We start from the raw sequence: 437,182 nt of genomic DNA on the forward strand, positions 1-437,182 counted from the left end.
GAAAGAGCGAAACAAACGTTGAAGTCAGCACGACTACAGCGAACATGCGTTCAGTTCATATTGATGGTGGTGATACTAGTCAGTCACGTGACGCGTTCGACGTACCACCACCACTACCACTTTCAACTCGTCAAGCAGCGGCGGCGGCGAAAGAGAGACGGAGGCGGCAAACTGGTCGAGGAGCGGCTCAGTCGCCGTCAGTACACACTGAACGTAGTTGCCGTGAGTGTCGGTGTGGTTTTCTCTCCTCGTTCGGCTCATACATTTTTTCATTGCGTGCTGTGTATACAGCGTACTTACACGTACGAACGCCACGATATCGACGAGAGTCATACAGCGGCAACTCTCGTCGACCATCGTCCATCGGCGTGGCTGTTCATCTAGGCAAGAAGGAAAATATATACGTTGGATCAAAGGAAAGAAAGGATTCTATCCGAGTCCGTGCGCGAGAGGAAGAAAGGAAGGCGCGTGCGTGGGTGGATCACCTTTACCGGAGGAGAGCAGTGTCGAGTCGTCGCGCGTACGTGTGTGTGCGTGTGCCTATAGTGTATATTACCTGGCAAGAGTGTGAGTGCGTGCAGCCGCAGGAGAGAGAAGGTAAATGAAATCTCGCGCGAGCGGAGAGGTGAGAAAGAAGTAAGAAAGGGAGAAACGACGACGACGGAGACGACGATGCTTGAGAGAGGAGTCAGCAGTAGTGTGTAAAAGCGCTCGTTAACCACACGAGAAATACGTGATATACAACGCTGGAATAATGTTGACGTCGAGGGTTTCACTGTTGTGGCTGCTGCTCAGTTTCTCGGCGCTTACACGAGGGTTCAACCTCGAGCCGAGGATACCTGTTATAAAGAGGGGAGCGAGTGGTAGCTACTTCGGCTTCTCCATTGCCGAACACCAAGAGGACCGCGGAGATGAGAACCCAAAATACGTTAGCTGGTTGGTTCTTATTTGCTTTTCTTAGATTTCGCTTGTTCTGGTATTCGCCGCAGTCACCCTGGAATTCTCGTGCGCGAGCACACACACACACACGTGTAATATAATATTTCACTTTGGCATCGAGGCAAGCGTTACTTGCACTTGTGTCAGCAGCGCCGAGGCAATTTTAGCACGATTATGCACTACGCGCTTACTCGTGCGCGACGTTGACGAATACACCGTTATTTTTAACGCTTTATTGATTCGAAAAGGTCGTTAGACTTAAGCTGAAGAATTATTATTCGCGAGAAAAAGAGGCTTACAGTTCGGGCGGCTATATTGAAAAATGAACACATTCATCAGCGATTGATGAGTAATGTTCGATGTGCAATATCGCTGAGCCTTGTCGTTAATTGATCGCCGGCCGTAGATTCTGCGATCCGTTAATTAACGTCCTCGTAAAGATTGTAGTTAATAATCGAACGCGTGTACAGCTCAATTCCCCCCCACCCTCTCCCTTCAGAGACGTTTATGTACGAACGTTGTCCGGTAACCGACCGAAAAAATGTCTCCACGGGATTAAAACCGCGCCGCATCTTCGTGGAAACAAAACAGAACGAAAATTCGATATCGCGAACAATGGCGCGACGACGCGCGGATGGCTAAAAATACGGATGATGTAGAAGTGGAGAATATTCGGCAATTTATTCATTCGACGAGCTTTATGACCGAAATACTAATGAGCGAGGAGCATCGTGGCAATTGGAATTTTTTGCTTTTCTGGCTGTTGCGACATACTTCGCCGCTCCAATTTCTAAAAGCCGTGAATCGCTTTATTTCTTTTTTGTCGCAGTCAGTCGAATTCCGCGCGAGAGCGCGACAGTATATAGACGTCATATTTTTTCTCCTCTTGTTTGTATAACATACGACTAGAGGTACATGCTAACCTAGAGATATTTTATTACATGCCTCCTTTCTCGAGGGAGAGAATTCCTTGCGCCAGCGCCGATAGCGAGATTTACTTCTCAAATACAGATGTTTCATGCGGTCGCCGTCGCTTGATTTTTTCGGGTTGACTTTTATGGCAATTTATTTGGTGTGTGGCACGTTAAAGCTTTTCTTGTCTAATGTTTTTAACGGAATTTCTCGTCGGGGAATACCGGCAACTCTGCATTGGGGGGATTTAACGACTGTTTTCGTATAAATTGTTTCTCTATGGAATTCCTTTTTTTTTTTATTGATTGTATGCGTGGGATAAAATTTCTTTTTTTCTTAGGCAATGTATTTCAAGTGAAAACATTAAAATAAACAGTTTATAAATAATGAATTTTGATGGCAAATTTGTTCAATCATAACTCATTATTTTTGTCTTCGTGATTAAATTATCTATGATGTCATATTTGGCACACTCACCTCCACGTATACTGAATGTAACGAATCAACTTACTGGCCTACATCCAACTTTGGTTATCTGTAGACGAGCCCGTGAGAAACGTATTTCGGGTTGATCTCGCGGAGAGAAATTTACGAATGGAAGCTGTTGTTACAGCCTTGCGGAAAACAACAGCGCAACCGCGCGATTACGAAATCGGCGTGTCGGTCATTCGTTACTCAAACATCTCTGCGTAATTTACAAAGTCTTATCTGATAATAAAGGCGAGGACCGCTGCAAACGACGCCGCCGCGGGAAAGTGCAGATTTCGATGAGGAAATTTGGCGCGCGGGCAGGCAGCTGCGACGCCTGAATCATTGCCGCTCTATTTTTACAATGAGCGCGCGCTCTATATTTATAAGCGTCATCGTCATCCTCGCCCGCGGAAATGGATCGCGACGAGAGAAGTGCAGCGCGCCCGTCAACGTGAACGGGCGCGATACGTTATCCTCTCGCGGGCCGATGACTCACGATGATGCTCTCGCGCATCGGGAACTTTTGCCGCGCGCGGCGCGCCTTTATAAATAAAACGGCCTCTGCTAATGTGATCTTACGTCTGTTTCTCGCGCGGGGGCTCTGCGATCCTTCTCCCTTTTATCTCGACGGGCTCTCTCTGGTTTTCATCCGCGGAGCGCTGGTCGATCGATCGCCGGCAATTACCAAATGTCCTTGCTAAGTCGTCGTTGCGCATCGGTGGTTGGCAATCGACTTTGGCCCGCTTAATCTTCGCTTTCTTATTCATCTTCTCCTCCCGCCTCTTCTCCAGTGAGCGAGTCTAAATTTGGAGTGTATATCGCTTCTTGCAGGAAGTTAAAAAAAGAAAGCTCAAAAGCGCGCGTGTATCTTATCAGAGCGTGAACCACGTGGAATCTACCGCGACCTCGAATAAATCAATTGACGCGGCGTGCAAGGCGGAAATGTAATTTTCATTAGAAAACACGGAACAGAGGAGTAGCTCGACCCGTCGCCTCGCGCTTCATGAATTGCTAACGCTGCGCTTGGTGTCGCTCGAGCACGATGAACGCGCGTCGAAATGAAATCGCCGTGGAACGTTAGTTGGCGAGCTGACGAGAGCGGCGTCTCGTTGCAGGATGCTGGTGGGCGCGCCGCTGGATCAGAACCGCCAGCCGGGCACCAATCATTCGGGCGCCTTGTGGATGTGCCCGATGACGAGCGACGAGCACGACTGCGAGCAGCTTATCACCGACGGCCGCTTCAGTGAGTATTCATCGGTAATCTCGACCACCGACGTCGCGGCTTTTTCTTTATCAGGGAGATAAGGAGTATGTAAAAAAATATATATATATAGTCTGTGGTGAGGCGTAGTGAAAGCTACCTATTGGCGAATTGACGCTGCCGGCTCTCTCGCGGAATTGAATTCATTGAGCCGCGGCTTCGCCGCGCGGGGCAGTTTCAGCTCGATGCCGTGAGAGAGCACGCGCGGCATTCATTCGACGATACGCGTAATTTACAGTAATTTTTTCCCTCGCGGGCTTCCTTCGCTAAGGTTTATCTACTCTTTCGTTCGTGGGTTATTTCTCTGCCTCTCGATCTCTACTTAATTAATTTTTTTCTTGGCGGATACTGGATTACGACGGCCAGCTAGCTCGACGTCGCTTGTTTTTCATCCGAAGTACGCGTAATTTTAGAAATGATTCTTTACACGCGGGAGATATGCAGAATTTCGTCCGTTCATTGAAAAAGAAAGAAAAAAAAAAACAAGTATCCGACTCGAGCTATCTCTCGTCGACTTTATAACATTTCTGTAACAAAAAAAAATGTATTTTAGTTGCGTAGAAAAAGGAACGATGATAATGAATTTAAAAAGAATACGAGATAAACGACGACCACTCACAAAGACAACTGACTGCATAGGAATGATGCACACATTTAAAATTTTCTTTTGTCCCTTCTCTCCCTAAAACATACATATACATTAAACACACAATACAACTTTATTAATATGCCATCTTCAAAATTGTAAAATGATGTACGAACTCACTGAGAAAACTGTTCATTGTTTATGGCGTGGGTGAAGGCGAGAGCAGTCAGTACGAGTCAAGTAAGTGAACAACTACCAGCAACGGAATTAAGCGAATGTTTAAATAAGAGTTTTCATATCTTTCTTTTTATTTCTTGCTTACATCTCTTGACATCTATCAAATCATTATTGTTTTTTACATCTCCCCCAATCTTCCTATATATTTCTTCACTCGAACGAAAACATCTACACCGAACGCAGAGACAGAGAGTGAGAGCACTCTCTGTGCAAAGCATGAGCTGCAAAAAAAAAAAAAAAAAAACTAATCTCTGAGCTTGAGTGTGCATTGAAAAAGAAGCGAGCATGATTTGCCGACTACTAATACGAATCGCGCGTTTTATCTCTGCTCGTGTGTGCGCCAGCGAGTGTTTTATGTGCCGCCGCCGCCGCTTGATTCGATTTGATCGCGGCACAGCCAAGCAAAACGCCGCCGTCGCACATCGATTCTAACCAATCTAGCTGTACTGCCAGTTGAGTAACGAGCTTGTGAGAGCTTTGATGTTGTCTAACGATTGTCATAACAGCTTCGTCGCAACACTTTTCTTTTTTTTTTATCTTCTTTTGATTGATTTTCATTAACCCGTTAGCTTTGTTCTTTTCGCATTAGTTTGTTTATTAACTTATCGTGCGAACGACTCTTAAATCGAGCGTTTCGCATGAAGAAAACGACGCGGTTTATCGCGCAGCGGCTGAATTGATGGGGCGACAAACGCGCCTCAACGATTTCCGAGCGATGGCCGTTTTTCACTGACGAGAGGGGCGGGATAGAAGAAAAGAAAAAAAAAAACGCACACGGCTAATAGAGAAAATGAGCTAATGGGACGATCGGCGCGGTCCCCTATTAACGCTGGCATTGGCAGGCCGCCCAGCCGTGGCGAGAGCGGCAGGAGCGAACGATCCGAAGCCTGTGGCGCGGTAAGACGCTCCCGGCAGTCCCGAAGCGAGCGCTCGATTCAAGAGTCGTCGGCCGCGCGAGCAAGCAATAACGCTCGCATCGGTTGGTCGAACTAACCGGACTAACAAACGAAGATAGGAGCGGCGAGCGCGACGCCTGGATGTGTGGCGAGTCGCGGGATGAATCGAGAATTCGCCTTTCGCTTCGCTCTCTGGTCCCACAGCCGGAAGAGCTATTCCCGACTCGCGGGCGCGGGCACGCTGGTCGCGGCTTTGGCGCCGGCTCGACCGTTGAGCCGATCACTCGCGGCTGGGGCAACGATCGAACCGGGGCAGCGCACGCTTTGCCGGGAACGCGTTGCTCCGGGCGAGTCGCTGCCCCGCGAAACGAGAAAAAGGGACGAGCTGGAAAGAGCCGAAGCCCCGACAGCGGGAACGCGGGGAAAGAGGAGCGCGCGGTGCTAATGCGAGTGTGCGCGCTGTCCCTGCAGCCATGGACAACGACACGCTGACGAAGCCGAGCAGCAACGAGATCGTGGACGGCCAGTGGCTGGGCGTAACGGTGCGCAGCGCCGGAGTCGGCGGCAAAGTCATGGTGAGACGGCGCGAGCCCACGCGGCGGCGCTCCCGAGCGCACTAACCGAGCGACGCCTGCCGCAGGTCTGCGCCCACCGCTACATCGTCAAGAACAAGGACTCGCAGTGGGGCCAGGGCCAGTGCTACATCTTCAGCCAAGACCTCAAGTTCCAGGAGATGAAGAAGCCCTGCTCGGGCAAGCCGACCGCGAGGGCGCACGAGCAGTACGGCTACTGCCAGGCGGGCACCTCTGGGGCGCTCGAGCCGTCGGGCGACTACGCGCTCATCGGCACGCCGGGCCCGCACACCTGGCGCGGCACGCTCTACGTCACCAGCGTCTCCGACGCCTTCTTCTCCAAGGACACCGTGGTCTACAGCTCGCCCATGCAGGACGAGTCGCCCGTCTCCAAGTACAGCTATCTCGGTGAGTGGCCCACGGGGGGACGATCCGCCTGCGGGACGCTCGCCGACCTTCCGCTCGCTTCGAATTCAAGGCATGTCCGTGACGGTGGGCGACTTCTTCAAGAGCGGCATGGCGTACGGCGCCGGCGCGCCGCGCTCCAACGGCACCGGCCAGGTCATCCTGTTCGCCCGGCACCTGCAGAGGCCCGAGATGGAGGTGAAGCTGGTCCTCAACGGCGAGCAGTTCGCCTCGAGCTTTGGCTACGAGCTGGCGTCCGCCGACGTGAACGGCGACAGGTACGCGCGCGCGCTCTCGTCCCCGCGATGCGGCCCGCGTAATCGGAGCTGGCGCTCGGTTCGCAGGCAGGCCGACCTGATCGTGGCCGCGCCCTTCTACTACGGCAGACAGGAGGGCGGCGCGGTCTACGTGTACACGAAGCTGTGCGAGAACCCGCGCGACGCCGCCCACTGCAACAGACCGACCAAGCTCGTCGGTCGCGAGGAATCGAGGTACGTGTGCCTGCCCCCCTTTCGCCGGTCGCCCCTCGCGAGCGACTCCGCTCACGCGCCTTTGGCCCTTGCAGATTCGGCTTCGCCCTGACCAACCTCAGGGACATCAACAACGACGGCTACGAGGACGTGGCCATCGGCGCGCCCTACGAGGGCATGGGCGCGGTCTACATCTATCTGGGCTCGAAGAGCGGCCTCATAAGCACGCCGTCGCAGGTAAGCCGCGACGCGACGCCGCGATCGGCCGATCGACTGATCGCGCCTGCCCCGCGTGTCGCCAGGTCGTGCACTCGGAGAGCACACCGCAGCCGTTGAGGACCTTCGGCTACTCGCTGAGCGGCGGCATCGACATGGACCTCAACGGCTATCCCGATCTGATGGTGGGCGCGTACGAGGACGACGCGGTCGCTTTGCTGCGAGCCAGAAGGATCATCGACATCGTCACCTTCGTCAGGTTCCCCAGGAAAGGCGGCGGTTATCAGGATAAAAACGAGCCGATCGATCCGAATCGCGCCGGCTGTCCCGAGGATCCCAATTCCAACCACACATGGTTAGCGAGATTCCCGTAATGAGCTTTGCGAGGCTAACGGTTACGCGGTTACAAATCTCGTTTCACTCTGCGCGCAGTTTCGCTTTCGAAGCCTGCTGCAAGGTAGCCAACAACGTCAAGGAGGATCACATAAGGTCGCTGCGACTGGCGTCGTACGTCGAGGCCGAGACTTATTCCGGCAATAAGAAGTTCTCGCGAGTGTGGTTCGCCAGCGGGAACAATCGGCCGCACTTCGTCAGCAGCATCGCCACCCTGGACGCGCGAAGTCCGATGCATTGCCAAAGAGAGATTCTTTATTTGAAAGTGCGTGCCTCGTGAATGATTACGATCGAGCCAGTGTGCATACAATTTCGCTCGCTCACGCTCTCTCTCTCTCTCTCGCGATTGCAGGAAAACACGCACGACATTCAGTCGCCAATCAAGTTCCGGCTGAATTACACCTTGATTCAGGACGAGCCAAAAATGCCAGTCAAAGGTGCGCCGCTGCCGGACATCAACAATTATCCGATTTTAAATCAACAAGAGGCTGCTCGTATCTTCGAGGCTGCCTTCCAAAAGGACTGTGGAAGCAATGACGTTTGTGAAAGCGATTTGAGATTATCAGCTAAGTTAAACTTACAACGTGAGTAGCGATCGACGGCGTTTATTTGACATGACTAATTGTCTTCGAATACACGACCAAGTAGTTGCGATAAGAAACCCAACTATATGTGCCGCGCGAAAATTAGTTTGAGCGCGGATTCAATGCGCTTTCAATAAATTGCAGCCTCGCCGACACAAAGGAACTACTACGAGTTGCTCCTGGGAGAAAGCGAGGAGTTGGCGGTAGATTTGAACGTAACTAACGTGGGTGAATCCGCCTACGAAGCGCAATTATACCTCTTCCATTCACCTAGTCTCAGCTACGTTGGTACTAAGCAAAATGATTCCGCAATTTGTACTATACACAACAGTTCCGTTATAGTCTGTGCTATCGGTAATCCATTCAAGAACAACAAGTCCGTGTCCATTCAAGTGAGATTCGATCCAAAATATTTGGAAGACGACGAAGGCAAGATTGGATTTACTGCCTTTGTCAACTCCACCTCGAAGGAAATCAGTGTCAAAAAACCGATACGCTTGCAAGCTACAGTCTTGAGACGAGCGGAGATGTCTATTAAAGGGTTCGTAATTTAATCTATTTTATATATCTTCGTTCCTGACTAAGAAAACTTCTAAAAAATCAACTAAATCTTTTTATTTCTCTTTGCACTAGGAGTGCCAAAGTTGCGTGGTCCACTTACGGTGGTCCGATTATCGGTGAATCTGCGGTTAAAAAGTTGGTCGATGTAGGTCCTAAAGTAGTTCACGTTTATCAAGTATTCAATGACGGTCCATGGAAAGTCAACTCTTTGGACGTCGTTATATCGTGGCCGTACGAAGTCGCCAATGACAAGCCCCACGGAAAATGGTTGCTATATTTAGAAGAAACGCCAATGATGCAGGGTAAATCGATCGTTTTATCAGTTATAATCGTACATCAAACAACAAAGAATTTCTAATAATCGGAGCAAATTTATCTTTTTTAAGATGGTACCGAATGTCAAGTGCCACAGGGTTATGTCAATCCGCTAAATCTACTAGGTAGTTTAGGAATGGAAGATATTGATCCATTATTTCCAGCCAAGCCAAGCTCATCTATTGAATCTAATCAAACAAATCATATGAGGAGGAGACGAGATACCGAGAAAGTTGTCACAACCAAAATTATAATCGATAAAGATGGCCACAAAAAAGCCGTCGTTTCAATGGTAAATTTGACAGAGCTTATTTTTTTATCCGTCATTCTAACGACAACTTTGTTCTTAATTCAAAATTGTTTTTACTTTGCAGAACTGTCGAGCAGGCACAGCGAAGTGTTTTAAAATGACATGTTCTATTCGCAACCTTCAAAAGAAGGAAGCAGCTACTATCATAATTAAAGCAAGGTGTGTTTATAAAAGTGAAATTCATTCACTTGATTTTTAAATTTTCAACAAATTTATAAAATAAAAATATTACGTAGATTGTGGAACTCAACATTGGCGGAAGATTATCCGAAGGTTGACAGAGTAAATATCGGTTCGAGCGCTGAAATTATTATTCCTTCGACTGTCGTCATACAGCAGACTAATTTAACAGATGATCTTGCAGAGGTAAATAAATTTTATATTGTCATGCAATAGAATGAAAGTTATTATATTGTGTTTTTTCAGGCTATCACGATAGTCAGTCCAGATTCACTTGATAAACAAGAACCCGAGAGAGTACCTATTTGGATAATAATTGTAGCCGCGGTAGCTGGTCTACTACTCCTAATTTTTCTTACATTGATCTTGTGGAAACTTGGTTTCTTCAATCGAAGAAGGCCCGATCACACGTTATCCGGTAATTTACAAAAGCATCGTGATGAAAATCCCGAAAATGAGGCTCTGGTCAAACACTCCACAAATATACACTGACATTTGGCACGAATTATATTCAAGACAGCTGAGTTGATGTTTCGTTTGTGATAAATTATGATCACTTTTGTATCACCGAAATACCGTACAAAAGTTTTCATTAAACGCCCATCAACATTTAATCAACTGTTTGATTAAACTCGATGCTCAAAAAAACAATGTCTCGAAAATTAGAACTTTGTAAAAATTCTTCCCATGGATGCGGGTATAAATCATAATATACTCAGACACTGGTGACTAAAACAGCAATTTATGGTACTTAAAATCTCATGCGGAGATCTATGCATCCAATATACGAAATGCTAATAGATGGGAATTATAATTGATACGGATGAGGGTCGTTTCGTGTGACTCTTAAAGAGATGCCAATTAAGACGTGGCGTTGTCACGACGTCCACGCTGTACTATAGTACAAAAGGTTAAAAAGCTATTAACCGTGGAAATAAATACACACGCACGAAAAGAGAAAGACAACACGACATTCGTGAATGCTTTCTTCAAACGATTGCACACACTATATTAACCGTCATGTATGAGATGTGATATTTATTTTTTATCACTTATTTTCGTCGTTATTTTTTTTCGAAACAACGATCGTTCTTAAATTTTTAATTACCGTATGAATGTATTTTTTTAAAACTTCTTTACATTTCACTATATCCTTTTTAACTTTCATTATTTTACGTAATCTGTACATTTTTAACGGGTGTTTGTTACTTTTAAAATATTTTGTTATCAAATTAATAATTATTGGTTTTTTTACACAAAGAGAAACTAAACTCATTCACGCGTATAATAGTAAAATGACTATTATGTATAGTGCTAATACATTGATTTGCATTGTAAGACTGATAAGCGTTCAATCAACTTAATGCAGACATTTTAATGTCTTCATGAAAGTCTGTGCAATATACGGTTTTTCAGAAGATTTTTTAAATAAGGACGATTAAGTCAATAAATTTAAAAATGTCAGTAAATTATTGACGAAAAAATAAGTGAAATGTAAAGAATTCCCGTCAGGAATTGACCAAACTTTCAGCTGTCTCCGTCACGCTTTTTATAAATGAGACAGTCAGTTTGCAAAAACTTCATATAAGTCATTATATAAAGTTCTTTGATTAGGATTTGAAGTGAGTGGAATTGTTAGTTACACCAAGCAGTAGCCAACCCTCTGTATATGCTGTAATTTATAAAACTAACGTAGTTTAAGTGATATTTAATGTCATTTTAATTTTATTACAAACAAATAAGCGTATTATATACTACTATTCCAAGTCGCGTTCTCTCAACGAAAACTCGTACAAATGGCAGCATTACTTTGTTTTTATTATTAAAAAAATTCTTTTTTTTCTGTTTTTTTGTTAGATCGTGCGAAAAATAAAGAGTGCTTATTATGCGTATACCCTCGATATCAAGTGATAAATTATTATAATTATTTTTTAATAGACAATAATAGTCGACAATTTCTAGGCACTTGATATGTATGCATTTACAAAAAGCATAAAAAACTTATTAGAATACCTCTTCAGGTATGCTTAGCGAAACGATTGCAGTACTTAAAACGATGTGTCAAAAAGAAGATATCTTCAAAATAATAAAATAAAATAAAATGCAACTAATGTGGAATATTGTTAACTCTTCAGAAATATCGAATTTATGTACTGTTATAAGCGTTTAAAGTCATATATTTTTACTTTCTATCGAAACATTCCCAATCGCAGCTTCCAAAATGCTTTACTAGATTTTTTTAATCCCTTGATGTTTCGTTTATTAAATTTGGCTATTTTTTTTCTACGACAATATTAACGCAGTCTTTTAACGACGAGTGCTCACTGCCTCAAAAAATGTACTCTGTCAAGTGGCACATCAACAACTCGACATAAGGTACTCCTGAAAGGTGCTACCTTTTATGCAAATGAAACTTATGTATATTATTATCATTATTATTCTTTAAAAATCAATAAAAAATAAATTTTTTTCTACGAAATTATTTGTTCAAATCTTCTTTCAAAACATTTTCATCACAGTTGATCAGACTCAAGTTTTGCATATTGTCTTCTAAGATATTGGCAATCGAGAATTATAAACCTACAACAAAGATCAGCTTATTATCTACATAAAATATTTCAAGTAATGACTAGAACTGTAATAAAATGCTGCTGTACCTATATAACAATTTCACTAATGGAACAGTGGAAGCATGCCACAAGGAATGTGCATCAAAGATCCATACAATAGGAGGAAAGTCAGCGATTTCTAATAAAGTGACTGATACTGTTAACACAGTGAACCAGCCAGCTAAATGCACATGAGGTAGGCTTTTGTGGTTTTTGTACCACCAGATCATTGTCAACAAAAAAGTGAAAAAACCTGAAAAGATTATTAAATTAGATACAATTGACTTCCTTACTTCATTTTATTTTTGATTAATTCTACTCACCAATTATTATATTGAACTTCATATTGAAGCCATAGTCTATTTTGCCAGACCAAAGATGATTTAAATGAGTGTACAATGTTGCTAAATAAATAGCAGTCACTACTATGAAAACTTTGCTTTTCACTTCATCCTTACACGATATCCTAAAATATCAATATTAACACATTAGATTTGAAGAGAATTATTCATTCTTTTATTGATTTAGAAATACCTTAACAATAGGCAATATAACAAGGTTAATACAATTACAAATGCGCAAGAATAGTCCATAACTTCTGTAAAATCTTTATCTCGTGTGTGAAATATAGCTGACCAAAACCAACCATGTAAACAGATCTGTAATGTATGAATATCATAAATAAAAAAATGGATTTAGTTGCTACCATATTCTCTAAGCAAAACTTACAACTGAGAACCAGGTCCACACAAAAAACATTGGTGAAATGGAACTAACATCTCTTCTAAATTGGAGATAGTAAGTAGCATGAGCATAGAAGTTTAAAATAGAAAATAACACCGATGCAGGCTCTTGTATTCCAAAAATACGAATAAATGGCCACTATTGCAAAATATTTAAAAAATAATTATTTTCATACGAACAAATTAGAAATGTATTAAGAAATATTTACTTTTCCATAAAATTGTGGCACTTGAAGTCCTTTAGACGTGAAAAAATTGACAGTTTCCCACATGCAATGATAACTACAGTCTTCTTTACAAGTCCAAAAAAGTAGCTTTAAAACTATACTAGGAGATTTTTTAAAATCTACGGCTGTGAAATGATAAAATAATAAGTAAATTTTGCTGGTACATATCCCTTTGCAAGATAGGTAGGTTAGCTAGATTTTTACCATTTTTACAGTTGCCGACTCGACAATTATTGACACAATTATTGTAAAAATGGGATCGGTCACCTATCGACGACCTTGCTACTGAGAGAAATTGTAAAAATGTCAGAATAATAAACCATGATTTTGACATTTTCAAAACAAAATAGAGAGCAGACGAAATCTAAAGGTGCTAGAAGACGCGCCATACTGTTTTTTTAAGTATATACGCTTGCACCGCATACACGCTGCACGATCACTAAACTGAAAAAAATGTAATTTTGAACTTTGCAACTTGCGAATTAATATTGAATGATAAGTGAGTATATATTTTTTATGGTATAATTCAGGTTTAATTGTGAATATTAATCCAATGTCTTGTTTTTCAAATATTTATTGCATAATTGTCTGCCTCACACAAAAACGTTTCATAGTAAATATTACGCACACTTAATACTGAAAATAAATCGTGATATTTCTAAAAACTGAAAAAAGTTCTGTTTGTACTAGTCCAAGCACGTTCACATTATATACAAGGTATTTTCGTTAAACATCATTATTATCAATAAGTAAAAATTCCCGTGCATATCATTTCAATATGAGCATTATTCTACATTGAAAAAACATTCTTTTTTAACAATGACATTCCAACGTTATATACACTTTAAAATTAATGAGGCAAAGAAAAGTTATATCGCTTCTCTCGATTCACAGAAGAGAGCTTCGTACAAATAAACGTAAAAAATCATCATTTTCGTTTGCTTTTTACAGCCACGGATGCCAGGACGGATCCATGCGACAGAGATTATCATGGCTGTTAGCCGCCGTCACCAGGGTGCTGACTTTGCTGTCTGTACCGTCAAAGTGAGCCAAGGAATTCAGTCTTGTTACTATAGTGTTGACAGCACGTGTCACCATTGATATTAGTAACTCAGCCTTTATCTCGGTAGATCCCTCCGATACATTCCTCGAATCCTCATGTCGTTTGCTATGATCGGCGATTACTTCGTCACGAAGAATGGCTCGCAATATTGTGTGAATCTTGAATGACGGCTGGACTAAGCAGCGTGCTATGGCGATTGCACTTGCTGTCAGTGGTCCAGACACACCTAAAGCGCAACATAACAGTTTTATAATGATAATTCATTCATCAATTCATGTCGAATGAAAGACATTTTTTAATCTTTCACCTGTAGAAGTAAGGAATTCAAAAATATTAGGAGTCAGTCTGAAGGGAACTGGGCGATTGGCATCTAACTCTCCGGTTGTATCGTCAACGTCAAACTTGAAGTAAGCAATGTTGATCAAACCCGAATCTTGATGAACATACATCATATCTGGGTTCAATCTTGTCAGATGTAGCACGTATTCAGCAAAGCAGGCCAAAGATAGTTGCAAGGTAAACTGTCGAATCAGGATATTTATTAGCCATTTAAAAAATGCAAAAGAAAGCCGTTTTTCTAGAATTGGCATACCATTTTCCTGAACGTCCAGTAATCGGTTGCTCCTGGATAAGTTTTGACGGCCCAGTCTTTTAGCAAAGTTCTCGGTACCATACTGGACTGTACTTCCGTCAGAATATCCCTGAGCACCTGATGACTAGCTTGTGAACCTCTTGCTTGAACCGTTGCTAATCTTTCGTAATATCTGGCTATTGGAGCATCGTGCTCAATTCCTAATTTAGCACATCCTTGTTTGTAGATGTCTAACAATGATATTGAAGCTGGATTGTCTTCTACTAAACGCATTTGAGGTGAAACAGCTACAACTCGCGGTATGGTGAAATGTAAGAATCGTCGAGACGTTTCTTTTCGCTTTGTGAGGTAGTGATTGAGAAAGCGGAGTAGTTGGAGTACTCGTTCTTCACGTCTTGCATCGCCCAATCCTGCATCATTAACAACAAGGTAGGGATAAATACGACCGTTGTGGCCACGAATTCTTAAGCGACGAGCTGCTGTGTTGTGCCGCTGAACTACTTCTACTCGCGGCATGAATCGCGCGATTTTCACATAGTAATGGGAATGCTAAAAAATAATACCATACAATTTATTCAAAGAAATGAAGAGAATATTTTGCATAATTCTTTTGAGATTTAGAAGGTTGGCGTTTACCTTTGGTAAAAGAAATTCACCGGGCAGTTCCACTTCGGCAGTTTTCAAAGTAAAGTTGCTGAGGAAACGACACTTTTCTTCAATCAAGAATGATCTGCAAAAATTGATTATAATATAAACATAAAGCAAATTATTATTAGGTATTGTAATTGAAAAATTCACTTTGGCAGTTGTTTAGTTTTTCCTTCCAGTATTTTGATCCATTTCTTGAATTTGTTGATTAAGTTATGTAAAAGTCGCGCTCCTGGCGTACTGAAGTCAAAGTCACTAATAAACTTGGTTTTCATTTTTTGGAAATCAGGATCTTGAACTGTAGCTTGGGCTCTACGTGCTAGCGATTCATTGCCCGCAGATCCAAAGGTGTTTGTTATATTTTGCGAAGAAGAAATATTTTCTGTAAAACACACATAGATTTGTTATTTAAATATTAAGAATGAGAATGTTCGAAAATTTGAAATAATAATTACCAAAAGTTGAAACTAGTTTTTTGACAAAGTTGAGCGTATGCGGTGTGATCGTAGCTTCACTGACAGCCATGCGATTTTCAAAGGCTATTGCGTAACATTTGGCCAGACCCTGCCGTAACTGTCTTAATATTTCTTCATACCACGTTTCCCGGAACCAGACCAGCTAATTTTTACAAAATCAGAAAGTGAATTAAGAACATTTCTTATTATTAGATCTTATTTTAAAAATAATTTTTTACCTGATCAACAATACCCTCTAAACTCGAGAGTATCGTAGGGTGTATTTCTCTCTGAATATGCATGATCTTGGAACACATCCACATAGGAAGAGTAGCCTTTGTCTTTTCTTGCTGTTGTTGATTTACTTGCTGATGGATCGGTTGAGATTGCTGGCCCAGTGTTTGTTGACTAGTTGGATTTGGAAGTTGATGCATCGATAATCTTTGTAGTTGAGTGTCTAGCCCTCTAGTCGCTGTAACAAAAAGAATTAATTGTTTAATAAAAATTCTTTGATTGAATTATAAAATAAAAAATAACTTTTGATAAGATGTACTTATCAAACTCACCTAGTTCGCTACTCTTGAATTTCTCTCTCTGCTCGATCTTCAGGGTTAAGTACAATGTTCGAATTGAGAAATACACCGCCTGAGGAAACATTCTGCCGACTTGACTGAGCAAGTTCAGTATAACATTGCCCTCATATCTAACAAGACACATCATTAACTGAGGAATCCAAGGTAACCATTGTATGGGTGGTACTCCGACCGCATATTTATCAATCACATCTAAGAGTGAAGACTTTTCGTCATCATAGGTCAATAGCCATAAAACTTTCGCCAAGTATTTTCTCGACTTGCTCTCATTTTGATGTCTACAAGAATGCAGGAAGCATGTGATTGCTGAGGCACCCATGGTAATTTGTCTTGGATCTCGCGTGAAAATGCCCTCGAGATAATCACCCCAAAGAGCCCATGCTTTGACGAGAGTATCATGCAATTGCACAGCTGCTGAGAATGCCTTGTTTGCCTCCTCAGATCTTCCAATCTGTGCAAGTAACATTCCCTTCAAAGCATAGAATTCGGCGGTCATTTCCTTGGTGAAGTATTTCAAATTCGTAGATTCAATTACTTCAAGACCTTCCTGTAATTCATTTTTGCCAGAGACAGAAGCCATTTGCAAGTAGCACTTAACTTGCTGCCTAATCTTTTGGAAACAATCGACAATTGGCACACTTGGAATAGTGTAAATCCTCGACAATGAATCGAGACATACGCCACTGAGGCCATGTTTCCTAGCAATTTTACCGAAATGAATTATAGCTTGGGCTGAAGCATGAACACCGAGCATAGAGTGATTTGGTGTATTCTGTTCACCTTGTCCCTCATAATGGGACGATATGAAAGTATAATGATGTTGGCGCCAAGTAAAAATATCCGACCAGTGACTTAAGTCATCTGCGATTACAGGAAGCCTGTTGCGCCAAGTCTTCACGATGGCTTTCATGTCGTGCAATGATGAGCTACGACCATGCAATAGGCCTTGGTGAATTTGCATCGCCTCCTGAAGTTCCATTATCTGTTGGGCTGCTTGTAACAGTGGTAAGTGAATGTGGCTGACGATATGTGGAAGGCGGCGCCATTCGCGCATGCATAGTCCAGAGGCTGTGAAAGAAACGAACAAAATATGTGAAACATCGGTCATACTATTTTGAATCGGTCTTATTATTATAAAAATAAAAATAATTAAATGTACCTAGTTCTACGTAACGTTCAACAGCACTGAGATGTTGCTCTTCGGTATGACAGATGGCCAGGAAACCTCTGTACAAATTCACTTTCCACATCATCTCTTTGGGACAATGCTGCTCGATCTGTGCCAGAGCTTCTTTCATCTGTGTCCAATTAGGAATCCTCCAGGAGCTTTCTAAAATAAGGAATGGATTCTTCTCTGACTTCTTATTGCCATATTCCAGAAGCAAGTCCCATTGGTTGAGCTCTTTCGCACATCTTATCCAGTGTTGTTCCCACAGCAAGGCTTCCCTTTGCATTTTGAATGGAGCTGGAGTGGATACGTAGTCTTGCTTGTACCTTGTCATGGCTGAATCGTAAGCAGCTTGCGCTTGCTCGAAGAAACCTTGCTGCTCTAGAGCAATCGCTTGTACTGTTTCCTTGTAGTGCGCGTGCTTCTGCCACAATCCCGACCACATGTCTTCTTCACAGAGCAGCGAGTACATATCCGATAGAGAGTCTAGGACTTCAGTATGTAGGCTGTTGTCTGGCTCGAAGTCGTAACAGTCAGTGTCACGCTTCGTTTTCGACTGATTGTTGCCATTCTCGAAAGCCATCTGCTCGAGACTCAGTGTTATCCTATGCCACAAATTGTGTGATTTTCCCAAGTACTTCATGATCGAAGGCCTCATGGGTACAGATGGATTGCAATGGGATAAGGCTTCCAGGAAAGTGGCTATCGCGCTTGGATGGCAGTCCTTTTGTATAACGTGATTACCGCTGCAGAGGAATGGAACAATCTCGGCAATTGTAACGGCTTGCTGGTGTTCGTCCAAAATACTCCAAAGTCGTGGAAATATATCGAGCCAAACCCTCTCTGCGAGGTTAGTGTCCATGTGGCAGAGTTGGGCTGCGGCGTGAAGCAGCTGCTCGGTTTTGATTTGTTTGCAGTTCTCAAGGAATTCGGCTTGATTAGCTATTAGCTGTGTGAAAGTCGTTTGCTTGTTACCTGTGACTTCTTCAGGGGTTGTTACGGGATCGATGTTCGACAAGTCTATGTCCATAATTTCATCTTTGATTTCACCTGTTTCCATCATTTCTTGTGGTTCTTCCTTAATCAATGAGTACATGAGAAAACTCTTTTGTTCCTCGCTATCTACTTGGTTTATCAATGAATTGATGCTTGGCAACAATATATCTTGATTGGACATTTGTACCTGAGCGGTGGAATTAGCCGTAACAATCACTAATTCGATGCACTGTTTAATCCAGTAGTGTGGACCCATTGCATCCCAGCTCTGACTGCATATGATGTAGAGTAGTCTATCGTGAAGTCGGCGTCGCATGGAACCGTCGAATACCTCAAAGAATTTTGCTCTGATGTGAGGCTGTATACAACGGAGTCCGCTGAGGAATGCCGACTCGAGTTTCGCAGTCAATTCCGTCGATTTAAGCGTTTCATCTCTGTAAATATAGTTGACAAGCTCGAGAAACTGTCCATTCAACTCTAGATCATCAGGGAAACGCTTCTCCACGTATTGCATCATCTTCACCATCAGAATTGTTTTTTCTCTCATGCTTGGCGCTTGATTCGCCAACACAGGATTTTTATTCTTCATCCACTCCTCGAGCATCTTCGTTATTGCTTTCATCACCTTGATGTCTTGCGTTTTCTCTATCAGTCCCACTAAAATTGACCCGATGAACGATTTCCTCATTTCGACACCCATTACGGCGACTCTGTTCTTAACTAGATCTAGACTCATTATCAACAGTTCACTGCCAACTTGATTGTTCTCCGCTTGCGTTGGATGCAAATGGTCTTTAGCCATACGAAGCAGTACGCGCATGAACGATGAAATCATGCGGTCGATGTAGCTCTGATTGTTGGTACAAGCAGCTTTCAGCATCATTAAAGTACCGAACAAAGAGCTCGGTTGAGCGGTAGCGGTTTTTTCATAAAGACTTAGACCATCGGTGATGAATTTGCCAACCGTTGCATATAGCATTTCCAGTTCATCGTGCTTCGAAGAAATTGTCGAGTTTGTTGGTTCAGTTGGGAAAATTGTCATGAGTCGAGATAATAGGCCATGCACAAGTCTGAAAATATATTTTATACAAATCTTTCATATAATTTTGCAAAGATAAAAATGTAAATATAAATTACATGCCTGATAACTTTAGTATTGGTGTTTGCAATGCAAGCTCCCAAGCCACGTTGCAGAGGTTTGAAGCTCAAAAGAATCTGCTCTTTCTTCATGACGGTTAGCAAAAAGGTAAGGAGTTCCAAAGCAGTGCAAATATTTCCGAAATTTGGCTGGGTTGTTTCCACGCTAGCGAACACCTTGTCCAACCATCCAAGCTTCAAATCACACGATTGCGGCCACACGTCAGGTTTCAACGCCATTTTCAACAAAGCCACGCATCTCCTCGACAGTTGTTCTCCAGGATTACCCTGAGTAGTTGTGGCATCGTTCACTTGGCAAGCAAGTCTCAGTAAGAAGTTAAGTATCGCATCAGCGTGTGCACGTTCAATAGGCTTGGTCGCTCCTGGTTCTAACTTGGGTATTATAGGCGCACCTGAAGAAGCTACTGATGTGGCAGCAGCTCCCTGAGCAAGTCCAGCCTGACTAGCCAGACGTTTAGCCTCGGGTTCATCCCCGCTGGGGCGTTTCAAACCACTACTTGCTAAAGCCGTGGTGATCGGATCTGTGTTTTCGGACTCATCTTTGATACGCTGCAGCTCCCACTTAATGATAACCTCTGCCAGTTCGACCGCGAGTCGACGATGATCGATCGTCGCGGTGGGACTAAAACCGAGTCGTTGGATTGAATTGACCATATGGTTAAGAAGATGATGACGCACTGGATAGTAGACTTTGTAGTGTCGGACTACTAGTTGGAGGATGTGAAATAGTTGTTGCATTGAGTGACCTTCCTCCACAATAATTTTCTTCGTCCAATGAGTGAGCATCTTGAACCCATCTTCCATACGCACAGGCATAGCAGGTGTTATTATTTCTAGTGCTTGACGTACAACGTTACGCGCTTCGACTGCATGAGCTTTTAATAAACTATGGAATACCTGTGCGTATAACGTCATTTCTTAGCAATATTTCAATAAAATGAAAAAGCGAAATAAAATTACATACCTGCAAAACTATTTTTTTGTGGATCGCAAACTTAGCAATGACATGACTTAGCAAAAGATGACCGTGATATCTAGTAACGGGGTCAACGCAATTTTTCCCCAGTAAGCAAGGCCAAGCAAACGTCATGAGGCTCCGTAGTTTACTGCTTTGCCGTTTGTTCAAACTGTCGTGAATGTATTGAGGTGCCATTTCCACGAACAGACACGAGCATTGCAACAGAGCGATTCTCACGCAATCGATCGATGTTAGTGGATTTTTTGGATCGATGATTTTGGTAATAAAAACAGACACAATATTGTCCGGACTGTCTTGATGTGGTAAAGGAATACCAATTAACTTTATGTCTTCGCCTTTCTCAAAACTCACAGCTAAACACGGAATAAGAATAAGTTGAACTATTTTAGCTTTGAGTTCTGGTGTCATATTTGTTGGAAAGTGCTCAACAAATCTGTAAAGTACAATTTAAGAATAAATGAGTGTTCGTTATTACTAAATGTCGCGAATGATGAAATGACAAAAATGGTAATTTTATTAAATGACCTGTAGAACGCGTTTCTCTTCCACTCAACTGTGTACTCTTGTGCGACTGTATGCTCCAAAAAATCTCTTAAGAATTGAAAGTCGGGGACGTATCTGCCACAAGTTGCTCTTAGCAATTGGAACAGCAAATCAATATCATTAGGGTGATGACAGAAGTAGTGCAACAGAATCTTCACTATGAGTTTCGGTTCCTTCCAGTGGCAGAAGTCAATGCTGTCGACTTTCTTATGAAGCATATGATAATCGTCATTGCACCAAATTTGCCGAAGCGCCGTCACAAGTTGAGTTTGGCTGGACAACCACTGATCATCGAATTTGATCAATACTGAGACTATCCTGATAGCTTGATGCTGCAACTCACTCTTTTCATTATGGCTTAGTGCCGAGTTGATTTGCGAGTGAGCTAGCAGCATTGTGATTATGCGTGCAGTACTCTTTTGTAAAACATCTCTGAAGGGCTTGCCTTCTTTGTGTTTTATTAAGTACTCGAGGTACCGACTCCACTGTTGTTCCTTCACGTTATTGTCATTTAAGAATAAATTCAAAGTCTCGGTTGGATATCTACAAGTACAAGCAAAATATTTCGAATGGTAATCAAACAAATGTTCATGCCATTTTTCTAATCGACACTCACCTTAACAAAAATTTCATTAACGGTATTCTGAATGGACTGGATGCTTCAACAAGCAAGGCTTTTTCCGTTTGTAAAACCAGTCGGCACAATACATCAATGAACTTAGGCGTAGCTGCTGGAATCTGATGGAATATTCCAATGATCGTAGCAATCTTTTGCTCATTTTCTCCTGTCTTTGAAACTCCTTTGTGTGCATTGATTTGATTCTCTAACAGCTTTTTCAGATGTTGTAGCAACTGTTCACACAGAGTTATACTGAATGTCCCTGGGAACAATTGTGTCAAATAGGACAAACGTTTGACGTGATTAAGGCTTAGAGATCGATGATCTCCTAAATTTAAAAGCAACGGCCGCATAATCGCATGTACGGCCTCCATGTCAATAGGGAATCCGGCTATGAACTTTTGCATGCACTCAAAGGCAGTCTCTTGTAATTCCGTGTTAGGCTTTTCGAGAGCAGCGTACAACTTTTCGAAAATAATTTGGCGTTTGTCGATCATATAGTGACATGCAGCCAGAGCTCTCAACGCAGATTTTCGGATAGGTATGAGATTAGACACAGATTTATAACACGGAAGACGGTTCAGAGTAATATCCTCAGCTTCGTTCAACATCAAAAGCTCCTCGAAGAAAACTTTGTGCTCGACAATCTTGAGGTCGATAGTGAACAATCGAGGATTCAAAGTCGTGCAAAATGTGTTGCCGTCCATCAATCCTATTTGCGCATTAGCAGGCTGATGTCTCAATAAATGTTTCTTAGGTGGAATCATGTCTGCTAATACCTCCTTATGAGGTTCCATTACTTCGGTCAGAGACTTATTTTGCATCTCGGCTAGTAGTCTTAACGATGACATAGCTTCTTCTCTGACAATGGTATGCGGAGACGTTACCTGTCTAACTAATTCATGAGTGACATCATGCAAGGCTTTATTTTGTGCCTCTATTAAATCGACATTGCCTGGCTCTTGGATTCCCGGGTTCACGCAAACTCGAAGCATTTTCTCGAGATTTGTCTTGGCCATGTCTATGGCACCATTCGATACCTCGCCCGTCAAGTCCATCATCACAAAAATTAAAGCTCTAAGGAATACGAACATATGGTTCAATACCCACTTCGTGGACATGCGCTCGAACAAAAACTTGATGGCCATGCATCCACCAAGCTTGGAATACCACGCACGCTCGTAACACAACGAGCACATCCTCTCGGCAAGATATTCCATCAGAGGTAGCTGACATGCTCGCTCCTTGGAGCCGAGAATATTGGTGGATGTTTCGAGAATGAGCACGAGAGCAAGGTTACCTGGTTTACAAAGTTCTTTCTCCTCGTGGCCCATGATTACGGTCAGTGCATCGATAAGAACTAAAGGATCTTGGCCTTGAGGGCGATTTGGCCTATTTGTAAGACAGAACGGACCAGCTTGCTCAGCGATTGCTACCATCGTGTAATGACGGACGATACTGAACATCGTTCCAAGAACAGACTGTCGAAGTTCCTTGATTGCAGCTGCCACGAACAAGCCCGTAAGTGCGGTCTGTTGAACATTTCGTGCTACGCTGTCGAGACATTTGGGATGAGGCCCTTGTTGATGAGGAATCGTGCCTTCCTTGAACGACGGATGAGAAAAGAATTTGTACAGAGTGGCTTTGTCATCGTCTAGCCGAAGAGAGGCGGCGAGATAGCAATGAATGACTTCCCAACATTGCTTGCGGTAAAAAGGATCTGTGGTGTTTGATTTAAGAGCACAGAAGGCTGTATCGATGACCCTTTCTACAGGGACATCTATACCTTTTGTTGGCTCTTGGAAGAACGCTACGATCGCTGGTGAACTGGTTTCGCGATCGTTGTACTCTAATTTTTGTGGTTCGATCATCATTTTACGATTTCCACCACCGAACTTCCCGAGAACCCGGAATGCTACGTGAGCAACCTAAAAAAAATTTACGAGTGATTTTGCTAATCAAAGAGAACAAATATGTAAAAAATCTAAATATGTATTTACCTGATCTGTAGGATTGCGTAGCGTTCTCCAAAGTGCCTGCATTAAATCTGCTCTGACGGGCTGTATATGTTCATATAAGAAATCCGGCTGCAAATTGTCAACGCACAGCTCCAGTGTTCTTAAACCTTGGCTAACCAATGTATGGCTACCATTTAATGCTGATACCAGTGGATCCATCAGCATAGGGAGATATGGAAGCAAAGAGCTCAATCTAACTGGTACAGTTAGACAAAGTTCTACGAATAAATCTTTCATGTGTTGCTTGTGTAGCCCAGATTGTAATCTATTTAAACCTTCCAAGAGATTAGGTAAAAGTGGCAGGAACTCTTGGTACAATAGGTCGTGCGAACCTCCACCGATCGATCTAAATAACGCTCTCAATAACAAAAAATAGTTGTACGGTTCTTTTGCCGACATAGCTAACTCCATTGATCTGTTGACTATTTGATGGAGATGTGGACGTAACATATGTTCATTTTCTGCCGGAAATAGAGAAACACTACCAAACACCAACTTGAACAACCTCAAGTAAAGATTACTCCGGTCGACATTTGAACCCATGTCATCCATTCTTTCTAGGAGATATTCAACAAGAACCGTCGCGAAAATCGGCGAAGTTGTCGGGTTAGCCAAAAACGAGTTACCGACAATCTGCAGTGCAGCATTCTTGAAAATTCTTTCAACCATATAGTCAATTGTAGTGGAAAATATCTCTTGAAAGGTTTGAGGATTCATCATTGAAAAAACGCCACTGAAGTGCTCGAGTACTTCTTTTTCTTCTTTACTTCTCACTGTTTGTGGTTGTACTGGTCTGCCTGGTTGAGATAGTGCACCTATCGCCGGCGGACCTATTGTATAAATATCTAAGGCTTGCAATGCCCATTTGACAAGACGTATAAAGACAAGTGTTTCCTTGGGCTGAAACTGTTTAGACTGGACGTCACCGGTTTTACAGTTGGCGCAACCCCATGTAATCGTCTTCACACCACAAACAAGTGTCTTAACGAGACTTCTATAGTCAACGACATTACAATTCTGACTTTGTTGTGAAGGAAATCCAAATTTCGACTTTATGGGTTCTTTACTATTGTCTTCTTGCATGTCAACAATGTTGGACTTCGTGTCTTCAGCGTTAGCCGGCTTCTGCTCAGTGGCTGTTACAGCGGGAAGTAGTTTTGCCTTATTCAATAGAATAGGCATCTGCAATTTTGTGATAGTCTTGAATTTGAGCACGAAAACTTCGAGCATACGCATGAGAAGCTCGCGACCTTGGTTGCTATTGTCCGCGTCGGAACGTTGTCGAATACACTCGACTAGATTCAACAGTAACTTACAAGACATTGTTTGAATAGAAGTAGGTAGACTTTGATCGTGAACATTTTTGCTGTAAGAAAATCAAGGTTTACTATCGTATCCATCATCAGCAATTGAATTTTTTAAGCTTTCGACAATTTACCTGAATAAATGCACAGCTCTAGCTAGATCGACCAAAGGCAATAGCTGTCTAACGTGATGTACCAGATCGGCCAGAGTGGAGTAAGCCAACGGTCTCAACGATTCGTAAGTCGTCCAACCATGTCCCAGTAGCACTTCTTCGTCAAACAATCTTTCCATATGTGGCACGAATTTGGTCCTCAGTTCGGTGGCCAAAATATGCCTTGCGGCAATGAGTAATTCTTTCCTTAGATTGGCTACCTCCATTGGACACAGCGTCAATAGTCCCAGCATACCTTTGACCATCATACTATTGTGCTGCGCCACGACATCCATGTAAATGCGGATGATGTAGGCGAGGAACGACAAAGTCTTGATTTGTGCACCCATAAAGTCAACGAAGACCTCCTTATTGAAACCTGGAGAGGCGCGTTGTTGCGGACTTGGTTGGAGTGTTATTGTTGTCATAATCAGCGGTATGAAGTCCGCAACATCTTGGTGCACGTTTTGCTTGTAAATCTGATACATAAGCACCACGATTATCGGCAACTCTTGCAGAACCTTCAACGACAGCACAGCTTTCGGAATGAGATTGTACTGGAAAAAAAAGAGATCCCATGTTTTTGCGTTACGACTCTCTATTTAGCGAAGAAACGAATTCCGTCACCGAAGTTATGTTTACACTTACTGTAAGTTCAGAGCCATCAATCTGTTTATCAATTTGAATCGGCGTGACAGTGAAGGTCTCTTTTAACAATGCTTCGACATTTATGTCCGACAAGTCTTTGACCCTGATCGCTGGCCGAGGCTCAAAGATCTTTGGCAAATTCTTGGGCAGTTCACTGTATATTGATTTGACGAATTGTAGAAAGTTTTGAATCTACAAGAGGAAAAACAATCCAAATAGACATCGAATCTCAAAAGTAAAATGTATGTTGTACGAACCTCCGGATTGAAAGTCGGCCGATACTGCTTATGAAGCTCGATGATAATCCTCAAGCATACCAAAATATTCTCCTCGTTCTCCGTCTCAAGCAATTTGAGCATCAAGCTGAGTATCTGCTTGACGTAAGGCCTCAAGTGATCATTGGTTGGTAGCCTGTGGATCATCTCGAGAATCAGTTTCCTGACTAGTTGGATGTTGTACTCGGAGATGAACAGCGGCTCGCCTTCTTGCAGTATCTTCAGGAAATTCTTCATCATGTGATCGAGGAAGCTCGGATATTGAGGCGAACTAAGGATGACCTGGAATCAATGGGAAGTCGAGCGAATCGATAGTGGCGTACAACAGGTGTGTTTAGCCTCTCGGCCCCGCGCGACGCACGCGAACACACACGCACCTCGAAATTTTCCGACATCTCCTGTGCCGCTTTGAGCTTCGTCTCGTCCTTGGCGTTCGGATCAGCCAGCAAGGTGACGTGCGATCGATAGGTGTTCATTTGAATGGCTGGATCTATCGGTGCCATTGCGTTTGATTATGGACTCCGCCCTGTAGTCGAAAGCGATGGATGCAACTGCTGAAATGAGAAAGCATATCGCTGTAATCTGCTTTGACCCACATGGAGTATAATCAATCTGCGAGTAAAGTCTCTTTAGTGAGGGGGGTGTGGGCGATAAACAAGGCCATGGCAACCGAGCTTTCGAGTTACGTCCTAGCTCTCCGTGACGAGAGTCAGTGTCAGTTGAGTGTCTGCACGCGACTCCAGTCCAGGGCGACGTGCGCCTCTCGAAAGACCTTTACCTGCGATTCGACGCGGCTACGATTTCAAATTGAAAAACAAGTGCGTCGCGAACGAGAGCGACAGACTGGACGCGTGGAACAATTAATGTATCCGGCGTGGAGGGAGGAGTGATCAAGTCTTGATCGCGCGATGCGCACCAAATCGCGGCGTTGTTAACGTCCGCATTGCGCTCGAAAGCTTGGCACGATGGACGAGAAGACGATCGACCGAATTTTCGCGGGCTCGCTGGAGCAGCTGCCCGCGGTCAGCTCCAAGATCGTCCGGATTTTCACTAGCTCGACATTCACGGGTACGTCGCTGCCTCGTGCTTTCGTTCGCACGTTCGACACTAGTAATACATCTTTCGTGTGCTGCAGACACAACGATGGAGAGGAATACTCTGATGGCGCAATGCTACCCGAGGTTGAAGGACTACTGTCGAGAGAAACACGGTTTGGAGTTTCAGGTGAGCACGCGAATATTCGGATTATTCCTTTGCTGTCTATTTCGAAAGGCCCGAGAATTGCACGTAGCGCCGTAACCGACGCGCGTTCCGACATTCGCGGCGCTGACCTTGAAAGTGAATCGTGGGCGAGAGTAATCGATCTGGTACCGAGCCGCCAGCGCCTCAGTGCGGTACCAGGCGGCACGCGCTGCTCGTGCCGAGCCTGGCCTGTCGCGGGGGGGGGGGGGGGGGGGGACGACAACGACTACGACGACGACGACGACGACTGTAGGTCACTGTGCGCGTGACAGGTGGTGGACATGAGATGGGGCGTGCGCGACGAGGCGACCGACGACCACATGACCACCGAGCTGTGCATGCGAGAGATCGAGAACTGCCAGCGACTGTCTATGGGGCCGAATTTCGTGGTGAGTAGAGCGAGCGCCGTCGCCGGCCGGCTGGCGGCCTCCGCTGAAGCCGTCGATCGTTCCGGTGGGGCAGGTATTCCTCGGCCAGAAGTACGGCTACAGGCCGATACCGACCTACGTGCTGAGCTCGGAGTTGGAAATGCTGAGAAGCGAGCTGGACGTCCAGGGCTGCGACGTGAGCGTGCTCGACCAGTGGTACAAGAAGGACAGCAACGCCGTGCCGCCCACCAGTATTCTTCAGCCGATATCTTCCATCCTGAAGAACTTCAACAACAAGGTGAGACGAGCACTGCGGCTGGTATTCGCTCTGCGCTGACCCGCGGCCGAGCTTCTCTCGTTGCAGAGGATACCGAAGCTGCAGCAGGAGGACCAGGCGATCTGGTGGGACACGATGGTCAAGATGCAGAAGCTCTTCCGCAAGGGCGCGCAGGCTCTGTTCAACAGCGGCAAGTTCGACAAGGACACGATGCACAATTACTTCATGTCCGGTAACGACAGCTCTCGCGCGCGATCGCTCGACGCTGCTCTTTCTCACTGGTCTGTGCTTCTCGTTGCTCTTTCTCGGCGGCGCGCAGTGACCGAGCGCGAGGTGATCAACGGCATCCTCAACGTGAAGAACACCAAGAACCACTGTCTCGCCTACATACGCATAATCAACAACATCAACCTGCAGAACCTGCGCAAGGCCAGCTTGTACCTGGACATCCTGAACAGGAGCTTGGACAACGAGGCCTCCAAGCTGCTGTCGGACCTGCGCGACACGAGGGTGCCCAACAAGATCGAGGACTCCAACTTCCAGAAGTGAGCGCAAGTGCGAGAGGGGGCGTCGGCGCCGAGTCTAACGGAAGCGAACGGTGCGTATGCAGGTACGTGATCGAGTGGATAGGCCGCGAGGGCTTGGATCCGGAGACGCACGGCGAGTACCTGCAGGAGTTCGTGACGCATTTCTACCGCAACATCGTTAAGTTGGTCGATCGAGCGATGAAGAAGGAGGACAGCTCGGCGCAGGGCCAGATAATCACGGAGATCCTGCAGCATCTGCACGCCTGCAACAACTCCGTGAAGGTAGGGGGAGGGGGGGACGGCGGCTGCCGGTCGGCCGAGCGACCCGCCACGCGAGCAACGCTTTGCTTGTAGGTCTTCTTCGGCCGAGAGGACAACCTGGTGCGCATCCGGCGCTACATGCTCGACAGCGGCGACAAGCCGCTGGTACTGTACGGCGAGGGCGGCTGCGGTAAGACGTCCCTGCTGGCCAAAAGCGCCGGACTGTCGAACCCGCGGGCCGCGAGGAAGGACAAGGACGCCGCCGCGGAGGAGGCCTGCTGGTTCGAGGGCAAGAGGCCCATCAGCGTGATCAAGTTCCTGGGCACCACGCCCGACAGCAGCGCGCTCACGCCCACCCTCGTCTCCATCTGCCAGCAGGTCGGGGGAGCCGACGCGTCTCGCGAGCGCGAGGGAGAGGCTCGCGTCGACGCCCGCTCTCACGTCGCCCGCTCTGCCCGCAGATCTCGTACAATTACATGCTACCGTTCGACGACATCCCCGACGACCTGGTGCCTCTGACGGCCCACTTCAAGCACCTGCTCACGCTGGCCACGGCGGAGCAGCCGATCTTGCTGTTCCTCGACAGCGTGGACCAGCTGACGGGCACCCAAGGCAACAAGCTGTCCTGGCTGCCCACGCGCCTGCCGGCCCACGTCAAGATGATCCTGTCGTGCGCAGCCGAGCAGTCCAATCCCGTGATCTCGCGCGACTACCACTTGCTCAGACGGATGATCGACCACGAGGACTGCTTCATCGAGGTGACGGCTCTCGGCGAGGACCTGGCCATGGAGATCGTCAAGTACGTAGGCGAGAGCCGGCGAACGAGATCGATCGATAGACTCGCGTGTGTCGCGTCGACTCGACAGGAAGTGGATGCACAAGGCGCACCGCGACCTCAACAACTATCAGTGGCGTCTGGTCGCCAACGCCATTTCCAAGTGCTCGCTACCGATCTTCGTGAAGCTCGTCTACGCGGAAATCTGCCGCTGGCGCAGCTACACGAAGCCGGCCGACACCCACCTGGCCAACACAGTCATGGACAGCATCATGATGCTGTTCGAGAGGATCGAGAAGCAGCACGGCAAGATTCTCGTGTTCCACGCGCTGGCCTACATCACCGCGGCCAAGTCCGGGCTGTCCGAATCCGAGCTCGAGGATCTGATCTCGCTCGACGACAAGGTGCTCGACGACGTCTACCAGTACCACTTGCCGCCCGTCCGGCGCATTCCGCCGCTGCTCTGGACGAGGATCAGGAACGACCTGCCCAACTACCTGAGCGAGAGAGAGGCCGACGGGGTGAGCGTGCTCAACTGGTACCACAGGCAGTTCAGAGACGCGGCCAAGGAGAGGTACTTCAAGAACTTGAACTTGGCCACCTATTTCCACTCGATGATCGCGGATTACTACCTTGGCATTTGGGGCGGCGGCACGCCCAAGCCTTTCAAGTTCACCGAGATACAGAGGCACAGGTACGCGACGCGTCTGTGGGCCGATTTGACGATCGAGTAGGTTCACAGCCGACGCCTCGAACGCGCAGGTTCAATCTACAGGACAAGGAGGGCGTGGCCGATCGCAAAGTACCGGAACAGCCGCTGGCCTTTTACTCGAAGGAGGGGAGCATCACCAGATACAACTTGCGAAAGGTATAGGGCTGCTCGGCGACGAGCGCCCGCGCGCGAGCCCCAGTCAAACGCCACCGACCGCTTTCAGTTCGGCGAGCTTCCCTACCACTTGGTGCGGGCACGCCGCTTCAACGACCTCTTCGAGAGCGTGCTCTTCAACTACGAGTGGCTGCACGCCAAGCTCAGCTCCTGCCCTCTGCAGGCGGTCCTGTCCGACTTTGAGGACGCGTGTCTCAACATCGACGATCAGAATCTGGTCAGGTATGCGCCGCGCCACGCCAGCCCCTGTGACCGGCCGCCAAATTGCCCCCTCCCCGCAGGGAGCTGATGCTGGTGGCGGACGCGCTGAGGCTCGGCGGCGCGATCCTCGGCAATCATCCCGACATGCTCGCGCCGCAGCTGGTCGGCCGACTGCTGCCGGAGATCGGCAACAACGTCAACGTCCGCATGCTGCTGCGCGCCTGCGACGCCGACGGCGCCAAGGACTGCGCCCTCCTGCCGCTCTATCACTGTCTGCACACGCCCGGGGGACCCCTCAAGTACTCCCTGGAGGGACACCAGTTCGCGGTGTTCGGATTTTGCCTGACCTCGGATTACCGCTACGTCGTGTCGATATCGAACAAGTTCATCACTTGGGACTTGAGCACCAGCGACATGACGAGGGACGTGAGTCCTGGCATCGAGGGCATAATGCAGCAATTGGTGATGAGTCCGGACAACAGATACGCTGCTGCTTATACGAATAACAACCAGGTGAAGACTTCGTTTTCTCTGTGTTCTTTATTTACAGCGATCGAGTTTTTGGGACTTTTGCTTTGCGTTAGTCGGTGGTTTTGAACACGTTGACGAGCGAATTCGTCATCATCGACAACCCCTTACCGGAAGAGGCGAAAGTCTGCGGCGTCTACCTCATGAATCAGTTTGCTTTTATCTACGGTAAGACCGGCTGGTGTCGATTCGATTTGCGAGGCAACTTGCTGAGCAATCACACTAGTCCGGAAGATACGAATCAGTGGTCCATATTGGGTAAGTAACACAATGTCGAATGTACCATTCGAGCGTCGTTGAGGAAAAATCTCCCGCAGAATTGGAATATACAACGCTGGACGACTACAGAATAATATTTTGGACGAATCATCTGGACGACCCGATGATGCTGCTGCATACTTATCGGAAGAAAATGTTTCTGGAACCGTTTCACTTTCACAGGTAGGCCGAATTATTCTTGGGCGTGGCGAACTTCAAAACTGATCCTGCGTCTATGCGCTTCAGTGCAATGGCAATGACCAAGGACAAGCAAACTCTGTACACTTGCACAACGACAGACGTATACAAAGTAACCAAATACACGATCAGCGAAGGTTCAACGCAGTGGGACGAAGTCTTGGAACTTCCGCGAACGTACAACGACGATCTCGAGTACATGTTGCAACTGAAGCTTAACAAGGAGGAGGACACATTGCTAGCCACAACGGGTAATGGTTTTGTTGTTTGGTTCTTGCTGAGCCAAACTGAGCCAATTGTGTTAATGCTTCCAAATGGAGTTCGAAACATAAGTACGAAAATGATGTGCTCAAACTCGATTATGATAGACGGCACAAAGAAATACGCAGTAGCCGGTGTCAGGTATGGCTTTTCGAATTTTTCACAAAGAGTAATTATTATCCAGTACTGATTGTCTTATGCAGGAAAAATTTGTACGTATGGAGCTTGGATAAGCCAGAGTTAGTCAAGATTTTAGATGCTCATTTTGCAAGAATCATTCAATTAGAAGCTTTAACTATTGGTAACTGGAACAGTGTTATTACATCTAGCATAGACAGAAGTGTCAAGGTGTGGAATATTAATAATATTTTCGAGCAAGTTCATGTTATCGATAGGCATGAGCTCCAAATTGATTCGCTAAGGTAACTTTACAAAATAGTCAATACAAAGTAGTTCGTCGAAAGGAATTCTTAAGTGTTGTAATTCAAGTTTGGCAGAGAATTGTAATCTCGCTGTAACTGTAACAAGAGGATGCGTTGGAGTGTGGGACATACAAGCTGGCAAGTTAATTTCAAAATTGGCAGACAGTCCCTTGGGTGCCATTGTCACTCATGCTTGTATAACTCACGATGGGAGGTAAATATTTTCTAATTGTTAAACAATCTTCTCAATTAATGAAAAAGTAAATAATAATTTAATTTTAGGTATATTATTTCAACTGAGTCAGGAAATGTATTAATTTGGAATCGTATCACAGAACAAGTTTTATTCAAAGATGAGCAAGCAGATGTTAGACAATTAATGCTTATTCAAGATGGTTCAAGATTTGCTACAGTATCTAGACCAAATAATTCTCCCGGTATTGAATCAATAAAAACTACTGCTACATTTATAATGAGAAGCATACCTGGTAATTAAAAAAAATTTAGTCAAAGTTAATTTGCTTTTTATTAACAATCATAAAAATAATCTTCATTGGTTTCAAGATGGTACCACATTATTTATTTTTGAATACCCTGTAAGGAGTAATACTGGTATTCCATTTAGAGAAGTTGTTATAACTTGCGATGGGAATCATCTTGTTGTACCAGCTGCAGAGAAAGGAAGTCGAGATTGCATAATGGTTTACAATGCAAAAACTGGAGTTAATATTAGTAAAATACCTATTAAATTACCAGGATTCAAGGTGAATCCAATAAAATATTATTGTATTCTACATCAAAAATAATAACAATAAACTTCAAATTATCTACTCCAATTACCCAATTTTATAGGATATTATTGCCATTGTACCAATGCCAAACAAAGCATCATGGGTTGGCATCATTGGCTCTGACAGAGGTAGTGTTTTAGATATAACTAAAAAGAAAATCATTCGTTCCATTCCAAAATGGAGTGGCAATATAAGTAAAGATGGAAAATACACCTTGTATGCTCCTAGCAGGTAATTTAATTAAAGCCAATTCAAACGCTGATAAAATGAAATATTATATAATCTTTGTTTGTTATAAAGAGGTGGATTAGAACTCATTGAATTGAAAAAAGGAACTACTATAAAGACCTATATACCAAAAGTAGCAGAAGGTGTTTTCACAATTATTTCAATGTTTAATAGAACAGATGAATATGTTTTGTATTACCATAGTGGTCGTAAGACCATTAGAGTATTCAGGTATGTATTTCAAATAATATAAACTTAGTATTAAATCAGTATATAACTGCCTAATCCATTATTGATATAAGATCATCAGATTGTCAAATGATAGCCAACTACAGAGTACAGGCTGAACTAAGTGCTATTGACAGTACCTATGATGGACGTGGAATAGTTTTAGGAACAGTTGATGGCTGTGTATCAGTACTAGCAATAGCAGATCCTCATAAACCAGAAATAAAAGAGTATCTTGCCAACCTCCCTTCACGGGATGAGAAGGTTTGCTTAATGTTATTTTTTACCTAATAAATATTAAATGTATATACTAAAATAGAATGAAATCAAAATAAAATTCAGGAATTGGTAGAATAGGAAGGAAAAAACATTTGTGCTACGAGCTGATTGATATAATGTTATTGCTGCTATTTACATAGGACTCGCACATGTTCTGAATTTATAATTGCAGTAGATGAAATACGTTAATGAATTGAAAACACATTCAGCGAGCGAACTAAACTTTAATTTAAAAAATATGTCATTTATATTAATAATTACTTTAAAAAAACTTTTCTAATACAAACCTTGTTATTGGTTATGCCTCGGCGTGGTAGACGCCGACTCAGTAACTTCTATAGCATGTTTCCCGACGATACTTTTATTGCTATTCTTAGCATCTTCATTTATTTAAATTTTGATCATGATGCGATTAACGATGAACACATTTTGCTTTGAAAAATTAAACTGCAGTTCCAACTTGCGCGAAAACTAACGAAGCATTAGCAAGCAAAAGTATGTTTCGACTTTCTCGATCGCTCATCGCTTATCTACAATGGCTTAATAGAATAGATCGCATTATCTTATCCTTAAACCTATATTCAATGAATATACGTGGGAGCGCTTCAATGACTTAAAACTATTGTAGCATTATACTTCCATAAGCCAAATCATAAATAATAACTGCACGTTTACAAAAAGATATTATTATTGTTAATAATAACCAGATAAAAAGGAGATAATCTAAATAACTTTATCTTACTAATCGAAAGTTCAATGAACATTCGATTGTCATGGTATTTGTGATAGAAAATAGTTAAATTATATCAAGGTATTTGCGCAATGCATTACGCAAATAATAATGTTTGATTAACGGTCAATACACGTGATTTTCTTTGTAGGACCTGCAAAAATTGAAAAAAATTGTAACCTTCAAGACATCTCGATTAGTTATACGCCCAATCAGCGTCAGATACTTTTAATATGCGCGAACTTTTAAAAATTAATTTCATTGCGAGCACGTGTTCTTAAAATGACCGACATGATGTAATAATTGACGATATAATTAATCTGGAAAGTGTCATTAAGTGTCTGTAAAGTTATAACTGATTTAGTTTCCAAGATAAATATTTTCTATGTATATTTCTTGTGTCAATTGATCATAAATACAACTGGTTTTGTAATTATTTCTTTATATTTGCAGTGGAAAAAGCGAATGGAAAAGCAAAAAGCAGCGATCAAGTTCAAGGCAGCAGTTCGTATAACTCGAGTGACACATGACCTGACAAATCTTGTACGTTCTGAAAATTCATCAAACGTGAGCAGTGATGTTGTAGAAGAGCGATTCGGGGAAAGTGACATATAATTTGCAAAATCAAAGAAATTGATGTATTGATTAATTGAATAAATTCAATTTGATAAAGAAAGGTTGTTCTATAAATAATTGAGGCAATAAATAAAATGTTTGATCGAGGTTTATGGAATTTATATTACATTTATTCTGTCTTTTTTTATGTAGTTGTTTTTTCATTAAATCTCTTTCTCACATAATTCTTCTGCTTCATTCATTCAAAGTGTTACGAGGCACGGAGCGTATCCACGTTAATCGGTAAAAGGTGGCACATTTGTGTTGTGTATGCGTCTTAGATTCTTGCATATAAAGAATAAAAAAAAGAAACTTCGACGAATGTTGCTCAGCAAACACGTGCGAGAGCCCTGTCGTTGGCCGAAATGGGTGTATGTAAATCTTGCCTGTAGATACTCTTGCGATTCTGCCGACGCGGGGGCATGACATGATGTTTACTATAAATACAAACACTCTCGACGAAATAATGAATATGCCTCGTGCCCGACAACACCCATACACTCTGATGGTGTACCAATTTTTCCTCCATTCTTTTAATCTCTCTTTCACCATTTAATTAGCTATGCTCATTTGCGCATCCATATTGTTTTTTTCTCTATCAAATTTGGTAAACGAAGCGATTCGACGAACAGCTCTCACGCGAAGCTTCGCCAAGTCATTCAGGCAGATGATGGTTTGATAACAGCTCTTCTTCACTCATAATTGATGTTTTTATTTAATTCGTACCACGCAATGTATATTTCATTTTTCCCAATTTTACCTGAATGATCTTTAAACAACTACTATACGCATTTTTTCGTAACAATGTACAACTAAAACTATCAAACACACCTGCTTCAGCACTCATACACGTATGATCGTATATCGCCGACTTGTCGAAAACCTTCAATTGATCTATTTCCGTTTTGAAGTCAAGCTCTCTCTTTTTGTCTCGCTCTCTTTGAATAGTTAAAAATTATCGTATGATTCTTGAAGTTCTCGTATTGCATAATGATGTGTCTCCGGTAAATAGATCATTCATCATGCGAAATCTACTATACAATCAAAATGCAACATAGAATAAATCACGATTCTTCGTAGGCTCATAATTATGGCTCGTTTTTTAATCCTTGTTTTCATTTTTTTTGTAGACTTGCAATTCATATTTTCTTGTTTGATCTTCAATTTATTTGCCCCTATGTTTTCTTTCCCATGTTTTTCCCGTATGTATATTGTTATTACACCGCAAAAAGTCTGTCGGCTTTTTTCTTTCTACGGCGCACCTTTCATTTTCTATTGCGTGCTGTTGCCTTTTTGTGTTTGCTGCTGAGATGGTGATCCCTGCTCTTTCTGCTGCAGTTCAGCGGTTGCTTGATCTCGCATATGTTTCTCCACCTAAAAGCACAAGTAATTAATGTAGTATGCATTGATGTTATCTATAACTATATTGGGACAAATATATTAGCTGTTGCAAAACACTTCAAGACTTATCAATTGCATAAGAAAGAAATTTGTTTGATTTTCAGACGATACCAAAGCTAGGTAAAAAAATCACTGACTAACCACTTTTTTAACGTGATTGTATGCTTTGTCATCGGAATTGCCCTGAACATTTTCAATTTTATATGGTGGTATAATGGTGACTTTATCCCAAACCACAATATTAGGTCCACTCCATGTGATTTCCTGAATAGTCTTGGCAATGGCAATAAAGAGTTTTTGTCCCTCTGGTGACACTCCGGCCTGCAGAGCCTTGACCATCCTCTTTTTCTCTTCGATCTGGTTACGTACCCTGGTATTTAGCCTTTGTAGATTGAGACTCTGTGGTGGTTCGCTAGTTGGACTCACTTCTTTCTTTACCTGAACATCTGATACCAATGACAAATTGACTATGTGTACATCGTTTAAGGACGCTCTGCCACACGACGCTGGACATTCTGTTTTTCATTATTAACGAGCCTAGTTAAGAAAAATATCGTTGCCAAATGTTCGCAAGCTAAAACTAACAGAGAGAAAAAAAACGAAAAGAGCAGACTGGAGAGCATGCAGGTCATGGGAGAAAGGAATGTAGAGTACTAACGCTCGTCCAGGATATCGTCAGTCGAGCGATACCGAAAGATTTATCCGAATACTTGCAGACTTTGAAGTGGAACAGGGTAGAAAACATTTGGGAAGGATTTATTTACATCGGGTGTCTAGTGGTAGTTATGGGGCCTGCAGCGCGTAAAGTATGTACACCAAAGAGCAAACACTCGAGATTGCGATCAAATTTTTTTCAAAAGGATACTCAGGATAAGCATCTTCGTCTGCTGATCGAATGCTAACACTTCGCCTTCAATCTCCTTGTTATGACAGGTTTTACATGCCACCGTACTCCCAATGCTGAAGTAATCGCTGACGCCGGCCATTTTTCACTACAGACAGTACTGCACACTTTCCGTCTTCCAACATCACCAAACTCCAACGACATCAAATCCAAACGCAAAAGGTGCGGTTTCACGTAGCGACTAGTTACCGGAGATGGTAAAACAGGATAATATTTTATTGATTTTATGCTTGACGCTGTCGTTGCATAAAATTGCCCCTTTAGGTCTCGTCTCCATTTTAACATATTGTAACCACTTTTAAATATCACACGATCAGCTCCAAAACTATGTAGGTGACCGATTTGCCTTGGAAATCGGTGTATCAATATTATTTATATTAGTAATGAACTTCAGATCAATTTTTCGACATTATAATGAGTAGATCAAGTTATTAAATATAAAAAAATGTGGATGAAAATTTTTCAAAAATGCATATCTTTGCAATTGTTAAATTTAGGAAATAGTTAAATTGATATCAATTTATTTAAATACACTTAAAACGACAAATTATTATATAAAATAACGATATGTAACAATTCTTTTTTATTAGTTATAATATATTAAAGAAGTTATTAGCTGTTGTATTATGAACAAGTGGCTATAACACAAAAAGTGTTTTTTTAATTTTCAAGATTCTTTTTCCGTTAGATTCTTTGTCCTGATTTCCATGAAATTGATAGAGTAGAGTGGACAGTATATATCAATATATCGCAGATATTGCGAGGGCTCCGCCTATGTGGTGCTAGCCTTTACTAAGCCGAACCGCCCTTTCCGGCCGAATAACCCTTTTAGATACCTGTCTAATTTAATGGACAATGTCAAATGGTACTTATAACATGATAAATCCAATGAAAATCAGAATGGGTTTCAAATATTGTAATAATGTCTTCAACAAACATTAAAAGATTAGCGGCAAATTCAAAGTGCTATCGAAACGTAGATGTGAGGATTTTCATTCAATTTTTTCGCAGAGGCTTCATTCATTATGCTTTTCGCATGCGAGAAGGTGTGAGTGTAAGCAAGTCGGGATTGGTAAAGCCACAGTAGTAATTTCATCTCGTTTGCTCTCACCTGTCCTCGTGTGAGCTTAAGCTTATATGTTGAATCCAGCTATAACTGGATCGTATTATAAAGTATTAGAAAGGATCACTTGAAAAATAATTCGATATTGATTAAATAAAAATTAATTTCTATTACGCGCGAACGTACACTAGATGATTAATTGCAGACAAAATTAGTAATAGCTTATAAAATTATGTAACTATAAAAATTGATTTCACCCTGACAGTGTCCTGTTTAGTATGGTGATTATTAAAAACAAACTAAAGTTGAAATTCAAATTCTGTTCTCAAGTATGCGACATTAGCCAGTGACGTCACAACTTGTCAGCAGTTAGCGATTGCGGATTGAACATTTAACTCTTGTACACAAAAACTTAACCTGTTTGACGACTACTGTCATACATGAACTTCTTGAGTCATTGTCTATCTAATTGTTTTTAGTATATACTCAAATTCTTTGATTGATTTGTTTAAATTTTCAGTAGAAAACACGGAAATGGTAATTGCTTGATATATGTGAAATGTGTAGTGACAAATGAATTTTTCATTCTTTTATCTTAAATGACAAAGTTTTTTTCTATTTTAGTTTGGTTTCAATGTTTTTCCCGAGATCCCTCGGCCCTTCAACACACAATACAAATGTTTCTCTGTGTCGATGTTTCCTGGCAATGAGCGTGAGGATGTTGAACGGGGTGGCAAAAGTAAGTGTCACAGCTATCTATACACTCTTTTATCTTTTACAGTTCTGGTATTACATAATTTTTTCATTGCAGTTATCATGCCCCCATCTGCACTTGATACTTTGACAAGATTAAACATTGTCTATCCTATGTTGTTTAAACTAAGTAATAAGAAAACTAATAGAATAACACACTGTGGTGTGTTAGAGTTTGTTGCTGATGAAGGAAAAGTGTACCTGCCTTACTGGATGGTGAGTAATATGAAAAGAAAATTCAATCATGGTATTCAAACGTTTGGTGTCTCGGCATTGTAACTTTTTCCAGATGCACAATTTACTTTTGCAAGAAGGGGATTTGATTAATATAGAATGTGTCTCACTGCCAGTAGCCAGGTATGCTCGTTTCCAACCACAATCAGAAGATTTCTTAGATATTACAAATCCTAAGGCTGTGTTAGAAAATGGTCTCAGAAGTTTTGCTTGTCTGACAACTGGTGATATTATAGCGATCAGATACAATGCACGTATTTATGAAATGTGTGTCTTGGAAACAAAACCTGGCTCAGCTGTTAGTATTATTGAATGCGATATGAATGTTGAGTTTGCACCACCTGTTGGATATAAAGAGCCCGAAAAGCCTGTTACCAATGAAGAAAATGTTGTTAACCCAGTTGATTTGATGCCAGAGCCTACTGGGTTTGTTGCTTTTAAAGGTCAAGGTAACAGATTGGATGGAAAGAAAAAGAAAGAGTCAGTTCACACTGAAGCTCCATTGGATAAACCAGTTTATATTAGAGGAATACCAGATTATAATCACAAAATAGGGACATTGAAATTTTTACGTCATGTGAAGCCAGTCAATAACGAGGTAATTCATTGATTTTACCTTCCTAAAAGTAATTCATTGATTTCACTTTGTATTTTGCCAACATAATTTTTTATAATATTTATTTTCAGCAAGCAAAAGATCAAGATGAATTCAAGGCTTTTACTGGGGAAGGATTCTCATTGAGAAAAACGAAAAAGTGATAAAAGCCATATATACAAGACTTTGATTATTTTTATTATAAAAAAAAGTTAATTTACAAAACGTTGTACACAGCACAATGCACGCTTATAACGAATATCGTGTATTGTGTTACTGGTGCATAAAAAGATAAAAAAATGTGTTTTTATAGTGTAAATATAAATATATGCCTAAGTATAAAAAGTCGTCTTAAGTATAAGATGCTAAGATACCAAGCGGCATCATAATTATAAATGGATAAATGATTCTAAATCTAAAGTATCAACTAGAATATCACTGAAAGCTATCAAGTAGTAGGTTGCATTAAGAATTAATCGACTAATGGTCCCCAAAAGTGTTTACTGGGCTTTGTTTGGTCGTCAGTGAGGAAAAAATCTCGACCTAGTTTGACAAACTCTTTCATGCTGAGCTTTCCATCTTCGTTGATGTCGATATAAGTGAAAGTAACGACTGCATCCTAAATAAGTAGACAAATATAATTAGCTTTCTTTTAGTGTTCGTTTGATAAAAGTTTTGCTCTAGCGATTAAAAAAAATGTAGCTTACGTCGTTTTCCATTCCTAAACATTTGAAGAAGAGTTTAAATTCTTCGACCGAAATTTCTCCACTGTTGTCTTTGTCTACCGCCTGTAAAAAAAAAAAGAAAAATATTTTAATAAAGCATATTTTAATTTCTAAAATTTCTACTCACTTTGAATAAGAACGGCAGGAACGAGTGAACTTTTTTTCTCAGAGATTTGTCCTCGAGAACGTGGTGCATTTCTGTGAGATACTTCTCAACGTCAATGAGATTGTACTTGTCAATTGCACCCCACTGTTCTTCCCACATTTGCTGAAAATAAAAGATAAAACCAATGTAATCGAGTTTCTTTTGTTACTTGTTAAAGAAAAAAAATTCACGTAAATGTATATTATTTCGAAAATCCGGTGGCATCGATTGAAACGTACCGAAAAGAAGTATCGCCAAACTTCAAGGGAATCGCTAAAAAGAGATCTGGCAGTGTTTTCGTTCCCGTAGCAAAATATTGTCACAAAAATTTACATTGAAATCGATCGGCAATGCGTCAACCAGATCATCGTATGCAATGATTCAACTTCCAGAATAAATAAACGCGAAAGTGAACAAAACAACCGATGACTTACTCTTAATACAGCCTGAAACTCTTCTTTTTGCTGGACAGTTAGATGTCCCAGTTTGGCGAATCTCTCGCCGAGTAGCTTGAAATCATCGTAACTAAGCCATCCGTCCTTGTTAACATCCAAGTGACTATGTAGCGTCCTCATCTTCCGTCTCCAGAAGTGTGAGCGAGCCTGCACGCCGATCAAAAGGAAAGAAATTGTTTTCCATCATTCACTTCGTTTATTAGGTCAAGGATTAACTCGAGTGTGCATGTACACAATATTGAGAGCGATAAATTTTCAAATCGGAGAAACTACTCGGGAGTCGATAACCTTCACTCGCACCGTTTTTTTGCTCTCACTAGCACGACCATACCTCTCACTCTCTGTTTGTCTCTCTCTCTTTTTCGATAGACTGTTGTAATACATGGTAAAGTGCGAACGAGATAAAAACACGCGACTTGTTATGACATTATCCGCAGCCGAAAATATTCCACGCGTGCTTCGCAATTAGCTATGCACTGGCAAAAAATTTTCGACTAAGTTAATAATGATTCATCGATTGACTCGACTCATTTGCAAATTTTCCATAAATACCATCAATAATATTCGAGCAGACAATCGGCTCGAATACTCTCTTGTGGCGTGAATTTTTTCAAAGCATTGAATCGATTAGCATTGAACTCTGAATTGACCCTTTTTCGACAGGCAATAAATAAAGGTAACGTCGTCGAAACAATACTTGTTTGACGATCGATCGGTGGAGTGAATAAAATTACATTTATTATTGCCGAAAATGTAGGCTCTCTCGCTCTCTCTCTAAATTTAATCTTCAAAATGACTCGAGCCTGTTATTCGTCTGCTTATTCGAATAGGCGTCTGAGTGGTACGAGCGTATTTATCGTGCGATGAAAAAAAAGGCGGACGAATAACAATAATAACCCAAACGGCTCTTCTCTTCAAGTGCGACGAACTGTGAAAGGAAAAATCACGAATGAGCACCTGCGCCGAACGTTCGGCCGCGAGAGCATAAGAATTAGGAGGTAAGTGGTCGTCACAAATATCACGAATCACTTACCCTAGCAGATTCGCGATTCCTTGGGCCATCGTCGTCGCTGTCGCTGCCGCTGCCGCTGTCGCTCTCGTGATCACTCTTCTCCTCGTCCAGCGCGGCCGCTTTGGACGCTTGAGCGTGATGAACTTTACGGGTACCGCTACTCATCTGACGCATGGCGTTGTATTGCCGGACCTGTCACAGAGGCCAAAGCAAATAAGTCAGTTTGTTGCTTTTGTCCACGGATAGCAGATTTCGAGCGCGAGGTTTTTCCGTCGGTTTCGCTTGTTCACTCGCATCATGGCACAGTTCGCAATGGTGCGCACTGCAGGCCTTTGCCGCAGAATGGAAATTTATGCCGAGGAAGTTCGTTATACATTCCAGCGCCCCGTCGTTTGCCGAGAAGTGCAAAAAAACAGTGCCAAATATTGCGCAGAGCAGACGATAGTTGTTTCAAGCCTTCGCGATACTTCCGATGATGGATTTGCAGAAGGTGCGACGAATTGTCAAGTGTTTAGTTTTCAAGCCCTCGAGAAGCAGATAGGCGTTATAAGAGTTATTAAGAGAAAGAGAGCGATCGGCTGTTATATACTATCACAGAGAAAACGCGCAAATGTGAAAAAGCTCTGGAACCGTCGACGCTCGATTGCGCGTGCGTTTCATTTTCGCCTACGTGATTTGGCAACTGCGTTTCTCTCTCTTTCTCTCTCTCTTTCTCGATGCACCGGCTTTTTAGCACATCCGTTGGTCGACTTATCCTTTTCGCGAGGCGAAAAAAAACGAAAGACATTGTATCCACCTCGACACGAGAGCGACATTCTCTTTATCCATTGGTCGAGAGCGAACACGAAAATACAGGAAGCCATACCGAGTAGGAAAAAAGTTTGTTCAAACTGGTTTTATCAAGAGGCGCATTAGCATTATGTAACGATCCGAAAGTGTTGGTTCTCTCCACGGTCCAAAACAGAAACAAAACCGGCGCGAGGAAAAAAGAGAAAGATGAAAGCGCGTCCGTTACCAGGCGCTCGGGGAAGGGCTTCCGCCCGAGGCCGAGAGGCCGTCCTATGCGCCGTACACTTTCCCATTTTTTTTGCGCAAAAACCTATATCGACAGCTGTAACGCGCTTTCGCGTACGGGCTGGCTTCGATGCAAGTAGAAAAAAAAAACAACGGAAGGAAAAGCACGCGGAAATTTACGACTCGTCGTGCGATCTCCAACGCTATCGATGTCATTGGCCGCCTGGCACGTGTGTGATGATTATGGTTGTTTACTTAAGGGCATCCCGCGATTAAGTATGGGTTTTGTACATCGGCTTTTGAGATTCCTTTGTTACCTTCGGTGCGAAGACGTGAATGGCGTCCTGCGAAATGGCTGCGTCGTTCTCCAGAAAGCCACTGCAGACGGCCGGCACTAACTTCCTCTCCATCAGGTTCTTACCAAGGAAGGCCTGGCGAAGGCCCATCCTCATCAGCACCGTTGCCATTCTGACTACTCCTCTTCCAAGTTCGACGAGTTTGGTTTTCGGACAATTTCGGAGCACCAATTTCGATCGCAGACGCAAAAATCAACGAATTGAAGTTTCGCTGGGTCGTCGATTGAAAAACAAATCAAGCTAGATTCGCGAGTTGCTGCCTGTCGAGTCTGTCGTGGAACACTGTAGCTGGTCGCACGTCCCCCTTTCCGTATAAAAAGCGGCGCCGGTCTCTCCCACCAACCTGGTTGCCACCATAAAGCCGCCCTTTCTCGCGATTTCCCCACCGTCGGTGCGATCGCTGGCGCGCGCGTGTGCCGACGCCGCACGGGACGTGCAGTTTCTCAGACACGACTCACTTATCCGTTGCAACCGCGGATCGGCCTTTGTTGTGACGCAGCGCGATAATGCGACGCACAGCGTGAGTTCGGCACGACAGAGCCATGCAGCCCATCGGCTGGCCATCATGGGGCAGCGGATACCGCCGTCGGCGCGCTCCCGACGCGTCCTACGCTTTTGCAATGATATATCTAGTTACGGACGCTTGGCAGTTCATAAACTCGGTGTTTTCACGTGCTCGTGACAACAGATGACGATAAGAATTTGGCACACTCGCAAATCAGACGCGTAAGTCGACGGGGAGAAAGGGGCGGTCAAACGATAACAGTATCGAGGTGAACAATGTTGTTTTTCACGAGACAGTGTTCGCGAGTGTGCGCCTCGGCACGTAACGAGGCAGTGCGCGCAACCTCGCGTTCTTTATTCATCTCTGTGCGCTGATTGACGATCGCTCAGCATCAGAGTCACACAGGTGGAAGCGATCTATTTTTAACATCCGTTTCTAATCGCTCGGCGCGACAACACTCGAAAGGACTGCCGAGGGCGACCCAACGCGAAACGCACCTTGGTGCACCTGACACTTATCGGCAGTCAGCTGATATGCACGATAATATTTACATTGTAACTGCAACTGTCTATTCGTTGTTCTGATATTATCGATGATCGTATAATTGCGACGTATTTTTAATGAAGCCACGACACCAATATCAATGACAATTGATAAAAGTATTGACTTTTTTGCCAGCGTATGAAAATATAAGAAGAAGCTTGAGATTATAATTTGGTAAACCGAGGCGTTAAATAATAAACAATTATGCAAGCAAAGAAGACGACCGACTACGACCCAGTCAACAGTAAAATATACGATAAGCACGCGCGCGCTATACTACACAGATAATGACGCGCTCGAGAAATCGAGCATACTTAAAATCTCGTCCAACAGACATTGTATCGAAAAATAAAGTTAGATGCACGTGCAAGATAGTCATTTCAGCCCCGTGTGCACGTTTGCGCCCGACTAAAGTCAGGCTGAAGAGCTATCAAATTTTACTATTATAGAACACTCTTGATAAGAGACTACTAACAAAGCAACCGCATCTACAACACACTAATTTTTATAAAACTTTCTTACTTTGCCAAGTATTCTTATGGATCTTTCTGCATTTTAAGGTTTTATCTCGTAAGATCTTTGAAGCATCTTAGCCAATATTATTCAAAAATCAAGTCCCAGATTAAAATAACTATTGGAGATCTAACGCAATCTAAGGATATGCAACGCATTGATATCAGATTTTTTTTTTTTTTTAATATCCAAATATCCCTATCCATTCAATTGTCATCGCAATTTTTGATCTATTACGATTTTCATTTTTTTTAAATGCTTGCAAATAAATTTAAGACTGAATTACGCGTATTTTTACTTTTTAAAAAGAATAATTCCCGAGGTTTCACTGAAATTGCGGTCACCCACATCTGCCGGTCTTTTTGTCAGTTAACGTAAATCTTTAGCGTTTTACGTGAGTTAGATGGAACGATAACTACATTGTAAATTATCCAAAGGATAGAAACATGACCTACACATGCTTGATTCAAGCATTTATATTTCCTGATTATATATTACAAAAAAAAAGAATTGTTGATGAAACACTAATCTTGTTCCAAAAAGTTTAGATATCAATTAAAAAATTCTCAATTCAAAATAAATTAAATGTAAATAATAAATAATTAATTACTTTTTAAATTGATTAAAATGATGCTACTTGAAAAAAATGGATTTATTGCTGGAAATAAATATATTTTAATTGTAAAATTAATCAATATTTTTTAGAAATATTTGGTGCAGTCAGTTCAATGAAAATCTTTTGGAGAGTAACCAAACCTGTATTTTTAGAATACACTATTTTCAACTGATTGAACTGTAATTAAAATATGAAAATAACAAATTAAAAAATCTCAGTGCTATCAATTAATCAATTATCAAATTTCAAGTAGTAAATATAAATTACTGTAATAATTCCATTTTTTACACCAAGACGTGAAGCATCAATTTAAAAAACAAAGAAATAATAAAATCAAATTATACAGATAATTCAAATGATCAAAGCCAAAACATGGTTTTTATGGCCAAAACATGATTTACAATCATTCAACAATAATGAGTATTCTTACTTGAAAAGGAAAATATTTGTTTAATAAAAACAAAATCAGAAAAATTATATTACAAATTATAGTAACTTATTAAAAAAAATTATTATACAAACATTGAAGAAACAGAGGATTTCAATAACGATGTCAGGACTATTATTAAGAATTTATTTTATTATAAGCAAACCTTAACTTAGATTTTCAGAGCATACTTTCTTGGTGGATACACCGACTTTTTTCTGATTTCTTTGAGGGTTTTGCGGCTAGCTTGGAAAGGAGTAAGCTTCCTTCGAATGGCTCTGGTCTTCTTCGGCCTCAGATCTAAAGGCTTGTATTTTTTGTTTTTATACAGAAGGCGCAGATTCTCCTTCTGTTTCTGGTGCATAACAATGTACACACGTGCGATAGCCTTGCGGACAACACGACTGTAATGATAAATAGCTGGTTAGTTACTTGTGTTTGGAGTTATATCAACTTTAGTATTTACATCTTGGAAAGCTTGGAAGCAGCTCCTCCTGTGACCTTCGCAACCCTCAAGTTAGTAAGCTCAGTTTTGAGCTCCTCCAGCTGCTTGAGCAGCTCCTTCTTGTCTTTTGTCCTCAAATCCGCGCATTTGACTTTACCCTGTAACATAGTTATTGTGTCAGCGTGACATAACCAAAAAAACCAATGATTAAAACTTGTTTTTTAACACTGATAAATCACTTGTTATAACTTTGCATTACAATACTTAAGAAGAATAACCTTAATAATTAGAAATCAAAAGTAAAAAAACAAAAAATCCAAGAGCTGTAGTGGTTAACCGGCATATGTTTTGTGTATGTTTATAACCAAATATCGACAATTGCCACATAACTTGCTACACATATACAAAGATTAACCACTAATATTTTGTTTTTATCTGTTTATTTAACGACTTTTTCGCGGATGACAAGAATAAAATTGGATTTTGTAAGATATTGTAACTAACCATTTTGCTAGATTTAGGGAAGAAAAAAAGAAAGAAGCAGGAGCGACAATAGTATATACTGTTCTCGATTTTTCGTCTCAAGCAGAGGAAATTTGTACCGACGAACGATCATTTCATATGATAGTATATTTGACTTGAGCATTCTTGAAGCGGTACTGTTTGAAAATGTCGTATTTGCAATTTATTAAGTTCATTTATTGAAAACGTAAGAAGTGTAATGTTTATTTATAAACAGCAATATTTTGTTAAACTATAAACAGCAGTATTTTGTTTAATTGGTAAGTCTCGCAAGTGCCTTGAAAATCTGTTATTAATAATTCAAAAACCCATGAAAGTTTATACTATTTCGAAAAGTTTAAATTCATATAACGTGTACATTTCTACGCCGAAGATTTATTCTCTACTTTTATCAATTTTAAAATAGGAGAAGGATGCCGTGTCTGACACGAATTTTTTCCTATTCTTTTAAAAGTATTCATTTATAAAACGCCATATATATAACTTTGTATAGCACTCGCTTGGTCAACGATATTTGTGAAGCTTGTGAGTCGTTTCTTTTTCGGTGGCGATTGGTGTGTGCGCGTAAAGCGGGAAATCGCACTATAGTCGGCGAAAGCGAACGAAAACAGACGAAAAAGAAAGAAACGAAAGCAACAGAGAAATGTGTATTTTGCAGAGCACGACGCGACCGGAAGCGAAGCTTGCAAGAGGAGAGCGGCAGCTACGTCGGTGATAAAAAAGCGCTATCTAAAATCGAAAAGTACGGCAGTAGGCTTAACAAATACCTTAACAAAAACTTTATCATCAACGAGCTTCCCATTCAGAGCTTCGATGAGCTGAATTTCTTTCAGTATAACCGAACAGCCAATCGTTTTCCATTTCTTCTTTTTTACATATATTTTCTTGGCTAATTTACTCTCGTCATCATTGATGATTGTCACTCTATCGCACAAGTCTTGTGTCTGTACAACGCGCTTTATTTACTGAGTTTTGCCTTAATATATTTATTTATACAAGCGATCGATCTACATACAAAAAAAATGTTAGCAAACGAAGTGTATATACGCACACGCAGTGCTATATATATTGATACGATCGATCGAGACGGTTGCATATCGCGCGAGAAGCGAACATGCATATATATTTTTCCAACGTTGTTTGGACGCTTGTGTGGCGTAGTATGTGACCATGTGTAGTGTGTAAGCAAATATTATAAGATATATGTTTATAACTGTTGGCGAACATACAAAAAAAGATGACATAATTATAACATATCGATCGCGAGCGAGCGAGACTGAAACGCGATTACTTCTTTGTTAAATGATACTCTCTTGTAAATGTGATTTTGTTTACTATTTGTCATATTCTGTTTTCCACAATAGTATTATATGCAAAATATTGCATGACTTTTACGGCCAAAACATGACTTACAATCATTCAACAATAATGAGTAATCTTACTTGAAAAGGAAAATATTTGTTTATTGTCAAAGACAAAATCAAAAAAATTATATTACAAATTATAATAACTTATTAAAAAAAGTTATTTTACAACCATTGATGAAACAGAGGATTTCAATAACGATGTCAGAACTATTATTAAGAATTTATTTTATTATATGCAAACCTTAACTTAGATTTTCAGAGCATACTTTCTTGGTGGATACACCGACTTTTTTCTGATTTCTTTGAGGGTTTTGCGGCTAGCTTGGAAAGGAGTAAGCTTCCTTCGAATGGCTCTGGTCTTCTTCGGCCTCAGATCTAAAGGCTTGTATTTTTTGTTTTTATACAGAAGGCGCAGATTCTCCTTCTGTTTCTGGTGCATAACAATGTACACACGTGCGATAGCCTTGCGGACAACACGACTGTAATGATAAATAGCTGGTTAGTTACTTGTGTTTGGAGTTATATCAACTTTAGTATTTACATCTTGGAAAGCTTGGAAGCAGCTCCTCCTGTGACCTTCGCAACCCTCAAGTTAGTAAGCTCAGTTTTGAGCTCCTCCAGCTGCTTGAGCAGCTCCTTCTTGTCTTTTGTCCTCAAATCCGCGCATTTGACTTTACCCTGTAACATAGTTATTGTGTCAGCGTGACATAACCAAAAAAACCAATGATTAAAACTTGTTTTTTAACACTGATAAATCACTTGTTATAACTTTGCATTACAATACTTAAGAAGAATAACCTTAATAATTAGAAATCAAAAGTAAAAAAACAAAAAATCCAAGAGCTGTAGTGGTTAACCGGCATATGTTTTGTGTATGTTTATAACCAAATATCGACAATTGCCACATAACTTGCTACACATATACAAAGATTAACCACTAATATTTTGTTTTTATCTGTTTATTTAACGACTTTTTCGCGGATGACAAGAATAAAATTGGATTTTGTAAGATATTGTAACTAACCATTTTGCCAGATTTAAGATAGAAAAAAAAGGAGTAGAAACGACAATGGCGTGTTTTCGAGCAACGGAAATTTGTACCGACGAACGATCATCTCATGCGATAGAATTGAACTTGACTTACATATTCTTAAAGCACTACTATTTGAAAATGCCGTACATGCAATTTATAAAAAGTTTATTTATTAAAAGCGTAGGCAGTGTAATGTTTATTCATAAACAGCAATTGGTAAGTCTTGCAATTGCCTTGAAAATCTGTTATTAATAATTAAAAACCCATGAAAACTTGTACTATTTCGAAAAGTTTAAATTCATATAAGATGTGCGTTTCTACGCCGAAGATTTATTCTCCACTTTTATCAATTTTAAAAAAGGAGACTGCGTATGACACGAATTTTTTCCTGTTCTTTTAAAAGTATTCATTTACAAAATGCTACATATATGACACAATTAATCTCTATAGCTGTTACTAGTTAAATGAAACAATTAAAAAACATGAACGATGCATTTGCATAAATATGTTTCTACAACCAATTAAAGTACAGATTAATTTTACATCATCTTCGTTTTTTTTTTATGAAAATAACAGTTTGAGAATATTTAAAGTTGGTGAATTATTGATCTATATTCTCGAGCGATTGCAACAAAAGATTATCATGGTCCTCCCACATCCATTTTCAATTTAAATATGACTGGACTGAATAGCGACAGGGTTACGATAGATCACAAAATAATAGTATTATCATTTTTATTATATGCTATATATTGCTATGAATATAATAAATTTTCCAGAGAACATATCATTTTTCACTATGTATTTGACGATATAAACCAGATTCTGTAATCGTTTTTTGAGTATTCAACATTTTTATTAAATAGTATTATTATGGTAATGTTAGATATTTACAGTGTTATGATTGCTCATGAATTAATTATCATTAACTTGATTAATTTTTTTGCAAAATAATCAATACATCAATAAAATATTTATAAGTTTTTTTATGTATTTTGCAATATTATAACATCAAAAGTTTTTAATTATTTTCCTATATTACATATTTTATAGCTGTAGTAAATTCAATTATTAATTTCAACACTAAAATTGTTTACAATTAAGATAATGGAAGAAAAAACAATATCAAAGTAGAAATCGATCACTTTAATAAAATAGGACATATATACAGCTATAAAATCATTAGCCGATTAAAGCTATCAAATTTCTACCGTGTTAGATACGCCTTTTCAGCATATACATATAAACAGCGCGGGCTAGGACATCGAAACGAGTGTTAAAAAACTCGGGACTTGAGTAACCAAAGCGGCACTGGCACTAACGACAAGACAAGCTGTAGTGTAGCTGTAGAATAGCAGTTTTATAAGGCAAATGACAATGCCACCTGGTGGTTGGGCCATGCAACTAAACCGTCGGTTACCTAGTGGCTAGTACTGTAATAGTACCCCATCCCATAAGCCGTAAGACCTGACCTTCTATATAAGCGTCTACATTCGTTGCTGTGAGCAACAGCAAATGGGTCGCTCTCCGGACGATGGTGTCAGTACTGTCAGTAGTGTCAGTACTAGGCAGTAATAACAGGGGATTGCAGCTGCCGCCGTGACATCGTGAGCCTAGTTTTTTTGATATTCTATCAGGTTCTATGCAGTATAAAGACTGAAAATCGAGAGCGTGTCCTTCATCGATCCCTTTTTATCGGTGATCATGTGAATAGTCGTCGTGCAGCTGCGCCTTACACACATATACACACACTGGCTGAAAGTAGTCTCGAAACTCAAGCTGACATCTTCGGATAGTCTGCAGCGCACTCGCCGAAGACGACAATGTGAAGGTGGAGCAGGGATATTCGGCGGCTGTCAACAATTACCATTCTGGTGACCACGACATATATACAAAGCATGCAGTTGTTCCGCCTCTTTCACACACACTTCTATACTTTTGCATTTTATGGGCCTTTTTGTTATTTTGTTTGCGTGCGCTGCACCGAACACGGATCCGCGTTGTTCCGGATGGGATGGGCGTTATTGTAGTACTGAAATTGTAAATCACGACAACTGATGCTTTTGTATGTCGTTACACTCACTCTTCTGTGCAGCTCCTACCTATGTATGCATGTATACGTGAAATACAGTAGTTAAAGACAGTTTAAGTGCTTTTTTTACTGTGTCGTTGGATCATGAGGTGGGTTTTAATCACTCTGCCTCTATTATTTAATCCGTGACGAAGAAAAAAATGAAAAAATATCTCCAAGGCATTGTTAATTATGTAATTAAGAGAGTGTTGGAATAGTATGCCATAGTGTTTTGCTTTTCTGCTTGTGTTTCCACGTCTGCTTTCCTTATCTACTTACTCGTTGTTAACCAGTTGACAACAGCAGTAGTATTGCTGTTTTATACTTTTTTTGTGTTTATTTCAGGCTCCGTAATGGAGGATAGTGTGAGTGTCAAATCTACAGAATCAGTGGCGACTAGTGATGAATATGAATTTGTAAGTGAAAAAGAAACAATCAAACAGTCACAGTCATTGTTTGAGTCACCTATGCTTAAAATTGCAAATAATGGTAATTTAGAAGATCTTCAAAATAATTTACATGAGGTATATTTTTAGCTATCTATTGAACAACTTCAAATATTGCATAGTTGCAAGAACTTTTGTAAAGAACTTGTTGTAGGTTTTAACAGAAGAATCTAAAAGGGATGAAAATATGGAATTGAAAATAGTTACAAGTGATATCTCAAACATTCAAAGAACAAAAACAATTGGTCAAAGCAAATTTTATGATATTACTCCTAGTATAGTCACACCAGAAAAACAAGATGAAATGAAGCCGGAAGATTATTTTGAGGAAGGTAGTAATCTTAGGGATTCAAAGTTTCTGCAAGTCCATTGAAGTGAAATCATAACCTTGTACATTTTATTGCAGAATTAAATATTTTATCAGATGTGCAAAAGGAGTATACTAAATTCGATGCAGTCACTTATCTTGGAGCAGCTAAGATAGATGCTCCCAAATCAGAAGCTGAAATTCAAAGAAACATGAAAATACTTCATGAAAATAATTCTGTACCAATGAAAGCATCTTTGTCTGTTCCAAGCTGTTCTCAAGGAAGTGTCATGTAAGCATTCGACAGCAGTAATTTGTTTTTAACATCAAATGATGATAATATATGTACAATTTTATTTTTTTAGTCTGTACGATTCAGCAACTCAGCAGCCTATAAAAAGTTATGAAGTCCAACGTATTCTCTTTTATGCTAGAGGGGAAGCTACTGGGCCTTGTGCAGCTTGTTTTGCTTTTACATGGTCTCATGGGGACACACAGGAATCAGCAATATTTCAATGTCATGTTTTCCGATGTGATATACCAGAGGCTGTAAGTCAAAAGAACAAAACAATTACAGAATATTTTTCAAAGTCTATAAATGAATCTTAACATTATAATCATTATAGGTAAGACAAGTGTCATCTTGTTTTGCTAAAGCCTTTCAAAGGTTTCCCAGATCAATGACTAATTCATTGACAGGCAATGACTATAATAATGGTTTCAATCCTAGCAGTGATAAAACTAATGCAAGAGTATTCATTTTTGAAGTTACTATGGAAATCAAAGAGGAGGATGGAAAGGGTGCCTACAATACCGTTCCCAAAGACAGAAATTGTTTTAAGTTACGTAGTAATGTTGCAAAGCAAGTGTATTTAAGCATACAACAAGTTAAAGAAGGTGGTATCACTTTGGAGATAGAGAGGTGCTTTGGTGTTTTAGTCAGTCCTGGTCGTAATGTTAAGCACAGTGATATGAGATTATTAGAAATGGTTTGTCATTATCTTGAATATTGAATATTTTTAATTAATATTTCTTCAAATAATACCCATTCAAAACAAATTTTTATTATTTTAGCAAATAAATTCTTCACCGTACGTATCGGATAAGCAAGTTTATAGTGTCAGTGGACGTTGGGATCCTGCAGATCCAGCTTTAGAAACTTTGAACATTGAAACACCACGAGAAGGAAAAATTTTTATGACAGTAGCTGTAGATTTAGTTATTCGTGGTATAAGAGAACCTGTGAGATTTGTTATCGAGACTTCCGCTAAAGTTTTCCCCCAAAACGAAAGATTCTGGTATTTAAATAAGAAAAATCTAGTACAACAATTCTTTCTACATTCAAAAGAGGTATTCTATATAAACAAGTTATTTGTAAGTTTAGATAAACCAATTATGTTTTTTCTTTAGATTTTTTCAAATGAAGGAAATGAAATTCATTACGAGGTTCAAAATATTGAAACGTCAGGCGAAATTGACAGAAATAGATTAAATTTAGCATTAAATTTGGCTTCATTAATCAGATCACCATCTTTAACAAGCATTGATACACTCACTCCTAAAGAAGATTTCGATTCTGGTAATTTATCAGGTATAATTTTAATTTTACTGATTTAAAAGTAAATACTTTGTTAAAAAAAATATTTAAATTATTTATCGTTATAGATGGAGACGAACCAATGCTCAGTGGAACCGGTGAAGTATCTAAGGACTGTTCAGCGGACGAGCTTGCAAGCTGGGCCGAAGTTCTAGACAGCTGGCAAGTAAACGAGCAGCGACCAAAACTTTTAGTTAAACTAGTGAGACAAGGTATTCCGGAGGCTCTTAGAGGCGAAGTATGGCAGAGACTGAGCAATTGTGATAACTCACAAGAAATGATGGATCGATATCGGATGCTAATTACTAAAGTACTGATCTTTATATTTGAACTTGTTAATTATTTTAATCATTAGCGTAGTAAGCAATGTTTTCAATGGCATGATTTAATGAAATAGGAAAGCAGTTGCGAAAGCGTGATTTTACGCGACATCAATAGGACATTTCCTGCGCATGATTTCTTCAAAGAGACGGGTGGCTTAGGTCAAGACTCTCTATATAGGATAAGCAAAGCATACGCGGTTTATGATGAAGAAGTCGGTTATTGTCAGGGTCTTAGCTTCCTAGTCGCAAGTTTGCTGTTACACGTAAGTGACGATACTTCGATACGATTCATTGAAAAATTTACTGAATTGTAAAATGTAATGTTTAATAAATTAGATGCCCGAGGAGCAAGCATTTTGTGTTCTGGTCAAATTAATGTACGATTACGGCTTACGAGACTTGTATAAAGACAGATTTGATAATCTTCATATGAGATTTTACCAGTTGAATCGTTTCATAGAGGTAAGAGTTTTCGGTTTAATTGAAGAGTATTCTATTTAATTCATTTCTCTTTTTTATTGGCCATTATTTATTATAAATATTTGTTTTTATTTTAGGATCAATTGCCCGAACTCTACAAGCATTTCTGTGATCGCGGCATAGAAACGCACATGTTTGCCGCACAATGGTTTCTCACGTTATTTACCGCGAGATTTCCGCTCTATCTTGTTTTTCACATACTAGATGTCTTTTTACTGCAAGGACTTGATACCTTATTCCAAGTCGCCCTCGGTCTCCTAACGGTAATTAAAAAATCTACTTGCTTATATCTCCCAGAGAACTCTTCGAAATTGTTTAATGTTCAAATGTATTTTAGTTTTGCAAAAAAGAGCTGTTGCAGTTAGACTTCGAAAGCACCTTAAAATACTTCCGCGTACACTTGCCCAAACGATGCCGCAACGAAGAAGTCTCCCGCTACATTATGAAACTTGCCTGCTCGATAACGTTAAAAAAATTAAAGAAGTACGAAGCCGAGTTCATGACTTTGAAAGGTAACTTTGTTTTCTACGTTTAGCTTTGCGTTTTTTGATATTGTAGCAAGGAATTGAGTTATTCAAAGTACCTTCATAACATCCTTGAACTGTTTACAATTCCTCGATTAGTACATTATTACTCTTGATTCAACGAATTTTTTGTCTCGGAAATGCACTTTTTTTCTATCTCACTCGCATTGCGTACCTTACTAATATGATTCAACCGTTTTCGTTGGTTTCCTACAATCAGTCATTGACGAGCGTTCATTACTGCGGTCGTACATATTTCCATATACTTCTGATCCTTTTTGCTTTTTAATTAAACCTTTAGGCACAATCTATTTTCGAATAATTAACATTTTAAAGGTTTATTATTTTGATAAATAATCTCATATCTCATCTGGTGCGCACTGTTCCGCATGATAAAATTTATCAAGCTATCCAAGATACTGATGTTATTATGTGTTTCAGTAGCTTAAATTGTATAATTTTAATCGTAGTCTTAATTTTTTTGTTGATAAGTGTAGTTGTTGCAAAATCCAAAAATGATACCTCACATTCCATAATTGGTGTATAATTTGTTTTCCATTATATTGGGTTCTCATTGGTGTGACGACTGTAATGCTCAGATAGGTGTCTGTGTTTGGTGTACTTACGCTAGTTGCTTGTGTACGTTCACATCCTTAGAGAAAAAAATGTCTTTAACTGAACTTCACGGCAGTCGAGATAAAAGAAATATTAGCGCGAAGTATTTCCAACAAAGACATTTTTTCACACCACTAATACCCTTTAATCCGTTCCCATCCGCAAAACTTATGTACTATATGTTTTTGTAAAAGAACGAAGAAGAAAAGGTAAAGTTGAGAATCTAGAGTAGTGCATGGTACGTGCTCACGAAGCAAGTGCAATATAACTTTGTATAGCACTCGCTTGGTCAACGATATTTGTGAAGCTTGTGAGTCGTTTCTTTTTCGGTGGCGATTGGTGTGTGCGCGTAAAGCGGGAAATCGCGCTACTCGGCGAAAGCGAGCGAAGACAGACGAAAAAGAAAGAAACGAAAGCAACAGAGAAATGTGTATTTTGCAGAGCACGACGCGGCCGGAAGCGAAGCTTGCAAGAGGAGAGCGGCAGCTACGTCGGCGTTAAAAAAGCGCTTAGCCAAAATCGAAAAGTACGGCAGTAGGCTTAACAAATACCTTAACCAAAACTTCAGCATCAACGAGCTTCCCTTTCAGAGCTTCGATGAGCTGAATTTCTTTCAGTAACCGAACAGCCAATTGTTATCCACTTCTTCTTATTTACATATATTTGCTTGGCTAATTTGCTCTCTCGTTCTCATTGATGATTGTCTCTCTATCGCACAAAAGTCTTGTGTGTGTACAACGCGCTTTATTTACTGATAGTTTTTCCTTTAATATATTTATTTATACAAGCGATCAATCTACATACAAAAAAAATGTTAGCAAACGAAGTATATATACGCACACGCAGTGCTATATATATATTGATACGATCGATCGAGAAGGTTGCATATCGCGCGAGAAGCGAGCATGCATATATATTTTTCCAATGCTTTTTTGGACACTTGTGTGGCGTAGTATGTGACCATGTTGTATAGTGTGCAGGCAAATATTATAATATGACATACGTTTATATCTGTTGGCGAGCGCACAAAAAAAGATGACACGAAGAGTTATAACATATCGATCGCGAGCGAGCGAGAGTTAAACGCGATGACTTCTTTGTTACACGATACTTTCTCTCTCTCTCTTTCTCTTGTAAATGTGGTTTTGTCTTGTATTTGCTTTATTCATTGTTTTTCACAACAGTATTACGTTAAAAAAGTTATTTCATTAATTTTTTTTATGATCTGTTGATAATAAACGAGACCACTCCTCTTGAATGCCATAGTTTTTCATTTCGTTTCCTTTTCTCCACGTCCTCTTCGTTTTCGTTCTCTCTCGTCCCATCCCACATTGAATGCTTTTGGGGAGTAACTTGTTTAAAGCCTCTAATTTTTTGTTCATTTGGTTTGGTGTCGCTACAACTCACAACAGCTTTTCTCTATCTCTCTGTCTCTGTCTCTGTCTCTCTCTCTCTCTCTCTCTCTCACTCTCTGCGTAGTCTACTAACTATATTAGCGATGTGATGTTTTTGCTGAAATTCACTTATAAACATTGTATTGGCTCTTGAAACTTGGCTATTTTCAGACTATTTTTGAAAAATGACGTTGTTTCTGTAATGTCGAACGAAGAAAGGTTAGGTTGCAACATAAATCAACTCTGTGACAATAAAGATACGAACATTCTGTCGATCGAAGCGGAAAGAAAATACTGTGTTTCGCAAAACAAAAAAGACCGTGAGCAGCATAATTGTCATGAGTACGCAGGCATTTCGGCGACGCTGAGATCATACGTGACAAAGAACGGCTTTGATAGGTCGTTACGATGCACGCTTTATCGAAGGGGGAAAAAAAGAGGAGAGACCGCGGGCAGCGGGCCATCTGTTCGATAGAAGCATCGTTCGCGCGGTTGGCTCTCGAGCGCCAGCTCGTTGGCACGCCGCGAGTCGCGACCGAAAGCGCACAGGTGATCTTGGCAGCGCGCGCGGGAGTAGTGCGGGGGAGCCAATGATCGGTCAGTAGCGCGCAAGGCGACTCAGCAGACGGTAGCGACGGTACGCATCCGACGCCATGGCCAAACGTTTGTTGCACAGTAAGGAAGCACGTGGTCTCTCGCTCGCTCTCGCTTGCGCCCCGTAGCGAGCCCGAGCGAGCGCGCCAGTGTTGTGTCGCGGTCACTCGTCATCATGTTGTCTGTTGATTTTTTGGCGCATCACCGTCTCGCGCTGACAACGTGCAGAGGCGCAAGAGAACGCCGACGAGTACAGTAACGAGGTGGAGCAGTTGAGGCTAACGGCGTCACGCGCCGAGGAGGAAAAGCAGCGCCTGGAGGCGGAGCTGGTGCAGGTGAAGGAGATGCTGCAGAGAGAGGTCGGCAGGGCCGACACAGAGAGCAGGCGCAACGCCATCATCATCGCCGAGTACAAGCAGGTAACGCGCGTTATGCAATCGCGCGCCGTCGGTTCGGCTGGCCGACCGGTTACCAACAAGCCACCTCGCTGGCGTTCGTCGGCCCTCTGGGGCTGCGCTTTCGCCGCGTTGCGCCCGTCGAACAAGAGGCCACGGCCGCGACGAGAGAAGGCGACATTCCAGCGCGAGAGATAACAGTGTCGAAAACGAGGAACAATGCGCGCCCGCTAACGTCGCTTCTCGTTATCCCGTTCGGTTTGAACTTGGCTCGTTCGAGCGGACACGCTAATGGCAGATTTCCGCATAGCCGTTAACACCTGCGCCAAGTTTATAACTGTCGGCGAGCAATGCCACCGCTCTCTTTAAATGCCGATTGTCAATTTTCGTACGCGTGCATGCATCAACTGCTTCTCGCCTGCCGCAGATCTGCCAGCGCCTCGAGGATGACTACAACACTGCCAAGTCGTCGCTCAGCGACCTACGCGTAAGATTGACTATTTTCACGCAAGTCTGCGCCTCGTATCAGATAAGCGCTAATCGACTTTTCTTTTGCCGCGCGCACAGACAAAAATCGCCAAGTGCGACAAGTGTTCCAAGTTCACATTGGATTCTCCGGCGAGCACGCCGATCAACCCGTTGGAAGCTCGAGTCGATCCGATACTCAGTCGGGCACAGGAGCGCGTGCGAGAACTGGAGCTGGAGTTGGCGCAAACCAAGCTGGCGCACGTCGAGGCCGAGTGCAGGAATCAGGTGATTATTGCCGATCGCTATCCTTGCTTTGTGTATAGGTGGGATCGTTGAGTGAAAACTTGCGAGAATCGCGCGATTGGCCAATCGCGCCTATCGCCGTTTTATCTGTTCGCCTAGGGAATCGGCGTTTATAGATGTGGCTATTGTCGAAACTACCGCCAGCTTTCACGTGATCGGTTGATCTACGATTTGGGCGTGTTTTATAAAAGTTGAAACGGAGATAGATGCCAGCTCTGTGTCGTTCAATCTTTTGTACGATATCGTATCAAGAGCTGTCGAATGCAAAATTAGCAACAAAAACAAACTTGTCAAATCATTTAAAAGCAAAGCGTCGTTACCTGATACAAAACGTGTATTTTGCAGGACCTTACCCACCAATTGCACGCGACAGCTTCCGAACTACAAGCAGCGCGCAACAGTTGGCCGTGGCTGTCGAAGACATTGTCGAGCATCAAAGAGGCAGCAAACAAACGCGAGGTGATAGGCGGCACCGCGGTTTCGGGGATCCTTCGCCGCGACAGTGCACCGGCGGCTGGCGAGGTGCGCCATGTTCACTCGCACAGTCGCGACAATTTCAAGGAGGTCGTTTGATACCAAGACATCACCGATCTACGTCACACACTAATCAGCGGCTTGGCACTGTTGCGCCAACCCTTCTGACCCTCGAGATACGACGTATACTTAATCAGGACGCGATCTACGACGTTTCGTTGAATGGCTTTTTTTTATTACCATTAGCCTCACTCACCCAATTATCTTTGTTTTTCTTTTTTACATTTTTTGATAATGACATGGGTTCGAGTTTATCGTACTGTTGTCACTTCTGCACTGCAGCATATATCTGTGCTGATGTGTAGCTGAGTTCGTTAGATTATTACTTTTACAGAGATTACAACATCGCTACCTATCATTTGGCAGCTGTAGTGTGTCATAAATTCCATTGTTTTATTGTCGGGAATCAAATACTTTGCTCTATACAAGAGCTAATAAAATGTATTCGTAAATGAGATTAGCCATGTACACTGTAAGACATTTTTTAATCTCGAGCTTTATACTTTTTTAACGACTTTCATTTTGGATTTTGCATCAGATTACATTTTTTATAAACAACTAATTGTTACCTTAATATGTGAAAACAAGAAACTGACAAAATTATTTTGTGATGCGCTGCAGAATCATTTTGTAAAGCGGTGGTATTATTTTCAAAATTTTTGTCCCAGTGCACCAATTGGATAAGAATTTTTAAACAATAATGTATTACATTTAATTTCATTGAAAAAAATACAAAAATGTTGCGGTCACGAACGTTGGAAAATGAAGAATTAAAACGACTGTAAGGTGTGAAATTCATAAGCAATCGGTGAAGTTCGTCCAGTAATCATTCCTATAAAGTTGCGTATAATAAAAGTGAGTAATTACGATTGCTTATTGAATGTTGACATTCCAAAAATATAGTACCGAGAAATGCGTATGAGTAACTATTTTTAATGTAGTAATTGAGATTGGCGTGAAAAAAATTATTATTAATCAACATTATCGAAGCCTTTACAATTTCAATGTTTTTGATAAAAAATTATTTCGACCATTTTATAAATTCGTAACATTCAGTTTACAAAAGAAATTCCAAAAATGTAATTTAGACTTAATGTTACTTAATGAAATGTATTTTTAATGATTGGATACTATAAAAAAGAGTATATATTTAGTAAAAATATGCAATTGATTACTTTGCACTTTAAAATAAGTAATAATAGTATCACTTTATTTCGATATCAGAGAAAATGTTACAAACAGTAGAGTTTATCTTCATAAACACCACGAGTACATATTATTTAACACAATATACGCAATAATTGCAATATCAGTCTATGAAAATTAGTCAATAATATTATTTTGATGTATATAATTGCATAGTCACGTGAATCAATTTCTGACCGGCAAATGTTGTAAAAAAAGAAAAAAATTGGTTTATAAATTTTTCGTTGTGCCATAGTTACAAAATTCATGCATTGAAAGTATAAAAATTAATGCATTATTAGTGTGACATAACAAGTGAGTCATGTTTATATGTTAGTTTCCGTTATAATTATAATGCTTGTAACTTATTTTGGTTTCAATAAATTTTCAAAAGTTCAACTAAACTAATTTCGTATAACTTCAAATGTTAATATTTGTGTGTCAAGTGCTGCAGGTATATAAACAGCAGATTATATATCTAAACCCGTGTAAATATACAAAATTAGTGTGTAATGGGATATATAAAATAATAAAATGAAATTTATTGGTATATTAGTAGACTACTACTTTAACAAAATGCCGCTGAAAAAATTTATTTCATGGTCCCTAGAAATTATTCCAAACGGAGTACAATAATTTCTAAAGACCCTTAGAGAAATTTGTACCCTGAACCTAGGAAATAAAATCGACTACACTGCTCTTATGTTTAAATAATGACTTCTTCAACTTTAAGTCTTTTTATCATTTTTTTACTAAAATCATTCGATTATATTTATTTAAAACTACGACTAAAAAACATTGAAAATAAATGAATCACACGACTAGATTCAAATAAAATAAAAATTTATTTATTTATTGACAATTATACTTCTGATGGGATATTTTTCGTCTACTTCTAGTAAACGATTTCAGTTCATCTGTGTTATCGTAGATTGCAGGCTCTTACAAGATTAATTTAAAAAAGCCGACTTAAAATTTTTTGCAATTACTTGCCAAAGTTTGAATCAAGCCAATAATGAAACGGAACCATCTCGGAAGCATACCCTCGTTGAATTTGGTTGATTTATCCCAGAGATTAACGTAGATGTACACAAAAAAATCACATCGAGTACAAAACCTCTTTTTGTAGTCAGCAAAAATGGAAAATAGAGCTGAAATAACTTTTCACTGTTCTTTCAATAGAGAAATCGGCAACTTGTACTCTATTGAAGAGGATAATTTCCTGGAGGAAGACAGAAAACCATGCAGCAAGGTTTCTGAATTATTTAGGCGTGTAGTGATAACGTTAAGAAAAAAACCCAATGTAACTATGTTTTTCCTTAATCTGCAAAGTTATTGTATGTACAATCGGATTGAACAAAGAATGAAATAACAATAATTGTTAAGTTAATAGGCTTTCATTTTTAATTTCTTTGTAGAGTACAATGGTTTTTTTTATAATAAAGACTAAACTTTTGAATTTTTTGAATTTTTTTAGAATCTCATAGTATGTCATTAGATAAAATTTTATCATTTTTAGGTGAAATTATATCCAATATCAGCCTCTGATAAAACACTCATGATAGCTTGACTATTGATTAAATATGACTTAATTTGTACAATGTCGAACTGTATAGAACATGACATATATATACAAGATTCAGTTTCGTTGTCAACACTGGTATAGACTATTCAGACTTTTTAGAAAAATAATTATAAATAGTTTATAACCTTACCGTTTTCTTATTTTGAAACGCGAATGTCTAAATTTATTCATACTTAAATAGATAATGTATTTATTTAATTTTTATTATTTTGACAGTATGATCGAATAACAGTGCTCTCCACAACATTTTTTTTCAATAAAAAGTGTTTTTTCATTTTCATAGAAATAATAAATATATTTTTTATTTTTAATATAAAAACCAAAACAATACATCGCTATTAGTTTTATAAAAAATGTTTTTCTCATTTTTTGTACTCTAAAAAATTATAATAAATGTACTGGTTCAAAATCAAAACTGTTGAACACATTTGTTTCAAAAACTTTTCAAATGATATAAAAAATATTTAACATGATCGTTATACTTTTCGATTATTAAAGAGAAATTTCCCAGTAAATATAAAGTGATACGTATATCATTCAAATAAACATTCGACCAAATATCACATAGATTATTGATTCTGTTAAAAAATTATTGGTCTAACAGAAGCTCACTAATTGTGTACCACAAATGCTTGTTTAGTACTGCAAATATTAAGAACAAATCCACAAAGTGAACACTTCATACTTTTATTTTTTTATAAAAAGTAACAAAACGTTAAGTGCGTCTTTCATCAGTGTTCTTGTACGTATGATTAATCTCCTGTTGAGTAACAAATAATTTATTCTAAAATAAAGGCAAATTATCACCAAAGTAAAATTTCAACACTTACCAAAATTTTCGTTAGGAGGTTGTGGTATTGGCAAGTTTATTCTAACTCCATCAGCGTCAAATCTCTGTAGCAGTCTCAATAGCCAGATAGGAAAGTCATTGTTTCGCGCTACATAAATGTCATTTTCATTTTCCAAATCATTCTCATGAACATTGATGAATGGCCGTATGTCATTAATATGCGGATTTTCTTCCTCAGGCTCCATATTATTACCTTCGTCATCCAAATTATTATTAGCTAAATCTCTATTTTCTGCCATATCAAAATATCCGATTCTTGGCGCGTCAGCTACACTAGGAGATTCTGAGTCTAATGTTCGATCATGTGCAATGCTGGAGAGATCATCCACAGGAGATAGGTCTGGAGGTGAATTGGAATTTGGATAACCAGAATCCATAATTTCTGGAGACCAACTGTTCAACAAGCTTTCCGGTGTATCTGGAGATATTCTTTCCAATTTCAGATCTTTTTGCGCACTGTCTGTAATGTTTGATAATTTATAACTTATATTTTTTGGTATTGTACCAGTACAGTTCCTTAATTTCTCTGGAGTTTCATTTCTTTGTGGTGAACACTCAATTCTATAATTTAATAACAGTATGAAAATCTGAGTTTAAACAAACACCATTAAGCAGTACAAAAAGAAATGAACTTACCTATCATTTTCACCAATTACAGGTTCATTTGAACCTGTACTTGGAGCATCATATTTATCATCGCTCTTATCTGCAACACTTTCTAATAAACATTCTTCACCCTTATCAATATTCTGTGACTCTTTATTAAAACATAATAAATCTACATCACTTATGCTTGGAGACACTCCAATATGAGTATCTGTGATTTTTATTTTTTTGAAAGTAACAGTTGATGGAATATGAGGAGAACTTGTGTATTTTGGATCTTCAAAATTACTTTCATTTATATTATTAAACAATACACTACTGTCCAGTTTCAATTTTTCACATTGCTTAGCCATCAAAGGGCTTGGCATTGGAGAATCTAAAAATTGTTCTGTACTACCCAAATGACTCATTCTTGATGGTTCTAAAAACATACTACAAATGCTGGTAGTTTTGTAAGACGAATTATTTGAATCATTTACTGGTTCATCCATTGAGTACTTTAGTGTTACATTTCCTATTGTTTCTGAAGTTGAGCTGTTTGTTTCAATTATTTTCTTGTCAATACATATTAAAGATTCTTGTGTTTGTTGGCAGGGAATGGTTGCTGTATCTGAAGTATCAGAACCCTTAGTTTCTGTAAAACTAGAAATTTCTATGGAACTATCTAAAGTAGAGTTAACTAATTCAGTAGAACGACTCTCAGTTACTATGTCCTCGAGACTCATATCATCTGGTTGAATTGATGCAGTACTATTGTTTGCTGCTGCATTATCAGCATTAGTATTTTCATTATTATCATCCACTCCATGCTGTCCAATCTGTGCACTTGATGCATTATCTTGTTGATCCCAAACTTCCCAATCTTCTTCAATATTTGTGCTACTGTTTTCATTTGCAGCTTGTCTACTTACAGTAATATATGGTTCATTGTCCCAATCTTGTTCATCTAGTAAATCGATATCTAAATTTTGATTACGATTATAATAACCAACTGGTGGTCCTGGTTCTTCATCCCAATCATTAACAGTATCTAAAAAATCATCTTCATTCCAACTCCTAGGCCCTTCTGATTCTGAACTTAGCTGAGGAACTAGAACAACTAGTCCATCATCTCTATCAACTACTGTATAACTTGCATTTTCCAAAATTTCTTTTAAATAATCTTCTGTAATGTAAAAATTTGACATGGTTTTTAATAGTTTTTTCAATGGAATCTGCTCTTCAAATTCTTCTTGGTTGATAGAAAATTTATTGATGTAATATATCGCATCATCAAGAATTTTCTGCTCATCTGAGCGATTATCAATTTCAAAAGGATATTCATACACCTCTATAGATTTATAGAGGCCTTCAATGCCAGGTACTTTTACAACTTTTAGGTCACATGTTCTATGGAAGACTGCCATTTGTGAACATGCGCCAAGATTTTCAGTTCCTTCTGGTCCATTGCATATACCCTGAAATGACACTTCATATTCTGGAAATCTTGCTATAATATTGTTTGCCCTGCAATTAGCATAATTTATTTTTTGAAACTTTTTAGCTTAATAAAAGGTAGTGTTTACAATAATCATTTACCAGTCTTGAAATTCTTTCCTTGTCCATTCGAATTTGTGGTCAGGATGTCTGAACCCTGTCATTCCATCAAAAAGCACATTGAACTCAGCATTTGGAGTTGTAAATATAGCTACTTTAGGCCTTATAAACCCAAAAACATTCTGAGGTACTTCTAGTAAAGTCTCTGAGTGGAGATGTTCAATCCTACATAAAATAAATCAGGTAAATATTTATTTTGTACATAATACTGACTATAGAGTATAAAACTCACAGTTCTATGCATATAACTGCATCAGTATCCTCTAAAAGTTGGTCGGGTTGAGTAATACTTCCTTCTAATACTCGCATAACTAAAGGGGAAGACCTTCTATGAAGATAGTCGACATGCAAAGGCCTTGCTCTATCTTTATACATGTTTATGGTATCTGTGTCAATATCAACAAACAGTACTTCTTCAACTCCTGTCATATTCTTAAGGTACACGCAAAATTGAAGCTCAGAACAACCAAAATCCACGATCTAGCATCATTGAAATAATATTAAGAAACATTCATAATTCTTTACAAACAACTTTATTCCTTACCTTTTTGAGATTACCTCCATAGCGCGGATGAGTCAAAACATTGAGTACAGCTTGATATCGCTGAATGTAAGCTGGAGGATTAAATCTGATGTTATTCTTGGATTTCTCATCCGCGTTGTCATTGGAAAAACGTCGTTTCAAGTTGATCTTCCCTCTCATGTCTTTGTCCTGACTAATATTTAGCTTGACCTCTCCACTCACAATTCGATCTCTATCGGCGCAGTTGTAGCGACGATAGACCAGTTTACCAAGAAAGTAAATCACGTGGAATAGCACGATGATCATCGTGCCACTAAAAAGTCACCCACTTGCAGTCGTGTCGTGTTACTTTTTTTGTTGGAAAGCACTTACGTGGACGTTGTTGTTATTACTGAACGCTCGTTGCATTGTATATTTACCAACACCTTTGTCTATCTACGTGCCGGTGTGATACAGAAGAGAAAAAAAGCGACTCGCACATACCACACAAAGCGCGGTTTCGCGCGCGCGTTGAGCATCAATTTCGTCTGCTTGTGCGTCTGCGCATTGGGTCTTGTTTTCCATACAACGATATGGCATTATCACAGTAAATTATGGCATATTGGCCATAATTTTAACAGCTATGTCGAAACCGAGAGCATCCAGTGCCGCAAATTTATGTACTGGTAAAACAGGCTGGCAAAAGTCAATGGCATTGTATTTTTTTCGCGTTCCTGCGATTATCAGTGAAAAAAGCAAAAAATTTTATGCGAGACAGAGAAAAGTGATTAACTTGCGTGGAAAGAGCGAGGACACATGGCTGATAGTGTTCAAACGTGAACATGCACCAGACAATCAATTTATCAAAATAGTGTTCGCTTAGCATTTCACACCAGGCAATTAAAAATGTCGATTCAGCAGTTGCTTACATTACGTATTGGAACTATTTTGAGATTTCAAAAATATGGTATATTTGTGTTACCGCAGCCTTTTTTCCAAAAATTAGTTCGAATAAAAATATAAATTAAAAAAATAGTAGGATCACAAAGCAAAACATAAAATTATTTTCCAAACAACAAATTTTGCGAATTTTTGCATTATTGGCTGAGCAGCCTAATTGGAGGACAAAAACAATCTATATATTAGGTCCTTTCCTGGAATTTGTAACACAAGCTGGATTGGTAAATGTAATACGCTCTAATTGTAAGAAAGGAACGCGTCAAAGAAATATCGCATATTGTTTTAATTCAAAAAGTAATGTTTTGTTTTTAGGAAAGAAGATTGTAGCGGTTGAATTTTACGGCTGTAGTTCGGACCCATCTGTAATTAAGAAGTTCTAATGTCAATATAAGAGATGTTGACTCTAGTTCACAGGAAAATACTATATTGTAAACTTCTAATCATCGGCCAAAACAAACGGTGACATTGGCGATGAAACTTCGACAAATGACGTTAATAGTAGTAAAGGCAATACTTCAAATTATTCAAATGAAAGTTATCAGCACTGGTGCATTTCTGTACCAAAAAAAGCCTGTCTATTTTACAAAGCAGCTGCCAAAAATTATTTTATAGAAACATTGGATGTGGAAATGAATTGGACAAGAATGCGTTTAGATATATACATATATATGTGTGTATGTATGTATGTATACATATACATGTACGTATATATACATATATATCAGAGCAACGGTATATATATTTTTCATATCAACAAATCTATTTTGTTATTGAAAAATAACCAGAATAAATATTTATCACGGTCTAACGATACATAGTTCACAGTGCGTAATCAATATTGATTTGTTTTGTTTTTATTGTTTCTTCTTCAATACTTTCTTCGTCGATTTACGTGTGCGTATATTAAACACTACATATACACTTTATTTGGTTGTTGCACGCAAGTATGTATTAACTTTTTTGCGCACGCAAGTTATTTTGTTCTGTTGTTTAGAGGACGTGATTATAAAATTATAAGAAAATGTTATCATAGTTACCAAGAGAACACATCAGCTAATTATACTCAAGCACTCGTTATATGGTACATAAAATTGTCAAGTCCTTTATAATTATTATTTAATTATCAATAAGTCAATAAATATCAGTGAATTTTCTTTCGTAGCTTATGATACATACCATCGCGAAACAATTGGCACTTCCACGTGGTATATCATGCTAAATGTATATATAATAACTGTATATTTATACATATTGTAACTACTCCTAAAGTTCACCAAATTGTCATAATTTGGACGTTAATTGCCATGTTCCGTGCGATAATACGATTTTTCTACAATCAAACGATAAAAACACATACGATAGTAGTAATATTATGTCGACTACTGAAACGTACAAACCGTTTATCTTTTCTCACGTAAACATCACAGCAAGATATATAGTGTTTTTAAAGATTTCGATGAAAAATATGACAAGGATCTAAGGTAGTTTGAAGCTCCGGTGCACAATATTGCTCGGTGACAGCGCTTACAATCACAACGATTGATTTTATTTGGACCGTAGTCAGCTAGGCGGCGGTCCAAAGAATTGTCCAGTCGTTATCATAACTACATTACGGATTGCGCTTCGATTTAAAAAAATCGTCTCTCTGCTTCGCCCCCTGCGACGAAAAACGAAAAAGAATCGAGGCGCATTCGAGCATCCGGTTGAAGCTTCGCTGCACTTTTAGAAAGCGTAGTGGACGCGCTTTCAACTGTCCCAATGTCAGCCGACCATGTGTTCAGCGTCTGCAATCAAAAAGAGAGCATCGCCGAGATGCGCCTATGTTAGATCAGCGAATCTTGTCCGTTCGCGTGCGACTGCATAGCCAGTCAGCGCCTACGGAGTCATTTGTCAAACGTTCGGGCTGAGCGAGTTTCCTTACATCTACTGTCGACGTAAATTATTTGGTCGTTGGCGCTTTAGCCAGTTATCATAAGTTGTACAATATACTCGGCAGTACATAATATTCATTGCTTACTGGTGCAATTCGATCGCGCACAAGATTCAGTACCTCATCAAGACTCCCAAATTCTACTGACCAAATGGCTCCGTTTTGACAAGACCGGCCTTTAAATCTCGTTAGTAAGTTTGTCAGGTTCGACAGCCACAATCAACGAGCAGTCATTGAAATGATGAAAATTTGGGAGCAGACTTCATGAGGCTTACACACAAGATGCACGAATAGACATTGACTAACGAGATTTAACTGCAATTACGGCGGCTCTTGTTTTCGGCAAAATCTATTTTTTCCAAATTCCAAGGCTCCTCGCACACTGCATTTTTCAAGCTAGATTTTTCGCTGTCACACGGCTTCTAAATGAAATTTAGAATGAAATTTAGATACCGAGAAGGTGTAAAGCTCGTGGTGTTACGGTAGGCCGGAGAACGTGGAAAAAATACGACGTAACAAAGTACGAAAAAGTCTTGTGCGAAAAATACGTAATAATTGTATGCGATATCCCGATATACCGATATCCGAGAATTCGCAGAGTAGACGTTTGATTCTCATTGTTATAGTTGGACCCACGACACAGCTCCAAGTACATAGCTTGGAACGATTTGCATTTGGAAAATGGTTTGCGTTGAATTACAATTCTTGACTCGTTTTGCTTGGCGCGTCTAACGCTAATAATACTGCTACTCCGACTGTCTACACACATTGCAATTACGGCGGGTGCGGCGAGTGCTGCATGCGAGCGGCAACAAAGCGATAATAGCGCAAAGTCCAAAGAGGACAGCAGCAGTCGAGCGGTCGACTGGCCGAAGGCGAAGAGAGAAAGGGGCCGGCAAGTTTGTACTCGTGTGCCCGGTCTTTACAAGTACGACTCTGAAAATTCAAAGTCAGAACCGGAAGCCCGGGACGATCTGGTGTGCACGGATATACCCCCACCGATGGCGCTGTCGGAGGTGCCTTCGCCGGTGACGAAGTCCGCCACGATGAGCGAATCCTTGGGCGCGCTGCCCGCTGGGTGGAGGCCACCGGCAGCGCCGTCGCCGAGACCGCCCTCCTTGTCCCGCTCGGCGAGCTTGGCCTTGACCTGGCGAATCCTCTCCTCCTTCTGCAAGCGAACAGCCGGGCCGTGAGACTGGGGGGGATGGGGGCTCAACCGACCACTCGCCACTCGGGCGCACCGGCGGCTCACCTGCGCGATCAGCTTCTGCAGCTCCTCGTTCTCACTGAGCAGCTTGTGATACCTCTCCTCGTCTTCCTTGGATATGCCCACGTCCTGGTTGTACTTGGACTCGGCCTTGTCCTTGGGGTGGCGTATCACCTCGATGACCTTGGGCACGAAGATGAGCGCCATGCTGAGGAAGCAGCAGAACACGATGGCCAGCGAGACGAAGACGAAGGTGGCGTCCTGCTGGCTGGCGATGACCATGGTCACGGGAGCCGTGATCAGGCACAGCACCACCACGTTGTAGATGGACATGCCCACGTAGCGCGAGTCGTTGATCTGCTTGACCTTGATGCTGCGCGTCTCGTAGGCCAGGAATAGGCCGAACACCAGCACCAGGCTCTTGTAGCTGTAGATGATGCCTGCAAGCCGAGCGGAGCGCTGAGTCACACACATCGAGGGCCGCCGGTCGACGGTCGGTCGGCGGTCGGTCGATCGGTCGCTCGCTTACCCAGCCAGACGCTGTTGTGTTCGCTCTCGCAGTGCTCGAGTTCGGGCCGTATGCGGGCATCGTCGTCGCCCTGCATGGACGCCTCCAGCGGGAAGACCTCGATGGTGCGCTGCAGCGGGTCGACCACCTGCCAGGCCGTCAGGATGACGATGTCGATGACCAGCAGGATGCTGACCATCGTGTACAGCTTCCACGGCTGCACCTTCTTCTGGATCGAGGAGACCTTCTGCTTGGACATGAACAGCTGGGTGGGCAGCGCCCGGTCAGAGTGCGCTCGGCGCCGCGGCAGCTCCTAGCCTACTACTGCTACCTTGGCGTGGTCGGCCTTGGTCTTGGTGTTGAGGCGGTGCACGCGCCAGACCTTGCTGAACATGGCGCCGAAGGCGAGCGTGAAGCCGACCGACAGCACCCAGGCGCGCGCCTGGCAGATGCGCGGGTATTGGCGGGCCTCGATGAACTGGCCGTCGACGCCCAGCAGGAACACCGAGACGAAGCAGGCGATGCAGCCCACCAGCATGATGGTGTTGCACACGGGGTGCGACGAGACGATCACCCTGCGCTGCCGGTTCCACACGTTGAAGACGATGAGCAGCAGCGCGCAGGAGATGCCGATCGACGACACGCCGCACATGGTGGCGAAAAGTGGCAGCGACACGGTCCTCAGTAGGTTGCGGATGATGGTGCGGTCCTGCGGCACTTTGCCGCCGATCCAGCGCTCCATGTTGCGCCACGTCAGGTTGGTGTTCTGCGTGTCGTAGTAGCCCAGCTTCACGTACTTGCCGTCGACCACTTGCTCGATCTGGGTCAGGGCGATGCGGTCGCCTTGCGAGCTGAAGGCCACGTAGCCCTGCGAGCAATCGATGGAGCGTCAGTGCCGCGCGCCTCGACGCCGCCGCCCGCGCCCACGCACCGAGATGCCCACGAACTGCGTCGAGTTCATCGCGGAGTAGATCTCCTCGGCCATGTCCTTGTCGTTGTAGGTGAAGTTCTTGAGGCTCTTGCCCTGCTTGCTTAGCTTGTCCATGGTCTTGTTGAAGGCTGCGGCGGCAGGTTCCGGAAAATTTGGGCACGGGGTTACTCGGGCTTCGGGCTCGCTCGAGGCGCGCGCGCTTACCCAGGGCCACCGACCAGACGGCGTCGTAGGCGAGCGGGGCCTCCTGGTAGCCCTCGGGGTAGCGGTTGTTGTCGATGTCGTAGCCCTCCTTCTTCAGCACCCCGTTCAGCCGCTGCCGGAAGTCCTCGGAGGTCATGCCGCTGATGGTCGTGTCGTTGTTCTGGTTCCACATGAGCGCCTCGGTGGTCAAGTGGCCCTCGGCCGCCTGCCGCATCTGCTCCTTGGTGCAGCCGATGCCCTCCTTGTCCAGGTTCATCTCCCACCAGTTGTCCTCGTACCAGCCGATGAAGAACCACACGTACGACTTGCCGTAGAGCCCGTTCTGGTAGATGTCGCAGAGCACGCGACGCGCCGCCACCACGTAGAACAGGCCGACGATGATCCGCGCGTCCTGGCGGCGCAGGTTGCGCACCGCGTCCGACGGGTCGGACAGGAAGCTCTGCCGGGTCACTATCTCGATGTTGGCCTCCTTGCAGCGCGCCTCCAAGTCCTCGACGGTCTGCCGCGGACAAACGGACGGTGGTGGTTTATGGTTAATGCGGTGCCGCGCCGCGCCGCGCCGCGCCGCGCCGACGCCTCTACGATCGCGGGGCTATGCTCACGGAGATGAACACTTCCTCGGTCTGCTGCAAAATGGCGATGCGGGACCAGCCGAACTTCTGCAGCAGCTTGATTCTGGTCGGGTTGTGCACCGTCGCGGACGGGTGGGTCCTGAAGAGGGTCGGGAAGCGGTTCCGGTCCGACAGCGCCGGCGACGAGGCACCGTAGCACAGCTGGAACCGAGACACACCAGGCTGATTCGCCGGCCCCTCGACTCGCGGACTCGCGGGCCGCGCGTACTCACCACCACGAGGTTCCACATCTTGGCGGCCTCGGCCACGGTGGTGCACACGGTGCTGCAGCCAGCCAGCAGCATCAGCTTCTGCGGCGGGTTGTACAGCAGGTTGTACATGACCGACGCTCCGAGTCCCGGCTCGCACTTGGTGTTGGCGGCGGCGGCGGCGGCGACGGCGACGGCGGCGGAAAAAACCATCGAGTCTCAGGTGAGTAAACGAGAGCCAACTGGCCGTTTGGCGAGCGGCCAACTACGCGCCTACCTCGCTGTCGTTCGAGTGCAGCTTGAGCGTGAAGCCTGGCAGTAGATTGTTCCGCTTGTTGACGTCCTCCAAGGCGAGCTTGGCGGCCGGCATGCACGCCTGCGACACAGACATTCGATTGCGCTCGCCTTCCCACGCCAGCGACCCGCCACGAGGGCAACTCACCTGTCCGCCCTGCCAGCCGCCCTCGCCAGCGATGGGGAAGATGCCGCCGATGTGCAGCACATTGTCCTCGCGAGCCGCCGCCGCCGCCGCCGCCGACGAGGCGCGCTCCCCGAGCGCGCAGAGGACCAGCAAGCCGAGGCTGGCCCGCAGCATGCTTTGCCGCTTCACGGGCTGGCCAGCAGCACCTCGACGAGCCTCCCGCTCGCGTCGAGCCTCTCTCTGCCCTCTCGTGTCGCGCGCAACTGTGGCGAGCTTTGCGCGCGCGCAAGCTCCGCTGGTGCTTTGCCGCCGCGATCAATATCGCGCCTGGAAAACACTTATTGATTCAGCTGGCGAATCGCTGTAATATTTCGCTCGAACGTTTCGCTATTTCGCTGTAACGTCGTGTGGCTTACCACCTGTGCGTTGGTGCGCGACCGAACCTCGATAAACGAACGGACCTGGCAATCCCTGAACGATGCTTTCCCTCGATAACTGCACGTTTTCGTATTCTTCTTTTCTCCTTTTAGAAGACACTTAATCGCGTTTTCTGCTCAACATAGCGAGCGCATACACGTTACTTTCCGAACAATTGATCGACGCAAAAATCTTAAAGGAAACAAGTAAAATCAAACGTTTATTAATATCTAGGGGAAATGGTTATTTATTTGACTGAATTTACGTTGGGATTTGCGAATACATGAATAAACTCGTCAACACAAGTGGCTTGGTAAAGTGATTCGCTTCACGATGGACAGCCTCTGGCTAATTATTAGGCTATTGTTTGAGCAGTGGAATAGCATTGATCTCCATCCTTAGTCATGGCGCTCGGACCAAAATCCACGTACATTTGGCTTTTTTAAGCTGGACAGAGACAATTGCTTTTACCGTTGTTTTCAGTCGTCCGCGATAGGACGATAAGAGCGTGCCATTTTTCTATTTGATTTTTTACTGCGGCGGTTCGGAAACGCGACAGGACAAACACACATGCTACCGAATTGCTCTACCAATAATGGTAACATAGTCATTGTTTGTTTTGCACCCCGGGGTGCAAAACAAACGATGACTTTCACCTCCATATGTGCCCATTGTCTCCTTATGTAGAAAGCTCTTTGGCCCGAGTGGCGTATGGATAAAAGGATTTAATCGTTTACTCCAGTTCAGCTTGTTTTGTTTAAATTTATTAAAATTTCTCAAAATAGCTACAATAATGTGTACTACACGAAAAAAATTATTTCATGCTTATATATATAAATCTACGCAATGGCTTTGAATTCGGCTATTTTTCTTCTGCAGGAAAAAAAGGTCCTACTATTTGAGATTCATTTACACGAAACCAAAATTAGAATATATCACATTCTATATATAATCCATTATAGCGCATACCAAAACGGGGTGAGATATAGCATCAAGCTAACTACACTTATTCATGTAGCATACGGTAAAGATGACCATGTTTTTATTTCATTCGTCATTTCTAATTATTTATAAAAAATTATTTTAAAAACAATCTAGCGTTTTTTCGTCAGACTCCGTTTTGTTAGTATCAATATTTATAAACATTTTCAATCAATAGCAGTAATTCTTGAGCAGTGAGTATTTTACCGTTGATATTACACCAACTCTCCTTGGAGTAGTGCAATTAGTTCAGCAGAAAAATATTCTATAAATTTTTGTGAAATTTTTGACAATGTAAAATGTATCTTATTTGGAAAATAACTGAAACATCAAAAATAATAGTAACACACGCAAAGAAACGTGAAATAATTAGAGTTTAAACTTAATCGTGATGACGGTCAAGGACAGTTTGAAAATTACGTCCGACTTATATTTTGCACCATTGTCGGCCGAACGAAGAGGAGGATTTCTCGCGAGGAGGAAGCTAGCTCGCACGGTCGCCCATATATCACACCAACGGTCGCAGATCAATTACGGCGACTGCCACTCATCTACGAATGACTCACCCCCTAAAAAGGACAGAAGCACGCGGAAGAAATACGAGCGTTTATACACCAGCGCGAAACCGGATCGCTGGGTAACTTGCGCTTATGAACCTAATCAAGGAATGATCACTTTACGCCGACGGCCGAATTGGCGCATTTGTCGAAGATCAATTCGGATGGAATTTCTTTTCATGATCGCGTTTGTTAGACTTTACTGAATACTAAAACCCAATTTGCCGACGGCTAACCTACTCAGTATTTGCTTAATCGAAATTTCTTTCCAGCCTCGAAAAAAATATTTTTTGAATATTTTTAAAAAATATCAGCGTGAAAAACAACTAATTTTGAATGGCAAATGACCTATATCTCAACGATCAACCTTCCTCTATAATATCTGAAGAAAAAATTTGAAAACTCAACGGCAAACTCTATTTTTCACAATAAACATTTAGCGCGCGAGCGCGTCATCCGTGGCAGTGCAGATTAGGTGCTCAACCGATCACCTCTCGCACTGTGAGGAGTGAAATCAGTTCATTTATAAGAAATATTATACTTGATTTTTTTTAACTGAACCGAAAATAAATATAAATGTAATTAATTACTATTATGCATATAATAACAAATAAGTAGATTCCATTGACTATAATTCAATTTTATTAGAAAAAAACAATATTAAATTACATAAACAATGAAAATCATATATTTTTACATTCATCCGTATTACATTTACATACAAGATTTTGTATACAAGATTTTGTATAAACAATTAGAAATAACGAAAGGAGAAACATATAGGTATTTTTGTCCCGTATGTGTTATAAATGGCATATAGTTATATGCGTAATTATAGTTTTCTGCCAATTTACAATTACTGGTGTCATTTTGGATAAACCTGGTTAATAGGGCCAAGATCATAGTTCAAACTCTTGACTGCATGCTTCGGTAGTCCTTCGCTCTAATAATTTTGAATGAATTAATAAATAATTGCACTAGCTAGTGTATGTACATTTGCCGTTGCCTCGCTCCGTTAACGCTTTATTCTCAGCTTTGTGCTTCGTTTCCTTAACAAACTCATATAGCTATTTACTTTTACCTTCGCAGCTAAAAGTACATTCAGAAACTTGATAAATATAAATGTTAAACACAGTTAACAAGGTTGTATTTACGTAATCATAAGTGCTTTGCGTCTTATTTCGTTGAAAAATTTCCTGCATGCGTACACACGCATATATACTTATCTGTGAAATTTCGAAGCAGAACATACACAAAGAGAATAATCTATCCGTGCACTTCAAAATTGTGCTGAAGCCATGTAGAAGCAGTAGGGGGCCTATGTAGGGTGTAGATTGTAGCCTTATAGCTATAGGCTACGCGTAGCGAATAGAATAGTGATGCTCAGCTTTAGTTTCAGTTTTAGTTTACTAGATGGCGATGGGTCTCTTAGCTGAGACTCCGGTATGCCAAATAAAAACACATGCGTTGACAGTGATACGCAGCGAAACGCGCAGACTTGTTCTACTTAAAAAAAAAGTAACAACAATAGGTTACTTTTGATTGATTCTAATTTATAGAATATGGCTCAACAACGTGCTCTGCCTCAAAGCAAAGAAGCTCTTCTCAAATCTTACACTACTAGACTAAAGGACGATGTAAAATCAATGCTTGAGAATTTTGAAGGTGAGGATCCTAACCTACAAGCTTGTTGATTTTGTCTTTTTCGATTGTTGTTTTATTTTGTTAGTAGTCAATGTTTTTCAATTGCATCTTAATATATTGCACAATTAATTATTTTCTCAAAATATCTTTCTAGCATGGAAATTCATTGTTACATTTACTGACGTTTTGTAAACGTAGTCTTTGCATTAACGTAAATATTGACTTGTACATATTTATTTTTATAGAGATTTTGAAACTAGCTAAAGGAGAGGGTGATACACAGTTGAATCGAATGACACAATGTGAAATGGATACATACGAAATGCACGTTCGTGCAGCAAACATGGTCAGAGCAGGAGAATCTCTAATGAAACTTGTGTCGGATATCAAGCAGTACCTGATTTTGAATGATTTTCCATCAGTGAACGAAGCTATTACACAGAATAGTAAAATCTTCAGGGCAAAGCAAGCAGAATGCGATCAGAAATTGGCTTCACTGCGAGATGACATGGCTGCTGATCTCTACGAGTTGGAAGAAGAATATTACACTTCCATATACAAATGACTGAATTAGGCTTTATCCACTTGTGTATATAAGAGTGTATATAAAAATGAATTATAGCATTGTACAGTGATCTTTACGAATTTTTTACTGAATTTTAAACATGTCCAAACAATATTTTCATGGATACTTTTTTTAATTGTAATTATTTTTTATTGTACTTTCACAATTTATTTTTCAAATTTTTATATATTTTGATTGCAATATACTTATTTTTAATTAATATTGATACTTCTAAATAAATTTTTAAACTATCTCTTCAAACTGCGTGTTGCAATGATTTCACATATTTTGAAAAATTTATCAAACACTGATATTTATTGATTTATTATTTATTTTTTTTAAATATTGGCATGATTACAACTTACAATAATTATAATAGTACATAGTAGAGTAATACTAATTTGTTTTATATTTAAATAAATGGTATGATAATGACAATAACGAGTACGACTACAACCACAACGATGATGAATGATATTGTTAAATGATAATGATTTGACAATTTACAAGGAAATTCTTAAGTCTTCTTTTAGGAAGTAATAAATCAGTATTGTTGAATTTGCCTAGATTTTTACCCTTTCATAGAGAAACCATTAATTGATTATCAATTTTATACACCATAAGAACTGTATTATAATAGTTCTTTAAAATCTTTATACAAATTGTATTGTTTGATTCTGCACTCTGAGTGTTCAGATTTACAAAATGGATATAATCAGAACACACATGTTCCAGTCATCTTTGATAAAATGTATTCATTTTAATAAAGTTTAAAACGTGTTTTTTGGCAATCGAGATTGAATTTCAATTCATTTTTTTCGTAAAATCAATCTTCATAATTTATATTTTGGAGTGAATCTCTATGAATAAGTTGCGTGGCAAGCATTGGGCAGTATTTTAAATCTGCTTTAATATATTTTCCAGCTTTCTTAGTACGATTTAAAATCCTCTCGCATGCTTTTAACCACAAAGAACAAAATTAACAAGTTTATCACAACACGAGACACTAATGCCATGACACAAACTATCACTACTAAACATTAAATAAAGAAGAATCGTCGTGATATCACAATGATTTAGCGATATGAAATCACGATTAAATGCTTTGTAACTTAGTGAACAAACCCAACAATGATTGATATGACAATTCATAATCATACGATTCGTACGAAGATGATAAAAAAAATTGGATTATGATTGGGAAAATTTTGAATACTGTAACTACAATTACAATCAGTCCATGACCTCGCAACAAGTTATCATTAAGCACTTCACTCGTTAATTTAATGGCGCATTTGCGTTTTCGCAGAACATTAAATGGCATGTGTCTCTTTAATTAAACAAAGAAAATACAACTGAACATTACAACAAAAAGGCAAGAGAAAGATACCCTTCAAATCTATCTCAAACAAAGAAATGAATCATCTTTGAAAAATTATATGCACTATTACTTAATTTTCGATCTTTGAAGGTCTTTTGAATATGAATAATTTAGTTATGTTTGTTATGTACAACTTTGAAATACGATTTAAGTTACTCGTTACACTTAACAAGTAGAGCACTTTGAAAGCTCATTTTCACGAAATTACAGTTTTTTACCAACAGATTGCTTTTAAAATTATTGCCATAGCAAGCTGATACAGCAAAAATTTTAGAAATAAGTTGCAGACGACAAAATCACCTATTATACGAACCGTCTTGTGTTCTTCACTCAAAAAAATACGAAAGTGGACGGTAACACTTTTAAGATTACTTGTTAATCCCGCGTATTATGTACGGATTTTAGACAGCAAGAAGAGCGCGCTCACAAAGAACTAAAAAAATACAAACGATAAGCTTTTATATTTTTTTTTTTGCGTTTTTTTTTGTTTATCCTGACGATCAACATCACATAACACGAGTGAAAAATGCTTACCAGCATCGGGAATTGGTCAAATGTACAAATCTACAATTTTAATTTTAGAAACAGCTGCTTATTATACATAAATACCTATACACGATGAGTACGTCTAAGTAAATTCACGCTTGTAGAATCGGCAGAAAATGTATAAATGTTGAATATTCCTTTTTTCATTCCGTTATTAGCCGAATGAATGTGTATATGCGTATATAGTATATGCCTGGCGAATTTTAACTTTACATGGATGTTTTATATTTTATCTCATTTAAAAAATGTTAATCGTAAAATTCCTCGCGGGTTTCTCCTAAAGTGCGCGCAAAGCAATCTTATATTTTAAATTAATCTCAAAAAGGTTTCAAAAAATCATTTTATCACCTTTATAGCATTGCTTTCATCTCTTCTGTGATATTCTCGTAAGCTATATGAAATTGTGCGAAAAATGAATAGGGAAGATACGGAAGAAAATTCGACACATCTTCGTAGAAAGTCTTCGCATTTTGGCAGTTTTTACGAGAAATTAGTACGAATAAGTAAATGCTCGGTTGTCCCTTTTTAATGGAATGCTACGGGTTTTTTGGGCGGCGACAACTCAATACAGTATATCGGCCGCCGTCTCTTGGCCCCATGTCTGAGGATCCTGCGAAGGCTTCAGATAATCTACTTCATCGATTGGTGTTTGATCCTGTTGTGGTGATGTAATAGTTTGCGGCGATGCTAACGTGGTCATTGTTGCTCGCGTTACGCCAAGTTCGAAACCATCACTTGCCAAGTCGACTTTGCTAGGAGTATAACTGGCCAGAGCACTTCCACCTAAACATTTAATTAATTAGCAAGTTCGTGCATTAGTTAAATTCAAACATGAATTCTTAGCGTCTCATCGTGTATTTCAAAGCCCATTAGAGACGAAAGTAATTGCCATTTATAATTATTCAATCTCGTATTCAAGTGTTTTGATGTGTATACGATCGCACATATTATCCCCGTAACAACGTAACAGCGAAAAAAGAAAATTCGATTTGTCATAGTCGCTCCACTTAATAACGAAATTTAAATATGAATGTCTGCACAACAAGCGTTACATAAAAAAGGAGCATTACAAGGAGGAAAAAAAAAGAGAAACGACGACGACGACGACGACGATTTTCCTAGATAGAAACGGTGTGCCATTAGCAGCGTGATTTTCTCGCGCGACTATACTTTCGAAACAAAAGGGCCGCTTCGTAACTCATCAGAAAGAGCGGCGGTAGAGGAAAAAGAATTCCAGAGTGTCGCTCACCGAGTAGAGAGGGCAGAGTACCGCTGCTGCCTCGAGCTGCAGTTGCCGCTGCTGCTGCTCCAGCAACCTCGCCGGAAGCGGAAGCTTCGTTACCATCGACGTTGACAACTTCTGCTTCTGCTGCTGCTGCAGCTGCTGCTGCTACTGCTGCTGCTGCTGCTGCCGGATTTTCGTCGAGTGAAATTCGCTTGACGGCTGTTGACGACACGACTGCTTCGTGTAACAGCATCGATGCCTCGCTCGGGTACTCGAATGTCCGTGTTGCCGTGTCGTCGAACTGGATACGATGCTGAAAGCAATCGTAAAAGAAAATCATTATTACCAGCGTGCATTCCATCGCAAGCTTCATTTACAAAGCAGCGGTATTGAATTTTACAAATTGAAATTCTTGGAGAGTTCATTAATACAAAGGCCTACAGAATATCCTACATACACACGATTATAACTACACTCGGAGTCTTTGAAAATTAACAAAACAAAAGCTCTTTCTCTTTCCATTGTTCGATAAAAAAATGTATGTATCCATCTCTCTCTACGATTTCAGAGCGGATGTTGTATCGAGAGATAGGGGGGAGAGGGGGAGGGGGCGAGTCAATCCAATTTCGTTTTTAATATGCACGCGCGTGCTTGTATATGTGAGCGAAGGTCGCAGTGAAAGTGGAGAACACATTGAAACATATGTATACCTGAGTACGCATCGCGTTGAATAGTCAAGTAACTATTGTATAGCGAGGCGAGCGAAGGCAAGCTTTAGAAGTAAAGCTGCTCCTCGTGCGGTGAGCGAGTGTTCGAATAACAGTAACCGTCACACTCGCTGAGTTTTTTCAGAGCTGCTGCGCGTCTACTGCTGCTTAGAGGGAGAGAGCCGTCCACCGTGACTTCCTCCTCTCGTGGTACGCGGATCAAGGAAGAATTCAGCAAATCGAGCGAGACGACCGCTATCGGGCTTTCGTCGAGTGAAATTCGCTTGAAATCCAACTGGGAGAGCTTGCAGTTTGAAATAGGACGGTGCCCGCGGCATTAGCCGCTTTAATTAAGCTGAACGCATGTGTCGTTGCTGTGAAATTGATCCGAATGAGTGGCAGTCTGGTTAGCTTGTTTCGGTCTCTTGATGAAAATGAAAGCCGCGCGCAGCGAACTTGTTGGAAACTCGCGAGACGCGAAGCCACTCTAAAGCCCTTCTCATCGGACGTGTCGCGAGCGTGCACCGCGAGATTTTGCCATTAGAATCCAAGCGACTGACGAAATAGCGCGAAAGCTCGTTCGGGCTACGAAACCGGAGCGTAAAAGATCGCCCGTAGCGAATGCTCGCATAAACGCGTCAACCCGCGTAGCAGCGTAATCGTCGCGCGAGTGAGCCAACAGAAAGAAAGAAAAAAAGGCGCGCAACAATTAAGTGTAAGCCGCTAACAGTACCGTCTATTATTTCGAGCAGCGCGCGTACACGTGTATATGCAGAGGCGAGTGGAAAGAAAAGAACAACAAGAAGAAAAGAAAAATGGGAAACAACCAAGATGTATATACGAAGAAACGGCGTGAGAATTGTGCGCCGCGATGCGCTTTTGGCCTGTGACCCTGTTTCCGCGCTCAGGGAAAATTCGAGCGGCGAGAGAGAGAGAGAGAGAGAGAGAGAGAAATCGATGCTCCTCGCGCAACAGCAAGCAAGAGTTTTACGTTGCTCCCGGTGGACGGCGCGGACAAGATTTTACGATCGACTTTACGCGACGATCCTTCGATGTCAATATTTCGTCCCGAGAATCAGTTATTTTAGAAAGTCGCAGGCGACGCTAGCCTTCCAAACGATTAGTAGCGGCCACTGCTGGATTCGATGATACTAGATTAGATAAGCAAAGAGAGCTCGATCTATCAAATGATAATCGATTGCTTTTTTCCTCGTGATAATGAACCGCCGACGACGATCGTTTGGCTTTCCTGTCCGCGGGGTAAGCACGTATTTCCGCGAAAGAAGACAATTACGAAGACAACAATAGAAATAAGTTTAATTCGCGTAACAGTCGTGCACGCGTAATCTCGTTCCGGAATCTAGAGCGCAAATAGAGTCCGCGCCAGAACGCGATTAAAGCTCCGTCATCGTCGTAGGAAACAGCTCGTCATCGAAACGGATAAAGAGAAAACTACCACTACACATCGAAGGGAAGCCAATTACGCGCGGAAACTTTCAAGGTCTTTCTCGTCGTTCGCGTTTTTTTTTAAATCCTCTTTTCGACCGACGCGAGGCAACCCTTGGTTGAAATTTCATCCTTGCGATCACCAATCGAGTGCGTATAGCGTCACACTTCCCGATACCATCGAAAATAAAAACAATAGGCACCCAGCTATTAATCTGCGTTCTTGTCGTTCTAATCGCCGAGACACGGCCTTGCGAATGGAAAAAGCGATAAGGGTACGGGACAGAGAGGAGCATGTCGCAAGGGGCTTTATCATGACCGACTGACATCCTTATAGATTGCTATTTATTGGATTACTCACGCGTTACTCACTCATAGGGAGAGGGAAGTGCGACTGCACAAAACGAACGTGTCGATTCGAATTTGGCTACTGAATGAAATACAGCGTTGCTTTTGTTGCCTCCAATTAATGTCCGTCGCTTACAAAAACACGTGTTTAATAACAATTGCACTCGTGAAAAATAAAAAGCGACCTCAGGTTATAATAATAGATAATATATTACGATGGCACATGCCCGATATCAATTTATTTTGAAGGTGAAGAGTGTGTGTACACACACACACACACACACACACACACACACACACACACACACACACACACACACACACACACGCGCGCGTGTGTGTATTTTTTTGTGTCAGAAAGATTAACGTGAGCAGCGCATAAGAGAGATAAAAAAAGGGATGAACAAGCACGACAATGATTTCATATTTCTGTACATCAGTTAAGATTATCGGTATGGAGAGTGGCGTGAAATTGTCCATGAGGAAAGTCTTAAGAGAGGAAAGAGTAAATAAATAAAGAGAGCATAACGAATTGACGACAACAGCAACGATCCCACGCGAACTTGAGACGAGCGACGACGTCGTTCGATGAGTTTGTTCTTTTGTCTGGTCGTCGTCGCTGTAAACACTTTGTCACGTTCAATTAAAATAAAAATCTGTCATTAGAGCAGCGAGAGAGCCTGCAATGACACGCCATTCAGTGGGTAATTGGCAGTCTACGGGAAACGAGGTTTCACTTAGCTTCATCATGCTAATTACAGTTTGTATGATGGAGCCTGCTATAATGTATAGATAGATCGGTTCGATCGCGTGTCAATTTTCTCCGCAAAATTTTTGAATGACCTCAGCTGCCCCTCCTCTCGGAGACATTCAACCTGTATACTTTTACTTGCAAATATACGGGCACAAGCAAACGATGGAAAGGCCTTCTCTCTCCTCGCTGGATGATCGAGCGAGACGCGTGAAAGTTTAGCTTTGGCCAACCAAGAGTTGATCGGCATTCGCAACTTACCTTGTGATTTCGCGGTGTCCTCGAGAGGTTACTGCGCCCGTTGATAAGCACGTTGTCGTTGTAAAAAGCAACGTCGCATGGCGACGGTGGCCCAACCGACAGTTCCGAATCCGAATCATCGGTCAGCTGCACGTTGTCGATGTTCGATCCATTGCCCGACAACTCCTGCAATGAAGCGCACCGATTAATTTTTTTCGCCGGCCACATCAAATTTTCATTTCGCAATTCAATGGTCGGAGCGATCAATTCAACAATTTATCGCCGGCGTCGAAAGGTTTTTCATTAAAAACGAGAAAGTTTGCGTTTTATTATCGTTCTTCTAGTCATCGACTGCGGCAGTAACGAAAAACTTTGTGCATTCCAATCGATTTCGCAAAGACGCCGTCGTCCGAAAAAAGAAAAAGTATCGTAGGCGTCCTGCTCTACTTACTATGGGCCGCTGCTCGTGGCAAATTGAATTGAGCAGCAGCAGTTTCAGCAGGTGATCTTACAAGTATACACGTACGTACATAGACAAGGGAAACACAATACGCAGCCACAAAGTATACAGCGGCAATGAACTTGCCGCGAGAGAGCAAGTCAACGTTCTCACGGCTTCTCGATCTCCTCTCTCTCTCTCTCTCTCTCTCTCTCTCTCTCTCTCTCGCTCTCTCTCTCTCTCTCTCTCTCTCTCTCTCTCTCTCTCTCTACCGACGAGTTGTATACATATGCATCTTCCGCTCCTCCTATATACGTATACTCCGGCTTCCTGTCCATTTGCCGCGCGCCTTATTTCTTATCTTCTTCCGCTCGAAGCCCTTTTAGAGGTCGATCTGACGTTTTGTGCGCGGATCCATTCTTTCGCTCGAATGTCCGATGTGCAAATGGCATCTATCGAGGCATGTTCGAAGCCTACGCGTCATCTTACCGGGCAGTTTAACGACTGACGAATATCGCGTCGTTTCAAGTTTTTTTTCCTTTTGTTTTTCTCACGCGCGCGACTGCTGCCAATGCAACCATCTCGGAATTAGCCTACGGAAATGAATCGTGATTTCGCAACGAACGGCGTTCGAAAATTAAGCATTGCTAATTGTGATGTTTGTGCCTCTCGCCGAAAACCAATAAAAACCTATCTTTATTTCCAAGTGATTTTGGAATGTGCAACATCGGCACCGCCAGCTTTCTAAGGTACAAAGCAAAAACTATTAATTTTAATACCATTCCCAAAGCGGCGTCGACCAATTAATGATTGTTTTATCCCTTTTTCACCCGCGATTGGCGAGCGAGCGTGCCCATTGCAACTCATTGCGTAATTGCGAAATCGTTGGATTTATTAGTACATAAACAACGAGCTAATGTCGAGCGGCCGACAATTACCTCATTATACGTCCGTGGAAAATTTGAATAATAAAATCGAACGGAGCGTTATTCATTAAAATGCTCTCTATTTCTGCGCGCTTGTTGCTTTAACGATCCGGTGTTGCTTCCGCAGGGAGGGGAGGGGGCTTCAATTTTTTTATTCGTTTTACGCGCCCTCAAATTGTTAAGATATAGAAAAAAACAGAACATTTTCTGCGCTTTTCTCTCTCTCTCTCTCTCTCTCTCTCTCTCTCTCTCTCTCTCTCTCGGAATTATTGCAACCTAGAGCGCGTGCTCACGAGAAAAAAAAAATATCCATCGTCGATATCCTATCTGTACTGTGAAGCGCGCGTGACTCAGTTTATATACATGAATACACGTACGTCGATGGTTTATCGCTTCTCGTGCGTAGGCGCCGAGGATACGATTTCACTCCGATTGGCTTTAAATGCATCTTTTTTCGTTTTTTTATTTCTTTATTACGCTTGGACGCGCTATGGATCGATTTTCTCACACAATTCAAAAATAAAAAACAATCCGTTGTTGCTTTGAGGCGTCGAGAGAGAGAGAGAGAGAGAGAGAGAGAGAGAGAGAGAGAGAGAGAGAGAGAGAGAGAGAGAGAGAGAGAGAGAGAGAGAGAGAGAGCTGACAAACTGATGCGAGAGAGAAGTATTATTGAAAGTAGCGGGCGCGAGTATGATGCAGCAGCGCGACTGGTTCCGCGTAACGTGCCACTTTCCGTATAGTGTCAACAAAATTGTAAACCGTGTCGCTATGGTTGCCTCGTGGAGAACCGTTCCGATTGGCGTGAATCTTCTCTCTCTTTCTCTCATCAAATTAATTTAGGACAATTTCCCTTTCCCTCGCCCGCTCGCGTCATGACCGCGATATTGTTGCTCTTTATTTATTTATGTTTATTACGTTTGCTGCTCTGAAACTCTTATTAACAAACGTAACGCAAGCCAGATAGTAATGTAAAGAGAAAAACAGCCTCGACTTACCCTTGGCTTGTCGCGTTTCCTAGTGATGATCAAGCCGTCATTTTCGATGTAGTCCGGCACATCCTTGCGATTGCTAAAGTTGAAGACCATCGTATTGTTCTGCTGGTTCCATGGTTTGGCCTCCCAGAGGCCTCCAGCCGACGACGAGTGGCTCTTCTTCACGGGCGCCGCTTGTATCTCCTCGGCACTTTTCAAGCTCACCACCACTTTCGTCGGCTGCTGTTGCTGCTGCTGCTGCTCGATGCTCTTCACTCGATTGATCAGATTCTTCTCGATCTCGCGATTGCTGAGATTCTGCTGCGGTAGCTGAGTTTTCGTGGAGACCAGCGGTCTGATTATACCTATCTGCTTCTGCGGCGGCGATACTGATTCTGACTTCTGACTTCGAATCGTCTTCGACTCGTTGCCTTGCGAGTAACTCGTCGTGGTCGTTGATTTGATAAGGCTTAGACTGGAGATAGCGCCGATGGGCGCTGCTGCAGCTGCTGTTGGCTTGCTCTCGATTGACGCTTGGTCCTCTCTGTAAATGATCTCATCGTAGCTGTCGACCAGCGCTCTGTCTTGTGCTTTTAAAGCCGAGTCTGGCAAGGCAGCTACAACTTCCGAGACAGCGGCGGTGGCGGCGGCGGCGGTGACGCCAGGCACACTTTGATTGTTCTCTAGGTTCGACTTGCTCTCGTCGTGCTCGGGCTCGTCGTACTCCATGGAATCGTCGTCCTCGGTCTCTCGTACAGTGGGACTCGATGTCGAGCGCGGCAGATACTTTTTTACGGCCGGACTCTCGCTGAAACTGTACTGTACTGTCGTGCCTGCTTTGCCTATATTGTCCAGAGCGGATTTGGACACTGCTCTAGGGCTGTCGACGACCTCGGACATCTCTTCGAAGCTTTCCACCAGTAGGGTCGAAGCTTCCGACGAGGAGGAAGTGTCGTTCGTTTTGGACACCTCGCTTATGTCTAAATTTTGATTACTTATCTCTAACGTTGCTTCCTTCACTTGTTCCTCCGCCGGCTCGTCCTTGTCCTTCTCCTTGTCAAAGTCAAGCTTAGGCATCTCAGAAGACACTGAATTCGTTTTAGACTGTTCACATTTACTAGTTATGGGTGTGGAATTATTAATGGAAGCTTTGTGCAAGTAACCCGAGGGTGGCTTGCCAAATTCCAATTTGGGGGACAAGGGTGACTGGGCCTTGGGGGAGGTGCTGGTTCTTGGTGATGGAATTGGTGTTATCGTTGGCGATTTTATATCTAGAGAAGACACTTTAGCTTTGACAGTCACTGGCTCTGGACTTGGTGCTGGTGAAAACTTAATTTTATTGAAAGTTGGCTCTGGCGACGAGGCAGGAGAGCATGACTTCTCAATTTGCTGGAACTTGCTGACCACCAAGGACACAGACTGTACAATGGGATCTGTAATTACATTGTCGTTGTGATAGGCCTCCTGGCTATTCTGCTGCTCGATTAATTCTGCTGTGGGTTTGCGCTGTACTATTATTTTCCTTGGAGAAGCAATGAGTCTGGAATTGCCATTGGCAAATGGTTTTGGCTGGAGAGGTGGCTTTGGAATGATTTTCTTTTGGTTTTGAGCCTTGAATGTCTCATTGATAGTCTTAAAGGTAGCAACTTTCACGGCAACTTCACCCTTCGGCTTGAGCTTCTTTACAGACGAACTTTCAAAAATGCGCAAAGTGGTTTTGACTAGATCTGGTGGTGGCCTCTCCGTCTCAGCCAACACAGGCTTTATTCTCTTGGGCTTGTTGATGGGTGGCTTCAGTCTTTCCTTGTCCAGCAGACGATTCTCTATTTTTACAGTTGTTCTGTCCACCAGTATAATATGATCATTCTCCTGCTTAAAAGCATTGGCCACAAATCTATTGGTGCTGTTGTGATGATTATGAATTGTTGTATCCTCGATGGCAGAATTATACCTCATCAGAGTTTCCACACTCCTCGCTCTCTTCATGGACTCGTTACCTCTGGCGGCATTCCTGTATCTCTCCACCTTGGCAGCAGCTCCAGTCATGTTCTTCTTGGCGTACCTTCTGTTCTTGTCAGGACTCTCATCCTTGTGATCCAGCAGATCCTCCAAGCTAGCAGCCCTTCTGAAGCACTGCACCGAAGCTCTGTTCTTGTTCATCTCCCTGAGGGTCATATTGAGGTACCTGCTCCTGAGTTTGTGCACAATTCCCGGCCCATACTGCAATTCCTCCGAGCTATCACTCTCGCAGTCGTCCTGCTTGGTGGTGCCTGGTGACAGCGGGTTGTTGGCTTTCATCCTGGCTTGGTCGCCGCTCACAGCGGCTTCGAGGCGCATGGCTGCGTCGCTGGCCGCGGTCGACGACGTTATGAGTGGCGGTGGTGCCGTGTCAGCAGCAGCGGTCAAACAGGCCCCACCACACGCCGCTGAGCCAGTATTGTCGGTAGTGGTGGTGGTGGTGGAGAAGGAGGTGGTCGTCGACCTAACTGGAGCACAATTCTGCTGCTGCTGCTGCTGCTGCTGTTTGTTCTGGCGCCTGCGCTGGATAAGTTCGCGCTTCCACTGCGGCACGATCACCAGGCTGCTGATGGCGCCGTTGTCGAGACTGCTGCTGCTGTTAAGGCCCGCGCGAAAAGCCAAGTTGCCGTAATAAGACGTCGGACTGGTCAACACTTCAGCCGGGTATGCCGTTACCAGGCCACTGCCACTGTCGGCGTTGTTGTTGCCGCCGCCAGAGCCGCTGGTAGCCATCTTCCTTCCAGCGAGCGTGTGTATCTGCCGCTCTTTCGCGCTCCGTGTGTGCGTGCGAGCCTCTCCCTTTCTCTCCTTTCTCTGCCCCTCTCGTCAGCAAACGAGCCCTGGAGTAGCAGGCAGTGCGAGCGAGCGAGCGAGCGAGCGAGAGAGAGAGAGAGAGAGAGAGAGAGAGAGAAGGGAGAACCGCTTCGAGCCAAAAGTCGTTCTCTCTCTCTCGCGCACTTGTCGAACCACTCTTTTTCGCACACAGCAGCCGAGTCAGGCTCACCCTGACGAACAATAATCGCAATGCACGCTCTCGGTGACTTTCTATTTCAAATTCATGTGGCCTTTGACGATCGGTCTCTGCCCACCGCCGTCGCCGCCGCCACCTCGAACGTAATCAGTGTCGCCCCAGAGCAGACGCCACCGTTATCATTCTCGCGATAACTCACTCGCTTTATTATTGAATCTTATTGCAGAGGGACGGTCCGCGCGAGTACGACACAATTGACGGCGGCACTTTGCTCACGGAACGCAACACACGCAATCGAACTGCACTTGTCACCGTGGAAGCAGCGGCTGCAGTCGTTGGTCCATGATCTCTCTCGCTGCCGACTGCAGCTGTGTGTATGTGACAAGTAGTCGTCTCGAGAGCTCCGCTGCTGCTGCTCTACGCGAGTGTGGGAGTTTATTCTGCGCGCGCGCGCGCGCGCGACGACGACTGCTATCCTTTCGAATATCACCTGCGTGCAAGAGCGTGCCTATTATATCTCTCCCCGTATGGGATTCGCGCGGTGCAGAGAGAAAATTCTACCGCTTTCGCCGTGTGCCGAGTACACACTGTGCACGCGCGCGCTCTACGCGCAGTATATCTTTCGATTCGTATATAGGGACACTGCTGCTGCTGTTGCTGCTGCTGTTGCTGCTGCTCGCTCTTAAAGGCGACTCGTTCGCAGCCGAGGCTTGCGTAATAACTTCTGACTGTCAGTCTTTACTTTTTATAGGCAGCGCGTTATCAGAAACGTATATAACGAGGTGCTGCTGCTGCTGCTGCTGCTACCGTCATTCCGGATTTTTCTCGTTTCGGAACGAAGAAACAAGCGCAGCTATTAATCTCACCCCGCGAATGCATAAAAAACGAGCGTTACTCAAGCATAGACGTGGATGGACATCCGGGCCACTCCTGTTATTTATTGCCTGTAATATCGACAACATAGCGACGACGTTATTACGCGATTTTATTATTGTTGTGAAGCGTTACGTAAGTCCGAGATACACATTACCGGGGAACACCTTATAATATTGCCCGCGCGCGCTGTTAATTTTCCACGTAAATGCGAGAGATTCGTAATAGGCGAAGTGGCGACTTTCGCGCGCTCATTACGATCAATTCGAAAACTCCGCACGCGACAAGAGAAAGAAAGACACACGAGATCGCCAAGAGCAATTATGGCGAATTTGCACAATCGAGATTTACATATCGCGCATCCTTCCGCTTCCTTGCGTCACTTTCGAACGCGGGCGCTCGCCTTGTGCAACGGCGCGGCGATTATCTAATTACGAGTGCTTTTTCGAGTGCTTACCTCGTCTAACGACACTAAGCCGCGCGTCGCTCGCTTTGTTGTTCGCGCCTCCGGAGCCCGCTCTCGTGTGAATCGCTCGCGCCAAGGAGCTGCGATGAAACAACAGCGCGCCTTCTCAACGGAGAGAGAAAGAGAGAGAGAGAGAGAGAGAGAGAGAGAGAGAGACACTCCGCGCGCGTATGCCTCTGTGCACATCTCTCCCCGAGAAGCCAGCTCGCCTTTCAAAATTGCAGCACACTGCGCAGGTGTATCCGCGTGCAGGCGATAAGCGGTAGGCGCGCTTTTTTTGTAAGCAAACGAGCGACACGAGTGCACCGCGGCTTAAGAACGCGCGAAGTGCCTATTGGAAATAATGGATCGAGTTGGCGCACGGCTGACGCATCACTGCTGTTTGTTTAAACGACCTCCAATGCCTTGCAAGTGTACTACAAAATTAGCTTGATAAGTCATTACCGAACGTTTGCGAATAATAACTCGGTAATTTTAAGAGAAATTTTTTTTCTCGAATGACTTTTATTTGCGGTATTTTTTGACCATCGCCCGAATCAGATAATGCAATTATATTTAATTAATTTAAAAGAAAGCCAGCATCTCGTTAATATATAGGGTGGATGTAATTGCGATTTGGATGTAATGTGCCGTTTGAAATATCGCGCCACTATGCCGTTCAACGGGGTGTGAATGAAAAAGCGGCTCGAACGAGCTCCACTACCAGTTTCCAACAAGTTATTCTGTTATCGTAAGCCGTGTTCTGCGACGCGTTAACAGCTTTCGCACAACAAACAAACGGTTGCTCCTATTTGAAACGTATCCAATTAGTTTTGTTTTTGTTTGTCATTCTTGATTACGGATAAACAATTTCACGGAGATGGCAAATACACAAGCTAATGTTGTGGAATCCTCTCATAGTGGTAAGTGATACGTTGTTTTGAGTTTGAGTTTTCTTCGTCAACCGTTTGATGTGGACCTCTGAAAATGTGTCATTTTTTATATAAATTTTCAATTATTATTGATTATATAGAAAACTAATATTCTATTGGCACAATTAACTACATTTATTTTAAATATAAATGAATATCGACGGTTATATTTGTTATCGAACAGTGTCATTCCGAGTAACATAACCTTACAATCAAGGATCTATAGTGTGGCATTGTACAGTGCGTCGTACAGTGGCATGTGTTTTCGATGGAAATTCATTTGAATACAAATTAATATGAAAATGTCAATGACAATGCACTTTAAAACAATGGTGTACGGTTTATTATGCATTATACATATTTAAATTTAAATGTCAAGTCTTCCTGCAACAAAGACATTTTTTATTTTGTAATCAGTCCTAAGTATTATTAATACAGTTATAAAGTAAAAATCACCTCTTTGGAATTTTATTCCATTAATTCACATTTTCACAAAACGGAAGTGTCTCTAGTTTACAATACAAATGTAATTTATAATTTTTCAGAAGGGTCAGATGAAATGGAGATCAAAATAGAATATCCAGAAATAGAAATGGATGAAGAAGGCGGAGAAAATGATCTATATCCTCCAGCTGAAAATGGAGAAAAAGTACCACTACATGTAATGATCAACCATCCAAATTACAACTTATGGACTTCAAAAGCAACAGCATGCTTGATCAGCCAGTACAAAAAGTATCGACATATGGTTGGCCAAACAACTCGATTCAGAAGTCTCAGAGATATGTTTGAAACTATTTCTGTTGATATGCAAAAGCATGGCTTTTACTTTAGTCCTCAAAAGTGTGAAAATAAATGGAGAGTACTTGAGCGTAAATACAAGAATCTGGTCATTAGAGAAATGATCAAGAAACCTGGAAGAATGAAGCACTATGGTCACTGGGAGCACAAAAGAGCTTTGGATGAAATTTTTGATGAAAACAGGAAGCAAGTGTATTTGAAAGAAAGCGAATATCCAACGATAACCAGTTCAACAAAATATGCCATCATTTTACCAGAAGCAGCTGCCAAGGCAGCTTCGAATCAAACTGCTGCTTCACAGAAATCAACACAAAATAACGAAGTCATTGATCCAATGATAACAGCTACAACATCTAGTGTTCAAATAACAACACCAAATCTTGATTCATTGAAACTTGCAAATGCTGAATTGTTAAAGGAGTTAAAGGAAGTTTTGACGGCTGCTGAAAAAAGCAAAGAGAGGAGGCATGCTGAAAAGATGGCTATGCGTCAAGATGAACTGGATATTCAGAAGAGGTTGTTAAAGATTAAAGAGCAAAAAATTGAATTAAAAAAAAGGGAAATCATCGCCATGTCTAATTACGTTAAAAGTATTTAAAGTCATTGTTAAATTATTTATTTTTTACCAAAGTATACATTTAAAATTTTTTTTAATAAAAATTGAAACGGTAGTGTTTTGATAGATGAGTAGACAAACTTGACATCTTTATTTATTATTACATTTGAATAGATCAATATTTTTATGTTTGAATATATCATTCTTTAAAAAATAATTTTGTAAATGCTTGAAAAGTATAAGTTACCGTGCGGAAAACTGATGCGTGGTTCGTACAGTGACCACTAGATGGAAATATTTTTCGCATTCTTCTCACTTGTGCCGGTATAAACAATACTTTACTAAATACTTGTTCATTGCAAAGAATTGATTGATAAGAAGATTTTATGCGACATAACGTATCGAATTGTGTAATAATAATTTTGTATGTATACGATAAGTAGATTGTTATGTTTAGCGCTATTTGCATTAAGCTGTATAAGCTTATGTTTTTTTTACGGATTACAATTGTGCATATGAAAACATTCGAGTATTGCTCTATCATTACATAAAGAACATTTTGTAAATAAATTGTTTTTCAAATTACTGGCTATTTTTCCCTTGCCATTGTATTTTATACTAAACCGCGCACGTATGACTTTCAATCTGCTAAAAATAGTAACATTGCATTTTCAAATTATAATTGACAGCTTTGAATGCGCAATCTTACGTAATCACCTGTACATCGTTCGAGGAAAGTAAATTCTAAAGTGCGTTCGAGCTCGAAATTCTCGCGAAGAAGGGAAATTCGTAGGTGAAAAAAGAAGCAATTTGAAGCTGCAGTTATCAGTGTCGAATAGGTGGCGGCACACCGCGTTTCCCTGGTCACCCTGCGTTCTCTTTTCCCTGGGCAACACAGCCGAGCACAGCTTGGTATAAGGTAAGCGAAGTGATGTCGGGTGGGGGGCCGAGCGCCAGAGAGAGAGAGAGCACGAGACGCCGGAGCGCCAGTCAGTCGAGCCGCGAAGCCAGTAGCCTCCGCATCGTCTGGCTCTGTCTTTATCAAATAAAAAAAAAAAAAGAAAAAAGTGAGCCCCGTGAGCGCCCTGTCCCCTGTCGTTGTCGATCGAATCGATCATTTCACGCCTTCGTACGGCTGTGACGATAGCTCAAGCTCGAACGACACGAGTGCAATGCCAGTGTAAACAAAAAGAGAGCAACAGTGCGGGCAGCAAACAAAGCAAAAGTAATAAAAAAAGGCAGAAAAGGAGTCGTAGCCAAGTTAAAAATTAAAGAGGAAAACAATGACGTGGACGAGCTTCACGATGGAGCAACTGCTGTTCGGAGCGATGGTGCTGGTAGGCCTGGTGTACTTCGAAGCGGTAGCGACGGCGATGCTGCTGCGACAGCAGCAGGGTGTCGTGGCCTAAGGGGAGCGAGCAGCCGGAGATAAGTGTCGCACGACAGGTAAATAGCGCGGGCTCGACAAAGGGACGAAATGGACGGAGAGGCGTACGCGTAACGGACTTTCTTCGCGCCCTCTCCTTTCTCTCTCCGACCGCGCTGCGCCGCGGAGGAACGGTACCAGGCTATCTCCTCTCTATTGCAGCGCCTGCGAGCCGAGAGAGCTGCATCGCGCGGGGCAAAGTCGTCTGGCCGGTCCCCACGCGAAACCGCAGAGCGAGAGAGAGAGAGAGAGAGAGAGAGAGAGAACCAGTCCCGCGCACTCGCTGCTCTTTATACACTTCAACTCGCGTAAAAGCCATGCTCGCGCCGTGTACTCTGTACCAGGCGCACGCACTGCGCCGAACGAGCGATCGCCAGTCGTCGAAAAAGCTCGCCGATACGTCGTTTCGCGCCGCAGAGTTTGCTGTCTTGGTGGGCAGCGCGGGAATCGCAGCCGACACTCGTCCTCGTCTCCTTCGAGAGTGCACTCTGCACATCTTGCTTTGGTGGATGGGCAGTCTCGCTCTGGAGAACAGCTGTGCGTGTATTCGGCCGGTCGGACCTATCGAAAAGCTTGGCCGTGCTCGTCGAACGACCGACCGAGCTATCGGTTCTCGCGACGCTTCCGCTTCGTCTTCCAAACGAAGAGATCGCGTGTTTCAGTACCGATTGACGGCTAAGCCACGGAGAGAGAGAGGGAGAGAGAGAGAGAGAGAGAGAGAGAGAGAGAGAGCGAGCGAGAGCTTGAGCCGCGGCGGCACGACAGCACGTGCGAGCGTTCATTTGCATAAGTGCGTGGAACCTGCCTCGACCCCTCCTCGCTGATAGCCAAGTCCTAATGGCACGATGTCGCCATCTTATTCAATAGTTTCAGTTGCGGGTAGGTTGACGCGCTTGTGCGCGGACTGCGGATCCGCAAGCTCGAGCGGTGGTCGTCGGGGCTGTGCGCGACGCGTCGTCCGTGACTTTCCTGCGCCGCAATTTCGGGGAAGAAGCACGGCCCGCATGTGATCCTGTTTCTCTTTCAGCAACAGCGCGAGGCGTGCAGTGCGAGACGAGCGACGTCCCAGCGCCCGCTCGGTTCATGGGTACGAGCAGTCACCAGCGACATTTGCATCCAAGGACATCGCTATGAAGACCCAACGTGCCGTCAGGTCAGTCGCGCGTTGCTTTGCTAACTGCAACGCGATCTTATTCTCGCGCCATGGATTCTCTTGTGTACATACCATAATTCGCTGCACCGCTAGCTCGCATTTTTACCTGTCTTTCTTTTTGTTGCAACCCTAATCAATCGGCGTCTCAATCGTTCGCAGAGCAAGAGAGAGAGAGAGAGAGAAAGAGAAAGAAAAGAAACTTGATTACCCATCGATTGCGTTACTTTTACCTTGAAAGCTCGTGACACGAGTTTTCTTTCATTAGTAGCGTGTCTTAACGAACGAAGAAAAACAAGACTCTAAAGCTCTGAAAGTCGATGATTCCACGTCGGAGAGTTAGCGAATAATTACCAAGTGAAATTTGACTGGTTAAGCAAGACCTTCGCCTCTGTCGATAATTATCGCTCACAGTCGTACGCGAGTGCAAAGTGAGCGAAACCGAAAAGGAGCCAACGACGGATCTATCGGCGAAGACAATCGACCGGAGCTTTACGTTTCTATCGTTGCCGTCGCGCAAACGAGCGCGAGCTAGCCTGCGGCTGTGCGAGCGCAAGCCCTGCCTAGTTTATCTTTATTTTTTCGTTCGTACGCTCTCTTTGCACGCTGGATTCCTTCGTTCCTTTTTTGTCGGCGAAAGTGCGAGCGACGCGCTCCAGATTGCGCGCTCCCTTTTATTGTCCAGCTGCGCCGGAGAAAGAGATCGCGCAATTAAGCGAGGCGAGCGAGCGCCACGGGACGAGCTAGCTCGGCGGCATCGGCGGCATCGGCGGCATCGAGCGCCGATCGACTTTCGCGGCGCGGCCCGTCGCCGAAATCCAAGCGTCCCGCCGAGAGCGCGCCGAGAGAGCGCCGAGAGCGGAGGAAGCCGGCCGGGTCCGCTCCGAACGCGCGGCTTCGATCCCTCGATTCGCCGGCCATCCGCGCGGCATGGAGGGGCAGGGCAGCGTGACGTCAGCGAGCAAGCGGGCCTGCACGTGCGTATCGTTGGACGCGCGCCGCGCCGACCACATTCACCGCGCGCGCGCGCGCGCGCGCTCGGGCCCAGCCTTGACACACTCTCGCGCGCTCTCTCCCTTGTCGCGCGCGAAAGCTCCGCGTCCGCGACCGAAAGCGGATCGGCGCCTTTGCCTGGCCCAAGCTCGCCGACGCCTCGCTCGCGACGAGCCGCCGACGGTCGACGGAGAGAAGCGGAGAGAAAGGGGGCCAATCGACCTGTCCGTCCACCTCGGCCGCGAAAGGAACACCTACAAAGGGCTCGCTTCTAAGTCTTCCGTCGTCGACGAGCGAGCGTCCGACAAATATGAAAATTAAAAGTCGAGCTTGGAGGAAGGAAGTGTCTGTCTCTTGTTTCGCTCTGGCGTCGCATCCTTGAATACGTTATCGTTCTTTTTCGTCGTAGCTTTTCATTTGGCATTCGTCGAGCGACACACGGCGAGTGGTTTTTCTCGTCTTTTCTCCGTGCGAAACGTCGACACCAAATCGATAGCACCGGTAATCGTTCGATTGCCGGACGGCACGCGTTTTCAAAACACTGCGATGTGCGCTCGAATTAAATATCTGCGATGGTCGCGAAAACGTAAAGATTTTTTCGCCGCAACAGACGGATGTTTAATCGTCGGATATTGATTCTGCAATGAAGAATTATATAATCAATGAAGGTTCTAGTTAAAACATCCTAGCCGAGTTGGGGAACTCGGTTACTAGAGCACACACGCATCACGAGGCAGCTGCTGCATAGCCGTAGCACAACACGTTCGATGTGATTAAGCATTCGTTACAATTGTCGCATATTAATTGTGGTCAGCGGTCCTTTAAATAAAACATGGAGCAGAGACTTGACGCCGGCGAGTACACGTCTCTCTCGCGCGCCGGCAAACTCATCGTCGACATCGGCACCTCGGGGTCTATCGAAGGCGCCGTTTACGAACTTTCGGCTCGAGCGTTCCAAGCGTCGCAGCCGCTACGAACGCCGGACAAAGCGTTTGCCGGATGCGCGATTAAGAGCGACGAGCCTAGTTGCGAGCGCGGCCGCGATAGATATGGCCGGGTGCGTCGATCCGACACCTCGTTGGGAGAGCGGGCCGTGCCGCGGTGCCGCACGCGCCTCGCTCGGACAAGGGCGACGACGGGCGCCATTGACCGTCACTGCGTCGGCTATCGGAGTCCGCGCCGGCGAGTCGCAACTGCAGCTTTCTCGCGTTTCGTCGCCGTGCACGCCTGACGTTGCTCGCGACGCGCTCTACGTCAGCGCCAGGGCCCTCGCCTATACAAGTGCCGCGCCGTTGCGGAATCACAGTCGGAGCTGTTGGCGGTCGGATGGACGCTTGCCAATTGACGACTGCACCAGTCAAATCGATTTTCACGCCGGCTTACGCGAGCGCAACTGTTTCTCGCTTGTTTCGCTTCGCGCTCCTCGCGCATTCGCGATCTCGCTCGGCAGCCGCCGACGATTTTCAGTACTTCCGGGAGAACAGCGACCACGCTCGCGAGGAGATCGTACAAAAGAGTTAACGCGTCCTTGCGTGGGCCCCGACGAGCTCGCTGCTCTTACATTGATTTCGAATAAAATTTACTTGGCCGAGACTGCCTTCATCGCCGGATATGGCGGCCATGATCGACTGCGGAACTGACGTTTCTTCTTGCGCAAAGCTAACGAATCTTCGGTCTCTCGAGTCGCGATAGCGAAGTTACTCTCAGTGTCGCTATGTGGAAAATTGACACATTCGGCTCGAGCGGCGCAGAGTAGACTTTCAAGAAAGTTACAGAAGCACGAGATGTTCGGTTATAAAAAGTTGTTGTACGAGCCGACGAATGATCAGTGGCGATGTCCGCCTTGGTTCGCGTGAAACTTTAGCAGGATAAAAGCCGCGGAGCAGTTCTCTCTCTCTCTCTCTCTTTCTCTCGTCGCGCAGGTGAGAGATAGCCGACGTCCGCGGGATCGGGAGATTACGCCGCGCTTCGGTCTCTCGGCGCTCGAGTCGCGCGCGTCTCGGTCGCGCGCGCCTCGGTAAGTCGGCATCGACCCAGTGCGTCTTGGGGAGAGCAGCGGCTCTGCGGTCGGCCGCGCCGAAAAATCAAGGGCGCTCGGCCGCTCGCTCGCGCGGCCGGGGATTGGCTTCGGCGCGCGGCCGCGTGGCAATCGATGTAGCCGGCCAAAGTTCACGGCGCCCATCCGCATGGCAACCCTCCCCCTGGCGACGCCGCAGCCGACGCACTTTCGCGGGGTCGCGTGACGCTCGGCGAGCGAGAGGAGCAGCCGCGGCGATCGCGCACTGGTGACGAGGACGGCGCAGAGGACGGCGGGCGCCGCCTGGCATCCTCGAATCGATGGCGCCGCGACGCGCGCGAGCCGCTCGCCGACTGCGCCGTCGGCGGCGGCGGCGGCGGCGGCGGCGGCGGCGGCGGCGGCGGCAGCGAGCGCGTTCACCTCTCCTTTGCCGCGAGTCAGTCGACTTTCACTTTCCCGCTTCGGCCACCGCCGAGCTGCCGGCAGTTCACCTACATATCGCCAACTATCGCCGACTATCGCCGACTAGCGCCGCCTTCTCCTCCGGCGGAAACTTCCTCCTTTGTGATTCGAGCGCGAGAGCCTCGACAGATGTTGGTCGCTCGGCGCAGGCTGCGCGCCGCGGGAGAGAGCTCGTGGCTCGAATTTACACCCTCTGATATTGGAGTCAATCGCGTGTAACGAGAGATTCGCGCTCGCGTGCGGCGGACGGAGGGCGGCGGGCGGCGGGGAAAGGGGAGGCCGACGGGAGCGAGGATCGCAATTTCGCTCTTCCCACACTTGCCTCGCGCAGCGATCGATGTTGCTTCGAAGCTCGCTGGTGCGCCACCGCGAGGCTCTCGGCCTGCGGCCCTTCTCGTCCCCGGAGAAGCGGTCGCGCGTGGAAACGGCCGCCGAGTTGGTAGCGCGGCTTATCTCGGCCAGGTGTGCCGCGATCGACGCAACGCTCGCAACGCTCGCAACGGCCGCGGCTCGCGCGCGCGTTCCGCTCCACAAATGTCCGGGCGCCGCGGAAGCCGCGCCAAGCGGAAACGGCCGAGCGCGCGTGGGTGCACCCACCTGCCGCGGCCGCATCGTTCGATTGCCGGAGAGCTCGGCGCGCACACGCGCGCTCTTTGTTTTTTCCCGTTCGGCTGCCTAGCCGCGCGCAGAGGGGCATGCGTCCGAGCTTTAATTAATGCAGATCTTTCGCCGAGAGGATCCACTCTCCTCCTTTGTGCGCCTCGTCCTTTGTGGTGCTCGTCTGCTCTATCTCGGGCCGACTTTTTCCAGCTCGGTCTTTCCGCGCTTTTTGTTCGCTTGCTCTTGCTCGTGGCCTTGGCGTGTCGCCGAGGCCAAATTGGAAAACAACCAAGAAAAACGCACGACAAAGATACAGCGATGCGTCCGCGCGAGCTTCTCCGCTTTCCAGCTCGGCCGATGAGTTTCGCTCGCTCGTTATCGGCGCAATTGCGTCGGGCGCCGCCTACGCAGCCTTCCGAATCGACTCCTCGAACGTGGCTCTGGCTGTGCGTATTTCGATACCGCCGTTCGCGCTTCGGTTCGACCGGCGATTCTTCTTCGAGCGTCGGCAGAGCGGACCTATTCCAAAGCATTTTGAAAGCCCGCCGACGACACCTGACATCGGAACAACTCGACAAGCCCTTTCGGGCGAAATTGGCGCTGTGATAATTATCGCGCGCGGCGCATTCGCGATTCGCGATCGATTTGCGCGAGGCTGTCTTTTTTTTTCACCGAGACAATTGCATTGTCTCGGCGCGCGCACTCCTTTGCCCCTTCCATTCCAATTAATAAATCGCCGCGGGGCTTTCCATGCGGTCGCGACGGATTGAATGGGACGTCCATGGGAAGTGTGGCGCGTCCGTGCATTGCGGAATCGCCAGCGATTCTTATCGCGCCGGTGCGAGGGAGAGAGAGAGAGAGAGAGAGAGAGAGGCGCCAATTACGCGTACGTGCATCGGCGACTTGGCTCATTCTGATTTTCCCAGATTGATTGTTGCGCGCGCTCGCTTACGCGCGCAACTTTCTCGAGGTCGCACGCCGACGAAACCATTGTTCCGCGATGTCGAGCGGTTCTTTTCGAATCGAAAGTGCGCGCGCCGGGATCGCGGAAGCGCACCTGCAACGGCCCAACCTACCCCAGCGAAACTCGTGCTAACGCCCCCACCCTCGGCGGCTCGACTCGTTCGGCGACCCAATTAATTGCGAATGACCGAACACGCGCGTGCCCGTCGCTGACTGACAACGCAACACGGGAAGTCGGCGTCGAGCAACATCTGGCGTACCGAGCCGTTGCTTCTCCGGCTGGGGGGGGGGGGGGGGGGGGGGGGGGGGCTCGTCGACAGGCGCGCGTACGCGCGGAGTTCGCGCCGTTCTCGAGCGCGGCCTCGCTGAGCTTTACGGCGCGCATGTGTGTATCTGCGCGTGGCGCCGCGGTAGACGGTCAACGTCGGCTCGAGCGTTTTATGCGAAGCGGGATCGTTGAATCAAACTCGAAGAAACTGTTCCGTTCAAGAGCACTTCTCGGCAAAGAGATGCCGAGTGGCGTCAAGCGGACGAACGATTAGTCGCCGTTAGGAATATCCGCGCAAAGGCTTCGAACCTTTCAGCCCGCAGCTAATGGCGTGCGCTCCTCCCGTACATGTATTTGCAAGCACGTGACCATCGTGAAAAAAGCACTTTGCGATTTCGCTCGCACTTTTTCACCTTCGCATCCTCCACTTTTGTTATACGTGCTATACATTCGTTAAGTACGCCGAGATAAGTATCTCTGCCGATCGTCAACTCAATATCTTTGTGTCTCTTCGATATCTACAGCGGACAAAAAACTTGAAGTGGCATCTCGAAAATCGTTGTACCAACGTGTCCCTTGGCATATTGCCCGTTACAAGTGTTTAAGTAAATTTACAAATAATTAAGAAAATAAGGAAAGACCATTCGATTAGATCCACGCTTGCGAAAAACAGTCTGGAATGGAGAGAAAAGTAAACGAACTATCGGAAGAATTGACAAATGCTCGAGTCTACGTATGTGGAAGACGGTGGAGCCTCCCCACCCAATGAGAGCAGAGCTCGATATCTAGACAGCGGGCTCTGTTTCGCTTCGCCACGCGTCTTCATTTAAAAGATGTCAAGAAACACGTCGGAACAACGATATTTCACATACCATTTGGACGTTTCCAGTTAGAAGCTAATATTCGTAAAATTAGCTTATAATAAATTATCGGTAAATATCATTAACTTTCCCATAAGATCCACTCGGTTACAGACATACTCGCTTTCCGAAAAAGACAAGCCAATTTTTTTCGATCGTCAATAGCTTTTGGATTGAACGTATTCAACGAATGTAGCGAGCGCGATGAAAATGGACGATGGTCAAGGTAAAAGTTAGCCGAATCAATCTGCTGCGCCACTTGTACGGACTTAGACTCCAATCGGCTATTTTTCATACGAGTCTTGGATTTGAATTTTCACCGATCTTCTTTTAGATGCGCGAGTATTCCGATAATTAAATTTGACTCTGGCTTTGTTCGACGCTCGGCGCATTACGCTTTAATTAAAATTCAGGCAGGAGCACGAAAGAAAGACCGCGTGCAAGTGAAAACGGAGCCGTGCAATAATCGATCGTTCGAAAGTATTTTGTTTTTGGAGGAGAAAAGAAAGCGCGCGAAATCGTAGCGAAGACTTTTCCGCGCGGAGATAAGTCCTCGCTTGGAGCTTTCCAAGCGAATGCGTAACGATATCTCGTCCAACTTGTGCAGCTTCGACGAGTCGTCGATGGAGAGCTGCTCGACGGCATTGCCCGACGAGCGCTCGCGCGAAAGTTGCGGCAGCTGCGAGAGCTTCGAGAGCTCTGCCAACAACTGCATATCCAGGCTGAGCGGCGTCGCGAGCACGGCGGCGGCGACGACGACGACGACGAGCAGTCCGACGCCGCAGAACCTTCAAGAGGTGACGAGCCTCGAGGAAGCCAAGTGCGTCATAGCCGCGCTCAGAGCCCGACAACGGGCGCAAGCCCATCAGATGCTCGCTTGGAGGAGGACCCTGAAGCTGCAGGTACGACGCAGACAGCGGCTCGCGAGAGTCGCCACTTCCTCCCGATCCCCCGATCCGAGCGGGCGAGCACTCGGTCGCGCATCGCAATAATCGGGACTGGTCGACAGGAGGAGCTGGTGGCGCGACTGACGCGCGAGAAAGCGGAGCAGCTGCGCAGCCTGTCGTCGCAGCTGCTGCTGTTCGAGTCGCGGCTCTGCCGAAAGCAGAAGGAGATCGAGGCGAGCCTCGCGCAGAGGGAGTCGATGATCCTGAAGCAGCAGCGCATCATCGAGCAGCTGCAGAGCAAGCTGAAGCTGGCGACCGAGCGCAGCGGCCGCTCGGCCGAGCGCGCCGGCGGCTCGCCACCGGCCTGCGACGCGCTCGACAGGCTGGACAGCCTCGGCGACGCCGACAGCGCCGTGGTCCTCGAGGACAACTTCCTCGACGAGCCCGCCCTGCCGAGGTTCGTACGCCCGCGAAGCCGCGCGAGGGCTCAGCCACCTGTCGCTCGCTCGCCCCGCAGGTTCCGCTCGAGCATCGTGGACGTCACGCTCATCAGGTCGGTGTCGGACGCGGTCGAGCCCCCGGCCAACAACAAGTACGGCTCGTCGCAGAGGCGCTGCAACGGCTACCTGCGCCGACCCGAGGTCCTGGAGACCGTGTACTCGGTGGAGGAGGACGCCGACGCCGACGGCAGCCGCGCCGCGGCCTCGGCCGACGAGGAGGAGGCGGCGCTCGACGAGGAGGCCGCCGCCGCTGCCGCCGCCGCCGCCGCCGGCACGCAGAGGCACTCGTCCGACTCGGCGATCGACAGGCCCAAGCTCAGGGATCTGTACGGCAGCTTCGAGCGGCTGGCTCAGCAGGAGGACGCCGCTCGCGACAGCCAGGCCGCCGGCGCTCTGCCCGGTGCGCAGAGGAGCCGCGACGAGAGCCAGCAGGCACAGGTGATTGTTTTGCTTGTTCTTGCGGGTTACTCGAACGGATTCGATCGGCGCGCCCCTTCCGTCGCCGCTCGACAATCTCGCCCTCCGGTCGTGCCTTCGACACCGGTGAGACCAGTTCGACTTGGTTCTAGCTGTCCAAATCTACGGACCGAGCCCGCGCGCGCGCGCCCCTTTCCCTGACGAATCGGGCCGACGATCGGCGATGCTCGAGGCGCCCCCCACGACCACCACGATAGCCAGTCGGCGCAAACGGACCATCACGGAGGTGGCTCGCGCCGCCGAGAGCGCGAGAGAGAGCGAGAAAGAGAGCGCGCGAACCGTTACTGCCGATACACTTCCTCGAGCATTTTTCCTTAATCATTCGCCTCGTTCCTCTTTTTTTCCCGGTGGCTGCCTCCTCCGACGACTGCAGGTCACTTACAACAGGGTCATGAGCAACCACAGATCGGTGACCAAGCCGAAGGACGTCAAGTACAAGCGCATCAACAAGGCCAAATCCAAGAGTCTGGAGGAGCTGCGTGGACGACTGCGCAACTGGGTCGAGAAGGGCAACAAGATCGCCATATCACTCGACCAGTCGTACGCCTGACGATAGGCTTTGCAGTGTCGTTCGTCGTCGACGTCCTCCGCCAGCGAGCGACACTGAACTGTACACACTCGCGCGTACACACGCTCCTTTAGTCGATGAACAAAGATTTTTTTTAATTCTCTCTTGTGATACGCGAGACGCGATGAGATTGTGATAAGTCGTCGTTTGTTTGTTTCTCTCTCTCTCTCTCTCTCTCTCTCTCTCTCTCTCTCTCTCTCTCTCTCTCTCTCTCTCTCTCTCTCTCTCTCTCTCTCTCTCTCTCTCTCTCTCTCTCTCTCTCAATTCTTTCGTCAAACTTGATCCTGCTTTCTTGCGAGCGAAACGAGCAAAGACTAACAATTGTTCTCTTTTGTCGCAACTTCGCGAGGATACATTTAGATATACGCGTGTGCATTGGCAGGCCGACTCTTCTTCAAGCTGACGTCCCTTTGGTCGATCGACGTGCACGTAATCGGAAACTGCAGCCTTGGAGGACTTTTGTCAGTGATAAAACAGCGCGCTTACGCGCCTGTGTGCCGCACGGGTTCAGCATGCTTAACCTTTGCCACTAACAAAGCACCTTTTGCAAAAATATACGCGCGTCCATGCGACTTTGACTTTGGCATTGTTTTTTTCGCGGACATCCGGTGCCTTGTTTTGCTGAATTCTTTTTCGTGGTTTTTTTTATCGATATCCGTAGCATCCCGAGTCAATATATAGATTTTTTGCTCGTTCTCTCTTTAACCGACAACCGATCCTCTATTGTATAAGACTCTCGTAAGTGCATTTCGATAGAGTGCGGCATATCATACGTTGCTATGTAACGTACCCAAAAGCGCCTTGTTGAACAATCGATTAATTTTGTATGTCTGATCATTGTTGGAGTCGACGACAACGTTTTGTACTCGTTGAAGAATCATAACGAAAAACATTGAAAGTTAGTTGTTGTGCAGTGACGAATGGCGAAACAATTGGCTTGATTCCGATAGACGCAGAGTGTAAAACGTTAATCGTCATTGTCGCGAGCCTCCGATCGACAAATTTCAACTTGATATTTATAACGATAGCTGTTTTGGCGCTATTTACACGAGAAATTTGTTACGATAAGTGTGCCATCAATCACAACATAAAGATTTAATGTGTATTCCTTTGTAAATCAAAACACGACAACTACCTTTAATTATATACACCTATTGAAAGCCAGATGCAATGCATAAACTGCTCGACAATCTAGCAGAGCTATTTTTTCAACGGATTTGAAACAAAAGTTTTCTCTCTATTTTTATCCTACGGATGTACTCAACTGGAACAGAAGAAAAAGCTATGTATATTGAGACTGTAAAGGCGAGGAGGCGCTGTATTGTGCAAAATAATTACCTAAGATTTAAGATCGCGATCTATAGTTAATGTATTTTAAAAATAATAAAAAAAAGACCACTTTACGACTAAATTTACGGTTAGTATATGAATTTTATGTTCCTGCGGGCCGTTCTTCGGCTAAAACGAGCGATCTCTTGCATAACAACACATTCGCGTGGATTGCTATTATTAACGTAGAATGTGTAAATATTTATATATATATAAAAAAAGCACAGACACACACGTACACGTACACTGACGAAGGAGGCGCGCTCTCGCGAGTGTACGCCTTCGCGATAGCACGCATACAACGCGAGATTTATTTTTAAGAGTTTGAGAGCCGGACGAACATTAGATTTTTGAAGCAAGTGCGCGAAAACAAGTTACGTGCGATACCCGCTCGACTCGACAGGTCGAGTGACTAAACCTACAGCACGACAATGTCTTAAAAAAACGGACAGCAATGATCGATATCCTATTCGAATGGAACGGCGAGAGGCGCGTTGTATTTACCAAAAGTCGGAGATCACTCTTAAGTTGTAAGCTTGTAACAAGTTTACTCAACAAAACAGTGTATATCATGTACCACCTTGCTTTACCTTACTCGAAGCTCGTAGACTGCTATAAATATTACACTAACGGATCTTCGCCTCGTTATAATATAATAAACATAAATTATGCTATCTAAACAACAAGTAAATGTCTCCTTTTTTCACTCATTCCGTACCACCGCCTCTGAAAAGCACGTTATGGTGTGCTGCATTGACATTTAGCCAACATTTTTTTCAATTTAGTCGTCGAGACTATTAGCTTTTTAACTATCATTATGTTTAATGCTAAAGCCTCTCCTTTGTTACGCAATATAGCTACATGCCCCTACGCAAGACCGAATACAAAGGCATATCGAATGCCCATCAAACAATATTATCTTTGTACTGTTTTTCAAATATTCAACGAGTCATTTTCTTGCGAGCTTTATACTAGCCATTTGACGAAAATCTGTTCTGTATTATAAGACACAGAATGTTTACTTAATTTAGTTGGCTTTTTCTTCACTTAATTAAATACGAATGAAAGAAACCGTGCTCTTCGGTTCAAACAATTTTTTATCGAGATTATTTCGCAGAGACATTTAATTGTAGCAAAAAATTGCAATCAATCTTGTGTCGATTGACGTTGCTCGTATACTTCAATCAATACATTCGTTTCAAAACGGATAATTTGCGTCATTTTATCCATGAAAATCAGATTTCACAATCGCTATACGAGTACGACGCTCTATTGCTTGAAACTTATCGTCAAGTGTTATCTAAAGTAATCTGTAGGTGACACAGCTGCCATCACAAAAATGGCTAAGCGAGCCAAGCCGATTTACAGCTGTAACAAAATCAAATTCCAATTACCATTGGCTTTGTGGATCGTGACATTTTTCGCTATTCAATGTGAGTATTGTTATTTTGCAATATTTCATATTTATTTATTAATACTCGGACTGTTCATGAAAACAGCCCTTTACCATTATTGCAATATTATTTGTCAGTCAATTAGCATTAACATAACTTGAAAATTTAGTTCTATTTTCATTAATCAATTAGTGCCAAGTAGCTTGATAAAACAACAAAGTTAAAGTCATTTGAAAAACACGTAATGTTCCTTCTCAATATCCGATTGATCAATGAGCAATTTCGATATTAGACTCCACGCGCGAAATCTGAATTTGAGATCACTAGTAATCCGTCAATCACTGCTATAACATGACAAATAGGTATTTTCATACAGAGGCATAGACGAACGTGTCCGACTTGACGTGCTCAATCGGCCTATTGTGACGTTGCTACCTCGAATATTCGCTCTCGCAACCGAGTGCATCTGCGTGCCGCTACATCTCATTAGACATGTGACAGAGGTGATACAAAGTGTATGAACCAGGTAAGCATTACCATACTAGGCTTCTCCTGCTGGAGAAAGTGGAACTTCGCGAATAATTTGCAATGTATTTAATTGATGCAGATTAAAGTGGAGCATTTAGGTGTCAATTAAGTCACATTCCTAGTTGTCATTTTTGTTACATATAGTTATCATTACATCGTTCTCACTTTTCTTATTGACGCAGATGCAAACAAGAATGACAGATGAAAGTGATGCTTACATTATATGCTTAAAAAATTTTTTCCGATAATTTAGTTTTTTTCATCACTGAATCTTTTTATTACAAAAGTATAAAAACGAACATATTTTCAAACATATTAAATTACATACAAAAATAAGACGTGCATAGTAATTAATAACATCAAATAATAATTATTTTACAATATCTTTAATGTGATCGCCAAACTGTCATTTCTGCTAATGGCACCCTTACAACTGGAATTTGATTGTATTTCTAAGAAAACAAGAATAAATGTAATGAAAGTTTTATGGGAAATCCAGTATTAAATTTTCGAGAAATTACCTTTTTGAATATTTTACCACAGCTTGCATGACTATCAACATCAACATCTCTCTTTATATTTATTACTAAAGGTGGTTTACTTGAAGTACTTATACCCTATGAAAAGTTTAATATATTATTATGTATATTTATATGATGAAAGAACTTTAAGACATAATTTGATAATATAATATGGCAACTTATTTTACAAGCTCCCACCTCATTAATCTCATCTTCAGGTATAACATTTTTATTACTTTTAGTATATGATCTTTTATGTTTCGTTTCGATTGGCTTCACTTCCAACTGTATTTGTTTAAATTTAAAATCTGTTTCTGACTCTAGAATTGTTTTGGCTTTTTTATTTCTTTTTTCTGATTCATTTTTGGCGAACACACTATTTGAGTTACATAGGATATCATTGTCGATGTTTTTAATAATTTTCTTAGGTTTATCTTCATCCAAGTTATATAAATCAAAACTCTTTGGAATTTCTTTGGTTGGGCTATCAAATATGTCAATTTTACGTTTTTTAACGTTATCCATTGATCCAGCTTTATCTATATCATCTAAATCAAAATCTCTGCTTTTCTTATTCGATTTTTTGAAGCCCCATTTATCAATTTTACTTTTGTTACTGTTATTTTCTTCAGTTATCTGTGATTTTGGTTCTTTAAAAATATTGACATGCTTGGTGTCTTCGGGCACAGCTTTTGTTTTGAACATTGAACCTCTTTTTTTACTAGGCCAAAACTGTTTAATATTTTCATCTATTTCATCAACATCTGACGTTCCGTGTTGTTTTTTGCTATTATTAGTTTTCTTTTCATTACACTGCAAATCTTGTTCATTATTTGATAAAATAGATGTTTCTTTTTTTCTAATACTGTCTGATGCTTTTAAGTTTTTGTTAGATATTTTAGCATAACTAACAAAATCATTTTTAATAGTATTTTTTCCTGGGATCGATATTCTACTACAATCATCACTATTTTCTATTGACTTTTCATTTGTCATTCGAATGTGTGTACCTGCTTGACTTGAAGAATTTGATACTTGAAAATCTTGGTTTAATAAGTCTTGACTCTGACTATCATTTTGAATATCATTTGTTTCAGGTATCAAACTTATCTTTGAAACTTTGTATTTTGTATTTTGATTCACAACACTTGTAATTTCTTGTGTATCTAACGCAAGTACTTCAGAAGTATCTTCTACATGACTTCTTCGTTTTAATAGTTTTATAAAGTCATACTCTGGATTGCAATATTGATCTAAAGAAGCATAAATAATAGCCAGAGGTATTTCAGTTTCGTTCACTGTTCTTACGTTTTTTTCTTTCATTTTGTTTTCTGAAAAATTATTAAATCAGAATACTGTTATTTAAGCTAATTGAAATAATGAAACCAATTCTATGAAAAAAATTGTTTATATCATACGTAATAAAGTATCAAATGCTACCAATTCTTCTGTTGAGCTATCATTGATTGGTACTTTCATAATAATATAATTATTTGAAAAAAATATATCTGGTATACTTGAACTTTTAGCATACACCTTGACTGAACCACCTGTATAGAGTTAAAATGAATTAAGCACAATAATTTTAAGTTCTATCTGTGAAAAGAAAAATTATGAAATTGATTGATTGTACCTGCTTGTTGTATCATTTCTCTATACTCATTACAACTTTGTTCAGTGAAAAAAATGAAAATTTTATTTTGAAACAGTGTTTTTCGTAAAGGGTTTGGTTTTAAGGACACCTTTCGTATATTAACTCCTGTATCTTGCAGTGAAAGTACAAACAAACTAGGATCTGGGAGAATTGTGTTCTCTTCTATACATTTCTTTAGTTGTATCCAGTAATCAATACCAATTATAGGCACACCGTTAATGAGTGCAAATATAATCTGTTTTCAAACCAAAATTTAGAATATTATTAAATTTATTTGAATTTTATAGTGTTTAAAGGTGTAAAATGTATTTTAAAACCTTAGTTGTTGTGGCAGCAGTAGTTGCAGTTAAATGAGTACAATGGCTATTATAAAAATCTATTATCAAACCACCAATATCATCCATAATACTTTTCAATTTCTGTTTATGTCCTGCATTTAATCGAGAAATAACTGTTACAAAATGAATATATTCAACACTAAAAATAAGAAGATCATTTATTCAAAATGAACTGCATGTGCATATTTTACTTTCAAATCAGTATAATGTTAGTAATAAATACAATGTACAATCTTTGAACTTACGAATAAATACAATTCTGTAAACCAAATGTCAAGGTGTCACCATGATGTAATTCAAGTCCTTCTTTTGTTACTTTTAATTTAGAACCATTTCGAACTATGAAGCTTCCATACTTAGAATTACTATCTTTGATCAAGCATGTAGAAGATTCTTCTGATGTCTGAAAGAGGTAAAGATATTGATTTCAAATTTAATAATTGAAAATAAAATTCATAACAATCAAATAAAATTTTAGATCTAAGAAATATCTACAAAATATTTCTAAAAAAAACTATTGATGCAAAAATTAAATGATACCTGCACTTGTTCTTTCAAAGTAACTGTTATTAATGCATGAGCACGACTTATTGAAGAGTCGTTTTCTAATATAATGTCTGCATCTTTTCTACCAACTTTAACTGTTTTATTTGGTTTCAAGTATTTTATGTTTCCTGTAATAATTACAAATACATTAGTGAATTTAATACTAAAAATCTACAACAAACAACTTATATTAAAAATAGTGCAACCTTTGGCATCTTTTAACATCCACATTATAAATCGGTAGCTTTTAGACACTACAATTTAACAAAGAAAAATATTATTTTCAGAAATATCTTCGAAGTTCAATCACTTCATAACTATTTATATTCTCAAGCGAACATTTTTCAACTTAATATTAAATTTGCACGAACGTTAAACATTTGAATGATGCGTTTCTTTCAACGAATCTGTATCAATATTTTTAATTACGATTCCCACTCACAAGGCTAAGGTTAGGAAATCCGACTTCTCGGATGTCCGTAAAATGATTTTTGTTTATTCCTTTTCCTACATATGTATATATGTATATATAGTATTCCTTATGCTGCTATAATTAATGATCAAACGAACACAGTGAAGTTCGATCATAATTATATGAGTAGGCTTGTTCGAAGATATTCCATATGTAGTACCGCAACTCGTTGCCAGGTGACGCCACTATTTAGAGATAGAACCGAAGGAAAAGAGGCACTTTCTTCCCCTTCCTAAGTCCTATCTCTCTTCCCGCCTCTCCTACTTCATTTAGTTTAGAGAAAAGCGAGGTGATTCTAGGGTTGGGAAAATTACCATTAACACATATTTCTTGTTTTTGTTTTTTTTTTTTTTTTTTTTTTTTTGGGGGGGAATGGAATATCTTCGAACAAGCCTACTCATATAATTATGATCGAACTTCACTGTGTTCGTTTGATCATTAATTATATTTCGCCTAGCTTGTTCGAAGATATTCCATATGTAGATGTTTAGAGTGAAATTAGCTGTTCCTCTCTGTTAAATGTATTTATTATAATATATGTGAATATATTTAAAATTACGTTACAGAAATAAAAGACTTTATATTAAAAGAATGAACATTATAAACACTTTCTTTAAGTTATGCAATAACTGCTGCTGCGAAATTCCTATCTGTACTCTTAACAATAGGTCTGTTATAAAATCTAGCAAAAACCTTTGAGTTCTCAGACCAGCTGGCTGCATTCCGTATGGTACCAATATCTAATCCTTCCCTTAGAGCTCTTGATGTAGATGCATGCCTTGTACTATGGGCAGTGAAGAACTCATCGATACCTGCTTGTCTCATGACTGTTCTAATCCATCTGCTTATCGTCTGGGAAGTTACTTTTTTAAAAGGTTTTATAAAAGAAATAAATAATTCGTCTGTATTGCCTCGTAAATCTCTAGTCTTCTCAATATAAAATATTAAAGTTCTTGCAATACAAAGTGTTTCTCTGTGAGGAAAATAAGGAAAAAACACTATAGGATCCTTTGATCCTGGCCTTGAGGTTTTGATAAGATCTGAAATTCTGATCTCTACTCCATTACTCAAAAACCTGATGTTCTTTATCTTAATTAGAGCAATAGATTGTACTCTGAATGCTGATCCTAAAGCTAATAATAATACTAACTTAAAAGTAAGATTCTGAAGGCTTAACGCTGACAGTGGATTCCAAGTTTCTAACATATTAAGAACAACCTCCACATCCCATGTGCAACAATACTTTGGTGCAGTTGGCCTGGTTCTAAAAACACCCCTGAAGAATCTATTTAAGAGAGGGCTGTCTGAATTATTCTCTTGATTGATTAAGGCAATAGCTGATCTAAGTGAATTGAGCGTACCATACGCCGCACCCTCGTTGAACTTTCTAGTTAAACAGTTAACAATCTCCTTATCTCCTGCGTTGAATGGATCTAACGCTGATTCCTTACAAAATTTCCACCAATATTCTAGGGCTGAATTGTACTGCTTCATTGTGCTGTTGGCCACTGATGATAACATGATCTCTATTGTCGCCTCCTCCAGGTCCTTTTTCTTAAAACTCTGCCTGACAGTATCCCTGACACCAGGGTAAGCTCCGAGGCCAATGGATGAGTTCTGCTCCTACAAGGTGAACATAGCAGATTGGGCGATGGTTGGAAAGTTATGAGTTTGCTTATTAAGAGCGCTTTAAAATCCGGGAACCAAGGTTGTACAGTCCATAAGGGGACCACTAAGATGCCTGTTGAATATTCCTCCCTGATTTTCTTTAGTATTCTAGGTATCAACGCAAATGGAGGGAAAGCATACCAAAAATCCTGCTTCCAGGAAATGGTTAAAGAATTGATAGCGAAAGCATCTGGGTCTCTCTCCCAGGAACAATATTTTAAACATTTTCTATTTATGCGTGAGGCGAATAAATCTATGGATGGGCTACCAAACTCCTTAACTAATTCCTTAAAAGCCTCCTCTGCTAGCTCCCACTCTGTGTCTAGATTACTGATTCTGGAACCCTCATCTGCCCTGTTCTCTCTTGATGCTACGTATTCCGAAAAAATCCAAATTTCTCTCTTAGCGCACCAATTCCAAATTTTCTTAGCTTCAATATGCAGGTCTTCATGTTTAGTACCTCCCATCTTATTAATGTACGCTATCGCTGTAATATTGTCAATTCTCAACAGGACCTGAATACCAGTTCTTTGTGATAAAAAGCATTTTAATGAGAAAAATGCTGCTCGAAGTTCTAATAAGTTTATGTGTAGCTCTCTCTCCTGACTGTCCCAAAAACCGTTTGCTTTCATTCCCTCACAGGTAGCACCCCAGCCTGTCTTAGAAGCATCAGAGAAAATAGTTAAGTCAAATATATTTGACCTAATTTTGTTGTAAGAAGGTAAAATATTAGCCTTCCACCATTCTAGTTCTTCTCTAGCTTTTGTGTCTAGATGTACTGATTTGTACATATTGTAGTCCTGAATTGTTAACGCATCTCCCTTGAGTGTTTCTAAATATTTATAATGTAACCAGCCGTAAGCTACTGCAGGGCAAGCTGCTACTAACACTCCTATGCACCTAGCTAGCATCTTGATTCTTACTACCTTCATCTCTAAAATTGTGCTGACCATCTCGAATATTCTAACCTTCTTTTCATAGGGCAAGGTTAGGGTCATGTCTGTTGAATTAATATTTACACCTAAAAATCTACAAAGTCTACTTGGTGTGGTCTCACTCTTATCGAAATTAATTATAAATCCCAATCTCTGAAGTAACGAGATAGTCAAAACAGTATCATTCCTACATTTGGTTTCAGTGGATCCTATAATAAGGAAATCATCTAAATACACTATTACCTTAATCCCCTTTTCTCTTAACTCCTTTAATACCGGTTTGCCTATCTTAGTGAATACATATGGGGCTGATGATAAGCCAAAGGGTAAAACGTTGAATTGGTACAAACGATCCCTATATTTAAATCTAAGGTATTTCTTTGAATCCTCATGAATTGAAACTAAAAAGTATGCCTCCTTTAAATCTAATCTGCACATAAAATCCCTCTTCTCCAATAAATTTACAACTGTGCGAATATCCTCGATTTTAAAATGTTCATGATTAATAAAAAACTTTAAGTTCTTCAAATTTAAAATAAACCTGAAGGATCCATCAGGTTTCTCTACTAAGAAGAAAGAGGATAAAAATTGTCCTTCAGTATATTTACATACTTCAACTGCTCCATTGTTTATTAATTTATCAATAGCCTTATCCATCTCTTTCTCATAACCCCTCCTCGGGTACACTTGGGCTGATGGTTCTTTATGTTGAAAAACCGGGGAATTAAAACAAATCTTATAACCCCTAATTGTTTCTAAGACAAACCTGTCCTGCGTAATAAGTTCCCATTGGTCTATAAAAAACCTTAATCTTCCAGTCTTTACCTGTGTTATTCCTATCTCCTCCGGTGTTGGTAAGGTTGGGATTGATTGTAGAATCTTTTCGTTGGCTCTGATCTGCGACTGGACGTGTAGGTGCTGCTGTGCGTGTTTGAGCCTGACCGATGATTCTGGTACTGATTCTTGTAGCTCCCCCTGCTCCCACGGTTGAAGGGGGAGCTTCTCCAGTTTAAAGAATTCTTAGCGTTGTTGTTATAGCTGCTGAAAGGAGGTCTGTTATAGGTGTTCTTTGGCTTCAACTCCTGTACGGCTCTTTCCATTGCTTTGGCGTTTTCCAAAACCGTTTTGAACTCGTCCCCGAAAAGTAAGGAAGTCGATTCTCTATTCTTTGCAATTCTCTGAATATTTTCATTGTATCGACCCATGATAAAAAGTTTTCTGGCATTTGAGAGTTGATAAAACAGATCACTCATTAGTTTAACTGCACCTCCTAGATTCTCGAGTAGGTTTCTAAAGGCTCAACTCTATCGTTAATGATCATACTCAAAGCCGTTGCGGCTGCAGCCAAAGACGCCCCTGCGAGTTCTTGATACTCTCTGAAAAAGCCATCTTTAGTCAGTGCCTTCTGAGTAAGGCTTACTGCGATCTCTTCATTAAGTTTTGGGGCCTCGAGGTTTATTTCATTATTTCTTCTAGGTATTTTAGATATTAATTTTAATTTCTCCTCTTTATTAGAAATGCCTTTTGATGACCACACTTTTAACCTGTCGGCTACAGTTTTAATAATAAGGAATTCTTTGTTATTCTCACTAATAGGATTTTCTCCTAAGGCCGCCATTGTCTCCTCCTCAATCGGCTCATTGTCGGCCATCCTGATCTCTCTTTCTAGTAGCTCACCATCCTCTCTTTCCTCATTCTCCTTGTTTTCCAAACGCAAAACATCTGCAATTATTGAACGAAGAACAAAGGAGTGTAGATTCTTATGGGAGTTTTTCCTTTTGACATCGACTTAGAATCGATGCTCAGATTTGCCCATATCGGCTAAGCTTGCCATTGACATCAACTTAGTATTGATGCTCGATAGTATTTCATCTTACCCTCATATGTGAGTATCTCCTCTTCTTTCTGTAAGGTGTCAAGTTCGCCGTAAACTCTGTTCATCAGCTTCTCCGCCTGACGTAATTCCTCCATCTTTTGTCTAACACGATCTTCTTTGTTTTCCATTTTGCCTGTGGCTTCACCGAGCGCCAAGAAACGAATGAAGTAGGAGAGGCGGGAAGAGAGATAGGACTTAGGAAGGGGAAGAAAGTGCCTCTTTTCCTTCGGTTCTATCTCTAAATAGTGGCGTCACCTGGCAACGAGTTGCGGTACTACATATGGAATATCTTCGAACAAGCTAGGCGAAATATAATCACTGGCGAACGGCCATCACACACGCGCAGTGATCATATGGTGGTAGTCGCAGGCAATGGAAGGGAAATCCAAACGGAAAAAGAGCGCGGGAACTTTTTCTTTAATTTAAATGACTTTTATTTAATTATGACGATTCTTATAATATTAAAATTAATTTAGTTCAAATAAGAAAGTTTATTGGTACGCTAATAGTTGTACTATATATGAATAGAATAACAACTAATTAATATTTTTTTTCATTTTTTTTTCATTTATTTTTTTTAATTTCAAAAAATTAAATATTTTTTGAAATTATATCAAATAAAAATAGAAAAATTGATTACCTAACGTTCCATTGACAAAATTATGAACGCTATGATATAGTTGAATGAAGAATTGAAAACAAAATTTTGACCCAGAACTGAGTACCTATAAATTTGATTTTTTTTACCTGGCTCCTGTGTTTTAGAGAACAATCTTATACATGGCGCGCGACGATGCAATAATATACGATTTTATAGCAGCGATGCGATTAGACACGGCGGGCCACGGAAAATTGTGTTTAATAAACAAGGTGTCGATGTTGATATGGTGATTTTTTTCTTTGTGTAAATTTGTAAATATGTCTTTCGGTTGTTTTGGCACATCTACTCCAACAGCTTCGTTGAACTTTACTTTTGCTACGGGTACTACAGCAACAACAACTCCGATAAAGCCAGGTAAAATTTAAAAACATTTCTTGAGGTTAGGTAATATTTTGGAAAGCTTTTTATTTATCAAAGTAAAAGTATACAGTAAAAATATACGTATATGTTAGTATTAATATTCATATCCTACCAAGATGTGATTAGTTTCTAATAACAATGCTACCAAAATTTCTTTAAGATTTGATAAGCTGTAATGTTAATTTTGAAAAGTTTTCAGCAGTAAATTCTATTCTACTCTCTCATGGAACTGTTACTTGTTCGGCTTGATGTCTCTGCTGATCTATCTCTCCTTAAAAGAGGTTTTCGTGATCCAGCACAGTTTGGATCACATTCATTAAAACCCTTTTGTAAACAGTTATAATACTTTGTCTTCCAACGTTTCATTAATAACAATGTTATGCAGCAAAGAAATAACAGGGCAAGAATAATTGAAGCACATATTATTAAGATTGTTGTAGGTGGCATTGATGTAATTTTATCTATAGTTTTGCTTTTGAAATCCTTTACATCCTCATAAGGCATTGATGAAACTTCAATGTCCAATTCATAAATTTCAACTTTTCCTTGAGTGCTGCTAGTTATACCCTTAGAAAGATCTACAGAATTGTCATCTAGAATTTGATCAAGCACTGGTTTCATGTCCTGTTTACATTATATTGTTCATTCTAATGTTTATAATAATAGTGATTATAACAATGAGTATCTTACCATGATTGATTTGTTATCTTATAGTTAGAAACAGTTTTATATATTATTGAAATCAAATTTATATTATATTATCAAATTTATAGTATGCTAATTATATTTTTAGGTCTGTTTTTCAAATAAAGATGTGAATGTAGGCACTAATTTCAATAAAAACAAGTCAATATCAATGTAACATAAGATGTTTAACATAAACATGTATAACTAATTTGTCTAAAATTACAATTTCAATATTTATTTCAGCTGGATTTGGATCACTCTTTGGCACACCTGCATCTACAGCCCAATCTATGTTTGGCACACCAACTGCTACCACAACTACAACACAATCATTATTTGGTACACCAGCATCAACTGCTCAACCTATATTTGGAACACCTGTTGCTACTACAAATCAATCTATGTTTGGTACCCCAGCTGCTAAATCAAATCAATCAACATTTGGAACAACAAGAACTCAACAGCAATTAACAACTTTTGGAGCTAACAATACTTTTAATTTAGGTGCAACTGCATCAACAAGTATTATAGGTGGAACTAGCTTTGGTAGTTTTGGTAAATTTGGTACTGCAGTTACAATTACCTCAGCTCCATCATTATTTAGTGGATTTGGAGCTGCTCATCCGCAGCAACAACAATCTACATTTGGATCAACATTTAGAGGACTTGGAGCTAATCTTAGTACTAATGGAACTTCTACTGGATTTGGAAGCTTTAGAACTGGTATATACAACTATTGCTTTCATAAATCAATCAATATTGCAATATTTAAGAAATGGTATTTCTTTCATTATCTAATTTATTGTCTATTTTTATGGCTAGGTAGTGGATTTAATAGTCTTGGTTCACCTTTGTTTGGACAATCACAGCAACAGCAACAACAGCAACAACAGCAACAGCAAGCCCAATCAAATTTAAATTCTAATACATTATCAGAAGCATTATACAATGCTGTTTTTAATTGCCAATTATTCAATGATGAGAGAGACAATACAATAGCTAGATGGAACTTGATCCAAGCATTGTGGGGTACAGGAAAAGCTTATTATTCAATGAATGCTCCACCTTTAGAATTGAATCAAGAAAATCCATTATGCAGATTCAAAGCCATAGGGTACAGTAGAATGCCTGATGCCGATAATAATGACGGATTAGTTGTATTCTGTTTTGATAAGAAAGAACCAGAGTTAAGAAGCGGAAAGCAACACATAATAGCATTGCTAAATCAGATTTTAGGGAGCAAACCAAATCTCACTATAACTGTTGATAATATCAAGCCTATTGGGGAGACCAAAGGTCAAGTTACAATTTTCGTTACGGAGAAAGGAATCACTGGATCTGTCAGAAAAATACCTGCCAATGAGTTGTATGCATATCTCACTCAAAATATGCAAAGACAGCAGCTGATACAAATGGGAGTAGAAAACGCATTTCCACAAGTGAAATTAGATCCTGCACAATTGAGAGAGTATTTGGACAATCCACCATGTTCGATAGATCTACGGCTTTGGAAGCAAGCACAACTTGATAATCCTAATTCAGAATGCTATATCCCTGTACCAATGATTGGCTTTCAGCAAGTAAAACATAGACTAAAATGCCAGGAAGAAGAAACATCAAGATACAGAGCTTTCCTTGATATGGCTACTGACAGCATTCAAGACTTGCAGAGGCAACATGCAACAACACAAGCCAAGCTGAAAGAACATAGGAGAACTCTATTAGAACTTCAACACAGATTACTCCAAGTAATGATAATGCCGTCTCTATACTATCCTTACATTGTAATATTTTCTTATAATATGTTATGAATTAAATTGTGATTAGGTCTTGGTGAAACAAGAAATAACCAGAAAAATTGGATTTTCACTGCAACCAGAAGAAGAAGCCTTGAGGAATAAGTTCAAAATCATGCATTCTCAAATAAGTGCTCCAACACAATTCAAAGGCAGAATTAGCGAGATGTTATCTCAATTAAGGATGAGGAGGCATATAGACTCGCAAAACCATGAAAGATATACAATGGATCCCATTGCCCAAGATGACATAAAAACTGTAAGTTTCCAGTTTTTAAACATGATGACACTTATAAATTACGTTGCTTATTTCAACTTTCCTTTTGGCTTCCAGTATTTAAATATGGAACAACAAGGCATGCAGGAAATAATAGCAACAGTCAATGCAGATTTACAAAGTTTGAAAATCATCAAAGATGGAATGTCAGATCTCATACCTGGCCCGTCTATGCTCTCGTGAATAGGTGTATTTATAAGATTAAGTATTTACTACGAAACATTCTATTGAGTGAAATCTATTTTATGTGAACGCGATGTATCATAATTTAATTTTGTTAAACGACATTGTTAAAGTTCAGAAGTAAGATATAATAATTTAATATTTATAAATAATAGTATTGTTCTGTATGATAAATTATGAAAACATTAATTGCTACATTCCTCAGCGTTACTTTTTGCTTTGCATTGGAAAATGTGATTGGCAATTTCTTAGAACAAGTTTTTTACATGACAGCCATTTTGTAATTATGGATATTTTTTTGTTCTTACTAAATAGTAATTGAATTTCATGCGACATAAATATATTTTAATTAGAACAATATTAATATGACTTTGTATAGAACCCAGCACATAAATCCTATGAGTGAAGCAACCATGATTTGGTGAATCCAAAGGAATCTAAAATAAAGATAATTTTTATTTGAAAATTCAAACAATATTATAACTATAGTTTAGAAAGTACCTTTTATATTTTATCCGACTTTGCTCCAAAGTTATTAAATCATCTTTAAACAAAAAGACTCGGACTCCTTTAATGCAATTGGCAATATAGTTTTCCCAATCGAAATTCAACATCGAGAATTGAAAAATTTGTTGATCACGAGGGTCTAATTGATCCCATAAATCATGCACATTTTCGTCCTTGTATAGCCAAATATTCGTGCTAAAGTAATATACTAGATCGACCATTGTGTGGAGTTTGTCATAAGCCGTCAATAGTCTTTGAACGAAATACAGTCGTCATTGAAATGTTTCTTGTTAAATTTGAAAGGAAAGTTTTGTCGTGAGTCAAACACATACCTTGATTTTTGCCCAATAGCGCGAATAGCAACGTCGATACAATAGGCAGGCATTAAGTGGAGGAGAAAAATGTAAAGATTGTAGAGCCAATGTCGTTTGGTCAGTTGAAATATAGCACACCACAGCGTATTCATCGACGGGTATTCGTTAATATACTTAACCATGTATTTCTTAACTTGGTTCCAAGCAATCGGAGCATCGTTTGTCGACGTGAAATTGTAAATGAGAATGTTTTCGCCCCTGATGCAATCAATCGAAACAGTTATTCGTTAGTCTTGAGCTTGCATTTTTAACGATGAAACGAGCTTTCTACATTTTCCTTGCTGACCTGTCGGTCCGTGTTGCCGTAGCCCAAGCACAGGCTATGATAGCGTTGACTGTCAGATCAACCGGAACGACGTTGACCAAGGATCTCGGATCGCAGTAGCCAACTCGCATCAATCCACCGGCGACACTTGCTACGACGCCTGCAAAACCGGTGTAGTTGTCGATCCAGCCAGGCGTCGGCTCGCAAGCCGATGGCGATACTAAAAGGTCGGGTGCACGATTGACGTGGCTTTGAGTTTCCTCGATCACATTAGCACAGTTTATTTACCTATTCCGGGCCTAAAAATTCCGACCGGCAGCTGCGCGCACGTTTCCCTTACGAGGTCTTCGGCTAAGGCCTTGCTGAAAGTGTAGGTGTTGGGCCACGGCTTTATTAATCTGAAAGGAAAAAGCACAGCGGTCGATGAAAGGGCGCAAGTTGCGCGAGGGCCGCTTCTAACGTTTGCACATGGAACCTACTGTGGAGTGATCGCGTCGATCAGCTTTTCTGGCAAACCGTCAATCAGCAGTTGAAGCTGTTTGTGGCCGATGGAATAATCGTGAAATGCCTCTTGGACATTGGCAGCGAAGCAGTTGGCGTACAACGTCGACACATGTACAAAAGACTAACATTCGATTGATCTTGATTATCCGAGCTAGGTTTTCGAGATCGCGCGCGCGCGATTACCTTCAAATTTTTCATGTTTTTGCACAGATCCACGACGTTCGACGTGCTTCGGACGTTCGTTGCGAAGGCTGCGCTTAGATTTTCGTCGAAGCGCACCGTGGCCGCGACGTGGAAAACAACGGAAACCTGCAATGAGAGTCGAGCAAGCGATTGGCCGCTTGGCTTTGACCGGCGAAGAGAAATCATACTTGTTCCTTCAGGAGGTCCATGTCGTCGTCGGCGATGCCGAGATTCCGCCGCTGGCAGTCGCCGGCTATACCGCGCAGCTTCTGGAGCTTTCTCGCGTCGCGCCTGTGAGCGTCGAAAACCTGCGGCGAAATATCGTTGATCGGTTTGATCCCGAGTGACGCGCCACAAATCACGGGACTTACAGAATTGTCGAGCAACTCTCGCATTCTTTCGTCCACCGTCTTGCCTTTTTTTTCGCGCACCAATACGAAAATCCGCGAAACTCCGGGACAGCCACGCAGTAACTTTTCGATCAAGACTTTTCCCAGAAAACCGGTTCCTCCTGAAAACAAAAATCGCGTTCAGACGCTCCACGGCGTGCTTTTCAAATTGCATTCGTCCAGAGAAGACGACAGAAATGCCAATACCCGTGACAAAAATACTTCGGTTTTTATAAAACTGCTGAATCGGCGTCGAGCTTACTGTCCCTCTGCTGCGATCGTCGACGTTCACGTCGAAACCATCGACTTGGTTGCAAATATTGCCGTGTAACTCCATTTTTGGAAGAACTGCAATATGTTTATACAGGCTTTTCAACGATATATTCTATTGGCAGGAATGAACAAGTGGACGAACAAGTACTATTACAAGTACTATTCGTATCGGAAACGAAGAACTGCAAAAATGTGTCTATATGAAAGGGACGAGCACTGCACCGGCAGACGATCTTTCGCTCGCTTTTATTCTACTCTCCCCTCTTCTATCGGCACTAGCGCTCGTATAATAAAGTTCATCGCGAATTCATTGTTTCGGCCTATGGACACCGATTCTACACTAATCTTTACATTTCGCTTGTTTAACACATCCCCATTGAATGCCAATAATAACCTACTCGTATATTTTCTTTTCTGGCATCATGTCTTTCATAATCGTACGTTTGGTTCGTACGATTTTCTTTTTGTCAAGCGGCCATCTTAAACCTATAATTTTTTCAAATATTTATTTATTTCCACAAGAATATTTTCAAGCTAGGAGAGAACTACTTCAGATCGATATCAAAGTACTATAGCCCGGCTGTACGCTCATCTTTCGTATGTTCGCCTGTTTTCCGAATGTACTCATACGTATTGATTTTTGAAGTCACCTGAAAGTCTTTTAACTTACAATTTTTTAACATTTTCAGCAGAAAGTATCGCACAAGGTAGATATTCGGCTAGACCTTTGATTAATTCATAATCTGATTTAGGAATGATTTAGGTCTTCATAGATGAAAGTTAAATTCATCAACATTTGGTTGATCTATCCCACGAGTGATCGCAAAAGAAATCTTACTTTTTCATGAAATAAAAAGTACAAAGCTCCAGTACAATTCGGATGATTGTAGCCAAGTATCTCTAACAAAAAACTTTACTAATCGATGTTATCTCAAGGTTAGATAAATATCCTACTTTATTTGAAGCATTTTATAAAGCAACAATAACATTCCCGTGATCCTCAAATATGTCGCAATCTTATAACTTATAAATCTTGATAATTTCAACTAATTATTGAATTTATTAAATGATTATTCGATCATTTCTTCGGCGGAAGAGTTTTTTCAGCGCATGATTACAGTAAAGTGATGACGTAAGTGAACAAATTCAAAAAAATACATTTCAGTGTAAATACAAGACAAAAAAAGAATAACGATAATTGTAATTGATGCTTATAAGCGAATATCCTCGGAGAATATTAAAAAGTCGAAGAATACACGAATGAACAGTATAATTTTCATCTGAAATTGTCTGCAACCGTTTTAGTGATTTCGATAAACATGATTGTATGGGCGGTGTTTCTTCTGCAACGAAGGATAATCAGGTAAAAATCACCAATGTATAAATAATATACAAGTATTTTATTAAACAAAATGACACAGTTTAGTATATGAATCCCTGAAAATATAAGGCACTTTCTTCTCCACGTTACATGGCTGCTGACAAACAATCTCCTCATATACAGACAATAATATATAATGTGCGTGTTTGTGTGTGTGTGTGTGTGTGCGCGCGCGCGTGCGCGCGTGTATGTCTATCTATGTACAGTACGTCTCGCTCGCGTATCCATAGAAAGCGCGACACCGGGACAAAGGCCAACGTCGTTCGTCCCGGTGTCGTGCTTCCTCCTTCTCGACTGTCTTCGATAGAAAGAAAAAAAAATAACGAAGAAAGAAGAGAATCGCAAAATTCGCAAAAATAATTAACAAAATCCAGTCGCGGCCTTGCAAGCAGAGCACAGCCAGTGAACCAGTTTACGCGCCAACTGCCAAATGCAGATCCACTATAGTTTGGTAGTTGCGACCGGTAACGATGGGTTTGTTCGTTTTGCTTTTGTCTTATTCAGCTGCCATGAGCATTTCGTCGCGATCGACAAGTATTCCCGTTTGTCCAGCTCGCACGCGTACACGCGCGAAGGTGTGCGCGGCAAAGAGCACGAGCGAGAGAAAAGGGAGAGCGAGTATGTACAGAAGCGGCGGGCGACGAGTCATTGGCTCCCCCCCGAGGTAAGCGTGCGGCACGGCGTGCTGACCTGCGCACGCCGGAGATTGGTAATATTTGGCTTTGAGAAGCGCCGCGTTCTCCGATCGACCGACAACAAGAACGAGCGAACGAGGGTAAGGACGACAATGTACAAGCAAGAACGAGGAGAGGGACGGGCCGATCGGGCGGTCCGCTGACTCGATTACACCGCGATCGTCCTCGTGGCCGGTCATTTGTTGATGGTCAAGTCGAGCGGCAGGTCCTGGTCCATGTCCGCCGGCGCGACCTCGGCGGACCTGGCCCGCAGGTCCTGCGCGCAGGTGTTGGCCGCGGCGCCGGAGCCGTCGGTGGCCGGCTGGCCGGCCGGCCAGACGCTCTGCAGGCCGTAGTGCAGATCCACCGACGCGAGCAGGTGTCGGAACAGCGGGTTCGGCGAGCTGAGGATCAGCTCCGACAGGATCTTGGTCTTCTCCAGCAGGCTGTTGCTGCCCGCGTGCTTGCAGCACTTGTGCTTGCAGCAGCACCGCTCGCAGCCGCTGGCCGCGCCGGGCGGACCCTCCTGGCGGGCCGGCGACTCCGACGGCTGCTGGTCCATGGGCGCGTCGGCGCGCTTTATCACCGAGTTGCGCACTACGTCGGCGCTGCCGGCGTAAGGCGTCGGCTCCTGCTTGAGGGGCGTGCCGCTGCTGCCGCCGCCGCCGCTGCTGCTGCTGCCGGTGCTGCTGGTGCTGCTGTTGACGATGGAGTCGATGTTGCGGTAGTCGACGCCGCTGGCAGCCTTGTCTTCGCTCTTGATCGGCGTGGACTGCATGCCGATGCGCGGCGTGGCCGCCATCGGGTGGTCCGGCGGCGACGCCGCGGTCGCCAGCTGGGGCTTGATGTCGATGGGGTAGCTGGGCGTCGGCTGCTTGAGCACCGGCAGCTGGCGATCCGGCAGGATGTACTCGTCGTACGGCGAGCGGCTGTAGTGGTGGAGCTCGTGCTCGTAGCCGGCGCCGGCCTTCGCCAGCGGCGTCGAGATCTGCGCGGCCTCCAGCCGGTGCTCCTTGCCGCGCTCCTGCAGGCTGTTGTACGCGTTGTTCCACTCGACCAGCTTCTGCTGCTCCTCGAAGCTCGTCGACGAGGCCGTTGTCTTCGGGCTCTCGCTGCAACGCAACGGCGAGCTCTGAATTGGTCCGGCGATCGCCAGGCGGATGCTCGCGAGGGCCGGCCGGCCCGTTACCGGTGCGCGGATAGTTACCTGACGGAGCAGATGGAGCTGCTGGTGGCGTTGCTCTCCAGGCTGGAGTTCTTCTTGTCGGAGTCGGAGCTCGGACTGGCAGCGGTGCTTCTGTTGTCGGGGGTGGCGCCGAGTTGGTGGTGCCTCTTGGTCGTGGCCAAGTCGTCCTGGGCCTTGTCGTGGTGATGGTAGTGGTGGTGGTCGGCACCGCCGGCGCCGCCGCCGCCGCCGCCGCCGCCGCCGCCGCTGTTGTTGTTGTTGTTGTTGTTGTTGACGTAGTGGCGGTAGGTCTTGACGTGCTTGCGCAGGGAGGACGGGTCGGTGTAGCGCTTGGGGCAGCCGGGTATCTTGCAGCAGTAGGGCTTGTCGACGGCGTGAGTGCGCGAGTGCTTGAACCGATCGGACGAGTTGGAGTAGGCCTTGTTGCAGCCCTCCACGGGACAGGCGTACGGGCGCTCGCCCGTGTGCGAGCGAGCGTGGATCTTGAGGTTTTCCGCGCGGCTGAAGCTCTTCGAGCACTGAAAGCAGTGGTGCGGCTTCTCGTTCGTGTGCGTCCGCACGTGCACCAACATTTTGTATCTGCAACGATCCGAAGGGGCGAGCGATTACTCTTGGCTGCGCTTCAGAGGGGGGGATACACCTCTCCGCCGTCCGATCGGCGCTTGCCCGGACCTGGCTGGCTCTCGGTTTCGCGCGACAACGAGACCGAAACAGTGGCCTCGTTGTCGCGCGACGCCACGGCAACCCTCGTGCATAATAAGAGTAGCCGGCTAATCACCTTGCGTTGAAGCCTCGGTCACCTCTCTGGCAGCCATCCCATCCGCAGTAGAACAGTCCCCTGGGACCGGGCTCCGAGTGTACTTTGCCAACGTGATCCGCCAGTTGTTTCAGGGACGCGAACCATCTGCCGCAATTGAGCCATCTGCAACGCGCGTACCGAAAAACCAAGAGAAAAGAGCGCAATCGGTATGCGTACGTTATCTGCCTCGAGCCCCTTTCCCCCTATCTTCGATTATTGTTAACGCTTAATTTTCAGCTAATCTAAGCACGGCTTATCGTTGTTTTGACTCTGCGCAGTCGTGTTGACGGAAATTTGTGCCCGAGATTTATGCGTGCTCGGTCGAAATCTTGGCCGGAGGACCGATAAAAAATACCTCTGTCGCGTCACTGCGCACTGGCCACATATCATCCGCACGATTGGAGCCAGAACTACGTGAATTGGCATCAATTGGTCGCGCGCGTCTGCGTCACTCGACGGACGACAATCGATGCGCGCTCTCTCTCTCTCTCTCTCTCTCTCTCTCTCTCTCTCTCTCTCTCTCTCTCTCTCTCAGGTATATGCGCAAGAAAGACGAGTGCGGCTGTACGACAACTTTTACGGGGATACCGTATGCCCCCTCCTCGCTGTTTGCTTGCCTGCGCGATAAAATATCGGCTTGCTCGCTTGCTTGCGCCGCCGCTCGCGATCATCGAGTCAGCACGTGAGCAGCGCGTGCAACGCGCTTCTGTCGCAGCCGCGCGAGCACGTTACGAGTCGACGTGCGACAGCGGCATTACGCGCTGTTATCTCGGATTTGGCCGATGACTCGCGCGCTGACGCGTCGCCGAACGGTGCGCCGACATCTGAAATTGGGACTGTGCACCGGCGCGAGCGCGCGCAGACGACAGCGAGACGCGGAAGAGTCGCCGCGACGAGCGACGCCGAGTTACGTAAAGCGCGCGACACTGGTTTTATCGACGCCGATCTCCGCGTCGGATTCGCTGCCGTCCTCGCGAGAGGCGCGATTCTTTCGGATCCTCTCTCGGAGAAGCGCGCGACGACGACCTCGGAGCGCGCGACGGAGCGTCGCCGAGGTCGCGCGGCGCGCCTCGCCCTTGGAGCGCGCGAAAGGCGACCGTCGGGAGAAGTGCACGTCGCGCGGTCGCGCGCGTATTTACAAACACGGCGAGCGCGGCGCGGCAAAGAACAGTGGCGGCGCGTACCTGCACTGCAGCTCGGTGCGCTCGGTCCTCAGCTCGAGGCTGGAGTTGGAGGCGTCGGAGTCGCTGTGGGCCGGACTGGACGGCCCGTTGCCGGCGATGGCGGCGGCCGCGGCCGCCGACTGCGCCAGCATCTCCTCGTCTTGGGGCATCGTTCTGGGCCAGCCGCTGAAGAGGCTCGTGGTGGTGGGCGAGATCGGCGGCGAGGGCGGCCGGCGCTGCTGCTGGAGCTGCTGCTGGTGCTGGTGGTGCTGGTGCTGCTGCTGGTGCTGCTGGTGCTGCTGCGCGAGCAGCTGGTACGGCAGCCCAGGGCGGTAGGCCGTCCTTGGCATTCTGCCGGGCACGTAAACGATCATCGCGCCGCTGCTCGGTCGTCGAGGGGGAAGGAGGGGCCGGGCGACGGGAGCGCGCGAGAGACGTTCCAGGTCTCTCCGAGCGGCGGGCGGGGGCGCGCGAACGGCTCGAAGGGCGAGGACGAGGTCTGCTGCTGCTGCTGCTGCTGCTGTTTCTCGGCGGGGCACACTCTCGGCACTAAGTCAGAAGCAAGCACTTGGTCCGAGTCCTTATGGTCAGATGTACTTGAAACGGTTGGACTTGAGGATGCGGTAGCTCAGGAATTGCTTGCTGTACTCGATGGGGAACATCACGGGGCCGGTGGCTCGACTTAGCTCGGCAACCAATTCTGGACGGAGCCACCTCGATCGCACTGCCGCTCTCGATTCTCTCCCGCTTCTCTCCCGCTTCTCTCCCGCTTGCCGCCGCGGCGCACTCCGAAACACCCACTTGTCGCTGGCGCGCGCGCGCGCTCACTTCCGCCCTTCCTCGTTGCGCACTACTCTCTCGACGGGGTTGCGGCCGCCGCTAGGAGCGCGCGCTTGCCATGGCGAGGTCGGTCGCGGTGGTTCGGCGAGAGGCAGAGTCGGACTGATCGCGCACTCGGCGGCCAGGCCGACTTTTATAAACAGCGCTATCTCGCGTGTGCGCGACAGACCGGCGGAGAGACGGAGCGCGAGCGGCGGCCGCGGAGAGGGGCGCGCGCCGCGCGGCGACGGCCACGATAACAGAGCCGAGGCGATCGCTGGGCGTGATTGCCGTCCGACCGGCGATCGCTGCGCGGCTCTCACGTGCGCGCGCGCGCACTCCGGAATTTTTCCGTCGCTCCGAGCTCGGATTTTTCCGCCTCCGCTCCGCCAGCCGTACGAGAGACGCAGCGCGTCGCCGCAGATAAGGCCGGACTGCTCCACTTTTCGGCCCCTCGCCTCGGACGCGCTGCCTCGTGCGTCCGCTACGGCTGCCGCCGCCGCTCTCTCCTCTCTGGCTCGTCCTTTATCCGGTCCTTGCGCACCTCGCTGCATCCACCGCCGAGCGAGAACCGATGCCCAAAGTTGGCGCTCCCGCGAGCGGCAGCTCAGGGGGGGAGAGAGAGAGAGAGCAGATAAGAGCGCGGCGGTAAACAAGAGGAATTTCGTTTGGGAGTAATTAGCCGGCGTTGTGTGCTCTCGGCGGCGGCGGCGGCGGCGGCGGCGGCGGCGGCGAGGATGATAATAAAAGTCGCGCGCGATAAGCCGGACGCGCACGCATATACGCGTTACCCCCCGGGAAGAGAATCGTGATATTCGCCGAGGCTAGGCGCGCCGGGCGAAGGTGCGCGCGCGCGACGGCAATGAATCTCTATCGACGCCGGCGGAAAAAAAAATTCCCCTCGCGCGCCACGGCTCTTAAAGAGTTCGAGAAGGGAGCGCGCGCGCACAATAACGGAAGCTGTCGGGCGCGCGCGCGGAGGGGGGAAGAAGGTGCAGGAAGGGGCGCGGCGTCTTTGTGCCGCGCAAGAAGCAACAGATGCGCGCTTACGTAAGGAGCGCTGGAATTGCGATAAATCTCCGTGCGGGCGCTTCCAAAGGAGAGCCAATATTTGGCCGCGTGCACGCGCAGATAAAGAGAAAAGGACAAAGATTTTCTTGTTTTCGCGCCGAAATATTCCATTACGACAGCGAGCAGATAATCGTTGGCTGCACGCATGTGTGTACGCTTTTTTTTTTTCCATTTCTTTTTTTCTTTTCTTCTTTTATTTCGTTTTTTCCGGCGCGACGCGAGGTATTAATAAAGACGCTCGCGCGAGGACGGCAGATACACGACGCACAACGGGCCCAGCGGAAAAGTACGGGCCGTGCGTTTTGTTGTTTTAGGCGAGTGTTTACTCGTTTGAATATTATCGAAATCGACTCGGGACTGGCTCGTATCGAGCCATCGGTCCTCTGATTTTGCGCTGGAAAATTGGGAGAGTCGATAAGCTGGCAGGGCGCGCCGCGCCACACGTGGACGCTCACGTGCACTCGACTGCGTACCTGCTCGTCGCATTATCTCTCCTCCGGCGTGTGTGCGCGGATCAGTCTCGCTGGGAGGTCGCGCTCTCTCGGAAATTCCTCCTCGGCGAGATGCGAGCGAGCGAGCGAGAAATAAAAGGAAAAGGGAACAGAAGAAGCGCCTTCGATTTCCTTCTTTCGTGCAAAGGTGTCGCGCGTGGATTTATCAGCTAGCGATATCGCGGCACGCCTCGAGGGGGGCCTCTTCCTCTCTCTCTCTCTCTCTCTCGCAGGGTTTTTACGAGCGACTTTCGATCTTGCCGTATACGACGGCGAGACGCGATAAGCCGCGCCGCGGTAAACAAGCGCCCGACCGTCGGCAGAGGCATGCCAGGAGGAACTTGTTTTCTCTCTCTCTCTCTCTCTCTCTCTCGACGGATCGCCGGCAAAACCTCCGCATTTTTCCGAATTCCGGGCTGCGCCTCTGTCGCGATTGATTTTTCCTATCGGGGAATTAGGCCGATCTTCTCTATCTCTCGAGGCGCGTTTGCGAGCCTTTCGCCAGAAATTGTTTTCGCGCTCGTTTTGCCGGCCCGATATTACATTTACCGGCGAGCATCGCTTTCGTACCCTGGGCGCTGCGCCGGAGGAGACGAGTGACCGCCGCAAGCTCGACTTTCGCTCTCCTCGGAACTGGACCGGGGAGCGAGGATCGCGGCGAACAATGGAAAAAACAGAAGGATGGCCGTCGCGCTGGGAGTTTCTCACGCGTCCCGCGTCTCGAAGCTAATGAAGCTCTCGGTGGGTCTCTCGCAGGGCCGAATCCGCTGGTGGCTTGCACGTGTTGCTCCGCTCGTGTAAAAAAGGAACGAGAGAACGCTTGCCCCGGTCCCTCTCTCCCACATAAATTAGGCAGAGAGGCAAAGGCGTTTACGAGGCTGTTAATTATCGGAATCGCTCCAATTGAGTGTGGGTCCGGTCGCGCGAGAGCGGCCAGATGTCAAGCTGCAGCTCCCACGGAATAAACACGAGAGCGCGCGCGCGCAGTCCCCCGCGAGACCGCGAGACTCGTTTGATGTTTCGCCGCGCGAGAGCAGGTAGGCCGCCGTGCATCCTTCCAAGGCTAGATCGCCGCTAGCGGGGACGCGGTTTCGGATGAAAAACGCGCGGATCCGCGCGAGAGCATTCTCACGCGCGCGCCCCCCCGCAGCCAGCGAGTAATATTAGCTACCGTATCGCAGCGGGAGAGCCGGCTGCGGCCGGCCGCGGGGGGCTGCGCCGAGCGCGCTGCCTTTTTCGAAGGCGCACCCGAGATTTTCGCCGGGATTTTCTGCCGGAGAAGGCGCGGGACCCCGGCTCTGACAAACGATACGCGTCGCCGCCGCCGCCGCGCCGGCCGGACGCTGCTCGTGCTGCAGGCGAGCCGCGCCGTGAAAGAGCACCGACCTCCCACGTCGCTCCTCGTGCGCTCGCGTGTACGTCGTACGTGGGAGGAGTGGAGAGCCCCTCTCTCTCTCTCTCTCTCTATGCACGACGATGACGCGGGTATGCGTATTGCGCTTCCTCAAACGCGGCTGGAGTTGTTTGATTTTCTTTTCACGCACACCTCGATGCCTCCTGCCGTCGCTCCGCCAATGCAGACGATCGGCATCTTCGTTCTCCGTCCGATCCATTTCAGTGGCCGACTGCCAACGGACGTTCCAGGAGTCGCGCACGCAGCGCCGAAATTACGATAGTTACCGATCGGCTGCAGCGACGTTACAGCGCGCGAGTCGATTCGGAGTAGGTACGTAGCGTTCTGGAAGCTCCAAACTCAGTCTGGTCGTTTTTTCGAACCGGCTCGCCGATACACGCTCCTATTCGTAATAAAGATTTCGCAAGCTCCGAATACGCGGAAACGAGAGCGAAAAAATAGATTGGACGAAGCGAAACATGTTTCTTTGAAGCAGCGGATTTGTCTCGTCGGTCGCACTTTTGCATTCGTCAAAAGTCCGGAATTCTAATCACACCTCGGCAGCCGTGCGCAAAAAGGGACAAAGCTGCGCGAGCGAAATTCTCATGGCCTAATAAAATTGCCGTGGGTCGGATCGGCGCAGCAGCGAGCGAGCATCGGCGCGTCCCCTTCCCCGATTCCCGGATCGAGCGTTGCCTCCGGGGTACCGTCGAATCCCCTAATTTCGCGCGAAAAAACCGAGAAAGGGCATCGGGCGCAAAAAGAGCGAGCAGCGAGCGGCGGCGGCGGCGGCAGCGGCAGCCGAGGAGCATTGTGCGAGCGAGCGCAGGCCAGCGACACCTGCGCCCGGTCTGCTTTAAAACAGTTTAGGATACCACACACCAAGCGCGACACCTCCGCTCGAGGGACCACACACGAAGTCGTGCACGGCGCGCCGGTCTCCTTCTCCCCGCCGTCCTTTTTGCGCGCGCAGCCGAGCCGCCGGCAGAGCGCCGATCCACCTTGTCACTCGCGGCCTCCTAATTGTCCGCGCGCCAATTAATTAATATCCCGGGCGCGCTCGGCTACCGCACCGCCGCCGACGTGCCTTTTCGTTTTCTTTTCTCTTTCAAGCGAGAAGAGAGAAAGTGATAGAGAGCTGCCCGCCGATACGGTACATTGTTTCCGTGTAGGCAGTCGTCCGCTTTTTGACGCCGACCTCCGGCTGCGCTCGTTCTCATCGCGGTGGTGGTCCAGAACCTTGTTTTCCGAAAAACCCCCCACAGACGAGGCATTCGTCCCTCCGGGCTGCTGCTGCTGCTGCTGTTGTTGCTGCCGCTGCTGCTGCCGCTGCTGCTACTCTGTTACCCAGAAGAGGGAAATCGGCTTGACGGACGTTCGGCGCGTCCCGCCAAGGACTTTACGCGGAACAAGCAGACTTGTGACTAATCGACCGAGCTGGCTTTTCAACGATCACGATTATTTTTCGACTGGCTGCTGTGTGTCGGACGATTTGCGTGACAACGGCCAAACGACGGCGTTTCGCTTTGTTTTCGCTAACGGACAACGCGCCTGCCTGTCTCCGCGCGTTTGGCGCATCGATTTTTTTACCGATCTCCGGGCTTCGAATAACGTAACCCGTGTGACCCTCCCCCATTCGTAATATTTTAGCGCTTTGCGTCTTTTCGAGCGAAAAATCGACTTTTCTTCCTCCGAGCGGAGAAGAGAAGGAAAGCTATCGCCGAGCAGTTCGCGCAGACGACCAGAGTGGTGCGCGCCGACAGAGCAAACAGCAGGATCGCGCGTCTCGCTCTATTGACTTTGCCAAAATTTCATCGAAATAGCCTTATCGCGAGCGTCTTTTAACCTCTTACGTAAGCACTCCATTGCGGCGGTGACGCGCGTTATCTGGGTTTCCAAGCGACGCAGCCACGCGTCCGTGACGAAAATACAGCGAGACGCGCAATTGCCAGTGTCCCCCAGATCGCCTCGCGCTCTCTCTCTCTCTCTCTCTCTCTCTCTCTGCACGGGGAGCGTTAAAGCTCGATCTGGCGTCCGCGAGGAAAAAAGCGATATTCCCACGTGGGACCATCCCCTGTGCGCGCACGGGCCGAAAATATGCAAATGGCGATTGTTTCTCGGGGTGGGAACCTGTCTCTCCGTCTCGCTCTCTCGCCTAGGCCAGAAACTCCGACTAGGGCTTGCGCTTTTCGAACCGCACGCGTGCAACGGTCCTGCCGCTGGATACCGGTTTCCCGCCTATGGGACACTTCGTCCCGTTCGCTGGCGCGGCTGATACCGACTTTTTATCGCGAGCCATTGTCCGAAGATTGGGCGCGAGATGGCGGCGAGATGGATCCGCTCTCGAGCGATGTGTGGGAATCGGGCAACGGGCGACGGGCGACGGGCGAGCGGCCCAACCGAAAAGTGCAAATGGGGACGAGTTCGCGGCGAGTTCCCGGCGGCCCGAGCCGGCCGGCCGGCGGACGGACTGTTTCAACGTTCGCGGAAGAGGCGCGGGCTGCCGGCGCCCGAGATGCCGCGCCGGTCGCGCTGCAGCTGCTCGATATTTGCATGCGCGACGCGCCCGGCCTCTCCTTTTCGTGCGCGCGAACGACCGATCGGGACGCGCGCGATCGCCGTACAAAGTCGCGCAATGATTTCCAGCGCACAATGCGGTCGTCTCTCTTGGTCTCTCTCTCTCTCTCTCTCTCGGCGGAGAATCGGGAAGCGTTGAATGGCGGTATGGCGCGTCCCCGCGGCTAGTGTAGCAGCAGGATAGAGAGAGAGAGCGGAAAAAAAACACATTTCCAAAGCTTACGAGGATCTTTGTTAGGTAGGACCCCCCGAAGGACAAAACGAGAGACCAAGGGAAAAAGAGCTTGTAGGACCCCAGTAGCGTGAAAGCGCGCGTCGAGCATCCTGCGCCGAGGGAAGGAAGCGGCAGAAGAAAGACTCCCACGTCCCAAGCCGCGTGAGTCGGGCCGCAGGGCTGCACACCTGGAGATTTTTGCGCAACCGAGCGCCGAGCGGAGCCCATACCTAGGATAATCCCATCCCCCCCACGGACGTTGAGTCGGCTGCTGCGAACAGGGAAAAAGGAAAATCCGCCGGCGAGAGAAACGAGGGGGAAGAGCGCGCCTTTCACGCGGGGCCCTTTTCATGCGTGGTGGCGGCGGCGGCAGCAACAGCAAGACGACTCGAACGAGGGGACACGCGCTGGCGCTCCGAGCTTCCTTCCAGAGCGGCGCGCCGCGGATAAGCGGAGCGCGTGCTCTGCCCAGGACAAAGGAGCGCGAGCGGAAGATCCGCCGTCGCCGGGTCGCTTATCGGCTTAGCGGCCGGCGCCGATAAGAGGAGCGCGCGGTGCTCACCTGCCGCGACAAGTGCGGCACTTGACGTCTCACCGGCTGCGGTCGCGCGAATGCCAAACGAGGCCGATGCTGCTGGACCAGCATCGTCAGGTGGGGGGTCCGGCGCTATTACACCGACCGCTGGACTGACCGCTGGGGGGCCCCGTGGACGCGTAATAGGCCGGGCAAAAGTGCAGAACTGGTTATGCGAATGTGCGTAAACTCACCAATGGGTCGGTCGGCGCAGAGCCGGCGCGGCCACGCGATCGTCGCGTCGTGGGTGCACTTGGCCGCGTGTACGTCCTTGGCGCACGTGTTTTCCTCGAGCCGTGGGCATACGGCGGCACCGGGTCGAGCGGCGTAAAGGTGCGTGCGAGACGCGCTCGCGACGAAGGACGGCTCTGAACTGAGAGCGCGGAGCCACGGCCTACACCAAAGCAGCAAAGCAGCAAAGCAGCACGAAAGGTGCTTCTCTCTCTCTCTCTCTCTCTCTCTCTCTCTCTCTTTCTTCGAGGCTCCCTCCCTTTCGTCCTTTTTTCTCGGTCTTCTCTCTTGTGTGCTCGGAGGGCAGCCGCCGCCGCCGCCGCTGGCGCGCGTATGTGTGTGGGTCTCTCGCGGGGCCCCGGGAGGCGGCCGAGTGGTGGGGGACCCCATTCGAGCCTCGCTCTTTCGCACACACGTACGCGCGCTCTCGGATCTTACCTGGTGGCTCTCTCTGTGGAGCGCAGTTTCCAGAGCCGAGCGCGACACCCCGCTTGCGTGCTGCCCGCGTGTACGGCATACGATAAGGGACCTAATCGACCTTTTCCTTTCTTCCTTTCTTTCTTTCTTTCTTTCTTGCGCTCTTTGTCGCGCCACGACGACGACGCGCTCCCCTCCGGGCACGACGGAAAATCGAGCCACGGCGTCGGGCGCGCGCGTGCAGTCGGCCCGGCTGGGGAGAACGGAGAGATGGCATCTCGACTGCGCGGCGGCAAGAGCGCCTCGCGCGAATGGCCCGCAATTACACCCGACGATCATTCAATTAGCGAAAGCGAGAGGGAACGGGTTGCGCAAAAACCATCGCGAGCAAGGGGAGTAGAGGAGCGTGAGACGGCTCGGGCTGAGTGCACCAGTCGCGCTGCTGGGGGCGTCGCGCCTACTTATCTCTCTCTCTCCCTCCTCTCCCTCTACGGCCAGCTGGAGCCCGACCAGCAGCAGCAGCAGCAGCCACTCCAAATCTCTCTCCTCCGTCCTGATTTTCTGTGCTCGCTCGCACACGCGATCTCCGCTGCGGTTTGCAGGGCAGTTTTATGGGTTCGGCGCCTGCGTTGTTCTGCTCGCGTTTACCTGGCCGTCTGGGCCGAAATAAAAAAGCGGCCAAGGGGGCGGCGAATATTCAGCAGGTAGCTGCCGCGAGTGTGGGAGTTTTTGGAGCCGAGGGAAGAGTCGAGGGGAGAGCCGCGGGAAAAGCGAGGACTCGAGTGGCTGTTGTTTACCGGGATCGCGCCCAAGTCGCGCGGCCTCGGCAAGCAGGTCGCGTCCCTTATCCGCGGCTCGCGACGATCGTGCGTGGGCGCGCTTTAAAGCGCCGGCATTCGGGCGGCAATCGAGGTCACTGGTTCGCGTACGTGTGGCGCGGCAAGAAGCCCGTGTATCGAGCGACAAAAGAGGCCGGGTTATATACGCCCATTCATCCTTTCGTCGGCTCCTCTCTCGGTGCGACTCGCACAATGCAGCCGCAACCCCCTTCGCTCTCTTCTCTCGCTCCTCTGCGTGTGCGCGCGCGCTCGCGTTATGGGCCCCCTGATCTTTTCTCTCTCGCTCTCCGCGTAGCCCGGAGACGACCCCCCTATCTCGCTTCCTCCACGCCGATTCTTCTTCGTTCGCTGTGGTGTGCGTGTGCCCCGCGTGCCCCGCAGCCGGTAGCGCTCTAGGCTGACGTTCGTACAAGTATCGCCGATCAAAACAAACGTCTTTCGCTTCTCCCTTCCCGCTCTCGCGCCAATCCGCGGCGCTTTGTCCGATCGTTTCCTTTCTTTCGAGCGCCATTTTCACGACAGCCCAGCGTGCGCGCAAACCTTTCCTCCAAAACCTCCAAATGCAAATGCACCTGCTCGTCGCGCGCGCGCGCGGAAGAAAGCTACGCTGGAAGGTGGAATCCCCCATGGGCTACGAAACAACGAAACCCTAACAGCGCGCCGCGCAAAACACTTAGCGACCAATTAAAAAATATCTCAAAAGAAATCCTGCTCTTTCTTTCTGCGTCAGTCTCTCTCTCTTCCACTTTTTTATTTGGCCTGGCATCTCTCAAAAGGGCCGAAAGCCAAAGGCGGCGGCACACCTACGAACACTTTTGCGGGCCGTACTTTTGCTGGAGTCACGCTCAAGACGGGAGCCGCCCGAGCATTCACAGCTCTTCTTCTCCCCCTAGCCCCCCCCCCCCCCCCCAACGCGCTCGCCGTCGCAGATCATATCTTTTCTTTCGCGCTCTCACTGACCTTCTCTCTCTCTCTCTCTCTCTCTCTCTCTCTTTCCGATGTGCCGCCCTATTGAGAGATGCCGCAACGGAGATGCCTTCTCTTTCTTCGCGTTTAGAGCCGCGTCGCCGTTCATGCGAATCGTAGCGCGTGATCCTTCCAGTGCATTAAATCGCCTTTCGCGCGAAGAGCAAAGGAAAAAAAAAGGCGCCCGTTTGTTATCAGCGTTGTGCGTTGAACTTTGCAATAACGCGCGCGCAAAGGAGTTCTCGCGTGAAGCCGAAACGCAATTTTGGAATTTCGCGGAACGCGACCGACTTGTTTTTTTTTTTCTTTTTTTCTTCGTTTCTTTGCTCTCCCTTTTATCTCGTTCTTCGTCTGTTTGATCATTGGCCGGCTTAATTTTCACGTAAAAAGCTAGAATTATGACGCGGAGAACGAATTGAATCCTCGCGCTCGGAGCTCATCTTTTAATTTGGCACGAGAGCTCGTCTCTCAACCATGATTGCACTGGCATTAAGGTAATTATGAGGAAAAAGTGCCTCCCCCTTAAAAGAGAAGAAAAAAGTTTAATGACACAGGTAGCCCGCTTCATTTTTCATAGTCGTCGGAGAACGTTGTCAGATTCGTAGCGAAAGAGAGGGAAATTGGCGCGTACACAGTTGGCGCCCGGGAAAAAGAAAGAAATCGCCCAACAAGTTGTGCGATTACGCGCCGAGAGCGTGGCGCAAAACATCAATCGGGCCCCGGCGTTTAAAAGGCGCGACTTAGGTACACGGCCTGTCCGCGAACAATGCTCCCATTAAGTCACCCGCTGGCCGGACAGCGAACAGAGGAAAAGCAGCCAACTCATCTAAATCCGAGATCTGAGCGGTGAGGCGAGCGGGAGAGAAGGGCAGTGTGGCGCCAGGGGAAGGAATGTAGCTGCAGCGATCGGGGGCGACGAGGAAAAGGAGCAGGTCGAAGAGGCAAGTGCGCGCACGTTTATCGGGGGGTCGAGGACGATCCGTGGAGCGTGAAAAAAGAAGGTATACGAGGAAGCGCGCGGACGTTACGCGCGCTAATAGGGCCACCATCTGCGCGAGCGCCTCCTTCGCCTCTGGAGGAAGTGCACGGCGCTTGTCCATGGGAAGCGGGGATAACGGAAAGACTCAAGACGCGCTGGGAACGGTTTAGCCAGGCGAGAAGCCCCCGCGAGTCTTTTTAATACCTGCGGGCGCTCTCGCTCTCTCCTCTCTCCTCTCTCCTCTCTCCTCTCTCCTCTCTGACCATGGGAATACGCCGGGCCTGCGTCGCGCGCTGCTTTCTCCGCTCGTAATCAAATTAGCCGGAGGCGCGTTCACGAGGGGGTGCCGCCGCCGCCACTTCCGTAATCAATATACGCCGAGCGTATTCCGCGGGCCGACCGTTGATAGCCTGACTTATGAGCCGGAACGTGAGATCTTTCCCCGATGCGAAGCTGATAACCCGGAGCCCCGTGGCTAGCCGCCGCTCGTACGCTCGTATTCGTATCTGGCTCATCGAGCGGCGCACGCGTTCGGCTGACTCGGACTGGAAAGCTCGGGCAAAGGATCGAGAGGGAGCATCTGCTCGTGCTGCTGTCCCCAAGAGCGCACGGGTGACATACGTCGATAGCGACGGCTGGCTACCGGCATCTGGCCCTGCCTGCCTCTTCCTTCGCTCCAGCCGTTATCTGTTACAGGCTTTGTGGCGGCGCGCTTATCGCTCCGAGACTGCGCGCCGCGCGTCCCTGCGGTCGCGTTAATTAATGTCCGGCGCGCCGCGCACAAAGGACCCCGCGCTCCCCGGCTGCGTGTGTTCTTGTCCTTCCTACTTTTCGCTTCGAGCAGATCGGACGCTGCGCTTCGCGTCTCGCGTGAGGTCTGTTTTTTTCGAGAGACAAAGAGAGAAAAAAACAGAACCACCCGGCGATCTGCTCCGAAATTATCGATCGATCTGCATATTCCTTTTTTCTTCGTAATTGCAGGGCAATTAGCAGCGAATCCCTAGTCGGTTAGCTGCTTTCTTCACCGTTTCAACGTGAAAGTCTTGTTTAAGCCAAGCTTATCGGCCACTTTATTTATTCTTTCCTCGCTTCTTATCGAAAAAATAATACATCAAACATTATCGAGACAGGTCTCTCCGTCTCTATCTCTACACGGAGATGCGACAATATCGAAATGTGCTTTTAGCGAAATGGCGAATGTAGGTCAATTTAACTACGAGGATCAAAGCGTTTGCCAGGCAACGTCCACGCTGCCGATCGCCGCGATTCCTTGCTCTCGGAAAACTGACGACTCAATCGCCGGCTCCTGGACGCTGGATTTCTCCGGCGATAAATCTTGGAGTGTCGGAGGCTGCCGGGCGGCGGTTGGCTGGTGGCGCGCGCGCACCTTTCGCGCGCGCATCCACCTGCGCTCTGTCGACGGATCAGCTGCCGCGCCTCTCTCGCGTTCTGCCCGCAGCTTGCGCTTCCCTCGATCTTGGCGAGCTTGGCGCCACGCGCGCCGTCGACGATCGGCTTGTCGGGCGGACGCGAGCGCTTTCCCGCAGACGGACGCGGCTCGTCGCTTTCGGCAACCGCCGCGCCGCTCTCCCGAGCCCGCGAGGCGATTACGTTTTTTCTCTCCTACTCCGTAACGCGCGCGCGACCAAGTCGAGGCAGCCTGCAGACGGAACAGGTGCGCGCGCGCCGTTCGTCGGGAGATCTCTTCTTTTCTTTCGTTCGCTCGCGTAGGCGAGCGATCGCCTATCGTCTGGCCTAGATCAACTTCGCTGTTTCTCTTGGGCCGTTCGATACGTTCTCCTCGGTTAGCAGCCTGTTTGTTTTTCAAACATCGCGTACGCCCGCTCGATACCTTGCGATCGCCTTGGACGACTGTATTTTCGTGTGCGTCCGCTCTCGTTCACCTCCGTCGTGCAAACAACTGCGCGAGTTCTTCGTCGGGGGGGAGGTTGTACGTTTGGCTTTATCGAGCGAATGCGACATCGTCGCCTTCCTTCTCTCGCGCTAACGTCGGTGCGGCCGCGGCGGCGGAAAAATGTCTGCTCGGGCCGCGAAGCAACGCCGCGAACAAGAACAACCACGAGCATCCTCGAAGTCGCGTTTCAGCGGCGCTGATCGCGCGGCTGTCGACAATTAGCCAGCAGTCGCTTCCTCTGACGAGCAAACGAAAAAAAAAAAAAAAAAAACAAGTCGCGCGGCGTCATCTGTCACTCGCGTGCGCGCCGCGGCGTAGCTCTCGAGAAGTTTTCCTTGCTGGCAGAGATGGGCTCCGATCGGGGCGGGAGGAGGAATCACCTGCGGCGCACCTGCTGCGCAGGGGGCTCTCTCGCGAAATTGGCGCGTGCGGGGCTCAGCTGCCGCCGCCAGCGCTTCTCTGAAACGAAGGAGGAGGAGGAGGAGGAGGAGGAGGAGGAGGCCAAGAGGGCCAGCGGCCGCCGAATCGGATGCACGCGAGAGAGAGAGAGAGAGAGCGAGCAATTGGCGGCTAATTAACGAGCGCGCGCGCTCGCACTCACCTCCTGCTCGCGTACGCTCGCTTCTTTTTTGCCTCCTTTGTCCGCTTGTCGCGGGGCAGTGGGGGATGCTCCGCGCGTGCCGCTCGCTCTTATTATCCGCGCGGCTCGCCCGTTTCTTATTTCGGCGGTTCATCCGCACCGGCGCGACTCCATTGCCGTCTGCGCCGATGCCGCGCTCCCTCCTCGACTTCTCGATGCGCGCTGCACCATCTGCACAGCACGCCGGTGCACTGCGTTTATCGAGAGGCCAGATCGTGAAAGGAAACTACTGTCCGACTCGATCGAGCACTCGCGCGCGCGCGCCGATGCGGCAACGGAACGCTTGCTCTCGCGCGCCGACGGCCCGCCGAATTCCACGAACTATTAGCCCGAATCTTGGGCCCGCGAGGGCCCCTGCAACACTCCGCGGCCAGTTCGGCTTTGTGACTGTCGGAGAGCCTGAAAAACGAGAGTAAAAATCCTTTCGATCGCCGTTTGTCGGCGCGCGGAGACAGTCTGTCGTCCCGAGGTCTAATCTCCATCAGTCCCTCGGCGCTCGTAACTCAAAGCTTCACCCCCATAGTGCGAACATTGCCGTGTATAACGGAAAAGCAGCAGCCAGCTACGCCTGTCGCTTTTTCTCCCTCTCCCTCGCTCTCTCACTCTCTCTCTCTCTCTCGCTCGCTCGCTCTTTCTCGAAAAAAGGGCGGTTAGGCGAAAATCGTCGGTGGCGGTGGCGGCGGCGGTTGCGTCGCAACGGTCAACAGGTGCTCGTGCGTTTCATTGGCCGGCAGGTGCATCCCGCACCTGAGGATCCACCGACGTTGCGCCGTTTGCCTCGAGAAAAAGAGAGAGAGACAAATAACACGCGTACACGGGAGATATGTGCTGCCTCTCCGTGTCGGCTTGTTTTGTCTATGCGCGGAGGAAGGAAGTGATCACCTGCGCGCCGCCGCCGCCGCCGATCGATTCCGATGATGATGGTGATGATGATGAGGAGAGAGGAGAGTCCCCTTTGGCCGTTTCAACCGTCGATTTCGAGGAGAAAGAGAGAGAGAGAGCGAGCGAGCGTCAGGTGCGTCTTCCTGGACGGCAAGTGCATGTGGCTATGGATTTAATGACCCTCCGCAAGTGCTGCCAAGGGGCTCGTGAGGGGATGTACGCGTGTGGAGAGAGGATCGGTTGGAAAACAGCCGGATGAGCAGGTTGACGATATGCTTCTATACTTTTTTTTCCTTGAACGTCTTGGGTTTTTTTTGAGGGGGGGGGGGGGGGCGTTTTCTGGATTTTAAGGTTGAATTTACGTAAGCCGGAAATCGGTTATTTTCCACGATTATTCATCATAGAAACAAAAGGATGCAGCCATTGCACGGTAAGTTGTACCGTTTGATAATGATTAATGAAACGTGCCAATTATTTTGTACACCTATGCTGCCTCGAGCTTCGGTAAATTCGTTCGGCTCGATGGAATGCGCATAAGGACTGAATGGCAAGCCGACGCGGATGACTCTTTGCGAAGGGGAAACGCCCCCCAATGAATGGAAATATGCGTACATAAGTGTCTTTTGTTTTTTGCGGACTGCAAGTAACGGACGAACGATCGCATGGCAATTTGGAGCGTACTCGCGCGTCAGATCATGCAGTTTTTCGATATTTATGCATCTCGCTGATAAGTAAAAGTCGCTTCGAAGCTTGCGGGTATGGATCTTTCTTGCAAAAGGACGCGATATTGATCTCCGGGCAAAGAGGCCCAACGAAAAATTTGACGCGTCAGCTCGAAGCTGAATAATCGATATAAGAGCCGTGACGGTCAATTTCTAATTCGGCAGGAAGAAAGAGAAAAGAGAGAAAGAAAAAGTCAGTCATTCGCGATCAGGGCTCTCCGACAACTTGCGGTATTTTACCCGAAAAGATGTGAATCTCGAGCGAGAGAGGGAAAGACAAAGAAGGCCAGGCTGCCCCCAAGTGCAAGCTGCGAGTCGTCCGCAGATTTGCATCGACGGCGGCGGCGGCGGCGGCGCGTGGCCAACCTGCGGCTCTCGTTTATACGTCCATCTGTTCTGCTCTCCTCTCCGCAGCACGCGCAGGCATATGCCAACGGCTGCCCGGAGCTCGTTGCGTGAGTCGATCTCCTCCTCGCGCTGCCCGTCTGTCGGCCCTTAATACTCACCTGCTGATCGCGCAACCGGCTATATAATAACATTGACATTTCTCTCTCGCGGATAGGGTTTTCTTTCCTTTCTCTCGTTCTCCGATGGAATTTCGATTTAGAGAGAAACCAACGATTGATCGACGGGACTCTTCTTTCGAGAAACACTCGACGCGTCGTTCGACGGGGAGGGGGGACGCGCGAGATAGATCGATCGCGGTGCAGATGTTGATTTTTCGTCGCTCGTACGCGCGGCTAAGCTCCTTCTCCGCCCACTCGGCCGGGATTGACGAAAGCGCGAGAACCGCGTACGCGCAGGGGCGAAGGCGCGCGCGTATATAGGGGAGCTCGTTTGCGCGCTCCGTCGCGCGTGAAATCGGCCTCGCGAGACGCGTTCCGGCCGGAAGCGCTCCGAGGGACATTCCATCGTCGACACCTCGCACACTGCGCGTAGGCCTACGTACGGGTACGCGTGTATGCACGCACTTTTTTCACGCTCGGTCTTTATTTTTTTTTTTTTTCTTTTTCTTTTTTTTTGCCTTTAACGAGCGGCGCGCAAGCGACCCCCCTACGCTTGATGCGCCTATTTGTTACCAAAGTACCCTCTCGGCAACTACCTGTTGCTTCCGTCAATCTGGACACTGATTGTTCACACCGATTTTGTTTTTTTCGAGGGGGATTTTCAAATGGCGACTGTGCTTTCGCGAATGAACAGTTTAACGGATTTATCCGACTTTTCTTTGATATGAATTAGGAAAGCCGCGATATGCCTTGTAGTGGCGTTATACGTCTACCGCTATTGCCGACGAAAAACGGATGAGTACGGTCGATGTACGAAGAAGCGTTTTCTCTTCGTCTGGCGCGCTCGGTGCAATAAACGAAAACGTCCATGAGCTATCAATAAGTAGTAATCATTTTATGGGCTCGAAATATTTGACGAACGTTCGCTTGATAAGACATTATCAAGTGTTGGCGAATGAAAGTACCATCGATGTTCGGAGGTTTTCGACGAGTTGATTTATTCTGCTCGATGAAATTGGCGCGAAAGCCTCATTGATTAGGAGGAAAGGTGTCAATTTAAGCGATTTTTTTCCAAATCAACGACGCTACACGCAATCAATATACAAAACGCAGCGTAGAGTTCGTTCGGACGGATTGCGAAAAAATGATAATTTGATAAGATCAGTTGTCTTTCTGCATAATAAGGTAATAAATGTTTTACTTTTGATGTACACGTCGACGCGAAACAATAAATTTCTCATCCAAGTATGATTACGTCGTATAAATTCTATTTATACTTGACGGGCGCCGATACCATTAGATCATAAAACTTATTAATGGATTTTTTACGCGCCTGCTATACTGTTGTTAGCGTTGGTTATTGCATTACGCGCTTGCAACCGATCCTTTTAGCTTTTCTCATTCGCATATCCGCCGAATTCCAATAGCGAAAGAAAATTGCGATCGTATACGTAGCTGAAACTATGAATTGAAATGGCGCTCGCGACACTTGGATTTTCATTGTATCGAAAACACCGACTGGCGAGCTACTGAAAATAGGTAAACATTCGATAAATAAACTTGTTTGCGATAATAATAGCTTACAGAATTCTAGAATAAAACGTTGCATGGGCTTTCCCTTAAAAAACGCCCATGGACATTATCAGAGGATTTTTATCAGCAGCTGCTTAAAAGTCAATGTAACGCTGATGAAATTATATAACGGTCGCGCGCGGGGCATAGTTTCTGGCAAAGTCGAGCGCGACGAGCGCGGAATCGCGCGGCGGATAAAGCAACGAGGCACTTTGCAGCTTCGACTACAATGTTCGCTAACTTTAGCATTGATACTAATCGCGGCACTGGCGTCTGCAACTTTGTTAGAAAATAAGATAAGCGACTTTTTATCCCCGTCTCTTTCACTTGGCCTTATATCGCCTCGAGCGGCGACACTGATAATAATTAAGCACTCGCGCCAACCACCGCGAACTAGACCGAGCTGGGCGCGTCGTCGGGGCGCGGGACGAATCGAAGAGACTTTAATTAACCGCCGCAAAATGAAGGTATCATCGGTCGAGCGGGCGATAAAGGTGCAGTCGTTAGCCGTGAAAACTGCGACGCTTCGCGAAGGAAGGAGGGAGAGGAGCCAAGTCGGCGCAGCTGTATCTACCCCAGCGATCTCTCGAGCATTCGGCGTGGTCTTATTGCCGTGCGTGACGCGCGCGCCAAACGCGGAAGCGTCGTGATTTTGCAGTGAAAAAAAGCTCGCGTCTAAGTGCCATATTAATTTGCGCGCTCGCGTGCGCGCGCGGACAGCGCGAGATAGCCGGTCGTTCAGCGGAAAGACGAGGTCGAGGGTCGCGCCTTACAAATGAGATTCTCGCTGTTCGCCGCGTTTATTTTTTACGCCAGTGCTCTAGATGGACGGCCAGCTGCTCCGAACAGGCTCGATACTACGGACTCCGGACTTTTTACTGCCCTTTCGTCTAACCGTCCTTCGATCGCAACTTTTCGCTCGACGCCGTCGTCGCGAGTATTCGCTCGATATCCATTTATCAGCTGCGTAACTCTCATTGTTTACACTGGCACTGCGAGATTCGCTCAAAATAAACATGATTTCAGATCAATGGTTGTTTCTCGGTGGAATTCCGCGTATCGCTGTAACGACTTTTGCTTTCGCAACGACTTTCACGACTTTCCGGAGGTGCTTGCGTCGGACGGTTGCTAGAACTGTAGCTAATAAATGCAATTTTCAGCGCTGTAAAAGTCTATTGGCACTCAACTCGTTCAACATCCATTGTACTTGATAGCACTCATTAATGTCAGTTTTATGTACTAACATTCACTGCTATCAGTTTTCTCTACAATTGTATCCAGTTAAATGCTGCGAGCTTAATCGTTGGGCTAATTAAAAACTTTGATAAATCACTCAGTGGTATATTATAGTTGAATGCTGACATTCTGTCAATATATAAATCCGATAATCAATGTACCTTGGATATGTATATTGGAAGTCAAATTCGAGCGGTCTTTTGTATGATCGACGTGTCGTTAGTCAAAAGCTTGCACCTATTCGCGAACTCATCCGCAGTACTTTGGTCGAAAGGCCCGATGGCTTGATGGTTTTTATTGCTAATCACGACGGTAAACGAAGAGCGAAAACCAGTCGAATTCCACTGTGAAATGCGAAACGCTTCAAGGAAAGGGGTGTATCGCTCATAACGCACACAGGCGCGCCAACTTTCAGTAATAAAGAGCTTTCTCAGTGCAAAGGTCTCGCAGCGACGATAACATTTCTTTCGTTCGGTCGCGATGCACATGCAGCGGCGCTTGATAAAACACATCGCAGCCGCGCGCTCTTGCATTCTCTTCGTCACGTCGCCGACAGATTATATTTAAACGTTTTATCTCTCGCGTGGCTTTTGCGGCTGTCCGCCTCTTTCTCTTATCGGGAAAACACTGCCGCGCGCGTCCGTGGATTTTCAATCGCAGACTCTCGAACGTAGCGAGCATCACCTACGCGCATGTAGCTCCCTCCATTGAAGCAACGCGCATTTGCCGATCTTCTCTCGTCGCCGTGGTCACGGGAGAAAAGGCAAGGGCCTTATCGACTTTTTCGCAACGAGTTCTATGTGTCGAAAGAAAGCTGGCGTACTTTTCTTTGTACTTGCGTAATCGTGCGCCATTCGCTTGATAGTGCCTCTTTTAATGCTAATATCAATTTTTATTCCAAGAATTTCGCCGGTCTACAGTTTTTACCCGACGACTCCCGTACGCCTTTTTACAAGAAGAAAAAATCATTTATTTTATCAGACATCCAACATTTTACTAGATACCAAAGTAATTTTGCATATCTTTCTATAGGCTTATTGCTGGAAAGTCACTTTGTGGGCCGTTATAAAAATAATGGACCCGACGAATACTGACGAAGCTTCTGTTGTAACGATTATGCTTTGATTCACCTATTAGCGCCTTATTTATAAGTTTGAAGGATGACAAATAGAAGCATAAATAAATTCAACCAGTCAACATATACAGCGATTATTGTGTAAGCTATTTCGTGAAATGTAATCCAAATGCGGCGCCTTGATGGGGCCTACGTCTTCCGTGCTTTAGCTTAAAAATTTTCTCAACTTCAATTTCAATGTCCATCGAAAAAACGAACCACCATTTGTAGGTTTTCCCTTACCGTCGTTACAAATTCAAGGTAATCCATATTCATAACACCCATATAAAGTTCAAATAATGGATTTTAATATTAAAAAAGTAATTGTCAAGTAATTTTAGCATCATACTGTAACATTTTTTAACACTCAGTGGTGTTACCGAGTGATGCTGTTCTTTTTAAAGAAGTTTTTCAAGGTTTCCTCTCAAACAAATAAATTCATTGCCTTGAATCTTTTTCATGACATTCACTGTGCATCAACAAATTGCGCTCAACTCTTGCTTTGACAAAATAATTCCTAGGAATCTCGAAGAAAAAAATAAAAACTCTATTTACACGAAATTCAAAACTTTTACTCCACTTGCCCCTAATTTTACAAAAATAATTATTGAATGCATTTTATTTATGTACAATGTCGCACAAAGCTTCGATTTACAGTACTTATTTCAAAAATAAACCATGCAAAAATAAGCGACCTACAATGTCCTTCATTGATAACCATGGCATTTTACGTCCCGTCGATATATTTTAGTAAAATCTTTGTTACCTACCGATATCGCGACATATACATATATATTTTGTTCTCGTTGGTTTACTTCGTTGTTTCGTATATCTCCACTAGAGGGAGCTACATATCAATGCCAGTGTCAGTATGTATATTTAATCAAAGTAATGAGAAAAACATAACCTAATTGATGTTTCGAAACAACTAATTTCTCAAGCAGAGCAATGTTCAACAATAGTGTAAATGTAATTTTCACGATTTAATTTTTTCCAAGTATAACTTTGTTTTGTGAAACAACAAAATGGCCAACGACAGAGAAGTGCTTCGAGAAATATGGGAAGGCAAAATCCCTGTTTGTTTCCAACTTGATCCAGAAGAAGTTTATGATCTTCAAGCTCCTGATCCGTTTTATTTAATGGTGCCGCGTTTAAGCTATTTTCCACTTTGTACTGATAAAGTAAGTGAACTACGCTGTTTCCTTTTACTTATTTTTATAATAGCTTGTATTCTCATTTACTGTTTTATCGTGTCTCAGGTCAGAAAACATTTTATGCGCCATGTGCAACAGGACATTCAGGAAAAACAAGAAACTGAGATGTGGTTTGAGTTCAATGGCACACCTTTAAAATGGCATGTTCCCATTGGGGTACTTATGGACCTATATCGTAATGATATACAATTGCCATGGAATATCGTAGTTCATTTTGACAAGTTTCCTGAAGATGTCTTGATGCATTGCCATAATAAGTAAGTTGAATTTTATATTTAGATTAAAAAATATATGAAACCCAAATGAATTTATACTTTATGTTTTCAGAGAAGTTGTAGAGGCACATTTTCTTGCTTGTATCAAAGAAGCAGATGTGTTAAAACATCGAGGTCAAGTAGTGTCAAATATGCAAAAGAAAGATCATAATCAACTATGGCTTGGTCTGCTTAATGACAAATTTGATCAGTTTTGGGCTGTGAATCGTAAGCTGATGGAAGCTACAAGTGATGAGGGTTTTAAATATATACCATTCAGGTGTTATACCAGTGAGGAAAAATACATTCAAAAACTAGTGAAACCGGTGACAGAAGAAGGACAAAGAAAAACTTTGAAGCACTTACTCAATGAAGTTTTTCCAGATATGGAACAAGGTTGAGATATTATCTTGTTGGACTTTGACTTAATTGTTGATTAATTAAATTACTTGTGTATGTATACATTGTTATGAAAAATTTTATTTTTTTATTACAGTTATTGTGCATACACATGGAATCATTCCACCACTTGATACTCCTTTGCAGTGGCTTTCAGAGCATCTGAGTTATCCAGATAATTTTTTACATTTGGTGCTAGTGACGTAACAAATGTTACAAAAGTAGTGTACATTGTTTTCTTTATTGTATCCTATTGAAGTACAATAACTGTCATGGTGTTTAAAACGCTTTTCAAACTGAAATTCAAGAAGATTATGTTCAGAAAGATATTTTTTCTTTTTTTTTATTTGCTACGTGGTATATATCTATTGGTATATCTATTCATTTTATATGTGAACCTAGTTATTTAATTAAATTATTTGTATAGTTATTTTTTACATTGAAAAGAATTTGCTATTTTGGTTACTTCTTCTAAAAAAGTATTGAAATCATTTTTGTTAGTGCAATAAGGTATGAGTATATTAATCTTTTTCAAAGAATGATATTTCGTGAATCGTAAATGTGTGAAAAGCAAATTCCATTCGAGGTAATAGCTTAACAATGTATAATATACGATGATCACGTATGATTCAATGTAAATTTCTTTTATGTACATACTAATTTTATAAAGTATGCATAAAAATGGTAAACTTTAGAAGGTTTGCAATGACGCGAGTCATCAATGAAAAATGTTACATAGTATACACGTTTTATGTTCGTCGTAAGTTAAGTGTATTAATGATATTATCTGTTTTTTTCTTTTTGTTTTTGTTATTTATTTTATTCCCTATAAGAGAGAAAGAGAGACGAATGTGCCCAATGTATGAAAAAAGTAACAGGCTACACATATTTGTATAGAGCAAGAGAGAGAGAGAGAGAGAGAGAGAGAGAGAGAGAGAGAGAGAGAGAGAGAGAGAGAGAGAGAGAGAGAGAGAGAGAGAGAGAGAGAGAGAGAGATATTGAAAGAATATACATAAAGTGTACATAGATATAAGGCGAAGTTTATATCAGCTTATCGTACAATTATCGCTAGGCTTCTCATAAGCTCTGATGATCCTCGACAGAAATCTGGAACTTGGATTTGCTTGCATCACAGCATCCGTAACGGTCCTATGTACGATAACGGGCTCATTACCGTTGTTATTGTAAGTCACCGCACGTCGATTCACGCCGAAACTCAAATAAGTCGTGCGCTCTCGTTCGCTTTCTCGCACTCTGCGTGCTCGGTACAAGTACTGCTCCTGTTAGTGCATGTCAAGCAATTTTCGTTTATTTTCATTTTGATTATTTTACCAATACATAGAGCAAACTCGTATAGTTGAAGAAAAGAAAGAAGATGAAAATTTTTTTTACAAGACGGTATAAAGTGTAATGTAATTTATCTCTACTCGAACGAAAAGAAATAAAAAGCTTATTCAATAAAGCAAGTATGTGCGACTGTAATTTTCCCGACACGTCATAATACGTATAATGGGTGTAACAATGGGGCAGGAAAAAGACTGAGAAAAGTACGAGGTCTTACTTGAAAGATGACAAGCGAGGTGTCTCGATATCTCCGTCGAATCTGATCGGTCGTCAATGTACAGTCGTCGTGGTCGGGCGACACGTACTTTGCCGGCATCTACGGCGCAGAGTGCTCGTCTCTCGCTGCAAAGAGGAAGAGGATTTTCGGCATAAAAATGGTACGGGCGTGCAGCGAGAGCGCTCGCCGAGCGGAAAAAAGGGCGCAAACGTGTCGGCAGCGAGATTAACGTTGCGCATCTCCTCTCTCTTTCGCGAGTGCGGACGAGTAGCGGAGCGGCGAGAATGCGAGACGCGCTTGCTCGTCGGATAAAAATATACGCTCGAAAGAGCGAGAGAGAGAGATGTACGTCAGGCCTTTTGCGCCCGAGGCAATCCGAGTGTAGTGATTCGTGGTGCTGCAAAGGGCTCCATTTGCACTGGTTTTCCATTGGAGCAGGTGTATTGTGGGGATCGAGTGACTTTTCAAGGGTAGCGTCGACGCGTCGGCGCGCGACGTTCAAGGGTAGCTGCTCGCGAGATCTCAATGTCGAAAGCTTTCCGATCTGACCGAGAAATAACTCGCGCTCTGACGCAACCCGGGTGCTCTGCGTTGCCGTTTCCTTTTTTCCTCGCTCGACAATGCCGTGCGTGTGCGTACCGTCGAGAGCGAAAATGACAAAAAATTGCTTAATCTACCTCCGACTGAGAGAGAGAGAAAGAGAGATCAGGCTATTTATAAACGTTTGCTCACGTTCGCACTCGAGGCCATTGACAGAAGTCCGATGTTTTCCGAGATTTTAACATTATTATCTTGCGAGCTGATTTTCAGAATCCGTTGGTTACGTTTAGTCGAGACACTCGTGGAATCCGATCCACCCTTGCCTATTTGTGCAAGTAGCGATGGATACTGTGCACTCAGGAACTATTGGTTACGATTTACGAAAATTTGCAAGTTGATCAGCACCGATCGAGAGTGCCATTTCTGCAATGCCTTGCAGCGTCGCCTTAATGCGAAAACGGACGAGCACCAAAGCCGATGTGGTTCGTGGCTCATTCCCGGACAACCCGATAACGATCCCGTGAGAAGAAGCCGAGCCCGCGGCGGTTCGAATCGCACCTCGGCGCGGCGCTGGAGCGTGCGTGTGTCGCACTGTTTACTCGGCGCCAATGACATGTTTGCGCTGCGTGCGGCGTTGCAATATCGCGCGATTCCGCGCCGCGGACGCGCGCGGCTCACGCTTTGTGCGCGGCCGATAACGCGGTTATTCGGTGGGGGAAACGCGCGCGCGTACGCGGTGCGCGCTCGGATAACGAAGAAATCGTCGCGCCGAGTGTGTGCGAGCCGCAATAGTGGATACAATACTTTCGAAAACGTGCTACCGCGCTTACGCCTTGCGTGTGACTGCGCGCTGCGACTGCACCTCGCGCGCGGTCTCTTGTCGTCCGCTGATTTGCCGATTTTTGAACGGGACGTGCTGTTGTCTTTTTAGCTTCATTTTAACGTTCCTTCAACGGTGAATATTTAGAACGCTGGTTGACGAACCCAAGTTTGCAACGAAGAAAATGCGCCAACCCGAGAAATTCAAATTGTCAACTACAAATTTGCCCAAAATTGGAAGGTCAACCGTTGATCGACTTTTCCGAAAAAGCAAAATTTATTGTGCAACAACCATTTGGCTTATTGATATTGTGAATTCAAAGGGGCATATGTGCTTTCGGTAAATGCTTCGGAGTATCCGTTTTCTTTCGATTGTTTTCAACTTGTGGCACGTAGTGGCGTCGAAAACTCCGATTTTCACCTCTTCTTATCCTCGTCATTAACGACAGCAGCAACTCGTGTCTTCGTTATCAGCACGAAAATTTTTCGTTTTTTTGGCGTTCTTATAGAGGTGCACATACGTGCATTTGCTAAAGTGATAAGCTATTGATAAATGGCTCGACTCTTATTCAAATTATAAATCTTGTATTCAAGATAATCGGCGCGATTTTACTAATTAATAGTGAAATTCAATTAAAGTCTAAAATTATTGTGGATAAGGAGTGTGAGTTTGTTGGTACTGTTGGAATAATAAGAATTGGTTTAAGTTTTTAAAATAATCTTTTATATTTCTCTGAAATAATTTCTATTTTCTGTATACTCGTATATACGTACGCATGGGATGTATATACATATACAAATACATTATCTTTATAATCAATACGTTACATTTTTTTTATGTATTTCTGAGCGTAGAAAAAAGGTCGACTTTTTGTAACCGATAAACATTACTATTTTGCACTCTTCAAAGTTTAAACATTTATACTATTCGTACATTCACAAGTCTTCGTTGTCTTTTCTTGTGTCTTTCGTTTTCGCGATAATAACGATAAAGAACAATTTTATTGTTGTTTTGTTTTTAGATATAATTGATAGTTGCTCATGCACACAAGAACAATTTTTGGGTACAAAGAACTTGATATATACCCAGACATTCTCACATTTTGCATAAACGATGTATGCACGAATAATTTATAAAATACACATATATTAGATAAATATATTCTTCAATTTCGAAGGACAAAAAGACTGTTTTACGAATCACTTTTCCTTTATTAAAATAAATTTATTTTTTGTCACATATCACATTTTTTATCAATTTGACAGAGAATTTTTCCATGTCCTGTAAGGCACGATTGCGAAGAATAAGGACGTAAAAAAAACAACAGAATTCGTCTCTCGTCACCTACGAGCGAAAGCTCCACTAAAAATATCTTTCGCAAAATACAAAGTCGTTTTTAACGATATATTTTTCTCGCCTTTTTTCTATATGCTCTTGCACTTATAAATATAATAACAACAAAGTTCAATTCGTATACTCGAAGTCGCAGTAAGCAGCACTCTCTCTGAAATTTGATACTCCGAAAATGAATAAAGTTTGGTATATTCGTAAATTTTTCTCCGATCTCATTAAAATCTACGTAATGATAAACTAGAAATATATGGATGATTGCACGGAAAAAGAATTTTTGTTTCCAGTAAGACATTGTCATGTGTGTTGTGAGAAAACCGTTTGTTGCCCAACTAATCTCTATGACGTATCTATGGATCATTGTCGCCATTAAGAATAATTTATATGTATATATATATATATACATATATATATAGACTGGGGGGGGGGGGGGGGGCACAATATCAATCGCCTGGATGCTCTCGCGCAGAGCCGAGGATTTCGCTCCTTGTTCAGTCAATCGGCGATATATAACTATATTTTCCATTAGAACTATAATATATATATAATATATATATATATATACACATATATATATCACATACATATACACACATACATATATATACTCTATTATGTAAAACGTTATGGCAATATGTGATTTCATTATGGCTTACGGCTACGACTTACTTTATTTACCTCCTTTTTCTGTCTCTAGACATTTTTATTTTTATTGTACATTGCTGCCTTGACCTGCCAAGGTTGCAAACAGGGTAAGGCACGGGACCCTATTCCATGATTATAATTTTTTTTGTTATTTATTTTTGTCGTTTTTCTCGAGGAAATGTCTCTCACCAATGGTTTCTTTTCTCTCCTAACTAGGAAGAGAACAACACCCACGTACGCGCGCTCATGCACAAGCACACGCACACACACACAAACACACACACGTGCGCGCACGCACGCACGCACGCACGCACGCACGCACGCACGCACGCACGCACGCACGCACGCACACACCGGAGGTTACTGATCGAAAACAATCGTCCCGTTGAATGAGTATTTTTTACGAGAAACAAGAAAAAGAAGAAACAACATTGCATCTGTATTTAAAAATACTTGTAGTCTCAATAATTATTATGCGTCGACGCAAACCGATTATTATAGCAAAAATACTGTTTAGAAAGATATACAATCGCACGCGTTTGTCATCAAGGCACATTAGTTGCAATAAATCCTCTTGCTCACGCGCGCGCGCGTTCTCTCAGCAATAATGGAAAACTTGGCGCGCGAGACAGCACCGACAGTACACTGATACGCTTCTTTTCCGCAATAAGTGGAAGAGACTGCTCTTTTATTTTCGGCCGCGTTCGAAAAGGCACATTACCATTATTATTCGAATAGCCGATTCAGCTTGAAATTGAGGTATAAAAATATCTTTGCTATATTTCGCAACAATATATAATTCGCTATGTACATATTTACATATATTATTATGCGTGGTATAGTACGCCTTCATTGACGCGCGTGCAGCGACGTCTCCTCTTCCGCACAGAGCTCTAGGGTATCACAAAAAATGTCGACTGCCAAAGCTATGTAATAAGTTAACGTACCAAAGAAGCGGCGCGCATCGCTGTCCGCGGAGGGAAGGCGTCGATCGAGCCTTTTTTTCTTACTGTGGGTACGCCGGATATCTGACGAAGGCACTCCTCGCCCGCGGGATCTCGAGGTGATAGGGCTGCTGCGGGTACTGCGGCTGCTGAGGCCTGAAGCTGACGTCGAGGGCGAGCTCGTTTAGGTTGCAGGTCTCGTGACTGTTGTTGTTGTTGTTGTTGTTGTTGTTGTTGTTGTTGTTGCTGCTGCTGCTGCTGATGCTGTTGGGCGACGGCGGAGCGGGCTTGCTCACTGGGTTGTCGAGGTAGGGCTTGAAGAGTATGGCGTCCCTCTTGGGTGGCGTGGGCGCAGGTGGCGTGGGCACCGTGCTCGACACCGGCTCCGTCTTCGGCTTTACTAGGCATAGAGGTTGCTCCTGTGAGCAGCTCAACGCCGACTGCTGCTGCTGCTGCTGCTGCTGCTGTTGCTGCGGCGGCGAGTAGCAGTGGTAAGTTGGCTGCTCTTGACTACAGCACGGCAGGGTGCAGCCGGTCTGGCTATAGGGTGGCGTGAGCACGGTATCCGCGTAACTGTTGGGCGACATCTCACCGGAATAACCGTACTCGGCACTGCCGGTGCGCAGGTCCACTGGCGTCTCTTCGATAACGCCGTGCGAAATCGTCGCGTTGGTCGTCGTCGGCGACGAGAATCGCTCGCGCCTGAGCAGCCATTTGGAGTCCTCGTGGTGAGAAGGCACGGCCGGCGAGTGCGAGCCGAGGCGCTGGCGGTTGGCGCCACGATGCTGCGTGGGGTCCCGTAGGTCGCGCTCCTGGCTGAGCCATTTTTGCACCTGGCGCCGATTGATGTTGAACTGACGCGCGGTGGCGCGCTGGTTCTGTCTGCAGTTCTTGTCCGAGTGGAAGGCGTCGAGGACGCGCAGCTTGAAGCGTAGCGAGAACGAGCGCCTGCGAGATAGATCGGCGCCCGCGGCGGCCTTGCCGTCGGTGCGCACCGAGTGCCGCTGGAAGCCCGAGCTCGAGTCGGCCTCCTCGCTGTCGGAGCCCGAGGAGCCGCTGGACTCGCGCGGGCTCGGCGGTAGTGACTCCAAGTGGCTTGGCACGGGGCTACTACTGCTACTTGCCTCGCTCGCGCCGCTGCTGAACGAGACAGTGCAAGCTTCGTCGTCTAGTCGCTCCTTCTTCAGCAGTCGATGGTGATGGTGCAGCTGATGAAAAGCCGAGTCGGGACTGGCAGGCTCGCGTTTGATCTCGGCTGCCGTCGTGGCCTCGTCCGCCGACGAGTAACGGACCGTGGGGGGCTGGAAGCTGGCGTACTGATAGGGCAGCGCCGGCGTGGCCGCCGGCGGCGGCACGGGATAGACGAGCTGCGGATGCGGATGCGAATATTCGTAGTGGTGCGGTTGAGACAGAAATCGGTAGGTCGCCGCGACGGCAGCTGCGCTCTGTTGCGCGTGCTGTAGTGGAGGGGGCGGCGGCGGCGGCGGCGGCGGCGGCTGCTGCTGCTGCTGCTGCTGCTGCTCGTCGCCGTGCAGTCTGGCGCGACTGGGGTTCAAGGTTGCCGGCTGCTGAAGTGCGTGATGCTGTTGGTGCTGTGGCTGCTGGTGCTGCTGCGTTGAGTCGGGTGACGGGCTACCGCTGCTGGTACCGCTACTACTACTATCCACCCCGGACGCAGCGCAACAGCTCCTCAAGCTCTCCTCGCATTGCAGCCACTTTTGTATCTGGCGCCTGTGTATGTTGTACTTGCGGGCCGTGGCGCGCTGATTACCGCGGCAGTCTAGGTCCTGGCGATACGAATTGAGAACCTTGAGTTTGAACGCCGGTGCGAAGATGCGCCTGCTGCCCATGACTCCTACGTTCTTGCGCAGGCTGTTCTGATGATGGGTCTGGTGATGCTTAGCGCCGGTTGGACTTCCCTGAGGGGAGAGCATCTCGCTGACGCCGTGGGCCATCGAGCGCGAAAAAACTAATCGCGGCAAGCAAGGCCTACGCGCACCAGGCGCGTTACACAACGTCGCAGCTTTGCTGCTTTTGCCGCCGCTGCCGGCCGAGAATTATAAAACGCACACGTTCGAAGTGGCGGCTACTCGACGAGAGCGCGAGACACGCACACACACGTCGAGTGGCGCCTCGATCAACTTCTCTCTCACACTACTTTGCTGCTGTTGCGGCTTCTTTCTTGAGGCACTTTTCGTTGCTCCGACATTGCAATTCTCCCAACGTGCGTATATCTCGTTTCGGACACTATCTATTTGGATCCAAGGCACACTGTGCGGTCGCTACAACAGCGCGACTCCACGATATAACAGACAAATGCAGAAGACCGTTGAAATACACCGGGAGCGGAGCGACTACTCGCGTACGACAGGCACACGGAGAGAAAGAGAGAGAGAGAGAGAGAGAGAGAGAGACAGCCAGACACTGGCAGGGAGACCAAACGCTCACACCAGTCGACTGATGACTGAGGCTCAGCAAGCCGCCGCCTGTGGGCTGCCTTCGCCAGACTCGCAGGCGGACAGCAGCAGCGCTCTCGTCTCGCTCTTTCTCACTCTAGCCAATGCTCGTCGACCGGATTGCTTCTCTCTCGCTCTGCCGCCTGCCTGGCTAGCTTGCTCGGCTCGGTTTACCCCCACCACTGTTCTGTCTCTCTTTCTCTCTCGCAGTTGCTTATATGCGTCCCCCCGTTTAAGCCGTGTGTTCGAGGAACGAGGCGCTAACACACGCTCAAGCCAGTGCTTCTTTCGGAGCGTAATTTTCCGTCTCGCTCGCGGGCGTAGGCGCCTCTCTCTCTCTCTCTCTCTGTCTCCCCCCTGTTGCACACACGCATGCTTGCGGATACACGCATACGCCGTGACTCTGGGCCCCCACGAAATGGCGTCGAGCGTGAAACAGAGAAGGAGCGAGAGCGTGTGCATGTGTGCGCGCGCTCGCATGTTTGGCCGAGAGAAAGAGAGAGAGAGAGAGAGAGAGAGAGAGTGAGAGCCGAGTGGGAGAGCAGCAAGTCCCGGCGCCATGTTGTCTGTCCGGATCGGCTCGCTCAGCCAGCGCGGTGCCAGTGCCGAGGATTTTTACGCGCTCCCTACTACTACTACACGACTGCACTATTACTTCTACCACTACTATACTATCTACTTGTTCTTGTTCGTTGCCGTTGTCGTTGTCCTCTTCTTCGTCGTCGTGGTCTTTTAAACGGACTTGTTCCTCCCTCGCTGCACGAACTTTTCATCTCTCGACCGTATGTCTTTCACAAAAGCGCATATGAGTATTCGGTAAACAGCGCGGTTTTAAAGAGGTCAGCTTATCGCCGAAGCTATTTAGTCAAAACACTGGAGATTATCGCTCGAAGCTTACGCGTCGAGAAACGCCATAACGAGGATTCTCTTTTATTTATTCTCCCGTCGAGGAAGAAGAAGAAGGGGCCTTATACTCATTGACGCCACGGAACGAGAGAGAACGACCAGATTTTTCGATCTCTCACGGAGAACGACTTCTCGAGTCTTCTCTTCTTTATTAATGAAAATATATATCGTGAAGGAGATAAGATCGCCGATTTTTATAGCTGGAGGAAGAGAAATTGCGGTTTTTTAGCCGAGAGCCACAAGAGAGCGAGAGACTTGGAAACATTCGACCAGCTAATTATAGACGCCGATATCGCATGCATGTAGATTACTTGTCATTTTTTCCCTTTTTTCACAATTACCGACGATCATGCTCGAAATAAATATTACGGTGAGCGCGCGCGGTCAAGAATATGCTGGCGCTCGCAGTGTCGAAAAAAGCATTGTTATAATTATAAAACTTGCTGCGCGAACAGTTCGACTCGAGAATACATCGCGATCGAGCTGCAGCGACAAAGCCTCTTGGTCCGCTTTTCCTCGTGCACACGAGTGCACGATGCCCGTGAATAATTTCGTCGCGACAGCGACCAAGAGAATGGAAAAAAAGTCGCTCGCTCATTCACAAAACCGAATGATAATAAAGTAGCTGGATTTATTTGACTGTTGCGCGCGCGCGCTAACAAAAAAGAAAATAAACAAACGCTTGAGAATTCGTGGAAGAGCAGAAAAGGCGCGCGCACACGCACATGACACGGCGCGTACGCGAGTTTTGATTTACGATTACGTAATAACTCGTCGCAGTAGCGGCCAAGCGCCAACCTATAAAAATAATAAAAAACAACTCTCAAAACTTGGTCGTCGTCGGAAACGGCTCGGAAAAAGTCATGCGACGGAAGACGCCAAGACGATGCGCGAACATGTTCTGTTTGCATAACAGGTCGAGCCTCGCGCACCAGCAAGTACACACGCGCGAAATTAAAAGTCTCTCGGCGGTGTGATTTTTCAAGGTCCCTTGCCCCTTGCGGATGCGACGCATTGCGCGGTGCAAGGAGATTGTCTCCATTGAGAATCAAGCGACAAAAGCCGCAAGTGTGAGTATCACATTACTCTCGCTTTACAGTTTGCTCGCTCGCGACGCGATTTAAAAGTTGGCATTTAAAAGCGTTTGAAAATTTAAACTGCCTCTTTACTTTGGCAGCCAAAGCAGCAGCGGTAGCATCAACAACAGCAGCAGCAGCGGTGGCAGCCGCCACAGGGATCGGCTTTCGATTATGTGTGCGCGCTAGAAAACAAATGGCTCGATCGCCTCTTCGCGCGCGCTCTGCTAAACCGATTCGTCTTCTCGCTCGCCTGCTCGTGCGCGCAAGTTGAAAAATCAACGAAGCTGACTCTTCCACACTCGTTCTTTGCTCTTGCCTGGCACGTTAGTCACGTTCTGGATAGCTACATTGGCGTGTACGTAGACATCAGCCGTGAGCAAATCGTCCGAGTTTCGGCGCTTTTTGAGTATCAACTTACAAAATGACGATTGCCCCTCGTTACGTTTATTTTCGAAGAAGTTCTCGCTTTAATAACTGTCCTCGAGTCGCGCGTGCCGCGTACCTGCAATTCGCCACGCTTCTGTGCGACGAGGAGCTTGATACTCCGAAGCAATAGAAGAAAATCAGGAGCCCGTTGAAAGTCGGGAGCATATGTCCCTCTGGAAGCCTTATGTTGCTGCTTTTTGAGAAAAGTCGCCTACCGGTCCGGTTCTCCGTAGTCGCGGTGTGTACTCTAGGCGCATCATCACATCGTGATAATCCGTGGTAGCGCGGCGGTGACGGCGGCTCGGCATTGAAAAGTAAAACGCTGCCGGCTTACGCAAAATCGTGCCACACATCCGCTCTCTCGTCGTAATCGTCGTCGTCGTCGTCGTCGAAAAAAAAGCCCTCGCTCGAGCGGCATTCCGCTAACAAAGCGTGCGGCCGTTCTCTCTCGCTCTCTTTCTCTCTCTCGCTCAAGAGAGGAAAAAAATGACTCTTCTCGAAATTCCGCCCGTCAAAAGGTTCTTTTACCCCTGCAACGAGGAGCGGCGGCTTGTTCCCGGAATTCCTAGGGTCCGCGTTCGCCTTCGCCGCGCGCGACGGCAGCGACGGCCAATACTCCTGGTCGCTTAGCTTGCGCGTATAAATGTCGCTAGCTTGCGGAATGAGATCATGTTGTTTTTGTGCGGCGTGAGCCGACAGTTTAATATGTTTAGCCGCTCTGCTGGTGCTTGCTGCTGGTGCGACGCCGCCGCCGCCGCCGCCGCCGCCGCCGCTACTGCTGTTGGCTCTCCACACCACGGTGGCTGCGTTGCCAAGTCGTCACAGCTTTGGCTCTCTCGAGTGACGCAGAGAGCCCGCACTCGCGGATAGCTGCACAAGCGGCAGATAGGAAGCTCCCGTAAATTTCCAGCGTTGATTTTGTCCCTTCCCGCCCCCCGCGGCCACTTGCGTCGCGCAGTTCATCTTACGAGAAAAATCGGCGCTACAGTCATTGCCTAAGAATGTCTCGATCCCCCTTTCCTCCGCCTCACGGCCGAGTTAAGCGCCACGTACGCTGCACGCATTACCGAGTTTTTCCCTTTCAGATTAATAAAGTGGGCAGAGAAAGAGCGAGCGAGCGAGCGAGAGAGCGAGAGAGAGAATGGGTGAGTGTGCGAGCCAGGTGCATCGCGGCACAGCGAGTGCGGCGGCGGTAGACAGAGAGGCGCGCAGCGGCGACGCCACGATGGCTGGCAGCGACGGATTTGTCCTTGGGATTGCTGCTGCGCGCACGCACACACGTAGATGCGCGTGTCGAGAGAAAGAGAGCCGATTCATAATGCACGGTTTATGCCGGCGAGCAGCCGAGCTGCGGCTAAGAGACGTGGCAACGTGGCAGGCGGCATTACTCTGCTGGTTGCTGCTGCGTGGTGCCCCTCCTTTGTCCGCGCGTTCTACCGAGCCGGTCTTGCCAGACAGGGTGTCGCCAGCCAGCTTCGCTTCGCACACAGTTCTCGCTCGCTCGCTCGCTCTCTCTCTCTCTCGCTCTCTCTCTCTTGCGCGCGCGCGTGCTCTCTCGCTCACGCACACGTGCACGCGGCACAGGCGAAAGAATGTATCGGCGAGCAGAGTGAGGAGAGGAGGGATCGGCTCGGCTGTGTGCTCTCTGACTTGCGCTCGCTGGCTGCTCGGTGCGAGGACCTACATTCACGCTCGCGCGCGCGCACACACACAGACGCGCGCGCGTATAAAAGGCCAGCCAGGCCAAGTGGCCATGTTTGAAAACTCGACGTCCCGATGGAATGTGGCTCTGCGAGGGACGACCGCGGCGACGACGCGCGCTCGCACACAGGCGTGCGCACACCGACACCAATCGAGGCGCCCCACATGCGGCTCTCGGCCGACCCGAGAGTAACCAGAGACGCCCGCGCGCCGCCGACTCTCCGATCGTGCCAGACTTCTCGGCGCCCGAAATTCAACGCTGCCGCTGCGCGACTTTCCGAACCGAACGCCCCATATGCGCGTATGCACACTCGCCAAATCTTTTTTGAACGCTGCCTTGCACTCCGTGCTTCTATTCTTCCTTGCAGTCGCTTATCACGCGCATTTTTCGTTTCTCCTTGCTCGCCGTCTCTGCCGACATGTGCGCTTATCGGACGCTTTGGCCTTCTTTAGCGTTTTTTTGTCTTTCAGCCGTTTTGATAAAAGAAAGTTAATCAACCTATTATTGCAGGAGGGGGATGGCAAATAACAAGATATATTGTTAGCAGTGAGCGAGAGAGACGCGCGCGCAACAAGTTACGAGAGCACGCGAGCTCGCGCCGATTAGCGCCTATACCGAGAATGGTTGAAGCTCCACTCAATTGAAATTGAACGCTTCGCTGAATACGAGAAAAATAAAGATGCACGATCGCTCCTTCGAATCGCGCGTCAGCCTGGCCAATCAATGCGTTCAATCGTACGTTACATATATCCCGATAGTAGCAGACGCGTAAGTGTGTGCGACGATTGTTATGCAGACCTCGATTTCGCAAAGTGCTCGAATTATTGACTGCTCAACGTTCCTCGCACATGTGTATGTAAATTTACACACACACACACACACACGCGCGCGCGCGCGTCTATATTGACAGATGGATATGTTTATGCATACGTGTTTGCTGGCCTATCAAAATAATAGATCGACGTGCGGATAATATCTCGCTAATTTGCGTGTACGAAAATTCTAATGACTAATGCGTTGGACATCGCAGCCTACATCGAGAACGTAAAAAATCCAATTTAACGAACCGCCAACGCAGTTGCAAGGATTTGCTGCGGAACAACTTTCTATATCATCTCGATTACACGTGGTTTCACGTTTGATGTTGAAAAAAATTAGATTAACATTCCCTTATAGTTAGCAGTCTACCCGCTAGCAGTACACTAATTCGCGTTGAAAAAGAGAACACTTTAAAAAGGTGTCCATGGCACCTCTCACCACCAACAGTAAAATCCGCGATTTATCGTACAACAATAAAATTGGAGCAACAGCAATTTTCAAAGCTCTTACAGCGTACGAAATATGGGTCCTTGAATTACTCCTATGCTCGGCTCTGTACCTCCGCGGCAGAGGGAAAAGATACTGGTTGGATTTTGTTTTATTAATCTCAATAACGTCAAACCGTTTATCGAGAGTAGTGATTATTTTGGCGCTCCAATTACCTTTTACGATCGGTTTGCAAACTTTGTTCGCCGGAACCAAAAGAAGCCATGTAGCCGACTCTCGCGCATGCTAACGAGTATAAAAGTCAAACTGGAGAGGCGCATTAATGAGCGAGGCGAAAAGCGCAATGAAACTCGAGACGTAAAGAGAAAACGACTCGATGGCAATCCGCTTCGTAAGAGAGTAGCGCGCGTGTGACGCAGAGGTCAGCGGCTGGCTGTCGAAAAGCGTGCTTGAACGACGACCGCGACGAGTCGCGACAAGTGAGCGCACGCGATCGATGTTCAAATGGCGTGTTCACGCGCGCCAGCTGCGCCACGGATTGCTTATATTAGAATGAAGTTAGCTAAAGATCGATCACAATGGAAAGAGAACCTTGTTGGTATCGGCGGATTTGGCAACTCGGTCGTCAGCAACAGCATCGTCGCCTGGGGGCTCGCGCACGCTTATAGATGTACGCATATGCTAATGAAGAGAAAGAGATAGAGAGAGAGAGAGAGAGAGAATAAAATTGGCTCGTCGCGAAAAATCGTCATTCCAGACACGGACTCGCAGGCTGGCATAGCTGATTAATTCGACTCACGCGAATGATTTAAAAGTAATCATCGGCGCGGGGCCTCTGGCCGTGTAAACCAACAATTTGGATGCATTAAAGCTCTCGGGGGGCACAGCGAGACGAGCGCAAGGCAGAGCGACGGCCGTCAGGTGCGCTTTAATTTGCTCGCTGTGGGTAAAGGGCTCTGCGGGAAAAATCGACGAGTTTCCTGCGTGGCGGGAGCGCACTGCCGGCGGCGGCCTCGCCGTCGTCGCTCCTCTGTGTCTTCCTTTCCTCCTCCCGACTGATCGTGCGCGCTTTAATTGTAACGCGGGCGCGCGCGTGTGCGTGTCAGACTAGCGGCAAGTGCATTTTTGCGCGCATGTGTGGTACGACGGGCGAACAAGCCTCGGACAGTGTAACGAGAGAGTGACGAGCGGGAGCGAGGCGCGCACACACATACGCGGACACGGAGAGCGGCGCTGGTTATGTACCTTTTTATCTTATCGGTGCCCGGCCTGCAGCAGCAGCAGCAACTTCTCTCCCCCTTGTAATCGGACGAGACGCAGCGCCGCCGTGCTCTCTCTCTCTCTCTCTCTCTCTCTCTCTCTCTCTCTCTCTCTCTCGCGCTCGCTTTTTCTCGCTGCGGTCCGAAGCCAGCGAAACTACTCCGCGATGCCCCACTCGCTCGCGCCGCTCGCCGCCTTGTCGATCGATCGCTCTTGCCTGACGTCGTTGCTGCACGCCGTGTCACGCGATCTCGTATAGGGCTTTTACCGACCGAGCATGCTCGACTGCGTCGGCTGCTATCGTTGGTCGTTTGGCGAATTTCCGCGGGAGAAAGAGACGTTGCACGTTGCAAGTCAGTACGCCTTGCACACACTTGCCGGAACTCGGATTTTTCAGTCAATCATTGGACTGAGGGAACAATATGAGCCATAGGCTCGTCTTTCGTTTCACGAAATCGCTCCAAAAATTATATAGTTTTAGGGCGCGAAAGGGAAGAATGTCGGTGTTCCTCTCTCTTTCTCTCTCGTTGATGCGTTCGATAGACGTCGAGCAGTCTCTCAAAGGAGCCGAGAACACGCAGCCGAAAGGAGGAGGGAGAAATATTTCTCATCGCGCCTCGGAAACTGAGGCTTCTCTCTTGCAGCTCTATCTTCGCTCAATCTGAGCTCGCTGCCTGTTCGGTCCCAACCAAAGTTCAGATTCAACGCTCATATAGGATGTAGAGCCGCACTCCGCTCTATAAAAAGGGATACATGTATATACGTGAAGTGAATCTTTGAATATTAGGACTGGGCAGTTTCTCCGAAGTAATTTTTAGCTTTTTCACAAGAACAACGGAATAAAGCATCTTCTTTCAAGCGCGCACTCTGTTGTTTGGCTTTTCGGAGAATTTCCGCAGAGACTAACACGAGAGCTGACGCGTATGTATTATATGCCTTTCCATTTTTTTCCTCGGAAGCGCGGGCACGCGTCAGGACGTGCGCGAATCGCCAGCGCGAAACGGAAAGTTTCGAGAGTGCGCTGTGTCGAACGCCCGTTTGATCCGTCAAACGCCACTATATGGAGTGTCATTGAATGTGATCAGAAGACGCGTCCGCGCGCACGAAAAGAGAGCAAATAACAGGAAGATAAGGCATTGGCAAACAAATCAAATGGAGAGAAAATGTAATTTATCTCGTTTCGTTTAATTATTAAAACAGTTGTACATAAATAGGCTAAAAATACACACACTTACAGTAATAATGATTGACGAATATTCATGGGAATGCATGTATAATGTTGGTTTATCGTTGTATACAAAGTACAATGACGATACGTAATGGACATTTAACCGAATTTGTGCTGCAGTATATACAACTTCGTAATCGTTTTTCACGATTGAAAATTGCGTTATCGAAAGGACAAATTTCCATCAGAAATCCGTATAAATATTTAGACTTGGGAGGAAGGCAACTACAAGTACAAGGGAGATGTATATATATATATATATATATATATATATATATATATTTATAATATAGTCGTGTGATAGTACATGAGAGAAATGCAGTCTGCGCGTCGCCAGTGGATATTCCGCCTGCAGCCGTCGGAAGAAGAAGAGGAAAAAGCGCTGGAAACTATCGAGTGCAACCTGTATTATATAATATGTGGTCTCCACGTTCCTATTACTCCTGGCATATAATAATAATCTCTTTTTTCTTATTCTTCTTCAACAGGCCGGCTCGGGCTTGAATATCGCCGCGCGCCGTTTGTTTAATCATTGTAAGTCTAGCTTAATGGAAATTAGTCGTTTTTTAGAAAGAGAAATTGGACCACTGCTACGATTGATAAACCTTAAAAGCTACACCTTACGACGGAAGAAAGTGGAAGATGAATGGAGCGATCGAATAACGAACATTCGTCGCGCGCGCGTTAGTAGTCGATTTGCGTGGAAGCGTTGTGAGCCTTTAAATACAATTAATTAATTAATTAATAATATATAATACGATAGAAAGTTCATTAAAGTAATAACGCTAGTCTTGATGCAGGTTACACGATGCGAAAAGCTTCTCGTCCTTCGTCCAGTTTTCAATGTTGGAGCGTGTAATAAGTTTTGCAACCCGATCAAAAGTAGCGCACTCGCGTATACAAGGAAAGAGAGAGAGAGAGAGAGAGAGAGAGAGAGAGAGAGAGAGAGAGAGAGAGAGAAAGAAAGAAAGAATGCCTTGATAGAGATAATAGCTCTCAGCGCGCGTCGGGTCACGAGGCACCGCGCAGTCTGTGCCTGCGTGCTCTCGATTGATTAGCTCTCCGCGAGTCGTGAAAATGCATAGAAGCCGCCTTTCGAATCAGCAAGTCGTGTCCGTGTGAGTGTGCGCGCGTTTTCTATTTCTTTTTTTTCGCCTCTCCCATCCCGTTTTTTACGCAATTTTTGCTTGCATTTTTTCCTAGAGCCGCGAGGAATGTGTGCGTGTGTGTCTGTGTGTAAGCATGTGCAGCGCGATCCTACGCATTTTTATGAGAGCGACAGACACGGAGCGCATGCGTTTGCGTGCCGTCGTCACCCGAGCGACATTCGTTCCTCGTTCGTTTGTTATCAATGTTATGTTTGTGACTTGGCCCGTTTAAAACAGTCTCGTCGGTGTTTCCGTGTGATAGCGTTCGTTCTCCGCGAGAAAAGAGAGAAAGAGAGAGAGAGAGAGAGAGAGAGAGAGAGAGAGAGAGAGAGAGAGAGAGAGAGAGAACTACGCGCCGGAGCCGGTCGCTCAAGGCATCATCTTCCTGGGCTGTAGCCACTTTTTCATGTAGTAGCAAAAGATGGTGGAGACGTAGATGAGCACGAGCAGAGCGCACGTCACTGCCAAGGCGAGAACCGACATCTTGGTAGGGCAGGGCTCGATGATGGTCACTGTTTTCTCTGCAACAGGAGCGCGAGACAAGTTGGTGAGTCGACGCCGAAGGACAGAGTGCCAAACGGCCGGAGAAAGGGAGAGCTGCGAGTCGGTGCGCGCCACCGAAGGACACGCACGCGCCTCGCGATAATTGACAGCTCGTAATCGTCGCACTATACGTACCAGCCTCGTTAAAGTCGACGCTGGCGTCGCTGCTCTTGAAGAACTGCGACTGCTTCTCGTCGCCAAAGTCCAGCACGAGGATCTCCTGCGACAGCGTCATGTCCTCGGCCTTCTCCTCGTTGCTGCTGCTGCTGCTGCTGCTGCTGTTGTTACTGTCCAAGCTTCTCCTGCGCCTCTTGCCCCACGACTCGCTCGAGTCACGGCCGTACTCGCACACCGCCTGTCACAAGACGGCTTTGTTTTTAGCAATCGTCCGATTGGTCGCGGCTCGTTGCGCCTTGCAAAAAGGCATCGTTTAAAATTACCGGCTCGCAAGGTCCCAGGCAGTATTTAACGTTGCATTGAAAGATGACGCCGTATGACTCGGTGAACCTGAATGCCTCGTACGATGACTGCAGCGCGTTGCCGTCGGGCGAGAAGCCGGGGAAGATGGACGAGTCTACCGGACAGCTGTGGCGGGAAACAATTGTTTCGGCGATTCTGTTCTGTGCCAAGAGGAGAGATAGAGAGAGAGAGAGAGAGAGCGAGAGCTTACCCTTCGTCGTCGATGATCTGGAAGGTGCTCTTGGCGTCCTTAGCCATAGCAACACAGCTACGAGCAAAGATTCCGTAAGGAGCTGCAAGCAAAGCAGACGATTAGCAAGCACACTGGCGGATCCGGCCAGCCGCCGTACGATAGACCAATCTACTGACTGTCTTCGGGTATCTCGATCCTGAAGGTAAGCTTGTCTCCGATCCTGACGGTCTCCACCTCCTGCGCGCGATTGTCGAGGATACGGATTTTCGGCGGTGGCGCCTCGGGCGCACTGGTGATGCTGATCATGTCTGGGTCGCGAATGGGCATCATGCCGAAGGTGATGTTCTTAGACGACATGTCGTAGGTGCACTTGACTTTGTAGATCTTGTCGGCTTTGGTCATCACCACCGAGTGGTGCTGTAGCACCACGGTGTTCGAGTAGGTGCCAGTCTGAAATGAACCAGCGTCACGCTGCACATACGAGAGACAACATCGCGTCCCCGCGGCGCACGCGTTCAGTTTAGTCTCTTTGCGCTGAGCCGAGCTTGGATTGTTGGAAAGCTCGCGGCACGAGTTTGCACGAGGCACGGAAGGGCAGCGAAAGAGCGACGAGGGCGGCGCGCGCTCCCGCTCGCGTGTCGCGTACTCACCACGCTCTGCGTATTGCAGTCCTGGCCGCTCATGGTCAGATCGAGGCGGAAGAATTTGCTGTTGCTGACGTCGATGTTGCAGGTCTCCGACCGGCCGAGCGCGTAGATCCTGCCGTTGAACGCCTTGTTGGTCTGCACCTGCACGGCGATCCTCGTGTCCTTGCAATCCACCGTGACTGCAACAGATTCGCGGCCGAGCGTTAGTCCCGGCGATCGTTACGGCTCGACGAGCTGCAGCCCGTCGCTGGCTTACCGTCGTAGCAGGTGCCGGTTTTGTCGCAATTGATGTCGATTCTCGAGTCCTGCGGCGGACTGGTCGTCAGGTTGAACTCGATCGCCGGATCGGAAATGGCCCCTTCTGCGAGGCAAGCGAGGCAGATGGTCAGATGGTCAGAGCATAAGCATTCGGAAGGAACGCCTGCGGAAACTCACTTTCGCAGAAGTTCTCGTAATAGGTGCCGACGCGATCTCCGTTATCGATGAGCGGTCTTTCGGCGTTGAGGTAGGTCGACGGCCCGTCGGGCAGGGTCCAGTGGTCCAAGTGGAACAGATGGCAATTGTAGGCCTGGCCAAGAGGCGGTCCGCGGTACAAGTACGACCTGCAGAGAAACTCGTTCTCGATCTCGCAGGCGATCCTGCAGGCCGGGTCGTTCTGCACTTGCAGCTCTTTGTCGGCGTAGTAGTGCAGTCCGGCGTACTGGGCCACCTTGTCCTCGGCCACGCCGATCCTCGGCACCTGGTAGTGGCGCTGGGCCTTGCAGGCCTCCTTACCTACCGGGGGATAGCCGCTCGTCAGTGGGTTCCCGCTCGTTGCCGGGCGGTCGTTCGCGGGGCTCACCCTTCAGGCAGAGGTTCTCGAAGTAATCGACGCCCTGCGCGTCCACGAACTGCACGAACTGGCCCGTTGTCCTCCTGTCCGAGTCGCTCAGATGGCATTGCAACGTGACGTAGTTGTACTCGACCGAGCGGCAAGTGAAGCGGTGCTCGTTCAGGCAAGCCGCCAAGCAGGCCTCCTTGGTCGACGTGTAGATCAATGCCGAGTCCAGGCCGCGAATCATCTTGTTGGGCACTCTCTCGAACGCCCATGGCCGCAGGCACACGTTCTCTGCAAGTCCGCGCGCACGACGGCAGTCAGTCGTTAATGGGGCCCTGCCTGCCGAGCGAGCCTTCGGGCCTCTCACTCGACCTGCCGATGGCTCCGCCGTGCGCTACGATTAGCCCGCGATCCGAGGCAGAGAGCCGCGTCACGCCGATATTTTCGCTCGCCCGCCTGGCTACTTTTCATTGCACTTGACTTTATCGACGTTCCCTCTGGTTTCTCGGAAGTAAACGCATCGCTGGTGCTTCGCCCACTTTGGAGGAGATCGCGGCTCGCGCTCGCAGGAGCCTCGGCGAACAACAATTGGGCGAGCTCTCGAGGAGCGCGGTGATCGTGTTCCGCGCCCCCCCCCCCCCCTCCTCCCAAGTGGCTCTCGCGGCTGTCGCGGCCGACCGGTCGACGACGAGGAGGAAAAAACGAGCATAGGCGAAAGCGATAAATCGATGCGCGCCGAATCGCGTCCGCGTCGCCTATTGCTCAATGCCGTCGTATGCAATACATCGGCGCGACGGCACTTGGATTGGCCGCGCTGTCGCTGTCTCGCAGAGCGACCGCGAGAGAGAGGCAGGGGCGCCCGACGCCTCGTCGATGCGAAGGCGCCGTTGCGGGCAAGGTATACGTTAATTATAAACTCGATTTCCGAGAAGTTGCCAGGCTGCAAAGCCAAGTCGGACTTCTTTGAAAGTGCGCGCGTGGCGCCTGCGGGACTGGCAACCCCGACGGCGGGTACGATCGAGCGGCTTACCGCGCGGCGGCTGCGCTCGCGCTCGGCCAGTCCCACGTGTGTCCGCGCGCGCTTCGCGGAATCCGACGGCGGCGGCCTAGTTCGGGGCACCCATGCATCGTGTAGAGCCGCGCTCGTCTAATTCCGCCGCAGACGCTGTACACTCGAGCGGCGCCAAAATATCGACGAGCCGAGCCGTGCCTGTCCATAATTCAACGGCCGAGCGAGAGCGAGGAACGACCCCGAGAGAGCAGCCTGGCCTTGACACTTTTACCTAAGCTGTTCTCTCCCTCGAGTCGCATGCACACCTTGGAGCCTAAACCTCGGTTTATTATTAGTCCTCAGGCTGTTTAATTGCCCGGATAATTAGTCGCTCGCGCGATCTCTCTCTCTCTCTCGCGCCATCTTTCTCGCGGCGCTTCGAAGGATTAGTCGTGTCGGGAGCGCAGGTAGACGGATGAGACGTGGCCGCCCGGCAGGCGTATATCTTGGCCGAGATAATCCCTTTATACGACGTGGCGGCAGCTGCCCTCGCTCGACTCGCCGCTGAGCCCCCCCCCCCCCCCCTCATCCCGCTCCGACTTCCGACGTGTTTTCCCCGGCGATCGTCGCGCGCGCTTGTCCAGCTGAGCGGTCGCTTGATGGATTGGCCTCCTGCGCGCGCAATTGACAAAAGTGGAGGAGCGGGCGCTTCCGCGCGCGGTCGTGGGAAGTGGCCGCCTAAGGGGCAATCGAGGCGAGACGCACCCCGCGACGCCGGCGACGCAGGACGCATCGCCAATCCGAATTTCACGTGGGACAACAATCCGGACGAGGACCGCGGCAGGAAGCTCGCCTCTGCCCGATGGTGGCGAAAAAATTTATGGCTTTCGGTGAGACAGCGCCGGCACGGCTTAGGCTTTCCCTTCTCGGGTCCGCGCTGGCGAAACAATGCGTCCGTTTCCAGGTAGAGATAGAGAGAGAGAGAGAGAGAGAGAGAGAGAGAGAGAGAGAGAGAGAGAGAGAGAGAGCCGCGGCCGTCGGAGGTGTCGAAAAGATCGAGGGAGCCGCGCCCAAACCTCTAATATTGCTTTAACAAGACTGCTGGTCGAGAGAGAGAGAGAGAGAGAGAGAGAGCGTACGGTGGACTTGACGCGTACCTGCGCTCGAGCGCATTACATGGCTTTTCGCGCCTCGCCACGCCCCGGGGGGTCTTTCTCGGGAACGCGCCCCCGAGGCACGACGCGACCAACGGAATATTTAGACATACGACTGGCACTCTTTCGCCTTTAGCACCTTTTCGAGGAAGTATATCCACTGGATAATTCATCTCCTTTGCATTCACGGCAGGTATTTTTTTTCTTTCTTTTGGTTTTTTTTTTTCGCTCGGTCGTTTTGCATACCAACGCGTTGTTGAATTTAAGTTACGAGCGGCCGACGCTCAGATCGCCGTGCGCGGGAAGATGCGCTCCGCTCGGCCGAGTGCGTTTCCTTGGATTTATGGGCATGCGCCTCGCATGATTGCGTTTTAGCCGAGACTCTCTCGCTTCGGAAATTCTTCCGCAACAATTTTCCCCGGGCTCTTTGAAAGCTCCGCTTTGGAGGAAACAAATCGGGCGCGCAACCATTGTGAGAAGTGCGCGATTGGTCTCTTGGGTGTACCGCGCCTACACCGTGCCGATGGTCTGCCTTTCCGGACCGACACGTCAAAATCCCTGGATATTTGACCTTGATGCAATTTGTACAAACTCAGTTTTCCGCTGATTAATGGCTTTCCTTGATGAATCGGTCGCTGTGCGTCGACACCAAACGCCAACGCGAGTGAGTTTTCGACTTGAGAGAGAGATTTGCAAAGGCACAGGGACTGCTCGACGAGAGGCTGATCCCGCGAATGACCGAAAGGCCGTGAATAAATTAAAGATTTTCATGGGGCTTCATTGGGGTTCGAACGCCGGTAGAGATTTGTAAATTATAATTTTAAATATCGCATGAATGTAATAGCTGTTGTGCCGTGTTAGCATCTTTCTCTCCTATTTTATCCATAGGTATTTTATCCATCGGAAGATTTGAGCACAAGGTGATTTTCGGAAAATTCGAGTTCTGATAAGTTGAGTCTGATAGTGCTGTTTGCGAATGAAACGACGAAGATACGTTGAAACTCTGCGCACAGAACTGGCCCGAGAGTGCCAAACAGACGATATGGAAGCTGTATAATTATTCTGCGTAGGCCTGAATGAACAGCCTCTCGTCGGTGAAGAGATAATTCGGCTTCCACGAAAGAAAATCTCGCTCTTCATCGAGCAGCGGCATAATTGGCAGGCATTGACCGCTGTAAGATTCCCGAAGCCGGATCCTTCTCGGAAAATGCCGGTCCGAGGCGACACGAAAGCATCGGCTGAGTCTCGTAAGACTCGGATCGCGGCTCCGTTTAACCTCGGCGGGCTTACGCTCTAAGACTAATCTGGTGTCTCGTCCACTGTCTCGAATAATCCCTGAGCATCTTCCCGTCGGCGACGAGAAAAGGACGAGAAAAGGACGAGAAAGGACACGAGGAAAGGAAACCGGCCCTTCGGGAGGTTCGAGCGGGCCACGCGCGTCGGCATGCGCACACATACGTACCTGATCGGATCTGCAGCTTGGTCATGTAGTACATGTTGACCGCCCTCTGCGGCTGCGAGCTCGGATTCGCGGCGGCGGTTTCGTTCTGCAGCTGGCAGAGGGTGTCCTGCATGGGCGCCAAGGGATTGACCACGAAGCTGAACGCGGCCGCCTGGCACTCGGGCTCCTCCCGGCACCAGCCTTGACACTCGTACAGCGACAGGTTGCGCACGCTGTAGTAGGTGGTGCCTCGGTAGTCGTAGTCGGTCAGCTTCTCGAACGCCGTTCGCGCTGCAAGCCAACGGATTGTCGTCGTCTCTTAGCCGAGTCCAGGACGAGCGCGCGCTATCTGCCGTATCGACGCAGTCCAACGAGTCTCGCGGCCATTTGCATACAATGCGCGCGATCTGCTTCCTCGGTCGGGCGCCGCTCTTGCCGCCGCCTCTGCCGCCGCCTCTGCCGCCGCCTTGGCCGTCCGTGCGTGGGCTCGCCCGGCGTCGAGTTCGCGGCAGAACCGATTCTCGTCCGAGTCGGGCGATCGCGCGACGGCGACCATCGCCGCTCGAGCCCGTGCAATATACAGTTAAAGCGCGCGCGCACGCTTGTTAAAATTGCTATCCGACGCGAACGAGCAGAAAGAGGAAAAAGTAAATCTCGTTCGCGAAATTATTTCCTCGAGTACCAATAATTTTATTAACGGCTTTGGAAACGAAAGCTCCCTCTCGTTCATCCTCCGAGCCGCAATTTGCCGCGCGCAGCGTTTCCTCGGAAAAACTGCGGCGGTGGCGGCGGCGGCGACGGCGGCGGCAGCGGCGGCAGCGGCGGCGGCGGCAGCGGCGGCAGCGGCAGCAGCAGCAGCAGCGGCAGCAAGAGCAAAAAAGAAAGAAACGTAAAATTCTGCAGCGGCAGCAGCGACGGAGAAGGAAATGGCTATTTGTATCTTGGAAGGTTGTTTCTAACCTTAAGCACCGCTCGGCTAAATAAAATAAAGAAAATGTCGAGGTAGTTGCGGATTCGGAAGAGAGGGAGAGAGGGAAAGAGGGACGGGCGAGGCAAGACGAGAGAGAGAAGGAAAAAAAGCCAGGAGGAAACTAGCGAAGGGCTCCGCGCCGCGGAATAGTTACATAATAAGTGCAGCTGGAAAAGTACACGTTGGAGGGATATATATGCGCGCGCAAAAAGGAAGGAGCAGCAGTAGTAGGCAGCGAGCAAAAAGAAGGTAGCGGAGGATGTTAGCCGTGGCTAAAAGGAAAGAGTAGGACAAGCTAGATGTACACTCACCGGGGCCAGCCAGGGTAGCAGTAGTGAGGAGGGCCAGTAGTAGGCATCCCGAGGCGATCGCTCCTCGCGAGTCCATCTGCAACAAGAAGAGGAAGAATTGAAAAACCCTCCTCCTCTTGGTTAATTGCGCTCGCGCTCGCTCTCTCGGACGGCCAGCCAGCGAAGAAGCACTGACCTTTCTTCTTCTCCGCAATCTATAGCTTGCCATCTCTCTCACTCTCGCTCGCGACTTGAATTCGCCAAACAATTGTCTCGTTAGCGAACGGACAAGCCTAATCGCGCTTCCGAGCAGTGCTCGGCTGCGAGCGGTAAGGAGCGCCGCCGATAACATTCGCGAGTGCTGCTTCCGCCGACTCGTTTCTCGTTCCGTTGCGCGGTTGGAAAAGAATTAGGCGACCTCCCACGCAATTGACGGACGCGAAGGTCGCAGCAGGCCGCGCGCGTCGGCTTTCCCATCGCGAGACTGAGCTTTAGCATCAAGTTCTCGTTAGGAATTGTTGCCCCCTCGCGCTGTGCCGTGCCGTGCAGAAACCAGTTTACTATCTCTCGCTTGCTATCGTGCTTGCTGGCGCGCGCGCGCACACACACACACACACACACAGCTTGCATGCTGCTAGCCGAGCGCACGGCATGCAGCACCACCGGCACCAGCAGTAGCAGCCGCAGCAGCAGCAGCGTCTTGTCTTGATTTTCCTTCCCCGACTGCTCTTTTTAAAACTCTTTGCGCCGTGTGTCGAGAAAAGGACGGTTTAGCCTCGGTCACGAAACGAGAAACTCTCCTCTTATCGCGCCCTCTCTCTCTCTCTCTCTATGTGTGGATTCAAGCTCCATTTGACGCTTCTTCTCTCCTTCGTGTATTTGCCAGCGTGGTGATATGTATCGAGCCGAAGCTATGCGCGAGTAGAAGCATTGTTTTGATATGTGAAAATGATAGACAGAGAGAGAGAGAGAGAGAGAGAGAGAGAGGCGGGCGTTGGTTCGCAGAGTCGAGGAGAAGGAGCTGAAAAGAGCGCGCTTTATCTCGGGATGCAGGAGCGCGAGGCGCGAGGCGCGAGGGCGCTTCGGGGAATTAGAATATCGACGGCGCGCCCAATTATTTGCTCCGTTTTACATGCATACGGTCAGCCAGCGAGTGATCTACAGCTTCGCAAAGCTCGGGAAGCCATCTGAAATTCATCGCTGAAGCTGGCAGCGCGGAGTGAAAAATCGCCGGTAAGCAGGTGGGAGCATCTACCAGCCGTTCGGGCCGTCGTCGCGGGCGCGGCCCAATCCAAGTCTAATTAAGTCCAGACGCCTATCCGGAGCTGCGCTCGGAGAGCCGGAGAGCGAGATAAGCTACCGCGCGCGAAAGGCGCGCCGAGATTTGTGGCTCGCCTCGCGCGCACCGCGAATAAAAGGCGCGCGCGGTAATTGCGAGCGATTACGCGCGCGCGTGCGCGCGCACGGCTCGCCGACGGGAGCCTTTGCCGCGCTGCTGCGGGTAATTTTCGATGCGAAAAAAACGCCGAGCGATAGGCGCGAGCCGTTAGACCCTCGTCCCGTCGCGTACGCATATGTAGGTATATCGATCGAATCGCTTCCTCTCTCGAATAGATAGCCAGTCTAATCGGTCGGCGATCGAATTAACCGGCTATTAACCCCGCGAGCGAGACGCCGTTCGTCGAACCCTCTCTCTCTCGCTCTCTCGCTCCCTCTCCCGGAGACAATGCCTTCGAAGGCAACGCGCTGCCAAGCTGCGTGAATATGCATCGGCCGAGCCTCAAGGTCGACCGAGTCTTTCTTTTTTTCCTTTTCTCTGATAGCCGATGAAGAGGGCTCCGCGGGCGTCCTTAATCATTCCACTTGGTGCGATTTATGCCACCATAAATCAACCCTCGCGCGCGGCATTACACGCGCTCGCGCGCGCTGACGTTTGCAATGTGCGCGCGCACGCGGGATTATTCGCTGCGTTTTCATTAGATCGACGCGAGTTTTGCGTGGTTTTGTGCCTTTCTTTGTCCTTTTTTTCAACAAGGCGGCGCCGGATGGAATCGTTACAGAGAGAAATCTTAAACGGCCAGCGTTGCGTAAAGTTCTGTGCTCTGGTTCGGTCGGCGCACGTGTACGCGCGAGAGGGATCCGTATAACTTCATTTCAGTAGCGAGGACGAGCAGCTACAGCTGTCCCGTGCGGCGCGAAAGTCTGCTCTGTGATCATCCCGCAGGCGCCGCGCGGCCACGGGGTCTGCGTTCTCGCAGGCGCCGCGCGAAGGCGCAGGCCAGAAGAAACAGATGGCGGAAAATCGTCCGGGACGATTATACAAATTGAGATATGGCTAGATGGAGAGCAAAGGAGAGGGGAGGGGGGCGAGGTATGCGCATTATTCATGAAAGCGATTACTCCGCAATTACGCCACTGGTTTTTTCCTGCTCGGAGCCTCGCGGCTGGCCAAGCTTTGCTACGCACATCTCTCTCTCTCTCTCCGCGGCCTGAATTATTAATTCCAAGAGACGGCGCTCTTTTCAATTGGCAATGAAAGTGAATTCACAGAGGTTCCATCGAATCTCCCTGCTCGCATTTGCAAGTTTGCCTGCTCAGCCAGCAGAAAGCTCATTATGGACGCGCGGTGGCAACGTATCATTTTATCGCGCCTCGCATTCGAAATCGCGGAGGGTTCAACGAACGCGCGCCACGGAAAACCGGCAAAAGCTCGGCGCGTCCGGCGCGTCTTTTGTTCGGCAAAGCGACCGAATAAGCGAGCGTAGCGCGCGGATAATGGCAAACATATTATATGTGTGGATTGACGAGGATGGCGCCGTTGGTACGCGCATAAGCGCCTCCGTATCTGCTCCGTGGTCACCGCGTGCATGCATCTCGCTCCGCGGCTCTTCTATAATTAGACTCGCGCGTCAGGATTCCTCGCAGCCCCTTCGTCTCTCGACTCTCCTTTTTTCTCCTTTGCGACTTCCTCTGCTGCTGCTGCTGCTGCTGCTGCTGCCGCCGCCGTCGCCGCTGCTGCGGGTAATCTAATTGCGAAAAAGTGCACGCGCTCGCGCGGACGTTATTATATGTAGCGCGATTGCCGGTACAGTTAGGAAATACTTTTTTTCATTCTCGTTTGGCGAACGGAAAAAGGATTAAGTCGATAACGACTGTTTAGTTGGCAGCGGCAGCAGCGCGGATATCGCGGTTTTATCCTGCTCTGTTTTTGTTCGTTTTTTGTTGTTCTCTGCTTTGATTCGCTCGAGAGGTGCGTCGGAAGCTAATCCTGGACGAGTTTTCCGAGTCATTAGCAACAGCGTTTCTCTTTTTTGGAGAAAAGTGCCCGTCCAATGAGATGATACCCGCGATGTCTCAGAATTTATCGCTTAGTCGTATAACGCGCGGAAGATGGATGGATCGCGCCTCATGTTAATCGAGGTAAGCCTCGTCGTCGTCGTCGTCGTCGTCGTCGTCGTCGTCCCTCATTGGAATTTTCATCGTCGCGCAGCGTCATTTGCCGCCCGCAGCTCATAAATCCATCCTTTCGTTTTTCTCGTGGCTAGTGTCAATTCGCGGCATTCCGTCGACTCGCTCGAGCTTTTCGAAACAGCTGGTTTTTGCAGCCTCGCGCTCGTGGCTCGAGCAGCCTTCGGAATAATTCAGCCGGCGACGGTCCCGCGAGCTCCTCGGATGCCGAAAACTCGCCGTAAAGCGGAGCACGAGAAAAAAAGAGCAGCGAAGCTAGAGCGCGTGACCTAAAAGTCTGTGCGAGTAGCGCGGGAGAGAGGACTATTCTTTCGCGTGGCCAAACTAACGGTAAAAGGCGGAGCTGTTGCGCGGGCGACGTTATGTTGCACAGAGCGAGCTTGGTTGGCGCGCGCACGACTCGAAAGCGACGACGATACGTATACACACGGAACGTCCAAAGTTGTGGGCCGAAACGGCGCGCTGATTAATTGTTTCGTCGAGGCGCTACGTAGCGGTGAATCACCGTTAGCGAAGCTCTTTCGCGACCATTTTTTCGAGCGCCTATATTAAAGTCATCGAGTCATGGCCGCCGAAAAGGATCGATCGCGACTGTCTCTGGGCTGCTCGAAACGCGTAGATAGCAATTTGCGACGCCGAAGCAATTGTGCCCTCAACGAGCCGTGGACCGTTGCAGGGATTTCGTCGAGATAAAGGACCGAAGAAAAAAGCAGCGGCCGCGCATGGGCAGTCGCGACTCTCGTTTTATAGACTCTGCTTTTCTCTCTTTCTCTCTCTTCTGTATAATGCATACGCATGGCCGATTACATACTGCGAGTGCCTACTGCTGCTGTTCCTCGTCTGCCTAGAAATTTTCGTCGGGATTCTTTTTCCATGCGTGGCGAATTGAGATGTCAAATACGCGAATGAGTTATGAGTGTACGCGCGGGCAACAGCATGCTTGTTGGATGCAAATTTACAACGAGAGAGAGAGAGAGCGAGAGAGAGAGAGAGAGAGAGAGAGAGAGACAGAGGGGGGGATACATTGTCTCTTTAACGAGTGCATAAGCGAACAACAACCCTTCTCAGTGTCGTCGTCGGGTCGTATGAATAAAACAGTAAGCGAGGATTTTTTCCGCAGCTCGACACCTTGAAATAGATTTTTCAATAACCCACCCACGCGTGGTCGCAGCGGCACTGGCCGATTAAAAGACTACCTCTTTTTCTTCGACGTAATACGCTTTGATTCCCTTTCGCGCGGCATAAGGCGGCATTGTCGAGCGTGCGAACGAGTCTTCTTCCTTTTTTTCTTCGTTACATGACGAGGCATTCCGCTCGCGCGCAATTAACCGGCAACAACGCACGAAGATCCAGCGGCGAACGGGAGACGGATTGTCGTGCTCGACGAGCTCGATCCAAGTGCGCGCTTCCGCGGAGGCAAAGCGGCGACGAGGAAAGTGGGCCTTCCGCCCGCGAAAAATCTAGTTCGCGAGCAAGGGCATGCAGCAGCGCCGGCCCGTGTGAAAGGTGACTCGGTGGCTTTTGGGAGCGCGAGTGGCGGCGACGACTCTATTTCCGTTACACGCTCCCGAGCGAGAGGGAAAAAGGAGAGAAGGCGTATCATTAGGATGCGAGCGTTTTGTTGGCCGAGGAAGAATTTTCGTCGAGGCGCTCGGTACACAAGGCTATTGTGAGGCGGTGCGGGTGGCAAGACCAGCACCGAGAATTCTTTCTCTTCTTCTCTCCGTCGAGGCGCTAAAGTGTTTTATAATGTGTGCTTCCTCTCTCTCGCTCTCTGAAAAGTTGCCCGGGCTATCTTCGCCCGTACGAGGGAGTCCGGACGGACGGACAGGTAAGGTGGCATAAATATGTTTTATCGCTGCGCCTTGAAACAACACTCGCGCGGCTGCATACAGTCGCAATTTACACCTGCCTAGTAGATATCTTATCGTCGAGGCTAAAAGTGACTACACGACGCTTCGTTGAATTTCAGTTGCTCTCCCTTCTCGTTTCTCTCGCTACGCCGCCTGCCTGTTGGACGCTGTCATCGCCGTTCAATTTACATTCGCGCGCTTCTCTAATTAGCCGCGCGAGATTCCTCGCGCAGCGTCTGTAGTAGCGCGATACTTTCCAGCAGCAGTAGCAGCAGCAGCAGCAGCAGCAGCAGCAGCAGAGCGCCGTTCTACCACGAGATAAGCGATGCGATCTAGCTGCCGCAAAAAGAGCCGAGAAGACAAATAAATCATCGCGATCCATTAGACTAATCAGGAGGGTGGGGGGAGCAGCCGTGTTCCTCGAAAATGCCGACTAGTGCCGTTACACGGGTTCTCGATGCGCGTTAATAGTCGATCCAACGAGTCGTGGTAGCGAGGGAGAGAGAGAGGAATAACTGGCTAGAACTCGTCATAACTCATACTTGACATAACTGCAAACGAACGCGCGCGGCTGAGCAAGCGCTCCTGCTCGAACGAGGAATTTAGCTCAAACAACGGCAGCAAATGAACGAAGCCGCCTGCCACGATTCGTCCGAGGACGCCAACTTTTCTCTCTTTCGTTTTTCCAATAGAGAAGGAGAGAGAGAGGCGCACAATGGTTTTTTCCGTTTAGAGCGCGCCACGCTTAATCGAGAGAAATGCGTTCGCGCGCGTCTACGTCTATCGAGGCATATAAGCGTAACGGTGTCGAAATGCAACGAGTTCCGTTGCTCGCTCGCGAGCACGGTCCACTAAGCTCCTCTCCAGCTGCTCTCGCGCGGAAGCCGAGCTGCTCCTTCGGCCTGCTCGTCTGCCGCGTCGCTCCGAATTCCAGCGCGCTCCTCTGCGCGCGATCGAGCCGCGACATTTGCATGCGCGCGGATCCCAGCGGCCGGGGGACCGGCCGATCGGCGCAGCGCGTAGGCGGATAGCCGTTTATTCCCGGGAAACGCGACGCGGTGTTTATGGTCGTTTCCTCCTCCCCCGCTTTCTTCGCGCCGCGGACCCCCCGGCGCCGAGCGCTGCTCGGATCGTTGCGCGCTGCACTTGCTTGAACGAACGCCGATACGCGAGCGCTGTTTGTCGCCAAAGGTCAACGGCGAGCGACCAAGGAAACGAATGCAGCAGCGAGAGGCGACTGGCCGCGCTGCTCGTTTCAGCGGCGGGCGTAATCCGAAGCGCCCGGACTGGCGCGCGAATGTTTACGCGCGGACACGGCCGGTCATTCGAGAACGATCGAAAGAGCCGATCGCGACGCGGCTCCGGACGGGGGAGAGGACTCCGCGGGCACATAACAGCAGGCTGGCGGGCGCCGACGGCGAGATCGATTACGCATAGCTCGGAGGAATCGACGAGTGCGCGAGCGAGCGAGCGAGCGGTCTCGGTCGGCTGAAAAACGAGGCCAAGTTCGAGCTGGCGCTCGCTCCTCTCTCGCCGCTGTAAGGCAATCCCGTCGTCGGGTAATCAGAGAGTCCTGCGAGACTCCCGTCTCCTAGGACGCAGAGAACAACCGTTAATCGATCAGTCCGCATAATCAGCGAAGGAGGCGACGATTTGCGTGCGCGCGCGCCGCGCCGCGGCCGGGAGAAGCTCGGGGTCAACGTCCACGAGCGCGCGCGCGCGCGGCGCCTAAGATCCTCCGCGCGATGTGCAGTGGGGCAGATCTCGCGGGTACGCGCGACCATTGCGAGGCGCGCGCCCCTGGCGACGTCAATTAAGGCGTCGTCCGCGCACTGCCCCTGCCTCCTCCTTTTTCCCTTGTTTTCTCCGCCCCGTCCGCGCGCACAACGGCTCGGCGCGGGCTGCCTCTCTTTGCTCCCTTTCGGAGAGGAAGAGACTGCGCTCGCCGGCGCCCCGTAATTAGCCCGACGACGGTGGCGGCGGCGGCGGCGGCGGCGGCTGCGACCAGCGCGAGAGGATCTATGCGGCCGTGATTGCACTTTCATTAAAGCTCTTCGTTGGGCGCACACACACGGACACAGAGAGGCGCGCGCGCGCGCGCGCACAAAAACACGCGAAAGGACAGCAAGGTCGCTGCTACTTGTCTGCGTCGTGCCAAGCGTTGAACTCACTCGCGTGGGAAAATTGAACGAGCGGAGGGCTAGCTGGCCGTGCGCCCTCCCGAAAACCGAGGGCCGTCGACGCTCCGGCGGCTCCCACTGGTTCAACAAACTCACCTTCGGCCAGCTGCTCGTCTTACGGCGCGTGCGTCGACGTTTCGGCGTGGCGGGTTCTGAAGCGTCCTCTGACTGCGCAGACCGCCGGCGAGACGATGACGGGCACTCGTTTTCGAACACTCGTGGTCGCAGGCGCACTCGATAGTCCGAGAAACAAGCACTGATGGGCGAAGAGGGACAGGAGAGAGAGAGAGAGAGGGAGACAGAGACAGAGAGAGAGAGAAAGAGAGGACGACAGGAGGACTGGATACGGAGGAGCGTCGCGTCGGGCTGTCGGCCAAGCTCTGTCCTGGGTCCGGAGCTCTTGGCTGACTTTATAAAACCGGCCTCTTGGGCTGCTCGCAGAGAGAGAAGGCAGCGCGGAGCGCCGGTGCTCGCCGTTGGCTCCGTCCCCGCAAAGGCCCGCGCGCATTGGCCGACGCTCGCCTAGCGGTATTCACCACCACGCTCCGACCCAACCACTGCCTTGGCTCTCGGGGCCTCGCTAGTCGAGCTCTCCTCGCCTCTCTCTCCTTCCTTCCTGCGCGGCAGCCGACTACGAGAGCCAGCGCGATCACCTAGGCCTCCGTCGCGATCGGTCCGCGGCCCGAAACTCGCCGACCGCGGCGGCCGTCCGCCGGAACGCGGGGCTCGCGCGCGCGTCTGCCGAAATCTCGAGCCGCGCCACTTCTTCGTCGCGCGCTCCCCTCCGAGCGCGCGCGCCGCGTCGGTACGGCGACGCGAAGTCGCGCGCGCGCCTCCGACGACGGCAACGGCCTGGTGCTGCTTCTGCGCGCGCCCAAGAGTGAGTTACTGCCAGTCGTCGCTCGGGTGTTTATGCCCGGCGATTTTGCCGCTGCACTCGCAGCGAGACTCTCGCTACCGTGCGCGCTCTGGCAAGCGCTGGGGCCCAAATTAGCCGATAAACAAGCCTCTTTTTACGCAGCGCACGCTGCCACCGCCGCCGCCGCGGGCTAGCAGCGTCGGACGATTTATTCGCCAGTTTGCCGGCGCAAATTGAATAGCCACGAGCTGCGGCGGGGCTCTCGCTCGGATCGGCGACGCTGATGACGCTTTACGAGGGGTCGTCGCCGCTCGCGGCCGGCCTCTCGAGCGGAAGCGCCTCGCGCTCCAACGAACGACTGCACCGGAAGCCGCTCGGGCTGAGTTTGATCGCGCGGAATGTCGCCGCACGGCCTCGCGCTCCGTCCTCTCCTCCAGACGTGGCTGGCGCTCCTAACGACGCGCCCGGCCCTGCGAGAAGGCGGCACGCGGCAGGGCTGGCCGGCTGGCCGCCGGTCGTTAGTCTCACGCGAGGGCTTCGTTATCCGTGCGCTGGCCACGCGTCCGAATCCGGCGGGGGAGCACGCGAGCGCGGCGGAGCCCTCCGCCCGTCCCCCGTCGCTCGCCGACGGCTTCGCCACGGGCGCCTTCGTCCGTCCGATAAATTCAGCAGCGGATAATTGCACGGCTCTCGCTGCTCGGTCTCGCGCGGCCTTGAGTCGTTCGGGCTGCCGGCGCGGTGTCGCGCCCACTTTCGCCTCGCATCCTCGTCATCGGCCTCATTGCCTTGGCATTATTATCGTCATCGGCGAGCTTTTAGTGCGACCTTCTTCATCTGGTTTTTTCTCTCGTTTTCTTTTTCTCCGCCGGCGCGATTTATGGCCCGAGCGAAGGGCAGCAGCGGGGCAGAGCGCAGTTTTTCCGAAATTTACTCGGAAAGAGTATCTCGGGAGGAGATCTCGGGAGCGAGCGAACGGCCGCGAAATCGGCGCGAGGGTATACGAGCTCGCGCCGAGAAAAATGTCTTTGTTTCCGCGGAGCGCGGGATAATAACTTATTTGCAGGGGCGCTATTCCGGCGAACGCGCACCACGTTCTCTTTTACCGTTTTTAGGCGTTCGCCTAAACCAGCGCCAAATGTAAATGATCGGAGCACACTGGACTGCTAGCCTCGTAAACCAGAGGATTTGCGAGATGCAGCGCTTCGCCTCTTCTCACGGGACTAAGTTACACTTTCTTAAGCGGGTATTTGCCTTCGAACGCAATTACATGGTTTTTCACAACGAGACTCGAAGAAGCATTGTTCGAGACAGCTCGCTTCTACCGCAAAAGTCCTCTCCACATGCGATTCGTCACGCTCGAAGAATGCTTTCTCTCTCTCTCTCTCTCTCTCTACAACTACGGCGTAAAAAGAAGCAGGCAGCTAGGCGCCCTTCGGCGACGTTCGCGACGCACAATATAATTTCGCACTCGAGCAACAAAAAGCCGAGCGGTTTCGTTGCATTGTCATCTGCGCAGCAGTAGAAAGAAAGAGGAGGCGCCAGCTTGGAATGCACGCGCGCACACACACGCACACAGTTAACGGAATTTTCACGACGCTACCGAGGCTAATTGCCATCTCGCCACCACGCTGCTATGCTGCCGCCTCCCGCGACAAGCGACCGTTCGGATCTAACGAGGATTAGCACGTGTACCGTTGCCTCATCGCCGTCACCGTCGTCATTTTCGCTGTGGAATCGCAATATCGACAACGGCGACGAGGATGCGCAACGAGTGTAGCGCGGATGAGAAACGAGGCGTCATCGGCCAAGTGTCGCACTTCGGACAACCGTGGCTCTCCACGGTGCGTTGTGTTTTTCGAGCCATTGTGTGCAAACGCCGCCGCGGCAGCTCGAGTGAGAAAACGGCCGGGAGCATTTCTCATACGGGCAGGCCTGCTTAGCTTCCGCCTCGTCTATCGCCGAGCGCCTGCACGCGCATTCTTTCGCCGAACCAATCCGTATTGCTCCGATCGGACGTCCCCGTGCGGCAGAGCTTTACGAGCGATCCCTCTGCTTTATTAGCCTATTCCGTTGTTGCGCGAGCTTTTGCTCCTCTCTCGAAGCTCGCCGTGAAAGCCGAGAGGTAGCGCGAGCGACAAAGGTGCGCCTGCGGGAGATCCATTCGAAATGCACTAATAGACGGAGCCGTAAAAAATAACGACGGTCGTAATAATGAAAAGCCTCGGTCGTGCACTGGCCTCCCCAATATAAATAACGAAAGCGGCTTTTCTTGCCTCTCTCGCGCCATCGTGCTAATGAGCAATCACAATATAGCGCTAGCAGCGCGCTCGCATTCTCGCGTCTCATTGTTATTTATCCGACGCGGCGCGCCGTTGCGAGCCCCATAAAAGTCCGTCCTTCCGCCCTCCAAAAAAGAAAGGGGAAAAAGCGAGAAGAGGACTTGTAAGGGGCCGCGCGTGAAAATTACCTTATAATGTGCGTTAGCCCGGCGTCGGCGGCGGTGTCAAGTGGAGAGAGGCGCGCGCGTAAATCATCGAAACGACCCATTGGGAGCGAGCGCAGCCGATATCAATCGAACGTGGCGTTGCTCGTGATAATTGAAAAAGGAGAAAAAGGAGAACTGCTTTACGAAGCGTCGCGAGAGCGCGCGGGAATAAAAGTCGACGAGGCATGCTGAAAAAGACGTTGCCAGTGCGTTACGCGCCGTAAACGTTTCGCAATGGACATCGAGACCCGACGAACGCACACTCGGATGTCATTTTTTTTCTTTCGTCTATTAAGCAGTTGGCACAATGGATACCTTCACTGACATTTTTATATTACATACAGGGATTAGATAAAACTGACTCAACGTTCACTGGGAACTGTACCTTTGCTGTCTGCAGTATGTCTATTGTACAGCTTGCATTTAAATTCTCATTTTCAATATATCCTAGTCGATCGAGAGATTCAGCCAAGTTACAGTGCTCTCTTTGTGCTAACGATACATTCTATTTCAAGGTTTCTGCTCTTCGCATAGAATATTTGAAAATGCAGTTGGCCCGTCAGTTCGTGTAGCAGTTTTCACGAGTTCATCTACTGTTTCGTTGCTTGCTATGCCAATGCGCGCCGGAATCCAATAAAATTAGTCGGACGCTATGCGTTACAGTGGCTCGGATGAAAGTCGCGCACGCGGATAGAGATGGCTGCTACAGCTTTGCAGAGCGCTCCAAGTGGAAGTAGTAATAGTAGTAGTAGAGAGAGAGAGAGAGAGAGAGAGAGAGAGAGAGAGGTTCAGGGTCGGTCAAGGACTCGACTAGTAACTCGCGCTCGCAACAGTCTCGGAGCACGAGTCTGTAATGGAAAGCGAGCGAGGAAAAAAAGAGAGGCGCGCGCGAGCAGCCAAGGCAAGAGAGAGAGAGAGAGAGAGAGAGAGAGAGAGAGAGAGAGAGAGAGAGAGAGAGAGAGAGAGAGAGAGAGAGAGAGAGAGAGAGACAGAGGTGTCGTGATGCACGCATTCCCGCCGGATGCGCAGGATACTTCTTGTCGGCGAAATTACGAAGGCGCGGCTCTCGCCTTAGAATAGTCCCGAGCGACAAAACCTCCGCGGCAGCAGTGTGAATGAACGGGCTGTTTTACGGCTATACCTTCCTTCTTTCCTTTCTTTTTTTTTTGTCGGGCGACCGTGATAATGCTCAACTGATTTTAGGCCCACTTCGCGCCCCTTTTTCCCCTCGAATCCCGGGAGAGGCAGCCAATGATCGATTCATCGTACGGGCGATGCTTTGGAAGTTTGCCGGAGCCCTCGCGCCTTCGAGCTTCGCGATAAAACAAGAGGAGGAGGTTGCCGAATATAGCGATTGAGTTGCCTCGCGAACGATAAACAACGCGCGACGAAGATCGCGCCGGAGACCGCGCTGAATCCGTTACGCGGCGCCAGCCCGGCATCGATATCGCCGGATAAACTGTTTACACGCTCGTTTAATTTCAATTGTGAGCCAGCCCAAGCGCCATAAACCAGAGCTTATCTCCCGGCGATTGCTCTATCTCTCGCGCTCTCGACGCTAAATTTTCATCCTTCGACAACTTTCGTCGATCGTCTGCTCGAACATTACGCTGGGGCGACGCGACACGCGGAAGCTAGCGAGGGCTCTTAATCGAAAGACGCGCGAGCGAAAAACCAGGCGGAAATCGGCCTTCACCTTCGCGGCGGAGAACGCGATCCGCGGTTGTAACTCGGGCGGCGAGCATCCTTCGCTGATCGAGGAGCAGTACTTTGATCGGCGTACGTCGTCGAACGTCCAAAGGAGCTTCCGCGATCGCACGACGGCCGTGCGTCCGCAAGCTCCGCCGCGCCAGTGCCAACGAACTCGCTTCGGTACGCCGATTACGCGAGCGCGCAAAACAGAAAAGTGCGCGTCGCCCTCCTCCCCTTGCCAAGAGTTAGATGCATAAAACGCGATAAATAAATTGATTGTCGGAGGCGATAGTTTTTTGTTGTTTGAGTTGGATTTGTAACGCCTCTCGTCGCTAGCAGCGGCGGTGCAACCGGTTCGAGCCGCGCGGCCTTGATGAGCACTGCACTCGCGTTATCTCGCGGCTGCAAGACGCAAGTTGCAAGACGAGGGGGTGCGATCGGTGCGTGAACCTTTGGAAACGGCGCCAAGTCGTAAGCGCGGCTCACTGTCTTTCGCGCCCGGCCATGCGTTGTACATTCGCGTAACGAGATTACCGGAGGGTTGCCGCGGATTCGTAGCGCGTATTCGAATCGACCGCAGCCAAGGAGTCATCTCTGACGGAGACTCTGTGCCTATTGCACACTGCCACCCAACGTGCAATAACGAGAGAGAGAGAGAGAGAGAGAGAGAGAGAGAGAGAGAGGAGAGAGAGAGAGAGAGAGAGAGAGAGAGAGAGAGAGAAGTCGATAGCATTATAGAGTTATCTGAGCGGAAGATTCAATGGTGCGCGTCGCGAAAGCGAAGCAACGAACGTACGAATCTGTATCTCGACGCGAAAAAAAGAGGAAGCTCTAATTAATGGGAGCCGCGAGAGCTTACATAGCCGCATATTACTGATTAGCCGCGGGAAGGAGAGAGCAGCGAAATCGTAATCTTTCGTTTCTCGGAATGGTGCAGCGAGCGAGCGCAGCCTTAATTAGCGCACTCGTCCTCGAGCCTCGATTCAATTGGTTCTCTGCGCCTGCCGCCAGCCTCGCGGCGGCATTGTACGTCATAACGATAGGCCCGCCGGTCGCTGGCCCTTTTTTCCTCTCTCATTCTGCCTGGGCGCGCAGCCGACCGATCGACGGCCGACCTGCCGTGCAGCCGCCCCGTAATAGCGGAGTCGATCGACTGAGGCAAAGTAAATAATCGCCGCCGCGACGGTTATTTATCTCGGCCGGGACCCGTTCGTTCTGGGCGCCCGCGCGGGCAGTGAGTGGCCCGCTCGGACGACCGCTCGTTGGCGCGCCTGCCGAGCGTTCGGCGCGCGATTCGCGCCGATCCGCTCTCGACACGTCGTCGTCGTCGTCGTCGTCGTCGAGGCGCTCCTTGCCGAGTAGCTCGGCGTACCCGATAATGGGCAATTTTAATCGGAAACTCGACGGCGCGCATATGCATTTAAAGCGATCTATTATAAGGATATCTCTGTTAGGGGCTGCTCGCGCGTGGTAACAACGAAGCCGCGAGGCGCGCCGGATAATAAACGTGCGAGCGAGATTGACGAGCAGGCCATTTAATTGGGGCCCGCATATCGCTCCAAACTGCTCGCGCGCTGAATTATTCAAGGGGGTCCGGCAGACTCTGTCTACAAACAAGTCCACGTCTCTCTGCGTACGAGGCGATCGCGGCGCGCAGACCTCGAGCGAGCGCGCGCTCTAATAATAGCACCATCCCGATGCGCATCTCTCTCTCTCTCTCTCTCTCTCTCTCTCTCTCTCTCCTCTCTTCGTCATCGTGCGACTACGCTAGAGAGGCAGCGACGCCGAGAGGGAGACCTTGACATCGGCGAGCGGAGCGTGCGCGTCAAGGTCGCTCAAGGTCGTCGCTTCGCGCGCAGGGGGTCGTTGCGCCATGCCTGCGTGTTCGCGCGCGGCCGCGACGACGAGCGACGACGAGCGACGTCGGACGGCAGAGGCGCCCGGCACCTGCGACTTCCGCGAGCGTCGGCGTAACCTTCCGTCGCCTTTTCGATCGCGAGCGCCTAGCGACCGTTTGTTCGCCGTTCTCTCTTGGACGGCGGCGAGGAAACCTTTCATTTTCTCGGCTAAGTCTGCGTGAAGTTGTCACGCGGACCGGCCGACTGTATCATCCGCGGCATTATTATGCCGAGCGACATCCCGCGGACGGGACGTATAAAAGCACCGATTGCCGTACCGGAGAGCTCTGTTCCTCACCTCTTCTCTGACAGGTATCGGCTTCTTCGGTGGATCGCGGAGTATCGTCATTTCCGCGCTGGACGCGCTTTGTCGGCCTCCTCGGCCACTTGGCGATGCATATTAGACGCAATGTGATTGCACGTTCCGCGCAACGTGTACATGTGTGTGTGTCCACGCCCTGACAAAGTGAACGTATTTTAACGACTTTAGGGCGTTTTTCACTCGGATGCGCCCGTAAATTGCACGCTGTTGCTGCTGCTGCTGCTGCCGCCCGAGAGGTTTCGCTATGAGAAAAAGGAGACGACGAAAGGGAAAAGTCGCTAATGGCGCACCGCCTAGTACGCAGATGCGCACGTGATGTGTATCCATGCGAGTTTGCAATTATCGAGCGCACGCAGAATAGACTTGTTCCTCTCGCTTCGTTCCTGGAAAATCGAGCAAAATGCAACATACTCTGTTCTAGGTACGCGGCCGAGGCAAGCCTATTATCTCTCATTTCGCCACATTTGCATTCTCTTTGTGTTCTCGTAACATTGCACGCGGCCCGTCGAATTGTTTCTCAGAGAGGCGCATATATGCAGCGTCGGCCGGCTCGCTGCCAGGACGACGACCATTCGCACGGCACTCGTCAAAAATTGCACTCCTCTGGCAGGATGTCCACTTTTTAAATCAAGTCATACAGAGATCAGCGTCCTGTTATTTACCTCCACTAGACGTCACGCGAGAAAGACGAACAATCGCACTACCACAGCCAGTTCGAACAATCCTGCGTCTCGGGAACCTCTATCTCTTTCTTTCATATGGAAAGGCTGTGGGGGCAGGATCACCGCTGCCCGCTTATCTAGTACGACCAGGGCATGGGGGCTGCGAGCTAAGCGATTGTCAACTACCCGACCACGGGGAACCAGAATGGAATGTTTATGGGTCGCTGTCAAAGGTTCTCATTGGTGATTTTCAGCCCCACATGAACTTTCAACGGTTGAAAAGCCTGAACCGCTTCGCAAAGGGGCTTGGCTTCGTCGGGTATATGTGGCACAGCGACAGAAGATTTACGATGTGGCGCCGTACTGATGAGCGCGCTCGTCTTTGCGTCGGCTATTGATCTACAAGCCATAAAATCGGCAAATCTTTCTCCCTCCATTAAACATCTGTCGTGCAATAAAGTTGGAACACCAATTTGCTTGCTCACTGATTTGGCCAGCAACGTCAGGGACGGAAAACAGAAGAAGAACTCGAGCGACGGATCAGCACGGGCACCTTCGTTAGCTTTCCCGGCATCTGTCGGGAGAATTGGTGGGAGATCACTGAGGGCGGGGATTCTCAATGTTACGTCGTTGATAGCTCGCGTTGAGGCGCATGATTATTCCTGGCTAATTCGAGTCGAGGTTGGGCCCTGTATAGGATGATGGCCTAGTTTGGATCGAGGGCTTCTCTGTGTTAAAGGATAACACATTAGCACGGGTTCTGCCGAATGAAATTAATGGTTATTTTGGTGGGATGCCTGCCTCTCTCTCTACTTAAGAATATTGAAAACGCAATGAGCGCCCTAATGACTATGGGTGACGATGGTTTCGGTTTTAAACCTGCTAATTACAACGACGTCGACTGTGCGGTATCTCACTTTTCTTCGCTAACCTGCGGAGTGGATGAAATACCTCAGAGGTTGATTGTGAAGTTTCTCTCGATGAAAGGTGCCGAGTTGGTGGCCGTGTTTAACTTCTGTTTCTCTCTGGGTGTCTTCACGGTTACCTGGAAGCAGAGGCAGCTAATAACTATAAAAAAGAGCAGCACTCCTTCGTCTCCATCCGGCTTCCGTCCGATCGCGCTGCTCCGCTTCTTGTCAAAGATACTCGAGAACTTTGCCCATGACCAAATCACAATCTTCTTGATCCCGTACAGACTAGTTTTAGGAACCATCGCAGTACACAGACAGCAGCGCTGATTAAGCTAACTGACGATATTGCTACGGCAATGGATACTAAGAAAGTGACATTACGAGTACTATTCACAGGCCAACAAAATTTCAAAATTGAAAAAATCTAGATACGCGATAGTATACTTCCGCAGGTTTTCGAAACGCTCAATCCAAATCTGGCTTCAGAATTGATCTATCACCCAAGTTTTCCGAGCTATCTTAAGCTACAATTTTTAATAAATTTTTTTTCCAAAAACAAGAAGAGGCATGTCAATGCAACACTCTTGTTCATCAAAATTCATTTTACGGATTAGAGTTATCTTTTTTTCATCGATATATCATTGATCGAGGTTAACTACTTTAGCAGATTCACAGTAACGAAACAGTTCAATCTCCAAATACGTGTATCTAACGTACTCTTGACAGTTGAACCCAACCCTCGATCTTTGTTACTTGTAATTTTAACGTTGATCACCAACCTGGGAGTGCTGCAGAGCTACTCTATTTACCTCTGCTATTTAGTTTAATATCAGTAAGTTATGCCACATGCTGGATAAACAAAACATTCGATATATTTTCTACGTTAATGGGCTGCAGAACTACCGCGGCGTTTAGGACGGATTTCTAGAAGGCGCAGAGGCGCTGTTCACAGTGTCGCCGCTCGATGATGATTGGGCTGGGACTCTTGGGGATTGCTCGTCAACGCTGAAGAAACCAAAGCAATTATCGTAGGCCCTAAAAATAATGCAAACGCTATTTGCGATAGGAACCTAGCGACCAGGTCACAAGAAACTACGCTTCGTTACATAAAGTAGCAGGAAAGCACCTGGTCAAAGGTTGCTTGAATCCTTCATTCAAAGTCAATTCTAAAGATCGATTTTATTGGCCTTAAGCAAACTGTGATTGGTCGTTGACCAAACAGTAGTATAGCACAAAGTAACTGGCTTTGTTAGCTGACAATGTAAAAACAGCTTTAAACCAAAGTTATACGTTATGTTTAATCTTTCATTGTTATGTTTGCCATTGGTAAACAAGAAAATTAGGAAATTTATTTATTTATCTATCTATCTCTGTTTTGAGATTAGCCGTTATTCAGAGAAGGCTTAATTATTTTCCTTTGATGGCGATGCTTTACGGTCGTCGACCTCAATCCTTCCAAAACTATTGCTCACGCGAAGCTGAAGTTTCCGCTAATCTATCTTTCGCGCAGTGACTAAAAAGAATGCAGCATCGGGGTAAACCACCACTGCACGCAGGCAGAAAGGAAAAATTCGACGATCGATGCGTCGGCCGAGGTCTCCGCGTCCGATTGCATTCGTGGCAGGATAGACGCAGTTCTTATTTCAATATTACAAGCCGGCACGCGTACGTCTGCCGCGAGAAGCGGGCAGTCCCGATAGAGGCGGGGACCGATGAATTCCGAAATTTTCCGGCAGCCAAGCACGGCGCCGCGCCGTTCGAGCGTTAAATGTGGAGCGGTTTACCGATCGCTATTACCGTTCGATAAACTCCAATGATTTCCCTCGGCGACCGAGGCGCGAGTGCGAGTGGCGCTCGATCGACGGTCCGTGCGTGCGTCCGCGTAGATTAGCCAGCCGCTGAACGTGGGCCGCGCGAGTCGTCGAGACAAAAGACAAGAAAATAAAACGGCACAAGAAAGTAATTCGGCCGAGCAAACGGAGAGGAAATCAATTGGCGAATTGGCGGGCGCCAAAAGTGTCGAGGGAGGGAGGGAGGAGACAGATGAACCGGACGGAGGACCCGGCCAAGTTACCCAATAACCTGCTGACGCGAGACGCCGCGGCCTTTAAATTCGGCGGCGCTCCGAGAACGAGTTTGCGTGTGCCGGTGCGGCAGAGGAGCGGGGCGCTCGTCGCGGCCACTGTGCCTGTGATTGCTCGTTTATTGGGTATTACGGTATCGTCCGATTCGCAGATCCTACTGGGATGCTCTTCCCGTCGACGGCGCGCGTACGTGGATAATTCTTATCTCATCGCGGTCGGACGATAGTTGCAAGGCTCTTGGTTGCCGAGAGGAGAGAACAATATGATCGCGGCGAAACCGTTAACGTACTGCGAAACAAGAGATCCGAATCGAATCCACAATAAAAGCGCGACTAAATCTTTGCTTCCTTCTTAATCCAATTAGACGGAGAGAGAGACGCAGTGTGAGAAAAGGCCTTGACAAAGGCTCGATTCTCACGCCTGACTGTGTGCGCGCTCGGCGATTAGCATGTAATAATCCAGACCTACACACGCATTGGGTTCGTTAGCTGGGTTGCGCTTGCTTTGTTTCCCCGGCGCGATCACTCGATGAGCGTTCAACTCCGCGGGCCGCGCGCGGATAGATAATTAATTCCCGCGCGTGCAGCGGCAGCGGCGGACGATATTCGTGGCTGCTGTTGTCGGCGGCGTTGCGGTGCACACACGCGACCTTCGTAGCGGGACCTTCCTCTCGCGCTGCCGCGCACTCCTCTTTACTGTTACGTCATTTGCAACAGCGTCATCGCGAAACTCGCCGCTCTCCCCCTCCCAGGCCAACATTTATCATCGTTAAATGCCAATTGGGAGACGACTCTTTATTCAATTTACGAGCTGCGAAAAAGACGGATGATTATTGTGGAAGCGTGCGCGGCGTCTAATTGTGGGCTCTCGGCGCTGCGGCGCTGCGGCGCTTCCACGGCTCTCCGGACAGGAGGTTTCTCATCGGCTGCCTGCGCCCGTTGCGCCCGTGTCAAAATATTGTTCGGCCGCGTTCATTAATCTTGGACGGGCGCGCGTTCCGCAGATTTATCTTCCGAGCTGGCCCCTTCGCGTGGGAGCGAGCCCTAGGTGTGCACCGGCGAGGCGCTCTGCGTCGCGGCCGACGATCGAAACGCACGCGCGAGTCGACGTCGACGTCGTCCGTTTTGTAACGCGCGGCGCGGAACCGGACGCGACGTCGAAAGGCGTGTTTTCGACGCTGCGAGTGCTAATGACAAGCCGCCGCCGCCGCCGCCGCCGCCGCTGCAGGTACGGAAAAAAGAGAGACGGAAAGAAAGAAAGAAGGAAAAAAAGAAAGAAAGAAGCGAGAAAAGCAAACGGAACTCGAGATTCCAGTGAACGACGACGACCGGTTCTCTCTGTCGGATTATTAGAAGATTCCCTCGCGCTCGGTTTTCCGCGCGCTCGCGCGACATTATTCCCCGCTGCAGCCCGCGCGCACTGTAATAACAATCCAAATGGCTCGTAAAGAAGCTGCGGCGGCAGTAAAGATGTCCGCTCGCGTGCGCGAGAAGCTTATACCGTTCGACAATATTCTTATATAGTCGCATGGCATTTTCGTGGCCGCGCGTACAGGCGGCCGGCAGCGCACAGATTCGCCGCGCGTTTTATATCGATTCTCGCTACTTCTTTTCCTCTGGTTTTTTGGTCGTAACGCGCCGAGCCGTGGAAGCCGGCGCGAGAGGAGCCGCCGATGGGCGCCGCCTTCGCGGAATAGCCCCTGCCCGCTTTCGATCGCTCGCGCGCTCGCCGGAGCCAGCCGACGTACGTGTCCCGGCGCTGGCGTCCGAGCGTCCGCGGCGCGACGGCTTATCGCGCGCGAGCTCCGAAGTTGCGCCCGCGGAATTCGCGGATGCGCGCCGAGCCGCAGTTTTTCCCAGAGCCCCGGAGGTGTAAATCAACTTCCGCCTGCGGATCTCTCGCTGAAAAAACTGCCGCCGCTCGGTTTTCCCTCTCGATCGCGCGGGAAAAATCGGCTCTCCCCCCACGCGGCGCGGCTACACGGCTCGTCCGCGCGAGCGCACTCGCTGGATTTATTGCGCGCGATCGCCAGGAAACCGGTTCGACAAAAATTCCCAAGCTCCTCGTGCTGTGTAGAGATATCCGGTGCCTCTATCGCGAGCGCGCGAGCCTTTTCCGTAATTGACTTCTTCTCTTTCTCACTTCTCTCTCTCTCTCTCTCTCTCTCTCTCTCTCTCTCTCGCGCGCGCGCGCGCCTCTTTCGCAAGGTCGCTGCGTCGGCATCGACACGGAAAGAAGCGCGCAAGCTTCGCGCGGCTGACGCGCAACGCCCGCTTCGTAATTTACGCGCGCGCGTAACCGCCTGAATGATCGGATGTTTACGCGGCGAACTGGGGCGCCCAGCGCGCAACCAATTATAAATGAAATAGTGCATCTGGCCATAGAGCGCGTATCAAGTGGTACCCGTGCGCTCTCGAGCGAGGAGACTTGGATTTGTAGCCTCGGTAAAGGACCGAGCGACCGCGCTCCCGAAGCTCGCGAGGAAAGCCTGCGCTGCCACGGAGCAGCGCCGTACGGGGGCGGCCGTACGGCGGCGCGGCAATTATCGGCAACGAAAGCTCCGGTGCGTGACGGCCGGGATCGCGCAGCTCGGGGGCCCGCTCGACGATCGCTAAATAATTGCGCTCTCGTATCGCAATCGTTCGCGGATAAAGGATCGCCGCCGCGGGGCAAAAGTCGACGACGTCGGCGCACAAGTGAAAAAGGGACACGGAGGCCCAAAGTCGTGCAACAGCCTGATACAAGCACGAGAATACGTGTATCGTTTGTCGTGTAATAGCTTAACTGCGGCGGCGCGGCGTCGGCGAACGGCGCGCGGTGCCTTGCAAGCGGCGACGCTCGCCACGTATGTGTGCGCGCGCGCGCGCGGGCAGCGGGGAGAAAGGCAAAGACTGACGATCCGCTCGGGCCGCTCGGGCCGCTCGGGCCGCTCGGGCCGCTCGGCTCGCAGATGTGGAACGCCGCGATAGCGCTCTCTCCGGCTGTATACAGTTACCTTGACACGACGCATCCTAGCGCCGCGTATCAAGGGCGTACGTAGCTGCGTTCCGCGTCGGCCGGGCAGCTCTCGCCTCGTCGGGGCCCGACTCCTTTCCGAGCCGGTCTCCTCGGCGGGCCGCTGCGGCGAGCGGCAAGGAACGGCGGCGCCTCGCGCGCCGATATATTTACGCGCGAGCGTCGGGCGACGCGGACGCGCGATGGGCGCGCTCGCGCGGCTCGACGATGCCCCGTAAATTTGAGCCTCCGCGATGACTTTTAGAGCCATTAGCGCGCGGATCGCGCCTTCGCCTCGGCGAAGAGTCCGCCTCGCGTGCCGCGCGACCGCTTACCCGCTGCGCCGCGGCTCGTTTTCCTTTTTATCGCTTTCGCGAAAACGAACGCTTCGGCGCGATTTGTATTCGAGCGCTTTGTTTTTGCACACGAGCCACAGTCCGGGGGTACGAGCTTTATCTATCGCTCGGCAAAAATGAGCGTCGCTCACGCGCGAGTATGCAGCTGCGGGCCGAGGATCGTCGTACCCACGCCTCTTGATAAACAGCCTCCCTCCTCTCCGAAATTAATACTCGCAATTACTCGTTGCGAGAGAGAACAACAATCGTCCCTCTCTCGCGAGTGAAAAAACAACGAGTCTCGCGAGCACATCGATCTCTTCGCGGCAAACGGCAGTCGAGTCAGCTATTCATTAGGTGTTTTTCCTCTGTGTGTATGGTCGTAAAAGTGCGATTAGTCAGGCTCGGCCGACGAGCGGGGGGAGGAAGAAGCTTCGATAAGGTGGAACTCATCAGGCGCAAAAGAATGCATCGGTCGCTCGCCGATATCGACGGGCTCTCGGCGTGCTTTTATTTGGTGCAAATTGCATATTGCCTCTCTCTCTTTCTCCCCGGCGATGAGGCTCCGTTTCGATTTCACGCTCACTTTACAGCGCTCCGCCGCGGCGTGCAGTGCGCGGGGGCAAAGCGACGCGGGAACAAAGGCGGGAACTCGCAACCGCGAGGACGATTTCACTGCCGCGCGTTCAGCTGTCAATTATTTAGATTTACGATTTTGCAGAAGACGGAGCAGCCTCCCCTTCCTCTTGCGCTTTACATACGCGCTCGCGGTAGCATTGCGAGCCTCCGTGTATTCGCGCTCGCGGTAAATAGCTACACCCACGAAAGCACGAAAGAACGGAGCGTAACTGTACCGGCGACATTTAACATGCGGACGCGTACGTGTCTCGAATGGAAGCAAAGCGCGCACACATGCATCCCCGAGCGCGCGATGCGCCTGAGCTGCATGTTTTCTCCTCGAGTGGCTCTTTTCGTACGTGTAAATGCGCGCGCGAGCACGCGGCCTTTACGTGTAACGAAAACGAAAACGCGCGTGTTATTAATAGTCCGGCTTTTACCCGGCTTTTACTCGCACTCGTCAGCGGCTTTTCTCCTCTCGAACTTGCCACTTTTTTCTCCTCCTCGTTTTCTCGTTCGTCGTTCGTCGTGGCTGCTCCGACAGCCAGGAAGTTCCTTCGGGTGTCTAGTTAGTTTCGGCCCTGGCGCTGATTTACTCGTGCTCGTCGCGACATTTACGCCGACGTTTCCATCAACGGCCGTGTCCGTGCGCGCAATCAAGTTTTATGAACTGTACTTTGCGTCGGCTTGCCCCCCCCGCCGCGGCAAATCCGTCGAGCGAATCGCGAGGATGGGAGAAATCATCGTCCTCGGGCAAACGTGATTGCGAATCCTGCCGAACGCACTGCTGGCGGACCCGTTACAGCTGCAGAGGGCGAGGTCCCTGCGTAGGCCACGACGACGAGCGCATTTCATCGTAGCGACAGACCGACTCGGTCGCTAATGAGCAGCAGGCTACATAATGAGTCGATGAATTTCCTCTCGGATAGATTTCGATTTGCGAGAGGACGGGGAGGGCGCTGGCTCTAACGTCTCGTAATTCATGTAAACGTACAAAAAGAGCAATATAACTGCGGCGTGGGGTCGGTGAGCGAAGAGAGGGACTGTACCCCCCACCGAACAAAAGGATTGACAGAGTCGACGACTCTCCGTGCAAGCGAGCAAGTGTGTGTGCGCTCGATCGATATCGCCGTCGTAATTGGCGTCGAATGGGGTAAAGCAGCCCATAAGCTCCGATCTCTCGCGAGTCCGTGTATCGGACAGCGAATGCTCTATGCACCGGAGGATGCTCACGCGAGACACCACACATACACACCAGTTATTATCGTGGCGGGGCATCGATATATCAGCGGTTACAGGGTCACAGGGTCAACGTCACGGACCTTCCTTGCTCGCTCTCTCTCTCTCTCTCTCTCTCTCTCTCTCTCTCTCTCTCTCTCTCTCTCTCTCTCTCGCTCTCTCTCTCGCTCTCTCTCTCTCTCTCTCTCTCTCTCTCGATCTAGAAAAACTCTACTCGACTGGCAATTTCGTTTGCCAATCGAACCACTCGTGCGCTCGTTCTGGGTCGCATATCAGTTTTGATTTTTCCATCGCTCGCTCGGCTGCTCGTTATGCTGCGTGCTTCGGATACCTTTGGCCTTTGTCGTCCGCGACGAATTTCCTGAAATGGCTCCTATTAAAATTATTCGCTGCTCTCGAGCTATTTTTACGTACTATTCTGGTTGAGCTGTGTAACGGTCTACGAATTTTCCGTTCGCTCGACGAATCGAAAGCTCAAATCGCGAACGGCCGTTGCAGCAATCGGATTGAAAGCGACAATAATCGAGGCAATTATTCGTTATCAAGCCGAGATTCCGCGTCAGAAAATATAATGTTTCCATCTGTAAAGGCTAGCCAATATACAATATGACGGCAAAGTGGCTTCGTTTCCTAAGAAACTTATTTATTTATCGGCAATTTATTGTTTCTAAATAAAATAAACAACGAACGTTGACTCCGAGCCGAATGGAGCGTTTCGAACAACATTGAACAAACACAGAGCGCGAACGAGCGCAAAAGTGAGCTGAAATTCAAGAGCAGATTGTTTATCCCAGACATAATTCTCCAATTTAAAAGCCAAGTTGAGGGCCAGCGATCAGTCGATAGAGTATGCGATGAAGTAATTCAGTTCCGTTAGGGGAATTCCCGCGAGCGGCGCGGGAATGCGTGAGAAACGCTAAAATTGCACAGTGCCATTGGAGATCGCCATTAGTTTCATCGGATCGGGCCATTATGCAATAACTTATGCAAATTAAAGGCGCTCGCAGTGCTGCACTCGTAGCGAACGCTGGCCGCCGAGTGCGAGCGCAGCGGCTCGTTAACGAGAGCATCGGCCGGACCTAGGCGCAAGAGCGTCATTATCAATTAAAACGACGATTTTCCACGAAGTGGCAGCGCCGGCGCAATCGTAATCAGCGGAGCTAACGAAAGAACGAGCAAAACGAAGACGAAGGGAAGAAAAAAAAACGAAGGCGCATACTTCGAGATAGCATCATTAATGCAGAACATGGCCGTTCGTTCTCAGAGACTAGCTCTGGCAGATGAGCAGCCGTCGCGCTGGAGCGCGCACGACCAAAAAGAGCGCAGGAAGGTGAAAAAAGCGGCATCGAACATGCAGATTCTTTTCCCCGGCGCTTCTCCTCTTTTTTTCGTTATCAAGCCTGCATTCCAGCGACTCTTTGTTTTCCACTGGCATAGACGTACTTACACCTCGTGCACGCGGATCCAGCGCTGGCGCGCGGCTCATTGTCTTGCGTCCAACTCGCAGCGGAGCTGTCCGCCTTGGCACGGCTCGCTCTCTCGCTGCATGTGCATGAAACGACGAGTCTCTCTCTCTCTCTCTCTCCGCCTGGCTCGCGAGCGTCAGTCGGAGCGGACGAGAACTCTTGCCTCGATCTGCTCACGCCTTACAAGGCAACTACACACACACACACACACTGGAACCAAGAAGCAAGACGCCGTAAACCCTAAGCTCCTCTCTCTCTCTCTCTCTCTCTCTCTCTCTCTCGCGTTTCTGCCTCACGGGGCTGTTGGCGGTTCTCCTTCGCTCGGTGCGCTTTCAGTTCAAGACACCGACGCCGCTGCCGCCGCTAGCTCCTACCGCTGCTCGACTGCCTCGAGTATGTGCAAGATAATCGGCTGCTCTTTTCTTCTCTTTCAATTCTGCATAAGCGCCTATCCGCCCTCCTCCTTGCTCCTATCCGCCGCGCTCGCTTACGCGCGCCGTGGCTCACGTTCGCGAGTGCACCTCGACGGAATGTCACGCTTTGCGTACGCGAGCGCCGCCGTTTCGGCGCAAAAACGCGCACGGCTGGCCGATTCGGATGTCGTGCCCGGATGACGCGCGCGCGGCATGCGTTTCGCAGTTGACGGGCCGTGACCGCCTGCAGCCCAACGGTTCCGGCTTTCAAGCGTCTCGAATCCGAGCTCGGACCCGAGTGCCGGCCGGTACCCGCTGCTGTCGGCCCGAGTGCTCGTTTTCGGACAATGGCGCTCGCTCCGGTTCGACCTTGCATCGTAGTGCCCCACGGAGTGGCCGCATCGTTCGATTCAAACATCGTTGATCTTTGTTCGACGCGACTCTGGGCCCTCCTCGTTTTTGGCAGGCCGTCACTCTGGGTCACGTTCCAAGTGCCAAAGCCACTCGAGTCAAATGTCCGAAAAAACCTCCCCGATACTCCTCGATAAGCATCCCAACGCCGTTCGCTAAAGGCTCAAAGCGATCGTAAGTCGGCGCAGCACAAAGTCAGCCTCGGAAGAACGGATCGCGAGACGAATCGAGGCGCGCGAGCGAAATCAATTAGGCGAATTGCGCGCGAGGCGTGCACTCGACATCGGCAAGCACGGGCAGGATGGAAAACAAGGGAGCCGGACAATCATCCATCGGCCGAACAGCGAAGCGCCTCGGCGACGCTAGCTCGACACCTGTTGCCAGCGGGAACGACGATGATTCGTGCAGGTCGCGCGACGTCGCGCGCCTGGGAAGCCGAACTCGCTGCGTCCACGGCAACGACGATGAGCCGTGCGGCTGGATCGGCGTTACGCGAGGCGACGGCTCGAAAATGTCCGAGGGACGCGGCCCATTAATCGACTTTCGTCGCGCGTGCGCCACTGGTGCATACCGAACGATTTGCGGGCTGCCAAGAGAAGCCGAGGACGCTACGAGCGCGAATGGACTTTTGCCGATTGCGCTTGTCAAGGGACGAGCAGCGATATCTCGCGCTGTGGCCGGCGCAGGATCAGCGAACGACGGCCAGCAGCAGCAGCAGAAGCAGCCGCATCCCGTTTCTGAACGCCAATGGAACGGTAAACTCGGTTGGAACCAGTGGCGATGCGGCGCTGCGCGAGGCGTGTGCGCTCTCTTGCACGCAAAAGTCCGGGATATGCATGCCGCCGATACACGCGGCGCGTCCCACTCTAATGGACGTTCACTGATTATTGGGACGACAACCGCGGCAGCGGCCACGGCCTACACTCCGTGATAAATCTCTCGTTTGATTGTCAATCACGAACGCGCGCGCGCGCCTGCGGTAATGAAGTAGTCGCAGCTCTCCCAGGTCATTCCCTTCACCTCCTCTCCTCCTCCTCCTCCTCCTCCTCCTCCTCCTCTCGTGTCTCGCGAGGCGCTTCATCCTGCTTCCCCCGCCCTACTCTTTCGCTCTCTGTATTGTCGTGTTTTTACCTCTAGGAATGTTGTTTAGATTGAAAGTTATCTGCCGCGCGCCGGCGAGATTATAAAATTAGCTACGTAATCATTATCGAGGCGTGATCTCGACGGAAGATAAGCTGGGCTGTTACTTCGACGTCTTTTTTTTCCGTCGGAGGAAATCTACGAATGTACGATTGTTTGTTTTTTTTTCGTGGTTTCTTGTACGCAGTAATAGCACCGGGCAAACGAGATGAGTGAGTTTGCAAATCCTTTTTCTTACTGTTGACGTTAGTCGGAAATCGTGAAACGTAATTAAAGTTATTAGAATAATTTAACGCGGAACGTTACTGCGAGAGTGGAATAACCTCGTATGAACCGTCGAACGTGTCGAAAAAAACATACATCTGTCATAGTTGCGACAACGTGGTTGTCGCCTAAAAGAAAAAAATAAGAGAAGAAAAGGAAAAAAAGAAAGAAAAAGAACGAGCGGAATAAAAATGTAATTGTAATACAGTTCGGTAAGCATCTACGCACGACAGCCAATTAGTACACACGTCGGGCGAAAAAATACGGATCCGCCGCGAATATCTCGGCGAGCGCGAAAAATACTCGCCGACGACGACATTGTAATTTGCCCTTTAACAAGCGTCGAGGCTTGTTCTGCGCGCCGAAGAATCTCCATCTTGGCCTCATCAATATTAAATCACGCTTGAATTAAAGGCGTCTCGCTTCATTAAAGCATCCTCTGTCGAGCGAAGCACGGCAAAAAGGAACATCGAGCAGCCGTGCATGCCTCGTGGAATATTTCGAGCGATGCATCGCTCGTGTATTATTTAAATCAGTTTCGAAAATCACGGCGATGAAAGTTTTCTCGCGCGGAGCGACTATTCAGCGACGCTAGCAGCAGCCTCCTCGCCGTACGCAAACGCTCGGCTAGTCAAACGCGCAAGTTGCCGTTCCAGATCAGCGAGCGGGAGAGAGAACGGCCTCGTTGCCGCTCGTCGACAGGTGTCGCGACAACGGTTGACGCTGTCGCGCGCGCGCGCTCGGGGTAATGGCAAACGAGATTTCGCATCTCGGCGTCTCAAGGTCGTCGGCGTCGCGTGGCGCTCCCATCGAGCCGCAACGTCGATCGCTCGGCAACCCGAGTCCGGGCGAGCGAGAGGCGCGCGTGGCTGCGGAAGAGCGGAAGTGGGTTAGCGGAGAAGGACAGCAGGCGTCGTAAACGCGAAGAGCGGCGGTGGTGGCGGCGGCGGTGGCGGCGGCGGCGGTGGCGGCGGCAGCAGGCGCTCGCGGAAACAACGCGCGCGCGAGTGGCAAACGAGAGAAGCGGCGCTGGCCCGTATTTCGCTCTCGCGCAGGGCGTACAGTTAGAGCCTTGGCCTCCGCGCGCGGGGCGGCGGCGAGGATCGACGACGCGGCGGGGCTGCGGCTGCTGCTCCTCGATTTATGGGGCTCGATCGCCGGCTGTCGATATAACGTGCTCCGAGGCGGAAGCGCGGCTCCTAAAAGGAATACGGGTCACTGTGCTACACGCGGCTAAACTGTTATAATTGACTGGCCGAGCGGTCCGTGCCATATGCGCGCCCGATCGCCGATTCATTTTGCAGCGGCGGCGGCGCTCCAGCTCGACACATTCGCCCAGCGCCGCTTGGCGTTTCTGTCCGGCTCGTGGCAGCGCCATCGTGACGCGCTGCCGGCGGAAGGCAACGGTATCTATCCTTTGCCATAGCTGTCGAAAAATCAGCGCGGCCTACTTGGTCTACGTGGGAGGCTGTATAACCGAATCGCCGCTAATGGCCGAGGAATTACGAAAGTCCAGCGGCACCGCGCGGCCAATCCTTTTATCCCTCTTGGTTTTTCGGTGTGTGGGATCGGGGTCACGACGCGCATCCAGGTGCGCTTCGAGGAACGACACTTACCGAACGACGATCACCGCGATCATTTTCTCCTCTCTTCTCTCGCTCTCCGATATACGCCCGTGATTGCGTGCGAGCTGCCAACCGTTGCTCTTTATATTCTAGCGATTAACGCTGAACGACCGTGCAAGGGAAGCAGGCCTGCGAGCGCATTGCTTCTCCACGGTCTTGGTCGCACACACACACACACACACCTTGTCCGAAGCCCACTTTCAACTGTCCGCTCGGAGCGCGAATGTCGAAAGTTTCGGTTATGCAACCGCCACTCGCGATCAAAGGCCGAACCATTGCTTCACGGATAATTTACCATATAACGACGTCGACTTGTCTCTTTCGATCTCTTTCTCTCTTTCACCTGGCCAGATATATCTGTCATTTTTTCAGTTCATTCTTCCCAATATCAAATTTCAATAGATCGATTCCCTGCGTTTGGGACGAAGACTCTGCTCTATTGCCAACTGAATTTCCTTGCTTTCCGGATTCTTGCGCTCTTCGGATTATTCGAAAACACGTGCATTGGAAACAATTCAGCACTTGACCGATTTCATAGCACGCGCACATTCAACACTCTTGCTTCTTTCATATTAATGGGCCGCCAAGCACCATTTCAATGCTGGAAGCGAAAGACCACTGGAAAATACGGGTTTTGCCTCTAGCGCTTTTGAGCGTCGCTGCATTATCCTTTAATACGACGAGGAACTAGCACTGGAAGTTCCAACGAACAGAAAACGTTTGCGCGATTCTACGCCTCGGAAAAGCTTTTTTGTCTTATCGACTTTATGCATTGCCTTGCTCTGTCTCTTCACTGCTTATCCGACGTTTCCAATGTTGGAAAAATAACGAACGTAATTTTTATTCATCAGCTTTGTAAATAACATTCGTTCGTGAATTTTACAAGTTCAATTTATTTTTACTCTTTCAAATTGAATGATCGAATTTTATTTAGTCATTGAAAAATGACATACGCATCGTGTGTATTGCTCCTATTTAAATACAGTGTAACCAACTTTACACGTAGCCAGATGTGTAATTTTCAGTCAATGTATTTTCAATGGTAATAGCGACGTACATGACGCGTGTAATTTTGCATGCTTGATGTATGCCCTGACAATTGCAATGATTTGTCATAAAGCCGACGATGAGGCGATACTTTATTTTGCTCGTGCAAAGTACTCACCAGAATAGTCAATGATGATAGTAAGCTTTGTTGTGTACTCCGTTCGATTGACTTATCAATGCTAAAATAACTCGAAGGACGTATAAGCTATTTTGCATTGCTACGTCCAACGCGTGCAAGTGAATATAAAGCGGAGAAAAATCGCGGAATCTGGATTGGTCATTTCGGAAAGCGCTCGTCGATCATCCGCGGCAATACTATATCGCGCGACTGTCGACAAAACATTATTCTAAGTGTTTTTTCTTCACAATTGCGCAGTTGCATAAGTCACTAGGATCTAGATTTTCAAGTTCCTACCCTATGTTCGATTCTCTCTGGAAAACGGAAGTGTTTTTACTGTTGTTGCGCTTGCGACCATCGGCATTTACTAAGAACGCGGTCGGGACTGCTCCAATCGAAGAACAAAAGTACACAGCGGAAAAACAAGAGCAAAAAGTCGAAGCTTTAAGAAGGAATAAGTTGGCAACGAGCGAACTAAAGGGACAAATAAAAATCTCGTATAGCCGCGTAGCGCAATTGGTCGGCAAAGGTCTCGCCAGCCCGCAGAAGCTTCGCGCAAAAATCGGCTGAAAGCCGGGTAAAACGCGCGTTCTATATTGCTCGGAGCTCGAGTTAGAGGTGTGTATATACACGAGACCTTGGAATTTCCGGCGGAAAAAAAAGAAAGAAAACGTGGCCGCGCACGTAGCAGCGCCGAGTTGCTAAAGACAAAAAATGAAAAGAAAGGTTTTTACGCTCACGCATGCAAATGCTCTTTGCGCTCGTGCGCAGTAGTGCGTTCGCAATGACTCGGCGTCGTTACGAGTGCAGTGCTGTTTGCCAAAGAGAGAGAGAGAGAGAGAGAGAGAGAGAGAGATTTGCAACAATACTCGTCGCACGGTAGCCGCGTCTTGGCCGAGTGTATTTAAGCTCGCAGCGAGCTCCTCTGGCAGAGCAGGATAGCGCGAGTCACCGGTATTTTTCATCCGATCCGAAACCAAGTCCGGTGCGCGATCGTGGCAGCGCAGATAAGGAGGTGCGAACGACGCCCGAGGCTCTGTCTCTCTCTGTTCGCGTGTGCAGCGCAGCATAGAGATAAAATAGGAGGCGCACGCAGAGTCGACCGAGCGAAAATGCTCATTCTCCCTCTCCAACAGAGAACCTGTTGCGCATTCCTCGCGCTGGCCTAGGTGAATCTCTTCTCGTTGCCGAGCGCGCGCGCGTGTACGTGTGTGTGCGCGCGCGTGTGAGCGCAAGCGGCAAAAAATGGAAAATTTCGCGTGTGTGGGGGAGGCCATTGTAGGATCTCTAAGCCTGTTATCTTCGACGGCATTAGCTCTCGATATTCGTGCTCTCGGCTTGTCGCCGCGTACACACAGGCGCGCTCGCGCGTATTCCTCTTTTTTCCATACCGGCAGCGTCGCCGTCTCGCGGCTTTGTCCGTATGCTGCTTCACTTGGCTTGCATACCAGTGACTATTCCCAGAGGGAGTCTCTCTCTCTCTCTCTCTCTCTCTCTCTCTTTTATTGCACCGCGACCTTTGCATTTTCCCTCTTCTTTTTATTCTTCGTGGAGCAAGCTGCATTCTCTGGGGCGCTGTTTGTCATTTTAGCAGTGCGACTCGCGCGTATAGAAAAATCCGTACGTGCTTGGGCTGAAAGAGAAGCTTTTCACGAAAAATTATGCGCCGCCGCTGAGGGCGACAGTGAAAGTTACGGCCGCGCGCTTCTCGTCCTTTTTCTTTATTACGAACCAAGGCAGGCTGCACGCCGAAGCTTTGCTCCGCGCGCCCTGCTATTACGATCTAGTTTCTTTAGGCTTCGCGTGTAGCGGCATTGAACCGTCCACAGCAAAAGCTCCACTTTAAGACCAGTAAGATCGTCGTGATCGACGGGGGCGGATGCACGCACAATCGGACGGAGCGGAGCTCTCGAGGAGGCCCAGAGCAGCGCCAAGTCAATTTACCAAGCAAACACAAGCTTGTTACGAGGGGCTCGAAAAAACGGGGCCCAGCACAAACTCGTTGAAAATGGGAAAACAAACGAAGAGAAAAAATAAGAGAAAATATAAGGGAAAAAATAAGAGGTTCGAGTAACTGCATCGACACGGTGCTCGCAGGTGGCTACGCCAGTGCCAACAAACACACAGTGCCACTTTGAGCAAGAAAGAAGGGGCGGCCGAGTGCCACAACGCTACAACGCCACAACGCACACTCTCGGCCGTTGACAAACGCGCATTCTCCGAGCGGCTTTTCAGACGTGGCCGTGCTCGCGTGGTATATCCGTATATGCATATACGTATGTACATATTGACTCGTCGGCAGGAGCGCGCTTCGATAGCAGCCAAGCCCGCCTCGAGATTCTCGAGGGCGGATACGAGGCGCTGCTCGAGGAGCGATCGTCGGCGAGCCAGCGAGCCGCGTTTAATCGCGCGAAAGTGGCGCGGCGCGACCGAGTCCGCTAGGCGCCAGGTGGCCGACGACGCGCTCGCGCGGCGCGTTACCATTTTTTCCCGCGCGAGGGTCTCGAGTGGCACGCGCGGCCGCGTCGCTCGGACGATCGGCGATCGCGCGCGCCGAGCGCCGAAACAACAAAGCGGCCCCCGCTTACTTGCCGCAGCCGTGCCGTGGCATTATCTCGCGGAGCCGATGAGTCGCCGAAAAGTCGCTGACGACGCGCGCGTATCCGTATCGATGAGACTCTCGCGAGGCTCCTCGCCGGCAGTGTACGCGCGGCTGCTCAGCCTGGATTACGTTGCAAAAAGCGCGCAGACTCACTGGGGAGCGCCACTAAATCCATCGTTACTCGTCGGTTCTTCCCGAATCTTATTTGACCCCGGATGAGATCATCGAGAAGAAAAGCCGTACTAGGCGGCGTTCGATCGATCGGCCCGACGATGACTAGACATCTAAATACTCGGCGAACGGCATGCTCGACGCGCACGGCCGAGCACGTCGGTCGAACGACCCGAACAGGAAGGGAAACCTGGAGGATATCGACTGGAAGGCGCGCAGCTCGCACGTGGCTCGAAATTGTGTCCGACCGAAATTTCACGCGGCCAACGGAAAAGGGCCTTTCGAGATCGCCGACGCGTGATGCGAGGCTCGTGGAGGCTCGAGGAGGCTCGAGGAAGCGAGATCCGCGGCGATTCGACCCAACGAAGGATTGCACGTGCACGCGAGCTAATAGTTGGAGGATCGAGCGGAAACGAGCGGAAACGAGCGCCGGCAGAGAGGGCCGTTAGTAGCAGCAGTGCTCGTTACGCCGAGAGAAGGGGACTCTGCAGCCGCTTTGACGAGCGAGGGTAGCTTCATTTTTCGCGCGCAAGTGGACCGGCTGCGCTCATTAGGTCGACCAGTCCTCGAGCATCGTTCGTTATGCCGGACAACGAGAGACGCCGTCGCGTCTTGGACCGGGCATCGCCGACTGGCGCGCGTGGCGGCTTCTTAGCCGTTACGAGAATGTCGGCGGCTCCCCAAAGCGAGTGTGGCTGCTCGCCAACTGGTCGAGGCCCGTTGCCGGGGAGAGCAACAAAAAAGCCTTGTCAGAAGTGGACTGCGACCCGAACGCAGCGCCTTAGACCGCTCGGCCATCCTGACTTGCGTCCCGGCGCCGCTACGGACGTCCAACCGATTGCCGTTTTCAAATTTCCACTCGGCGAGCCGAGCAGCGTGGATTGCCAAGCGTTCCGAAATCGCCAAAGTATCCGGGGCTGGACCGGCTGTCGAGCTTGCCAGCGAGCTTTCGTCGTCGGAAGCGTGGTCGCGCGCGACCCATTGCTAAAGTCCGACGCTTTTCTCGAACAGGATGCTTGCGCGATCGCAAAGCTCCGGGGGCATCGGCGCGTCGCGACGGCTGCAGCGGTGGCGACCGGGCAACGAAGCGGTGACCGAGAGGCCAGTCGAAAGTGGCGCGGCGAAAAGGAAACCAACGACCGATCGGCAAGCTCGTCGACGATCAATAATTGGATCGGGCGGAAAGCGCGCAGTTGTAAAAAAAGCCAAGAGATGACGCGCTTGGCCCCGAAAAATGCGCGGCGCGCCAGGCTCGCCACGTTATCGACGGCCAGCAAGCAGACTCGCCGCGAGCCGCGAGCCGCGAGCCACGAGCACCTCCGTTACGCGCGATCTCCCGCGGCGCTGCTATGACATTTCAAAATCATTTCCGAAGTAAAAGCTTTTCCGCCGACGTATCGACTTTCACTTCCGCGATCGGAGTCCGATTGGCGTTCGCCTCGCGTGGCACTCGCGCGCCCATCGAGTTGCACGCGCGACGCCGAGCCGACGACGCGAGCTTGACGGCGAGCGAGCCGGCGACCCCCGGGGCTGGCCCGAAAAAACCGAACGAGCAGAGTGAAAGCCAAGCCAATGACGATTTTCGGGACGGACTTTCGCGTGTGGCTTCTATCCCGCGAGCCGATCGCGCAAACCGGTTGCCCCTCTACCTCTCACTTTGCGCGCGCGTGCGCTCGTAGAAAGCTCGCACGCGGCGTTGCATAAGGCGAACCGAGCCGACTGGCCTTGTCCGCGGAAAGTTTGGAAAAGTCGGCTCGCGTTCGATGGGATCGCGGGAGCTCGTCGAAGCGGCGCGCCAAAGCTCCGAGCTCGCTCGAGTCGCGCGCTGGAGCGTCGGACGACCGTGCACCGATACGCCCAGCGGCCGATGTGGCTTTTATCGGCTGGAAACTCTCGCAACGTCCGCGGCCGTCCCCCCAGACGTCACGCCTTTGTCGCATGCAATTTCCGGATCAGCCGCGGGTTGTCCAAGGGCCGGCTACGCGCGTACTTGCCGTCGGGCGCAAACGTTCGCTCTCGTTCGCGCGCTTGCACGCCTCCATGGGGAAACGTTCGTTGTTTGTTTGCGTCGCCAGGTCCCGTTACGCAAACTTGCCGTTCGAGCTGATCGTCGCGTCGTCAACCCGCATAGCTTCCACTCGCTAGCTCGCCAAGAACAGGAGCAAAGGGGACCCAGGCTACCCGGCCTCGGGGGTCTCTCGGTTTACGAGTGCAGCGGAGGTTCTTTTAGAAATGATGAGACAAGCCGAAGAAAAGAGTCGCTCTGCGGCGATCGCCGTAGCGGGGAATATTGGATTGCCGCTTCATTGTAACACTTTTGGCAGCGAGAGTGGCGGCCACTAATGCAACGTCTGATGTGCCTTTTTGTCCGAAAGAGCGAGCGAGGTAATTACCTGCCTCGCGCGAGTGACGCTCAAAAGAGGACAAGAAAAATGGAAACACAAGTGACGCAACCAAAGGTTTTAGTAGTCCAAATGCAGCGACGGGGGGAGTAGGAGAAAATCCCGCGTGCTCTTGCTGCAATCTAATCATTGATGCAAGTTTCGCGAGGTATTTAAATTGCGTGCTGACTTGGCAATAAATAAATATTACAAGGGGGCAATGAGGCAATGAAGCAAGAGAGAGAAATATTGTTCGCTACTAGCTCAAGATGTGTTCAAAAAAATTTTCCTCGTTGCGAAATAACTTTTACGAGTGGCTGTTCGGTGCAACCAGACATGACGAACCGGAATTGAAATTTACGCTTCTCAATAACAATATTTCTTCGTGAAGAAATACCAAAAGAAAAGCTTAAAGTAAAAGTAGATTCACAATTGGATGACTTCTCAATTATGAGGATAAAATTGACGATCGGCATATTGCTGAAAGCCCCTGCCGGCACAATCATAAGCGTAAAAGCTGAAAGGAAGAGACGGGACGAGCGCGCCTCGATCAAAATTGATGAAAAAAAACAATAATAAAAATAAAACGAGGCGCCAGCTATGGAGCGTTGACATCTCGGTTACAGCAACAACTTTGTATAGGCGATGGCAAATGCAGCGGCGAGTCGGTTAAAGGTCCATCAGCTCGGTGGTCGGTGATAAATCAGGGGATATAGCGCAGGTAGAACGCACGTCTGTCGCAACGACGAGTGTCTGCATACGATTTCTACACGTAATAAGTGCAGCAGCGAGCGAGTCGGAGAGAGAGAGAGAGAGAGAGAGAGATTGTGCGCGGGCAAGGAAAAAGCTAAAAGGTGGGAGAGCCCCCTTCAAAACTGGCGGTGAGCCCGGTGCTGCGCGACACTTGCACGGGAAAATCGCGCGGAGAAAGGGGCCAAACGCAGAGACGCACGAGAGCCGCCAGCACGCCGAATAGTTCGCGCTGCGTTGTGCCGAGTCGAGAGTGCGCGCGGTGTCGTTCGGTGCTGTTGTCGCGGGTCGGCCGCATGCCATGTCAATGCGACATGGCACCGTCGACGTGGTTACTGCTGCTACTGTGCTGCGTCCTCGCCGACTGCCAGGAAACGACGACGGCCGTCGCGACGGAGGCGAGCGCTCGGTCCAACATCCTGCGCATACCGCGCAACAGGAGCAGGCCGGCGGCGGCGGCGGCGGCGGCGGCGGCGGCGGCGGAGGCTGAGCGGGCGCCGACCGCCACGCACCGGCCGCCCATCGAGTTCAGCAAGAACAACCCCGAGCTCGACTGGAAGTTCCAGCTGCGCAAGATCGCCGAGCAGGAGGAGAGGACGCGCGACGAGCGGATCGACCTGGACTTCATGAGCGACAAGCTGGAGAAGACTGGCAACAGCATCCAGTGGCTGATCAACCTGTACGATCCGCTCAGATGGACCAAGATACCCGGCGACGTGAGCGACCATTGCCGTCGCGACATGTCCGTGTTCTTGGACAACTTGAAGAAGGGCGAGTTGTGGGCTGCCAAGCGTGAGTGAAGAAATTCGATGGCCGCGCGTATAACGATTTCACTGAGAAAGCGAGTTGGCGCGCGCGCGCGCGCTCGCGTGTGCGTGCGAATACGTGGAATCAAGTTTTGCTCGAATTGGGACTTGGCGCTGCAGCGGTAGAAAGCAAGAGTACGGGCGCCGAAGGAGAGGGAGAGACAAGGACCGATCGATTTGCCATAACTCGCGGCGCTTTCAAAGTTTCCGGCTTGAGGTTGCGTTACGAAACGCTCGGCCGTAGCCGCGTCGATATTGTGTCAGAACAGGTGCAATTGCGCGCGCGCGTCCTTGCGAAACTCGCCACACTTGGTGGCCCGACGCGCCTGACGTCCGGATGCTCATCGAGGGCAAAGGGAAAGAGCGGAAGCGCTAATGGCGCGTCGTAATAAGAGAAAACCAGCGTCGGCGCGTGGCCCCGCGCGCGCCAACGCCGAGAATCGCGCTTTCTACTCGTCGTCGGCGCGTCTATTTTATGCAACGTCGCCGTGCCTCCCGATCGCTGGCAATGAACCTCCAAGCTCGCCTCCGGTCGAACGCCCTCTCGGCGATCGCTCGTCCGCGCCGTTCTCGCGGAAATCAACGTTTCCGCGCGACGTCGGCGTCGGGGTCGTCGTACCCGCTGGCCGCTCGTCGCTCGGGCTCGTCTTTTCCAGCCAGACGGAATCGTAAATTGAAGCATCGACCGGGAAAAAACGTCCCCCTACCGCCTCCGATAACATTCCCACAGCATTAAAATACCAGCGGAAGGAAGAATTCGCCGAGCCGCGTTGCCGCCGTCCTCGCGAGCGCGCGCGGTGAAAACGTTCGCACGGACGCCCGTTTTTGCGGTCGCCGCTGCCGCGCGCAGGCGAAACAGACGCGACGACGACCTTCCCGGCTTTCGGAAGGAAACGCGACTGAACCGTGCTCTGCTTGTGTTGTCGGAGCAGTGTCGGACGCGAGTGGACGCTACTCCTCGCAGTATCACTTTGGCAATGGATTCTGGTTGGGCTCGAGCGCGCTCTGCCGCGAGGTCAACGCAACTGCCAAGGCGAGCAACGACACTTCGCCGTTCCTCGTGCAGTTCTACGTTACGCGCATGTTCCTCATGCTGCCCACCGACATCGAGTCCACGGTGAGTTCCTTCGACGATATTTTACGCGCATCGATCAAGCCTTTCTCGCCAACGTTGCCTTCGGTCTCCCTTTTTCGTGTAAACCGAGGGCGGCGCTGTAGCGAGGAGAGAACTTGACAAATGAACGCTTTGGCATCCGCCTATGTGCCCTAAGAAACTTTTTATCCTAAGCTCCAACAACTTTATTAAAAAGTTTGTTAATCTTAAACTTTTAAGTAAGATCTATCTCGCGATAAAGTTAATATGCGCGTGCGCGCGTCCAAGAGGTGTGGCGCGAACGAGAAATAAGAAAGTGGCGCAAGCTCTCGCAAGCGCGAGTTAGCGCGCCGCCAATCGTCTGCTGCTCCGCGCGGCCGGCTCGGTGCCGCAGCAAAGCTCGCCAAGCGAGCCCCGGAGTGTTTCGTTGCAGCGACTGGCGGATTACATCTGCCACCTGGTCACCGAAAGGAGCACGCTTCCCTCCGTCGTGCCCTTGTCCCGGACCGGTGCAATAATCCCACCGCCTCGTTTGTCACTGCTCGAGAAAGAAACAAGCAAACGCGAGCGCAATGTCGAAACACGCGGCGTCGGCACGTCATATATGCCAGTAGCGGTCGTTACGAGAGAGAGAGAGAGAGAGAGAGAGAGACTACACCGAAAATTACCCGCGTGTCGTTTACGAAATCGGCGAGTCGCTTGACTCACTAGGATATCCTCTCTCTTTCTCTCTCTCTCTCGCGGCGTCGAACAAATTACGCCTGGATGTTCACGTAATAACGATTGGCCGGAGCGCGCGATGATTTTAACAACGAAAACGTGTTCCCAGCGGGGTCTGGGTGCGATAGCAGGCTTTGGCGTGACAAGGGAGAGAACGAGCGCTTTGCTACGCCGATATACCATCGAACGGAAGTGGCCGGGAGAATCAATCTCCTCTCCCCCGTTCTTTCGCCGTAGACCGTGATGTCTTATCTGCCGGCTATAGCACTCGTAGACCAGGCTCGTCGATTCTAAGTGGATCTGGCCGCGCGAGCACGTCCAACGACGTCGCGCTCTCGCGGCCTCGTGGCTTCTCTGTCGCCCACGCGGAAGCCATGGGCTTACGAGTGTATACACCCTCTTGAAAACTCGCTCCCCTCTGGGCGCTCCTCTTTAATTTATCGAATGGGCGAAATTGCTACTCGTTTTCCGCGCGGCCAAATGCCATCTCGGTCGGCAGCTATATTGCGATTGAAAGTTTGATTGCAGTGTAACTAAGCTCTTCTCCGCCCCGTCCCCCGTCCCCTGTCCCCCGTCACCCGTCCCACCGCACTGGCAATGCCGCGCAAAGTTCAATTCGGTACTGATTACATTTGAAAGTGAAATCAGCATTACGAAAATCTGCCGTCGAAATTCTCACCAATTTTGTTTGCCGCCATCGGCGGTTCCCCAACGAACAGCGCGGCAGCACTTAGCGTTGCGCAAAAGCAAACGAAACACTTCGTAAGCCCGGCTTTGTACTTTTCTCCTTGCAGACTCGACAAGTGTTCATCGGGCTGTGCTTGCCAATCAGCTGCGAGCACGCATCGGTGAAATCGATGCTGCGCGCGAGCGCCGAGCGCGTCGAGCGCCAAGGCGAAGCGACGCATCGCGCTGGCCAGGGGCCCAAGATCCACATAGTCCAGGTGCGCAAGGTACCCAGTACCGACTACTCGCCGTGGAACGACCCCAAGTTCTACGCACTCGCGTGAGTATCGCATCGACGTTGCACTTGGCGACGTTCCCTCTCTTTTGTCCGCGCGCGCGCGCTACCAGGAATCCTCGCGGGGAGTACGGAGCAAATCGATCGGTGCCTCTGATTAATAAAAGACGAGAGCCCTCGGGGCGGATGTTGCCGTTGATTGGACCTAAGTTTCTCGCGAACGGCGCAACCGCTTGGAAAAAGAAAACAACAGCCGTCTGCGGCTATCGTCGGCGACGCGCCACAGGGAAGCATTCGCGTGCCGGCGACGCCTCGTCGGTGGATACGCAGCGGTACTTGGCCGTGGGACGCGACTCGATCGACGGACGATAATTAACGGCCGGCTGGCTGCTTATCCAAAGCTGCGGCGCAATGTTCGCCGCGATAATAATCCAAGTCGCGGAAGCGCAACGCCAAGCTTTCGTTTGCGCGCGCGTGGTCAATATTGTCGCGATCGCTTTGTTCGCAGCGCGCGCTATCACAAGACAAAGGAAAGATTCGAATAAATAAAGGGCTCGACGGTCCGCGCCGCGAGGGGGGAGCACCGGCAGAGCCGAACGCGCGATACGCGATGGCTTTGCTCGATATCTTTGCCGGCGGGCGAGCCGCTGTGCACGCACCGCGCGGTTTTTCCATGTCTTACTCCGTCGCTTCTATTTCGCTGTATTTTTTTCCCTCTCGTCACATTTCGTCGCGGGCTGACGCTTTTCGTCACATTCATATAAATTTAGGCAACGCCAGCGTTTGCTGGAACAAAGATATCCTCGCGAAGTTGTCGAAATACCGTACAAGGCTATTCACGCTATGGTTTTATCAACGATACGTTTCGCGGTGTTATTAAAGAGATCAATGTAAAGTTGCGCATCGTCAGTTGACTTTCGAACTTAGCAAACAGAAGTAATGCTACTAGCTAAACCAACTTGTCGGATAATTCGCCGACGATATTACGCGATTACACGCGCCACGTACAATTTATTACAAGTTAGCAAACATTTGCCTACGTGTGGTAACGTCAGTTGGCAACTCGCGTCGTCTTGGCGCATACACACAAGCCCACGTCGTTTCAAATAATAAACGTTTGGGCCGCGTTAACAAATCCCCTCGCGTGCCGCTCGCAATCTCGAACGAGCATTTTACAAAAGCATAATATTTTCGCTGGCCGCTCTCCTGACAATTAGCCTTAAAAACCCAAAGGCAAAAAAAAGGTCACGCAACCGAGAGAAATACAGCTGACTCAGCCGAATCCCTCGGCGATGGAAAAGGCACTCGCGACCTGCTTTGCGGTCCAGCGGCCTTACGTAAGTCACACGTTCGCGCGCTCGCGAGCTCGCGCGGCCACCCGATTCGGTGAATAATTGCGGCTTCGCGGCCGACGGATAAATTGTTCTCGACGGAAGCTGGATTAATTACGCTCGATCGCCTTGATTTAGAAAGGAGAGCGCTTGCCGGGAGCGGTCCTCGGCGACGCGCCGTGCACCGAGTATGCATACGCGCGCGCGAAACGGACTCGAATTACGCAACCACGCGGTAATGATCATCGCGTCGAGTCGCACTTTATGTAATTCGTTTAGAGAGAGAGATGCACTTTCTACAAACACATTCTCGCTGTGCACGTTTCGCCGCGTTTGTCGGTCGCGCCGAGAGAGCAATTTCTTTCGATCTTTTCCGAGCGCGCAATAAGTAGCCGACTCGAGGATGCCGTCGAGGGAAGCCGACCGATAACTCGCCACTTTTCCTCGCGCCAATTAGACAACTGTTCGCTCGCGGATTCGACTGGCCGAATGCAAATGCCACCACGGTGGAGCGTCACGTAACGGACGCCGCGAAAGTCGTCGCGTCGTCGCGTCGTCCCGCCGCAGAGAGCCAGAAGGAAAGTTCGCGTCGGAAAACTCGGGGCAATAACGCGCGCGGCACAACCGAACGTCATACTCGTTTTGGATTTCGATCGTCCGCCGAACAAAGCCATAACGCCGCGGCCGCGCGCGTGCGCGCGACGGAGAAACTTTGGCGAAAGTTGATTAGTTCGTTGCTGGCTTCCGCGTGCCGTCGACGCACGCACACGCGGCTCGGCAAACTCTTGGCTCGAGTCCAAGGCTCGTCGACGCACATCCGCGAGAAAAATACGGCGCGTCGTTCTCGGCCTCCGACGATTTGCGCAGCGCCGCGATCGGGAGGAGGCTGCAAATTACGGAACACTTACGAGCGCGGGGCTGCTGTTCCCGGCAGCTGTGCTCTTGTCCTCGATCGAGCCCGGTGACGCTCGGGGCGACGCTTGGCGCGGAAAGACCGAAAATTGGACGCGCGGCGTTCGCGAGATCACTCTCGCTGTCGCTCCAAACGAGAGTGGCCGTTGTGGCTTCGTCTAGTTATCGAATTGGGACAACGGTACCTCGCCCTAAGTACACAGTCGGATCGGCGCCGTTCGCAATTTGCTCTCTCGCCAGCTCTGCCTGATCGTCATTGCCAATGACGTTTTATGGATCGACGCAGGCTTTTAACCGCTATTCCAATATAAAATAATCAGACACTAGCACAGAGATTGCTATCCGACGGATTATCCGTTCAATGGATGGCCGTATGTCAATGAGGCAGCAGGCACGCGAGAAATGTCATAAAACGGTACTCGCTAATGCGCCGCGAGAGAGACCATTATCTATCAAATTTTCACGTTTTATCAATGTCTCGCGCAATTGTTTCCGATTGATTGCCTTTCCCCCTCTCCGACTCACGTTTGGCCTTAGCGAGCGGCTCAGCGAGCAGAGGGCTCAACGGCAAATTCGTCCGCGCTTCCAATCCCATTTAGAGGAACGCACGGAATCCTCGCTCGCTTCTTACGAGTACCAACGTACTCGTACTTTATCGAGCGAAATTTTCCATCCGCGAGGGAGATATAAAACTTGGAACTTGTAAAGTCTCGTAATCGAGTGACCGACACGCACAGTGCACGCTCATCCGCTGTCGCCGCGTACGCAAAAGCCAGCCAACGCATCCATAGATATAGATCGAATCGAAGGTATTGCGCGGAGAGCCCGGACCGGTCCATCCTTTCCCCGAATCCAAGCATATGTTGCGCGCAATCTCGTTACGGCGATCCAGCCGACGGAAGTGCAAGCGGGAGAAAGCAAAGCGCGTCCACTGGAAAAACAAGAGCACAAAGGCAAACGCACAAGGCCCCCGAGGGTTTTGTGCCGGGGAATCAATGGACAGGCCGAACGCGAATGATGAAACACGGATGATCGAGATTCCGACGAACGAGGTTTACCGTGAGCTCCAAGTGGGCTTTTTCGCAGACGGACGGAAATTTTTCGCGCGGCGTCTAACGGAACCGGCTGGTCGGGGCTGAACGTTCGTCGGCACTCCAACGTAGCTCTTTTTGCCGCCGCCAAATCCACGCGCGCAAAGCAAAAACGAGATACGTCCAATTAGCCCGGCGCATCCCATTGAATCGACGATGGACCTGCGGGAGGGGGGCGAAATTCGAAAACAATCGAACGCAGCGAGCGTAAGCGGACAACGGACAGTCCGACGGCTCGATAATCTCGTTCGATATTTAAGCTGGTTATATAGCTCCACGGCAACAGCAGCGCCCAGCGGATTAATCGCAAAAGCGCCAGTTGGATAATCAAACGTGTTTGGTATCTTTCCCACTCTCTCGCTCTCTCGCCGCTGCCACTTATCTCCATCGCGTAGTGCTGGCAGGATATAATGACGCGCTGCGTTGCACGTATACGTGCTCCACCGATAATCGGATTGCGTGAGTCTTGCCGCTTTTTCCGGGCTCTCCTCTCATTCCTTACGTACCGCAGTCTATTTTCAGCATTATTACGGGGATTCGCCTTATATATCCGGGCTGACATTTTTACGTCGTCGCGTACGCCTGCGAACAAGCCTTTTTTCCTCTCGCAAAAGTGGAGCGGCCGAGCGAGCAGTATAATAACATCGCTCTCTCGTGGAATGCAATTTCCTCGCGATCAAACTTTCCTTGGTGTAACACTTTGCGCAACGCGCTAATTGCTCTCTCTCTCTCTCTCTCTCTCTCTCTCTCTCTCTCGCTCGGCAAATCCAAATAAATATTTCGCGTAACGTTTCAATTAACAGCAGCTTAGCGATCGCGAGTGCATATGCGCGGTGAGAGAGCACTTTTACCTGGCCCATGGAAATACGATGAAACTGAACCGCGCGCGAACGCGAAATTATCGACTTGCGGGCAAACAAAAGTGCACACAGCTAATTGGATTAGCCACTAGCCGCGCTCGTAAAATCCAATGCAAATCAGATTAAGAGCACTTTCGATTGTTTTCCCGTTGGATATTAACGTCGGCTATTGAATAACGAAAGGGTGCCGCTCGGTAATGCGGCAAAGCATTATACTTGGTGATGACGTTGACCGCGCTATGCCTCGATATTCCAGTGAGTCGCGACGATTAACAATTGCTCGAGCGACGATGCCTCCTCGTGTTCGCCTCGTACCGATTAGCATACTGATCGATATCGAATGATTCAGCCAAAAGAATACATCGAAAGCGAAATCTCCCTTGAATTATTCAGCTGCACTTTCGCGCTCGATAAGTAAACAAGGCAACGAATCCAAACGCAGATGTGCGAGTGCATTAACGCTGCTGCTGATGATCTGCGCGACGATCTACGAGTACCGCACTGGGCAGTTCGCGTCCAAGGGATGCTCGTTGTCGGTCCAGCAGGAGGCGGAATCGCTGAGCGCCTCGAACAACAACGACCGGCCGGCCGAGTACGCCGACAAGAATCTGGAGGAGCAGCGTGGTACCGGGCCGCGAGACCACAACGACAAGGAACTCATCGAGAGGATGGAAAAGGGTGGCAAAGCGCCGAAGGACGATCTGCCGATCGAGAGGGATCGAGGTAACGATCGTCGAGCAGCGAAGACGTCGGCGCGGAGATGTGTAATTACTCGTGGTCGTTGCTAGGTTTACTGGTCAGTTGTTTGCTGGCGTTCAGTCCGATGGCCAACGGCGGCAAGATCGTGAGCGTCGAGCCAGCGACCAAGACAAGCCTGACCTGCCTGCACGGACTGCGCGTGCTATCCCTCGGCTGGGTCGTCATGGTGCACACTTACCTGCAGGTCTTCTCGATCGCAGGTACCGCTCGGCGCAGAGCTCGAGCGCGATATAATTTGCGCGCCAAGGGCCCTCGGCCTTGTTGTTGTTCTTTTCGCGTTGGCCCGCGGGAATCGCATTCGCCTTGACGGAAGGCCGCCTTTCCTTTATTCCGCGAATTATCGGCCGAAGCATTGTCTGGCTTCTCGGGATACGTCGCTCTCTGCCGAGGCTGTTCGTCGAAAAATTCATCGGCGTTCGCGTAGCAACGAGCTGCGATTCGTTTAATCGAGTGCTCGGCGCAACGCAACGTAACGCTGCCTCTTTCTTGTCCGCTCGGACGACAAGGTCTTGGAGCATATCCTTTCACGCGGGCCGATCAGCTTTCGTTTTTATCCGGCAAACGCGCTGCGTCGCAGAGATGCGAGATGCAGGTGACCGCGCACATCCGCGCACATCCGCGCACATCCGCGCACATCCGCGCGGATCGACGCAACGCGAGCGAAGAGAAAGATCGCAAGTGGACTTTCTACTTTTTCCGACCGCAGCGCTCGCCTCTCGCGCTGCATTTGTCCTCGGTGCAATTGGGTTTGCGCGGCTGTCGAGAGGCCGAGGGTAATCGAACTTTGCGAGGAAGAGCAGAGGGCAAAGGAGGGAAAGAACGGCGCGCGTCGAAAGCTCGACGGACTGGTCGGCCGCGCGACGACGCGTGTACTCGGTGGGCCGGCTTTCACCGGTAATAATGCCTTTCTCTTGCCAATAGAGAACAAGATCCTGCGCACCGTCACCGAGAGGAACTTCATGTTCCAAACCATCAGCAACGCGACCTTCTCCGTCGACACGTTCTTCTTCATCAGGTGAGCGCGAGCTTTTCAACGGAGCTGTCGAGCCGCGGCTGTTGTGGCTCGTGTCTCCGAGCACGCAATCGAGTAACGGCCGCGCGTTATCGATTTGGCCGCGCTGCGAGATTATCGCACGCAGTTACACAGTCGGACGCTCGGAGACGAGGGCCAAAGTATTCCAATCGCCGTTGCGCCGCGACTAACGAACGGGAGAGTTGTGGCTCTGTTGCAGCGGCTTGCTGGTGACCATTCTGTTCTACCGATCGATGTCGTCCGGCGGCACGTCGACCGATAAGACCAGCTTCTTCAGGGCGAGCACGAGCAAGTTCCTTATCATGATCTTCTACAGATTCGTTCGGTAAGCGCCGCCGCCGCCGCCGCCGCCGCCGCCGCGACGATGCCCCAGCGAGAGCACACTGATAATCATTGGCAAACCCCACCACCACAAAGGTTGACGCCGTCGTACCTGTTCGTGCTCGGGCTGAACTTGATCGCCATGAAGTACGCCATGTCCGTGACGGTGTTCTCGCCGCAGATCATCGATCACCACACGTGCGAGCAGTTCTGGTGGAGAAATGCCCTCTACGTGAACTCCCTTTATCCTCGCACCGAGATGGTAATGTATATTGTCCAAGGCCTTTATCGGCGAACGACCATCATTCAGACTCGCGCCTCATTGTCTCTGCGCGCGCCTGCATTACGTATTCCACGCCACTCTCGCGGCCGCATGCATTATACAAGTTTTCCGCGCTGCCTATGCGTGCTGGCTTCTCGTATTTTTCTTTGTCGGGCTTCGCCGAAAACTTGGACTCTTATCCGACGGGCTGCGGCCGGCTCGCGATAAATCCGCATCGAGGCGCGCGACACTTCGGTCGGCGAGAGAGCTTGAGCGAGCTGTCCGTGTGTGTGTGGCCTCGTCGGCAGTGCATGCTGTGGAGCTGGTACATGGCCAACGACATGCAGTTCTACGTGCTGGGAATCTCGCTGCTGCTGCTGTCGGTCAGGTACTTCCGCGCGGTCGCCGCGCTGATCGTGCTGCTGATGGTCTCTTCCTGGTTCACCACCTTCTCCATCGCCTACGGCAACGATTACGTGGCCAGGTGAGCGTGGCGTCATCATTTCACGCACAATGCGCGTTGCGCAACGGCTGCGCTATCCGAGCCGTCGGGGCAGCCGCGGATCTAGCCGCGGATCTCGCCGCGCGTCCGATCGGCCGACGCTGCCTTGCGGCACGCTCGGGCCGTTTGCTCTCCTCCCAACAGCCCAGTCCGGAGAAAACAAGCCCCGAGGCTGCCTTTGCACTTTTACCGATGAAATTAATAAGGGCCGCGGATCATTATTGGCGAATAACGCTCGGTCGACTTTAATGAGCGTTATTCTTCCCATCTCGAGCTTTATTAATCGTAAAACTGCAGCGCCTCTTCGTTCCTCGTTTTTGCGCGGAGCGCAGCAAATCGACGATGCTGCAGCGACTCGTGAAACTTGATCAAGTTGGTCGATTTTTCGTGATGCCATCGCGCATCAACGTCGTTTGGTTGATCGTGCCGTGCGGCTGGATCGAGAGCGGTTGTCTATTTGTTCGATTCGACGAGAGCCTCGTCCGGACGTTCGATAAAGGATTCATCCGTCAAACTCGCGTCAGTCCCAGGCAGTCCTCTCTCCTCCTGTCCGAGTCGCGAAAGAATCGGCTCCGTACAGCGGAAATACGTCTGGGCGCGCGTCGGCCGAATTCTGTTAGGCGGATGAATGAAACGAACGAGGCGTCGGCTGGTCGTCAAGAAGATAAGAGGGGGAGGGAGTTTATTCGCCTAACGTCTGCGTTGATGCCGACAGGATTCAAGAGCCCTTCGCACTGTTCGACGAGCTGTACGACAAGCCGTGGCTCAGGGCCGGGCCGTATTTCATCGGCACGATGACCGGCTATCTCCTGTTCAAAACCAACTGCAGCATAAAGATCCCTTTGGTAAGTGGCCCTGGCGATCGATCGAACGTCGATTTCCATCCGCCGCGCGCCGACGGAATTACACGTGCCGCACCCTCGCTCGCCGCGCATAATTCCATAGTCGCCGCTGCCCCCCCCCCCCCGCCGCGCGCACACAACCCGCTCCTTCTCGTAAAGCACTCGCGCGATTTCGAGTCGCATCGACGAATGCTAATGGCACTCGCGGACGCGCCTCCGACTCGCGCCTGCCCGCGAGCTCGTTATTCGGTCAGAGCGATATCGCGCTCGCGCCGATGCATTGGCGCTTAATGAATCGGTTTTTGCGATTGATTTTTACGGGCTACGAGCAACAAGACTTGACATGCCCTCCGAGCGCAATGTTGATGAACCCCTCGATGTCGTAAAAGCGCTTATTACTCGTGCGCTGCAAGAAAACGTAAGTTTGACCTTCGGTCGGACTTTGGCGAGGGAAGAGAAAAAAAATGCCAAGAAAGCTAAATTCCATTATATTACCCGCGTAAAACGCCTCGGCGCGGTAAAAGTAGTCTGTTGAAACGGTAATGGCATCACGCGCGTCATTGAGAGTTCAATAACTTGGCTGCGCGCGCGCGTCGTAAAAATTTGCAAGGATGAAAAAGGCGGAGTACGACGAATCCGAGGAGACGGGGGATTGCGCGCGAGCGAGGTATAACGAGCTGGTCCGGCGACTATAACCAAGGCGTCGTCCGTTGTGGGTGACTCTGCGGCGACGCGCAGCTGCTGCGAGTGGCAGGCTGGATCGGCTCCTCGCTGACCATGTGCTCGCTGGTGTACGGGCTCTACCCGGAGAATCTGAGCGTGACGACGAGCTCGCTGTACGCGAGTCTGGGTCACACCGCGTGGGCCGTCGCGGTGAGCTTCATCGTGGTGCAGTGCTGCACCGGCGCGGCGCCGCTCATTGACAGGCTGCTCTCGCTGAGGTTAATCTACCCCCTGTCGAGGCTCACCTACTGCGCCTACCTCGTTCACCCCATGATCATGATGTTCACCTCCACCCAGATGGACGGACCGCTTCATCTGCACAACGGCCTTGTCGTGAGTTCACGCCTACCTCGAGACACTTCTTTACAGCTAGCTTGCGCACGACCAAATGACGGATGCGTCACCCGGTTCGTCGATGGCTCCTACCTACGACTTATGGAGCCATCGACGGCCGACAAGTAATTAATGTTTTTTTTTGCTTTGTGGGTCTTTCTTATCCATCTGACGGTACAATGACTCGAGTCCCCATTGCACAGTTGAAATAAATAGACGTTCACGCGCTTGTCTAAATTTTCCTCTCCCTACTTTTTCCCACTGTTCTCAAAATACGATTCATCACGCTGAACCATAGTTTCTCGCTCCCTCTTTGGCGCCTGATAGATTGCACGTGTCTTGGCCGTAAGCTATGAAGTAGTAAATTTTGAGCTCTGTTCTCGCCTCGCGCCCTTTGGATCCCCGTTAACCGTTAATTTGTCGGGCAGAGCAATTCGTCAAGAAAGTAATGGCGTTTATTCGACGCGTTTACAAGCCGACGAATTTATTAAAACGAATGCAAGAATATCTGTAGCTTTGGCAGATTTTCAACAAAGAACAATCCAGTCTCGAGTTAGAAGTTAGAAAGCCATAAAGCGATAGTTTGAATTCAGCCGCTCATAAAGCAAGCTCCATTTGTTTTTCATTGCCAGATGATCGTGTACTTCGGCAACTTCTGCACCTCGTACCTCATGGCCTTCTGCATCTCGCTGTCGTTCGAGGCGCCGATAGTCAATCTGTTGAAATTAGCGCTGTCCCCGAAGAAGCGGCGGACGAGGTAAAAACCCTCGGCGTCTCTCTTTGCGAGCATTTGCCAGGCGGAGCAGCCGACGACGTCTCGTGAGTGTCTTGCTTGTTGCTGCTCCTCTTTCTTTCCCTCGGCGAAACTTTTTTAATTTTCTTTTCCCTTGCAGATAAAGCGCGGCGCGCTTCATTACACCACCGAGGGACAAGCGCGACGATCCGTCGTGTTTCGCTCAACGCAGTCTCCACGGTGTGATGGATCGAGAGAACGCGAGCGCCAACGAAAGCGTGCGACGGATACTCTGTTATGTTCAGATAAATAACTCGCTTTGTTCGCCGCACACCTGCAAACGTGGTTACCCGCGTTACCCGTGAAAAGAGATTTCGTGCCAGAGAAAATCCTAGTGCAAACAATTTTTCAGTGCGCCTTTTTTATTTCCTTTTTTGTAATATCGTCCGAGTGCACGCCTACGTCGCGAGCCGTTATGGCCTGCTGACAATTGAGCGCCAGCTCGACCCGTACTAGTTGTTCCGGAAATGAAAGTATCGTTTCCAACGAGTCACCGATACAGAAGAGTGCGCGAAACGCATACTTTGCGATAAATCTTACGTTTATTAAAATATTTGTCCAAGCTTTCTTCTAATATTATTGTACGATATAGTCATAACACTGTTTTGTTACCGTATACTTTACGCCTGTAGATATAACACGTTTCTTTTTTTTTACCAATTTAAGTCTTTACCGTTGAGTTGTATCATATAATCACATAGTTGATACGTACTTGTTCGTATGTGCGTGCTTTTATAGACTCGCTCGATTGTTCATTTTACAAATTGGAGCAGTCATCGAAAGTCGTTCAATCTCAATTATCCCGGGCTTTTGTACAGCGATGGAATAACATGAGTCTGCAAAAAAATGCCTCGTCTCTCTTTTTTTGTGCACGAGGGACCTAAAATAACCAATCGAACGCGTATCTATTAACTCGTATTTCTCCGGAATCCCCGGATAGCCGAGTAAAATGAAACCATCATTCGATTGGCTTTTTCTTTTTTATTTTCAAACGTTACAATCAAGTTTTCCAATAGAGCCTCGGTCGCACTCAAAACACAAATAAAAAGAAGATTTTTGATTGGCAATCCGGCTGGTTTTCATTGCTCAAATAAAAAACCTCGATCCATCCGAATCTCTGACGCGAATCGATTCGATAAATCACCGATAACTTTCGCTTGTTGCGTAATATATGCGCTACTGCAAACGAGAAATGTCGACTTGTGCAAGTTTTTCTTTCCACGTCAAATACTCAAATGAAAAATATGTCTAGCTGGCGGAAAAAAGATAGACGTCATACTCTTCAATTCCCCCGATATCTCATTACACAAGAAGACTCGGTCGACTTTCAAAAGTTGATGAAGTTTGCCTACGACCGAAGAGTCGTCGTATCTGAAAGAGAACGCCTAGAAGCGAGTTCAAGGAGCGCATTACGGGAGGATGTGCATGCATAAAATATCGCCGGCCGGCCGAAAGCAGAAGAAGTACGGGCGCGCACGCGTGTGTGTCCCGTGGCGCCCTGCAAAATTTATTGACACGGTGCTCGCCTTCGCCTTGATTGTTGATTCGGCAGTGGAGCTTTTATGCTCTCCTCTTCCGCTCGCGCGCATAAATCATGTGACGCCCACACGGAGTACATGCAAAACCACGTATCCTTCCGTGCCTCTCTGTTTTTTTGTTTTTCTTTTCTTTTTTGTTTTATCGGGGATAGTTGTACCACTTGTTCCACGCGCAATATGTACGTGTTTTTTTGGCTTAATTTCATCGACAGAGAGAGAGTCGGTTAGTCCGAGTGTTTGTGCGCCTCTAAGTAATCAATATAGGTTGCTGTTTTTTTTTCCTCTCTAGCGTGTAGCGGCGAAAGGTAGCGTGCTCGCAGCGACTGAATCGCAAATTTGACGAAGGTCAAGTAAGAGGAAAGTTTTTATCTGCAAAGTAAAGTGCAGCCGCGAAGAGCGAGAAGAAGCCTGCCTCGCTAGCGCTCGGCGAAGAAAGAAAGCAAGACAGACGGAGCGTATATATACAGCGGGCGGTGCAGCAGTGCGAAACTTTTTAATCTGCTCCCTCTCTCTCGTTCTGTGCCTGGGCGAGGCTTTATCCCAGTCTAGTGGGCAATGCCGGCTCGCGCGCAGTCTCCGCGAACAAAAGCCTCACCCTCGGAGCCTTCGTTGCGCTTTGACTCGGCCAGGGATATCGTCGCGATCATCTCGTCTCCGCCTGTGAAATCCCTTGGCCGTTGCTCGCACCGGCAATTAGCCAATTAATCGAGCAACGCGAGACAGAGAGCGCGAATACACCGTTGGTCAATCAGAGGTGGTGGCTGTGCGCGAGGGCGCTGCCGAAAGAGGTCGATCAAGGAAAAAATAGAGCTCGAGTGGTGGTTGCCCGCCTGCGATCGGTCAAGTTATAACGAGCAGCTTTAACTCGAGAATACACTTGTCCTCTCTTCTCGCCTTGTTATGTCGCGGAAAAAGTAGGATTAGGAGGTAGATAGAGAGAGAGAGAGAGAGAGAGAGAGAGAGAGAGAGAGACTCTTGAATCCCGAGCGAGATGGAAGCCAGTGATTTTTCAATATCCGATAAAATCGAGGCAGATAAGGAGCCGGAAAAGTCAGCTGAGCAGCCTATATAAAAGTCGGTCGGCGATCAGTCGTGCTTGGCATCCGGACTGCAGAATGTATAAACCTTCCAAGCTTCGCCCCATGCAAACAGGAAGAGGACGTAAAAGAAGCAGGGGGGAGGGGAGAAGATCTACTCGAGCGAATGTCTAGGGATCAAGTGTGCACGTCAGCTTGCTCCTTCCCGCGTTGTACTTAACGTCCAACTAACATGCATGTTCCCTGTTGTTAAAGCGCGACAAATGCCCTTCGAACCTACGTTTTGCAAGGCCTACTAATTTTCCGTCTGTGACCGCGTGTCGTTTAGTAACAGCGGCTCGTGCCGTTGTGACATTCGAATAAATTGAATTTTATCTATGCGTACGTATTGCGCTCGTACATAATCTCTCGCCAAAGCCCACTGACCCGTTTCGCCCTATTGCGCACGCAAATATTTAACTTGCGGTTATTATGCTTACGCTAAACATAATAACCGCTAGTCAAATGTTTGCGCGAAACAATCGATACAAAAGCCGAGGATGCAGCTGGATAGGCGCGCAACTTTCGCGTAAAATAAATTCATTGCTAGCGCAAGCATGCCGCGCCGAGCAGGAAGAGGCAGAGAGAAAAATTGAACATTAGGTGTTTACTTTCGACATCGCGCAAACTCGTCTACATAGACGGGTACACGCACACCTGTAAAGGCACACGCGCATGCCCGCGAGGATCTTTAGGCGCCGGCGAATTCGCGTGGTCTACTGCTTCTCTCCGATGATGTCTGGCAGTCGGCCGAGCGCCACCGCCACACGCGCACGTGCCTTTCGTCAACGCGAGACCGAACGCACGCGATACAACGAGAGAGGGAAACGCGGCGCACGCAGTGGGAAAAGTTTACCGCCGAGTATGCACGCACTGTGACGGGGACGTCCGAAAAGGGGATTTCACGAGCGCGGAGTGCGCGCGGGCAAGAAGAGAGTAGCCGTCGACCAAGCCAAGAGAAATATGACGAAGCGCCGGGAATAAGGAAAAAAACGATAAATAAAACGAAAAGCGAAGCCCGAAAGAGGTAATGTTTGACGTTGCAAGGATTATGTATATCTGTACGCATCGTGCCACGTGGTTCGTGCACGTGACGGCAGGTCCGCGAGGCTATTAATAGAGCGCGAAAGTTGCATGTGCCGTGAGACGGGCGTGCAAGCTTGCCGAACCCCCTCCTCCCGCCGCGGCCCTCGATCAGCCCTGCTCGCGGTAAATCCCATTCCATTCGAGCGCCCGGCAGACTGCTGCTCGCCGTCCCTTTTGTGCTCGCAAGCTCTCACGTAATCTTGTGATTTCTAGCCGACGAACAATAGCCGTTGCGCGGCTTAATGGGCAGAAGGCCCGAGTCGCCTCCTCGAAGCGGAGGGCAAAACAGTGTCGCGGCTGACGCGCCAAACGTGGACAAGATTGCAGAATCGTTCGTTAGCTCCGTTAATTAGATCAGCCGAAGCTTTAAAAGCCGCGCGGCGACGCGTGCCATTCGCGCTTCGCGCGAGCTGTTTTGTTTCCGCGAATGCAGCTCGCGCGCGCCTCCCCCACCCGGCCACCCGGCCACCCGGCCACCCGGCCACCCGGCCACCCGTCACTGCCCGTTTTCCTTTTGTTTTTCGCGCGCGGTAATTAAGGAATAAAAACGAATTCGAATTCAGCGAACGCGCCGCCACGGCGCTCCCTTTATTTATTTATTTATTTTTTTTTTCCTTTTTAATGGAGCGCTCCGAGCAAACAACCACGGTGGTACGAAGTAATCTTCGCATGATACTTGGCACTGTATTCGCGACGACGACGACCACAGACTGGCGGATGTTTACTGTTGCATGCGGTTTTCGCTGGGGAAATATCTCGCGTGCAAGGGAACGTCATTTCGAACGCGAGACCTGTTTTATGCCGCTTTCGCGGTGGCCATACACGCAATCTTTTCATTTTGGCTGGCTGGCTGGCTGCGCGGCAAGGAGAGAATCCCCTTTCGCACTTCATTGGAAACGTGATTTACAATAGTTATCACTCCGTCGGATATACAGTTTCAGGGCTGCACGCGTTATAAGTGGATCGTCGAGTGAGCGCGCTCCACGGCCAGATTGAGTAGCGAGCTCTTGTAATTATAATCGATAAAACTCGGCTTAATTATCCTAATTGTGCGGCTATTTACCAATTGAACGAACTCGCATTTTCGCAATTTTCAATGGAGCCTTCGAGTGTATACACTTGGAACTGCAATGGAAAGCATTCGCCGTTTCAAGTATTTCCGATGCAGAACTTGGACAATTCTGCCTCAAGTTTGCCGAGTTCTATATAAAAGTTGCGTCGAAAGTCGGCTACTCGAGGAAAAAGAGTCGAGTACGAAGCAGAAGCGCTCGCGACAAATCTAGTAGGGCATTATCGACGGACGATAGATGCGATAACGCGGAGGCCAGTCCAAAAGTAAGATGCGCGTAGGGAAAGAGAGCAAGCAATATCCGGAAAGCAGCGGATCGCACGATAGCCCTGATAGTGGGCTTCCCGTGGCGAGCCGAACCGTAAGAGAGAGAACTGGTGGGCTCCTCCAACTTATTTTCGACTCTCCCTCTGTCTGCTGCTAAAGCCAAATCGCGGCAGTAGCTCTCCTGTATTCTCGTCACGCGATAACTTGGCGTCGACCGGAGCGCGAACCATTCCGAGCCGAAATTCGGCCTGATTCGAACTTTAATCGCGGTGGCCGTGAACGTTAACGCCGGGCGGCGCTGTGCCAATCGAATTACTCGACTGTTAAGGCGCGCGTTATTCCGCTCGCCGGCGGCTCGCGATAAATATTACAGGTGGTCGCGCGCGCAGATAAGCGTCCAGTGAAGCGTCCTTTTTCGCAGGCGAGGCATGAATATTAAGTTCGCTCTCTCTCTCTCTCTCTCTCTCTCGAAATTTAGCCCCGCCTCGTGGAGAAACCCACACGCGGACCAAAGTTAACGGCCGAAACTCTCGTTAGCGTGCAAAATCCATCGACGGCCCGGAACAACGAGACTCGCACTAACGAGACTTGCAAAATAAACCTTGCCGCGTTTCGTCGCGCGATCTTGGCTATTTTGCCCGTGAACGCTTCAACTTTTCGATAAGTGCACGAATTCCAATTGCGAGCGAGCTTCTCGGTTCGCTTGCAAGTTTGTTTCGGTTTCGGGCGCGTGGCGTCGTCGCGGCGCGCGCGAATGAGTTATACGAAGATCCGCCGAAAATACAGTGGGTCCGTAAAAAGTAAACAAGGCTATTCGCGGCTGGCAACTTTGAAAGTTAGGTGCCGAACCACCCGCGTTATTAGCCGGGCCGACTACAAATGAACCTGGAAACTGGCTGGGCTGGGCGCAACTTCTCCTCCCGACTGCCAATGATGCATCTGCGCGAAAATCAGGGCAGCCCAGCGAGGCTTATTCAATTTTCGGCCAGCTATATCAGAATTTCCATACGTATACGTATAAGGCGCGCTGCGGCAGGTCGACCGTTAGTTTTTAACGAACCGATCAGTGCTCGGCTTATTGAGTTTACCTTTGCACCGAGTTACGGCTGCCACGGATTGATTCTATTTTACCCTCGAGTTCCCCATTAAAACTTTGTCGAAACTCGGAGGGAAGGGACGACGCACGTAAATGTTTTGGCTAAATAATTGCGATTGCAGTTAATGCCGAAAATGTTGGCGCGAAAACTTGGCAGTCCACGGTGGCTGCCAAGTTTGCTCGTTTGACTTTTAGCACGCAACGTTTGCCTGCGCATTCTCCACACGGAACGCATCTAATTGTTACGATATGCACTTTATGCTGCAGTTGGATTATTCGGAACTTATTGTGCTGCCGCTGGCTACGACGATAAGTCAATAAGTGTCTGCGTAATCGACGTGAACCAGGCGTTAAAACTTCAGGAGATTCATTGAAAAATTCATACAGTTGATAGAGCGATGCACGACGTCGAGGCCCTAAAAGTTTTTGCGGTGCTCGTTGCCACATCACGTGAATTTCGAGTACTCGTGTCGCCGTCATCGGTCCAAAGTTATCTAATAATCAATTCCGAGTACGCGCGTCCACAGCAGCAGTCGTAAAATCCCAGCTCGAACTCGTTCTCGGCGCGTTCCAAAATTAATTTGCACGAAACTCGATTAACAATCCCGAGAGTAAGTCAATTATACAGGCGATTCGCGTTTAGCGTGAAAAATAACGAGTCCGCCATGGGGGGGGGGGGGGGGGGGAGCCACACACACACGGTTGAAGCGGCATACGTAATTCAGTCTCGCGAGCCCGCAAGCGCGTCGTAATAATTCGCAGAGTAGGTGGCGATGCTTGAATTGAAAAGCACGAGCGCGCGCGCGGTCGAGGCAGTTTTTTTCGGTGTCGCCGTCGGCAGTGAGAAAAACAGCTCGTTACGCTATCGAGGAATACGCTACTGGGTTTACCCATTTGTACTTCGGCGCGTAAAGGGCTGACGTTGCGTCCTTGGCGAGGAGGGCGAGGCGCATCGCACAGGCGCGAGCTACTTAGTAGGAAGGCACACGGTCGCACCACTATAGGCGCACTGTGGGCTCTTTATCAGCTGCCTGGCTTTTCCGCACTCGTAGCTCCGATTTATATTGGCTCTTTCGCCTGCGCCCACGCAACCGATGAAAAATAGTCGTCGTCGTCGTCGACGTTGTTGTTGCCGCTGCTGCTGCTGCTGCTGCTGCTGCTGCCGCCGCCGTCGTTGTTGTTTTTTTCTTCGAGGAGGGAGTCGACTTCGCAAATGGCCTCGTTCGTTATTTGCTCACTCGTGTACATCCGCCAAACGACCACGCCGCGCTCGAGCACCTGATTGATTGGGATGCGGGGTTAAGCGCCCGGAAAAATTCATCTTCGAGCAGATGTGCGATCTCGGGCTTGAGCGAGATAAAACTTGAAAACAGCGATAGCAAGAGTTACCGTGGCACCGGTCAGACTTTCTTCGCGGACACGTTTGCTTTTTTTACGAGCGCTCGTACCTCGGCCCGCTATTCGATATGATCTGCTATTTGCGACGCTCGGACAGATATCAGTGGCCCACGCGACGGGAAGCCAAATTAATAACCGACCAATCTCATTTCATTCGCGGAGGCTCGTTTACGATTACAAGCCGAGACAATTGAAGCATCTTTCGCGTGGCCTTCGTTAATAGCGACCAGTCCAATTTCCATCGTCTACGTAATTCCGCAAACGCGACTCTACAGTGAGCTGAGCATTAATGGAGTGCCAAAGTGAAAACACACAGCGTTTGAGAGGCTGAGATCTTGTTCGTGGATTCGGCGAAAGTGAGCATTGACTCGAAAAAAATGGACCCAAAAACGTCGCTTGTTTTCTTTCGTTGTCAAACGAGAGAAGAGAAGAAACAGAGACCGTCCAGGACAGCTGGGTAAATTACATTATTCGCTGGAGCTCGCGAGTTAATCCAATTCGGTTGACTGCATCTTGGCGTAGCTTGGGACGAGGCGAATTCAGTCGCATTATGGCGCAATTAAATGTTCAAATTCAAATGCGTGCGAGTGCCCATTAAAGATTGCCGGATCAATTAGTCCCTCGAGCCGAGAAGTGCGAGGCAAAATCGATATTTCTCTCTCTCTCTCTCTATTGTTATCGTTGCACTCCAAACGAAAGAACAGAGACACAATCCTTATTAGGACATGGTTTCCAGTGTTATTCTTATATTTCGCGAGTTTGTTTTGTTATCGCGAAAAATCGAGTGGGAGACGACGAAGCTAATTGAAATTGCTGCATACAAGCTCTCAATGGGTTCCGCAGTGTATCAGCTGCTACCAAAACTATGCCCCCTCCTCTCTTTCGTTGTCTCTCGCTGGGATATCGCGAAGCGTTGCTTTTTTATCGAAAAGGTAACTGGTTGGCGCTACATTGTCGTCGCGACTAATGAAGTCGATCTCGGCTTGCAACGCGCGCATCGCCGTAGCTTGGTGTCACTTTTGTGCCTCCGACTTTTGTCGGGACAAAAATGGGGAAGAGAGAGGGAGAGAGGAAACCGCGGCAACGCTATCCTGACGAAGGACGAGACGACGGATGAATCTCATTAAAATAACTCGTCTCGGAGCGATGATTATATTAAACTCGCTGACGAGGCATAAATATCTTGGACGTTTCTTTGTATTCTCGTTCTCTTGGTAATTAACGGCGCTTGCAGACGTATGAAAAAAATAAACTTTTACGAAATTGCCTAGTTAGAATAGATATCGGATGCTATATCGAGATTTATTGATGAATTTTTTTATTATTTCAACAGGCCACGCGACCCACGTTGAGCTTTAGTTTCGAAACATTTTCATCTGTCTCTCTCTCTCTCGCGTGCGCGATCGATGCATGTACCGTGCAGGTTAATCCCGAACTCTCCACCCGAGAATTTTTTTTTCGCGTGCTCTCCTTTCAACGAAAAATATCGCGTCGCCCGCTGTCTATTTAGATTTTCGGAAGCGCTACTGACTTTTGCGCGCTGTATTTTACTTGCATGAAAGGCCTCACATCAGGAAATATTTGTCGCTGTGAGAGGATCTCCGGCACGGCCATTCCGTGGAAGATGTAAATCTTGACCTTCGGCAGACGGGCAGTACTTAGAAACAAAAAAAACAAAAAAACGCGCTGACATTTGTGCGGGAAATCAAGATCGGTTTGCTTTCACGTGGAAATCGCCTCTCCTCTGCACTCGAACCGATAAATACGTGTGCTATCGTTCGCGTGTCCTCGCTCGCTCGCGTCCTCTCGAGTAAGATTAATGCCCGGTATCCTTGTTAAAGATGAGAGTCTCCTCTCTCTCTCGCTCTCAACCTAATTGATTCAGGTTCAATTTCAGATTTCTTATAGATATCCCTCTTCTCTCGCGGTTACCCCAAGAACACTTATTGGCCCATTTTCTCATTTTCTCTCTCTTCCTGCCTTATCCCAAGGGCTACCGGTGCAGCTGCTGCCGCCGCGCAACGTGCATCCTTCCAGCTATGCTAAAAGGCTTTTTATATTCAGATTCTTCGCAAGCTAAATATTTACGGAGAGATAACGGCTTCTCCTCTGTTTATTCCAAGAAATATCAAGTCACGAAGTCTGCGACCTCATTCCCGCGCGATGAAAAAAAATGTCGTCGCAATTAAAAAAGCTCGTGGCCGCGCGGCGCTATTACATGTAATTTCATCGGGCGCGGGATAACGAACTTTCTTGGTCGAGAGTTCAAGTGGCGCGCGACGCGCACTTCTGCCGGAGCAAATCGTGGCGTCGCGCGTACTTCAACGGGACGCGGGAGTGCGCGCGAAGCCCTCGAGCCGCTACCGAGGCGGCGAGCGCGAGTTGTGCCCGGATAGTGGCCGACGATCGGAAATATCAATGGGATCGTGCTCCGTTTGCATCGGCATGCAGATTGCTGCGCGCTCGACGAACCTCGATTATTGACGATCGCCGTGACGCTAATCTCGTGCGTGGGAGCGAGGGCAATCGATCGGCGATCGGCAGTGCGTGGCCGACATGCCGACATCCGTTGTGTTGTGCGCGCGCCCTCGTTGACATTGAAAAGAAAGGTCGCTACGATTTGCTTGATTGGCAAATCGACGGGTGGAAAACAGTCCGCCTTGCGGTTGTGCTCCATTGAATAAGAAATGACTGGTGCGCGACACAGTTTCAGCGGAAAAAGCCAGCGAATACGTCCGCATCGGGATTCATACGGGCACTTTTTTTTCTCGCGCACGTGGATCGTCGAAGGCAAGTTTTCGTGCGCCGCGAGAGCAGCAGCCGGCAGCGCGTACGGATACGTTTCGCGGAGGCGGGCAAATATTTCGGCCTCGTTCTTGAGCTCGGATAATCGATACACCGTGGCAGGGAGGCCGAGAGGGAGAGATGCCATTGCACGCGGCCGTAACACGAGTGACAGACGAAAAACGAATCACAGCTTTGCGCGGCGAGGAGCGAAGCCCAAGAAAAATCTTCATCAGCTTGATGGATGGGCTTAAATTAATTGCCGATGTAATTCTCCACCGGCTCCATTTCCTCCCTCCGCGCGGATGGAATTTCATGATGGATGAGTATTTGCCCTCCCCCGATATAATCGCAGCGCTGCATATCAGCCGCCTGGCGAGGCTCTATTTTTGTCCTCGCACGCGCGCAGACGGAGCGAGATTGCGCGTATCCTTCGGGACGTCATCTTTCGCCGCGCGTATTCCAACAGTCGCCTCGGAGGGTGCCTATTATTTCGCTCTTTCTTTTGGTGCCTCGTCCCGTCGCTCGAAACGTGCTTCGTTCCCGGATATCGAACCGGGCTGTGCTGCCGAGGTGGTGCTGCGACCGACGGCCAGAGAAATTCGACGAGTGAAATAGCCCCGTCGCCGTAGCTCGTCGCGCGCCGACAGCCTGCCAATTGGAACTCCGGTATACGTAAGAACACAGGGCAGCATTTGATATTGCGCGCCGCGCCGCACCGAGCAGCCCTCCTCATTTGGCTGGCAAAGCAGGCACGTAGACGTCTTCATATTATCCGTCGTCGTCGCGCGCAAGGCGCCCGTCTCGCAAAGGCGCGGTGAAAGGCAGGCCGACGATCGCAGCAATTTAATCGAGTCTGTGCCGCCTCGCGGAGAGTTCATTCATCGCGGGCCGCTGGGCAAATCAACTTTCAGCTGCGAAAATCTTGAAGCGAACCGCGGCTAAACGCTGTAAGACGGCACCTATAACTGTTGGCGCAGCACCGACGTCTGGCTCTTTCAGCGGACTAACAGGCTTCCGAGACGGCGTGTTTTCAATTAAATCAAGCCGAAGGACAGCGAGTGCCTCACCGGCAGAGAGATTCTCATTTAATTTCGCAGTACTCGCAAAGCCCATAAATTGCAAGCTCCTCGACGCGAAGCTTTAAGTGTAGACTGCCGCCATTGAAAATTATCAATTGCGGTCGAGAGAGACAGCTTTGTCGACGGCAAAGCTCGCGAGCTTTCGCTGCGCGAGAAACATCGTTGCAGCTCGACTACGAGGAACGTGACAATTCCGACGCCGACCAGATAAATAAGTACAGATAGCAGCGACGCTGCACGAAGCGAATAACAGACGGACTGACTCACGATTGCTGCTTCTTCCTTTTATTCTCCTCCTCCTCCTTCTCTTTTACTCGCCGTGTTCGAGGGTCATTCAATTTTCCTTCTCTTGTATTTTTTCTCTCAAATGTTGCAATTATCTACTATATAATCCGTATTACGGTACAAACGCGCAACTTTTATTATTTCTGCTCTTACTTTCTTTAACTGCTGTTTTCCGATTGCGATTCGGTGATAATTACGTGTGATTTCGCGGCATACTCACCGAATTATGCAAATTATTTAATCGTTAGTTCCATAATTATTTGGCACGCACTTGTATTGAACAACGCATGGCGTACTGCTGTAAATTATATTGTGCATGGTAAAAACCCGCAATTACGAGATGTTTGAAAGAAGTGTTCATTAACGAAGATTTTAACGATAAACAAGAGCAGCGCGTGATTCAATTACTTTCTTACTCGTTACTCACAAAGAAAAAGAAAAAAAACGAGCTAATGAACGGCATCGGGTTTTGACGTTTTTTCCTTCTTTTCATCGCTGCTTATAGTCGCTGAAGTGATTTCACGAGCTCTTAATGCCAAAGTCAAAAGAAGAGAGAAAAAACGAAAAAAAACAGCAAGAAAACGACACCGATGTGAGAAATCGATCGCCGGTTACCACGACGGCACAATTAAAAACCATTAATGCGAGCGAGTTCACGTAATAAAAGCAGAAAAGGTAAGAGGCGGCAAGGAAAGCGGCGGAGTTACTCCGCATCGTTTCTCTCTCTCTCTCTCTCTCTCTCTCTCTCTCTCTCTCTCTCTCTCTCGCTCTCTCGCTCTCTGCATCTCTCCATTTCCTATTTCTTCCGGCATAACCGTGTCTATCGGCGGCGACCTACATGCAGTTGGCTATGCGGACGTTCGCCGCTGCTGTCGATCCGCATGTATATGCATGTGTCCACGCCGCAGGACGCGCGTGACGCGTTCCATTACACAAAAGCTATCGGATAGGACTGTCGGCCGTTTTCTTCGTCGCGTTTTCAGAGAACACTCTTCCGAGCTGAAACATTCAGGAAGCGCGAGCTTTTGTCGAGTGGCGCGGCTCGGAAGTCGCGTATCCCTTATACGCGCGAGAGTGGGTTATATGAGATGTAGGCACTTTGTGGTGGCGGCGGCGGCGGCGGCTCCAGGCAATTTTAGGATGCAGGAATGCCGTCGTAAATCGCTGGGCTTGGATTTTTCAACGCGCACGCACACACACGCACATTTGCAAGGCTAATCGCGCAAAACGACCTGCCGTTTATAAATATTTATTCGCGACTATCCGGAATCCAGATTTTTTTTGTCCTCCAACGGGAGTAAGTGTCGAGTCGGCGCGTTAACGCTATAAATATTGATACGGGCGAACGTAAAGTGTAAACAGACGAAAGCTCCAACTAGATTCTAAGCTGCGCCGATAACGCGCGACGCGCGAAAGAAACTCACTCTACGTAATATCCGGGGGAATTGAAACTGCGCTGGCGAAATTGGCTGTGAAATATTGACGCCAGCGAGCTCGTCGAGCTGCGGGAAAAAAAGAGCTTAGCCAAGATTAGCCGTATGCATGAAAGCGCGATGCGCCTTTCAATTCCTCGGAAATTTTCAATTGCGACATGTTTACGCGAGTAGTAATTTCCTTTCAAATGGAAAATTCAACAAAGGTCAAAGAATTCTGATACGAAGCGCCGTGCGCGTAATATCAAGAGAGCAAGCGAGCGCCAGTCAAAGATCAATATAGCGATTTCTTCTGGCAGAGAGAAATTTCAAACGATATATATGTCGGTCGACGGCAGAAACATTGCGGAAATACGCGATTAATCGTCGCTCGCAAAAGAACCGTTGTCTCTTCCTTTTCTTCTCCGGGCGCTAATTATACCCACTCTGTCACGCGAATCTCGTAAACACCGCCATTTCCCGCGGGGCTTGCACAAGAAAATGAAATCGCCACATTGAAGCGCCACAAAGCTGAAACGACACAAGCGAGCTTCTCCGTCGAATGGGCTTGATGTCTTCTCAAACGCGTTCGCCAACTTGTGGAAGCTCGCGGGAGCGCGTATACTTACGGGCGCGAGCAACGGCAGCCGAGGGCATCGGTACTTTTGCAAACTCAGCCGAGTATGGCTGTATGTGTGTTTTCCATGCCACTGAGTCGTTAACATATCCATGCACTGCCGCCTCTCCCTCTCGCTAGTCTTTTTAATCTACTGATGAGCTACGATGCTTTAATTAAGGATCCCGACATTCCCATCTTGCCAGCCTTGTTGTTATTCAAATGCCAAGCGCGAGCGAGAGAGTGAGGGGTAGGGCGAGGGAAGCTAATTGAAAGCGAGAGCGAATACAAGCCACTGCGGTTTTTCATCGCGATTTCACGGACCTTCGCTCGTTGCAATCTCTTTTTCAGCCACTGGTTCCTCCAGCTTTTCCGACTGCATAAGCAAAGCCATTTCCTTCCTTTTTCTTTCCCGAGTCGTTTGAATTAATGGAAAAATAATAGCCTCGGTATTATTTCGAAGTTATGAAGACCGTTTGGGAGAACTATGAGCTGAAAGATATAATGGCTTTCGCTCGAAATGCTACAAAGTTTAAATTGCTATTGCTTGCTTTTTCTGCAACTAACTATTCTCGGAATGTCGAGCTGCTCCGCCACCGAAATTTCGTTATACGCCCTAAAATTAGTGCAGCGCCGTATCGAGTCGAGTCCGCCGCTCAACGCCACTTAATCAACTACATCTGTCACTCGCTGTGTTTACATTTCTTCCCAAAATACATTCGCGCGTCCGTTTCATGAAAATACTACACACGCTGTGGCGCGCCGAAAACCGACCATCATTGTTATTCCAACAATCATTTCTATTCTCGAGCTCCGGCGAGACGATAAATTCAGCTCGCAAATCACCCGAAAATTCGGCCGCCTGCGACTGCGGAATCGCGCCAGTGGAAGAAGTGCAGTATCTATTAAAGAAAAAAAAAAAAAAAAAAAAACAGAGAAAAAGAGTAGCAGCTCGGAAACGAGTTGGAAAAAAGGTATTATTGACGCTGACGTCGCTCGCCGATTGCAAAAAACTCGGCTAATGCGAAGGCCGAATCTCCGGGGAAATTCGCCTGCAGTACGGTGCGATGGAGTACAGGCAACGCGAGAACGATATCGATTCGATTAACAATTCCCGTTTTCAGCGTAAATTTGCACAGCATTCTAGGCGATGCACAATAATTCAGTTTGGCGCGCAACGCATCTTTTCTTACTCGCGTAAAAAGTCCCGTCGTAAATCCTCGAGTGAACGAGCGAGAAGGAGGGGGGGGGGGGGGGAGAAAAGGATCGCCGTGGCCTAATTAGTCGCAGAGTGCAAACGCGATTGTCCCTTGCGTGCAGTGAGATCCTACTACTTGTCGTTCGTCGTCTTCGCGCAAGCGAGCGATTTATCGTCGTTTGTTAAGCCTGGCAAAACAATAAGGAGTACTTCCGCCGCTACAGGTTATATATTTGTCGTCGATCTATCACGTCGATGAGAGAGTGAGAGAGAGTGAGAGACAATGTACACGCGTGTCTTTCTTCGGGCTCGAAAGACGCCACAGCTGGCATTAGAGACACCGCGCACTTGCCATTTCCCAAATTTCAGCGTGTGACGGCGCATCGTCACAGACGCGTCGGCTTCTCTCCCGTGCCGAGAAAAATCACGCGAGCATATCCCTCTGTTCTTTCGGCGGGAATTTACGAGCCGTATCTTCTCTCCCTTGCGCATTATTCCGCTACCCTCCGTAATAATAACTCAAGCTTGCGAGACGAAGGTGGCTCGTCCGTTGAAAAAAAGACGCACGCCTAGAAGAGAAAAGGAGCGCTGTAAGAAATTAACGCTGCGAGCAAAAGAAGCAAAGCACGTGGGATTTCCGAGATACTACGAATTTGAGAGTCAGCTTTTCCTTTAATAAAGCGAAAAAGGGAAAGCGGACGCTCGTTTGATAAACTTTGTGTAATTATCGGGCTTCTCGTTTTTCGAGTGTTTGCTGGAAGGGAGCTTCGTGCTATTAAGGCTAGTCCTTCTCTCTCTCTCTCTCTCTCTCTTCCTCTTTTGTAAAATATGCTTTTGAGAAGCTGCCTTATGCAAATGGATGCTAATTACTTACAATTAGGAGTGTCTCATACTACGGAAAAAAAAAAGTTTTTCAAGTTGCCTAGCAAAGGAAGGTTTCGATGAGCGCTACTCGGAGATTCGCGAAATATCTTTTTCTTTCGATCGACCGAAAATGTATATGTTTAAGCTGACTGACGAATAACCGTAAGATGAACGTTGTCCGAACGGTCTATTTGAAAAAGAAGCTAAGCATCGCAATACGTTCGCCAAGTTATTGATGTCGAGTCTTTCATTTGCGGAAATGCGGAAATGGATGTGAATGGAATAAAGAGAGCAAAGAAGCATAGACAAACAAAATTGACGGCAGTCTTTGAAACCGGGAATGACGAAGCAATAATCTTTGATCGCGAGCATTGGAAATGGCTGAGCGGAGAGGATGTCGTGTGATCAGCTCGGGTATGATACTGAATCGAAAGCTTATCCAAGTGGCCACGGAGAGGTCGGCCAAGGGAATCCGTTACGAATGACCCGCGAAGAAACGCCACAAAAGCTGCACAATATACACGTCAGGCGCCGCTCGAGCGTGTAGACGATGCCAATAGCAAGCTCGTGCAGTCGCGATTATTGCCGGGGCCTTCTTTTCTCGTGCTCGATGCCACGTCACGACGCAATTAGCCAATTGCGCGGGCCCGGATTTATTTGGCTCCAGTTGCATTAGCCCAAGGAGGAGCGTCCTAATTGCCGCTCTGCTCGATAAATAAACTTTACGAGCGAAACGCGTCGCATTATGCGAGCTGTTTTCGGGATAACTCTAATATTTCGACCTTACGTTTTCTTTCCTCGTTCTTATCTACGGAACTTCGGGTTTCTATGTCTACGTGATCTAGCTGGTTTTTCCATGCCAAATAAAATTTCCGTTCGTCACTGCTAGTGTCATAATAATATGACTTTCGCTCTCCGTACATATTTACTCAACCGTCGCGTCGACTGCATATGTGTATGTCTATTACAATAAAAACGTTATTCTGACATTTCAAAGATACTTTCATATTCGTCTTGGTCTGCAAATAACGTGTTTTAAAATGATTGTTGTAAAAAATATATATTTCATTTCCGCTGAGCGAGTGTGGAAATTCCTTTCCTAACCTTAATGAGTTTCGAAAGGTCTTTGCATACAAATGTACAAGCTAGCAATAAAAAATACGCTACAAGACGGTTCTGCATCATTTACATTTTTTATTTCTTTTAATTATAAAAGTTCAAGCTCAAGATATTCGAGTCTTTGGCGCTTTTGCACAAACTTTATATTTGTTTATAACTAAAGTCTTAATTTATTTTAAATTAACAATACTTAGTATGCAATGAAATAGAAACTATTTTTTAATATCTGTAAACCCGTAAGACTGATTCTTTCTTATTATAGAATCAAATATTTTTCAATGTTTATACGTTCGATAAAGTCAACTTGTGAGAATACGTTCCAACGTAAATTTTCAAAATAGATACATTGTTTCCTGGAGATACGAAGATTGACTTAGTCAGATGAGAAAGATATTTATGTACTGAATTTACAAATCACCAGCTCTATTGAAAGTTAAACCTTGTAGTATTTTACCACCACAGTGATCTTCAATAAGTTTATTTTATCTACTTTTTTTTATTTAGCTTTCAAACTCGCAGGAATATGCAATTACAACAGTTGATGGTCAATTGAATACAGCGTTTTGAGAAACTTATATTTTAACGTTGCATTCCTTGGAAAATGTGCTTGCAAGCTTCAATCTTCGATTTAGTCGTGATATTTTCGATACGGAGGGGAAGTCAAAGATTGAGATTGCGTTAATTTCTTAACAATTTAATTCTTTGATTACTGAACAATGTGCATTGTCATGTTACGTGATTAATATTTTTTGCCTATCTCTCGTCCGCGTTTACATAAAGGATTGTTTATATACTTGTTGCCTTAGTTCTTATAGCAAATTAAGCATCCACGTGTTTCAATAGACACTAATTTATAAAGAATCAAAGTTTTCTTCATAGTGGTCAAAGTTTGTTGAATGTTCAGATCTTCCGAATTAAATGTCACTTTAAACAAACTTTTTAATATTTTTATTAAAATTTTTATATTTAAAAGAGCTATAGGCTAGAATGGCAATAAAAGAATTCTCAACTACGTTCATACACGCGCTGTTACGTATACCGGTGTTTTCGAATTAGAATAAACCTTGATAATCAATCTTAAAGATGTCTCTTACTTCTTATAAATATTTTCCAAATATCATTTCCATATATTCTCAACTTTTACGATGACTTTATGTTTTAACAATAAAGTTGAAAAAAGGCAAATTAGAACTCTATTGTTTAATGATAAAGTATAAAAATGTTAAAAACTAGAAAATTGCTTTCACACGGGAGTGGTTATCTTTCTTATGTCAATGCGATTTTTATTTCATAAACTCATTAAAAAAATAAACATTTAATATCATTTGATGTATATTCTTCGATTTAATAGTTAAATGATGAATCCATTTAATTATGTGATTGTTTCAATAATTATTAGACAATGAATTGATAAAATCAAAAAATTAGTGAATTTAATGACGTATAAATTAAAGTTAACAACTGTAACAAAAAAAAAATTCAGCCAAATAAAAGAAAAACTGAATTAATAATAGGGGGTATAATACCATTGAAATTGCTAGTAACTCATGAATATCATTCACCAAATTCTTGTCTTATCAAATGTATATCTGTGTATTGGAATATCGATATTTCTTTGAATTGAAATGAAAGCAATCATTTGGACTAGACTGGTATATAAGTAGATCTTGAAAAATGGAATAACACATAACACGATCTTCAGCCAATTTACGCAGCTCTATTTCCAGTACTCTTAGAGAGCAATTATCAGGCTACTCGTATATATAATCTATCCCATTGATTAAAGACATTATGTAAGTAATAAAAAATTATATATCTAACAATAACATTCTCTTATAATTACGATTATTCTAAACTTGAATATTCTTGTAACGGAAGGATAACCAAATGGTTGTTATTGGTTACACTTTTGGGACTGTCAGTTTACTGGCCAGTCGTACAAGCAGAAGAACGCCAAGATTGTTTGTATCCCAAAATTATTACGAGTGATGGTAAATGTGTCGATGCACCACGATGCAAGGGTGGTATTGGTGGCTTTGGAGTGTGCCGATCATAGTACAGATAAAATAAATAAAACCTTTGCTTGATTTTGCAGTATTTCATTTTTCTTTTCTTTCCATTTCCTATTCACTTTTCAACAAAATAAATCAATCAAATGTTGCATAAATTTATTTTAAGATTAAAAATAATGTTGAAATAGTTAGGTTTTTTTTCTTCGTTATGTGAAATTCTTTTCTTATATTTAAATAGACAATAGTAACAGTTGCAATAGCATTCAAAAATACTCACGGAAAATTATGAAAATTTAGCGTACCACAGAAAATACGACAAGTCGAATGCGCAATATTTTGAAAAAGAATGTTTTTTTTTTCGCGAATTGGATGAAAATATGCTCGCATAGATAAGTAAATTTACACAAATGTATTACCAAATCACGTTACATAATCGAGGGCCATGCGCATTCGACGTCGAACAAGTCAGGTAGAGTTCGCGTGTTCGAAATCGAATAAATGGTAGCCCAAGCGATAACGGTAAATTTGCGTTCGATTGCCAATAGCTGGTAATTAAATTACCTCCATTTAGCAGCGAAACCAATTTCATACAGCGTAAAACCGCAAGCCCTTGGAAATTCGTTGGAACATGGATCGGGAAACGTAATTTGAGGAAAAGAAATCGCATGAATTTTCCGTCTCACGGAAGCGCGCAACATCAGCAGGGAAATACATATATTTACGGCCTCTTGCGTCTAGCGAGCAAAGTACAGCGTCGTCGTCGAGTCGTGTCATTCGATCAAGCAAACTCGCTATATGCGTCTGCGTCAAAAATGCTCTTTCAGGTATATGCAATTGTACAGGTCACGTACGTTTGCCGTCTGCAGCGGCGGCGGATCTCGGCCGCGTCGTTCTCTTTTTATCGCGCGATGGAAATAGAGCGCGAGAAAAAAAGAGGGGAAAAATGAGCTGCAAAGTGGATAAGAGAGCGAGAGAGAGAGAGAGAGAGAGAGAGATAGAGAGGGCACTCGAGCAAGTAAGAGGTGTATGGCGCATTGTGACTCGTTTCATCCGCTCGTATACTGCGGCAACTTCTCTACGCTACGTACAAAGTGTCGTAATAAAATCGCCACGATTCGCCATTGGCTCTCGCGCGCGCGCACTCGCGAGAAGAGTTATCCTATCCGGAGCTTTATGGCGACGCTCCCGACAGAGGTCCTTAATTGTTTTCCATAGGCGCGCAAGATTTCAAAGTTGGCGAGCTCCTCTCCGCAGCTCCTCTGATTTATCGCGCCGGGATAACAATGGGCACAACTTGTCGTCGGCGCACTCGAGAAGCCCTGAGCGAGCGAGCACTTGAAAAATTAATTTTCAGCTGTAAGCCGCCACTTTGGCGCTTCGCTCTCTCGCTTTAATTGACTGCCCTCTCAAACTTTCGACTTTGCTTGCCGTTGCCAAGACTACACCCAAGTTTTCGCACGAATGAAATTTATTAACCGACGACTTTCCACTCGGAATAAATATCAAATCGGCTTATCGGCTATCCTTTATTCGGGCGTGGAGCTTGCAATTTTCCGCTTGATACTCGAGCGTTTTTAAGACTCGACCACTTGGAAAGTTTGAGGAGATTTAATTAACGAAGAATTGGCGTTTTAAAGCGGATAAAAAAGGAAGCGAGTTTCACTACTGGTTCTCATTCAAATATCCTCTCTTATTCCATTTTAAATTTGCTTAGCGTAATTGAAAGTCATAGAAAAAAAGAAAGAAAAAAAGAAAAAGAGCCGACGAGCAATTGAATTTCATAAAGGAAGCAGGTCACAAGAGTTTCGCCAAAGCACTTTGGAAAAAAAATCGCGTGCAAACGTGGCGCAGCAGCGGTGGCGGCTGCCACGGCGGTGGTGGCTGATCGAAGCGACGCGCACAATAGACTCCTCTCGCGAGAAACTTTTCCTCCTCCTGCTCCATCGACGGCGCTTCGACAGCTCGCGCGATATACGAAAACGCGCAAGTTCGTTTATTATTTCGCTCTCGGCCTCGGCGCAATTGCCACTTTGCCCGGCGCGCGCCAACTTTATCAATAGACTCGTGTCGTCGAGGAGCATTCTTATCCCGCAATAAAACTTTGGCCCTCGAGAGAGAGAGTGCGAAGTAACGATGACACCGGCGTAGACTTTTTCACTGTTGCGCGGGCCGCTCGGGGCAGGCGGAAAAGAAACAGAGAAAGTCGTCGGTCGGAGCGATAAGGTCGCCCGATGCGGTTGCGGTGCGAAATTGCCCTGTGGTTATGTGCGCCGAATATACGCGTGCGCGTCTGTGTGCAGCTTGCACTACCACCTCCCTCGAGAAGAGAGAAAGGGTTGACGGCTGCGCAAACATGCCACTGTTACGACCGGTCGATCGCCTCGTTATCGGCCACAACTGCAGTTTTCTCGCTTCGGGACACGTTAGTTGCGAGTTAGCTGCGTTTAGCTCTCCGATTTTATCGCCGTTCGCCGGCCTCGTTGAAAACGCCGTAAGGGCAAGGTCAACGAGAGCTCCGTCGATGAGGCTGTTCTTTATTTGGCGTCCAATCAGCGCGCACGCAGATGCATTTTTGCTCGAGTGCCGGACAATTGGATGGTACATAAACAATTAACGGACAATCGAACCTATCGATTTCGCGACGAGCATTGTTATTGGCGAACGAACTCTGCTTCCGACGTGATACGAAACGGCTTAATGAAACTACATTGGCTTCTCGATAATTACGTTACTGCAGGCATCATTGTTCCCCGGCCGTGTTCGATAACAAAGCGTCGACAAATGAGTCTGAAAATTGCGCGCGGGGGTTTGGGCTGAGGCGCGTCGTAGAAATCATTTTACAAACGGTCGCGGGTGGAGAGGAAATTTCGGAATTTTCGGAATTTTCGGCAAAAGGAATCCTCCCGCGTCTGGTCTCACGGTCCACGGGGCGAGAACGAAATGTTGCGCGCGAATGAAGCTCGACACTTTGTCGCCGCGTGCACCAAAGTCAAAGAGTGCGCTCGGCGGCGATCGGCAACAATAGACTCCGGCGCGGTGCAGTGGTTATCGAACCTCGACGGGGCTCGGAGGGAGAGGAAAGGGACGGAACAGCAGCTCGCGGCCGCAAATGAAAACGTATGTACGTCGGAGGAAAAAGGAGAGGAGAGGAGAGGAGAGGAGAGGAGAGGAGAGGAGAGTGGGGATAATAATAGAAGGCTCACACAGGCGCGGCTGATCGTGCGCCTGACGGCTGTGTAATAAAGTTTAATCGCCGAGAAATGGCGCGCGCCGATCATTGTTTCATCGTGCTTTATTATTTGCGCGCAGTCTGCGCTCGCGCGCCGCCAGCTTACGCGCACTCGCTCGATTATCAATCGCTCGCAACGTCTTGGACTCGAGCTTTCCCCGCTCGTTTCTTCCTACGCCACCAATTACGTTCGCGCGCTCCACATTCTATGGACTGCTAATTCGATAACTGTCCCGTCGAGAACGCGAGGTTCCTATCAAATTGCAGGGGAGAGGAGAATGCTCCTTTTCATTCGTTGAATCCTTAGTACGCGGGGGAAAAAGGTAAACGTAAACGAGCGGAAAATTACGAATCACGCTATATCGCTATATACCTACTTGTTACAGCCTTGACATATGTTCTTCGGTGCGCGACGACGGCCAACTTTTGAATTTTAACCAAATGCACCCTTACGTGCAACGTAACGTTCAAGTGGCGCGCGACACACGAAATGAAAATCCCAAGAGAGACTTTTCCGAGAGAGCAAACTGCCTAGCTTCCCTTTTCAGTGCTTCGGAGCTTGCATTTATCGCCGCATAAAAGCCATTGACATGAAATATTCAATGACGTGAAATCGAGTGAAAAAGTTGAGCTGTTGTACACAGCTCAATTATACATGCCAAAAGTTCGGCACGTACAGCGCATGGTGATTTGCTCTCGAGTTGACAGACCGATTATCGATGCTTTGTGCCTTTGACTTGCAATTTCGCTTCGAGCTAAATTATTTGGCCTGGAAACCCGGGAGGGAGTGAGAGGACGCGTTCACTAGAACAGCAGACCTGTGCTATGCGACAAATTGCGAGTAATTAGATATTTGCTTTGACAGCCTATTTCAAAGGCATTTATAATAGGTTCGCAGGGGAGTTATAGTTCGGCAAGTATGGACACTGCATTCCCCCCTCGCTCGTCTCCGTTTCTTCTTTTTCAACGTTCAATTTTACATTGATCCTGCAACATCCAATTGATCAGCTATTGTTCGCGGTAACAACCATCTCGTTTCATTTTTCAAAGGAAAACTCTACGTCGCGTCACGCATGATTTACGCGAGATTCCGTTATCATGGTCGCGTCAGCATGTCGCAGAAATATTTCTCTGGTGCAGTTCATCTATCTCGCGTCGACAAAAGTAACGTTCACTAAGAGGATTATCCGCCCAAAAAGAGAAAGGTATCCGAGCGAACTTTTTACGAAGAAAAGAAAATACCGGCCGCGAGCAACGGAAATCTAATACTCGGCGAAATAAGCAAATATCTCATAGCGAAATTAATTAGGAGGAAATTAGTGGCCGCGCGCCAGCGGTATGGCGGATCGAATTTAAAAAGTTCCGTCGCGGCCAAAGTTGGCGAGGGGCCGAAACGACGGGATTAATTTCACCGCTCGCGCAAAAAGTTGAGCAGTCGCAACGCGTGCCGCTCTTTTATCTTCCGTTCGCCGGAGGGGGGGGGGGGTGGAAGAAATAAATAAACAAACAGCCTCATCGGTGCTCGCTCGAAAATTCTCCAATATGGATTCGCGCGCGTTCGACGGATGACGGATGGCCATCCGTCACGCTACGCTTCTCGTATTCTCGGCGGTTTGAACGCGCGAGCGCGCCATATAAGATTCATTTGCTGCGTGATCGGTTGGATTATTCGACTTGGCAACGTAACGTAGCCCCTGCTGGAGGACTCCGGAGAGAAAAGCAAACGACCGGCCGACTGCGTCGCTAGGCGTATCCGTGCGACGCGCGCGAAGGGCTCGTTTCGGCGCGTTGCGGCCTATGGAAACTCGACGCAAAGCGCGAGTGCGAGAGCAGCTGCGTGGCGCGGATTACCGCTGTCTCTCAACGTCGGCTGTGCTTCCGCGAAAATCCGATGAAAAGGACAGGAGCGGAGAAAGAGCGTCCCCGCGGACGTGGCCGGGCGCTCGCCTAAAGGAGCAAACGACCCGGGAGAGAGGCTGCTCTTTCGTTTTTGCGCCCGGGCTTGCGAGGACGCGCGGCGCGTGCCGTGCACAACCTCCCAATCGGATTGATCGGAGTCAGCCCGGAAAGCCAACTAGAGCCCTCGCGGGAGACTCGAAGGGCTGCGCGAATATCGCTGCCGAACGCCAAACACACGAGTAACGAAGACCAAGTCGTCGCGCTTGGGCTCGTTGCGCGTTGCCCATGACAATGACGGAAACTAGCGTAGGCGAGAGCGAGATGTAATTAGCCGCGTACGTACGGGGTAATTAATAGTGACCTCTTCGATAATAACGCTCGGCGCACAGCAGCTTGCCTTCGCCGCCCGTGCAATTAGTTGCGGCTTTGCGCGGCTCGAACTGCTGCTTGCGCTGTCGCCTGAGCCCATTCCGAATTATCAATTGACGCGAGAGCACGGACCAGGCGCACTGCACAGAGGCATTTGGTTGCTACACGACGATTCGAACCTTTGTTTGCGTGCGCTTCGGCTTTTCGCTTCGAGAGAGAGAGAGAGAGAGAGAGAGAGAGAACAGAGCAGAGTTTGATTCGTTTGCAACTCACGCAGTTATATCGTCACTTCTGTTTACTCCTCGCTAATTGCCGCGCGCTTTTCCACTTTTTTTATTCACTTTTCCTGCTCGTTACTTTGTTTCTCTGTGGATTTCGATCGAAACGAAGGAAACTTTCCACGAGCGCGGGGATCCTTTTAATGACGTGGCTCGCAATGTGCTCTTCATTTTTTTCATCAGTGCTGTAAAAAAAATAATTTTTGCCCGAACGCGAAAATCGCATCGCAATGAAGATTCTTCCACAAGAGAACGTATTTTTTCACTCCAAGTTTCATCGCCACTCGAATTTTCAGCACAGAATTTGCAAACTCCATAACGAGAGAAAATAATACTGTTACTGCACTAGCGAACCGAGCAACAATCAAGTACAGGACATAAAAGGTGAATTTGATTGCAGTGCCGCTCTCGTGTGCGCTCGGGCGTTTATTTTCAGTAGGAGTATCTCGTCGAGTTTTAGCGGCAACCGCGGCGCTGTTAAAAAATAATTTTTTTTGCCTCTTCGCGTTTCCCGTTCGCTATCCTTGCAGCGGGCGACGCGCGCAGCGAGCATTTGCAGAACGAGAACCGCGTCGTGCAATAATTGAGCGATCAGTTTTTTTTTTTTTTTTTCTTTTAATTAATTCGCTCGAGGTAGTTTCCTTCATGAATAATACGGCCGCGCGCCAGCGAAAATTTCATAGTGCTCCTTAACGAACCGCGCGCAGCTCGCTAAAATTAGATACATACTTTACCTTTAACGTCTGCCTTAGCTGCCTTTTGCTTTTTCTTTCTTTCTTTGCAGCGGGGAAACCTCGCGGAGGCTATCGAACGATCAGCTCCCATGAAATCGATTCCACGGCACGCGCGTGGGTGTTTGATGGAAGGATAATGTTGGCCGATATACATTTCATTGGGTATTTTTTGGCCGCTGTCCTTGTCCCGTTTTGTTGTCGGACTTTATCTAGTAAACGACGACGAGGTGGAAGAGAAAAAGCGAGGGAACTCGATAAAGTTTTCGAGCGCGCGCTGCACTGAAGGCAGCTCGCTCGTTTACGGGGCCTCGATAAGAGGATTCATTTGGCAGCACGAGTGCACTGCACCCAGGCCTAGGCTCCAACGTATTTTTTTCCTTTTTTTTAGCATTTTCGCGTACGTGTGAGTGTGTATACGTGTGTGTGTGTCGGCGAAGGAAAGTTTTGGCTCGCTCGGCTGATCATCATTCCATTAACACTTATTGGATACTCGATGAGTAGCTTCACGAGTTTTCTCGTTAGCCTGAGTCTTGTTTTGCTATATTTTTTCTACGTTACCAATCCGGTTCATTACTGATTAGTCGTTACGTAGTTGTTTGGGCAAGTATTCAGTTGCTATCAATTTCCAAACGGTTAATCTTTTTAATTGGCATATTTCTATTGTAGTCGTATGGCCTCCTCGGTCACTCTGACTACTTAGGAATTAATTAAAAAACCAGTCGCTAGGGGTAGGCCAAGTGCTCCGTTAACATTCTAAAAATAATCACGTTGATTAACAATCGTCATTCCAAGAAAATTCATATTGATGCTATGCTCTTGAGCGTTTATCCTTTTCAAAATTCTCAGCACCTTTTTAGATTCATTCGATTGTATTTTTTTTTTTTATTTACGGCAAACATTTCATGCCGCGGTATTGATTAGAAATCCGACTTGACATTCATTGCTCCTTTTACATTAGTTCTGGTAAATCGCACACGAAAGTGGTTTCGGACAAACGATATGAGTATTAATTTTCATGAACACATGATTTGCCCTAACAAAACAATATCACTAAACCCTTGTAAGCTCCATACCAATTTCCGCGTAAAGTCGGAGAATTTGTCCGTGTAATTTGAGCGCGTTCCAGCATTCCAAGACAATACTCACGGAGAGGCAATCACCTTGGAACAGCTTTGTTGCTTAATTAACGCAATTCGGCGTGCGTAGAAAAGAGAAAAATCAGCGAGCGAAAAGAGGGGAAGGGGGAGAGCGAGCGGGGAGAGCTTTAATCATCGATGCTGCACATCCGTTCGCGTCCGTTCTCATTAAGTCACAGGCACGGCAGCAGCGATCGGCCGAGCGAAGAGCATCACTCCGAATATGAGCGAGAGCGAGCGTGCGATTGATTTTCATGCCGCTCGCCCGTACCGAAAATTAAAAGGGAATCCACGGCGCGGGAACTTTCGACGAGTGCCTGCGTCTGCTCGCTCGCGGCGCCATTTCGCACCAAAACAACGACTAGCGTGCGAATTTACCGGCCACTCGAGCGGCCAGGAACGAAAATCTGCCTTTAAAAAGCAAGCTCAGTTGTGATCGTTTTGGCAAAGCCTCGAGTGTCGAAGAATAGAGCGTAATTAGGCTTTCCCTCCTCATCTCAGGGTTCAAAATATACAAGTATATAGTCGACGCTTTCGATTCCCACGGACTGCGATGGGGCGAGCAAGGCGACCCTTTTGCAACGTTACGTAAGCGATAGGCGACGCGTGGTAATGGACAAGCTTCTATAGCAGCTGGCTTTTTGCTAAAGTGCCGATATGGAGTCAATAACGGGACCCGCCAAGAGAGCGAGGATTCTGTTGTCGTGTGCGTCGCGCGCAGCACATTTGCCTCGGCTGCCTGCCTACTACGCGTTTCTCATTCTCTGTCTCTCCGCGACGTATATTTATAGTGCGCGAATAGACGCGCGTCTTTGAACGCGTGATTACGCATTCAGCCGCGATCGACGAGAAATTTGCAGGTCGTACGTTCTACTCGGAACGAAAATGGCGCCTGGGAAAGTGTTGAGCAAGCCGAATGGCAACGCAGACAGGAATAATCATAGTGCGACAGCAGTGGCATCGCGGGCGTATCCCGGGCACACAAAGGGGGCAACGCATGTAGGTTAGCCGAGCACTCCAGCTTTCTCTCTCTCTCTCTCTCTCTCGCTCGCTCGCTCGCTGTCGGTATGCGCGCGCGTAGTAGCCGCTAATAGGCAAGTGGCGGCAGCACTCCGATTAGACTCCAACGACCAGCTATGGGGATTATGTTAACGTGGACGCGATGCACTCCTATAGCGAAGCCTCCTTTCACGAGCGATAGGCCTGGCTCGCTCCCCGACGACGCTGATTAGATCGTCGGATCGGGGAGACGCGCGTGGTCCGCGTGGTGGCGAGCTCGTCAAGGTCCACGCTGCGGCTGTCGTGCGAACTGGACTTTAATCTACCGAGGCTTTTCATCTATCGCGCGTCCTTTTGTAATAAAGCTACGTCCGCTACGGGGCAGATTTACCGCTAGCCGAAAAGTGCCGTACGAGGCATTGCGATACGCTAATACACCGTTTGTACTTGTCACGCCTGTCCACTCTCGCTCGGCATTGTTCGACTCCTTCTGCTCGCGATTGTTAATTATATTCTCTCTCGCGGGACGTCGACGCGGGAGTATCGTGACCGGCACAACGAAAAATCAATAAAAGATCAACCGCCTCGCGAGCCAACGCCACGGAGAGATCAGCGACGATCGAGAAAAGGCGCGGGCTAATGGATTTACGGGGACGCGGCAAGTTCCCGGCTAAAAGTTTGCCTCTTGGCGTTCGGCGCGGTTAATTCGCCTACCCAATTTACCCACGCAGTCACGTTCGATCTTGCTTCGTTCTTCTTCTTCTTCTTCTTCTTCTTCTTCTTCTTGCCCCCTAATTTTCATGGCTTTCGCTGTTGCAGGAAACACCCGACATGGCTACGGAAGTTCGCCCTGCCAGGCCTACCGTGCCCACGATAAACCAGTCCAAGAGGCCCATCATCATTTATCCGACAGGTAAAGTGTATTCGTTACGCAACCAAGGCCGTCGTGCAATTACAGAAATTGTAAGCACGTTCGCGTCGGTCGATTTACTTTTATCGGTGGAATCAACTTTCCGACATTTTAGCCTGCGCGCGATAGGGAGAACCTTTAGCGCGTACAGATATAGCTGGTTAAAGCTGAAAGGCAACTTTTGATGCTATTAATAAGCGCCGATTGATCGTGCAAGATTAAAGACACGGAATACTCGAATGCCTTGGTTTCTGCTTGGTTTGTAGTTAACCAAAAAGGCAGGACAAGCCTGTCCGATTCCTTGACGCATAGATGCGAAGCCAGCCAACCAAGAAGCTTCCGAGATAACCATCGGCACGATCCTGCTATATGACGCACGCTCTTCCTCCTGCTTGCCCCCACGCACAATTATTATTATTCATGGGCACGGTGCCAGCTGCAAAACCAATCGTTTCCCTCGACCTTCCGGCTTGAAAATAAGGAAAATCTCGGAGAGGTTACTCGGCCACAGCAAGTGCGCGCGCCCAAGGTCGGGAGCCTTGAACGTCGCTCGCACGCGACGCGATATTCGCACGCGCGCAACACCTTGACCCGCACGCGCGCGGCCGCGATTTCGCACGGCGAACGCCGAGCCCCCGAGTTTCGGAAGAGCGAAGCACGACGAGCGCTGCGCCCCCCTGGCCTCCCGCGCCCCGGGCAACAGTCTTATCTCCGCTCCGCGAGCAGGCGGCCCGATGACGAACGAAGCCCTTGGCGCGCCCTCCTCCGCTCTTTCGTCTCGGCTTATCGCCACGAGGCCATCCGCGAGCGAGGCTCTTCGATAATTATTATTCGCCTGGCCGTTGACACGCACCTGCCGCCGCGCTTGCGTCGCGGTCGCGCCAGGTTTTCCCCTGTCTCGCGCCGATTTACTCTGGCGCGAGCAATTGGCTTGCCTCGCGCCAAACGACATCCGTTTGTTTATCTTTTCTTTCGCGAGTGCCGATCCCATATCGCGCTCCATTTTATTGGGTTTCCGATTCTTCTCCCCGGCGTTATTTCAGCTCTCGCGCGCGCAGGCGCCAGTCGAAAAGAAAACAACTCTGGCTTTCCCTCCGCGCGTACGCGTTTTATTGGAAAAGAAGACGAAGCCGACTCGAGAGGGAATCGAGCCTTTGAGGATCCGAGGCTCCGCTTCGCACGAGCTCGCGTGAATGCGCGCGCGTGCACGGCTTACGATTCCGTTCGGCGGCACCTCCCCGAGACTCTTCGACGAGTCGAGGCCAGTCGGCGCGCGTTTCGTTCTTTTCGACGTGGAGAAAACGCGGAAAGCGTCCGCTCGAGGGCCGCCTCGTCCCGGAAGCGAGTGGAGAGAGGGGGGGGGGGGATGCGGGCAGCGAGATCGAAAGCGAGCTCGCGCGTCGTGAGGGTCCCCGTCGTCAGTGAGAGGGCGTCGGCGAGACGAGGCAACGCGAAAACAATGCGAGCCGTTGTCCGTCCGCCGATGTGGCCTATACCCGGCAAATCAAAGGCTCAGCCGTGTGTTTGCTATTTGCAGTGTCGCCGGAGAGCATAATAATACCGATAGTGTCGTGCATCCTGGGCTTCCCGCTGCTCGCGCTGATGCTCATCTGCTGCCTGCGGCGCCGGGCCAAACTCGCGAGGGCGCGTGCCAGACGGCGCAACTGCGACGTCGAGCACGGCGCGCTCAGTCTCGTCAGATTCAGCCCTGTGCATCGGCTTGGTGAGACATTTCATCGGAAGCTCGCGTCCCGACGCATGCCGCGAATGACTTTCTTCCCACCGACACGCGCATACATATGCTTATTTTGTCTAGTGCTCTCTTTGGAATTTGCTCGGCGTGCCGCGCGCGGCTTGCATCTGCGTTGTCCGTGTGACGAACTTTGATGCACCGGAACCTTGGCAGAGAGAAAATGCGTGTCGTTGCTTTACGCTCTATTATCAATATTTTTGACATTCTTCGATTTGAGCTTCTGTTTCGACTGGCGTCGAAAAGAACGAAACGAATACACGTGCCTCGAGGAGGAACGCAATTCTTCGATTGTTTTTTCTATAAATTCCTCGGATGTGTATTTTTCAAACGGGCATTATCGAATTGAAACTATTCTCGCGGAAGAGTAATACGGTTTGTATTGATGGATCGGAAAAAGTATAATGAAATAATTTGATAAATTGCGAGGAACGGTAAAGGTATCTACCGCCAGATAAATGATTTACTCGACGCTCGGTGAGCTTACGGATTAAGGGTAAATAAGATTCGAAAAGTAATTTCTATTCGTTGGCCATTGCGGTTGAAAAGTAATCGGTTCTATTTGAAGGTATAACATTCCGTCGCAATAGCGAAGCTCTCTTATTTTCCTTTTAATCTTGCGAAAGCTTTTTTTTCGAGAAAAGCTCTCGTAAGAGCAGAGCGCGTCCTCGGGACGAGAGCTTTTGAATAATAAAAACGCGAAACAAGTCCATATGAATTTCTTTCGCCGACAGCATCGACGCGAGCTCGCGTGTGTAATATATCGCGTGGGCGCCATTGGAGAATGGAGGATGCACGATTGATATGATTGATTTATTGCAGCCGGAATAGAGAAGCCACCGAAGACGTTGCCGATACGGGCAGATCGAGGCTCTCGAGCTTTTGCAGCTTTGGAATTGGATACCGTTATGGAAGAGCGCTCTGATCCCGAGATGAGCACCGCGGTGGAACTCAGTAGTCCTGACTAGCATTTAGCCCCGGCGATCTCGAGGTACTCTCTCTGCTGACTCGGCGTCCTTCGTATATTATTCCCTATCGATATTTCTCTCGCGCTTCGTACCCCTCCTCGGCTTCCTGTATATTATACAACTATATTAACTTGGCTTTATTCGGCATGATTGCGAATCCAGTTACGAGCCTATCGATCATCCTACGTAAGGTTGAATTGCTCATGGGAAAATTAATCTTCTGGCTCAATTTGAATTATTGTTCTGATTTCTCGGCGTGGGAATGCGTGGTCCATCGAGAATTATTATTTAATAGTTCGCTACAGCACAAAAAGCAACATTTTCGCTAGAGCTCAGAACGGAAGAGCTAGCAGACTTGGTTTTCCGTCAGAGTGAATTTCGTTTTGAGTTATGGCTTTTATTGAAATCTCACGGGCTTCGATTCAAGTCTCGTGTATCGCAACTAATTAACTTAACGAGCGTGCTCGGCGCGTCGCTCGCCATTTCAACATCCGTTCCGTGAAACTGCAACGTGCATTTCAGATCGCCGAGGCCTTCGAAAGGAAACGCAGTGCCCATACCAGCAGCTCACAGTCCGCTGTGGAGCACGCTGACAAACGAGCACGACGACTCGGAGCTGGAAGCTACCTAGCAGGAAACCCCGGGCGCTAACTACATTAGCGCCCTGGTACTCGACTTACCCATCATTTACTGACGTGAATTTCAGTCTGGGTTGCCGGCGACTTCGACCCCAGACTTGCGCAACGATCAGCGCGATGCGACTGCTGCTACTGCTGCTGCAACCCCGCACGAGCGAGTGTAAAAATAACGAACGAACAAACGTTATTCGACAAGTCAACTCGGCCTATCTCAATTGCTTCGACGTAAACGTACACGAACACTTGTTATATACACTGCTGCCATGTGTGTCGACGAGTCCAAAGAAATAAGGAAATGGCGCGTGTATTTTATGAAACTGAGCTTTTTATTTTCCTCAAGCTTTCTTTATAAATCGCTTGTTGTACAATGCGTAACGTCGAAAACAAAGTATAAACGCTGCGACCTATAAATACAAAACACTGCATACAAATATATTGTACGATTTTATATATGTGTAAAGCGCAAAGAAAACATAAGAAACATAGCTATATACGTGTCCCGTACGAACGTAGAGTATTGCAATTTTTATATTACATTACGTCTATCGGTTTTTAGTGGATGTACATATAACCAATTATGAGCCACTGCTTAGAACAACAATAAAAATGGATGTATATAAAGTATAAGTCCAACAGGAAAAATAAGAGTCACACTCTAATGTTCAATAGATGTGAATGAATATTAACCATAGCTTCAATATCTAAGATATTGATCGTGTATATTTTTTTCCAAGTTAAATGTAGCACATAATTTATATGAGATTTAGACAAGGATTTTCGATTGTGTATGCTATAAACAATGTAAATACGAAAAAGATAGACACTAACTAAGTGTTATCGTTACATATCTGAACATATATTCTTTTAAAAGATCACCTACGTTGCACCGTTTCAGTTTATATAAATATATACAAGGAATAATATCAGTGTTTTTGTTTTCAATTGTAAAGATTTGTTTATCATATAATAAATATTTGTATTTTCTGATAGATCAGAAAGTTCAATAAAAAAGATAACAAACAAATCTCATAATCTTCTTCAAAGAAGGTGCTTTTGTTACAAACAGTTATAACTGATGTTGATTTATTAATATCCTACATTAAAACCTAAATTTTTTCTAAAATCCTGGTATTATACGACCTTTCTTAGCAGCTTTTTTCAGTTTGTTTGTCTTGACTTCTTTTTTTCTCTTTTGTATATTTTCCATCCTCTTCTGCTGTCTGTCCTGAATTACTCCTTGTGTTTTATCTTTTCTAGCATCCCATTTTTTCTGACTGCGTTTCTTTTTCTGCTCTTCCCTTTTTATGGTACGCTTCAAAAGTTCTGGATCATCTTTTACCTATTGCACAAGAGGAAAGAATTTTAAATATTAATAATTTTCTAAATCAATTTATAAAATTCATTGATGATAAGTAAGTTTTATAAATAATTGTATATTTATATAATTATTTACCAATATTTTAATTTATTATTAATTAATTACCATGAAATAATTGGTATCAAATAATAATAATATACATTAAATAATTAATTAAATTTTTTCAATTATTTACTAGTTTTTTAACTTAAGTAAAATTTCTAAACTAAATTGATAGCATTCCTAGTTTTTTTTATACTCACTTTTTCTCCAACAGCTTTAGCTAATGCTGCTTTCCATGCTTCTTTTTCTTTATATTCTTCAGCCTTTTCCTTCTCTCCAGCTTCTTCCAACTCCTTTATCTTCTTTTTCTTTTCCTCAAGTTGTAACAAAATCTTTTTTGGATCTTTTTCTATTTTTGTAAGTTTTTTTTTGGTCCCTATTTCGGAGAAATCAAACTTGCTGAATACCATGTTACCTTGTGAATTGAAAATAGGCTTTTGTTTAGGGGCTTTTGGAAGTTCCAGAGCATCTGGATCATTTTTAATTTTTGATGACTCAGTTGCCACCCTTTCCGTACGAACCAATTTCTTCTTCATTAACCTTCCTTCTTTTTTAGATTTCTTTGACATCCTATTTTTGAGACCTTTCTTAACTAATTTCTCTTTGTAACTTAACTTTTTGCCTTTAAGTTCGTTGAATTTTGCATGAAGCTCTTCAAAATTTTGTGCTCGATCAGTCTTATCTCCAGATTTTGAAAATGATTTGTCTAAACAAAAAATACATGCTGTGAATAATCAACCCATATCAATTTACCACGAAAACTATGTATAATTACCTTTTTTAATTGAGTTCCAATTTGCTTCCAACGGTTCATGACCATTTTGTGCAACTATGACAAAAATAACGAAATTATAAAATACAAATTTTAAGGTTAAAAGAAAATTTATTATCTTACCAAGTTCGTTTACGGGTAAAGGCATTTTCGAGAAAATATTTGAAATAAATTGATCTTCTTCGAGAAGTTTGTTTTTAACCAGTTTTGCATTAAACTTATTCGGCATTTTTAATTTCATTTTCGTACTTTACTTACGTGCGTGTACCAAATCAATTAAGCCGTCCCGTACATGTGAACAACCAAAAACTGTAAATATAACCTATAAATTATTTACAAAATCTTGCAATAGATGGCGCTAGATGACTCGAAATGAACTTAAATAGTAATTACAATAATATAATCACATTTTTTATTAAAATATAAAATTAAATATTTCTGTAAGTATTATGCATATATGCATATAGAAAAATAATTATAAAATTAATTTTAACAATAGCTATTTGATCTGTCTAATATACAATGAAAATATTACAATAATATTAAGATACAAGAATTCATTAGAACAAAAATATTGAATATAAATTCAAGCCAGATTTGTTTTTTTTATAATTTTAGTTCAATTCACAACCTCCTCTTCTAAATTACATAGTCTCATTACATTCAATCGCTTTCCACATAGATCATATTTATCAAACATGGTTTCAACAGCCATGGAATCTTCTGCAGATTTAAAATAAACATGGCAATATCTTATCTCATTTTTTAATACAGTTTTAACGTAGCTTATTGCAAGCGGTTCAAAATCTTGAAATAGATGTAATATATAGGCACTACCAAAACCATTAGGAATATTTGCTACTATAACTTCATCAGCATTGTAAATCACTTTTTTTGATAGAACTATTGGTTTGATTTTATTTGCAACAAGATCTGGTAATTCATCTTCATCATTATATCCAATATTACTTCTATTAGTTATAGTACCAGTGTTGAAAGTGTCGGAATTAGTTCCACGAATTTGCAAAAGCGTCTTTAATTTTTGATCTGATTGAACAAGAGGTTTTGGGAAATTTATTGAATTAGATGCATGTACCAATTGTGGTTTGTCAATATAACTATTTCTAGTGGAAAAGCTATCACTCAGTAGCTTCACAGAAGCATTACTACCAGATGATGATACTTTTTCATTACATAATTCATATTCTATGTTTTGAAAATCTGTTACATTGGAACCACCGTTGAGTCTTTGTTCAATGCTATTTTTGTGGTTACAATCACTTCTTGGTTTTCTCTGAAAGAAATTCCTTTTTTCGGAATACATTTCATTATTTTCTTCTTTTTTTACATTATTACTATTTTTATTTTTAGGACGATATGGTATTAATTTTATTTGTGGATGATCTTTCAAATTGTCAACTGCATTTTTAACATCATTTAAGCAGGAGTATCGTACAAATCTCAAGCCTTTTTCATCACCACTTTTAGTAATCAAGTTGACTGTTCCATACTGAGAAAATATATCTTTTATTTGATCATTGCCAAGAGCATGCCTATTGGGAAATAAAAGCCAGTAATTGCCGTAAGGATCCTGAGACCATAATGGTTCTTTGTCCATTGCAATTTTTTGCTATACCTGTTAAGTTAAATGTAATGCTCTGTATAGTAACTAATACAGCTAACGATTGTTTTTGTAAGAACACGATTTGATTAACCTTGTTATAAGAATGATTTCTTTGATACCTACACAAGTATCTTTATGATCTGGACAAAACAATTCGCTCGATTTATCAACTTAATTAAAATGAAAATTGTTACCCATTAAAAGTGAAAAATAGATTGTAAAGTTCCATCAGTTACTCATTTCTAAACCATGCCTTCGGCATGCAGTGTCAGTTTGTACACTCGAACAGATTCTGTTTTGTTCTGTTGGTATTTGTTGGCTTGGCTCTGGTGTCGACTCAGAGTGTTCACCATGGAGACTATATACTGTATATAGTCTCCATGGTGTTCACAGAAGACGTATCTTAATCTATGAACTCGAAATTGTAGAGATGGCGTGCGCATACAAAAACTCGGACGAGGACGGCCCCGGGATCGGGAAGGAAGAGGGATCAGGGATCCCGTGTGGATACTCCCTAGCAGCTGTTGGCGTCACATTTAGAACTCCATTACATTTTGACCGCTTGTCTAAATGTTTTTTTTTCGCGTTTTTTATGAAAAAATGGGTAAAAGTTCTATTTTTATTCATTAATGAATATTGATGTACATATATGTAGTCTACTTTAAAGATTATGACTTAGTCGTATTCATTAGAATCTCTAACTTGGCATGTAAAAGGTTTAAATAATGTAATAATTAACAGAAAATCATAAAAAAAGTGCACGAAGCGCTCTAAATAACACTAATATATAAAATACCTCATGAAAAATAATCAGTAGCAATAAAATGCTTACTACGCATGCGATATCTTTTGCGAAGTTAACTTTTCAAGTTTAAGAGCAAACATTTATATTTTTTCAATAAAATTGGATTTTTTGGAGGTTTATAAAAGTGAATGTCATTATTTTATTTAGTTTCACATAAAAGGACTGAACAATAACGTCGGTTTCTATTGTTTTGTGGGGCCACTATTATAATATATTAAAACTTGCAATGTTATTGTTCACTAATAGACGCTGCATATGCTATACTTTATAACAAAATGTAAAAAAACTAAACAACTATTTAATAACTTTATTTTTAATTTGTTTTTTGTTCAATAATAACTCTTATATAGCAAAATTTTACTTTTATTTGCCAAAAAATAAAAAAAGAATTGACAATCGCAATATTTTAGGAAATAGCAGATATATAGTTTGCTGTATACGTATATATGGTACTTTAAAAGTACTTGAAAAATGAAACAAAAAAGAATTAGACAACTATTTCATAACTTTTTTATTTTAAAAAGCTACATGTATATTGTTCTAGCTGTATTTCACGTACTCTTCATACATATGAAATCCAAACAAAATTGTTTTAAGTAATAATTATGTTATTGCTGTGTTAATTTTTGAATTGTTGAGTCTTGCTTAGCTTTTGTTTCTGGCTACTAGGTCGGCACAGCAGTATGGTTAAGTTACCAATAGTGTATGTATGGTTTATATATATTGTTAATAAAATTACCGGGAAGTGAATATACACATGATCTCAGAAAAAAATTTTATTAGAATTAGCTATAATGGGTATTCATATATTGACGATGAGTTTTATTTCAAAATTACGCATTTCTTAAACAATGTATATATGTATATATTTTTAGATTTATATGTAAAATTAATTAGTTATACTTATTTAATATAACAAGCAATGTTTGACGCAAAATGCTTAACATAATAATAGTAATTAATGGTATCTAAGCAATTCTGCCATTATTGATTGTATTAAACTAATACCAGTTTATTTCTGTAAATCAAGTACATTAATACTTTTATTTAGTTCATTGCGTGTAAACAGCTTTGTGCAGATGAATACTGTCATTATAAAATTAGCAGGTATTGCATTACTTTATTTTTATCTAATTAATAAGACAATACTGAGTTATAAAAAAATTTCCGCTTGCAAATTATAACGCTGAATGACAACTGAGGTTATTAGCTTATTGCTCGACAAAAATTAACGCAGTACAGTGAAAAAGAGGGGACAGAGTATGTATATATGTATGATATATACAAGAAAGCAAAGCACGCGGCTACGAATAGTACGAATAGAACAAAAATAGACAGAGTCGGAGAGCGAGAAAGAGTATGTACCTAAACGCCAGCGGCAAGACAACAGCAATACTTGCTTTCTGTTCTCTCCTCTTCAAGTCGCGCGCGCAGTCATTGTTTCGCTTGACTTGACGATCGAGAGGACGATCAAAGAAAAATGGATGGTGGCCCATTAGACGAGTATCCAAAGAAAATGAACAGCACTTACGATGATGAAGAAGAAAAGAAGCATTTTCAAAGAATCGTTACAGCATTCAAGTATTACAAGTAAATAATTTTAATTGTTAATTGTCAATAGAGTTCGCCTTTATAACCTTACGTGTTACCACCTCTCATTCTTACGATTTAAGAATTTCCATTCAGCGTTATCGCTTTCACCGAAAATTTTTTATACGCTTCTCGCACATGTGTTATGGCTAGTTTAATTTGATTAATTTTGAGTAGCGTTATTTGAATCTTGTGATGAAACTGAAGCCGAGTTGCTATATTAGTTAAAAACAAATTCATGACCGGTGTTTTCAACTGCCGCGTCCTCGAACGTTTTAATGACTTTCTTGCTATTCTTAAATATCCAATATTACTTGTTTTTTCTGATCCAATTATCATGATGGTAGCGTTATCATTTTCAAGATAAAGTAATCAACCTTCTAATTACAAAAGTAACATTTGTTTTTGTTTTATGTATTATGTTAGTATGTATAAATTTTACGTACTCAGTTTTATTATCATGTTTTTTATCTACTGACAAATTTAACTTCTATGACGATTTCTAAGTAAAAATTATCTATGGAGGTTGATAACTTGCTCCAGGCAAGACTATCTTTGTAATATATATGGTTAATTTCAGACCACATTCATTACAAAGAGTGAAGAAAACTGAAACATATCTTCTGTCACTTCCTCCACATCACCAAACACTACTTAGCAAGTACAGGGATCATCTCAATAGAGTCAAAACTTGTATTGAAAATAATGATGAAATTATCAAACTTATAATAAAAGATGTTACACATATTTTTGAGAATGTCAGCCCAGCCTCAACCACTGACAATGTAAGACCAGTTCCTATGGTGTGTAGCATGTATTTTATTTCTTGTTTTTATTTTATTAAGCAATATTATTGATAGCAATATATTTGTTACAATTTATATTGGTATAGGAAGTATAACATTTGATTTCCTATTTTATGTTTGTTTTCTGTTATTTTGTTGTTTACTTCTCTATCTATGTTTTTTAAATCTCTTGTTTTCTCTATCATACACTAATTTATTTTTCTTATACAAAATATATCTATTAATTATGTTAGAATTTTTCTGTTTGCTCTAAACTAAGTTACTTTTTTATTCATGTTTTAATTATCTAAGCTCTTAATAGTACTGATTTGTAATAAACAGATAAGATACAAGAGATAATATAAGTAGAAACAATGTATTTTTAATTATAATAATTGTACATTATGTGAACTTATAGACTCTCACTCATCGTCCAATATTAGCAGATCAAGAAAAGGTTCAGGCTACGATAAAGCAGCTGGTGAGAGATTGGAGTATCGAAGGAGCTGAAGAGCGGAAAACCTGCTATCAGCCCATCATTGATGAAATTGTTAACCAATTTCCAGAGCCCCATTGGTATGGGTAGTGTAAAATTTTTTACTTCACTCCAATTCCATACAATATTCACCTTCACGTCTTCTGTCATAAAATGATAGATAACAGTTCAGACAGAAAATGGAATGATAGATAAATTTCCAGTACACCAGGGGATATCCGAATTCTGGTACCCGGAGCTGGACTTGGGAGGCTTGCCTATGAGATTGCCAAGAGAGGTTTTATTTGCCAGGGGAATGAATTCTCTCTTTTCATGCTCTTTGCATCGCATTTTGTACTGAATAAGTAAGTATAATTTGATTTATTTCATTACTTATACAATCAAAATCACAAAGAATTTGCTTCACAACATTTAGCTATTATTAAATGCATTATACATCAACCTTTCTAACATGCTCAGGTTGTCATTACAAACACTGAAATAAATAAAAAAAAAATAAATGAATTCCATTGAAAATGAATTGATTTTGAGTATTTTCTTTATACAAAGAATTAATATTATTCAACATTGAATTTAAGGTGCAGAGGAATAAATTATTACAAAGTTCATCCATGGGTTCATCAATATATGAATAATCTGAAACCAGAAGATCAAATAAAAGAAATCAGCTTTCCAGATGTTAATCCGAGTGATCTCCCTGAAAATGCACAATTTTCTATGGCAGCAGGAGATTTTTTACAGGTAGAATAAATGAAAAATTGTTCATTTAAGTAATGATACATATTTAGTAAAATTTTGCATTTTACATTTTAACTAAACTTCAATATAAGTAGAAATGTTGCATTCCAAAAATCTTCATTTTAACGGTTTTGTGGATATTTGTAATAGGTTTATACAGAAGAAAGTTATTGGGATTGCGTCGCTACGTGCTTCTTCATTGATTGCGCAAATAACATAGTACAATTTATTGAGACCATTTATAAAATATTGAAGCCAGGTGGTATTTGGATTAATTTGGGTCCACTTTTGTATCATTTTTCTGATCTGCCGATGGAAGAATCAATTGAACCAAGCTATAACGAACTACTTGACGTAATACGAGGCCTTGGCTTTCAGATACAGGTTCGTACTTTTATATTTAATGAGTGTACACATACAAACACACACATCCAAGTATTAATTGAACAATCTTTACATACTATTTAAGAAGGAGCAAACGCACGTAAAAACACGATACGCACAAAACGTCAACAGCATGTTGCAGTATGAGTATAATAGCGTTTATTTTGTTTGCCAAAAGCCAAAAAGGCTGTATACAGATGATCAAGCAATGAGCCAATACAATGGTTCAGATAATAATGGACTGCAAGAACAAGAAAGTTAGTTATTTATCTGGTTGTGTCTTACTCTCAAGGATAATTGAAAGAACATATATTTATATTTTTCAACTTTTGGACTGTTGCGTTTATACATTCTTTTATTTTTAAATACAATTTTTTCTATGCTATATGCAACTTGATATGAATCCATCTTCAATTTCTTTAATTTCATCACGTTGATTAAAAGTTAAAAAGCAAAAATAATAATTATTGGATTAAATGCAATCAATTGTTTCGAAATGTCCTTGACGAGGGTAAATGTGATTTAGCATAATCATTAATTTTTTACTGTTGCATTATCGATCGACATAAATAAATTGTACTAATAAGTTTGAAAGTATACACAGCTTTCACTAAAACAGGGAATAAAATATTTCCTTCCGTACAGATAATTAAATTATTTTGATAAATACTCGTGGATAGTCTATGTAATACAATACGTTATCCAATAAATATTTATATATATACTATATACTATACTTGTAAAGTACAAATTTTGTGAAGAGCAAAATACACAATGCATAGTACTCTAGCAGTATTTATAAAATTGAAGAAACTTGTAATATGTTTACATATGCAAAGTATTTTTGAAATATTGATTGGTAACAAGAATATTCTAATTCAATTTTACTTAAGATCGATGATGCACTTTCATAAGTAGTGCCTTTTATATGTTCTCATTTTTATGCAAATATTTTTTTGTTATTGAAAAACAGAAAAGATATATTTGTATAATGTAAAATATTTAAAAGGACTTGGCTAATAATGTTTTAATAATCCAGTTTTGAAGAATCAATCGAGAAAATTTTTCACCTAATACTAAAAGAACTGCACAATGTTTCATTGTTAGAAATAATATTGTTTCAACAAATAAAAATAAAATATGTATCTTATTTAACAAATTTTATGTTCAAATAAAACGAAAAGTGCAGTATATTTAATTCTAACTTGAGAGTTCTTTGTAACATGATGAGTAATATAATTTTTTATCGAAAATTTCGTAAAAATGTTATTATTTCCATTTCTTTAAAAAAGAGAATATCGAAATTTTGATAAATATTATCATTAAAGATATCAGAAATGAATACGACGATTATCTTTTATTTACAAACTTTTATTCAAATACTCTATAAATAGCGACGGTATTTTGTCAGTTTCGATTTGTTGTATCTTGCTGTAATTTAAGAATTGTCTTCTCAGCCTTGTTAACTGTGGTATGCTAGCAGAATTCAGCAATATTACATTATACTTTGGAATTTTTATATTATATTCAATGCCTAATTGTTTTGCTGATGCAATTTCCTAAAAAATTAAGGATATCAATAACTCAATTTCTAGCAGAGATAGTTTGTTATAATTACTTACATTTATGATATCTTGAGTTATTCTGTCCATTTCATATAAATAATTGGTTGCTGATAAAGGAGGCTATTATGCAAGATAATTGAATTTAATATAATGATAAAATTCAAATAAAATTATATAAATTGAAAAACACTAACACATTGAGTACTCATGTTTGGTTTTGGAGCTTTGACCTCATACAGTGAAGAATAAATTTCTTTACAAGGAAGTTGATCTTCTGGATTTACAATAAACAATGGTGAATCCCAGCGATTTTTATTGTCAGGTGGTTCATACCTAGATAGCATAACTTTGTTAATAATCTAATACTGATTAATTGTAAATGAACGGAAAACAAACAAACAACTACTATTGATACCTCAAGATTAAATCATCAAATATTTCTCTTGAATACTGTTTGTTATCAGACCTTTTTTCATTCCACAGCCAAGCATGCTCAATTGGTAAATCACACTGGACAGTACATTGCGGAGTTTTATACAATTTGCTCATACAATAAATTTCATATCTGTAGCCTTTAATATAATTACTTCCATCAATAATTAAAACATCTGACTGTGTAAGAAGTCTCTGTGCATTTGATTTGATATTCCCTCTGATTAATTTTTCTTGTTTAGAATCTGTGAAAGCATTTGTAACATAATATTATGCCATTCACATGTAAAAAATTTACCAGACAGAATTAAAAGGTTATGGATATTCTACTTCATCAGGAAATATTTACTGATACTGACGCTGTTATAACAATTTCCAGAAATATAAACAAATTCCCAAAAAATTAGTTATTCACCTGCGTAAAAACTATTTTTATTAAAAGTTGCTTTATCAATAGTTTCCTCTTCACTGATGATTTCAACCTTCTTTCCTCTTGTTTCGAAATAATTTTTTAATTCGTTAGCCCTTGTAGTTTTTCCGCTACACGGGGTACCGGTCATGATTATTAACGGCATTTCAAACAATAAATAATCATGTAATTGATAACTAAAAACTTAATAACCTACAAAAAATAACAATCCAAACACACGCAATCTTATATATATTTATGTTATGGGCACCGACATTTTTTAAATGCGCGTACATCATGCGCAATCGTACGTTTTTACTATCAAAGCGGCAATTTGATTTATTCGAAGTTACCGAGGAAATTGATATGTTCGAGATAAAAAAATTATTTACAACTTAATATTTCTGTTGATGATCTATTAAAATTATCAAGTTTCAAAGACTTTATTATAGTTTCAACGCTTTTATTTGTTTTAGTTTTATGAAAAACGAGCTTTTCAATAATACTAATTTGAAATCATTCTTTCAGCTTCTTTGAAATGTAAAAAGCTTTTTTTATTTTAATTAAATGAGGACTGTCCAATTGGAGAAATAAATAAATTAACCAAGTTTCTGCAACAGATAAGCAATACATATGATGAAACTGTGATTAAGATGTTTGACTAATTTACGTTGCTCAACCAACTTACTAAAGGTTAATTTATTCGCACAGAACAAAATCTTTCGTTGCAAAAAAATATCAACTTATGACTTAACTATTCGCGTAATAACGACAATCTGTCGAGAGAAAGAATTTGCACTGATTATTGATCGTAAAGAATTCTTTGCATTTACACACTGAAAACAATTAAGAGCACAGTCCACGGAAAAAAATCGTGTTATTATGAGAATACCATTTGATTGTTTGAAAAGGAAGCTATTTTTTCAGCATGAATAACGTGACAATTCACTTTAATTTTCATCTCGAATAGAACTTGGAAAAAGCTAATTTTCTTTCATTGTCGCAATTAATTCGATTGTCCAAAATGCCACGAGAGCCGGTCAAAGGAAACTCTTCTAACGACCATTTCAGTATTTTCAAAGTCACTACAAAGATCGCATAAAAATGTCAGGATACAGCGAGTGTTCGACTGAACAAAAAATGAACTGCAGCTGCCTGCTACTGCACAAAGAAAAAAAGAAATGATCCTGCAGTCATAAAGAGAAGTAGCATTCCCACTAGACAGATGACGCAGCCGATCGGCGCGACGAGCCTTGCATTTTTACATAATAATTCACGCTCGTAAAAAGCACGCTCAACTCAAATGGTATTATTGAGAAAAGTGATGAAGAAGAAGCCGAAAGAGGAGTGGTGCCTTACGGTTAAAAAAAACAATATAAAAAAAAAAATAAAACAAACAGGTCGAGGAAAAGGAAAGTAGCGCGCGGCGAGCAGGCTTATACAAGTGAGAATAAATATCGATCTGCGGACTCCCGAGTGGCTGCTAGGATTTCAGGTGTAGCGCGCTCGCTCGTCCGTACGTCCGGTGTGTTGCGGGTGTACTTAAATAATGAGTATACGCCGCATACACGTACACCAACGTGCAGAATAACAGCCGGCACGCGCGCGCCTCTGTATATTCAGCACCGTGTGGCATATGTTTTTCTTGCGCCCATCTTCTCGGCTGATGCGCCCCTGGTTTCCTGGTTTCACCGTTATTTTTCATCTGCAGCCCAAAATGCTTTTCCGTTTTCATGCTCGACTCTTATCTCTGATCAATGCTTCTGTATTATGAAAATTGTCCATTCTTATTAAATAAGAGAAGTGGGCAGAAAGCAGGGAAGGGATTTGAAATTCTCTCTCTCTCTATATATATATACATGTGTGTGTGTGTGTGTGTGTGTGTGTGTGTGTGTGTGTGTGTGTGTGCGCGCGCGCGCGCGCGTGTGTGTGTGTTTGTGTGTTGCGGCTTTTAGGTTAGAATCGCAACTTCGTTGCTTATTTTCGGCTTCTCATAGCATAAAATATCGCATACAACTAGTGCATAAAGGCTTTTTGGAAACGAATTACAGCACTCGCCTTCGGCTCGTGCCGTAAACTCCTCGTTTCGTGAAACAAGCCTTTTCGCACTCGTTGTATAATATACTGTTAATCGCCAGGTGCGAATAAAGCGAAATATAAGGCCTCGCCTCGGCGCTCGCTTAGCTCGCTGCCTCGACCTTATACTATCCCGTGCTACAAACATTCTCCTCAGCCGTATTCGCCTTTCGTTCGCTCCTGGCACATAAATAAGTAATATCGCAAAAGGTGGATTGACTATTATAATACTAAATAAAGCCATTGCAAAATTTTATTAACTCTGCGATTCATAAGAGAATTTTTTCGTTCGATAAAACTATAATATAAAAATATATAACTCAATCTGCATTCGCTGATGAATAAGTAAATGTTTTGTAATACTATCACATATACTTTGAAAATATAAAGGTTTTACAAGTTCCAGAAGCTATAAAGTTACCATTTATATAATAAAATTGGTATTTTTTTGTAAAAAGCGCTTTATGCGTCATTGGATAAACTGATTATTGGTATAATATGAACAGCCAGTGTTGACTCGTGATCACAGTCGTATGTCTTTTAAATATCCCAGTCGATTACGCGAAAGAAACTCTGATACAGGTTGAGTTAAATCGACAAAATTCAGCCTTTAAATCGAAAATATCAACCTGTCCAAGGTTTTAGAAAAAATATGAATCTCAAACATAGATCGTTGTTGCTTAACATCAATCATCAAATGTGATTCACCGTTATTTCGCATTCGTACAAATTTCAACTTGGAATATCTGAAATTGTTGAAAAAGCCACTCGACCAGTTTTACCGGGACGCTAGCGAGAAGGATTCGTAGTTTTAAAATCTAAGTGAAAAAAAGGTATAACAGTTGATTTGATCCAAGCTCAGGAGTGTCTTCATCGTTAAACGTGTCGCGCATACGAGCGTTTTATCCAATTAAAGAGCACTTCAATTGAATCTAAGCACTTCAATCCCAAATTGTACTTAACGTTCGCTCTTCACGTTTTCTTCTCGCGAGACGAATTTTTCCCCCGTGCAATGTAAGGAAAATTTGTAGGGAAACGTCCAGTAGCTCTTGCGATCGTCGATACCTCAATTTATATACTATACATCCAAGCGCGTAGAGGGTCTCTTGTCCACCGAAAAGCCATAGGGGCTTTGCCTTGGTCACACGGGCGCGCGCACACACGAGCGAGCAAGCAAGCAAGCAAGCAAGCAAGCGACTCGTGCGCACGCAGCGGCAAACTTGGAGCCGTGGCGCGCGAGGGAGAGCAGCGCAGCAGCAGTTGGTGTCGGGCGCGCGCGAGTTCAGCCATCAGTTATAGTCCGGCATCGGGCCAGCGTGAGCGAGTCCGCGTCCTTTCCGCCCAGCCGCACGAGTCCCGTGTTGTCGGTCGTCGACAGCGCGCCGAGGTAAGTGAGCGTCCAGCCGCAGGAAGCCGCTGTTTTCACGCGCAACGATAATGCTGGCGGTCAAGGCGCTGCTCCTCGCGGCTCTCCTCTGCGGACTCGCCACCGCCTACGACACCAGTAAGTCTACACCTCGATCGTCGCTCCTCTCCTTTTGCCGGCAACGTAATTGACAGTGATTGATGTTGGTGCGCGCGCCCGCGTCCGCGCCTTATTCCGATAATAAGCCCGATCGTTGCGTGCGTGCGCTTCTCTTTTTTGCTCGTGCGTTCGCGTCCTTTCGGCCAATCGAGAGATCGAGCCGATTGCTCGCGCAGCTGTACTTCGGCCCGGTACAGTCGCAATTCCTATTTTATTTTGTTCGATCTTTTGCTTCGAGCTCTTTTCAAATCGGAAGTCCGAGTGAAAGGGTATATATACGCGAGAGGAAAGAACAAAAACGAGAAGCGAGAAACACGATACCGATGAAAAATCGCTCTTTCTCTGTCGCGCGATCGTAAGGTTTCGGGACGCGTGTGCTTTGCCCTAGCGAGCGCATATAATATCGATTGTTAATGCGCAAACCAAATATCCGACGGACGAGCCTCGAGGGCGCGATCGATTTTTCGACGATCCTTTCGTCGCTTGCCCATCGCGTCCCATTCGGAGATACGCAAATATCGACGTGGATGCCACAACGAGGAACAATCGAACGTGCGCGCGCGGAGCTTGCGAGGAGCTCTGAATGACAGTGTAAATGTAATAGACCGGACAGATGAGTCAACGCTTCGGGACAAAAGAGGCGTTGCAGATTGCACGCGAAATCCGCGTGAGAATCGCGTACGCAGGGACGAAGAAAGCGCGTGCCCGTTAACTGACGCTGCGCGCGCGGCCTTGGCAAATAATTAAGGCGCTATATAGAACTCGACGAGTCGAAAAAGCGAAAGATTCCCTTGTATACTGTTACGCGCGCAAACAAAAGAGCCGAAGCCGCGCGCGCGCCCAAGAAAGAGAGAATAGCGTCGCCGTTATTATCGATTTGACGTTCGGGGAGAAGGGCGTCATCGTTACTGGGTCGTATCTTCTTCTCGCTTATCTCGCGCGTCAATCTCGTCGGTGAAGGGCTACAGAAGACATCGAGGCCGAGCAGCTCCTACCGCACGTGAGCGCCGATCGAGCGAGGAATGCTCGTTCTCGTTACGAGTGACAAATTCGCCGATTATTTTTTTATCGATGCCTGGCTGCACTGCGAGAAGGTCTCTTACCGTTCATTACCGATGAGTGTATTTGTAAACATCGCGTAAATCCTACCCCCTGTAGCATTTGCACTTTAATGGCTTTGGCTTTTCTCGCTGAGAGAGGCTACGAGAGAGACGGGGGCAGGGGACTGATTTTTCATGCCCTCTCCCACCCATGCCCGCTCCCTCGTGCATTGACGGTTCCGTCGTCGAGATGAACTTAGCAGTCCGCCCCCCAGCTCTCTCATCTTTGATTCTCGTAATGAATTGATGATTGCACCGGACGCTGCGCGCCGTTTTATTTTCGTTGGTTTGGAAGGGAAAAGACATCGCTTTGATTTGTACTGCGCGACTCACGACTCTACGCCGTGACTGCTTAAGCTCGAGCAAAAACGTACGCGAACGCTGTCAAGATTGTTCCCCCGCCCAAAGTCAGACTCGAGCGACGAAGAGTGACGTTTGTCAATTATACAGTGTTTGATAATTAGGTGTTCGACGCCGGTGCGCAAGCCGAAATGACCGTTATGCGAGCCTTGCGAATTCGGCGTGGTAACGAGCTTCGAAAACGTGGTAACAAGCTGACTTTCGCGGAACGGGCCGCAAGCGCGACGCAAGCGCGACGCAAGCGACGGCTCGTCAAGCCTGAGCGCAATAACGATCGTGGTCTCGTTGGCGAGGCGGCGGACACTTGGACCTTGCGTGGAAGAAGCTTATTATTATATTAACCGGATTACCGCAGTTTTACGAAGACCTCGCGAGCGCGCGGAGCCGCAAGAAAATCGGCAAGCAAGCGGTACTTCCGCGTCATCGGCGATATCTCGTTCGCTCTCGCGCGTCTTATCGCACGGAGCACCAGCGTCTACGATCGGCAGCCTGCAGTGCGCCTCGCTCCTCGCGATCTCTGTCTCGCAGGCGATACGCTCGCGGTGGCTATTCGAATTCGTGGACTTGGCTGGCTCTCTCCGTTGATCGTATCTCCCCGTGAAATCGAACGCACTCTCGACTACGCTCGTCGGTTCGCGCGTTCTCGGACCATTAACCCGGCTTTTTTTTTTTTTCCTTTCTGGAATGTCGGTGCAAGCTTCGCTCTCCCCCCCGACGCTCATACATAATGTCGTTTTCGCCGGTACATAGCGCGTATAAAGACGAGCGTACGTCGGGGGCCATTGCTTCGGCAAGGGGTGTACGTGTATATCCAGCGTGTACAGTACGTGACGCATACACATCAGAATTTTTCTCGCTGCGTAATAGCGAACCAGCTCGATCGATAATTGTACCCTTAATTTCGTCGGCCTTTCCACGTCATCCCGACAGTTGGCTGTATACGCGTAGTCCAATGAAATTCCAACGAGTTTTCTAAATTAAAGCGCCCTGCGTATATATACCTTCCCTTTTATTCGTTTCGGAGCGGAGCATGATAGAAAGATTTTTCGCCTCGTGGGTTCGGATAAAAAAAGACGTCGGCTTATCTAATGTGATTAAATGGGACGGGGGTTATTTTTGATTGGACGCTGAAAACGACAAAAAATTCCGCAATCACACGTTCATTTGTATCGCTTATCGGCCTGAACAAATACATAAAAATAGAGGAAGAGAGAGAGGGAGAAATCCGTTTACGTGTCATCGATACGCAGCGAATATTGAATTAGTCCGTCACTCCATCACCTATCGGTCTGTCAAATACAAAGGGAATTCACCAGTCCGGAAAGTTTTCTCACGAGCGAGTGAGCAGTGCGTGCATGTATATGTACACACATGAAATATCATAGCGAAAGCACGCCTTGTTATTTATCGCGCACACTTCCTGCTCCCTTTTACGCGTCACACGCACGCAAATCGATACTCCACAAACGTTCAAGGCGCACGCAAAGCTGACGAAAACTGAAACGGCCTTTCTTGTCCAGCCCACGATCAACGCGATCGCGATCGATCGCACAGCCCTCACGATCGAGCGAGGAAGCCACGGCACGACAAGTACGTGGCCTGCTACTACCAGAGCTGGTCGATTTACCGCAACGGCGATGGCGTTTTCCAAATTGCGAACGACTTGAAGCCCGATCATTGCACCCATCTGATCTACGCGTTCGCTGGACTCAACGGCACCACCAACGAGATCAAGAGTCTCGATCCTTGGGCTGATTTGTCGGACACCAATGGTGAGCGCTCGATTACTCTTCCGCTCCTCCTCCTTTTCCGCCGCCACGAGCCGCCTGCTCTACTCGTCTACACGGAGGACGCATCCTTTTGGGATCGCTCCATCGAAACTTGTCGCGCGGGCGCTTTGCCAAAGCAGACGATTAAAGTCAATTAACGTCGATGCGTAGCTTGGCCGCGCAAAAACTCGACAGCCTATTTATTCATTCTTGACGAGTACGGCAAGCGGCCAATTTTTTCATTGCTAGGATCTTTTTTCTTCTATCTACTTTTCGATTCGCTATATTCTTTTCATTATTTACGTAACATAACTTTATCGACTGAAGGTGTTTCGAGCTGCGCAAGACCAAAATGCGACTCGAGGCACTTTATTTTCTAATGTAAACAATCTAACATTTTGTGTTTTTTAGATGTTATAGTATCTTGTATCGTAAAAAGTTGGCATCTTATGAACGTTAAATCCTGTAATGCATCGCTAGCGGATATCGATACTTCTCTATCTCTCAACTAACGTTAACTCTCAAACACTGAAAACACTCAACAATCAATTTTTTCTTTTTACTGTAGTACATAAAACTTTTGACACAATAGAAAAAAAAGATAAGAACGCAACACAACAACACAAACAATAAAAAGTCACTCAACATTAGACGTCAGAGGAATACATACTGAGAAAAGTCCTCGGGAAAAGCAAAATTCCATAGCTACATAGATGTTGATGTTCTTTGATTAAAAAAAAAAAAAATAACAAATAGCGAGTTGGAGGTAAAAATTAACGAACCTTATAACGCTCCAATATTGCTGTGTGTTGTGTGCCAGTTTTATCTGTAATATCTGTGTTCCCGTGCGCGGCCGTTAACAGTGAGCAACATTGGTTTTGATAAATGTTTTATATGCAAAGATCCATTTTCCTCAGGCAAGGGTGGCTACAGGGCATTGACCACTCTGAAGTACGCCTACCCCGGCCTCAAGATCTCCTTGGCCGTGGGCGGCTGGAACGACGGCAGCGTGAACTACTCCGAGATGGCCAGAGATCCCTACCGTCGCAAGCGATTCATCAACAGCGTCGTTCACTTTCTGAGGTTGGTCGCGTTGAGGCGAGAGGCGCGCCGCAGTCCGTTGGCGCAGCGGCGTCTGACGAGCGTTTCCCTCGTTCCCTTGTTCCAGGACGTACGGCTTCGACGGCGTTGACCTGGACTGGGAATTCCCGACAGCCCGAGGCGGCCGGGAATACGACAAGTGGAACTTGGTGAGCCTGCTGGAGGTATGACTAAAAGCAGCCGCGCGCTAGACCGCGAAGGCCGGGTCTGCGTATCGACTTACGAGCGAAACCGTTGTCGCGCATTGTCGCGCGACGCGTGTGCAGGAAATGAGGCACGCCTTGAAGGAGCACCACTTCATCCTGACGGTGGCCATCTCGCCCGACGTTGAGAGCATGACGCGGCGCTACGACATCCGCGGCATCGCGCAGAACGTCGACTACGTGCACCTGATGACCTACGACTACCACTCGCTCGACGGCGGCGTCGTCATGCCCAACGCCCCTCTCGACGAAGTGGTAAGTTCGAGCGCAGTCCTACGTGTCTGCCCGACGCCTCACCACCACGCTCCTCTTGGCCGTTCGCCTAGAACAAGACGCTGGACTACGTGCTGAGCGCCGGTGTGTCGCCGCACAAGTTCGCCCTGGGTCTACCCATGTACGGACGAGGCTACATCCTGGCCGAGCCGCTCAGACACACGAACGAGAATCCCATCGGCAAGCCGAGCCTGAAGACCAGCTGGCCCGGACCCTACAACAGCCAGGAGGGCTTTTTCGGCTACAACGAGGTGCGTTGACGTTTAGCCGGCGCCTTGGCCGCGTCTTTGCTCAACGGTTCTTGGCTCCGCAGATTTGCAAGCACTTCCTCGGCAACGACTCGTGGATCGATCGCTGGGACAACTTGAGCAGCACGCCCTACTCGATTCACAGGCACAAGGTGGTCGTCTACGACAACGTGAAGAGCCTGCAGGCTAAGGTACGCCGACGATCTCGACGAAGTAGAGAACGCATTGACGAGCGGAGCCGTTTGTCGAGCAGGTGCTGCTGGCCATGCAGAAGGGCCTGGCCGGAGTGATGGTGTGGAGCATCGACACGGACGACTTTCGCGGCGACTGCGCGCCCTTGCACGAGCGCAACCGCATCGACGCGCGCGACACGCAGTACCCGCTGATGCAGGCGATCACGCACGCCATCGAGCGCGGCGCCAGCTCGGCCGTCGTCGCCGATCCCATCGGTCTCGCTGTCGTCGTTGTCCTCGCGAGCCTCGCCCTCTAAAGGCGACTCGCCGCGAACCTACGGCCTCGAGTAGTTTTTTTCTGCAGCGGACAGTCACGACGATCGCGACGGTGACTGTCGAGTGCGCGACCGACCACGAAGCCTCTTCTTTTTCATTACCATTATTATCGGATTTCACGAGTCTGCGTGTATATAACCACTGCTCTGCTTTCGTTCCATTGCCTGCTCTCGCGCGATACCGTGCCCGACGATCGTGCTGGGCCTCACGTCTATCTACATATATATATATATATATATATATATTACGTATGTGTGTGTGTGTGTATATATATATATGTACACCATCTTGTTTTTACAATCCCAATGAACAATAATAAGCTTTAACATTGTACAGGCAAATTCTTCTATGAACGATAGGATTGATAACTAGAACTGTCGAGTACTATATACGATATGATATCCTAAATTATAAGTATTGCCATAATTAGTCAAATGCAATACTTGTAAGCGGTTTTATTTTCTGCGCTTTGCAATTGCAGACGTGTCCGATTGTGTCTCTCGATTGGTCATTTTCTTTTTCACCGAATGCCAGGTATTTATAAATTTTCAACTAAGAATACGTTGCATGCAACGTTAAATTGTAGTTGTCGGCACATTACTACGAACTATCATTAACCATTAGTTGAACGATATGTAAAAAAGTGTTATTAAAATTAGTAATTTACGTAATGACTATTATTAAGCGAGCAATGGCATTTCTTCAATCAAAATTCAAGAAACGAAAGGCAAACGAGTTTTTTCGGCACTGGTCGCACTTTTGATTGAAGAAAGTTCGGACAAACATGCGCTTTATTCGGACAGATAAAATAAGGACATTGGACGATTGCAGGGAGGAAAGTAGAGAGATCCTCGTACGCGTAACGCGTATTTTGCTAATTGTAAGAGCCGACGAGTGTTGTCTGTAAAAAGAATGGCAGCTCGTCGGTGTGTCTTCGACCGTCATATATAACGTAATAAAGTATTTTTGTATCGATCTTATCAATGGTAATAGTAACAATATGTCGTAACTTGGTGGATTTCATTAATCCACGATTTCCCGACAGTTTTTCTTTTCGTATCATCGCAAACTCTGTAACTGTAATTTATACTCTGTAACTACATCATTATAACTGTACGCTCTGACGATTGATTTTCTTATTTTCTTTTTGTAATAAATAAGTTGTATCGACGCATCGTGCAACCCGAAAAAGTAACAAGACCTTACCTCTTATTCTTATTCCACCCTCGCGCACGTAAAATCGATAATCTGCCGGACACGCGGCAGAGAAAAACAACGCGGGACAGCGTCGATGGAGCGCGTGCGCGCAAGTTGGATTTGGTACCGGAAGCGGTGAGAGGGTCCACTAGACATTCGAATGCACGTGGCCGGTTGGGAGAGGGGCTGAAAGGGGAGTGACTCATCGCGACTGGCGTCGTCGCGGCGCGCCTTTCCGCGCCTTTCCGCGCCAACCACCCTCCCTCGCTGACGACGCCGTTACGCGTAAAAACCCCGCCTTCCACCCCCTCCCAGCGAAAGGCATCTTTGCGCGCAATGGCAGTGGATCATTTTTACCCAAGCCTGATTTTTGCCGCTCGTCTCGATGAATTGCTCCGCCGTGGGGGGCCCAATCTCCTCTATTTTGTTTTGATTTCTTCGGTCGTTCGCCGACGAATTACTAGTCGGAACCTCCTCGATGCGACGTGATCCCAATGTATGCACGTGTGCGCGCGCGTGTAGGTTGATACTCGAACTAAAAGCTCTGTGCCTGGCTGTCCACGTAAAGTCGGTTGATATTCGAGTCGAGCGCCTAGATAGGATATCGAGCTGCGTCGCATGCGTGCAGCCGCTACGTACACGTATGTGCAGGCTTACGTTTGCTGCGAGGGTGGGTTTGTTGTGCGTATACCTGGTGCTTTGATATCGGAGCTTCGAGGGCGCTGTCCCGCCGCGACTTTTCAGGGTCAACGACTCTGACTTCTACGCTCGTTCCGTATGCTAAGGCGCATTTCTCTCGAAATCCGGCGACGCGCGGTCATTTCAGACACCATTTTTCTGTTATTTATCACGTTATTTCAATTATTTACATTCTAACTTTGAGGTTCTAATATAGAATATATATACACATATTTGAATAAATCGTGCTGTATGAAATACACTATATCAATCGATATTCACTGATGAATAAAAAATTGAATTTGCACCCCTTATTTTACCAAAATCATTGAACTTTTACTCATTTTAAGATGTATCGAAAAATTATCGAAAAATAAAAATTTATTTTATTATAAACTTATAAAATGTACTAAACTATTATAAAATCATACAACAATAAACTTTACTCAATACAGTGGTTTTCTATGGCCCCTGAGTTCTATTAGATTAGTAATATATATTAATATATATATTAAACATCTTTTATTCTTCTCTTATTGCCTCGTCGAAATCACCCGTAAACATTCTTCAAATTTAATGATATGATAATTAGTTTCCGTTGCCTGCATACTTCTAATTTTGCAATGTAAAAAAATAAAATTTAAATTGTTTTTTTTTAAGATAGGAAGAAGGGATAGGAATAAACAGAGCCTTATACTCATTGTCAACCATTGCGGTAATTTTAGCTTCCCCCCCCCCCCCCGTTCCTAATAGCTTCGCTTGGCTTTATTCTGCATAAATATAAATATTCTCCAAAATCGCTTTTGTTGGACAACGTAAGCGTCAAACTTGAACATTCGTGCGTCTGTGCAAACATCACTCGTAGGCAGGAGACTTAGAAAAAATAGTGCAAATCGATACCGATCCAAATTGAAAAAATTGAAATTGGAAGAGCTCGATTTGGCCCCAGGAAAGTGAGAAAGATAGACGGACAGACAGACTGTCAGGGTATTGTGCATTACGCAAGGGAGGAAAAATAATAACAGGCTAGATATTTGGAATGGCGAGGGGTAAAAGAGAAGTGAGTCATCGGCGACGTCGACGTAGCTTGGCGACGTCCTGTCGCCGCGGCGACCTCCCTACCGCGCTTTACGTGTTTGTATATCAACTCCATGAGTATACACTCTACCATGAAAATCCGCGTTGGATAAAATTCTTACGCCGAGTTTCCGGGTCATCGATTTTTTTTTTCTCGAAAAGCCACGACTACGGACACTTGGCTCTTTATTTGAGCGATTCTTTGTTGACGTGTGCTGAAGCGATATAAAACATTGCCAAGCGAAGTGCACGTTAGCGTAATGAGTTTTCGCGCTATCTGTAGATACCGTGTGCGTTGTATATCTTTTTGATTAATGTAACCAATGAATGTTGAGTGGATGAGAGACATTTTTATTCGACAATGCGAATAAGGCTGCGAATTGAAAGTTTTTAACAATTTATCAACATTATCATTTTTTTCAAGCTACTGATATGGTGTAAAGCTTTCTGTTGACAATTTAACAATGCCAATATATTCCGCTTTATAACTCTTCTTCTGAACGTACAAAAATTAACATGACATAGAGGTAAAATGAAATAGCGAGAGGCAAAATTATTCAATTAACGAATGCAAATTTTCGAGCGAGGCCAAACTGTGACTGCTTGAAACATTCTAAATCTTGACGAACAAAGTTTTTTCTTCGGCGGCGATAGGAGCGGAAGTAAGATAACAAAGAGAACGGAAAAGACCTCAAAGATATTCCTCCACACGTAATTGGTCCAGTTAAAAGAAAAAAAAAATGGAAAAAAATAAGAAATTCAAGAGCGTAGTTTATTTGGGATGATGAAGAGCTAAAGTGGAATGTCTGCTTGGCGAGCGCAGGGCATTGTCGGCACGCGCTGCGCATTAACCTGGAGTTAATTCATCAAATTTAATATTTTAATGAAGGCAAAAGAGGAACAGTTAAAGCGAGCGGCATCCAAAGCTTCTTTTACTCCGGAGCGCGCAACCCGTCAAGTGGATCAACTGCAAATGCCACGCGTTTAAATACTTATCTGGTACATTTTTGTCCGCTCGCTCACTCTATCAAACGCTTTCGGCAAGGGCCTCAATTTATTTAGGCCTGTAGATCGATAGATGGCAAATCGAAATGGGTCAATTACTACAGCCTTTACATCAATGTTTAATGCTGCTCGCACTGATCGATAGGTCCACTAAAATTTTCCACGGTTCCTTGTTTACTTCACGCTGCAACCTTAAACGTCCTTTTCTTCCGAAATAATTATACGTAGATTATTGTATTTTCGTAAGTTCACGCTATAGAAATTATATTCATCTGCAATTTTACCTTTAGGCACTCGAATTTTTTTAAATAAATTCTAAAATTAAGTTCCACACAGCAAGGACGGAGCTTTCTTTTCTTTTTATCGTCTTGGAAATTTCGTCGTATCGTTACGAATGTTACTTACAGTCAGCTCATTGGAACGTCGACTCTCAAATCAAATTTCACGAATGAAGGCTTATCAATATTAATATGTTTTATACGTAATAAATTTACGACAAATACCTTGAAAACACAAAAGAGAAACCCATAATTAAGTACCTTAAACATGTATTAATCAATGTAAAATAAAATAGAATGGTTTTCTTCTGACCGTATTTGATTGAAACCATTGAAACACAGTGCAATAAGAAACTTGCGACTTGATCAATAAAAGTCGACTGAAAAACCGGCGTTGAAAGAAAAAAACAAGGAGCAAATCGCATCCGTTTCCGTCTAATCAAGAATCCCATATACCATTTGCGTGAAAAAAAAAAAAAAAAAATTCAGCTCGAATAATAAAATAAAAATAAAAAAAAAGCAACACACATCGGCAGTAATTGGAGGCAGCCGCGCGGTACACAGAAGAGTGGTGGTGTTTTTCGCCCCTCCCTGTCGAGTATGGACTCCTACACAGAAGAGCGCGCCGGCGTACACAGCCGGCTCGGCTGGTCACAGCGTCAACGGACAAACAGAAGCGCGCGAACCTTCGAGCCAGCAGCTTTGGCATAGAGGAACGCCCGTTCAGGAGGATACCAACGACAAAAGACCAACTTGCGTTCTTGCTCGTGATTCTCTCGGAACAAGTTCGAGGATGCTACCGAGGGCCTCCTTGCTGCTCGTCGCTGTCGGCGTTACTGTCGTCGCGACAGCCAGCTACAATACTGGTGAGTCCCACATCGAGCTTATTTTTACCTGTTTAACGCGCTTTCATATTTTTCGAGCTGCATGTTCGCACGCTGCCACGGACAATTCTCATAAGAAATTGGATTCTTCCAAAGACATACGTCAACGACGTACTAAGCTCGACGGGCACGTCATTAAAGAGCGCACCAATCTTTATTGTCGTTTTAATTGTGGGAGCCGAGGATAATTGAATTCGACACAGTTTTAAGCTTTGACAACGCTTCTTAACCTTCGACAAATTATTATTTCAACTCAATAGCACAGCAGGCGTTTGCTCGAGCACCTTACGTTCGTTTTCAGGATTTACAACATGTTAAAACTTATAATTCTCTTCCAAGATCGCACGCACGCGACGCGCGCATGAATTATTAGGCTCGCACGAGTCCACCTTGAACGCGAAAAAAAAGTGACGCCATCCCAATTGAAAAACTAGTGAGTTAGCGAGTGGTGGCGGTGGCGCGAACGAGGCGCAATTGTGTCTCCCGATATATGCGTTTGCCCGAAGTACCTAATTCGCACCGTGTGCATTACTTTCCCGAAAGAGAGGCATCGATGCAATTGTCGTCGAAGGAAAAATGCGATTTTATTAGATGGCGCGCGCGCGAAATACGCAGAGCGACGCAGCCGTAATGTGCTTTATAGATCGACTCATGGCAACCATTGATCCAGGCGAGGCCAAAGTTTTCGTACACACCGACGCCGCGCCTTTGTTTCGACGCCTCGCCGCTGCTTGGAGAACGCTGTAAAGTTCCACGACAGTAGCACCGACAACGCTTTGCTGCTGCACTTTGGCCCTTTGTACTTTTGTCTTTTTATTTTGTTTTAACTAACGTAGTTAAGCTTTTTGGTTGGCTCGCTGTCTCTGTGTAGCGTCGCCAACGACTCAATTATAATCTAATCCAGTCGGACGAACCCCCCCCCCCCCCCCCCCGTCGCTCTAATTGTCCGTCGTTGCATAATTCAGAGCGAGCGCGAGCGCAATGAGCAAGCAGAAAAAAGCCTATGAGAAAACGACTCCGAATAAATTATCGCGTATCTTGCTCTCTCCGCCATTAGTCGCAATAACGTATCCGTGCGCGCGTGTCGAGATCGTGCACCGGTGCGAAAGCGCACTAAAACTGTCGCGCGACGACAGAGCTGGGCACGAAGTGGACGGGCGAGGCACTTGGCTTCGTCAGTGCGGCGCCTCCTCCGCGGCTTTGTCCCCTTCAATTCGTGCAATTTAGCCGGTCGCTGCTGCCTCAGCTCCTTCTTTCTTAAGTTTTCTTTAATGCGCGCGACTTCCGCCGCCGCATATGCGACGCGCTTAATCGCGCTTCCACGTACTTTTCTCGCGCATGACGCGCTCCTGCATTCGATTCGTCGTGTCTCGTGCGCGCGCGCCGCGCTTCGCTGCGTTTTTAGGTTTCAGACGGGATGGGCTGCTGCGTCGGAACGTCGCACACTCGATTGGCTCGCGAGCCTTTTAATTCGAGTAAAGTGATCGTGCTCTTGGCCAACCTTCTATTTTTTTTCCTTTCGCTGCAAATTGAACGCTCGGAAGATGGGCATTCGAATAAATTCACTCTGAAAACGTACAAACGATTTTCCAAAAGAAACATACGATCAAATGTTACTTTTCTAAAATTCTTCTGCTCCGTTGTGGCTCTGCAGCAAAACAAAGGGCTTAACGTACGTACAGCGAACGACAAAAAGTCAGCGCGAACACTTATGTTCAAGTCTGCATACAGGCAGCGAAGGCAGCGAGCGCGCTGCTTTCGTAGTGCTTCGCTCACGGGACAGCAGATAAAATTTCAGTTATAGTAACGTCGAAAACGTTGGCTGTCGCGCGAAAATCGGCTTACGCACTTGGTATACGAAACAAGAAAGTCGCGCGCTCGCGTATCCACTTACGATCATGTTTATAACGGCTTTCGTGCGCCGCCAAGTGTCTTTTTATATGCGCCCGAAGTGCGCGCGAGGAGGGCGTTGCAGGTGTGGCTTTCGCGCGTTCGTTGGACTCGTGCGATGCCCCTGCCGTTTGCGCGCGTCTGTGCCAGCGGTCGATGCGCGCAGATACGACAATGAGGCTGCAATTGCGCATCGCATTGGTCACGGTGTCAAGGAACTTGGCGCCGCCGCTGAATCGCTACGACTGATTGCATTAATCAGTCGTAATTAATGTAGATAAAAAAAAACAAAAGGGGATGCGCACGCAATTATATCACGCGGATCATAAGCATGCAAATGCGGGACCATAAAATACCGGTCGGACGGACGCGTACGACCGCGAGTCATTCGCTCTAGTGCATTTTTCGTCGACCCTCTCCCTCCCATGTTCGTGCACATTAACCCGAGATGCCTTTCCGGGCGACGATGTCGAGCACCCCGTCTCTGCTCAGATTCCAGAGATGACTGAAAAATGAGAAAAGCAGCGCGCTGGCGCACAGGCGCGCAACGTCGAGAGACCGAACGGACAGCATTGCTCAGCGCTCAATTTCTCGTGCGTCAATTCACAATTAGGACAATGCGACGAGCGCGAACGATGTGAATTCCCAAAGCGCGATGGTGGTCTCGTTGCGCGGCGCGTCTGCCGAAAGAACTGTCGTCGACGAGAGCTGCCTCTCGAGAGACAGCGGTCACCGCCGTCGGGAAGTGCTCAGGTGCGAGAGTTCGGCTCGCGGAAGTGCGCCGAGGCCAAGCCCGTGGTCTTTTCGATGCTCGAACATTCGAGATTAGCGCGTCGCTGAGCGCGCTCTCGGCACAAGCGATTGCGCGATTAATTTTCGTTCGGCCAGATCTCGCAGTCGAGCAATAAACGGCTTTGCTTGAAATCGACGGGCGCCCTCGTAACGACGAGAAATGGAGCCGTGACCAAAGAAGCAAACCCTACGCGGATAGCGACTTTTTCTTCGACAAATGCAATCTCGCTTTTGCGCCGGAAAAGCTCGAGCTCCACCGAGAGAGAAAGAGAGGGGGGACACAGAGAGAGAGAGAGAGATTGACTCATAGAACCGGTCACGACGGCGCCTGTGCAGACCGGTGCTTTCCCCCCAGCGGCGCGTAATCTAACCATCTAATCAGTTTAATAAAATCTACGGAGCGGCATCCCGGTAAATGGAACGATGTGTTTCGGCGCGGCTGGGTGTCGTCTTAGCGCTTGTCGCCCACTGACGATCCTCGTCGGAGCCAAACTTGACGCTTTTACGCGTTCCCATTGAGCTCGCGTGCGCCTCGTCGTCGGCGCGCTCGTTTCGTCCGTTTCCGCCAAACGGACGTGCCACGACGACGGGGAAAAGACAAATGGCCATCGCTCGCTGTCGTCGTGCTCGCGTCGAAGAACTTTTCCTCCCTGTCGCGCATGCGTTCGTCTGCTAATTGATTTAGCGCGCGAAAGACTTGTACGGATTACCATCGCGCTTCCACTCTCTCTCTCTCTCTCTCTCTCTCTCTCCTGTCCGCGCGCGACAATCGATCTGAGCTTTTTTCTCGCGCCGATTCTGCGGCCTCAGCTAAATATTATGCATGAATTATTCATAGGACGCACAATTCGTTACACTTACTCGTGTTTGCGTGATCCGCTCAAGCTATATGTCTTCGCTTCGGGGTGGATGCGTCGACGCTCTTCAGACCTCTCTCTCTCTCTCTCTCTCTCTCTCTCTTTCCACCCTCTCGATTTATTCTACGCCGTGTTACACTCGACTCGCGTGAGTAATCATCGTGGCGTATAATTTGTATCTATATTGGGGCTCAAAATTACAAGGGACGCGTCCCTCGAAAGTAGAGAGTGAATCACTACTGGAGATCTGCAATTAAAAAGACTTTGAGCGCGCTCGCGCTTACGGAAGAGCTCATTTAAACACTCAACTCCAGTTTAAAGCGACATTGACGGAAGAGCTAGATAGAGTTTCACATCGCTGATACGCGCTCTGTGCCTTCCGTTCGTCGCCCAATCAGATCGAGATCGTACGAAAGGCTTTACCAGCCGTTAAGGCTCGATCGGTCATCCATCAACAGCTTGCTTCGATCAAACGCTGCTCCGATCAATCGGATTATAATTTGTCGAGTGCTGGTCAGTCAATGAATACTCGATTGCCCACAAAACTTGCCTCTCAATTATATTAAGTGTCGTCGCTCGATCGATGCGCAAGCAAGACGCGCGATTTTTGAGGTCGCTCGCAAACGAAACACACCGACGAATCATTAGCATATTAAAACGTACACGCGCACGCGGACTCGAGACAGTTATTATTATTACTTTTTCAAGTGCACACACATCTTCTCGAGCTGACCTAAGAACGCTAAATAGACGTTGATTAACCCCAATGAGGTTATTGTCGACATGCGACGACGACCACCAAGACGACATTGAGCAAGTAAAAAGTAAAAGCAGCAATATAGCAGTTGGAGCTGCCGCGGTGAATCGTGCAAAATCGGTATAGAAAGCACGCCTCCGACCCTTCGCGCTGCATCCTCTCCCCCGTTACAAACCATCAATCTCGTGACGTAACTCGTCGCTGTGACGCATCACCGTGTAGAGCGTACGTAGTAAAAATCATAAAACCAAGTGTGCAGCGATTCCCCTTACCGCCTCCCTGCCGTCGTTGCTGTCCGGCACTTTGCGTGTCGTCATCGCCAAAGACGGAAGGAAGCCCAGTTTCACATGGCTCGCATCGATTCCACGCGAAGCCAACACTCTGACTCACGATTTTCGGCCCGAGCAACAGGACAAAGGAAGCCTTGAAAACAACCGTAGCTTTTCTATATCTTAATTTGCTCTCGTTGCGTTCGGCAGTGTGTGTCCTAATTTCTCGAGTGCACAAGAGAGCTCCATGCTTTGTACGCCTCCGCTGTCGTTTTTTTTTTTTTTTCCGTCCATTCAAATTCGCGTCGCGTGCCAGTATTCCATGGGCAACAGCTGCTGGTAACGGAGCATGCGACAGTATAATAAAAGCGCTCGAGCCGCGTTTGAAAGAGTTGGATGTTCGTATACGGCGCAGAGGTGTGTCAGGGCCGATGTCATTTCGCGCACCGATGTTCGTTCGCTCGCTACCTTTCATCCTTTCCCGCTCCCAATAACCTGCGCATTTCTCTCGTCTGCACTAGTACGTAAAAATCGACACACATACCGCTTTCGTACCTGAAAAATTGCGTTTTTTCTTCAACTACCCATGAGCATTTGCCGGTAGGTTCCCTTCGCTTGGATTACAGGTTTACGCTTTTCACTTACACATTCGGCTATAATAGAGGTAATTAGCTGATTCAGGGAGGAAGCAGCGCATGTGGCGTGTTCATTTCGAAAAACAAGGGATTTCCTTGCCCGCCGTATAATAATTATGGTATAATTATCGTATAGAGAGGGAGGTCCCGTGATATATTTTATCGATGCAGCCCCCGTGATTCGACCAATTCGCCCTGCGATACGCCTTGTATTTATTTTAGTTTTTTTCGCTCATGGGCGGGCAATTAATGTCGAATAGATCGCGTATGATTGATATTTTCAACAATGATGATTTTTTTTTTCACGCGCGTGTCGTTTGCTTATTGTTGGCGTGAGACACGGGCGAAAGAAGAAAACACAAACAAACGCGAGAATCGATCGATCAATCTTATGATTTGTCCGTATACGTATGAACTTTGACTAAGCTTGTAAAAACAACTTTTTTTTTATACGCGATGAGATCGTAAACCTATAACATTATTACTATTAATAAGGAGTTGTATTGCAGATTACTCGCGATACGATTATAGAAAAAGATATACGCGTGATCGAATAACATACGAAGTTGATCTAGCGAAACAAATAAAATTGAAGCAAACAGGACAATTATAGATGAAAGCTCAAAGCTACTGCCACCGGCGATCAACCTAAATTATAAATCCGAAATTCCGGAGCTATAGAAAACATGGAATAACAAACCCCGTATTGATAAAAATTAAAAAAAAAATGTCGAAGTCTGAGTTTCGAAACAACACCCTTGACGGCAGGTAGAAATCCAAGCATTAAAGTCACTGCGTGTCTGTTATCGTGAAATATCCCTTGGAAGCACGGATCGACAAGAAATTTCTCGGCGTGTGTCCGTTCCCTCTCACTACAAATGAAACGTCGATTTTTAATATTTTTGTCTAAGGGGTGTAGGTGAGTTGCAGGTCGCGGTATATGCGCGAGTGACGTGTGTTCCTAATAGGGGAAAAAGAGAAAGAGAGAGAGAGAGAGAGAGAGAGGCAAAGGAATATTAAGCATGTGCGCGGGGTCTCACCGGGGGTACCCGCTGTTCGCTAATGATTATTACCTGCGCGCGCGAGAGCTCGACTGTTTTTTTTAGTGCGCGGCTGTTTATCTACGAAAAGTGCGATGTGCTTTGGTGACTCGGTAGAATTGATGATGGTTGAGATCGATTGTTTAAACATCGAGTTTTCTCATCGTTACTTAAAATGCAGACCGAGTTGGTTTTCTCATGAAAGAGACGTGGTTTATAACGGAAAACACCATTGTTTCGGCTGACGACTGCAACAACTTGTCTTGCCAACGTCTCGGCATCTGAGTCATTTCGGAAGTTTCGCTTAACGATCTCGATTTACAATGCAATGTGCCGTACTTACACGGCTAATAAGAAATATCCCGACTCGAATCTTTCGGACAAATAAAAACACCAGATGCTATTTCGGATTTCATACACAGTTGCAGTTGTAGTCTGCTATTTTTTTTTGCAATAACCACTAGCTATTTCATTTGGTTGATAGAATAATTAATCCAATTTCTACAAAGTAATACGAGGATATGACGAATGACGAATCCGCTTGCATCAACGCAGCACTTTGCTGCATTACGAAGTTCAACATTTCAAAAATTCTTACCAAGTGACTGCTGCATTGCGCAAAATATTCAGCTCGTGAAACGGTGTTCCGTCGTTAAATTATATTGGCCAAGTCGACGTTGTCGTAATTAAATCCACCTCGGCAAGGAATTTGAACTTATAATTACGACCTTCCACTCGTACTGTCTGATTTAAGCAATTAAGACAGTCGCTATTGCTGCACGTTACCAGTTCAGTTTATTAGGTTAAGATGAACCCTTGAAAAAAATGTTCCAATTTGACATGACTACAAGACTATGTCATGCGACTTGCCAATGTGAAATCTTACGCGATTCAAACACGAAATATAATTGGAATATGTTTTACATTACAGATTATGGTGGCACAAACGGCAGAAACGATAGATACGATAGAAACAATCCGAATTATCCAAGCAATAATCCCAACTATGATCGAAGAAATCCGTATGATCCAAATTACAACCAAAACAATTACAATCAAAACAGCGGTAGCTACAATTATAATCGAAACAGCTATGACAATCGGCAATACAATGAATATAATAAAGTGTATACCAAAAATGAAACAGCGATATTCTGTTACATCAATGCCACCAGACTCGACGAATCAAGAAGGTTTAATTCCGGCCCTTCAATGGACATTGAGCCCAGACTCTGCACTCACCTCATTATCGGAGCTGCTATAATCAATCCCAATTCGCATACGGTACGCCTACTGAACGAAGAAATCTTGACAAGGCAGGGTGAGTTAACACTCATTGGCTATAATCGGTTCTATCTAGTACTAACAATACATTGTATAATACATTTTGTTCCTGTTACTTACATCTGCATTTTACTTCATTCTTTTATGTTTTGAGCTAACTACTTTCTTATTCAAAATTTATTGTGATGTCTAATGTGCGAGCTTTTGTGGCATGCCCTAAACTGTACTTACCTTAATTTTGTTCATGATCAGTGGAGAAGTGGTCATTTGTAGATTTACAAAGTTAACATATTTAGCTTTTTTCTAACTATTTCAAAAAATCCCTCGATCGTTTGCAATTGACGTTCGCTATTGTGTTTGAAAGGTCATTTCCAAAAAATTATTTTTAAAGTAATTACCACTCTGTGTGAGCTGAAATTTGTTTATACTTGTTTTAAGTAAAGTATATTCATCGTGATAATTATTCGAAACCGAATTTTGGAGAATAACTTATCTCCGCTTCCCTGTCGCAATCATAGAATATTTAACTTTTAGAATAATATCAATGCTTACGCTCATAATAAAACTATTTCCCCTGATTTGATTGTTTGTTTGATCAATGGAATTTATTTAGTTGTTTGATTTAATTGTCGTGTTGGTTTGTATATGTGAGTATATGTATATTCTTCCAGGCAATGGTTTATTATCTTTCGACAATATTTCAGAGTTAAAAAGGGAGAACCCAAACCTCAAGGTACTTTTATCAATACACGGTAGTTCTATGGATTGGGCAAATATGGTCAAATCTCAACGTGATATTTTTATCAAGAGCATCATCGATATTTGTGGGTAAGTTTCCAAAGAAGACATTAAGTACGCTAAAGAATCACTCGGCGTAAAAGTAATGTCCGATTGTATACTATAGGAAAAATGTAACTCTATATAGCTCTGGTTTTTGTCTCATAAATTAATATTCAATAGAATAGTAGCTTATATAATAAAATGGTATATTTTTATGTCGTAAATTTTTTGAAAACGTTATAAAGCAAAGTATTTAATAATTTTTTCCATTATCCATGTCAACATTAGATTTGCTAAAACACTTAATTTTTTGCTTTTTCTTAACAGAAGCAAAAATGTTGGAGTGAACATTGATTGGCAATGGCCTGAAAGGAAAAATGGTCATGACGTAGACAACTTTTTCCAATTTCTTTTGGTAAAATATAATTATCTATTAATAGAAAACTGTGACAGCTAATAGAGGAGTACTAATAAATTTGTAATTTACAGGAATTAAAAAATGAACTTAGACGATTACCTTACGCATCACATGAACTGACAGTTTTCTTACCCGCCGAATATCAACAACTTGTTGATATTCTTCAACCCCGTGGTGACAACCGTATCGAAAATCTGTTGATGCAATATGTTGATTACTGGATTCTTATGGCTTTGGAGCTACGTGGACATTGGGACCAAAGAATTGAGCACCACGCACCGATCGACTCTTATATAGGCTCAAGACAAACTGTCGTAAGTCACATTTCGTTTCGTATCCCTTTTTGACTTTGAATGTCAAATACGTTTAATACGTTCTTTTGTTCGTTCGTAATTAGAGAAAAGCTATAAATGAAGTCCGTGGTTACGTTCGAGGTGAATACCTCTACAAATTCATACTAGCTATTCCATTTTATGGAAAGAGATACCAGCTTGCAGCAAGAGCAGATCGCGAAAGTCCAATGAATAAACTACAACAAACACTCCATACGAGTTATGATTATGATGGCATAATGAGGGTTGCCTATAATAAGGTATTTTGATTTTTATCGCCAAACTACTTATTGCGCTGTGATAAATAGTATTAATTAGCGTGATATTTTGTGCCAAATAGGTTTGCCAAGAGATAACTGGACGTGAATTCCAGCTTGACTACGACGAAACAAATGGATCTCCTTATGCCTATCACGACAATACCGTCTTTGTGTACGAAGACACTAGGTCTGTTAAAGCTAAGGTAAACTGTGTAACTTTTCGCAATCGAATATTAAATAACAATTTTTTCTATTATTTTTTGTACGCACACGAATAGAAAAAATATAGTGATCTAATTATTAATATATTGAATAATGGCCGAAAATTACAGACACGACTGGCACTTCAAAATGGTTTCGGAGGTGTCATGGCTTACAGCATCGAAATGGACGATGCTACTGGTCAATGTGGGCAATCTAGGCGCACGTCGTACGACAACAAGAACTCTTACAATAGCTACAGCTCAAACTCGGAATTGCGATTTCCATTACTCAACGCTATTAAAGACCAGGTTACACGAGGACATGCCGCTCAGTTTCACTCGAGTCCCTTGGCTATTATTCTCGCAGTTATCTGCGTTTTTATTCTCAAGGTTAACAATTGAACGGTCAATTATTCGATAATTGTCTGCTGATCGGAATATGAAAAAGCATTTAAGAAATTGTTTTCTTACTCCACTTTTTTTTTACTATCGTTCCGACCACTTTCTCACATCGCGCCTACACCTCTCGATAACTATAAGGGTGGGTGCGATACGTTTTAGTATTAAAACTGCTAATAGCAAACGTTAGAAATTATTGTGGATGTTTTTTTCTTGTATAATGTCGAACATTTTTTCATGCAAGTGTTTTATTCGTGTGAGTATTCCAATTTTCAACTATACGTATAATTGATATTAATAATATAGTTATTTGATATCGATATGGTATTCGAATATTATTGCTACTAAAGTTACTAAAATAATTGTCCAGTTTCATTATGGTAAACTCATTCACGATTCATGATAAATATATTATTTTTGTGAGAATTTAATATTTATCTCATTTTTGTATATTGAAATAATTTAATTTTTCTTCGCAGATGGATGTTTTGTATACAGCTTTATATAAATTATATAGTACAAAAAAATTATAAGATTAGTGTGTAAGTTAGTTGATAAAAGCATCAAAGGATTGTTGATGTGCGTATAAAAGGTTAATACTTTTCATGGAAATTTTCTTAAGGCTTACATAAGTGATTTGTAAAAAATTGATATGATCTTGATAAATGAATTTAAAATAATACAAATTAAAAATAGTATAATTATATATACCACTTCCGAAGTTATCGATGTTGACTTCGTATAAATTGGTCATGTATAAGCTTTTTCGTAACGTTCACTAACAACCATTCACTGTACGAACGCTAAACATCACTATGTCAATCACCCAATACATAATCATGGTAATTTATTAGATTAACAGAGCAAACGTTATTATTAATTATAAGTTTATTTTTCTAAAAAAGAAAAAACTTACACTGTCGCATGTTTTTAAAATATAAAAAGTACATCATTGTATGCACTGAATGTACACACGCATAAACATAGATTATATCTGCACTGAAAATACATTGCTCGCTATATGTAACATATTCACTAAAATGATTCCTTTATGATGACATCCTTTACTTTATCACGTTTATAATGCTTACATCACATCAAATGTTTAATATTTGAAAATATGTTGGCAATGTATTTAATCGAAAAAAAGGTATTCACGTTTTGTCTTAAAACACTTAAGTATAACGGCATAGAATATGATAACTTATATAGTTGCTTGCTAATTAACATTTCTGAAATTGTTGTAATGTTGTAAAACCTTATTTTAACTCAATTGACTCGAGATTGAAATTTCAAAAATATATCTTGACACTGTATTTTCTATTAATTTAGCGAAAAACTTCTTGATTGTGAAAAATTGTTTGGTAGCGCAGATTAAATAAGTATCGCGAGTCAGTTGATTAAAAATGAGATTTCAATGGTCGATAAATAGGTAAGTGAAAACGTGATAATATATTTTATATGATCTAAAAACAGCTACAATGTTGATAAATTAAAATATCTACCAGACTTTGTATACGACAGCTGTAGCGATATGGTTGACGCTCATAATGACAAACTTCAACAGTAAACACACATTCCAGTGAAGAAATAATCCGTATGCTAATCAAATTTTCTACACATAAAAGTGCAAAGAGCTTTAAAGATATGCAAAAACACATCAAACGATATCGCAAAGTATAGAAAATTATGAATGAATGAAAAAAAAGCGCTTCACACAATGCACACCCATGTAGATTGTGTTCACACGTATACACGAAATACATCTTCATACAAACACAAAAACACATGTCTTACATTTCTAATACATAGATCTAAACACCTATATACTCCTAACACTTGAGTACACTATAAAACTTGTCAACATTGTTTACCGTTGTTGATAAACAAATACTTTTCAATGATACAAGGTAAATCTCAAATATTCACACACACCTACACACCCGCGCGCGCGCACACACACACAATTATATATTTTAATACACATCTGGTTAATCTGCAAGCTCTCAACTTTAGTTTGAAAGCTTGCACATGAACACTTTACTCTCTCGCAAGAACTTCACACATATATTTCATTACTCTGCAACACCTATTTCTACGTAAATTAATACTCTTGCATACACCATCGCCTTATTACAGGATCACTTACATACACGAATACACATTTAACACACAAATACGCACAACCCCGCACGCATACTTCTACTTACCTAAGCACAGACACGCACAGATACAGACGCAAACACGCACGCACACACATACACAAACACACAAACACGCACACACAGACACAAACACACGCGCGCGCGCACAGCCACACAGACACACACACACACACACACACACAGACACAGCCACAAACACACACACACACATAATTATATATTTTAACACACATCTGGCTAATTTACATGCTCTCAACTTTAGTTTGAAAGCTTGCAGATGACCACTTTACTCTCTCGTAAGAACCTTACACATATACTTCATTACTCTGCAACATCTATATCTACGTAAATTAATACTCTTACATACACGATTGCCTTATTACAGGTACATTTATATACACGAATACACATTTAAACAAATAATTTTTAACACTTATACAATAAACGTACACAAGTGAATATGCGTTAACACAAACATACAGAAATACGCACAACCCGCACGCACACTTCTACTTATCTAAATACAGACACACACAGATACAGACATAAACACACACAAACACACAAAGTTTCACGTATACACGATAACACAGGCACTTTCGTGCGCATACTGATAAGCACAAAACAAACACGCACATACTACACATCCATGTATAACGCAAACATGCACACCTATGCACCAACACAAACATGCTCACACTAAACAGCTATGTATAACGCAAATTCGCAGACTTATGCATTATAACACGTGTATGCAATACAGACACATTGCACAAACGCGGACACACGCATATTTACACATTTACACACTTACAACCATTTACATGCACAGACCCTCACACCCAGCCACTCGTATACACAAACGTTTCCACTGATGAACATCATACACTATACAGGTACCAGAGATTAGGAGGTGCTTCCTACGACAATTGGAAATTCAGCGATCATTAGATTCAAAGTTTGTTTCTTCGTGACCCCTATATAGTGACTATATTTTCTCTTCTGAAATGCTCTTTTAACTGTATACTTAACGAAAATGCATACTATGCACATTTGATCTTATGGCTTCAAACTTAAATTATAATACTTATTAAAGAGCTGATCAAGCAAAAAATGGATATTTATTGGTAAAAATTTTGATAAAAATCTAAATGTCAGATTATCCGTAAGATACATAAATAACATCTCGAAAGTACAAAAGAGAAGAATTTATTGCGAGCGAAAGTTTTTTCAACCATTAAGATATTACTACAATTATCATTTTGTACGTATTATAGCTGGAGTTAAGTTGAAAACTTAGTATTGTAATATAATAAAAGCTATAAAGTCATATTTTATATGTTCTCGTACTAAAATCAGTATTCATTGAAGTGAAGCTAAAATTAATCACAAACTAATTTAAAGTATCAATATAAATAATATTAGTAGTAATATAGATCACGATTAATTGCGTGAGATCATAATCGCTCTGTTGTCGACCAAACTGCCTTCAGTATACTTTCCATTGAATTTCATATGTATTTTCAATCATCTTAATGTGTGTAACAATTATCATTGTATTATTCTCATTTGTATAAACAATTCATATTTTCTAAAGTAATGTTATGCATGCATTGGCATGGATATTTGTACACTTTATATATTCTGTGTTACTTTATTCGTGTCATCAAATAATTTCACCACAAAAATGTATGTACTAAATTTGTACATGGTAAGAATGGAATTTTTATGTAATCTTGCGAACATTGGTTAAAATTTTAATCACTATCATACAACTTTACACTCTATGATAGCTTGAGATTTTGGCTTTCTTGCATTTAATTGTGTCAAATGGGCTTAACGTTGCCTTGAAAATAGAATTGTAATATTCTTGGAATATTGTTCAATAATGAACTGTTGAACACTGTGTAAAGTACTGCTGTGCGCGACGTTATTCAAAATAATGTAAAAACTATAAACTTATGATAAGTAAATTCGCGTATCGATTTTTATTTTAGGCAATTATTTATGAACTTCTCTTATAATTCTAAACGGTATAATTTAGAGAGTAACAGAATACATAAATATATTCGACTTACAATAGATATATTGAAAGTAAAAATGCATTATTATGAGTCTTACTTATTAATGCATTAATATTCGTTTTGGACGAAATTTAAGATATATCGTATTCATACGATCAAGTATGAGCTGATATAATATAGGACATTCGATATACAGAGTAGTAACATATTTAATTTCCTATAAGTAATAGCGACTATATGAATATTAATACTGATTCAATAAAAACATAAAAATTTAAATTATCAATTTAATGTTGTAAGTGCTTGTACGTATCTTTTAATTAAGACAATATAGTAAATGTCGTTAATGAGGATTTGTGAAACGTTGTGTATTATTGGATAAAATAAATGTAACAAAATCAAAACTGAAATCATATTTATAAGTTATTTACAAAAATTATATTTTATATGTAATGTTTGTTAATATGATTAACAAATATTACATAAAAAACAACTATACAAAAAGAGTTTATCTTGAAATAAAATACTATTAGTCATGTCAGAAATATGATTCTGCATTAAGATTGTCTTATGGCTGAATGCCTGTATGGCAAATGTAGGCCGACGATATCATAATATAGGAATATACAATTTTATTAAACGATTTCAGCATTATAGTTGACAATGACAAATTGATACTTTTTTTAATGCAGTGAGCGATTTGTTCAGTTTACTTACATTAATTGATACAGCTGTATGTATCACTCAGTTGTGATTGCAATAATTTATTTATTACAGCTATTGTCAATACATATCTGAAAGATGCAAAGTTATTTTCTCGCATAATCTTAATTTATAAGGGACTTCCTAGCCATCGAACATCGGATGTTGGACAAATACTGAGGTAAAAAAACAAATTGATTGTTTGTCATTATCTTATACCAAAGATTTGTGCGTGGTTTGAAAACATCACGTACAACATTTGTTTTTATTGCATGAATTAATGTCAAATAATTTATTCATTTGTACACCTTCGTGTACGAAATTTTAAACATACCTTATTACTCGAGCGCACGTAAAATTGAGTCCCTACACGCACGGAGTCTCGAAAAAAATATTTTGCTTAGCTATTCAATTGTAAAAAGAACCCCATACACATGTGGTTATATCTTTTCAATTCCAATATAATCTTATTTGACTGTTCAGTTTTTAAATGATGCTCGCGCTAAAAAGATTCAGTTTCTAATGACAAATGTTTTTTTAATATGTAACGCTAAATATTACGTAAGATACCTTTTTGGCTAATTGTATACATATACATTTAAAATTTCAACAAAATTTCATATCAGCGTCAATTACAACATAATTGTTTATTAATTCACAATTTTTTTATATACTGCATTTTTATTGTGCGAAGATGAAGATTTAGATAATATTTACAGATGATCGAAGAATATAAGTAATCGAAGAATGAATCGATCTTAGAAGTGTCTAGAAAGCTACACTTTCTAGATCAGATCGAGCCATTTGACATCAGACATAAAATATATATATATAATTTTGACTATCTTTTTCATTATAGTAAACATCTGATGAACGATATTCGATATCCGATAAAAGTATATATTTTTATCAGTATAAAGATGTATTAAGAAAATGAATACTCTACTTGAGTATGTATGTATCTACTAGTGACCTTTCTTTTATAATTTCAACATACATAAATATTTGACATATTGTATTACTAATTATTAAAAGAATTTTTTTATATTTATAAATTATATTTAACAAAAATAAATAAAAGATTCAACTTTTAAGTCTTAATTTTTATTATATATATATATATATATATATATATATATATATATATATTTTTAAGGTTTTATGTTATTAATAGAATATTTAACAAAAATAATAGTCTGACAAATTTACAATAAAAGCTTTTCTTATTCAGTATTTTTATTTCCAAACTCAAAATATTGTGAAAGTCATGAGAAGCACTTGAGTTATCGAGAATCGATCACGACGTGTTTGTCTAAAATTGCTAAGTTCATGTATGTAGGCAAAGGATGACATTCGAAATTTACAACAAACATGTCGATGTTTAACAAATTTGATTATTATAATGCTTTGCCTTTCTGGCAAAATGGACCGGTTCCAGGAGCCATTTACAATTTTCCAGGGGCTTCATCGACTTATGGAAATGGTGGCAAACAACATACATTGTAAGTAATACTTTTATACAATTTTCTAAGTAGAAGTGCAGAGTTAAAAGCATTATTCAAACAGGACTTTTTCTATTTTTTTTTGAACTCATTACATATAGATTAGTTAAATATGATATCAAATTTTAACTCTTTTTAGCTACTTATTTACACAAAATTACCATTTTTTATTAAAATAAAGTATGGCAAAAACATATCAAAGTTAACCTAAAAAACGTGTATTTTAGAAATATCTCAATATTTTTCTTTGCAGATCTCCTAGTGTGACTGGTACATCAGTTCTTGGAATTCATTTTAAGGATGGTGTCATCATTGCTGCTGATGTCCTAGGTTCTTATGGATCATTAGCCAAGTATAGGAACTGTGAGCGTGTTATAAAAATCAATAACAATATTATTCTTGGAGCTGGTGGTGATTATGCAGACTATCAATATCTTAAAAGTATAATTGAACAAAAAATGTATGTTATTTAATAATGGTTATTAACATACTCATGACACCTTTATTCTAATTCATATTTATGCTATTTTAGCCTTGATGAACAATGTTTTGATGATGGTTTTACTTTGAAACCTAGATCTCTCCATTGTTGGTTAACTAGAGTTATGTACAATAGAAGGTCAAGCTTTGATCCTTTATGGAACAATTTTATTATTGGTGGTATTGAAAATGATCAGCTGTAAGTATTCATAAAATCAGTAGTCATACTTTTTTATTTTAGAAAGCTTAACTCTTGTTTATGTTAAGATTTTTAGGAACAGTAGATAAATTAGGAACTGCATACACTGATCCTGTCATTGCCACAGGATATGGTGCATATATGGCAACTCCTATTCTAGCAAAGGCCTATGAGGAGAACAAACAAATGTCAGAAAAAGAAGCTACAGATCTTATTTATCAAGCTATGCAAGTTCTTTTTTACAGAGATGCAAGGTCTTTCCCTAAGGTAAATCTTGTTTTTTAGATAACATTATTAATTTAAAATCGAAAAAATAAGTGGAAATAATAATGCTTTTTCAGTACCATCTTGGAATAATTACAAAGGATAAAGGAGTTGAAATCAGAGGTCCAATCACTGTTGATTCCAACTGGGAAGTGGCAAGAAGAAGTTATTCAGGCTAATTTAATTTCTTTGTACTGTTAAACAAACTTTAACACTTTTTTCTTAAATAAATTTGAAATATCTTATTTGATAAAAAAGCATTTGTTTATTTAGCTTAACAAACAAATAGACTTAAAATTTTATTTACAATTTTTACTTTGGTCTAGTTAAAATATCACATCCATGATCCGTTATTAATATTGTATGCTCTATCTGGGCTGTCCTGGCATTGTCTAGTGTTACAGCAGTCCAACCATCTTCTAATATAGCAACTTCTTCACTTCCAGGGCTTAAAACTGGCTCAATTGTGAATGTCATTCCTGGTTTCATTACTCCTTGTTCATAGTTATTTGCTGTAAATATTAAATCACGTTTCAATATGTTATTTGTGTCATTCATAATGAGTAATTAAATTAATTACCAAAGTGATATATTTCTGGTGGTCCATGAAAATAGGTACCAATACCATGACCTCCAAAAGCAGGTAATACATTGTAACCAAGATTTCTTGCAGTTTCTTGAACAATATTACCTAGACAAGATTAGAATTTTTTTGTAAATACAATGAAGTGTTTTAAAATATCAATAAAAAAAACTTTATTACCTATGCTACAAAACTTTTCATTTGGTTTGCAAATTTTAATAGCTGCATCTAGACAAGTTTGAGTAGCTTTAATTAGTTGTTTTCCTTCTTCATCAACATTTCCAACTTCAAACATTTCTGAGCAGTCACCATGATAACCATTTAGGAATACCTAAATAAAAATAAAATGAATGACTAATTTAATACTTTAGGTATCAATAAAATCAATCATGACTTGCTCCTAATTGTCATCTGATTTTGACATAGCACACTATTAATACTTACTGTAATATCAATATTCAGAGTATCACCGTCTCGCAATGGTCGATCATCTGGTACACCATGGCATGCAACATTATTAACACTGGTACAAATTGATTTGGGAAATCCTAAATAATTCAATGGACTTGGATATGCTCCATTATTAATTATGATTTCATGAATCTTTTGGTCTAAGAAATCAGTTGTAACACCTTCCTAATAGAAAATGTGGAAGATCTTATTGAAATATTGTAAAACAACTTAATAACTAAATATCCTATAATGTTCAGCTTACTCTGACAGTAGGTCTTATTTCTTGCAAAATTCTCTTAGCTAACAAGCAACTGTGAATCATACATTCTATTTGATTTTTATTTTTAATCTCTGGTTCTTGAGGTGGTCCTAATGGTCTTCCTGTTTCGGCGTACACTGGCTTTGGAATGTATGACGGTACCGTTCTTGCTGCTGATATATTTCCTGGTGTAACAATGTCATAAGTTCCAAATTTGGCAGCTTTTTTACGCGCTCTGTTCTAAAATAATAAAGATAACGGAGTATTATATAATATTAAAGTTTTCTTATAAAAGTATTAATATTTACCTCTATAAAACTCTTAAAAAAACTAAAAAAAGTTCTGACATTGATCTTGTTAATACCTTGAGACATAACGGATCAAATTAAACAAGAACAAGTAATAATTAATCAATCAGGAATGTTCACAATCTAAGTCAATGCCGTATGTGCACATACATATATTATTACTGCTATTCATGTAAACATTGAAATTTCTTTCTGCTAAAAAACTAGGTCGGTAGTCAGTCCACTTTACCACGAAACAAACAGAGTAAAAAGATCTGAAATTAGTAAAATTCAACTAATAACTATCAATTACATTATTGTAAAAATTTCTTTCATCGTCAGAAATAAAAGATTTTTTTCGCATTAAACATATTAATAATCGTTTGCATAAATGAATAACAGCGAAAAAACGGAATGAGAACAACAATCGATTTAGCAGAATCAAATGTTGGAGTATTACCGCGCGGTGCGCAAGCGTGAAAGGTGGCCGCGGTTGTGCACGTTTCCTTTTCCGATCTTTGGCTGATCAAGGTTCGTTGTTAACATTTTTAAAGTGTCGGAGAATCCATTTTACAAGCGACAATCGCTTAACTGATGACACAAATAATTCGATATTTATAGTTAGTTAACGGCACTGCAGCCGTTAATGACTATATCGATATTAACATTGTAATAACACTAACTTTTATTTTATAGAATCAAAAATGGTGCAGCGTCTAACCTATCGGCGACGACTGTCGTACAACACAAAAAGTAATAGGAGACGAGTGTGAGTGTTTTTTTATAAATTTATGCTAATGTACTTTATTGATTAGCTTCATATGTAACTTTTGGATTTAATTTTCAACCAAAATTTTTACAAAATTAAAGTTATATGAAAAGTTTACGCGGTGTAGCGGTTATGTTTTGATATAGTTCTTTTGATAATTAAGTAACATTTAGATCAATATTTGTCGAATCAAAGTTTTACAGCAATTTAGTAGAAATGAAAAAATTTTAATTAGCTAGCGTCAAATGTTATTGTGTTAATTTGTGTTATATTGCTATGTTACTCATACTGATAGAATATATTTTAGAATACATGTTTTTCCTTTGGGAATGTGATGTTTATATTAAAATGTATTCATCACATACAACTATCACAAATTTACATTGGAATTTATCAAGTTGTTCTCCAAGATGTAGACATTGTAGTCAGTATTTGAAGTTTATTTGAAGCCAGACAGCATGTGAAGTAATCAATCTCTTGAACAATTTAGAGTATCAAATGCAAAGTTTCAACAAGACTTCAGTGCTTTTAGGAATAATCATATTCCAATTAATTAGACATTTTAATTGATAACTATATAACTTCCAGTGTCCGTACTCCTGGTGGTAAACTTGTCTATCAGTACCTCAAAAAACCCAAGAAGATCCCCAGATGTGGTCAATGCAAGGACAAGCTTAGGGGCATTCAGCCTGCTAGGCCTATGGAGCGTTCTCGTATGTGCCGCAGGAAGAAGACTGTCAAGCGTGTTTATGGAGGTGTTATGTGTCACAAGTGTGTTAAGGAGAGGTCAGTTTATTTGATTAATTTATTAATTACTGTTTTTTTTACAAGCATTTCATTAAAAAGTAAAAAATATGAATTTCTATTTTAAATGTATTAATATAAGTTAAAAAAATTATGCAAGAATAACTTGGTCCCTTAAAATTAATAAAATATATTACCATGTTATGTGGAACAGGTAGTTTTAATGTTTTGTAAAACAAACTAGTTAATTTTAACTATGGTTAGTAAATACTGAGAATTTTGAAAAGATACATTTATTTGGATATAACCACCAATTGTTAGTTTTCACAGCAAGTTATTAAAATATAAGTATAATATAAAATTTTGAAAGTACTAATTTTTGTGAAATGAATAATTTTTTTATATAACTGTTATTGTAAGGATTACTCAATTGTATTTAATCTTAGTAAAAGAATAGGTGTGGTCATTCTTTTTATAACAAAATTAAGATCAAACGTTATATTAATTTATCCTTTTTAAGATATAAAGAAATGATGTGCGATTATTTGTTGTAGGATTGTACGAGCTTTCCTCATCGAAGAGCAAAAGATTGTAATCAAAGTTATGAGGGCACAGCAAGCTTCTGCAAAGACGAAAAAAGCAGAAAAGTAATTTACAAATCTTTTACTTTATAAATCTTAAATAAAAAAACTACAAAAAATTTGGAATATAAATCTCATTATTTTATACATGTCATCTTATTTTATAATGGAACTATTTCTAATAACAAAAGCAAACACTAATTAATTGAAATTATTTTATTAAAATAAATATTACAAAATATGTACAATATTATATAAAATAAGAAATAACATTCATTTATCAAAAAAAATCAAAATTTAAATACATAATCTATTCACTTTTTTTACAATCATGCTAGTCTTTAATAACATAACTTTAATTCTTTTCAAAAACTAATTTTATATAATTTATATAGGATATAGATCTAAAACAGTATGATCAATATTGTCATCATTTGTATGATTAAGAGTCAATCAATCTTTCTTTTTCTTGTGATCATCAGCAAAATCTTTTATACGTTCTATTATTTTACCAGGTTCATCCACTCGAGGTATCTGAAATGATAGAACATTGTTTTTATAAATTGCAGCATTAAAGCAGTTTTAAACAGATCTAAATTTATAATTTACCTCATAGTTCTGGCTCAAATATATGCCAGCGTAAATGCCAAGTCCAAACGTAAACTAAATATAAACAAAGATTATAAAAAATATCTTCAAGATTTATTTAAAAAATTGATACATACCAGAAATTTGAACATGTTACAGTAATGGTGATCGAAACAAAAGAAACTGATTATGTATATTACGCAGGAATTTACAAAATCATCTAACGTGACGAAAATCTTATCTTATCGTAAAAACGTTACCATTATATTACATGAGTATCTCACAATGAAAATAAGGTTAAACTTAAACCACGTAAAATTGGACAAATTTTCACAAAATCTACAGAGTGTTATTTGATAGGTCGACATAACGCGCGTGCTCGGTTCTATTCGAAACGACAAATTCAGTGGGTGAATCACCTTCTCGAGACTTTTACGTTAACCGTGCATGGAGAACGAACAGGTAAAAGAAATATTTGGAGAATTTTGTATACACATAGAATCGTTATCAGTTCAAACCATTGCGCGTAAATTTAGTTCTTTGCTCATCTATAGTCAATACAATGATGTCACAGCTCTCGCAACGTTAGATTTTACGATTTCTCTTTGACGTGTATTTTGCTTATCACCACCGTTTTTATAGTTTAAAGTGAAAATAATACTAAATTCATTACGAATTTTCAGGGAAGTGATGTTTCGTTGAACGTCATATTTAGCAACATAACTGTATTTCGTTTGCGGTAAGTTTTATGGTAATTGTAATTAATTGTTTATTTGCACTTTCATAACGTTTGAAACTGCAGCTTTGTAACTCAATTATTGCTTATTTGAACAAATGTCCTAACTATGACTATAAAATAATGATCTGCTCTTTTGCATCATCAGTCTAACTATGAACTGTTGAAAATACATTTGAGTAAGGGACAAAGATCATTCATTGATTGTCCATTTGCTTCATGTTACTTGCATTTGTTCTAATCATTAATCATTGTATGACATTGCATGTAATTTTGTTAAGTGAGAAAACAGAAGCTTTGCATAGCTACTAAAAGCCTGCATCTATTACAGATTGTTAAAACTCAAAATCACAGATGCCATACATTTTGGTTCGCGGTAACCTTGCATCTTATGGTCACAGGTATCCTTGGAGAGTACTTGTGTCTGGCCTAAAAGGTATTGTCTGTCATCTTTCTGTGGCTTTTAAAATAAATTAATTTTCTGAATATGTGTTAAGTTTGTGTGTGAGCTTGATCCATTAAGAAACATCCATAAATTTTAGTTTACTTTTAAAACATTGCAATGAAATTACTAACATAATGAGTGCTATATTTCAGCGGCTGATATAGAACAGTTGAGTCGCTTTGCATCTGGAGGCTACTGTGACGACTCAACAATAGTCTATCTACAACATCCTTGTGTGATATTAACAGCACTAGAAGTCTTGGGATACAAAGTTGTTGCATCTTCCAGTACAAGTGTCAAACAAGATTATAATGAATACATGTGGACTATGAGAAAGGACTTCTCGGAGCCAGAACCAGAGCCAGTCATCAAAGCAGGCAAGTTATTAGAATCTATGTATTGATCCAATGGTTCCATTCCTTACTACAGCTATACAGTATTCGGAAAATTTTCATTCAACATCAATAAAGAGGCGCGTCTATTACGTGTTTGCATGACACAATTCACCGGTAAAAACAGTTTCCTGTCTTACCTCAGATCATTGACATTGCGTCATACGTGATAGTGTTCTAGCTGTATGTTCTGTGCAGGTTTTGTTTTACCTCAATTTATACTTTGAACTACTCGCAGATGGCTCTGTAGTTCATAGTTGTGCGTATTTGTATGTATGACCCCCCTTACCCTAGCCTGCAAAGTGTAATGGACAGTGAAAAAAAAAATACCATTCGAAACATCTCTAATTGAACCCTCCAAAAATGCTCAATATTTTAATTGAACCCCTTCAGTTGTCCCAAAAAAAATTAAAAACTATGATGATTTTTTCGTTTTTTGCAACTGCGATATCTTTAGTAATACTTAATATTTTTGCAAAAGAAACAAGGCAAAAAATTGAACCTTTGCTCGTTTTAATTGCACCCCTCTCACTTTTTCAAAATTATTAATATATATGTCAAAAACAACAATCTAACTTTATTGTATGTTCTTTCCAAATAACCCAATAACCCAATAATCTATTTGAAAAGAACATACAATAAAGTTAGATTGTTGTTTTTGACATATATATTAATAATTTTGAAAAAGTGAGAGGGGTGCAATTAAAACGAGCAAAGGTTCAATTTTTTGCCTTGTGTCTTTTACAAAAATATTAAGTATTACTAAAGATATCGCAGTTACAAAAAACGAAAAAATTATCATAGTTTTTAATTTTTTTTGGGACAACTGAAGGGGTTCAATTAAAATAATGAGCATTTTTGGAGGGTTCAATTAGAGATGTTTCGAATGGTATTTTTTATTTTTACTGTCCATTATACTTTGCACGCTGGGGTAAGGGAGGTGTGTGTATGTACCTTCGAGCATATATATTATGCTTGAAGGTATGTATAGTGCATATCCATTTTCTATATTCCATTACCAGTAAGCTCCATAACTCCAGACCCACCCCCTTACTCTAGCCCACAAAGTATAGTGGATAGCGAGATAAAAATACCATTCGAAATATTTCTAACTGAACTCTCCAAAAATGATCATTATTTTAATTGAACCTTTTTAGTTATCTTAAAAAAATTAAAAACTATGTACATTTTTTGGTTTTTTGCAACTGAGATACACCAATACTTAATGTTTTTGCAAAGATACAAGACAAAAAAATTGAACCCTTGCTAATTTTATTTTAACCTTTCTTATTTTTTCAAAATTATTAATATATACGTCAAAAACAATTTAATTTTATTATATGTTCTGTGACGGTAAACGTCAAGTTAGCGCTAACCATTTAACCTTATTGCTGTCCGTGAGGGCAGCACCTCCCGGGGGGACAAAAATACGTAACGAAGGAATTCGGCACGCGAGCAGACGGAACGCGCGCGAACGAATTTGAACCAGTGAAGCATCGACCATCAAAGTGTCCGTCCACTTACGATATCATCCCTTCGATTCACGTGCCCTTGACGTCCGTACGCTCTAATAATAACAGCGACCAGTGATCCAGGAGTACAGCCGCCAAGGAGCCATCGAGTACCAGCCGGAGGCCAGAACGAGAAAGAGAGAGAGTGTGAGAGGTTTCGCCATCGAGGGCGAAACCAGTGCGTGCGCGCGTTCGCGACTCGCGAACATCGAAACGACAATAAAACTGTTCTGTGCTGTGCGAAGTATTCGCTGTTTCTCTCCGATCGTCTGCGAGTAAAAGGTAAGCTGGCCAGCTTAATTTCGCGTTCGCGATTACACAAATAATAACTTGATTCTAACATTTAATGCGTGCATGCAATGGCACTCGTAACAAAGAGCGGCGAGCGTACCGGCAAAGCGTGTTGTCGATGAGCGAGCGTGCATGTAAACAAACGCGCGGGCCGACCTTTTGTGAGTTTAGAGGAATAATAAAAGATCCGATTTACCTTACTAACAAGTGTTTTCGTTAATTCTCTCATCTCACATAGCTTCCACTCAATTTAACTTTAGGTTATAAACGATAATCGGTTGACCGGCGTATGCTTTCTCGTGCTCTCCCGGAATAGTAGTGAGTATTGACAAGTTCGCGTGTCTTTTCAAGATAATCGCGCGATATAATTTATTAAACGGTCAAACCCCGTTACAGTTCTTACTAAAAAGATCAGTTAACGCGCATGCGTTTTAGTAAGAATATATAATAAAATTAGATTGTTGTTTTTGACATATATATTAATAATTTTAAAAAAGTAAGAAGGGGTCAATTAAAATGAGCAAGGGTTCAATTTTTTTGTCTTGTTTCTTTGCACAAATATTAAATATTGCTAAAAATATCGCAGTTGCAAAAAATCAAAAAATGTATATAGTTTTTAATTTTTTTGGGGGACAACTAAAAGGGTTCAATTAAAATAACGATCATTTTTGGATGGTTCAATTAGAGATATTTCGAATGGTATTTTTTTTCACTGTTAACTACACTTTGTGGGCTGGAGTAAGGGGGGAGGGTGACCTCAGACCACAAAATTTACATATATACAAAAAAAAGGTTCTATCGATGTATTGATAATCGAACTTCACGAAAATACTTCTTTTCAAGTTAAACCCTTCTGGTTCGTTTTAAAAAAATTAGGTAAATTTTATATTTAGAGGAATTCCATTGGCTTTAAAAAATTGAAGAATCTTGATAATAATAATTATAAATGCCATCTCGTGCACTATTATTAAGAATATTTAATAGATTTTAATTTAAAAATTAATTTTATTGATATTCGATTTTCATGTATCTTATTAATTAACTGTTTTTCAGCGGTTCTTCAAACAAAAATGCCATTTTTCAATATTTATGAATGGTTCAATTAAAAATAATGAGAATTCAAGATTTTAAGACCAACGAAATTTCGCTAAAATAAAATTCATCGAGAAATAGCGATTTTTATATTGCACACATATCGTATTTGTTTTCTAATTTTTTTTTTTAAGAAATCAGAGAGATTCTATTAAAAAAAATAGTATTTTCGTAAGACTTAATTACAAATATGTCGATAAGTTTTTTTTCGTATGTACGTAAATTTTGTGGGCTGCGGTCAATCACGGTTTACCTTAAAAAAAAGGGCTTCTAGAAGCCAACTTCATCTTTTACACTTAAAAAAACTTTTGTCTAGCTTAGTGAGCTCAGACAGGGGTGAAATTCTATAAGTTTTTGATTTTACGATAACCAAGTTTATGGTAAGTATTGATGATTGGTATTAGTACGGTAATCGGTGATATGGTACTGATCAGAGAAGAAAACCTGGTTTTTTTCAGGAAGTGTCTACACGGGATCCGTGCCTCTCCCCGGCCCCGGGTCCGCCCCTGTCTGTGTTTTTGTATGCGCACACCATCTCTTTAATTTCGAGTTCAGTGGTGAGTTTCATATTGAATGCGAGAAACGAATCTATGAAGTTGCTATATCCGTGATTTACAGCTTCAATTTTATTCAACATGTAAGTTGGTGAATTCATAATCTTTCTTTTCATTGTACTGTAAACCGTAATTACAACTAATTTTCCATACTTTTAGTTTTATTAAATTGCAAAATACATAATGGATGCCTACATGACGATAAATCACGGATATAGCAACTTCATAGATGCGTTTCTCGCATTCAATATGAAACTCACCATTGAATTTAAAATTATAGACATGGTGTGCGCATACTGAAACTCGGACAGGGATGGACCCAGGGTTGGGAAGAGGCACGGATCCCGTGTGAACACTCCCTTAGTCTTCCCCCTTTTGAATCTGCCTCCATTCCGATATTCGGACTAGAGTCGATGTTTTTTACTCTGACCAGTGCCAACCAATACTTGGTTAACGTAAAATTAAAAAGTTATAGAATTTCACCCCATGCACGCTAATCCATGGGTAAGAGTAAGGAGATGAGGTTGGTAAAGGCGGCAGCTATTCGTCCCAGTGTCACCGACGGATTCGTTAATGAGGTTCGACGGTTGGTAACACTTGCGCCAGGCACTCGGAGTTATCATGTCACTACGCGGACTTAAATAATACGCAATAAACTTATTTCTTGTCGCTAGTGAATGGCCGAACCTATCTGGTGAACATGGGTGTCTTCAGTTCATTACATTCAATTTTGAATTCTTAAATTCTAAAAGATTTTTTAAGAAAGAGCCATCGAACATCGGATGTTGAACGAGTACTAAGATGAAAAAACAAATTTATTATTAATTATCATTATCTTACGAAACATTTTTCCATGGCCTCACAAGATCATATGCAACATTTATTTTTATTTGACATTAATTTGTAAACAAAAATAAGTGTCTTTTCAGACCATGCAGAAATTTATTGTAAGATAATAATGAAATAATAAGATAATAAGACAAATAATGAATTTGTTTTTTATTACCTCAGTATTCATCACACATCCGATGTCTGATGGCCCTTATGTAGAAAGTCCCTTATAAAGGAAGTCCCATAGAAAATCTCTTATGTATTAGCATGTAAAAAATATTAAATTGTAAGTCTTACTTCAATATTCGTTATTCAAAACTTATGTACTTATTGTTATTTTTATTTACTTTTTTAATTATTGGTTCTGTTTTTGCTTTATAAATAACTGATGACTTTTAATTAAAAAAGAATACATTAAAGACAAAATACATTAAAGATACGTACATACTTCAATAATGCAATATATCATAGCATCTATTTCTAATACATGAAAGATCTGATTGTTATTATTCTATTGCTATGGTATAATTATAAAATATAGTAATTAAGAAAAAAGGTGTACTCTTATATTATTGTATATTCAATAAAATTGAATAATTAGATAAGTTATAAGTATCGTTAACAAATGAAAATAATCATAAAGATATAAGTTTTTGATAACGAATATTGAAGTGAAACTTAAAATTTAATATTTTTTACATAAACATGCTAACCACGACAATCTTTTCAGAATTCAAAATTGAATGGACTTGGAACGAACGGAATCCGGGAAAACTAGTCGAGTATACAAATTGAAGTCGGCTGCGGGAAGTCCTGTTTTTTCGAGGTAAACCATTGATGCCGAACACTTACTAGTGGCTAACGCGAACACATCATACGCACATACATATCATGGGCTATGCAGTGAAGTTTGTGATTTGTATGATTCGGTATTTGTAATAAATATCTAGAAAGTGAACTTTCTTATTTTATCATAATTTAGTTTGTTGGGGATAGTGTGAACATTAATTATTACATGCACTATAAAGACTCAAAGACATATATTAACTTGTAATTAACAGAAACAATTTATAAACCACGAACTAAATTTTGATAGATTCTAGCAAGAAGGATCCAACCATCTAGCTCAATGTTCATTTCAAGAAGGTGCCATTTCGTTATTCATTTAAAAAAAATGTTTTGAAATGACTGTTGTGCTATACCCTTCTTGCTAGCAGCTGTCAACTTAAAGCAAACTAAAAAAACAATGAAACATTTGTGCATAGTTGAAACTACCTAAAGTTAAAACTGAAGTCCTCTGAACTTTAAATATAATAAAGTTACAAAGATGGTGAAGAAAAAGGGAATTGTTTGGAACTACTTTACAAAAAGAATTCGTGGTTCTCAAGTTATTGCTTTTTGTAAATTTTGCAACCAGTCATACATTCAAAATGCCACTAGAATGGAAAAACATATAGAACGATGTGAGAAATGTCCAGAAAATATAAGAAAAGATTTTGTAAAACTTGTGAGAAACAAACGTGCCAATTCCTTAATAAGTTGGTCAATGCAACAAAATCAAAATAACCAAAATAATACACACAATGAAAATGAAGAAAATGTAAATGACTGGGAGTATGAAGAATTAAATAAACAGATACTTGAAAATAACTCTGACGATATTGATATTGATGATTCTAAGAATTGGATTGAAAATTCACAATTGCAACCTGTTGAATCAGAAGAACCTAAAGAAAATCAAGAGTGGGATGTAGCCAGAGATGAGAGAAGTGCATCTGTTAATGAAAGTAGTTAAGTTATTTTTTAAATATGTCGAAAATTAAAAATAATATATGACTAATAATCAAAAATATTAATAATTATTATATTTTTAACATAAGAAATAAAATCTTTCAGTTGCAGCACAAATTCCAGCATTACAACGCCCTTTGAATAGAAGGGTACATTCCAAAAGGGTATCTCATATGCCATTGCTTTCTAATCATAATTCAGTAAATTCATTTTTAAATAGTAAAATCCAAAGAGAACAGTATTTAGAAAGATTAGCATTGAGAAAAATTGCAGAGTTGGAATTGCAACGTAAAACATTAGAGTTTGAAAAATTAAAGTGGGAACACACAGTAGAAAAAACTAGAAATGAAATGAGATGGGCACATGAATGTCGTATGATGCAATTGAAAGAAGAATATCAACAAAATTTAATTAAACAAACTCAAGATAAATAATTAGTGTTTCAGTTATAAACATAGTATTTTTCAATCTAACTATTTGACTACTTTTTAGAAATTTGTTTAGGCATTAATTAATTGGATTATATTCATTCAGAATTGGTCCATTATCTTTTAAGTATTCAACAGTGGTTGACCAGATATTAGCAGTCGTCTAGTTTCCTTTAAGCCGATTTAATGATTTATTGAATCTTAATTCCTTTTTTTCATGATCAAATCAAAATTTCACGTTAAAATATTGACGACTAAATGCTATCGTAAAACTCGTCTTAGAATTCGACTGGAGTGGTGATTGCTATTGAAATATTATTTTCTTGCATGGGGACTCGATTTATGCAGACTCGGGAAAATAAGCATTTTTTAAATCTCATCTCGCACGTCGTTTTGAAAAATAAAATTAGACGCATGTACGAATTCAAACTTCTTACTCGCACTAGTATCAAAATGTACTATTTCTTTTTTAAACTTAAATTATTTTTTTCCTACACGAAGTACAACTAAAAATACTGTATCCGAAAAATGAAATATTTTTACTGTGAATTTTCTTTTCGTTTTGGTTTTGTTCATTAAAACATGTTTTAATAAGCGTAGTATTAATAAAAGTTATCGTGACTTTATGTTTTTTAATGTATTTATATAATAAAATGACATCAATAATTATTACATTTTTAACATAAGAAAATAAAACTTATTTAATTTTAATATACATAGATGTAGATACATAGATGTAAAAAATAAATTTTTCTACGAAAACGTACTATTGATGAAATTTTTTAATGTCCTTTAAAAAATGATTAATTTCATTAAATTGGACTAACGGCAGCTGGAAAGTTAAATAAAATGAAATATTTTTTTCATTTTAGAACTCAAAGATAACGAAGTTTAAAATCGTCGTGAAGTGAGCTTCAATGGAAGAAACAAAAATGTCTGAGAAATTAGCGGAAATTATCGCTAACGATACTTATTATTACACTGCCGTGAAAGGCTCACCCTTTTCGATGGACTGTGTTGGTTTTGGCTTGACACAGGATGAAATCACGGCGTTAAATAAAAGATTTCCTAATTCCGGAACAGAAGTGGTCAACGGTGTGATGATAAAAGGTTATTATTTTATTCTGTTACAATAAATACGTACCACTGTGACTGTTAAAAATAATGCCTTTTTTATACAACTTACAAAAGTACAAATGATTGACTGATTATTTTTTCAAAATATTGCATTTTATATAAAGAAAAATAGCGTGTACTTCATTAACAGTTAGTTTTTGTATAAAAACCCTATTTATCAGCTTTATCAATTTTTCAGGATCACCACTTGCCGTCATCAATGCACTTGCGGAATTGGGTTACAGAGTTGTTAGTTCTACAGGCGAAGCCGAAATATTATGGACTCTTCAAAGAGATGCTTAGAAAAAAAAGAAATGTAATAAATTTCGACACTTCGACATCAAATTTAATTGTAAAATGTCGTCGCTCTTAAACATATGATTGTCGTTGAACACTTTCGTTTTAGTATTTCGATCTTGTCATTGTGCCGGGTGCTCTTTAGAGAAATTAAGATGATATATAGCAGGAATTAATATTAACACAAAACATGATTTCAGTTTCCGACGACTGTCATTGAACGATGAAGTATTGTTTTATTACAAAAAATAACAGACACATTTCCGTATGGCATTTTTTAAGATGTTAAATTTTCGAGGACCAATTTGTATCATACTATTTTTGTTTTATAAAGAAAAAAGTATATGAACATGGACTGGAACGTTTTTATATTGAACAGCGTTATTCCATGTCGTACAAAGTACCTTTACTTTCATGTAAAGAACGTACCAAGTATTTTTGATGATTTTACTCCCATTTATTGAAAATCTTTTTAATATATTTACCGATGATACTCTATACGTGAACTAAGAAATTGAAACTCTTGCATAATACGACTTACCTCGAACTATTATGCTTTATGAATTGAAGAAAAAAGAATTTTATAAAATCAAAAGTAAATGTGCAGCTATTGTAGTCTCGTGATGTAGGATAATTACACGCCTAAACAAATTAAAAGTGAAACTTAAATCAACTAATGACGATTGTGCAATAATTGTTGCATTAAATGAACAATCAATATTTATCTTTATTTTTTACCAATTTACGCCTGACATATTGAAATTGTCGTGAAATTGTTTTATTTACAAGGTATTATTTACAACTTAATAACTAATATTCATGCTTATACATTATTTTTGTGATACGTTTAAGTTTAAACCTCGAAAAAATTATAAATATTGCGGCCTACAAGAGTTACTTAATAATTTCAACAGAAAGGAAAGTGCTGTAGTGTCGATATTTATAATTAATTATCAAACTATTACAGCGATGCCTTACATAAATTGGATATATTATATTATCTATGAGCAGTGTGTTAAAAATCTGTCGTTGAACAAATCATATGTCGTATTTTATGAAAATTTATATTTACGTAGTGTATCTCTATATGATTAGGTCGTAGTCATTATCAATGGATACTTTATATTTGTGCTTGTGTAACGAATAGATACGTTTACTTATGTTATTAACTATTATATCAATATAGAATTTGTCTAAATGTTTGAACGGTAATTTTCTTTAATACAAAAACTCAGTCACAATTCCCATTAAAACTTCAATCGTTGAAAAATTAAAGCGATATTAAAAAGCATGATATTAACAATGAGTTTCAGATGATAAGCATGGATTCAACGAAAAATTCACACGACGATGGCACGTGCTGTAATTGCAAAACTGGAGATTCCACTCGGCAAACTTTATCGGAATTAGATTTCGAACGTGGTATTTGGTATGCAGGTATGACCCTTTATCTTTGTTCTGATGAAAAATACAGGTTAAATTTTGTTGATTTTTACTCTTAGAATTCAAAATCATTATAATATTATTGCAATAATAATAATATGTATGAAAGTATCTAACCATCGACAATGTACATTGATTAATTTTCGAAAACATCTGCCGAATCAAAAAAACGTCTCAACAATTTTCCTGTTGTGAGCTTGCAGCGACAAAACTTGATACAAACTAAAATTTGATTCACAGCTCAAAGCAACGATCTGCAACGAGTGCGTCAATTGTTAAACAAAGGTACAGCAGTAGACGTGGTAGACGGCGCAGGTTACACGGGCTTGCACTACGCATCGCGCAACGGCCACGTGGAGGTGTGTCGTGAGTTGCTGAGTCGTGGCGCCGCGGTGAATGCGATGACTAGGTCAGGACACGCAACGTCTTTGCACCGCGCTGCGAGTCAGGGGCATGCTCGAGTCGTCGATATGCTCCTGAAAGCTGGTGCCAATGCCAATGCACAAGATGCGGATGGTTTCACTGCGCTTCATCGTGCGATAGTAGCAAATTCCGAGCCAGTTTGCAAGCTCCTAGTGTCAGCAACTAGATTGAACTTGACCGACAAGTATGGCCGTACGCCTAAACAACTTGCCGAGGAAAAAGACAAATTGCATTTGTTTGAATAGGTCTGTAAGTGCAGTTTTGGAATACATTCACTGGATAAGTTTTATTTTGGAGCAAGCAGGCAGTTACTTTTTAGCGACTGTAGTTGGAAATTATCAATTAGTACATATTTTCTAATTTAATAAAAATATAATTACTTAAATATTCAATATATATTGTTAAGCAGAATGAATTTACAATAAAATTATTTTCAATTTAAAGAAAAATTAGACCATTAAAGGTTGCCTAGTAAATTACTTATATAAAATCATTTGATTTTTATCATAATAACAATTTTCTGAATCACTCTTCTATTAAGAAATTCATTCGTCGTTAAATTGTACAAGTCATTGCCAGTAAACATTTTTTTACAATTCAGGTTAAGTTGAAACAGTTTGTGCATAAGAAAAGGCCGTCAACGCACACATAAAAAGAAGCAATGAAATACAAAATAAAGCTCTATTTCTCTATCTCTCTACCTTAACAGACAACAAATCTTTTTATTCTTAACAATTTGGTTAAAGTTCCTAAGTGCTTTTTGCAGCACAGAGATTCTTTTGCGAAAGGAAGTTCAACGTTGCAAATATATAGACGTAGAGAGGCATTGTTGCGGTGTTGAAAAACATCGATAAAGGCGGCACAGGTCGTGGCTCTAGAGAAAGAGAAAGAGAGAGAGGGGAGGGGGAGAGACAGAATGAGAGAGAAGAGAGAGGGACGTTGTATGCGTAACTGGGCCATTTTACCTTCGCTTGGAATATGCTGGGGCGCTGCGCTCGCTGCTCGCGGATGAGAGCTCGTGAAAGGGAGTTCGCCGTTCGGTCGTGCTCTTGATATTGAATCGACTCGTGCGACATCGGAGCCACTCGCGCTGTTTCGCCTGTCGTCGGGAGGGCCAAATGGCGCAGTTTGTTTGACCGTGAGCTGCTGCCATCTAGTGCCGGGGCCAAGTGTCGCCAGCGTCAGTCGCGTGTCTGTCTGTGTTGGCTGCAGCAGCAGCAGGACAGGGAGATACAATTGAACGAGCGATAGAGAAAGAAAGATCCTTCGAAAATATAGGTGATAAAGGTGATTTGGAGCAAAGAGACGCGCTTCGGCTAACGAGGTGGCAGAGCCAGTTACTAGTGTCGCGGTAGTAGAGAAAGGAAAAAATCGACGAGCTGATGTTACTAAGTTGGAAGACGATCCGTGTACGAGTGCCCCATCGTTACCTCTGTCTCTTGTGCTGTGCGTTTCGTTTCTCCGAATCGTGCGACAAACAAAGCACGCGCGTGAACCACGAGATCGCATGAAGTTTCGTGCCCTCGAAGGTCTTGTAAGCTGCGAGAACGAGTGGGGACAAAGTGAAGCTTGACAATCATCGGCATGTAACACTCGTAGAGGTCCGTGACGTCACGGGGGCCTCTCCGATTTCAACTCGTGCAAGCAGCAGCGCCACGTTAAAGTGCCGACCTAGACATTACAACGCACGTAGCACACTGCAGTGAGCCAAAGTGGCGAACGCAACGTGAAGGTAAGCTTTCGTTCGGCATCGTCGTCGTCGTCAGCATCGCCACCGTCGTTTTGCGTGTATTATTAGTGTTTATTTTGCGGAGGCGTGCAGTGCGCCTCACGAAAGACGGAGTGTAGGTCTGTATGTCTCTCGAAAACAGTTGTTGACCGTCCACACGGCGCGGGTATTGCGGTCGCGAGAGTAAGAGAGACGGAGAAAGAGAAAATAAGAGAGAGTGGGATTGGCCCCCGCGCGGCCCGACCTAACCTCACTTCTCTTCTCTTCTCTCTATCCCTCTCCTACTCGCTCTCTCACCCAGCCTAACCTGTCGCGCTCGCTATAGCGAGCAGAGCCGAGAAAAAGCGACGGGGAAAGAACGAACGCAAGCAGCGGCGCAGCAGCAGCGTAGCACAGCTCTGAAAAAGAGATCAGTCTTTTGCGCCGCCGCGGAAGCGAGCGTCGTCCGTTCGTACGTTCCTCGCCTCTCGTGCTCTGCTGCTGGCATTGCTACCATAACCTATAACTGGATATTATGTGTTCGTTGCTACCTCCAGTGTACCCCCTGTGTATATATACATATCTATATATATTTGTACGCGAACGCGAGTGTATATGTGGTGCCGCTACTCCTCCCATTTTCGGCTCGCGAACTGGGCCCGCGAAAATCTCGCTGATTTTTCCCAGTGTGCGTGAGCAAGAAAGAGCGAGAGCGTGAACGCTCAAGATTGCGATCTCAACACCGAAATATACACACCGACATCGCGAGTTTTATTTTAGCCGCTTTACGCTGTCGCGTGCACGATAGCGATGCTTCGTCCGTGTTCGCGATGCGCATTACGCATCTCTTCCAGCAGCGAAGCTTTATTAAGAAAATAACAGTATGAAAACTATCCCGCAGGTGATGTTGGAGATCAGTGCCGTTGGACCTATCACTTCGAAGCTATATCAGAGAGGTTAAAGGAGAGCGCGCTGGACGCGCCAAAACAACAATATTTGTTCACGCAAGTGCTCGTATACATGGTGGTGCATTGACGAATTTGAATGTCATCGATAGCAGTTCTAATACACACGTGAGGTGTTGTATTGTAAACAAGTGCTCATTTAATTGGAAAAGGAGAGAGAACGAACGCGCACGCGAGTGCTTGGTGAGTGAGTGTGCTAAACGACAACTTGACGCAAACACATACATCCGTGGTTGTCATCAATCAACAAACGAATACGTCGTCGTCCTCCTCCTATCGCCGGCGAGTCTGCCCTCGATGAGAGGAGGCACATGTCCATTGCTGCCGCTGAAAATGCAGGGTAAGTGTCATACGAGTACGAGTTAAAGCACGCGTACATCCATCATTTCCAAATTCGTCGTTTGACAACGCGAGAGAAAGGAGCGAGAGAGAGAGAAAGAGATACGCGTTCGAGACGATGATGGAGAGGGAAAAGAATCGCCTTGGCCTGGATACCGCCGTTACAGCCGCCGCGACATAACCCTGGAGCCGCTGGTTAACTCTCTTCTCGCGCCTTTTCGTCTCGTGCGCGTATTGTCTCTCTCATTGCGATTTTTTTCACGCGATAATACACCTTTATGCGTCGTTATGTCACATTCTATGCTCCCGTCCTTTCCGCGGTGCTTTCCTCTTTTCGATCGTTCTTATTTTTTTTGTCTTTACATAAGTCTTTCCGGTTGCAATGGCAAGTGTTGTCGGTGTGGTTGCTGTGCCCTTGGCAAAGAGTACACCGGCGTTCATAGACGCGTGTATCACGGCTGGAAAGTAAAAGAGGAGTAAAGTGGCAGAGATTGTGTAACTTGATGTACAGCGGCGCAGCACTAATGAAATTTCGGGAAGCCTTATACACACTTGGTGCGCGCACGACGCTCTGCGTGTGTGCGTGCATCACTGTCGTGTGGGAGCAAAAGGAGAGGGGACTACACGTATATACACAATGTGCGCGCTGCTGAAGAAAATGGCATCGAACTCGCGCGGCGGCTGAACGGCATGTGAACGACACTCCTTCGTCCTTGAACCTATTAGGCGGCGCGAGTAGCGCCGTGCGCGCGTGATATTTTCGCTCGGTTACACGCGAGAGAGCTTTCCGACTAGACACGTCAGAGCCGCAGAAGGGACTTTCCTTGCCTTACGCTATATAATACACCAGTCACTACATACTTCCCTCTCTCTCTCTCTCTCTCTCTCTCTCTCTCTCTCTCTCTCTCTCTCTCTCTCTCTCTCTCTCTCTCTCTCTCTCTCTCTCTCTCTCTCTCTCTCTCTCTCTCTCTCTCTCTCTCTCTCTCTCTCTCTCTCTCTCTCTCACTCAGGTGTAAGCGTCATTGTATGACGCCAACCGGCCGACCTGATTTTCCACCTGCCGAACGTTCATTTCTTTCCTTCTCCTTCTGCTTCTTCTTCTCCTTTCTTTTGCTTCCTTTTTGCGAGATAATCTTATCGCCAGAAATGGGATTGGTTTACAATGGTGTTGTACGATATACGTTTTTGTCAATTTTTTCGATAGTTCACGGAAAAATATTTCTTATGAATATTTAAAAAACAAACATTTTTTTTTCGAATACTCATACATAGGTACTCCTCAGTTTTCCTATAACTTATTGCTACAAAATATAACATTTCTTTTTAATTTTTATGTATTATTTTGAAATATTATAACTCCAGATGGGCAATGATGATTCTACGCAGAATATAATAATCTCATTTTTATTACTACGAGAAAGTGTTCCTTGAAGTATAAGTCGCAGTAGGAATAAGTTTTTATTAGTCCGAAGGTAAAGTGAGATGCATAATAAAATAATCTCTCGGTATCAAGTGACCAGCTACTGGTAACGTGATTCTACTCTGCAGAATTATTATCGCTCAGCAAAAAAAGAAAAAAAAAGTGTTTTCACGACTAACACTTTTCAAGCGATTATTACTGCCAATGTTACAAATTTCTTTGAGTATAGAGAAATAATTGCGTGATCTCATGTTGTTCTCTTTTCTAGTTGGGCGGTTCGAAAAATTATTAATAAGTTGGAGCTTTATCTTATCACGTCTTTTCTTAGAATTCGGCGTAATCGATAAAATTCGGCAGTTGCCGTGTAATGTTTTGCAATTTTAAAGTAATATTCGCAATAATTCTTCGTACGTCACAATTCTTTCGATGCTTTCCCGACGAAAGCGGCGAAATCATTTTCACGAAAAGAGTAAACAATAAAGTCGCGCGAGTGCAATGGCACTTGGAATATATTTTTGCAACATAATATCGCGTTAAGCTCTTCCGAGAGCGACGCACGAATACATAAATTCCGCGCTGATAAAAAGCTTGATGGTCGTCGTTCGACGGACGGCCCCAGACAATATACGAATTCTGGGGTTCAAAGGACCATGACACGCCACACATAGCCCGTTAAAAGGTTAACAGCTCCGAGTTTACTCGAGATTCTTGCCCTTGCCACTTTGCGCGCTCGCTCGCGAAAAAATCAAAACAAATAGGCAGAGCTGTCGTTTGATTAGCATCGTCGTTGTGCGCATCCAAATCACATTTCGCCTGCGGGGGAACAATTTAATTGACGACTTATCGGTAACCTCTTACTTTATCGTGATCTTGCGTAAACAAGTCGAAAAAACAAGAGACAATTGGATACCTCTTCATCGACAGTCTACTCTCGTCATTGGTCCATTTTTTCTTTCTTTCTTGCAACGCGTTTGGGAAAAAAAATAGACTTATGTATCCAAGCTGTACGCAGCCGGGTCTTGTACGAAAAACGACTGGCGTTTTATCTTATCTATCGTACGTTACCGGTGAAAGTGCATCCTTGAGATTTTCCACGCGTTGCATCTGCGTCGGTGTAGTACCCATCGGTTGCCACTGTTGTTTGTGACTTGTTATTTTAATATGTAACGTTAGTTCAGTCGTATGCTCCTGTGTTTAATTTACGGCGTCGCATATACGCACAACTCGCACAAAATTATATATACGCATTTCTATATGTCTCGATAAGGAATGCCGTTCTTTTTTTTTCTTGTGCCTCGTGTTTTCCTCCTGTACGTCGCTTGAAATAAAAAAAAAGAAACCATAATACGTACCTTCAAAATGAACATCGTGCAATAAAGAAGTGTCCTGTTGTATTAATTTTAATGGGGAAATCGATAAATATGAGATACATCCGGTGAGATAGTGAGTTTTTTGTATGAGAACGAACGATATATATCGAAAAATCGTTGACACACACATACAACTTTTCTTTTTCTTTTCAATTGTACACTTTGTCGTGATTGAATAATTAATGAAACACATATATAGCGCTCGAAAGGAACGTCGAAATATACGCAGACAGTGGATTTATCGTGTCGTGCCTTTTTTCATTCTAAGTCTAAATTTACGCTTCATTATTGTGGTCTATCAGAATTAACTCGATATATCATTTTTTTGCACTAGCTCGCAAATATTTCATGATAATCGCTTGATTCACGAACTCAACTGAATCATCCAAACTAGTAAGCAAAAAATACTTGATTGTAAAAGCTGGTGCAGGTAGTCGTGCTGTTGTTCAAAATTTGCAAAAAAAAAAGAATCTGGCAGTGGCTCACTTGTCTAGCAATCAAAACATCGATCGATCAGGACAAGTGTGTAAGCAAGGTGGCAGTTTACAGAGTGAGAGAGAGAGAGAGAGCGCGCGCGAATCGCTCGGACAAATATAATCGGCAGCTGGCGCAGCTGCATCGAGCGTACATGCGCGAAAAAGAATGTGTTACGCCCGGGCGATGCGTGTTTTCCGAATAGCGCGAGTGAGTCACGTGGACGTATTGCTGCTGCTGGAGCGGACGTGTGGTGTATGCAGCGTTGCCATATCTCTTGCAGAAACTTTCTTTCGTCTATATGGAAGAAAGAGAGAGACGGCGCCGTGCGCGCGCACGCAGACACACACACACACACACACACAAGAGAGAAAAAACTCATACTTACACACAAAAGCACGAATCTTCGCTGCTAGCGCTACGCTTCGCAGCTAGATTTTTCGAGCGAACGCGCTTCCTTGAAACACATGAGGAAGAGAGAAAGAGAGTGTGCGTGTGTGTGTGAGAGAGAGAGAGAGAGAGACAGAGGTTAGTGTGCTGCGCTTGCCTTTCTTTATGTTTCGCCTCTCTTCTTTAGTATACTATTGCAACATCTCGCGCTCGCGTTTTTTCGCCGTCTTTCGGCAATGGCTCTTTTTGGGGGCTGCGGGTGCCGTTTCTATTTCTTGTTCTTGTTCTTATTCTTTTTTTTTTCTCCGATGCGCGATTTGAAACTTCTATCTGCGCTTCGGGGAAGCTTACGAAGCATTGCAAATATTTATTTTTCGAACCGTCGTTAATTACGCTCAGTTTAGAAATTAGTATTCGCGAACGATGAAAAAAACTTGCGAACGTATCTTTATGCCGAAGGGATTAGAGAGTCAATCAGCATGCGCATACGCTTCCAAGAGAGGATTATTCAATCCGACACTCGACAAATGCCGTAACGAAATATTTTCGCGTGAGAGGAGCGAGCGATAAATAAAACAACGGTACGTTCAGAGAAATTCAACGAAAATTTGAAACTCCAAGTTCGTTTTTTCGACCGATTAGACAAAAAGGATTTTTAAAAAATCGGGTCGTCTGTTCCAAAAAGTCTCTTGCGCTAAATATGCGCTACTGCTGCTGCTGCATCACCTAGCGGGGCGCAGATGGGCCTCACATATGGCAGTATAACAACGTTGCATCAGCCTTTTCGCATTGCCGCCGCCAGCTGTCCCACGTGTAAAATGCAAATTTTTCGGCTACATGTCTTTCTTTGCCTCTATGAAGAAGTTGAAAAATTGTTTTCTCTTTTGATGGCTTTTCGATTTTTGTACGCTTGTTTGGTTATCTTTAGATTCTCTTTTGCGGGCTTGATTTTGTGATGAGATTGATGCTATCTCATTTCCTACAGTATTCTCGTTATAAAAAACAAGACTCTTTGATGGCGGTATCTGCTAATTTGTACATTTTTGAGAACTACGTAGGATATATTTTCGTGTACGAGGTACCGTTGATAACATCAATCGAGGTATATTCGCTATCGCGGTACTCACCATCGATCTTGTTATAAAATTTGCCGGACACTAGCAATCGCCCGGCGCGAACCGAGTTTGTCGTGTAACTTCATCGAGAAAATAGAACGTTATTAGCATTGATCGATCTAAATGTCTTCGGTCAATTTTAAACTAAACTGAAAATACCTATAGGTCGAGCTCAAAACCTCACGTGTTCGTAAAATAACCACATGACACGATATCGCGAAAAGCAGTGACTTTCTGCGGTAGAAAAAGAATCTACGAAGCGCACACTTGACACCCGATTAACAGTGAGTGGGTTGACACACGTATACGTATATGCATGCAGACGGGCGATCTTGGGACAATATATATCCACGTCGCGATGCATAGTAGTGACAGCCCGGAGAGATGCTTGAGAATGTATTCGCGCGCATCACGTGTAGTAGCAGAATATGAATAACGGTAGCGATAAAAGCCGCCGTTCGCTCTCTTAAGACAGGTAGCAGTAGTATTTATCTATATCTCCATACAGAAAGAGAGAGAGAGAGAGTGACTAATCCCGGCATCTCTCTCTCGCTTACTGCACGTCCGTACGCGCATATGTTGCATGTTACGTTTTATTACCCAACAATGAAGATTACCTATATATTATGCCACTTTCTCTCGCGCTGCTACTGTGCGTTCGAATCCGTTCTGTATGTGTATGCGTATAACGAGGCGCCTAAGCTCTCTCTCTCTCTCTCGCTCTCTCTCTCTCTCGCTCTCTTTCTCTTTCTACTTCCTATGTTCTTGCGAGCGTAACGACGAGTTGTAGAGTTTACTTTGCCATTGCCGCTTTCGAATCTTGCAAGGTTAAGGTGACGATTAGACTTAGGTTTCTCTCTCTCTCTCTCTCTCTTTCTCGTTCGTGACTTCGTTTCGCCGCTTTTTTCTTCGCTCGAGAAACCAAATGTTCCAACTAGAGCAATGTTGTAGCTTTGCGGTTTACAGATTTGTGTCTTGCTAACTATTGATTCGCGTGGGAAAATTGCCGTGTTTTGTAATCAAATCAAATTAATATCTAAATGGTGGGGTAGTTAGAAATGTAATTGGTTATTAATCATCCAATTAATCAAATTCTCGCTGTGTGCGTATAGAGGCGCACACGCACATTCACAGTGAAATCTACAATCGCAACTCAATCACTCTCGCGTTAATTAACCATCCACGGCAGCAATTATACGAAAACAATCGTCAGATAAATTCAGACATGTGTGTGCAGAAAATTTTAATTTTTGTTTCTTCCTTTGCGAGAGAAAGAGAGAGGAGAAAATGCAACTTTCGAAACGCGACTGCTGAGCGAGGAAATGTACGATTTCGCGCAAATGGACAGCTTCCTTACAGATAATAGTGTAGCCCGTAATTAATATTACCCGGCATTCTTCTTTTTTTCTTGATGCATGGTTAATTGCAGGATAGTGTCTCTCTCCGAGACTTGGAATTGGATTGGATTAATCTCATTACCGAAGTCTGTGTAGAGTTCTCACTCTTTAATAAAATTAACGCTGACAAGAGATACAGTAGTCCGGCTATTCAAATGAGATTATTGATAACAGCTGCGACGAGATAAGATTAGCAGGTGTTTCAATATTAAATTGTCGGACGAAACTGCGAAAAAGAAGCTTTTTTTCCTCTTGCTAATTAAAGAAAAAAATAATAACTGCGAGCGTGACAATATCTCTCATAGCATGCGTGACGTAATTGCTCGCTAGTCGGTTTTTCAGTGCAAAGCGAAAAGACGATTACGAGAGAGTATAGCAGCAGCCTCGAATTCAAAGTTCTCCACTTTTTTCGCGAGGTACGTACCCGTGCGCACTCACACACGCACACGCCAGTACTCTCGCGACGCGCGGCCGACTTTCATGGACGAAGGGCACGAAAGTACGCGCTCGCGATATATATATATATATATATAAAGTGCGCGTGCGTTCTATCTCTCACTCTCTCTCTCGCGACTTGCGCCATTTCAATTCGTCGTCGCTAAAGTTTCTTATTTGTCAGGAGCAAGCCAGGCGAAAAATGCATCTTCGCGGCACGGAAGAGACGCGATAAAAGCCCTGATTATTTTCAAGATCATCGGAGAATGGTGTAAAATTAATGTTATTCAGTGATTGCGTCGAGTCGTAACTCAATGAACCCGTATGACACGAGCGATATGGGAGCGCGCGGTAAATTTTATTGTTTTCTCTAAAATTTGTGTAGCGACCCGCATTGTTGTGGCTTCCACACGCGCGTGCACTTCGTTTCCCCATGGCATTCTGTGTACGAGCTTATCATCCAGGCAAGCTGACCTTTGTCAGCATTCATTAAGCATTCGTGCTTCATTAAAAATTATGCGTCGAGATATAGGCGCGGAGTGCGCGTGAGAAAAAGCGATTAGTATCCCCTCGCGCACCGAGCGCAATTAGTAGTTGCATCACGCGTCAATCGGTATGAGAATATATATTGAGGTTACTCACGCGCGCGGAGGGAAAACGTAAACTATCGTTGCTGTAAGAATCCGAGGCGCTGACCTTGACTATTACAATGCGCAACGAAATCGTCGGAAAAGAAACAAAGTTCCACCTGCAAATAATTGACAGGCAATGACACTGACACACACGAACGCGCGCGCACATTGCAATCCCTTATCAATTCGCACTAAGAAAAGATGAAAGATGCAAGTGCTATTACTCTCCGTGCCGTTTTTCCCTCTTGGCACGTCGACAGTGTTGAGTTTTTCTGCTTTTTTTCCTCGGCGATAGCGACTATCGATATTCGAGCGGTGAATCCAATATCGTCGCTTGTCGATAGCGCAGTACAAACGAGATGGAGAAAAAGCCTGAATTTTAGATATATAGGGCAAAGCGTGTGACCCACATCCTCTGTCGGTCCTTGTTAAAACGCTAGCGCGGGTGCAAGAGTGGGCTTGAAATTTGCACAGAAGTATTGGCTGGGAGTGAGCTTGAAGTTGCTACGAACGACATTAGGAAATTCGACCTGAAAAAAGTCAATGTTTGCCGTAGCGCAGAATTTTACTGTTTCGCTAATCTCGCGGAGAACGTTAGATTCACTTTTGTCAGAACACTTATGTACATAAGAAAAAGAATCGTCGACGGCAGCGTTATCTCACGGACGAGGTCTTTACGAATGAGTTACTAGGTGACCCAAATGGTCGCGCGCTGGTCGAAGATGTGCTGCTTGCAGCTGCAACTGAGTCGTCTTCACAACTCGTGTCCAACTGCTGATAAAGATATAAAATTCAGAAAATAGCCCGCACTCTTGTCAATTAATTATCCATTAACAATGTTTATTACTGCCCTTATACTATATGCAAATTTTTCTTACCCGAATAGTTTGGCAAATTTCACAAAGGACCATCTGCGTACGTGTGTTGCGTGATTTTTTCGCCAGGTGTGCCCAACATTTAACTACTTTGTGGAAGCGATTGTGTATGTCCGTGCGTGCGTGCACGCGTGCGCGCACGCGTGCGCGTGCACGTATGGTATGTGTGTGTGCTCGCGCGCCTCCGTCTTTGATTTTCTATCTTTTTTCGTCCAGCTTTTGTAAACAAATGTCTTTTTGTTGTACGAGTAATTTTTGTTACTGGCAAGAGGAGAAAAAGTATAGTCAAAAATACCGAAGAAAAGAGACATCAATCTGATATCAGTTTTCGCTCTTACGTAACGAATTATACATATTGTGTAATCACTCGTCCGCGCATTTGTCGTCGCCGTCGTCTTAGGCAAAACGTTATGCGAATTAATTAACTTTCATGTCGTAACGATGATGGACAAATAGGCCTTTTGCTTGGTTCGACAGCCACGTTGTGGTTGTTGTTTGTTTTCATTAGTTGTCATCCATGCACTAGATGGCAAACGTCAAATGCTCGTACAGAGCAGTTTGTGATTCACTGCGCTTCGTACTCTCGCAGTTCGATTATCAGTTACGTACGCGAATGATAAAGTTTCATACTTTGCAGGTGACGTTGATGGATTGAAAACATTGCTTTCAATCGTACGAGCTCCAAAGCGACAATTGTAATGTAAAATTTTATTATCTAATAATAATCGATAAGCATATTGTATAATGCAACCCTCTTTGCAAGTCTGTGCATAACTACGTTATCGAGACCTGTGTATGTTGTGTTGGGAACTAAGTTTCTGAAACTTATAAATTTCCAAGAAGCGATAAAAATCGATATGCAAGCCGGTTATAAATATGCCTCGTAAGTATGAAAAATAAAAAAGTAAAAGACAGCCGGTTCGAAAATAAGAATCATCAAGAATTTTCCTTGAGAATTCTACTGGCGAGACTATTTTCTTTTTCTTTCGTGCACTTTGAAAGTGGCGCGTATTTTGACGAGGAGGAACCGGTAAAAATAATTCGTTTGCGCGGCGAACAAATAAAGCTCTCTCTTTCGAAGCGACGAGGCTCTTCAATTATCCAACCGATAATATATATTTTTGTCTGATTTTCATTTTTATTTATTCGAAGAATCATCGCAAAGACGATCGTTATCCCTTAAAGGAAACCATGTAGTTGGCGCCTGTGTGATTCTTAGAAACTAGCCCTTGCTGCCGGATTTTTGTAACTGTTTGTTGGGTAATCGCAGACCTTATGTCACCTTGAGTTAGTACAATTTGCACATGTTGCAAATAGACTTTCAAGTACGGCGAGCGAGAGAGCAGCAAGGCTCTGGAACTTCACTCGCAGATGTGGTTTGGCTCTGAAAGTTATCCTTAGGTTTAATTTCTTCATCATCTTTATCTTCTTCTGCTTCTTGTTCTTCTTGTTCTTGTTCTTCTTGTTCTTTTTCTTCTTCTTCTTCTTCTTCTTCTTCTTCACATATATCTTGGAAATGAGTCGAAGTTATACGTTACAAATGAACAGTTTTTATTGGCGAGAAAACAGTATGTTTTTAGCTTCAATAATTGCGGTTTATAAACAACGCGAATGGAATGTTTATACCTTCTTTATATGCTGGTTGTACTTAAGTTATTATCGCCAAGTACATTCATCGAGAACTCCCTATAATTCCTTCCGCCTCAATCTCACGATTGTTACTTCAAACTTGTTGTGATACCGTTAAAATTACGCTTCATAATCTTATTTATTCAATAACGACATCTCTCATATGATTTATAATTTATTTTACAATCAAGCAACTAAAACGGATAGCCGGGTGAATAAGAATGTTTTTACTGCGCTTCTAAAAGAATCAGAGAATCAGTCCCTTTAATCCGTAAAACGTTCGAGGTATAGAAACTTCCGAAATCAATTTCAGAATCTGTCGATCCCCTGTAAAGATAAAAAAATAACATTGAAATTTGGTCAATACGTATTCTTCTCATCAATATACGCAAAAGTTCCCTCTTACGTACATAAGTGTGTGTGTGCGTGCGTGCGTGCGCGGCGCGCGCGCGCGCGTGTGTGTGTGTGTGTGTGCACGCGTGCGCACAGAATGCGTGTCACACATATATAAAATTTTTTTTTAACATCTGACTACCAAAGTAGTCGAAAACGAAGTATATATACAGATATACCCTCGCATCTCTGGAATAAATCTTTTATCCAAGAAATCGATAGTCTTTTAAAAAGTACACGCATAGACGATTTGAATAACACGGTAACAACGATGACGACGGGTTGGGCCGTTAGCAATTTAAATTTTGTTGGAAAGACGAAAAACGCATACGTATAGAATATCCTTTACCATCACATATCGAGGAAATGCTTCCTTCGCATGTCTCTCTTAACTGCTTTCGCTTTCTGGCTTCTTCAGCGTCGTGTAAAAATACATTTTTACGAGCCCGATCAATACTTTACGTTGCGTCACACGCACACACACACGCACGCACACATGCGAGTTGCGTCGACGTCACACACGTACATCGGTCATCGTCGTCGATTATATACATACAGATATTTGCCGAGCGTTCGGTAATGAGTGCATGCACATATACTCAAATATTCAGGAGGTTTGCTGCCGCATTTGTGCGTTTTTTTTTGTTTTTTTTTTATTCTTTTCGCATCATGTGGGTTAACTAAAGATAGATAAGTTTCATATCTGGGGCTTGTATCGCTCGGTCACTGATTCATCGGGTTCGTAATCTAGATCTATTTTTTTTCATCACGCGACTTAACAACACGAGGCGCTAGAAAATTCGACTCGTAATTGATTTTGGCGCTGTATCGCGTACATAAGTTCAACCACGCAACTTCAACTTGACGCATTGTGACTTCCAAACAATACCAACTGTGGAATAAGTTTCAAACTTGTGCGAAGATCTGGTGTTCACATACGTGTATTGTTGCAGGCGAGTGTTATTTTTTCCGTAAAACGTTTTGTGGCACCACGCAAGTTTGTGATTCGTTATTGCGTAGCGCGATTGAAAAAAAAAGCCAGAAGAATGCGAATTTCACGCGCGTTTCGCAGATAATTCGCGAGCAGGAGAGGGAGAGAGAGAGCGAAAATGAGGATCTCTAATGAGCATCGGTAGAACTAACGACGACGTGCGCGCATTGTACTTCTTACGCTTTATTACGCTTTTACATCATTATACGGACTTGCAGCGAGAGATTGCGCACGCGCGATAGCGAAATTTCATTACTAGCACATGTAAATTATAGTCGTGCGCGTTAAATTATTCGCACTTCCTGTCGGAAATTCTAGGGCCCCTTTTGCCCATCCTACCACTGCTGAGCTTCAGAAATGCTGTTAAAAAAACGTATAAGATGTATATAACGCGAAAGAACACACACGCGGGGTTCTCCTCGCCACAACTACTCCAAGACCTCGCGAAAAAAACAAGCGATTACTTCTTCCCTGCGTGTGCTGATGTTCGCGCGAGAAACAACGATAAATCTATTGAACCTTTAGTCCAGGTTACGAACGAAGTTCTATATTTTTTTCCTGAATCCGTTGATCTGAGTTGATGATATGGAATCAAATACTCTCACTTTGTATATGACGGAATCTGCCAATAACTTCTTCTTCGGTTATAATTGGAGACTAGCCGCTCGCTCGTGTCTACTATTTCCACGTAGCTTTTATTTAGCTTTGCAAAATTCGACAACCTTTACTTTAGTGCTAACCTACTCCAATCATCTAGTCCTTTTCTCGGAATACGCTATCCTCCCTTTCGTTCCGTTAATTATTTTTTTTCTCGAAAATTATTAAACAATTTTAAGTAATCACTTTTCTTCGTAGCACTAGTCGGGCGCGCACTTACACACGTGCACGTGACTATTGTAATAAAAGCGAAACCACATTCCGCAACGCGCAATTTATATACGCGCGTCCGTATAATTTCATTGTCACTTAAAAGTATACATATAGTACACGCACGTAGCACAAAAGGTCTAAGCCTAGAAAAACGTTAAACCGATCTTTCGCGCACAACAATGGGAACAAAAAAAAAGGAGTAAGAAGAGGAGGAAAGGAAAAAAAAGGATTCGTGACGTGTACGCGCGGCACGGCACAACGGAGACACACACAGACGCGCGCGAAGGCAGCACAGTGGAGAGCGCGTTTTACGAAGTAGCGCGCGCGTGTGTGGAGGGCAACTTTCGCTGGCGCGTTATATCATAGACGGGCTCCACCGCCGCTGCCGTCGAGGATTTCTCAGGGTCGACTGCTGCTGCTGCTGCTGCTGCTGCTGCTGCTGCTGCCTGCTGCCTGCTGCCTGCTGCCCATTTACTGCACATCTCTTTCTACACGCACACACACGCGTGCGTACAATATAGACGAAAGGAGGACTGTTAGGCGAAAGAGCCAGAGTGTAAACCGGATCCTCTTCCCCGAATGTGTGCGAGTGAGCGAGCGCGCGAATTCCTCTCGTATATAGGCTTCCTGCTGTATTTTAGGCTAGCGAACCCGAGAAACCTTGGAATAAAAGGGCTTGTCTCGGTTTTCCTTTGCTTCTCCTCTTCTCCGCTAAAATTTCGCCAGGTACATCGCGATCGCGAAGACACGGTATGCGCGCACTTTGACGGTATACGACTTGTCTCTTCGCGACGAAGTGAAAGCCTTCGGATTTCCGATCATGAGAAATCGTTTAACGAACAAAAGACTAGAAGGAGCAACACGTGAGTATTGGTAGTAGTAGTTAGTGGAAGAGCAGGATTTTCAAGGTCGCGGCCAAAAACACTCGCGGCACGGCTATTCGGAAACGATTTTTCGAAGAGACTCGCTGGTCTTTTTTTTCCGCTCGTTCGCGTTATAAAACTCGGAGCGGAGAGTCGTTCTTCTCGAGCCATATGCGCGCGCAGAGATGATTTTTTAAAAGCACGCAGGCCTCTCTTTTACGAGGACTTTTCTCGCCGTTGCGACGACTGTAACAGTTATATTCGTTTCCCGAGAAACGGCGCACTTGGTTATCCAACAATGCTGGAGCGTAATCGTCGATAAAAATTCAGTCGACCGAGCGATTTTATAATTAAATGCGCGCGGCCAAGCTTCACATGGATGTGCGCGTCATCGATGAACTTTTTGGTTATCTCTCTCGCGCCGCCAACGTCGTGTTGCTTCACTTTATTCCGCTTCGTTCTCGGCTAAATATTTAACCTTAGCGCCCCGCGCCAGTTGAAAATATTTATTTTACGCTGAAATTCGACGTATAACGTACCGATAGACTCGAGCCAGCCAACTATCTCATTTTTTCACGATTTGCGACGGGATTCAGGTTTCACGCGCATTCGATATGCAACGCGCAGTCCATCTTCAAACGTACGTTGAATATCTTCTAGCCTATTTACATTGTTTTTCCTCAGCGACGAAGGCGATTCATTTGTGACTGAATTAACAATGAGTCAAACTGAAGATGGCCAAATTATTGATCATGTGTCTTTTGTAATTATCGACGTTGCGTAACTTAAATTTGAAATTGATGGATCACGGTCGCATAAGAAATAGCGTTTCTACGTTATCGAATACGAATCACTCTTCGCGGACTTTCGTATTCTCTGGAAATCCAGTGGTCTTGAAATGTGCAGTTAGCCAACAGCGACGACAGTGGCCGAAAAAATCCACGAAAGTAGGAGATTGAAAAAAGGTTAACAACAAAAAGGCTGCGAGAAAAATGAATCACGACCCGCTCGGCTGATCGGCTTTCAAAATCGGTCGATCGAATGACAAATTCATCATCGCCCTGGCCCGAGAAAGAACCTGAGCAGCTTCCAAAGAAATATGTACGCACAGATCGAGCGACTTATATAGGTGCGAGTGGCAAGGTCATATTTTGACATGTATGTGTGTGTGTGTATATATATATATATGTGTATATATATATATATATCGAGAATGTGAATTTCGCGCGTGGGTGGTCCCCGATCCGCTCTTTATTTTTTTCTTCTCGGACGAAAATTCTCATGATAAATTATAGCTTCGATTTTCCTGTTAAGTGCGCGTGTAAAATATTTTAAGTCGATCGAGGAAGGGGGAAAAAAGCTGGCGGGGTTATCATCGCAGCGACCAAATCAACAATTGGACTCGCTCGATAACCTAATTATGGACCGAAGCTTCTTCTTTCTCAGTCATTATAGATTGCGCTTTCTTTGCCAATTGCGGACTAGCTTCTTTTCTCAATACCCGGAGTCTGCAGTCGTGCGCTGCTCAATTTTCCCTTTCTATGGATTTCATCGGCATTGCCATGTAATTCAGAAGAGATTAATATCTTGGCGGCGAGGAGCTGAGGAAATAACGAAATTCCATAACATCTTCAGTGGAATCATAAGCTGATTAACTCGCTCGACTCGAGTTAATGCTCGGACGTAGTTTAGCGTGAGCGCTATCGTGATGTAATTAATTTTCATTCGATATCGCATCTACGAATGAAATCTAATTTTAATTGCATCACTGATTTTGGAAAAATATTCGCGTAGCTAGTAGCAACGAAGATTCCGATGGATATTAATCGAAAATAGCCGTCATAGAACGTTATTATACTTTATTGGACAACGTTATTTTGAACAATATTTGTTACCGAGCATAGTACGTTCAATCAATGACATCAACCATTATACATATTGTAAGTCAGTCGCACGTGTGCACATGAATAAAAGAGTGCGATACAGAACGAACGACACGCGCAACGTAACAATGGTTTATCACGTACATTCTCAGTACATTCAGATGGAAAAAGCATATGAAGTAATAGACAATATCGTTCTTTTGTAACGATCGTGCGGTGTACGCTATGGCTGTGACTGTGCATGAGAAGGCGGAAATGTTAGAACACGCTTGAAACTCGAGTGAGCGACAAACAACAATAACAACGGCGGCCTGTTGACCTGTAAAAATCCGATGAAATTTATTAGATCCATCGCCAAAGATTAGCTGCTGATATAGAGGAGTTTTTGCGAATTATTGAAAGTGACGCAGGAGGGCTGGCGTCATTGACTTTATTTTTCGGGGCACGCCTCTCTCTCTTTCTCTCTCCCGACGGATTAGTTTTTGCGCAGTGGCTCTGCGCCTTTGGTATTATTGCTTTTTTTTTACCAGTGCTCACTCGTTTGCCAATTGAATTTATATTGCTGGCTTAAGTCTAAGCAATCTCTCTCTTTCTCTCGCACACGCTAATCTCTTTCACGTTGGATGCGCGCGCACGCGCATGTGATTTTGATTGCGTGTTCTATATAAAATGTGTTCAAGGTTAAGAAAAACGACCGAGACGGAGGACGCATATTGGATGGGAATATTTGATCACAAGTGAATTTTAAATATCAAGTTTTCAGCAATAAAATTAGTTATATGATGAACTGCCTGTATGGAAGTAAACTATTGAACGCAGTGGATCATCTCATCGCAATATTGAATTTTGAGACTTGTCGTCGGTATCAACATGATTAAATCTAAACGTTCTCAAAACTTTGTCGATACTTAACATAAGAAATTATTGTGGCTTAAGAATCACCATCCGAGTTCTATGACTCAATACAACAGAGGTGAAAGAAAGGAAACACAATACATCAATACGATACCCTTTCTTCATTACACTAGCTACAGAAAAAATCAGAGAAAGAGATCGCGTGTATTCCAATAAAACCCTTGGTCGAACATTCGTATGAAAAACTATATATAGGATGTAACCACTCGAGACAACAATAATCACGCGCGCGCACAGCACGTAGAGAGGCAACTCATACCTGGTATACAGTTTTATGTTTAGAAAGTCCGAGCGCTTGGAAGGCCACGTCGCGCGGCTATATTACACAATCTTACGCATCGTGCGTAAGATACGTATACATTCACTCGGAGAGTATAATAATTATACGGTGAACTAATTAAAGTGTACGCAGCAGCTACTGCCAGGTACCCGTTTCCATTTTGATTGTTCTTTGGTGCATTACGATGAGGTGATATGTGCGAATTCGATGAAAAGTGTCGGGCAAAGGTGCGGCGTTGCTTGCGACATTGTTCGTCGAAGTGTAAATATTGTGCTGCAAGCTGCCTTTCGATCAGCTGACTGCAAATCCCGTTCGGATTTTATTATGCTTGCTGTACCTGGCGAGTCTCTTTAGTATTATGTTTCTTGTAAAGAATAGATGCTCCCCTTTTTTTTTTTTTTTTTTTTTTTTTTTGAAAAATCCTCACGAGTGCCGAAGTTTTCGACGAAAGAAACACGACAGATAACAACATGTTATTTGTATAGAAAACACTTGCAAGTTCAAATGCGAAGGAGAAATAAAAGAGCAAGGTCACAGACACGCGCTCGCGCGCGTCAAGTATCACGTTAACTGGTTTTTCGAATGCGGGAGTGTTCCCCGAAATTGTTGGTCAAAACGGACGCTCGCCGGCAACTATCTTTTCCATTGCTTTTCTACTTTGCTAGAGAGAAAGACGATGGGCGATCTTTGAAATGAAAGGACGTATTTTTCCGCGAAATTTCCGGCGACGTATTTCATCCCGACGCTTTAGCGAAGATTTTTCAACTTTCTCCTCTCAACTATGAGGATGATGGACCTTTCGGCACCAACGCTAACACGTCCGCATGGTGAAGTGGCTAATAAAGCGATTATGCGAGAAAGAGAGATACACCCGTAGAGGTCTCTCGTGATCGTTTTCGAGCTTCCTCACTTGGAATACTCGTCTCCCCCTCCCTCTCCCTCTCTATTCGTTCGGAGAAACAACCGTATCGGTGCGTTTATAATATCGCGAACCTTGACCCACAATATCGCGCGAGACACACGTTGACGTTGAATTTAATGATGACGATGCTGTTGGCGTTTTGTGCCAAGTGCTGCTAACTTTGTCTTATTTTTACCGAACCGACGAAACTTTTGAACTTGAAGAGATCAATGGTTCGGTGCCGTGCATAGTCTACTCTCGATCATTTCTCATTCGATCTGCACAAATTCATTTCGTCAGGAAACTACGCCGGCGCGAAAACGTGCGCGCCACTATTAATTTACCTGCCAATTCGCACGCATCTTGGGTGTCAATTGCTTCGGGGCTTTTCATCTCGAAAATACAGCAAGCGTTGGTTATCCTCGGTTCAATTTTCAACTGAAAATAAATAAACAACTCGACGACCAGCGACCAGTCGATAGCATGCTTACTTTGGCGCTACGAACAGTATGAAAGCGAGTGTCAACAACAATTCGAAGAATCTTCAAGAGCGTAGCAAAATTGAGCGATATTTTCAGACTGAAAATTTATGAAAATTCATTGTCTCATTGTGTACATATACTTGAGAAAAGAAAAATCACGCGCTCTGCTTACACGCTCTCGAGTTTTTTTTTTCGTCTATCCAAAGCTCGAAGAGGACTCAATTTTTCAATCTGCGTGGGTGGCGCGGAAAGCTGTCAGACGTGCGTGCGTGCGGACGAAGAGAGGGTCAGAAAGACCGTCCGAAGCTTGATCCTTTCGTCGCAAGGCGCGTAGGCTTATGTTTTTCTTCGAGTAAAGCATCGTTGAAATTTCGCCCGATAAAAAGGAAGAGATGTCGCCGAGGGATTTTTTCGGATTATTTTGTAATTTCGCCAGTAAAATCCAGGCAAGAATAATTATGCTCGAGGACGATTGATACGCGGACCAATATCTTTCCTTGTTCAATGTCTCCTGAAAATACTCGATTCATCGATTGACGTCGTTTCAACTGTGCATTTCAAAGTTGTCGATGGGTCGGTCGGGCAATTTCCCAGTTGCTTAAGGAGCCACGATTTTTCGCAAAACGCCAAAAAGATACATACAACAGGCCACAAGAGCAATATTAGCGTATCGTGTTTATACGATATCATGGCGGCTTTAAATACGGCAGCAATTGTGAGTCACGCGTGCGAAACATCACAATAACAAATGGTTCCGCGCGGCTTCTTGACCAAGTTTGAACACATCGCGATATAATAAGACGCAATAATACAAGTCGCAAGATGGATGTGTTTCCAGCGCAATAACCGTCTTTTTCTTTTTAATAAAGCACAGAGAGTCGCCGCAGCAATTCCTAATCCCCATAATGAAATTCTTGGGTGTATTTGCGCGCGGAGAAAACGTTTGCACCCTGCATCTTCTTGCTCGACGAGTATACGCACAGTGCTGGACAATGGTCCTAAACCGTTCACGCCTCATAGCGGCACTTCATAAATCTTCAACGCCCAGTGCATTTATTTGGTATTAAAATCTGCATAAAGCGCTCGCGTCGCTGAGAAAAAGAAGGGTTTAATCTTGTTTTGGATTGCATTATGTTTGAACGGGATTTATTGCCCGGACTGGTTTTTTCAATTCTTCAGATCAAATTCACGCGGGTTGAGAAACGTACTTTCGGATTTGTCGTGTTGCCGGAAGTTACGCCGAACTAGACTTGTTGTTTGTCGCGCAGAGAAACGCCGTTAACACAGTCGACAATTCGTCGTCGACAGGTGGGAATCGACCAAAATATTGTCTAATTAACAAAATAAACTGTGACTACTCGATAAAGCGTAACTATAACTTACCTCGCGGCAGTTAAGAACGGCGATAAGGCTTAACGACTTTTAATGCGAAAATTATCATCACAGCAGTCGCGGTACATTAATCTATTGACAAAAAACTGGTGCTCGTACCTAATTTTACTTTTAATTACCGTGGCATTTTGTAATTGCCAGCTCGCGTCGCGTATAGAAAGAGCGTGCTTGACGTCAAACCTCGCGATAACACGTAAAAGTTCTACATTTTGTCACATTGATCCTCATGGAGACACACACCCACACATACATTCGACGGTACTGCTTTGCATGCGAGCGTCACACACACGTGCACTTGGCTCATTGGCCTACAATATATCTGTAATGCCTTCTCTTCCTTTTCTCTCTTCTTTGATCCTTTCTGTCAACGTCATTGAGAGACGTCGCCACACCACTTCGCTACAGCCTCCAGTTATTTCATTTCGTCTCTTTGTTCCCCTGACCCTTTTTTTCAAAGCATCCATGTATAATTGTCGCGAGGGCGCTACACGACTGATCAGGAAATCTCCCTCAAGTGAGACTATTTTACCAAAACGAACTTCTCGGAATAGCGCGATAATGTAATTATTAAAATATCATAGAAGAACCAAACTAAGACTAATTACTTTGCTTCTTTTTTTGTTTCAGGTGAGTACCATCAAAGAGGCAGCCATTTCCGTACAAGGCTTGTTGCGCGTGAGTCCTTTCAGACTAAAAAAAAGTTGCTTTTTTATTCGTCCAACTCCGCAAAGTTTCGAATTTCTAAAAACAGAGCACTTATTATAAGGCCTTCTCTCTAATCTATTCTTCGCGTCTTGCTGCGATTTCTTTTGATATGTACGCGAGCAGCTGTTTCATACAAAGCCAAGCCTTTTTAATTTCAAGCGCGTCTTTGTGTTTTCGCTAATTCGCACCATATTTTAATGCGCGAGCGCTCTCAAGGAACAAAAACAAAACCGCATGAAGTATAGTATTCGCAAGTTATCTTGCGAGCTGATCAGCTTGAATTCGACACCGTACGAAGGTCATTAATAGGCGTTTACTATTCGATACATCTCCGAGAAATCGGAACAACTCGATATCGTCGAAGAAGCGCTAAAACCGAGAGTAACCCGATGAGGAAGGAAGCCGAATATATAAAAAAATAATTTTTCGAATGTAGTCCGTACACCTTAAAATATAGTAGCTAACGCGACCTCGCACTTGTTCGAGGAAACCGCGGGTGCAGAAAAGAGTAAGTCGATATCTTCGGTGCGGTCGGCTAGACGTTGATAATGGACGATATTGACCCCGTACATGTCTACGCATCTAATAAACACTTGAGGTTACTTTAGTGAAACCACCTATTTTATTTTTACCTCTATTGTTTTTTTCTTCTCTTGCGCGGACGATTAAACCCTATCTTTTTATTCAAATTGCCGCAGTTGTGGAAATCAAGTCTCGCGGATCTTGGAATTTTGCGCGAGACGTGGAAAATTAACTTTGTTTTTTTTCTTTTCTTTTGCGCGAGGAAATGCCTTGCAGTTGCATCACGCGAGATCTCCTATTAATGCCAGCAAAGAGAAACCTGTGCAAACAAACATTGTGTTATTCAGCCGTGGCTCCGGTGATTCTTATATTTCTTGTGCTGCGAATGTCTACTTTGTTTTTATTTCTAGTGGAAAAAAAAACGGAGACGACGAGGTAACTTGAGAATTCTTTTTGTTGAATTCTGGGTTAAATTAATGCAGTCGGGTACGAGGTTCGGTTAGTCATTGTGAAAATTAGATGTATTTGTTATTCATCTCGTTTTCAAAAAAAATTTTTAAAGAATAGTATCGAATTCAGTTTTCATTTTTAGGATTAAATATTAAGCCAGTCCGCAGCATCATTTTTTCTGCTATACCTACGATGGTGTCCCAAAGTGCTAGATAAAAAGCATCGTTTGAAGAATACACCAAGAATAAGGGGAAGAATGATTGACACACGCAGTTCGTTATTCTCGAGATAATCGAGCATCGCGATTGTTTTTTCGGGGGTACATTGAGTTCTCGTAAAAACGTCATATTAGTTTTTGACGATTGCACATCTTATCAAATGAGTAATCCAGGAGTCCTTGCACGTGAGAAATTGCCAGGAGCGAGAAAGAAAAAATCCAATCCGTATCGCATACTCACGTTGACGACAGTTTGTAATTAAGTGTCGTTTGCAGAAAATCCATCAAGAAAGAGCGTAGTTTTCCTTTTGTTTTTCTTCTCCCCGACGCAAAAGTCCATCAACCGTTATATCACTCCTCGAGAAGAAATCTCGGCGAGTTCCCATAGGCATTGGATTTTCTGAAACTATAAGTTGCAAATGAAATCTTACGATAGTTAAACGAGGTCATGCCTCTTATCAGTCGAAATTTGAAAAACACAGAGTGATAGATAAAAATCTAGGAAAGTCTGTGTTGTCTAGGAGTGTCTGCTAATCGAAAGTAATAGATAAAAGCCAAGACAGCATTTCAAACACGGCTAATAGTCGTACGCTCGTAATTGATCGATTTTCCATCTGACCGATTTTCCCGCGGCTAATCAAGCCAGTAAGATTGCAACGCGAGCTTGTAATAATATAATGCAGTTGAGGCGCCGCAGTGTCATCTGGAGTTAACGTGGAATTCGCACTCGGGTCTATTTATCCGCGACCGCACACGGGGATTCGCGACTGTCGCTCTCGACGAACACGTCCCAGCGCTATACCGCTTCGAGATACTCCCTGTGGTTACGCATGGGCCGCATCAAGCGACGCTAACCCGAGCGGCGACCGAACATCGCTCGCTCGGCCGTGTAACGATATAACCCTCGGCGTGGTTGTTTTTCGTGTAGGTCGATCGTTATGACCGCGTTTCGCGATGGCAAAGCGAGCAAGTTGTTATGTCACGGCGCATAGTGTGCTCCGCTAGGCCGATAGCTCGATGAAACGTTGGGAAAATCGACGAAGCGCCCAAAAGTACGTGGGCGTATCGCGGCGGCTCGTTGGCAAGAGAAACGCGCACTGGGCGCTCCAGGTTGGACCTTCGGAGCGAGCGAGCGTTCAACTTTGGCCCTCCGCTAGGCGGAGGAAAGAAGGAGAGGAGCGGCGGCGTACCCACGTGGCACGAGAGAAGATTCTGCGTGCATATGTGCGAGAGAGATCTTCGGGTGCTATGCACGACCTTGACCTCTGGCTGTGCCGAGTGTCGCTGTGTGTTGTGTGCGCGACTCGCCTAACCAAGCGCGGTGGTGGCGCTCGATAAAGCCGCGCGCCCCCTCGCGACAGAGCGAGAGAGCGCGCACGCGATGGGCTGGTGTCGAGCTGATTTACGCCGGCGGGTTAACGCTCCGACGACCGGCGTCGCGCGAAAAACAACCAACCCTGCCCACTTCCAGAAGTATCTTTTTGCAAGGGGACGTGTGCCGATGCAAGCGGGCCTTGATTGATGATCGTCCAGAAACGATGAATTTTCCACAGCTCCAGCTCGTCGCTCTTAGTTTTATCCGATTCTTTTCGCTTCGGATACATCGATCCATTCGATTCCACCTTTTTTATCTTCGACGTGAGTATGGTATTTTCTGTGACAGATTGTATTGATAACGACTACGACTTAAGGAAAACTTTTATCCAGTTTACTTCTAGCTTGTTTGTTTGTTTGCTTTTGGAGAGGAATAGATCGTGCTTACGGTGATGTTCGCACGCCTACATTCTCTTTGTTCCAAGGTAATACTCGTAGATGTCTACCATTGGAAGCTACGCAGAAACTTTGCTCTCACGATGCTGTTATACGGGAGAGAGTGAGATCTGTTTAAACGACTCCCTTTTTGATTTCCCAACAGGGCGTGCGTTCATTTGGATAATGCGATCGTGAACAATCGCATTTCTAAGAGCGTTCGTTTGTTCAGCATAATCAGCATAATAATAACCCAATAATCACTGTTCCACAAGTTCTGTAGTAAAATCGGTTGTAACGTATAGCTCTTTTCAAGGGCGACAGAGTGCCTTTCGTGCATAATATAACAATGTTCTATGGAGCGGGAAAAATGTTTTCGAAACTTTGTTTCTAGTATACGTTTGTCCTTCTTTCATTTCGGTATCACTACCAAAACTTTTGTGTCTTCGCAACGAAATAGCCTTTACGTTCCTCTGTTTGCTTCGTACGCGTTGTCAAATAATATCTACGAGTGTGTGATATACTTCTTTCTCGGAACGTTATTTTTTCTATCTCGCGCACCAAATACAAGTTTCGCCATATATTTTCTTTTCTCGTTCGTTTTCCGAAGTGACGTTTATATATGAATGGACCGAGAGAACTGTTGTCTCATTTTCTTATAATGCAAATGAGACTTTGTTGCTATCGATGCATTCGTTCACGTCGATCGTTCATCAACAATATCGAAAACAGAACAAATGATTACGCATACATCGAAAAGTTAACAGCCAATCGAATGAAGATACCACAAGATTCGAAAAAGCGCCTGCATGTATGACCTGGAGAAAAACCTTTGGCTTTTGGTCGGGACGTCGGCGAAAAAGTAAAAGTAGAAGGCAGCGGCAGCGGGCACGAAGAACGCGAAAAAAGGAGAGGCTGTGCACATGAAATCGATTTGGTCGGTCGCGGCCCTGAACGGGCTACGCTTCCCCCTCTCTTCCTACCATCAAAAGCACGGCAGCAGGCTGCGTACTTCCTTCCTCCTCCTTCGCCTCTCTCTCTCTCTCACTCTCTCTCTCTCTCTCTCTCTCTCTCTCTCTCTCTCTCTCTCTCTCTGACTACGTACGCCATCTATCGTCAATTCCCGTGGCGCTGGATTTTCCTTTTCACATTTATTTTCCCAACATATTCAGGTGAAAAGTCGATGCGTCGAGCGTCTCTCAGTACGAGAAATGCACTATCACATGACGATGTATTCGAAGCGAAGCGATGCGGCGTTCTGTTTGTCGCGTGGTTTGCTTTATTGCATCGATATGGGTCCTACAATTTGAATAAAATGTCTTCTGAGTTTTACGCATTATATTAGCAAGAGGTTATAACAATAACGAAGTTGCTTTGAAGCTGTAATCAAACCAATTGCAGTCCAAAACGATGTCCCCTAATTATCGACTTTACGCGCGGTAAATTTCTCACAAGCTCGCCGATTACGTCGGCTTGGAACAGGCACGCATTCTTACGACTTTTATATATCCTTCATAAAATTTCATTTTTTCACACTGCCAACTACGTTTCATCTTTTTCTTGATAATTCCACTTGTTCGGTTATAAAAGATGTTAATGTGTCATCGTGGATTTTTAATGAACGTGTGGATTATGTATTTCGGTGATTAATGATTACGGTGAAAATTTCCTAGCGAAGGTCGTACTACACTGTTCGCGATGAAAGTTCTTTTGTAGTCTAGCCATCAAGATATTTTCGTTGTTCGTGATTCCTTAGAAATCGCTGCTTGTTTTTTCGTCCATGGACAGCGTAAGTACGGCGAATTTCGTAACTCGTTAATCGGCGGTGTTTCATCAATCTCCTCAAGGGCGTCAATTTTTTTTAAATTGGATAATAATTGTTCCTTGTAACATTCCATGCGTCTGGCCGCGTCTCGCTGAGATTATTGATTATAGCCTGTACAGGGCACATATCGCCATTTTTTTTTTCTTCAGCTAGTCCTTATTTCCTTTGTTTCGCCGTAATTGTTGCTATCTCATTGGTCACTACGTTTATGTCTGTATCACTAAATTGCGTTAAAGAGAGGAAGAGAAAAATGCGCAAGTCTAGCGCAACATCTGTACTTTTTTTTCGAGTCCTCTTGGGTTCGTTCGCATAGACCGGAAACCGCACGAGGAGAGGGCAGGTCTCAACTGGTCCGAAAACTAGACGTGTGGTTCTCACAGTTCTAAATCGACGATAAGGGGATCGTGCAGACGGAGCGGGGCAGCGTTGTATGCGTGGACAACGTTCGCAGTCGCGTTGCCATGTGTCTTTTTAGGTTCCTCGCGGCATCAGCGGAATCAGTCCTCGTGAAATAAGCGTCCGCGAGGAGAAAAATCGCGCAGGTGCGTCGGCTTGGCTGCCGTTTAAGGGCAGAGACACAGATCACGCACCAATCGCGCCGCGCTCTCTTCAATTGTGTATCGATAAATTGGCTCGCGCGCGGCAATATCTGGCAACGACTGGCTCGCTCTCTCTTTCGATACAGACGCGCGCGTAGACTCCGCTCAATGTCGCGGCTACAATTACCACTTTCTAAACGAGTGCAATTAAACGATTTCGACAGTGTTGTGACGTTAACGCTCTGATGCGTGGCCGCTCGCCGCGCCGGCTAACGGCTCCGTTAGTTTTTTGCCTCGCTTTCTTGGCAGGCGCATCCACGACCAAACCGCGTAATGGCTGAAAGGTTTTTGGAAAGGCACGCGCGAGAGCGATTTTTCAGGAGCTGTGGGCTGCAGCTGGCGGAAAGCAGAACGGAAGAAACGTCTGGCAGAGAGACGGAGATCTCCGTACGGAACACGTCGAAATTCGGACGATTGATTGGCACTTGCGACTCGTTTTAAGCTTTTTGAATGCCAAGCCGTTCGCGCAGGCGTGACCGTGCGACTACTTGTTGGCAATCGTTAAAGTACGATTGTTCGAAGATCCCCAGTCGATCGAAGGTACCGTTCACTTTTCCAACTCGACGGGGGCCTATCGTCGGTCTCTGACATGAAATTATTCTGTGTCCGCCGAAGCGCAGGGCAGCCCGGCGTTTCCCTCGAACAGAAGAAAATGAAGGTGTCAATGCTAATGTAGCAGTGCGCAATAAATTGCCGAAGAACAAAGTGGTGCTCCCCGCACGCTGCATTGTTCGGGAAATGGGCTACATGCCGTACGGTGGTATACACAATTCTTTCGCTGCACGAGAGAGGAGTTAGCTCAATTGTCACGTTCGTTTAATTAGCATAGCACGCGAAAAGCACGTCTGTGTAGGCATTTGAACGAAAAGAAGAAAGAGGATCGCAGGAATATGTAAATACATAGCCGACCGAGATGCAACGGAAGCTGTGGTGCTCGGGGTCGACCGAGATCTGTTCTGGTGTATCTAGGTCATTGATTCCGTTCGTACTCCTTTTCTATTCACCCGGAAATATAATTGGCCGGTGAATATTTCGCAAGACGATCGAGCCGGCAGTCGACCGCGAAGACAGCCAGCCATTCCCCTCGCGGTGGCGATGAACGGCGACGAGCGTCGACGAGCGTCGACGAGCGGCGACGAGCGACGACGAGCGACGACGAGCGGCGACGAGCGGCGACGAGCGACCACGCACATGCAGAGGAGAATGGATTTTTGCCGCTGGCTACTGCTACTGCGCGTGACGCACGGGGCGGCCGCGGCGTCGTTACGTCATCGCGCGGTCGACATGGCAACGAGGATGGCGCGCGGAGAGAGCAGCGTTTTCCCCGCGAATCGCGCCTGCGTGCCGCTCCGCTGTTGTTGTCGCTCCAGCCTTCCTGCGTGCCCCCTTTCACGGGAAATCGGACCGCGCTTACCCCCTTGACAGTGCTGCCGCATAGCCGTCCAACGGAGCTCCTCTCCGCGGCTCTCCGCGAACAGGTAAGAGTGCAGCGTCGCCGCAGCGGAGACGCCGAGAGACACGACGCGCCGAGGCGACGTAACGGTGCAGGCGCGAGCTCTGTGACTATTCAAGAGATACCGTTAAAGCGACCGTTACTCAGCAAGCAATGCGCGTCGATAATAGATCAACCGAGTCAACGGCGATGCTAGTGCGTGCGTGACAAAGCGCGAAAGTAAAACCCCGCACTGTCTCCGTGTAATTAATGTACGCACGCACGCCGAGACATTGGCTGCGTGCGAAAGCGCACCAGGCGCTTGCTCGAAATAACATGTAAAAAAAAGACAGAGGAAGCGCGCGCACGGAGCTTTTTTATTTTATTTTTTTTATTTTTTATTTTTGAGGTTAGTGGGCCGCGACACCAGCGCTCGAGAGCGAGCTTTCGCAACGGAGCGCGCTTGCGGTAGTCCAGAAGCTCTCTCTTTCTCTCTCTCGGAGAAAGCGATTATAACTTACTTGCAAGCGCCTTTGAATTCTCTTTTATTACTTTGCTGTGCTCACGACTGTGGCTCTCTCGTGTAATCGCTCAGTTGTAAAAAAGTATTGTTGTGTACTTTTTTCGCTTTAACGCGCGTAATAAAATCGAGCACTTGGAACATTAGAACGATTACAGGCCTTTCGACACTTATTTTTTCTCTTTCTTTCTGCATTGCAAGGCTCCCGTTTCGAGTCAACTATTTCCTTGCGAAACGAAAGAAAAGATTTTGGATTGCACGGATTTGCAAACTTGTGACTTGCGGTCGACTGAAAAATAGCGTTGTATGTTCTGCCTGGAGACGAAAGTAATATCTTTGAGCAAGTAAATACCTGCCGAGCGAGTCCGAAACCTAAAAGTGTGTCCGACTGAATTTAGCCAACGTGTCACGTCCATTCGCTTCGACGAACTTCACTTTCGGAATTACATCTCTCACGCTCACACATGTAGCTGCGCGATTTTGTAACGCTGTATGAATCTCTCTACGATAACTTAATTCGTGACTGTGTTTGTACGGTTACGCGCGAAATGTTTTTTTTTTTCGTTATCTACTCCTCAAACCGTTAGTTTTCATTGTTTGAGCAAAAACATCCCCGTAAAAGGCATCGGCTATCCCGTTCTATCGTCGTCGCGTTTCCTGCCGCTGGAAATTCACTGACAGCCGCGATGCGACGCGACGCTACTCCTGGTTTCACGCGCTTTCGCGCTCCGGTGTTTTCTGTTTGCGTATTATTACTTTTTTTAATGGGGTTTTTTTTTTCGAGAAAGTTTGCACTTGCAAGTGATATGCAAAAACAAAGCTTTGTAGAAAGTTTGCACTTGCAAGTGATATGCAAAAACAAAGCTTTGTAGCTGAGATAGTTTATTTCTCTCTCTCTCTCTCTCTCTCTCATGATATTAGGAATGGTTGAGATGATGATTTTCGTTATTCTAATTTCATACATTTTCAGTTTTTAATAAGTTGTCACATCACAAAGATTGAAAGTAACAAAATCTGCGATTAATGGAAAAAAATTAAAACTACTACTTCGATTGGAACACCGTTCAAATCTAATTGTCAATTAAAGTAGGATTAAATTTTCGTTCGAGTATTCAATTCAATCGTCAAACTAACAGTTGATTGAATCGCAAAAAGCTACGATTAATTAACTTAAAAAATAAAAGAAAGACTCAAGAAATGAGAAGCAGGCGATCGCATTCGAATAATCCAATAACAAAAAAGCCGAGCGCCTGCCACACCATACTCTTAACAAGATCTAACAGTACTGCATTCTGTTTTTCATCCTTGTTAACGAGAAACTCAGCGGCAGTTAAGCGTCGTAAAAAAAAAAAAACACGCGCTCAGCTAAATCCACGGCACGCTAACTAGCGTAACAAAGAGCGAAAACTGTGTGCGATAGCGTCAGCGCACAAGGTGTTCTTCTATGACGCTGCCGCGGCTTATCTCGTTCGCACTCGTACGTTCTCACTATCCGGCGTGGTCGTCACGTCGGGTTACAGCGCGGCAGGTTTATCTCGCGACGCGCGTACGTTCACGCGTGCGTGCACTTGGCTCATTACCTCGACTCCTTATCGATCGTATTAACCCGGCGGTGCGTAGATATGAAATTGTCCGATCGGCCCGCATGCAGCGGAGCTCGAAAGGCGTAAGTGTATTGTTGGCCAACGATCAGGGGAGCACGGCCGTGCGACGCTTTCACTTGTTTTTTTTTTGTCAGCGAGAGCGCGATCGTTTGCGTAAGAGCGCGCGCACGAAAGTTTTCGTCCGTCTGTCCGACCGCCCGCCCGTCCGTCCGTTCGTTCGTCCGTCCGTCCGTCCGTCCGTCCGTCCGTTTGTCCGTCTGTCTGCTCGTAACAAAGGGAATTCGGAATTGAATTACAAGCGAATACGAGGCGCGTGCGATACAGCTAATCAAAAGTTTGCTCACGCCCGAGTGTTGGGCGTAGTTAATTGAGGGTCGCACGCCAAGCTAATTGTACTCTCGCTCATATCGAGCGCCCCGAAATATGCACTCGCCGTAAGCAAGTGAGGCTTGACTTGGCCCGCGGTCGATCGATGCCTTCAAAGCGATTATGTGCTTTTTCGGGCTTGATCTCTCGCACGCCACCGGAGATTAAAGCTCGACGCCTGACATTTTGAGCAGATCAACCAGGTGTGTAGCAAAACTTTTCGCGTACGCCGAGGTAGTTTTGTTGCTTATCCGCTGCTCGATAAATTATGTACTCTATTTGCCCAGCAACTTCCAGACGACGAGGGTATATATGTGTGTATACATGTAGACTTGTCAGAACTTTGGCAGATCCATCAAAAGCCCGTTATTACGATAACATCAACTCTTTGCTTGATGTATGCTGTTCGGCGTACTGTATTGATGAGCTTATACAAGCACATTAGTTTTTTATGTGTCTGTGCGCAGAAAAATAAAACACTGAATTTCTTGCTTACTTTTTGCGTGTGATTTCGTAATGAGGACATCCGATGATCTCTCGTGGACAGTAATTGTTGGTTGTTTCGATGTAACTTGTGACTCGATTGTAAGGGAAAGTAAACATTGCTTAGAATTTGTTCTCTCGTTTGATTTTCCAGCCGAACGAAACGAGAAGCGTAAAGCATGTTCCAATGCAGTCAGTCATGATAAAAGTGAAATTAAAGCCAAATGCCGCCGTACCTTTGCTCGCAACTAAATATGTTTTACGAAAGCTTCTCGCTGGCGCGCAGCGATCTATTCCTAGGCGGCGAATAATTCACTCTCGCGAGCGCACGACAGCGAGAGCACCGTGAGATTTTGCTCGTCCATACGGACGCGTTCGCATACGTCAAGACAGCGACGTCGACGAGCGCGACGACGAGGGCATTGCGAAATAACGTTTTAGTGACGCGAGCGCGGAGAGCATCTCTCTTGTGCGTTGCACTCGATCTCATCTCTCGATGGGGATGAAACCCGAGCAGCAATCCAATTTGTTACGCTCAACAAAGACAACGTAACCAGCGCGCGTTGGTGCGCTGATCGAGCGTTGCTCGGTTTCGCTACTTCAGGTGAGTTTGCCGTCGACGACAGCCCCCATTTCAAGTTCGAGGCGACGCTGGAGGATAATCGCGTAGGTTGTCTGGCGCACGCGTACCCGCGAAAAACCAGCGAAATAAGACGCGCAGCACGACTCCCGCGGCACACGCGATAATGACGCTCGTAAATTACGATTAAATCGAGCGAGCGACAGAGCGCGACTTTAAATTTAGATCACTCGCCTAAAATAGTTCGCGCGCACGCGTTTGACGGAAGTCGAGCTACTAGCGCTGCAACGTTGACGTTCTATGTTGTTGTTCTATTATCGTATGCTCGAGGAATGTTTTTTTTTTCTTCTACGGCTTGTTACACATCGGTTTCAACCGCGTGTCTAAATTCTTCGCAGATAAAACGCGTGTCGATCGAGCTGCTCTTTTTCTGCTGAGCGTAACAATTAATTGAGGTCGATAATCATATTGCGCGAGATGTGTGCGCGTGCGCGTGCGTGCGTATGCTTGAATTACGCATGGAATTAATTGACGCAATTTGTTGCTGATGATACGTATACGTGCACGCGGCGTCACTATATCGGCTACGTGCATGCACGAGATGCGGAGCATTAAAACAGTCATCTGACGGTAGAAATTGCACATTGCATGTTCGGCTCGTTGTCGTTGTCGTTCGCGCGCTGCATAAATAGGGAACATTTTTTCGCGGTCTTAATAAACGAACCGAGGCGACGATATGATTTGCCGAGAATTGAATGAGTACCGCGATCTCTACGCGTAAAGTTAAGTTGCCTCAATGAGTAAATTAAATCGTTCGCTCGGATAATTTGCAAAGAATCGGGCAACTTCTGCCTACGACGAAAAAGAAAGAGGAATTCTTGGAGCAGGCTGCACTTGCGGCACGTACATAATTATAATTGCAATTATATTCCCTCAATAATTCATGAACGACCGATATGATTCATGTGGCACTTGGCCTATATTATATTGTTCTACAACAGCGTGGCAGTTTCAACTGACGTTCGCCTTTATATTTGCACAAGCTCGTAAATTTTATCGGTGCGAAGAAGAAGACGAAGACGAAGAAGAAGAAGAAGAAGAAGAAGAAGAAGAAGAAGAAGAAGAAGAAGAAGAAGAAGAAGAAGAAGAAGAAGAAGAAGAAGAAGAAGAAGAAGAAGAAGAAGAGAGAGAGAGAGAGAGAGGGAGAGAGAGACAAAGAAAAGAAAAGAATAGCCATTTTGAGGGAGAAGAGAGGAGTCAGCATCACGCACATTTTAGAATACATCCTGAATTATGAAACTGGCTTTGTGCGAGGCAAGGCGAAAGTGGCAGCGCACTCGCCGGCGCGCAAGTGAAATAACAGCGTTAAAAAGTAAAACTTGACCTGAAAAACGTTACGATTGGCGTTATGAACGAAGAGAGTGAAAATTCAGTGTCACGCGAAATTTCGATCGCTCGCGCAAAACTGTCACGGCAGCGCGATTTGAAAGAGGAAAAAAAAAATGAAAGCGTGAATAACGAAGAGGGTAACGACGTCGATTTCTTTTGCATGAAGAGCCTATTTTATTTTTCTCAACTGCAAAATGCTTGCTTTGCGTACGCATAACTACGCGCAATCACCTGGGGGGATAGCCTACTTTGGGCACCGCTCGTATCGTAATGTACTATTAACAAAGTGGAGTTGCGGTCCTCGAGTTAGCCCACGCTAGTGTTTGTAATTTTTTTATTGCGAGGTTTCCCGTAAATCTTCCGTGCGACTTGTGCCTGCTATCGTGCGACTGCGGAGCGTGGAATTAGGCGGAAAGTTTGAAATTAAATTTAAATTCGAGGGAGAGATACGGCGTTCGCAGTGGCATAGTATCGTTTAATGCAAGGTTGCGGGATCCTCGGTTTGGTCGATGATTTTTAGTTGTCGTAGACACAGCAGCAGGCCACGCTTTGTAAATCGACAAAGAAAATGCATTTAGCTTGTTTGACGAATTATTTATTTTTCCTTCTGGAGAAAGAGAAGTCAAAAAGAAAAGCCGACTAACGCGAAATATAACATGTTTACATTTGTTATGTTACGATCTTGACACACATCTCAATGAAAAAGCAGTCTTTGCGAATCTATTTGTACAACGCACACACACGCAAACACTTTCCCACCTATAAAACGTGTTTCACGGTTCATGAAAAATTGGCCTTTTTTACTGTCTGACTCAATTTACCAACTTGCGCTCGCGCGCATCACTGATTGTTCGAGGCAGTCGTCGTAAGCTAGGGCTATCAAAATTATTTTTTTCGATATTACGGTACAGCAGCCATTGCGAAGTACGCAGCGAAGATTGCAGTTGGAAAGCTTTACTGATGCACGTTTTCTCGGGAATGCCCGTTGTTTAACGCCACAGCTCGTACATTCATATATCTCTCATCGCCGCGCATCGCGCAAGTGTGGGTCATCGCGCGTTATTGTACAACGATTCCAGCAAAACGAGAAAGCTCCGTCTTGCAGTCCGGTCAAAGGCGATACCCCCGGTGTACGACTCGGTTGATCGATGCTCCAGAAAAAAAGAGGAAATCTCGCGCACGACATCCGCGAAAAAGTGCGCGAAAGGCAAAAATCAGCTGACGCATAGATGGGCTGCTCTGCTGGCGCGCGCGGTCGCGCACACGTGCAGCGCGTTCGTCTGCTAGCTGGCTGTGCGCGACTACTCAGCAGCGGCATGCGCACCAACGCTATAACGCTGCGTTGGATCTCTCTCTACCTTTTTCCTCGTCATTTATAAAGCACACGCAGAGCAGCGGCGGCAGCAGCAGCAGCAGCGGCAGCAGCAGCAGCAGCAGCATCAGCGACAGCGGCAGCAGCAGCAGCAGCAGCGCGGCAGAGCGGCAGAGCGGCAGCGAGTCGCCGTACACACTGGCTGCGCGCGCAGTGTCGCCCTGGCCCACTGACCTATATTCGCAGGAGGCAAACTATATGCTCGCTCGCAGGCGAGCAGCTCGTTACCACAGCCGTCCCGCATGTGCTCTCAGTCAGTCGCGCGCGACCACGCCGAGAGGACAGCGTCCGCGCGTCTCCTCCCTCCCTCCGTCGTCGCGCCTCGGGTCCGCTCGCCTCGCCTGCGCGGCGCGCGCAGGTGAAAGTCGACGTCGCCGTCGCCGCGCGCGCGCGGGCGCGCGAGAGGCAAGATCAAGTGCTGCTGCGGCCGCCGCCGCCGCCGCCGCCGCCGCCGCCGCCGCCGCCGCCGCCGCTGCTGCTGCCGAGGAAGAGCATCGGACGCGCGTGCAGTGTGTCAGTGTGCGCGGCCGGTGCGTGGGAGGCGGCGCACTCGCACTCTCTCCGCTGCTGCTGTCCGTCTGCGTGCGTCGCCGTGCGCGAGTGCTGTGATGCAAGCCCGCCGAGCGAGCTGTTACGTCGTGCCACTGCCGATGACGTCGCGCCTCGCGCGTTAGTAGCTCCCTCTCTTTTGTGCGAGCGCCAGGCTGCCGCGTCTCGTCCTCGCGCGGCGCGCTCTTCCCGATCGAATCAGCTGTGCGCCTCCGGTCGTCCTGCTCGGTCGCGCCGAGCGAGCTGTGGCTGCGCGCGTGGCCGAGTCCTCGCGCGCGCGGGTCGCTAAGCGCATGTCCCGTGCCGGAGTCGGGTTATCGATTCGGCGCTCGCCACCGCTCGCGCCAGCCCGCGGCCCCGCTCCCGCGCTCGCCCCGGCTGAACTCGCCTGCCTGCCTGCCTGCCTGCCTGCCTGCGCTTCCTCGCTCGCGCCGTCGCCATCCCGGATGACGGCGACCCGCCGCGCCGCTCTCGGGCCGAACTTGGTCGATGGGAGTCAGCTGTCGCGGACAGCGCTCTCGCGGGCACGCGCGCACGCCCGCACGCCGAGCCGCCCCACGTGGCCACGCTGCGGTGTCGAAGCATCCAGTGACGTGTGCGCGCCAGCTTCTTCCTCGTTATCCAATCGGTCATAGCTAAGAAGAAGATCTGCAAGGCTTTGCTCGCTCGTTGCGTGCTGATTTTGGCGGTGGTCTGGCGATGATAATTTTTTCTTAATTTTTGTGGGTCAAAGGCGGCACTTGGTCTTTCACCTATGTCGTACATTTATATGTACATACGTACGCACACAAGTTGGAAATTTAAAGTCCTCGCTGGACTATTGTCTTCGGTTATTACAACGCGCTCGCGTGGAACGCGCTTCGTTGTCGTCACGTGCCCAAGTTTGTATGACGATTCACGTTTTCCAATTACCTTCATTAGATTGGATAACTCTTGCGACTCGTCGGGAGAAAGCGCGCGGCGCTCCGTAGCGGCGTTCTTGAACGAGCTCGTCTCGCAAATTTCAATTTTTGAAAATCATCGCTCGCTCGCGTCTTCTTTTTTTTCATCGGCGTTGCTGCGAGCTATGACGGCGCGTACACGGACGAAATATTCCAATAAGAGGCATTCGTCAGCGCAGAAACGATCGCAATACACGTGCAACGTAGCCAAAGAGGCGTATACTTTTTTTATGCGAGAGCTCCACTTACGGATCAATAAAACGTGCGCGCGCCCGTGTGTTTTTGCCCGGCGCGTTAGACTTGGCGCGATGTACATAGACGCGATGATAGGTAGAAAAGAAGTTCGATGCGTATGCCGTTGAAATGAAATATAAAGCAGGCTTGGCGACGCTCGTCGCGTCAGTGCCCTTTGCAAATAAAAACGAACTCGGACGGCGCTGAGTTCGACATCTTGGTATGAATGTTCAGCATAGCTTGATCGTCACCGCGATGCTCGCGACAGACCAACGTAGATGAAGACGTGCTCCGGAAAGAAAGAAAGAAAAGCCAGTTCATTCGGATATGATAAGTTTGAAAGGAAACAAGCTCAGGCTTCGTTCTTTCTCTGTCTCTCTCTCTCTCTCTCGACTGCAACAATTATTTATTCCAGGAAGGGACGGAGCGCGCCTCTTTCGTCGCCTCATTTACATCATAAAGAGCGCCTGCGATATAAAACTATATACGTACGTGGAAAGGTCGTAAAACAATGTAGCTTCTTTTCTTTTTTCGAGATGATTCACGATTGAGGAAAAAAATTGTCGACTTTTACTGTTGCTTCCGGACTCGCGTTGCATGCGCGTGCTTTCTCGTTGCGCCACTTGCTTTCCTGCTTCATTAGCAAGAAAGCAAGTGGTGTATGCGTTACCAAGCTAGCCAGCGCGCATGCGCCTCGTCGCGAATTAGATGCGGTGAATGGAAGGGCCTTCAATATTCCTACGGCTGCGTGCGCGAAGGGAAAAGTCGACTGTGCCCGCGAGCTAATCGTCATTCGTCTCGGCGCCTCGGATCGTTTCGCTCGCTGTTTTGCTCTGCCTACTCTGCATTTCCGCGTCAGATGCACGGCCACGCAGTCGATGATTAAATATTGGATCCAATTTATGAATTGTCTGATTCCAAAAATCTCTTATGAGACTGCGCGTGCAAATATCGTCGCGACTCGGCAAACGACATCATGCCTTTCTTTCTCATTCAGATCTGATTACACAATTCCGTTCCGAGTATTTTGTTGTTATTCTAATACTTAGTTTGCGTTTCTACTGATTTCGATAAAGTGAAAGATCGCATTCGTGTGTACATTATGCCATATATATTTATCTTCATCAAAAATCTTATCGAAATAAAGCGAACTATAGTTTCGTTGAAACGACAATAATCAAGGTAGCGGGTACACTTATCGCTGGAGACTCTTAGTTAATCGAACAATCGAAATTTCCGTAAAGAATTAGGCTACACTCGAATTTATTATTTGAATACTAGAAGCGAATGATTACGTTACAATCTTGGCCTTTTCTACTGCCATTTCTTGGAAAAAGAGGAAGAAGAAGAGAACGGGGACAAAATGAGACTACTCGGAAAATAATCGCGTCTTTGCAATCTGGCAGTAATTTGGCGAGAGAGAAATGGTCGTGGCGACACGCACGAAAAGGTGCGACGAATCGGAAAGAAGCGCGTGCGACGATGAAGATTCTCTTTCTTTGCGCGTTCGCGAAGGAAGAAGCTTATCAGATGACAGCTCAAATGAGCCTGCATATCTACGTGCTTCACTCTTTTCTTCTGTTCCTCCTGCGTCGTCCACGTGGCCCGCTTATGTGAACCGTGTCATGGTTGCAATTCTCGTGCGACGTTTTTTTTGTTTTTTTCTTTGTTTTTCTTTTCATCTTATACGCCTTCTTCATCCCTTCTGCTCTGATAGAATTAACGCTTCTTGCGAGATTGTGAGACAGCTTTCTCTTTTCGTTTTTTGCTCGTTTTAAAACGCCACGTAATTGACTTCGAGGGAACACACTTCGCACTTTCAATTAAAAAGTCGGCGTTTGTTGAAGCAGCTCAGTTGTATGTTGCCAATAAATTATGTGCATATTTTATATTGATGAAACTTAAGTAAATACTGCTTGTTTTAATGGAATTTGATCTATTCGGAATCGCCAATATCAACGTCGACAGTCGAGTTGTGGTGATAATCATTGTTTTATACGATGAACGCGAATGAATTTGTCAATAGATTCCACATTTGATGAAAGCGTACATCATTCACAGGAGCCATGTGTGATCAAACTAGATCATAAAATTCGGTTTTCAAAGCAATGCCTTTCGACGGCAATCATTATCGCTGCTCTCACGTCCTTGTTTGCCAAAGATATTATTTTTAAGTGTAAAGCACTCAAAGCCTACGAATGAAGGCACCAAATTGTTTGAAACACAATGAACACTGGTCAAATAAATTGGCGGGTAGTTTCTCGAAATCATTCGTCCCTCATTGAAAACTTCCATTTTGAATCGCGTTTAGCTATCTAACGAAATTAAAAGCCGTTCGCGATGCATTTTCCAAATGTGTAAATGAGGTCGTGAACGGCAGGAAAAACAGGCCAGGAGAAAAATTAGAACTTTGAAAGACTACTGGACACTCGATACATAATAATTCTTGTTTCACTATTGGTGCTGATATTAACATGAAGCGTTCATCGAGTCGCGAAAAATATTTCTGCTGGCGTATGGCATAAGAGTTTGCGATACGTTCGAGCGTGAGCGAGTATATCTTGCAATCTTGGTTTGTGATTACATTTTGCATGATTTATTGGCGCTCGAGAGAAAAAAACCCCGGTCGTCGTGTTATAATGTATCGAAACAATGCCGTAACTCTTTCTCACTGTTATCAGTGCAACACTCCCAACTGCTTTTGCCGCCGACAACTGACTATTAATCCAATATATCTCGTATTAATATTCAGAAACACACGTCAAGTTTCTCCTCCGAGACGCAAAGTCAGCTTAATTAACGTAAAGAAGAAAGGAACAGATAATGTTCGTCTCATCAAGGCCTCGACACGGAAAATCGGTAAAAGCGCGCAGCGAGAGAGATCGACCCGTCACTGTCATAACATATTCCGAATCACTTTTCGAGCTTGGCACGTCAACGACAACGACCACGTTGTATTTAATTTGAGTGCGAAGCGAAATGTTGTATAATCGATTGTTATCGCTTAACAGCGCTCGACGCTAGTCTCGCGACAAATCGGCTTCTATAAATAGTCGTATTTTCTCCAATTTCTCACTTCTGATCATCCAGTGCTAATTGTGCAACGTTTACTTACAGGCCTGGCCCGTGTGACCTGCAGGACCCATTGTGGGTCAAAATGAACGCGATCACTGGTAATATCACGAAGAAGAGAAAGAAATCAGATGCCAAGCCTCAGTCGCAAATGTGAGTACACGCCTTTTTCGATTTTTTTCGATTGTTAAACGATCATTGGATTCGCAATTCGCGATGATTTCTCGCGAAAAATTATTACTTCGCCGAATCAAACGTTCGATCGTTTAGACGCAAGAATTTTCGAGGCTCGCGTTTCATCGAGCTGAGCGTGTGTGTTGATACTTTTGCGACAGCCGTAATTGCGTCATTTATCATGATCACCGCCCCCCCCCCTCTCCCGCTCTCTCTCTCTTTCTCTCTCTCTCTCTCTCTCTCTCTCTCTCTCTCTATTTTTTTTCACCAGCGCTTAAACTTAATCGGAAATACGATTATATGGCTATTTGTCAAAATGGCAAACGACGCGTAACACAAAAGCCTGCGCTCGTCGACGAAAATTACTTTTGCACATCAAACACGTATTTACAATGGGAATGATTGATCGATAGGTATTCATTGTAATAGTTTTTCTTGCATAAAACGGAGAGGCGAAGTAAACATTTATGAATTGACATTAATTATGAACACACCAATAACCCGCAAGCAAACAAACGTATACATCGTCTATTTGAGTATATACTCTTGTACTTTCGGGAGTGTCTACGAGGGGGATATTCCTTTACCTTCGAAAAAAAAAATTAACACGGGTCACGCCATTATTTATTCACTTGACAGAGTTGCCATTTTGCCACTGTCTATGATTAAAAGAGTGGATCAAATTTATGAAGGACTCATTGTTGATTCAACATTTTTTGGAAATGAAGTTGCGTAGTAAATGGAATTGACGCATCAATAAAAATCGCAATTAGTCAAAGTAAAAATAATTAAATCTTTCGCAATATTTCTTTGAAAAGTATTTCGACTGCGGGATAAAAAAGAAAATATAAATTTGACGTTGAATCTCGAGCAAAGGCAAACATGAAATAAACTCGGTAATTCGATAAAAAGCCATCTATGTCCTCGTCGCGGGCCGCGCATTCGGAAATAAATAAAATTCGATAATAAATTTCCCTTGTAGCTGTAGCAGGCAGTTTACAAATCTATATATATATAAATATATATATATATATACACACGCACGCGCGCGCGCGCGCACACGTAAGGAGGTGTTGAAGGACAGTCCTCATAGGCGGTTGAGGCAGCTTCGCGGGGAGCGAGCGAAAAGTGCATTGATATATAGTTGCATTATCAACGGGCTTCGGTACGTTCCTCCGAGATAAGATAAGACGGTGCTCGCTATGTACAAGTCTCATGCGTCGCCCGCTACTCCGTTCTGTGTTGAAGCGCGTTCTCCTTTCTCTCTCTTTTGCGCAGGCTCGGGAGCGCATGTCGATATACATGGGAATTTCGAGTTGCGCGGCAGGACGCGAAAACTTCTGACACACGCGACTATTGACCTGGATATCGCGATCGAAAAGCGCGACGCGGAGCAACAATTACGCGAATGCCTTATCCTTTTTCTGTTTGCAGTAACAAGTGCCTTAACGAGAAACGACGCAGGACCCAAGAGAACCTGTACATCGATGAGCTTGCCGAGCTGGTCTCCGTCTCGGACATGAGCTCTGGCAAGACTGACAAATGTCAGATCCTCCAGAGAACCGTAGACCAGGTAAAAGCCAGCGGGGAAAGGGTCATATTCAAACACCGGGGAGCGCCCCGGAAGAATAATCCAAGCGAGCGAGGAAGAAAAAAAATGCACTTTTTTTTTCTTTTTTTAATAAAAGAACCGGCAACGTCGCAAAGCGAGCCAAACGGAGTCGGCGACTTTTCGAGGCCACATGTTAACTCACCGCTCTCTCTCTCTCTCTTTCTCTCTCTCTCTCTCTCTTTCTCTCTCTCACTCTCTTGCGATTACGACGCGATCTGTCGGCCGCGGGAAATACGAGCTCAAGGTCGGCAGCTAGCCAGGCTGTAGCACGCAGCCCAAGAGAACGAGCGCGACTGACCGTGAACTCTCCCTCCGCAGCTGGTAACGCAGAAAATGCTCTTACCGTCTACTCCTCGCTCTTCTATTCTTATTATTGGTTTTCCACCCGCTTCACGTTGAATTATTGTCGAGTTGTTTTTACAGGCTGCTGCTTGCGCTTCGGGGGCATTCCGAAAGGGGGGCGATTTCATCGGCGCCTCCTTCGTACGCTAATCATATGTTATTTCGCATGCAGGCGCCTGTGCGCTCTTTCTCTCGATATGCGTTTTGACGGGCAAGAAAATTGCAATTTAACGGCGAGACGGGAACGCGCAATGCGAGTTCTGTCGACTGTGAACAATTTTGATTAGTCGTCGTTCGAGAGATCGTCGTTGGATTCGGAATCGGACTAAAGCTGCTCGCTCGTCTGTTTCCATTTCGCAAAACAATCTTCTACGTCCACTAATAGTTATGATACTAATTCTCCTCGCTATCTATCGATTATATAGGTCAACAGTTTCTTTTATTATCAATTACAGCAAAAAAATCAAGAAATTGTAAAACTTGACAATTTATCGTTCAAGTTATTTCACTATTGCTTGTTGGAAGAGATATGACTGAATGATCTTATCGATACTTGCACTGATAATATAAAAGTAACAGTGCTTACGCGACCTGTCTTTTTTATTTCGCATTCATTGCATTACAGGAAAGAAGTTTCATGATCTCTCCCAACTGTGGTCTTTATCTTCAGAAAGTAAATTGCGTACCGTAATAAGTAAACATTGTCATTGCTGTTGTCTCGACTAAATGATTATTTCGAAGGGGCTATTAGTTAAAAGTGGAATCGCATTATGCGCGTGCGAATGATTAACTAGAGATTATCTATCGTAGATTCGGCAAATCAACGATCAATCAGGCTCAAACAGTCACGATGTGCAGCAAGGAGAAGTATCCTCGTCGAATCCTAGCATACTGTCCAACGATCAAGTCGGACCTATTTTGCTTGAGGTATGTATCGTTATTTTTCTCGAAGAAAACACAATTTTTATTTAGTAATGGTGTACCGGGCATTATATACATATATAACAATTGCTCAAGGAAATTCTGTGCTGTAATCCAATTCCGCGAGTGTAATACATTTGCACATTGACGCGCGATAATTAGATTTCCACAACGAATTTTAATTTGGAATCTGGTTTATCAACGAAACGGAAAGAACGCAAGGCATCTTTTCTATTATCACGCGCAACGAGTATGCATGTGTAGCGGCTAAAAATATAATTGAGATTAACGACTGAAGTTCATTCATGATGTTGCAATTCGCCTGTGAGATGTCGATAATCGTGTTGGTTCGTCATTAATGAGGCGCTCTTTTAAGGACGAGCAGCGTGCTTGTTTCTGTCGATCTTAAATCGAACAATGGAAACAGAACAATCGCGAGGAAATAAGCGGCAATTAGAGATTGTTCGATAGATAATGTAGGCTATTGAATAGCTATTAACGTGTTGTTCGCGCAAGCTTTCTCCGTGAGCCTGTGACAATGTGATTGCTTTTTGTACGAAACAGTAAAGTGCTCGCGATCGATGTACGCCTTCGAACAATTATTTCACTACAATGTAACTACAAAATCGAATGACTATGGTATGTCAAATCATATCGCAAACTTAGTCAGATTTGTATTTGTTTGTCTGCGCTTGTAGCTTATCTTATAGGAACGCAAACATTTTTTTTCTTTTATTTATCTTCTTTGGGTTTTCTATGGCATTAGAGATAAGCGCAGTGACAAAAAGGACTGTGTTCGTGACGCGCTACTCGCGCCTTCATTAACAATAGTTTTGGCTGTTTCACTCGACTGCGGCGTTCACCGAAGAGTGCTAACACTTTTTAGAGCGACACGAATAATGACGACGAAGAAAATTCCCGTGACAAAGTCACTGCCTATAGCTATCGAGTGAAATTTAGGCTAAGCAAAAAATATATAAAAATAAACGATTTATTGTAAGATTGTGGAAAATGGAGTGAGTATAATTGCTATTTATGAATAGAGATACATTAAATTTGAAAGGTAAACCATAGATTTTATATTTTGCTGATTAAAATCTATAAGAGTAAATGAAAACTTTTTTAGTCGCAATAGATCTGTCGGTTGACAAATATTTGCAATAAATACTAAAGTGTGATTGGAGTATGCAGTTTTTTCTTTACATTTCACAGTTTACTATCTCAAAGTCGTCACTTTAATATTTGTATTTCGACTTTTTAAAAACGCGCGCAACTACTGAAATTTGGATAGTAGAATTAAGAATGACGATTGCATTGCTGTATTTTGGAAAGTGTCAGAAGAGTCTATCGATAGAGAGAAAAAGAGAGAGAGAGAGAGAGAGAGAGAGAGAGAGAGAGTCATTTTATGTTTTAGAATGGGTCGTCGTTTGGCCGTGTGTGCGCGCACGTGACAAATATTAGCCGTAGCACGGCGGCGACTCGCGTTTCGTTGATTGCTCGCGCCACCAAATCACGTATATATAGGCGACATCGAGGACGCACATTTTTTTCTCTCCTATTCACCGTCTGTGATCGGCAGTGCGCGATTGTGTTGCGCCTTGTTTTGTTTTCGTTGCTTAAACTTGTTCCACAACACCGCGATGGAGTTAGGAGTAGCATCGCGACGGCTACAAGTGATTGTCATGTCTGCGAGTGTAAAGTGACGATGTGCTTTGTGTTAACGATTGTATTTTCTTTCAGGCTTTAGACGGCTTTCTTTTTGTTGTTAATACTGAGGGCCGCGTGGAATACGTCACGGACAACGTCAAGGATTACATTAATTTTACGAAGGATGAAGTGCTGGGAAAGGACATTTACAATATCATTCATATTGGAGACGCCGGAGACTTCATGCCTAACGTTTTACCGCAGTCAGTAGGTAAGTGATCCACCGCCCAAAACGCACCTGTTTCATTCATTCTCAGACGACACTTTCCTTGACGCGTTCTCGTAATCGTATTCGGGTGAAAGTGTGCGATCCGGCAAAACGTGCTTCGTTGATATTAGTTTTCTAACTGTTTCTTTGTTGCGAACCAAGCAATTAAGCTCGTACGAAGTCCGCGTTCTTACAATAACTCACTTGCGAACAAATATTTCATATTAGAATACTTTGCTCAAAGAAATTTTTGAAAAACAAAGCGTCCAACTAAAATTTACCATGAGTTGAAAACAATACTGCAACGTTCAGTGTCACAGTAGAGAAGATGAGTAGTAGATTCAGAGAGATAGTCAATCGAAGATAAGTGATAAACCATTGTAACTGAACGTATAAAGAGAAAGAAGCGCGACGAAGATAATGTAGGTAGACCATAAGGCTGTCGAAGCACGAAGCAAAAACAATTTTTAAAAAACAGAGTGGAAAATTGAACTGGGGTTGTTTTGCTGTAAATGAAAAAAGCTGGCTGGACTGGCGAGGCCCAGGGCCAGCAAGCGGGACGCAACCGGACGTTCGAGTGTCGTTTCCTGGTGAAGGCGGCCGATGAAAAAGACGAGACTATGGAGGAGAAGCAGCAACGCGTGTCCCAGTACGAGACAATGCAGATCTGCTCGGCGTTGCTGCCAGCCTCGAACGGCAGCGGCGGCGGCGGCGGCGGTGGCGACAATAGCAGCAACAGCAACAGCGCGAATTCGACCGGTGGCCAAGCTGCTGCTACTGCCGCCGACGCCATGGAATCGGGCAACGAGCCCTGCGTCATGTGCGTCGCACGTAGGATCAGCCTCGATGAGAAACGCGTCGGACAGTTCACTTTCAAAATTGACACCCACGGCAAGATACTCGCCGTCGACACGAGCTGGCTCAATCTTGATTACAAAAAGTCGATCGAAGCCAAGGTGAGGAATCTACGACGCGACCTGCTGCCGCGATACCAACGATCATCTTTGCCACGTTTGCCATGGCTGTTCAGACGCTTTTTTTGCCTCCTCGTGTTCTTTTCCTTCTGTCTCTTTCCCTATTGCTCATGTGTACTTCCATGTGTAAACGAAGCTTTCCGCTGTTGCGATCCTCTCGTTGCAACCAACTGTACCGTTGTTGCTTGGATCTGCATTGCAATTATTGTACTAACAAAAACGCGGAACGAAAAAGTGCTTCTCCATCCATATCTCGATGTCATCTATGAAGCTTACATTCATAATAATCTTATTCCACTCACGTCAATCCAATTTTTTAGTTACCATTAATCGTAAAAAAATGTTAAAAAAATTAAATAAATTGTTTTGTTTTTCGCTTGCAAAGAAGCCTTATTTGATTCTCAACCTCAATCTTTCGCGATATATTGAAAAGTAAACTCGCTTAATTTTAATAATTATAAAGTCACTTTTGTATAGCCGTATGTTATGAGACATGAGATTTCGTTAAGTAAAAAATATCATCGTATGTATCACGACTATAATATTCAGTGATTTGTTGTATATGTGAATCTGAACGTTGTACTATTTGAAATTGAACGTCCGCATGATCTTGAAAATCAATAATGCTAGCTTTGCCTTCTCTAATAGATCTTTGTTGATATTTAGTGTTAGAATAATAAAAAGTTTTGTACTGAATCTACTTTTTCTCTGTTTATTCAGGATCTGGTTAATCGAAAACTTCACGACCTGTGCCATTTGGAAGATCTCAGTAAAATAACTACGCATTTGAAGGATGTGCTTCAAGTCGGAGAAAGTATGAGCCCGATTTATCGGCTAAGTTTCTGCCTTGCTTCACCTCCTCCTGAACGTAAGTACTTCAATGTTCAAACGAAGTCAAAGCTCTTCAAAGGAAGCGTGACAAGCGGAGGAGGCTACGAATCGGACTTTATTATGGCCACAAACTCGTTATTTAGGTATGATATCAATGAACAGTCATGCTGAACATGACCTTCTGTCATTATCACTGATTATTTCCAACAAATTTTTCGTGAAAGTTGCCACACATGCTTATGAAAGGACTCACGAGAGCCGGTTATATGACTAATGTTTCAAAAATGTCGTCATTAAATCTAACGTAAGCAACTGTAGCAACTTGGGCACATACATCAACTGCATTGTTTATTAACATGCTTTTAAATGTTATCCAATTAGTGCATGCTTATAAATCCATATTAAAAATCATGTAATAAAAACGGGCTGATGGCAACCAATTCCCCCTCTCTATTCATAATCATTTCAAGAAGCTGCTCTGCAACATTATGCTGGACCCGATTTTCGTTAAAATAAAGCTATTATTGTCACTCATTACCCCTCATTATCCAGTATCATCATACTCTTAGTTGCGCTATTTTTAATTTCCCGTTTTCATAGAACATTCTTTTACTTAATAACAACGAAAATAGTTTGTAGGAAAAATGACGTTCCACTTTGATTTTTTTACAAATCTGCATGTGTAAGATTATTGTAATCACAAGCTTACACTATTGAATATACGACATTTTCATTGTGGGAGGAAACGATAATTTTTATCGTTCGTCTCTTTGGTTATAAACACATACATACGCAATCAATTCTAGAATAAATACATTTTTAACCATCTAACCGAAATCACGCTATATAGCAGTACACGTGCTCTACTAATTTTAAATACGTCTAACAGCAATATCATTTTAATTTCTGCGAAAAATCACATTATCCCAGAAAATCCATGTTATTCATCGACTTGTGCGTACGCAGATACATACGATCGTGTAATTCATTTTGCTTAGCGAGTACTGTCGATGAACTATAGAAGAAATATACGGTTACGAACATCATATTCTAGTACAATCTGACTATCAAAATGATTAAAAAAATTAATATGCTCGATTCGCTAAGCTTTGAATTTGAATGAAAACGAAAGCTTGTGTGCATGCGTGCGCTCTTCCCGTACAGTTAGGCCATCTTAAATTTTCTTTCTGTCTTTTGTGACGATCATCAAGTCTGACCAGAGTGGTCTCTGTGTTTCTGTTCTATTCTTCGGCAAAAAAAGAACTGACAGGGAAGACGGAATAATCGACAAGTGCCCCAGCCATTCTCTGTCGTCGGGCATCCCGTTGAATAGCCGACCGAGCAACAATAACAATAACGTTGGCGGTCCTCTGATGTCGGTTGCTGGCCAATTGAACGGCATGTCGACATCAACGTCAAGCTCGTCGCCGGCGTCGACGGGCCGGTTCCCCGGCAGCTCGTCCACGTCCTCATACGCCACGTCGTTCAACCACTTCAGCACCGCGGACATCGACGCGTTCGACCTCTTCCCAAGCTCGACTCTCGACCTCGAGCTCGACTCGTGGACGCCGATCGACAACTCTCGTCCCGACTCACGTGCCAGTAATCAGCAGTCCTCTCAGTCACAGTCGCAGCAGCAGCAGCAGCATCAGTCGAATTCGCGACCTGCCTCACAGCCAAATGCCGCTGCAAGCAGTCCGCACAGAGCCTTCAGCCCGGCAACCCACGCCTTTGGTAATTCCTTCTCGTTCAGTCCGCTCCAGGATACGACGCCCGCACAGCCCAGCCCCGCCATGGAGCAACAGCGCAACGGGCCGTCGCACCAAGACACTGATAATTGCCAGCAGCAACAGTCGCAGCAGCCGCCACAGCCACAGCAGCCGAGTGTGTCCACCGAGTCGGGCAGGCTAAGGAATCTGCTGACAAAAGGCAGTAGCGCCAGCGACGACAGCTGTCAGGACAATTCGTCCACGGGGCCCGAGGGTGACAAACCCGGCCAGCAGAACAGGATACTCAAAATCCTGTTGAACCAGCAGGACGAGGATGAGTATCATCCTTCGGCGGATCAGCACGGGGCTGCGGCCTCGTCCAAATCCACGAGAGGCAGTCCTGCGCAGCCGATGGTGAAAACCGAGCCTAGCAAGCCTAGCGTCTCGTCCGGCAATCATATGCTTCTGCAGGTGAGTTCTTTTGTTCGTCGGCTTGCTCTCGAGCCGGCTTCTAAAGCTCGTTTTCACTTTCATTACCTTCGTTTTGCAGCTTCTCAACGAGAAAAATGAGGACGATGAGGACGACCGAGGCATGAAAAAGAAGAACGAACTTCTCACACAACTGCTCAAGGATACTGATGACGATAAGAAGCATCAGGATCAGAACCGAGACGACGACCCATTACTGAGGAGTCTCGGCTTCCGTAACGCTTCACCGTCGTCGTCGCAGTTGGATCACGTAGCTGGTGTGAGTGTCAGTGCTATGACTGCAGGTCAGAAAAGGCCAGTCGAGGATTGTGAGATGAACATTGCGGTGAAACGGCCGATGGATGGTTCGCAAGTGACTTCTACGGCGAGCAGCAGTAGTAGTGGTACGAGTGGCGGCCAATGTGGCCCCAATAGCACTGGTAACACGAGCAAACTCTGGGAGAAGAATCGAATGCTTGCCTCATTGTTGGCCAAGCAACCGACTCAGCCCGCTACCATACCTCCGATACCTGCCTCTGTGATATCAGCCACTCCTCAAGACAAGCTGCCGCGTGTTATTAATAAACAGCAGCCCCAACAGCAGCAGCCAAATCAGCAGCAGCAGCAGCAGCAGCAGCAGCCTTGGACAAGTATGCAGTCAGCTGGTAGCAATGCGACAACGACGACCGCTACGTCTGCAAGAACGCCCATGCAGAATCAGCGATCACTACCTCATCGTCAGCCAGCCATGAACTACCTCAATCAACTAGTAAGTTTTTCTTCTCAAAAATAAGATATTCCTTTAATCTAAAAATATGGTATCAATGCTTATTCACGGATTTACTTTGTGACTGTAGCAACAAAGAGTGCAAATGGAACAAATGGATATTCCGGGCAGCCGAGATTATAGGCAACTTGGCAACGATCCCCCTGCATTCGACGCTGATGATCCTGATCTCTCTCAAATCTTGGACCAAGTCATAGATATCGTTCCGGAAAGTCTTGCAGGTGCATATTTATTCAAATGTAAAATTAAATTTAATTTCGAAATTCCTGCCCATCTTGAGAATTTCTCACGATCATGCGCTTTACCGCAGATAATACTATAGCCAGTTTGATGGACGTGGTAGAAGCTCAGCGTAATGAGAAGCAAGCGATAAATGCCATACAGGAGTCGTTGATGCAAATCGAGACTGCCGTTAATCCAACGTCTTCCAATATGACGACGCCTGGTACTCCTCCAGCTTATTCCACAGCGGTAAAAACTTATTCTATAGTTCTATGTATACGAGATATTGTCGTTATACATTAATATTTGTTATTTTGCAGATGGGAAACACGCCTGTGACATCGAGTCATAACTATCAACGGCCGCCGATATATCAGCAACAGTCTCAACAGCAGCAGCCACGAGCAAGGCTAAATGCTGTTCAGCAGGCTGGTATAAGACAAGCTGCCGCGCAATTTACGCCACAACAGCAACAAATGCAGTTGCAACAGCGACAGAAGATGTTGCAGGTGCAGCAAAGGTTGCTTCAGCAACAGCAGCAGCAACAGTTGCTCATACCTTCAAACGCTACAGCTCCGGACCAAATAGCTTCTGGCGGTATTCATAATATCGATACGCTTCTTAACAATACTGTCGCTCCGAACGTTACGCTACAAGTATGTATTTTCATTTTTGTCGTTATCTGATTTGTGTGGAATATGTATTTTATTCACGTTTACATAATTTTTACAGCGATCGGGTGGGCCAGAATCCCAAGTTTCACCGAGTTATGGAGGATCCGTCCAGATGCCTCAAGGGCCGCATCGCCTTACTCACTCGTACTCTCATCCCTCCACATTACCTCAACAGTAAGTTACTTTTATAACAACACTTTAAACATTATTGTGAGAGTTCTTCCTTATTGTTATGAATCTTTATAGCCCTGCTGTTAACAACAGTTTTAACAGTGGCCAGCAAGCTACGGCACGGCTATCACCACACTCTCCAGCGGGTATATTGCCCTTTTCGCATCCTCAACCTCTATCTCCTCGGGTAACGCAACAGGTATGTATATTTACCGAATGATGAATAAGGCTTTTTTACAATTAATAGTAATTGAATAAAGTAGATCAGTGTCCTTAACATCAATTCATTGAACCAATACTCTGCGGTCGTAAGTTCAAAATTGATTGTGTGGTTTGCAGGGAAGTTATGCTGGCAGTCCGCGGATGTTCAACGTGAACCAAGTGCGACAGCAGCAACAGCAGCAGCAATCTAGCCAGCAACCGGGATTGCAACAGCAACCACAAAGGTCGATGTCATCGCCGGGGACGCCAGTGTCGGCGCGGCAGTCCCCATTTCCCGCAGAAGCCTTCCCTCCGCCGGCGTCTCCTACGGCCAGTCAATTCCCACCAGTCCCTAACGCCAGCGTCACCAATCCTTCGGCCCAGTACCGAATGCAGCGACAAGCCTCCACACCTTCTGCCACTACGCAATTACCAGGTAATAAGCTATGACTGAGAATTGTCCAGCTTTTAACAATTTTCTCATTAGATATCTTTCTACGGTGATACTTTTCAGGCTCGAATTTTTATTGAACAATTTTTGTGGACGATAGTATGTTGCGTGCAATTCTTGTTGAGATTACGATGATGCTCCGGTAGTCACTAAATTGTATTTAGATAGATAAACATAGCTAATTCTACTTTGATTTATCGTATCTTCTTATATTATAACAATTGTATAAGATTTTTTTTAATTTTCGAGCAGCCTTGGTTGGGTATTGATAAAAATTTTGAAAGACTGCCGCTGCTTGTTAGCTGATACCTTCGCAACAATAGTACATTACATTTTTTAACTTTATTCTATTTATATGCAACTCATATATAATAGTACCCAAGTGCCAAGTCAACACTCTACTTTTAGCAGTGCGAGCAAATCCAATACCAGTCATGTTCAATGAAGAGCAAAGCAGCTTTTACCGAAAAAAGAGAGAAAACGAGAAAATGAAAGATTGAAAAGATAATGACGACGCGACGTAACCGTCGAAGACACAAGTTCCTAGACACAATTAATGTTACAGGTGGGGTTGGTTCGCCCTGTCACTATGGGGGAGTGAGCAAGGATCAACCTCTATTGTCGCCTAGTCATCCCCATGCGGGTTGTCCTGCTACACCAACCCATAATCAACATAACGCCAACAATACCCAACACTTTTCAAACCATCAACACTCATCCATGTTATACCACAACGCTGCCAGCGTACAGAATAGTCAGTACTGTTATGATCGGACGTCTGTTAATATGTATCAGTCGGGGCCTGGAGACGCGCAAGACTGTAGGCCTCCACCGCCCAGTAATCCTGCTAGTCACCAAATGGGTGGTAAGTCATGTGACCTCTTCATGTCATGTGACCATCACTGCGCAATTAAAAAAAGCCACACACACACATCATTCGCCTCACTCGCTCTCAATCTCTTTCTTTCGCCCTTTTACAATCGTCACATCTTGACCAGATTTACTACTTATTAATATATTACAACTGACCAAAGGACCGTTCGCCACTATCTCTCTCATTTGTCTATTATGCATAATCTCTATTTCTCAACCTGTATCGAACGCTAATTTTACCAAAGAGAACACCTTCGGCATGAACAACTGGTAATCATATTTAAGCACATACATTTCACTTTTGCTGAATTCGTTAACGTGGAATTACCTTTTTTTGAGAAATGAGATAACTTTTCTTTTAATTGTTCTTCTTTAATTCCACGAAGAAGGTTGTCTATTTTGGGTAAAGTAGTTCGATGATACTGTAAATAACTCAATGGTTTGATCGCCCACATTCATCATGTGTAAACTCTCCCCCTTGTTGGTTCACACTTTTTCGAATAATATAACGACGGTGCAGACGAATGCTTGCATACACTTGGACGACAGAATGTGAACACATTGTGCTAGACAGCAAACGCAGCGACGATACTGTTTTTCCTCATCGCCGTCGACGTTCATGTGTTGCATGGCTCATCTGTTATTGAAATCTCATCAGCGGCACTTGTATATAACCATGATCATTATAAGCTATGTTACTTTCTACTCATCCAATTATCATTCAATCAACATTAGCCTACTCATCAATGTAAATAACATCGCTAAAATGAGTGTCTGAGTCATTGTACAGAAAGTTGTCTCAGAAGTAATTAATTTAAAGAATATATTATGAAGACAGTTTATACTTTGATGTTAGTAATTGACTTTTATTAAACAAGTTATCTTAAGATTTTTTGATGAAGTTTTATCCGTAGAACAACTTAAGAAGCAACTGTAAATAATATTATGTATCTATAGTATAACTAACGCACAATTCATGTTATTATTTCAAGCTGCTACATGTGTAATAATATGTTCAGAAAAACGAACGGGACGTAAAAATTTTTACTCTTAAATAAATATAACTAATATTTTGATTGCTGTGCGTATCTTTTGTAAGAAATTGAAAAATAAGTCTTGATTGTTTTTCTGAAACGAAGATCTAATTACTTTAGGATAAAAAAGAGACAAGGAGATAATAGAAGATAATTGAAAAAAGAATGAACGTTGTTACAGCTTTTATCATTCATCATGGGTACATCCATTGAATTGTTATAAATGTTTGTTCGTGTGAATTAATGTACGGCCTATGAGATTAAAAGGTGTTGTCTTGTACGTCTACGGGGAATGAAAAAAAGTATTAATACCAGTCCAAGCATCTTTATATATGTGGGTTATAATAAAACAAGGATGTCTCAACGTCTCAATGTGTACGCTGTGTGTATGTGAACCACATCCTGTAAATCTAATTTAGAATCAACGACTTAACAGCATCGTCTATTGTAAATTAATCTTCCTGCACTTGTCGAGAGGCAATTTAATCAATAAGTAATTTGATCGTGGATCGCACTGTGGCTGAGAAAACTGTTGGAACAAAGTATCGCTGCATCTCGATTAACGCGACTCTCGCTTTGTTTTCAGGTAATACGACGGGTAATGCAGGTGGCATAAACTCGGAGTACGTACGGAAAGAGTTACGAACAGTTGTGGATGCGCGGATGCAGCAGCAGCAGCAACAGCAGCAGAGGGTACCAAATAACTTTCAGAACAACTTGTCCGGCCAGGTGTCACAAGAAGATTTGGATACTCTCGGCTTAAATTACGATTTGACGGCTGCAGGTACGTAGCCAACGCCAAATTGCTGCATTGTTAACTTCAATTCGAATTAACTTTCATCATTATTTTGACTAACCATTCCTGTTTGGTGTCATATCTCGAATCACAGTTACAGTTGCGCGATCCGTCACTACACATATCTTAAGTGAACTTTTGAGGGCTTACAGTCGAAAGTTTAATACATGCATTCTCGTTAGGATAAATATATGATACTATGTATCACCTTCAATGTTAACGAGCATTATTTCTAAATGTTTTATGTCACGTTTGCTGTTCAATTAATTACCAAACTCAATGTAGGTGTATATACATGTATACGAGGCTGTGAAAAAGTATTACAGACTAGTTGTAATAACAATTGCAATAATCGTTCGGTTATTTCACTCTAAGATGCAGCGCTAATTTATTACAATAAAATCTTTCGAGAACAAAAAGTGTACGAACGAACAATTAAGAGAAAGCTTCTCTTAAAAAAGAAAACAAAACAACAATTGATAATGGTAACACGTGTATATGGTTATCGATGTCTCAAATAGGTGATGCGTTGGTTAGCGATGGCTCTGCCAAGAGTTGGGCCATTGGTAATGCCGGAACGACCCTCTCGTCCTCCAGGGTAAGAACCCACTATTCCGACAATTACTTTTACGTATATTTTTTCTAAATAAGTCTTTGTTTTTTTTTTGTACGCTCTCTATCTCTCTGTCTACCCTTTTTCTGCTTGGCTTCAACGACTTTTTTTTTATATATATATTGTGCACGACAATTTTCCGTTGTTTTTTTTTTCTTTTTAGTTTTTTTTTGTTTATTTTTAACTTTGTACTCTTCCTCGATCAACGTTTTATCGTGCGTTCGAATCTTTTTCTTGAATATGTTATGCTCATTGCTGTGCATGATTATAAAGTTTTATTTTTACAAGTGTACGGTGTCACTTGTAAATTTTTTTTTTATTTTAATTGTACTCCTTTCTTTTGTAAATTCAATATTTTTTTCTATTGTTGAGTTGTGATAAACAAAACGAGCGTTTATACATATAAGTGTTAAAGAACAAACTTGCTGCAAGCTTTTTGAGTGGTACTCTATATTCTTGTTGTATATCTATATAATTATAATTCGGTGTTTGGATGTCGTTCTAAAGACACTGAAGGAGTTGCACTTATATAGCGCTGATAAAATACATACTAGCGTTTACCAATTTGTTTGTTTCCATTCTTTCTATAAAACAATAACGTTACTCTCGGACAAACTTTTAATTTTTTTTTTCTATTTTTTCCGATTCTATTAAGGTGGTGATGGTGTATTACAATATCTATTATCTATATATTTTTAAATGTATGTAGACTACGCTTTAGTCATTATTTTCGATGTGAAAATATATACTGCCATACTCGAGTAATTTGTATACTTCTTTACAGTCGTAATGCTTTTTCACAGTTGAGCAAAACAACAATCTTTGTGCTTACTGTATTACTCTACTTTTTTTCAAAAGTAACTCTCGTTTAATGCATGAGCTCAGTATTTAGTTTTATCGTAATTTCAAAAGGTTTGAATCCGTTGTCAGATCTATATATTATTACTATATTACACAGTGCGAAAGTTGACAAGATGAAAATTCATACTTATAGTTAGAAGAAGAGAAAAGAAACAAAGTGAAGAAAATGAGCGTTTGAAACATGTTTGACAAACGTGATTTTATGCTGTTTTTTTATTGCTTTGCAAAGTCGCGTTATCAGTCGTTCAATTAACATCGCGGTACATCATTCTTGCGCTACTTCTTTTAATTTCACTACAACAGCAACAAAAAATCCTTTCATTGGCGAAAACTCTTGAAGTCGTGCTAACTTTTGATTTGCGTTTTAACAATTTGCGACACAACAAATAACAAATTACAGCAACATCAATATTGAATTATCTAACGAAAGTTTGTTTAAGCAAGCATTATTGAATTTTCCAGACTACTATGGAAGAAGTGTCCAGAGGTGATCCAAAGTCGTCGCTGCTCCAGAAGTTGCTGTCAGAGTGACTGGTGGCTGTTGTCCCTCTTCGAAGTAAACATGTGTATGTAATATATATTTGAGTTTTCGAGAAGATAAGCGCGGAGTTAAAAGATTGAAGGAATATAAACGCGATACAACTATATTTATAAAAACAAATGCTCTATACGTAATGGATACTATTGTACTATATGTAATACCACGTTAAGGCAGTATGCAGTTACGATTAGCGTTTAAATGCAATGGACATTGTCAACGGACGCTTCTGGCTTGGCGCTCTCATAGATTTGGACTTTCGCTCTCTCTACATCTCACTCGCTATCCTCCGCCGAGTTTAACGCGTTGATTGTGATTCAAGGGAAATGAGAATCTGTTGGCGTGCCGTTGCTCGTTGGTCCTTCAGTGTGCGGATTTATGGACATCGGATTTAATCTGTCGTATTAACAAAGTCAAACAAAATTACAAAGTGACATTTGTATACACGCGCGCCACCGGCGACTCTTATTCAACGTCAGGGAACAAACGTTAATATATATATTTTAGAAAGCTATGACACAGGGTTTTAAAGATGACGATTAAAGTAAAATATATAGAGAATAAATAAAAAGGGAGATCGAGAGATAGAGTGTGTGATTTTTCAGAGACGACATATAACTTTTTCAGACTTATCGCTGTTATTATTTTTAAAACATGTCGAAAGATTGCGCGCGGTTGACTCTTCGAGTTGTACAGAGAGTAAGATAGAAAAAAATGATGTTTATGTACATGTTGAGAAAGTAAGAAAAAGAGAGAGAGGCAGAGTAACAAAGAAATAAAGGGCGGAAAGGTGGTAGGGAGGGAGAGAGGGAGAGACAGAGAAGAGAAGAAGCTGGATCCGTGAAAGTGTCAGAAGCGGACCTAAGTTTCATTACGTTTAAAAACATTGATGAATAAAAGAAAAAAATACAAACAAATAAACAAACTACGTAGGTACCTCAAAGGTATACTTTATTATACTACTGGCTGTTGAACATAGATTAAAAGAAAGATAGGTTTAATTATTGTACACATGAAAAGAATAGAGCACTATCACGTTTTTCCTTAATTTAACATCTCGAACTATATTGTATTATGAATAATATATTTGTGATTGTAAGAATCTGCAAAACCAAATTATGACAAAGACGTTGTTGTTGTTATGATTATAACTATTATATATGATAACAATTATTTTATTATTTTATTATAATTGACATCATCATTATCATTATTTCCGATATAATTGTTACATTACACACACTGTAATAATAATATTAAGATTTATTATTTTATTATTATATAATTATAATAATTTTATTACTATTACTGTAATTATTATCATTACTGCTATTTCTATTACATAATTATAAGTATAATTATTAATATTGATACTGTCAAACGTGGCGTATGCATATTTCTACTCCAAAAAAGGGTACCTTAACCAGATATATGCCGAGCGATTCGTCTCTCGTATTTACAATCACATACACAAAAATAATGTGAATTCCACGCCCTAATTTTGGAAGCAGTTACGCAATGATTTTTCTGTATAACAATCTAATAGCTATATATATATATGTATGTATGTATGTATGTATGTATGTATGTATGTATGTATGTATATATAGCGCGGAGTTTTGACACATAAAAAACTGATTGTAGAAACGCATGAAACGAATTGCCCTGTAAATATTTTACATACATGAGTATGTAAGTTTAAAGCGAGCGCGTATGATATATACATATATAACTGTATACATAAAACAAGTATGTATATGTGTATGTGTATATATACATCTTATATATAGAAATGGAACAAAAAATAAAAATGAACCTTCTATTTTGCATAGCTCCGTAAAGTTATTCTTCTTTCGGGTCTTAGATGCACATTAAATTACTTATAAAGAAAAAAATTGATTTAATCGCTATTCTAGGAGTTTTCTTTCTCCATCGATCGATCAAAAGCTTCCATTATGACAGGAGTGGTCGATTGAGTTGGTATAAACATACCTCGTTAGTTTGACAACAAAAACTCTTGAAGTACCGATTAAACTAATAATTGATGAGTGATAAAGCAAATTACGAATGACACTTATTGTTATAAAGAATGAAAAAATTTTTAATAATTACATACAAGTATGCAGGTCGACATAAGAGCCAGAACACGTGAGAAAATTGTACAATCATTGTATTTTTTTGTTTTTATTTTTGTAAAGCCTCCGGACCGAGATATTAAGAGGTATCCGTTACGTATTACGAATCTTACGTCAGTCTGTGTATAAAGACGTTTAAGTGTATGTATATGTACATATGCGCGAGATCAGTTGGTTTTTTCTTCTTTCATTTGAAAATCGTATCGATCGATGATTACCATTGGACGAAGATGCATGTTAGGCCAAATGAGTATAGCCAGACACACACACGCGCACACACACACACACACACACACACACACACACACACACACACACACACACACGATTGTTGAAGCTTGAATTTCGATAGTCTTTGACTCGTTTTCTTCTTTTTACGTCTATACCATGTCAACGATTTCCAGATGGGAAATGCCATTTTGCACTCGTTTTCTCGCATCAGCGCGCGTGAAACTTTTCATTGGTAAAAGATCGCCGCGTACCACCTCCTCCTCTTTGTTACTTAATGAAGTAAGCATTTTTTCGTTGAAGTTTGATAATAACGTACTCATAGTGCGACGCAGAGAATAAATAAGAGACCGTAGCGTTTACCTTGTGATGAAACAAGCTGGAAATATTATGTTAATCTTTTTATAGCTAGTTTTTTATATTCTATTCTTGTACATGATGTGGCGATGTTATTTGTACTTCTTTTTAATAATTGAGAGCCAACTGATTAGATTTTGTCAATGAAAATTTCTATACTTTTCTCTTTTTTTACGATGAAACTTTGTTTATTAAATAGTGTAACTTGATATATAACTCAAAATCATACCGTTGTGACGACATTCGTTGTTGACTTCATTAAAAATGATGTTATTTTTATATATACGAACGTTCTTTCTAACAGACAATTTAGAAATTTGTCATATCATCGTAAAAAATTAATAAATAAAACAAATTACTTTTTCACGCAAAATTCCATTATCTTCCTTGATTTTAGATATTTTATTTTTCTCTATTTAATGCATTAATTGTAGTGGCAACACACACCAAGTTACGTTATCAAAAACATAAAAAGTATATCTATTTTTCGTTGTTGAGCCCATATCCGAGAGAGGATAAAAACGAATTTCCAATTTAACCTAGATAAATAATTTGTGCAATAGGTGACAGTTTTTCTTTAATAAAGAAAAGCCACGGGTCGAATGTGTGTATCGACTCTTGAATTACGTTGTAAAGTAAAGATAGTTTGCATTTCCTGTCTGGAAATTCATCCCTGAAACAGTTCCCATTCCTTTCACATGTAAATATACGCCTATAGTTGACGCAAAGATGAAGAGGCAGTTATAAGTCCCGTCCTCCCCTTACTTTACCGCTCGATTGCATTTTCTTCCAGTAAAAGAAATAGTTTGAAAAAGATAAAACTGTGCGAAAGTCTATTTTGAAAAGTGGTTGCATTAACCGTATGTATACATGTGTATGCGCGCGAGCAAGCACTCCATCAAGACAAGTATTTTTAATTATATCCTACGTCTATTTTATTTCAAAGGAAGAAAAAAAAGATAACTATTTAAGTGATTTTTACGAAGTAAAGGAATGTTAGTGAAGAGTGCGTGTTCGCGCGTCTGTTTATATTTACAACTATGCGCGCTGTACACATAGATAATTTATGTCATATAGATAGATCATATGTGCTTTCTAATGACGGATAATTTTATAAATATAATTATACCGATGTCAAGTGTACGATTATTTTTCTTCATATGATTGTGCGCGCGCGTGTGTGCGATGGAAAAGACATTAATTTGATGAAAGAAAGGAAAAAAATTAGTATACATTCGTAGGAGAGAGCGAGAAAAAAAGAGCTTTGATGTCGAAAGAAAAGGCGAGAGAGACAAAAATATAAGATGATAAAAAATGTGAAAAAAAAAATTAAAGAAAGTTTATGTATCGACGAAATAATATACGTCCTTATTCGCTGTTAACACTTATTAGGGGATGGTTGTATGAATGGAGCGTGCAAAACATGCATTCGTTAAATGTTTATACAAGAACGCCGGTTCGATGCAGATTCATTGTAGATGCCAAGACTCGTAAAGTTTCACTTTAAGTTTAGTAGGTTTTGTATATTGCACAGAGGCGTGCGACGTTCTTTTGTGATCGATCCAAGTCATCGTGTGTAAAAAGATGCATTATCTATTGCTTCGCACTTGATCAATCTATTTTAATTAAAAAATATGCTGATAAGAAATTAAATTTGTTTTATTTATCTACCCAACACTTCATTCAATTTATAAAATAACAACTGCAGCACAGGAGAAGTACAAAAATATTTTAAAAGCATTTCGTTAGTTAATCAAATTTAGATGTTCTTCGTCTGTATTTTTTTATATTTTGTATTGCATGAACATTTTTTTCTTAATTTGAGATTATCTTTAAGTTTTATGATTTTATGAAAAGTGTTTCAGTAATTTGTAAACTTTGTTATAAACGTCATTTTCATCATTTATACTTTATTCAATAGTACTTATAATACAACTTTTATATTTATAAAAAAATTTTTATTGGATCAAACAAATTTATATATATATAAGATGCTTAATTTTTACGATAGATTTCTTATTGAACACTTACTATAAACAATCGTTGCATGGCACTATGCACTTTGGTTATTCAATAAGTGCATCGGCAGTGTAGATTATCTTAAAATGTCACTTATTCACATATAAAATATTTTTTTCTTGCAACAATTGATTGCAAACTGTATCTCACACTATATCTCAAATTCTTTACTTTACAAGAACTTATGTAATTATACCGATTTCAAGTGTACAAACATTTTTCTTTATACGACTGTATGCGCACGCGTGTGCGATGGAAAAAACATTTATTTGATGAAAGAAAGGAAAAATAGGAAGTACAATTTTATTATTTTTTGCAATTTCAATTCTGAGCAAAAATATCAATATTCTAAGGGATCTGCTAACTTTCTGTGACTGTGAGAATTCAGATTTGTGTTACACAATTAAACTAGTATCAAATATTATGAGTTTCAATTAAGTATCAAAGAGATTTTAATAAAATATTCTAAAATTTTCTCATGTAATTTACAAGTACGATCTTTAAAATTTCATTTACAACTTTAACTTCAATAAAGTATCAGATATCTGCCGTAAATTAGTGAAGATTTGTTTAACTAATTATGAAATAAACTTTCTTTTAGGCAGTATATAATATTTCAATTTAAGATGATTTTCGACTCAAATAATGTTACTAATACATTATATATTGTAAAATAAAGCTTCGGTTATAAGCATCAAATAAGGTGGAAATGGTAATTTAGTTACAGGTTCACAATGAACCACGAGTGAATGACTGTTTTTAAACTCATTGACTCAAATAATAATATCCATTCAAACTATAATTCAGTTAGATTCACTTTAAAATAAACAATGTTACTATACAAAAGCAAGTAAATCTAACTAATTGAAGATAAAACTTCGTGTCGTTCAACTAGAATAAACTCAATCATTGGTCGATTTCATCCTGTTCAATAGGAGCTCTTTCTCTCCTCCTTTGATTTCCTTTGTCGTAATAGGTCCTGCTATTCTGGTATCTGCGATGTTGGTCTCTACCGTACTGGTCTCGAGCTTGTTGGTTCGCGTTACCAATCGGTCTGCCGTACTGGTCGGTGGTGTTCACCTGCCTTCCGTATAGGTCAGTACTATTTTGCTGTTTACCGTATGGTTCTCTACCGTACTGATCTCTGCTAGTCTGAACTCTACCATATTGAACTTTGGTGATTTGACCTCTATCATACGGTTCTCTACCATATTGGTCTCTACTCTGACTTCTGTCATATTGGTTACTATATGAATCTCTATTGTACTGGTCTCTGTTGTAAGAGTTTCTGTCATATGGACTGGCATTTGGAGATTGAGCCGTATGTTGCTGTCCGGGATATCGGCCAGGATTCCGCTGATGTTGATAATAGTCGCTACTCTCAATTTCATTAATACTATCTCCAGGCTGATAGCTGGCAGTCGGATGTCTTAGTCCATCGTAATTGTTGCTGTGATTAGGTGGCAGTCGCGAACCCTGATCTTGGATGTGACGTCTGATGCAGACGGAACAACGTGACACACGAGATGTGTGATCATTTTTGAGTGTCTGCGACTGAGGTTTACGGAACATTTCGTTGTCCTTAATAGTGGCCATCCAGTAAGAAATCGCAGTAGAAAAGAAGTTGCAGGTGCCCTGGCTGCGACACTCGATGAATGGTCTTACGCGGAATTCTTCTAAGCAGGAGCCTGGAGATGAAAGTGGTTGACCACCACCAGCTGCTCCCGAGTCTCGATGCTAAAAATAGTTTTTTTATTGCAATGTTCTATTTATTGAGCAGTTCATTGCAATGACAACTACATACCATAAGAAAACTATATCCAGCCCAGAGCTCTTCCCAACCTCCAGGACATTCAGGTATGGCCATCGATTGACTGTGCAAAACTACCAAACGTGTTGGCGCCTCACAAACGGAGCAACGTGAGATAAAAGCACCAACTTCACGTGCCGGAATCGGTGTCATTGACACAGGCATCTGCTCGTTCGAGCTCAGCCAGTAACTGTAATCGTTGCGATTCGCGTAGTCACAAACGTTGTTTAAGTTACAGAACATGAACGGCATAACCGAGAACTTTCTTATGCAACTTCCGGCAGTACCTATATAATTTTAAATTCATATTTAACTTATTTTTATGGTTAATCAAAATATATAAAACAAAAAAAATTAACAGAGATAATAATACCTAAGTCTTGAGAATGTGCATAACTGTTTCCCATGATATGTAAGAATGAAAAGCCATCATATATTTTTACAGTATTTTTTGGACACTGTGGTATCATTGCAGATTGCGAGTGTCTAGCAAATTGGAATCCTCGATTTTTTGGTCCCGGACCGGGAGGTGCGGGAGAACCAGGAAATCCAGGAAATCCTGTAAAAAATTAGCATTAATGATTTTTTGAAAACTTCACGCCAGTTTTTAATAACTGCATATGTGAAATTTAACCTACCAGGTGAGCCAACGCGTCCAGTGGCTCCAGGTCGACCTGGTGGTCCATCTGGCCCATTGTCTCCAGGGAATCCATCTGGACCAGGAGGTCCGTGCATACCTATTTCTCCTTCTCTTCCTGGACGTCCATCTATACCTTGTTCTCCTTGTAAACCAGGTAATCCTTGAATACCTAATCGTGGTTTAATTTCATTATATTAATAATTTTACTTAATAATCATGTTTTTATTGGAATTCTAGAGAAATTATATTTACCCGGCAAACCTATATAGCCATCATCTCCTGGAAATCCTTTCTGAGCTCTAGGTCCAGGAATAAAGTGACCACGTTCACCTTTTACACCCTAAACCAAAAAATATAATAATTAAAATTATTTCAGCAATTGCAAATATATAGACAATTATTTACCTTATATCCTGGTCTACCAGGTAAACCTGGTGCTCCAGGTTCTCCGTAATCACCACGTTCACCTTTTAGTCCTGGAGGGCCCATAAAACCATCTAGACCACTATCACCTTCTTCTCCTTTTTCACCAATTAGACCATCCAAACCAGGCAATCCATAGTCACCCATTTCTCCTTTCATGGCATATGAAGGAAAACCTGGTTCTCCTTGGAAACCTTTGGGTCCCGTTAGACCTGGTCGTCCCGGTCTACCTTCGAGACCAGGTGCTCCAGGGAAACCAACATATCCTGGGAGACCTGTAAATAACACATTTAGTGATTGAGTTCAATGGACTAAACAAAATAAATTATTACGGCTGAATAATTTTTTAATTTTCAATTACCATCATCTCCACGTTCACCCTTTGGTCCTGGATAGGAATATCCAGGTTCTCCTGGAAGTCCGTTGGATCCATCATAACCATAATCTCCAGGGCTTCCTTTGAATCCAGAACGTCCAGATATTCCGGGTCTACCATCTAATCCAGGAACACCGTCTTCTCCGCGAGGAGCAAATTCTCCAGGAGGCCCTGGAGGTCCCATGTAACCGATATCTCCATTAATGCCTTTCAAACCTGGGTATCCAGCTGGGCCATCAGGACCATGCATTCCACGTTCTCCTCTTTCTCCCTATAGTATCGGTGATTATTTCATAAAACATCCAATATAATTCAATAATTTTTATTAATAATTTTGTTACTTGTGGACCAGGCATGCCCATGTATCCAATTAGACCTCTTTCTCCCTTTTTACCGTCGGTACCAATTAATCCAGGAGTACCAGCATCACCGAAAGTTGCATTTGCAAATCCAGGATAGCCACGATCTCCTTGTATACCTTTTGGTCCTTGTTGGCCAGGTATACCTGGTTGTCCTCGGGGACCCATCTCTCCAGGCATGCCTGTAAGGTTATTATTGTTTAACGTTTCCTTATTACTATTGCGTTTCTATTAATTTTGAAACGTAGTGAAGTTAATCGAAGTGAAATGCATTTATTCTACTGTGATTGCTTTTGTTAAATATAAAATATAAGTCAGAATTAACGAAATTGTCAAAAAAGTTAACAACAATAAAGCCTAAACTATTGCAAGCCTAGTCCTTTATATGGAATTTTTTTCGTGTATTTGATAAAATATTTATTATAAATAAATTGATAAAAATTTGTATTAATATTATATTCGAAAAACTAATATTGGATCATTAAAAATAGATCTTTTCAATATAAGTAGTTTCAAAATTTGAAAGCCATTAATTGAATTTATATTATGTATTTATATCATAAGAAAAGTACCTGGACGTCCCATTAAACCAGGATCACCATCGAAACCACGATTTCCTTTAGGCCCGTCTAGACCTGCGGGGCCAGCTGGTCCTCGCTTTCCTTTCAAGCCTGAGCGTCCGTAATTACCGGGAATACCTATCCAACCTTTCGGACCATCGTCACCTCGTTCTCCTTTCAATCCATCAAATCCTAAATCACCTACTTCTCCCTATTAAAATATATGAAAGCCATCGTTAGCATTTTGATAATAACTAACAATTAACAAGAAATTATTATATACCTTTTGACCCATAGTGCCATTTCGTCCTGAATAACCAAAGTCCCCACGCATTCCCTTCCTGCCTACGTAACCATGAATAGCTAATCCTGGATTTCCTATGGGACCAGGTTTACCGTCGACTCCAGGCATTCCAATTGTTCCCACTTCTCCCGGCAGTCCAGGTTCACCAATATCACCTTGCGGTCCACTAAATGAACTTTCTCCTCTTTCACCTTTTAGTCCCATAAAACCTTTGTCGCCTTTTTGACCTTGCCATCCAGGTGGTCCAGGAGGTCCTGTTGGTCCAGGAATTCCAACATATCCTCTTTCTCCTTTCGGTCCTCTTAATCCAGGTTCTCCCGGAAATCCTATTAAACCATCTGGACCTACATCTCCTTCATCGCCAATTTCGCCATCTTCACCTGGTGCACCAGGTAGACCAACTGGACCATCCATTCCAATAAAACCAGGTTCTCCATCTTCTCCATCTGGACCACGTCTTCCAGAAGGGCCAATATCACCACGAATGCCTTTCATACCTTCATAACCTGGTGCTCCATCAACACCTAAAATTGGAAATCATATTAGTAAATTGTATTTTATTCTTTTATATTTTAAATAAAATTTTCATTTGTAATTACCTTCGAACCCGGGTTCGCCAACTAATCCTGGTTGACCTGGTGGTCCTGGGTAACCAGGTTCACCACGTGGTCCTTGGTAACTATCGCCTCTTGGACCTTTTGCTCCTGATACTCCTGGATATCCAGACCAACCGATTGGTCCTATCTCTCCTTTATTACCTTTTGGTCCAGGAGCACCTGGTGCACCACGAAAACCGGGTGGTCCTTCATCACCATCGTCACCAAATTCACCTATTGGACCAATTTCACCGATGTCTCCATAATAATATACATTGCCCATATCACCACGATCTCCTTTTGGACCAGCTAATCCCTTTAAAAATAATTACATGCTATTGTTATTATATATGTTTGAGTTTTAAGCAATTTCAGTTCAAAAGTAATATTTAGCAATGAAAATAAATTATTAAACATTTTATATTCAATTGACGCTTACTGGTATTCCATCAAGTCCTGGACCACCTGGAACTCCGGGTGTTCCTCGAGGACCTTCTTCGCCGGGCATTCCAAAATAACCTTTCAAACCCTCCGGACCCTGAATTGAAAAACCTTTCAGTCCTTGTTCACCCGATACGCCCATCAAACCATCTATTCCTTGATCACCCCTCTCTCCTTTAATGCCATCATAACCTAAATGCGAATAGATAAATTTGTTTTAATAATATAGATAGAGGTATCACAAGCGTTGTTTGCAAACAGTTAATTACCATTATCTCCTGGATACCCTTTTTCTCCTTTGCTTCCTTTGAATGGCAATAAATTATGCTGTGAGGAATCCCCTGGTGATCCCGGCATTCCTGGATTTCCTCTTTCTCCCTTTGCTCCTCTAGCTCCATCAAAACCTCGAATTCCTTTTAAGAATTCTTTCGGAGTATTTGCGTCTTCACCTTTCAATCCATCGACTCCTGGCCAACCAGGTACTCCGTCACGTCCCGGAATACCAGGGAGACCGTGATCACCCTAATGAAATAGATCATCGTTAATATTGATACTAATAAGTTTCCTTAATTTTGTTTCAATAATATTAAAAAAAATATTGATCCATTCTTCTATTGTGAAATTAATAAACGTACTTTTTCTCCTTTTGGACCATTGTATCCATAATCTCCAAATGGTCCAAAATGGCCTTTTGGACCTCTAGGCCCAACAGTTCCCGGGTAACCTTTATCACCTTTATCACCAGCAGGAGATTCTAAATGTGACGATGAGGGAGGCATTTGAAGACGACCTTCTTGACCTTTAGCACCTGGTAGACCTACAAGTCCATGGTGTCCGTCTTCTCCACGGAGACCTGGAGCTCCTTTAGGACCATCTTTCCCTCTTATTCCTTTAGGTCCACGGGGACCTGGTAGACCCGCAAATCCAGGTACTCCAGGAAAACCATCAAATCCTGGTAACCCCATTTCACCCTTCTCTCCCGGCGCTCCTACGCAAATCAGATTAATAGTAAATAGTAAACACTTCATTAAGAACATTTGTTTTTGTACGTACCTTCAGCACAAACTCCGCAATCATCACCTCTTGTTCCTTTAAGTCCATGCAGCCCATCGAGACCCCGTTTTCCCGAAACACCTGGCTTTCCGGGTATACCAGGTATACCTGGTTCTCCAGGAGGACCTTTCACAGGTTTACCTACACCCGGATATCCTTTGGGACCTGTTAAACACAATAAAATATGGATTGCAGTAGAAAAAGAAAATCTTCCGTTGACACATAATTTTATTTTTAGAAATTAGTTTCATTTTATTACTGGATTATCAAACTTTGCGTAGTGCTGTTGTATATACGAAATCTTTATTCGACTAATAGTTGAAATATTTCTTCAATTAATAGTTGAAATGTTTCTTCGATTAATGGTTGAATTTGTATTGCAAATTCATTAAGTCAATCACATTTATTATTTATTTTACTTGCAATTCATTGTAGTATCTTGTTTATCAAATTTAAACAGATGCTTTACCTTCGTTTCCGGGTTCACCACGATCACCAGGAAGACCATCAAAAGCATCTCTGCCAGGAATACCATCTCTTCCAGGTGAACCAACGACAGTTAACCCGGGGAAACCTTTTTCACCTGGTGGTCCCATAGGACCTGGTAAACCGATAGGTCCCACTCTACCAGGAGGACCGTTTGGCCCTAAAAAATTTTTTAAATTATAAATAATCACTTTTATTTTAAACAATACAACTTATTATACTTTATGAACGTAGAATACAAATTGACAATAGTTGACGTCTTGAGAAATTAGAGCAGCCAACTAATTCGAGCGCAAAAAAGTATTTTTGTAACCTATAAAATACTACTTATTTATAAAAATATACATGTAAAAATAATTGTAAAATGTACCATCATCTCCTCGTTCTCCTTTAACTGATGATCCTCTTTGCCCGGGTTCTCCCGGAGCACCTGGAGGGCCAGGTGGTCCAGAAGGTCCGATGTAACCAACGTTTCCTGGACGACCCGGTGTCCCTGCGGGTCCTTGCTCACCCATAAAACCTGTAAAAAAGTTTATGTATCGCATATAAAAATTCTTGAATTGTTTTTTGTGATAATTTTTCATACCACATCAACTTACCAACATCACCCTGGATGCCAATGCTACCTCGGATTATCTCATCAAGTTCTGGAATATAAGCACCTTTTTCACCAGCAGCTCCTTGTCTTCCAGGTGCACCAGCTCTTCCGGTATCTCCCTTTTCTCCCTAAATCGACAGAATAAAGAATTATTAGAAACGTTTTAGATGAGGTTGAAAAATAATTTATAAATAGCTGAATTACTAACTTGTGGTCCCATAGGTCCTACTTTTCCAAAATATCCAGGAGCACCCTTTTGGCCTTTGGTGCCAGGTGGACCAGCTGGTCCTGTAATACCTTGCTTTCCTCGCGGACCATCGTCGCCTTGCTCACCTTTCATTCCTTTCAATCCATCTCTACCAGCGTGGCCCTGTGCATTTATTAGTAATTGCAATTAATTTTCGGTGCGAACTGCTCTGACAGTAAAAGTACATTATCTTAATAAAAAAAAGGCGATGCAATACAGCCAAAAATATTGACAAAAGGAAAAGAAAGGGTATTTAAATTGGTCATAACTTCAAAAATTCCAAATCTCATTTGGCACATGCTCAATAGAGATAGGTAGGCTAATGTATCGGTATTGTAGAGAGAATAAGCGAATTAGAAATAAAAGATAACTCACGGCTAATCCTTTGTCTCCCATTTCGCCTTTCAAGCCGCGATCGCCAATCTGTCCACGGTAGCCTCTAATCCCTGGTGGACCCGCTCGTGCTGTTGTGTTCTTCCTGATGCTTCCTGACGATGCGGGTAAACCTTTCTCACCGCGGTCTCCTTGCTCGCCAATTTCTCCCTTTGGACCGTACATTGTATCGCCTCGATCACCTTCAAGACCTGGCAAGCCTCGTTGTCCAAGAGGACCCTGAGATGAATGCATACATTATAGAGTAATCAACATTTTCAGCATATAAGGTTACTAATAATATATTTGACTTTTCTATTTTCATTTTTAACGTAATCGATTCAATTTGGAAAAAATTTATCGTTATAATTCAACATTTGTCGATTTTGAAATAATTTACTTTATATTATTTCTAGTATAATTTTTTATATGATCTATCTATTATTATTCTTTTATGCTTTTTTACCTGTATAAACATTGCGAAATAGGTAAAAAATGAAGGCAAAGAAGACAAGTTCTATATAGTGTCAGTAAGCATCGTATGCATATGACACCTTACGAAATTCAACTCTCATTCGCAATTCTGTACTGGCTGAATGTTGGAATTTTCTCAAGATGAGATGGATGAGGCTACATAAACGTCAGCGACTCTACGCTAACGCAGGATCGTCTGTTCAGCAAAAGCTTCACATTACTTTCACCTTTAGACATTACATAGAATGTGCACGCGGACGTCTGTGCAAGGATTTGTATCCGCAAGTAATCGTCACAATATAACGTAATTGAATTTTACGTGAATTATTAATCTATTGTTTCATCTTACGGATTAGATAGCAGCGAAAAAATGGTTACTCACAAAATCACCAGTAGGTCCAGGATAACCAATATCGCCAGGAAGTCCAGTTTCACCAGGAACTCCCTAAAAATTTAAAAATATTATATAAAACAAATATGATATCAATAAAAAAAAATTAATTACAGAGAGGCCGTCGACACCCGGTTCGCCGCGGATTCCCTTGACGCCTTTAGTGTTGACACCACCTTCACCGGCATCGCCAGGCAAACCTTTAGGACCATCTGGACCGAAAGGTCCACGTAGACCATGAACGCCTGGATAACCGTCCAAGCCATGTCGCCCATCGGTACCATTACATCCATCAAGGCCATCAGGCCCTCTAGGTCCCGTAGGCCCAGCTCGTCCCTGTAATGAGAATGTTTCATTACTCTCATGAGAAAGAATAAAAGCCAAACCAGACACTTCACGGTTTCTATTTGCGCATATCAATAAAAATAAACGACTGCTCTCGTCGCGGGCAGTCAGAGTTTATGCGATGAGCTCATTGTTTGAGTCTGTATGGCTTTTTTTTGTTGGTCGACTATTTTAGACCTCCGAGTGTTTATGTCTGTCTTGATGTATAAGTCTCGCGCAGTGCGTCGGTCAATTAATTGAATCGTTTAACTTGACATGCACTACTTTAATTTACTTGTAAGATAATACTTGGTTTGATTTTTTAAAAAGAGTATGAAAATTGTGTTGAGTTTTCTGCGATAACGGAGACAAATTATACCAAATACATACCGAATCTCCATATCGACCTCTGGCACCTCGGATGCCTGCTTCTCCCTATAACCAACAAAAAAGACGGTGTCGTACACAAACATATAATTATAATGCTGTTTATGCCATATACAGTAAAACATTATGGCGATCCATATACATCTTCGGCCACATTGATGACGCAAAATCGGACTTTCACGTAACACATCGAGAAGCTTCTTTATCGAGTCAATGATTTTCGTATAAATTTGCGACTAAAAATCTCGGTTTTAGCGCAAGTGAGAGCGTGATGCATCTCCTATGTAGGCTGTACACGTGCTCACGGTTTCGTACGCGTACGCGTATTTTTCTCTTTTTATTCTCGTCGCTTCCCACGCGCCTGTCGCCACTCGGCGACGACGGATGGCTGTTTGTTTCGTTGTTCAGCTACATTTCATTCATCGCGGTTTAGAAAAAACGAAGCAACGATTCGAAATTATTTATACTCTTCACCTTATTGCAATAAAACTATACTTTATTTGTATAAAAAGTTGCTTATGTTTCGCAAGGACGATTCTTTAATTTAGATATTTAATAAATTGGGACGCACATTAGTCTCATATATATATTTGGATCGTGAGATCATCGCTCATGAGTTATTGATACGATCTATCGATACGACTTATTAATAAATGATAACACAGAAATGGAACGGCACAAATTTATCGTGCTTTCAATGAACGTGAGTACTCGAACTAATAATATTGTTATGTAACACAATTCATATATACGCGCTGGGCACCAATAACCCGATTGGTTGTGCAACCAAAAAGGACTCGGATAATAAATCAGCACGAGGGAGGTGTAACGACAAATTGCCAAGGCCTTTTAAGGAGAGAGAGTTTGTGTATCATCATCGTCTTTCACGGCCACTCGTTTTTTCTCTGAATCATCCCTTTGCAAAAGAGTATCAAAAGTTATATTCTCGATCAGTCTTCAATTTGTGTGTACGGCTCTCCTTGCTCATGATTTCTTTTACTTTGACCAATATAACACTGATTTAGGCAAATAACAGGCAATTTTAATTACTTCGATATTTAGTTTTGATGTTTTACTTATTTATTTGTTGCGATTGATCATTTTTAAATTAAATTTTGAAATTTGAGAGCGGAATTTGACGATGACTTGAATTTGTAATGACCTAGTTTATTTATGATTCATAAATTCTACGTATGAAATCTGTCTGCAAAACTAATTTAGTAACATTATTTACATATTGGATTTAAAGTTCTTAACAGTTCAATATCATAGAAATCAATTTTAATTTTCATGCGAAATATTTACTATCAGCTGTATATGAATAAATCTCTCGTCTAACAATATAAATTTTAACGAAATGAAACGATGCCTCAAAACAACGTTACTAAAAAGCTCGTTCTGTGAAATATCAGATTATTCCGGGAAACTCAATTAATTAATTTAAAAAATGAAACTTATACGCGAAAGTCAGATTGACGCGCGGGTATACACGTGGAGAATTTCGCTATCAGGCATCATGACGAAGGACGACGACGGATGTGTTACGAGAGACTTTTACTGTCAGGGTGTATATTTACGTCTGAGTGCGTTTCGTATTAACGACGCACCAGCAGCATGACCCTATAGAGCGAATGAGCCGAGGGACTAAGAAGAAAAAAAAGCCAAGCAACGAAATGTTTCGCGTGCACGTAATGACATCGTTTTAGAAAGCTTTGTGAAATGTTTTTTTAAGGACAAGATGACTTTTTTTCTCGTGAATATAAAGCAGCAAATAACAAAATTTCTGTTTTCTTGTGATAACATTTTGTGTATGAAGAAAAAATTGATAAAGCAAAATTCAATCTTGCAGAAAAGAAAAAAAAGCTTGCATAGTACGATAGCGAAACGGAAATCCGTTCGTACGCTGCAGCAGTAAACTTCAATCCTGGCAGAAAAAAAATGACTAAACTGAATAAAGGAAGAGCCAGTAGATAAAAAAATAAGGTAATATAACGAGGAACGAAAAAGAGCTCGCAAACTCGCGAGGAAAACTCCTGCGCTAGTGCAATCAAAGAAAAGACACGATATCTAAATATGAGATCACCAAGCGCATCCGGCTTTTGAGAAGTAGCAGCGAGCAGCTATTTGTCAGATGGGAAGTACGTTATCGAGCATGCACAAAAGTACACACACACGCGCGCGCGCGCGCGTAAACAATTCGTTGTCCTATATGCGCTCACAGACACACATTTACTGTATATAGAACTAATGCATTCTCTGTTTCTTTTATCCGTCTTTGTTTCATCGTTTCTTTTCATTTCCATTACGGGTGCGCGGATTTTACGCACAACCCCGATCTGCCGCGACTCTTTCTTATCGAGGACAGACCGCGTGGGCGACTGTTATACGTTGCGTCGAATTTTCCGATATGACTTTTTATTATTCATCGAGCTTTTCCGCGTTTAATTATAGACCAAAGTGAATTGTCATCGCTCGTGTGAACTTTATTATTTTATCTTTGTTGAAGTATTTTGTTATTTAATTAATTGAACGATTCAGAAGTATTCATTAATCATTATTTAGACATTTATTTATTGAACATATTAGATTACACGATTCGTTATGAAATTTGGCGAACAATTATTGGTGAAGTTTTCAATATTTTTTTCTTTATTTTTGACCCAGTAAAATACATTTACATGGCTTTTATTATCCTTTCGCGTGTTTTAATCCCTTCGACCGAGCGGCTTTTCAAAAAATACCCATCAGATAAAAAAAGTAATGCCCACCAAGTAAACGCAGCGATGATACAATCAAGTAGTGTAAATAGTTGATCAGTCAGCCGTTAGCGCAAAATAATAAAGGAAAAGAAGTCCAAAGAAAGCAACAAAACTGTCACAATAGGCTGTACGCGAAAATAATTAATGGTCTCGCGTCTATTCGTCGAGTGAAGTAGCGATAAGTCATAGTGGAATCGCGTACTCTTCTCACGAAAGCCAGCCACGTAGAGGCAGAGTGCGCGAGGGGCAAAAGAAGAAAGATAGCGGAAAAGAGAGCCTGCTGGTCGCGAACAATTTGTGAGTTTTAAGCCCGGCGACAAAGTTGTAGCACATAGATCAATCGCTGGCGCGATGCGCCAAGGCAACGATGCAAGCCAACTTGTACGTTTAGGCTGATTATTAGCTGTAGGCACCCTTCGCTCTGGATTGAATTCTCGCCGATGGGCTCTGTACGCGTGCTTTGAGTGCGTTGCCGCGGACATTCGATCGATTTCGTAAAGCGATCATTTCGTTGCTGCGCGCGCTTTTGCTCTTGAGCTTTTACTCTTCATCAAGTGCGCGATGGTATCGCGGAAATTAGCCAACTACTTGCGCTTCGGCGAACAATCTGCGCGGTGGTTGCGATTACAAATCTGCCATTAATTTAATATTTCGAACGAAAAACTACTGACACAGTTTTCAATCGGTAAACATGTTAATAATGCGCATCTCGAGCGATTTGCTACTTTTCCAGATAAGCCAACGATCGAGGAAAATAGAAAAATCGATTGACGTTCTTACATCCAACGAGACGATATAGCGTTCAGATGAAAATCACAAAACGTCAATTTCGCAGAGAGACTTAACTGACCTAAAATTAGCGCGACTGCACAGACGCGACGAAGCGCTGGCGTGGAAAGAAAATTGAATAATGGTTTACTCTAAAGTAGAGCCTCTGCTGCGGGACACATTGCGAAAGTCCTGCGTGGCGAAAAAGCGATCGTTCGCCGGCGCAAGTTAAGATTGACGAAGATGTCGACGAGCAAGAGCGGCCAACTAGCAATTTGCCGGCTCTGGAAGTATATATAAGCCATGCCACTTGCTAATGCACATACCAAAATGCTGCTAACTGCTGCTTCAGGCTTGATTGCTTCCGCACGCTCATGCTCGAGCGTTCGCGTTCCTTTTGTCTGTTTGGCTTTCATTATTAATCGTTACATTTTGCCCTCGACTGAATCCAGTTCGATTGATTTTTTTTTTTTTTGCTTCCACATTCGCAAAACAGTCGTTTTTTCTCCATTTAATTGGTAGAATAGAAATATTATATTCCACGACATTTCATTCTGGAAAATTCAGTTCTAGTTGTGCAACCTCTTGTAGAAATTGTAAGACCAGGTTACAATGGAATTCAATCACGCTGCGTCGTATTAGATTACAAGATCTCATCTGCAGGCTCGACAATGAAGATTTATCAAACCTAAGCTCATTCTTGAACTTTGTTAAACTGAAGAGTTTTCCATCTATAAAATATTTTACGTGAAATTTATCTCGATGGACTCATTTATCGTTTCCCAGCTAATGCAGCTAAAGCATTTTCAATAATTTATTAATTGAATCAGAATCTAGCCTGTGCGTGTAGTTAAAAAAAAAACTGAGAATTCAATCCCAATTGATACGTCGTATTCAAGAGAAGCGCAAGTAGTCAGATAACGCAAGAAATACCGCAATTATTGTTCCTTCACATGCGTCGTCATTTTTGAACATATGTAGAAATTACGAGCGGAAATGCGTTAACGCGCTCGCCTACTCTTCCGCGGAGCGATAAGAAGCGATGCGGTAGTGTATGCACATGGTATGCCATCACCTCTTCGTTAGGAAGTCACATACGGGAATAGTACGTTTGAAGTTTTCCAATGGGAAATCTCGTTATCAATCGGAGCCATTATTATATCGCGCGTGAATATGATCGACCGTCACGCGATCACTGATTTCTTGGTTAATTTTCTTGCTCCGACACAATGCCTGTTCCAAGTCTTCTCTGAGATGATTTTCATTTTCAACGGATCAAAGTGTACTTAATGGCACGAATCTCGAAGTCGGTGCGGTCTTTTTCTCCCTCGCAAGTGTACGACCACGAACGTTGAAGGTACGGCAGGCGGGGAAAAATCGAGGATTGGAAAAAAAAACAGAAAAAAAAAACCGGAGAGCGATGCATTCGTAAAATGCAATTCCGCCACTCGAACAATTTCGCTGAGAGAGAAGCAGACTCTTTCCCGGCGTATATAGGTGTAGGTTAAGCAATATGGCCTACATTCCAAAAGGCTTTGCCGTAGCGGCCGCAGAGTAGCAGCAGCTCGTTCATTCATGAAGAATCATGAAAGTGTGAATGAATGAGCAGGCTAATCAGTGGAAGAGAGAGAGAGAGAGAGAGAATGAGATTGAGAGAGGAAGTGCATCTCTCGTTAGAAGCCCGCCGTTTCAGTTTGATAGCGTATTCCGGCTTTTCTCGTCTATACGCTTTTATGACTTATCGTACGACGCGCGTACGGTGCACGCGCTAAATAAAAATAACCCAACGCATCGTCTTCTTTATATTTGTGGCCGTGTCTCTTTGTTCGCACTTCATTATCGATGTGCGAAGCGCGCGATATGAATTTAGCGCTCTAGATCGTGGCTCTTATTTTTTATTTTCAATCGCAGCTGCTTTCCGTTTTTCCGACGCGATAATACTCGGGGCGATGCTGTGTCGCGTCGTTGTATCGATTCTTGACGCGAGCGATTCGGTGCCATGGCAATTTTAAGCAGACTGGCTTTTATTCGACGTTGTATTAACAAGAGAACGGCATTACACAGGGATGACTGTCGCACTTTACAAGATTATTCGCTGACTTATTAACAGTCTACCGATAATAAAGCACAAAGAATCGATCTGTCATGCTTCTCGAGAAATGAACTGTCTCGCACTAGAAAGCCGCTTCGGGAAGCCAACAGGCCGTCATCGTCGTCATCGATCTAGAATTAGCCGTTAGCGTGAAAGTGAGCAGAGCTTCAAAAGGCAGTGGCGACTACTTGAGCGCGCGTGCGCGTATGTAAACATCGCGTACACTCGCGGATCCTCGTAGTCTGGCGAGTTGTATCGGGGTCATTGGCATCAGCGCGACTGCTGTGTTGTTCTTTCTTTTTCTCCTTTATCATGTCCAACCGCACACGGCCTACTTCGGCCGGATACGCGTATGCGTTTCCTAGCCTAATTTTCGTCCCTTTCGAGCCTTCTTCTTCCCGGATACAACTTGATTTTCGGATGCCAATGATTAATCACCAGCCGAGTGGGCGAGTTCGGTTTCTTCTTTATTTTTTCTCGTGCCTAATTTCATTCGGCGCGACTTCTTTATCCGGATATATAGGTCGGCACTGGCGCTGCGGGATATGTAAGTTTGTGCTTTCGGCGTTCCCCGCGATTGAAAATCCAGCCTGGCAGTGCTCGGTAGGTTGGGAATACGAAGCTGATGTAACGCGCGGTCCAAGTATGCGCTCGGGCGAACGCTCGAGTCTGGCGAGAATACGATTTGCATGGGTGCAATTCCTGATCTACGCGTTTGAATTCGTGACGCTTGCCAAGCGATAATACCCCGCTTGAACGGCATATGCTCGTCCTGAAGTACTCTCTTTGTTGGCACTACATGCGCGGCTAGACGCGCACTGAGACAGTAATTTGCACCAACTGTGCGCGCGTTAAAGCAAGATGCCGAAGAATTGTAGCCAATTAAGAAATTCGGGACAAATTCATTTCTTCGACAAGAAGTTCCCTAATAGCCTAGCCATTTTTTCTCTCTCTTTTAATGTTTGGCAAACCACGCGCCCTAAGCTCACTTTATTCTAATTTACTTTTATCGCATTCCTCTGCTCTCCGAGGCTCTTGAATAATTGCGCGCTCGGCGTCATCTTTAAAAGCATATAAAAGAAAATTTAACGAGGCGATAAGTGTGTCAGCTTCATTTGCTTTTTGCAGACAGTCAATTCATTGTTCCTTCAAGAGATAGAGAGAGAGAGAGAGAGAGAGAGAGAGAAAGGGCGACCGCCGCTGAAATGGAAGCTGTTCAGATTTATTTGATTACGATTAATCGGAATCTCATTCGGCGCAAAATTAAAGCAGAGCAGAACCGTGAATTTTCTCTATCTCTTTTTCTCGTTTTCTGCGGAGAAGCTTTCGCGTAATGCGAATTTGGTAGCGTATGCACGTAACACGCATAGAGCATGCGATTTATATGCACATGAAGCTTTCGGCTGCGCCTGGCGAAAGAGAGAAGCGCTCGCGCGCCAGATTCATTTTCTTTTTGCATCATTCCGGTTTGCACTTCATACGCGGAAGCGCGTCCGCACGTTCGCGAACAGCCGTATTTCAGTTGATAAACCGCTGATTGAAAGCTTCTCGGTATTTTACGAGCGGCGCGCGAGCACCGCGTTTTCCTCCCTAACAACCTTTATTTTACGCGCGTATACAAATTGTTGGTTGTTTTTTCCTTTTTTCCGTCGACCAGAGTGCGCGCTCGAGTCGCGTGCTTGCGCGGAGCATAATATGCAGCTCTTGGTCGGCGTGCGCGGCGCGCGACGTATATCTGGGTAATTGTTACGCAGATAGGGATCAATGCCAAACTGCTGTTGGATGTAGCGCAATTCGCGATTAACCGCCCACACGCCGTCTATACTTCACGTCCATCTTCTCCAATTCGCAGCTTGCACAAGCCGCAGCACGTCCGCCGCTGTCCCCGAGTTGTTTGCGCTCCGAACGCGCAAACTGATGATGGGCATCAATTAAAGAGTGCGAGAGTGCACGAGTCCGCTCATTTGCATCGCGCCGGAGATAGCCGCGTTTCATTTTTCCCTCTTTCTTTCGCAGCCAACAATTGAAACGAAGTTCTCGCGCTGGCTTGTCATCCTACGATTAATTATCACTTCTCTCCGTTCGCTTTCTATTAACATCGACCCGCCCATCGGCAGCTTTTACTCTCTACTATGCTTTGGCTGCACTGGACGCGTGTTTTTAGCTTGCCATTTTTATCTCCCAATTCGTTATTGCTATGAAACAAAATGCTTACAACGCGCACAAAATATCAAAAAACTTATTGCATCTGATATTCATGTATGCGTTAAACAAGGTTGACATCTTCAAAGCGTCGCCGTTCATCATTTTCTCATCAATACAATTGTTTCCTATTTCAATTTTACTCGGTAACGCCTACTGCTGGTTATGACGCACACGTCACCTACGCCACTATAAAAAATTACAATCTTAACCTAATTAATTAAACGGCGTTTCCATCACGGACAATTGCAGCTGCTTTAGCTCTTATTCGAATCACATAGGTTTGACGGAACGATTCGCTATATATTTCTTCACACCTCTAAGCATTATCACGTGCGCGCAGTTCTTTTTACGGCTCTTATTTCGACATTAAAGTTGGATACAGATCGAACAGTAACACGCTAAAGTTTGTTCTTTTTCAGTTTCCGCCGAATTCAACTCGTCATTGTCGGCACTAGCATGCGTGAAGAAGCTTAACAGCTTTTATCTGGGTCACCGGCGAATTTTTCAATGCGCTTACGAGATTACAAATAATGCTATATAAGCTTTCTCGTTACAATCGGATCACATAAGATTTGTTTTCAATAATTTTCTTTTTATCGCGTATTGCTTGACGCGAGTTTAACAAGCAGTGAAATTCTCTTTAAGTGGTTACGAACGATATTGGTGCGTTACTTCAGTTTTTCACTGAATATTAATCTCGACAGAGTTTGCATTGGAGAAGTTCATTATTATCAGAGAATGCTGTTTGCTAGTTTGATCCTCGAATTATTTTTAATAATAAATTCGCAGTATTGGAATCAAATGAATTTAATATCAATTCAATTTATTATTATTACTTATTATTCTCCTATATTTCATCAGTATAATGCAAATGTAAATTCAATCTGAGTTGGAAAAATAATGTTTATGGACAATATAATTAGTTGAGTGTATGTAATTTCACTTGACGAAACTACTCTGGCAATTTTTATTTTCTTCGGCAAATGAATTAAAGTCGAAGGGGTTCCGTTCCCGAAGTCTGCCGCCACATAAATGTATATGGAGTGTTTATGCATGGAAAAGAGGATAAATTTGTGTGCTGCAGGCTCATTAACAGAAGATAAATATTTTCACAGATGCTTGAGTTCTTTTCAAAGGAGCGAGAGAAAAAGAAAGGATGATTGTACAACTTGTGATTTCATTTTAATTGAAACACAAATTCATTCTCTTCTTCAATAAATGTCAATATTTGAAAGCGTATATTGTATTTTATTTTACTTACCCGAACACCTTTCTCGCCGGTAAGACCGATTTCACCTCCTTGACCTTTTTCACCTTTTGGTCCTGGCGGACCATCGGGACCAAGTTCACCGTGTTCTCCCCCAGGGCCTTGCATACCCGGAATACCGGGTGTGCCTAGATCTCCTTTTATTCCTTTGCAGTCGCATTTGTAATCGCTGCATGACTATAACAAATAAGCAATACCATTTTATAATGCAGGTGCAAAATACAAGTGACATACTTAACAATTGTTTCATAGGGAAATAACATTAAGATTTACTTTATTTTTACTTGTCAGATTATATGGGACATTGATATCATTTGCGTTTAAACACGTAAACACGATCTATCAGATCTGACTTATTTCTATCAGCCGCATTGTGAATGAAATTTCGTAATGTAGTAGTGCTACTGATCAGTACGACGACCTTTGATGTAATTGGCTTATCGCCAAAAGTTAAAACTTTTAACGAAATCATTGCGAGAGAGGCATAATTATCACCAAACTGAGAGAATTAAAAATAACTGCTGATTTATAATTTTATGCTCGCTTTGAATTTATTCAACTCAAAATTGAGAAAAGAAATTGATAAATGCTCAGTTTATAATGTAAATTTTTTGCAACTTCATCCGATGGCTAGTTTTACCTCAAAACGGCAACTGATTGTAAATATGGAATCTTAAATCTTCAGAATTACAAAAAAGAAAATGGAAAACAAGAAAAAGATTAAATTTTCATATTTTTTCAGCAGGCTCAGGCCAAAAAAAGCAATTCAAACTGCGTTTGATTTATCATCTCCCCCTGACTAGTCTTGAAGCGTATGCAGACATCAAAGTGCAAACACGCACTTCGTATACTTCTACTCGAAGTTTCACAGAAACGCGAGAAAGTTATCGAGTATAAATGCCCGAACTCGCGGCCTCCAAAATATTTACCTTATCTCTTAACACATTACTCAATTCCGTGCGGATCGGATGAACGCAATTAACGCAAATTGAACTTTCGGAGAGCTTCATCAATTGAAAACTCTCGTAATTCAAAAGCGAGTCATACTCGTGTAAATGAAGGCGGGGCAAAGAGGCCAGACGGTTGAGACGAGCGACAGAAAACATAAATACTCCCGTAAAGCGTACGGATTTGTTTGGAGACGCTGTAATTTGGAGAAAAAAAAATCTGCCTGAACGCGGGTGGACGTATTTTAACCATCTGCGCGAGCCCGTTTCCGAGAATGACGACGCAGCCCTAAAAAGAAATAAGTAGCGTAATTCAGTTCCTGTTTTGCTTAATTTCGCGACGACGATATACACGAGGTTTATATTCGGAGCGCTCGCGGATTGCAAAATTTTATAGGGCGCCTTGTTTGAGAATTGGAAATAGATCGTTATTTTCGAAAGGAAACACACACACAAGTGCCAAAACGCCGTGTGCTTTTACTGCCTGTTTTCATACGGAGCGTTAGGCCTACAAGCCCCTTCTTTCGAATTCCAAGTCGCGCGGTTTGTTATGTTAAAACCATGGAGCTCGCGGACATCGACGCGAGCGGCGATTATTATCGCAGACCGTCTGAGCTCGCGTGTGGCTTCGATTTCGCACATTTGCAAATGTGAATCAGTGTTGACGAAGAGCAGAAAGAGACGGTCTCGCGATAGTAAATGACACGTCGTTGCAGTGTGTACGCGCGAGTGCTACAGCATCGTTCGATTGCCCCGAGAGCGTTCTCAGTGCCTTTTATTCGCAGCTCGTTATCCGTCGTGCTGGCATCACTTGTCATCGCGGCGAACGATGAAGCAGTTCAATGTAAGCGCGCCGCACATCGATTATCCGCGACCAGGCAGTCCGAGGAATTTTCTCGCGGATCTAGACAAACCAATCGCGTCGTGAGTGTCGACTTGCGAATCGGTCGAGTTATAAATTTGGGTGAGGCTGCGTGGCAACGTTATCGAATGTTTCCCATTGACACTGAATGATTCCAAGCTCCAAATGAAAATGAATCGTTGAAACGACAAGCCCGGCGCGCAAAACGGTATACCTGGGCAAGCGATTTGACGTAAAAGTGCTAAATTCATCGTGGGTATTCAACGCTTTACGGGGTTGTTGAACCACCCCGCCTTTTCTTCTCGCTCCTACCATTATACCATTGTACCATTGTGCATTTTTATGATTTTCCTAGAAGTTCTATTTATAATAAGCGTTCTTATGATCTCGCGCACATTTTTCATGCGGCGATTGCAGGGCCTTCTCTTCTCTTGCGAACTATTTTTAAAGCGAAGCCCGCTCTCGTTTGCACTACGTAGTCATGATGATCATATCATTAACGTTGAGATATGTTAAATGACGCGCGTGGTTATCTTGGCAAACAATGCCAGTAGCCTTAATATTTATCAAGCTATCGCAGTATTGTATTATACTTGTTGTAGAAGACTAACTGGTTTGCGCTTGTAAATAATGCGCTGGCTTGAAAACAAACGATGCTCACGCGAAATTCACGCAAGCATCTTCGAACATTGGATTTGGCATGATATAGGCCATTGCGATCACGTGGATAAAGGGCCGTTTGTTATATTTTTATCGAGAATCCCTTCGACAAGGTCAAGCGTTGACTCATCAAATATGAATTCGCAATGCAGGACTCACATAGCCTTCTGAAAATTATTCTGGCAGTCAAATTATCCGAAATTCAATTTCTATGTCAGTTAAAATTTTAATGACACGTCAGTCCAAAAGTTTTCGCGTTTGGCTTGCTCGGCAAGCTTTATCACGTCGAAAGTTGGTAAAATCATGGTGAGAAAGAGAGAGGTCAAACGGGATAATATGCAATTTCATAATCCGGCACGTTGAGTAACCGATAAAACTTGCGCCCCGAATCTCTTAATCTAATTACGAAAGTGACACAATAGTACCCAATTCGCAAACTTACGAATTGTCAATGTCTTTCAAAACATTCGGAATATGTGTCAAAGGATGAGTCTGCTGGACTATGCTGTCAATGCGTTTGCAGGCGACAAAGTGCGTTTACGTACGTGATTGATTCGAGAGGATCGTACAAATCGTTTGATACGACACGTGCGCGCGCGCACATACTTGAATGATAGTGCGCTTGCGGAATGATCGCATGCCCGCTGGATGCACGCTGAGAATGCTTGGCATAATCGGAGCGAAACACGAGATTATACGTGTTCGCTGACATTTTTCGCACTTTGCCCGCGGGACAGTATGCCAGCGCGATATTAACATTTATGCAATATACGGCCTATCGCTATTTAAAGATTGCGATTCTGGGCCAGTGATTAACGCGGATCTTGGCAAGCTCGTGGAACTGTTTCGAGCGATCGGTTTCCAAAAAAGCCCCTGCCCACGGAGGCCTACAGTGGGTTTTCACTGCGCCAGCCGATGTGCATCGGCGCGCTTTCGAATGACCAAACGAATATCCCGATACATTTTTCGTCGGCGCGCGCTCGCGCCAAGCTCACTCGGTTTATTTACGCTTTCCTGCGCGGCCATCGTTCTAGCTTTATTAAAAAGCAGCCTCGTCGTCGCTAACCCACTTTCCAATCGAAAAATAACGGACAACGCGTCGCCGCGTAGCTTGAGCGGCGAGACGCATCGCGCCAGTGCAGAGGTTTTGATTAATCGGCGCGCGACCTCGGCTGGCCAGGCACAAGTGCACAATCGTGGGCGCGCGTAGGCTTGTAGATGCCTGCTGCACTTGAGCATTTGCAGACTCCATAAAAGCTCGGCTTAGCTCGTCCTACGTGTGCGTCCTCGTTTCGCGAATACCTTCGTCGTCGTTGTCGTCTTTTTCTTCTGCTTCTTCTTCTTCTTCTTCTTCTTCTTCTTCTTCTTTTTCGTTTTTTTTCGGAGTGAGACGACTCTAAATCTTTCGCCGAGATTGCTTGAAATTTTTTTTCGGTTGCCGGATTTTTTTTTGATGCAGGAAAGAGAAAGTACTTCTTTGATTTTTGCTTGAGGGAAAGGAATGTCTGCGTATCCGTGTGTGTGTGTGAGTATTTTTTTTTTCGTTGTCTCCGTATATATGATCTGTTTCATGTGTACGCAGACTTATGATCTTTTTCTTTTGTATATGTACATGTTATCCGTAGTAGATTATTCAGTTGGTAGAATGTTCAGTGTGGTCTCGTTAACAAAAAACAAAAAAAAAAGAAACGTATTTTTTTTATTTTAAAATGAAAAACTTTTACAAGAGTATTTTCAAGTTTTGAATGAAAAAAGTGATGATCAAGGGATGCTATCGGTTTGTTTTCAAGATAGTCTGTGTCACCGAGTTTCATGCAATATTTTCTTAAAATAAAGATGACAAATCTTATGCAAAAAGGAAGATTATTTTTAATACTGTGATTTAACTTCATGAAAATAAATTTGCAGTTGATCTGTGACAGTTTTTACAAATGACGATGTGATTTAAAATAATCATCAAGCTTTTAAGATTTTTTGTTCAAGTTATAATCCACTCAAGGTAAATGCGACCCAAGAGAGCCGTACTACTTGAGCCCTCGGAATAATCAAACGACGCATAAAGTGACAAGTAGGCTTGGACGGTATATGGGGCAAGAGGGGAGCCGTAAAAACGCACGACGAATCGGAAAATCTAATCGAGTCGTAAGAGGGGCGCTCGGATGTCAAAATTCTCAAAGGTTATTTTCAGCTCGATCGTTTATACACGCGCGCGCAAGGTGGCTTCTGGAAAACGATAGTTTGTCTCGTAATCTTCCGATTCATCCTACAGGAATTAACAGTACGCGTATTTACACACGAGCTGCTATAAGACACGAGTTACAGCTTTTCAACGGCAGCAACGTCGTCGTGCAATAAACTTTTTTAGCGCGAGTTTGAACGCACATCAAACCAGGCTCCCTTTCGTTTACAGACGCTATTATATTGTTCTAACCGAGTTCTATTCGTAGACTGCTCGCTCCAGCAACTTCGAGCTTTTAACAACCTCTTTCTGGCTTTTTCCTTATTCATTTTCGATGCAGTTCATTTTATTTTACTTTATTTCTTTTAAGAAAAATAGTTATTTCCGTGTTTTTCGACTAAACGATTTTTGGCAATTTGATTTCTACTTTTTCGTCAAATACGTGGCTTTCAGGAAATAAAAGCGCACATGTAATGCGAATTCTCGGATGGTGTAACATGTACGCGCAGTGACCTACTAACTAATGCAAGTACCTTTTCCACTGCAGATACTGCATAAAGTAAGCTTATACGAAAAGAAGATATGCGACAAGAAAAACGAACTTGTTTCATCTTGCATTTGGTTTGATGTAAAGGAAACAAAGTTAGGGTCTTACAGCGGCTGAGTTGCGTGAGCGTGAAATGTCAAGAATCAAATACGTCATTAGGAGCGCATAGTTGAACTTTGTCGTAGTCTAAAGAGCTGCGTCTATATAGTCGTACTATCCCGCGTGTTGCGGCCGATAATTCGATATCGGGGTTACGCAGACGCTTTTCTTTAGCGATTGCATCTACCCCTCCGGTGCGTCAAGAGATACCTCAAGTGAAGTATTCTGTTGCTTTTTTCGGACACAAAGCTCCCTACTCGTTTTCCAAGCTAATTTTGATAAAGGGCCGTTCGCAGATTGTCAAGCTTTTGAGTTTTGATTGATCAAATTTTAGTATTCAATAGTGACTTGCAAACGTTTCAATGTCCTTTCGTATTTTACGAATGCGAATCAGTGACACGAGCAAATAAAGTTTTAAAAGAAAAACAAAACCGCCACAAGAATTCCAGAGGAAGCTTCAGTGTTTCTCAATGGAGCCTTTTACCGAGGTAATGAACATTAGCCTCTTCCATTAGATGAAGATCTAAGTTAGGCCACTTGAAGCGAAGTAGCAGTACTTAGGGAGAGAATTACACACGCAGAGCCAGATATTACTTTGTTCTGCGACGTGTCCTTTGAAAGCTAACCAAGTTTTCCAAACAATAAATCGAACTTTGTTTTATTTCGCCGTTAAAATTGTCTTTTTTTTTAATAACCTAAGCCAAGTTAACGCGTGTAAGTCTCGGGCCTTTTATCAGTAGCGCGAGCGATTCCACGAACTCATAAAACGCAAAGATATTCCGTGTTTTGGAGAAAAAGCTATCGCTGTGCCATAAAAATCAGTCATCGAGCTTATACATACAGTTTATCAAATCAGCCAAAGGGAAGAGTCAAGAAAAAGAGTAGAGAATCGTCATTTTCAAGGTTACTTTGCTATTGCGTTCCTAACAATTGTGTTTTCGTTAAAAAAGAAAAATAAAACATGATTTTGCCGTTGCGTAAGCACACTTGGCGAGTCGCACATCGACGATTAACTGCCTACAAAATCGCAACGCAGATGAATGTATAAATCAAAGAATTTGCTAAACAAGGTTGCTTTGATAACTCGAGGCGGCTCCGAGAAAGCTTGCATTAAGTCAGCGCAGGGCTTTGCGCGGTTTGCGCGTCGCTCAGACGCTGCAACTGCGGCTACAACCGCTATTTCAGAAAGCACACGAAGCTCTGACTGCTCGTGAACAAAGCTACGAATTGGAAATGAACTAGCGCGCCGGTTGGTGCTGCTTCGCGTTGAATACTTTGCGATCGGCAAACTCATGGCATCGAGGATGGAGGAAAACGTCGAGCGTCTGTTTCGCGTGTAGTCCGAATTTCGCCTACCTAAAAACTGGTGCGCCGTTGCTCGGCGGAATTTACGAGGTAATACATAGGTCGTTCATGCTTGTGCTTTCTTTTATCGCTTTGGCACGAACGGGAAGCGCGCTGCCGACGAGAAATTGATTTTCAATGGGGAATCAGCATCCCGCGACGGGATTCTTCGCGGGCCTTTGGCGAAGCAACGGGTTGAACGTCGGTAGCCCGATGAGCTTGACAATTAGCCTATATGTATTAACACGCGTTGACGAAGCGATTCCCGACTCTGGCATTTTTCGTTTCCTCCATCTCCACGCGTCGTCGCCTGCTGTCGTAGACGGTAAAGATGCCCGATACAAAAAAGGTCGCTCGCGCGCGATGCACACAATCGTATGGTTCGCCCTCGGAAATAGTCGGACGATCGACGAGAATAAAACGAGAAGCAAAGGGGGGAAAAGGAGAGCGACAGTGTCGCGTGGTTATTAATAGCCGTCTCACGCTCGTCTGTGTGTATTACATTCGTTCGGGATAAATCAAAGAAGAAACGCCATTGATTGATTTCGCTACCTCGACTACTATTACGCGATGCGCGATTTATACAGTTTTTCTCTTCTTTGCTTCCACTTATTTACGACGGCTTTCCTGCTGATGTATTTCTTAGCCCGTCAGACGATGCTCAAGAAGAAAATGAAGCTCGATGTAAAATTCGGATATCGACGCGTGCAGACAAGCGAATGAAAGTTTATCAAGTTTCGCGTGGTTTGAGAAACGCGTGTGCCCTTTAATATTGGCATGCTTGTCGACGGCTGCAACTAATCATACGCAAAATCTGACTAGAATTTAAAAACGATGACGGCACGTGGGGAGATGTTTTTTCAACCCTTTGCTGCAAAGCACGAGGAATCAATCTAATAATAAGTCAGTATTATAATTAAAAAACTGGAGTATTATCCCAATGAGTTATAGAGCTTTGGATGGTAGCAGCCGAAAATGGATCGCGAGCAAGAAATCTTGAAAAAATAACACTAGGTAAGATCGTAAATTACGAAAGAATCTTCTAGATGTATAATTCAAGGTTCGGTATACACGAGCTTCTTTTTCATACAAGATACAAGTGGTGCTATTTATTAGAAATCAGCATTAAAAAGTTCTTTGAACTGGTTTTACGAGAAAAAGCAGCGTGTTCGCGCGCGGCATCTCGACGAAAGCTTATTTTACATTTTAGCGTTGAAAAGAGGGTCAGCAGTTGTGCGCCTGCTTTATGGTTACGGAAGTCTACCGACACGGCTCATTGCACGTTTGTTCATTATAGAATCGACGGCTGTTGCGCTTTGCAGAAACGCGACACTAATTGTAAAAGCTTAAAACCTAAAAGCTCTAAAACCATCAAAAAGTAGATATCTTAGTCACCGCGTGGCTATTCTAGTTTCTTTTCTTGCTTACGTATATCGAGCCTTCTCGTTATTCACCACGCACAAGCTCAAAGGTCAAAGCGACATCGCGAGCTTTGCGATTTCTCGACAGTAGGATTATCCGTTCAACGAGTTAATATTTTAAATATAGCAGCGCAAAATCCGAAATTAAGAAGAAAAAGTAGATTCGTCGCTTTGCGCAACGCATACACGTCATTTATCTCCTTGTCGCGCGATAAGCACAATTTCAGATTTTTTTCGAGGAAGTACCTTATCTATCGCTTGTAGGGATAGAAAAACGTGGCTCCCGTTAGATTTTTTACCAAGGCCTGTGCATTTATCGATGCTGTCCCTTCTCGGTTCATTCATTAAGGGGCAGTGCACTTGAACTCGTGTGCAGCGTGACGCTCGATTTCATTGAACGGGAATCTCTCTCTCTCTCTCTCTTTCTCGCTATACAGAAATATATGCGGTTAGATTTAGATAAAGAGGATTTAATTGGATCCGGTATTTATATGGTAGCTATTTTTGCGAATGAAAGAAAAATGCCAATGAATCTTTGCAAGTGTATTATTTCACGCAAAGTAATTATGAGTTGAGATTCCAAAAATTTCAGTAATTCAATAGTTCTTTTCATTTCTCTCTTTTATATTTGATCATTTCATTCGGCTATTCGCCAAATATCTTATAGGTTCTTGGAGTTTCATTCATAACGTCGCTGGCTTCAAAGTGAACTTACTAAACTTGAAACGTATGGTTTTCTTGCGACACTCGTTATCGTGTCAACTTTATATATGATATATATGATAATTTTTAAACTCACTTAAAAGGAAACTCTCTAATCTCTTCATTCTGATGAAATGTAATGTTAATAAAATTGATTCGCATGATTTTGATTAACTTATATGGTGTGGAGAACGACTGGCGTCATCAATGTCGCCGATAATGAGAGCGAGTCGTAAACCTCGCAATTGTACACTATAGGTCAAAGTTACCGTCTTTACGAGACGGTACCCGATATAGACGCGTCTTTTCTTATACGCTCCGAACAAAGTCTTTTTGGCTTAAAATATATCGTTGAACGGTTGGTAATGCCAGTGACAATGATCGTTTATACATCTAGCTTCAGTATTGACAAATAAGCGCGTTATTTGTATACGCATCTCATTTGAACGCTTATGTAAACTTTGCATCAGAATAACTTATGGTATGTCGTTCATGCAAATAAACCGTGCGAATGACATTAATCATAATATGGAAAAAGGTACGTAAGTTAGCACAATGGAATCGAGATGAAAAAAAAAAAGAAAATTAACATGCGTTGAATTGTAACGATTCCACGGAGACTGCAATAAAACAGTGCGCACGGTGAGCCGTAGGCGTATAATTATTCCTAATAAGATCCACTAGCTCGCTTAGCTATCGAATTTGCCTCGTGCTGATTATCGGGCGGCCCTTTATTATCGACCAATGAAGCGCCGTCGTAAAACTGAAAGCGAACGCGTAAGAGAAATAAAGGTGAAGATCGCGCCGAACGAGAAACCGATGAGCAAGACAGATAATCAGCGAAGCAGGCACGTTTATCTCCGGTATGCTTAATGAGAGGGGTTTAAATGGCTCGTGACACAGACACAGGATACACAATTGCACACGTGCTTTTACTTCCTGGTATCGAAGTCGCTATTATAAACGAGTGGGCGTGTGTGTTTATACGTATGAGAACGAATGCTGGATTTCTCCTGGAATATTAAGCAGAGGTGTGACTTTCTGCAAAGCTGCTGTATATAAGTCAGTACAAGCAACGAATCGATCGCGACGAACAAACTTGTTTTCGAGAGCATATGCAGTACGCATTTATCAGACTCGGGCGGAAGTAGCGAGCACGAGCTCAAGATACAACTCTACGCTGGCTCTCTCTCTCTCTCTCTCTACTCGTTGCTGTTTTCTCGAGCTTGCGCACATGCTTATTTTTACGGATGCAGTTTTATTTTGTTCGCAAACTGTGGGGCCGCGCCTGGGCCATTCGAAGCCAGTTAAAAAATGACATCCGAGTTCCGAGTTAACGTCAGTTTGTTCGTGTTTCTTCTTATTATTCGTACGTAGCACGTGCCTTAAAACGTGAGTCGTCGAGTCGCGTTGCTTGAGCTTTTAAATATTCGAATCAGTTGAAAGTCGTTCTTGGGCGCATTGGACCGAAAGCGCGGATAGAAAATTGAAATGGAACGGCCGAAAGGCGGAGTTTAGAGAGGAGAATGGATAACGCTTGGTAAAAAGTGCACAGCCAAGTGAGAGCACTACTGTGCCAGGCAATCATAAATTACATCGAGAGGCTCGCCGGCCGCGGTGAAGCTGCGCTCGCAGGTGATAACGCAGCGCGTACGACGGCTGCTACGCACGCGCGGTTCGTTGACCATCGACAATCGATTTCATTCAGCCGTCGTGGCGCACAAGATCGCGGAATTGGCAACGTTTACGCGGATGATTTGCGCGAGGATCGGCAACGCGAGATCTTTCCATAAAAGTGTCCGCTCAATGAGCTCTATTGTTTCTCCAAAATGGCGAGCACTTGCCAAGCGATTGGCTCTCACGGACGCGTGCAACGATCATGACGAAGTCGTCGTTTCGAATTGCCGATGGAAAAGACGATGGTTTAACGTTCGCGTCGCGCTTGCAGCGACAATTGTAGATCAATCGGCGTTGAAATACAGCCGGCATATCAATCAAGATGCCTTTGACTTTGATTGTCGTCAACTATACAGTCGCTCTTTTACGGATCTGTTTGTACAATTTATTTTTCCGGGATCGAACGAGATTCCAAGGCTGTCCAATTGTTCACAGCGAATACCGTAGCGACATATTTTCTTCTTCGACGCAAGCACCGATTGCTGGTGTTTTCATGGATTTCACTTTCCTTGAACCAATGACCGAACGAAGGCAAAGCCATTCGAATCCTACACGTCGTCCAATGGATGCACGCTTGCGAGCGGGACGTGCCAGTCACGGACACATCCTTCGCGCCCCTATACCCCGTGCGAGTGTCTTCGTTTGATCAGCGCACACTCGCGCGTATCGCGCGGAAGTTAAGTGCAGCTTGCTTGCAAATTGTTCGCGCCGATTGTTTTCAACGAGAATTAATGTCAACGCGCGATGAAATCTAATTCGGGCGGCGACAACGCGATAAACTCCGATGAACTCCCGCACTGCTCTTTTTCTTCTCTTTTTCTCGTTCCCGGCGGCTTCTTCGCCCTCCCCAACATTCGATTCCACGAATTGCTTGCTTTACACGCTGCCTTCCTTTCGGCCGCGAGTTTTTTGCTGTTTCTCGTCCGCGCGCGCGCCATTGAGGTCAGCATCTAATCTCAAGAGCCTAGAATCGCAGCCACTCGCTGATCTTTCCCTGTTTTTACTTTTCGATTATGCTGCCTGCCTGTGCGTATTCGTGCTCGTTCTCGCCAAAGCAGATCGGCTCGTTCGATTACGTTGCAATTTCACGAGTGGATCGATCGCTAATGCACCGCTCGTCGGTAACTGGTTTTTTTAAGCGATCAAAAATCGGAAAAATGCAACGAAATTCAAAGCTTTATTCGCTCCAATTTCATTTGCAAAAGAAATCGAACAGAAGCTGAGAAGATACGTGGTGGTAGCGTTGCACAGGCACATTGTCGACATTTCATTTTCAAAAAAAAAACATCTTCCTATCGACAAACTATTTATGTCTTTTAACTAAATCATTATTCTTGCACTCGTTTAGCTACTGCTTATTTTTTTGTTCAAGCAAAATATCAACAAAGTTGAAACCCCATACGTCCGAGATCCATTACCATAGCACGCCCAAGAAACACGTGGACTGTCGAAATGAAGAAAGAAAAAGAAATCCTCTCGAAAATCGTTCGGAAAGAGAAAAAAGAAACGACAGCCCCCACTAGATGAATTACCCCTCCGTTCGACCGCCCCCTTCGGTCCCAGTCATCGTCATCTCGCCCCACCACTGTTCCTCGGTGAATCGTCTTCCGCGCGCCCACTCTCGCGCCAAATCGGCGGTTCGCGTCTGGAGGAGGGATACGTGCTGCTCACAGCGCCTTGCAGCGCCGCTGGTCTATCTATCACAACCCCGCGGTCGATCTGGACTCGTGTGTGTACGTTAATGCTGGCGCTACAACACTCGATACGAATGCACTTTGATGTTTCTAGCCGGGGCATTTATAGCGACGTAATATGGAGACGCGATCGCGCGAGAAACGAAAAGACGAAGCGAATCGCACGCGTTGAAAGTCGACGGTCGTAAGTCGAGGTCGACGTCGGATAGGAGGCCATTAGAAATACGAATGATAACGGAGGAGGGTTGGGTTGGGTACTCACAGCGACGGCGGAGACGTTCGGCAGGTACCAGGCAAGTCCGACGAGCAACAGGTAGAGGCAGGCGAAGATGGGCAGGGGCCTGAGAGAGGAGGCCATGTTCTCGAGCCGCATCTCGCCTGCTCCCTTTTTGCGTTGCGCGGTGCCGACGGATGGCCGGCTGGCTGCGACTTGGGCAGGCAGTCGGGCCGCAGTTTGCAGTTGTCAGTCGGCTGGAAGAAGAGTCAGCCTCTCGTCCGCGAAAGTGAGAGCGGCTGCGGCCGCACGGAGGTGCTTTGTCGATCTGTGGCGCGCGCGCGTGCCAGCGCCTCTCGTCACCGGTTCCCAAGTCTCCCCGCTCGGCGGTCCCTTCTCTGCTGCTCGCAGCGGAGAGCAAGACGGCTGGCGGCTGGTGTATCCCTGCGCTACGTTAGGCGCGCGACACTCGCCGGCAGCGGTGCGCTCCCCCCCGGCGAGTTACCAGTCAAGAGCAGCGCCAAGGCGTAGTCGTACATTACCGCCAAGAGACACCACCACTCGGAGCACGGCAGTGCCGAGACGAACTGGCCGCGCTTTATTCGCGCCTCGGACTGCCTACCCGATAGGAGTAAGCAGTCTCCGTTGGAGTGCAGCGATTCTACTGCCCCGCGACGACGAGACGTGAGCAGGCGCGGACAGATAGATAGCGCCCGTCCAACAGAACGCAGCGGAAAAAGAAAAACGCGCGATCCTGCTGTGATCTATCCGGACGAGCGACATGACCCGGCTGGGATTGCGGTAAGTCCTTCGCACGCCTTTTTCTATCTATTCTCTTGCTCGCTCGCCTCTTCTCGCTGCCGATTTTCTTACGCGCGATTTCACGTGGCGACCGGTCTATGCTCCTGCTGCTAACGAAAACGAGAGAAATACTTTCGCTGAATTACGATGATGCGCGAGCGCACACCCCAAAATTTTGCTCGGCCGACTGGCTTTTTCGCTGGCAGCGCTTGCTCCGATGATTTCTTCTTGTTTCTCTGTTGCCCGTTTAAAAACGACCCATTATTCTCTTCTAAAGTTTCAGCCGCGCGCACTCCAACTCGCATTCGTGACTTTATTGCTTGCTCCAAAAAGTGCCTATTACTAATTTCTAAAGCCTACCATCGAGTGCCGTCGCTCGCTAAGAAAACCCAACGCGCGCACCTGTATAGGTACGCAGCATCTCCTGGAAAGTAACAGTGATAAAACATGCATCTGTAATTGTGTGTTTTAGATTCGTCGCATCCCTGGTGTTCCTGGTCGTGGTCGCCGAGGGGGTGAGTACAAGAAACAGAGGAGACAAATAATTAGATGAATAACGCACGCGTGCGCGGCAACGACTGACGATCGCGACGGCGCTCTTTTGCTCTCGGCTGCCCCGCTACGGCCGGTCGTAAGGTACGGGGCGGCGCTCGCCGACAGAGAGCGGGGGAGAAAGATCGGGTTTCGACGATTCCCCTCGCGCGCTGACAACCGAGCGCGCCACGCGAGTAACGCAGTTGCAGTATCGTAGGCGTTGGCAAGACTCGCGTGGGGATTCCCCGCGATATGGGATGGAATGCGCGCATCGGTTACGAGTACATTCCATTTCTCTTTTTCTTAGGGCGCGTTTTTTCAATGGTTTATCGACTTTTCAATTCATATGATTATTCTTATCACGCATTATAAGCTACACGTTATCCATCGATTCTTAAATTAAATTTAAACTTGTTTTATATATAAATAGAATGAATAATTAACATATCACGAAGAATTCTTTTCATTCATTTACAACATCCTTGAACTACATATTTCTTCAGTTTATCGATGTTTCTGTCAACTTTTATGTTGTATAGAAAATTTATAAAAATACTTCTTCAAAGCTCGCTTTCTTCAATTGCTTGATTTTCCTAAGATATTAATCACATGGAGAATATTTAAAACACGGTTGCGGAAATGCCTCTACGTGAAACAAAACGCAATCTCAAAATAAATCAGATTCACGCATTTTCTCTTTATCTATTATTTTTGTTCCCATAATGCTTTGCCGCCATTATACTATTCGTGACTTTCTACTTCGCGAAAAAGAAATTATTATATAAAGGTGTGGCATTTTCACCACGATAATGCTGACTGGTTCGCCTACGATAATATTTTTTAGTAATTTTGTTGAATTCGTTTAGACATCGTATGCTCTATATGATATTTCAAGACAATAACCATTAATTTTTACATCATAAAAACTATGAAATCAGTTTACGATATAGAAACATGAGTCTAGTATTTAGATTTTTTAATCGTAAATGTTCGCAATGCATATATATGATACAGTGTACTGATGAGGTGTTAAGGATGATATTGAAAATTCAAGTCGAAGACTGAGACAAAAATCATTAGCAACGCTATTGATATAAATGGGTACAGTGACATTGACCCGTTGTAAAATCTTAGTTCACTTTCGAGATGTAGTATTGAAACCATGTCGTTTGCATCCTCTTTGCTTTGCTAAAAAAAAGGGAGAGGAAAATCGAGAAACAGAGAGAAATGAAAAAAAGAGAGGCGTGCGAGGAAGAGATACGAGATGACTCGGAGGAACTCGAGTATACGTTGCGTAATCGTATTCGAATGATATTGCGCGGAGGCGTCGCGTGATAAAAGAGATGACTACGCCGCTGGCCCAGTTATCGGACGCGCTATCACCTCAAAATTTGGGTTGCGCGTGCAGTCTTGCACATATACATGCGTTTATAAGGAAATTTTCTGCACCCATATCTGCGGTGAAAATGCAACGTATAAGAAGCTCCTTTTTCCACTTATTTTTTTACACGTGGCGACAAGAGTCGTACCTACTTCGCGAAATAAGAGACTCATGCTAGTCTTAAACTTACAGTTAACGAAGTTATTGTTCTAGACTTATTAAATTTTTTTGATTATCTAATGGATTAAATATAAATAATGTTCATCTAACATCGCATGTGACGATTATTTATTTAAATTAGCACTTTTCATAGATGTGTCAGTAATCAATTCATGAAATTTTTCAATGATTATTAATCGAACAAATCAAAGTTCAAATCGCGTATACTGATTGAATCTGATTGAAATACTTTGAAAGGCAAATTCTAACAGATGATTTCATAAACAATTATACAGAAATATGCGGAAGTATTCAAGTCTTGTTACCAAAATTGAGTATAAAATTAATATTACGATAAACTTATTTTATTATAATAAATTTATTTTTTGGAAGAGTTCTGTCGTAATGAAAATGAAATTAATTTCGGAAAGATCAAAAATATATGGTATAGTGAAGGTCATGAAAGAGTTATTTTATATGTTAATACGATTAAATTAGTATAAAGCTTAAATTGGTATACATAGTATTTTTATGCCTTTTCCTAATGATTGTAGTGATTTATAATATGAAATCGCGCAAGATTTAAAACTATGCTGATTTATGACTTCAAATAGCGAGATTTTATTAGGATTTATTAATGATGTTTTGTATTACAATTAATGCGGTATGTCTTTTTACAGCGCGAAGTCCCTCAAAAAAAATCAAGCAGGATTGAACGCGGAGATTTACCTGGGTACCCTGAGTATGGCGATACGTTTGGCGAGACGTACAGCGAAGATGAAAAAAGTTTACGATCTAAGCAGAACGAAGAACATAGTATTTCACCTTCGTTGAATGCATATGGATTAAATTATCCTGATCCTCGTCACAATCAAGCACGGTATGAATCCAGTTACGAACGGCGTGGCGGTGGTTCTAGCTATGAATCTAGTTACTATGACTGGCACGGCGGTGGACGTAGCTATGAAGCCGGTTTCAATCAAAAAGGTGGGGCTAGGCAAGATTCTTCTAGCAGATATAGAGAAAACGGTTATCCAAGCAACTACAGAGTGTATCCAGCTCCTGGTGTCGATACCAAAGGTTGTAATACCACTACCGGCTCTGGCTGTTGTTATCCGAAGTGCTTTGCGGAGAAAGGCGTTAGAGTAAGTGTAGCGCTAATTTCTATTTCGTATAAAAAACATTTTTTTCCAATCATATTACAGTTTGTATACGTTCCGAATGATTTAGGGTCCACCGGGTTTAATGGGGCCAGTTGGACCTAAAGGAGAACAAGGTTTTCCAGGTATAGAAGGTTTTTTAGGACCGAAAGGAGATAAGGGAGATCCTGGCCCGCAAGGTCAACGCGGAGTCAAAGGTGATCGAGTAAGTAATATAATTTCAAAAAAGTTATATTTAAAAATATAACACTCGTGTGCTAAAATACAGTCTCATTTAAATCGGATGATTAGGGGCGAATGGGTGTACCTGGTCACCCAGGACAAAATGGAATACCTGGATCACTTGGAGCTGCTGGACCACCCGGTTTTCCTGGACGAGATGGATGTAACGGCACTGATGTAAGTTTTAATAAATTTGTTTGGTGTATCAAAAAAATTTGCAATGGTAAATTTAACGTAAATTAAATAATTGTGAAGGGAACAGCTGGAACACCGGGTAGACCTGGAGAAATTGGACCACGTGGCTTACCTGGTGTCCCGGGTTTCAAAGGAGACAAAGGAGAAGCAGGTCACTGTGGTATGCTTCTCACTGGACAGAAGGGAGAACCCGGTATCGACGGCGTGCAAGGAGCTCGAGGAACACCAGGTCCTCAAGGATTCCCTGGCTCTTCTGGCCCAAAGGGTGAAATTGGTCCAATGGTAATTCTCTTATAAAAAAGATAACCTAATACAGTGAAACCAGTTTATTCATCAATTAATTGGCTGAAAGATAGTCACGTGATTAGCTGTTATGTTATATTATATATATGTTGTATACGCTCATGACAACTTACTATAGATACGTAAATTAAATGTTCGAAAAGTATATCAGTATAGTTAGCATGAATTCAATTTGAATCAGTGATATAATCACATTAATCTCAAAATAAAAACTGACTATAATACCTCAATATAGAAATTAATTTAACTTTACTCTATGTGAAAGATTAGCTCTGAATAAACAAAATAAGTAATAAAACATATAAATCGACAGATTAAAACCGTGAATATCTATTGAAGTATGTTACTTATATCGTACAGGATATGATTATAGAAAAATATGATGATTTTAGAACTTATTTCATATTTTTCATTGTATTTTTCAAACTCTTGAATAATGGTTTTTTCAACACACACCTTCGGATGATAAAAATTTAACTGATAACGTTTTTAAATCACTGGTATCACCGTAACTACGTATTTATTTATCAATAAATAATATCGTTGGCTATATCTCATATTAAATTATAAAAATATTTGATTTTTCAATTTTGCCAGTAAAAGTTTTGATCTATATTTGTGCATTAAAATAAATACGAAAAAACGCAAAAGATGAGTGCACAAAGCACGCATCGCTACTAATTATAAATAATTGATTTTTTTTAATGTGATATCTTAATTTGGAAAATTAAAAAATTATTTTTAAATATTCAATATGAAATACAATTTACCGTAAATGAGATATAGATGAAATATCAAGTACTTTTTTCAATTATTGAAAAATATTATAGGGTTTTCCAGGACCAGAAGGCACGAAAGGAGAAAAAGGTCAGATGGGTCTAAGTTTCGAGGGCCCTAAGGGCGATAAAGGTACTAAAGGAGAGCCGGGTCCACCTGGAGAAAGCAATCCATATCCTTTTCAAACGTCGCCTAATGAAGTAATAGGCCCCATCGGATTGCCTGGTGAAAAGGGAGAAAAAGTAAAATTTCTATTTGATCAATTTCAATTTTATAAGCTTTGAAATATTTCATCATTTCAGTTGTACTAATTACGTATTCGGTTAATTTTTTTATTAAGGGAGATATGGGATGGGTCGGACCAAAAGGAGAACCAGGATTTATTGGAGATAATGGTCGACCTGGTTTGAATGGTATGAAGGGAGAAAAAGGACTCCCTGGAGCACCGGGAATTCGGGTACGTAATCTATTTTGTTGTTGACATAACATTTTTTTTCGAAGCATTACATTTGACATCTTTTAGGGTCGTGATGGATTTTCCGGACCTCCAGGACCTCCAGGTCAAAAAGGTGATCGCGGTTACGATGGAGCTGATGGACTAATGGGTCCTCAAGGATTGAAAGGAGAGTCAGGAAGTGATGGACTAGCAGGCTTACCTGGTCTTAGAGGTCCTCCAGGACCACCCGGGGTTAGTTAAAAATAATGATATAAAATCGTTTATATGAAAATATTTATGTAAAAATAATTTGTTGTTAACATTTTTTCATTTTAAATTATATAATAATAGGGTGGTAAAGGTCAACCAGGACCCCCTGGTGAGAAAGGTCCCCGAGGATATCCCGGCCCAGTTGGTTTAAGAGGAGCTGATGGTACTCCCGGACAACCAGGTCCAAGAGGTCCTATAGGACATCCAGGAGGTCCTGGAATAGCAGGTCTTCCAGGAGCTGAAGGATCGCCAGGCGAAAAAGGAGCGAAAGGAGACGCAGGTCTCGCCGGTTTTCCTGGAGAGCCTGGACCACAAGGATTTATTGGTCCTCTTGGCCCTCCAGGACCGATAGGTCTTCCCGGCGAAAAAGGACTGTCGATTGCTGTAAGATGAATTTTGTTTGTTTTTTTTAAGTATTAATTGTGAACGTTTATTAGGAAAAATAGCGTCCACAACTTAATATTTGAACATAGTACGTGCATTAATGTGAAGGTGAAAACACTTTAATTATACGTTGAGCAAGTTTGATTCGATCATTTTAGTAGCGTATTTTTGAAATGAGGTCGCCTTTACACCTAAATCGTGAATAATGAGAATAATAATAATCCGGAATAAAATGATAAATGAGGGTAACTTATAAATAGCTGTAAAACACAACGTGCTAAAAAATGAGAAATTTCTTTGTACATTCCTATATATAATTGATAATTGTTTAATGTTATTCAATGAATAATTAATCTACATTACAGGGACCTCCAGGTATTGATGGAGCTCCCGGAAGAGACGGTGCTAAAGGTCAAAAAGGAGAGAAGGGTTATGGGGGTCCACGTGGACGACCGGGTGATTCATTAGAAGGGATTCCTGGATCTCCTGGTGTCCCAGGTCTTCCGGGAGATATAGGTCCCCCCGGTAGAGATGGTACTCCAGGTTGGCCTGGTCTTCCTGGAGAAAAAGGAGAAATCGGAGGCAGGTGTACACAGTGTTTACCTGGATTAAAAGGCGACAAAGGTGACCGAGGTCTCGATGGCAAAGATGGTTTGCCTGGTTCACGCGGACCCTCGGGAGAAAGAGGTTTCCCTGGAGAACCTGGTCTTGATGGTCTTCCTGGTCCTACTGGTTTTCCTGGATCACGAGTATATATTATTACATATTTTACATTCAACTCATTTTATCAGTAAGTAATATGAAATTTTAATAGGGTACAGATGGACTGCCTGGTTCTCCAGGTGCACCAGGAGAACCTGGTAAAGATTGCATCGTTCGTGAAAACCAGTTAAAATTCGAGAAGGGTCAAAAGGGAGAAAGAGGAGACTTTGGTAGAGAAGGACCTATGGGCCCAGAAGGTCCTATGGGTGAGAAGGGTAGTCCAGGAAGTCTCGGATTCCCTGGAACAAAAGGAGATGCGGTAATGCCTTTTTTTAGTAAAGAACATACACAAAAGGAATAGTTATATCTATTTATTTAACTAACTGATTATTCAATGATATTTATGAAGGGTGATCAAGGATTTCCCGGGTCAGATGGTACACCAGGAAGGCCAGGCATTCCAGGAAGAAAAGGAGAAATAGGCCTAAGCATTAAGGGTGATCAGGGAGATAGAGGATTAGATGGTTATCCTGGACAAAAGGGTGAACCTGGATTCCCAGGAGAAAGAGGATTACCAGGTAAATAACGTTATTATTTAAATAAAAATTTCGTAATTGTAAAATAAAAAATTCTATTGTTATTTCTAAAACTTGAAGAATTTTTTAAATACGTAATTTATTGTTTTTCCTAGGTACTTGTCCACCTCTTAGTATCACAGAGGCTGTTAAAGGGCCTCAAGGAGATCGCGGTCAAAAGGGAGAACCAGGTCTCGCTGGTTATTATGGAGAGAAAGGGGATAGAGGTTTTCCTGGTGCAACTGTAAGTGAAATAAACGCATTATGACACGTTAAGTGTAATATGATTCTTATTAAGACAATATTTGTAGGGTTTACCTGGGCCGGCTGGTCCTATAGGAGCACCTGGACCCGTAGGTCCTAGAGGTTTACCAGGTCCGCGTGGTGATAAAGGAAACACTGGACCAATGGGTTTTCCAGGCGAGCCAGGATTAATTGGACCAAGAGGAACTCCTGGTTTCAATGGACCGAAAGGTCTTAAAGGAGAACCAGGAATATCTGTCAAAGGAAACCAAGGTTTACGTGGACCGCAAGGACCCAAAGGTGACAAAGGGTTGATAGGACCGGTTGGAAAAGAAGGCCCGCCAGGATATGTTGGTTTAAGAGGATTAGATGGAGAGAAAGGTGACAGTGGTCCTCCTGGAATAAACGGCTTACCTGGAGTGCCAGGAGCAAAGGGCGATGCTGGACCAATCGGCCCTCCAGGACCTCCTGGAATCATAGGCACTCCTGGAATGGATGGATCGAAAGGTTCAAGGATATTTTATCTCGTTGATTACGTATATAATATAGGAAATTCTTTTCAATATATGTATTATTACATAATTTATTAGGTGAACTGGGAATACCCGGAGAACCCGGACGAACTGGATTACCTGGAATGCCGGGTCTTAAAGGCGACATTGGTGTTCCTGGTATTGATGGTTCTAAAGGATTCCCTGGTCGTAGAGGTGTTCCAGGAGTTCAAGGTACGCAATTAACTTTATTTAATTAATACTGTCCCTGACACCAATACCAAAATTACAATAAACTTGAAATATTACTGACAGGACGACCTGGACTCGATGGTGCACCTGGAGCACAAGGTCAGAAGGGTGAGAAGGGATTATTAGGATTCCCTGGAATGCCAGGTATAGACGGAAAACCTGGACGGCCTGGTGAAGCTGGACCCAAAGGTGATATAGGATCCCCGGGCGAACCAGGGCCAATGGGTCTTATAGGAATGGCTGGTGAGAAAGGTGATCACGGAGATCAAGGTTTCACGGTATTTACTTTTTTTTTAATTATTTATTATAATTTGAAAAATTGTATGTTCTTTGGAATAATATGAAAATTTTTCGTAACCTGTTTTTTATGTAGTTTGTTGCATCTAAAAATTGATATTTGTTTATAGGGACAAAAAGGTGAACCCGGTGAGGTATCAGAAAAGGGTCAGAAAGGTGAGCCGGGAATGCCAGGTATAAGAGGACCTCAGGGAGCACCGGGACGAGATGGTTTCGATGGAGAGAAAGGCGCCCCTGGTTTACCTGGTTATGGCCGCGATGGACTACCTGGAGAAAAGGGTGAGCCAGGTTTGCCAGGAAGAGATGGCATTCCTGGACAGCCAGGAATGAAAGGTGATACAGGCTCGTACGGATACCCAGGACAAAAGGGAGACACTGTAAATAATTTTGATTATTGACTAAAATCATTAGAAAATTGTTGTAATAATACGCTTTTAGAAAATGTTGTGGAATTCATGTATATATATATATATATATATATATATATATATATATATACCTTTTTTAATTGGACATAGGCTTTTAAAAAATAAAATTTATTTGACGAAATATTAAAAATATTTTAGTATAACCTTCTAATTGAATACTTTCAGGGTTTCCCTGGAGAGCCAGGAGAGCCAGGTCTGCCCGGATTAGATGGTAGAGACGGCGAGATAGGAGATATTGGACCTGCGGGACCGGCTGGTTTCCCTGGTTTAGACGGTGAAAAAGGTGCTCCTGGAAGACCTGGTATAGACGGGCCTAAGGGAGATATGGGTCCAGAAGGTATCGGTTTATTTATATTACTGTTGAAATAATTACACTATTTATATCTCTTTATAATATACTTATAATTTTTCTAATTAAACAAATAACGATACTAGTGTGATAAAATAATTCTTTCTCAGTGAGAATATTTTTACTCAAATAAAGTAATAGTGAAAAAACAATAAACAAGTGAAATTTCTTCACACTAGTAGTATCGTTTTATATTTTATAATACAACTTTTATTTTTCTGTTTTATTGATATATGCGCAACTCTAGATTTAGCAATAAGCTTTCTGCCTACTTCACATTCGGTGTACTACAAAATTGAAATGCAGTTTAAAGCTTGTAATTTTATCTTGCGATTCTAAAAATTAACAGACAATTTTATCTTGTAGGTCTGATAGGATTACCAGGTTATGAAGGTGTCCCGGGAGAAAAAGGTGATCGTGGTCTCCCTGGATTAACCGTAAATGTAAAAGGAGAGAAGGGTGAACCTGGGTTGCCAGGATATGCTGGACGTGATGGTGAGAAGGGAGATGTTGGATTCCCAGGACCACCCGGATTTATTGGTGAAAAGGGTGATAAGGGTGATGCAGGAAATGCAGGATTTGCAGGACCTCCAGGTCTCCCCGGAGAAAAAGGTTAGCTACTTCGAGAAATCAGTTATTTTCATAAAAATCAATTAATTAATCAAACATTTTTTTGTAACTTATACAATTACATTTTTTTGTAACAAGCTACAAAGAAATGTTTAACTGATCAATGAATTGATTAATTAATGAAATAGTTTCGATGCTACATACATTATCATTATATAGACGTTTCTGTTAATAAACATCGTTTTTGTAATTTTTTTAGGTGATCAAGGTTTGCCTGGTCCTATGGGTCCAGTGGGTCTTACTGTAAAAGGAGAAAAGGGATTACCTGGACTTCCGGGCAAACATGGTCGAGATGGTTATCCGGGAATATCAGGAGAGAAAGGAGAACGCGGTTTACCTGGACTAACAGGATTGAAAGGAGATATCGGTTTGCCTGGACCTCTTGGACCGCAAGGACCGAAAGGAGATTCTGGTTTACCAGGCCCAACTGGATCACCTGGACGAGATGGAGTTTCGGGCAATGAGGGTATGCCAGGATTACCTGGTGAAAGAGGAGAGAAAGGTGATCAAGGTCCTCCTGGGCTCTTCGGATCTCCTGGGCAGAAGGGAGAACCTGGTTTCCCAGGTAACTTTTTTTTTGGTTATGATTTCCTTTTTGCTTATTATAATTAGATTAGTTTTATCAACAATAATATTTGTTAGGTCGTCATGGAATGGATGGAATGCAAGGAGAAAAGGGAGACAGGGGAAGAGACGGTCTCCCCGGAATCCAAGGCTTGCCGGGTGAAAAGGGAGATCGAGGTTTCACCGGTCCAGTTGGAATTGAAGGATCTGCTGGTTACGATGGTGAAAAGGGTGACAAGGGAGACGCTTGCTTAGCCTTGCCGTCAGAGCGAGGAGAAAAGGGTGACCGTGGATTACAAGGTATATTTAGTGTGATCTGTCAAAAAGTTACATATTCCAATCATTGTACAATGAATTTATAAATTAATGGTGTTCCATGATTTTAAGGACCACCTGGACCACCTGGATCACCTGGATCTAAAGGAGAACAAGGATTAGCAGGTTTCCCTGGTATTGACGGACCAAAAGGAATGCCAGGTTTTGCTGGTCCACCTGGAGCGCCAGGATTGCGAGGAGCGTCAGGTCTTGAAGGACCTCCTGGACCTCCAGGACTTGATGGACCACCAGGTTCGCCAGGTCTTATCGGTGAACCTGGCTTGCCATGCGAAACACAACCAGATTACTTGACAGGCATTTTACTTGTAAAACACAGTCAAAGTCAACAAGTGCCCTCATGCGATCGCGGTCACGTAAAACTGTGGGAAGGGTACAGTCTTCTATATACGGATGGAGATGAAAGAGCACATTCTCAAGATTTAGGTATACAAATTAATACATCCTTTTTATTTCTACGATTAATCCTACATTACATGAATTTAAGAATGTATATATTGCGTAAAATTAATCTTAAATGAAAACATATTTATACGTGCAGTACACTCTTATATGCTGCTAGTTAATTTGGTCTATAAATTTTATTGGCAAACAGGTTATGCTGGCTCCTGCGTAAGAAAGTTCTCGACTATGCCTTTCCTATTCTGCGACGTAAATAGCGTTTGTCACTATGCTAGCCGAAACGATCGATCTTATTGGTTATCGACAAACAGCCCTATTCCAATGATGCCTGTGGAAGAACATGCCATTGAGGAATATATTTCTAGGTATGCAAAGTACTATTTTTAAAATGTCATGTACTCACTTTTAATTTGCGCAAAAGTCCTAGACAATAGCCTAGGTACTTCAATCATATTAAGGAAACACATTTCTCTTTACTATAATATATATTAAGTTTAGGAGTTATCAAAACCAATATAGAGATCTCAGAACTTATACTTGATAATAGTACTAAAAATACAACTTCTTAGTAATTTAAGGGAGTTCTCTACTTCCAAGATTCGCAACTAGGATTCTCACATATTAAAAAAGTTATTGTTATGTTTGACTCGCACATATGAATAGAATGTTTGGTATATTGAAGTGAAAAATCTTGGAGACATTCTTTAGATGGTCAACTTTCTTATAGTTTTTGTCGAAATGTAACAAAAAAAAATTTTAAATATATATTGATGCTACATTGTATATAATCGTCTCAAGAATGTGTATATCAATTTTGAAGTTTTATTACTTATTAGCAAAAGTTATAGGATCGACTTAGTGAATTAATGTTGCGCCACGGCATCGAATTTTATAAATATTAATAACGCTTAAACAACGTACATACCTATTGTTTTCATTATATTATTTATCTAAAAATAAGATAGATCCAAATAAGAATCGGTGCCACGGTGCAACATCAATTCATTAAACCAATCCTATAATTTTTTCTAATAAATATTAAAATTTTAAAATTGATATATACATTTTTGGAATGTTTATGTACTATGCAGCGTCGATATATATTGGATTTTTAAAAATTCGTCACACAGTTAATCATTAGAAGTTACGCATTTAAAACATTTTGAGGTTATAATTTTTTCCGGACAAACAAACGTAGATATCGATTTACGGTAAAGGCTATAAGAAAGTTGATCATTTAAGGAATGTCTTGAAATTTTTTTGTTTCAACATGTTAATCGTTATTTTCATGCTAGTCGGCCAAACACAGCAATCAATTTTTCAATACGCGAGAGACCTAGTTGAGAATCTTGGGAGTAAGGAACTCTCTTAAGATCCAATAAAGGATCCTCTTTTGCATGATGTAATTAAAATCATGACTAATTTAAACTATATTTAATTTTGAAATTTTAATATTTTGCATATCCTATACTACAAATTTGTTCTCATATTACATTTCAAACATAACATCGATGTAATTGATTTATTGTGAGAGGTCTGAAAATAATTGATTTTCATTGCAGGTGCGTGGTCTGTGAGGTTCCAGCAAGCGTAATCGCTGTTCACAGTCAGTCACTAAGCATTCCTGATTGCCCTGACGGATGGTCTGGCATGTGGATTGGATATAGTTTTGTAATGGTAAGTTTTTTCGATATCTGTAAAAAATTCATTTGAACGAGAAAATTCAGTGATACCACGGTGGAAGAAACCTAAATACAACGCGTTGTTTTTCTAAAATAAATAACATTATATTTTTTCAGCACACTGGAGCAGGCTCGCAAGGAGGTGGACAGTCGCTATCTAGTCCGGGATCTTGTCTGGAAGATTTCCGAGCTACACCGTTCATTGAGTGCAACGGTGCCAAAGGACACTGCCATTACTATGCGAACGAGTTCAGTTTCTGGATGGCCACGATCGAGGACCGCGATCAATTCCAGAAGCCTGAGAAGCAAACGCTTAAGGCAGGCAATCTGCGCTCGCGCATCAGTCGTTGTCAAGTTTGCTTAAAGAATACGTAAAACGTTTTGATTCTCGAAGAAACGCGCGCGCCAATGAGAATACCAGTCGATCGATGCACTTTATTTGTGCATTGCTGATGACTTTATATAAAATTACGCTATAGATTCAGTAGAGCGGTAACGCTCTACTGAACGTTACCGCTTTTTTATTCTACAAAATCTTTTTGATATTTTCTTTTCTTCCAAAGCAGATTTACACTTGAACTATTTTTAAACGAATCAAGTTTATTTCTTTACTTATCAATGTGTTTCTCGTTAGACTTTTTTTGTCTTTTTACTACTTTTGTAACTGCCCCCCAAAATCTGCCTTAGCATATTACTTAGCATGTAAAATAAAATCTATATATATATATTTGTATATTTATATTGTATCACGTACAAGTCTAGTAAATGAAAAATTTTGATTCTCGTTATCGTACCATGTACACTTCCGACATCAAATTATATTGTATATTTTTATTGTATGACAACAATGTAAACGAATGTTAACATGGTAATCTCGAGTGGAGCCAAATATTTAAATATATAGGTATTTTGCTACATAGCCAATGCCCGTTTATTACCTTTAATTTTATACCTGTGATCGAGACGTATAACGAATAACGAATCCAATTTTCCTATTAATAATTTGACTCTTATTTTAAATATTGTGCGCCTCGAACACATGTTTTTAAGTAATAATTCAAGAAAAATAGATTTATTTGAAATTATTAATAAATGTTTGCATGATTAATCATACTGTTATTGTTCAAGTTACTATACGATTATTTGATAAATCGTAGTATGTTTTTATTTTATGCTACTATTATTGTCGAATTTATATAACTACTTTTATAGACATTAAATTTTTTAAGTTTAAATGGATTATTTTTTGAATGTGTCGCCAAGTAAGTTTATACGTCATGTTATCTATAAGAGTAGATAAAAAAATGTTTTAGATATTATATAAAGAAAATTTAACTATTCCTTTATAAACATTTTGTATATGCATAAGAAATTCTAATCAACAACCTCAAACTTAAAACAAGCAATCTAAACCAAAGTCAATATTGTTAGTCAGACACTGAACTCATTTTAATGTTCAACAACACAGTTTTTTATGTGTTTACTATAGTTACTACGAGAACCGGATAAGAGTTTGAAAAAATCATGAAGTTAAAAAATAATTAACTTTCAGAATATCATTGCTTAGAACGATTTCAATTAACATGATCATGCTAAATATTTTGTTGATTACGTAGTCATTAATGCATTAGTTTTTAGTGAAAATTACAAAGTTAATTAGAACAACTCTAAAACAATTTTGCAGATTTATTTTTCTGATAATTACTTATGTTATAATATATAGAAATTTGTAAATTAAATTCTAGGAAATAATAAACGTGCGTTTTGTTTATTTATCAATAAGTAATATTTTGTATTTCATTGATTAGTGTTAATAATTAATTTGAAAGAATTAGTTATGAAATGATATAACAAGTGCCGGTCCTGCAAAAGAAAATGCTTTTAAATTACAAATATTTACCGGTGTATTTGTTCCCAAATGTAAAAGTACACAAAAAAAGATACAAAAATGTAAAATTAAGACATAAAGCGCAAATAGATAATGCACAAAATGCACAAAATAATCATAAATTTGCCGTGAAAGTGCTTGGTTCATTATTAACTTAGCTTATTGTTGAATGATTTTACATTGGCTTATTTACATAAAAATAGTTCACTATAACGAATGCTATAATCAAATGAATTGTATCAACAGCGCTGCCTCTAAGATTCTAACGTGGGTACGTACGCGTGTCGATAGTTGCTTGAGCGATCGATTAAAAAATGTTAATGGCACGATGATCGTGCGACACTGACGCCAGTGAATATTTATCTGCACGAGCGGCGCTCAAACGCGAAACCCGTAGAGAGCCATGCACTGTTTACTTTGCATCGGAAGATCGGGTTGTCCAATTAGCATTTTATTTTGCTGAATATTTGCAGCCTGACGTGGCACGTGTCGCACCAGGCATGGCATAAATATTTTCGCGGGAGAAAAGAGAAATGAGATGCGAGGCGAGCCCCCGGAAACATCATATATTTTGAAATCCTGACGGGCGGCATTTTACGACGAAAACTTGTGAATTCTAGTAAGTAGCGGTGAGCAAAGCCCTTGAGCCATTCGGCGCGACAGATCAATATCCTTACTTCTCTCCCCCCCCCCCCCCCCCCCCCCCTCTAGATTACTTTACATTGGTAATAAGCTAGCTCGCGTCTATTGATAAGCGGGGCCGTTAAATTTTTAGATGCCAGTCTCGAAAACTGGTCTTAGCAATCCAGAAAAAAACTGCGTAGTACGTGTGCATGTGTTTGTGTGCGCGCGCGTGTGTGTGTGTAGCCTCACAGGTATTTTCCTCGATGGGACTTTATGTCGCGTTGAAATTTCACGTGAAAAGACAGAGTTGTGCTAGCGACGGTCAGTTGAGTAAGAACAGCCTATAGCGATCGTCTTGTGATGATCGATAGAGCGGTAGGCTCGTCCGTTTCACGAATTTAGAATTAAAAACAAAAGAGGTAGTGAAAAAAATCGCGTGGAGTGGTATAATCGAGTAGTTTACCACAGCTAATTATAAAAGAAGGCGTGGATCGACAATCCGACCAATCGGACCGGTTCGATCGTCCTCCGGCCTTCGCGTCAATGCAGCTTGCACACGCGCCTACTACCAGTAGTTGATATTAACGGTCGCCACTCCAGTGCGAGAGCTCAGATCGTTAATCCTTTGCCCGGTGTGTTGTTTTTCCTCTCCAAACGCGCTAGGTTGCCTCAAGAGTCCTGTATCAGACGCCACCCAAGACAGCTGTTTCGAGAAAGTACCCAAGACGCGGCTTCACTTCGCTTCTTCTTTTTTCTTCGAATGAGCAAGAAGTTTCTCGACGTTTGGCTGTTGCTGCTGTTTAAAGCGTAGTTAAACTAAGCTCGTACTCGAGGCTGGCGCGTTGTGTCGCTTGACTGCCGAGACTTTGTTTTCTGTTTTCGCGCTCGAGAAATCGTTTTTACCGGGAAGCTTGGCTTTAGACGTGAAATAAATTTTCCATTAACGTCAACTTGCTTGAGATGTCGATAAACGCAATAACAACGTCGCGTGAACGATGGGACGTGCAAGCGTCGCTCATCGCCAAACGGACTCACAATCCGATCAGATCGATCGTCGAAAATATTGTTGTCGAGCCAAATCCAGACAAACCTATGATTGCTTTGTCTATTGGTGAGTTGTCGTTTTTCACTTTTTATCGTTCGTTGTAACATATTACTTTCAAGATCATTGAATCTTTATTGCATCACATCTATACGTTAACTCGCCAAATCAGATATCCTCGTAATATACTTTCGATTTTCATTTTTACGTAATAACCTGTATTAGTTGAAGTTTCCAGAAAAAAAATTACACTTTAAAGATTATGTGTTTGCACGAGAAAACAAAAAAGTTGTCAGCCATGCCGATTTTTATTATGACATGAATTTCAATATAGAGTTTCAACATTTCAAATTGAGAATTTCAATTAATGCACACTGTAAACGCTAATATAGAAGAAAGTTTCTCATAGTATGACATTTTTAATGTTTATATGCTGCTCATAATATTTTTTCATTAGTTTTGAAAATATAATCAAACCTTGTAATTTTGTTATATTAAATATCGACAACGTTGAATGTTAAAAATGACACTTATCGGAAAAATTTGTAATTTTTTAATTTAAATTTGAAATTTATAATTTATAATTTTCAATTAAAAATTGAAATTTATAATTATTTAAAAGAGCAAAACCACAAGCACGAGCTCATTAAGAATCGTTCGACGAGTCAATTACGATAAGTGTTAAGTACGCTCTCAGTTGCGTGCACTCGAACGAAATTTATCAGCCCACTACCTTTTGTTTGCCACGCAAGTAAATGGTTATTTGGAAGACAAATCAAGTAACGCTTCAAACGTTTTAACGCGCAAACGTGTAAATTCTGCTGTAACCATTCTTACCAAGTAACCGTTCATGTTAGCTCTCGGGAATATCGTTCGCTTTAAAGTCGTCTGTCGTAAATTACTTGTGCACTTGTACGTGAGAAATCACGTTGCAAAATCTTTGTAATACTCCTAGAACTTTTATATTTGTTACTCATTGTTTTTAGCTGTAGTTGCTTCGTACATAATATATTCTCAATCGTAGGCTGCAAATAGTCGTCGCGTATATCGTTGTTATTACCAATATTATTAATAACGAAAATACCAGCAAATTTTTACACGCACTCTCTCAGCTATGAAGTTTTCAATTTTCAAAATCTTTTAAATTACGAAATTTTCACGTGTCTTGATTATGTTAAAGCATATGTCAGTCTGATAAATTATTCAATCTAGAAATAATATAAAAACCCGTCAATAGATTCCACGAAACCGGAAAAAAGATACTTTTTCAAATTGTACGATTGAGATACTGGTGATAAGTTCATAAAATGACAAAAAAGCGTATAAAAATGTATTAGCTTCGTCAAGTGCTTCAAATCATAGGACGCAAAACTTCCATAACAACTGTTTTTTCTTAATTTATCGTTATACGCAGGTGATCCTACAATCTTCGGAAATCTGAAACCGGCAAGAGAAGTTATTGAAGCCGTAAAAGAAAGCCTCGAATCTGAACTGTATAATGGTTACGCTCCAAGTACCGGTGAGTATCAATATAATAAATTAGTATTTTATTTAAAAAATTTGTTTATAACAACTAAATAATTATTAGCATTGTTTGCTATGATGATGTTATGTATAGGTTACGAAGAGGCTAGACGCGCAGTTGCAGAGTATAGCTCAGATGAGAACGTTACAGTTGATCCAAAAGTAAGTTATTCGTTAACTTGTGACATATGTAAAAAGATATTTTCAAAATTCTCCTATCCTCGAGTTCATCCTAATTTATAAAAACGTATTGTAACGTCACCAAACGTACTGAAAAGTCGACATTAGCAGAAAATCACCGTCCAGAGTAGAATTGGAGCAGCAGCCAGACTTTATATTGCATAAAAAACAAGTGGTGGAATGAAAAACAAGTAAAGGCGGAAGAAGGGTAATAAACGCGACGTAAAAGGATATACGTATATATTTCGCCCCTTTAGACGCGAGACCGCTAACGAGGCACGCAAGGCCACTCCAGAGCTACCAACCCCCTTACGCGAACCTTGCCCTTTAATAGTCCTTAAAAATTCTAAGGGTTGAGACAAAGGCGACGTCTACGTTACGTTTTACCGACTGGCGACTCCTGGCCTACGGCGCGCATTCGAACAAATCTCACTCGTTGTTTTCCCTTTCTTCCACTTTTATTTGTCCGTCCGACTTCGCGAGAAATGTATCCGCAAGCGTGCGCCTGCATTCCAACGGTCCACGAAGTTTCTATTATTTGTGTGCTCCTTGTGCTGATAAGAAATCACTGATTTACGATTTCGACAGACACGCTCGTGAATATGCACGATTCTGTTGTGAATTTCTTATTAACAAAGTTATCTTCGAAATATCTGTCGCGACAGATCGGCGCATCTATTTAAATATCATTTTACGTTGAATTGATATTTTCGATGCACCAGTCGATCTCAGTCCGTGCCCAGATGATTATTTTAAGCACTTGGAAGATTCGCCGTTCATCGTGTAATGAAACTAACGAACCATGAACAATAAAAAACGAAGAAGAATGATAAATTCTCCATGAGCCTCGAGATTTTCTGCTCGAATCAGAGATTAGCTTTCACGTATGAAATAATAAATCCACAGGATGTAGTGCTCTGCAGCGGTTGCTCTTGCGCCTTAGACCTGTGCATCACGGCCTTGGCGCGCGAGGGCCAGAACATTCTCATACCCCGTCCAGGCTTTGCCATTTACCGAACGCTCGCCGAGGGATTGGGCGTCTCCGTGCGCTCCTACAACCTTCGAGTGAGTATATCAAAGTCAATTCCGCCTCTGCATTGGCACGGAGCTGATGTATGTACAAGCGGAGCGAAAGGTATATTAATATTAATTGGTCTGTCTGCCTGTCTCAGCCGGAGCTCGGTTGGGAAGTCGATTTGGACGACCTGGAGACGCAAATCGACGAATCCACCGCGGCAATTATCATCAACAATCCCTCCAACCCTTGCGGTTCGGTCTTCAGTCGAGATCACCTGCTCGATATACTCGACGTTGCCGCCAAGTATTACGTTCCTATTATTGCCGACGAAATTTACGAATACATGGTAATTACACATTTGATTGTTACTTCATTGAGTTTCACGGAGTCGCGTGACATGAAATTTGGAAAATCATACAAGGACGACTGCGCGATGTATATTTTCAAGTAGAAAATTAATGATAATATTTTTGCAAGTGAGATAGAAAAAACATAGAGCCGCTGCTTGCACATTTGTATTTCTAGAGTTCTACGCTGAATTTCGCGCGGAAGCACGCGCTAATATAATGATAACTTATTCTATTGCTGAATAAAACTGATTAGACGTTTGCCGCCAGGTATTTCCCGGGAGGACGTTCTACTCGTTAGCGTCTTTATCCAGCCACGTTCCTATTCTATCCTGCAGCGGACTCACGAAGAGGTATACAAAGTCGTTTACTTTGCAGAGCTTTAAACAACGAATAGAAATTTCAATTACCCGTCTATTTTTACCTTTCCTTTTCTCTGCGCTATTCACTTGGTTAACTTGTTTAATAGAGCTTGAGTAGCTACCGAGCATTAGTTTCATAAATTCAATTGATTTCGTAGATGATTTTTGCCCTTATTTTCAAAAGATAAAAAAAGAAAAGAAAAGAAAATACTTAGGGTAAATAAACGCAAGCTATTCTAAATTTTAAAATCAAACGCTGAAGACAATCGTGTAGTTTCGGTGGAATTGGAATTTTCGGTGCTTGATTTTTCGCACTGAGAGCATTCTGTGAATCGATAACGAACGCTTGCACGAGACCAAATCTTCGCAAAGAATAAAAACTGTTGTTATCGACAATAAAGTGCCGTGTGATAATGATTTATCCCGTGAAACGTGAATGGGATGAAACAGAAGATTTGCGTCGAACTACTTGCGTGTTTTATCGCGCCTTGACCGATAAAAAATGAGCGAAATAATGTAGTTCCACTAAACGTTTATGTACTTGCAGGTTTTTAGTACCAGGCTGGCGAATGGGCTGGATAATCATTCACGACCGCCAGGGTATATTAGATAAGGAAGTAAGTAAGGCTGAAATGTCTGTTGGTATCGCGTGGCAATGATCTCCGAGTAGGAAGGGTGCGAAGGCAACTTATGCGTAACAAAGTGAAGGTGGCGCCCTCGGGGGTCTCCCTAAACGAGAGACGATTGGAGTACATTCCGGGCCCTCAGCCGTGGTGCTCGCGCAAAAGTTTAATTCGTCATTAAACTTGCGCTTCCCTTCACGCTGCGCGGCGTCTCTCCCTCGCGAGAATTAAAAGATGAGTCGAGTGCCTCTCGAGATGAGCGCGAGCGCTCTCGCCGCCGCGAACTTTCTGTAATTAATTTGGCCGCGAGGATCCTCTCTCTTTGATGGGAAGTCTCGATAAAAGCCCTCTGCTTTACCCGCGATCATATATTTGCCGATTAATAAATTTTAATCGGATTACCGCAAGCTCTCGCAGCTAATCTGGCCCTCGTCATCGATCTTACCGCGATTATTCCCTTCTTTTGCAGATCAGAAAAGCTTTGCAATGCCTGAGCCAACGAATAATCGGCAGTAACACCATTGTCCAAGGCGCTTTGCCGAAAATCTTAAAAAATACTCCGCAGAGGTACTTCGACAATATCCTCGTGACTTTGGACGTGAGTATATATCATAGCCTTGACACGTCTAGACGATGTAATCTAACAGGGATATCGTACCGACGATACCGAAACGCTATTACAACTGTGCGCCTCGCGTTCCCCAACTCGTTGGCATATATGTCCAATTACATTTCGGCCTTTACAATTTAATATAATTAACTTACTGAGCTTCTCCGTTTTGCGAAATAATTAATTAGCACATGGCATGCTAAAGGCAACGACGAGATTTATCCCGCGGCAGTCACGCGCTTCCAAATGTATGTACATGTCTGATTAATTAACTTGACGACGACGTTTGTCACGCGACATCGTATGATACACATATCTACCCGCGCACGATGGCTCCTGTATGCGGATTGTACGTACATTCAAATAAATTTGCAAACGGCTCGTTTGCGAGACCTGGCTTTACGCTTTATGATTGTTCAAGTAATACGCAACTTTGCTTGCTTGATTATTCTTGGCCGTGTATAGTGCGACCGGAATGTGATAATTAATTTGTTTACGTATGATAAATTACGTTTCGCGTACATCAGTTACGTAAGTAGTGCTTGACAAATTGGAAAACCCATTGGTATACGAGCGAGAATGAATGAATTAATCCAATAATGTTGATAAATTATTTTTCGTTTGCGTATTTCGTTTTTTCGATCGGGAATCCAGTTAGCGAATAATGTGATTAGCGTTTTGTATTTTTCAGTAATTTTTTATTTTCATTTTCCTTTTCGCATTTGCGATCATTGTGATTGTGCATAACAAATACATAAAGCAAATTTTAGTATAATACATCGTCGATTCAACCTCGGTAATTCAACACGTCTGTATAAACACGATCACCGGATCTCAATATATGCATTTGAAAATGAAAGCTTTCCCATTATATCGCGCATTAATTACTCTGTGATGATATGCGAGTACATATAATTAATAATATGCATGCACATCTCTTTATTCACATACCGAAGAAATTAGAGGTTTCAATAACAATGGTACTACGCAAAATACACTTTTTATTCCTGGCGATGTATCCGAAATGAGGTATGAGGTGGTGCATGTTCGCTCGATGTAACGCAATAATTGACTCGATCGCGCTGAAATATGTCAGCTCATCGAGTAACCGTGCTCTATTCTCCGAATATAGCTTACGTGTTAGTGAGGTAAAAGAGAGAGGGAGAGAGAGAGACAGACAGACAGATAGAACTACGGAGATGTCTGGAGGTAATCATGCGGAGGGAGAAAGCTCCTTTGTGTTAGATATATAATTGATCATTAGCGATTTGAACAATTTCCGTATTTAACGTACATGACATTTCTTTCAAATGTATTTACATTGTAACGTAAGTAGGTCGAAAGGTGAAACAGTTTGCATTGTTAATACATTGTTATACCGGGCAGATGCAATATCCTGGATTAAATTTATACAGTTGACTGGCCCGATTACATCCGTTAACTTTTACTACGAACATTGGACATTTTCAGCATTGAATCGATTCATTTGAACATGCGCTTTTTGCTGAATTGCAAACTTAATACAATGTCAAATCGATTAACCAATCAATAAGTTACAAATACGAAGTTGTCTTTTGAATTTCATTGGCTTGAGATAAAATATAAATGAATTTATTCTGAAAAAAACCTAGCCGCAAAAGAACCAATGTTTACTCTAGTTTCTCTGAAAACATATCGATCGATTGTGTGTAGTACAGGCGAAGAAAAACCGTATGAAAAAACGAGAAATGCGATAACCGAGTTCTGTCTGGATTTGAAGCGCAGTTGTATATTAGAGGTGTACGTACGTATACTAGAATCGGTTATCCGATTACACATGCTGTAGCGTAGATATATAGGTGGCAACGGTAGTAGCAGACGAACGTATGTCAAGCTCTCACGGGATAAATGTGTATATATGTTTCTTTTTTCTTCTTCGTGGTGGCTTCTACGTATATAGAGATGCGCGCTGACACGTGGATGTATCGTCGAGACAGTAACAATTCTGATGTTTTATCGACAGGCGCATGCAACGCTCAGTTACAGCTACATCTCGAAAATTCCTGGATTGGAGCCCATCAAGCCGAACGGCGCCATGTATATGATGGTGAGCTAGATAGTTAGTTATTTTACACGTTGCATATCGTTGATCCCGCATGTCGCGAATCCCGTAGAAATTGGACGATTCCTTCGCGCGAGAGTTCTTTCAAAGTACGCAGACTCGTAATTATCTGCGCGGTCTAAAGAATGCACTCGCGGGAATGTTTGTTTTGCCGGCAATCGCTCAACGAACAAAGGTGAAAACCGAAGAAGAAGAAGAACTTTCCGAAGGCGCGCCTGCCGCGGGCCACGGCGAAAGTTACACAACGGCGGCTCATCCTTGCTTTTAATTCGTGCCGCGTGCCCAACATCTCGGCACAATATTGATCGAGTGCTCGCTGGCTCGCGACGACAGGCAGTTCAAAATGACTGGCGCGCGTAATCGAATCCGCATGATTTACACGCAGGTGCACATCGAGTTGCCAAGCTTCCCAGAGTTCAATAGCGAGCTCGAGTTCGTTAAGCGACTTTTGGCCGAGGAATCTGTATTCTGCTTACCTGGACAGGTATGATTCATATCCACTTTTTCACCGTCGCTCTTCTTTTTCTTTTGGATTATTCAAAATGCCATTTTTATCTGTGTACTTTAGTGCTTCGATTATCCATCGTACATGAGATTGGTGATCACCGTGCCGCAAGAAATGCTGGAGGAGGCTTGTCTACGAATTCAAGAATTTTGCGCGAGGCATCATGTGAAGACCTATTTTAATGAATCCCTCAATACTATTTCTTATTGAAAAGTTTTTATGAGCCGACAAGTCTTTATGAGAAACAATTGATTTTGGTATATTAAATCGTTTTAAATTATTATCCGCAAAGAAAATTTTACATTAATCGGCGATTTTGTGGCATTATATAGCATTTACGATCTACTAGTAAAAAGTAAGTTCGTGTATAGTTCATTGTGTATATATTACGTTGCAAAACTCTTCGATGATTTTTTTGCTAAATACAACAAATAAGGGATTCTCCTTGATTCTAAATAGTTTATTAAGTGAAATACATATAAAAGAAATCAAGCCATATTTTATTGTTTGAATTTTCAATTTTGTTCATTATACTCAAATTATCGAGTAAGTAAAACAGATATGCCTTGTTATTTTGTACAATAATAAATATATTGGTAATGTACGTAAACAGGAATGAAGTTAATGACGTTCTTGCTGTATCATAAAAGTTTATATAACATTTTTTCGATTGCTACTTACCTAATAGAGATTGAATAACATTTTTGTGATAAACTACGTAGAATGAATCACCGAGAGCAAATCTCGAAGATCACCATTATCTTGATTTAATAACAATCGGATACGGAGGTCGTGGACATCAATCAGTTTTCGATAAATAAATTTCAACTATTGTTTCAATCTCTATTATTCATTTACTTGGCTAAAAACAAGTTTTGATGAAGTCTCAATAAATCGAAAAATAATATAAAAAATTGGAACTTCAAGTACGTACATATATTTATAAAGTCAACTAACTCGTACTTGAAAATTGGTACATAGTCGTTTTATTTAACTTGTACGTGACTAAATGAAAACAAACGAAATGATGCTGCAGCAGAATAAGTGGGTCGAAATAGAGACGCAATAAAAAGAAAAAGAGTTGCAATAAGAAAGCAGTTTATCTTCAGGATAGATTAATAATACCTTAGAGCAAAATAAAAATAACAATATTCAAACTGATATCTATAATTATCCAATATAGTTCACAAGCATTATACCTAAATGTATATTCCGATACGTACAATTGTATAACGGGTAGGATGTTATCAGTGGATCGAGATCTCGTTGTTGACGCATAGACAAGCCTCTCTCCACTCGCGTAGCACGCAACTATAAAAGCGAGACATGTAATCAGCGAAGCGCGCAAGTGGCTGTGCCCAGCATATGCATTGTCGACGACTCGACGATTCGCTGGCACCTCGGGCACTAGACAGATCATAGTGCGCGCAGCCAAAGGGACTCATTACAGGCATACGTCGCCATTGTTCCTTTTCCTTCGTTTGCTCTCCTCCCATCGGTTACTTTGCAAAAAAGAAAAAAAAAAAAAGAAAGAAGAAACCTTTTCGCTGCTCTTTGTGCAAGGCGACCGATGCTGCTGCTGCTGCTGTCGATGCCTCGGATAGATTGATGAATTTCGCAACCTCTTGGGGCTTTTCAATGTATATCCTATCACATAGCGTCGAGGAAGTACGGGAGCAGAGCCCGAGTGTGATGTCGTCGTTGGTTCACTGAGAAATTGAGCTGTGATGATGATTGATTGCGAAGCAATGTCTGCCTTTGAAAACGCTCCACATCGAAGATGCTGTACACTCTGATGACGAATGGTTTTTGGAAGGTACGTTCGATGCAGCAGGTATAATCAATGTTTTTTCTTCCACGTTTTTTCTTCCGCGTTCTAATAAAAGCGTACATTGTAGGTTGAAATTTGAATGGAGTACGGTTATGTTAACACTTTTCACTTGCAATTTTGAAGAGTAGCATAAAATATATCAAGCTGTGCCAAGAGGTATGTCAAAGTTGTTGAAAATACTTCAGGCACTTATTCTTAAAAACTTATCCTTTTTGCAAAGATTTCAATGTTGAAAGCTATAGATTTTTATCGACATTTAAAAAGCTATTGGTTTTCAATTTATTCACGCACGCCCAATAAATATTTCCTTCTCTTGTACGAATTTCACGTGTATATCAGTGATTTGCATGAAAAAGGCTCAGCTGCATCTTCAATATTCATAACTATCGCTTGTTTGAAAAATGGAAAGTTTTAGCGGGATGTGCCGCGAGAAACCGTGTAGGAAAACAAAAGTCGCTCGCGCAGCAGAGATTTCCGAGGTGTACGGCGAAGGGCTCCTGAAAAAAATAATCTATGTCTCTTTGTTTGTCGTTCAGAGCTACACACAAACACTCGAAATGAAAAGCGAGCGTTCGTGCCTCGAATGCACCATAGTGAAGTTTCGATTATTCCGAATGTATTATATATAGAATAAAATAGAGCAACATAAACACATGTACACTGGTAGAGAGTGTGCATCGATCGAATTGCAATGCATCAGAGTCCAAATTTTGCATGCCGTAAACGACTGCGATTTACGGCCTCAATACTCTTCTTCCGTTATATCTCTGGCTTTGTGCAAATGCACGCACGCGCGTACCCACGCGCGCGCAAGACACAATCACACGCGCGCGAGCACACATACATACGCGCTCTCTCTATCTCTCTCTTTTTCTCTCTTCGCTCGCTACTCGGTTTTTGCATAATTTCGAAGCACACAGGCGCGCATTTGTCTGCGCGAGATTGTCTGCCGAGTTACGATCCACCGCTTGCTTTTGGTTTAGTGCCTGGCGCGTGATTTTTTAATCAATGGTTTGGCATATGGGTTATTTGTTTGCCTTTTCCAAATTAGATAGTTTTTTTTCACGTGTACTATTAAAATGGATGATTCTAAATTTGCTTCAGAGTAAAAGTTACTTTCAAGCCTATATTTATATAGTTGTTTGCTGTCCTACAATCGAATAAGGAAGGTAGATTGAGGACATCGTAACAGCATTCTAGTAGAATTTCTTAAGTGCTTAAAATAATAAATAAAAATAAAAAAATTAATAAAACAACCTAGCTATGAAATTTTTTACATGAGCATTGTATAGTATGACGGGGGATACGGAAACTACTTTGTCCTCGTTAATGTTTTCATCTGCCTCAAACTAAAATTATGTCCGATACCGAAGACAGGCTGTCACTTTTTGTATGACTGTTATATACGAATACCTCATTAACTTCGGCTGTTAGAGTTTTCACCAACTTGAACTTTTTAACGATGATCCAAATGTGGTTTCTGTTTTTTTCTGTGACGGTTTATAATAAGCGTTATTTCTTGCACATGCAAACTTTGTCCATGTCATAATGAACACAGAGCTTGAGATATATGATTTCATGCGATAAGTGTATTGGATTAATTAAAAAAATAATACACTCGAGTGATCATGCAAGTAAACCTCGTTTCTTATTAATTAAAATCTAAAGTTGCCCTTCCTAATTCTCATAACTGTGTATATAGAATGTTACCGTCGAGGCTAGTCTTATAATTTATTTGGATAAGTAGCTGCTAAAACGTCAACGTTGACGGATGATAGTTATAGAAGCAGCACGTGTGAAACGACTACGCCCAGACGCGTTATAAACACAGATGCCTGTGGGAAACTCACTGTGCAAGATCACTCTAACGACTCATCCTTTCTTCCGTTCCGAGTTTTTTTTCCTTTCGACCAGATCGTTCGCTCTGTCTCTGTTTACAGCATTAGGGCAGCCGGCGACGAAGGGTTTGATGCGAAGTCTTTGTCGGCGCTAATGGGCCTCCGTATAAAAATAGTCGGCATGCAACTTCCCTCTCACACGTTTCGCAACGTATCTTCGGCTACATTTAGACGCAGCTTATTATTTCCTTTGTTGGTTGTACAATTCAAGGAGAAACGTTCGATACATTTCTTTCTGCCGTTTACACTATGATCGCGTGCTTCGAACATTAAAAGTATCAGCATGATTGAAATATTCATTTAAAGACATAGTGAGTTTTTGCTCTCGACCGTAGCTAAAAATATCAAAATTTTAAAAAGAGGTATAAAAATGTACTTTCATTATTTTGGAGCACGATGTGAAAAATTTAATTTTCAAACGTTATCGTTTATGTATAAAACGTTATTAATTAATTAAGTTGAATACGATGAAATATTTTGCTTGTCAAAATAAAATTTTAAATCGCGGCATTTCGCTTATAGTTGAGTTGAGTTAAAATTAACGTTTTTTTTCAATAGCTTTGATAATAATACTGAAAAAAACGTTATGAGTGATTTTACGAAAGGGTCATTTCGATGAGTAATATTCTGACTTCATAGTGGCCTTGTCGATATATTACCATTCTAAAAAGCTCCTAGGAACCTGTTTTATTTGAGTTTCGCTGATCTAATCATGAAATTGGCACTCTCTGTTCATTCATAATTACAAAAGTAATTGAAGTACGACGCTATTAAAAGAGTGTCTGTCAACGAAAATGTTCTTTCGCTATTAGCAATCACTGATCAACTGAATTGCTCATCGAATTTTGCTACTTCACATTAATTAATACGAACATTGAAAATAGAATTGTAATAGAGTATCAGAAATTTTTAAAGTGAAATACAAAGTACAAATTAGCATAATAAATGCAGGCTTCGCATAAATCACGATGATCGCGCTAATACTACTAAACTTCTTTGAGCTCTTTCAGTTGCCTAGCTGTATAAGGCACTTCGAAGGACGCGTGCGCGGCAAATCCTTCGCCTACTTGACTCGTTAATTCCCGTCGCAAGTCAGACCCTCTTGGCTCGAGCTTTCTTTTTGAGCTCGAGCTTTTAGCGTAAGTGCCGGTGACAGAGTAAAATACCGAGACCAAGCGAATGAAAAGCCTAGCTATAAGCTAGAGTTCGCTCGAATGTCAATTTGATAGTATCATCATGACCTTCCAACTTTTGAAAGGACATCTTCGCATTTGGCTATTTTTCACTTTTCGATCGTTTAGAGTGTGCAAACACCTGGCGGAACGGAAAAACACAAAAATTGAAAAGCTCTCTCTTGGAGAAAGAGGAAAACGAACGGATGCAGCATTGCCCTTTCAAGTTTCAAGTTTACGGAGTCGACGTAAAAATAGAGTTCACGTGTAACGAATATGGAGTGTGTTGTTCTTTTCAGCGCAGCGTCAAAGTTATGCGTGGCAACTGTAAAATATAGAGAGAAAAGCTGGCATTCGAAAAAAAAAGTTTCTGCGACCCATTTCGCCAACGCACAGTCGGTAAAACTTTCAACGAGAGCAACAAATATACGTTCTATTGATTTTCATTCGACGGATATATATTATGTCGGTTGAATCAATTATTCAGCTGTAAGAATTGAATTCGGTAATTGGAACGGAGTCTGTCTCATGCACCCGTCGATAATTTGCTGACGTTTCACAAATTACCAGACGCGAATCTTTTGATTTAGAATTGATACTCAAGGGTGTATGCTGGTTAGGGGCAATCTTGTCAAGTTTTATATTGATTTTTGGCTGTAATTTACGAAAATTACAATAATTACCTGCTTGCTCGAAACTCCTTTCCCAATTACGTCGATTTATCTCAACGAAATTCTTCGACATAATTGGAATTCAGTGCGTTCACACCGATTTGCTTTCTTTGCCTTTCTTTGTCGAGTACTCAATCGATCTGGTTGAAGTATGACATCCAACAACAACAAAAACGTGCATTGAGTAAATATAAAGGCAGTTCTCAGGTACGAATATGTTTATCAAGCGGTGAAAAAAAGCAGTTTGACGAAACACAATACCGGGGAAAATTGTAAAGAGACGACTAGACGGGAAAAGGCGGAGAGGGAAAAAACAGGACATCCAGCGGCAAAGAGGGGGGGTTCTGGGCGCGCGCTCGGCGCTTGATTTTCCGAGTCCCCGGCGCGCCCCTGTGCGGACCTAGAGAGACGGAGACTATTCGGAAGAATCGAACGAAACTCATGAGCTGAAACGAAAGTATATATATACATATAGGTACGCATACGATCGATGCGTAACTTCACAAGCCTAATTTTCATGACTGGCGTTTTCCTCTCTCATTAATGATGGTCTTTCGCATCGGATGATTTATCATTGCTGTTTTCTTTATTCAATATTATAGTATTTTCCATTCGTTATTATTCCGTACGATACTGGCCGTTTAATGACGCGATTGAATATTTTACGAGTAAGTGGAGCGTGTAATATTTTATGATAATTAGAGAGAGATAACAAGAAATTAAACTGAATCTTTCTTATGAGAAAGATTTAGTTTAATTTCAATATCAAGAACCCAAAAACCTGTTTTCCACGCGTGTTCTTTGAACTTTATTTGCGATGCATTCTAAAATTTCACATATTCTCTGGAAAAGCTAACAGAGTTGGCTCGTATCTTGAATTTCAAATTTGTAATTATTTCTAAAATCATGGTCTCTACCAGCGAATAGAATAAGGACAGTTTAAGATTGAATGTAAAACTTGCAGTTCCGAAGCTCTTGCGTTAATGATGGTAAAACGAGGCAAAAGTTAATCAGGTGCATAATTTATTAAAATATGCACGAGCACATACTTTCATAAGCTGCACATGTCAGTCTTTTCACTGCACACAGCACGTGTATAAGTCCCACAAAGGGCGCGCCCCAGGTTTTACGAGTTTTGACGAACAACTCAAATTTCCAACAGAGCGTTCCAGCGAAAAAACCTTTCAAAAAAAAAAAGGTTCAGCGATAAGGTGAACGAAAATAATTTCATTATATAAATCAGAATGAAGGAGAAAGAGGGAGAGAGAGAGAGAGAGAGAGAGGGGAAGTGCACTCGAATATAAGGATAAACTAGGGCCAGGTGAGAATACCGCACATCGATAAAACCAATAGAAGCGAGGAGCGAGCAGATGATGCGCGTGAGCCATAATAAAAACGCGCATCTATACCTATCGGCAACAGTTTACGATGGGAGAGAGAGAAAGACAGAGATTGCGTGACAAAGCCACAAGGATGAATCAAGGGTGTAGCCCCAAAAAATTCACCGAGAGCGCGCGTACAAGTCAATGACCTGAGAAGAGGGAAGGAAAGAGAAAGACAGAGCGAGATGGAAAACGGGCGAGCACGCGACTCGCACACACCACGCGCTTCCGATAATTCCGTTTCTCCCTCTTTCCCTCAGGTGGCCTCTTTCTTCCTTTTTGTCAACACGCCTAAGCAAGTACAAAGCTGGTTTTGACAATTGCGATTCCTCTTCGCGTGCAATTGCTTACGCAACCGTAACTTGTAAAGAATGCAGATATATTGATTTTCACGGTTTTCTTGTCGCTAGGAAAATGCCACAATGAGCTCTGCGAATGACTTCTTCCGATCAATCTTTACATACTCGGTGCACTTAGTGTATATACTTGTATACAGCTGATTAAAAAAGAAATAACGACGTCTCGGTCGTTGAATAAAAAAAAGACTTTTCTCCGATCGATCGATCTATTAATTTCTGGTAAGTACAAGAGTTGCGTTGGTTCCGTAAAAATCCCTACCGATTTGAAAAATCAAAGAGACTCATTGTACGCGCGCCTCTCTCTGTCATTGAAAAGCACCATATGACTTATGATGCGTTCTGGCATCGACAAAAGGAACGATGAAAATTTCCCACCTGAAAAGCAGCGATGCGCTCCAGCTCCCTTCTATTCTTTCAGAGCAGATTTAGAGTGAAATTGGAAACTTGTAGAATGTTAGAATGAATTATGCTAGTTGAATTTATAGAATTATCTGAGGGGAAGAAGAAGCAATTGATGAAATTCCATATCTGCAAGTCGATTCTGAATTGTGATCTGCGAATCGAACGAAACGTATGATTAGCGTAATTGGAAGGATATATAGTGGCATAACGTACCATATAGATGACAGTAATAATTCGACATGATTTAGTTAAAGTGGAAGTAATTGGAAGCTATGAAGCAAATTACAATATTAATCCTAAAAGCCATACCAGATTAAATATTGTTTGTGCTGCATAGGTATAAGTTTAACCATTGAGATAGCTGTGTGAGCACGCGCAAGAGAACAATAATTGTCTGT

At 44.5% G+C, this 437,182-nt stretch overlaps 44 protein-coding genes and 1 long non-coding RNA gene across 70 annotated transcripts; 22 read left to right on the forward strand and 23 right to left on the reverse strand.

The window, feature by feature from the left end:
- Positions 1–208: 208 nt before the first annotated feature.
- Positions 209–11,741, forward strand: LOC131668735 (integrin alpha-PS1). 2 transcript variants are annotated; one of them, XM_058943140.1, is made up of 17 exons: positions 209–936; positions 3,438–3,565; positions 4,386–4,409; positions 5,774–5,877; positions 5,943–6,282; positions 6,353–6,557; positions 6,624–6,770; positions 6,845–6,986; positions 7,052–7,320; positions 7,398–7,623; positions 7,711–7,942; positions 8,087–8,483; positions 8,576–8,805; positions 8,890–9,110; positions 9,193–9,287; positions 9,365–9,494; positions 9,555–11,741. In XM_058943140.1, the coding sequence occupies exons 1-17, from the start codon at positions 755–757 to the stop codon at positions 9,798–9,800; spliced, it is 3,318 nt and encodes a 1,105-aa protein (XP_058799123.1). In that variant the 5' UTR covers positions 209–754; the 3' UTR covers positions 9,801–11,741. The 2 variants fall into 2 exon arrangements, with proteins under 2 accessions (XP_058799123.1, XP_058799124.1); XM_058943141.1 differs by lacking the exon at positions 4,386–4,409.
- Positions 11,742–11,752: 11 nt separating this feature from the next.
- Positions 11,753–13,264, reverse strand: LOC131668736 (post-GPI attachment to proteins factor 3). The gene is made up of 7 exons (XM_058943142.1): positions 13,092–13,264; positions 12,870–13,012; positions 12,647–12,799; positions 12,452–12,576; positions 12,241–12,383; positions 11,966–12,170; positions 11,753–11,888 (listed from the first exon to the last, which is right to left on the reverse strand). Exons 1-7 carry the CDS (start codon positions 13,219–13,221, stop codon positions 11,822–11,824), a joined length of 966 nt encoding a protein of 321 aa, XP_058799125.1. The 5' UTR covers positions 13,222–13,264; the 3' UTR covers positions 11,753–11,821.
- Positions 13,265–13,459: 195 nt separating this feature from the next.
- LOC131668799 (transformation/transcription domain-associated protein) lies at positions 13,460–34,491 on the reverse strand. The gene is made up of 19 exons (XM_058943238.1): positions 34,116–34,491; positions 26,476–26,652; positions 26,081–26,380; positions 25,824–26,015; positions 25,158–25,732; positions 23,702–25,085; positions 21,699–23,629; positions 21,065–21,625; positions 20,525–20,972; positions 19,544–20,457; positions 17,398–19,472; positions 16,212–17,306; positions 15,885–16,117; positions 15,646–15,808; positions 15,341–15,572; positions 15,179–15,272; positions 14,543–15,091; positions 14,258–14,471; positions 13,460–14,176 (listed from the first exon to the last, which is right to left on the reverse strand). The coding sequence occupies exons 2-19, from the start codon at positions 26,599–26,601 to the stop codon at positions 13,833–13,835; spliced, it is 11,430 nt and encodes a 3,809-aa protein (XP_058799221.1). The 5' UTR covers positions 26,602–26,652; positions 34,116–34,491; the 3' UTR covers positions 13,460–13,832.
- Positions 26,837–35,252, forward strand: LOC131668801 (NACHT and WD repeat domain-containing protein 2). Of its 3 annotated transcripts, none has more exons than XM_058943239.1 (24): positions 26,837–27,166; positions 27,234–27,322; positions 27,613–27,729; positions 27,803–28,006; positions 28,073–28,217; positions 28,305–28,530; positions 28,596–28,794; positions 28,867–29,151; positions 29,235–29,572; positions 29,640–30,242; positions 30,311–30,416; positions 30,484–30,656; positions 30,716–31,148; positions 31,220–31,421; positions 31,481–31,604; positions 31,668–32,021; positions 32,084–32,302; positions 32,370–32,516; positions 32,585–32,790; positions 32,867–33,066; positions 33,155–33,324; positions 33,394–33,552; positions 33,624–33,813; positions 35,012–35,252. In XM_058943239.1, the coding sequence occupies exons 1-24, from the start codon at positions 27,064–27,066 to the stop codon at positions 35,171–35,173; spliced, it is 5,154 nt and encodes a 1,717-aa protein (XP_058799222.1). In that variant the 5' UTR covers positions 26,837–27,063; the 3' UTR covers positions 35,174–35,252. The 3 variants fall into 3 exon arrangements, with proteins under 3 accessions (XP_058799222.1, XP_058799224.1, XP_058799223.1); XM_058943240.1 differs by having other exon boundaries at positions 27,141–27,166; positions 27,594–27,729; XM_058943241.1 differs by lacking the exon at positions 35,012–35,252 and having other exon boundaries at positions 33,632–33,798.
- Positions 35,253–35,300: 48 nt separating this feature from the next.
- On the reverse strand, positions 35,301–37,621 carry LOC131668802 (protein LSM12 homolog A-like). Its single transcript, XM_058943242.1, has 3 exons — positions 37,440–37,621; positions 36,716–37,089; positions 35,301–36,547 (listed from the first exon to the last, which is right to left on the reverse strand). The coding sequence occupies exons 1-3, from the start codon at positions 37,558–37,560 to the stop codon at positions 36,446–36,448; spliced, it is 597 nt and encodes a 198-aa protein (XP_058799225.1). The 5' UTR covers positions 37,561–37,621; the 3' UTR covers positions 35,301–36,445.
- Positions 37,622–38,724: 1,103 nt separating this feature from the next.
- LOC131668712 (ubiquitin fusion degradation protein 1 homolog) lies at positions 38,725–40,570 on the forward strand. Its single transcript, XM_058943095.1, has 5 exons — positions 38,725–39,078; positions 39,166–39,280; positions 39,353–39,510; positions 39,584–40,126; positions 40,216–40,570. The coding sequence occupies exons 1-5, from the start codon at positions 39,076–39,078 to the stop codon at positions 40,285–40,287; spliced, it is 891 nt and encodes a 296-aa protein (XP_058799078.1). The 5' UTR covers positions 38,725–39,075; the 3' UTR covers positions 40,288–40,570.
- Positions 40,571–40,586: 16 nt separating this feature from the next.
- Positions 40,587–45,507, reverse strand: LOC131668713 (sarcoplasmic calcium-binding protein). Its single transcript, XM_058943096.1, has 6 exons — positions 43,792–45,507; positions 42,482–42,652; positions 41,428–41,595; positions 40,976–41,116; positions 40,831–40,911; positions 40,587–40,742 (listed from the first exon to the last, which is right to left on the reverse strand). Exons 1-6 carry the CDS (start codon positions 43,939–43,941, stop codon positions 40,596–40,598), a joined length of 858 nt encoding a protein of 285 aa, XP_058799079.1. The 5' UTR covers positions 43,942–45,507; the 3' UTR covers positions 40,587–40,595.
- Positions 45,508–46,567: 1,060 nt separating this feature from the next.
- On the reverse strand, positions 46,568–47,467 carry LOC131668748 (large ribosomal subunit protein uL29-like). The gene is made up of 3 exons (XM_058943157.1): positions 47,384–47,467; positions 46,901–47,037; positions 46,568–46,838 (listed from the first exon to the last, which is right to left on the reverse strand). Exons 1-3 carry the CDS (start codon positions 47,384–47,386, stop codon positions 46,607–46,609), a joined length of 372 nt encoding a protein of 123 aa, XP_058799140.1. The 5' UTR covers positions 47,387–47,467; the 3' UTR covers positions 46,568–46,606.
- A 1,509-nt stretch (positions 47,468–48,976) lies between these two features.
- Positions 48,977–49,868, reverse strand: LOC131668744 (large ribosomal subunit protein uL29-like). Its single transcript, XM_058943153.1, has 3 exons — positions 49,793–49,868; positions 49,310–49,446; positions 48,977–49,247 (listed from the first exon to the last, which is right to left on the reverse strand). The coding sequence occupies exons 1-3, from the start codon at positions 49,793–49,795 to the stop codon at positions 49,016–49,018; spliced, it is 372 nt and encodes a 123-aa protein (XP_058799136.1). The 5' UTR covers positions 49,796–49,868; the 3' UTR covers positions 48,977–49,015.
- A 982-nt stretch (positions 49,869–50,850) lies between these two features.
- Positions 50,851–61,679, forward strand: LOC131668737 (rab GTPase-activating protein 1-like). 4 transcript variants are annotated; one of them, XM_058943144.1, is made up of 17 exons: positions 50,856–51,675; positions 52,218–52,396; positions 52,473–52,650; positions 52,725–52,917; positions 52,991–53,174; positions 53,252–53,614; positions 53,700–53,975; positions 54,036–54,204; positions 54,291–54,532; positions 54,620–54,808; positions 54,882–55,007; positions 55,103–55,288; positions 55,363–55,537; positions 58,381–58,571; positions 58,975–59,034; positions 59,115–59,300; positions 59,664–61,679. In XM_058943144.1, the coding sequence occupies exons 2-17, from the start codon at positions 52,226–52,228 to the stop codon at positions 59,889–59,891; spliced, it is 3,117 nt and encodes a 1,038-aa protein (XP_058799127.1). In that variant the 5' UTR covers positions 50,856–51,675; positions 52,218–52,225; the 3' UTR covers positions 59,892–61,679. The 4 variants fall into 4 exon arrangements, with proteins under 4 accessions (XP_058799129.1, XP_058799127.1, XP_058799126.1 ...); XM_058943143.1 differs by having other exon boundaries at positions 50,857–51,675; positions 54,036–54,216; positions 59,664–61,677; XM_058943145.1 differs by lacking the exon at positions 50,856–51,675 and having other exon boundaries at positions 52,267–52,396; positions 52,461–52,650; positions 54,036–54,216; positions 59,664–61,675.
- A 350-nt stretch (positions 61,680–62,029) lies between these two features.
- Positions 62,030–66,643, reverse strand: LOC131668783 (uncharacterized). The gene is made up of 7 exons (XM_058943215.1): positions 66,570–66,643; positions 66,219–66,510; positions 65,907–66,154; positions 65,657–65,839; positions 64,109–65,584; positions 63,453–64,033; positions 62,030–63,382 (listed from the first exon to the last, which is right to left on the reverse strand). The coding sequence occupies exons 2-7, from the start codon at positions 66,501–66,503 to the stop codon at positions 63,375–63,377; spliced, it is 2,781 nt and encodes a 926-aa protein (XP_058799198.1). The 5' UTR covers positions 66,504–66,510; positions 66,570–66,643; the 3' UTR covers positions 62,030–63,374.
- A 1,291-nt stretch (positions 66,644–67,934) lies between these two features.
- LOC131668784 (gamma-aminobutyric acid type B receptor subunit 1) lies at positions 67,935–73,409 on the reverse strand. Of its 2 annotated transcripts, XM_058943217.1 has the most exons (11): positions 73,179–73,409; positions 73,014–73,112; positions 72,761–72,895; positions 72,519–72,689; positions 71,917–72,415; positions 71,713–71,840; positions 71,113–71,649; positions 70,803–71,046; positions 70,319–70,713; positions 70,066–70,234; positions 67,935–68,920 (listed from the first exon to the last, which is right to left on the reverse strand). In XM_058943217.1, the coding sequence occupies exons 1-11, from the start codon at positions 73,329–73,331 to the stop codon at positions 68,898–68,900; spliced, it is 2,553 nt and encodes an 850-aa protein (XP_058799200.1). In that variant the 5' UTR covers positions 73,332–73,409; the 3' UTR covers positions 67,935–68,897. The 2 variants fall into 2 exon arrangements, with proteins under 2 accessions (XP_058799200.1, XP_058799199.1); XM_058943216.1 differs by having other exon boundaries at positions 67,935–70,234.
- Positions 73,410–75,884: 2,475 nt separating this feature from the next.
- Positions 75,885–77,519, forward strand: LOC131668785 (mediator of RNA polymerase II transcription subunit 22-like). Its single transcript, XM_058943219.1, has 2 exons — positions 75,885–76,777; positions 77,002–77,519. The coding sequence occupies exons 1-2, from the start codon at positions 76,675–76,677 to the stop codon at positions 77,319–77,321; spliced, it is 423 nt and encodes a 140-aa protein (XP_058799202.1). The 5' UTR covers positions 75,885–76,674; the 3' UTR covers positions 77,322–77,519.
- A 148-nt stretch (positions 77,520–77,667) lies between these two features.
- On the reverse strand, positions 77,668–90,967 carry LOC131668781 (uncharacterized). 2 transcript variants are annotated; one of them, XM_058943214.1, is made up of 5 exons: positions 90,621–90,967; positions 86,326–90,234; positions 83,987–84,151; positions 80,498–80,786; positions 77,668–80,031 (listed from the first exon to the last, which is right to left on the reverse strand). In XM_058943214.1, the coding sequence occupies exons 2-5, from the start codon at positions 89,050–89,052 to the stop codon at positions 79,811–79,813; spliced, it is 3,402 nt and encodes a 1,133-aa protein (XP_058799197.1). In that variant the 5' UTR covers positions 89,053–90,234; positions 90,621–90,967; the 3' UTR covers positions 77,668–79,810. The 2 variants fall into 2 exon arrangements, with proteins under 2 accessions (XP_058799197.1, XP_058799196.1); XM_058943213.1 differs by having other exon boundaries at positions 86,326–90,967.
- A 234-nt stretch (positions 90,968–91,201) lies between these two features.
- LOC131668750 (uncharacterized) lies at positions 91,202–93,460 on the forward strand. 4 transcript variants are annotated; one of them, XM_058943160.1, is made up of 2 exons: positions 91,202–91,531; positions 92,086–93,460. In XM_058943160.1, the coding sequence occupies exons 1-2, from the start codon at positions 91,489–91,491 to the stop codon at positions 92,937–92,939; spliced, it is 897 nt and encodes a 298-aa protein (XP_058799143.1). In that variant the 5' UTR covers positions 91,202–91,488; the 3' UTR covers positions 92,940–93,460. The 4 variants fall into 4 exon arrangements, with proteins under 4 accessions (XP_058799143.1, XP_058799146.1, XP_058799145.1 ...); XM_058943163.1 differs by lacking the exon at positions 91,202–91,531 and adding an exon at positions 91,561–91,949; XM_058943162.1 differs by lacking the exon at positions 91,202–91,531 and adding an exon at positions 91,561–91,872.
- Positions 93,461–93,907: 447 nt separating this feature from the next.
- On the forward strand, positions 93,908–106,077 carry LOC131668761 (uncharacterized). Its single transcript, XM_058943179.1, has 6 exons — positions 93,908–94,343; positions 95,351–95,476; positions 102,244–102,538; positions 102,646–102,980; positions 103,041–103,461; positions 103,874–106,077. The coding sequence occupies exons 2-6, from the start codon at positions 95,454–95,456 to the stop codon at positions 104,048–104,050; spliced, it is 1,251 nt and encodes a 416-aa protein (XP_058799162.1). The 5' UTR covers positions 93,908–94,343; positions 95,351–95,453; the 3' UTR covers positions 104,051–106,077.
- A 1,508-nt stretch (positions 106,078–107,585) lies between these two features.
- Positions 107,586–110,906, reverse strand: LOC131668749 (nibrin-like). Of its 2 annotated transcripts, XM_058943159.1 has the most exons (10): positions 110,821–110,906; positions 110,585–110,632; positions 110,373–110,506; positions 110,078–110,235; positions 109,812–109,971; positions 109,474–109,729; positions 109,259–109,390; positions 108,039–109,171; positions 107,841–107,936; positions 107,586–107,771 (listed from the first exon to the last, which is right to left on the reverse strand). In XM_058943159.1, the coding sequence occupies exons 2-10, from the start codon at positions 110,607–110,609 to the stop codon at positions 107,706–107,708; spliced, it is 2,160 nt and encodes a 719-aa protein (XP_058799142.1). In that variant the 5' UTR covers positions 110,610–110,632; positions 110,821–110,906; the 3' UTR covers positions 107,586–107,705. The 2 variants fall into 2 exon arrangements, with proteins under 2 accessions (XP_058799142.1, XP_058799141.1); XM_058943158.1 differs by having other exon boundaries at positions 110,585–110,866.
- A 562-nt stretch (positions 110,907–111,468) lies between these two features.
- LOC131668714 (uncharacterized) lies at positions 111,469–113,516 on the reverse strand. Its single transcript, XM_058943097.1, has 2 exons — positions 112,566–113,516; positions 111,469–112,473 (listed from the first exon to the last, which is right to left on the reverse strand). The coding sequence occupies exons 1-2, from the start codon at positions 113,514–113,516 to the stop codon at positions 111,469–111,471; spliced, it is 1,956 nt and encodes a 651-aa protein (XP_058799080.1).
- LOC131668742 (uncharacterized) lies at positions 112,338–115,539 on the reverse strand. The gene is given in 4 exon segments (XM_058943151.1): positions 112,338–112,473; positions 114,279–114,741; positions 114,744–115,175; positions 115,331–115,539. Coding segments are annotated over 3 exon segments (1,011 nt in total). The 5' UTR covers positions 115,458–115,539; the 3' UTR covers positions 112,338–112,473; positions 114,279–114,289.
- Positions 115,540–116,047: 508 nt separating this feature from the next.
- On the forward strand, positions 116,048–119,609 carry LOC131668805 (nuclear pore complex protein Nup54-like). Its single transcript, XM_058943248.1, has 5 exons — positions 116,048–116,344; positions 117,281–117,760; positions 117,860–118,785; positions 118,865–119,092; positions 119,168–119,609. The coding sequence occupies exons 1-5, from the start codon at positions 116,248–116,250 to the stop codon at positions 119,291–119,293; spliced, it is 1,857 nt and encodes a 618-aa protein (XP_058799231.1). The 5' UTR covers positions 116,048–116,247; the 3' UTR covers positions 119,294–119,609.
- Positions 119,610–119,631: 22 nt separating this feature from the next.
- On the reverse strand, positions 119,632–121,862 carry LOC131668806 (putative fatty acyl-CoA reductase CG5065). Its single transcript, XM_058943249.1, has 10 exons — positions 121,723–121,862; positions 121,498–121,637; positions 121,315–121,434; positions 121,127–121,252; positions 120,919–121,064; positions 120,728–120,837; positions 120,461–120,659; positions 120,133–120,372; positions 119,795–120,052; positions 119,632–119,730 (listed from the first exon to the last, which is right to left on the reverse strand). The coding sequence occupies exons 1-10, from the start codon at positions 121,850–121,852 to the stop codon at positions 119,643–119,645; spliced, it is 1,557 nt and encodes a 518-aa protein (XP_058799232.1). The 5' UTR covers positions 121,853–121,862; the 3' UTR covers positions 119,632–119,642.
- A 2,039-nt stretch (positions 121,863–123,901) lies between these two features.
- On the reverse strand, positions 123,902–127,948 carry LOC131668707 (zinc finger protein GLI1-like). Its single transcript, XM_058943088.1, has 4 exons — positions 127,013–127,948; positions 125,808–125,951; positions 125,051–125,608; positions 123,902–124,955 (listed from the first exon to the last, which is right to left on the reverse strand). The coding sequence occupies exons 1-4, from the start codon at positions 127,363–127,365 to the stop codon at positions 124,040–124,042; spliced, it is 1,971 nt and encodes a 656-aa protein (XP_058799071.1). The 5' UTR covers positions 127,366–127,948; the 3' UTR covers positions 123,902–124,039.
- A 19,102-nt stretch (positions 127,949–147,050) lies between these two features.
- Positions 147,051–149,023, forward strand: LOC131668740 (autophagy protein 5). The gene is made up of 4 exons (XM_058943148.1): positions 147,051–147,330; positions 147,409–147,620; positions 147,691–148,013; positions 148,114–149,023. Exons 1-4 carry the CDS (start codon positions 147,175–147,177, stop codon positions 148,221–148,223), a joined length of 801 nt encoding a protein of 266 aa, XP_058799131.1. The 5' UTR covers positions 147,051–147,174; the 3' UTR covers positions 148,224–149,023.
- Positions 148,918–163,048, reverse strand: LOC131668741 (uncharacterized). Of its 2 annotated transcripts, none has more exons than XM_058943149.1 (3): positions 162,957–163,048; positions 149,578–149,702; positions 148,918–149,296 (listed from the first exon to the last, which is right to left on the reverse strand). In XM_058943149.1, the coding sequence occupies exons 2-3, from the start codon at positions 149,674–149,676 to the stop codon at positions 149,063–149,065; spliced, it is 333 nt and encodes a 110-aa protein (XP_058799132.1). In that variant the 5' UTR covers positions 149,677–149,702; positions 162,957–163,048; the 3' UTR covers positions 148,918–149,062. The 2 variants fall into 2 exon arrangements, with proteins under 2 accessions (XP_058799132.1, XP_058799133.1); XM_058943150.1 differs by lacking the exon at positions 162,957–163,048 and adding an exon at positions 150,310–150,458.
- On the reverse strand, positions 152,728–157,007 carry LOC131668739 (serine/threonine-protein kinase pakG-like). Its single transcript, XM_058943147.1, has one exon. It carries the CDS (start codon positions 155,829–155,831, stop codon positions 153,939–153,941), a length of 1,893 nt encoding a protein of 630 aa, XP_058799130.1. The 5' UTR covers positions 155,832–157,007; the 3' UTR covers positions 152,728–153,938.
- A 1,940-nt stretch (positions 163,049–164,988) lies between the features above and the next one.
- On the reverse strand, positions 164,989–201,986 carry LOC131668724 (uncharacterized). Its single transcript, XM_058943118.1, has 12 exons — positions 201,763–201,986; positions 172,874–172,949; positions 171,614–171,883; positions 168,031–168,297; positions 167,625–167,963; positions 167,446–167,550; positions 167,193–167,368; positions 166,719–166,992; positions 166,561–166,642; positions 166,331–166,475; positions 166,026–166,245; positions 164,989–165,868 (listed from the first exon to the last, which is right to left on the reverse strand). The coding sequence occupies exons 2-12, from the start codon at positions 172,947–172,949 to the stop codon at positions 165,717–165,719; spliced, it is 2,106 nt and encodes a 701-aa protein (XP_058799101.1). The 5' UTR covers positions 201,763–201,986; the 3' UTR covers positions 164,989–165,716.
- On the forward strand, positions 178,033–223,096 carry LOC131668723 (nose resistant to fluoxetine protein 6-like). Of its 2 annotated transcripts, none has more exons than XM_058943117.1 (13): positions 178,033–178,151; positions 210,579–210,763; positions 212,254–212,465; positions 217,057–217,337; positions 217,403–217,573; positions 218,295–218,388; positions 218,606–218,731; positions 218,824–218,989; positions 219,298–219,473; positions 220,207–220,336; positions 221,072–221,389; positions 222,022–222,208; positions 222,283–223,096. In XM_058943117.1, the coding sequence occupies exons 1-12, from the start codon at positions 178,070–178,072 to the stop codon at positions 222,148–222,150; spliced, it is 2,070 nt and encodes a 689-aa protein (XP_058799100.1). In that variant the 5' UTR covers positions 178,033–178,069; the 3' UTR covers positions 222,151–222,208; positions 222,283–223,096. The 2 variants fall into 2 exon arrangements, with proteins under 2 accessions (XP_058799100.1, XP_058799099.1); XM_058943116.1 differs by lacking the exon at positions 178,033–178,151 and adding an exon at positions 208,885–209,632.
- Positions 223,097–225,558: 2,462 nt separating this feature from the next.
- On the forward strand, positions 225,559–254,017 carry LOC131668764 (uncharacterized). Its single transcript, XM_058943184.1, has 5 exons — positions 225,559–225,823; positions 250,548–250,641; positions 252,176–252,361; positions 253,211–253,379; positions 253,879–254,017. Exons 2-4 carry the CDS (start codon positions 250,560–250,562, stop codon positions 253,354–253,356), a joined length of 414 nt encoding a protein of 137 aa, XP_058799167.1. The 5' UTR covers positions 225,559–225,823; positions 250,548–250,559; the 3' UTR covers positions 253,357–253,379; positions 253,879–254,017.
- A 1,088-nt stretch (positions 254,018–255,105) lies between these two features.
- LOC131668763 (surfeit locus protein 6 homolog) lies at positions 255,106–258,456 on the reverse strand. Its single transcript, XM_058943183.1, has 5 exons — positions 258,005–258,456; positions 256,310–256,508; positions 256,190–256,243; positions 255,615–256,120; positions 255,106–255,333 (listed from the first exon to the last, which is right to left on the reverse strand). The coding sequence occupies exons 2-5, from the start codon at positions 256,425–256,427 to the stop codon at positions 255,112–255,114; spliced, it is 900 nt and encodes a 299-aa protein (XP_058799166.1). The 5' UTR covers positions 256,428–256,508; positions 258,005–258,456; the 3' UTR covers positions 255,106–255,111.
- Positions 256,535–258,057, reverse strand: LOC131668762 (uncharacterized). 2 transcript variants are annotated; one of them, XM_058943182.1, is made up of 2 exons: positions 257,934–258,057; positions 256,535–257,822 (listed from the first exon to the last, which is right to left on the reverse strand). In XM_058943182.1, the coding sequence occupies exon 2, from the start codon at positions 257,802–257,804 to the stop codon at positions 256,806–256,808; it is 999 nt and encodes a 332-aa protein (XP_058799165.1). In that variant the 5' UTR covers positions 257,805–257,822; positions 257,934–258,057; the 3' UTR covers positions 256,535–256,805. The 2 variants fall into 2 exon arrangements, with proteins under 2 accessions (XP_058799165.1, XP_058799164.1); XM_058943181.1 differs by having other exon boundaries at positions 257,902–258,038.
- A 1,202-nt stretch (positions 258,457–259,658) lies between the features above and the next one.
- Positions 259,659–263,753, forward strand: LOC131668728 (carnosine N-methyltransferase). Of its 4 annotated transcripts, none has more exons than XM_058943124.1 (7): positions 259,659–260,205; positions 260,786–261,008; positions 261,409–261,572; positions 261,690–261,830; positions 262,065–262,227; positions 262,375–262,608; positions 262,694–263,753. In XM_058943124.1, the coding sequence occupies exons 1-7, from the start codon at positions 260,096–260,098 to the stop codon at positions 262,868–262,870; spliced, it is 1,212 nt and encodes a 403-aa protein (XP_058799107.1). In that variant the 5' UTR covers positions 259,659–260,095; the 3' UTR covers positions 262,871–263,753. The 4 variants fall into 4 exon arrangements, with proteins under 4 accessions (XP_058799107.1, XP_058799109.1, XP_058799108.1 ...); XM_058943126.1 differs by having other exon boundaries at positions 260,786–260,990; XM_058943125.1 differs by having other exon boundaries at positions 259,660–260,205; positions 261,409–261,566; positions 262,694–263,751.
- Positions 263,754–263,820: 67 nt separating this feature from the next.
- Positions 263,821–265,388, reverse strand: LOC131668729 (protein KTI12 homolog). Its single transcript, XM_058943128.1, has 5 exons — positions 265,021–265,388; positions 264,589–264,850; positions 264,368–264,506; positions 264,231–264,293; positions 263,821–264,167 (listed from the first exon to the last, which is right to left on the reverse strand). The coding sequence occupies exons 1-5, from the start codon at positions 265,178–265,180 to the stop codon at positions 263,970–263,972; spliced, it is 822 nt and encodes a 273-aa protein (XP_058799111.1). The 5' UTR covers positions 265,181–265,388; the 3' UTR covers positions 263,821–263,969.
- A 2,951-nt stretch (positions 265,389–268,339) lies between these two features.
- Positions 268,340–276,473, forward strand: LOC131668804 (probable chitinase 2). Of its 2 annotated transcripts, none has more exons than XM_058943246.1 (8): positions 268,340–268,594; positions 271,596–271,847; positions 272,747–272,927; positions 273,013–273,109; positions 273,212–273,403; positions 273,475–273,672; positions 273,735–273,860; positions 273,923–276,473. In XM_058943246.1, exons 1-8 carry the CDS (start codon positions 268,528–268,530, stop codon positions 274,157–274,159), a joined length of 1,350 nt encoding a protein of 449 aa, XP_058799229.1. In that variant the 5' UTR covers positions 268,340–268,527; the 3' UTR covers positions 274,160–276,473. The 2 variants fall into 2 exon arrangements, with proteins under 2 accessions (XP_058799229.1, XP_058799230.1); XM_058943247.1 differs by having other exon boundaries at positions 272,762–272,927.
- A 2,614-nt stretch (positions 276,474–279,087) lies between these two features.
- On the forward strand, positions 279,088–293,763 carry LOC131668708 (putative chitinase 2). 2 transcript variants are annotated; one of them, XM_058943089.1, is made up of 8 exons: positions 279,088–279,279; positions 286,469–286,858; positions 287,493–287,649; positions 287,929–288,016; positions 288,091–288,333; positions 288,417–288,611; positions 288,692–288,814; positions 288,944–293,763. In XM_058943089.1, the coding sequence occupies exons 1-8, from the start codon at positions 279,207–279,209 to the stop codon at positions 289,214–289,216; spliced, it is 1,542 nt and encodes a 513-aa protein (XP_058799072.1). In that variant the 5' UTR covers positions 279,088–279,206; the 3' UTR covers positions 289,217–293,763. The 2 variants fall into 2 exon arrangements, with proteins under 2 accessions (XP_058799072.1, XP_058799073.1); XM_058943090.1 differs by having other exon boundaries at positions 287,526–287,649.
- Positions 293,764–295,450: 1,687 nt separating this feature from the next.
- LOC131668746 (proteasome subunit beta type-4) lies at positions 295,451–296,798 on the forward strand. Its single transcript, XM_058943155.1, has 5 exons — positions 295,451–295,606; positions 295,860–296,066; positions 296,139–296,285; positions 296,354–296,552; positions 296,627–296,798. The coding sequence occupies exons 1-5, from the start codon at positions 295,476–295,478 to the stop codon at positions 296,726–296,728; spliced, it is 786 nt and encodes a 261-aa protein (XP_058799138.1). The 5' UTR covers positions 295,451–295,475; the 3' UTR covers positions 296,729–296,798.
- Positions 296,799–296,861: 63 nt separating this feature from the next.
- Positions 296,862–298,485, reverse strand: LOC131668745 (methionine aminopeptidase 1D, mitochondrial). The gene is made up of 6 exons (XM_058943154.1): positions 298,153–298,485; positions 297,848–298,084; positions 297,577–297,768; positions 297,313–297,463; positions 297,130–297,240; positions 296,862–297,061 (listed from the first exon to the last, which is right to left on the reverse strand). Exons 1-6 carry the CDS (start codon positions 298,216–298,218, stop codon positions 296,862–296,864), a joined length of 957 nt encoding a protein of 318 aa, XP_058799137.1. The 5' UTR covers positions 298,219–298,485.
- Positions 298,486–298,612: 127 nt separating this feature from the next.
- Positions 298,613–300,359, forward strand: LOC131668768 (large ribosomal subunit protein eL34-like). Its single transcript, XM_058943193.1, has 4 exons — positions 298,613–298,662; positions 298,828–298,900; positions 299,489–299,686; positions 300,199–300,359. The coding sequence occupies exons 2-4, from the start codon at positions 298,836–298,838 to the stop codon at positions 300,293–300,295; spliced, it is 360 nt and encodes a 119-aa protein (XP_058799176.1). The 5' UTR covers positions 298,613–298,662; positions 298,828–298,835; the 3' UTR covers positions 300,296–300,359.
- Positions 300,360–300,465: 106 nt separating this feature from the next.
- LOC131668771 (uncharacterized) lies at positions 300,466–301,108 on the reverse strand. Its single transcript, XR_009302313.1, has 3 exons — positions 300,951–301,108; positions 300,835–300,888; positions 300,466–300,759 (listed from the first exon to the last, which is right to left on the reverse strand). It is a non-coding gene; the product is annotated as an uncharacterized LOC131668771 (long non-coding RNA).
- Positions 301,109–301,177: 69 nt separating this feature from the next.
- LOC131668769 (uncharacterized) lies at positions 301,178–309,967 on the forward strand. Its single transcript, XM_058943195.1, has 5 exons — positions 301,178–301,275; positions 301,497–301,552; positions 301,881–301,985; positions 302,147–302,371; positions 309,757–309,967. The coding sequence occupies exons 3-5, from the start codon at positions 301,904–301,906 to the stop codon at positions 309,777–309,779; spliced, it is 330 nt and encodes a 109-aa protein (XP_058799178.1). The 5' UTR covers positions 301,178–301,275; positions 301,497–301,552; positions 301,881–301,903; the 3' UTR covers positions 309,780–309,967.
- On the forward strand, positions 303,709–312,576 carry LOC131668767 (ankyrin repeat domain-containing protein 39). The gene is made up of 3 exons (XM_058943192.1): positions 303,709–304,179; positions 311,611–311,734; positions 311,981–312,576. Exons 2-3 carry the CDS (start codon positions 311,611–311,613, stop codon positions 312,406–312,408), a joined length of 552 nt encoding a protein of 183 aa, XP_058799175.1. The 5' UTR covers positions 303,709–304,179; the 3' UTR covers positions 312,409–312,576.
- On the forward strand, positions 306,269–309,733 carry LOC131668765 (putative mediator of RNA polymerase II transcription subunit 26). Of its 6 annotated transcripts, none has more exons than XM_058943188.1 (5): positions 306,269–306,627; positions 306,846–306,951; positions 307,396–307,491; positions 307,931–308,455; positions 308,562–309,733. In XM_058943188.1, exons 4-5 carry the CDS (start codon positions 307,993–307,995, stop codon positions 308,888–308,890), a joined length of 792 nt encoding a protein of 263 aa, XP_058799171.1. In that variant the 5' UTR covers positions 306,269–306,627; positions 306,846–306,951; positions 307,396–307,491; positions 307,931–307,992; the 3' UTR covers positions 308,891–309,733. The 6 variants fall into 6 exon arrangements, with proteins under 6 accessions (XP_058799171.1, XP_058799172.1, XP_058799173.1 ...); XM_058943189.1 differs by having other exon boundaries at positions 306,846–306,934; XM_058943190.1 differs by having other exon boundaries at positions 306,885–306,951.
- Positions 312,577–313,345: 769 nt separating the features above from the next.
- LOC131668770 (nuclear receptor coactivator 3) lies at positions 313,346–373,017 on the forward strand. Its single transcript, XM_058943196.1, has 20 exons — positions 313,346–313,895; positions 314,773–315,176; positions 352,537–352,644; positions 354,100–354,238; positions 355,430–355,546; positions 357,281–357,458; positions 357,978–358,411; positions 359,150–359,403; positions 360,522–361,440; positions 361,520–362,206; positions 362,295–362,445; positions 362,535–362,695; positions 362,767–363,102; positions 363,179–363,294; positions 363,367–363,490; positions 363,631–363,928; positions 364,509–364,808; positions 366,437–366,634; positions 367,168–367,244; positions 368,583–373,017. Exons 2-20 carry the CDS (start codon positions 315,148–315,150, stop codon positions 368,649–368,651), a joined length of 4,695 nt encoding a protein of 1,564 aa, XP_058799179.1. The 5' UTR covers positions 313,346–313,895; positions 314,773–315,147; the 3' UTR covers positions 368,652–373,017.
- Positions 373,018–373,276: 259 nt separating this feature from the next.
- Positions 373,277–404,979, reverse strand: LOC131668786 (collagen alpha-1(IV) chain). The gene is made up of 25 exons (XM_058943220.1): positions 404,724–404,979; positions 392,324–392,506; positions 383,242–383,286; positions 382,642–382,863; positions 382,519–382,581; positions 381,666–381,902; positions 381,252–381,413; positions 381,045–381,171; positions 380,816–380,965; positions 380,429–380,605; positions 379,960–380,124; positions 379,542–379,894; positions 379,176–379,428; positions 378,905–379,098; positions 378,469–378,781; positions 377,849–378,393; positions 377,578–377,776; positions 376,988–377,187; positions 376,632–376,917; positions 376,253–376,545; positions 376,100–376,187; positions 375,846–376,016; positions 375,581–375,766; positions 375,202–375,494; positions 373,277–375,134 (listed from the first exon to the last, which is right to left on the reverse strand). The coding sequence occupies exons 1-25, from the start codon at positions 404,832–404,834 to the stop codon at positions 374,304–374,306; spliced, it is 5,847 nt and encodes a 1,948-aa protein (XP_058799203.1). The 5' UTR covers positions 404,835–404,979; the 3' UTR covers positions 373,277–374,303.
- Positions 404,980–405,250: 271 nt separating this feature from the next.
- LOC131668787 (collagen alpha-1(IV) chain) lies at positions 405,251–420,000 on the forward strand. The gene is made up of 26 exons (XM_058943221.1): positions 405,251–405,476; positions 405,949–405,991; positions 408,231–408,695; positions 408,781–408,915; positions 409,002–409,109; positions 409,188–409,409; positions 410,261–410,449; positions 410,548–410,664; positions 410,731–410,895; positions 410,995–411,297; positions 411,663–412,046; positions 412,112–412,318; positions 412,409–412,577; positions 412,691–412,818; positions 412,886–413,324; positions 413,408–413,542; positions 413,624–413,838; positions 413,968–414,234; positions 414,451–414,622; positions 415,001–415,246; positions 415,464–415,829; positions 415,907–416,128; positions 416,216–416,587; positions 416,757–416,928; positions 418,126–418,240; positions 418,363–420,000. The coding sequence occupies exons 1-26, from the start codon at positions 405,457–405,459 to the stop codon at positions 418,618–418,620; spliced, it is 5,634 nt and encodes a 1,877-aa protein (XP_058799204.1). The 5' UTR covers positions 405,251–405,456; the 3' UTR covers positions 418,621–420,000.
- A 1,076-nt stretch (positions 420,001–421,076) lies between these two features.
- Positions 421,077–430,098, forward strand: LOC131668709 (tyrosine aminotransferase). Its single transcript, XM_058943091.1, has 11 exons — positions 421,077–421,868; positions 423,214–423,318; positions 423,418–423,485; positions 424,410–424,568; positions 424,676–424,867; positions 425,139–425,221; positions 425,778–425,847; positions 426,323–426,451; positions 428,466–428,549; positions 428,950–429,048; positions 429,133–430,098. The coding sequence occupies exons 1-11, from the start codon at positions 421,718–421,720 to the stop codon at positions 429,277–429,279; spliced, it is 1,287 nt and encodes a 428-aa protein (XP_058799074.1). The 5' UTR covers positions 421,077–421,717; the 3' UTR covers positions 429,280–430,098.
- Positions 430,099–437,182: the final 7,084 nt, after the last annotated feature.

The sequence above is a fragment of the Phymastichus coffea genome, unplaced genomic scaffold, assembly GCF_024137745.1.
Source record: "Phymastichus coffea isolate CEN01 unplaced genomic scaffold, Cenicafe_Pcof_1.1 PCOF00083, whole genome shotgun sequence".
NCBI classification, from domain to species: Eukaryota; Metazoa; Arthropoda; class Insecta; order Hymenoptera; family Eulophidae; genus Phymastichus; species Phymastichus coffea.

What these genes read in the sequence shown, in the direction of transcription:
- LOC131668735 (XM_058943140.1), top strand. Translation starts at nt 755, where the DNA reads ATGTTGACGTCGAGGGTTTCACTGTTGTGGCTGCTGCTCAGTTTCTCG. An exon ending in AGCTAAGTTAAACTTACAAC is followed by an intron (nt 7,943 to 8,086) that starts GTGAGTAGCGAT and finishes AATAAATTGCAG; the next exon opens with CCTCGCCGACACAAAGGAAC. An exon ending in AGAAACGCCAATGATGCAGG is followed by an intron (nt 8,806 to 8,889) that starts GTAAATCGATCG and finishes ATCTTTTTTAAG; the next exon opens with ATGGTACCGAATGTCAAGTG.
- LOC131668736 (XM_058943142.1), bottom strand. Translation starts at nt 13,221, where the DNA reads ATGTCAAAATCATGGTTTATTATTCTGACATTTTTACAATTTCTCTCA. An exon ending in AGTCGGCAACTGTAAAAATG is followed by an intron (nt 13,013 to 13,091) that starts GTAAAAATCTAG and finishes ATCATTTCACAG; the next exon opens with CCGTAGATTTTAAAAAATCT. An exon ending in GAAGTTCAATATAATAATTG is followed by an intron (nt 12,171 to 12,240) that starts GTGAGTAGAATT and finishes TAATCTTTTCAG; the next exon opens with GTTTTTTCACTTTTTTGTTG.
- LOC131668799 (XM_058943238.1), bottom strand. Translation starts at nt 26,601, where the DNA reads ATGGCACCGATAGATCCAGCCATTCAAATGAACACCTATCGATCGCAC. An exon ending in AGAGCTGTGCATTTATTCAG is followed by an intron (nt 25,086 to 25,157) that starts GTAAATTGTCGA and finishes ATTTTCTTACAG; the next exon opens with CAAAAATGTTCACGATCAAA. An exon ending in TTAATGAAATTTTTGTTAAG is followed by an intron (nt 21,626 to 21,698) that starts GTGAGTGTCGAT and finishes TTGTACTTGTAG; the next exon opens with ATATCCAACCGAGACTTTGA.
- LOC131668801 (XM_058943239.1), top strand. Translation starts at nt 27,064, where the DNA reads ATGGACGAGAAGACGATCGACCGAATTTTCGCGGGCTCGCTGGAGCAG. An exon ending in ACCGAGATACAGAGGCACAG is followed by an intron (nt 30,243 to 30,310) that starts GTACGCGACGCG and finishes TCGAACGCGCAG; the next exon opens with GTTCAATCTACAGGACAAGG. An exon ending in GACGATCAGAATCTGGTCAG is followed by an intron (nt 30,657 to 30,715) that starts GTATGCGCCGCG and finishes CCCTCCCCGCAG; the next exon opens with GGAGCTGATGCTGGTGGCGG.
- LOC131668802 (XM_058943242.1), bottom strand. Translation starts at nt 37,560, where the DNA reads ATGGCCGGCGTCAGCGATTACTTCAGCATTGGGAGTACGGTGGCATGT. An exon ending in GACGAAGATGCTTATCCTGA is followed by an intron (nt 37,090 to 37,439) that starts GTATCCTTTTGA and finishes AATGAAAAACAG; the next exon opens with AATGTCCAGCGTCGTGTGGC. An exon ending in ACAATCACGTTAAAAAAGTG is followed by an intron (nt 36,548 to 36,715) that starts GTTAGTCAGTGA and finishes TTGTGCTTTTAG; the next exon opens with GTGGAGAAACATATGCGAGA.
- LOC131668712 (XM_058943095.1), top strand. An exon ending in TGTACCTGCCTTACTGGATG is followed by an intron (nt 39,511 to 39,583) that starts GTGAGTAATATG and finishes AACTTTTTCCAG; the next exon opens with ATGCACAATTTACTTTTGCA. An exon ending in TGAAGCCAGTCAATAACGAG is followed by an intron (nt 40,127 to 40,215) that starts GTAATTCATTGA and finishes ATTTATTTTCAG; the next exon opens with CAAGCAAAAGATCAAGATGA.
- LOC131668713 (XM_058943096.1), bottom strand. Translation starts at nt 43,941, where the DNA reads ATGGCAACGGTGCTGATGAGGATGGGCCTTCGCCAGGCCTTCCTTGGT. An exon ending in AGTTTCAGGCTGTATTAAGA is followed by an intron (nt 41,117 to 41,427) that starts GTAAGTCATCGG and finishes TTTTATTTTCAG; the next exon opens with CAAATGTGGGAAGAACAGTG. An exon ending in TCCTGCCGTTCTTATTCAAA is followed by an intron (nt 40,912 to 40,975) that starts GTGAGTAGAAAT and finishes TTTTTTTTACAG; the next exon opens with GCGGTAGACAAAGACAACAG.
- LOC131668748 (XM_058943157.1), bottom strand. An exon ending in GCTTCCAAGCTTTCCAAGAT is followed by an intron (nt 46,839 to 46,900) that starts GTAAATACTAAA and finishes TTATCATTACAG; the next exon opens with TCGTGTTGTCCGCAAGGCTA.
- LOC131668744 (XM_058943153.1), bottom strand. An exon ending in GCTTCCAAGCTTTCCAAGAT is followed by an intron (nt 49,248 to 49,309) that starts GTAAATACTAAA and finishes TTATCATTACAG; the next exon opens with TCGTGTTGTCCGCAAGGCTA.
- LOC131668737 (XM_058943143.1), top strand. Translation starts at nt 52,226, where the DNA reads ATGGAGGATAGTGTGAGTGTCAAATCTACAGAATCAGTGGCGACTAGT. An exon ending in GGAAGATTATTTTGAGGAAG is followed by an intron (nt 52,651 to 52,724) that starts GTAGTAATCTTA and finishes ATTTTATTGCAG; the next exon opens with AATTAAATATTTTATCAGAT. An exon ending in TCGCCCTCGGTCTCCTAACG is followed by an intron (nt 55,289 to 55,362) that starts GTAATTAAAAAA and finishes AATGTATTTTAG; the next exon opens with TTTTGCAAAAAAGAGCTGTT.
- LOC131668783 (XM_058943215.1), bottom strand. Translation starts at nt 66,503, where the DNA reads ATGATCATCGTGCTATTCCACGTGATTTACTTTCTTGGTAAACTGGTC. An exon ending in GCAGTTATATGCATAGAACT is followed by an intron (nt 65,840 to 65,906) that starts GTGAGTTTTATA and finishes TATTTTATGTAG; the next exon opens with GATTGAACATCTCCACTCAG. An exon ending in GTAATTGGTGAAAATGATAG is followed by an intron (nt 64,034 to 64,108) that starts GTAAGTTCATTT and finishes ATTAAATTATAG; the next exon opens with AATTGAGTGTTCACCACAAA.
- LOC131668784 (XM_058943216.1), bottom strand. Translation starts at nt 73,331, where the DNA reads ATGCTGCGGGCCAGCCTCGGCTTGCTGGTCCTCTGCGCGCTCGGGGAG. An exon ending in GCGGCTGGCAGGGCGGACAG is followed by an intron (nt 73,113 to 73,178) that starts GTGAGTTGCCCT and finishes TCTGTGTCGCAG; the next exon opens with GCGTGCATGCCGGCCGCCAA. An exon ending in AGATGTGGAACCTCGTGGTG is followed by an intron (nt 72,690 to 72,760) that starts GTGAGTACGCGC and finishes TCTCGGTTCCAG; the next exon opens with CTGTGCTACGGTGCCTCGTC.
- LOC131668785 (XM_058943219.1), top strand. Translation starts at nt 76,675, where the DNA reads ATGGCTCAACAACGTGCTCTGCCTCAAAGCAAAGAAGCTCTTCTCAAA. An exon ending in AATGCTTGAGAATTTTGAAG is followed by an intron (nt 76,778 to 77,001) that starts GTGAGGATCCTA and finishes TTATTTTTATAG; the next exon opens with AGATTTTGAAACTAGCTAAA.
- LOC131668781 (XM_058943214.1), bottom strand. Translation starts at nt 89,052, where the DNA reads ATGGCTACCAGCGGCTCTGGCGGCGGCAACAACAACGCCGACAGTGGC. An exon ending in GGAAACGCGACAAGCCAAGG is followed by an intron (nt 84,152 to 86,325) that starts GTAAGTCGAGGC and finishes GCTTCATTGCAG; the next exon opens with GAGTTGTCGGGCAATGGATC. An exon ending in TACTCTGCCCTCTCTACTCG is followed by an intron (nt 80,032 to 80,497) that starts GTGAGCGACACT and finishes TTAAATGTTTAG; the next exon opens with GTGGAAGTGCTCTGGCCAGT.
- LOC131668750 (XM_058943160.1), top strand. Translation starts at nt 91,489, where the DNA reads ATGGCAAATACACAAGCTAATGTTGTGGAATCCTCTCATAGTG. An exon ending in TGTGGAATCCTCTCATAGTG is followed by an intron (nt 91,532 to 92,085) that starts GTAAGTGATACG and finishes ATAATTTTTCAG; the next exon opens with AAGGGTCAGATGAAATGGAG.
- LOC131668761 (XM_058943179.1), top strand. Translation starts at nt 95,454, where the DNA reads ATGAAGACCCAACGTGCCGTCAG. An exon ending in GGAGGACCCTGAAGCTGCAG is followed by an intron (nt 102,539 to 102,645) that starts GTACGACGCAGA and finishes ACTGGTCGACAG; the next exon opens with GAGGAGCTGGTGGCGCGACT. An exon ending in GACGAGCCCGCCCTGCCGAG is followed by an intron (nt 102,981 to 103,040) that starts GTTCGTACGCCC and finishes CTCGCCCCGCAG; the next exon opens with GTTCCGCTCGAGCATCGTGG.
- LOC131668749 (XM_058943159.1), bottom strand. Translation starts at nt 110,609, where the DNA reads ATGTGGATGTTAAAAGATGCCAAAG. An exon ending in GATGTTAAAAGATGCCAAAG is followed by an intron (nt 110,507 to 110,584) that starts GTTGCACTATTT and finishes TAATTATTACAG; the next exon opens with GAAACATAAAATACTTGAAA. An exon ending in GTGGTAAAATATTCAAAAAG is followed by an intron (nt 107,772 to 107,840) that starts GTAATTTCTCGA and finishes TTGTTTTCTTAG; the next exon opens with AAATACAATCAAATTCCAGT.
- LOC131668714 (XM_058943097.1), bottom strand. Translation starts at nt 113,516, where the DNA reads ATGACCCTAACCTTGCCCTATGAAAAGAAGGTTAGAATATTCGAGATG. An exon ending in TAGTGGTCCCCTTATGGACT is followed by an intron (nt 112,474 to 112,565) that starts GTACAACCTTGG and finishes TTCACCTTGTAG; the next exon opens with GAGCAGAACTCATCCATTGG.
- LOC131668805 (XM_058943248.1), top strand. Translation starts at nt 116,248, where the DNA reads ATGTCTTTCGGTTGTTTTGGCACATCTACTCCAACAGCTTCGTTGAAC. An exon ending in AACAACTCCGATAAAGCCAG is followed by an intron (nt 116,345 to 117,280) that starts GTAAAATTTAAA and finishes TATTTATTTCAG; the next exon opens with CTGGATTTGGATCACTCTTT. An exon ending in CCCAAGATGACATAAAAACT is followed by an intron (nt 119,093 to 119,167) that starts GTAAGTTTCCAG and finishes TTTGGCTTCCAG; the next exon opens with TATTTAAATATGGAACAACA.
- LOC131668806 (XM_058943249.1), bottom strand. Translation starts at nt 121,852, where the DNA reads ATGGAGTTACACGGCAATATTTGCAACCAAGTCGATGGTTTCGACGTG. An exon ending in TGGACCTCCTGAAGGAACAA is followed by an intron (nt 121,253 to 121,314) that starts GTATGATTTCTC and finishes CTCTCATTGCAG; the next exon opens with GTTTCCGTTGTTTTCCACGT. An exon ending in AGTCGGATAAAATATAAAAG is followed by an intron (nt 119,731 to 119,794) that starts GTACTTTCTAAA and finishes TCTTTATTTTAG; the next exon opens with ATTCCTTTGGATTCACCAAA.
- LOC131668707 (XM_058943088.1), bottom strand. Translation starts at nt 127,365, where the DNA reads ATGATCGTTTACGTGCCCGGCAGAATGCCAAGGACGGCCTACCGCCCT. An exon ending in GACCGAGGCTTCAACGCAAG is followed by an intron (nt 125,609 to 125,807) that starts GTGATTAGCCGG and finishes GGATCGTTGCAG; the next exon opens with ATACAAAATGTTGGTGCACG. An exon ending in AGCTCCATCTGCTCCGTCAG is followed by an intron (nt 124,956 to 125,050) that starts GTAACTATCCGC and finishes GTTGCGTTGCAG; the next exon opens with CGAGAGCCCGAAGACAACGG.
- LOC131668740 (XM_058943148.1), top strand. Translation starts at nt 147,175, where the DNA reads ATGGCCAACGACAGAGAAGTGCTTCGAGAAATATGGGAAGGCAAAATC. An exon ending in TTCCACTTTGTACTGATAAA is followed by an intron (nt 147,331 to 147,408) that starts GTAAGTGAACTA and finishes ATCGTGTCTCAG; the next exon opens with GTCAGAAAACATTTTATGCG. An exon ending in TTTTCCAGATATGGAACAAG is followed by an intron (nt 148,014 to 148,113) that starts GTTGAGATATTA and finishes TTTTTATTACAG; the next exon opens with TTATTGTGCATACACATGGA.
- LOC131668741 (XM_058943149.1), bottom strand. Translation starts at nt 149,676, where the DNA reads ATGCCGGCAAAGTACGTGTCGCCCGACCACGACGACTGTACATTGACG. An exon ending in CCTCGCTTGTCATCTTTCAA is followed by an intron (nt 149,297 to 149,577) that starts GTAAGACCTCGT and finishes ATGCACTAACAG; the next exon opens with GAGCAGTACTTGTACCGAGC.
- LOC131668739 (XM_058943147.1), bottom strand. Translation starts at nt 155,831, where the DNA reads ATGGCCCACGGCGTCAGCGAGATGCTCTCCCCTCAGGGAAGTCCAACC.
- LOC131668724 (XM_058943118.1), bottom strand. Translation starts at nt 172,949, where the DNA reads ATGGACTCGCGAGGAGCGATCGCCTCGGGATGCCTACTACTGGCCCTC. An exon ending in TGCTACCCTGGCTGGCCCCG is followed by an intron (nt 171,884 to 172,873) that starts GTGAGTGTACAT and finishes GTTGGCTTGCAG; the next exon opens with CGCGAACGGCGTTCGAGAAG. An exon ending in ACTGCAATACGCAGAGCGTG is followed by an intron (nt 166,993 to 167,192) that starts GTGAGTACGCGA and finishes GGTTCATTTCAG; the next exon opens with ACTGGCACCTACTCGAACAC.
- LOC131668723 (XM_058943116.1), top strand. Translation starts at nt 209,137, where the DNA reads ATGCCATGTCAATGCGACATGGCACCGTCGACGTGGTTACTGCTGCTA. An exon ending in TTTATCCTCGCACCGAGATG is followed by an intron (nt 218,990 to 219,297) that starts GTAATGTATATT and finishes CCTCGTCGGCAG; the next exon opens with TGCATGCTGTGGAGCTGGTA. An exon ending in GGCAACGATTACGTGGCCAG is followed by an intron (nt 219,474 to 220,206) that starts GTGAGCGTGGCG and finishes TGATGCCGACAG; the next exon opens with GATTCAAGAGCCCTTCGCAC.
- LOC131668764 (XM_058943184.1), top strand. Translation starts at nt 250,560, where the DNA reads ATGGCTACGGAAGTTCGCCCTGCCAGGCCTACCGTGCCCACGATAAAC. An exon ending in CATCATCATTTATCCGACAG is followed by an intron (nt 250,642 to 252,175) that starts GTAAAGTGTATT and finishes TGCTATTTGCAG; the next exon opens with TGTCGCCGGAGAGCATAATA. An exon ending in CAGCCCTGTGCATCGGCTTG is followed by an intron (nt 252,362 to 253,210) that starts GTGAGACATTTC and finishes GATTTATTGCAG; the next exon opens with CCGGAATAGAGAAGCCACCG.
- LOC131668763 (XM_058943183.1), bottom strand. Translation starts at nt 256,427, where the DNA reads ATGAAATTAAAAATGCCGAATAAGTTTAATGCAAAACTGGTTAAAAAC. An exon ending in TTTACCCGTAAACGAACTTG is followed by an intron (nt 256,244 to 256,309) that starts GTAAGATAATAA and finishes TTTTTGTCATAG; the next exon opens with TTGCACAAAATGGTCATGAA. An exon ending in TTGGAACTCAATTAAAAAAG is followed by an intron (nt 256,121 to 256,189) that starts GTAATTATACAT and finishes TTTTTTGTTTAG; the next exon opens with ACAAATCATTTTCAAAATCT.
- LOC131668762 (XM_058943182.1), bottom strand. Translation starts at nt 257,804, where the DNA reads ATGGACAAAGAACCATTATGGTCTCAGGATCCTTACGGCAATTACTGG.
- LOC131668728 (XM_058943124.1), top strand. Translation starts at nt 260,096, where the DNA reads ATGGATGGTGGCCCATTAGACGAGTATCCAAAGAAAATGAACAGCACT. An exon ending in CCAGAGCCCCATTGGTATGG is followed by an intron (nt 261,573 to 261,689) that starts GTAGTGTAAAAT and finishes ATAAATTTCCAG; the next exon opens with TACACCAGGGGATATCCGAA. An exon ending in GCCTTGGCTTTCAGATACAG is followed by an intron (nt 262,609 to 262,693) that starts GTTCGTACTTTT and finishes ATACTATTTAAG; the next exon opens with AAGGAGCAAACGCACGTAAA.
- LOC131668729 (XM_058943128.1), bottom strand. Translation starts at nt 265,180, where the DNA reads ATGCCGTTAATAATCATGACCGGTACCCCGTGTAGCGGAAAAACTACA. An exon ending in CAAACATGAGTACTCAATGT is followed by an intron (nt 264,294 to 264,367) that starts GTTAGTGTTTTT and finishes CTTGCATAATAG; the next exon opens with CCTCCTTTATCAGCAACCAA. An exon ending in TAACTCAAGATATCATAAAT is followed by an intron (nt 264,168 to 264,230) that starts GTAAGTAATTAT and finishes TTAATTTTTTAG; the next exon opens with GAAATTGCATCAGCAAAACA.
- LOC131668804 (XM_058943246.1), top strand. Translation starts at nt 268,528, where the DNA reads ATGCTGGCGGTCAAGGCGCTGCTCCTCGCGGCTCTCCTCTGCGGACTC. An exon ending in AGCGTCGTTCACTTTCTGAG is followed by an intron (nt 272,928 to 273,012) that starts GTTGGTCGCGTT and finishes CCCTTGTTCCAG; the next exon opens with GACGTACGGCTTCGACGGCG. An exon ending in ACGCCCCTCTCGACGAAGTG is followed by an intron (nt 273,404 to 273,474) that starts GTAAGTTCGAGC and finishes CCGTTCGCCTAG; the next exon opens with AACAAGACGCTGGACTACGT.
- LOC131668708 (XM_058943089.1), top strand. Translation starts at nt 279,207, where the DNA reads ATGCTACCGAGGGCCTCCTTGCTGCTCGTCGCTGTCGGCGTTACTGTC. An exon ending in GACAGCCAGCTACAATACTG is followed by an intron (nt 279,280 to 286,468) that starts GTGAGTCCCACA and finishes TTTACATTACAG; the next exon opens with ATTATGGTGGCACAAACGGC. An exon ending in CTAGGTCTGTTAAAGCTAAG is followed by an intron (nt 288,815 to 288,943) that starts GTAAACTGTGTA and finishes CGAAAATTACAG; the next exon opens with ACACGACTGGCACTTCAAAA.
- LOC131668746 (XM_058943155.1), top strand. Translation starts at nt 295,476, where the DNA reads ATGTCGATGTTTAACAAATTTGATTATTATAATGCTTTGCCTTTCTGG. An exon ending in GGTATTGAAAATGATCAGCT is followed by an intron (nt 296,286 to 296,353) that starts GTAAGTATTCAT and finishes GTTTATGTTAAG; the next exon opens with ATTTTTAGGAACAGTAGATA. An exon ending in ATGCAAGGTCTTTCCCTAAG is followed by an intron (nt 296,553 to 296,626) that starts GTAAATCTTGTT and finishes ATGCTTTTTCAG; the next exon opens with TACCATCTTGGAATAATTAC.
- LOC131668745 (XM_058943154.1), bottom strand. Translation starts at nt 298,218, where the DNA reads ATGTCTCAAGGTATTAACAAGATCAATGTCAGAACTTTTTTTAGTTTT. An exon ending in AAATAAGACCTACTGTCAGA is followed by an intron (nt 297,769 to 297,847) that starts GTAAGCTGAACA and finishes ATTTTCTATTAG; the next exon opens with GAAGGTGTTACAACTGATTT. An exon ending in TGAAAAGTTTTGTAGCATAG is followed by an intron (nt 297,241 to 297,312) that starts GTAATAAAGTTT and finishes AATCTTGTCTAG; the next exon opens with GTAATATTGTTCAAGAAACT.
- LOC131668768 (XM_058943193.1), top strand. Translation starts at nt 298,836, where the DNA reads ATGGTGCAGCGTCTAACCTATCGGCGACGACTGTCGTACAACACAAAA. An exon ending in AAAAGTAATAGGAGACGAGT is followed by an intron (nt 298,901 to 299,488) that starts GTGAGTGTTTTT and finishes TATAACTTCCAG; the next exon opens with TGTCCGTACTCCTGGTGGTA. An exon ending in CACAAGTGTGTTAAGGAGAG is followed by an intron (nt 299,687 to 300,198) that starts GTCAGTTTATTT and finishes TATTTGTTGTAG; the next exon opens with GATTGTACGAGCTTTCCTCA.
- LOC131668769 (XM_058943195.1), top strand. Translation starts at nt 301,904, where the DNA reads ATGCCATACATTTTGGTTCGCGGTAACCTTGCATCTTATGGTCACAGG. An exon ending in ACTTGTGTCTGGCCTAAAAG is followed by an intron (nt 301,986 to 302,146) that starts GTATTGTCTGTC and finishes GCTATATTTCAG; the next exon opens with CGGCTGATATAGAACAGTTG. An exon ending in AGAGCCAGTCATCAAAGCAG is followed by an intron (nt 302,372 to 309,756) that starts GCAAGTTATTAG and finishes TTTTCATTTTAG; the next exon opens with AACTCAAAGATAACGAAGTT.
- LOC131668765 (XM_058943186.1), top strand. Translation starts at nt 307,993, where the DNA reads ATGGTGAAGAAAAAGGGAATTGTTTGGAACTACTTTACAAAAAGAATT. An exon ending in TGCATCTGTTAATGAAAGTA is followed by an intron (nt 308,456 to 308,561) that starts GTTAAGTTATTT and finishes AAAATCTTTCAG; the next exon opens with TTGCAGCACAAATTCCAGCA.
- LOC131668767 (XM_058943192.1), top strand. Translation starts at nt 311,611, where the DNA reads ATGATAAGCATGGATTCAACGAAAAATTCACACGACGATGGCACGTGC. An exon ending in ACGTGGTATTTGGTATGCAG is followed by an intron (nt 311,735 to 311,980) that starts GTATGACCCTTT and finishes TTTGATTCACAG; the next exon opens with CTCAAAGCAACGATCTGCAA.
- LOC131668770 (XM_058943196.1), top strand. Translation starts at nt 315,148, where the DNA reads ATGTCCATTGCTGCCGCTGAAAATGCAGG. An exon ending in GCCACAAACTCGTTATTTAG is followed by an intron (nt 359,404 to 360,521) that starts GTATGATATCAA and finishes CGGCAAAAAAAG; the next exon opens with AACTGACAGGGAAGACGGAA. An exon ending in TGCCACTACGCAATTACCAG is followed by an intron (nt 363,929 to 364,508) that starts GTAATAAGCTAT and finishes TTAATGTTACAG; the next exon opens with GTGGGGTTGGTTCGCCCTGT.
- LOC131668786 (XM_058943220.1), bottom strand. Translation starts at nt 404,834, where the DNA reads ATGCGGCTCGAGAACATGGCCTCCTCTCTCAGGCCCCTGCCCATCTTC. An exon ending in CCGGCGAGAAAGGTGTTCGG is followed by an intron (nt 383,287 to 392,323) that starts GTAAGTAAAATA and finishes TGTTGGTTATAG; the next exon opens with GGAGAAGCAGGCATCCGAGG. An exon ending in TGGCGAACCCGGGTTCGAAG is followed by an intron (nt 378,394 to 378,468) that starts GTAATTACAAAT and finishes TTCCAATTTTAG; the next exon opens with GTGTTGATGGAGCACCAGGT.
- LOC131668787 (XM_058943221.1), top strand. Translation starts at nt 405,457, where the DNA reads ATGACCCGGCTGGGATTGCG. An exon ending in TGGTCGTGGTCGCCGAGGGG is followed by an intron (nt 405,992 to 408,230) that starts GTGAGTACAAGA and finishes GTCTTTTTACAG; the next exon opens with CGCGAAGTCCCTCAAAAAAA. An exon ending in GTCCTCCAGGACCACCCGGG is followed by an intron (nt 410,896 to 410,994) that starts GTTAGTTAAAAA and finishes ATATAATAATAG; the next exon opens with GGTGGTAAAGGTCAACCAGG.
- LOC131668709 (XM_058943091.1), top strand. Translation starts at nt 421,718, where the DNA reads ATGTCGATAAACGCAATAACAACGTCGCGTGAACGATGGGACGTGCAA. An exon ending in TGGTTACGCTCCAAGTACCG is followed by an intron (nt 423,319 to 423,417) that starts GTGAGTATCAAT and finishes TGTTATGTATAG; the next exon opens with GTTACGAAGAGGCTAGACGC. An exon ending in AGGGTATATTAGATAAGGAA is followed by an intron (nt 425,848 to 426,322) that starts GTAAGTAAGGCT and finishes CTTCTTTTGCAG; the next exon opens with ATCAGAAAAGCTTTGCAATG.